The sequence below is a fragment of the Chrysoperla carnea genome, chromosome 3 (genome assembly GCF_905475395.1).
Source record: "Chrysoperla carnea chromosome 3, inChrCarn1.1, whole genome shotgun sequence".
In the NCBI taxonomy this organism is placed as follows: domain Eukaryota; kingdom Metazoa; phylum Arthropoda; class Insecta; order Neuroptera; family Chrysopidae; genus Chrysoperla; species Chrysoperla carnea.
Window position 1 is genome coordinate 33,584,559 of NC_058339.1, and position 535,339 is coordinate 34,119,897.

At 28.3% G+C, this 535,339-nt stretch overlaps 8 protein-coding genes and 1 non-coding gene across 13 annotated transcripts; 5 read left to right on the forward strand and 4 right to left on the reverse strand.

The window, feature by feature from the left end:
• Nucleotides 1-217: 217 nt before the first annotated feature.
• On the forward strand, nt 218-5,301 carry LOC123296894 (gametogenetin-binding protein 2-like). Its single transcript, XM_044878590.1, has 4 exons — nt 218-429; nt 672-862; nt 2,298-2,758; nt 2,976-5,301. The coding sequence occupies exons 1-4, from the start codon at nt 346-348 to the stop codon at nt 4,340-4,342; spliced, it is 2,103 nt and encodes a 700-aa protein (XP_044734525.1). The 5' UTR covers nt 218-345; the 3' UTR covers nt 4,343-5,301.
• Nucleotides 5,302-5,379: 78 nt separating this feature from the next.
• Nucleotides 5,380-8,153, reverse strand: LOC123296895 (3-oxoacyl-[acyl-carrier-protein] synthase, mitochondrial). Of its 2 annotated transcripts, none has more exons than XM_044878591.1 (2): nt 7,910-8,153; nt 5,380-7,409 (listed from the first exon to the last, which is right to left on the reverse strand). In XM_044878591.1, the coding sequence occupies exon 2, from the start codon at nt 7,395-7,397 to the stop codon at nt 6,075-6,077; it is 1,323 nt and encodes a 440-aa protein (XP_044734526.1). In that variant the 5' UTR covers nt 7,398-7,409; nt 7,910-8,153; the 3' UTR covers nt 5,380-6,074. The 2 variants fall into 2 exon arrangements, with proteins under 2 accessions (XP_044734526.1, XP_044734527.1); XM_044878592.1 differs by lacking the exon at nt 7,910-8,153 and adding an exon at nt 7,799-7,841.
• Nucleotides 7,822-10,132, forward strand: LOC123296896 (corrinoid adenosyltransferase-like). The gene is made up of 4 exons (XM_044878594.1): nt 7,822-8,058; nt 8,149-8,328; nt 8,872-9,106; nt 9,673-10,132. The coding sequence occupies exons 1-4, from the start codon at nt 7,985-7,987 to the stop codon at nt 9,958-9,960; spliced, it is 777 nt and encodes a 258-aa protein (XP_044734529.1). The 5' UTR covers nt 7,822-7,984; the 3' UTR covers nt 9,961-10,132.
• A 1,167-nt stretch (nt 10,133-11,299) lies between these two features.
• On the reverse strand, nt 11,300-12,238 carry LOC123295630 (ribosome maturation protein SBDS). Its single transcript, XM_044877046.1, has 2 exons — nt 12,026-12,238; nt 11,300-11,962 (listed from the first exon to the last, which is right to left on the reverse strand). Exons 1-2 carry the CDS (start codon nt 12,154-12,156, stop codon nt 11,335-11,337), a joined length of 759 nt encoding a protein of 252 aa, XP_044732981.1. The 5' UTR covers nt 12,157-12,238; the 3' UTR covers nt 11,300-11,334.
• A 5,142-nt stretch (nt 12,239-17,380) lies between these two features.
• LOC123296918 (protein phosphatase Slingshot) lies at nt 17,381-265,024 on the forward strand. Of its 4 annotated transcripts, none has more exons than XM_044878620.1 (8): nt 17,381-17,551; nt 78,313-78,368; nt 184,087-184,246; nt 220,832-221,010; nt 233,544-233,609; nt 259,351-259,545; nt 259,862-260,131; nt 260,929-265,024. In XM_044878620.1, the coding sequence occupies exons 1-8, from the start codon at nt 17,495-17,497 to the stop codon at nt 263,801-263,803; spliced, it is 3,858 nt and encodes a 1,285-aa protein (XP_044734555.1). In that variant the 5' UTR covers nt 17,381-17,494; the 3' UTR covers nt 263,804-265,024. The 4 variants fall into 4 exon arrangements, with proteins under 4 accessions (XP_044734555.1, XP_044734554.1, XP_044734557.1 ...); XM_044878619.1 differs by lacking the exon at nt 17,381-17,551 and adding an exon at nt 20,170-20,504; XM_044878622.1 differs by lacking the exons at nt 17,381-17,551; nt 78,313-78,368; nt 184,087-184,246; nt 220,832-221,010 and adding an exon at nt 231,991-232,005.
• LOC123297025 lies at nt 124,989-125,182 on the forward strand. Its single transcript, XR_006535213.1, has one exon. It is a non-coding gene; the product is annotated as a U2 spliceosomal RNA (small nuclear RNA).
• A 788-nt stretch (nt 265,025-265,812) lies between the features above and the next one.
• LOC123295991 lies at nt 265,813-269,439 on the reverse strand. Its single transcript, XM_044877452.1, has 5 exons — nt 269,180-269,439; nt 266,680-266,881; nt 266,519-266,620; nt 266,367-266,459; nt 265,813-265,971 (listed from the first exon to the last, which is right to left on the reverse strand). Exons 1-5 carry the CDS (start codon nt 269,437-269,439, stop codon nt 265,813-265,815), a joined length of 816 nt encoding a protein of 271 aa, XP_044733387.1.
• A 578-nt stretch (nt 269,440-270,017) lies between these two features.
• Nucleotides 270,018-378,252, forward strand: LOC123296956. The gene is made up of 17 exons (XM_044878690.1): nt 270,018-271,716; nt 272,680-272,709; nt 273,592-274,169; nt 274,358-274,994; nt 276,205-276,283; nt 276,362-276,472; nt 277,394-277,612; nt 278,495-278,556; nt 278,872-279,017; nt 347,413-347,597; nt 347,663-347,736; nt 348,753-348,850; nt 354,458-354,738; nt 357,755-357,940; nt 374,733-374,895; nt 376,925-377,224; nt 377,312-378,252. Exons 1-17 carry the CDS (start codon nt 270,038-270,040, stop codon nt 377,440-377,442), a joined length of 4,959 nt encoding a protein of 1,652 aa, XP_044734625.1. The 5' UTR covers nt 270,018-270,037; the 3' UTR covers nt 377,443-378,252.
• Nucleotides 378,253-439,054: 60,802 nt separating this feature from the next.
• LOC123295992 lies at nt 439,055-439,991 on the reverse strand. The gene is made up of 3 exons (XM_044877453.1): nt 439,767-439,991; nt 439,510-439,695; nt 439,055-439,221 (listed from the first exon to the last, which is right to left on the reverse strand). Exons 2-3 carry the CDS (start codon nt 439,682-439,684, stop codon nt 439,055-439,057), a joined length of 342 nt encoding a protein of 113 aa, XP_044733388.1. The 5' UTR covers nt 439,685-439,695; nt 439,767-439,991.
• Between the last annotated feature and the right edge of the window lie 95,348 nt (nt 439,992-535,339).

Sequence of the window (535,339 nt, forward strand, 5' to 3'; positions counted from 1 at the left end):
TTATTTTAATAATAAAATAATACGTGATAAGGTTTGAAAACAAGGAATATTATATTTAATAAAATAAATTAATATTAAGAATTTTCACTCAAATATAAGAAAAAATACTTTCCAAAATATGAACACATACTAAAAGACTATAACATATTACCGGATTAATTCATATCGTGACACGGCTACCGTTATGCACGGAAGTCATTTACTTTGCAAATGGCAGTAGAGAACACGTCGAGATAAACTTCAGCTGTTTTAAACGTATTTTGCATAGATAAAAATAGTTAATATTATAATTAAAAGTGGATAAAGTGTTTATATTAATCACCTAAAGTATTTTGGGTGCTAATTATGGCTAAATTAGTGGATGTATACAGAAATGAGACTGTTCTTGGCAGAAGACAACTGCCACTAATCATAGATGAAAATCTAACGGTGGGTCAAAACGTCACTATTTTTAGATATTTTAATATAAAACATGTATAAATTTTTGATAAAAATGCATTTTAATAAGATTCTTGAAGGTTTTAAACCACACCTTGGTCGACGAAAACCTAACCTACACATATCTGACCTCATATTCTAATTACTGACAGCAAGTGACAATGAATCTTTAATGTAATGTTTAGGAAAGCATGTAAAGTTTTATTTATTTATACCGTGTTTTTTATTCGCAGATGGTTATGGATTTGAATTCTATGGGTCTCGTTAATGATAATACAAATATTCGTGGACGAGAATTAGATGATATTGTTGAAAAATTGAAACTGTTGTCACCGTATGAATTAAAAAGTGCTCTCAAAGTTAGCATTCTTGATATTAGAAATGTATTAGATCAAGCTGTACCATGTGTTGGCTGTCGAAGAAGGTGAGTTTTCACTATTTATTTTTTTACTAATATTAAATCTTCATCATAATCACAAATTTTTTTGCAAAATGTAGTTGTAATTTTATTTTAAAAAAATCATTGTTTTTTTAAAATCATTCACAATATTATTTCCAATTAGTAATAGAAATGCTAAAAAAAATTTGATGGCTTAAATTTTTTCGAGCATTTAGTTTTTGTGTAGATTGCGATTTCTTTAAAACCAACGACGACGAATTCCTATAATATTTGTTAAAATAAAACTGAAATAATGAATATAACATTTCTATCTTTCGTTTAGTTATTAATTCACTTATAGTTACGAATTCAAATACTTGTAGTGCTCCATGTATCCAGGGTGATTTTTTGGGTTCAGATAATGTGACTAGAGGTTTATCTCTTTGATGAAATTTGCTTAGTAAAGCTAGTTTTTTTCTCTGGAACGATTTGCGTATAACTGAAAGTAGATTTTATTATTTTTTTAAACTTGATTGGAATTATATTTTTTATAAAAAGAATGTTTTTCTTGCCGTAAAGTATGCGTTTCGCTGAACTGATCGCTCATTATTGCCCGGTTAGCACCTTATTTATTTATCTTAAAAAAAAGATTATGACAGGCTGAGTGCTGGTGTTAAGTGATCGTTCGTGGGTCGCGTGAGGTCAGTTGGAACTCAATTATCAAATATTCATTTTCAAGTTTCGATATATCGAAATTTACTATCTAGGCGAGGTATCGAAAAATTTTAGACATTTTTTTTTATTTTGACGTGTTTTGACGGGATAAAACTCCGTCATCAAATCGTGATAATGTGGAAATTCAAAATTGTTACCTAATTTTTTTAATTCTAAAATTTCGTTTAAAATTTTCATCAACCTAATATTGAATAGTAGTTAACCTTTGATGGGTCGCGAAATGTAAAATACTGTACTACGATTGTACGCTATTTTTTAAACGGGAATTTAGGAAGTTTAACCGATGTTTAAATATTGTTGAATACTATGTTTTAAGTCGTCATTAAAACGCTGTAGTAACAACATGTCCTTTTCTTTAAAATTTATTTAAGAAAAGGAAAAGGCGAAAAATCTTACGCTTAAGAGAAAGTTTTGGAAGTTTACTACCTGCAAATATCTGTCTATATCAATTAGATAAACATGAACGTGTAAACAAAACTCTTTAAGTCGTTCCTGTAACATCGACTAAACGCTAAACGTTGTCACTGAATTTGAAAATAGATTTGTTATTAAATAGACGGGTTCATAAAAAAAAAGTGTTAGGAAATAGAATGACTTAAACTAGTAACACTGCTGTAGCTAGTAATAATATTGGAGCGAAATCAATGACAGGTTTCAAATTTTAAACATAATCGAAAACTAAGGATAAATTTGAACTAAATAATGTATTATTGTATTTTCTTTAACAGTTATTTTTTTATTTTAGTGTTGAACGATTATTCTTTCAAATATTGCGATCTGGCTTTCCAACATTAGATCCAATTATAATAACAAAAGGTGGTATATTGACAATTAGAGAAGATAAGATAAAAAATCCACAAGTCCTATGTAATTTATTTCATGGACATGCAACACGACTGAATAATCTCGTAGATAGTCAACCACGTTCAAAGAAAAGTCGTCGTTGTTTACTACATTCATTGGAGTCGCAGCGACCTAGACCAGTAACACCAGCATGGCGTGATGTATGGGAATGTATGCGTACACAATGTAAAGATGAAGTTGTATTAATTGAGGCATCAAGTCTTCATGCAACACTTGAAAATTATTTACGAAAGCACAGATTTTGTGCTGAATGCAGAACAAAAGTTTTGAAAGCGTATACATTATTAGTAGAAGAACCTGATCCCTGCAAAGAGAAAGGATATGTCGCATCTCTATATTCAGGTATATTAGTTTTTAATTGTTTTCCGTTTATTCATTATAATTAATCTAAAAATATTTTGGTTCAAAAGATCTAATTCAACTATTATCTTGCTTTTTAAACCTTTTTTCTGTTTATTAATTTTCAATCATACATTTACTCAATCTTCTTATTACAATGATTTCTTGTTCAATAAGTTTTTAACGGTTGAATATTAATTTCATATTTTTTACTTTTTAGGAATCAAAAGATGTATACCAGACAAGCATTTACATCTTCAAACAAAGACTGATTACATTGCAAATTTAATAGTGCGTGCCGAACCAGAAATAATGGGCAGCCGCCGGGAACGACACGCTAAAACATTAGAGATTGCTCAGGAAGAAGTATTAACATGCCTTGGAATTTGTATTTATGAACGTTTACATCGTGTTTATATGCGTTTACGCGAAGAAGAATGTACATGTCAAGTGTTAGCTGCCGTTGCTGTTGATTGCTTATGCCGTAGCTTTGAAACCGCTGTTGAAGTAAAACGTGGTGTAACACGCTTAGAACAATTGTATGAAGAACTAACACGCGAAGAACAACTAAAAATTCAACGGAAAGAGAATAAAAAATTAAAACGCAGACGTAAGAAGGAACGTAAAGCTGAGAATGAGGAAAAAGAGAATTGTGAGGATTGTCATGAGGAAATAACTAATTCAAATGAATCACTTGATAATGATTATATTTGTGCACATCTTTCACCAAAGAAAATTGAGCTTAAAGTGAAAGATTGTTTGTGTAATAACTGTGACAAGAAACCAAAAGCGGGGGTGGGCGGTGGTGGCTATAATAAAAATGATCCAACAGTGAAAAATAAAGAGCTATTAAACGGAAATTGTAATAGATCTGATAATAAAAAGAGTGGGAAACTGTGTACATCTCGTGGTGGTGGAATAACTGAAGTGAGGTGTAACAATTCAACCACGATATTGGATGAAAAGTGTAATTTGAAAACAACATCAGCGGATATATCATCGTTATCACCATGCCAATCTTGTCAGTGCGAAAATGAAGTGAGTGACATATGCGAAATAGTCGCTGAGAAAGGGGAACGAACAACATTAGAAGGTTGGTCTTCAAGCGAACATTCACAAGACTGTGGTTACTCTTCAGAGAATAATAACGGATGCTGTGATACTGCCTCAGGCTCAAGTATACCGAGTTCACCAGAAGGTTCAGAAGTGGCGTGCTCAGAAGGCTTTTGTAATCATGAAGGTGGCGAATGTCATAACATAGATCGGCCCCCTTCATCAATGTTAGAATATGATACAGCACCACAATCCACAGTAATTAGCCAAAGTTCATCAGCATCGTCAGGATTAAAATTAACATTACAACAGATGTTAGATTCATGTTCATCAGATGATGAGGAAGGTGAAGAACAAAGTTATATTCCAGCTGAAGAGGTATTAGAGTTTAAATCGAAAGTACGACATCTTACTGAAAAACGACAAGAACTTCGACAAACTCTAAAAACACGATTTGCTCAGTTATGTTTCAATGTCCCAAAGTCTCAGCCGCGAATGCTACCTGTAAGATCAGCTCGAACTGGTTCCGAATAATTATCATTCTCAAAATAATATCATTAGTGATGCTCAATGACCTTTTTATAAACTTAGTTTTCGGTTTTAGTCTTTTTCTTAGTTTCATTTTAAAATCATTAACTTATTCAAATGATATTATAATGAAAAATTCGATTAAAATTATCATTTAGATGCATTTTTAGAGAAACTTTCCAACATGAGGATTTTATATATTGTTCAGCGCATCGAAGAAATCATAGATTTCGGAAGCAACTCTTTTCAAAAGCCGCCGTGTTAATTCTTAATTGAACATCCTTTTAAATTTCTAACAAAAACATCAATTCACTTGGGATGCCATTTTACGAATCAATTGAACGTAAATCGTTGTCACTGCCATAGACTCTTCCCATTTTAACCAAATTCAAAAATATTAAACCTCAAAATTATTTTTCCCAACATATCAAATTTGGTAAATAAATGTGTAGTGTACGAAAGCACTGATTAGAAGGCCTAATAACACCTTCACGCATTCATATTTTGAAAATTCTCAACTTTATTTTCTTCAAATATTTATAAAAAGGTCACGTTCTTTTTTTGTCTGCATCAAAAATAATTATTGGCTGAAAAAAAACATATATAACCATAGTAAGACATAACCAATCAATTACACGTTTCATTTATAAATATGCCCCTTATAAAAACCAAAATTAGAATTTTGAGATATCATTTTTTTTAAATACAGTGTCGTCAAAGAGGAGTTATATCGATTGGGCGCTCGTATGTGTGTGCATATTAAAAATCGGTATATTTTTGACTCTTGTGTAGTTTTTTTCTTCTTTTTATTGAATTTATTGTTGCATTCCATTTGGGGTTTTTATTGTTAATATAATAAAATAGATAATTGTTTTGTATATGAATCACTTTGTTGCAGCGCCAAACTGAATTTTATTATTATTATTCTATTTTGAAAAATGGATAATGAATACAGCAACTTTAAAAGTATTGTTTGTAACAATATTCAAAGCTCTGTATTGTTTTGTCAAATATATGAAAAAATTACTTTCAAAATTATGTTTTTTTATTTATTTACAATAAGTACAATTTTTTTTACAAGTTTGTGTTGGATTATAAGTGTCCATTGAGTGTCTTAGTTTATATTCAAAAATACAACCCTTATTAAAAATACTTCAATATAAAAGCTTCATCTTAAATTGTGCGTATTTTCCATACTAGGTTCGATTCAATCAGTCTGATTTTAGCTATAAATCAATCAGGTAAGTATCAATTACGTCTCAATTTGAAATCATGCAAGGTTAAATTCGAGGATCCCTTTCTTTGGTTTTAAGTTATCGATATTATTGCCTAGGTTAACATAGGCCACATTATCCCTATCCACCTGTAAGATACACGCAAAGTGAAGAGTGACAGGCAAAGCAACGATCGTGCGATCAGTTGATCTTTCTTATGATATTGGCGGCACGGTCGTATTTCTTTCTATTGAGTGGTTATTTCATTGCTTAGTCCATTCTCTATGTCTATGAATACAACCTAATCTATTATGCATGCCTTACGTGATTTTACTCTTAATGACTTTGCGACCAGACTGAAATTATAGATCTAGTCTCAAAGGTTCCACTTTTTTCAATAGGAATGCCTTGTTTTTTAATAATTCCTTTTGTCTAAATTTGAAAGGTGATTCAAATTCTGGATAAAAATATTTATGAAAGACGTACTTGACGAAAAATTCAAGAAGGAGGTAAGTTCAGGATAGTTACTCAAGTGAAGAAAAACATAAAGACGCATTAGTTCCACCAAAACCAAATGAATTTTTTACAGCGATTTTTCTGCTGTTAGTATATTTCGTATTAGTATCTGAGACAATATTCAAATCAAATTCATTATTTTGGCTATTAAAATTTATATTTGGCGGGAGAATGCCTTCTTCGATTGCTTTTATAGTAAATATACTTTCTAAACTACCCGCAGCTCCTAATAAATGCCCATGCGCCCCTTTCGTAGATGATATTAAAATTTTAGAACTATATGATTGAAAAAGAGATTTTATTGCTCGTGCTTCAATAGCATCTCCAAGTGGTGTAGATGTTGCATGGGCGTTAATATAAGTTACATCCTCCAGCGATAATCTTGCTTCATTTAATGCCCTTTTCATCGCCATTATAGCACCGGAAGCATCTTCACGTGGCGCAGTTATATGAGTTCCATCTCCTGACAAACCATATCCTTTAATTTCGGCATAGATTTTTGCGTTTCGTTTCATTGCATGTTCTAAATCCTCTAAAATCAAAATAGCTGCACCTTCTGCCATAACAAATCCATCTCGTTCTTTATCAAACGGTCTTGAACCTTTATCAGGATTATCATTATATTTTGTGGCTAATGCTTTCATTCTACAAAATGCAGCTATGGTAAAAGGAGATATGCATGAATCAGTAGCTCCACAAATCATCGCAGTTGCATTTCCATTTTTAATAAAACGATACCCGTCCCCGATAGCATGTGCTCCAGTTGCACAGGCAGTTGAAACCGTATGATTTGGTCCACGTAGGCCATATTTTATACTTATGTGTCCTGCAGGCATATTAACAAGTATTCGAGGCACGAAAAATGGAGTAACGTATTTATAGCCCTTTTTAAAATCTTCATAAGTTTGAATTATGTCGGTTATGTCCATCATACTAGAACCTATTGAAACGCCTGTGGATTCCTTTATTAAGTCTAAATCGATTTGGGCATCGTAAATAGCTTCAGATGATGCAATCAATGCATATTGACTAGCTACCGACATTGATTTTAGATCTCTTTTACTAATATCATCATATTTTAATGTAGATTTATCTACGATGCCACCAATTTGGCATGGAATTTTGTTATAGTCATCCCCAAGCTTAATAATTCCACAACCACCATTTTTTATTGTATTCCAAGCTGTAGATACATTATTCCCTACAGGTGATACAGCTCCTAATCCTGTTATTACAACTCTGCGATCGTTTTCATGTTTAGTATGGAGTTTTAGACAGTTCTGAATCTTATTCAGGCGATTATTTAACGAAAGAACCTTTCCAATATTCATAATTGCAAAAAACTAAAATCAAATATTCATAAATAAATATTAAAAGTAAAATAAAAGGTTTCTAGGATATTTAAAAATCTTTCTAAAAGGGGTGTTGATTTGGGGAAGTAAATTTTAAAAATATTTTATGTTCGTCAAACATATTAGGAAAATTTAAAAAAAACATGTCATCTCATGGATTTTTTTCGCAATTTCATAACTTTTCTATAAAAAATGTTTAATTTAAATGAAAAAAATCCATCAACGTAGGTACTTTGTTAAAAATCTAAATACGGCATTTGAGAAAGTGGCTTTTAGTGAAAATGATTTGGAATAGATAATTTTTTCTTGATTCATAGTCATCTTTCGATAGAAAATTTACGAAAAAATAAAAACAAAAATGCTATTGAAATAAATTTTACTTTAAATTGTTAAATTATTCTAATCAATCTTCGTTGACATCCTCGTTTGCCACTTTGACAATTTTTATTGAATAATTTCATATCTAAACATTGTAACTGTCAAATACTTACTTGAAGACCTTCTGTCGTATAATTTATTATAAATAGTAATTTTTTATTGCATTTTTTTATATGATTGACTAAAAAATGGTATTTATACGGGCAATCAGTGCACGTGTACCAAATTATGTGTCAACGTTCTTCAAATCTTATAGCACTAGGTAAGTCAGTAAAAGGTTATGATGAGATGATGAAATTCTTTAAATCGTTATCAATTTTGGGTAATTTTTTTTCATAATTTTTTCCTTTAGCGTATCACCTGCACTCACAGTTACTAATGAAAATTCAAAGAAAACAGTATTAAATTCTAAGCCTATTGTACATAATGGAGATGACGGTAAATCCATTACTTTATCAGGAGTAATACAACCAAAAGATCATGATGTATTTCATGCGATTGGAATTACAGAGGAATTGACGTCTACATTAGGGTAAGTTAGTCTGTATGCAATCCATTGAATACCTAGGTTTCCACCTTTTCACTCTAAAAAGCTGCATGGCATTTGATCCGTGGTAAATCACCTGGCTACCAAATAAAATATCTGTAATGGGGTATCTCTGTAATCGTATTTATGAACAGACGACTCTATTTCATGGTAATCATGATAAAATATCCTTAAAAATCAAGCCTTGTAAAAATCATACATGTCTATGCTCAGTTATCAAAAAGTCATCCCAAAAGTAAAATATCTTTTTATATCAATCCATGTACAATTTTAGATATACAATTCGCTGACCATCGGTATTATTATCAGATATTTTGGTTTGCGAGTATTTATTCATATACGTTATTATTCGATCCAATCAGAATATTCGATCCAATCTCTAATACAATTAGACTCTAAATTTGATTTATTAACTACGTTGGTTCAAACCAAATGAGGCAAAACGGTATGGATTCGTATCCAGCGGCCCATACAAACTTCCATAATTGTTTAAGAAAATAAAATTTGTTATTTATTGTTTATATACAGGTTAGCCAAAGAATTCGCTCAAGATTCATCGCACGAGTACGTCGATAAATTAAAACGTATTCAAACTGTTTTAATCGATATGAGTACAAATATATCGAAATGTTTAGTAGATCCAAAATCACCACAGCAAGAGACGACTGCAGTTGCGTTAGGAAATCAATATACGAAAGAATTAGAAGAATGGATTCATGAGTATTCACAACAATTGCCACCCGTGGATCAGTTTATTATACCGGTAATGAATCAAGAATTTGGTTTAGTATTACTTAGTCACATTGGTTAAATTTCACCTCAGCAGTTTTTCAATATAAAATTATCCTGTATATTTAAAAATATAAAATTTTATAGAAAAACATTTTCGATTAATTTGGTTAGTCGAAAGATAATGAAATGGTGATCAAAACTCAACGGTCGAACTCCCGAAACTAGTTCTTCGATCGTTATGTACATTTGCGGTGAATAAAATTGCAAGACTGTGCATAAGATATATTTGGTAGCATTAACACACATTAAACAATGTGTATTTTTCTACGATTAACTATATCTAATATACAGGGTGTTCTGTTATTGATAGCAGAAAATTGTACCACTAAATTAAGCTGGTCAAGACAAATGGAAAAGCTCTATGCCAAATTTCCATTTGAGGCCTGATGCGGAAGATGTGACTATGGGAAAATAGAAAGATTTATGAATTCACATACCAATCAAATTCATTAAATTCAAAGTTATTAGTGTGAATTTATTCAGTGTGAATTAACAGTTATTTTAATGAAATGTAATTAATATTTGTTTCATTTTTAGGGTGGAGGAAAAGCAAGCGCATCATTACACGTATCACGATCGATTTGCCGAAAAGCGGAACGAATAGTAATACCACTTGTACGATCGGGTTGTTTAAATAAGGATTCACAAGTCTATTTGAATAGATTAGGTGATTTTTTATTTACCGTTGCACGTATGGCTGCCAAATATGATAAACGAACTGAGTCAGTGTATGTTCCTAAACCAAATGAGAAACAAACACAACAACCGGCTGCTGGTCAACAACAACCGACACAACCACAACAGCAACAATCCCAAAAGTCATAATTTAAAAAAAATTATTAATATAAAATTTTGTTACAAACCGACGTAATCGAGAATACTAAGTAGGCTTAAATTAGAACAAATTTAGCTGTAAATAATGTGTATATACTTATTTAAAGATGAGAAAGAAACTCCAAAGTCGCTCCTCCTGTTTAAAAAAGTTATATAAAAATGTTAATGATTTAAAATATTCTAAAAATAAACAAAAATTGTAGACACCATTTAAAAATGTCTATTCAATTTTTAACAGTTAAAATACAATTTATTATTAATTAAAATTTGTAAAAAATCAATGGTGATTTACGAAAATTGTCATTGATCTTACGAAATTAAGAAATTTTTATTAATCTTAACGCGGATAAAAAAATGATATAAAAGTAGCTTAAGATTAAAATCGAATTTTTATAAGTTCAATAATCTATCGATTTCTAAATTGTTGACATAATTTTCTATTTAGGTTTGTAATTATTTTGTGATTAGCTATCTTGTCAATAACTTGTTAAATTATACGGATCTGTGCAATTTTGGAACTTGAAAAGAACTTCGAACTCCCCTTCAATTTTAACTGAATTTATTTAGTTCGCCATCTTTTGTTGTTATAAAAAAATGAATAAAATGTTTTTTGACTGAATAAACTTGGCTCTTATTAATTTATTTTCTTTTAATTTTTGGGTTAAAATTTGAAACAGTAATTTGTATGCCTAGAAACTTTTCCGAACCTATTTTTAGTTTTTACGATGCTGCAAACTATTGATAAATTGTAAGTAACCTGATAGTCTAAATTGGAACTGTTGAAAACAGACCCACTTCCTATTTTAATTAGTACGAATTATTATCGTCATTTGGCGGGGTTGAAACTCCCAATTATCAATATGTAAGAAAAAATGAAATAGTAAGTATGATTTTACGGTAATAATTTTTTACATAAAACCAATATTTAGCGAAATAAGACTTCATCCCTGTATTTAACATTGATTATCATCCCTTACGTAATTGTAGAGAAGAAATTTATGGAATTATTCCGTGCCTTCCATAAAAATTTAGCGCAACCTAACTTCTTTGTTCATTACAAAATTACTGTATTATTAGGAAATCAATCAATTTTTATTTACTTAGAGAAATGAAGTAAAAAAATGTAAAATATCTAAAAGTTTAGTGTTTATTAACGTAAATCCCGAAGCTTTTAGATAAACTCTAGTATAACTCCATTCAAGGTGCATGTCGTATCAATAGTTTTTACTCAATTTGTTTTTAAGTTTAAACAAGTACAAAATAGGATAGCCAAGTTATGATAAATTATCAAAACAATAAATATATATTTTCGAAACTTAAAAAGATTCCATAAAATACAAAAATATTCATTAAACTTAAATAAAGCTATTCCAAAACTTCTTCCCCTTCTTTGACTTCCTTTAAATTAATTAATTCAAGTAACCCTTGCCCTTTTGTTTCAGATGTAACAATTTCGCTAGCTTGTCGATAATGCCCCGGATCAATCAAACAAACCATATTTAACACTCCACTATTCCAATCTTCTTCCTCAATTTTACTTGTTAACTTAGATATCTTATCTCGAAGTTTTCGAGCTTCTTTACCTGAAATTGTTACACGTATTCGCATTTGTGCTCGTTCAATATTTAATACTTCTTTTAATTGTGGTATCACGTCTAATGCCTGTTGTTTTGCATTCCTATTAGGTTTTACGGAAAAATGAATTTCTTTCATTGCCTTCTCGATAATGGTCACAGGATATGGACGTTTAATTTCAGGATTTATACATTTTTCTGCAACATTTGTTGCAATATCTTTGAAGGTAGCTTCCAACTGAGACTGTCTTTCTCGATCTGAAACTTGTAATTCACCTTTTGTTAGAATTTCTTTACATATTTCTGTTTGATCGTCTTTTCCAAACGCTTTTAGTAGATCTTCCTTTTTCGCTACTTGACCTTTTGAAACATTTGTGAATACGGTGTGTGTTTGTAAAACTTCATCAATATCTTTTTCACTAAAATCAAATAAATTCAAAAATTACGAAATATTTTGCAATAGCAATTGTAACCTAACTTACACATTATTGCGCCATGATACAACTTTATTTTTATAACAAGCAATTTCAAAACGTTTTCCAGCTTTTTTCATTCGAACCACAGCTACATTTGTCAATCGAATTTGATTTGTCGGAGTAAATATGTGTGACATTTTAATAAAATCTTTTAATTAACTATTTTTGTTCATATGACTTTTCAAACCAACTTCACAATGGAACTTAAAAAGCGCTGAAAACTAGATTGCCATCATCTGCCAAATTATACAGTTGTAGTTTCTATAATATCCAATAGGTGGAACTGAATTGAATCATCATTCTAGAAATACTATTTTGTAAATGAAAATGTAATGTATCTCACTGTCAGAAAAAATGCCCAGTTAAAACATTCTAAGCGTACTCATCATATGTTATGTTATAATAGTAACACTTAGACTGTTTTAAAACGAGCATTTTTTCTGACATTGAGATATATTTGCTATAATTTTTACATTTAACTGAACTCAACTGTTTAATTTAACTGAATTGAACTTTTTTTCTATCTCTAATGGTTTACAAGATGGGTCTTACTCATAGACAACTAATTATAATATAGATAAGAAACTTGAACTGTTTTTACCATGTGAGTTCCAAAAACTTATCACTCTGTTCAAAAGATTTCACTACTGTAGATCAAGTTGTTAATTTATACAGTATAGGCAATGAATATTACAAAAACGTTGTATGTATCACATAAACTTTCTGAATTTCTACAATCATTTTGATCATAGTTGCCTGGTCAAATTTGACAGACTAATACAAAAATTTATCTGAAATAGTGTCAAATAAAATATTAATTAAAAATTTAATAAATATTAAGATGGTTTTTCATAGTTGTGTGAAAGGTTGTGTAAAAACACAGAAGGATATTAGTTTACATGTGATTCCTAAGAATTTTGAGGTAAGTAAAAAAAATTGTTAACTTGGATAGAAATATTCTTGAAAGACTTAATTTTTCAGAAGTTTAAAAATTGGACAATAGCGATTGGTCGAACAGACATCGAATACTCGAAACGTGAAAACTATCGTGTCTGCGATTTACATTTCGCCTAAAGGGATATTAAATATTCATTAATGAATTTTTTAACTTGTTATGTCTATTGAATAAATCGCCATTAAACACAAGTTTATTTCCTTAAACGCTTGGAAAATTTAGCTTTTATTAGCGTCTATTTTAAAGGAGAACTTTTGATAGCGAACCACCATCCAATTCTGTATGATTTTTCATGAGATGGCATATTTTTTGCTCATTTACAATCTGTTTGGATTCAATTATACTTTATTAAATCACAAAAAAATGGAATTGTTATTGAAATTTAGGAGCTTTTGTACTTTTTCACTATTTGACATCTAAAATCATAATATTATGTATATAGAACATGAGTTTTTTAACTGTTGTTCAAAAAATTTTTAATTAATTTTTATCAATAACGGCAAATTTAAATGAAATCAATTTTTAGGATCGCCTATTGCTTCTACGAGTCGAAAGATTATGGTCATAAATATCGAAGAAGAACAAATTCGACCTGCGTTTCAAATAGGTTTGTTGCCAACCTTGTTTCTTTTTTTTCTATTTTATCAAAACTATATATTTTATTTTCATAGATTTGAAGAAAAAAATGTATTTACTAAAAGAAGGAAATGTGAGAAGGGTGAAAGAACTATCGAAAACAGCAAGAAAATATTACCATATTGCGAAAGATATGTTAAAACTTGCTCGAAAGTTGAAAGATAAAAATGAAACATATCTTAAAAGATTGGAAAATGCAAACATTTATTAGTTTTAATTTTAGTTGTAAGAAACACGATTTAAAATTTTTATTTGTAAATAGAATGTTTTTATTTTATACAAGGGTGTGGGTTCGGAATGTAAATAATATTTTGAGGGGAATAGATTTAAGATTTGCTACTGATAGGATTAAAAAATTAGCTTTACGTAAATATAAGAAATATAAAATTAGACATAAAAGTATAAACAAAAATAAAAGATTAGTTGTTTAATAAATTTATTTTATAATTTAAAAGCGTTTTTTTTTTTCTTTAAAATATTTAATTATTTTTTGTTTTACTGTTTTAAGCACATGATTTGGAAAAAAGATATTTGATAGCATTTCAAATAAAAATTTGATACCAAAACATGTTCTAAAACAGTAAAACAAAAAAAGTAAAAATTTAAATTGTATTTAGAATTTGGCATTGAGTATTTTAAAAAAGGCGGTCAATTGATTGAAGCGCTATCTGGTGAACAGAGTGAGAACTAAATCTCAAGTTTCCTTGGTGATGATAGAGATGCCTATCTATAGTATAATATAAATATTTATTATCTATGGTCTTACTGACTCAAGACCCAATTGACCTATGTTGCTCATTTGCGAACTCGACCTCACTTTTCACGTCTTAAGCACACTATAAAAATTTCAGCTTGATAGGATAGCTATTTTCGTTTTTGAGTAATCGTGATGACAGACGCACAGACAGACGACAGACAGGCAACCGGAAATGGACTAATTGAATGATTTTACGAACACCCGTTACCAACTTGGGACTAAACTAAGTATACCTTAGTATATTTCATATACATGGTAACATGGTATAAAAACATTTAACAAAAAAAAAAAAGACTTAAAAAAAAACAATTCAAAAACAAATTAATATGCACTAAAAAGTAAAAAATAACGAAAATATAATGTACTTAGAATAATTAGCCAACTGTTCTGTCACAGTTGTTTCCTTGGCTGACACTTGGATTTTTATGACAAATATAACGATACCGATACATTAAATGTCGCAACCCATCGAGCTATTTGGATGTTACTGGGTAATCAAGAACTTTATACAAACAAATATGCCTACATACATACATCAGGGTTACCAACTTAGGGGTTTTCCCCCCAAATTTAGGGGTTTAAAAAGTCTAATGGGGTTTTTTTAGGGGTGTTATATTTTTAGGGGTATTTTTAGGGATTTTTTTTCAACTTCGAATATTCACTTTTTTAAGGTTTTCAGGTTAAAAAACGAATAATTATATTATTTAAATAATTCAATTTGGTATTTGATTATTGATTAATTATTTATAAACGATTATGTAATTAATGTAATAATACTTAATTGTTTATTTTATTAATAACATTTATTTATATTTTTATAATAATGTTTTTTTTTTTTTTTTTTTTTTAGGGAATCTCGCAGCAATTGTATTTTAGGGGATTTTAGGGGTTTTTGGTTGAAGGTTTAGGGGGAAAAAATTTTGAGAGTTGGCAACACTGACATACATACATACATACAAGATACGCGCGAAAAACATAACCACTCCTTGGCAGTCGGGTAAAAAGTGTTGTATCTTATAAAATTTGCAATAAATCATGCCTTTTATTTAAAATATGACTAACTTTCAATTGTTCACACATGTGAATGGTATAGTAGTACATATCAAATAAAATTATTGAAAAATAACAATTAATGTGAAAATATAAGAGACGAATTTGCCTAAATAATATTTTTTTAAAAATATCATTAAATTTTCGATGTAATCCTTATATACAAACCATAAACTTATATGCCCATCCATATAATTATATTATAATAAAGTAGTTTATGATTATCATGGAAATAGCTTGAAATTAAACTCATGCACGGTGCAAATAAGTGAGTATTTGAGGAAAAAACCCGTCTGTCCCACGAAGGGTTTAATTTAGTGTTTCGGTATTTATTCTTCTCCATGCAAAAATACCTATAAATCGGTACCACACACATCAGTTTTCGCCAACCAAAACATACGCGCATAAAATTCAATATTCGTAAATATTTCGGTAAATGTTTGTTTCACAGAAAAAATGACCAAAATCAATTATTATTATTTATTTATTTATTTTATTTGAGGTTTCTTTTTGAAATCTAGGTTATTAGTAGTGTCCGACCGAAGCTTCGGCTTCGACTACCTTCGGCCAAAAAAACCACCTTCGGTCAAACATTCGGCTTCGGCCTGAATTCAGGCCGGAGTCGAAGCTTTGGCCGAAGGTTCTTAGCAAACGTCGGAATTGAACGAATTGTACTAAATGTTATTATTTTGAAATAAATTTCAAGGTAATTTTTTTAATCATCTTTAGATTGACTTCTAGATCAACTTCTCAAGATCATAACCTCTAAATCAACTTCTAGAGATCAACTTTAATATTAAAGTTTTAAAATCATGTTTTTAAACCTTCGGCTTCGGCCGAAGGTTGTGGCACTAGTTATTAGTGACCGAAAAGATTTATACAGGATCAAATATTGTTTAATTGATTTTCTAGAACTTTAATGGTGATAAATATTTCCAGTTATTTTATATTAAAAGAAAAATTTCAAGTTTTATTTTTCGTTAAAATCATGATCGAAAAATGTCTACAAACGCTCACACATCAATCTAAAAGTGGTGTTAATACATCGTCCTGACTATGAAACGTAAAGATATCTTCAAAATTCTTATTTCAATTTTCGGACATTACAAAAACTTTCAATAGTTAAAAATTGAAAGGCCTTTTCGATCGACACCGAAATCTCGTTGCTAGGTGCCGGTCTATAAATTTCTTTTAAAAATCATTGATTTTTGAGCTAATGTATGCATAATTGCCAATATATTCTATGTTGGAGTCTGAATACAAGCTAAAAACGCTAATCATGCATTTTGATCTTACAGTAAAATATCTCTGATTGTATAATTGAATTCCTTGATTGAATAAAGATTGAATACAGATAATTATCATGAGAATAGATCGGCATAATGATTTTCTAAAGACGCCTCGGTTACTCTAATTAGGCCTTATATAGTCGGCGTTTTTTATCATTCCAGTTCATATTTGCTAGTGTTTAGAGTATAATAATGGAACAGAAAAAAAAAAGTTGAAATTATTATGTATGACACAGTGGAATGTTTAGAATTATAAAAAGTAAACAAGAATATATTTTTCGTTATTCAACCGGTTTTCGTAGTTTTTTCATATTCAATTAAAATTAATCTTTACAAAAAAAGTAAATATAAGAAATTCCACAGTTTGAAAGAAAAAATAAATGAATGCAAACCGTCGACTTCTTGGATTGGAATACCAAATCGTTTTTTTTTTATTGAATAAAATTATTTTGATTGGTAAATGGGGGGTTATTTTAGTTTATTCTTTAAAATTATTAAAATTTAATATAAAAGAATAAATTAATAATTATTAGTGTAGATTCAAACCATAATTATTTTTTACAATAAAAATTAGTTATTCATAAAAGACATCAGATGTCAGTATTTGGGAAAAACGTGAAACAATGATATACTCTTATCACAGAAAAATCTGATTCAACATATTGAAGATGGCTGTCAATGTGTTGTGTGACATATATGTTAATAAATTGTGTTTTTTGTTCTTACATTGATATGCAATTGCAAAATCAATTTTGGGTGAATTTGGTGTTTGTGACTGTTTATTGATAATGGCTTTAGTGACTGTTCAAAGATCTCCAAGTGTTGCCAGTTCGCCCCAGAGTTCGGTATGTAAATTACTAGTTGTTTTTTTTGTTGTTTGTAATAATTTATTGTATTATTGTTTTGCCATATATGGAAGTTGTATACTTTTTAACTTTATAGTAAATATTTTAATATTATTTCAATCAATTTGTATCGTATAATGTATTTCTTTTTTAATTCATCAAAATTATTTAATTATAATTCAACTTAATAAAAAATTCATAACCTAAGAATAATTTTTATAAAATGGACATCTTGTTTTTTAATTAAAACTTAAATATGTTTGGCATTAATTAATGTTTATGGAATTTGGGAATTATTATGTTTTTGTTTACTAGACACACGGCTGAAGGTTGATAGCCTTGTTTTGACCTGTAGTGTCTGTATGAGGTGCATTCATTGGGTTCGTTTATGATGTGTATCGTTACCATCTATAATAACGGTTCAGTTCTATTTTTGTAATACACTTGTAACGTTTTTTTATTTATACACAAAGATATTTTATTTTGTTTCTCGAAAATAGTTTTTCAATGTTTTAATTTCATGTTTTATATGTAAATAAATATAATCATTTTTAAATGTAATTCACATATGCCCATATCTTTCGATTTATCTTTTAAAATAGTCAGTGTTACCTATATATACGTTTAGGATTCAGTACCATAATAGAATATATTTTGTATAATAGAAAACTGTTATTTTTTTTACAAGGACTAGCGATGAAATGTCAAACAAGTCAAATTAAAGGTTTTTGTTTTTTAATACATCGAAGCGCAAGGGTCATATTTTATTCCATCCATTTATTCACTTCTATTCTTGTTTACTACTAGTCAGTCACCATGGAAACCAAACACACCTTAATAATTAGTTATAAAGAAATTTAAAAAAAGAAATTTTCGAGGAAAAATCAATTGAACCCTTATAAAGACCAAAGCCACTTCAACCTGGATTGAAAATAATATTTGGCGCTTAGTTTAATATTTTTTGAATAGGATAATCAAAAATTAAAGACGCCGTATGACGTCCAGGTAAAAACTAAATTAGGATGCAAAATTTGAAATCTCTAGGGCTAAGACTAGACGTATCGAGAATCTGCCGCTTTGTAGACTTTATAAGCGTAGAATTAAAATTACTTTTAAATTAGGAAATGGATAAAAATACAAATAAACCGCCTTTACCAAATTTACCGTTTTCTTTAAATGGCATCTATCGCTTTTTGGATCATTATTATCTTCTATTTTAAAGACACGCTTGTCTGTGGGATTACTTTCAAGGAGGTGTATTTAAGCAGTCAAGGACGTGCATGATGTGAAGCTAAACGGTCATGATCAGTATTTATACGGAAAAAGCAGAGTAGGATACTGAATTCATTGACAAAATATTGAAATAATTTGAACCCAAATGTAGACTCGATTCAAATTATTGTTCATTTCTTTGTATTTTCCTTTCATAGCCGAGGAGCGCAAAAATACCTTTATCACGGCGTCTATGCTTTTTTCTTTTCATAGCAGAGGAGCGCAAAAATACCTCCTTGCACCTTTATCACGGCGTCTATGCTTTTGTTTATATATGTCAACGTAAGATTTAATTTCCGTCAGATTATAAACTAACTAGTAAAATTGTAAGTTTAGCTTCCAAAAAAGAGCTAATTCGACCCAAATCAACTAAACATAATTCTAAAACATGATTTTCGTTAATATCTGTAAGTGCTAGTTGGAGTGGTTTTTGGTAACTCGTTTACAATCTGGCGAAAATTACAATATTACGTCGACATATACAATGAGTCATTTTAATATCTAGGTTTGTTTCCTGACTAAGCACAAAATTTAATAAGTTTCTTTAAAGATTTCATTGTTGTTATTGTGAAAGTTGTTCATTCAGTGTTGTTAAAGTGTCAAATTAAAATACAATTTTCTCAAATTATAAATTTTAATTAATTTTTAAACCATTATGCAATTAATTAAGTTCAATTAAAAATTTCCAAGGATAAATATATTGTCAAAAATCAACACAAACACGTGTACAACGCCAAGCCATACAATAACCAAAACAATAGGCTACGTAACACACATGAATTGACTAACTTCACATGTATGATTTGTTTACTCATTTAAAAGTTGAGTTGAATTAGTTGCATTTGGAGATCAACAACACTCATACGATAAAAATATTATTAAAAATTATAATTTTTAGGCTGAGAGAAGTAGCGTATTCAAGAACGGCGCAAGTGCTAAAGCGTCGTTCTGATCGACGCACAATGTTATTTTATTATAGAGTACATATACTTACACATAGGTGGGGGTGTTGTATATTATTGTGAGGGGTAAGGTAATAGAATTGAAAACACACTCATATTCACAACAGTAGAGTTATAATGTAGTACACTGTACACAATAAGTCCGTACCCAGTACGCAGTCAACACACTAAAAATAATATAATAACACATTGGATGTTTTAAGAGTGTGATTGTGCTGTTATAGTGTGTTATCCGGCCCGTCGACCGCCGTTTTATTCTTCATTCTCCGGTGCAGTGTTGTTCGGTGAATGCTTTAGTGAATACATTAAAATTTAAAAAAAATAATATCTTTATATTTTTATCTCGAAAGTTTACGTTTTTAATCCAAAATTTTTCTTCTGTGCTAGTGAAAATTTTCTCAAAAAATGTGCACTAAATTTTTCCTAGTGTACTTTTTTAACAGTGACCTAGTGTAGTGCTTAATTTTTATTTTTGGTGTTTATTTTGGGGTTTTGACATGCTGTATATTTTACCGCCTCCAAGTGCTCCAAATCCTCCATCACCATGGAACAGTATTTTATGTACAAGCAATTCGTCAAATAATAATACCGGTGGTGCTAATTTTAATAGTGCTAGTGACAACAATGCGGGGGGAACATCTTCATGGATATCTGATAAGAGACCACCGCTACGAGGGAGAACCTCTCATGTTAATAAGCACCGAGGGTGTTTGAATAATGTGAGTAAATTGTGTGCTTATAAAGAACCTTTTTTTCATGGGTATTTAAGTTTTACCCCTAGCACCTGTGAATGTGTGTACAAGATTTAAACCCTTTTTTCATATTGTAGGTACAAACAATAGATCTGTTCGACACTTAATTTACCGTGTTTATGTTCTTTGGGGAGATAAATGATTTTGATTACCTTTGAAAAAAGTACAATACAAAATTTTATTTTTTAGTATTAATTTCCTATTTGTACCTATTTTGAATGTTTATAAAAATTTGATCTATTTTCAAATACTTCACATTTTTTAAGTTTATGTAAAAAGTTGATTTTTTGAACTTAATAATTATCAAGCACCTATTGTTAGGATTTGATATCTCGAAATCAAATCTAAATATCGAAAATTTTACTATTTTTAAAATTCTATTTCGTCATAGTATAATCAAAATTTGTTCCGTAAAAAATTTTAATTGTCAATAACTAGATTAAAATAATTATATTTCAATTAAATTAAAAAGCTTCGAAAATATTTGCATTAATCATCATATTATCTGGTTTTTTATTTATCATTCTAAATTCGAAAATTTTCATAGACTTTCGATGAAAACATTATCAATAAACGAATGAATTAGATGTTAATAGTGCTTGTTCGAATGATCTCAAACGTATGCTTCTGAAAAGGTTATTAGCAAAATTGATTTTAAAATAAAATTAAATCCTTTTTAAAATTCGATGCAAATTTTAAAAACCTGGATAACAAAACGAAAATGATATTTTGCCTTCGATTTAATAGGGGTGGGGGGAACTCTAGGTGAAACAACTAAAGCAGAGCTTTGACTTTGTTAACTGTAAATAAGATTAGAATCGATATTGACCACTGGACTAGAAGAAAAAATCGAGGAGGCATGATTGCGGAGGGTAGAAGAGGTTTAGGTCCTACGGAACCATTAGAAATTGGTGAATTATTTGATCACATACTCTCTTTAAGACTAAACAATGTTTACTCTTTATTTGATTTCTAGTGAATTGTAAACGATTGTCTCAATTACTATTTAACGCCGAACAGTTATTGTTGAATAGTCAGCCCATGGTTTTCGAGATATTTTTAGAAAACCATTTTTGACAAATTTTGATCATTCTTAATTGCTTGACTCATGTCGATTTTGATTATCAAGTTTTTCAACCGGTAAAGGTTTGTGCCATTTCTTTGGATCACTACCTAAGTATACTTTTTTTACCTTTCCTCAGTAAGTCGAAAAAGAGCCATTCTCTTCGGCTGAATTCTTAAGTACGCGGTATCTCTTAATTTAAATTTTATAACTCGAACAAAATGTTAGGTTCCTGATGCGAGATCTGATTGTACATATTTATACTCGGTACTCGCGCCTTTCTAAGTCGAAATTTTAAAAATTAAATCCTCTGTATCTTGAACTACTTGCTAAGTCAAAAGCTCATTTACAAAAATTGAAGAAATGCCGTGTCGTACGTTAAGAGACTGAGGAAAGCTAAACCCACTCGTTTACTTAAAACTCTCAAGTAATTCGGTTTCAGAAACTTTGATCACGAAAATATTTGACTTATAAAATAATAAATTTTACTGAATTAACTAGATTAATTCATTAATTAAAATTGCTGATAATTAAAGGATTATATTTATCGATATCGAATAATTACAATTAGCATAATTTATGATTTTCAAACAAGTGATAAAATTGTTACGAGGTATTGATAGTACTTTCATATTTATACTCTGTAACTCGAATTTCAAAAAGCAGTCTCCGTAAGTCGTAGTTTGTAAAATAGTATCGTACTTTTCTTCTAAGTCGAAATTATAGCAATTAAATCCACTGTATCTCGAACTACTTGCTAAGTCGAAATTTCATTAACTCGAATTGAACAAATGCTATATCGTGCGGTAAGAGAGTGAAGAAAAGCTAAACCCACTCACTTAAAACTTCCAACTAACTCGGTTTCAGAAACTTTGAGCACGCAAATATTTGAGTTATAAAGGAATGAATTTTTCTTTATTCGCACAGTGCGTGAGTTTTATTGGAGGCGTTTCCATGGTAACGATAGACTACTTATAGAATTGTATGGATGCATATATAATTGTATGGATTGCATTTATGACTTACATTGAAAATTTAATATTATTGTCTTACAAATTTAAATAAATAATTATGATAATTTACATTTGAAAAAGTAATATTTGTGTAATTTGATTTTTTATTTTCACAATTTTTAATGCATTAAGTTTAATTAATTAGTATTTTTCAATAATTTTAATTTGAAATTTTCTATAACATTAACATGTAAAGAATTGTAAATTAGTCATAACAGCCTCCTATATCACCAAAATTTTTCACTGAAAGCGTTAGCATCGTTTTTATTATCTCTACCACGATTACGTATACAACGAATCGGTAAAAATATAATCACAAATTGATGTAAATTTTTTACAATATGAGGAAGCATCTCTTATATGACACACAAAAAAAAAAAACAGATCAAACAACAAAGAAATAAAAACAAGGAACATCTATGGCGTGGACGCGCGGACACTCTGAATTCTGTCTAATTGATTGTTGTCTTTGTGTTATTATAGTACACACACATAAAGTCATGTCTGTCTCACAACACAGTTTTAAAACGGAACTTTTACAAACTCACATTTTATTTTAATAATAGACGTTTGACCGGTTCTCTTTCGTAGAAGTTTAGTGTGTAGCTACTCTCGATGGCTATTTCTTTGTTTGTGTGTGTGTTTAGTAGTGACCATTCCAATCCATTGATCCATTTGTTCGTTGTTCGATTGATCGACAATCAATGATCGACTGACTCTAGCTGTATATAAAACAGATCACATACAATCGAAAGAATCTCGCATTTATTTACATGAGAATATATTTTTTGAAATGCCATAATAAATATGTCTTCATTCAAAAAGATTACGGTTCTTTGCCGAAATTTATTCAAAATGAAAAAAAAAGTGAACATCTGGACATTTTGGACCATCTTTTCGACATCTTTTATACAAAAGCGTAATGATAATAATAACCAAAGATTTGAACTAAGATTCATGATATGCTTAATGGGTCTTTAAAGTTTTGTAAGAGTTAGTCAAATTAGGAATATTGATTTTTGGTAAAGCCGAGATCATTCAATATCGAGGTTAGAATTGAACTTGGGATTCATACTTTTAAATAATAATGGAGTTTAACCTCCGTTTCTCTGAAATATACGCCTTATAACAGAGGCCACTCACATCATTGTTTGTTAATCTTTATTTATTTAACTATATACATATTTACAATTACATTTCGATGTGGGTGGACTCGGTTACTTCGTTCTTATCCAAACGACGACAATGTGATCAATTCTGCATCCCCATAATTATAATTGTTCACACTCCCGCTGCCTGGAATAGAACCCGCAACCTGCTAGTCAGTAGCCAAACGGTCAAAGACTAACGCCTTAGGCCGTTCAACCACTGAGTTTGACTTGAACAGAATAATTTTTATTGTATTTCCAAGACATTTTTTAAAAAATTGTCTGCTTTTAAAAAGAACATTCCCAAAATTCAGCAGAAATAAATTTGGGCGGGTAAATTAGGCAAAATTGAATGGGCTTGTATTTTTAAACTATAATTTTAAGGGATAGGCTAGACAAATTTGAATGGGTTAAGTAATTCTTGTCTCAATATTTCTAATCGTTACAAACTTCAGTTTTTAATAACTTATAATATTCGTGCTGAACGGAATTCAGCGCTGTGTGTATATTTTGTAAAAAAAAATTTCGTCTCAAAATAGTATAAAATATCCTATTAATTTGTGAAAATGCAAAAATAGGTGCTTTTGAAAAACTGTGGGCGATCGATAACAAAGCGTCCTACGAAAATTAAAAAAAAAGGCACTTTCTTCGTTGAGAGTTGTCTTACAACCTCTGCATAATTATTAATCTCGTTGATGAAACCGTGAAAATGTAAAAAATATACACCGTTTAAACGTGACCTTTGAATATATACCAACTCACAATTATTTCGCACAAATCCTTCCTCATGAATTAAAAAAAATTGAAATATGTTACTCAAAAATTCAAATTAAAACTCCAATCCTTTTTTTCCAATAACGACTTTTTTTTCAGAGAAATGTTCCTTTTCTCTGGACGTATTAAATGCTTGTTTTTATACAATTTATACAATCAGATGAATTTATTTCAAGAATTTTTTTTTTGTTGTAATTTCAAGAATATAAAATATAATTAATGATAGTTATCACTGTAGAAATTTAAAACTTAACGTTGACCCAAATATTGTTAATGGAATTATAATTCACGTTAATTTACGTTACATAAACATGTAATCTGTTTTATTTTCTTTGTATTTATCGATAATTACAAACAAATGTTATAACATCCAAAAATTGCTTTCACTTCGCATACAAGGAAAGTATTTCACAAAAATAAAATATTTATTTCAATAAATATGATTTATAAATTACAGTTTTTAAAAATATATTTTTCAATTTATTTGTTGGAGTAATCACTGTTATTATTACTCAATATGTGTAACAGATCAAAGATAATATGGTTGGCTTCCTACTACCTACCTAAGTACTCAAAACTATATAATATTTATGTTTATTATTGTACATGCTCATTATTTTAGTGGTCTTATTTTTTTTTTATTTGGTAAATGATATAATTTATCTATGAATAATTACTGTACGGTATGCAGACAGGCTATTGATTCAAATATACCTTCGAATTTCCTTAATGAGATACAATAAAAGCGGTATTCGAACTTTTTGTAACCCTTGCCATTCCTTGAGCTGTTTTGAACAAATAAAACGACCTGAGTCTATCCTGAAAAATCATAGTTTGTTTGTCAGGATGACTAGGTTGGAAATTTCGGGCCAAACATTTCTATACCTGACTTCCGCAGGACTTCTAAAGGTATAATGAGTAATATTTTTAGTGGTCCTCCTTACATGTCCATCTATGTGGAATCGCCTGATTTAGTCAGTCGCATATCCCCCGTGAAATCTCAGTAATCGAGTTAGGTTTGTCGCAGTCTCCTAACTCAATAAATTCTGAAATGTCTTGTTATAGAAATGGCAGATTCAAATGGCTGGCGCTTAATGCGATCCCTTCTCGTACCATAGAGTTTGTTTCTTATGCCGGAATGATCTGGTGCCTAGTTTAGCTGCTTGTGTTAGTGCCAGGTGACATTCAGTTCTTCAAAGCATTCGTAAAGCCTCAGATCTCGTGTGGTCTTACAGTTTAAAAAATGCTGAAAAAATGCTCAAATTTTATATTACTCTAAGAGCTCAGAACATAAGAGTTCTTACATATAGGATATTTTGGACCGCAGAATCGAAGTGTCGAGATCATTTATCATTTTATTTTGTGTAAAGAATAATTTTTCGTAAATTTTCTTTCCATGCCCAACTTTGATAATACTAGATAAGTTAAAGAAAATAATTGGCAGTTTCTTTCAAATCTTTATCCATCTGTTTTCAGATATGAATGCTAGCTCAATTGTTATTTCCTATATAGGAAGCACCCATGTACCACACACGTTAGTTGAATCTTGTGTATTTTTCTAATACAGTGCAAAAATGCTTTTTGTAAAACTAATTTATTATATATTTAGCATATCAAAAATATACAATCTCAAAACATATCTTGATAAAGTATTTTAATTGTAAAATTTTGTGTGACCTTGAATGTACATTAAACAAAACCGTTAGAAACGTTATTTCTTACTAGAGTAATAAGTTTATATCCAAAGTATGTCATAGTTTATTATTTTTTGCCCATTCAACATAATTTGGAGAGGAAAATATTACCTAATAGTTTAAACAGCTATAGGCATGAAAAATCCCTATTTTATTTTAACCTGATACTCCTATATAATACACACAACTGATATTCCCATATAATACATACTATACAATTTGCGCATAATTTGCGCTCTCACGGATAAACAGTGATGTTTACGAAAAAATGTTTCAAACAAAAGTTGTTTATTTTTTTATAAGAAAAATTTTTTACATTTAAACTTTTGTTCTATCTCAAAGAATTTACTAGATGGGTCCTACGGACCCAAGACCCAATTGACCTATGTTGCTCATTTACGAACTCGACTTCACTTTTTACGTCCTAAGCACGCTATAAAAATTGCTTGATATCTCTTTCGTTTTTGAGTAATCGTGATGACAGACGGACAGACAGAGAGACAGACAACCGAAAATGAATAAATTAGATGATTTTATGAGAATACCTATACCAAAATTTTGTTCATAGTATCAATATTTTTAACCGTTACAAACTTGGGACTAAAATTGGTATAATTTGGTATTTGCATATTTCGTATACAAAAAGTGTTGTTAAGTGAAGACGTATTTTTTTATTGCCATGAGAGTTTGTTTTAGAAGAAAAGCATTTAATTCAGTGTTCGATAATTACCGATGAAACTTTCAGTGAGTTTTTAATTTATTTATATTGTTTGATACGAATCAAATTTAAGTAAACTATCAAAGTTAACAATTTATGTTGTAAATGATTTTAAATTGATTAGGTTTTTATTAATAGATTCTTAAGAAGTTGATGACTCATTGTTGAAATATTTTTTTTTATAATTAAACTTTTTTAAATGCATGTGTTTTCAAATTATATTTTTAGTTAGTATTTATAAAAATTTTTGTTTTGATTTCGGACTATTATTAATAAAATTAGTATTAATATGAAAATCGAAATAATTAAAGTGTGCATATACCCCCCCCCCCCTATTAAAAATAATTCTCTAAATGTAATATTTAATTTAACATTTTATGGAAACTAAACGATGAATAATTTTATTTTTAATTTTTATGATTCCAAATATAATATTCTTCCAAATATTAGCTTTTTGTCAAAGCGGTAACTCTCCTTCACTAGAGAAAATTAAAAAGATTGGCATTTTCACACGCTTTTTCTATGCTACATGTGTTAAAAATGTCCCAATTTGACCCAATTTAATTTGACCCAACTATCTTAAAGTGATGAAATGAATGGTATTTGTGTGTTATTTTCTTCTATAAGTGATATACCCTAAATCTTTAAGCATCAATATTCCAAAAACTATGGTAAATATCGAAAAATTATATTTATAATTTTCGTCAGAATACATTCTGAAAATGTAAAACGTAAGTCTCAAATATTTTCGTACACTCATTTTTTTGGGAACGTTCTTAAGAAGCAAAAATCAATTAAATAATAGCTAACTGTAAAAGTATGGTATACATACTTTGATGTCAAAACTAAACCATTAAAGTCTATTCAAAGAAAAAGTGAACAGAAAGCGCCCTTAGTTTTTACTATTAGCAATTAATATAGAGACACTTGCAAGGCACTTGAATGTTGAAGAAATATGTCAAAAGCAATGTCTATATGGATAGGTATACAAACGTATTGAAAAATTACAGTGCAAAAAGGAAAGACAACGGGGCCTTCATTGTCAATTCAAATAAAAAAACATCTAAAGAACACATTATTATTCTAATTGTTAAAAGTTATTGAACACCTGGTATGGTAGGTATGGATGGCATGATGGCACATACCTTCTGCATGTATATATTTTGTGTATATGCTTTTACTGTCTTGTCCTTGGTTGTCATTTCAAAACGATTCAGGTAAACCTGTTTATTGTAAAAAAAAAAAAAAAAAACAAGATAACGAATAAATAAATACTTAACAAAATATAACTACAGATATACAGATCATACCTATATGGTCGGATACACAGACGTATTGATGGACTTGAAAGATATGGGGCCGATACTGTTGATGATGGTTAACATAAAACTGACTGACATTATATTAATAAGTAGTAACATTATGGTTACCATTTATACGATGATGATCACTAACGTAAGTTTTGTGAAGAGGTATCGTAATGTTGGATGACGACTCCCATTATAACTTCCAAAAGGTTTGTTTGATCGTACTTCGCAAGGAAAACAGTTCGAAAGATTGGCGCTATCGACCTTGTACTTAATAATTCCTTGATACGGGATACTGTTTGGTGTTAATGTTCTATGGGCCTACTTTCGTTCTTTGCCGAGGGATTGATTTTCTACCCAAACAAATTTTTTCATAAAAGGCTCGAAAACTATGGATTAACTAAGTTTTGTAAACGAGTTTTTAATTGAAATCAGCCAAGTTATGCTTTTTTTAAGGATAAGTACTTTTTTTTTTGTAACATGAGAAACCGCTGACCTTAATTAGTTTGTCCTAAATAACTCGAAAACTGTATCGAAGAAAATCTGATAAAAAAGTTAGTTAGAGTTATGAAGAAATTTTCCAGAGAATAGATGTTATTAAAGTAGAACTCTCCTCTAGTAGAACACTCGAGGTGTTCGTTTTCAACAATAAGTTTTTAATATTGACACAAGTTGCAAAACCGTTCCTGAACTATCAAATTGTATGAAATTTCTACTACTAGATTAGACGACAAATAGGATATTTTTTAGAAATTTAATACTAATAAAAAGATTAAATTTGTCATCCTAAAATATGTTGACGTAGTCACAAGGTATCGTAGATGAAACATGTATATTCCACGATTTTTCCTCTGTTTATGGAATTTTATTTCCGTAACAGTATCACTTTAATGAAATACGTCAACATACTTGAGAATGTTTTAAAGTGCAGCAAGCAAGTGGGTGTAGTGAGTCATTTCTTTTATTCACAAAATTTGTGTGTATTGTAATAACAGATGGAAGTTCAAATACAATTTTCATTTTTTTGAAGATAAGAGATAACTTGCCTGGACTTCTGCCTGGAGATGATTTCGTTAACGATCCATGGAAGTAAAAAAACTATGTACATCACTATAAATTGTTTACGAGCATACCATTTACCAAGTCAACTAATTTCAAGATAATAATATAATAGGAACGGAATTCATTTCATCGTGTTTTCTAATCTTATTTATTGTTCATCTACCTATAAAATGTAAAAAGATACTTAATTTCTGTAAAATACTTTTGGTTTAATTTTTAATATACAGATACGGAAATGTAATGAACTTCAGACAAGATGGACTCAACTAAAGTCATGTTATTTATAAATTAAGAAGTCCTTAGTTTGTGAGAACGATATAAGGTTGTTAATCACGTTTGAGATGGTGGTGAATGACGGAGCTTCGCCTCGGTGGATATCTACCTCTAGGGTATATACAGTGTGATCATTTCAAAAGTATTCACCCTTAAAACACGTCGATTTAGATATTAAGGAGGAAGTTCAAAAATGGTACCAAGAGAATTTTAAGTTTCAACCCTCCGCCCCTAGCCATTACAACTTTAAAATTTTCAAATGGCACCACCTACCTTATTATACGTCATTTGAAGGTGCATAAAATTTTCTATTCACCACGATAAAAAAAATTAAATCGATCAATTGATTCTCTAGATAGACTGACTACAAAGAATATGGCACATATCCACCCTTAATAACACTCGTCGATTTAGGTATCGGTGGGAAAGTTGAAAAATGGTACTTAGAAAATTTTAGCTTTCATTCCCTCACCCCCGCTCACCCGAACTTTGCAATTTCAAATGACACTTTCTACTTTGCGATACCTCATTTGAGATAGAGTACATAGAAGATGGAGGGTATGAATTCAAGCTTCTGTGTCGTATATTTTAAGAACCAATCGATCGATTTCATTTTTTTTATCGTGGTTAAAGAGAGTTTTATGCCCTTTCAAATGAGGTATCACAAAGTAGTAAATGCCATTTGAAATTGAAATGTTGGGGTAGGTGGAGATGAAGGAATGAAGCCTAAAATTCTTTAAGTACCAGTTTTGAACTTCCCCCTCGATATCTAAATCAACGTGTTTTCACTCAAAACCATTATCATATGAGGTCAAGAGTTATTAAGGGTGGATACTTTTGAAATGATCACACTGTATTGTATTTGTTAACGTTTTCCAGATGATAGCATTAAGACAATCAGTAAAGCAGGCATGGCCGAGTTATTTTAAGTCGAAGTCACCATTGTTATAACTTTATTGGGTGCCATAAACTTTATTGTGTGTCTCTTTATCCAAGTCCACATTGCTCATAGAGGAAGTGAGATGGGTATGCGACACTTCTACCTATCCCAGTTTCTTTTATAGTAATGAGATAGGTAGAAAAAAAATGTTATATCTGTCTTACTCGTATTTTAGATACAAGAGTCTGAGGGACTTCTCTAAGCCATGTTTGCCCATGCCTGCAGTAAAATGAAGGTTACCATCTCGGTATAATAAGTCTACTTGATTGTGGTAATGCCACATAACACAATAAGTGATTTTAATGTTTATTGTGACTACAATTTTATAGACGTACACACATATATCGCTTTATTTATTCCATATAACAAAATGAGACATTTTTCTTGTTTCATTTAATCAGGATATGAGGCGACATATTTTTTTTATTATCCATAAATTATCGTCATAATTTATCCTCTGAATATTTAATAAAAGAAAAAAATCATACAGACCATGGAGAAAATTATACAGGGGGTTGTAAAAGTTTGAATGAATATGTACAAAGAGTTTTATGACTCAATTTAATTTTTTAAATACACTTCGCAAAAAAAAAAAAAAACTTTTTGCTTTGTTAAAAATATCAAATATTTGCAAACATGCAACTTTGTGATCCTTGCTCTTTTCGAACTCTAACAGGTCTCATTTTGAGGGTAAATGAGTGAACTTGAAGATGAGCTAGCCAGTATACTAAAATTGTTGTCATGGCAATCAGAGAGTCAAAACTATGTGTAAAAATTAAAATGGTTCAAAGTTGCTCCAATAGCACCAAGGTGTCACGCCTCTTTAACGAAAACTGTTGTGCTCTTTAAAAGCTCCCTTCAATTTGATGTACGTTTTAAACCCGTATGAAATTTTCGGAAAGATTAGGATATATTTGAATTTTAGGGCTTATTTTATCATCAATCGCATATATCTTGCAATGAAATACATCATTCGTCAACCACAGTTTTCTATTGATATAAATGGCATTGTAAACGCGAATGAAAATTATCGGCCAGAATTGTTGATTTAAGAAGTGGCGGGTAGATTGTAGTGACAATCCCTTTTTTGAACTAAATATCGGCGAATGAGACAGCCCCCTTTGAAGTTTTGAATTTGTTCCATTTCTAGATAATCGGTGGATTATTTAATGATCTCGAATAATCGACTTCTCAACTCAATATAATTTGGATGTTAATTAACAATAATGACACGTTAGTGTTTTTTCCCATCGATTTACGCATTGGTATTTCTATAATAAACTAATGGCTGTGATGTTCGTCCGTTTGAGCACTGGTGATATTGACACGGTATGATTATTGTTAATTATAGCCACTAATGATTAATTGGTTGAATGAAACTGACAGGCAATAATAATAACTCAGATGACCAGTAGAATGCAACACAGAGAAATATGTTAGTGCTGATGAGATAACTAACGATGCCGCAACTAGATAGATCCCTTTTAACTAACAAAGTGTATTAAATCTCTTTGAAAGTAAAATATTATGGGATTAATTTAATAAATTAATTCTTACACTTTATTTTTATGTGTTTTCATATTTCTACGTGTAGAATTTGTTACGTATAAAACGTTTTAGTCAATGATCCCGAGTTGAAACGATTCGATTTCAGATAGAAATTGATAAAAACGTGCTTATGTATACTCTGCGTCACAAAATTTGCACAGAGCAAATATAGAAAAAGTGTCATACTTTTTTCCCTAAAATATAGTTGGTGATATGCATGTGATATATACATGCCATAACTATTTTTAACAAGCCTTAGAAATTCTAAACCTTATAGTTTTTACTGATTTAATAATAGTGCAAATTTTGTGGCGATGAGATACCTAGCGAGCCATCCTCCTCTACCCAGGCAAAAAGTTCAAACTTTTGTTGCGAATATCTTTTTTAATTGACAGGCAAAATATTTTGAAATTAGTAATTCTCAATGGGGCGGTTATTTTTAACATCTACTAATCAATGTGGGATTTATGGATATTAATCTACCTTAATATTATAATCTTTTGAGTATTAACCGATTTGAGTAATATATAATCTTAGTATTCGGTCGCTAAGAAACCTGGATAATTTGCTGTGATTTTGGCATATTTGTTAACATTAGTAAGATTTTATGAAATTGACTCCTTAAAATTTCTTTATTTTTTTCTTTAAGTTCTTATAGCTATCTAGTTCTTAAGCTATATAGTTAGTAAAAAACGCAGAGTTTAAAACCACAAAAAACCATACCGTTCGTTACCATTTTTTTAGGTATATTTGGCAATTTTTCTAAAAAATTTTTAGAATTGTTTTGATTTGAATCCACCCGTAAATTGAGATTTTGTTTGCCATTGAAGAGAAGAGTAGTTAGATACTATTTTTATCAGATTCTTTACTAAAACAAGGAAATAAGCTAACAAAACATTTTTCCGGGAGTTATCGAAGTTGAGCGAAAAATACATCATTCGCAGCAAAAGTAGTAATTTAAACACCCTCTTTAAACAATTCTTTCCGGAACTGTCCCGGTATTTACTTCGTTACATAAAAATTAAACTCTTAGAGCGAATAATAAATCGCCTTATATTTTCGAAATAATACAGCACATGCAATGGTTTTTTGAGTCAAATTTAAGTGAATTCAAAAGTGAACAATACATTTTCTTAGAAAAAATAAAATTTGGAAGCAATCAATTTTTTATGAACTAATTATGAAAATAGCAAAATAAAAGTTCAGGTTAACGTTTTCTCTGAAAAACAAGCACTTAGAAAATAAGAAAAATTTATGAGTGTTATGCTTGTATTTACTTTCTTATGACTTTATTGTTGTCGAAAAATCACAAAAAGCATACAAAACAATTTTTATGACAAAAATAAATGAGAAAATTATTTAAAAGCTCTATCAAAGAGAGAAAGAAAAACATAATGTTTTATATATATATATGTATATGTTGTTTACAGCTTCATCTGATACTGCGTAAAACTGACTGCAGAAATTGTATCTGCCAAGGGTGAAATATGTGTGTTATATTAGGCCATGGTCACGTGTGCCTACATATTTTCAACTCCCTATTTTCATCTCCCGTTTTAAATCGATAATTTCTATCCTTGAAAATTGTTGGATATGAAATTTCAATGTTCCTACACACACACATAACTAATGGATAAGTTTACCCGATATGCCCGCACCTCACCGCCTGTGACAACCCTAATGATAAATATGTAAAATAGATATTTAAATTTTATGTTAAATATAGTGAAAAGTGGTTTTTCAACCATTTTTCATTGTCACAAACAAAGATAGTTCATCATATTTTATATAATTCGTTTGTTTTTATACCATGTATATATGAAATATACATAGTATATTAAGTTTAGTCCCAAGTTTGTAACGCTTAAAAATAATGATGCTAGGAAAAAAATTTTGTCATAGGTGTTCATAAAATCACCTAATTACTCCATTTTCGGTTGTCCGTCCGCCCGTCCGTCTGTGGACACGATAACTCAAAAACGAAAAAAGATATCGAGCTGAATTTGTACAGCGTACTCAGGACGTAAAAAGTGAGTAAATGAACATCATAGGTCAATTGGGTCTTCGGTCCGTAGGACCTATCTTGTAAACCGTTAGAGATAGAAAAAATGTTCCTTATCAAAAATTAAACAACTTTTGTTTGAAACATTTTTTCGTAAACATCACTGTTTACCCGTGAGGGCGCCAATTAGGCGGAAATTTTATAATATGTACTATACTTGATTATCAGTTATATATGTGTCACATGTTTGTATGTGAAATGTGATAAAGAAATCAACACTGACTATGCATGGTATTTCAACAATTAACTCAGTCAATTGTTTGTTTTTACTTGTCTAATTATAGCTTTGGTTTGATAACTGAAAGTGAAAATTGTTTTTTTTAGCTTTTGGTAAATATTTATTTAAAATTTTATTTTACACCCTTCGAAAAGTTAAAATGTTTGTATACCATGTATATGAAATATATCAAGGTATACTTTTCTTAGTAACATTTTGTCAACTTATAAAAAGGATGGGTACTTAAAAAAAGCAAAATTTTTTATAAAGAATTAATTTTTTTCTTTAAATGAAAAGTAAGAATCCGGGGACACACCATATATAAAAATGTTGATTTCAAAACGAAGTGTTTTGTGTTTGAAATTTATTTTGTATAAATTAAATAGATTTTCTACAATTTTAAATAATTATACAGAAATTTGTTTTTCCGTTTTATATGTAAGAATTTGTATGCCAGGAAATTGCCAAATTTGAACATCGTATGACAATATTTTATTCTAACATTGTTTTTAGTAGGTATCTATAAGTATCGTGTAGATAAATCGTTGCAATCTATTTATAAGTGCCAGTGTGACGTAACCACGAATTGAACTCAGTTCGAGGTGACATGTGTATATGTTCGTATGTATGAATGTTTATTTTCAGATAATGATTTCATTATAAGTTTTTCAAATAATTATTATTGCAATAGGCAGGCATTTGTATGGTTTCGTCTCAATACAAAACAATAAAAATTCCATAACATATTACTTGCTTCCAATACAAAGTATCATATGGTTTGGGGACTGGAATTCTTTTAACGAATATATTTTAATCGTTTTTAAACATTACTTGAAAATATTCCTTATTCGTATTTGATTGTAAAATCAATGAATGTATACAGTGAGTTTTGAAAATATTCTAAGTAGATTTCTCTATTTTCTTGCAAATTATTTGAGGGTAAGAAGTCTGGTAATCTGTAAGAACCCTATGGGAAGGTTAATTGTCCTAGTTCTTGCCGTAGAGCCAAGATGATCTTGCGACTTTTTATTCAGGTATAATTTGTTGGGATTTTAAGGACAGGATAATATGTATTGGAATAATTTTCAGGTATATATATTCGATCCTTGATTCGGGAGTTTGCAGTGTCAGGTGTGCGCAAATTTTTTTCATATTTTCTTATCAGATTCTTCACTGATTTTCTCCAGATTTTAGGGCACAGGTAAATCCAATTTTGGAAGAAGCAGATAGATGACTTTGAAAGCAGCTTAGCTCGCCAAGTATCCACAAAACCACCATTTAATGCAAGTTCTTCAAAGTATGCTAAAGTCTTGCAAAAATATTTGTTTGAAATATTTCAATAAAAATCATTTAACAAGAAAACTTGAGACACAATGAACTGTTTCGGACTGCCACAGGGCGTAGATTTATTCTGTAAATCAAATTAGTTCAAAATTTTTAGTCTATTAGCACCGTGTGTGAGTTTTATTGGAGACGTTTTCATGGTAACGATACACTGCTTTAATTATAGAATTGACTTACATTGAAAATTTAATATTATTGTCTCAGAAATTTAAATAAATAATTATGATTATTTACATTTGAAAAATTATAGTTGTGCAATTTGATTTCTAATTTTCACAATTTTTAATGCATTAAGTTTAATTAATTAGTGTTTTTCAATAATTTTAATTTGACATTTCTATACCATTAACATGTAAAGAACTGCAAATTAAACCTAACAGCCTCCTTTATCGCCAAAATTTTCACTGGAAGCGCTGGCATCGATTTTATTGTCCCTACCATGACTACGCACACAACGAATTCCTAAGAACGATTGCGAATTCTGAAACAGAAATCTACACGAAAAATTGAGATAAATGAATATTTTAATATATCAATATCATTCATTAATTAATTCACAACACATAATTAATTCCACCTACAAAATTCAAGGAATTGGCTATGCCTTTTAAATGGTAGTAGTAAATCGATATATGAATATGTAGTATTTGTTAATTGTGTAGGCGAAGCATATTAAACCAATTATTTAGAAAAGCAATTGAAAGAAAACAAGTAAATTATTGTCATTTGATAATAAATTATAATGAATTGTCTAATGTGTTCTATTTATTTATTTATAATTATTGTATTTTATGCACCACAAATCAATAAAATATTACCTACATTTTATATGCTATTACAAAAGCTGCAGTGTTCTATACAGTATACACCACCGTTGTACTACTAAACTTTCTCTGTATGTTTTTGGCGTATATTCAATAAAATGTATTTCACTAAATTTTTAATTTATTTAGATAAAAAATTTACAATTTTTGGTTTATTAACCTATATTTGCTGTATTAATATTGGAATGTTATTTAGAGTGTAAAACTTTTTGAGATACGGACTAAAATCGATTCAAATATTGCAATATCTCAGAAACTCTGCATCCAATCATTAAATTAGCCTGATTTTTATACTTTTTGGATGAAAATTACCTCATCCACCGAATTTCATCAAATTCCAAAACAAAATTTTTTTTTGTTTTTTTCTCGATTTTTTCAGTACCCCTTAAAAAAATTGCAAAAAATTGAAAATATTTTTATATTTCCAATTCCGATAAAACTCAGTATAAAAGGTAATTTTGACCCGAAAAGTACAAAAATCGCGTGCATTTGATGACTGGACGAACAGTTTTTCAGATACGGACTAAAATTGATCCAACTATTGCGATATCTCAGAAACTCTGCATCCAATCGTTAAATTAACCTAATTTTTATACTTTTTAATCAAAAGAACCCCTCCCACCGAGTTTCATCAAATTTCAAAACAATTCCAAAAAAAATTGCAAATAATTGAAAAATTTTTTACATTTCCAATTTCGATAAAACTTAGTATATAAGGTAATTTTGACCCAAAAAGTACAAAAATCGGAAGGTTAAAAATAAAAATCCTTCTCTTTTTTAAATAAAACAAGAAGATAACAAAGCTCTAATATTTTCATTCTCTATCATTCGACTGAAGATATGAGCTTTAAAGGTTTTTATGCACATAAAATTTTTTTATCAATACTGAAGCAAGATTGTGTATGGTGATATCACTACCACAAACACAAGAAAATACAGCACGATGTAGGTTTGACGTAAAGAATACGTTGAAGGTAATATAAAAGAAAATAGCAGAGGGGTAAAGAGATGTTCGGAAACGTGATGTGAACATCGAAATAAACGTCGAGTTTCTTCCTTCCTATTCATATAACAGTGGCTGGATGTATAGTATCGTATGTAAGGTTGGTGGGGGTAGGTTGTATGATGATGACGCTCGTTATACGAACCTTGAACCCACTTTACTTGTCGAATCCCTTTTGAATTTTGAATAGTAGTTTCTCTTCTATTCGATATTCATTGTTTTATTTTTGTATACTTTTAACAAGATATTTTTCCATTATTTTTTTTGGTATTATTTTTTAAATATTTATATTTGTTATTCAATTAGGTTCGTCATCGAGATGTAACTAATCCTCCTAATTTTAATTGAATTTATTGGAAAATATAATATATTTTTCATTCGATTTTGAATGAATTATTTTTTTGTTGTTGGAATTTGGACAAAGCGATAATAATCAAGACATAACTTATTGTTAAATTGACTTCCTCGTTTTAATATCGATAACTCGAACAGCTTAGTCAAAGAAAGTGTTCAACCTCGGAATCTAAAGGATTAAGCTGAATTTTTGTACAAACCATTATGCTATAGTACAAATGTTGTGTCAAAGTCTCATATGGTCACGTGTGCACGTCCTCAGATATTCAAGGTCAAAGATTGTATAAATCAGTTTTTTGAGAATATCTCGTTTCCTTTGCCTTCTATCGTATTTACATTTATTTTAAAAATTGAAGAAGATGGAAGAATTATCTACAAATTTTTCCTAAAACTTTTTGTTGTACGTTGAATTGTTTTTGAAATACAGGAAGCGATAGATGGAGCGCTCAGCTTAAAGTACTTTAGTGCAGGATCAATATTTATAAATATAAGGTATTTAATAGTTCTTCAACTTTTATAATCAATGTAAATAAGATTAAAGGCAAAAGAAACGAAATATTCTCAAACAAACTGATTTGTGCGACCTTTAACCTTGAACAACCAAGGAAGTGCACACGTGACCTTATGTGACTTTCGAGAAAATATTTTACTGTCGCAATAAAGGTTTGTACAAAAATTTAGCTTATTCCGTTAGATTCCGAGATGAAATTCTTAGAAGATTGTAGTACGATTAAAATTTCCAGCTTTTTAATTTAGACAGAAAAATTGTTATTTTTCAAATCTCTCTCAATCAAATGCACCGATTTCTCGAGATCTCTTTATCGCCTGTCATGCACGAAAAATTGTGAACTAAAAACCCTTACATATCAAACTAAAAGTCATGTCTTGACTATGAATTATTTTTATGATTATGAAGTTAAAAATATTTATTAATTTCGTAACAAACAACTTTCGTTTGAAACCTATTCGTAAACTTAGTTGATTTTAGTATATACAGGTATTGAAATAAGTAACAGTTAAAGTCACCATATGGCTTAAGCAGGCATGGGCGAATTATTTTAAGTCGAAGTCACCATTGTGATAACTTGATTGTATGCCATAAACTTTATTGTGTGTCTCTTTATTCAAGTCCGCATTGCTCATAGAGGTGGAAGTGAGACGGGTATACGACTCTTCTACCTATCTCAGTTTCTCTAATAGTAATGAGATAGGTAGAAAAAATATATAGGTGTGTCTCTGTCTTACTCGTATTTTTGGTTGACACTGATTAGGCTGTCTCTGTATTGGAGAAGATATTCTCTAAGCCATGTTTGCCCATGCCTGGTCTTAAGTTAAAAAAGTTATCCATTCTTGAATGAAGAAGTAAAGGCATCCACAAATTGATTACATGATCAAAACCGACCGACAACATTAATTAAAATAATGTTAAGGATTTTAATAATTACTCTTGTATTAATTAATTATGTGTGTTCTGTGTATATCATGAAAATTAATTAACTATTGATCATAAATAAATTTCAGATAACCATCAATGGGATGTATTCTCCTCTTTTTATGTAACGTACATACAATATTATTTTTCCAACTCTTGTACATACATTAAGGTCATCTATGACATAAAAATGTATGTATTTACGTTTGTAAAACAAAAACACATATGGTTGTAATTTTTTTTATTATTGATTATTAAATATTTATTGTGACGTCATAATTTTAACGACATTTTAAATAGATTTTCATGTTTTGAAATATGGTTTATATATATATTTTCAAGAAGCGTGTGCATGGTTTTCTAGAGTTCCGTGTCAGTAAATATACAAATTCCAATAAAAAATAAATATACTGAAAAAAGTTTTTAATTAGTGCAAAAACAAAGTGCAAATAATAGGATTCCGAAGGCATCTTCAAGTTCAACAAATCGATATTTAGACACCTTACAGAAATTGTTTTTAACCCCCGAACTAAAAGTCGACTCAAATATGCCAATTTCAATTAAAATATTTCGCAAAATTTTCCCAAAAAATAATAGCTCTCTAAGTATTTTTTTCATCTCATCTAATGTCCTTGACCATCACTTTGATATTGATTTAAGAAGGAGTGTTATAGTTCTAACGTGTTTATCTATGCGTCTATGCGTATCTCAGTGGCATCGCAGCCCCTAAATGGTCGAACCGACTTGATTGAACATTTTAAAGTAAGCTATGCAAGGAATAAATCGCATTTGTCGAGGTTTTTTAAATTTATAGCCTCAGTTCGTATGAACTGGTTGACTTTACTCTTCCCAAATCTTCAATCATCATCTTTACAACTCGTTTCGATACAACCGAACCTGTTTTATATTATTTTTTCAATCCGCACTTGATAATATTTTATTTTATGTGTTTTTGGCTGCAACAGAATATTTATGTAAGTTTTATGGTTTTATTTAATTTAAAATAATAAACTTATAAACCAGAAAATTAGCCCAATTTTATTTAAATACATAGTTTGAGTGTTTGTTGGAAACAATTTTCATGTTCGATAAATGAATATCATTTTCAAGGATTTTATTATAATTCATTATCAAAATTTTGTGCCTTCTTTGATAAATCGGCCTTAAAATCATTATTTAAAAATTGAAAATATTCATTTATAATAAAAATGAAATTTCGGAATATTTTTAGGATTAGGTATAAATGAAGTTATTTTTTGGTGTTTTCATGAAATTGCAAAAAAAAACCAAATGTCAAAATTTTGGGCTAAGCATTTATTGAGGTAAAACCATCGTTTTATGTTAAAATAACAAAATTTGTAATTCTCTTGTAAACGGCTGTTGTGTTTCGGAAAAGTAAAAAAAAAACATAGTATACATAGTTTTTCTGTAGAATTGACCTTGAAAAACATAATAAAAATAAGTAGCGGGTAAACGAATATCAATCAATTCTCTGTCGCATATCTATATCAGTTTTAATAGACTTCAATTATAGTCAGATATCAAATTTATCTATTTAAACGAAATAATTATCTATTATTGAATAAGATATAAATCATCATATCAGATATATTTATATAATAATTTAAAAGACATGTTGAATAACATTCATCACGTGGTTCTATTATTATTATCAATCTTATCGTTCGTCTCTCTTAAGGATGTTACAGAAAGCAACAGTAGAACGGAAAGTGGAAGTATCTATTCTGTAAATTTCTATATATTTTAATAATTTTGTTATAGAGTCTCGATAATGGAAACATGAAAAAATAAAAGATTTTTCGATTGCTGGGCCGCATTGGAATGTATGTCTTAAAGCATGACTGTACACACAGCATAACGTGCTAAGAATCATAACAATTAATCATATTAGATGTATATTCAAACAAACAATCAATTGTCAGTGAATTTTGAGTAAAGAGCGATGAGAAAAGTGCGAGAGGGCGAAAAATGTTCTTATTACTGGATATTTCCGATTATCGAGTGTTCCGATTATCACATAAAAAGTATGCCTTGGTTTTCGAAATATGGAAAGTTATATGATGAAACAAAATTTTCAATTTTCGATATTTTGAAAATTATTTTAGATATCGAAAAATTGTATTCTTACTTTCCGTCTTATATTGTGAAGTTATAACATAAACCATCATCAAAATTGGAAAAAAATATATTTTTTAATGTGTCTCCACTACTGTGCTCATACGTCCTTAATTAGTTGGGCACAACGGCTTTTTCTGTTTTCAATAATTTATTAAGGTTTTAATTTTAATTTTTTTTAAATTTCCACAGACTAATTTTGGAGAAATCTATGAAAACATATCATCCATCTATCAACATCAAAAATCAAGCCTTTTATCCAAAATTTCCCGAGCGCTAGTACATCCTTAACTGGATAATATAAAAATACTACTTCTTGGTATATAAAGATAAAACAAACTTCTAAAGATTATTTAGTTGTTTAAAAGATGTTCCTCGATCGTATAATAAATAGGACTTTTGTAAAAAGAATTATTGTTGCATTTAATAAGTTTTGCAGATGTGCAACAAAACGAATATCAGGCCACTCGCTATAACAGCAGTTGCAATATATACAAGCAAATAAGAGTCAGTGTGTGTTCGCTGCTGTGTTTCAGGAATCAAACGTAAAAGAGCCAACCTCACAGTCACAGTATACACTATACAGCAGAGTATATACAATGCACAGGAAGCTGTCAAACTCGATGTCTAGTCTGCCGTGACTCGAATGATAAATACATTCATTATAGTTTACAGATATATATTATTCACTTATATTATTGTGGTAATAACAAAGACAACTAAATATGTGTGTATTCATTTTATATGAATGGTAATGGGACACTGATTGTCATCAATATTGTTGGTACCGCTGTAGTTTTGTTGGGTTATATTTTGAAGTTTTTCAATTGTATCGAACTTAAGTTAATATCGATCGGAATAATTTAATCTTTGAGTTAAAGAACACCCAAATTGTATTTTGATTCCAAATCATCTTTAACTAGATAATGTAAATCAGTTTTCCCTGCAAATAGAAAAATATCAAACGTACTTAAATATACAGTAGAATCTAGATAATCCGTGCTCAATAAAAATTAGGGAGTTTCGGATTACTGAGAATGTGTAGAAAAATGCATCAATATACAGGGTAACTCATTCAAGTCGATGAATTCAAATATGTTCTAAAATATTCAACCTACAGAAAATTGTTTCATACAAAAATTATTCAGATTAAAGTGGAACTTCATATTCTAGTATCGGATTTGATCTGGATCTTCTGAGTCCTCTAATAGTAAACTCAGATCTTAAACAGTAAAAAATAGTAGAATAACATTTTAAATTAGAAAGTCATAAAACAACTAACATTTTTTTGTCAAATTTTATGTTTCTAGTAAAATTTTGTTCCAAATCGTTAAAAGTGATAGATCATCCCAGACATTTCACATTCCAAATGATTTTCTGATCTGCTTGTTCTTAAAGACTTTTCTAACTGTCAACACGTATCTTTTAATATGCTTCATCGAATCAATTTTCCGAACCTTAAAATGAATCATAACTGCAACAGTGATACTCATTGTTTTCTCGGTTCATTCTCAACAGACGGTAGTTGAACAGATGATGATGATTCCAGAAAAATAGATGATTTCGATGAAGGGTACGTTTTGATTTCGTCATTGTAATAGCATTTTTGGATTGAGAAACGAGGTTTTTCAAACATTTATGATGCGAAAAAAGTTTCTGAGATGCAGTATTTTTTTAACATTACTTAAATACGGAAATTGCCTAATGTTGAATTTGGTATTTGCCTGATACGAAATAAATTTTGGATGTGTTTCAAAATAATCCATAATGTAAAATTCAAAGTATTTTAAATTATGTTATATATTTCAGAAAAATTCTATAGTAAGAATTTCACAAAAATAAACAATTTTTACTTTAGTGTATTTAAAAATAGATTTAAACATTATTTACCAAAATAATATATTAAAACTTTCAAAATAAATTTCGGCGTGGTTTTTATTTTTTTATTAATAATAATCACACTACATCATGAAATCATGAAATTTCCAACGTCAATAAATTATAAGTATTATTGTGTGAAACAATAAATTATAAATGCGTTAGAAAAAAATTATAACTGTTAAATAAAATTTGTTTGTTTGTCTGTGTACAACAATATTTCACAGAACAATTATATCATTATTGAAGTTGGACGGATAATAATCGTGTTGATTATTGCATTGTATGTTTTGTTGTGGAATCATATTTAATGTCTCCAACTTGTCTGGGTCAATTCTTGACACAGAAATTATTTATTTATGAATTTATATATAAAATTTTTTTACAAATATATAATTCATATAATCGTTGTTTAATCCTGTTAGAATTGATTTTAATTACTTGAATTGGTTTTTATAGGATCCGTGTCATATGAGGGCATTTCGATTTTACCGTTATCGATTTTTATATTGTGAATTGTTCGATCCCACAATGATTACAAATGAATTATTTTTATGTAATAAAGAAAGAAATGATTCGAGAGATAAAATCAGGTAACCATTGTGATGTCTTGATGGGTGATGATTGAACCAATTAAATCAATTTATCTAAATCTCAAATCATATTTTTTTGTATCCTTTATTCAGATGTTCTTTTTTAAATGGGGGGGACTGTTAAATATATTTAAAATTAGTGAAGGACTTTTTTAAGAATTTTAGATTCGACTAGGAAAAAAAATTAATTACATATTACTTTCCTTGTTACCTCACTCAAAATCTTCGGATATGCATATTACTTTGAATATTTTGCTTTCTCATTTTCATTATAGTCCGCAGTGATATTTTGGACGCCGTTTAGGCATTTTAAACATGCAATAACTATCTTAGAGATTTTAGTTTAAACTTTGTAGGCTTCTTATAACCTTGTTAGCGAAATAAGGGATCCTGTCCAGTCAAATAAGGATACCTAGTGGAACATGAAAACTATCAATGTATGGTTATTTTATGATTATGTACGAATTATCTCACAAACAAAATCACGCTTGGGACATAATCCTGAATGTTTTTTCCTAAACATTTGAAAGAAAATATTTAAAATGGTCTTACATTATTTCTAACTTCACTTTCCTCTTTTCTATTTTTACTTGCCTTTTTGCCATGATTTTAATTTGCTTGTAAAAAATGACGAGTTTGAGATAAAAAACCTAAATTCGTAAACAATTAAAATTTAATTACGTTCTAATTTCATTTGAAAATTTGAATGCCATATTGATTGGTAGTTTCAAAATTTCTTTTACCGTAAAAGATAAAAAAAAATCAATATATATCGTTTTTATATAAAGACAGACAAGACAAGACAGAGAATAGTTACTTATTTTATTTTACACTTGACTACCGAATTTGGTAAAATAAGAGTAAGCAATTTTAATTGAAATAGTTACTATATATAAAATATAATTAAGTACATTTATTTGTAAGTACCGAGTGGAGTTCCGAAAACAAGCCGAATTTTATTTCGTCGACAAAAAATTCAATAAGTTTCTGTTAAAAACACTGTTAGTTAAATTTTCTCATCAGGCGTGTTATTGTACTTAATACTTAGACATCGTATGTATACTTATACAAATTATAGTTGCATATTTATAAAATTCTTTGTGTCTATCTTTTAAACAAGATAGGCAAGAGCAGCCTTTTTCACATCTACTCAAAATTCTATTTTATTTTTTAAAAAAGTCGATAAAGTTATTACGGATATTCTAACTTATAAATGAAACAAAATAGTTCTTTTTGGTTTTATTGATTGTTTTTTGGTTTTCTTGGTTTTCTTTATTAGGCACCGAATTAGAAAGAGTGTTTATTTGAATGCACATACGTATACATCTACACTCTTTCTTGTTCGGTGCCAGGTTGGTTTGAACGACCTATACTACCTATTACAAGACATTGGCTGGCAGTCTGGCTTGTTTCACGTTTGGGCTTAGCAATGGATCACAATTACTTCAAGAATTGTCACACTGTGGAGAAGAGAAGAACGAGCATTCACCTTCTCGATCACTGACATCAGTTTTCATCATTAAAATGAAAAAATTTACATATTTAATACGACCATTCTTTACCGTTCTCTCGGAGTTAAAATCGGCGGACATCAAATTTTTTCTGCTGTTCTTGAATAGTTTTGGAAAAACTAAAAAAACAACGTTTTTGTCAACTGAGGAATCAGGTTAAATTAAAATTATTTAGTTCAATCTAGGGCTTTACTGGAAACTGGCACTTCATCAGTCTCGTTGTGTTCAAGGAGATTTTCAATTTTTGACTCGTAGTTTTTTATTTATAACGGGGACATCCTGTACCTGTATGGTACTTGTATATTGGTAGTAAACAGCAGTAAATACTTACTACATATTGTGATTAATACGTGCAATCTAAGTGTGTTCCTAACCATAAAAAGTAATATTGTATGGATAAGACCATGTATGACAATAAATATATAACTTTTTTAACTGTTGTTCAAAGTAGATATACAATTACTGACTGCTGTTGTTTTTTGTTTTTGTTGAAAATATCATCTTTATAAGAACATCATATAATATTAGTTTTATTACTATAAATATCTACAAATTATGACATCTGATTTGATCGGTTGTACAACCAACCAACCCATCTTTGTACCATTATTACCATTATTAGAATCTATTAGGACGAAACTTGCCCATTTCTATTACACTTAAAATATGAACATGGAAAAAATATACACAATATGTAGCTTTTAACAGATCTTCCCATATGCTGGGAAAAATGGTTAAAATAGATAAACTTGTAATGCCTACTTGGTTCTTAATCAATTGTTTAAATAATCAATAAAATGAAAACGATTGATTGGAGGGAGTGACTACACTATTTTTGTGTTTTTGTTAGTTGGTAACTTTTTTTTTCGACAACGAAGTGAGAACCATTTTAAATTAATAAAATGATAAATATTCCCGATTAATCATAATATTTTTGAAATACTTGAGTAGTCTTAGCACTACTAGCACGGCTCGAAGGTAACTTACACTATGTGCAAGATCCTCAGTGCGCGAAAAATGAATTATTGAAATTCATTTATGGTTTCTAAAATGGAAATATTTCTTAAGTATATAGTGAACAAAATTCTATAGTTATTATTTTTTTTTGGGTGGAACTAATTCTTAAGGTAGTACCAGCATGAAATCACTTTTCGACAGATTTGGCCGAATTTTTTTTCTCGGGTTTATAATAGCTTTATTTATGAATTCCTAAAATTTCATAATTTTTGACCGTTTAGATCGCGAGATATTTAAAGACAAATTCGCGATTTTGAGGTTCATGTCCCATTTAAAGCATGTAAAATGTCCGGTCTCTCCAACTATTTTTTATGAAATTATTATATATTGAAGAAAAAGTAGAAAAAAATGTTTATACAATACAATTCTAAAAAAAAAATTTAGAAATTAATTTTCACTTTCGAGATATTAATTTTGACGTAAATTGATCGAAATTGGGACGTTGGCATAATTATTTCCCATTTTAAACGGTCAAAATTTCTGAAACTTTGGGAATTAATAGTAAGCATTATTAAATTCTTAAATTTAATTTTTCGTTAAATTCTGTCGAAAAAAAAATTGTACCATTGCTTTAACATAGAAACTGCAAATACCATGCTGGAACATCGTTAATAAGTTATAGACTGAAGTTTAAGTGAAGTTTTAAGTTATTAATTGACTGAAACTTGTGTTATTTAGTTTGGAAATTAACTTATATATTTTCTTTTTGTTTTAGGTAAGTTTTCATGTTTTCATCAGATCAAATTTATGTTTGGCAAAATCTGAAGCTGTAAGTAAAAAATGTTATCTGTTTAAAATCATCACTTCGGTCTATCTAAAGTTTTACACTTTCAAGTGTTTCATTTATACAAATTTTTCAAATCATAGAAATTCAAACGCTACCATCGAAGATACTGTAGTATCCTTTCTAACCTCGATAAATCTCGGTACATACACATACACAAGGTATATTTTCTTTAGTTTCAAAAATCGGGTTCATTTGATGGCTGGATGCATACTTTCTGAGATATTGCCCGAAATTCCATTTGAAAAAAGATTTCATGTATCTATTTCAGATTTTTTCTTTGAAACTGTTTATCATATTAGTGAAATGAACTTGTATCTTAAATACTCTAAAAACGCAAAAATCGATTGAACACAAACTTATAATTTTCTAAGATATTGTGCTAAGAAATCGTAAAAATCGCAAAATTGGAATAGACAAATTATTGTCTTTGTTCAATAAAAATATACTCGAAAAGTATTAACATAAATTAATATTTCTTGACGTTTTTATTTTTACTTTCAATAAAAAATTTCGGCGTAATAAAATCTATAAAAAATAAAAATTAATATTTTAAAAGCGTGTCGCTTGTGTATACAAACAAAAAAACACCATTAAATATGTAAATTATTTTACCAATTAATCAATATATTTGGTAATGGAAAACAAACAACAGGCCCGACATAAAGAGAGTGAGGAAGACTTAAAGGAACCCTTTTATGAAAAATTAATGATTCATATTTTGTATGTATATATATATCTCGTAATTTAAACAAAGAAAACTATGTATGACCATTATGTTCACAAAAAAATAAACAAAACGATTTGACTATCAAGTTTTCTCCCACGATTTATAGCTTTTCCCCCTAACAAATACTTTCATCATCTACATAAATCCAATTTTGTTTCTACAGAAAACGAAAAAAAAACTAGTTATTTTGTACGTATTAGCTTTTGCTTTATAAAAGTGGTGTTTAGTTTACACGGTCTACTTTTAAAATTGCAATTGAAACACATTTAGTTCAAAACTGTATTGTGAAATCCTTTCCGAAAAATATACTCTTTCGGTATATTAGTGATACATGTCGTAAAATTAGAAGGATAAAATTATAAAATCTTTGTTTTGGGGCAAAAAAAAAAAAAGTCCAATAAATGAATTTATTAGAATTATTTTTTAATCCACTTGCCCCACCTGAACCTAAATCCTAAACACCACCGTGTATTCATGAAAAATTTGTGACATTCTGTAACATTCTGACCAGAAGTCGTTTAATACCTGCTCTACTGATTTTCCAACTTTCTTTTGGAGTTGCATTTTTTAGATATGTTGCATATTATCTTTGAAATCGGTTGGTGTGATATTGAGTTATTCGTCCTCTTGTCGTGCATACTTAATGCAAATTTAAAACTTTTATGATTTTCTCATGGATGCCGTTGTCATAACTGGACCAAAATGGGACCACACGAGAAACACCAGCTTTCAAACAGATAAAGAATCGTCAAAATAGGTTCGACTGTGGTTCTGAGATAACACACATAAAAAAAAACAATCGAATTGATATAATCTACTCCTTTTTGTTTGAAGTCGGTTAAAAAGAGGGCTACCTTTAATATTCTTTTTATAAATTTACATACAAATTTAATTAATTTTAAATACGATACTCAAATAATAATTGTGGATTAAATATGATTAGCATAAATTAAGGAATCCTCATAAAGTTTGATGATATAAATTTGATTTTACAACAAAAATATTTACAATGAATGAGTGTTTACCTCTTTGTCATGTTTACACGTTTTTTCTATTTTCTATTCATCTCATAAATTATACAATAAAGCTTTTTATATGAATAAAATATAATGCATCTACATTTTACAAAAGCCAAGCCACATATACAAGGTTAGAATCCGATGTGTATGTGAACTAAGAGTATGAGAGTTGAATGCACTACAAGGACATTTATTTCACTTTGAATAAAATGTTTTTACACCCACATATATACCCGTCATGTTCTTCTTTCTATATTCGTTCATAGCTCTTTACCATCCTCCAATTCTCAGCCTGTTCTATGTTCTATCTATGGCAAAAGTAATATTTGAAGGAGATGAACGCGTTTATTAAAGATTATGTGTATGGAACACTGGCTAAACCATTGAGAATTCTTAATAGAAGTGTTTATTTTTAACGCGCGATTAAAGTTCAATGTTAATTTTTATTTGACAGCTTGTTAATTCATTAATCGATTCATGATTCTGACCATGGATTGTATACTATTTTTCTTGATTCCTTAGCCACAAATACGGGAAAAGCGACTTTTGAGACTTGCTAAAGTAAAAAAAATAATTGCCGTGCTACTAAACCACCAAAAATGCAAGCTTTAACTCTCGTTCTTTATGGATTTAAATGCGACCGACAAGGACGTAATTTTGGGTGGAGGATCAAAAATATTTACTTCGGAACGGAAATTCACCTCGGAACGAACTCTTATAGTCGATCTTGGGTAGATACTCCTCATAGGAATTGAGACGCGAAGACACAACCATTTATTATTTTCTTGTTGTTATTCACGATGAAAATGTTGAATTTTGAGGTTTAAACGACGTAATTTATTGTTAACATTTTCTCAAGCTTAAAATTAATTCTAATTAAATGAAAAATTCAAAAATAATTTTGTCCGACACTCGAAACAAACGATCTGTGTTGTGGAACATTTTAAAAATTGCAATTGTCAAGGTAGCAGACGACGGATACCCTGAATAAAACCCACCTCGACAACAACCTATTAATTTCTAGTCGTTCTGAAATGATTCCATTTAAGATGTGCCATTGGTTCGTAAATAAGTTGCTAGCCTGTCTATTTAGGTCAGTAAAAGATTATTTGACCCTAAAAATTTCCACAAAATTTAAAGTGGGTGCATATTGGGAGAACGTTTATACAAGTATGATACACAATCTGACAAAATTGCACCTTCGTGATGAAGCCAGCCTATCCATATTTTTTATTGATAATATTGTAGAAGAGGTAATGACAGAAAAGTCTTTAATAATAATTTTCCATCTTTTTTCAAAAATTAAAAGAAAATTATTGTATTATTTTAAGTAGAGAATTATTATTATTTTAAATACAGAAGTTAAAATTTCTCTGGCTAACAAAATGTCTAAAAATACTTCACATTTGAAGAAAAAACTGTCCATTTCTTACCTAACAAACTCTCCAATATTCTTTCTAATTATTGGAGAGTTTGTCATTTTACTGGTCGTGGACACTAAATCTATTTTTTTGCTATTCGCTATGAAGCTCCCATTGTTCATTAATCAGAATGATATTACAGAAAAAAATTGTCATTGATAAATTGTTCTATACGTATGGGTGGAGTTAGTTAGACAGATACAACATCCACGTAAGTTTTAAGGGGGTAAGAAGAAAAGAGCATTGTAAAGATAAGGGGATCATATTTTATAATATCTACCCTTTAAATCATTTTGATATGTTTATATCTATCCTGTTTTCAATATGGGTAATGCCTTTCATATGGGAATTGGTAGGAACATGCTGGAGTACTTTATCAAATTATAATGACGATATTAGTTGTTGCGAAAGTGTCGCTTACAATATATGTATATACGTTTATGATATAATTCGCTGGGGATTTGAAGCAATTTTTATCAATTATGAGTAGTGTACTTATGACGTACAAGTATACTTACGTTCAATAAAAACGCGACACTATTTACATATAAGATATATTTGGTAGTACTACGGTCAAAATCGGTTATAAAAAGATGAAAATGAAAGGTTCCAACCCATATATAAACACATGTATAAATGTATCGACTATAACGACATATATTTACATCGGCTTTAGGGACTTTCATATATTGGAATTAGAAGCCAACATATTGGCTATAACAACCAACTCATGTACACTCACTGTCAGAAAAAGTGCCACAGTTAAAACCATTCTAAGCGTACGCATCATATGTTATGTTATATAATAGTAACACTTAGAATGTTTTAAAACGAGCATTTTTTGTGACATTGAGTATACAAATGATATGATATATAGAAAGTGTCGCGTTTTTATTGAACGCAAGTATACATGAAAATTATTGAGGAAAACATTTTATTTTCCTTGTCATTTTCTCAAGGGTCGTTATACAAATTATTTAGTAAATTAAGGTTATTTGGTCACTTATAGTACATTTGAAATTAGGAACATTTATTTACAGGATGATTTTTTTAAAAGTTTCCTTCCTTATATTTCTTGTAAAAATGGAGTATTTTGTTTTCTTAAACAGGTCGTTTTCATGGTCAAACAGGCGTCGATGTTAAATGGGACTACGTATTTTCTGTAGCAGATTTTGATTCTTCGCCAAAACTCTTGAACTAGATTTTCGGTATTGTTTTTGAGGTAAATTAAATAAATTTTCTACAGTAAATATGTATCATTTACAAAAACAAAATGAGCCCTGTTCGACCATGGAGGAGGTCTCGTTTAAAAAAACCAAATAAAATTTTTTTCATTCCCCTTACAAATGAGGCGATAAGTGTTTTATTTTTTTTTATTTAAGGAAAATAAACTAATCAAAACTAATTAAATATTTATTTTACATAAATCAATGACTGTTCAAAATGTATTGGTAAAAAAAACTTGTATTTTTTTAATGGTTTATCTAAAACACGTCCGCATTACACATCTCGAATTCGAATTAGAAAGGTTTGATTTATATATAAAAAAATGTATGTGGTATTTAATTGAAAGAATCTAGTGAAGCGGAAATTTTCTCATTAGAATTTAATTAAAATGTCTGTTAAAAAAGTATCTGCATTACACTTTCTGTATGGTTGCGACTAGTTCTATTTATGTTATGAAGTTGGTAATTTTTGCTTACGGTTTATTATTAATAATCATCTACATCTTATCTATCTTACAGAGTGAATCAGTATAAATGTCGGAGAAAAAAATTGAACAAAAGTATTTGTTGTATGTTTTAGAAATAGGTTTCGAAAATGCAATGAAGAATAACCAAAACCTTTTTAAAATATTTCTCGCAGTCAATTTAATATGATTAATTTGTTTACACCATTTTCCATTCGTTTGGAATTGCCTTTCTCAAAGGCTAATAATTTAGGGCTACATGCTTCAGTATTATGCTTAAAATAATCCTATTAATAGTAGACCAGATGTAGTATCCCACTAATATCATAAATGTGAAAGTCTGTATGTTTGGATCTTTAGATATATAGATGTTTGTTACACAATCACACAAAAACGGGTGAACGGAATCGGACATTTGGCGCACAGAATCCCGGAAAAATAGTATGTTCGTGTCAGATTATCAAAACACGCACTAAAGGACGTATCCACGTGTTTATTTCAAAAAATTAAAACCCATGAAATTGTGAACAAAAGAGAGAAGATAAATAAGTGAGGCAAGGGAAGTGAAAGCTATAACGCGACAGCTTTTGTTCTTAAAGTTGAAATAGTCCAGCGAAACTCCTAGTTTGATAATAATTTCATAAGGGCTGGAAAATGAGAGCTTTTGTCAATTTTAATGTTATCAAGTGGTCATAATTTCCGTAAATTTCCCTACGACGTTTTTCAGACCGTAATTGTAGAGAGAAAATTTATGGTAGACTCAACAAAGGGAAGCCAGTCGCGAAGTAAGTTTGAAGCTTGTATTAATCATTTAACAAAAAAGATGCTGTCCCGCGGACTTCATAGTTTCAAAGAACAAACAAACAAAAACCGCTAGGCTGGTACTGGCTCCCATTTGAAATAAGAAAGTTATATAATTCCACAATTCGATATTAAATGGTTTTTTTTGAATGCCCAAAACGTATTTTTATTATTGGCTTCAATCCCAAAATAAAATTTCTATTTTTAATAAGATTAAAATTAGCCTATGTAAAATGATCTGATTAACACTCGGTATATTTGTAATAAAAAAGTAATCATATTTCATAATTATTAATAACAATAGAAAATCGGTGAGATTGTGTCGTGTAAATGGTAAGTCAAATAATAATACCTGTAAGTAATTGGTTACACCTTTAGCTCTAATCAAAAATAAACAATTGAATTCTAATGTATAACTTTATTTTTTACTTACATACACACAAAAGTAATGGATGTTAAACAAATTGTATTACTACTGTGACCAATTATTATTTTAAAATCACATTCTCATGATGAAGGAAAGTGATTTGTTTTGATTCTAAATTATATAATCTTAGAATAATTAATATTTGCTCCCGTAAAATTAAATTTCTCTTTTTTATATATGCCTGGATTTCACACGGGACTAGAAATAAGGAAATGTTTTTTTAATCATTGTTTAGACTGTTAAAAGATTTTAACGATAAATAAAAAAGAGAGATCAAAGTTTTCGAAACAATAGTGTTTGGTTTTATGCGACGTTTCCGATATTTCGAAAGCTTACCGTCCAATCGCCAGATGATTCTGAATTTTGCATTTTTTTGGGTTAAAATTACTTAATGTATCATCTTATATTATTTCAAACTTTTTTTAAATCGGAGAATCAAAATTTATTTTTGCGATTTTTGTAACTTTTAAGGGGGTAATAAAAAACTATTTATGTATTAGTATTTGATAAAATTTAAGTAAATCGGATATCCCGGATTTATTTCAAGATATTACATTCGAAACTACACGCCCTATCGGTGAATTACTTCAATTTTTGTATTTTATATCTATCAAAATTTATACCAAGTTTTATCGAAATTACAATTGTTGTTTTTTGAGAGAGTACTCTTTGTAAAAAATTATAAAAATAACTTGAATAATCATGGTTTTTTGACCATTGCGCGATTAGTTTTTGAGATATTGCTTGAAATTCTTCACAAACATTTTGGTTGGGTTTATTGACTTTTTTTTAAGATGTCAAACAAACACGTTAAAATATCAAACAAACCTACATTCTTTTAATTAAGAAATTGAATCTATAGGCATAGTATAAATTATGCCGCTATCCGTTTCTGTCTGACGGAACGGTTTTCACTATCGTGTAGAAAATTTTTCTAGAAAGTTTTTATGTATAGTAGGTAATAAAAAAAATTCACATATTGTGGAAATAATTAAAATTTTGTAAATTATGGAAATAATTAAAATTTTGTAAACCTGTATAAATAATAAATTCTAAAGCTCTAACTTTCCATATTTAGATATGATCCGAGCGAAGCCGAATCTGGTTGCTAGTTTAAAATAATTAAAAAGCAGTGAAATTGAAATCCACATATGGAATCATTTTATGATTAGGTTTCTTTGTAAAAAACAACAAAAGAAAACAAAACAAAAATTTTTTAATCGGCATCTAGTGTTACGTGTGTATTGTATAAATACAAGTAGTTGAGAACTATTATTGATTGATCTTACTTGTTACTTCTGGTGAAAGAAACATGATTTTTAATTCGAAATAAAAGATAATATTATTTCAAGAGCCATACCCACAATATTTTGACTGCGTATTTTAATTCTTGCATTAATTAACTAACTTTTACGATATTACATCGTAAATTTCTGGTTAAAAAATTACACGGTTCTTCCACGGGTGACGGAATTCGAACGTGTGTTGTATGTATAAATAATAGTCAGGTCACAATAATTTGCACAACGATGTATTCCATTGAATTGTTACAGTTTTTTGGGCTTATATTTGGCCTTGGTTTTATAACTTTTAGTCGTAAAACCAAGAATAACATATTTATCAAAAAAATAGATTGCGAAAAAATGTCCTTTGGTCGTTATAACTTTGTTTCAATCATGTTACAAAAGGAATAATTTTCATTCCAAAGGGTTTTATAGCGCTGCGAAACTAACACTGTCTTCTTCAGTACACGAAAGTATACATTAATCAGTTATTATGTCGGTTTTCCACTGTTTGTTTTATAAAACCGGAAAAACAAAAACAAAACTGTACTATTACATTGCCATCCTTCAAAAAGTTTCTAAGAAGTGTTTTGTTTTTGTTTGTTCGTTTAGTGGAAAACCGGCATTAGGCATAGTTCTCTTAAAATTACTATCATTTATATGGTAATTTTAATATGATGTTTTTCGTCTACCTACAAATTTTGTAGGTATTTCTTTAAGTGTCTTGAAGAAAGACAATACCAGAATAATTTTTTTCTAATCTAGATTGTGATCTAATTTTGACCAGATTTGTTCTATAAAAAGTTTAGCTTATACCTTAAACTTCTTGACTAAAACTACTTTAAAGATAAAAGATTTTCTTGGAGCAGCATCACGGCGGTCAAGCTCCTGGTGTATATGATGGATTTATGTATATAAGTATGTGTGTAATCAAATGTTTTATATAAAAAATAGTAGATATTAAATACGATAATAAGTAATTTATTTTGAAGTGAAAGCGTTGAAATATTACACTTTACGTTTAAAAATGCATTAACGTTTTTATTTTTGTTTGTTTGTTGTTCAATTGAAAATGTGTGTACATTTATTAAAATATAGTCGAGTCATTTCTCGCACCGCCCTTTAAATCAGTTTTTTTTTCTTCGATAATAGGTGTGTTTGTGCTTGTAACAATAAATATAGTTTTTTCTGCATTAATTATGGCCTATGTATTCTCATATTGATTATCGAGAAATAATTCGATCTCATTAAAGATCGGTTCCGATAAAAAAAAAACTCCTAAAACATTAATCAAATGTCAAATATTCCTATAAATTGATAAAAGTTATCGAAATCTTTTGAATTTAATTAGTGGTTTTCTATAGTTTTTAAAGCTATCTTCGCAGTTTCTGCTAGGTAACAGTGGTTAAAACAATAGGTGAATAAATCCTAGCTCAGTGAATTTTGTTTAGATTTATTATACCGCCTTTTAAAGTTCGTTTTAACACTTTGGGTGTGTTTTCACATATTTCAAAATATATATTTTATATGTTCGGTTGTTTTTAATTAGGGAATATTGCCTTGATTGATGTATGACTGGTGGAATCTACATGTCTTGCAATAAAGTTATCTAAAAAAATTGTTGATTTTCCTTGTTTTGAACCATTGAATCTTGCTACAAAAATAAATTAAAAAAATCTATAAATCGAGAGGTAAATTTTTTCATTTCATGACCAAATCAAGTCGTTTATTTGCCATTTTCGAAAGTAAGTATGGCAAATATTAAATAACTTGATAATTTTTTATTTTATTGTCTTTTGAAATTTATTGTGGCAATTAATGGGGCCCTTCAATTTTGACGAATTTGATAGCCTAACCGATATTGATGTATGAAAATTATTTTTGCGTTTAAAACAAATTTTTATAGTAAAATTAATTCTCATAACAATATTACGAAAGAAAACTAATGGTTTAAAATAAATGGTATTATATCATCCAAATCGCATGAAAACTTTAAAAATTGTTGTAATATAATTTTTGTCATTGTAAGGTAATAATAAAAGTCATAAACCATTTTATATTTCGGAATATTTATTGAATATCGTAATTTTTCAATTCAAGGACGCACCTTCTGGGTGAATCAAGCAGAGTGAATTTGTTGAACTTCTAATTTTCGTGACTAGTGATTTTCTTCTAATTTGATCAGTTTTTATATGTATCATAACAAATATTATTAACAAGTAAAAACAGAAATAAAATATTTACACTATATACGAACAACTATTTTATCTTTATATTTTATTGTATGTATTACAATAATTGTATCGTTACACAACAACAAATTATTATCCAATCACCAGTGAGAAACTAGGTTGTACGGATATCAACAATACTAATACTAATTTTAAGAGAAATTCTAAAAAAAAAGGTTATAATGTATCTTATTACATGTATACAACATAAGCATTCACATTAATTTTATATGAACATTAACTATACGTATTATATATTATAAATGATTTAGAATCAAATGTACAGGATCATTCAATCAAAGGAAAAAACGACGCTCGCTTCCAAAGTCTCCCATTATTTTCTGCTATGAGCCTTTTTTATTCATTGGCGCCTATATTGCCGCGTCTTAACGCTTCCAGGCATTAATTAAGTCGACTTCATCAATATCGAAAATATTACTATTAAGGTTGGTAGTAAAAAGCGGATTGTTTTGACCAAAGCTTCTGCTGGTGGAATCAATTAATTAGCGTTTTCATCGTACTTATAAAATTATTGATAATTATCCCCATCACTATATATTATAAATATGAAAGTAAGGATTTTTGTTTGTTTGTTTGACTATTTATTACGCTTTCACGCAAAAACTAATGAAAGGATTTGAATGAAACTTAACAATAATATAGCTCGGACACCAAAATAACACATTAGCTATAAATTATAGAGATATATTTAAAGAAAAAAAAAAGAAATTAACTAAATTTAGTCTATGACATTACACCACGCCATCTATGAGCATCATTTTGAACCATAAATTAAATATTTTTCTAACAATATAAAATGAAATACAATTCATGACCACCTGTTCTGATACACTCAATGAATCAAGACTATATATGTAACATTTGAAAATTTAAATTTAAATCTGTACAACAATCTCTACCCCTATTTCGAGTGTTATGTAAGTGAGAGAAAAAAAGATGGAGGCTATAACGCAGTGGTTTTTATTTTTAAGCCCAGTGAAGCCGACTTAAAAATATGCAGGCATCAAATAGCGGACATCAAGCAAGTATTATTATAAACTCGTTATCCATTGGTTTTTACCGATAAAATTTAAAGGCACCAACATTTTTTACCTCGTTATGACACTAGGATTATTATATTTGTGTGCTTTTACTATTTAGAATTTCCAAAAATTTGTTGTTTAATATGTAAAAATTGTACCGCATGAGTAATTTTTATAATTAATCTTTTTCAGTATCCAGCATTCCACTTGCCTGTTACTCAAATTTAAATAACATTCATGGTTAAATAGGCAAATGAAGTGCACATAAGTCACCACTAATGAATTAGCCTGTACTTCTACTAATGGTAATAAGCTATAATAACATTGTAGAGGTAAACATAAAACAATGTATGATAGAAAATACTGGTAATTAAGGTACATATGAATAATATCTTTGTATTAAAATCTAACAACACCTTTATGTGATTAATTATATGCAAGTTTATTAGCTATGTGTTTCCTGATGAAAGAACATATTATTTAATTACTAATGAAAATATAATTGATTTTTAGTTGATGTTTGCATGTTCCGTGTGAAATTCTGTACTATTTATTTTAAAAATTTAATTCAACGTCTTGTGTCCTACGATTTTTTGTGATAGTAAATAGTACACTTTTGTTGAAAAGACAACACACAAAAAAAAAGTGAAAACAAACAATTGAGTTGATTGTTGCAATACCATGTATAGACACTGTTGATTACTCTGTCATATTACACATACATACATGTCACACATATGTAACTGATATTCCCATATAATACATACTATACAATTTGCGCCTAATTTGCACTCTCGAAGGTAAACAGTGATGTTTACGAGAAAATGTTTCAAACAAAAGCTGTTTATTTTTTTATAAAGAACATTTTTTACATTTAAACTTTTGTTCTATCTCTAACGGTTTACAAGATGGGTTCTACGAACCCAAGACCCAATCGACCTATGTTGATCATTTACGAACTCGACCTAACCTTTTACGTCCTGAGTGACAAACGAACGAATGGATGGACGGACGGACAACCGACGGACGGACGAACAACTTACAATTAGTATGCCTTGATATAAAAATAACGACTTATAAATTTGCAGTAATGTGTGTGTGTGTTGAGTATATGTGTATATGCTTAGATACAATGTCTTAGTATTGTACAGTGTTACCATGAACAACACACGAATAATAAGACGTGTTTATGAACTTGACTATATTGACTGAAATACCTTAAAATCACCCGATTCAAAATAATCGCAAGTAATTTCAAGTTCAAAATTGTAAGTCATACTTAATTATCAAGGACAAGAGATTATAAATTATTATTAGGTGTGTTGATTATAACCTAAACTTGGTATAGTTTAGTTATCATAATTGTAACAGTTTTTCATACAAATCAATATATTTATGAAATATGTATGTAAAAAATATTTTATTATCGTTATGTAAATATTGAATTATTAATTGAGTTCAATATCAAGTGATTATAAATATTTAGGTTTTGTGTACTTTAACATAAACTTGTTTTATTATTTAACATTAGACATTGATTCTTATATGTTTTTAATAATTAAATAGAAAATGTGAGAAGTTTAAAAAATTATCCGTCTATTGAAAATTAAACTCGAATTTATTATATTCGTTTTTTAAAATTATGTTCCTTATCGCACGATATTTGTTTGCTCGTTGGTAGGTAAAAGCAAAATAACTGCAACAGACACTAAAAATCGATATCTAGGTTATCTAGGAAACTAAAACTTTTTCAATCGATTCATGTTGTCATGAAAATTGAGAAAATGCAAAAATCTTTTTATAACTGTCAATTTGTATTTTTTGCCAAAATTTTATGTTTTATCATTTAAAAAATTTCAATTATGAAAAAAGTTATCAGAAATTAAAGAGAACAGAGATAATTTTAAATACAATGCAATTTTTATGTAATGCCATAGTAAATATCCTAATCAAACCAAACATAATGTACTCAAATATTGGGTTTTAATAGCCACTTATTGGGTTGACTACTAAATCAGAAGTATGCCTTTTTTAAACTAATACTGCAATTATCTCACACAGTCAAAACTAAAAATACCAAAAAATGTCGACTTTCTTGAAATTTTTTTCCATATATTTTGGAAAATATCAATTCAGTTTCAATTGTAATCAAATTTTCATTGAATCTAACAAACTTGTCAATGACAAAGCAAAATCTTAATTTTATTGTTATTTTATGTATTTGCTTGACAAGGTCAGAAATATTTCTCATATTTCATTTGTTAATATACTTTTTAAGATAATTTTGTTTTTCATTTTGTTATTAAAAATTATTACCTCCTTTTTGTCTGAATCATTTTTGAAAGAAATTTTGAATATTTTTAAAATTACGCCAGATATCGAAATTTTTTTTCTTACTTTTCGCCTTGTATCGTCAAGGTATAATTAAGATAAAATTTTTGATACCCCTTTCAAGATACTGAATTTTAATATAAAAGTTGCAAAGGTTTGCTTTTTTACCCAACAAGCAAGCTCTTTTCAATATTTATTATTCTTACGAAAATAATCGATATGAACGAAATTTTTGAAATTTTCTTTCCTAGATTAAGTTGAACAGATTTATACCATCTAAAACATTTGTTTTTCTTCCAAATGGTGATTTTCTCTAAAACTTGCTCTATCTCAAAAACTAAGGTTGAAATCGAAAATTTGTTTAAACGAAATTCTATATAAAAATTTCCATCTTAATATATTAAAATTTATTTGCTACTAGAGTGATACCCACTCACTTCGCTGGGTTTAAAAGTAAAGATTGATAAAGATTGCTCTCGCTTATCCCCTTTCTATAACACTCGAAATAATGGTAAACATTGTTTAACACAGGTAAAATATATGTATGGTTTTCTATTTTTAAAATGTATAATAGTCGTAATTATTCATTCAGTATATCAGAAAAGAAGGCTGTGAAATATTTTATATTGACTATTTTTCTAGAAATCTGTAATTTATGGTAATGTCAAATTAAATTAATTTTATTTATTTATTAATTTTTTATATATCTTTATAAATTATATCTCATGTGTTATTCTGAAGTATGAGCTATATTGCTGTACAGTTTCATTAAAATCCATTCGCTAGTTTTAGCGTGAAAGCGTAACAAACAAACAAACAAACATGCTTACTTTCGCATTTATATTATAAGAGATTAGTTAAATGTGTCGTGTAAATGGAAAACTTAATTTTCCATTTAATATATCAGCGTGCAACAAAAATCTTTTCATTCTGTATAAAGTGAATAATAATAATATTTAATGGTACACAAAAAAGAAACCTTGTTTGGTATAATAAATATGATTCATATCAACATTTGAAAATAAACATTTTAAAAATTTCATACTTCAGCACTAAATAAATTGAATGCATGAAAACTTGTTTTATCTAAATAATATTATAAAATAATATAAACAATTTTTATTTTAATATTATTTTTAAGCAAACACCTGCATTGCAGGCAGGCACTAAGGTGGCTACGGCTCAGGCATGCTGAGTGGATTTTATTTAAAGCAAGTGAACTTGCTTTTTGCTGTTTGCTTGCTTTGCTACTAAAGAATATTATTATTTTTTATTCATATATTAAATAAATGTAAGTTATAACGTCTCTAATCTAAGTACTTTTATCATAATATTTTATACGTAGGCAGCAGATACGTATAGATCAGTGGCGGATTTAGAGATTTGCCGCCCGTAGGCTATTCAATTTTTGCCGCCTCTAAATTTTGATATCTTAGTTCACAATCATATCAATTATCTATCAATAATATTGCAACTTATTTATGATTTGTGCTCCATTATCCTCATTACATCAACTTTTCCCGTATGGTTAGTATCATCGAGAACTATGATACCGTGTTAGATCCTTGATTATTTTTACAGCAAAGAATTATCAAAAAACAATATTTTATGCAAAAAATATCTCAAACATGTACCAATTTTAAAGTAAGTTAAGGTATGTGTTAAAACTATACAATACTTATGTAATAGGAATAAAGCTTACACAAAAAATCTAGATTTGGCGAACGTTGATAAATATTTATTATTACACTTACAGTTACAAAACAACACAATAAATATATCCTTTCTTAATTATTTGTTAGTATTATAATTCAAGTCAAATTATAAAAGCATTACAATACTATTTTGCGACACTTTGAATTCGCAAAATCATTTATTTTATCGTCGTACGAAATCTTGTTCAAATATCAGTTATTCGATTGATTTAAACAAAAAGACTATACTTATTCTGAATCTCTATAAGATATCGAACTAGTTTTTTATTTAATAAAAATTAGTCAGTATTTTTTACGCATAAAGAAATAACTTTCTGGAATAGAATTTGACAATTTGCAAACTTGCTGCAGCAATCATGATTAGACCATCGATATTGTATCAAGATTGAATTGTGTAAGGAGATCTCATAATTATTAGGTACACGGAGAAAAAATTATAGTAATTATCAGTGAAGAAAATATGTAAAAATAACTAAATTTCGACTATAATATGGAATCGCTATTGCGATATTCTAAAAATTCATGATCATTACATTGTAATCAAAAGCGTTTAGCAATTGTTTATGCAGAGATTTTGAGATATTTATTATTTAGCACTGTATATAGGACTATATTTCGGTTTTTGTTGAATATTTTAATTCCTCTATAATTTTTGAAATTCGTATTTTGTGTGTGTATTATAATTTTTTCTAAATTTTGTCAATCGAAATAAAAAATTTATGAACTAAATTTGCCGCCCCTTAAAATTTGCCGCCCTAGGCTCCAGCCTACTCAGCCTGCTGGTAAATCCGCCACTGGTATAGATACGAATTACAGTAAACTTTGTTTATAATTTTACATTTAAAGTCGCCATTTCAGCCTTTGAGGGATGTAATAAACACAAGAGTGCACTTGTCACTTAATTATAGCTGGAAAGCTGAGTGGCTTTTTTAAGTACATATTTGAGGCACATTGAAAATATTAAAGTTGATGACTTGCGAATGTGTGGATGGTGAAATCGACAACCTGGCTGGGAGGATGGGGACGTTAGTGACCTATGAAATTTTAAATTTGCAATTTTTCCTATACAATGTTCTTGAGGCACTTTGAACCCTACACCATTTTAAAGTCTAATATTCAATCATACGAAATATCATCGCCTAGCATGATTTGGTGGGGGCTAAAATAGCCTGGAAAATGATTTAAATCATCTGCACTATTTAAATCATCTGCACTATTTAAATCATCTGCCAGGCTATTTTAGCCCCTACCAAATCATGCCAGGCGATGATATTTCGTACGATTGAAGAATATCAGACTTTAAAATGGTGTAGGTTTCAAAAAAATATACAAATAAATAGTTTAAAATAGCTTTTACTGCACACTGTGTTTAATATTCATTTCGAATAAGATTTCATCGACTTTGTTCTTGTGGTGTGTGCTTGAAGACGTACTTAGTAACAACACAACCATCATGGTTTTTTGCTGAAAACAATTCCAATTATGTTTCTGCAATTGTATAATAAATATATCTAATATTGTAATTTTGTGTTGTAACAAGTGTTTTATCACAATTATTCTCGAAACCATTTGTGCATAATTAAACATTCTTTACATTCTGCAATTTTTATTGTTCACTTTTAATACAAAGTACAAAACGAGTATTTCATATATAATCTTTTTTTTTTCAAGACTGTCTGAGAGATGTGTTTAAACTTTGTGCCGAACCGAGATTTGATCGAAAATCGAATTAAATTGTTTGATTTAATTCGCTCAAAATTAAATATTGTCCAAATATAATTTTTTCTTTGAAAACACCAATTTTTCACGATTTGAAATTAACGTTTAATTGTAATTACAATAATTATAATACTACAATATAATAAAACATAGGTAAATCACTGAATCGCTGACTAAGCGAAAATAAATGTTTTTAAAAATATTAATATTTATACAAAAAAATTATAAATATTGAAAAAAATTTTTTTGTTGAATTGTTAAAATGTAAAGAATTATAATTATTTCAACACATTTACATATGAAAATTGTGTAAATATAATTTAGCATAAAATATTCTTAGAGAATATTTCAAAAATTGCTTAACTGTATCTTGTGCAATTTGATTTGAAAAGTAAAAAAATATGATAGTCAAATTCAAAGAATGTTTACATGAGAAGAATGCCCTTTCAAAATAAGATAAATAAAAGATGCTAAAAAAATCATTCAAAATGTTTTAATGTTTTCACGAATTTAAAAAATTTGAAATTCGACATCAAGAATTGTTTTCGTATGGGGTATTTTATCATGTAAACGCTGATACCAACCAAATTTTATTTCAATCAATACTTTATTAAAATTCAAATATCATGTATCAATAATTTTTAATAGTTAGTGACAAAAAGTTTATCAGTTCTTCGATATAAAAGAAGTGAACTGACTTTTAGAATTTATATTACACAAATTGTATTTAAAACATTCTTAAAATTTAAAACAAATTTCTTTATTATCAAAAATTGCATTAAAGTCTGATAAAATATAGTTTTTTAATTATTATGATATAGTTTGGAAAATTGTGTAATAAGTACGGTTTTGTAAACCAAAATTTTTAGTTTAAATAAATAACTAAAAATTACACATTTTGAAGGTTAATAATTATTTCCTTTGCAATAAAATTTAATAAAAATAAATAAATAATTTAAATATTTCTTTAAAAAAACAAAAATTAAAATACATTTATATATAAAAGTTTCTTGAACATTCGATGTGCGTTGTTCTGTCATTTGTATAAAATATATGAAATTGAAATTAACTACAACTTATTTCAAATGAGTTAGAGATAATTTTTGATGCAATTAAGTATGTAAAAACACTTCATGGCAAGTTAACGTTTCAACAAAGAAACTTCATCAAAATACGAAAAAACACAAATTATATATAAAATCTGTTGTGAAGGATAATTATTATTAACTAATTTAAATTCTTTTTAAATTTTTTTTGCTCTTTTTTAAATAAATTATAGATTGTTCTACAAAGTAAATATAGCTTTATTGAAGGGTCCAAATTATATTTCAACAGGCTTTCCGTCTTAAATTTATAATGAGAAAATTTAATTTAATAACAAATTGGGTTGAGGTTAATTTGCTCATTTAAAATAATTGAAAAGTAATTTATTATTTACCATAGCTGGGTATAATCATACAATTATCTTCTTTAAATAAATTAAATTTTTTAAGTATTAATTTTTTTGTTTTATACAATTGAATTTTTTTGAATCTTATAATTAGAAATTTGCATGAATTAATTTTTTTGTTTATTTCAGTTACTTAGTTGTTCTATTCAAATCCGTTATTTTCTCAAGAAAATAATTTATAAAAAATAGGCTTTTAAACCAAGAAACGTTGGACAAATGGGTCACAAACTTATAACGTAACATTTTTTCGTTATGGATTCATTTTTTTAAATTTTACTTGAATATTGAATTCTAGTACCTACTGTTAAGCGCAATAATATTTTGGAAGTTTATGAAGAATGGATCTTTAGTTTGAGGTGGTGACTATTAATTAATAAGCAATAAAAACCAATACATATTATCATGATTTATCAATTTGGTTGATTAATCATAAAGTGTATTGGAATAAGAAAATGATTATAAGCAATTCCATTTTGAAATTGTATAATTAAATTTCAAAATTCAAAGTTTAGTCAACATCTAATTTATTTATTTAAATAAATAATACTGTAGTCATTTATAAGCTTAATTAAATATACCATAAAATTTAACTTAATTATTATTAATTAATTAATTAATAATCCTGATTCAATAAAATTATTATTGCATTTATCATTGTTCATTTGAAATTTTTTTCTCTTCAAATTATGCACAGAGTGAAAATAAAATAATATTTTACATATACATAGTGTTCCAAAAATGTTTTTATGCACTTTGAAGTTTTATTATATTTTGACATGTTCTAAACAAATGTATTTGTAATTAAAGAACCAATAAATATATTATTATATTATTATTATTATTATTATTAACTTGATATGTACCAATACAAGTTTGAGAAAGAAGGAACTAATGGGAATATTTTGAAGAAATACTTCACAGTATAATTCAATCATCAAAATATGTATCCAATCTAGTAGAAAATTTGCTCGGCAAGCGATTTTTGTAACTATGTTCCTTATCGCACGATATTTGTTTGCTGGTTGGGAGTTCAAACCAAAAAAACTACAACCAACATCTAGGTTACCTAGGAAACTAAAACTTTTTCAATCGATTCAGTTTGCCATGAATTTTGCAAAAATGCAAAAATCTTTTTATAACTGTTCTTTGTCAAAATTTTATGTTTTATCATTTAAATTAAAGAAAATAAAAATAATTTCAAGTACAATGCTTTTATGATATGTCATGATGAATATCCTCAAACCAAACGTTATATGTTCTCGCATATGGGTTGACTACTAAATCAGAAGTATGTCTTTTTTAAACTTATACTACAATTATTTCAAACAGTAAAAACAACAAGTAGCTATAAAATTAAAAGAAGTTGATTTCTAAAATTAATACCTTAAATGTTCAGAAAAATATTTTGTAAATAAAAGAAGTAAGCGCTATATTTTACTTCTAGATCTTTTTCCTGCGAACTTGCTGTAATAAGATTGCACTAAAGACATAATTTTTCTAAGTTCAACTTATTAAGTATGAAACATAAGTCTTTACTATTTTTTATGGCGCGTGACAATGAATCAAATAAAATTATATTCTTACGTACGTACATTTATTAATCTAGAGAATCTTTGACGTGTGAAATTTTATACTTGACCGACTTTATAGTGTACTTAACAAACATAGGGGTGTATGTACCTTACAATGAGATGTGATATGATTACATGCCTGCTATTATATGAATAAATCTCGGGTGTTTTTTTTTTTTTTTAATATAAAGTTCCCCTCGTATGTAAATGATAATAACACAACAGGAAACCAGAATACCGGAAGGAAGAACTCCTATAAATAATATATACTTTGTATATTATACTATCATTACGTAAGCAGTTTTGTTTTGAATAGATTTTCGAAATGAAAAAAAAATGTTCAAACAAATTACTACATTTACTAGAATATTAAAAAAGTTTTTAATGTTTACAATTTAAGCTTAAAATATATTTTTACACCGAAAAAAAATCAAGATGAACAATGATTTGCTTTCGACTATTAATTGTTACGAAAATTTACAAAAAGTACTTTTCAAAATTTATCGATTTGTATTTAGTTCTTAATTTTTTATTTTAATTTTACTGTACCGAAGGAATTGTACTAATCAAAATTTTGATTGATGAGTCGTTTTCCATCCTCTATAAAGAGATCAGAGCACAAGGGGCGATTTTGGTTCTCATGAAGAATATTGAACTTTACTTCTAATCAAATTAATTCTCTTTAAAATTTAATTCTTGAATGCCGGTTTTCCACTAAACGGACAAACAAAAACAAAACTGAAGCTCAAAAACTTCAAAAAATAACCTCACTTTTCGCAAATTTTTGAAGACTGGCGTGTTTTGCGACATTTGAAAAGCCATATTTGAGTATTATTATTATTATCCAACTGTCATAAATCACGCGAAAACGTTTGCGAAAAGTGAAGTTATTTTTTGAGTTTGAGTTTTGTTTTTGTTGTCCGTTTAATGGAAAAGCGACATAAGACGGCTTGCTAGTCAATTTTTGTATGAGAAAGGTTTTTCTAGGTTATTTGAGTTAACTTTTTTGCTGTTCCTAGAGCCACAGAAGAAAGATAACGAAATTCAATAATCATTATATTACGGCTATACCTCTGCAATCCATAGAATTATATGTGCATTCATAAAATTATATTAATAGAGTAGTGTATCGTTATCATGGAAACGCTTTTAATAAATCTCTGTACACGGTACGAACACTAATTTGTTTCAATCTTGTGCTTCTTATTTCGTTTCAGCTTTCGCCCTCACAAGCTTTTTTTTCATCTTATTTTTCCTTCGTGCTTTTGCAACGAGCAAATAACATGAGTAATACAATTTCTATTGATTCACCTTCGAACAATATAAAAATCAGGGTATTAACGAACCCATTTGACTTTTGGTAATACATATTGGCTCTCGATTTCATGTTTAAAGGATATTTTAGAATTTGTAATTGCTGCCTTTCAAAAAATTCAGTTTTTTATCTTACAAAGCTTTAGAACTTTTACAAATCGAGTCTTCATTTCTCATCATCTAAATCAATGTTGCAATCTGAAAGTGAAAACAGCATGAAAATTTTATACACATTTAAACATATAAATTCCATTGAAATTATGTGCCAACATTAAACACAATTATTCTTATACTTACAATTTATCTGGTTTCAAATTGAGCCAATTATACGCATTATATTACTGCCCTATTATTTCTTAATTCTACGAAACATTTTTAAAACCTACTACTCAAACCACTACAAACAGATTCTAATGACAATTAAATTGATATAATTAACATATTTTAATATCTCTAATAATTATTAAAAAAAACATGATGACACTTTCTCCTTTAAATTTTTTATCAAGAGATATAAATCTTAACAAATAGTGAATTTATATTTAATAAGAGATAATAAATATTACATGAATGTTAGCATGATAGAGAACAATATATATATTTTTATGAATATTATATTTGCTGATAATTGTGGTAATCTGTTGTTGTTTGATGATGGTTAATGTAATGTTATATTCGCGTGCCGTGGAATTGTTTTTATTCTTCATGATATGAACAGATATGTATTATTTGACCATATATGGTAAGGAGAAACAGAGAAGAAAACAAATACAATTGTGAAGAACGAACGGTTGTTGTATAAAATAAAAATGAAATATTTTAATTATTATTTTAAATAAGTTTTTAATATTAATATATATATATTTGTTTATTCTTCTTTTTATACTATGTATATATGAAATATATACATAGTATATTAAGTTTAGTCCCAAGTTAATAACGCTTAAAAATATTGTTGCTACGAAAAAAATTTTGGTATAGGTGTTCATAGAATCACCTAATCTGCCTGTCCGTTTGTCTGTCCGTAAGCACGATAACTCTAAAAAGAAAAGAGATATCAAGCTGAAATTTTTATAGCGTGCTTAGGATGTAAAAGTGAGGTCGAGTTCGTAAATGAGCAACATAGGTCAATTGGGTCTTGGGTCCGTAGGACCCATCTTGTATACCGTTAGAGATAGAACAAAAGTTAAAATGTAGAAAATGTTCCTTATAAAACAAAAAATTTTTGTTTGAAACATTTTCTTGGAAACATCACTGTTTACCCACGAGGGCACACATTAGATGCTAATTTTATAGTATGTATTAAAATGGGAATATTTGTTATGTGTTTGTGTGGCTATTTAAGAGTGGATATCTTTTTTATTTACGTGACGTCATAAAACAAACGATTGCGTCATCAACACTGTCTATATATGGTATTTCAACAAATAACTCAGTCAATTGTTTGTTTTTACTTGGTTTTGTAAATTTTTAGGTTCCGAAAATTTTTTACAGGTGACTCTGAAAGAAAATATGGAAACAAAATGTGTTGACATCAATTAATAGAATTAAAACATTCCAAAAACCAATAATTCTATTAAAACTATTCGAATCTTTGTTGCTAATATCAAAAGTTTGGAATATTTGCCTAAATTGATCCGTTTTAGAGATAATAAACAGCAGCTTAGAAAAACGATTGCTTTTTGATAATTCTTCTAAACTTTAAATAGTACAAACATTTCGAACGAAATAAAATAGTTCAAACATATCGATAACTTTAGAAGTATACCTTTCTTTGGCAATTCCTTCGATTGGAAATTCCTAATTCCTTTTCAAGTTTGAATATGATTTCAGTCAACCGTCTTTGGTTTATTGGCGTTGGCAGGTTTTTTTATTTTTCCAAAATTTTAGGGATAGTTACGAAAACTTTGTAAAGATAGAATGTACTCACTTCTTCAGAATAATTACAAGATCCTTGAAAATGCAAAATTTTGCGACTTATTAAAAAAATTATGAAAGAGTAAAATGGTATATTTTACTAAGTTTTTTTAGTACTTTTTTTCGTTTTTAAAAAATATTATAATGGTTATAAATTTTAATTTATAAAAAGTGGAAGTTAAAATATAATTTTATACTAAGATAGGTAGTTTTGGCATACCGTTATGATTTTAGAAATAATATTATTATTAAGTTACTAGTGATGATGGCTAGAAATGATGATAGAACTAACTGTTTTCAAAATTTAAATGAAATTATAATTGTAAATTGATATAAAATTATTTTAAGATATTTTTTGAAGAGAAAATAAAAATGAAATCTTGTTTATCTTTTAACTTTTGACACGCACAAATAATACTAATAACCTCAGATAGGACGGCTATCGCAAATTGATTCCTAGCACCTAGAACAACAGATCCTCCGTGCCATCTTTGAGAACAACCTTGGGGGTTCTTTGGGTCAGAGTTATCATTTTAAGTAAATGAAGCTGTGTGATTCTAACGTGGCTATTTGCCGTAGAGAAAGGCCATAGCTTTTCCAACTGGATTGCTTTTGAATTGATGAGGCCGAGATTTCGGATCTCAACGACATGATTAAAACATTTGAATCAACTATTTAGTAAAACCACAGTGAGCAGTATTGGACCATCTTTCATTTCATAAATGCTTTCAGATTTAAAAGTCAAACCATAATCTTGATTGTCTTAACTTCTCAGTTATTACCGTCTTAAGGCTTTCACTAAATTGCCTTCAATTATAACTTTCTATTTGGTTTGCCATTCGATGATCGAATTCACCTATCTTTTCGAAATGCCTCATGCACTTTCTCGTTTTAACATCTTCAAATTGTGATTTTATTGATTCTGGATAGAGTGAAAACCCGTAAAATTTATTGTTAAGTAATTTTCGGCTTTATTTTCTCCTTATTCGATGTATTTTTAATTATATTATTAAACAAATTGATATGCCTTTCAACACAATGTATGCGTTAACTTTCTTGGTTAAATATAGACGTGAGTAAAGCAGTTCAACTATTAACATGTACGAACAAGATATAAAAACCGTGTATAAAGTAAATATTTCTAACTGTAAATGTAAAAAAAAAATGTAGTAATTAAGAATCTACTTTATTTATCAGAAACAAACCAAGTTCATTTTAACATAATGTACAGAATGGCTTCTTTCTTATTAATTAATTTATTATTGATAATGTGGCGTGACGAATGATATCGAGGAGTGTGAAGTGTTAAACAAATATTAACAACCACATTCATTTGTTATCTAATGGTACGCTTAATATATGTGTGTGTGTGTGTGATGTTCTTGGTTCGATCCCCTGCGAATGTATACTTTCGCTATTTTGACACTTAGAGAAATTTGTCTGCAATTACCCGAGAGGGTAATTGCTAATTCTTATTGTTTCTTCAAGATTGATGTTTCTAAAAAAGTCGATGTGTTTTTGGAGAGAGGGTAGAGGATTATTTCCAAAAGTCATGTAATGTGGTTGGTGCCGGCGTCATTTGTTTCATTACTGTAAACTCTGTGTCATAACAAACGCACAAATACACATCAATACATGGTATAAAACTAATCCTTATGTTTGCTTAGATCTTTAAAAGTATGCATCGAATTTTGATGCATCTTAAAGGATTGTTTTGTTCTATTTTTAAACTTCAGGGGATGGAAAAAGGTGGGGCGAGAATACCCAAGTGTGATGATGTCAAATAAAAGAGCATGACTTGTACATTACAATACTGCAACCCCTACGCAAGAAGATATGGGGGGAGGGGGTGAAAGTGGAGATGTAGCCCAGCAAAGCGGGTAGTTCACGGCTAGTAGAGTATATTATGTAAATCTATGTGTTTTGTTGTCACAGAGAAAATAGTATTAAATATTCAATGTAAAGCATATATACAATCCATTGACTTATATGTCCATGCATACAATTATTTTAAGAAAGTAGTGTGTCGTTTTTATGGCATCACCTTGAAATAAAACTCATGCACAGAGTGAGTAATAAATATTACTTGTAAAGTAAACTTTGCTTGCTTTGGTTTATATACAACAGTGTAGGTATTTAAAGTAAACTAATATATTATTTAAATTTTAAATAAAGTTTGTATTAAAACTCTCAGAGTTCTGTTATTTTTACCTTGTTTTTATTTAATGTTTTGTTTTTATTTGTAATATGTGATGATGAGACTTTGTTTTGTTGTCTGTGCTCAGCTCAGCACTGTAGTGTAGTCAGTAGTGTAATAATATTTATGATACACATAGCAGGTATAGACAACAACATTGTTTTACGAATTATTTTATTTACGTTATTTACAGGTCAATAGTTTATTAATATTTATATTTTTTTATAAAAAATAAATAAATATAATAACAAAATGAAACTGTAAATGACTACGCAAGGTTGGTTTACTGTACAGAAATTTGTTAACACGTAGAAAATTTAGAAAAAAGTAGTAGAAAAGTATCTGAGTTTTTTAGCATTTTACTTGTGTCCAACTTGGTCTTATTGACGACATATTGACTGCGAATATATTTCACAACTATTGGAAATAATTTGATACTTCTGTATTATTTAATTCCCAAAATTGATAAATATTAACAACCAAATATTTATATATTATTCAATATTAATAGATCGTGGATCCATAATATGAAGCGAAATTTCCATGGTTCTTTTTGTCTGCGTTTTTAAAGATTGGCAATGATAAGTTTTGTAACATAAGAGATGAATAATTTAAACTTATGAATTGAGTCGAAATTACAGAAATCTATTTTCGTGTTTTTCTACGACTTAATGTGTGTCTGGAGTATGAAAACGTTAAATTAGATAATCATTGACAACATAATATGTGAAAAAAATGCCAGACTTTCAAGAGTCTTTAAATATTTGTTTTTACAATTGCTTTTCATTTTCTCTATCCTAGAGTAAACAATTTTCTTGCCATTCTTTCACGTGTTTTGTGCAGGGCAATAACATCTTTCACCATATTGCAGACAGAAAAAATCGTGGTAAAACACGAAAAAAGAAAAAGTATTTTACATCCTAAATTTTCTTTACTGCCAGACTTACTTTTATTTTTATCAATCTTCTAAAAAGCAGGCAAAAAAATCATAGAAATTTTGTTTCATTATGGGCTCACGGTCTGTTAACAAAAGTTTATATAAAATTAAATATTAAACAAAACTAATCAATTCCTCGTATACAATTTTTAGTACTATAAAGTGATTTCTTAGAACACTTCAAAAAAACATAAAATTTCTTTACAAAAAAATCCATTAATCACTTACTCATTGGTATAAAAAAAATTCATAAAAATTCGTAGAATAAATTTTCATTAGTGACACGTGTTAGTATTTCGGTAATGAAAAATACTTTTCATCTATAAATATTAAATCTCTATCTCTATATAAATATTATAAATGCGAAAGTAAGCATATTTGTTTGTTTGTTGTTTTGTTTGTCAGGCTTTCACGCTAAAAATAGCGAATGGTTTTTAATGAAACTGTACAGTAATATAGCTCATACTTCAGAATAACACATGAGATATAATTTATAAAGATATATTAATTAAAAAATAAAAATTAATTTAATTTGACATGACCATAAATTACAGATTTCTGAAAAATATTCAATAGAAAATGTTTCACGGCCATTTTTTTTATATACTCAATGAATTTACTTTACATTTAAAAAAAATAGAAAACTATACATATATTTTCCTGTGTAAAGCAATCCTTACCATTCATTATTTCGAGTGTTATAGAAAGGGGATAAGCGAAAACAATCTTTATCAATCTTTACTTTTAACCCCAGCGAAGCGGGTGAGTATCACTCTAGTATAAAATAAATTAAATAGCATATCTAAATGAATTTATATACGGTTAAAAATCCATTAAGTTCGAATTATTTAATTACCATTTTTTTTATGTGAGATACATATAAACAGTAAATCCGTTATTTTATGTATTTAGAAAAAAATTTGGTTCATTTACCTTATATAAAGCATTGGCCTAACTAACTATTATTATTATAATAAAACACCCGTTTTCTCATTCAAACACAAACATCGATTGTTTCAGTTAAATAAACTTTGTGCAAAAAATATATTTTTATTTACCTTAATTCGTAGAAAAAGATACGATTCACTTTTTTTTTGCTGTCTATATGTATAAATTATTTTTTATATTTAATAGTATTCCAATCTCACTTACACGATTAAATGTTAACGGTGTTTTGAGTAAGAAAGTTTCAATCATCTGTGGCTGTAGGACACAGGCTTGTTTCGTTAAGTATTTTGATGTAGTTATCGAATTCCAATCGATTCCCTAAAAGTATCGCAATAACGACATGGAATTTTGATTTGAATTTTTGTGCGGTAAATTACAATTTTTTGATTTGATGGGGCTATCTTTGAAATAAAACTTATTAAATTGATTTTATGGAAAATAATTGGATATTAAATGTAAAAATTAAAATCCTTAAAATTTAAATTTTCATGGTTTGGGACGAGATACATCCTGCTTGGAAAGTTTCCCTCCTTCTTGAAAAAGAAGTCCTCAGTTGAGATTTTTCGTAGAGGTTTGTTAGGTACAGAAATGAGTCTTTCCAATTTATACCCTTAATGAAATGTGTTACCAAAATGTGCTCTGACCGTTGACCTATAATTTCACAAATTGTTACCAAAAAATTTGTAGGTATTATTTATAGAGAAGCAACGACCACTAGGACCTTCTAATTTTTTTCCTCTATCTATGTTCACAGCTATGAATATGAAACTGAATATGCCCAGGAATCGGGTGTTAAAAATGTCTGCAATCCACCTTGATACCAAAAATTTGACTGTTCTCACTGCAGAACTTACCTTTATTCCACCCCTAAGCTACACGTCGCACTGTCGCTTTTTTATTTTCAGTCTTTGTAAGATCTACCGGGAGATCTTTGTCCCAATATTTGACCGCTTCGTTCTACTTGCCTTGTATTTTTATTTTCCTTGTATTTCCCACACGAAGCCCTTTGACCAAAAACTGTTGGCATATTCCACAATGCACCTCTAATTGTTGACTATGAAAACGAAAAGTTTTGGAATACCATTAATCTTAAAAATAGACTACATTCTATAAAATGTAGTTTGTTTAAATTAAAGTAAATATTTAGCGTAAAATTAAAAAAAAGATATTCGTGAAAATGTTTCATTAAAATCGTCTTTCATGATTTAATATGATTATTATAATTATTTAGACGCAAAAATGTTGATTCACTTCCGAATTTTATTCAGTTCAATCATCTCTTTTGGTTGATTATTCGACATGCGACTGTATATTTGCATGTTGAAGCAATATTAGTTAATTATCTTCAAATAATTTGTATCCAACAAAGGTTTATCAAATTTCAATTAATATTTTTATATGAAAATTTTTTTTAATATCGAAAAAAAAAAGAAAGGTACCGTTCGAAGAAAGTCAGATAGTTTCAAATCGATTAGTCAACTTCAATTTATTTTTTATGTAGAGTTTCAAACAAATCGTTTCCAAAATCATTTTGTGATTTTTATTCACTATGAACAAATCTCAAATGATGTATTTTTTCGAGCGGAATATTATTGTTACCTGATTTCTAGTTTCTAAATTAAGTTTTCATTCATCTAAAGTAAGTTTAATCGGTAAGGATAAAATTGTGAATTATTTGTATGAATCAGTTTGTCTTCGAATATGACACGTGCAAATACGAAACCATTGTTAACAGCTAATGTCTATTTCTAAAATCTTCACGTATAAAAAGATTATAATTAGTTTTATTTTTTGTTTCAATTATAAATTATGAATCACATAATATTTCAAACAAATAATAATGTCGTGATAAAAAATATTAATTATAATTGTTCTATCGATACATGTATTGAAAGTTTCGTTTTCTCTGTAAAAAAAATCCTTTGTTTAAAATATGGATTGAAAATGATGAATAATACACCATAATTTGGCAAGTTGATACAAAGAAACTTTTTGTTAAAAATAATAAAAGTCGAGTTAAAAAAATATTAATTTATTTAGTTTTATTTAAACTTTTTTTTGTTAGGCATCTATTACTCAGTTGCAGTTTAGCACAGAATTTGGTGTTTAATCAAATTTATGGGTTTTAGTTTTGAAAAATTTAAGTAACTACGTTAAAAACATATTTAGGGGGAGTTGAGAGACAATGGAATAACAGTAATACTTGTTCTGAAATTTTCTTGGGGTAAAGTACAAACATTACGATTATTTCTTTGTGTTCCGTGTTTCACTGTGTCCCACCTCCCCATATTTAAAATTCCTAACCCCCTCACTAATTTTCACAACACTTTTTTTCATGATTAGCTGATCTCTAGTAGTTATACTTTTTTTCCGGTTAACTCTGATGATATAAATTTTAGATAGAAGTTACATAACAGCCTGTTGGTTATAATAGCCACTGAAATGCGTAGCGGGGATAGAGTACAAGGGTCTATTTGGCTAAGTGCTCTGAATCATTGCTTCGAGGCCCGATGCTCGAGCATGGCCCGCTAACCTCTATACTCATACTCATACTCATACATAACAGCCTTAATATTTTCCCTGTGCTTCGGACACAATCTATTAAATCCAATTTTTTCATTGTTTCGTTTCAACTGCATCGATTGAATAGCTTCCTCTTTTTTTTCCGTCGGTTAAAAAATTATATTTTAGATGAATCATCAAATTCTTAATACAATGCTAATATTTCTTTTGTACGAACAATTATAAAAAAATTCCATTTATTTGGTAAAGAAAATACTCAATTAGTTGATATTTTAATGTGTTTTTTCTTATCTTGTGATTAAGCTTTTGTTCAGTTTAATGGACATGGGTGAATCCTTTTATATGGAAACATCTGCTCTAATATTTTTTGTACCCCCTGCGGCTTCATGTAGTTTGGATAGGATTATCTACCTTTTTAGAAGTTTAATGTACTTTTAAAAAACCTTCATTAAAATATCATCAAAAGCAAACTTACTTTTAAACTTAAAGTCGTATTGGATATCTGTCGTCATATGCTAAAAAGCCTAATCTTAAAAAAAAAAATAAAATTTTACAGTAAATATGAAAAACAAATCTTTCCATCGGATTTTGAACTTCCAAGTATCATAAAAAGGTTCATTTTTTAGACAAATTTGAAATTGCTAAAAAGTTTATTGGCACTTTTAGAAAAAGTTAGAGTTAAGGCCTTTTAAATTATGACGGAAGGCAGAACAATGCTTGCACTGCGTCAATATGAATTAAATTTATTTGAGTTAATGGAGAGAAAAAAAAAGTTTAATGTTATTAGCAACAATGCGTCTGGTAAAAATGGATCAATGATGATCCTATATGGTGTGATTTGGAACATGCTTAACTAATTTATAAATACATTCGATTTGGATTTTTATTAGCATAAAACGAATATTAAAATATAAATAACAATGGATATGAATGAATACGACAAACGTATATCTATCTCTTTTCAAAAAAACGTTTATAATAGACTGTGGGTCGACAATTTCTTTTGTATTCTTATTAAAGTCATCATCCATTTATGATGTATGCTTGTCAAGGTATTATCATTACAGTGTCGGCTCTTCATGTTTAAGAACGAATTTTGAAGAAGATGCTGAAACCTGTTGAAAAATCATTAGTATCCTTTTCTTCATATAATTTTTTTTGCCTTTCGGTTTGAGGTTTCTCCACGAAGAATTGAAAATTAGTCATAACAGCTTCCTTTATCGCCAAAATTTTTCACTGGAAGCGCTGGCATCGATTTTACTGTCCCTACCATGACTACGCACACAACGAATACCAAAAATTTTTTCGTAGCATATATTTTTAAGCGTTACAAATTTGGAAGTAAACTTAATATACTATGTATATTTCATATATATACGTAAATCGCCACTGAATGCATATATAAATAGTAAACATATAATTTTTTATATCTAAAAATGATAAAATAAATTTATATTTATTTATTTATTAGTAATATGTACTGCAGTTGTGTATGTGTGTACAATAAACTGTCTATCTAATATCAAATAAATCACATGATACACATCTAATTCCGGCTTTAATATAGAGGAGAAATTCTATTTTATTAAACTGGTTTCCCATATATGAACATAGTAACATTCATATTTCATGTACTGAATTTTATAGAAAAATCTTTGTATATATTTACAATGCGATATATATGTCAATCTGTGTTTAATGTCCCTCAATTTCTTATTATTATCTATCACATTCAACATATTTAGTTCATATTGATTTATATTGGAAAGCTTTTTTTAATATACAATTGTTAATTAATTTTTATTTGTTATAGGATTCAGGGACAGGTGTGTCCACTGATGAAGATGATACCACACGAGGAGGAAAAAGGTAAAAACAATAGAATTTTATTGTCAAACTATAAGCTATATTCCTTCAAAATTTTTTTTTAATAACTCTTCGAAATTATGTAAAATTAAACAAAAGAAAATTGATAATCAATCAATTTGTCACTCGAAGACGAGACGACTTCGGTTAAGAGAAGCCTTGAAAATCTGATATCTGGATAATTCCCAGGATTGATGAATCGAAGGTTCTGGACCCGAACAGTCGAAATTTGACGCCCTGAAGATCTCTGCAGGTGCAAATAACATGTATGGAGGTTTCGTCATTCTCCATACAGGCCTACAAGTGGGATCGTCAGAGATCCCCATATTATGAAAGTGATAGTTCAATCGTCAGTGTCCTGCCAAGAGCCTCACCACCCTTATACTTCGCACTCTAGTAAGTTTCAGACGAGCACAGTCGAATGGCCTAGCTGTGGTTATACAAAGTTTGACCTGTCGTATAACCCCCGCAAATCCCAATTATCAAGATAGACTTGTCGTAGTGATTCGGTAAATTACGGAGCATTTTGCTATGGGAATGACAGTTCAGGTGAAAGGTCAAAGAGTTTACTCCTTCATTCCATTTAACGCTAGAGTGTCCTGGTACCCAGATCAGTCTGTTATTCAGTGTCAGGCGATTCAGCTCGTCGAACCATTCATAGAATATATTCGATTGGAATCTTGACGCCCAAAGAGCCCGAAGGATGGCCTGACTTTCTGAGAAGATGCTGAAATGTGCCCTACTCATACCTTTCTAGATACTGATTTGGACACCTCTGAGTATTGGGACACCTCTCGTTCGCTACTTAGAAAATGAAAAGTAAACACGTTTAGATAAATAAATAAATTATGATGTTAAACCTAGTTGCAATTTTGTACTTAATCCAGATATTGTAATCAGTATACCGCCATTATCTTAACGGTAATATAAGAGAACCATCGCACAATCAAAATTTTGCAAGACTACCTCTTGGTGTACAATGGTGCCTACAAGTCTTGTTAAGCAAAGACGGACTATTTCACATTAGCTGTTATGCTAACAAATACTTGAATTGTTAGAATATAGAGGCGAATTTTTTCTTCAGTATCTATTATAATTATTGTAAACAAGTTATCCACATTACGGTACTACTTCGCTTAAAATAGAAACAAACTATAACGTAGGTACAAGTATACTGTTAAAAACGAATGTCGTTAATTGGACACGTGTCCAATTACAGCGATAATACTCTGTACTTACTCAATATATATGGAGGTGATAATTCACTTGGTGTGGCATTTAAAAAAGATGTTTTGCTTTCAAATAAGTCGTAAGCAACAAGAGAACTGTTTCATAAATAAATCAATGACAAACATTTTTAAACAAGTCGCTGTGAATATGGCTCTTAAATGCAAGATCAATAAATTTTAATATTATGCAAACTCTAATACATATTCACTAGCTCGACCCGTGAAGCAATTCCGTAATTCTGTACCCGTGGCTAAAAAAAACTATAGAAGTAAAAAGTAATTTACTGTACTTTTATTTATAGGTAATTTTATTACAGACATGATTTACAAATTACTGAATAAACAAAATTAAAAGTTAATATTATTTCTCTATTCGTTTTTTCTTAAGCGGTACATTTTTAGACCGCGAGTCTATTTTTCGTAAATGGGATTTGATAAAGAAATAAGAAAGATATCGCGTGAACAAAAGGGCTAGAGAAATAATATCTCTATATCTATATATTATAAATGCGAAAGTAAGCATGTTTGTTAGTTTGTTTGTTTGTTACGCTTTCGCGCTAAAACTAGCGAATGGTTTTTAATGAAATTGTACAGCAATATAGCTCATACTTCAGAATAACACATGAGATATAATTTATAAAGATATATTAATAGAAAAATTAAAAATTAATTTAATTTGACATTACCATAAATTACAGATTTCTGTAAAAGTAGTCTATATAAAATACTTCACGGCCATCTTCTCTGATATACTCAATCAATAATTACTATTAAACATTAAAAAAAATAGAAAATCATACATATATTTTATCTGTGTAAAACAATCCTTACCATTATTTCGAGTGTTATAAAAAGGTGGTAAGCGAAAGCAATTTTTATCAATATTTACCTTTAATCCCAGCGAAGCGGGTGGGTATCACTCTAGTATAAGAATAAATATTAAATTATAGATTTTTTTAGGTACGTAAGTATTAGGCATTTCGTTTTAAATCGTTGAAAATATTGAACGAATCGTGTATAATTTACAACTTTGCTACGAGAACTAATGATCGAAACATAAATCAACAAATTTGGAATCATTCTTATCACTATTAACCGAATTGTGAGTTTAGTATATTTACGGTTAATTTAAAATGCATATTATTTACGCAAATTGTATATTTTTAAAATCTTATAAATCATTCAAATCCGACTTACTGTTCAAATTTTTCGAACTTCATTGCTTTGGTTCTTCGACTAATAAGCGTGTTAATATATTTCAATTTTCGAAGCGAATTCAAAAACCTTCTATTAGAAAATTTTAGAAAGAGTGTTTTCGTATTTAAATATTAATTAGTTGTAATGTCACCACACTGTTGTCATTTCAATTGAAAAAAGTAATTTAACTTTGTAATTTGATAACAGAGCCAAGCCATGTTTGAAGTCAAGTTCAAGGTAAGAAATTTCAACAAAAGATTACATTGTTTGAAATTTCTGTGTATGTACAGCTGTGAGTTGATTTTAAAAACAAAATATAATATATGCTAATGAATATTTGAACTTACACAAAGAAGGCAGACAATTAACGCGTAAATACAGTAGACATATAATTATTATAATACGTGAACACGTTCTTTTACACTGCTGAAAAAAATATATGCATTTCTTGATTGACGTATTATTTAAATACATTGTAACAAATATGAGGTATATTATTGAGGGTTTGTAAAAGATCGAAGATGAAATAAATTCTTCACAATTTTAACTTATAACTAAAATTGGAAATGTCATCCTTTAACTTGCCGAGGAGAAGAGATGATGCTCTAAAGTTTTTTCATTGCGTTTGATTTTTGATCCACAAGGCTTTAAGATAAGAAATTTTTTGGTATAGATGTTAAAGCAATACTGTACTAATGTAAGTGCCGCAAAGGTTTTTTACCACACAGTATTGTAAATAAAGCCATATTCATGAATCTTACGGCAATGTTATATATCAGATACTTTTTGAATATCTGTCCCTATATGATATCAACATTGTAATAAGAGCCATGCATTTCAAATCGCAAATGTGCGTTAGGGATTTCAACTTTATGCAAGTTTATATACAACTGCACGCTCTCTATAATAAACATTTCATGTCCATCTTCAATGTTCATATCTAATTTTTTGCCTACCAACTCTTAAAATGAAATGTCGGCAGTTTTGCAATACCCAATACTGAGAAAGTTATGCTTTTGAATCTGGTCGAATAGTTTTTGAGATACAGACTAAAATCGATCCAAATATTGCCATATCTCAGAAACTGTCATCGGTTTGGTTTCCGAAAGAAAATTTGTTTTTGCGTTGTTCTCGATTTTCTCAAAGGGGTACCCCTTAAAAAAAATTGCGAAAAATCGAAAAAATTTTGTAATCTCCAATTTCGTTAAAACTCAGTATATAGGGTAATTTTGACCCAAAAAGTACAAATATCGGGTGCATTTGTTGACTAATCGAATAGTTTTTGAGATACGGACTAAAATCGATCCAAATATTGCGATATCTCAGCAACTCTGCATCCAATCATTAAAATAACCTGATTTTTATACTTTTTGGATCAAAATTACCCCATCCACCAAGTTTTATCAAATTCCGAACAAAATTTTTTTTCCCGTTTTTCTCGATTTTACAAAGGGGTACCCCTTAAAAAAAAGCAAAAAATCGAAAAATATTTTGTATCTCCAATTTCGTTAAAACTCAGTATATAGGGTAATTTTGACCCAAAAATAACAAAAAACTGGTGCATTTTTTGACTGGTCGGATAGTTTTTGAGATACGGACTAAAATCGATCCAAATATTGCTATATGTTAGAAATTCTGCATCCAATCGATAGATTAAAAATACAAGCTTGATCCACATCGAAACTATGTCGAAGTCTTTGTATTTAATAAAATTTAAGTACTTATTGTAGCAGCAGTTAGAAAGAATTTTTATTGACTTAATAATACAATTGAATATTTAATTAGCACTTCATTTATTTGTTCATTTTAAATTTACAATGCCATTTATAGAAATGTTGAATGTTGTTCAACGTGAATTGTTGTTCAACTGCCTTCGTTGAAGAAGATTATTGAATTCTAAAAATGCAAAATTTAATTTTTGGAATTATAATTTTTCTATTAACATATTTTATATTGTCTACCTTGAAGCTTCAATCAAAATTATTCTTCCATTGAAAACAGATCCAATAGCAATAAATATATTAATCGTAACATTAATTATGAAATATGATTCCATATGTTTTGTTTTGTGAGTAAAACTAAAACAAGTGAAATTTACAAAATTTTGAAAACCCCCGACAAATGCGATTTATTCCTTGTAAACCGATTTTTGGAAACTTAGCTATAAAATGTTCTCAATCGAGTCGATTCGACCCTTTAGGTGCTACGATGTTACTGAGAAACACAACGACGCACAGATAAATACTTACTTATAACACTCCTTCTTAAATTAATATCAAAGTGATGGTCAAGGAAATCAGATGAGATGAAAATGATACTTAGAGAGCTATCATTTTTTGGGACAAATTTTTGAAAATATTTTAAATGAAATTGAAATAATTTGTTTTTTTAAATTATTGTTTTGAACTACCTAATTATTTTACCATTTCAGTTTTCGAAATGAATTATGCCATGTTTATTTGACCATTCATTTCCATAGTAATTATTTATATGTCAAAATTATACGTCATGCCTTTTCCAAACTGAATCGATTTTCGAAGATCATCGCCAATTTTATAGTTTTTTCGGGTACAAAACTCTAACCTCGCACTTAAAACATAGCTAAGAACACTCTTCGTTAAATTACTTTTCAAATGAGACCAAAAAAATTAAAATCTGTTCATCCGTTTAGGCGCTACGATGCGACAGACAGACAGACACACACACATAGCGGTAAGGCCTATAACACCTCTTTTTTTAGTTCAAGGGTTAAACAAAAAACTACTATTTGAAAACAAAAAACAATTGTTTTAATGATGATGGTTTTAGCGGCGATATTTATTACGTTATGGCTTGAAATAAAACTATTCTGCGTGACTCCTTGACTATCTTTAATTGATCAATTTATTATATTGTGGCTGAATGAATAGAGACACCACTGAAAGGAAACAAATAAAACACACTAATGAGGTCAAAATATTAATTAAATATAATATAAAAGTCTAAAAATCCTAATTATTGTAGTTCATTTTTCAATATAATAATAATAAATAATAATACAGTACATTTCATAACATTTAAGTATAAATAAAGCCAAGTATAGTTTATATAGTTAATAATCCAACCAACTAATTAATAAAATTTCATGTCTTTATTAATAATAATAAAAATTTATATTATAAATTTCATATATTTTGAAATAGGAAACAATTAATTGGCATTATGTAACTTACTATATTTTAATTAATAACGTCTATACACAACGTTCATAATATTATTATTATTATTATAAGTATAATATATGTATTGTAAATATGAATTAAACTATAAAGTAACTCGTGTGAAATTCTTTATTCATTTATTACTGTATTCAGATTTGTATTAGTCTGTTGGGTTTACAATATGTTCAATGATAACCAAACTTAAAAATTAAAATGTAGAAACATAAGAAAAAAAGCGAAAAGATTAAGCATCTCGTGTTGAATGTAAAATAACTAACAAAAATTAGCGAAGAGAGAAGTATTTATTTAAACTTATTATTTTACAAAAAAAGTTAAGATACAAAAAGTATTGATTAAAAATTTTCAAATTCCAAATTTTACACTTGCTCTAGAACTCTTGTAGGATGAAAGTAGAACTACGTACTATACATGTAAAAAATAATTTTGTAATAGTTGAACATTTCATGGTTTATTTTTAGTTTTGGACACGTTATTAAAAAATAATAATAAGTGATAACAATTTTCTCTAAAATTTTCGTTATATAGATATTTTCACGTGTTATCAACCCGTTCTGGGATCGTGATTAAAAAGACCGAGCTGGATTCTAAAAAAGCCATTAAATTTTATACCTCTAATAAATATCTTACACTTGAAAAATTAAAATTGTCGATGAACCACATTCTACTTAAGTGTCAGATAAAATGATTCTTGTTCTTTTTATTCAAATATCTTATTATTTTAATATCTTCAACAGTAAAATATCTCTCAGTTTCAAGCATGAAAGTAATTCCAACCCCCTCCCCCCTAAAAGAGAAGGCTTTGTATATTAAAATTGTTGTAGAAGAAAAGGTGATAGTAACTGTCCCTAGATCTAGGTGTTCTTGGATATTTCAATTGTTCAAAAAGTGAAAATTCGTCTATAGCGCCTTTGCTAAGTAGAAAAAATTACGTTGTCACAAGTTTTTAGTTATTTGTAAATAATTCAAAAAAATGTTCGCCAATTATTAATAAATAAATGATGCCTATAAGGTTTTAGCTTTACTTATTACTTACCTAGTGTTTATTACTTTAACATAAGTAATATGCTAAACGATTTTAAACATTTTTGTTACAATTATTTGTGATCGAATGAAGAAATATATATATATATATATATATATATATATATATATATATATATATATTATGAATTCGATCCTCGGTCGGGAAGGAATATATATATATATATATATATATATATATATATATATATATATATATATATATATATATATATATATATATATATATATATATATTCCTAACCAACCATCGTAAATCGGTTGATTAGGTCGTAGGTTGTGAATTCGATCCTCGGCCGGGAAGGAATATATATATATATATATATATATATATATATATATATATTCCTTCCCGACCTAGGATCGAATTCACAACCTACGACCTAATCAACCGATTTACGATGGTTGGTCGTAGCAATGATGTCAGAAAACTATACATATCATTTCCCTTACACATTCTGTATTAGTTATTGTTCAACTAAATAAAAATAGTAGAAAATTCATATCAGATAAATCACATGAGTTGGCTCGTTGCATGCGCAGTCAAGATGTCGCTATTATCGTTAAACTTACTTAGGTCGTTGATACAATGTATTTTATACTACAACTTTATCACACATAGTACAAACAATTTACACAGAATTCCGGAAGTATTTCAATATTGTGTGACTGATTAGATAACTTAATAATGGTATTGTAAATTTATTCACGAATGGATTAATACGCATTTTATGATTCTATTTTATACGCACTTTTGAAAGTTTATTAACTTTTGGATTTTTAAATTGTACGGAAATAAATTTAATGTTTTATAAAAAAATTCGGGCATGGAAATAAAAAATTTATTAAGCCTGTAAATACACAGCCAAAAATAAGTCAATATTTATAAATATAACGCATTAAATAATTATTTAATTCAATTAGATTATAAATTTAATTTGTTCAAAAATGAGAATATGCTAATTAAATCGTCTAAAATGCATTTTAGTAAATTTTTGTCCATGTTTGATAATCAGAGCGTAAATACAAAATCATTTGCGCTAAACTTTTTTATAATACCATAGTAGTTACTTCTTTCGAAAACAAGCAAAAATTACAATAAAAATGCTATATTTGTAAAAATATAATTTCATACTCTAACTTTAGGTAACTGCGATTAGCTAATTCATGCTGATGATGACTACTTGGTAGTCGAAATACGTATTTATAAAATACAAAAAAACTGATCTACGAAATTGGGGCAAGTGGTTCTAATTTAGTATCTTTGATAATATTTATATTTTGAATATTACGTATACCAAAAAATGAAATCGCAATCTTTTAAGAAATCGTAGCTTTCATCAAATATTACACTTATTGGGCAAGCTTATTCGAAAGAAATTCGTATTAATATTTTCAATAATTTTGCAAAATAGAACGTTACACGGGCAATAATTTAAGCCAAAATCATTAAAACAGCATCATTTATTTTGAATTCCAGAATCTTTAAATTAACATAATGTGTAGTAACAATAATAAAAATATTCAATAAATTAAATAATAATTGGTGTTTTTTTTTGTTACTTAGTGTGGTATGTTGATGAAATTTTAATAACAGTCCTATCACACTCACACACTTAATGTTTACGAAACCTACGCTTAATAAATATTTAAGTGCTGTCATTATCTTTTTATTAACACAAACCTTTTTATAAAATCTTGCAGACTGTGTGTCTCTGATGTCTGTTGCGTATGTAATGGTGTACAATGTGTACATACCTATCTGTGAAGAGTCGACAACCGGTCTACCAAAAACAATCATTTTCTCATATTCAATATAAAAAAATTACTCAATAAAATTGTGAAATTTATTTAAAAAAAAACTTGTTTGATAGTTTTGTTCATTTTTAAACAGGTGATATGCGTAATAAAAAGTATGTTTGTAAATAAAGTCGATGCATAATAATTTGAATATGTTGGTGAAAAAAAAATTATATAATAATGGGGTTTAACCTCCGTTTCGCTGAATCTTCGCCAATAACAAAGGCCACCCACATTATATATTTATTACAAACATATTTACAATAACATTTTGATGTGGGTGGGGTCGGTTACTTCGTTCTTATTCAAGCGACGAAAATGTCAATTCTACCGCATTATTAATCATAATTGTTCACTTAAAAAAATTATATAAACTAGTAAATCGTGTAAAAATTTTGCACTCGATTTGATAGCTAGGTTGCTTTACCCTCATGATCACTAAGTTGATCTTCGATTTCTGGTCAAGCTCCTATGTGCTACACTGAAAAATAAATTCTTAATACCAACTGATATGAAGTTGTCTCAACCTCATCGCGAGATCATATGGCGAATGGTGCCACGAATGTGTTACAACTACTGTACGGGGTTGAGTGGTGAAGTTGACACAGACGCATGAGTTATTTGTATGAAAGTAATATTACTGTCTAACAAATTTCAAATATTGTTGTTTTGAAATGCAACATGATTTTTAAGCAATCTCTTTTTGATTGGTTATAACGAGCACGTAAAAACTCTCTGTTAACTGATAACAACAATCTTCATGAAGTTGTCTCAATCAGATATGGACTAGGCATGATAGATATGCGATCATAATAACCAAATAATCTATTTAAAGCAAACGCAGAGAAATCTTTTAATTCATCAATTCGCTTTATTTAAACGAATAAAAAGATAAATGAGAACAATTTCATTTTTCTCATTTATCCGCTCGACCAAACAGTCAACAAGGAATATTATTTGAACGTTATGCGTCATTTGCGTAACGCTATCCGCCTAAAAAAGGCCGGAACTGTGGAAAGACAATTCACGGTTTTTACACCACGATAATGCACCATCCCATACTGCACTCATAATTCGTGTTCCTTTCGTCAAAAACTCAACCCATATCGTTCCCCAATCACCGTATTCACCTGATCTGGCGCCGTGCGACTTCTGGCTGTTCAGCAAGCTCAAAAGACCGCTCCGGAGACACCGTTTTGATACGATAGAGGAAATTCAAGCCGCAGCGAAGACGAAACTGAAAGCAATCCCGGAAAGTGACTACAACCAGTGTTCGAAGATTGGAAAATCCGTTGGCATAAGTGTATTGCATCGGGAAGGGATTACTTTGAAGGGGATGGAATTGATTTGGAAGAATAAATAATTTTCAAAATAAATACAATGTCACCTTATTTTTTGGGCACAATATGGGATAAGAATATTTGGGTCACAGGAAATGCAAAACAAATAAGCTCAATAATTTGATATATAAAGAATTTTGGCAAATATTAATGACATCAATTATATTCGTAGTTACATATCTTGTTTTATTGTTTGACAAAAACCAATTAAACGAAGCAAACAATTAATTTTTCATTTCACTTAACATCTGTTTGTTAATAAAATTAATGTGAACTTAATTCGATTAAATAAAAAAAAAATTAATATTATTATTACACAAATTTATATATATATATATATAAAAAAAACATGTATTATGTAAGAGACCCATTCATTCCCTCTGCATGTTTAACACAATTATTTATTGATATACTCACAACATAAAAGAAATTACAAATTATGATGAATCTTACAAATAACATTTTGTAAGCAAATTTTCAAAATAGTAGTCTTATTAATTCATTCAGTTGAACACAGCAAGTGAAAGGTAATTTTTTGACTAATTTTGTTTATTTGATATAAGATTTTTATTATATTCTAAACAATAATATTTTTTTGTTTATTTTTAATATAATTAGATTATCGTATTATTTATTATTAATAATATACTTATGATGTAATAATAATAATTTGTGTATGAAATGTGGTATTTGTTTACCTCTATATACACATTACAGAATAATAATCTATTTTTGTGTTGTATTCGCACCGTGTGTGAGTTTTTTTAGAGGCGTTTCCATGGTAACGATACACTACTTTGATTATAGAATTGTATGGATGCATATATAATTGTATGGATTGCATTTATGACATACATTGAAAATTTAATATTATTGTCTCACAAATTTAAATAAATAGTTATGATAATTTACATTTGAAAAATAATATTTGTGCAATTTGATTTCTTATTTTCACAATTTTTAATTAGTGTTTTTCAATAATTTTAATTTGACATTTCTATAACATTAACATGTAAAGAACTGCAAATTAGTCATAACAGCCTCCATTATCGCCAAAATTTTTCACTGGAAGCGCTGGCATCAATTTTAATGTCCCAGTCATGATTACGCACACAACGAATAGCCGTTATTTCATTCTGGGCTTAAGCTTTAAGTTCAGAAGCACGAGCACTGAAATTGATTATATGTATAAACGGATCAAACAAATTTTACAACGTAAGCTGTAGTTTGAAATCAAATTTAAATAAAAAATCACATTAAATGAAAAAAAAAATTTTTTTTCGTTAAGAAAGTAATATTTTTAAAAAAAATTTTACTTAACAGTTCTTAGATTCTTTTTCATTATTCTTTAGTTTTTCTTTTCGATTAGAAAGAGCTAGGTTAGGAATATAAGATATTGGGTTGAATTTCATCACAAAAAGCAGGTAACAGTGATAAGGCGCAATATGTTCTAGTCTTTGTTTGGAATGGAACTGGAAGGTTGTTCATGCGAATCATAGTAGAATTAGATAAGGTATACTCTTGCGCAGGTAGGAGTAGGATTGGGACATTCTCTTCTCACTCTCGGTAATTGCACTCGCACGGTAACCAGTCACCGCCATATTGATTTTATCGAATTAATTTGATTTAAAATCAAATAGCAGTATTTATATCAAAATATATTTTTAACTCCAGAAACTAAATAACATAAGTTGAAAATCATTTTACAACCGACGCAAAATGTCTGCTATTTTACATCGGATGATTTTTAAGAATTTCCTATATTTTTCTTTTTAAAATTCTATGTATAGAGGTCAATAATAATAATAACCTTTTTGTACTTAATGTACATTAGTTTATTAAAGTACTTGTACATTTTATAATTGTGGGAATAATATGTTAATTCTAATTGAGATTATTAATAGAATAATTACTTGGATGGTTAATTACTTATTATTTTTATTTTTTGTTATTTATTTATTTTTCACATTTATAAATTTTTATGAATTACAATTTAATGAAGATTTGTTGTTAGAAATGTCCGTTACATGTTTTTACGTAACTGATAAAAGAGTGAAAGTTAATCACATGCAACCAAACTGTAATAAATCAAGTATCAATAAAATATCGAAAATATTAATAATTTGGACAGCGATGAATTTTTTGATTTAATTTTTCCCATTTTTCTATGAAACATGAATGTTAAAAATATGGTATTTAAAGGCGTATATCTGATCATATTACACAAATTCTTCAGCTGTTTGTTGTAACAATAAAATATTTGTGATTGAGTAACAAATATATTTAAAGAACCCTAAACTCGTACTTGAAACATATCTAAGAACACTCTTCATTAAATTGCCTTTTCCAATCTGAGCCGATTTTTATGATCATCGCCAATTTTTTGGTTTTTTCGAGTAGGGGACTCTAAAAACGCACATGAAACATAGCTTAGAACACACGCCATTGAATTACCTTTAAAACAAACAAAAACAATCAAAATCGGTTCATCCGTTTAGGCGCTACGATGCCACAGACAGATAGACAGACACAAACGCACACACACACACACATAGCAGTCAAACTTATAATTCCCCCTTTTTTTAGTTCGGGGGTTATAAACTAACCTTTTTCAATTTTTTTATAAAGATACATTTCTTGAGTCAATTGTCAAATTTCGCTTCTTTTGGGGATTTAATGTTTCATTACTGAAATTTTTTCAAAATCCCAAACGAAGAGCAATCTTTCCCGTAGCTTTGAAAATTTCTTAGAAAATATTTGACGAATATTAAAATGTTAACCGCTGAAATCACGAAAAATCGGTTAGTTGAAAAAGTATATTTGCGCGAAGATTTTAGTATTGAAATATATTTATTTGACTTTGAATATTCAATAATTCTATCGATTTTCATAAATTCGTTCATTTCTTGAAGAAGAAAAAGCTGTTCATTTAAATAAAAACCAAATACCGTTAAATTAGAGTTAGATATCCAATTAACTTTATTTTAAATTGTAGACAAACATTTGTGTCTGATGAATTCGCCATGGTCTCTGCTTGGAATCCATAAATAAAACTTCTGAATATATAGGTTAACATGTCAAAAATAATTATTTTGTACAGTTACTAGCCTGAGTTTATAACAATTTTTTGAAAATTATGAATAATCGACTACATTACTAACTAATCAATCCAATTAGATAGAAAAAAAGATTTGTGGAATAAAATAATTTGTGATTGAAGTTCAGTTGAGCTAAGCACGATCATTTAAATTATTGAAAAAAAATTGCGTGTGTAATGCAAATTAGTTAGTATTACAACAAATTTAACTTTGATCATTGCCTAAAGAAAATAAGAGCTAGATTCAAACAATAATTATTGGCTAAAGTAATCCTATTCTGGTTCAAATCAACCCTAATCATGTCTATTGAACAAAAAATCATTTCAACATCATATCTTAAAATCTTGTTTAAATATATTTTTGAAGGTAATCAAATTGTTTGAAATTGTCTTACGATATGGTGTAATAAAAATAAAAAACCTTGCAATTAATTAAACTAAATAATATTTAATTTGTATTACAAAATGTCTAAATCATATCAAATTAAGAAATTAGTAATTGATATATCGTTATGCTTTTTTTTTTTTTAAATATATACCTACAACTTTATTTATTTTGGAGATACTCATATTATATTACAGTGGAGTCTTAATAATCGTATCACTGAAAAATCGCAAACGTCTAGTAATCGAAACACTTTTCGTCTGTCCGCTCTTTACTAATCATTGAAAAAAGATATTGTTTGTTTGTATATACATCTAATATGATTCTAAAAATACAACAGCATCAGAAAAAAATTTCTCCTAATTACATACCGACGTATATGAAAGTCTGGATCAAATAATTGTTTGTGACTTTTTTCAATTTTCCTTAAGAGTCTGTTGAAAAAAAATCGTAAATATTATTCCTTTATTTTAACTACGTAGATTTTGTAGGCCTAAATAAAAAAGACTTAACCTATGTTTGAGAAAATGCAACATTTAATTAATGTTAGGTTAATTATTTCACATATAACTTACTTACTTATTAGTAAATAAATTATTTTTTGTTTTGTTGCAGGTACGTTTTTCAAAAATCATTTCTTTTTGAATCAGAAAGTCGTAAGTTCGAAGAAAAAACATGTTTTAAAAAAAATGAAAGATAAAATACATCAGGGATCAAATTTCTAGGAAACTTATATTTTAACTCGCAGATGAATTATCTAAAAAAGGATTAAATTTAGTCATGGGCGAGTTATTTTGAGTCGAAGTCCCTATTGTTATAACTTTATTGTGGGCCATAAACTTTATTGTGTGTCTCTTTATCCAAGTCCGCATTGCTCATAGGAAGCGAGATGGGTATACGACTCTTCTACCAATCTCAGTTTCTCTTATAGTAATGAGATAGGTAGACAAAAAATGTTGTCTCTCTTTCTTACTCGTATTTTTGGTTGTCACTGGTTAGGTTGTCACTGTCTTCCTCGTAGTTTAATTACATAAATCTGAGGGACTTCTCTGATCCTCATTTGCCCATGCCTGCCTTAAAGACCATGGGATCATACAACATAAGGTTATGAATAACAACTTTGGCGATGAAGTCGTCCGGTTATTCATTATCAATAGAGTTTTCGGATTTGAAGAATCTCGTTTAGAAAATTATACCATTCAAAATAATATTGTGGATAGATCGGATTTTTTCAAACTCTGCTTAATTAAACTTTTATGTTTAAATGGATCACCCAATAGATAAAAAAATATGCTTATTTTAAACATGTTTCGTGATGAAAATGATTAATTTATAAAAATAGATCAAATTTTATATTAATAAGTACTATTAATATCAATTGCAATTAAATAATTTATGCTATCTAGAATTAAAGTATACGCAATATATTTGATACACTTGCTAAATAAATATATGTATTATGGTGTAAGATTTTTTTTAACGCTTATAATTTTGCTATTTTTATTTAAATTAATAAAACAAATTTCATAAAAATTAAATATTTGAAAGTATGTACTTAACATATATATTTTTTTTAAATAAGTAATTATCAGTAAATGTTTTCAAAAAAAAGAACTTCAATGCTAATGTACTTATATTATGTTTCAACACTTATTCTCTATTGTAATAATTGCGTTAGTTTTAATTAGGCTACTCATGCAGCGATGTTCAGCAAGTGGAATTTTCGTGAAATTATTACTGGGTTTGAAGATTTTTTGTAGATATTAGAAGTATAAAAATTTGTAAATTTTTTAATTCATTTGAGACTATATCGTGAAAAAGATATATTATTATTAGAGACAAGTTGAGCTTCAAATTCCGGTGAAATTACTCATGACATTTTCTTTCTTTAACTTTATTGTTCCTCTATAAATTTCGCGAAATGGAAGTTGCTTGCTAGTCTTTCTTCTGTCAATAATTTTCAACAAGCATTATTATCAAATAACAAATAATAATATTTTAACATTAAATATAACGCCATTTTTACCAATGAAAAGCATTCCTATCAAAATACCGAGTATTAATTATGTATGAATCAAACTAAAAATTATTGGGATTATCGTATGCAAGCCGTGTTTTCAATTTAAATTGTAGTTTTCGAGTTCCTCTATGAAAATCAAACCATTAGAATTACTCCTACTCTTGGTGATTGATTTGCTACGCAACCCCTTGGGATTTTAAGTTGTTCCAACCCAAAATCTTCAATGGGTTGGCCTGTAATGGCTTGCAATTGAATTTTTTAAATTTATGATAGTCGATTACGTTAGGGTTATTAGATTTTAAATAAGGATTCTTAGGAGTGGAAAAAGCTACTTTCCTTTTTACGATGACTAATGGGAAAATAATTTTGCAATACGACAACCGGTGCCTTAAATCCGAACTACAATAACAGGCTTAAACTGGGTTTTTGCTGTCGTTGAATACATAGATGAATATTAAGTAACCATAGTCATTTACAACAATACTGTTCAAACGTATGGCTGAACTGTCTAATAAAAAATAGCTCACTCTTAAATGGTCTAGCCATTCCATAGAGCACTGATGTTTTTTTTAAAAGATTTAAACCTGTCTATGACTGACATATATTGACTACTTGACGTCAGATAGTAGCCAGATTTTCCCAATAACACACAATACTTTACAACTGATTTTAAATTAAATAACCAATTTTACGTTTTACGTTCCGCTAATTGAATTTTGTTAATAAATAAAATTAATAATATAAATAATACTTCTTTCTTCTTCTGTACACTGAATAAATAATTGTCGTTGAACATTACTTGTGGTATTAGTCGAGCAGTAAAGCCAAACATTATATGCTCTATTTACTGTTCTTATTTTGAATTGTAACGTTTTTGTTTTAAAATAAATTGCAGTGTGACATTTTCTTCACTGATTACGTTTTTATTCTACTTTTTTTTATGCGTACATACTTTATTTTTAGATTTTTATTATCGGTAAATGTTTTAACCTATTTTTGAATGTCTTAAATTTATAAGTTAAATTATATCAAGTTCAAGCTGTTCTTCATACAGTAAATTCTTGTTTATAGGTATGGGTATGCCCTCGTCCAGTTTCACTCCATTGATTTTATTTTAAAACTAGCACATACCCGCCCGCTTTGCTTGGCAATTTCTCCTTTTTAAAACAAAGACTATCACGTTATAGCCCTCAATTATCCTGCCTTTTGTACTCATTTTTATGGATTTTAATTTTTCGGTGGAAAAATAAGGTTTGTCATGATATTCACTGACATTGTAACTTTCTATTGGTCTAATCATTAAATTAACCTGATTTTTATACTTTTTTAATCAAAATTATTCCATCCACCGAGTTTCAACAAATTCCAAAACAAAAATTTTTCCCGATTTTCTCGATTTTTTCAAAGGGGTACCCCTTAAAAAAATTGCAAAAAATCGAAAAAATTTTATTATCTCCAATTTCGTTAAAACTCAGTACATAAGGTAATTTTGACCCAAAAAGTAAAAAAATCGGGTGCATTTGTTGACTGGTCGAATAGTTTTTAGGATACGGACTAAAATCCATTCGAATATTGCGATATCTCAGAAACTCTGCATTGTAACTTATACGTTAAGTAGTTAATTCAAAAATGACAAATTTTCATACAAACTATCATTCCCTTGATTAATAATTTCTTGATTAATATCAAGTAAAAGGTAATTTTTATGCTGCCCAATTTATAGATATTGGTATTTCAATGATGTTTTAGTCATAATTCTTTATTGGAAAAATTTTACTACGTAGATAAATAGAGCGAAATTTATCTGCAACCAGCAAGAAAATCTGCTTAATTTTTAAGAAAAACCTATTATGCAAATTAATATACGTATATATTTTCTAATTCAATTATAATTTCCAGTTGTGAATGTATAATTTGAAGAAAATTTGAAATTTTTGGTTTACTTGACGTCATAAAACCTACCATTTCTATTATTAAATAATATTAATAAATTATAAATTTGCAGAAAATATTTGATAGAAAGTAAATCTTCTAAATTTAATTTGTGATTTGTTCAAAATTAGAAAAATAAGCAAATTATTTTTGGTGGTTTTTTTGTATAATTTAAAACCAAAAGTGGAATTATAATAACACTTTCGTTAATTTTTTCATAAATTACACAAAAATTGAATTCACTGTGTGGAACCCTAATGCACTTATATAATTCTAAAGTAAAGTATTCAACAATTAATAAGGTTAATGTTAGTTTTCTTAGGATTAATTTGGAAAATATCGCAAAAATTTCATTCTTTTCGTAATTTCTCCGAGTTTTAACATAATTTATCATTTGGAAATTTCATTTGTCAAATTTTCTCATACACATACCTACTTTTGGTGCAACTATCTCAATAATATTTTGGTACTTCTCTCTCAATAAAATAATCTGTATTTATTAAAGTCTAAAACAGGCATGGGCGAGTTATTTTACGTCGAAGTCACCATTGTTATAACTTTATTGTGTGTCTCTTTATCCAAATCCGCATTGTTCATAGAGGTGGAAGCGAGACGGGTAACGACTCTTCTACCTATCTCAGTTTCTAAAAGTAATGAGGTAGGTAGAAAAAAAAATTTTGTTTTTCTGTCTTACTCGTTTTTTTGGATGTCACTGGTTAGGTTATCAATGTCTTACTCATATAGTAGATACAGAAGTATGAGGGACTTCTCTCAGCCATGTTTGCCAATGCCTGGTCTATAATATGGACATAGAATATAATAAAAACTGGTTAATATGTTTCTATAAAATATAAAAACCCCTCTTTTGGTAGTTGATAACCTGGTTTTGTAATACAATAAGAGTTAAAGGTTGGTTGTTTTGATATTTATTTTTTGTACACGAAATATATAACATGTTGGTGTGGTCCAAAAATGAATTATTTATATTTCTACAAATTGAATTTTTATAGGACATTTAAAAAAAGTTTATTAAATAAAGGTAAAATTATAATTTTCTGTAAAAAATTAAATTGCATAAATGGTTGATTCGTTCATTCTGAATTCGTGCGTTGTGAAATGATTAGTCATGAGATGTTAATTATTTACCTTCTTTTTTCTGTAGATTTTTTTAATTGTTTTCAAATTTTTAGTGACTTTTTTAACTCTGCAAATTTAATATTTCAATTTATTTTTTATGTGATTGTTTTAAAAAGTAATGTATTCTAAAGTTATTCGTCCTAGTATGCTTCAAGAAATTTATGTTTGGCTTTGCTATACTCGGCTTAAGAATTTCTTCATCTTCTTAAATTCTATGTAAGTGTTGTTTTCACGCCTAATTTAGTGGAGCGCTAAGTATAAAAGTAAATAAAAAATTTCGTAATAGTTATTTGAATTATAATTTTCCTGTTATTTAGAGTACCGAATCATTTTCTGTTCTATATAAACAAAAACAAAGTTGACTTTTTTTAAAATTCTAAGCGATTGCTGACAAAGCTCAAAGTCGTTTTTAATGATTTTGAGTTTAATCACTTTAATTAAATCCGACTCGTTAGATATACTGCACCTTAAATGTTACCGTAAACTTAAAACCTTATTTTTAGCCTGCTCTTAACCGTTTTCAGAACATGTCCTGATAAATAGTTGTGTAAAAGCAATACATTCCCGGGAACTATGGAATTTGGAACCATAAAAGTCCAGAAGTGTGCTTTTCTTACGAAATGCTATTTTTCCCGAAACTGTTAAAAATAGCAAGTAATGAAACAAATAATAGTACAGGAAATCAAATTTTCTTTTACATTTGCGTACCCACACGATAATAAATTCAAAGCGTTTATTACAATGCTGGTATGGTATATTGTCGTAAAATCCTTAGCTTTTGAGTTATTTACAATGCAGTATAGTAAATGACGCCATAGCCTATGTATCTTAAGGCAATATTATAATATATTAAGTATTATCCGACACTTTTTGAGTATATGTTCCTATACCATACCATCATTGTAATAAACGCCACGTATTCCTAACCGTGTACTGTTATTTGTTTTTTGCCCGATAATCATTTAAATACCAGAAAACGAGAAATACAGAACGTTACCTGAAAGTCGCTATTGTTAAACAATTTCGAAATAAATTAAATAAATCTTGATATTTATATTTACGGCTTTGCCGAAGGTTTACTATTGGTTTTAATTTCTAAACACAATTCTTAATTTTATCATCATCATATCGTCATATTTGTCAATATTCCATTGATATTTTTTCGATATAAAAGACTAATTTCTCAATAAAGCATAATACAAATTGCAACATTATATTTATTACAAAAACACTAAAAAAAAAGTTAATTAAAAATTTTTTTTACAAATATTTTTTGTTCAATGTCATTTAGATTATTAAAATATGTAATTAGATTGAAGTAAAATAATCTACAGCACTCATAATATATACTTTTGACGTTGATTATTGCATCCACATCCGTATTATAAGTATATGAAATATATGTTTTTATGAATCACACAATACACAGTGAAACGTGAAAGTGATAGCCTTATAAAATATTAATTGTAACAGAAAAAAAATTAATGCAATCAAAATGAAAAAAAATTTACTGAAACATGCAATATATATTATTACTTTTGAACCATTAAAAAATAGACATAAAAATACCTTTAATTATGCAATTTAATGGAATTAATAATTTACTGTTTCCAATTTTTATAACCAGTTTGTATGTTGCAATGTACGAACTTAGAAATAATCATTATTTGAAAGCCGTCACCTTTGCCGAAATAATGAATTCTGATAGTTTTAGATGAACACATAAAAATTTAATTTTTGCAGATAAGGGCTTCATATACACGGTATAGAAAGGATTGATTTTCGAATTATTGTTTTTACGAAATCCGCGAATTATTGTGCGTGATATTATTTGACATCCTTATAAATGAAATAAAAGTTCTTAAATTGTTAAGTTACTTTCGTCCCAAGAGATGAAAATTACAAGATTAGTTTCTGTTAATGTTATTTTGCAACAGCCTAAACTAAAAAGTTGATATTTCAGAGGTAACAAGTAACATTTCATAGTACAAGTGACGGTTTAGGGTCGAACTTTACCCATTTGATAACCAGATGAGACATATTTTTTATGAAATGTTACTGACTTATAAACCGGACTATCATAGTTTTTTTATCGAATTTTTTTCCATGAAAAGTGCAGACAAGCCTACTTTAATTCAATGATCTTTTTGCTGATACCAATTTCGATTAGATAACAGATCGGTGTAGATCTGTTCATACCATATAAATAGGTAAGTCAATATAGGTAACTACACCGATCTGCTAACCAATCGAAATTGGTATTAGAAGAAAGATAATTGGAATAATATTGGTAAAGACTTGCCTGAAAAAAATCGTTCATAGAAAAAATTTCATAAAAGTGTCATGATCACTTTCCGATAGAAAAACTATGATAGAAGTGTAAAAAATATGTCTCATCTGGTTATCAGATGGATGCAGACCTTATACCATCTTTTGAACTATCAGAACTTTATGAGAATTATTTTTAGGAACATAGAAGGAAGTTATAAACTTGAGTTCGCTTTAAAATACGAAAAAAAGTTTCCGTTAGGGAGAGGGTTTCCTGATTCGAATAAAATTGGAAACAAATTTCTTTGTTTTTTTTTCAATTTGTATAAACTTGCAAAGAAAAGTAATTTCTTTAATTTTGAATCAGTTATTAATTAACCTAACCACCGCACATGTCAAGGGTATTCAAGCATGGCCTTATAAATTTTCATTTCAATTATTTATTCCAAATTATTTTAAGTATTTCCGATCCCATTCAAGTAGGTATCGGAAATAAATCATACTTGATTAAGAAAAATATTAAAAAATAACTCATAAATAACGCAGCCACATTATAATCATGATTTAATAATATTTATAGCAAAAATACTTTGCCAAATATGTGTGTGCGTGATAACACATGATATTGCGTGATTATTAAAAATTCTATTTAAATATACGTATTTTATTTCATTCAGACGCTAAAGAACATTATTTATATATGGTGTATAGAGAAGGAATAAATTAGACGTTAAGGTTAAAAGGTTATTTACAAAAAAAAAATTTAAGGTATTTCCAGCATGGTATTTGCAGTTTCTATGTTAAAGCAATGGTACAATTTTTTTTTCGACAGAATTTAACGAAAAATTAAATTTAAGAATTTAATAATGCTTACTATTAATTCCCAAAGTTTCAGAAATTTTGACCGTTTAAAATGGGAAATAACTATGCCAACGTCCCAATTTCGATCAATTTACGTCAAAATTAATATCTCGAAAGTGAAAATTAATTTCTAAATTTTTTTTTTAGAATTTTATTGTATAAACATTTGTTTCTACTTTTTCTTCAATATATAATAATATCATAAAAAATAGTTGGAGAGACCGGACATTTTACATGCTTTAAATGGGACATGACATCGCGAACTTTGTCTTTAAATATCTCGCGATCTAAACGGTCAAAAATTATGAAATTTTAGGTATTCATAAATAAAGCTATTATAAACCCGAGAAAAAAAATTCGGCCAAATCTGTCGAAAAGTGATTTCATGCTGGTACTACCTTAAGTAAATAATAAATTTTATTATTTATGAACATATTTAAAGTGAATTTTTACTGCACTATCGTATCTCTAATAATACGGAACGTGTATTCTCCAATGTTAAAAAATTAATAATTAATTTTATTTGAAATTCGTTTTTGTAAAAGTTTTTCTATATGATTTTAAATATTCATAAATAATCATTAAAATGTTCTTAATTTTTATTATTTACAAGTTAAAAAAAATTTCTGTATGCTTATTATTCATTTTATTGGCCTTACTTCTAACTAAATTTTAAATTGTTGAATTCATTACTAAAACTAAAAAACTGCACAGAATTTTTAACTGCTTCTTATAGGGTTTTATTTGCTAAAAGTGGGTAACATTACTAAAATAATTCCTACAATGTTAGAAAACTTATTGGAAAAATCGAAAATTAGAGGAATCGGGGGCATAATAGAGAGGATGTTGGAATTTGGAAGTATAAGGATACCTAATTAGTTTGTGATAACCCATGTGGAAAACAGTAGATGAAAAGCTAAAACATGCCTTTCAAAGATAAAACAAGGAAAAGAGAAGAATATTCAGGCGCTAGTATCATCCAATTCAATTTCAAGGATTGGTATCGTTCGTCCCTTCAAATAAACGAATTTCCGATTTTCTGAATTTTTAAAATGAGTTTTGCAAGAAAATTTGGTTGAGGGTGTACTCGATTAAGTTTTTACATAGGATCATTTTTAATAAGTATATTTTTACAAATGTTTAAATAAAACTATTTTTTTTATCATGGGTTGATAAAAAAAATAATTTTAATAAAACAATATTCAATCAAATTTGAACTTTCCACCCACAATATTTATAGTAATAACATTAGTTTTATGTGCAAGACACGTGATATACGATATTATTATAGCTTACTATACGCCCGTAAATCTGTCAATTTTTTTTATGACTCTTTTTTTTATTCAAATGATTATTGATTTTTTAATTACGAATCACATTTCGTATCAAGCATATCCACGCATATCAATCAACTCCCATTTTTGGTCTACTCCCCTTATTTTTTCGTCTCTTGATTGCACTTAGTGAGTTCCACTTGAGCATATTATAATATAATCGATAAATTAACTCTATTTCTACGATCTGATTTTGATGAAAATCTAAAAAGATTGCATCATTTTTTCGCACCACACTCAAAATTATGTTCCAGACTTTATTTAGTCAGTATTGTAGAAAGAATCCGAAGATAGTTATAGATCAAGGAGCTCAATTTTCTCGCTTGTGCCTCGGCTGAACCAAAGGGAGTAAAAATTTGTGAGAGATCCACAAATATTCGACCATGTTCACTGAATGAATTCTGTTTTAGGGTCCAGTATCGGAAAATGAACGGCGTTAGGGTATGTCTTGTAAAAACTATGATAATTTTTCACGTTTCTTGTTTCTGCAAATGGAATTTACAGAAGTCCCTCGGACTCCTAACTTAAAATACGAGTAAGACAGTTACATCCTAACCATAAAATAAAAATTTAAAGTAATGATATACTCAATGAATTATGACTATTTTACACTTTACAAATTGAAAACTGTGCTTGTATTTTAGTTGTGTAAAACAATCCCTTCGAGTATTATGGAAGGGGGATAATCAAGAGCCCAGTGAAGCCCAGTGTGTAGCGGGCAGGTATCAAAATAGTTTCAAATATATTAATCATATATGTCACACAATTCTCCCGAATATTTTCTCGCACTTTCTATGTCTCCCTTCATCTTCTGCGCTGTTTATCTCAAAAGAAGAAGCAAGAAAGGAGTTTGGTCTGCTACGCCCCTGATATAAATCTGCCGATTTTTTAACGATTTCTTCTTTTTTATGATACTTTGTTTAATTCCAACACACACATTCATTGTATTTGGAATCACATTTCATTATAATAAATAAACTGATTGAATTTCCATAATAATAAAATGATAAAATAGTCAGTCACCCAATCTGTACAATATAATGTTAAAGCACGCAATTGTAATTAATCCACACTTTGACTCCAATGAGTCGCTTGTCGTATTATTATTGTAGCTTATTCTCTCTCTTATATAATAAAAACTTTTTGTTTGTTTGTCATTTAATTCAAGCGATCGATTGATCAACGAAGCACGCACGCAATAGCTAGTTTTATTTGTATGTAATTTTAGAAATGTTTCTTATGGTGGTATATTATATTTCAAGGGATATAAATTTTTTATTTGCATTACTTCTATATTATAAATTATAGTAGTAAATAGTGTAAAGCCCTTTTTAATCAATGATTTCCAACACACTTCGTATTTGAACAAATACAAAACAAACTTAGATGGAAAAATTTGTCTAGTTTGAAAGCTCACCTTATGAAAACACGGTCTGAAGAACAGCATTTCGGGCTAACCTCCTAAATTTAGCTTAGTTATTCATAGTGTAGATATATTACCGCCGTGGCAATCTCACATCTGTACCGCCGTTACATAAGTGTAGCAGAGTAAATTACCTTTTAATAGTGTAAAACAGCTATTAGATTGTTCTATAATTATACTAAGTATATATTATGTGATTTATAATTAATACTTAAGATAAAAACAATAACTTTATATTAAAAGGTATAAATAATTAATTAAAAAGTCTTCCATTTTATTTAATAATTAATTTAAGTGTGTATAAGATTATTTATTAGTCTTTTACGTATATGAAGTTGCTTTTAAGTGATTTTCTACAAAATTCGTCATTATCTCAGAAATTTTCCATTCCAATTGTCCAAATTATCAGATTGTTGAATTTTTTTGGATCAAAATTACTCTAGTTAGGGATTTTTATCCAAATCGGAAACACGAAAATGTTCCCGATTTTTACAATTTTCAAGATTTTTTTTATCGTTTGAAATAAAAAAAGAAATCGCAAGTCTTTACAAAAGAATAATAATACAGTTTGGTATTGAACTCGACATTTTCAAAACATTCTTATCTTGCATGATAAGGGTTATAAAAAAGTTTATTATAACATTGTATCTTCCTACTCGATTCATTACTTTAATTTTATTATGAAAAATATTTTGACATTCTTTTGTTGTATATCTTTATTATTTAGTTGACCTCAAAATGAACCTCTCAACCTATTAACCTTTAAAAATTAGGGTATGTAAGATAGGTGTTTTTCTTATATTTTGTTTAAGATTGAGAGAGTTCATTGACCACATATTATTGACTTTCAGGATGATTCTATATTCAATGAATCATGCATGATCGTCGAATTATTATTGAATAATACTTTGAATTATTTAATATATTTTTATAATGCTGGAATTACTGTGAAGCAAATAAAAAATGTAATGAACAAGGAAAACATTAAAAAATTTTTCCTAAGTTATCATTTAATTAATATTTGAACAAATAAAAATCATCCTCAGGGGAAAAAAACTAATTACTCTTAATTGATTTTATTGAAATTATCGCTTCGAGTGTTGTTTCTATTATCCGGATTAGTACGCTTGTATTGAGCACTAAAAAATATTTTATTGTAGTTTTTTTTTCCAAATAACTAAATGCAAGCTCTAAGCATTCAAGCGCTCGTATACTAATGGAATCAAAAAGCTCTTTCTTGATAATTTTTCGTAAAAGTAGAAGTGTCTGAAATAAATTCGTATATTTAAATATTATAGTTAATCTATATATGTAAGAATTCAAGCTGACTGATCGATCAACGCACAGCTCAAACCGCTGTGTCTAGAAGCCTGCAATTTTGAATACACGTTCCTTGAATGACGTAAGTGGGCACTAACCTTTAGAAAAATTGGGAAAAAAGTTTTGGAATTTGATGAAACTCAGTGGATCGGGTAATTTTGATCCAAAAAGTGTAAAAATCAGGTTAATTTAATGGATTGGACTTATAGAAAGTTACAATGTCAGCGAGTATCATGGACAAAACTTTTAGAGTTTCCCCATCGAAAAATCAAAATCCATAAAAATGTGGACAAAAGGGAGGATAATTGAGGCTATAATGTGATAGTGTGGTTTTTAAAAAATAGAAATTGCCCAGCAAAGCGGGCGGGTATCTGCTAATATGATAATATTTTATTTCAAATGTGTTATTTTATTATTACCTAATATATGCCTGAGAATGTTGGCATAAAATTAAGTATACCAAAATCATCCCAAAACCATTATTTTGAATTGCACACACAGTAGTAGTGCCCCTACTTGTTACACAAGTTCTTTTTTGGATTCGTAAACTAGGTAACGTATTAAATCTTCAAAAAAAAAAAAGAAAAAAAAAACAACCTGAAAACAAAACAAAACTTGAAATAAATATTTTTTTGTATTCAAAAAATAACATCTGCTCGATGGAGGATGTTCTTTTTTAATATATCGTGAGTACGACCCATAATACTTATAATGATAATGGACCACTGGGATGCTGTGAGGTGAGGGGTTATATATACAATTCAAATTCTCTCAGAAGGTAATATTATACTTACTACCAAAATAAGAAGGCACACACATGTTAGACTAGGCTGGTATAGGCGCTACATTTCGAGTTGGATTTTTTTCAGTGTATTTTTCGTAAAATATTTTCATTTTTGATATAATAATTAATATTCCAAGCTTTTTCAAATGGAAATATTACGCACATACAAATAATTGGTCTATTTTTATACCATGTATATGAAATATATACAAGGTATATTAAGTTTAGCCCCAAGTTTGTAACGCTTGAAAATATTGATGCTACCTACAAAATTATGGTACTGGTGTTCATAAAATCATCTAATTAGTCCGTTTTAGTCCGGTCGTCTGTCCGTCTGTCTGTCAACACGATAACTTAAAAACGAAAAGGGATATCAAGTTGAAATTTTTATAGCCTGCTTAGGACGTAAAAGATTGATTTCGGAAATGAGCAACATAAGTTGATTGAGTTTCTAAACCGTTAGCGATAGAACAAAAATTTAAATGCAAAAAATGTTGTTTATAAAAAAAATAAACAACTTTTGTTTAAAATATTTTTTTGTAAACATCACTGTTTACCGCTATGGCGCAAATAATGTGCCACTTTTTTAGAATGTATTACATGTAACACACAGTTACATGTGTGTGGCTATATAAGAGTGGAAATCTTTCTTTATTTACATGACGTAAAAAAAAAAACAAACGATTGGATCATCAACACTATCTATACATGATATTTCAACAATTACCTTAGTCAATTGTTTGTTTTCACTTGTTTAACTTGGTCTTTATTGCTTGTGTCGTTAATTATATACCACTACTCAAACCATGTGGCATACTTCTATATCAATTTTTTATTACAAAAATATAATTCGGATTAACTTCGAAACTTCAGCGCCTATGTCATCTAGTCTAAATTTAAGAAAAAAAACTACCATAAATTTTGTATATTTGTATACAACACGCATTGATTTATACAATAGAAATCAGATATCATATAAGGTCAACTGGCTGGTGACGTAAATTTATTTTCTTGCTTGTGTTCTTTTTAAATTAAAACATAGCACACTATCTAAAGGAGAATTCTATGTATGGTCATAGTTTTACATACGAGACATTTTGGTACCTACATACATATAAATCGAATACAAAATTTTTATGTTATTTTTATGATTCAGAACTTATTATTGATTCAGAAAAAAACAATGATTCTTAACAAATGTAGACATCATACGAATATAAACGGTGCCTTTTAGTCCTCGTTTAAGGTCGTTAATGCATCAACGATATTAGTAAATAAATAAAAAAATGTTGGTAATATAAAAGTCTTAATGATTTAAAAACGAAGAAGTATGCTGTTATCGAATTAAGTTAATTCATTAAGTTTAAAAAGTGGCAAAACGCAAGGTTATACAGGGTCTAAACGGACAATATTAATCGATATTTCTCAAAAGTAATTTCGATAACTTTACTTAAAACTTTTAAAAATTAATAATTATTATCTAAATTTTCAAAATTTCACAAAATTTTTCAATTTACACACCTTTCCTTGCGAACGCTCATAAGAAAACACACCAACGTTCTTAAAGAGTATTTAACAACTCCTCTGTTAACTAATTAAGTAGCATTTGATTTAATACGATTTATTCTTTTAAGTCAAGTTAGCAAATTTTAAAATATCTCAATCGCACATTAAATTGTTCTGCGATACCTAAGTTTTTTTTCTATCTCTAGAAAAATGCCAACCTTGAAAGGGCATTCCTTGCAGTGTCGGATTAAGCTAGCGCAGGGCCTATAGACGCTCGTAATAAAAATCGATCAATAAAATTTTTTGTCATTGCGAATCTTTGTAATAACATCCTTCGATGCTCTCTAGTTAGTTTTGTCGAACACAGTGTTAATAGAAATGATTATTTCTATTAAAATTTGAAAATCAAAATTTTTTTCTATATCGCTGCCTACGTACAAGACAGTACAAAGAAAGATTTTACTTCAAATTTTGAAAATTTAGTTTAAAATGGATTTTTACTTATACGTGATATTCACAATTTTCAATATCATTTCGTTCAAAGAAATATAAATGGTGAAGTTCACAACTTGCTCGATGGTAAAATGATACATCCAAAAATTTTAGTAAAAGTCATTGTACTGGATTCATTACTATAAAATCGTTAAGATCATTTGTTGATCTTTAAAATGGAATAATACTGTCTGACTCACGCCATAGTTCAATTCGGTGTACACTATACTCTAATGATATAAAATCATACGGAGCCAAAGACTGCAACTTTAAAATTTTATTAAATGTAGTAATATTTCTGAAAATTTCATAAATAGGAACCATTTTTTCGAAACGATCGTTCATTCTAATATTAGATACACCTGCTTGAATAAAAGTAAGCTTCAACTTTTAACATAATCAAAAAGATATTAAAATAATCCAACCAGATTCAATTCACAATATTATTTACAATAAAACGGCTTTACCTAAGTACATCATATATTCAAAAAGTTTACTGAGCTGTAAAATTATTTGTTCCGATTTTAAATAGACTCGTAGTTTACACTTTAATAAAAGTAATTCATATGTATTCACTAGATTAATATGATTCCCATAATATGCATATAAGGGTAGTTTATACCCCCTACGGATTAGAAACTATATACAGAAACCCTTTCAAAATGACTATTATTATTTAGTCTAGTAGGTATGTACTTTATTGGATTATTTTAATGGATTGATGTAGTATCAAAAAACATGTCCTACCTCAATCCTTTGAATTAAAAAAATCACTTGTATATCATCGTCCTTAGGGTTTGATTTAATAATGTGCGTATCCCAAAGAATATAGTGGGAACACATGGGAATATTATCGAGATTCAAGTTGAATTATTACTTTTCAAATATATTTTTAATAGGAGATTATCGATAATTTTAAACTTTTGACGTTCGACAGATGTATTTTGTATAAATAATGAAATAATAGATACTTATCAGGAACTGTTTAGGGAATAGAAAGCCATTATTTTGTACTTATTCTGATTTCAATATTAGTAGTCCACAGTACAGCGACCTTTTTCATAAATGATTACTACTAGACTGGAATTTCGTATGTGGGTGGATTAATTGTTTAGGAAAATATGACATTTTCTTTCGTGAGACCTCGATAATTTTTAATTGCTTTACTAACAGTTCTAAAAACTATGATAAGATAATTGATAAACAAAGACAAAAGTGATTTCGTTCGATATTTAAAAAATCAGGGTATCCGTCTCCCAGGTTTTGAACCTAGGGGGAGGAGATAAAACTATTTTCCGGGTAAGTCAGAAAATGTTGGCTAAAATGGCATAAATTCAGTACCTTTGCATATTTACATAATTCTACTTCTTTGTTAAGTCCAGTTCCGAGAAGAGAAAGTTACTATGACTTGCTCCTTTCCGGTACGCTCATAGACGTCCAAGACCCGAAAAATCTCTTTTTTTAATTTGTCAGGCAAAGCACCCTGTGCATCAAATGCCGAACCTTATAAAAAATAATTTATCCTGGCTGTAACAGATTTCTACAATGAAAGAAAGAGCAATGAACATTACAATAAAAAAAGTCGGTGCGAGGGCACATGAGAGCGAATGTAAACCTCCCTTTCACCCGTAATAATCCTCAATTTTATTTTAAAACTGTAATAAATAGTACTAAACTTACTCTTGATGTTTCGTAGCCGGATTTACATTTAATTTTCTTATTTGTTGCTCATTAAGTGCGGTAATGATATGCAACCACTAGCTAGCTGTAATGTCACATGGCAGTTACTAAACTATTGTGTTATTTACTTGTTATTCTTTTAGTGGCCCAAATTCAATAAATTATCGTCGTTCAGTAGAACTTGCATCTAATATAAGGAAAAAATTAGATCTAGTTCTGAATCTAACAAGCAATCAACGCATCGACGCACCTAATAAGATAACAAACGATCTGCCAACATAAGGCCATACTTTGGAACAAACACAATTGTTTTCAATTTGATTAAAAGTTCCATATATGAACACAAGACTTTTTTATAAGAAAAAAATATTACGAAAACCGTACTTAGGATGAGTTAGTGATTATTCCTGGAATGCCATGTTCCCAATATGTGGTTGTTATGTAGTTGCGATGTAAAACATTTATAACCGCCATATTTATTAGAAAAGAGCATTAACAATATATTGTATGTGTGTACTTAAAATGGGTATGTCGACAAGTGTGTGGTGGATTGAATGTCTGTCTCATAAAACGGTACCAAGTAAGGGGATTTCATGTAAACTGTAAACGATATATAAGTAAGGAAAAAGTATTTGTATTGTTGTTTGAATGTTCCTAATCTGGTAAAAGTAATGTACAATTATTGAGAAAGATGTACATTCGATAAAAGGTACGTTGTGTATTTATGGACAATTTCATGATTTTATTTTTGTTTTCTTTCAAAGTCGAAGTAAAAATTATGTTTATTATTAATTTATACGGGTTACATTACTCAAAATTTTTATTTTGAATTTTTATCAATTTTAACATTAAATTTTAGTGGCTCAATTGGTTAAGACGTAACTAGTTCCATACGTGAATATAAAAACTCTTTTTTTCATTCGATTAAACGCAATAGGAGGACTTGAGGCGTTATTTATCTTTACTGGGTAAACGGAAGAGGCTAGCAAATAGGGAATAATCCAGATGTCGATTTGGCCATATTACCCATAAAAATGTAAAACTAGACTTGATACCATGACCAAATTTGAAAGAGAAATTAAAGTTGATTAAAAAACTAAGAAGTTATAAGTAATCAAAGGTTGCCCATCTCCTCTTAGCAAAACAAAAGTTTATATGTAATCTCTATGGCGATACCCAGGTGTGACATCAAGAGTGGGTATCTTCCTCTTTGTTTAATTAGGAATTTTAGACGTTCATATCTTGCATACTAGTAAAGATTTTTAAAAACCATTTTCTGCACGTTCAGTGAGAATTCTTCACTTGATGTAATAAACAAAAGTTTAATCCAACACCCTATTGTTTTTTCTGTTCGAAGGCTATTCCAGGCGAACTTGGTGAAATTTTGTCGTTCTTGGTTTTTGAATGCTCAAATCTCCACTTTGCCTGGTTCCTTATCATATTATTGGGTACAAAATTACTCGGCTTGTAAACAAATTAAAAATATTTTATACCAAAATCATTACACGGGTCATTCACTTAATATTTTTTACTAATTAGTACTAATTATTATTTACTAATATTTCATTTTTACTAATTCTTGTGTGTTTTGTTGCAGGTACGTTTCACCACAAAATTTTACTTTCATATTCACTAAAAAATCGTAAGTATACAAAAAAAATAACAAGCATTTTTTAAATTGCTTTATTAAAAATACAACAAAATTAAGTAAAACAGTTAAGATTAATGATTTTTCAATTACGTTAAGATTTTTAATTTCCGGTGATTTAAGTATCAACAAAAATTAATGATTTTTTTTTAGTTAGGATTGTAAAGAACTTTCACCGTATAATTTTTTATAACGCACACGGAAACTGTAGTACACAGTAGTTGTACTGTGTGTAGTAAATTAGAATATAAAATCAGTTACGTGTAAAAATATCTACTAAATGAGAACAATACATCAATTTTTTTTTATTTCCATTTTGGACAAAGTAACATTATTAAAGTTAATGATTTTAATTGCTATTATATTATTCAATAGACAAACATAAAGTTTATTTAATGTATTTATTTTTACATAACTTTCTTTAATGCGAAAAATTGTTGGTGATTAAAATGTAATCTTTAGGTTACTCAAGTCACAAAATGTTAAGATATATCTATTTAAAGTTCATATTAACATTTTTTCTGTTTTAACTTTTCCTACGAACACTCTTACTATGGAAATTCACATGGAAGTTTATCATTCATATCAGCTTTCGAACTTCCCGAAATATTTATTCTTTTTTTCCAATTTTTCTGATATCAAATAGAATTTGCAAAAGCGTAAGTTTTTCATGGGGTTGTTATTTAAAAACTATCCTTAATCCATTCTTTTAAATTTTAATTTTTGCAATATCGATAAAAAATGTAATAATCTAAAATTTAAATTGGAATGATTTTGTTTATGATTACATCCGATCTTCCAAATGGCAAAAATAGGACAGATATCAAAAAACATTCTGATTAAACCAATTGAAGTTGTGGCGCAAGTCGTACGCGACTGCAGAATCTTACTTAAAAACTGTTGACGCAATGTTTGTAAACTTGAATTATAGGAAAATAAGTAAATGCTGTTTTGTTAGATGACTTGTGAAGTTGAACCGAAGAACCTTAATAATTCATTAATCTTTTAAATGTAATTTTGTAGAACGACAATATTGAATAGTTTTTTTTTTGTCATTGTTAACGCACATTTTCTATGAAATGTTCCTCTATACGCATGGAAGCATTTTATGTTTAATGAAAAACTACACGGAAGTCAACATACCAAAGTGAAATGTGTTTTTAATCGTTTTACGGTATTTAAGAAAAATGTTATCGATTTATATCTATTTGAAATCACTTTATGTAAAATCTTTAAACATCTAATTACTAGAATTTGTCCAGCGGTTATTTTTTCCTCAACTAAATGTTTTTTTGTAGCATTCTATAAGTGAAAGAATTTTTAAAATCGGTTTAGTAGTGAACTAAAAAATGACGGTTTCATTTTTTAATGAATTTTTACTTTGCGGAATCCTAATTTTTTTTGAAAATAAAATACAACACATCATACTTGCTGATAATGTAGCATTCTATAGGAGAAGGAATTTTTAAATCGGTTTAGTAGAGAACTCAAATATGACGGTTTGTATATATATTTTCATACAAGCTTTCATCCCCTATTTCACTCTATTATATCCTCTCGAAATTTCAAACTTCGATCATTAATGATTTAGGTTGGGCGTCGATATATCAGTCGCGACATTGCCTATTCCTTTTCCAGATTATTTCCCCATTCTAAAATGTTTCTGATTTAAAATAATATACAAAAAAAATCTTTTTGCAAAAAAAAATCATCAAATCGGAGCTGTTATTGAGGGCTCACTAAGAATGGCTATTTTATGTATTCCTTTATCCGACTAAAAGTGAATAAATATTTTTATATTATCACATCTCATTATGACTATAAAACAAATAATATTATGGAAAAAAATATACCTACTTTTATTTGCATGTTTTGTGGTTTATTAAAGTTCGCTTTTAAAGATGCGGGTTCAGCCACAATCAACCTGCACTTAAACATATACGTACATAGAAGACAATAAACCTGTCAGTCGCAGGTGTGGAAGATAATATACATGAGTTTGATTAAACATACGCAAATGGATAGTACAGGTGATTTTATTGTAACTTCCCTCAGAGTCATTTTGTAAAAAACTTTCCATAATTTTATTAAAAAACTCATGATCCTAGGGAATTTCATGAATCATTATTGTCTGATTTCAAGGGTGTTTTAGTTTTTATTAATTATATTGTAAGCCATAAACGGGTTTACCAAAAAGGCTCTAAATATAAAAAACGATTGAACACCGTTGAATGTCTGAAGTAATTGAATTAATGATTGTCAACTTGATTGTCAGTGGGTGTTGAAGAATATAAAAGCAGCAGTCCTTTGACTTCAATGTATTATTAATGTCGTCATTATATACACATATTTCAAGTTTGGTTAGTTTTTTGTAACGTTCGTTTCAAGAAAGGCTATGTTTTTTTTCTTTGGATTTAGTCATTATATGGATATTATTAAAAATAAATATATCATTTTTTTGGTTTTAAAGTGTACAGTTCAGTCAATAAAAAAGTTTTACATTTGATTTGTTGAAAGTCAGTAAAACGATATTAAAGATATTTTTCGAATAAAATAAGGGGACATTTTTTGATGTGTGTCCACGAAGGACACACTTAGGCTATAGAGCCCATTGCGATACCATATATGTGTTTTACCACCTTTCCGCTGATAATTTCATTTATCAGCTCCTCAATTTTAGAGACTGAGTGCACCTCCTTCATGCATGTACCATGCACTACACCAGTCCATCTATGTATTAATTAAATTAATTTATTTGCGATGGTGGGAATCAAACCCGCTACCCTATGCATACCGCGAACGGAATTGGTTACGCCTTAACCAACTGAGCTAATATGGCGACCTAATTTGACCTAACCTAATATAGAAACATTATTTTTTGAATATTTCATTTCACCGTAATTTTCTGAAATCGAGGGCTGCAGAAATATACAAGAACAAATTATTAAATCCTGCAAATGAAATAAATATAAGATGGTTGATTATTTTTATTATTAAGTAAAATGCTGCAAAAATGAGATTCTGATGAGAACGATTTAACTTGACTGGAAATGTGTCTAAATTAAACGGTCGGCCTTTCACAGTGTCTTCTTTAAGTAGAAAACAGACATTAAAATGATGTATTTATAAAATTACAGATAATTATGTACATGCAAATATTTATAGACAAAGGACAATTAAAATCCTTTGACCTGATGCTGTTGTATATTTCATCTACACATGAGTCTTTATTTCACAATAATTATATTCATTACTTAAATTACTTGGAGACTGGCTAGCTAGGCATGTCATGTTGTACGGCAATATTTAATAACAAGTTTTGATGGATATTGCCCTTAGAGATGAAATGAATAATTTTCTGATTATATTATTTTCTACATTCTCATTTTACTAATGTTTACGGAAAAATTTTGCCCTATTAAATGTCTTACTAGCCTTAAAACAAAAGAAAAAATTTTATTAAAGTCCATTTTGGCACAATTTTATGATAAATAGTTCAATTTTATTAATATTAGTATAGAAATTTCAAATTTCTTTCATTGTAAATTCCATTTTGACACCAAAATCTATGACGAAATTTGTTAAAATTTCAAATGGATCGCATACACAGTCAAACATATATTTTTTACAGGGAAATATTCATTTTAAATGTTCAAAATTAATAACAGATACAGAAAAGATCTTTCATTTAGAAAGTTTTCTCATATATGAATAAATATTTAACTAAACATTTTTTAATTAAGCGAATCAAGTGTACCTTAAAAAGCCTCCACAATATTTATGTAATTTTTTGCCATAATATTGTATTGTCATCCAAATATATCTGTCTGCGATTTTCAGCTACTTATCTTTTTAAAAGTACTTTAAATTTCAAATAAAAATCTTCAGACCTAACGCAAGCCCAACTTTGAATTATGGATTCAACTTGATACATGTATTCACTAGACATAGTTTCGCGAAGTTTGGAGCGTTTTAACCCTGTCATCTTGAAAACGAGTTCTGAAATCTAGTTTGATGGTCACCTAGTGTCTTCAGATAGTTGCTTTGCATATACTCGCCAATATTGGAGTGCATACAGCACAAGATAGGCGCATGAAACAAATATTATGCCACTGAATACCCGAAAACGAGGGCACTATATTATTCAATGAACATGCATAATTTTTCTTTCGTTTTTCGGGGTAAATACAATAATTTTTCATCATGAAATTAATAATAATGTTAGTACTTCAAGTTGTTGTTGTCAGTAATAATTATCTAAAACATATTTTGCATAAATAATTTGATGAATAGATGAAGTAGAATTGAACCAAGTTACTTGATTATATTATATTCTTGTTTGTTTGTGGTTTTGTGCATAAAACAAATACATTGTTCTTCTATATTCTTGGTCTTGGTATGGATGGATTATATATTTATTAATAATATCCACTAGTCTCAAGGCTATTTTGGTATAATAATTATTAATACTTTTTTTTTTACTTTACTTCAAGAATAAATTCTATCTCTTAAAAGGAGGCGTCAGCCAATCGACAACTTGTCTGTTGTGTTGAATTTGTTTTTTTATTTTACTAAAAGGGAGATATTTTATTCCAGACTAGTTTTTTTTAAACTAATTTCTTAACGTTTTTATAAAAAAAAAGGATCTTTTGTTAAGATCGTAAATATTTCTCAATTTAATTGTAAAGAAAACTTAATCATTCATGGCTATCTACCAAAAAGTAAATTATTTTCAAATTGGTTCATAGTTGAACCGACACTGAAACATGAATTATTCAAATCATGAATTAAATTGTATTTCAATTTTTAAAAATCCTCTTGATTGGAAAAGCTACGATGTCACAACCAGATACAAACAAGTTATTAATGCCGAGAAACAATCTATTGGAATTTTGATAGTGAAGCTGAGTACATTTTTGTTATAACTAAGTTTACTGTTCGAAGACTTCTAAAACAAACAATTATGAAAAATCTAATAATTTTGAAATGGGTGAGCGAGCTAAAAACTGAATTAGTTCAGAAAAAACTAAAAACTGAATCAGTCAATTATCAAAGAAAAATCCATATTTAAATCAGTGAATTAATTTAGAAGCTGCGAAGCGACGAACAAATATTCACGCATATTAAACCAAAGTAATTGCGGAAAAACACACTTATTAATGACACTTTTAGTCTATTTGACCGATGCAGAAAGCCAAAGGCGCACTAAAGTTGGTACGACAATTTTCTGACTTCGTTTAAAAAATTCAAAAGCGATCCAATTCGTGAGATTCAAAACTAGTTGATAAATCTTAAAAGGTTAGTGTGTGAGGTTTATTGTCTTGTTTCTATTATAAAGAATTAAGAAACTTTGGGTTCATAAGAGGTCGGACCCGTAAACTATGAGAAAATGGTCGTATCAGTTTGAAAAACGTAGTTTCGAGAAAAACGCGTTTACAGTTTTTTTTAAAGCGTCGGTTTGTATAGAAACCGGTTCGTTCATGTACATGGCTGTAACTATTTTTCTATGCCGAATTTCTTCATAAAATTTTAGTGGATCATTTTTATGATACTAAGGAACTGTTTTAGTTTTTTTTTTTTTTTTGAATATTTTAAATGAGAAACAGCACGAAATTCTCAGCATGTTTTATCAATAAATTATTACGAATCGAAGAAAATCATTCAAAAGTGTGAACAAAAGCGTTGACAAGGGGAATTTCCTTTATCTAATTTTTTTAAATTTTAACTGCTATGTTTTTCAACTTGAACTTATCTACAAACTATCAACGCTCTTGGGTGTGTATTTTTTGTTTAACTCAATAACTCTCTGCGTTTTCTGAATTAATATATCACGGAAATTTATTGAATTTTGTATCAATTCAAGAAAAAAAAATTTGAATAAGATGAGATTAATTATCTTAATTGGTAGGTACTTCGATACGTATAATAAAATGACATGTACTTTGAACAGTACAGTAGGTAGGTATGTATTATATCTATTTATAAAACGTCGTGTAAACATAATACACATAAACACACGCATATTAATAACCAAACCCAAACAAGTAACTAAGTACTAAATACGTTAGATAATAATTAAACAATATAAATTATTCCATGTATGTGTTCAAAAGTTATTTATGCAGATTAATAATAAAATTCTTAACTGATTATCACATCACAATGTGGTGTAGAACTGTAGAAGTAAGTATATTGTGATTGTTTTATTATTATTTACTATTTACAATGTTTTAAAACTTAACTTCTTTATCTAATGTTTAGATAGGTTTGTTTTAATTGTGCGAGGTCATTTCAAATTCAAGACTTTTGAACTATATGCAAAACCTGTAAAATTTTGCAAAGGAAACCTAGTTTTCACTAGAAGCTGATTATAGGGTGGAATTCAAGTTACCCACATCTCTTCTTATAGAAGTTTTCAAAAGAAGCACATTTCAAAATAAAAAATTTAATTTAAAAATCCGATTGCGTAGAAGTCAAACTGAAAAGACAACTCATTATGGTCGAGGCCGGCTCAAAACTTTTAAATTAATTTTTTTTTAATTTTACACTTTTTAGTTAAAATTTTTAAATACCCATTCAATGATACCCGACTTCGTCATAATTCGTCGACTTTCATTATCAGCTTATGTATGTATGTTTCGTCCTTTGAGGCGCTCTAGAGACCAAACCCGCGAGCCAATTTTAATAATTATTACGTCAATCGATTTGTATGCGCCATATAGGAGCGCACATACATATTTAGACTGATAAAAACATTACTACTCCCTTTTACACCCTGGCCTTGTACACTTAATTTTTTTTCATAAATGCGTAATAAAGGCCGACATATAGAACCACCTCGTTCTTGATAGGTAGGATGAATAATGCTCGTAAAAACCGTTCGTGATCAATTTTGAGGTACTAGAGAATAACACTGGAATTCCGTAAGGCTGTATGAAAAATATTTATCTTGACTTAAAATCGAACTAAACTGTAAACGAATATCGTGAGATTTTCTTAATAATTTTACCAGTTATTCTTTTTATATTTTAAAACTATGCCTAAAATTTTTTTACAATAGTCTGTTTAATGTAGTCACGAAACCAATAAAAGGTGAACCTATTTTGGAAAGGGAAAATATATTCAAGAAAAAATTATTTCAATCTCTTAGTATAGTTTTTTCTCTATTAATTTTTTTAAATATGTAGTATAAAATATATCCGACAGGTGGCGATTAGATATAGTCCCACCTGAAAAACGCAATGATTTTTAGTTGTATAGTTTTTGGATTACAAGATATGACAAAATGATGTCACTTGCGTGCGCGTTACGCTTTTGAGTTATATGTTTTTTGTAATGGTGAAAGTATCACATTAACGAAGCAAAAACAGACTTACTTATTTATATAATAATATTATTGTAATGTCTAACCGAACACATGTATTTTTACATACACACATATAAAATGTATTGCAAAATGTAAATTGTTTTTACGCATAAATAATGAACACACATATATGCATCTTATTATTTTTTAAAACTTCTACACAATACTATAAAATATTTTATAATAGACTGTGTTAGGTTTGTCCCTTAGAGACTAGACCACTAGACCTATGATAGTAAATTGTAAAAATTCAAAAAAGATTACTCACAATAATATAGTTTTCATACTTACCACTCATTCTTACAGTTAAATAACCGAGACTAGACTGAGCCTACATTGTTCGAGGCGAAACTGTGTTTATAACCGAAATTCAACGAGAGTTTTTCTAATACTAAATTTGAATTAAATTTCTCATTTACGTATTAAAGTCTATCAAGTATGATTGAAACTTAAGTTGCAAAATAGTTTTCAACTTGTGGGGCTCCGTGGTTATTTACTTAAAAATCCCAAACGATCAAAAACTAGTTTGCAACATGCTTGCCACCAAAAAGTTTCATTAAAAGGGGGTTAACATCTATCTACCTACCTTAATTGTGCCATAATTTTGACCACAAACACACATTTAAAAACGATGGGGCATAACAAAATTTAAAAACATACAAAAAATTTTGTGCTTTGACTTTCGGGATAAAAATAATTAACTTTCTATCAGAAATATAATAAAAGACAATATTGTAATTAAACTCTTGTACATAACAATAATAATTAAAAAATTTTTTTTATTTATTTTTAAATAGAATTGTTAGTTTTGTCTCTGTACCGCTGCCAGTGTATCTAATGTAATAACAATCATAATACTAAACAATTATTAATGTCAATTTTTTTTGTGATATTAAGTAATTGTAATTAGTTTTAGTTCACACAATTAAAGTGTTTGTTAGTGTTTTTGTGTGTGTGTAATATTTTGCAATGATGATCTTTGTTTTATAAAAGATAAGAACAATTATATGGTTTTCTATTCTTTGATACGTTTTGTTAAAGAATATGAAGAATCCTTGAATGTTACATTTTAGGTAAGTGGTTCATGTCTTTTGTTTGTTATGGTTTCTCTCAACCTTTTGTTTATGATTTTCAAATTTTTTTCTGGTTTCTCTGACTGTGATGATAAGGACTATATTTTTCCCCTGTAAAATTTTGTCAGTGTAAAGGGTTGCTCTCTTTGATTTTTTCTCGTTTCAGAACAAACAAATAGAAGAAGTATTAAAATATTATTTATTTAATTCCTTATAGGATCAGATTTTAAATTCGTAGCCAGTGTTCGATGGAAGATTCTCTAAAAATTTTCGGCTTGCAAATCGTCAAATAGAATCGAAACAGTATGAAATTAGTTATTATAAAACAATAACTCAAAGAAGAAGTTTTGAAACCTTTTTGTACCAGTTTTTAGTCACAAGATTTTCCTGTGAGGGTCATCTTGTTACAATCGTTCTTTGAACAAAATTATCGGGACGAGCTCGTGTGAAATTAAGCAATTCATACTAATATGAAGTTATTTATAAAGTTTCATGTAAATCGGAGCGATAGTCATTGTATGTAGACATTTACGTCTTTTAAAATGCGAAATCGGATGGGAGGCTAAAATTTTTTCTCACTTCTAACAACATTTCATAAAATTTTTCAATTTTTACTGCTTAGGTAAGAAAAAGCTGTTAGTAAGGGGTACGATTTAATCAATGTATATTGCGTTGACATTTTGACAGTATTATTTTGTACTAGTAAATGTCTGACATGCTAATTCAACCATAAAAGAAAGATATTCAATATCGACATTTACTTACGTAAGAATTACAATCAATACGTATTGTAATTAAATACTTTGAATCAAGAAAAAATCCAGAAGTAATATTACATGGATTTATTACACTTACTTTACAAAAACATCAAGGTTACAAGACTTAAACTAAAAGGAAAAAATACATACCAAGTAAAAAACCTTCAAATCAAATAATTTCCTTTCATTAGTCATTTGCGCGCGTATTATAACTATTGAAATAATATTTATAACAGACTGTTTGGCGCGCGATGTGTGATGTATAACAAATTTAAAGTATTCAATCAACTACGTCACAGCAAGTAAGAAAATTTGTTTTTATAATCTGCTTAATTTAAATAATCTTAATTCCTTGAGTACCTACATTTTAATCAGTTGACCTTTTACATATTAAATTAAATTATAATTTTAGTTATTTAAATCACTATTTATATGTGGTCAATATTCAAATTTAAAATTTCCTAAATACTGCATTGATATTTACCACAGGTTTTTGAAGTCAGATTTAATTTATATGTTTCTGAGGTTTCTGAGGTAATTTTTGTCCCTATCTCAAGATACATTCGTTTAATCGTAAAAGGGATCAAAATTTTGTATTTCTGAGGTCAAAATTATCGAGAAAATGAAATTTATCCAAATCGTAGACATAAAAATTGTCCCCATTTTTTAAGACCTAAACCCATTTGTAAAAATCAAGCAAAAATTTGTGTTCCTGAATTTCAAAAACTAAACTATTATAAGAACTTAAAAGAAGAAATAATAAACAGAACATTTTCGTACAAGCATATAGTACTATATTTTCAGACTTGGGTGTCTCAAGCCTGATTTCTGATCTCCGCCCAAGGCCCACGATCCAGTATGTTAATGTCGCGTTTTATATTATTAAATTTTTACGTAGATTAATCCCTTTGATAATCTGATGTTTCCTATGTCTAATGCCGGTTTACCACTATTTTCTATATCTAATGCCGGTTTATCACTTAAACTATAACGACCATTCTCTCTACTACCATACCCGTAAAAACAAATATAAATTTACAAAGCACTCGGTTCACAAGCCTTAGCCATGACTTCGGCAATAGAAGGCAAATATAGACTTTATGTATTAGTCTCCACCCCAATTTTATTGGCTTAATGATTTCATTCTAAAATCGGAAGGACGAACTTATTTCATAATAAATCCACTGAAACAAAAATTCGTATGATAAAATTGGGGGCGGGGGGATTAAAGAACAATAAATATTCCTTAGATAAATAAAAACTGAATCTTTATTTCTATTTATCGTGTTATATTTTATATATCAATTGAGTGAATATTTTTATTGAAGATGAAAGAAGCTTTCAAAATGTATCTCCGCATACAAATGAAATGATAATATCGGAAATTAATTTAATTTTCATAAGCATCGGATATATATTCAAACAGACATGTTTTGTTTTGAAAATCAATATTATTTATACAAATTCGTGTCTTTGTTTTGACTACAGATTGTATTCATGAACATTCTTTGCGATTTATTTGAAGAAGTTTATTGACTTTTCCATTAGCGGTCATAACAATATTAAATAAAGATAGAAAATACAATATTAAATAGAAATTGGAAATATTTCTTTATATCATATTGGAACATTCCAAAATATGTAACATTCTATCGAAATATATCATGAATAATTTAAGTATGATTTTTTCATGAATCTTTTTTGAGTAGTTAATTAATAATGTAAAATTAGGTAATTAATAATGTGAAATTTATAGAGGCCATAAAAAGTGTTGCATAATTTAGGTATAGGTGTTCATAAAATCACCTAATTAGACCATTTCCGGTTGTCTGTCGTCTTTCCGTCTGTCTTCACGATAACTCAAAAACGAAAAGATATATCAAGCTGAAAACGTCCTAAGCACGTTTTAGTAAACCGTTAAGAGATAGAACAAAAGTAAAATGTAAAAAAATGTTCCTTATAAAAAAATAAACAACTTTCGTTTGTAACATTTTTTCGTAAACATCACTGTTTACCCGTTAGAGCGCAAATTGTATAGCATGTATGTATTATATGAGAATATCAGTTATATATGCGTGGCATGTATATATTTGTAATATGACTAGTAATGTATATGTAATATGAATAGAGTAATCAACACTGTCTATAATTGATATTTCAACAATTAACTCAGTCAATTGTTTATTTTCACTTGTTCAAATTAAAGTGAATACCACATTTGGATCTCGAAATACGTTAACAAAAGAAAGCTGAACTATTACAAAATCATCAGCACATACTAAATAAATCTAAATATAATTTATTATAATTAATGTTCCATTACCAATTAACTTTTTGATTACTATTATATATCTAAATGAGTGGGTCGTTTGATTTTTATTGCATTATTGTTATAGTGTGGCATTATTTTACATTATTAGAAGACACAATATTATATTCTAGCCACAAATCAGGCCAGGGTTAACATTTGATTCAAATTGACATCAACTTTTGAATCTATCTCTCTCTTTGGTTCACAAATCTATTCAAACACTTACAAACAACAAAAAACAAGTTGTCACACTTTAGAGATGCTGGCTGCAACATAAACACTGTATAAAACGATGTACTTCCGTTATTCTATTAAAAAAGCGGACTAAACATCGTCACCTCTATAAAATTATGCAAAGTACTTGGTAGTGTGATTAAATGATTTTAATAGTACATAAATATTATCTCTGTAGTTTTATTGAATATTTAAATTAGGAACTTTTTTTGTAATCTCACACTTAATGTGTCAGTTAACATTCCGTAGCAATTTTAGAAAAATTATCGTCTGTGATTTGATGCTTTGAAATTTAGAAAGAAATCCATGAAATTAAATACAGGTTATTGTGTAGACCAATGTTTCTCAAAATATCTCTCAGCGATATCGCCCTTTTGTGAATACTAGAGTCTACAGGGGGGGCGGTAAGACTAATTTGTAATTTAATATTAATAAAAAAAATTTGAAAAATCGGGAAAAAATTTTGTTTTGGAATTTGATAATACTCATTGCAGAGGGTAATTTGGATACAAAAAGTATAAAAATCAGGATCATTTAATGATTGGATGCAGAGTTTCTGAGATATCGCAATATTTGGATCGATTTTAGTCCATATCTCAAAAGCTATTTGACCAGTCAACAAATGCACGCGATTTTTGTACTTTTTGGGTCAAAATTACCTTATAAACTGAGTTTTATCGAAATTGGAGATAAAAAACATTTTTCGATTTTTTGCAATTTTTTTAAGGGGTACCCCTTTGCAAAAATCGAGAAAATCGGAAAAAACATTTTTGTTTTGAAATTTGATGAAACTCAATGGGTGGGGTTATTTTGACCCAAAAAGTATAAAAATCAGGTTTATTTAATGATTGGATGCAGAATTTCTAAGATGTCGCAATATTTGGATCGATTTTAGTCCATATCTCAAAAACTATTCGACCAGTCAACAAATGCACGTGATTTTTGTACTTTTTGGGTCAAAATTATCCTTTTATTGAGTTTTATCGAAATTGGAGGTAAAAAAAATTTTTTACAATTATTTTAAGGGATACCTCTTTGCAAAAATCAAGAAAATCGGGAAAAAATTGCCCATCGAAAAATTAAAATCCATAATAATGTGAACAAAAGGGAGGATAATTGAGAGCTGTAACGTGATAGTATTTGTTTTAAAAAGCAAAAATTGGCCAGCAAAGCGGTCGGATATCTGCTAGTGAAAATATATTGTTTCACTTTACTCACATAACATGTTTCCTTCGTTCATGTTTAATCGAATTTAGTTGTGTTTTATTTACAAAACAAATACTTTTGCAAATATTTTTTATTAATTGAAATAAATTTTCTTTTATGGTAAAAGTGGGTGGATTCTTTTCTGTTCTCTGTATATTTATAGATTTATTAGCAAATGGTATTTGTTTATAATCTAAAAAATAATTGCATGTTTATTTTAAAATTATGACTTCTGATGTTAAGTATAATAAATTTTCAACTCGAATTAAAAAAAACCCATGTAGGAACCGCCATAGTTGAACGACGGGGCCTAGCCTGGTCCAGTACTGGGGATCCCAGCTTTGGCGCCCCGATATTGGCCCATGCTTGAGCCAAGATGAAATAATTAGCCTTGGCCGACCCAACGATTGCCCGAGCCTGGGACAAGGCTGGGTTGCCCAGCCTTGGCCGATCCAATGATTATCCAAGCCTGGGCCAACATTGGTTTGCCATAGAACGGCCAACGCAAGGGAGCCCAGTCTTGGGCCAATACCTGGCATCCTAGCCTTGGCCAATCCAATGATTATCCAAGCCCGGGCCAACATTGGTTTGCCATAGAACGGCCAACGCAAGGGAGCCTAGTCTTGGGCCAAGACTTGGCATCCTAGCCTTGGCCAATCCAATGATTATCCAAGCCTGGGCCAACATTGGTTTGCCATAGAACGGCCAATGCAAGGGAGCCCAGTCTTCGGCCAAGACTAGGCATCCTAGCCTTGGCCAATCCAATGATTATCCAAGCCTGGGCCAACATTGGTTTGCCATAGAACGGCCAACGCAAGGGAGCCCAGTCTTGGGCCAAGACTTGGCATCCTAGCCTTGGCCAATCCAATGATTATCCAAGCCTGGGCCAACATTGGTTTGTCATAGAACGGCCAACGCAAGGGAGCCCAGTCTTCGGCCAAGACTAGGCATCCTAGCCTTGGCCAATCCAATGATTATCCAAGCCTGGGCCAACATTGGTTTGCCATAGAACGGCCAACGCAAGGGAGCCCAGTCTTGGGCCAAGACTTGGCATCCTAGCCTTGGCCAATCCAATGATTATCCAAGCCTGGGCCAACATTGGTTTGCCATAGAACGGCCAACGCAAGGGAGCCCAGTCTTGGGCCAAGACTTGGCATCCTAGCCTTGGCCAATCCAATGATTATCCAAGCCTGGGCCAACATTGGTTTGCCATAGAACGGCCAACGCAAGGGAGCCCAGTCTTCGGCCAAGACTAGGCATCCTAGCCTTGGCCAATCCAATGATTATCCAAACCTGGGCCAACATTGGTTTGCCATAGAACGGCCAACGCAAGGATGCCCAGTCTTGGGCCAAGACTTGGCATCCTAGCCTTGGCCAAGCCAATGATTATCCAAGCCTGGGCCAACATTGGTTTGCCATAGAACGGCCAACGCAAGGGAGCCCAGTCTTCGGCCAAGACTAGGCATCCCAGCCTTGGCCAATCCAATGATTATCCAAGCCTGGGCCAACATTGGTTTGCCATAGAACGGCCAACGCAAGGGAGCCCAGTCTTAGGCCAAGACTAGGCATCCTAGCCTTGGCTGACAATATTCAATTATTGAAGGGAAATCGCAGAATAAATCGTCGTCGTAAATTATTATTATTATTATTATTATTATTATTATTATTATTATTATTATTATTATTATTATTATTAAATTAATTACATTGATGACATAAACTCCTGAAATGGACACCTTTGACATTGTAAAAATTTTAAATACCTAACAAAAAATGGCATATACAACCAAAAGGTATACAATGCGCATGTGTAATACTGTTTATGGAGTAGGTACATGTACTTACAATAACTTCCTCCTTCTCTGTCTTTTAGTCACTATCCTTTTACAATGTAATATTTATTTTTAAAACCTCTCACAAGTAAGATGTTCTAGTAATGTGTATATAAACATACAATGTTATCGCTTCTCGTCTCAATGAGCTAAGCTCAACGTGCAATAAGTGTTCTTATCAACTCAATATCTGGTACGCCTCGCATTGCGAGACCAGTATATTAAACTATTATTTGGAACACGGTAGATTGTTAGGAGCTTGCTCCTCTTCTACCGCGGGTTGACTCAGTGTTGCGGTACAGCTGGGATTGGCCCTGTCAAATAAATCACAAAATAGAATTCTTCATAAAATAATCTTAAAACTCAACTATGGACTAGCCCTGCCAACCAGGCATGGGCCAGACTTAAAACTTAACTATGGCCCAGCCCTGCCAGCCAGGCATGGGCCAGACCTAAAACTTAACTATGGCCCAGCCCTGCCAACCAGGCATGGGCCAAACTTAAAAATTAATTATGGCCCAGCCCTGCCAACCAGGCGTGGGCCAGACCTAAAACTTAACTATGGCCCAGCCCTGCCAACCAGGCATGGGCCAAACTTAAAAATTAACTATGGCCCAGCCCTGCCAACCAGGCGTGGACCAGTCGAGGTAACCAGTCTTGGGCCAGCATTATCATTCCAGGCTTTACCCAAGTCTGGGCCAAGTCTGGCTTACAAGTCTGGCCCAGAGTTCTGCATAGTTGGACCAAGACTGGGCCAAGTCTGGGCCCGCCATACTTTCCTACATGGGAAGACATTTTGTCCTATTTGCATTTTCATTCTATTTGAAGGTAAATGCAATTTTTTATAGGTTTTATTGTAGCGGGGGAGGCAAAACTCTTTGACGCCCGGAAAATATAAATAAATAAAAAAAAGTTTTTATGAGTGGGATTTATAATTTGATTTGACATCTTTACTGATATAGGAAAAAATAGTCCGAAAATTGTACAGACCCGGAGTATTGAATTAGTGTTACCATATTCCAGGCGAAATATTATTCGCGACTTTTTGAAGTTTTAGTCATGATTGATAATCAGAAGAGATCAAGACGATCATTAATTGTGGAAAGTGCAGGGGGTATAATTTTCAGTGTCTTCTTTAAGTATTTAACCGAATTCAAACAAAAAAGGAGGAGGTTATCAATTTTTTTTAATGTGTATTACATCAAAACTTTCGACTGGGTGAACTGATTTTGATGATTCTATATCCATTTGAAAGCTGATGCTTCCCGTGTGGTCCCCTTTCATGTTACTCCATTTCTGACCACAACATCCATGGGAAAACCATAAAAGTCTTAATATCGTCTTATTATATGACAAGAGGACGAATAGAATAACTCTCTAGAATATCACGCTAACCGATTTTGATGATTCTTTTTATATTGACAAATTAGTTAGTGTACTTTTAACAAAAAGAAAACCGACTTCAAAAGAAAAACTTTTCTAAAACAAATTAATATGCACTAAGAAGTGAAAAAATAACGATACTATAATGTAGTTAAAATTACTGTTATTTTTGGAGTCGGTGTCAGCTAAGCTAATGTAGCAAACTGTTCTGTCAGAGTTGTTTCCTTGGCTGACACCGACTCCAAAAATAACAATAATTTTAACTACATTATATTATCGTTATTTTTTTTAATTTTTACTGCATATTAATTTGCTTTGGAAAAGTTTTTCTTTTGAAGTCGGTTTTCTTTTTGTTAAAAGTTTTTTTTTTATTGTTTATGTCTTTCTCGATGGAAGTGAAAAATCCTTTTTTTCTTTGAGTATACGTACCACGGGAATAGCATCACCAAAATCTCATATAATTTTTTTCCACAATGGCTTGATTTGTGTTACTTCCCTTTTGAAATAAATATACTGAAAGAAGTACAATTTATGAATACAAAAGGAAGATTTATATTTTTATATATTATCCAATCCAAATAAAATTCTTAAAGGTAATCAAGATACTATTTAGAGCAATTTCTGTCAACATGTAGTATGTTGTTATTGAGCATGCAAAGTTTTTAATTGATATCACTTAGGTATAAAACATTGATTGTTGATACCCATATAGGGACTTATTGAATATAAAATCAATTTTTTTTCTTCTATACTACCCATATATATATAATTTTGTTGTTTATAAGAGTTCGATGTCTTATCGTATCTCTTCTCGATAAACAGAATAGGCATAGATTATAGATTTTAATCTATAATCTATGCCTATTCCATTTACATCTGCATAAATTATTGATTTTAAAATATATTTGACATGGCAAAAAAAGCGAGAAGTGTCATGGGACACACGATAGGAACTATGTTCCTATCGTATCTTCGTATATTTTAAGTGTAGCGCTTATTTTTTTTACTCAGATTTGCATTGGTTTTTTGCTGATTTAAATGATTGATTATATATTCAATTTTGTAAAATCATTTTGTGTTTTTTTCTTCTGTTTATTTTTGTAAATACTCAGTGTGACTTGTAGTCGATTTGCTATAAAAACAAGTGAAAACAAACAATTGACTGAGTTAATTGTTGAAATACCATACATTGGCAGTGTTGATTATTCTATCACACTACACATACATACATGTCATACATACATAACTGATATTCCACGTAATACATACTATACAATTTTCGCGTAATTTGCGCCCTCACGGGTAAACAGCATAAAGAAGGTTTGTATTGAATAAACTGTATGATGAAATAAAAAATTAGTTGAGCCAATACGATTTAATTTTTGGGATCGACCATATTCAGCCTGATAGTCTTTGGTTATAGCTTGTATTATTATAGGATTCCAAAACTTTTCCATCTTTTCTCTCTCCCTCTTGAACAAATAAATCATTGTATCTAAATTTCCTTTTCTTATCTTTGCATAACTGGAAAAAGTTAAGCTATAATAAGCTATATTATGTAGCCTCTATCTTTAGCGCTTAGCTTGTATACCTGTAAAGGAAATCACAACCAGATAATTATCTTGTTGTTGCTATTTAGAAGCGCATGATTTTTTCAACTGGATTTTTCGTCTCGTTTTTACCAATAACGGTTTCAAAATAAATATGGTAATTATTATTATCGCTGCTAATATCATATGATATGTTATTGATAAAGTGATATATGAGGGGAGGAAGGTGAAGAGAGGTAAAGGGTGATGACATAATGATATCAAACAATAATAATTAACCTTAACTGTTGAATGTTGAACTTGTATAATATTAATATTATTATTATTATTATGATTATTAGTATGACTAGAGACTAAATTCAACCCACATTCAAATGAGTTGAATTTAAATATGTGTGTATACCATATATGGGAGAGATATAATTATTATATTTGCACAAATGTATAATAGGCCCATTATTATTTATTTATACATATTCAGTTAGGAGCTGGGTCTGTTTTCATTTTAGGAAATTGATATTAAAACATAAAACAATAACTTTAGTTGAGAAATAATAGCACTCACTGTATGTGACCCTAAAAATTATCTTCTTTTGTTACATAACTTTTCTGTGACATAACTTTTGATAACATTGTTTGAGTTTAATGTTAAATTGTATCAATTTTCAATAAACATTATTGGTTAACTAATTATTCAATTGTAACAGCATATCTGGAAGAAGTATCAAACTTCCATTCTAATTATTTTATAATTAACGTGGGTCATTAAATATTATTAAAAATTAATAAATGCTTTTTTTAAATTGATATTATTAATTTAGTATTGAAATTTTTGAAAAATTATCATCCTACAAAAATTAATAAGTATTGGGTTATTTAAAATTACTCTGGCAACTTTGTTCATGGGTTCTTTAAATCAGAGGAAGCAGATCGATGGATCAATATCCATAACAAATCAACAAAATATTTTTTTCTGATCATTTACAAATTTTATGATTTTCGATACCTGGTTAGATTTCATTGGGTAGACACTAACTAGCACACCAGTTTTTTTTTTTTTTTTTTTTTAAATATCTTATCTGGTTTAGACAGTTATGTCAAATTATTTACCAGTTTTAGGTTATTTTCGAAAATCATAGACATAGCTGGCTAAAATTGGCAAGCTTGTTAGTCTATATGAATGATCTATCCAAATATCAAAAATTATTAAATTCTGATTAGTCACGAAGAATCTTTTGTTTCTTGACATAGATTTGGCCCCATTATCTTATTTTTGTTTTAAAACATCTCGAAGGTTTTATTCATATGAACTTTTTTGCTTACTTGCATCTATCTTGCATCAAATTTTCATGACCGAATGTTGTCGGAATATTTTTGAATCACTCTGTATATTATCATTATATTGTATTTCTATTTATGCATGCTTAAAGATAATTTAAATTAATCGATAATTACAAATATTCTCGATGGCGATGTGCTTCTTAAAACGTAAAGACTGTTTGTTTTAACTAACATACAGTTTAAAACAGACCTAATTTATTTTAAGTATGAATTGGAATAATTTGTTACACATATTACACGGATTCGTAAGTTTTATATCTACTTTGTTATTATTATTACTTTTTTGTCTAAATTATACTTATTTTGGTGTACCGTTTTTATTAAGTATATGTTATTTGATTACATTTATTTAATCGTACAATTTGAAAATTAATAGAGAATGCCGAAAGGGCTCTTCAATGTCTTTGTTCTTTTGAATTTAAAAAAAAACCTATATAATTATTAATAACACTTTTTTTTTGTCTCCGAGTCAGTAATTTTTTTTTTAAATTTCTTCCTGATTTGATATGTAAAAATTTAAAGATATTTTTAGAATTTAAAATCTAAATGCGATGAATATAACCGCTAAGAATGGAATTTAAATATTAAGTTGAAATAGCGAAACGGAGTAGTTGGCCTTGGTGGAAATTTTTTGCTTCGAAAGTCGAAAACCGTAGGATGGAGGCTGCCAGTTTCATGATAAAATTAGTAAATCATTTCGTGGCCTATTTAAAAGAGAATTCTGAAAGATATCCTACCGTAAGATTCATAATGTGAATATCAAAATGAATTTTTGTGAAATTAAAAACGCTATTCAAATGACCTACACAACAGTTAATTATTACTTAAAAAACAAACAAATAAACTGTTTATGATAAAATAGAAACAATACCGATTTATGTCACATCCATTGAAGCGAAGCTGCAATGCCCACTATACTCAGTATTTACAGCTTTTGAAAATACTGAGTATAGTAAAAAAAAAAGCCGAATAAAAAAACTTCTGATTGAAAAAAAAAAACTAACGAATTTAAATACAATAAAATAGCATAGTAAGTCAATTGGTGTACAATGTATCTGCTATAGAAGAGTCGGTTTAACAGATTTCTCGGAATGAAGTGTCCATACCGTAAGATTTGTTCTTATCTATTCCCTTATTTTAGGGATCTGTCATCCAAGTTATTAATTGCTAATGAATCCTTAAAAACAGTTCCCCTTTCCTTTTCATTTTGAAATTGAAAAAATAATTTAAAGGGCCTACGCACACGGACTCAACTGTTGGTAAAATGGTGATTTTTAATTATTTGCAAACTAGTTTGTAATCTAAAGTTGCATCCTTGTGTGTATTCCCAAATTATAGCAAATTGCAAGTCCTAAAGCTGACAATTGGAAGAGTGAATCAGTTTTAGGGTTCCGTACCCAAAGGTAACCAATAGAACACTGTTACTAAGTAAGACTCATAAAACCGCAATAGTTAGACATCTGAAATTTTGTCAGAGTGTGTATCAGTATTGCTGCTATAACAACAAATAGTAAAAACAAAAATGGCGAGTACTAACATGGCTGCGTTGCTTTAAAAAAAAATTAGACCATGCTGGTATAGTGAGTGCATGGTGCTATATCTTTTAAGATGACACTTCACTCTTCGTGTGTGACTCTTAATCGCGCTTGACCCATTTTTTTAATGTAATAAGAAACTCATTACCTACTTGGAAGAATCGAACTAGGCAGAACGCAGATTAAATTCCCGTATTTTATTTAATGGAACCATTATTGTTAGTTTCATGCTCCTGTTCCTTTTGTCTACTAGAGGCTACCCTTCCATATATGAAACTATTCGACTGTCTACGATACCTTGCTCAGAGCTTAAGACTTTGAATTTGGGTAGGAACCTTCAAATGGTAAACACACTGTATAAAATAACGGTATATAAAACGTTGAATTTTGTTAAAACTTTTTTATATAAATAATAATTGTCTGGGTACTTTGTTTTGCGTTGTATTCCATCTAGTAACGTTTTGTTGTCGATATCCGTTTCGCGGACAATGTGAATATTATATCTACCTATGTTGTACAACAAATACATACTTTATTGTACAATTGTGGACAATGGTGACAAACCTGTCGCTTGATATCAATATATTGGACAGGTATCGGGCCATCATTGATACCACACATTGCCTTAATAAATAAATTCCATTTCAATAATAAATAAAAATGTGTTTGATGCATCACTGTTTTTTTTAGTGTGATTATTATTTTTTTAAAGAAAGAATTGTACACACGGTATTGCTTGCAAAAAATCAATTTGTTGTTTAGAAATAACTTGGATTTGATAGAATGCAGATATTTGAGAAACTGTTTAGTAAATTTTTCCATATTTTTGTAAGAGAATGTATGTTTACTGCTTGACAGGATTTAGAACTTACAATGCACTCTCAATTGTAACATTAACCAAATAAAGTTTATAAGCTACGTAAAAGTGTTATTAAGGGTTCTAATAAATTTAATTATCCGTCTCCTTGCTGTTACGTACGCCTTTAAATGCAAGTTATAATTAAGGATAAAAAATTATTAAGAAGTTTTAAGATTTAAAAAAAAAATGTGGTTCGTAGAAAATTCGTAATCATCACTAATCCAAAAAGTAAGTTATATTTTGCAAATTTTTCAAAATTTCATATATAACATTTTGATAATAATCTTCCCCCAATTTACATTTTGTTCCATTTTCAAAAAGGGTAAAACTAACTAACTACATAAAAACTTGCATAGTTTGTTGTTGAAAGTTGACCAGCTTTAGTATGATCAATTAAGTTCTGTGGAGAATAAAGTTTTTTGCTAGGATTCTCATTGATTTTCTTTGATTATTTTTATATGCTTATGGTATAGGCTCATAAACTTTCCGTTTTGATCAAACTGGCATCGATTCCCAAAAGTATTCCATTATAGGCGATTACAGTTGTCGACTGAAGCTATGCATTTGTTATCAATTTGAAATCTCTTTTGATTTTATTATTTTAATTGTTCTAATTAATTTTTTTTTGTTATAGGTACGTCCAGAAATTTTTTCAACTTATTTATGCTACCAAAGTTTGTAAGTACCGAAATGCAAATCGAATGTTTTTTTTGTAATTTCAAAATTTAATTAGCAATTTAGAATGAGGTTAAGCTGTCAATATGGCAGTCATATGCAGGCTTAACTCTTAAACAATCATTAGTGGTCTATAAAATTATTAGACCAGTAAAGGAGTGGGTTATTTTTTATTAGACAGTTTATCCATACATTGATTCGGTTTCTTTTTATCCATCTATTTAATCAACGCCTGCTGAAAACAATTTTAAGCCGGTTATCGTTGTTCTAATTTAAGGCCAAGGTTGTCATATGGAAAACAGATTTTTTCAATAAGTACAGGCCAAATTATGATAAGAAGATAAAAATCATTTAAAATGATTAATGCACTTATAAATCATGGGTTAAAATCAATCAAGTTTTTTACAATAAATCTCTTGCTATTGTAATTTACGGATTTCTTAATTAAACAGACATATGAACAATTCCAATTCTTATTCATATCAAGCAACAAAAACCAACTAAAATCTTAATTACAATTTTAAATCATAATTAGTCCACCTAAATATAAAATTCTACCCAAACCTACCTTACATACAAAAACACAATGCTGACAATCATTATGCTGAATTAGTATGCTGCAACACAGTTATATAATGTCCCGATTCACATACACATAATGGATTGTGAATCAATCCATTGTTTTATAAAAATTTTGTTTTTTGTGTATGTTTATCCCTCTGTTCACATAACTTTACGTATGTACTGTATGTAATTCATTGGTTTTTTGTGTCAGAAAACGTACAAAATAATGTTATCGCGTAGTAAGTAGCCATATTGAAAGGAATTCTTTGTAAAAACTGATTAGTGGCTAGGGCTGCTAATTTTCAAAAAAATCATTCAAGATATTTTGAAAAATAATCAATAATTATGCGGGAAATATAGTTACTAAGCGGGACAAAAAAAAATCCATAGGCCGTTTTAATGTATCGGTCTGAGATTGTTAGATCGGTTCATACTGACCCATGTAATACATTTTGTAGAACATAACAATCAATTTTGCTGAAAATAATACATTTTTATTCTTAATAAATGAGGGAATAAATCATAATAGTTAAGTTTGTAGGGCAAATGTCGTCCCGCAATACCTTTCTACGGGATGCGATGAAATGATCTGAATTTCAGGACATTCCACAAAATTTGGAACGGTTGGAAATTCTATCAGTCGTGAAGATCAAGTCTCCTTGTCAACAAGGTCCTAAAAACTTGAACTTGAGTGAATGAAAAAAGTTCTATACCCCAGTTCTATTCATTACTGTGCGGTTTTGTGAAATATGTGTCTTTGCAGAATAAGTTTTTCAATCTTCCCAGGAAAATTACGCGAGGTGTAAGTTTTTCAAGACGCGCGTTTTAATTACCTTTGCTTGTGGGGACTTTTATCTACCTATTCGTTCAGGATATACTAGAACCCATAATTTCAGAAAGTTTCACTGAAGGCCATAAGTATTTAATCTCATAAGTAAAATGAAAGTGCTTGTAATATATATTCGTTTAGAGACGGAGAATTTTAAATTGAAATACAACCCAGAAAGATTTATTTGATATTTTATTTGACAGATAATTTTATGGCATTAATATTTGAATAGGATTTTGGGCATGTGAACGAGAAAGAAACATTTGACGAACGATTGATTTTAGGAAATGGATTTGTTCAATGGTTCAGAAACAATTGAGCACTTGAAGCAATAGTTTTAGCCATGTACAGGTCAAAGCCAATTCGATGGATATTAAAAACATGTCTTTTGTTTCAACAAAGAGGAATTGACGGTCTACCGTAGGCTTTATATATAGCAAATCTCAACACTTGTATTCTTGTTTCCTCTCTAAGTGCATACTTATTATGTTGTAATAACACAATGAATGCAATATTTTAATTCGCTTACTGTAGCTATAGCTCTAGGTATTAAAAGCAAAACAACGAAGATGATGTGATTGTTGTCTGTCTGTCTTTTGCTTCATTGCTACTTCTTTCTTGCTTTTGGTGGTATTATTTTAGCCGCCTGCAGCCATGTTGTTGCTGTCAGTATGCGTGTGGTCAAACGCTTAACTACCGTTATATTTGCAAATAATAATACAAGCAAAGAAGTAATACCTATTTACATTATTTAAGAAGACGACACACGCTTTTGTGTATATTTAATACTTTTGTTGTGTACATGGAGGAATTAATTGTGTACATAATTTTAGTTGTTAAGAACTTCACAAAATATTCTGTTTGTTATGTACGTACTTGGAGAATTATTGGTATATGATATTTCTTTAATTTACATTACGGGAAGAGAGACTAAGATGAAAGGTCTTACTTTTTTATTGTAATCATAAAAAATATTATACTATAAATCTTTTGTTTTTATCAATCTTGAAAGTAAACTTAAACATTAACATAATTGGGTCCAAAATCAGTAACAGTCTGTGGAGTAAAACCCTTGTCTATTCCATTTTTTCTTCACTATAAAAAAAGAAAAGCTTTCTAAGATGATACTACGTAAGGGATAACTTGCATATTTAATATGATAACGGCATATTTAAGCTATCGGTCTGAAAAAACGCGGCATGATATTTGTCGGACACTACGATCACTTGATAACATTAATAATTATTAAAAAATAAAATATTTTGCCCGAAAAAATTACTGCATCGAGGAGCTTAGCTACCACCTCGAACATGCCGTACCTAAGTATTTTTGTTTTTGAATACACACATGGTTCACAATTGTTTAATAATTATTAATGTTATCAAGTGATCGTAGTGTCCCACAAATATCATGCCGCATTTTTTCAGACCGATAGCTTAAATATGTCGTTATCATGCCCATTTAAAAATAGAGCACTTTCGAAAAAAGTCGTATAGAGAAGTTTGGTAGATTCGCTAAAAGGAAGCCACTCACGAAGTTTCAAGTATGTATTAATCATTTAACAAAGCACCTTCTCTGTCCCACGGTCTATAATGTCACTAAAAATAAAATAAAACTTAACCACACGATTGTTTATTCAGTAAAATTTAACTACATGTTTATTTACAAAAATTTAACTACTTTATTTTGTAACATTTTGATTTACGACAAAAATATCAAAAATCCTCAGAAACAAGTAACGAACTTCGTTTAATATCTTGATAAATGTGTGAGAATTCAACAATATACATATAAAAAAAAATTCAATATTTCATATTTCTTGAGAATTTATCAAGACACACCAAGTTACGTACTTAAAGTATATACTTAAATATAATAAATAATATTAATATTAAACTTAGAAGGTTCTTTCACCTCCTGGTGTAATAAGTGTACTTAATCGATATTTTAGTGATAATTACATATAATTTCAACATATAAATTCAACATTAATTACTGGTCCCTAAACAAAATTATATTTTAAAAAATACAAGTAAAACTGACATATTTCATTTAGTTTTTGTTAATTTTTAATTATATATTATTTTTATTTTTATTATTTTTTTAAAGTATGTCAAAGATTTATATTAATATTATCGTATTGAATAAGCTCAATAGAACAAAAACACAGTAAGTTTATATATTTTATTAGCCAATAGTTTTTTTTTTGTTGTCTAAAATGTTGCGCCTATAAATTATGTTTTGAATTCAGAGTGTTGAATAATATTTATAATTCATAACAATATTGTGATTTATATTTTTAATACCGGGTGTGTTATTTTTATTATACCATGAATAAGAAATATACCAAGGTATACTAAGTTTAGTCCTAAGTTTGTAACGTTTAAAAATATTGAATATCCATTTCCGGTTGTCCGTCCGTCCGTCTGTGGACAAGATAACGCAAAAACGAAAAAAGATAGCAAGCTGAAATTTTTACAGCGTACTCAGGACGACCCCCAAACGAGTTAACCGACTCTAATATGAATTTTTGTAGATCTTTACTACTTCTCAAAAAAAAAGAATGAGTTTAATCGACATTATTAACAACGTTTTTAGTCATAAACGTAAAAAAATTATGTATTTACGAAAATTTAACTGTATCGAACGATATTTCTGACTTCACTTTGATGATTCTTTTCTGAAAATTATTGAATATTTTTAGAACTATTTCTTCTCGTTATGGAGAAAAATTATTAGACACCCGGTATTAATTTTTAGATTGTGTAGTATTTCAAAATTTTTTTAGGCGTGTAATAAATATACTTACTTTAGTAATAGTATATAATTTTTGAATCTATATTTTTGCTACTTAAAATATACTTTCTAGTATTAATTTTTTTCTCATAATAATTATGTCGATTTTCTACTACTGGAAGAAGATTTTATTTGAAAAAAATATTTTTATCTAACGATAATGTTACATGTGAACGCAGTAGACAATTTTAAACGTCCGTTAATTTTAATAGCAAGCATTTAAAGTAAATGATAATGTATAAAATTTTGTTAAAATGGTTTAATGTTTATCTGGGAATAAATCGAAATCTTACTTTTTTTTCATGCTTGGCTCAAAACTAAATTTTATTTAAAAAAAAATAATATAATAAATTTTTAAAAAATGCATGGGCAATTAAAAAAAAAGGCAAATAAATTTCGAAAAATTCCTTTGGGAATTCGAAAAAAAGTTTAAACTTTTAATTTATAATACTTTTAGTTTTAGTTTTGACTGTTTAGAAACCGACCGATATACCTTAACAAACTATTGGTTGCAGGTTAATGCATTGTAAATAAACTTTATTTCACAATTTTTACCGTGTGTCAATTTGAAAAAAATAAATACTATTGACAGGATTATTATATAAAGAAACATACATGACAGCATAAATATGAAGATTATTAAAATACTTATTTATTTTACCTCGGGTTTTGAAAAAAGAAGACATCTTGACATTTATTATAAATCGATGTCTTCCTCGCTAAATTAATTTTTTCAGTTATTAATAGTTTAAGTATCATATCCGCTATTTATTTTTAGATAAAAAATATAATAAATATCTTCTATACCTTGCGTTATAGTTATAATATTTTCATAAAAGTGAACTTGTTATTTAGAAGAAATAAAATAGATAATGATATAGACTTTTTACTCGTTTACACAGCATTAGTGCTGGAATGAGCAGCATTGACTATGAAAAAAGGCGAATTCTCAATTCGACTGTATTTTTTTTGTTTTTTTGTTACCTCCGAACTTTTGACTGGGTGAATCGATTTTGATGATCCTTTTTTTTTTTTTGAAAGCTAGTGCTTCCCGTGTGGTCTCATTTCAGTTTACTCGAGTTCTGACCAGGGCATCCATGAGAAAACCATATAAGTCTTAAATTAACATTAAGTATGTGCGCGACAAATGGACAAATAACTCAATATCATGCAAACCGATTTCGATGATTCATTTTTAGTGACAAATTAGTAAGTGTACCTCAGATTCACTAAAAGTCACAGAATAAAAAAACTTTTAACAAAAAGAAAACCGACTTCAAAAAGTAAAAAAATATCGGCAATATAATGTAATAATTATTGTTATTTTTGGAGTCGGTGTCAGCAAAGTTTATGAAGCAAACTGTTCTGTCACAGTTGTTTCTTTGGCTGACACCGACTCCAAAAATAACAATAATTATAACTACATTATATTGTCGTTATTTTTTTAGTTTTTAATGCATTTTTATTTTTTGAAGTCGGTTTTCTTTTTGTTAAAAGTTTATGCTGTATGTGTTTCAACCAAGTATGAACATCAAATTTTTGAATTTTACCCTTACCCAAAAAACTTGTAAATCCCTCAAAACAAATAGTTAAATGCGACACTGGTAAGAATACATTCAATACATTTAAAACCAGTTTGTATAAATGGGCGTGATTATTATTTATTTGTAATTGTTTAATTTTTGTATGTAATGTTTAAAATTAAATTAAATAAATTCGAAAAAAAAAACCAAACAGAACTGAAGTTGCAGATAATAATCTTGTAATAATATGGCGTTTTTTTTTACAAATGTTATTTGTATAATAAATACAGAATGATCTAGTACAATTATTGGGATTGGCTTAAGGTTAAATCATGACAAAATTAATTAAAATTGAAATTGTGATCCATGAATTAAATTAAAATTGAAATTGATGATTTGCACGTGCAAGAAAATATAAAATCAAGCCAAACATTTTATTATCAACTTCCAAGATGAGGAAAATAACTTTTCCTAACTGTTTAAAACACTACAATATTGGATCTGAGGTTGAAAGCAAGAAATAGTGAGATGAATATCCGAATTTTTCATAAATTAAATTATAGTCAATTTACCTGTTAATACTAGTTTCACAGAAAAAAATTAGATTTTCTACAACTTTATTAATTATCAAAATTTCCATATTCTTAATCTTAACAGAAAAACTTCAAGTTTAATTTTTCTCCTCCCCAATGCTCCAATTTCTATGCGCCGCTTCTAGCACTATTCACTGCCAATCTCGACATGCAATGATTAGCCCTAGTCCGAGATTGCCATTGAGAAATCATAACAAAAAACTGTCTCTGATCGCACACACACTCACATGTGTACACACAGACATCGAACTGTAGGTGTTTATGTATGGCCTGGCCATGCAACGTAGAGATATGCTGAAAATTTTGATTTTGATTTTGATTTTCGTACTGATTACAAAACTTCTTTCTCTGCTGGGAAGTTAATAATTTGAAATTTTAATTTCAAACCGCCACTAATCTATATTCTTTTGAGACGATTTTTGGAGATAACAGCAATCAAATACGATTCATTGTACTCAATTTTCTAATTTATACTCTTGAACCTTTCATGGGTTAACCTTTGCTTTAGAAAACACTAATCATCTATATCTTTTAGATCATAAATAGCAAAATATTCTGTTTTCGTATCTATAAATGAGAAAATTGTTGTCGAAACTACAGACATGCGTAGAGTTGAAAAGAAATAACTCGCTTAAATCTAGTTGAAATTTTGTGGTTACAAAATTTAAAGTTATATCGATATAACAATTTAAAAATTGAAAGGATATGAAACCGGGCGATAAACTCATGAGGTTAGCCAATTTGTAACACCCTGTCATAAAAGACCATGCGAGGAGCAATAATATCCATACATATATCAAATTTTTAATATCATTAAAACCGGATTACATTATTTTAAAAAATCCACACGCTGTATTCAGTAACAAAATACACCGATCAATTGCGAGTCGGACCTGTGATACATGGCTCCGTAGGAATTCTACATATCCCATTCCCGAAGGAATATAAGAATTGAGATAATTCGTTATGAGTGATTATTTTCCCCATTTTTAAAAAATTAAGGGTTGTGCCAAATTTCCTTTTATGTTGTATTCTTCATATCGAGCCATTTTAGTTTATGGTAGTTCACTCGTGAAATGGCTTTTCTTTGGAATTCACTAAAAAATATAAGATTAATAAAAGTATTATGTATGCAATAAAAAGAAGGAATTTTTGTCACCGTTTGTCGAATGAGATATTAACAATCAAAATATGCATATTTTAGAAATATCTGCAGAAAACGATTCTTACCATTTTTTTTAAATCAACACAAAAAATAACTTATAAATTTGCAGTTGTGTGTGTATATATTGAGTATACCTATATATGTATACAATATCTTAGTATTGTTCACTGTTGTCGTCGATATTGCACGAATATAAGAGCATGCTTTTGTGGATTTGATCAAAAATTATGTGTACGGTACCCTTAAAAGAAACATATCATTTTTTTACATGTATTATATATACAAGATCATTTTCCAATATAAGAAATAAATAATATAAATGAAAAATATTTTTTACAAATAAAAATTCAAGGTTGCATGCAAGTAATAACTTTACTTAGGTGCTGTTGTTGCATGGTATTAATTTCATTTTTTTTTTATTAAAAAGAGACGATTGAAACTGACGACGGACAATGGATCATGTTGTGTTGGGTTGCAGTTACAAACTTTACAAGAGTTGCCGTAGGGGGTTTATACTCAAAGAATATATGCATTGTATGTAATAATATTGTTGATTATTATTATTATAGGTATTTATTTTAATAATACATTTCCCTGATTAGTTTTTCTATCTTAGCTACATCGCGTTTTTAATTTGGTTTCCGATCGACGAGATGAAACATGAAACTCTGATGTTTCTTTTTTTTATTTAATTGTGGTTTTCTGGAATGAAATAATGTATTGAGTTTTTTATATTTTATAATTTAAAAAATATAAAATAAATAGACAAGATTTATAAATGTTGTTTATTATATTTTTTTAAAGTTGTTGAGGCGCTACAGAAAAAAATCATCATGCTTTTTTACATTTAAACTTTTGTTCTCTCTCTAACGGTTTACAAAATGGGTCCTACAGCCTCAAACCCACTTGATCTATGTTGCTCATTTACGAACCTCACTTTTGATGTCCTGAGCATGCTATAAAAATTTCAGCTTGATATCTTTTCTCGTTTTTGAGCTATCGTGTTGACAGACAGATGGATAGACAGCCAAAAATGGACGTATTAGGTGATTTTATGAACACCTATACCAAAATTTTGTTCATAGCATCAATATTCTGAAGTGTTACAAACTTGGGACTAAACTTAGTATACCTTGATATTTCATATACATGGTATAAAGACGGTTTTTTTATGTAACATGCATTTCAAATATCTGATGTCACATTGAAAAATGAAACTTGTAAAATGATTTTTTAATTGATGGCGAAGTGCATCAATACCTTGCGGCTAATTTCAATAAATTTATCATTAAAGTATGTTATTTTTTCAAGTATTTTCAATTATCTTTCAATTACGTTGCATCCAGCCATATATCCTTTAGTTAAATCGAAGGTTAACTCATACATACAATTATTTCATATTTTTACGGTTTGCATAACGTGATTATTGTATATAAATATCATTTACTATAGTTGATATAAGTTAGAAAACCCGTTGATAAATCGACATTACTTACCCTTTCTATATAATCAGTGGCAGGTTTAACTTTTTGGTGCCCTAGGTGTTTAACACGCTTTTATTGGCTTGGTATGTATCTTTGTACCGGAATATTTGAACGTGATTTTCACTTCAAAACGTCGGTTTAAATTGAAACTTCGTACCTGCACTTATCAAGGATACAAAACTTTGAAAATAGAATAATGGTGGAGGTGCAGGTAAGACATTTATTTGGGAAATGTGAATGGTGATTTTCAATCTTAAAAGCACGCTTTTATAACTAGCTGAACTAAAAAGTTGAAAATAATTTCTATGAGTTAAAAAGAAAAAACAAAGTGATTAAGAGAAAAATCATTTTATTGTAAAAAGGATATAAAAATTTTGCAACAAGTTGTTTAAAATTTACTAAAATAAATTGAATTTTAAAAATGGCCCACTAAACCATATTTTATACCTCAATGATTTTTGAGATCTTTCGAAATATCTGGAATCTTCCAAAGACCGTTTTTAATTTTTTTCGTCATGAGATGGCATCGAACAGCGAATAAATTAAAATTATTCATACGATTATCCAATCTTTTATTGAACGTTGAGTAATACTTAATCGCATTTCTTTAATTCAAATTACAATTTCTATTATTATGAATGTAATAAAATGTGCATCTTAGGAGGAGACATTTATCTTGAATGAATAAAATAATACACTTGGCTAAGTTAATTCTATTATAAAGAATTTTATTCACTGCTTGGGGTCTTCTTTTAATATTACTTAGTTTTACTTACATGTGTTCATTTACAATTAGCTGCAATAACATTAGTACTTAATGCATCTATTTTTCTTAGCATTCAGTATTCAAAATCATGTCCAAGACCTAGGAAAATTTCAATATTTCTGTTTTGATTGAAATGTTTGAAATCCGTGTTTCATTTAAATTTTCATTCAAAATTCGTAATAGACCTTTTCATCCATTTGCTTTTGTTTCGAACAGTTGTCAAAAAAGTATTCAAGCTAAGAAAGTTGAATATATTTTATCTTTTTCAAGCAACGCTTTTTGACAAGGATAGAAGATATAAAATATGTCTTTACTTGGTTGAAAACAGTGCGAAACAAAAAAGAATCATTTTGTAAATGAAAAGCCCTATTGCTGGAAGCTGCAAAAATTTAAACTGCTCTTCAAATTTTCAAATTACCGCAACTCTTGTGATTTTTTTGATTCTATTGTATGCTTCCTAATTAATTCGAACAAAAGTTGAAAAGATTTTCTTGTTTTATGAATGCAAGAAAATTGTTCAATGAAATTTTCTTACTCGTAAAAGATTTGATCTGGTCTCCCGAAGTTTTATCCTCTAATGGTCACTGTATATTTTTAAGATATTCGAAATTTAAATTTTATTATTTGAATCTAAAAGGAACAAAAATCGTTAATTTAACGATAGAACGAATAGTTTTCTGAATAATTAAAGTGCTCTCAAAAAATAAGTTTAAAGAATATTTCAGTTTTCGGTTTGTGAGTTAGATGGTATGATGGATTCTGTTAACATTCGATGAGTTTCACCATGCGTCAGAGAAGAATCTGAAAATGAAAGAACTTTTTATAAGCTATACACACCAGGCCAGAGAGTAAAATGTACATTCGTTTCACGTAAATCATTTATTAGGAATCAGTGAATGAAAATTCATTTTTTTTGAAAAGAAAAGTTACCGAAGTATGCTTTATATAAAATTCTTTTGTTAATAACAAAAATTTAAAATGTGAAATCTAGTTTTTGTGTTCAAGCTTCCAAGACGATCGTAAAAAAAGTTTTTTCTCAGAAACTACTACAATTTTTATGCCATTTAAAATTTATTGAACTATCGATTTACGAATCTTAGAATATTTTACTCTTGGTTAATTCGCCCTTCAAAGCTATATTTTATATAAATTTCAATCATATCATTGGTCAACAAAATTTCATTTTTTTTTACCACATTGATGCGATAGACATTTCTTATAGTTCTTGAGGGTGCTGAATTCAAATTCAGAATTTCTCTAATACGTAAGGTTTTCGAAATATTTTTAGATAAAATAGGGGAAAATTCGTTTTTTGGTTATATTCGAAATTCCATAACACCACTGTATAATTCTTTTTTCATATGAAAATTTGAAAGTTTCTTTTCCCTTCCCTCTTCCTTTAAAATACTTTTTGAATCATTCCGATATCGTTTTGCTATTCGAGAAATGATATGACATTTATTATAGTTAAAATACCTCTACACATTGTATTATTACTATATTTTTATATTACCTATTCTATTTCTTGGAAAAAGATTTTGGAAAATTTCAAAAAAGGGGAATTAATGGTATTTTCTGATGGCGTAAATTTTTTCGTGAGAAAAAATTATTCACCGGTGAAATATGATCTCGAATTAAGAAGAAAAACAAGTTTTTTCCATGTCAAGGGACGAATTTCTCGATAAGGTGACGTGATGAAGCAATTTTGCGCTCAGATTCATATTCAGTACGTCAAAAACTTTTCAAAAAGTAAAGTCATACGGCAATAATTATGTTGACCAGTGATTCAACGAAATCTTTGTAGCAATGGCGTTTGTTTCACACTTTAATTAATACGGTTAAGTGAATTAAAAAAACTATGCATGTTATAATCTGACAAATTAATATATTATTTTAATAACAAATAATATTCAAGTTGATTGTATTTAGTGAGTTTTTAGTAAGTGACATCATGCAGCGTTTACAAAAATAGATATAATTTGTTCTTAAATAAAATTAACTCTATATACAACGTATACTCACTGTCAAAAAAAAATGCCACAGCTAAAACATTCTAAGCGTACTCATCATATGTTATGTTATAATAGTAAACCTTAGAATGTTTTAAAACGAGCATTTTTTGTGACATTGAGTGTACATACATAGTTATAGTTGTACATATGATTTGTTTGTTAATGTCGTGTTCGAACAACATGTATGTAAATTTCTTAAGGTTAATAATAAAAATAAAATATACATGTTGCTTTCAATATTATATTATTTTTATATATTTGACTGTGAATTCGAACATGTATATTTACCTCTATGTGTAGATTTTTAGATCAGATTATTGAGTTTTTATCAGACCATTACGGAGTCTTCATGTCTGTAAATGGAATACCTAAAGAATAAAACTATTTTTTGGCGAGATTACCAAACTTCTCCTTAAGACTTTTTTCAAAAGTGCTGCGTTCTCGAATGAGCACGATAACGTCATATTTAACCTAATTTAATAGATACTGTGACTGCTTGATAACATTAATAATTATTAACAGTAAAATATTTGTCCGACAAAAATACTGCAACGGTGAGCTTTTCTACGACCTCGGACATGCTGTACTTAAGTATTTTTGCTTACTATACATACATAGTTCATTCTTGCTTAATTGTTTAATAATTATTTATCAATACATACTTGAAACTTCGAGAGTGGCTTTCTTTTGACGAATCTACCAAACTTTCCTATACGATTTTTTTCAAAAAGGCTGCGTTTTTAAATGAGCATGATGACGTCATATTTGATTTATCGTTCTGAAAAAACGCAGCTGGTAATTTGTCGGACACGATGACCAAGTTTCAAATATGTATTCATTATTTAAAGAAACCGTGGTGTCACACGGTCTATAATATTATCAAGTGGTCATAGTGTCCGACAAAATCTCTGTTGAGTTTTTTCAGACGGATAGCTTAAATATGACGACAATTCGATAAAAGTCGTAGAGAGAAAGTTTGGTAGACTCACCAAAAAGAAGCCACTCACGAAGTTTCAAGTTTATATTAATCATTTAACAAAGCACCCTTTCTGTCCCATGGGCCGTGCTTTAATTATCCGTATAACGGAGGTGTTAAAGGTCGGAGATACACGAATCATTTGTATGACTGCTGGCATATTAAAAATACATGAGTATAGGTTTTGCAGTTAAATTCAATAGCTTTCAGTTAATGATATTCGATTAACGTAAATCTTATTCTTTATTAAACGCACCGTTGAAACATACTCAAAACGCATTTTCCCCAAAATTTAGTTTTCAAAATAATGGAAGCGATAATTCAATTTAAACGTTATTTAACCATCTCCCCTAAATTTGCTTATTTCTTCATAAACTAAAAGCTTTAGTAAGTGCAGTATTTTATAGCCTGCCTAAATTTAAATCACTTTTTACTCCAGTTTCCCTTACATTTTAAAAATTAGAAACATTTTGGTTCTTATATAAGTAAAGATCTAGTATTTCTGTTTGTACATAGAGGTCAACTTGAGGCAGTTTTACGGTAGAGTATGACTGGGAATATGTATAATTTTTACTGTTGTCTATTGGCTATTTTATTTATTTTTCAAATATATTATTTATTAAACGTTATTTATTTAAATTAGTTTTGTGTTTTTGCTTCTTAAAAAATAAAACTTCTAGATACTTACATGTTTATGTTTTTTTAACAATATATTACTAAAGTATAGAATTTCTTCATACATTTTGTACAAGATGTTTCAGTGTAGGTATCAATTAATTTTAATAATTCTTTTGCCGTAAGGCACAATCCACATGAAATTAATATTTTCTATTTTTTGAAATAATTTATGATCGTATAATTTTACATATATATCTTTTTGTAAGATATCAATTTTAAAATATAAATTATATCAACGAGCTACGTGCTACATCGCTTTGGTGCTACTTATTGTTATTTTTGCTTAGCCCATTGGATTAAATTTTGACAAAAATATAACTTTCTTAAGTAAGATTTTATGAGTTGAAATTCAGTATAACAACTGTAATCAAACAATTGTTAATTATTGAAATACCATGTACAGACAGTGTTGAGTACTCTGTCACATTACACATACATACATGTTACACATACATAACTGATATTCCCATATAATACATACTATACAATTTGCGCTCTCACGGGTAAACAGTAATGTTTACGAAAAAATGTTTCAAAGAAAAGTTTTAAGTATAGTTTTTTATAAGGAACATTTTTTACATTTAAACTATTTTTCTATCTCTAACGGTTTGCAAGATGGGTCCTACGGACCCAAGACCAAGTTAACATATGTTGCTCATTTACGAACTCGACCTCACTTTTTATGTCCTCAGCACGCTATAAAAATTTCAGCTTGATATTTCTTTTCGTTTTTGCGTAATTGTGATGACAGGCGGACAGACAGACAACCAGAAATGGACTAATTAGGTGATTTTATGAACACCTATACCAAAATTTTGTTCATAGCATCAATATTTTTAAGCCTTACAAACTTGGGACTAAACTTAGTATACCTTGATATATTTCAAATACATGGTATAGCAACCTAAATTATCTGCTAAATAATAAAAATCTTTTAATTTACTTCAAACTGTGAATGTGTAACTGATCCTTTCTAACAATATTTTATTATTCGGCAAAACGAGATTTAAATCTTAGGTACGTAAGAAGGGAGAGGGGGATTCAAGAAATCTTATGTATGCTTACGTGAGGGGAGGGTAGTCAAAAATCAAAATCATCCTTACGTAATTATTGAATGGTCCCTTAGTGAAAAATAGTTTAGTTTTGTGTATAAAATAATGCTATCAAAAAATTAGTACAATCTCTCTTTATCCAAACTTTAACAAACTGAATACACATTTAATTCACCGTTAATAAATTAAACAATAAAAAAACGCAACGTAACAAATAAATAAATTAAAAACGTTGATTAAAAGTTAAATAAACAATTAAAAAACTTTATTAAAATTGATTATTTGAAAATAAAACAGCAACGACCTTGACTTCCTTCTTAACTATAAAGTAATTTATATGTAAATTAAAGAATACTTGTATATGAATATAGTTGAAACTATTTTCTCAGCCACAAATCAATCCATCAATCTTCGTTTGTTGCCATTTCCTTCAACATCAATAAGTACTGAGTAGTATATTATTAAGTTAACTCTTGGTACATACACACATACATACATATTCCATACTCAATACATCATGATTTAATAATTTTCAAGAATGAATTTTCAAGGTAATTTATATCAATTCCCTTTCGTTATAAATGTATGTATGTTTAATTACCATAATTGCTATTGTTAAAATGTTCGTTGTTACATCATAAATACAAGAAGTGTAATTTATTATTTTTGTATGTTGTGTGATGTTCAATTACAAATTTTGATAATAAATAGTATGTATCTTCAATTATTATAAATATTTATTAGCCTCGACTTTCAATTTTATTTGATTATTATCAATTTGATTTTTACAATATTGAGAGACCTTTATAGCACTTACCAATTATACATTTTCTAAACTGAGCTGCATAAGAAAAACTGGACTACAAAAGTGTGTTATTATCCAGACAGTTGTTTGGCTATCCAGAAATTTTGATTATTTATTTCTTTATATTTTACGTCGAATGCAAAGAACGGCGCACATTGTTTGAATTTTTAAATATGATGCTGAGTTAAACTTAAAAAATTTGAGATATATTGTTCTAGGCATAATTCTAGATAAATGTCTCAATGGGCACAAAAACACAAGGAGTTTGAGCTATTAAGCAATATTTCTCCACTTATAAATTTTATTATCATTTCAATATACATTATCATCGAATATTCATTTCAAACATGGGTTGTTTTTTATGTTCAAAAAATTTGGGATCCGTACCACCCAATTTAAATGGTGAACAAAAGAAAGGATAAGTGAAATCAAGGGAAGTGAAGGCTATAACTCGATAGTCTTTATTTTTATTTTTAAAGTTTAATTTGCCAAGCGAAACGGGCGGGAATGAATACTACTTATCAGAATGTTTAGAGTTTTAATATACCAAAAATTCAGATAATTAAGTTGAAAGCCAATTTCCATAAAGTTTGTGCGAGGTCATGTGACTATTGGCTATTAATGCTCAAATACTCAAACCATTTTAACCATCTTTCAAAATAGAGAATTGAAGAAAATCAATTAATTTTTAAGAAAAATAAATATTAGTCTGCTACAATAAAAATATTGGAAGAGCAAAGTAATTCCGAACGCCTGTTATTTTCATCAAAGTACTTGAAGGTACACGGCAATAATAGCATGGCTGTAAGAAATAGAGATAGAGACAGATACTATAATATCTGTATTAGCATAAGTATTATTACAGTATTGAATAGGGAGAGCTATTCACCAAAAGTATTGTATTGTACTAACGCCCATACTGCATTGACTCGTCCGCCATAAATATTGCTATAATTACTATTCCCTCAATACAGCATACAGCTTATGGCGCTCACATCGATAGTGACATAGTGATATCCACAAAAACTTTCTTACCGTAAACTATGATGATAAATTCATCAATATTTTTAAATTATATACGTTACATTTAAATCTAATAAATTTAATTTTGTTTTCAGGTATGTTTCCAGAAAATCCAATGCAATAATTATTTATTATATCCACTAGTAAGTAAAACAAGTATTTTCTAACGTGTTATTTAAATAGTGCCGTTTAAATGAAAAACATTTTTGAAAGTATAATATTGGTGCAAAAACTACAAAAATTGGAAGAATATCAACGAATGGCTCACGACTTTCAAGGAATGAATTGATAGTTCTTTAGATTCTTATGAATTTGGATTAGCCAATTTCTATGATAAGCGCACACAGACAATCTATTCTCTGGAGGATTAAAACATTTTCTTATGAACTTCAAGTGCAGCTTCAAAGTGAAAATGAAGTTCGATTGGGTATTTATTTCTAGGTATAGCTATAGCATATACTCAAATTTTATTTTGAGGCAAATTCAGACATCTCTTAATAAAAGACTTTCACGGAGATTTAATGTTGTATTCATACTGATTTACCAAATCTGTGCCTCGTATGTGACAATAAATCAAGATACCGCTCGGTATATTTCAAACTTTTTTGAGAAATGGATATTGTGATTTATCATCCAATCACACTCCATCTTTAAGTTTTTTATATCCGTATGTAATGTGTAATTTAATGACCTACATCATCACAAAATTTATTGTGAAAAAAATAAATTTATCATAGCTATTACATGCTAATAAAGCGAACAAATTGTGATTATATAGCACACAAAACAACACCACACAATAAGATGACCTCAGATCAAATACAAATATTGCAAATATTATGCTAATATTTAGTATTATTTATTTGTACGATTTAAAAGATGTGTGTTAATTTAGTCATATTATCATCTAACGGTGTTTACCTACAACGCCTACACATATAAATAATATTTCTCTTAAACTGTTCTAAATAATTTTTAACATAACACTGTTGTAGGTATTGATTATAATATACTAGTATTATACCTACCTATTTAATAAACTAATGTTATTAATTGTAGATAACACCTTAATTTGTGTTAAAGTAGTTTTATAATATGCATAGATTTCACACTTAATTACTAAAATAATAAATTATGTTTTTTTTAAATTTTACTTACCTAAGGTTGATAGGCTGGCAAAACAGAGATAAAAATTTAAATTTTTAATATGATATTAACTCCTAAACTCATACGTCGAAAGATTTCCATCTAAAAGTATATCATAAAAACTGGAATTTTTACATGTTGTGAATAACAAATGTTCAATTAAAGGATAAGTTTACCCTAATGTTTACCCTCGTCTTATTAGATTAAAAAGTAAAAAAACTTCTACTTTTATAAATTAAATCTCGTTCAATACGTTAAAATTGAAAAAAAAAAAAAAATAGTCTGCCGAAAAGTTTTGTAAATATATAAATTATAAGCTTAGAAATTCGCGAAATATTGCACCAGTTAAGATGCAGCAAAATTCAATTATTATTAGTGATGTTATTAGAAATCTTATTACTAGTGATGTTGGATGCTATATAAATTTAAATAATTAATTTACTAATAAGATTTGTAATTTACTAAATTTAGAGTGTACTAACTGATCAACTTTAAAGGAGATTATTTAAATTTTATTATAATACGGTAATACGATAATTAATCAGTGCCAACCAAGCTCAGTAATGAATATTTTTTATAAAGAAATTGATTTTTTTATTTTGAGGACAATTGAGCCTCTTAAACTTGGTAAACTTTGATAAAATAAAAAGTATGGAAAGAACAAATGTCCAAAGTATGATTCGACGATCTTGCTACGGTTTGATGATACAGGAAATATTTGGTAAATTTTCCGTCCAACCTCAAAAAGAAAGCTTATTCTTTTTTATGATAATTTGGCCAAACATAAACTATTTTTAACGTTATAGCAACTACACATTCCTAGATAATTAAAATGTATCTTTCAATTGCCACAAAAATTCCTTTACGAGCATTTAAAATAGACCTTTTAATGAAAATTGATGGAGATAAATTGGTCCAAATTAATATATACGAAAATATCATAAGAAAACAAAATTGTGCTCCATTTCAAAGGTCTTTATCCCTTTCCGTCATCGATTTATTTTAGATAAATTGGAATGGGCCTATTTAAAAAAAATTCCATAGAAATGGAGATGATTAGATTTTACTAAATGATTTCAAAACTACAAGAAAGTTCTCCCGTATTTTGAACATGATTATAATGTAAAGACATCTGGAATTGTAATTTAAAGACAAAATTTACAAATTTTCAAACTTTAATGTATAAATTCGTTTAGAAACTCTTCGAAGTCCTAGCTCGGTGGCACTGTTTTAACTCAGGCTCAAAAGCGATTATTAAGTGTTTTGTGTCTTTGTATTTATCTGTAGTTTCGGGACCAAATGGCTCAAATGTCGAAAATTATATTCGAGTTTACTCGTCGGGAGTTTACTAAATTTTGCCAATTTCACAAAAAAAAAGGTTAATTATTTGTTTTCGCTTATAGCAAATATTATTTTAAACGTGATAATTAGGCACATGACACATTCCATCTATAAGACAATAATTAAAGATGAAATTCGATAAACTTAACCTTTCATGTGCATGAAATGTTTAATTCATACCCGATCACTGATGTTTCATCTTAATGAGTACAAGTTTTTTATTGTGTTTTTTTGGTTTTTATGTTCTTAAATACATTGTCAACTCATTGGGAATTTCATCGTAAATAATTTATGAGTTTTATAAATATGTAAGTTTTTTAATATTTGTTGAATACATATATTATCTAAACAAAACACTTGCTGCTTGGGTTGGGTGGGTGCATTAAACGACTAAATGGCTACCACCAAGACAGAAGTTATTGTATTCAATTTAGTTAATTAACAAAGAAACGAAATCATCAAGGCGTGAATAAACAATATTTTTAACCGGACACACATATGCCACTAAAGTATTATAAAATACTACTGATGGAATGATGCCATTGTCAATATCGTAATTATTATTAAATTTTTTATGAAATTTTAATGCATATTTTATGTACGCATTCAAATATTTATGTAATTCGTGCTCGTGTCAAGGTTAACGGAATCATAATGGGTTTATTTTATTGATTTTAGATTAGTTTTAAATACAGAAAAATTGTTTACTTCTAGCTATCGGTAATTAGGTGGAGCCATATCGAATTATCTCTATTGTATCAAACAGTTAGTTGTGCGTATACTTTAAATATAAAATAAAGCCTTTTCAATTTAAATTAAAATTTTGATAAATGTCGATTCTTATTCGAATTATTTTTCCGAAAGTCTAGTCTAGAAAGTAATTAATTCCATTTTATTTACATAACAAATAATTTTTTAGTGTTCAGTTCACTTAAAATGTTTCGAGCAAAAATTAATCGAATTTTTTTGAGAAATTTAACCTCCCAATAACAGTTGAAGTTTACAAAATTTAAAAACCTCCAATCCCCGAAAGCCATATTTTTCAGGCAGGAGGACACACACTATTTGAATAAAAAAGGAGCGGTGTAATAGTTTAACGATGTTCGACCGCGAACCAAAAAGAGTGGTGTTATAGTTTAACGTGCTTGTGTATCTGTCCTTGCCATCGCATCGTAGCTCTTGAATGGATGAACCGATTTTGATATTTTTTAATAATAATTTTATCGAATTTTTGAACAGCTTTGAAACTTTCGATCGAATGGCCTTTTAAACAAAATCAAAATCGGTCCAGCCGTTTAGCAGCTAGGATGCCCCAAATTTATCGATCAGACTTAAGTTAATATTACTTTCTTTTTTTTTTTCAAGAAAATTTTAAATTTTATTTAAAGACTTTTGCGAAACACAACTAATATTTTGTGAAGAGAGTTATTTTTCTTTATTCTAATGGAAAGTTTTTTAAAATTAAAAAGAAAATCGAGTAACAAACCATTTCTTAAATTAAAATTCAATTTATAAAAATAGATAAAAATCTGATTAACCAACAATTAATATCAATTTTTGATTATATTAATTTGATTTTTTTTTATAGATTCTAATCATAGATTTTTTTCTTTTATATTATTATAGTTTATTATAGGTATTATTGAGATGTTTTCACACTTTCTCCGATATAAAATATTGACATTAGTAATGTATTGATATTTATTAAAAAAAAACTTTCCAATGTTGAAGTTAGTATCCGATAATGGCTGTGGGTAATTAGCGTAGGGCTAGGTTTTTTGTTTTGTTTTTGTTTTGATGAATATGATGATGGATGACTCATTCAATAATACAATGACCCACAAAATACTTGCTTGTATGAACCTGTTTGAGGAACTAATTTGTTGTTTAATTTAAAGTAACATTGCACAACAAATACCGCAATTAAAAAGTTGTCAACACAGGTAACTTTTTAGTATAACAGAAACGTAAAAATTATATTTTTCCTAGAACGATGGACTTTTTGCGTTGTTTGTTCACATTGTTTATAAAATATTAATTTTCTTTGCACAGCATTATAAAAAAAAAAGAAAATAACAAAATTTTTTCTTCAGCTCTTTATATCCTCCGAAGAGTGCCGTTTTCAATTTAACTTCAAATATCCTATAACCAGCGGTAATCAAGACGTTTCCAACGTTATCTCGTTTGTCAAGTTATGAAAAGTAGTTTAAAATTATGAGAGAACAGATACATACGTATATACCCACACACATACATGCAAACCGGTTAAAAGCATAACCCTCGCCGCAGTCGGGTAATAATGATTGTAATTCGTATGGAAGTGCATTGGAAAAAGGTTTTCTTGAGAAGCTTCAATATTCGGACAACAATTTTCAAGTTTACCACACTTTTTATGGGGAAGAAAATCTTTTTATAATTTGATAAGATAATTTTTCTGAACCTGTGCAATACTAAAATTAAAGATCCAATTTGGAACAAGTATCCTTGGTTTTGAAAATTATGAATCAGTATATTTTGAAAAATGTTGGTCCCGAAAATCATGAAAAATTAAGAAATATTAAATATTGAAAAAAGCTTCGGTGTATCAGCATTTAAAAACCATGATTCTTTCCGTCTAATTACGAATTAATATTAAATATTCTTTTGTATCAGACAGTTTTAATTTCATAAACAAAATGAATCATTTAAAAATTTAATAATAATTAATAATAAGCAAACCCACATCGATTTAAATAATTCCTTTCTCCTCATATTTTATACATCATAAATTTCTTCGACAAGATTTTAACAATGCCATTAGTTTTCAAATAAAATGCATTTATAATTTAATTATATTTATTATTAACAAATAAAAGTAAGAGGAAATCAAACCTAAGTTTTTCTATTGTATTTTATTGACCCTTGAATAAAAATAATAGAAATATTATTTAGAAAGAAGAAAAAAAAACAAAAGAAGGAAGATATATAAACATGTATATACGTAAATTCATAGTTTGACCTAAGTCTATTGTAGATAATAAATATTACGATTAGTTGTTTTTATTACACCTACCTAATTTTTTCTTCTTTTGAAAGCCGGGTAAAATTATTTGTGATTCAATTTATAGGAAACTCGGTACACTTTTATATGGACGAATAATCTTTAAATTAGAAACTTCTGCATTTCCAGAGTCAGATAAATCAAACCCTTACAAAATATTTATTTTACAATCGTCTCTGCTTATATCACTACAAAATTCAGCTTTACAGAATACAACTCTTTCGTGACGTTTGATCAAGAGCTCTTATAATAAGCTTAAATTTTAACTAGATTTTTACCTCTTATACCTACGAGACTACAAGTTTAGTAATAAACCAGTAAAATCTTACTAAAAAAAACTTAAAATCACAAAACGTAATGTAGAACTGCTTTTTGTCATGTTACTTGGCCCCTTTAGGGGAGTGTGAAACTACGTTTTGCTATCAAACAATGCCAATAGGTCATAGTTTTTGAATTCAATTTGCAAAAAATGAAAATGTTATAAGGCTCACTGGTTGAAGCTGCTTACAAATTTTCATCTCTATATATTTCATATTTTTGGAGAAAATGTACCTCACACTTTACTCTAATTTGTCCCCTCTCACCGAGAAAACAACGATGTTTACGAAAAATTGTTTCAAACAAAAGTTGTTTATGTTTTTATAAGGAACATTTTTGATATGTAAACTTTTGTTCTATCTCTAACGGTTTAACATAAGCGAAACTAAAATTTTAACATTTCTGAAATCTGTCTAAATTTTTCAAGCATCATATCTCACAACTATGAAAATCTTTTTATAATAATCAACATACAGAGCTGTGTGTTGGCTTGAAATGTTTCAAATTTAATATACCTTTAAAATGATAGTAGCAATTAATATCAAAAGGTCATGGTCTTCGGTCTGAAAAAAGTCCGAAGTTTTTGCATTTTTTCACGGATCACGCAGGTAGCACAACTTTCTTTTGCTTGCGAACATTGTTTCACACGCTCCTAAGGGGTTCAAATAACGTACTAAACGTACTAAAAAAGCAGTTTTACATCGCATTTTACGATTTTAATGTAGAATTTAAAGTTATTTTTTTAGTAAAGCTTAAATGTATTTTTTAACAAACTTAATAACTAATAGAATTTCTTTTTTTTGATGGTGAGACGAATTTCATTTATTTGGATTGTCCTATTCAATCCATTTATTTGAATTGTTTTTCGGTAAGATTGACATGTGATCTACATATTAAATTTTAATGAAATCTCGAATCCTGCCCTTCCCGCATTACTTTGTGCTAAGAAGTATTTCTCATATGCTGTAAAATCATAATGCTCTGTTAATCGTCAGTATATCGAATTCCCTTAACATAAAATAAAGTTTGTATATTCAAAACAAAAGTGATTATTATTACTAAGCTAAAAGCAGTATAATAATAATAAATACATAAAATTATTAACATACGTAAATAATAAATAATAACAACAAAACAGAAAACAAATAAAATTACTCTCTAATTTACAACCAACAATTTTATTTTTGGTATAAAATTTCCAAAAATGAAAAAAATCGAATGTTATTTTAGAAAACAAAATAATATTTTATGTGATTTTTATTATTTGTTGAAAAAGTTGTTTTTCTATTTAATCTTTTACAGGTTGAGCTACACACTGAAAATATATACACACCCACAATTTAAAGAATGGTGTGAAAAAATTGTTTGTGATAATTTATATTCTTGTTCTTTGATGAATGTTTATTCGTTGTAATTAATTTGATAATTATTTATTTATTTTTTAAATAAGCTAAAATAATTTAGCCAATTTAAACATTGAATGCTGCATCAAATAAGATATTTCTGTATTTTTGATATGTTGTTAATGTAAAGGTAATAAAGTAAGTGAAACTAAACTCGTACTTATCTAAGAACATATCTAAGAACTCTTTCTAATAAATTACTTTTTTTCTTAGAGTCTTCTCCAAATTGAACCGATTTTGAGGATCAACGCCTATTTTTTTATAAGTTTTTCCGGGTACGGGATCGTAAACTCGCACTTAAAAGATAGCTAAGAAAATTCTCCATTAAATTACCTTTCTAACAAAAAAAAAAAAAAATCGAAATCGGTTCATCCGTTTAGGCGCTACTATACCACAGACAGACACACAGAAAACAAACACACACTCATTGCAATCAAACTTAATACATCCCTTTTTTGGTTAAGAGGGTGTTTTAACTTTTGTAAATGTCACTGATTCAGAGAAATTCGGTCATTCAGAGAGAGGGTTCAATGGTGCATTTTGATAATACATGGTCTTCTACGTTGGAGACTATGCTGTTAGAATCCAATGATAAAAATTGATAAAAGTGAAATTTAATGGAAAAATATGTCATTGTTGCCTTGTGGTCAATTCACACACAAACCAAAAAATTAATTACTAGTTTTTGTAGTTCAATTTAAAATAATTCGTATCTAGATAGTATCAAAAAGACATTAAAAACTTTAAATATGTAGCATTGTAGCTGTAGGTTGATAATCAATTCAATTCATTAATATTGGTAAATTCATGGATGAATGATATCAGTTATTTTGTAGCTAATCCAATGTGCAAAGTTGCTGTGTATTCTTTTAAGATCTTATCCCAATGATTTCCATATAATAAAAAAAATTGTAACATTTTTTAGTTTACTAAGATTATAAATAACTCTCCTATATCTTGAGAGTTAAATTTTCCACTGGATGAAGAGAACAAGGAGCATCAGGCAGAGCTTGAGCATTTCCATCCTGGCCCATCAAAAATGCGAAAACTTTAAATAGATACTGTTATCGTTATTTGTAACAAATACTTCCAAAGTGTACTGTATTGTTTTAACTAAATGGGACATTCATTGATAAAAAAATGTTAATATATAACTCCTACAAACACACTTTTCATTCTTTCTTTCATAATTTTATTAATACTTTCTTTTATTCTTTTATAGCAAATAAACTAACATACACAATTAATTTATACGGCGTTTGATTTAAACAATTATATTGTGGAAATATTTTTAAAAAATCACGATTTTCACAAATCTTTGAAAAATTGGTTTATTTTGAAGGTTTGTATTTCAGCCATTATTTACGCTACAAACCTGGTGTTGGGCTTAAACTGTCATAAATTTATTACCCTTTAATTTATTAAAATAATATTTTCTGTAAAATAAACCGTTCGCGAGATTTCACTTAGGAATGGTCAAATTTTCGATATTTCATTAAAAAGTGGCGCGCCCCGCGGCGCGCCTTGGCACCCCGAGGTGGAAAACTTGGATTTTAAGTCATGGGCCTAACACTAACAACATAGGAAAAAATCAAAACTACCCGACCTTTTGCATACCACAATGTATTATTTTACTGAACTATTAATTTTGTGAAAAATAAAGAAAATTAAAATAAAAAATTTCAAAAGACTGTTACGAGCATCGTAAAAAACGATAAAAACAGTTTTCCTCAATTTATATGAAAACTTCGTCGTTGGCTAATTATATTCTGGAGAAAACGATGCCATCGGCTTAAATTCATTCTGACTTTTGATTTTAGAAAATCAGCTTTACAACAACAAAATTTTCAAAATTTTTAGACTAAGTATTAGACTAATTTAAATTGGCAAAAGATGTCACTGGCCTAAAATATTTCATCGATCTCGATACAATAATTGTATTAGAAATGTTACACTTATCTACAAAGACAGGAACTTCCTGTAAACAAATTGTCATTAAATATAGCTTAAACAAACTGAATTAATAGATATAAATTTAAGAAATTTCATGGCTTTAAGATCTTTAGGATCTTTTAGAGGCGTGTACTTACATTGCTATTTGTTCTTTTTACAACGAAAATGTAGAAAATTTGAATGAAGGAAAGAATACCGTTGATGTTTCAACGAGTTTTCTGCTTTATTCAAAAAAACAAAATCAGTTATTTGCATATTTATTGAGACTTAAAATCGCTGTAAATCATTTTATTGATGATATTACTTTCTCCATATTATAGTAAAGTATACTACAAAATAATTTTTTTTAAATATATATTTATTAATAATTTACGTCAATTGGCGCCAAAACAATATCAATTCATATTTTAATAAATAATAATAATATATTGATTTATTTTTTATTGTTTAGTCATTAATGTTAATGGAAAGATTTTATATTTGTATATATACATTTTTTTTTAAACTTTAATAGTTTAAATTATTCTTTAATATATCTTTATTATTATTTATTTATGTATTTCTGTGTATGTTTTATTTTGAATTGTAATGTTCTACAACAATCAGTTGGGTGTGTTTATTTTATTCTTGGCTAGTTGTTTATAATAAACTTTACGCGTGCGTTATTTTTAAAATTACTTATTTTGCAGACTTCTCTGAGCTCTCATGCCCAAATTAAATATTAACTTCAATCAAATGTTTTTTTAATTACTTAATAACAATTAATCCGATGAAAAGGGATTCTTTTGGCTACAAGAGCCTTGTTTTTGGATGTTATCATTTAGCAATGCTAGACGGTTTTTCTTCTGAAAAATTATCTGAATGTAAAAGAATTTTGTAGCTTCTTAACTTTGTTAACTATGGAGTGAAAAAATTCGATGTAGAAGCGTTTTTTAAACGTCATTTTCTCATTTTTAGCCACCGAACTAGAAAAAAGGGGTGTTTGACCGCTATGTGTGTCTGTTTGTCTGTCTGTCCGTCTTTCTGTGGCATCGTAGCCTTAATGGTTGTTTTTGTTTTGTTTGAAAGGTAATTAATTGGAAAGTGTTCTAAGCTATGTTTCAAGTTCAGATTTAGGGTTCCGTACCCGAAAAATTTGTCGCGAGTTTCTAAAAATTTCACCTGATATTTTACTTTTTTTTGTAGTTGAAGAGGTTTGAGGTGGGGCTGTTTAAATTATTTACTCGGATCAGTTTACCCATGGATTATTATTTTATTCCCAATTCTTTTCTAGTTATAATATCGAGTAATATTATATGTTCTGATTTTCAGGGGGTATTTGAAACAACGGCTAACATTTTCAAAAAACTACAGCCTTTTCGTTCTTAATTCTAAAATATTCTAATATTGACAGTTTATTCTTAAACTTATAGAAGTGTAGACATGAATAACAATAAACTTGATATGGTTGAATAGAATCTATAAGGAATACAATAAAATAACAACCATAATGTTTAAAATACTTAAAACATGAAATATATAACAAAATTATTGATTATGTAGTGAACTTTCTTGGTATCAAATATTTATTTATACATTTAAAATATTCTATACAATTGTTAGTAAAAACATCCCGCGTGCATTCAAATATATTTGAAACATAAAATAAATAAACTGATAGAAACCAGTTGATAAATCTTTAATGGGATAGAAGTCGGCCATTTGTTATTCGATAATCTTCTGATAGAATAACCAAAAATAACGGTTGACGATTGGTCGAATAGTTTTTGAAATACGAACTAAAATCAATTAAAATATTGCGATATCTCAGAAACTGTGCATTTTTTTATCTTCAATTTCGATAAAACTCTGTATATAAGGTAATTTTGACCCAAAAAATCGGGTGCATTTGGTGATTGGTCGAATATTTTTTGAGATACGAACTAAAATCTATCCCAATTGTTTACCCCATCCACCGAGTTTCATCAAATTTGGCGTTTATTGCGTTTTTCTCAATTTTTTCAAATCCAATTAAATAGTTTTATACTTTTTTTAAAATTCCCTTCATTATTAAGTGAAATTTACTAATATCTACTGATTATTATTGGCTACTGATTATCGAATGATAGTCAGTGAATAAAATTTATTATTTTTGTCATACCCGTATCTCTCAAATTAGTCCTCAGATTCAAATTTTGAAAAGAGTTTTTTTGTTGCTCTTGATGAGCTTATTTTCGGAAACTAGGTTTCTGCAGTCAATGACAGAACACGTTGTATAGAATATATTGGACAGCGTACATTAAACATATAAAAATATAAATATCTTTATTTCTTATCTACATAACAATATTTTTGTAAACACAATAGTTTTCAACAACATGAATGTACCTTTATATAACATATTCTATATTCATGTGTATGACAGGAAATTCCTGTTTTGTTCAAACGTTATTTATTTTAGAATTAAATACTTTTAAATATGATTAAATATTTGTTTATCAATATGTGTATATACAACATGAGTGTTACATCATTATTAAGGCAAGTCATTCTAACAGCAAGTAATCATCAAAGTTATTAGAGATATCTTTATTTTGATTTGATGAGATATTTATTAAAAATTTTAATGTAAAATGAAAGTTTATTATAAGAAAAATTTGATTTTAATTACAATCAGTTGTCGATTTTAATTCAGTTTTCTATTTACATTCGTCTTTAACTTTATAGATTTAAAAGAAAGTGTATATGGTATCAAGTACTTTAAATGATTTGTTTTAAGCGCCGATGCAACTGGTAATTTACATGCAATCGTTTTATTTTAAGTAATTTACACGTTAATAATGTATGTTTTGTTAATGAAAATAAGAGATAAAACAAGTGAAAACAAACAATTGACCGAGTTAATTGTTGAAATACCATATATAGGCAGGGTTGATTACTCTGTCACATTACACAGACATACATGTCGTACATATATAACTGATCTACCCATATAATAAATTCTATACAATTTGCGCATAATTTAAGCTCTCACGGGTAAACAGTGATGTTTACGAAAATTGTTTCAAACAAAAGTGGTTTATTTTTTGATGAGGAACATTTTTTACAATTAAAGTTTTGTTTTGTCTCTAACGGTTTGCAAGACCCAATTGACCTATGCTGCTCATTTACGAACTCGACCTCAATTTTTACGTCCTCAGCACGCTATAAGAATTTCTATTCAGCTTGATATCTCTTTTCTTTTTTGAGTAATCGTGATGAGAGACAACCGGAAATAGACTAATTAGGCGATTTTATGAACACGTATACCAAAATTTTGTTGGTAGCATCAATATTTTTAAGCTTTACAAACTTGGGACTAAACTTAGTATAGCTTGATATATTTCATATACATGGTATAAAAAAGTTTGGTTAATTGTTTGACAAAATGCTAGGACAAATGATCGTTAAAATCTTGACACCCATTATCATACTAAAAATTTTAAACCTTCAGTGTTTCATATAAGGCTGGTAAAAGTTTGGTTCTACTAACCTGTGCACTTTAACCTTTTTACATAAATATAACTCAAATGAAAAATTGTTTTGACTTTTTTGTGCAATAAAAGCCTTTACTGTTGTATTTTTAACCGACTGCGCAACGTAACGAAGTGGTACTACGTTTATCAGTCTATACCTGTATGATGTGTACGTATGTGTGTTCCTATGTGGCACACTAGAGAACAAACGCATGGGCCACTTTTGATCATTGCGAGGTTTACTGAAAGTATGCAGTAATGAAAGTTCAATCTATGTTAAGTGGGGTTTTATTGAATAGCTATTAAATAGACAAATCGATTGAGGTTAGAATGAGGCGCCACAAAAGACCAAACATGCATACATAAATTGAAAATGCAAGTCGACGAATTATATTAAGTTTATACCTATAGCTACTTTAAAAGGCGGCACTCACGTTATTGGGAAGTCTTAAGTCGGTTTAGATTTTAATGGGTGTCGACTGTTATGTACACGACTCGACATGTTTTTTCTTTTCAGTTTGTATTTTACGCAGTCGGTTTTTTTTTAATTTGAAATTTAAAAACATTATGTACTTAATACATCTGCATATGAAGGAGGCAACGGGAAGAAAAAAGCAATTTAGCAACGTTTCCACAATATTGTTATAATGTTTGTCATAATAAAGGTTATAAATAATATAATTTTAACGTGCAAAATATGTAAAATTATATACCCGTTTCATGTAAATAGCAATCAATGCCCCTTTTTAAAACATTTGCTTTTTTGTAATTAAATTAATGATGTTTATGTCACTTCGATCTTTAAATTTATGATGATGGAAAATTTCACTTACGATGATAATGGATTTTTTTATTTTGAACAATTTTTATTAAAAATAATTTTTCCAATGAGCACGCACAGACATATCACTTAGTTAATAAAAAGTGAATAAATCTTTCAAAACTTTTTAATATCGAATGGAAAACTTGAAGTCTTGTTATAAAGTTTTTATTCAAATTCTTTTTTACGAATCGATTGTTTTTCTGAAGTTAGTTATTATTTAATTTGTGCTATTTTTATAAAAAAGAAAGTAAACTTTTGTTATTTTATTTCAAAAATAATCTTTTGTTTAAAATCTGTTTTATGTGTTAAAAAAAAAATATTTTTTATTTTTGTTGTATATTGTTTTTCTTTTATTATTCCATAAAAAATAATTCTCACTTTTTTAGAAAATATCATTTCGGAAAAGTATAATTAATACAAGTATTTAATAGTGAAGTCCCTAACTCTTGTCCACAATGCACTAAATCACAGGAGTTATTTTTTGTTTTAAATAGAATCAGTATCACGTACTTAATATAATACACAAAATTCTTACAAATTTGGAAAGTGGAAGTGCCACCATTTTGCCAAAAACAATGTCTTTTATTGCAGATAATTTTCTATCCGACCTCCAAATTTGTTAGGATTTTGTGTATTTCTATTAAGTACGTGATACTGAACATATTTAAAACAAAAAAATTCCTGTAATTAACTGCAAGAATACGTACCGTACCAATACGAAAAATACGTCCTCCATCACTTCATTAGTATTATTACGTCAGTCGCCATGAAATCAAGAACTACTAGAGAACAACATTAAGCTTCCTCTTATAAGTTTTCTCTCAATCGACGTTGTATTTCAAGGAAACAAATTGATACCATGTCGTTATCATCCATTTTAAAGGATACGGGAACTTTTTTATAAAATACAAGAATAGAACATTTTTTATGGCACATTTTGACACAATTCTTAGACTTTAAATATTTTCCAAATATATTCATTTTAGTGTTTAGCAAAAACTTTCTTTGTTTTTATTTGCTCATAAGTAACGAATTCATAGAAACCATATCCAATGCGAATATAATTTTACTTTCAAAAAAAAAAGTTATTAGATATTTTATGATGATATTAATTGATATTTAATGAGATTTTAATAATAATTGTCTAGGGAGATCTTATAATACATCATAAGGAGAGTTATTACATATTACATGATGCGTATATAATCATAATTACATTACTGTTAATGTTTTTGACCTATTTTTATTGGTAGTACTAACCGATACTCGCCCGCTACTTTGGGCAATTCCAATCTTAGACAATAGAGAAGTTGTATTCATTTATTTTTGCCACAAATTCATATATAAATAAAAGAATATTCTAAAGGATATTTAAGTAATTTTTTTAATTAATAATTTCATGTTTTTAATTAATTATCAATTAAAATTGGTACATTTTTGAATATATAAAACAGTAGTGACGTATTAACCTTCGTTGAGGAGAGAGCCAGCTGAGACACAAACCATTTATCATTATTCAATGTTATTTTATCATTTCTCCGTGCGATGCCGTTACGAAAGCGAAGTGTTGACGTCACTGCCGTTTGAATTTATAGTTTATATAAACCATTTTCAGTTGTAATTTTACATGAAAAAACAGTTAAAAAATTTTAAAAATAAAATAAAATAACAAGATACTTTTCTATTATTCCCACACTATTCCTCGTTATTTCCTACCAGTGCAGACTTTGGACTAACGAATACTAAGCTCGCTTCACTCGCAATATGTTAGTATAATATATTTTGGATTGCATTACTCTTTGCATCACATTTTGCTAAGTTTATAATTTTTACTCCCAAGGAGGCCTTAAATGAATGGTATAGGTAAATACTAAATGGGATAGGCACACACCCTTTACGAAGGTTCAATAATATTGTGAGGAATCAAGAAGGTCTTCGACATCACTGCCCACTATGCTTTCATCTTCGATCTGACTTTGATCTTCAGTTTAAGAGCTCCTATCAAGTTTATACATTACAGGAATCAATAGGGGGTGGGGGTTGACTCTAATATCAAAGAATAATTATCTCGACAAACAAATTACATGCGTGTATTTGACCTCATTCGGTCGACAGGATCACCAACGATTATTTAAAAAAAAAAAGTAATTCACGAAATATATGCAGTTTTAAAATATTATGACATTAAAAATTTATTGTCGTTTAATAAACATTTTCTTTGTAAATAATTTATTCACAAAACAAAAACAAAACAAGTGAAAACAAACAATTGACTGAGTTAATTGTTGAAATACCATGTATAGACAATGTTGATTACGTAATCGTTACTAAAAAAGATAGCCACTCTTAGATAGGCACACATACATAACTGATATTCCCATATAACACGTATAATTTGTGCCTAATTTGCCCCCTCACAGTGATATTTAAGAAAAAAATTTTTCAACAAAAGTTATTAATTTTTGTATATGAAACATTTCTTGCATTTAAACTTTTATTCTATCTCTAAAGATTTACAAGATGGGTCCGCCGGACCCAAGACCCAATTGACCTATGACCTATGTTATTCATTTACTAACCTGACCTCATTTTTTACGTTCTAAGCACGCTATAAAAATTTGAGATTGATATCTCTTTTCGTTTTCGAATTATCGTGTTTACAGACGGACAGATGGACAGTCGGACAACCGAAAATGGATTAATTAAGTGATTTTATGAACACCTATAGCAAAATTTTATTTGTAGGATCAATATTTTAAAAGCCTTACAAAGTTGGTACTAAAATTAGTATATTCTTTCATTTGTGATAAGTACCGGAAAATGCTATTGAATTACAAAAAGGAATTTTTTTTTCTAATTCAAGAAATAATTCTCAAAACAAAATAATAAGAAAAAAATCTTTGATAGATATTTAATTCAAATCTATTTATTTTCTTTTTGTATACTTGTGGACAAAGAAAATGAGACCATTAATCCGTCAAGATGATCAAAGATTTGCTCACGCGTTTTAAAAATGTTTCAAATATTTGTTAACCATAGCCTCTACATATTTTTATATAAAGTTATTTTTTAAAACACTAGCATAAAAATAAAGAAATAAATAAATAATTAAATGCATTTCTTAAAATATTATTTGATATTTATTTTGATAAAAACAAGTGAAAACAAACAATTGACTGAGTTAATTGTTGAAATACCATGCATAGACAGTTGCTAATTGCGTTTACATTTTACCCAGAATTGCTTTAATCTAAGATCCCACTTTCCCAAATGAAAGCTTACCCTGATAAAAAATAGAAAGAGTATTAAGTCTGTTTGAGTCTTGAATCACTTTTGTAAGATACTTGAACTATGTGAGGCGTGCCATTGAATTACACAAGAAAAATTTAATTAAGATAGAAATCAAAGTATCAAAATATTTGGAATAAATAAGAAAGATATCTAGGACATATCGACAAAGAAACTGAATTTGAAAGAAAACAAATAAAAAAAAAAGAGTCTAGTAATCAGATTAAAGTAATTATCTTGTAATAAAATTAAAAAATTGTTTAACTGTTGAAAACAATACGTATTACACCGCCAGTATGCCTCTGCCCCGTAGAACAGTCATGCACAATGCCAACGGTGGTCGATCGACGTGCTATGAGTGAAAGTAAATAATTTTGTTAAGACCTACTGTGTTGATGCTGGCTCAGCTCGACTCGGCTCCTATTTATAAATTCATGATATTCATAATTACATATTTTGTTTCAAGTATTAAATAATGCCCTTAATTTATTACATGTACTGCAACTCTGCAAGTCATTTTATTTAATATCAAGTATTTTATAACGCAATTTTACTGTAATTACCTGTGAATGACATCGGTAAAGATCGATTTAACATGATCTTAAGAATTCAGTGCAAATTTTAAATAAAAAAATAATAAAAAGTTTAAAGCTTGTTTCTTTCTTGACAATCGAAGATACAAATAAGGTTTTTTATTTCGCATTTTATACTATTTTACGCATATAGAGACTGATTAATCTAGTTGGGAAAAATGTTCTGGGAACATGAATTCTGGATATACAGGATAGAACATTTTAATCTATTATGGCTAAAATAGTTCGTTCAGATTGAAGCTAGTTTTTGGGGTTGCTTTATTAATCAATTTTAATCCTAAAATGTAAGAGATAGCATAACACATTAAATTAGGAAATTGGTTGAAAATATTCTTTCGAAAATTGTAAGATTTCGGAGGAAATACGACGAAATACGAAAAATATATCATTGTTGCATTGAATCGAAAGAAAAAAAAACGCAAGATACAGAAAAATGCTTAAGCAAAAGTTGTCCAAATGTTAAAATAATAAAATAATATTTGCAACTAATTTAACAGCACTTAGAATCGATATCCTAAGCCAATATTTATTTTCTAGTGATCAATTAATAAATTATTAATTTATAAAGAAATAAAAAGCACAAATTTTATTACAAATTTTATATTTTCCGGCATTGAAACTTTATGATACCTTCAAATATAATTTATATGAAACAAAATATTGAATCACGAAAACCATTGAATCTTGTTGAGTTGGATAAATGTTGTTTTGGATGACTTATTTACAAGAAACATAAAACAAATACTCACGTGTGCTGTTAAGTTTGTTGTTTGTTTAAATGTTTGTTGATATTATTTATATTCGATGGATATACTTGAAATTTTGGCAGATCGTTGCATTTTTAGCCAAGATTGTCATTTGTAACCCAAAATTCTCACTGTAAAAGAAAATCATTATAAAAGAAATTTGTATCCGTTTCCACACTACCATTGAGGTAGGATACATCAGCGCGTTTTTTTTTACGTGGTATCCCCTATAGGCCTAATCCACGATCTTTTCCTTCTATTTAAGTGCATCCGGTTACATTTAAACAGAAGAAAAAGATAAATAATCATCCAATTTGTCGTGACCGGAACATGACAAATTGGATAACATAAACGCAATTCCTAAAAAAAAAAATTCACAACCCTCAAATACTATCAGCCTAAATTTGACATCACTTAATATAATTACAGGACAGGTATTCCTAAAATATAAGAAAGAGATAAAAAAAAACATAAATATCCCAGGAAAAAAATTCAATTATTTTAAAAAGAAAAGGAATAAATAAAAATTGCTTAATTTACCTTTATGCATAAATATTTCTGAAGGTCCATTTGAATTAACCATATCAACCTAGTTATAAGTAGACTTACCCCAGAATGAAACCAATCCAAAATATCACAGGCTATAACACAGGCGAAAAATCCATGTAATCAAGATCATTTTTTCCGTACATTATCTGTCTAGATATACCTAACTCACTTTAAGTGATGACTGCGCTTTTTTGCATGTCCCGTCTCACCGTCATCATGAGTTGATACAGTCCCCTATCGAGGCGCTTGGCTTTAAGACAGACATAACGAGAAAAAATTGATTTTTGACTACACAATTTGTCATAGTGTTATAACACATGCAACAAATCGAACGAGTTTTTCCTGAGAAACATCATACTAACCTTAGTTAGTCAACGTCGCTTCTCAGGATATAGGGCAGACCGAATTTACAAATTTAAAATAATGAACTGATATTTAGAGTAAAATAAATTGAATAAAACCAAAAATATCTCTGGGCATAAAAGTTAAAAATTGCTTAATTTGCAATAATATTTATGCATAAACAATTAAAGAAAGTTCTAGGATAGGATATGATAAAAAAAAGGTAATTCTAGGATAGGATATGAATTTTACAAGTCACAAACACAGAATTATACAAATGACAATATCGGAGATGACAAAGCATAAATATCTCTGGAAAAAAATTCAATTATTTTAAAAAGAAAAGGAATAAATAAAAATTGCTTAATTTACAATAACCTTTATGCATAAATATTTCTGAAGGTCCATTTGAATTAACCATATCAACCTAGTTATAAGTAGACTTACCCCAGAATGAAACCAATCCAAAATATCACAGGCTATAACACAGGCGAAAAATCCATGTAATCAAGATCATTTTTTCCGTACATTATCTGTCTAGATATACCTAACTCACTTTAAGTGATGACTGCGCTTTTTTGCATGTCCCGTCTCACCGTCATCATGAGTTGATACAGTCCCCTATCGAGGCGCTTGGCTTTAAGACAGACATAACGAGAAAAATTGATTTTTGACTACACAATTTGTCATAGTGTTATAACACATGCAACAAATCGAACGAGTTTTTCCTGAGAAACATCATACTAACCTTAGTTAGTCAACGTCGCTTCTCAGGATATAGGGCAGACCGAATTTACAAATTTAAAATAATATATTTAAAAAAGAAAATAAAAAAAATTTAAAAAGAAAAATTAGGCAATTTTTCAACCCAGTTATAAGTAGACTTACCCCAGAATGAAACCAATCCAAAATATCACAGGCTATAACACAGGCGAAAAATCCATGCAATCAAGATCATTTTTTCCGTACATTATCTGTCTAGATATACCTAACTCACTTTAAGTGATGACTGCGCTTTTTTGCATGTCCCGTCTCACCGTCATCATGAGTTGATACAGTCCCCTATCGAGGCGCTTGGCTTTAAGACAGACATAACGAGAAAAAATTGATTTTTGACTACACGATTTGTCATAGTGTTATAACACATGCAACAAATCGAACGAGTTTTTCCTGAGAAACATCATACTAACCTTAGTTAGTCAACGTCGCTTCTCAGGATATAGGGCAGACCGAATTTACAAATTTAAATTAATGAACTGATATTTAGAGTAAAATAAATTGAAAAAAACCAAAAATATCTCTGGGCATAAAAGTTAAAAATTGCTTAATTTGCAATAATATTTATGCATAAACAATTAAAGAAAGTTCTAGGATAGGATATGATAAAAAAAAAAGGTAATTCTAGGATAGGATATGAATTTTACAAGTCACAAACACAGAATTATACAAATGACAATGTCGGAGATGAAAAAGCATAAATATCTCTGGAAAAAAATTCAATTATTTTAAAAAGAAAAGGAATAAATAAAAATTGCTTAATTTACAATAACCTTTATGCATAAATATTTCTGAAGGTCCATTTGAATTAACCATATCAACCTAGTTATAAGTAGACTTACCCCAGAATGAAACCAATCCAAAATATCACAGGCTATAACACAGGCGAAAAATCCATGTAATCAAGATCATTTTTTCCGTACATTATCTGTCTAGATATACCTAACTCACTTTAAGTGATGACTGCGCTTTTTTGCATGTCCCGTCTCACCGTCATCATGAGTTGATACAGTCCCCTATCGAGGCGCTTGGCTTTAAGACAGACATAACGAGAAAAAATTGATTTTTGACTACACAATTTGTCATAGTGTTATAACACATGCAACAAATCGAACGAGTTTTTCCTGAGAAACATCATACTAACCTTAGTTAGTCAACGTCGCTTCTCAGGATATAGGGCAGACCGAATTTACAAATTTAAAATAATATATTTAAAAAAGAAAATAAAAAAAATTTAAAAAGAAAAATTAGGCAATTTTTCAACCCAGTTATAAGTAGACTTACCCCAGAATGAAACAAATCCAAAATATCACAGGCTATAACACAGGCGAAAAATCCATGTAATCAAGATCATTTTTTCCGTACATTATCTGTCTAGATATACCTAACTCACTTTAAGTGATGACTGCGCTTTTTTGCATTTCCCGTCTCACCGTCATCATGAGTTGATACAGTCCCCTATCGAGGCGCTTGGCTTTAAGACAGACATAACGAGAAAAAATTGATTTTTGACTACACGATTTGTCATAGTGTTATAACACATGCAACAAATCGAACGAGTTTTTCCTGAGAAACATCATACTAACCTTAGTTAGTCAACGTCGCTTCTCAGGATATAGGGCAGACCGAATTTACAAATTTAAATTAATGAACTGATATTTAGAGTAAAATAAATTGAAAAAAACCAAAAATATCTCTGGGTATAAAAGTTAAAAATTGCTTAATTTGCAATAATATTTATGCATAAACAATTAAAGATGGCTCATTTAATCTTAATTTACCTTTATTAACATAAACTTACTTAGAAACAAACCCGAAAATGAAATTTAAGATTTGGAATTCAAATGAAGGGAATAGATAAATGTCAAATAAATAAGCTATTCATAGTGAATAGTAAAACACACACTCAAATTAATTATATTACCAAGAATAAATTATCACATGAGATTTAGAAAATAAAAATTTTACTTACCTGGATTTTGAACTCCATACCTGTGTAAGAGGAGTAGGACTCGCTATACTCTCTGCCACACGACTTGATGCTTGTTACAATTTAAACGGCCATAATCGGTGATAAAACTGGACCAACCTAATGAATAAATATATTTTAGTGATAAATAATTAAAATAATTAAAAATAATTTTATTATTTGTGTATGTACAAATATCAGCCAATTGATTCTCTGTAGGTATATGTTCAATTTTTAAATTATCTTTTTTTAATTCTGATCGAATGAAATGGTATTTAATGCCAATATGTTTACTTCTTTTACTTTCCCAATTCTTAACTTATTGAATACTTGATTGATTATCCTCAAAAATTACTGGTTTAACGATAATATTAAAACATTCATTTTACAAACCGCAGCTAGCTAATGCAACAATATTCTGTTTTTTAGATTTTCAAAATATATTATTTCCAAATAATTGAAGGGCGTACATGCGTCAACGATAATAGTAGAGAAATAAAAAACAATATGGTAATGCGATAGTTTAAATGATTTTCTATGATTTAAGACAAGAAAAATAACCTGTTATCGAATTATTTTCATTGAATTTTAAGTTTAAAAAATTGACTAAAAGTAAGATTTAATATGGGACTAAATGGAAAATATAAATACGATATTTTTCTAAAATTATATCGATACCAATACTTTTTTTTTACAAGCTTTTACCAGGTAATAATTATTTAAACTTTTAATAGAATTTCAAAAAAATTTCTATTAATTTAAAATTCTTTAAAATTTACATACTGTTTCCCTATGAACGCACGTAGCAAAACAGGTTCACGTATGTACGTGAACTTAAATAACATTTCATTCGATCAGAATTTAAAAAAAAAATTGATTATATACCTACAAAAAATGAACTGGCTGATATTTGTACCAAAGGTTTATCAAATCAAAAATTTCACAAATTTGCTAAGTCCATAGGAAATTTTACATGGTTTAAATGGAAAATATAAATCGATATTTCTCAAAAATTATATCGATAACTATACTTGAAACTTTTATCAGTTAGTAATTATTAAAAATTTTAATAAAATTTCAAAAAAAATTTCAAAATTATTTCAAATTTAAATACTGTTTCCATATAAACGCACATAGCAAAACAGGTTGATGAATGAACGTCTTTAAATAAAAATTATAATTATTAATATTAAAACTGTGTGTTTATTAGTAAACTCTACATCTAAAATAACACTAACGTCAAAAAATTTTATCGAACCATAGTACATATTCATTTTGTTATATTTATTATAAATAAATTTTGTATAAATGAGATTGAATCTCTTGGGAATAAACGCAAGCTCGAAAAATTTTGAAATCAAATAAAAATACTTGTAGTCAATCACTAATAATAAAACAACTAATTCTAGAATGTGATTTCAATTAGAAAAAATAAACAAATGATTCAAACATAATTTTTTTAAATTAATATTAAAAGTTTTGTGTAAAAAAGTATTTGGACAAAATGTGAAACAAATTAAATATAATATAGAATTTTACAATGTACAAAAAAAGAATTAGAAAAATGTAAATTAAAACAAAAACTTACTCAGAAACAAATTCGAAAATGAAATTTGACGTTTGGAAGTCAAATGAAGGTGAAACACAAAGCACAAATGTAACCAACTAACCACTATGAACGATGAAACACTACTGACCTAATGAATAATTTTGATTGACCACACCCGAAAAAAGCGCGGAAATTTAACACGCATTTAAATTAATGAAATTAATTTGAATAAATCAGAACATGAAATGTAGAAAAAAAATTTTAAATTTTTATTTGCCCGAGCTTTGAACGATAGACCTTCGATCTACGAGTCGCACCCGCTTAACACCGAGCTGCGACACCTCTTATATGATGAAACAATATCAAGAGACATTATCGGTGATAAAGCTGTAGAAACCTAATGAAAAACTTTGAGTGACTAAAACACCTGTGGGATTGTTACACAAACTTAAATTAATAACGTAGGGAAAAAAAATTTTTTACCGTAGTGGGTTTCGAACCCACGATCTTAGTACTGAGAGTCGGACTCGCTCACCACATCGCCATATGAGCCGACATATATTCATACAATTTAAACAGGCAATATCAGTGAGAAAATTATATTAACCTAATGAATAAATAAATTTAACTTATTCCAAAATAAATGCGTATTCAAATTAATTTAATTGATTTGCAAAAAATCATATTAATAAATTCATTAAAAAAAAAATTAAAGTTTATACTTATCCGAGATTTGAGTGAGAAAACCGAATAAGTATAAACCGAAAACACATGCTTCTAAACCGAAACGCATTAAGTCATTCGGATACAGTGTAGTAATAACTATTCATAGACCCTATTTATTAAGAATTTTTGGCTTCTATTATAAAATGTCCTATTACAAATATCAGGTTTTTCCTCGGTTTTTTTACTACATTTATGTTGTAGTTAATCTCTTATACGAAAAGTTTTTTTTACAGATTTCACATGATTAATGCTTTTTTTTCCACTGTAAATGATTAACATAATGATTATCATTAAAATTTTTCGATATGTGGAGTAATTTTTAAAATATCGAAAATTGAAAATTTTGTTTAATTATTTAGCTTTCGATATTTCGATAACCAAGACAAATAACGAAAAATTTCGTATTTTCATGATCAAAGTTGAAAATAAAGAATAAATAATTTCAACCACGAATCTCAACTTGATATTACTATGGGCCATTTTAGGAACCGGACTCTCTTAGGTCAAGGAAAATCCCAAATCGTTAGAAATATTTTCTAAATCGATATTAATGTATTATTTATGTATTTTTATTTATTCATATTCCAAAGTATTTTTCTTATTTTAAATACACAGTTCGTTAAAAACTTTTCCTTAATTCAATTTTTTTTTCTTGATACAATTAGAAAGAAAACCAATTATTTGTGCACTTCATTAAAAGGGATGACTTTCTCCAGATTACGTACCTACACTAAGATCAAAGTAATCAAAAACAATATAAAAGAAAAAAACTCAATTTTCAATTACTGTTATTAAAATTATTATGATACAAAGAAATATAATCACAGTTTGAATTTGATTTTATAAATTTTATAAATTCTATTTCTAACGGTTTACAAGATGAGTCCTACGGACCTAAGACCCAATTGACCAATGTTAATATTTTTAAGCGTTACAAACTTGGGACTAAACTTGGTATATTTCATATACATGTTATAAAAGGTTTTTTGTTTTTTACTTGCAACCATTTTACTTGATGTTGATGATTTTATAATAAAAAAAAAACAAGTGAAAACAAACACTGAGTTAATTATATTAATACATACTATAAAATGTGCACCTAATTAACGCCCTCGTGGGTAAACAGTGATGTTTACAAAAAAATGTTTCAAACAAAAGTTTTTTATTTTTTTATAAGGAACATTTTTTACATTTAAACTTTTGTTCTATCTCTAACGGTTTACAAGATGGGTTCTACGGACCCAAGACCCAATTGACCCATGATGCTCATTTACGAACTCGACCTCACTTTTTACGTCCTGAGTACGCTGTAAAAATTTCAGCTCGATATTTTTTTCTTTTTTGAGTTATCGTGTCCACAGACGGACGGACGGACGGACGGACGGACGGACAACCGGAAATGGATTAATTAGGTGATTCTATGAACACCTATACCAAAATTTTTTTCCTAGCATCATTATTTTTAAGCGTTACAAACTTGGGACGAAACTTAATATACTATGTATATTTCATATATACATGGTATAAAAAAGAGTAATGCAAATTACTTTCATATGTGAGTCAGGGTTATAGAAATACAATGATCTCGCATCTCACTCCTCTATCTTTGCTGATTATGCTAATAGGAAATTAAATTATTTATAATGCGAATATTTATTTTAAGAATCTTTTAAATTTATGATAATGATATTTTTGTGAAGATAATTATAGTTTTATTTCTATAAATTATTGTGTATACATATAGACAAGGTTTAGACCATGAATGATTTCCGATTTGGATAATATATTTTATTTTTGGCGACTTTCGTAATGTGACTGACTGGCTGTTGTCTAATTGTCTTCTATAAATAATATTTGTTTTTTGGAAATCAAGGGTGTGGCTTGACTTGGCTTATTAATAGCATGCAAACTTTCTTATTGTAGAGAAATAAAATTTATTTATTTGTGTTAAGGTGTTTGACAGCATGATTACTCAAAAACTGTATAAAATATTTGTTGTCTATTCTAGGTTTAAAAATGATTAGTTATTTGCAAAAAATCTTTGTTTTTTATTAACTAGTTTCGAAAGAACAACGTAGGTATCTAATAAGTTTGGTAGAAAACTTTGAGAAATAATCAAACTCTAAAGACATCATAAATCATATGGGGAAAAAAGTTATCTTTGAGCAAAAAAGATTTTTAAGTTACGTAAACTAATCCTAACACAAGACCCAAAGTTGCATCTACTAATGTTTAGTTATTTCTTTTTTTTTTCAAAAGGTGCATACCATTTATTAACACGATTAAATAACTTATCTAATTCCTTAACTATCTATGTAATAAAATTTTAGAAAACGATGTTAACCTATACTTCTAATTGTCTGATTTACTTAAACATTTCCACACGTATCTAGGTGCGGGACAACACAATAATTTAAGAATTTTATCATAGTATCCTGATTAGGATCGACAGAATAAACAATCGATAATCTTATCTTTATTACTTTAATAATATTTGTTTGAAATATTAATTGTAATCTCAACGATTAAGTGGTCTATTGGCTAAGGTGTCCGCTTCTCATGCGGAAGGTCGTCAGGTTGATATCCATCCATTAAATTAGTTTATTCTACTTTGGTACCCAATCTTTAACTCAAAATAAAAAAAATAAGCTTTCTTGCATTACAAAGTGAATAATAAAAGTAATGTAAAATTAAGGTGCAATCCTCTTTTGGTGAAGTTAAGAGCTTTTTTTTAAGTCTTATAAATTATAATTTATATTTTTCCAAATTAAGTTCAAACTAAAGATTTAAGACACCTTAAAAAACATTGAGTTACATAATAAATCCCAAGATCGTGTAGAAGTCAACTCGAGTTCGTAACTGATAATAGATAGATGACCAATTGAAATTATAATGTTGTTTTTTTAAAATAGACCAGTATTTTTGTTTGAAACATTTTTCCATAAATTCAGCATAAATTGGTTATAAATCGAGAATTTTATATCCAAATTTTGCAGAATCTATTGGTATTTGGGAAAAAACTTTGAAACAATTTTATTTTATAAGAAATAACGATTTTTTTTATTTGTAAGAGCATTTTACGAATTTAAAGTACTCTTTTATCCTATATCAGCTACGAATTCGAGTTAATTTGAAGATGATTTTAAAGTTAAAGTTCAATTCAAAGTGGTTTTGTTGATGTCAGCAAGTTTTTTTTCTGTTCAATCCTTATCTTCCTTAATCCTGTAGCAAATTCCATGATGTACCCCTTAATTTTACTCTGATTGTGCTAATGGCGAGAAACAGACTGTCTACATTGTACCGCTTAGGAAAAAACAGGCTAGAGAGTTATTATTAAGAATTAATGTTGTTCACTATGTAATTAGTATATCATATCTGTAATAAAATTGCCTATAAATGAAAAGAAAGTAAATTATCACATATATATTATTTCTCTAGCCTTTTTCCAGCCAAGGGGTACAGGATAGTATATTTTAAGGAGGCTTATTTGTATCAATAATTTTATCAACATTTTTAGATATTTTCTTAAGATATTTTTAATAATTTTCTTAACCCAATTAAACTTTTATTGACCATTAACAATGCAGAATAAATGGGTACTCCAGTACATTAACAAATAAGTTGAGAGTTAAAAATATTCAGAAAATGTCGTGTGACATACTTATTTAGCATACAAATACATAGAAATTTCTATATATTGCAATAGCTAATTATTTCGAGGAAAACATTATAAATTTTGTATATGTAAATGATAGCCTTATTTGTTGTACATAAAATAACATTTTTAAATAATAATCGAATACATTAACAATTTCATAGAATTCCTTATACATGTTATTAGAAATAATCAATGAAAGTCGATCAAATAATCATACAACAAAGGGGGCAATGGCCGGGTTTTTAACCCTCACATAATAATACGTACATTGAATATCGTCGTACATTATCAAATAGAAGGGGTTACTATTTTAACCACCATAAAGTTCAACAATACGTACGTACAACCTACCACTTTGTCTCTGGAGTGTTGTATATTCTACTCAACGTTACATAAGGTTACTTTTAGTTGTAAATATGTTGTCAACCCTAAAACGTGTAATAGAAACATGTTATTTTTATTAAGTTTAATAAAATAATATCAAAGCCATGTTTTTGTGTGTGTTTATTAAAATTATAAAAACCTTTAATTAAGTATTTAAAAATGTTTGTGGCTTAAGGTATAAGTTTTAAAGATTAAAAAGTTGTGTTTTGTTGAAAGAAAGTGGTTAGAAGTTAAGAGTAGAATCGCGAGTGTCAAAATGTGTAGCAATAACATAATACCAACAAAGTAACTGTTTTTGTACTAGAAAATGATTTAGCATCTAGATTTCTACTTGCGTTGCCAAGGGAGAGTAAAAATCAAGTTTTTTTTGTCCAAAACAATAATGTGTTTGTTCACTGATTGTTTTACTGAAAGTTGGGGAAATTTAGATTAAGTGAAAACTAGTTTGAATTTTCGTAAGAGGAAGTTTTGTTCAGGTAAATAACTTCGAATCATTATTAACGAATTTTAAAACTCTCTTGACTGCATAACTATTCATTTTTTAAGTTAAGAAAATCAAGATATATTTGAATGAGATACAAAATTGAAAATCACAAGATAATATCACAAAAAGTAATAGAGAGAGAGTATTATGAAATTAATTTAATTTTTTCTTTGAATCACTTTCCAACTATTTTTCTATCCAAACGTTAAGGATGTATATATAACAACAATGTTTGATTTAAAGGCTCAAAATTTTTTTATTGATAGACTTTTACCCATGGGGCTTAAGTTTCAGGTTAAGTACTCATGCAAATTTTACTCATTCAAAGAAAAAAATACGTCATCAGTTAAAATACATTTACCATTTCCAATAAGTTTTGCCTCGATAAATTCACTTACAAAATGTCTAACCTTTGTCAAAGATACCATTTTTACCCTTTTATCTCAATGTGCAAGATTACAGCCTAATAGATGTAATTCTTAATCGATTTTATTTATAAATATTCTATTATTTGCCGTTGAAACAATTTTCTTTACGTCGTAAGTTTTTAATAGTTTCATTTCAGTCTTAGCTCTTTTTAAATTTACGGGGCCTTACAAATTCTGCAAAATAATATTTTCAACCTCGGAATTGTCACATTGCCATATATTACTTTGAGTTATTTTATGTTAAGAACAAATAATATGCAAACAAATTCCATACACCAAAATTGTTTTAATTGTCGTTTATATTTTGAAAATTGCATGTTCCCCAATAAATTATATAGACAATTACACAAAATATATCTTGTACTTGTGGTATAACGGTTTTATGATATAATATTATTTCTTCCATATAAAAGTGCAGCATGTAATAAAATTTGGCTGGGTCAAAGTGTTCATATTTAGTTATAAATTTACTGTTTTGAAGTTGTTGTTTGACCTACATTAAAATATATTGTTAATTTAAAATCATGCAGTTATTATATTTTGATTGGGTTCATTATTATTAAATTTAACTAACATGCTATTATGTAATTTATAGTTTATATTCAATATTCAATCATTTTTCTAAATTTCAAGTTTGTTGTAAAACTTTTAATCATAAATTACCTAGTAAATTTACATGAATTTTAATATCTACAAAGATTCCTAAAATTTATTACTGGCGGTAAATATTCAATAACAAATACTTTGTCAAATGAAAACGACGCTTTTTAGACTCCTTAATTATATTTTTAGCCTTGCTAAAAATATAATTATAGTCAAAAAGGAAAAAATAATGAAACTTTTAAATTTCTATTATTTGTTTCCTAGAAAAGTAGTTCAGAAAATATCGCATTATAAGACCAGGGTCATGCAAAGGATAAAATTTTCTAGTTCTTTTTCAGTACTTGAATTCGATTTGAAATAAGGCAATATAATTAAGTTCTTGATTACCATTTATAATTTTGAAAATATCTCAATTAGAAAAATTAAAATTTTTATGATAAACTAAGTTAAATTTTTGCATTCGATTTTCGTCGAAATTTTTATTATCAAAAGTAGCTTCTGGAGTTTGTTATTTTATTATAATAGCAATTTAAAGCCCATGTGAACGTTTCCCTTCTGATTAGAGCAATTTTTTTTCTGGGGCATTTTTTCCAAAAGGCTTTTTATCTGAATTGTTTAAAATAGAACGCTCATTAAAAGAAGTTTTTTCATTGATTGCCTACCCTGTATATATTTTAGTGAACATATTAAAAAACACTCTAATGTATTTAAAATAAAACTAAAAATAAAAATACATTCAAATACTTTTTGATGGTTAATAAAAAAAACACAAATCAATTTTACACGTATGATAATTTTTATGAACAGCGCCAACCAACAACAGGTCATTACTCTTTTTCGTTATAAACAACAACAAAAAACAACGTTCAAATTAACAATTTACAGTTGATATATTCTTTTTTTGGTCCAGTGTTTGCCGTAGTATTTGACAGTAATTTCAGAACGGATGAAAATTTGAGTCTGCAATTGAGGAGGTCTCTTTCCAAGGCCATTTTCTTTTTCAATAAAAAAAAATCCATAAAACACGCCTTATTGCACTAAAAATTGAATAATAATTTTAATTTTAATGCAAAATTTAAAGCGGGGGCGAAAATAAGTCTTGGTCTTGCAGAGTTGGATCTTGGTCTTGATCTTAATTCATGTATATAGGATCTTGGTCTTGGTCTAATCGAAGTGGTATTATATTGTCTTAGTCTTGAAGACCAAGACTGCAAAACCGAGAATAATTTTGCTCATCACTATATTGAATCTTGAAACGTGCCAGATAATTTTCACAAGAACATTTCAAATTTGCAGTTGTTCTGGAACGATTGTCAAAAATTACGCCTGGCCCTAAACTTATTTGTTGTATGTGTGTAAATTAATAATAATTTTAATAAATAATCTAAAATATTTTAAATAACTTTAACAATACGATGTTAAATTAACTCAAACCAATCATCATATCAATGCTATTAGAAGAATCCACATGAGAAACGGTTTTAATTAAAGTAGAAGTAGTGCAATTACTTTAAAACTGTAAATGGTATTTATTTTTTAAAAGTAAAACTATAAAATTTGTGAAGATAAAATTAAAAAATTTGGAATTTTAAAATTAAATATTTTATTTGAATTTAATACTTGTAAAAAATAAAGTGTAATAAAATTGACGATACAATTTTTAAGTTTGCTATAAAAAATTTTATTGTGCCATTATAAGAGTACAGGCATAAGTGTGTTTAATTCTACATTTCATGAAGACGTATTTTATGGAATGTTCCCCTCAGAATAAAGCAACTTGAATAACATGGGTAATTTTTTTTCAAAAGGGGCCCTAGTTAAATAATTTTTTTTTTTTTAAATTTTTTAGAATATATGAACTAAAAATGATCTAAAATAAAATAAACACCATCAACTTTTAAAGGAAATATGATGAAACTCTGAAATATATTTGATGACTTTGATCTAAAAAATACAAAAATCGAACTAACTAAACGATTAATCAAGTTTTATGATTGAGTTTTTTATGATTTCGTCCAAAGTCATACTGTATACGATACCACAGAAAATCCTGGATCATTGCACAGACCAAATATTAATTTTGGAACAAGACATAAATAAGAAAAATTTATATACTGAATTTATATAGTGTAAATAAAATAAAACCGTATATACATAATATCTTAAAAAGCTTTAAAAGTATAATTTACCATCGACCATTATGAGTGCTTACTTAATATGATACTTAAATGACTAAAAATTTAAAAACTCTGTATCAAATTTTATTATATTTCTAAAACCTTTTTTACCTATAAAACAAAATACATGAATAACATAAAACTTTAAAAAACTATATTCAGGTGAATGCACGCGATGTGTTTAACTACTGACTGCTTGCTGTAAGGTAAAAAAGCATGCCTTAGTATTCACTATATACAATAATATTACGTATATAAAAGTATAGGTACTGCAGAGCTATAATATTGAGGTCTGTCATCTGAAATCCGCAACCAAGTTTGTTAAATCGGAAATATTTTTGATGACTAGATAAAAAAAAAAACTTTGCAAAAATCAGGTAACATCTAATTAAAATTTCTTTATGTTCTGCTAAAATTGTTGCAATCTAGCAAAAACTAGTGAAAGTAGCTTATAGAAGAACCTTGGAAAAAAATCTATCGGATAGTTTGTGAAGAATGGCTGTAGTAGATGTATATTTCACTGTTTTTTTTTTTGGAAGAACTGTTGGTTTATAATAAATCTATACTTGTTTTATCGAGGCAAACTTTTTTAACTGTTTTGTGTGTTTTCGAGCCTAATATTCCAATTTTAATTGATTCGAATTTATATTTTTGCCAAAAATAAAAGTTATTTTAATCAGAATTAAAAGATCTAACTACTTAAATAATATTGTGTACTTTGTTTTTTGTAATGTTGGCCTCGATAAAACGAATCAAGTATAATCCGATTGTAAACTGTCGATAGATTGAAAACAAACTATAACATTTACAATCTACCGGGTTTATTTTCGTTAGATTATAAACTAACAATTTCAAACTGCAAGTTTATAACATAACGATTTTAAGTCGTCAGTCAAATTGATATAGGCAACACAAATTTGAATTAAAATTGAGTGCTACTAATCGTTATGGCTCATCGGAGAGATCGTTTAGAAAATTTCCTTCAAAACAATATTTATTCTATTGCAGACTGCCGCCAAATAAGTAACTAGTAACATACAATATAGGAGTAATTACGATTAGGTAAATCATACTGATGATGACTAATTGGGACAAAAATTGAAATTTATTAATGAAACATAATATTCTACAAAGTTTTGGCTGACAAGAATGAGAAAAATTGTTTTGAAATGTGAAATATATTTAAAAATCTTCAAAATATTCCAAATAATTGGTTTTTGCTCTAAAAAAGTACTGCATTGTAATGATTAGTCATTACAAAAACTGGCAGATTTTAATTTTCTTGCCAGCATATACTTTTATCAAGAAACCAATATACCAACGTCATGATGATGGCTGAATAGCCTGCCTGCATGGCCTACAGTGTACCATGATGATATGATGATCAGTATTACTTCTCAGCAGCGCCAGCGAATGCACTAGTATAACATATGCTGTGTTACATAGACAAATTGTAATATTTTTTTTACATCACACATAAAATACATTTATTCATGAGAGTGAGTGAATCTAAAATCTATCCGTATTCTTTTAATATAATTGAAAGCATCATCTGTCGTTAATAAAAACACCGTAATAATTGTTATGTAATGTTGATTCGTTTATTTATCACATATTTAATTAATCTTATATGTTCACTGGGTAAACCTCTGCCTCCTACATGTAGCAATTCTTTGCTGATCTGCTCTATGTTGAAATGATGATGTGCATTATTAAATAGTTTGCTCACGAATTTGACATTTTTATCCTAACGTAAGAACTATTTATAGTTTAATCATCTTCAATCTTAAATGTATTTTTCATGAATTATTAAAACAATCCAGCGTTGGTGTAATTAACCCTTGATTACTAAATAAAGTGTTTTAATCACTGTTTAGAAATTTGTTGTAATTTTCCTAACACATTGGCTGCAAAAAATCAGTAGTTCCCGAGATATGGTCAAATATTTCTCCGAAATATAGTACTTCATATAGGATTACGAGCGACTCCATGTACATATTCGACCAATCGTCAAACGGAGTTGATATTTGTATTTTTTTTTAGTTAAAATTAAAAAGATAATGTCGGAAATCAACAAATTTGTATACTACGATTAGAATAAAATATTTCCTTGATATTATTTATTTATAAATTTTTATTTACTTAAAATAATTTGCGGCTTTTAAAAAATTGCGCATAAATGTTTTACAAACAAATAATAATGACCTTTTTCAATAGACATCGATAAATTTCAAAAATGTTATGCTGTTCAATGACCTATCATTTTCCATTCTCAATTATCTATATTTCATTTGTGGTTGTAGTATCTTCAAAGGAAAACAGATGTCATTGTGAAAAATCAATTTAGAATGTGATTTATTGTATGAAAATGTATTGTGAAACATTGAAAAATATTTTTGGCTACACAGTCAAATATAGAAACACTTATGAAAACACACCATATTTTGGTTGTGTGTTTAGTGTGTTGGATTCTATTTTAGTATTTTTGACGTCATATGTGATTATTAAAATATAAAGCTTTATCTACACGACAAATTTTTCGTTTAAAAACCAAACAAATTTTACTTTACTTATCACAGCTTTCAAGAAGCTATATTTGCAATTTTGCAATAAAATATACTTTTTAATGTCTTTTACACAAAACGATAACCAAAAATGCAGAGTTCCATCTTAAAAATCATCTTCCATAACCATTTCAAAGTTACACTAATATATTAGCTTACCAAATATGCTTACCAAACAGATTGTTCCTAAAAACTCTTGGTCGAAACAAAATAATATTTTTCTTGAAAGTTCTTGTATCGTTCCAAGAACGTAAGTTTATATTGTGCGATATATTTTTGAAAAGAAGGTTAAAAATTTTTATTGCGTTTAATAATTAAGGGATATTTATGCAATATAAATTCATCTAGCAGAATTCGCGGTTTTTGTTTGATTAAATATCAATAAAAACACTTGAAAAAATAGCTCTCTTTACTAATTTAATATTTCTTTAACCACTTCTTCCCATGTATTTAAGTCTTAATTGCACATAATTAATTGTAATTAGTGCACTCTACAGAAGTTAAATAAACACTGAACCCATAATTATATCGACTTTTGCAATCTTTTAACCATCATATAAGTGGATTTTTTTTCTTCAAATTAACTAACGAATAATGTAAAGGTTTTTTTTTTGTATTCATGCCTTGTTTCTCGAAGTACTAAGGTTGTGAACTTAATTAATTATCTTGTGAACAGAAATTAATTGGTATAAGCTACATGTTAGTTGGATCTTACAACCCAGAAATGTTTCTTTAAATTCTACATTAAAAAAAATTTATTAACTTAATAAATTTTTGTTTAAAAACAACTTTCTTAACAAAGTTATATTTATTTTAATAACAAAAAAAGAACTTGTTTTTCAGCCTAATTTTTCAAAAGTGTTTTTATTATGCAGTGGAGATAATTTAATATTGAACAAAAAATTTTACGAAAGTTTGAATATTTTTCCATTAATTAATGTCGAAATTTTTATATTAAAAAATTATTTTGAAAATTTATAGTTTCAAGTAAATTTTTTAATAATTTATAGCGGAATCCTTTTTAAAATATTCACCCGACTATGATGAATTTTTAATTGTATGATTAAAAAATTATTTTCTGGTGAAAGTACTTTTTATCTCAAAAAATTATCTGTAATATTTATCATAAAAATTGTTAAAAATTCATAAAAAAAATCAATTACATCGCGAACTTTTGAACTAAAACTTTCATATTTTATTCGCCGCTAAAATTATTATACGTAATAAAATTATTTTAAATATTTTTTTTTGTATTGTTCCAGCCTTAGCGAATGTTACTTCGCTGGTAAAGGGGCCGCGGTAGTTTTGCCTCCACATGAACGATTACGTCCAAGTAGACGTGTAAGTGCATCTGGTTCGGATATTCAGCAGCATCTACAATCTATGTTTTATTTATTGCGGCCAGAAGAAACTTTAAAAATGGTAAGTGTATTTTTTGTATTTATATTTTCTTTTGAATTTAAATTTAAAATCAGGTAGTTGATTGACATCATTCAATTATTATGATTTGTGATCAAAATTGCTCAACGATTTTTCAAACTTTACACACAGTAATTTTTCTTGTTTGATTATTTTTTCACATTTTTTTCTATCTTGGTAAAGTTATTACCGAAAAGACACTTCGGTAATATAATAGTTACAAAATTCGATTCAACCTTTATCCAAGCGCAAACCTAGTAGATTTTTGAGGATGGCATTGCACTTTTTACGAACGTTTTTGACCAGTTAATTATTTTATACATTTCATGATTTTAATTTTTTATTTTGGTTGAAATTTCGAAAGATTGGATTGGATTGACCTTAAATTTCGCAAGCAATCCTTTTGAGAGATTATTATCGGATAGTCGAATAATAAAATATGAAATTTATAATATCATTTAAACAAACGGAAAATATGGCAACTCGCGGTTGCCTGACCCAACTTAATCCAAACAAATTTGAGTATATTCTCTTCTATTAAAATCAATTAGTATTAATAAACCCTGCCCATAGTAATTCGTGGGTGGAAAAACCTTCATTTTAACAAAAAAAAAAAAAAAATTTTTTTTTGATATCTCAAAAAATACCGAACTAAATTAACATTTCTTTGGGGGCCTTGAAAATTTTTATTTTTGTAGTTCCGTTTAATTGGAACTAATACTATACTAATCGAATCTTCAGACCGTTATCGTGGAAATGGATCAGTGTCCCAATTTTACCATCATAACCTCTTTTAGTTGCTGTCTACTGTATTCTGACCCTCTTGCTTTACGAGATTCCAAATTCTATTACAAAATAATCTGCCTGGTAACTATAATATATCTTTAGTCCCACTGGTTTACCCTGATTTTACTTTTTTAACATGAACCATTTTCACGAATATCTCCCTTTTGGATAATAATTTTGAAAATAAAATTGCAGTTACTGTACCCCCGCATTATTTATTCTTTTCCTCCGTTCTGTAACATGAAAAGCACATTCGTTTTACAAAATTGATGACATTAGGTGTTGTGATTATTGCATTCGCGCACAAAGGAGTAAATAAATAAACACAACATCTGTTATCTGTACATAAATAAGCGCTTCTTGCTATTACAATGCAATAAATAAAAAAACCAAACAAATTTTATGAATGAATATTTTTTTCAATACTCCTCCTCCACCTCTTCGCATTCGGTACTCGCTATGTGTGTTTTTTTAACCGACTTCAAACTAAAACGGAGGAGGTTATCAATTCGACTGTATTTTTTTTTTTTATGTGTGTTACCTCAGAACTTTTGACTGGGTGAACCGATTTTGATGATTTTTTATTTGTTTGACAACGTCTTCCATGAGAAAACCATAAGTCTTAAATTTGCAGCAAGTATGCACGACAAGAGGACGAATAACTCAATGTCAAGCTTACCGATTTCGATGATTCTTTTTTTAGTGACAAATTAGTTAGTGTATTTCAGATTCACTGAAAATCACAAAATAAAAAACTTTTAACAAAAAGAAAACCGACTTCAAAATAAAAACTTTTGCAAAATAAATTAATATGCACTAATTAGTAAAAAAATAACGTTAAAATTATTGTTATTTTTGGAGTCGGTGTCAGCCAAGCTAATGTAGCAAACTGGTCTGCCAGAGTTGTTTTCTTGGCTAACACCGACTCCAAAAATAACGATAATTTTAACTACATTATATTATCGTTATTTTTTTTTTACTTTTTAGTGCATATTAATCCATTTTGGAAAAGTTTTTCTTTTGAAGTCGGTTTTCTTTTTGTTAAAAGTTTTTTTTTTTTTTTTTTTTGTTATAATATGATGATGAATGGTAATATTATTGTAAGGTAACCCACTCTTCATATTTATTATCTAACACTTTATTAAAACATACATAAATATATTTTTTTAATTTATTATTATTTATTTAAAAACAATAAGTTAAAGTTAAACCGCTGCATTTAATATATTAAAAACAAACAATATGATGCCGCACTGTGCTCGTTTAGTTTGTGTTTGGTGTTTCTGTGATGTAATAAGATATTTATCAATTTAACAAATAGACTTCACCGACATTATTTAAGGTTATTCAAGTATTAGTACAAATATCAGAGTACTAAGCTTAAAAAAAATCAATCAAGAAGTTATTATTTGCTTTGTAAAGTTTACTCGCCCCGACAGTGGACTAAACACGAACACTGGGTAATCATGAAATACGAATACCATTGTAAATGGTGGTGCTCCTCGTCGACACTTTTTTGCCTCATACTCCAGCAATGGGCAGCCTTCACGGAAATTTTGAGTAAAGAAATAGAAAGTACATAAGGCTGATGTAACAATCAAATGTGAATTTTTTTGAGATATTACCAAATCGCTCCGAAGTAATATGCTTTGCGTAAAATATTTTAGATTATATCTCAAAAACTATTCACGCAATTCTTAAATGACCTCGCTTATTTGGGTCATAATTACCACAAATATCCAGTTTTATCGTATTATTAAACAAAATTTATTACTTTTTATTTGATACGAAATATGATATCACAGAATTTCAGTCGATATCTAAGAAACATTCAAACGTTCAAAATTGCAATAGCAAAATGAACCAAAATTTCGTGTTATTTTCCAAGTTAATAAAAGGTTTCAGTAACAGTGGCAAAGGAACAGTTGCCCACTGGGCCTTCTAAGTAGGACACCAATAACAGTGGCAAAGGAACAGTTGCCCACTGTTCCTTCTGAGTAGGACACCACAAGGGAGCCCGAATTGAGTTTACGAATTCTACAATAAAAGGGGGAAAAGACAAATTTGTAGGAAAAGTTTATCGAAGACTAAAAAAACGGCCCTATTTACAGATTTTGTCCACTGGGCCTTTTTTCTTATCTTCTCCAAATGATGTTATAGATTCACGCTTATCCTCGAGATTAATGCGATGCCGTGTGTGCCAACTGAATAACCTTAAAGTAATATCAGTTATTTAACTGCTGCATATAAGTATGATGCGGGGTTGTGAATTACTTGTATGTAGGCTTTTTTGTAGTCTATTCAATACCTTTTTTGAAACGATATTGTTGTATAGGAGGTAGTATTTATGAATTATATTAATTGTATCTATATTGTGATAAATTTTCGATTTTTATCTGTCTTTATGTCTGAATCTCAAACTAATCATTTGTTTTAATTAATAATTAATTGCAATTCTTGAAGTTCAAAGACCGATCATGTTATATTTCAAAAAAGATAGTTGTAAATAAATCTGTGAAGTCAATTTTCAATAAGAATACATTACAGATTCCAACCAGGGGCAGCCATCTGGAAAATTGTTGTTAAAGTTGCATCTATGAATATGCAACTTATTCAATATCGGCAATACTAATATCTCCTAAATGAAATAAATTAAAAGCTTATTGAGAATTTTATCAGACTTCCGAAAGTTATGAAGTCCACAGCTATGGCAATTTTGTAGAGAAAAAGTTAAAAATTACTGATCTTGATAAAATGAGTTGCCTTAATTTACCCCAGTTGTATCTCTAAATAGGGTAAAGTTTTTTATTTAAATAGCAACCAATTTCGTACAGTTTTTTCGAGGTTTTGGTCAAATATAGTATTTATGTTCTCAAAAAACAGCCAAAAGGGAAAAGAGGCCAAAAAGAGTTAAGTACCATTCAATTTTGGGAAAATATTTTACATTTTATGATTTTTGTCTATATAAGGTCAATTACTTTTATTTTTTATATATTTATTGAAATAGTAAAGAAATCAGAGCATAAACTTATTGTGCGTGCTAATTAATGTAAAATATTATAATAATTATAATTATTGTTAGTATTTGTATACCTGATGGTGTAACAACTGTTTGTTTGCTCGTTGTTCACCTCTATTGATTGAAGTTTTATTACACAAATCAAACACCATCGTTTGTTCGCGTTCTATGTGATTAATTTATTGAGTAAATTATTATTTTACTTTCATTCAATTTTCACAATCGAAACAGAAAACTATTACGTTAATAATATTAATTAAATTCACAAGTTAGAAATATACGTTTGCATTGAGAGTAATTTACGTTCCATAAATACATGAGGCAATTGAAAATTTTATACGCAAGTGATTTTTTATTGCAAAATTATTTTATATAAAATTAATTGATGGTTAGAAATTTTTAACTAAGTTGCAAAACTGATGATTGATTGTTAATGAAGAATCCATTCAACAAAATTGATTTTAATCACGCATGAAAGATTTTCAAACTAATAATATTTCTCGATATTATCGAACGAAGTTAATTATAAAATTCAAGAATTAAATACAATTTTAATGGTAATCTTTATACAGTATGTCCCAGAAGCCTTTAGTTCTTCCATCCTTTAATGCGACCTGTCTTTTTGTGTAAATAACATATAGAAAAAATTTTCGAATAAAAATTATCCGTGTCAAAGCTGGATATCGCATAGATATAGACGTACCTTGGATTGAGTCTTCAAAATTTATTCTTTATAAAAACATAACATTTTTTGATTGAAACATTTGATTTTTTGGTGGAACATTCGGCGTAAATTTTTTGGAAAAAAATATGTTGCTACATTAATAAAACTGGATTATACTCCTTAAGTGTTGTATAGTGTGCTCCGTCAGTTTCAAACAGTAGATGCTTTGTCTGTAATAAGTAGTACTACGTAGTACCATGTTGTATAATTTATCTACGGTAACCCGACAAAACCCGAATACGGACGATTTACGTTGGCTGAGTAGCTATGCAGTCATTCTTTATCGGTGGGAAGCAACTACACGCTGTGCCCGTTAGGATATTGTCAGTTTCGAACAATAGATGCTTTGTATGTTCTACGTATACACACGTGTTACTAAAAAGTGAAAAGTGCGCACCATAGGTAGCGCACAAAAACGTAACGAGGTCATTCACATGTATGAAGTGATTCATATTGCTATGAAGCAATTGAAAACGTTCGGATTCTAGCGCCATCTATGCCAAAGTTATAGTCATACATCAGTGACCCGGTGGGATAAATAATTTAGTACTTTTTAGTGCAATAAAAACTTATAGTTTTAGAAGTAAATTTTACTATTGTTCCGTGGAATTGTAGCTCATAAAGAACTTTGATAATTTAATTATTCAATATTCAATTTTTCTAAATCTAGTTCAATATTTTTTTTAAATTTAATTTTCTCACCACAATTAATGTGTTTATACAAAAGATAATGAGATTAAATCCACTAAATATAAACAACAAGGAAATATTTATTATTATTAATTGCGTAATTAATATTCAAAATAAATTATTAATTTTAATATTAATAATAATTACATATACAAAATATTCTTAACAATATATATCGTTGTTTGGATTTTAAATCATTATGAAATGAACTGATGATGACAAATTAATTAAAAGTTTGAAATTGTTATTCTGGACGTGTATGAAATATGTTGTTCGAATTTTGATATATTTATTGTTGCATTTACTGCATGTATATATTTTTATAAATTTAAAGTTATTTAATTTATGCGCCTATTAAATATAATAAATACTGTGGCAATATTAATATTTATTATAAATATTTATTATACTTCCTATATATATTTAATACAACTTGGTTGGGTAATTACAATTATAACCAACAATCATCACACCATTTATATATTATAACTATTATTTTAACGTTTACTTAATTAATGCTTTGTTGTAAAATAAGTACACAGAAAAAAATTAAAATATTGACAACCTCATCCCGAAGTTGGCCGTTTCATATTGAAATAAAGTAAAACTACTTTCAAACAATTGCATAACGATTGGAGCAAGTACAGCTAAATATTTGTATTTACAATAGAATGGGATTGAATTTAAAATATGAATTCATTGATACAAAATCACGGAAGTTAAGTAAACAAAATCATTACTTCTATGAAATAGATTGATTTTCGTTTAAAGTCATGCATTTTATTGATGGAAAATAAAATTGTATTTAGTTGGAATATATAATCGTGTAAATAAAGCGAATCGATGAATTAAAAAAAAGTTTCTTTGCGTTTGCTTTAAAAAGACTATTGAGTTGTTCGTCTCATATCTGTCATGTCTAGTCCATATGTGATTGAGCCAACTTCATGAAGATTGTTGTTACCGGTTAACAGAGAGTTTGAAATATACATATTGATCATTTTTAGAAGATTTACCATATTTTTTGGTATATATGCAACAAGCATCGATAGCGCAGTTAGTTAAGCTGTAGACACTAAAATCAATAGTAATCAATATGTCGCTGGTATCAGTATTTTATCACACATCGATATCATGTGCCTTGAGGTGCCGATCGAAGCGTATTATCGACAATATGATGCGAAAAGAATTTCATAACATTTTTTTTAAATATATTTATAACTTTTTATTTTGCTGGGAAGTTATTCGTGTGGACCTCAAGGGTCGCATCAAACTCTACCCACGACCAGTTTAAACAATAATTAAAATTTTTCGGATTAACAGGTTTCTCTGTTTACAATATAGTTTTAACAAGTGAAAACAAACAATTGACTGAGTTAATTGTTGAAATACCATGTATAGACGTCAATAACAAAAGATATTCACTTTTAAATATCTTTCACACAACTATACACACACACACACAACTGATATTCCTATTCCTACTGACATACTATAAAATTTGCACCTAATTAACGCCCTCGTGGGTAAACAGTGATGTTTACAAAAAAATGTTTCAAACAAAAGTTTTTTATTTTTTTATAAGGAACATTTTTTACATTTAAACTTTTGTTTTATCTCTAACGGTTTACAAGATGGGTCCTACGGACCCAAGACCCAATTGACCTATGATGCTCATTTACGAACTTGACCTCACTTTTTACGTCCTGAGTACGCTGTAAAAATTTCAGCTCGATATCTTTTTTCGTTTTTGAGTTATCGTGTCCACAGACGGACGGACGGACGGACGGACAACCGGAAATGGATTAATTAGGTGATTCTATGAACACCTATACCAAAATTTTTTTCGTAGCATCAATATTTTTAAGCGTTACAAACTTGGGACGAAACATAATATACTATGTATATTTCATAATATGAAATATACATGGTATACATGGTATACATGGTATACATTATATACATGGTATAACAATATGTATGTTATTGTTGAAATATCCAATTAAAACAGAAAACAATAATTTTAAAGTGTTGTTCGAAATATTTAATAAACAAATGTTACAATCCAATTATACTAAAAGGATTTTTCATTAAACATAATGCATATTTTCTAAACAATAGAAAAACTTATACATACATGAATAGAAGAAAATTGATAATATTCTTGAAGTCTGGTGATAATGCCATTGAACGATGAACAACATGGCTAGACATATTATTAAATTCATACATACATACATCCATCATACATATACATGTACACCTACTATCATTTTAATTCATAAAGCAAGTCATATACATACATTATCTACTATATTTTTTAATTTCATTGACGTTGTTTTCAATTTAATTTTCCACATTTATAGTCAAAGTAAAACTGACTTCTATGAATGATGTATATTTGATTTATTTAATTAAAAATTCTTTGTTAGTTAATTATGTGCTAAGTCGTCACATTTATATAAAGTTAGTTTAGCTAGAGTGACAGGCCATGAATTAAATAATTGTTATTAGGTTTTGTCCAGGCTCTCATAGCCGTTGAAAATACCTATACATAATAACACCAAAAAATGATAAAAGTAAAATTGATAAAAAAGTGATAATTGTTAGGAAATTGCTAAGGCTGAAGGACTAATTAATAAAAAATGCAAATCAATTTTTCTTACATTTCGAAGAACGGAATATCTGTTTCCTCCCATCTTAAAAATTGTCAAGGTGTCGGGCTGGGGACATCCCGTTTGGTTGCGAGTCGGACAAAATGATTTTTTAACCCCCAAACCAAAAAAAGGGGGTTTATAAATTTAACCGTTATGTGTGTGTGTATCTGTCTGTTTGTCTGTCTGTGGCTCCATAGCGCCTAAACGTTTGATTTTTTTGTTTCTTTTGAAAGGAAATTTAATTGAAAGTGTTCTTGGCTATGTTTCAAGTGCGAGCTTAGATTTAAATTTTCTTCTTTAAATTTTTCAAATTTCACTTCACATTTTTTATTCACTTGTCTTCTAATTGGAATATCGTCTCCAATAAATATCCCTCGTGTTTTAAAGCTACGCTTATGAAAGTTTTCTTAGAGAGAAAACATTGTTAGACACAACACTGCCTTGTCTTGAAAAAAAATAGTGATTTTATCCCACTGATTTTCTGTCTATGTTCTACTTTCAAAAATTTCTGGGAAAATTTTTTAGTCCTATTGTCCTAATTATATTTTGAGAATATTTTATTATGATTTTGTGACGTATTGTTAGTTTCTGCCATGGTAGCTTGGACTATTATTAGTTTTACTGATGAAGGACAGTGAATTTCAAAAAATTTGCTTGTACATATTTGTATATCTACAGATAAAAAAAAAATTGTTAGAAAATCATTCATCTTTAACATCAATTACTGACAAAGATGTGCTAAAATGATAAATATTTAATTTTTTTAATCAAATTTTTGCCAAGCCTCTTTAAACAAGTTTTAATAGTATGCATAAATTAATGTTTATGTAAATTTAATTGTTTATTTATGATTTTTTTTTTTTTTTTGATTAAGTGAATACTCGGGTAATTTTTCTTAAATAATGCAAATATTATAAATTATGTATTTAACTCGATATGAAATTCAAAACAAAAATCATTTTAAGGATTTATGAGCATGACCACAGTGTTCGATTTAAAGGCTCAAAATTTTTTTATAGACAGTCTTTTACTCAAAGAATATGTGGTTAAAATTTCAGCATAGGTATCCTTGCAAATTTTTAAGAAAAAAGTCATTGAAAATCGATATAAAATACATTGGCTCTTATGTGGTGGAATCTCAAAAAACGTCATATTTTGATAATTTTCACTTGGAATGAATGTAAACAAATTTTAAAAAAACTTTTTAATTGAAAGTAAACATATAAGCAATGGCATAGAAAAGAAAAAAACAAGGCGTCTCCGTCTATATAAGGGATGTAAGAGCAGGGTAGATTTAGGGTTGAAATTATTTTTATCTTATTTTCAACTTTGATGATGAATTTGGTTATTAATTCATGAATGTAGACGAAAAATAAGAATAAAATTTTTCGGTGTGTGCCTTTGTTTTCGAAATATCGAAAGCTCAATAATTAAACAAAATTTTCAATTTGCGATATTTTGAAAATTTCGCCAGATATAGAAAAACTTTATTCTTACTTTTCGTCTTATATCGTCAAGTTATATTATAATTTCTCATCAAAATTGAAAATATATATTTTTGTAAATTTGTGCCCCCACTACCGTGCTTATACATCCTTAAATCAGTTAAAACATTGTTAGTAATGTTCTAAAAAATATGTGCGTTTCGTAATTTTTTCTCTGTTACAGACACAATATACAATGAACTGAGTAAAAAAAATTACACTAATGCCAAAACTTTTCTATTCAGACCGTGTCAATTAGAGTTTCAAATTTGGCTTCTAGCATTCAAGGGTTAAATATATCAACAATAATAATATTTAACATGAAAATAAAATTTAAAAAATATGACAGGGTAACATAAAATATGACAGTGATTGACATTAATGATATGACACTTTAAATATACCATGAAAGATATTTCAAAGAGTTTCGTATATTTTTAGTTCATTCATATATTCCATATTATTTATTTTAAGGTGAAACACCCGTTGAAAAATCAACAATTGCTTTTCGTTTATAAGAAAGAAATCTTAAATTGTTCATGGAAAACATTTCAGAAATTAACAAAAATTTTACTTTTTAAAAATCAAATTTTTATATTTAATGAATTAAATCACAATTATAAATATGTATAAAAATTGCTGACTGGATAAAATACACAACTAGCCATTTTTTTTGAGTACTATTTTGTAAATTTTATATGCTTGCTGGACATAATAAAATTATAATATATATTCAACGAAATGAACTTACTCTGGATTTCGAATTCCTGTTGCAAACTGAACCCGGATCAATCTCGCGTTATTTATTAGACAGTCTCTGTCTTATGATTCAACCAAATTATACATGAAAAGGGTGTGAACCTTTCATCAAATGCAAGGTATGAAGGTTTTTTTTTTTTTTTATATGTTTGCAATGTAAAGGCAATATTAAGTCCAAGTTTTCAACCTTGAAAAACGACCGGATCATACTGAAAAATAAGAAAAACCTCGAAAATTTTGACCTTATTTCAGTTTTTGCTGATTTTTACCCGGAAGGCTAGTTTTTCCTGAACAATTGTGCATTTATTTTTAAAACAAACAACATATCAAAGCACAAGAAATACATTTTAGTTATTTAGTTTTCCCGCTTTTTCAAAAACTTTTATTAAACCTTTTTTACGAGATATTTTGATTCTCTTTTATTCACAATGTCATACTTTTGAATAATATTCGTTATATGGACTTAAAACACCAAACATCGAAAAATAACAAAATGATTTACCGTATGAATATACAGAAGGTTCGATTTGCATCTAGGCATATATATATCATGAGTTTAACAGAAAACATGCGTTAAGCAATACATCTAAATGAGAGGTATTATATACATGTGTTGAAGCTTCGATATGCGTGGAGATAGTTGTAAGACGCTTGGAGAGTGGGAGTTTTTTAGTTGAATAGATAAACTACAACAGATAAGCCATGGTACAAGTCACTTTTGCAATTTCATAAAACACCTATATTACCTCTTACTTAGATGCATTGCTTAACGCATGTACTCTGTCATACTTGTGATATTTATATGCCTAGATGAAAATCGAACATTCTGTATATGATTACGGTGATGTGTTTGGATATAGTCTTACAAAATGAGGTCATATATTTATGTTAGTATGAAAAAAAAATAATTGCTTTTTATCATAAATGTATGTTATATATTAATGTATGTATGTTCTTGTTGCAAATAATAAAAAAATAATATACATATAGAACTGTCATTTTTGTTTAAAGCACGTTTACTTTGCTTATAGTTTACCACTTGAATTTTATGTGTATTTCCTCATTTTGAATATATTTTGTGCTGTGTTAGTGTAGCATTTATTTATTATTATCATTATTGTACTGTTTAGTCTTTTAAATACTTTGATGGCGTTTAAAAAAAAAATTTGCATTGACGTGAATGCTTTATCATAGTTTTTATTGAACCATCTCTTTGTAACAATTTTCTGTACGTGATGATTATGCACATTAATGTGATGACATGAACTGGTTTTTATTTTACGTTGCTGTAGATTTTTTTTGTTATTATGACATGATCATCACCGAAAGGTGTTTAAAGCAAAACAAGGATTTTAAATTAAGGTTTAATTTTCATCAAAAAATGTATAAAGTAAGTGCATTTGTGCCCTAGTGCGGGAATGGATTCATTATCACACTAGGGCAGCAACTATTTGTCCCACGCATACTGAATGAAAATAGTACTTCTTTCTCACGGGCGTATATAAAACAGTTTTATAGCAAAAACAAACCTTTTGATTGTGATATGTCATTGGGGGGGAGATTGTGATTGTGACAAACATGATGATGCTAATACTACTAACCACATCGAAACAAAATGAATGATTTGAATCACAAACTCATTATTTGTTTAGTTGTAGAGTAGACAGATTTGTTGACCCATATTTTTATTTTATGTACATCCATCCTATAGTCCATTACTATATATAAATAATAGAAACATATTATGCAATGTATTTAAAAAGTTTGCTTACATTTATTTTTATCAACTTATAGGTTAATAAATAGTCCGAAAAATGTGCCCTGATCTGGACTTCATTCATCAGGTGTTGGGATCCCTCCAAACGACATATAACGATTTGAATGTTTTTCTATTTAATCTGCTCGCTATTTATTCCTTAAAATTACTGAAAAATGCAATCCATACAATTATATATGCATCCATACAATTCTAGAGTTAAAGTAGTGTATCGTTACCATGGAAACGCTTCCAATAAAACTCACGCACGTTGCGAATAGTGACTTTCAAGTACACGTAATTTTGTCATTGAATTACAAATTTTGCATCATTTTGCCTGTAAAATACACCTTTAATTTTATCTATGTTTTATTTTAAACAAATAATATGTAAATACAACTAAGTAGTAGTCTGTATTTTATTTATATTATTTACATTATAAAATAATATAAAATACGCGACGATTTTATCATCCCTTTTCATCTGTTATTTTCATTTAATTTAAAATGATTTGTTTGGCTCTGACATTTATTTGAAATAGATAAAATTACAATATACTACATAAGGGAAGGTGTAGAACCTTGACAAAAAATTTACATTTACTTTGTTTTCAAATATCTCAATGAAAATTGCCTGTGTTTATAGAACTTTTATTCCTCCACCTTATGAATTTTTTTGATAATTTATATAATATCTCGATACAATGTTATTATGCCCAGTACAAAGCAATATCTGCCGAGAAACTACAAAATCATTAAAGCTTCATTGGACTTTGGGTACTACATCTTACCATACATATATTTTTGCATATGATTTTTATGACTTCAATTGTCCGATGTTCGATATACAACGTCTTTCCATAATTATTCTCGTCATAAAATCATCATCTGAAATTCGTTGACGAAATATGTAATTTTTAATATGAGTCATCTTAGTGTAAGGATGGAGGCTAGATAACTTTTCTCTGAATAATTGACAAATGAACCACAAACGAACGTTTGAGAAAACGTCACAAAATGAGAAATGTTACAAAATAATTTCTTTACTAGTGTAAAAGTGAGAATTCTTCGGTATTACTCTTACCAAAATAAAGTTATAAAAATAACGTTTAAACAGTAAAAAAAATTTCAGACAATGTTGAAAAAGAAGAAAAACAAGGAGTAACTTCAAACAGAGCAACTAAAATGCGATTAAGTTTAAATTTAAGAAGTTCTAAAGTCACACAAATTTTTCAACAGGTTTTTTATTTATTTATTTCTATATTATGTTATTATTATTCATATTTTTATTATCAAAATATTATATTATTTTATATCATAGTAGAATTAATAGAAAATATTTATCACGATATAATACGTATTTGCCATTTTTATATTAAAATAAAATTTTTATTATTTTTTTCAAACAACTGCAGTCAGTATTATTATATTTAAGGTCGAACTTTCTTAGTAATATGTTTTTACGATCATTAGTACGTCCGTCTGTTAGGCATTTGCGTGATGTTAAGTTTTATAGTTTTTCTTGAAAAAAGCGTTAAATGTATAATAAATTAGTATTCCAACTTGAATTGTTATTGTGTTTATTATTATACAAGCTAAAAGTTTTAGAAAATGTAAGAAATGGATATTGTGAAGTTGACCGTCATAGATTTTTTTTGCCAAACATGAATTTTTCTAATAAAGGTAGTTTTATTCTAGGTTACTTTATTAATCCGGGACCGAAACTGGAAAAGCGGGATTATCTGTTTTTATACGTGTAGGTGCAACTCACTTAAAATAGTGAAAATTTCACTATTTGAGATAGTGACTTCTCAATTCGCTATCAAATTAGTGAATCTTTCTCTACATGGGCTTTTGACTCATGAATTCACTACCGAAATAGTAAAATGATCAGTAAACGTCACTGCTTAGAATAACATAACCTAACATATATACTACCTATTTGACTTGCACACAAATTTTCAAAAATTTCAATTTTGAAAAGAGAAAAATCGAAAGATAGATTTTGATAAAATAAATTTATAAACTGATTTAAAAATATAGTTATATTTCATATTTTCTAAATATATTGATTATATTATATACAAATGTCCCTTTTTGGAAAATTCAATAATAAAATGTTTTCTGTTAATAAAACTTTTTCAAGTAGACTATACGGCGCCCTAAATAACATCAATAGGTAGTAATTTTACTATTCATGTAGTTATTTCGAGAATGATTCTTATCACTAGAATAGTTTATTATGGTGCTAGTTAAATATACAAAATGTTTATAAAAAATATTGCCTTATAAGGAAATTCGTGATTATAAACCTGGACGGAGCTATATACTCATCTTTACCATACATTCACAATAAATAAGATAGAGCATAAACATATTTTTTTTGTCTTTATTGTATGTAAAAGATGAAATATTTAAACATTTTTTACAAAACATTTTTTTGGGGCATTACTTGTTGTACATAAACTAATTTCGAAATTTCAGCTTCGTGTTTGATTATTCTTAAAATCTCTACTGATCATGTGCTCGTTGAAATAATAAATGTTTCAAATTGAAGAATATACATCAAAATTATTATTCCTGAAATATGAACCTAACCTTAAATACAAAACAATTTTTTTATATTAAAATATTTTGTTTTCAATTTCTTTTTTTTTTTAAATCAATACATAATGCGACACTAAATGTCGTAAAAAATACTTATAAAATTTATAAATGTATTGTTAATTTCTTTTTAATATAAAATTTTACATATGCAAAAAATAAATTTTCAAAACGTGACTATTCACGTTTTTTAATTTTTTGAAAACCAAAGAAAAGAAAATTTATATAGTTTATAAATATTATGGAAATATAAGTAATAAATATGACGTTTTTATAAGTTGATTACTTACAAAGCCATTTATTTTTATTTTGATTGATAAATGATATAACATTGAACTTAAATTATTGATATATTTACTTGAGATAATCAATATATCATAAACTATTGATAAAATCAATATCAATTTCATGTACATTAAATACGATTCTTTTTCACCGACTTCAAAAAAAAAAGAATGAGTATTTCATTTTCCACAGTTCTACACAAATGCGATTTATTATTCCTTGTAAATCGATTTTTGGAAACTTAGTTATAAAATTTTCTCAATCAAGGCGGTTCGACCGTTTAGGGGCTACGATGCCCCTGAGAAACATTCAGACGCACAGATAAACACTTTAAACTTATAACACTCATTCTTAAATCATTATCAAAGTGATCAAGGACATCAGATGAGATGGAAAGAATACTTAGAGAGCTGTCTATTTTTTGGGACAAATTTTTGGAAATATTTTAATTGAAATTGAAATATTTGAGTTGACTTTTTTATTTTGAATTATTGTTTTGAATTACCTAATTATTTTACCATTTTACTTTTCAAAATGCATAAAGCTTTTCATTTACAAAATGATTCTTTTTTGTTTTGGATTGTTTTCAGTCAAGTAAAGACATATCTTATATCTTCTATTCTTGTCAAAAAGCGCTGCTTGAAAAAAATATAATATATTTAACTTTCTTAGGTTTAAACAAAAACAAATCGATGAAAAGGTTTATTGAGCCAGGTTTGTTTGAACATTCATTTCCATAGTAATTATTTATCTTAAAATTATACGTCATACCTTTTCCAAACTGAATTGATTTTGAATATCATCGCCAATTTTTTAGTTTTTTCGAGAACGGAACTCTAAGCTCGCACTTAAAACATAGCTAAGAACACTCTCCGTTAAATTAGCTTTCTAAATATTGCTCCGCAAATTCTATGGGTTAAAATTCGTGAAATTTATCCAAAGTGACTAGATTTAACCAACAGAAATATTCACAATATTCACTATAATAAAATAATTTCTTACTTTTTACTCGTGTTTTTTTACGTTGGTTTTTAAATAAAATTTGTTTCTTTTTTAAATGAATCAGTTCGATTTATTAATAGTTTTATTATTATCTTGAATGTACTTAAGTACATTCAATCAATATCATGTTAATTGAAGTCAATTTATGTTGTAGACAGTATTATTTTACAGTCAGTTTTCTCATTCTTTCTCACTCAAAATTAATTTTTACTAAACCTTGAAAGTATTTGAAATCAATTAATTTTAGTAAAATTCATTTTACCGTGAGAGATACTAAACTAAAAATAAATTGATTTTTGGAAACTTTAATTTCCTTCACCTTGGTTTATATAATTTTTATTTTGGGAAAGTTGGAAAAGTCGTACAAATTGTTAAAATAATGTTTGTTCTGAATAGATTATTTTAGTATTATTAATGGGAAATGAAATTGAGAATAGAGATGAGAAAAACAAACAGGCGAGTGATATATGTTTAAATTAATTAATCTAGTATTTTTAAGTTTCCTCTTATTTAAACTTCGCTTGTACCTATGCTTGAAGTACAAGACTAAAGTTAATTAAAAGATTAAGAAGAAGCGACGTATTTAAAACAACGTTTAGATGAAAACAAAATATATTTATATTACCTCCATGCACAAAATTTAACGTTGAATGTCTCCATTATTTGTGGCTATTGGATGTTCAATTAATGATGATTGAAGAGAAATATCTATATTATCAAATTTATAAACAGCACTTGCACACAATATATTATATATTTTTGTAGTTGCATGTTATTGTAAAGCTTAAAATACCACATTATTTGACTACAAACCATGTTTTAATTTGATTTATATGTATGTACCAAGCAATAACCCAAAACTTTTTTACAATACTGTAGGAAAACTTAAGGTTAAACTTAGCCAAAAACGAATATCAGCTTTTGTTTGTGTATATCAGGCATGGACAAACATGGCTTAGAGAGGTCCCTCATACTTCTGTATCTAAAATACAACATAACCATTGACAACCAAAAATACGAGTAAGACAGAGGGATAATATTTTTTTTACCTATCTCATTACTATTAGAGAAACTGAGGTACGTAGAAGAGTCGTATATCAGTCTCGCTTCCTCCTCTATGAGCAATGCTATCTTGGATAAAGAGACACACAATAAAGTTATAACAATGGTGACTTTGAGTTAAAATAACTCCCCCAATGCATGATATAGAGGTTAATGTTACATTTGCACCGGTTTGTCATCCCATGTACAAGACAATGTTTAAATTTGATATAATAAATAATCAAATAAAAAAAAAAAAAATATTTTTTTAGTAAAAAAGAATGTCATAATTAATTACCATATACACAAATGTCTTCTATAATTTGTTATCAGAAGAACGAAAGTATTTAAACATGAAATAATTTAATCTTATAAAAATATAAATACATAAAAAAACTTATTATTATTATTATTTATTGTAATAAATATGTGACCTTTTAATTTATTCCAAACAAAAATAATTGTATTTTGAATAATAAATCAAAGAGGCTATGACGTTTTTCAATGTAATTAATTACAAATATTCATAAATTATTACATTTAGGAAAATATTTTTTATACTTGTTTACATGATTTATAGTAGAAAATGGGTAGGCTTAATGTATATACGGAAGAGCTTGACAAAGAGAATGAATTTTTCTCTATTTTTTCATTATAAAAATCAAAATTTGCCTTAGCCTCTAAGCAATTGTGTTTTTATTATTCATCGTTGTTCGATTGGTGAGAAGTCAAAAGGTTTTTGTTATCGAAAGTTAGAAATATATGATAAATTTGACCAGACTATTCTTTTGAAGTTTTTGAATAATTTTTCTGGATTCCTATCTCTTCTAATCCAATAGTTTGTTGTGAAAAATTTTTTTGAAGACGTATAAAGTTGTTGGTCAAAAAATATTCTAGAAAAATTAAAAAATCAATATTTGGTTTTTAATCTTTCAAGAATTCTCATCTGCCTCTGGCGTCCGAGGTAATTCGCTTAGCTAGCGCATCTCCTGCGCTACGAATTTTTTTAATTTAGCGATGGATCAATTCATATTAAAACTATTCAAATTAACCAAGCGATCTGCAGAACACATATTTTATTCAATTTTATTAAAATTATATTAAAACATACACACATTTAATAGAATCGACGTAGGATTTGACCCACAGACGACACCCTACAATTAGAATAAGATAAGATAAAATTCCGTCATTAAATATAATCTTCTTAGAATTAAATGAATTTTTCACCTAATTTAAAAAAGTACTGATTAAAACTAGCACACGTGTAGGTCTGGTCTATGTTTATTTTTAGTTGTTTATTTTTTTAAATCGTATCCTCCAGTTATTTCAATTATACTTAAAAATTTATGTAAATTGTAACTGACAACAACCGATCACATGAAAAATAGATAATTTTAAGAGACTTGACCGTTATGTAGATTGATTGATTATTGTTAGTATATCTTGTTTACTCAATAAACTTAATTTTTAAGGTTATTCGATTAGTACTAAGCCTTTTTTTTACATTTTTCGACAAGAAATCACTTTAGTACGATGACTAAAAACATATTTTCGGTTTTAGGATTTTCAATTTTGCTGGTGCATTTTATTAAAACCTTGCCGATATTAAATTACATAAAAGAATAAAATTTTTTGTCTAGCTTCTTTTTAGAGTTATCGAAACATTTAAAAAGAAAATGTGAAAATACACTATTAAGAATTTACTCAAAAACTATTTCAAAATTAGAGCATGCTCATCTTAAAAAGAATGTCTCTAGTCAGGATTCCAGAAGCTAAAGCTTCAAAAAAATCCAACTTTCGTAATTATTATTAAAAAGACAAAAAAGCAAAGGTAAAACAGATCATTTTTTATTTATTTTCTAAGTTATATTTTTCTATTTACAAATTTTTTAAAGAAAATGTTCGTATTAGCTTTATCAGTTTTTTAACTTAATTCTAAAAATTTCAAAATACAATTTTTCAATACAAGATAGTTAAAAGAAAAAGTATTTTTTATGTGACGTTTTTAATTAAGATATTATACGTTGTATCTGAAGTCGAATAACCTTAAGGAATATTGGATATATTTTTTCAACCATGCTTTATCACAAACCATAAATTTGAATATTCAATTCATTTCAAGAAAAAGAAACAAAAACGTCGTCTTTTTGACTTTAATTGAACACATATCGTTTGTATAAAATATAAATTTATCGATGTTCGTTTCATTCTCTGGCCAAGATAGAGAAAATGTTATTATTCGCTTTGAATATAATATTTAAATGAATATTGACTTTAACCAAAATTATATGCAAATTATTCTTTTGTTTCCACCAATGTTTATTTCTAACATATTTTTTTTTTACAATATAAATATAACCTTTTGAACTGTTTGACCAATTGACTGTTTAAAATTCAAATGCTATCATTCTTAAAGAATCCATTTTATTGAAATTTATACAGAAACTAGTAAACTTGTCTTTTATATATTGTAATGTGTTTGTAAGGTTTTTAAACAATTTTTCTTTGTTTTTTTTAGAAATAGTTTTTGCTGTTTTTATTTTGTACAAAGAGTTAAAAAAATTAAAAGCTAAGAGAGTATAGTTTTAGCAATAATAATAATAATAGTTTATTAATTTTTTTCCACAAGATTGGATAAAACATATTAAATCTCTGACGTGTCACTTTTAGCCTATTAGCGTCTTTATAGAGGACGATAAAGCATTCATACATGTTATTCCTGCAGAACCCTGAAAGGCGTCAGGTTTAGAATGTTTGGGTCCAAAGCCTTGAATCCATATATCCTGGAGAAATTCGGTGGAGAAACTCTGAGCGTTCTGTGTCTCGCAACTCTTTCAACGCAAATTTGTAATTGGGTGCTGATTTAATCGAGATTATTCTTAGGTATCGAATCATGTTGATGAAAATATGAGTGGCTTTGTAAAGTTCGGTAGATCTTTTCCTAGTTAGTGTAGGGATTGAAGAATAATTAACATTTGTAAGGAAGAGTAAAGGATTTGAATTTTCCACTGCTTCCACACAAAATAAAGATTTTAAACAACGATACAAAAATTTTGCTGTTGAAATTTTTGAAGTTTTAGTTCGTATGTTTTTCATTGCCATACCTTCAACTTGACCTGTTAGAAATTTTACAAGGCATATAACTTTTTAAACGCACTGTTCTAAAAAATGACTGTGAATACCATCTATTGTGTTGGGTCGCGTATTATCCTCTATAACATGCTAGACATTTTTTTAAAGGCTATGTGAGATATTTCTTAGTATTTAGATAAAAAACAAAATAAATAAAAAATTATTTACTAATATGGAATTTTGCGTGGTTAGTAAATTATATACAAAGTTGTTATGATTTTTCAATTTTTTATTTTTTATTTTTTGCAAAAAAGTAAATTATTTTTCTTGGAAGATCTGTTCATATGGATGGAGTCTATAATTTTTGATTGTCATTGAATAAAATAATTCCAAGTAAATTTTAATCACTATCATTCGTCTGGTTTATTTCAGAAATAGATTCGGATCAATAATATTATTTGTTTAAATCACTATCATTGTGCATATCCAGTTTAAAATTTGTATCATGCGATAAAAGCCTATAAAAAGTTTGAAGCGACAGTCTAGCTATTGATTTTTTTAATTAAGATTTCAGAGACATAAACGTTATAAGCTATTACGTTAACATCACAGTCTTTCGATTTACACAAATCATAATTAACTTTCAATACTTTTTTTCGTGAATTTCCGAAGAAAATGGGCAAAGTACAAATTTTTGAATTTTTTCAAAATAAAAAATGTTTTTGTATTTTTTGATAATTTTTAAGCAAAAAAGTACTCATGTAATTTTTTCCCTAGATGCTTAGTTTTCAAAATAATATTAAAAAATGTAAAAGAAAAATGTGTTATTTTTTTATTTTTTGACGGAATTCGCTTGGCTAACGCACCTCCTGCGCTACGAATTTTTATTTGATCAAAGTATACCAACTAAACTTAAACCAGTAACCCGCAAAATAATCAACAAAGAAATCAAATTTTAGTTCAAAACTCTTTCCTTTTGAAATATGCTTTCAAAAATACAATTTCTCGAATGAGAAAACAAGTTCATTCTCCATTGGCTTGATAGTCATTACCGATTTGTACATGTTTCAAGAGTAGGCTTTTGTTGTCTAGTAGACTCAAATAACTGAAATTATTTTTTTATGAAATTTTTAGTTAAAATGAGGTAACTGATTTTGTCTGTAGTTTCAGCTGCGTGAATGGACTTTTTTCGTTGAAATTCCAATAAGTCATTGCCGAGTTTGAGTTTCTCTTCATTATATTGGTTTGCAATTATAGAACCTTCGGTTGAACCGGAATTTGAGTTTGGATTGAATCTATTTTTCAGAATTGATTTGTCGAGTTCTTGACCTTTAATTTTCTTCTCAACTCAAGACAAATATCTCGAAAATTCTTGATCAAAAACCCTATTGCCAGACAAACTTATATTTTGATCGTGCATGCAGGTCTTTAGTTTAATATCTATTATAAAGAAGTTATATTCAAAATAAAGAAGTTTCTTCAAGAAAACAATTTCGTTTTGAAGTTGATCTATAAAATTCATATAAAAAGTTGTTTGTATAATTTGATTATTTACATCAAATACGCTGGGAAAGTAAAAAATAATTCCATTCTACAAAATAATATGAATATAGAATAAACCAGATATTATAGTTTAATATGTTAAATAGTTTGAGCGTGATTGAGCAATAAACGTTGAACAATCAGATCAGTTTGTGTAAAGCAGAGCGCACATATGAAGCAACAGCAGCACCACTATGAAATGCAATTCATATAAAAATATTTGTCATTGTAGGATTTTCCATCGTGGTTTCTGTTATAAATGATTGAGATAACAACATCGACTACTTTACTATTTTATAATACCTATTCTTTGAATTTGTTGTCAAACATTATCTTCATTCCAACCAAACCAATGCATCGTCGCGTCGTATCTGCTCGTATTTGTGGTGTATTCATCGTTTCAATGTGATTTATAAACATTCAAAAGACATTACACACTCAATAAAAATGTCTTCGTTTGAAATCTAATTTCCATACAATGTATTAAATACACATATACAGACACACACACACCACCGTTTTTTTAAAGATTGTTCAATGTTGCTTTTCGTTTTATATTGTTTGAATAATTTTAAATTGGCGCTTTTATTTCAATATGCACGTATATAGGTGTCAGTTTTGAAAATTATGTAGCCAATAAAACAAAATTTTAAAGCGCCTCATGGTTAGGTTAGGTTAGAGTGGCTGTCCTGGGGTGGGACACACTAAGACCATAGGGTCTGTTTTGATACCGAAAAAGGGTTGGCCCATCCCCGGCCACTACTCCATTAACAATTTGGAGCTGCTTAAGAACAGTTGGAGAGCTTTGACGTCGATAGACTCCAGGTCGGAGAGGTCGTCAAAGAGAGGCTGGCTCAAGTAAGTCCATCTCCTCATGACAAGAGCTGGGCAGTGACAGAGAAGATGAGACATTGTCTCCTCCTTCTCACCACTGTGACAGCTCCTACAGTAGTCGTGATACACTGCCATGCCCAGGCGTTCAGCATGCCTGCCGCCCAACCAGTGTCCTGTAATAGGCACAACAACTTCGTGAACAGAGGTCCTTGGAAGTGATATAAGATCTTCGGAACCGAACGCCTGTGATTGTTGCCTGTACTCAGACCATAGCTGTCTTGTAGTACCACAAGTACGTTCTTCCCTCCATCTAAGATTGGCCTTTTTTAAGATATCCTCTTTGAGGAGCAACTTGCAAGCGCCTCATGGAAGGGGCTGAAATTTATATTAAGCAAATTATTCTTTCTTTTTCTAATTTAATATACTAATAATTATTTTCTTCCTTGTTTCAGGTAAGCAACCTTTAATTGTGATGTCTTTTCTGGTTCTGGTAAGTTATAATGAGAAACTGCAAAAAACGAAATAAGTATGCAGCTTCTCTTACTCCAAATATTTTTTTTCGAAAACTGATTACATTCGGCAGCAACAACGCAAGCTCTTTGTCTCTCTCGGTCATCTAGATATGTAATGTTAAAGAATAAAAAAATGAAATTAATTTGATAACAGCTTATTTTTTCTTTCTTAAGTCATTCAAAATCATTTCAACTTTTGTATTATAATAATTTTTTTTTAATTTCTCTTTATTGTTGATGTATGAACACGTTTAATTTCCACAAATACTTTTCGTTTGGCAATTCTTTTTGAACCCTCAGAAGATTTCACATTACATGGTGTATTATTAGTGCATCAGTTCTATTAGAATTAATTAAGTATGCCGCCAGGCTGAATATTGAACAATCAGTAAAAAAAATTATTATTAAATTTTTGAAAAAAGATCAGTATTAACTTATTATTGTATCAAAAAAGTTTGTATAATTTATTAAGAGCTGAGGAAGAAAAAATAAAATTTTCGAAATGTCCTTTATAATAATAATTAATTATAACGATAAGCTATTCGAAAATACAATGTTAACCTTGTTAGTTCGTATAAAAAGTAGAAAGTATAAGTTAATTGTCTTCGTGAACTGAAAACAATATTTTGATACGCATAAACAAAAAATAAGAAAAAAAAACACATTTCGAACTGATGTGTGCAAACCATGTGATTTTTTTGGAATCGATCCAATTTACATTAAAACGTTTCGTATACTATATATGAACCTTACGTCTTGTACGTATGCATGCCCTTGTATGTTTAATACATAAACACAGTTTTTTGATAAATACTATTTATATAAAAAAAAAAAAGATATGTTACTGGAAATTTTCATTTATTTGTGTTAGTAAGTGCCAAATTTTCTTGCGAATATCATATTTTCATAAAAATATTATTCAAGGTCAATTTATTTTATTATATAGACGCCACCACGTTTTTAACAGTTTTCTAAATACAAATAGTAAAACTTGTTGTATTTTTTCAGTAATTTAATATAAAATTACAAGGTTGTGATTAGGTTATTCTTATTTCCGTTTTGATAAACTAACCAACAATTTCAAGAACATCTTAAATCTAATTTTATCATATTTTATTAAATTTTATAACTATTAAATTATTGAGATAACTTGAGATTCAACAATCTATTTGTTACCTACTAGGAATAATTCTTGTTTCGAGATTATGATTTAAGTTTTTTATCTGTAATCATCCGCTTGAGGAAAAAACATTGAAACACTTGGGTATTTTCATGATTTTGCAATCCATTGAATAGTTATTTATATTTTATTATTTTTAAAAATTTTCTTTGTTTTATTTAAATTTAAATAGTTATATTATATTATTTAAAAAAAAAATCTTTTTTTCTGAAAAATTTTTTCTTGTTTATTCATAAATATTTAAACTATTTTATAATGAAAAAATTGCTAAAATTTCTAACGAATAGGTAGCTTCATCTTGCGTATGTGCCGTCATTACCAATAATAACCATGGTTATATATAATGTATAAGTAATAATAATATGCACAATGGCGGCAGACCATTTTTTATTTATTAATTTCTCTTTATTGTTGATGTATGAACACGTTTAATTACCACAAATACTTTTCGTTTGGCAATTCTTTTTGAACCCTCAGAAGATTTCACATTACATGGTGTATTATTAGTGCATCAGTTCTATTAGAATTAATTAAGTATGCCGCCAGGCTGAATATTGAACAATCAGTAAAAAAAATTATTATTAAATTTTTGAAAAAAGATCAGTATTAACTTATTATTGTATCAAAAAAGTTTAGTCAGAGGATATCATTTGTTAAAATTAAATTTTAATTTAAGAATTTTTTTTATTGATTTTTTGTGTAAAATAATTTTCAAAAAAAATATCCTCTGTGCCGTCTAGTGATGCTACTCACGAGTTTAAAAAAATTATAATCAGATGTAATCTATACTACTTTAAAAAAGTAATAAAATTAATATTGAGTATAAATAAATCCATTGGTTTCTCAATTTTATTTGCTCGACATTGATATAATAATTATTTTTAGAATATTTATAGTCTTTAACAAAAATTAAAAAGTATGATAGTAAAAAAAAATTACATACATAAAAATATTATAACAGATCCATAATAAAAACCGCAGTCATGGTTTCATTAAAAACAGCAAATCAATAAAAGTAATATATTTCGATAAACAGAGCGAATAATTAATAACGGTTGGTGGTAAAAATGTCTTTGCGTATGCCATTAAATCACTAAAAAAAAGTAAAATATGAAGTACCAATAAAACAAAAGAAAGGAAAAAACAAGAGCGAAATAAATGGAAACTGTTTTTTTAAATAAATACATAAATTTATAATTTATTATATTCTGGCTGAACATGAAGCCTCCAAATATTTAAAATCGAATTATTTGAATTTTTCAAATAAAATTTAGACATTAATTTAGAATATGATATAAATTTAAAACTATACGATTCTTTCTAAAAATACAAGCTGGCATGACTTTTAATCATAGCATATAGTTTAAGCGTTTTTAATACCAATTATATTAACATTTTTGTTTGTAAATGTTGTTACAAAATTTAGACTAATTACCTTCTAGAATTCAAAATCTTTCCATATAAGATGCATTACAAAAGTGGAAATAATTACACAATTTGTTTTTAGAATTTATTGAAAATATTTTTATTAAAAACATAATATTAAGTTATATACAATAAATTAAATGATGAATCATACTAAAAACAATTTTTCAATAAAGCTACATCTGCAAATGTAACCAAGAGCCTGACGGGCCAAAAATTGATTGTGAAGACTTTTTGTATAATTATATATTTTAAGTTTAAAATTAGTTTATTTAATCGTCATATGTATATTACAAAAACATCTTAAATTTATGGTCCCTAGCCTAAACGTTACCTATAATACAGCATTTTTAAAAATATATTGAGACATGTAAACATTTGTACATCGTTCTTCAAGGGAAAAGTTAATAAATACCATTGAAATCATATTATACAGGGTGGCCTTATTAGAGTTGACTTATGACTTACGCATACTTTAAACTTGGCATATAGGTTTACAAGCTCAATGTAAAGCTCGGTCTACCCTATAACTGGTAATTGATAGATGAACACTTTAAATTAGAAAGTTGGTATTGATTAAAAAAAGTAACATTTTTCCGAAAACCATACAGTTTAGGCAAAAAACGGACTGAAAAGTTTTATCTAAAATTGTATTTTCGTGTCAAAATTATTATTTCGTATAATTGTTTCTGCAAAATCTGAGCACTCTTTGAAAAAAATTTTCCAATACATCCAATAAAAGTTGTTTGTTTTTCTATAAAGGCCATTAGACTGGCTCTTGGTTTAAAAATAATCTATGATCTGTAATGACATCGAATGTTATTAATAATTTGTTTCACATATTTATTTGATATTGTATGCAGCATATATATTGTCCAGAACATAACAAAACAATACTTAACAATCAATTTGCTAAATATATAAATAATATACCGTTAAATTTGAAGAAATGATTATATTATTAATTTCAACCGTATCATATTTATTATTATTAAATAGAAAAACTTTCACTTTAAAAAATGAACCATATTGTATTGGTATATTATTTATAGAAAACGATATGTGTATTAGTTGATTTTCTATTGATTTTGTTGTTGTATTCACATAGTAATCGATGGGAAAATATTTTTTTGATAATACTGTGATTGTTCGATAATGGTCTTTTAAGTACAATATCGGTGTAAAAAGTAGTTTGAGATATTTAGGGCAAATAAAAAATTAACTAATTTACGTTAATTTTAAGATAATCCCTTTCTTCCTTCGAGTTGCTTTTTAAAGATCCAAAGCCCTTTTCGGGTTTACTAAACACTTAGTAACAGTAGTATTACGAAACAAAGCAAAATCAAAATCGGTCCAAGCGTTTAGGTTCTACGATGGCATAGACAGGCAGACACATGCATATAGCGGTAAATCTTATGACACCTCTTTTTTTGGTTCGGGGGCTAAAAATTGATTCGTAAATATATCCCATCTTATAACATCTGCAGCAATATAAGCCCCATAATTCGATTTCATAATTTGAATTAAAACCGCAATAACAGAAGAGGCTTTAAATTTGAGGAAAAAACATTCAGGAACTCCTTGTAAATTTTTATGTGTAGGTATTGTATTAATCAATACAACCAGAATAGAACAAACAATATGAAACTTGTTTAAAGGTCAAAATGTCATAGAAAAATTCACACCTTTTGATCAGTTACCTGTAAAATAATATATATTTATATTTAGAAATCTATTTATCTCAAAGACATTAAATTTGTCCTAGAATTTCAATCAACTATTAAAATTTTAATGATTTACTTTTATAAAAACAAACCCACAACTAACTAAGAATAAGAATATATTTTTAATATAAAACAAGTGAAAAGAAACAATTGACTGAGTTAATTGTTGAAATACCATGCATAGTCAGTGTTGATTTCTTTATCACATAACACATACAAAAATGTATAGACAGTGTTGATGCGCATTCGTTTGTTTTTTGACGTCACGTAAATAACAAAAGATATTCACTTTTAAATAGACACGCCCACAACTGATATTCCTATATTAATACAATACTATAAAATTTGCACCTAATTAACGCTCTCGTGGGTAAACAGTGATGTTTACAAAAAAAAGTTTCAAACAAAAGTTTTTTATTTTTTTATAAGGAACATTTTTTACATTTAAACTTTTGTTCTATCTCTAACGGTTTACAAAATGGGCCCTACGGACCCAAGACCCAATTGACCTATGATGCTCATTTACGAACTTGACCTCACTTTTTACGTCCTGAGTACGCTGTAAAAATTTCAGTTCGATATCTTTTTTCGTTTTTGAGTTATCGTGTCCACAGACGGACGGACGGACGGACGGACGGACGGACGGACGGACGGACGGACAACCGGAAATGGACTAATTAGGTGATTCTATGAACACCTATGACAAAATTTTTTTCCTAGCATCATTATTTTTAAGCGTTACAAACTTGGGACTAAACTTAATATACTATGTATATTTCATATAGCATGGTATAAAAAGCTGCAATAACTAAGCAGGCAATAACTAATAATAAGTCATTGTATATATTTTATATTTATGTCCTATGATCCCGAGGGGGACGTAGGGCCTCAGGTGATTGTAACGAAACTTCATCATTCATGTTATTTCCTGCCGCTGAATTATTATATGCAACCTTAATAATAATATTTCGAATAAGTTTTTGGTGCAGTATTTTCGAAATCTAACGAGTTTATTTTGAGATGGCTGAACTTTTCTTGTCATTTTCACTTCTTCGTTGTCATTTTCACTCTAACTTTTTCCACCCTCCATACGGGAAGGCTACCACCCTCTGGGAAAAATTACCACTCGACACAATATAAATTTTGTTTCTTGGAGTTTCGAGTTCTTTTTTAAATCAATCGGACCTATAGGAAAGAATTTGGAGGTTAAATCCTCGTCTACTGGAGTAAAATTCGATTTCTGTAACTCTCACACTCACTTACGCATTAATCCTGAATTATCCAGTTTATTGAATTCACCACTCCTCCAAAAGGTAAAAAAGAAGTATTATAAAATTTTTTTTCTATTTGGGCCTCCAAATATTACTATTTATAAATATTATTGTGCTACATAAATTTGAACAATGATCTCCTGATCTCTTATAATACACCTGTAAAAAAAATGACTGATTGAATTTCGTTGTAGATGTCATGTTTTTTCCGATGTAGTAACAATAATAATTAAGGTGTGAATGGAATTTAAAAGGGATCGACCTGATCGATTCAAATAATACGAATGGTATTCAAAAAAAAAAAAACATAATCACTTGTTTCATATTTCATCTTCACCACAAAGTTCAATTGTTTCACCTACTTGAATAATAAAATTGTGTAATAATCGATTTAATTTGATCAATTTTTTGCATTGTTATTTTATAAAAATTCATTCTATTGATCAACGATTGAAGATGATGTTCATTTTAACGAACAAAGCAAAGATCATGATTGCATGAAAATCGTGATCTGGTATTTTGTGCAAAGAAGAGAATATTTAAAAAACTGGTATAAACACCACACAACCTCCATGTTGTGTTAAAAGAATAAAAGTCATTAGAAATTTAAATGGTTAGACAATGGTGTTATGCACTTGTAACAAGCAAAAGCGAGCTTTTTCTCTCTTTCTTTATATTTAAAATTGCAATTGATCAGCGAAACGGGTGGTTAGATTTGCTGAGATATCACAATAGTTGGATCGATTTTAGTCCGTATCTCAAAGACTATTCAACCAGTCAGCAAATGCACTCGATTTTTGTACTTTTTTGGTCAAATTTACCTTATATAATGAGTTTTATCGAAATTGGAGATTAAAAAATATTCTCGATATTTTGAAATTTTTTTAAGGGGTATCCCTTTGAAAAAATTGAGAAAAACGCAAAAAAAAATTTTTGTTTTGGAATTTGATGAAACTCGATAGATGGGGTAATTTTGATCCAAAAAGTATAAAAATCAGGTTAATTTAATGATGGGATGCAGAGTTTCTAAGATATCGTTATATTTGGATCGATTTTAGTCCGTATCTCAAAAACTATTCGACCAGTCAATAAATACATCCGATTTTTATTTTTTTTGGGTCAAAATTACCTTATATACTGGGTTTTATCGAAATGGTGATAACAAAAATTTCTCGATTTTTTGCAATTTTTTTTTAATGAACTATTTTAATCAAGGGAACTTGAAAACTTAGATATTCTTTGAAAGTACCATCAATTTTACCGGTGGAAAACCTTATATACTACATACATAGAGGTAAAAATCCTATAAATAATTTTAACTAGTTCACACATTATCACACAACACAGTCAACAACTGACTGTCTTGTTCTTCACTTTGAAAGTGAAACTAGTTATTTTATATGGGACAAATATCACAAATAATGTTCTTGTTATAATTTTTTTTATTATTTAAGTATTAAAAAAATCTATATTGAGTGATTTTATTAATTATAACAAGTATCAAGTCTGTTTTATTTCATCTAAGCAATTATTAAACAGATTTTTATTTAAAAGAAAATTTTTTTAATTTATTAAACTAGAATCGAAGAAAAAGTAATGTTGTGAAATTATTAATTAGGCCGTATTTTTAGTCATGTGTTGTTTATTCAGTTTCATGTTTATTAATGTTACAATTCTCAAAAGCATCACACATGTTTGTTCAACTTTCATTTTCCTAGCTATCGATTTTTTGGAAATGAACTATTCTATCATTGACAATTAATGTATTTTAGTTTAAATATTGTTAAGTAGGGTTTATTTTAGCATTTTAGATTTCAGCATTTTCTTTAAGATGGAATAGAAATTCTTAGGGAATAGAAATTTTTAGAATGGCACTAATGGCAGATATATAAACACAATCTGACTATAGTCTACGCAGCATGTCTAGGTGATTTCTAAAATAATTTACTTGTTAATGACAAACATTAACTTTCATCTTAAATTTCCACAAATAAATATTCCCAGATTCAAAGGAAACCCCTATTCGTCCAACTAAAACATAAGCTAATAAGGCAATATCAAAAACACGAACCCTTACTAATTTGGGACCAAATTTATAATCCCAATAGCTGCTGTGTTTTAGTAGGTATTATCAAGCCTAGATTCAGAAAATTTTATGGAAAGAGAATTATATATGAATTTTTCTAAATTTTTAGTTTATTCCATTCTCCATTGACACTTGACCTTTAAAAAAACCCAAAATGTGGTTAAAAACAAGTAAAAGATAAGCTTCAATTGAAGAAATGGTTTCAAAATACTCTCGTGCGTGATTTTTAACAATATTTCAGAAACTACCTATCAAAATTATTTCGATTTTTTCAAATTTTCATAAGGATCTCTTCATACATAATTCATTTCATTCATTTACCGCAGAGGTCAATAAGTGTGTTGAGATATCGCCTTCAATATTGTACGAAAAGCTTTAATTTCTGACATTTTAAATAATACTCGTCTAACCGCCACTTGTTTAACAATTTTTATGTTTTTTGGTCCTAATTATTAGAAATAATCCAGACATGAAAATCTGGTTGAAAAAATGACATAAAAATTGAGGTCTATTGTTATCAGAGACGAGGGTTATCTATGGTATTCACTTATATTGCATCAAAAAGTAACGTTTGTATATTGCATATACAGGATATTAAATCGCTTAAGTTGACTTAAAACTAGAGGTATTTCTCTTTCAATATTTTTCCAACTGTTCTTATTATACCGGTAAAGATCAACTTAAACATTTGAGAATTAATGACAAACTTAAAGTAGAAAAATGAAGACTTATAAGGAACATAAAATTAATTAATCAATGTTTTATATACGTTTGTGACATAAAATGATGCTTATACATGATAAAAATACGGATTGATTTTTTACTTTTTTCAACTAACGATTATTATGTGTTTGTTTCTATTTGAGGAAATAATATTCAAAACATGATAGGTTGATTAAAATAATAAATTTTATTAATAGACAAGATGTTATGGGCTCTGTAATTTCGAAGTGAATTCGGATAAAATTTTTTTAAACTCAAATTACTAGGTGATTATGATAATCCATGTTACCAAGAAGAGTAACTGAGCAAAAATTATAAATCATCTATTAGTAGTATTCGTACTAATGTAAAGGTAATGTTTCCACCCATGAGTTAACCCTGGTTTTAGTTCACGCAGTGGCAAAACAGGAATCGTTTTCCATAAAGTGCCAATCATAAACTTCTAATTGGAAAATTTGTTTTACACATTTTTGTAAGATTTACATATGATGAAGATCTCAAGAACAGTTTCAACAGTAAAAATTTCGCAAGTGGTTTCATCTTTTATGCGGTAAATTAAGAGAGATAAAAATTATTCAAGAGATTATATATCCAAGAATTCTATATTTGAAGTCAATACATGCCTGTTTTCACAACTTTTCATAATCAGATCTATGTTTAATTTCCAATTCGAATTCATCTCTAAACGACAGTACCCATAACACCTAGTATAATTATTCATTTGTATTATAATGTTTAAACTAATAAAAACAATTGCTTGTGCAATAAAAATAATATTAGAAAGTCACGCTATTATGTCTGACCGAGCAGAGCAACTGACTGACTATGCTGTGTTACATTGTTATGTTAGTTCATCATATCAGCATTATTATTATCATCAGCTTTTAAAACTATTTTATACTAAAAATAGCATGCATGAACTTTACCTGCATTACGGTTGGTAAATTTCTTTCTATAAATATAATATGAATTAATTGGTTTTTTTAATTTATTTAAATTATTACATAAACTAATTGTAATTAATAATATAATTTATTAACATGTTATGCAATTTAACAATTAACTCATCATTAAGTTAAATTCATTTTAGTTTATAGCAATTAATTCTTGTTAACCCTTAATGTGGGGAAAAACCATTTAACCATTAGTCAAATTCTTAGGGCATAATCAAAAGATGTCCAGGATTTTGTATCTTTTATTATGCAACAGCCCGCTCTCAAGTCACAATTTTATCATTAAAAAAGACCCAACTGACCTATGTTGCTCATTTACGAACTCGACCTCACTTTTTACGTCCTTAGCACATTATAAAAATTTCAGCTTGATATCTCTTTTCGTTTTTGAGTTACCATGCTCACGGACAGACAGACGGACAAACAACCAGAAATGGTCTAATTAGGTGATTCTATGAACAATTATACCAAAAGTTTTTTCGTGGCATCAATATTTCAAGCGTTTCAAACTTGAGACTAAACTATATATACTATGTATATAATATCATATATACATGGTATAATAATTCAGCCAAAAATTTTGTGATACTTTGTAACAAATACTTTTGAAATACATTGTTTATCAATCACATCTTTCATAAATAATAATTTAAACATGTACAATATTTATCATGTTAAATATGTTGTATTTGATAATGATTTAAAACAACAAAATATACACAATAACTAAATATGATAGCAATGGTACATACTGATGTAGGCACACATATTTAAATGCTTACATTACATGTGCCATTCATCTACAATGTACATGGGACAGATCACAGACAGGACAGGACATAAAATTCATATAAATAATTCATTTTATTCATCCAAAAAAATTACAATATAAATGGGTGAAAGTTTTTAACTCTTCTTATTCTCTAAAGTCTAGTTGGTGTTTTCTTCAGCACTTATCTTAATAATTGTGTTTTGTTTATTCAATTATTATATTGTTATTGACGATGAGGGCGAAACCTACACACATACTAATTTTAATGTCAATTTATCACACTTTTAATTTTATTACTAACATTAAATTTTTAATATTTGTTTATTATATTTATTGTTATGATCCGCTCAAAATAATGTTTTTACGTGAATTTATTCAAAGGAAAAAAAAACTAAAAAAAAAAGGAAGGTTTCGGCATCTAGTTTAAAACCCTACTAACGCGCAGTCTCAAAAGTGCTAGGTTTGCACTAATAAACGCTATGTATACATAAAAAAACGATTTTTGGCCAATATCTTGGAGACCATCAACTTTATGAAAAATAATTTCAAACAAAAAATATCGAAAATTTTTTTTCCCATAAAAATGTAAAATCAAAAATTTTAATATCTTCAGCCATTTTCCCAAAAATCGGGAAAAACGGCCAAATATATATTTATATGCTAATTAACAATATCTTAAAACTAATTGATTTTATAAAAAAAATGTAGAGTGAACAATTTTGATATATTAGCCGTTTTCAAAACGATCTTGAGATGTTCTTAGCTATATTTCAAGTGCGAGATAATGTTACGTACCCAAAAAAACAAAAAAAAAGGCGATGATCTTCAAAATCGATTCAGTTTGAAAAAGTCATGTCATATATTTGAACATATAAATAATTACTATGGAAATGAATGATCAAATAAACCTGGCTACATTCATTTCGAAAAGTGAAATGGTAAAATAAAAAAGTAATTCAAAACAATTATTCAAAAGAACAAACTCAGCTCAAATATTTACATTTCAATTAAAATATTTCCAAAAATTTGTCCCAAAAAATGATAGCTCTCTAAGTATCATTTTCATCTCATCTGATGTCCTTGACCATCACTTAAGAAGGAATATTATAAGTTTAAAGTGTTTATCCGCGCGTCTGTGTGTTTCTCAGTGGTCTCGTTTCCTAAACGGTCGAACAGACTCGATTGAGAACATTTTATAGCTAAGCTTCCAAAAATTGGTTTACAAGGAATAAATCGCATTTGTTGGGAGTTTTTTAAATTTTGTAAATTCCACTTGTTTTATTATTTTAGATTTATAACAATTTTTTGAAATGAATCAACCACTAGAAAGTATATCGCTAGAAAGTATATCTATCTCGTTTTATTAATTTTGTTACAATATTCTCCGATTTGGTGGATATAAGTATAAAAGTGGATTTTCCTACGTAATATAATTTTACTTGATACCCCAAGAGTATTCAATTTATGTTAGATTGAAAATTAATTTATAAATTAAGCTTCTTTCTCTTGAGAGACGGTAACGAGACACTAATACTTAACCTATATTTTCGTAATATATTATGTTTTCTTTATTGCACACTTTTACGAACGAAAGGTTATAAAGTTTCTTGTTGTTGTATGCATATAATTATAATTTTAATTTAAAGTTAAGGTAGTACTATCGGTAATAGACTTTGCATTCAGAATTTAATGAAACTTGACATAGTTGTCCATTATTATGTCATAATTAACCAGTTAAATTTTTAGAAGCCTTCAGAGAACTGAAAAAAAAAAGATATTTTAAAAATATTTTAACATTGATTCTTATGGGAAATGACAGATTTTATTTCATTTCACAAAACGGGACGTTCAGATTTTCAGTTCTCTGAAGGACCCTAAAAATTTAACTAGTTAATTATGATAGAATAATGGACAACTATACAAGTTTCATTAAATTCTTGATGCAAAGTCTATTACCGATAGTACTACCTTAAGTTAGAAAATATGTATTGGTGAAAATAAAACAAAAAAACTAAATCAAAAATTGAAAAAACAAATTGAAAAGATTGGAAACGTTCATAAAATATAAATGAAAATCAAATTCCAATAGGTAAAAATTTGGTAATATTTTAATTTCAAATTAATTTTCGTTGATTATTTTATTAATTTTAATGACAATAGATAACAAATTCCTTTACAACAAAAATTAAATTTTTAGAATATTAATTAATTGTTTCCAATTATTCTCATTAAAATTTTGATAATTCAAAATAGTCATTTTTTCCATGAAATGATTTGGCTTTCTTCAAATTTTAATAAGTTATTTTTTTCACATATTTAATAATAAAAAAAAACGTCATGAATTTTCTTTGAAATGATAATTATTTAAGAAAATAAAAACCATTTATAAAAGTAATAACCTTGAATATTGATTATATTTTTCCGTATTGTTAATTTAATTTATAAAATCATAGAATTTATAAGAAATATATAGATTGCAGTAAATCAATCACAACGTGTCTGAGGAAAATCGTTATAAAAACTTTATGGATGAAAATTGCTCACTGAAGAGAAAAAATTGCATACCAATTACGACAAGAAATTAGTTATACTCGACTATCTGTGTCCTTTTTTTTATTCCATAACTCTCAAATACGTAAACGTATTTTTCATGCAATTTGTACGTTATTTTACTTTTACGCAGTGTCGGAAGTATATTGTGTCGCAGAGTCGATTATCTTCCTATTTAAACGAGAAAAAATTAAGTAAAACAGGTGAAAACAAACAATTGACTTAAGTTAATTGTTGAAATACCATGTATAGACAATGTTGATTACTCTATAGTCTATCCTATTACACATACATACATGTCACACATGTCGCACATACATAACTAATATTCCCATATAATACATACTATACAATTTACGCCTAATTTGCGCCCTCACGGGTCAACAGTGATGCTTACGACAAAATGCATCAAACAAAAGTTTATTGTTTTTTATAAGGAACATTTTTTATATTTAAACTTTTTTTCTATCTCTAACAGCTACAAGATGGGTCCTACGGAGCCCAACACCCAATTGACTTATGTTGCTCATTTACGAACTCGACCTCACTTTTTACGACTTAAGCACGCTATAAATATTTCAGTTTGATATCTCTTCGTTTTTGAGTTATCCTGCTTACGGACAGATAGACGGGCAGACAACCGTAAATAGACTAAATAGATGATTCTATGAACACCTATACCAAATCTTTTTTCGTAGCATCAATATTTTTAAGCGTTACAAACTTGGGACTAAACTTAACATGGTATAAAATGAAGTAAACAAATTTGCCCGGCCCGTTACTTATAGTTGTCTATGATAAAACTACATAATCTATGATCAAAGTGTAAAAAATGAATTTTATTATAGGCCAATCCCTTAAAAAAGGTATATATTTATACGTTATTAAAAAACTACACAAAACTATTTATTTTATTTTTATATGAAAAAATGTTGTAATTATTATAGTAATTTTTACTAACCATAAAAAAAAAACATAAACAAAGTAAAGGTTGTAAAAAGAGGTACACGTGTTAATTAATTTTGTAAACACTTCAACTCAATCTGAACATTAGTTAATTAATTCATTAGAGTGAAATGTCGTTGTTTTTATTATTATTATATTATGTATTAATTGATTGTTTTTTTATTATTTACAGGCTGTAAAATTAGAGAGTGCACACGCAGGGCGTACGAGATATTTAGTTGTTGTATCCTGTTCGGGTCGACAGGATGCTGAAGAAAGTTGTTTATTGGGTATTGATTGTAATGAACGTACTACAGTTGGTCTTGTATTACGAGTATTAGCAGATACTGCCATTACATTAGATGGAGATGGGTAAGTAATTGTTTATTCATTTCTATGAAGTGTGTCCCACGGATTAATACGAATTTTTAAGAGTAAATCGAAAAAGCTTCTTCATAATAGGCACGTGATTACAGGCGCGATCTTACACAGGGGTGCCCGCTTGGAAGTTTTGAAACAAACATAAAGTAATTGTGTAAGAAAGGAAAAATTTTAATAAAAATGAACAGTCTTGGAACTTTCAAGAGGATACGGAAGAGAAAGCTTACAGTAGATAAATCATCCGAAGACATTACTTCTTCATTATCTGATCGGAAAACACTTATTGTTACGTTATATCTAGTAATTATTTTAAAACTTCTTAACGGCGCAAAATTTTTTATTCCGCCTCTGCGTTTGTCCAAAGCTCAAGAAACGAAAGAAAAAAGAGTCATATTAAATTTTTACTAATTTTCGGTAGCCGTGACAGTTACATAAATACAAGACAGATACTTCGCTTACAATAACTTGGGCTAGTAATTAATTAAACAGCAATTAAATTTATGTTAAACTAGAATTATAGAATTTTTTCGACTTGCTTTGAGAATACGTTCTTAAATTTTCCGTATTTAGTCGTGGGACATCCTTTATTTTCTTATATTTCCGTGTTTGGTATATTTTCTTGTTCCTGGAGGAATTATAGAGATTATTGAATTTAAATTTAATTTAAGGGGGAAAGAAGTTGTATAATTTGATTACTCCTTGTATACCGTAAATCCTTCTGAAATCGTGAATTACGTTTTTTTTTTAATAAGGTATGCAAACCAGCGTTTCTTGATAGCTTACCAACTTTCCAATTTCGAAACTTAATAAATTGTTTCATGTTGTGAATTGTTTCATGTTGACACCTCTATAAATAATTTAGGCAATATATGGAAAACATTCTTTCGAAGCATAAAATTGACCCAATTTTTTTATATTTTGGATTAAAATTACCTTATTTTTATCCTGTTTAGTTTATTTCTGTAACTAAAATTATTAGTCGAAGCAACAAAAATTTCAATAGTCAAATTAACCATTTTTGAATGTTAACAAATTATTTGGGGTAATTAAGATCCGTGAAAAATAATAATCCACATTATTTAGGGATACGATGAGTTTTTTTCGAGATATATTCAGAATCGCTCCGAAGTGAAAGATTTTCGAAAATAATTCTAGGTGATATGTGAAAATATAGTCAAAAAAAAAGTTTAATTAAACGCGATTTTCATTATATAATACCCACCCAAACATTTTCGAAATTTACGCTTGAATAAGCAAAACTCTAAATTGGTTGAACTGTTTTAACAAATGCATTATATTTTTTTCGAAATAATTAAAAAAAAGGTTTTTTTCTAATGTCCAATTAAAAATCTTTTTCAATTATAAAACTCTTCTCTTCCAGTAAAACCACGTATAATTTGATTATAATATCTTTTATTATTTACGTTTTTTATTACGACAACTTATGTCTACAAAAATGTCTTTAATATTATATTTTCTTAGAAAAGAACATATATTATTTATTTCACTTGTAATTTCATTATAAAATTTTAATTGGTATTATAAAAAAAGTAAACATAATTTTAAAAAAATATTAAATTATTAAACTTTCACATAAATATTTGAACGTACAAAACAAAATATAATTTTTATTTGTATGTGAATACAATAATTGAATGAGTGACTGACTGATGTCAACAATATAACAGCCATGAATGTTTCATATTTATCATATAAAATATCACTTTTCAATAGTCACTTTTTTTTTCGTAGTTAATATGTTTTATGGATAATAAATAAAGTTATGCATATCAACATTAAATAGATATACAAATGTATTATTTAATACTAATATGTATAAACAGATGTGTATGTTTGTTAGTTGAACTGTATATCATATTTTAAATACAATTTATAATACTGCACTGTCCATAATGCACTATTACAGGAGTTATTTTTTTATTTAAATAAGTTCAGTATCACGTACTGAATGTAAATTCACAAAATCCATACAAAAATAGGCGGGGGAAGTGCCTCCATTTTAAGGAAAACCATTTTAGACTATATTTCCATAAATGTGCACTTTAGACCAAAAATGGAAATAACCTTTATTGTAGATAATTAAATTACTTACCTTTTTTGTCAAACAATTTTTTTGTATCTTTAACCGTTTATGACTTACACGACGACTATGACGATTTACTTATTGACTATTTGACCAATACCAACAAAAAAATTAATGTAGAAACAAATTCTCTGTAGTCTGAAGTATGTACAGGTAAATTATAAATTAGTAGTCACCGGATCTTAAATATTTCAGTAATGCCGGTTTTCCACTAAACAGGTATAAAAAACAAAACTCAAACTGCAACAAACGCAAAAACAGAACTGAAACTGTAATAGCCATTACATTGCCCATCTCCAAAAAGTTTGTAAGAAGTTTTGTTTTTTTCGACTCAAGTTTCAGTTTTGTTAAACAGTAGTGCTCTGCGTCTTGTGAGTGCTCCAAAAGTTTCAAAAGAAGCAATCACATAAAATTCCGTTACAGGAGAATTATTTTTAAATTTAATCTATATCAAACTTTCTACTAAAATTGAAAATCATCAGTAAATTTGTCTCTATGTCAAACAACTACACCCATTTTATTTCACTGCAGGAAATCTAATTTAAAAGGTAGCCTGCAGCTGTATTTTATTTCGACTCTTGAGTTCCCACGGGTATTACATAAAATCATAATATTATTCTTTAAATTATTGAAAAATATTTTTTATACTTCAATTTTTTCTTATTTTCCTTTGTTCTCAAGAAAATCGCACTAATTTGTTTTTGTGAGAAAATAACTAAATTTTAGCATAGTAAATTTTGTAAGATAAAGTAAATTAAAAAAAAAGTATTCTCAGAAAAAACATTTATAGGCAAGTTAGGGTATCGCAATTATGTCAATTCGTTTTTTAATCGTTAATATTTAATAATCACACAAGAACAGATGAATGTATTATTTTATTTCTTTCCGCATAGAACACTTTGTTTTATATGAAAAGTATAGTTTTGGAACCCTAATTAGTGATAACTTTATTATTGTTTCCAAAATAGATTGTTTTTATAAATATTAAATATTAGGGCGTACAAAATTTTACGATGTTATCATCATATCTTTTTTTATGCACGAGGGCAAAATAGTCAAATTTAATTGTAATGTCTTTAAATTTTCCAATAATCTCTAATTACAATTGTACCTTTTAATTAATAAAAAACAATAATAAAACATGCTATCAGCTCAAACCGTGCGTACTTTTTAACTGACGCAAGAATTATAATTGATTAAAAAATTGTATATTCATTTCGATTTTTGTATGGCATTTAAACTACACTTATTTTGATAAAAAAACATTAAAATTTATTTTTTAGAAATATTTGATAGAACAATAAAACTGAAGAAAGAATTTAATTTCTTTCAAAATAAAACAATTTAATGATTTTTAAAAAGCAAGACAATAGAAAATTCAATGAGATTGTGTTTTAAATCAAATTATTGATTTTTTTATAAACAATTTTTTATGATCGTTTTCAACGCTATCCAACCTTTGTATCAAGGTTCATAAATTTCTGAAGCCTATGTTACTCATATAAATAATGTAATTGATCTTTTAAGAGAGATGTTAGTAAGAGTTTATTATGCTGTTTTTCACATGTTTTACTTGTGATGAATACAGCGGAGAAAATAATAAAAAGTATAATATCCTGGAATTCGAGCCTGGGACTGAGACTTATCCTTTTAAAGAAAACATCCAACTCGTTTGATGATTAAATAATTTTTCTTTGAAATATATCCAGAGTGTTTAGGAATAAAATTCCATACAGAAATTTTGGCTTAATCATACCGAATTACTCAAAAAAATGGTCATGACAAGTTCAAAGTATCTCCTCCCAAAAAATTTTTAGTACCGTCGTATTTTTGTCAATACCGTTTGTTTTTTCTTTACATTTACTATGAAGTCAACACGATATTCAACTTAAAGCCTTAAAAAACCAGATTTGATTTGAAACCCGATCACTAGGCAGTTTAATATTATCATTTATTTAATATTTTTGTCACATATAAAAACAACAGAGACGCAATCGTCATAACATTTAAATAGAAAGTCTATGAATTGTGGCTCTACAATTTATGATGATGCATTTTGATTTGCTTTAAAATCATGTCTCATTCTCAACACACAATATATTTTAAAACAATGTAATATGTAAACATGTAATATGTAAAAATGTCATTCACAATACATATCTTCGTCAGACTATTTTTTATGTACGTTATTTAAATTATAAAAGTAAAGTTTTTTACTTTTGAATTTATAGTAGGTGGAGGGGGCAACATTACCGAAAATATGTACGTTCATTCAACATTTGCTATTCACAATGTTAAAATTAATTACATGAAAACCTTACGTCAAAATATCATTAACCGACTTCAGAAAAGGAGGATGGTTCTCAATTCGACTGTATTTTTTTATATTTGTTACGTCATTTTATTGCCAGCTAATCACTTATGTGCTTAATTAGGGGACCAAGACTCCAAATTCTTGAAACCTATTGGAGCTAGGTTAATTTTGATCACAAATTTGAAAAGAATGGCCTAAATTTAGTAGGATTACATACTTGGTTTGTCAAAATTAGATAAAATTTGGATGTGATAGAGGAAAATTAAATTTTTTGGATTCTAATGACGTCATAAAGTAAAAAAATTCGATTTTTTTGATATCACAGGTAAATTTTATCCTATCTTATTAGAATTTTTTTTGAAACCCACTAATTTTGGGTCATTCTTTTCAGCTGTGATGTCAATTTTTCGCTAGCCATCACTTTTGTGCTTAATTCCGGGATCAATACTTCAAATGATTGAAACCTATTGGAGCTAGGTAAATTTTGATCACAAATTTGAAAATTATGACCCAAATTTAGTAGGATTACATACTTGGTTTATCAAAATTGGATAAAATTTGGATGTGATAGAGCAAAATTAAATTTTTTGGATTCTGATGACGTCATAGAGTTAAAAAATTCAATTTTTTTTTGATAACACAAGCAAATTTGATCCGATTATATAGGAAATATCTATAAATAATTTAAAGCATATAATTAAAATTCTGGTCATAAGTAATAATGAAACATTAAAATTTATGACTTTCTGAGTACCCAAGTACATTTTCACAGAACGAATTGTTTTTAATAACTTTAATAGCAATATCTTAGTTATAATATCATTGCACTTTCATATTTTGTAATTTAATAATTATATTTATTTTAAATAATGTGTTCTACTCTGTAATTAAGATATATAAGCCGCTATTACTTATCAATTTATATATTGCATTACTTTTAACTTAAGGATGTTTGTTATATTAATAATGTAAAGCAATGGACTTATATTGCATCGACTCAGTAGTTAGTACATTGCTTAGACTTGAGGGTTGGTTTGTTTTTCATATAAACTCAAATATATTTCGAAATCAAGACTTAGAGATAAGTACTTTTAAAGCCTTTTGAAATACCAAAGAGGTTGGAAATAATAATGGGAAGTGATTTTTTTAAGATTGGGAAATACGAAGATAATTACTATCGGATTTTATTTTGAACTTAGAAATTACAACACATTAAGATTTAATTATGAGTACACGAAATATCTAGCCAAATTTTATTCTAAGCATTGATGTTAATTTTTCGCTACCATTCTCCGTTGTGCTATAGGTCGGAACCAGTACCCCACATTCTTGAAATCTTTTAAAGGTAGAATAAATTTGACCTCAAATTTGAAAAGTGTGACCCATATTTTGTGGGGCGACACTACTTTTGGGGTTTATATACTTGTTTTATCAAAATTGAATATAATTTAGATGTCATAGAGCAAAAATCTATTTTTTATTTATTTTGATGGCGACATTAAGTTATTCTTACGTTACAAAATTTGGTTAATACTTCAGAATTTTTGTCTTACTGTACCCTAAACATAGTATCCTTCAGGGAAAACTCTCTTCAAAAGGTGAATGCAATGGCTTAAAAAGCAAAAGGTGGTTGATCTATAGACACAAATTCGTGTGAATATGTTCTTCGACCTATCATTAATCTAAACGTTGATTACTCGACAGGTTTCATCTAATTTAGCTGGTAAAAGCTAATGCAAATAAATTTTGTTTTCATTTGAAGTTATTTTTCTATAAACGCATATACAATTGAAATAACAAAGTGTATTAGCCACGTGTCTAAGTGGGTAAATTATATTAAGTACACAAAAGTAAAATCATAATTCATGACACAGGCTATTAGTTAAATAATGAAAGTGTACTTATTGACTGCCATGACTGACTGACATACGTCCTTAAACAAAATCTCTTATTAAACAAATTTACAGACAGTAGTTTAATAATAGTGTATGAAGAACTATTTATTAATAATGTTTTTAAAGTACTTTTAAAATCTATATTGGCAAAGATTTCTTTACAATAATAAATTTTATTTATTTATTAAAGGAGGAAGTCACGCTGTTCTTTTATTTATTAATAATACTAAAAAGAAGTTAACTAACTTAAGTAAATATAAAAATTACTTACTGCAAATAACAAACATGGTGGACACAACCTTTAGAAACAAAAAAACTTATTTTAAGAGAATGATATTTGAAAGAAGCATTCTGAACTACCCGAAAATTCTACATATTATACTATACAACATGGTTTTTGATAGATATTTCCATTTTACTTATGAATCAGTATCTAGTTGAACAAATCGTTAAAAACGTCGAAAGTAAACGTCGCGTCAATGAAAATTATCGAACTAGGCATGGAATAGGTACGGCCAACTATTCTTGAGAGAGGTACGACCAACTATTATCGGCCGACCCTGATTAGAGAATCTCAACAATTGATGTACCGCTCAGTTTCAGCGCCAGATTAAACTTTTTGCACCCTTAGGCTTTTAAGGTAAAATACAATTTTAAAAATATCCTATAAGGACTTTTTAATAGCGAAATCCCTGATAATATCGTCAAAATTGACGGTGGACTAGTAGCTATTTTTTTTAATATAAAACATAAAATTTTTTCTTTCTGCGTTGAAGCCCTAGGATAGTGCTTAGTGTGCCTTACTACAAATCCATTATCCAGATAAGAATCACAATCTATTTTTCGGACTGTCTAAAAGTGCATTCAATAAAAGACTTTGTATCTTTGAAGCCTTATTCCTTCTTTCATCACATTATGTTTCATTTTCTTCGGCTCTTATAAAAATTATACTTTTGAAATTAATCGCATCCTTTTTTAGACAGGCTTAAGATTAAACAAAGTAGATTGAATCTAGTGTTTAAGCCAGATACAAGTTCGAAGCACGAAAAATTTATTTTATGTATGACATTTTCTTTCCTCAATCACGCATTCACCCAAACACTTCGAAACAAAATGAGTAATATAAATTTATTTTCGATTTACGAGGTGAATACAATAATTGTCTATCAGTAAGTGAATAATGATTCTTATACGAGTAAATTATTGCGTTATAATTAATGATTTTCATTTATTTTTTTTTTAAATCATTGACAATTGAATTAATGTATTTCTGTTAAGAAAGAAATATCATCTCCGGTGGGTTGTTACATAAGGTTATAATTGTACGAGCAAGTGAAATTGACATATATCTTGGGGCATTTAATTTCATATTTCTTTTATGAAATACGATCATTGCACCAGTAGGTACATACGGAGGTGTAGTCATGAACTAATGAATTTTTTTTTTTTTTTGAAGTTAAATCATTCATATAATATATTCGCCTTCGCAAATTTTTGTTCAATAAACAAGTTCAGATGAATAATTACTTTATCATTTGTGAATTTTAGAAATTTTCATAAAATTTCAATAATGGGAAATCATATTTAAGATTAATTCTAACAATCATATTTTCAAATAAAAGCAAGATTGTTGTAAAATATAACATAAAAAATATTATCCGGCGATATAAAAACACCACTTTCAAATTTATACTATTAATATTAAAAAACTCGTGGTGCAGGAGCTGCTTCAGCTAAGCCAATTCCGTTAAGAATCGAATATTGCTATTTTAATTTTTCAATTATTTTTATTTCGAAAACTAAGCGTCTCGAGAAAATATTACTAGAGTTTTTTTGCTTAAAACTGATAAAAAATATATAATATTTTTATTTTGAAAAAATTCAACATTTTGTAATTTGCACCTGGTAAAGGAGAACGATGAGAAAGTGCGCAAGCTTTCCTGCAGAAATGAACGATGGCGCTGGTTACTTATATACTATTTTTCTATAACAAAACGTGGCGCTTGCGAAGTATGCCTTCTTTTACTTTAAAAAAAGTTCGTTTGTTAAAAAAAGCTTTTTACGTTTTCAAAATATCATTTTGTCAAATTAAGTAGCAGTTATTTTATGTTTTAGCTAGAATTGTGTATGAAACAAAAATATTGCCAAAAATTCAGTCAAAATCTTACCTTAAAATATCGTTGATCTAATCTAACTCAACGCACGCAAAAATTGATTAAGTCTAACTTTGGAAGTTTCAGGGTTGTTGTACTGTTTCTTTCATTAAGGGAAGGATATAGGTATATATGAATGATTAATGACTTAATTTTTTAAAACATGTTTTTATATGTAATAACGAGGATTACGTTAAAAGCCTTTAACACTTCATCTATCTGAGCACTACACCTTGTTAGAAATAAATCTTCAAAGAGCATATCTAGTTGACCAAACTAACATTTTATTTTCTAGTCAGACAAAACCTAATCCATTACAATTTGTCATTCTTTGTTCTCAATTCTTTTTGCAAAAACCGTTTTATATAGACTGTAATAAAAACACAAAGAAACAGAAAAATAAACAAAAATTATATTTCACGTTGTTGAAAAGGTGTAAAAGACTCAGACGTTAAAAAAATATTGAATCTGTGGACAAAGAAATAAAATGTGAACAGATGCAATGAAACACACTCACACTCATGTGTAATCAATAAATAGCACCTTTTAAAGTAATAGTTAAACGAACGGCGGACTGCTACGAAATAAATTACTATACGATGAAAATCAGTTATGTGAAAAACTATTTTTAATACAACAAGTTGATGAAAGAGATGAGTTGAGGTGTTTGGGATACGTAAAAAGTTTATAGAGTAAGGTCACTACTCAAATCATTTATTTTAAAATATATGTAATATCTCATACAATTGGTCTGAAGGATTATAAAACGGAATATTATTCATAGCATACCGTATCAATAGTTTGCCGTCTAAGTACATCGCGTAATTGGTTCACTTGTAACTACACTTCGTGAGTGACTTCATTTTGACGAGTCTACCATACTTTACCAAAGTGGCGATTCTCAAAATTGACTTGTGAGTTTGACGCCTCTAAACATGTTAATTTAATTCTGTTAATTTTAATTTTTGTCAAAGACATGTTAATTTTTATAAAAGACGATTTTATTCAAATATTCAGTGTTGGTTGAACCCGCCGCTTGTAACAAGTCAATTTAACAGCCTGAACAGCCTCCTTAACAGGAGGTATTGATTATAGATGACCACATGACTGAGTTTTCCAGAAAAGTTTACAAAAATTATTGTCGGTGGTGTTGTTCGACAAATTTTTTGCGTCGTTTATCCGACGTTTAGAACATGTCGGCTTTAACGGGGTTATGTTTATTACCCACGTCCCTCTTAAAACAACATGGTTCGAATGTCGAGCTGGATAAACGGAGCAACAACATTTGTCGATCAGCACGTTCGACAGATTATGCATATATACGTTTAAAAAAAGAATGTAACGAAAGAAATTGTATAATACGTTGCAACTAATAATTTACTAGTGCGAATAATCTTAATGGTTACGTTCCTTGGAAAAAATCGAACTATACGCTTGACTTGTTGTCGATAGACTCATCTGTAGTTAAAAAGAGCACATCCAATGAAATCTGCGTGACCTTGACTGAGTTTGTATCAAAATAATTTCAATCCAGTATGCCTAATAGAAGTCTTGCGAAATTGTAGAGTACGTTCAAACTCATAATTTACTATTTCGAATAATTTCAATAGCTACATTCCTTGGTAGAAATTGAACTATGCTTGACCTGTTGTCGATAGACCCACCTGGAGTTAATAAGGGCGTATTCAATGAAATATGCGCGGCCTTGATGGGGTTGTGTCAAAATAATTTCAATCCAGTAAGCGTAATCAGAGCTTGGGTTTAAACTACATTTTTCTTCAGGCTAACCGAATGAATTTTTTATCTTAATCAAGAACAGTCAGGGTCCAGGCGAACCAAACCTAACCAGATCCTAACCGATGCATAGTTAATTAGCCAGCTATATCTAGCGGTATCGTTTATAGCTATTTTTTATTATTTGAAATTATTAAAAAATTCCAGGGGCCTATAGTCTAAGGTAAAGCATTGTAAATAAAAAAAATTTCTCACGTTCCTTTTGCCCCACCTTTTAGAGTAATGGTTCGAAAAAATATATTTCTCAAAGTAGATACTCATTTTGTTTCATACTTGATAACCCTTTTTATATATGATTAGAGACGATTTACTATTATTATTATGAATCTTGTATCTAAAACATCGACGCGATCAGCCAACGTGTGATATATTATGTACTCGTAGATATGTGTGCATCTGTATGTGTGTACGAACATATTAAATTATAACACCACGTTTTATAACTTAATAATAAACGGTTGAAATCACATATTTATCTCATGTCAACCAAAATTAAATATTATCTATATTATCATCAATAGATTTAGGTATTTATCAGTGACCAAACATAAAAATATTGTGATTTGTTGATTTTTGTAATTAATTGCTAATTAGTTTATACTTTGATGTTAATGAGTTTAATACTTCAGTCTAGTCTGTAAAATTAAAAGTGAACATGAACCGGCTTTTTGTGTGTGATTGTGGTAGGGTCTAATGAATGGAAAATCCGTAATTTTATAGAAAGGGGTAAGCACAGATTTTATCTCGTAGTGATTTTGATAGGGTCCAAAGAATGGAAAATTCGTAATTTTGGAGAAAGAGGTGAGCGTATATTTTGTATCCTCATTATAATGGAATTAAATACTGTTATCATGTCATTTACTAATCTAAATAATTTAATATTTAGATTATGTGTATTTTTTTGGAACCATTCCAAATATTTGCCAAGTAAAAATTTTGATAAGTTACATAAAGTGATTTTATTAATCCATGTCTGTCTATTTGTTTAAGACTTAAATCCATCCATAAAGACCAATAAAAAACCTTTGGTAATAATTTAAACTTCAATTATTTAGCTTGTAACTTCTTTCGAACGTAGAGTTGAGTTCGATGGAAAATTTCATCGACAGAAACCCATTTTCATTGCAGAGAAAAATATTTTTTACCCCAGCGCAAAAAAAGTTGTGTTATAAATTTGACCGCTTTGTTTGTGTGTCTACCTGTCTGTGGCATTGTATCGCCTAAACGAATGAACCGATTTTGATTTTTTTTTGTTTCGATGAAAGATAATTTAATGAAGAGTGTTTTTAGCTATGTTTCACTTATGAGTTGGATTAAGTTGATTTGGGCTGGATTGAAACCCTTCTTATCGCCTCAGAATTTACCGCTAAAATTTATTTTCAAATAAAAAAGTTCAACAGTCTTGATTGCTGATTTTTTACTTTTCATATAAAATATACCTACCTAAAGATATGTAAGCGATAAGCTATATTAAAAGTTGTGGGGGCCAATCTACTAAAAAAAGTTGGATATTTGAAAAATATTGACATAGATGATTGGTTTTCTAAAAATAAATAAATTTTTGTTTTTAAATATTAATAAAATAATTTTATCGTAATTTGATAAATTAAGATGTATCGATAACTAAAAACGTGAAATTATAATATTTAATAAATAAATAATTGAACACGTGAAGTTTTGTTTAATTAAAATTCCCGTTTAATTTACAGTTCATTGTTATTTAAATTTTAAATAAAGTGAGATTAATGTCATATCGAATACGGAAATCGTGTGAAAATCTATCATAGGCGTGTTTGTCAATCAAGAAAATTTCATAAAAATCTCATCTTATTATCGGATGACTGAAGTTAGGTCTTATGCCGTCTCTTAGACTATATTTTTATATCTTAATTTCATTTTAGTGCATAAGTATTTGAAAATTAAATTTTTAATATTTGATGTGAGTTATGAAAAATAACTAAACGCCCTAGAATATTATTGAAACTATTTTAAATAAATATTTACAGTTGAAAATAAAAATTATAAAATTTATTTAAGGTCATTTCTAAAATCTTTAGATTAATAAATTTTACCATGAAATATGATTTAATTTTTTTTAAATAATAATTAATGCAATTAAGTTTAAAAGTCTTAAAAATTTACACTTAATTCCCATTTGGCCTTAATATCTATGCCAATTTATTAAAGCCAGTGTCTTATAATAAAAACATATGGCTTATTAAAGATGAGAAAAAGATTTCTAATTATATTTTTATTTTTTTCAGGGGGTTCAGTGTTAGTGTTTGTGGAAGTCAGCATATATTTAAACCTGTTTCAGTACAAGCGATGTGGTAAGTTAACAATTTTATATAATTTTTAGTTTTAACGAACGCAAATTTCGTGAGAAAATAATAGTTTCGGAAATATTGTGTCTCAAATGAAATTTTTTATTAAAATACACAAAAAATTCAAATGACTTTTCTCTAATAAATATTCCTCAAATTGGGAAAATTTGAGGAGTTGAATTGTTTGTTTCATAGTGAGTTCAAAAAAGTTTTATATTTTAAATTTAAGGTAATTATATCGGTAATAGACTTTGCATTCAGAATTTAATAAAACTTGGCATAGTTGTCCATTATTATATCATAATTAACCAGTTAAATTTTTAGGGGCCTTCAGAGAACTGAAAAAAATATTTTAAAAATATTTTAACATTGATTCTTATGGAAAATCACAGATTTTATTTTATTTCACAAAACTGGACGTTCAGATTTTCAGTTCTCTGAAGGCCCCTAAAAATTTAACTGGTTAATTATGATATCATAATGGACAACTATGCCAAGTTTCATTAAATTCTGAATGCAAAGTCTATTACCGATGTACTACCTTAAGTCAATGCGAATATTTGGCATTTAACGTAATTATATTAATATAAATATAACTTTGACTTATGTTTTTTTTTTTTTGTAGTAATCAATGATTTAATCAAATCAAATATCGCGAAGAGCAAATTTTATAATTGAATTAATTAGGTCACTCAAACAAACAATTTACCATTGAAATAATAACTCACTTTATCGTATAATTATTTAAGAAAATTTGGCAAACGTATTAAATATTTATTGACTTTTTTAATTGCTGCAATGTGTTTGTTCTTAAAAATTTTACGATTCTATATAACTGCTTACATTAAATACTTATTAATAACTATTAGTCTTGACTTATTGACATCATTTATTTTAAAAATATTGATTTGAACATGAATTTTAGTTTTTAGCAAAAATTGTAAATTTGCATTTTATGATGATTCCTTATATGTCAATGCAATCAACTTTTTTTTCTGTTAATTTTAATTTATAATAGTAATCAATTTTAAATTTGAAAGATATGGGTTTGAAGGCTAAAATAATTTGTATGTATTTATTTTTCATAAATTTTTTTTTATTATTTCTTCGCTTTTATCAAAATTTTATCTAAATTAATTATGTAAATTTTATCTTAATTTTTAGTTAAATTATTATTATTTTATTTGTAAGTACATTTTATTCTTGGATATAATCACTTACCTAAAGCTGGAATTTACTTAATTTTATTTTTATAGGCGCCAGAATAGGAAGATTTTCCATTTTCTAAAATAGACCATTTGTCATGAATTCAAATAGTCACCAAAATGTTGGGAAATCTAATTAGATCTAGAACTTTGATGAGAAAAAGTCGAATAAAACGAATTTCGCATTTATTCAATATATATTTTTATTAAAGCAAACCTATTTTGCTTTTAAATTATGATTATTAATCTTGACCCACGTGCTCCCAGTGATATTAAATTGCGCGTGTGTATAGTATTTCATTTTTAAAATTAGTAAAAATAAAACAAAAAGTTTTATTTTTAAAACATAAATAAATTATGACATATATGTTAAATGTTATTAGTTATTAAAAATACAATGACTAGTATTTATTAAAAATATGTAAATAAAAATCATAATTTTCATAAGTGGGGTAAATGGACATATCAATCATCTGACATATTACTTACACACACATTGCATAGAGTACTTTTTTTTGTTCAAGTTCTAAATAACAAATATTACATGTTCTAAACATTTTAAGTACTAAGTAATGAGTGAATAAGATTTTAGACCTTCAAAAAATTTTATACAAAACATAACATAATAACACTTATTGTATTAAAACAAAATTGATGTGTTTTTAAAAGCACTTTATAAATGTTTTGTATTGTGTCGTTTGAAAAAAAATTTACGTTGCAAAATGTTTCTAGGATTCCGTTTACAATTTTAATGAAAACATAAGAAATCAGTTTTTGTTAAAGCAATTATAATGTTAATGCCATTATCACAGATGGCATATTCTTTTAAAAATTCCAAAAATTTATTAGAAATTTTAAGAAAATGCACAACATCAACACCGTTCAAAATCTAGTCCATCGATAAAAATAAGTGCATATGAAATTGTCCCCCGGTAAAATTTGGAGCGACTCACTTCAAATCAAACGACAATAATTTCGATAACTGGAGTTTCTAGGCAGAACAATCCCATAAAATTAGTTAATTTGAGTTCTTTTGTAGGTGTTGGTGTTAGAAAAATGCTTTTTAATGGTCTAAACTTTTTCTCACAGCCTCACAATACCTTATGAAAAGATATCCAGTTTTTGTCCAATGGATTTTAAAATTTCTTTCTAAGGATTTGCGTTAAATTCGCTTATCAAACGCTTTCCAAACATAAGTGGGGAAAAATACGTACCTTTTTAGTGTAAGCCGTTAACTACTTTCATGGTTGTTTTAATGATTTTTTAACAAAAAGTTAAAAATAAATTTATTTTCGGCGATTTTAAAGAAACACTTCTTTTAACCCCCCGAATCAAAAAAAAGGTGTTATAAGTTTGACCGCTATGTGTGTCGACCTATCTGGCTGTCTGTGGTAGCGCCCAAACGAATGAACCGATTTAGATTTTTTTGTTATGGTTGAGAGGTGATTTAATGGGGTGTGTTCTTAGCTATGTTTTAAGTGCAAGTTGTGGGTTCCGTACCTGGAAAAACGATAAAATAGTCGATGATCCTCAAAATCGGTTCAGTTTGGAGAAGTCTCAAAGGAAATATGTAATTTAACCGAGAGTGTTCTTAGGTACGTTTCAAGTTCGAATTTAGGGTTCCATTTTTTAAATTTTGTAGATTTCACTTGTATTAAAAAAGTATCAACTGTTTGGAAAAGCTGAGAATTGTTCGAGACAAATTGATTGCTTAGGGCAACCTGGATTAGAAACTCAACTTAATTTTAGTTTTTATACCTTCAAAAGACAAATTTAAACTGTGATAATTCATTTTAGGCTAGGTTTTAGACTATTTTTCAATATTATTTTAAATTATTCAGAATTTTGTCTTAGTACTTTCAACTGTCTGTACGTAACCTTTTGATGTCAAAAGAACCCATTCTTATTCGATTTTTTTAGCGTGTATAAAAAAATACATAAATGTATACAAAAACATAGAGGAATTATTATTTCCAATAGAGACGTTTTGTGAAATGTGTGATGTTATGTGTTCAAATGAATGGATGGTGATGTTCAATCACGCGATTTATAATGTCAGAAACGAAACGAGACATTTAAATAATTACCCATTATTACATTTTTGTACCAATACCATATACATAGGTTATCGATCGTAACATTTTAAGGTCAAATTTAATAAAAGGTGTTATTTCAGTTTTATAATTAGGTTAAAATATCATCACATGTATTGAAAACTGTTTAATAAAAACATGAAGCAATTAGTTGATTTATGAAATTGAACAGTCATTAGACAATTTGCATATGGCACAATCCAATTTTATTCTTTTAGTTTATTTCATGAACTATTTTCATTTAAAAGACATCATTTATTTTTACACACCGATCTGATACTTGTTTTTTAACTGGATCTATAGGGTTGAATCAGATATAAACAACTCCAAAATAACAAAAAAAAATTACCAAAATTCCTACAATTTCCTTCACGCTTTTAGGTAGCCATTATAGATTAATCATCGACATGAAAGTTATAGCAAGCATGAAAGAATTTAGTATTTTGAATGCATTCGTCGTTTGTTAGACATTTGTCGTCTATTAATTGGTTTTTGAAGCCATAAAGAAAGTCAGGATTCGAGTCCTAGTCCGAGTGTATTTTTTTCAATTCTTTTTAATTAAGATTACTAGACAAGATATTTGTCAATATTTAGTTTACGGTGTATGTATAATATTAAAAATCATCAATTATAATCGAGAGACCATGATGAAAATAAATATCGTATACATGATTAAAAGTAAACAAAAACAAAAAGTAATAAAAGAACGACAACTGCTCTTTACGAAAGTTTGGCATAAAAAGTTTCCGAGCTTATAAATAATGAATTCAGAGCTTTATTTGTATGTTGGTTTGGTTTTTAGGTTCAATGATTTGAATTTTTTTCTTGATTTCATTCAAAAATAATGTATTTAAAAGTTAGAAAATTCAGATTATTTAAAAACTAACTGACCACAAATTTAAAAAAAAAATCGATCTATTTATTTACTTTTTCTAAAATGTACGTTGAACTTTTCTATACTATTGGCATATTATAAAAAGAAATAGTTTAATGATAATTACTATCATTATCTTTGTTTAATGTACTATGAAATTAAGTATTTCATTTATGTATAATATCCATTCAGTATATTGAACATAGAGTTATAGAAAATCTAATTTTAAACTATTTGATGACCTTTCTCTGTTTAATTCATAAATTTATATTGAAATAAACGATAATAGAGCTGATTCCCGTTCCGTCTCCTTGTATGGTAGAGAGAACTTTTAATGAATACAAATTTTTCAATCGGCAATCATTTCGCTATGATTAAATAAACTATAATTATATTTAAAATCATATATAGATATGTTTTAATTAATAGTTTTCATTTAAAATTTTTAAAGCAAATACATTTTTCACAAGCGTAGGATATTCTTGGAAAAATATATGTACACTAGGATGCTGAATCCAAAAATGATCCATTTCCTTAAGTATCAGCTTCTCTTATAAAACTCATTTAAATCAGAAATTCACATAATTTAAGGAGTGATAGTAGGGATACATAATGAGATGATAGTAGGGATGATACACGATTAGAAACACGATTCCCTCTATAGTCAGCATCCTTTTTATTAACCTCCTGAATTCCTCAAATATTCGATTCTACAAATAAGTTTTGCAAGAAAGCCTGACCTGTGTATTGCCTACTCCGTTTGGAAGTATTTCTAAAAACCTTTTTAGAAAAACTATTGCCTGATTTTGAATAAAATTTTGGAGATAATCTTAGAAATAATCTTAAAGAAGATAAAAAAGGTTGGGGTATATTTTGGTAACTTTTTCCTCTATAAACACTTTTGGCCGAATCCTTATATAACAGGGATCTGAAAAATTTCGCTTTTTGCTGAAAACAAATATTCGTTAGCTATTCCAATGTCAATAAAATTAAAATATTAAAGTTATCTAGAAAATTCTCAAGGGAATTTTTCAATCCTGCCAACAATTCAGATTTGAATAAAATCTTGTATATGATATTAAATCAGAAGAATGGAGATGCAATGCAAGTTATGGATTCCATGTAAACAGAAAATATTCAACTGAATAAAATTATTCAAATTGAAATCACAACATAAATAAAGAATATGTATATAATTTAAACCTTGGGCGAAGAAGCAAAAGAAGAAGGATCTTAAATATATATAATTTTCTTCAACAGAATACAAATAAGGTTAGCGGTATCGAATCCCAAATATGGATGTTTCTTCCAAATGTGGTAACTGTATATAGTAGCCTTGTTTAACTGAAGAATATTGTTACATTAAAAACCACAATAACAATATAACCTATTGGTCCAAAATCTGACCATAGTAAATTCTCCCTGACAATGCTAAAGAAAATTATATTAAGAAAATCGTAAATATACGGTTCTCCTTTTTTTTTCGTAATTTTTGAATAATAATTACCTTTTTGAGGTATAAATTTTCCAGTAGGTATTCAATAGAATTTTAATTCTTATATATTTGTATGACAACTTAGTTTAAGCCCATTTTAACATGACCGAAAACATGATTTTGCTCAAAATTCATTCTAAGATCCAAGTGGGGATCCAAGACCCAATTGCTCATTTACAAACTCAACTTCACTTTTTTCGTCCTGAGCACGCTATAAAAATTTCGGTTAATATATTTTTTCGTTTTGGAGTTATCATGTCGTCAAAGAGACAATCGGACATACGGGCGGAGAACCGGAACGGGACTAATCAGGTGATTTTATGAACACCTATACCAAAATTTTGTTCGTAGCATCAATATTTTTAAGCGTTACAAACTAGGGACTATACTTTCAAACGAAACGAAAGAAATCCAAATTGGTTCATCCGTTTAGGCGATACGACCCCACAGACCAGTCAGGCAGACAGACAGATACATATAAAAATACTTTTTTATATACAATATTCCCAGGTGACTTCCCATGTGAAAATAGGACAAATACAATGAAAATTTGGTTTCCATTTTTCATAAGAATGCAATTCCAAGCTAATTTTACCGACTAAAACAACGGTATCACAATATCAACTTTAAAATTTAGACTAATCCTAAATTTCTCAAAATAGTGCATTAAAAAACTATCGCCTTAACTGGCCCTTTTTAAAATTTTTTGTATATTACTAGGGAGGACCTACTATAATCAATTCTCCTACTATATGGATTAGGATAAAACAAGAATAATCCCAAGCTAAAATTTACAAAAAAACAAAAAGCCTCGTCTTCTTTTGCAAAACATTTTTAAATAAAGATACGTTTATTATGTTGACTGTATGTTAAATAAAAATAGATAGTTTGTTAATGGTTTGTAGTTAATGTCACCCTTATGTTTGACAACAAACCAGACGGACCATATTGGGCTAGGACAACTTGTGTGTATTATATGTTGTATGTGTTCTGTTGCAGTGGATTTTATATTGAGATTAACAGGTTAACCAGGTTAACAAGATTACACTTTATTATAAAGCATACCTATGCAGTAATGCTGTAAACGATGTATATCTTCAGGGAATTGTTTTCGAATAATAATATTTTAAGCCTTATTATAATTGAAAAACTATGTAGGTGTTTTTTGCTTTAATACGGCTTAAATGCAGATTATATAAATTTTATATTGGACAATTACGAATTATATAATTTAAATGTGGCTCCAGGCGAACAACACACTTTATTATAAATAATTTTAGTTTTTCGAGAGTAAACTTTTTATCGAGACGTTTGCCATGTTTACTTTCGTCGTACAAGTTCCAAGATATAGCTCAGAATAAAATCCTGAAATAATGGCCCTTTGTCCTAAAATTTTTGTATTGCTTCAAAGGACGTTCGTTATCGTTGGATAAGATGCATAAATGATAATAATATATATAACACTTGGTGACGTCATAACCTGCAATTTCCATGAAAATTACATATCCTGAAATTTCCATGGAAATTACATAATAAAAGTTGTTTTGCAAGAATAAGTAGAAAAAATTAATTAGTTGCTTATATCTTTTATGTTTATCAACCGATTTTAATTTTGATTTCGGATATTGCCATCTGTTCTGGCACATTTTCAAATTTTATCGAAAGAATCAACATCCGGATAATGGCCTTAAACCGGACTCTGTAAAGTGTCCAATATTATAGAAATTTGGGCAGTATAGAGACTAATGTTTAAGCTAACATTTTTTGGAAATATTTATTCTACTTAGATATGCAATTTTTATTAGATAGCTTATTATATTCAAATAAAGTTTTTTCAATTCTCTTTAATTAAAATTACTAGACAAAATATTTGTCAATATTTAGTTTATGCTGTGTGTATCATATTAAAACTCATCAATTATAATCGAGAGACCATCATGTAAATAAATATCGTATACATGATTAAAAGTAAACAAAACAAAAAGTAAACATGAATCCAAGTAGTCTGGGTTCGAGTCCTGGTTCGAGTGTATTTTCTTCAATTATCTTTAATTAAGATTACTAGATAAGAAATTTGTCAATATTTAGTTTACGCTGTACGTATCATATTAAAAATCAATTATAATCCAGAGACCTTGATGTAAATAAATATCGTATACATGATTAAAAGTAAACAAAAACAAAAAGTAATAAAAGAAAGTCAGAATATTGTTCACTTTTTACTAGAAATTTTTACATATTTATGGAGATTGTTCTTTGTGGTTGTAAAATATTCTAGTTTCTGTTACTAGAGAACATAAAAACAAAACAATTTGACATTTCTCTAGCTTTAAATTATATTTCTTAGTGTAAATAAAATATTGAACAAAAATGACCTGTCAGTCCTAGTAAATACGTTGTATAGGTTGTATAATACTTACTCTATATAACAGTTGTGACACTACGTAATATATAAAATCTAAAGGAGATAAACTCCTGAGAGCTGGCTTGGCTCGTTCTCTAGGTATAGGTATAAGGTATTTATATTATGATGAATTGTAATAAAGTTTGCAATCCTGAAAAGTTTCCCACGGCATATTACACTTCTTTCGTCTTATAAAGATATATTTTATTCTCACTAGGGTGGTTTTACTAAATATGGTTACCAAACGCAGTCGTTACTCGATTGTTTATTTATTTTTATTTGTGTTATGTCTGTTTTGAAAAATTATTTAGTCTCGTTTGTAAATATATCTCCATATAGAATTTTTTGTGTATGTTTTTTTGTTTTTTTGTTATGCACGATTATATTTTGGTTAGAGTTGTTGTTAATATTTACCGTTGGGAACTTTTTTTAAATGCGTTTGTTATTTATTATGTAGCAATGTAACATAGAATGATTAAGGAATATCTCTGCATCAATATCTTAATATCTGTTTAAAATTTAAGCAATTTAATTTAAATTAAATTGTTTTCAATAAAATAAGTAACCAATAACATTTTTGACTAGCGGATATATTTAATTTTCAATGATCGAGTTTCATGCATTTTTTTTTTTTTACTTTGTTAATTAATCAGTTCAATCTTTAGTTTAAAACTTGCGAAAATTAACTCATCAAGAACTAAAATAAAATGTTCAAGTAAGGTCTAGGAAAACGTAAGAAATAGAAGAAACATTCAAAAAAGGCAAAAAATGTTTTTTTAACGTGTTTTCCAAAAATGGCGCTTTAGAAGATAAAAATAAATAAATAGAGTGATATAAAGCATAAAATTTTAAGGATAATGTTTCCTCATAGCTTTTAAATCTAATGTACCTAACCTGAAGGAGAAAGATAGAGAACAGAGTATCTCGATTAATATTAGCCATAATGAAATTTTAATTTTTACTTAGGATAGTTGTGTAGAAAATAAAATAAAATTTACACTATGCGATTTCTTTAAATTGAAAGCTGGTTTAATCGGAATAATCCTAAGTATTCCTAATATTAGCTATGTTTGATGACTCTTATTTTCAAAATGGGAGCGTCTGAAATATTATGATATCTATTTCTGTTTCACTTCGCTTCTAAACTGCTAATACTATTTCACTGCGCTTATACAAAAAAGGTAATAATTTACCGTACAAATTATTTTCACCCACCTCTTAATATTGTTTCGATTTGAAACTTTGAACTATTCTTTATGATACTTTAAAATATAATTTGAAATTACGCTATATACAAAATACAGTTTTGATTCAAGCTTCGGGAAAAGTTTGTTAAAATGAATAGATCATTATATTAATATACTAATTTTGTCTTAGTTTTTAAAATTTTTTTATTGTTTTAAGAAAAAGTAAAGAAAGTAATTGTAAAATAAAACGGAGGTTGCTTCTCTCTAATTTGACTATCTTAATTACTTTAAATTATTCGATTATTTTTTACTTTTTGATTTATACTAAAAAAAAGCAAGCTATTTCCAAAACAGCCTTCCTTTCTGAATTTTTTATATATTGAAAAGTGACTTAATTGAGAGTTTTTTAGCCATAATTCAAGAAAATCTAGACAGTTATGAAAATTATTAGGGAAATTTTTTTTTCGATATATTACAAGGTTTGCTCCTCTACAATGCCTCAAAATTAGGATAGAGCCTTGAACATTGATATTTCAGTTCAAATAGTATCTATGAAGTGTTGTTAATTACCCAATCATTCCACTTACTTTTTATGCCGAAAAGTGATTTTGTATCGGTGGTTTTCTTAAATTATGATTTTAATATTATTTAAAAAACAAAAAGCCTTTACTTTCAAAACTTGTTGACTTTTCTTTAACGACTCATTAATTGTACAATTTTACGAATTATTTAATCTTGGTATAATACGATTACGATAACTATTCACTTCGAAAAGATATTTCTTCAATGAACATTTATAATAAAGCTTCTTCGATTCAACCCATTTTACTTCGTTCGATCCAATCATTGAGTCATAAATAAACAAATTATATTGATTACATTCGATTAAACACAAATCAACAAACAATAATCAATAACTTTCCAACAATTCCGTTTTACAATATAAACATTTAAATTTAAATTTGAATGCACTATTGAAAATGAATGACACATTAATGGGACTCTGACTCTTGTTGCGCTGTGCTGCGCTGCTTTACACACAAACAATTCACAGACCAGCCACAGTCACATTAAAAATAAAGCGAATGAATTTAATTTGTACATGATATCAATTTGTTCAATAAAATAATATTATTTATTATGCATTTATTCAATATACTCTCAATGGTGGTTTTAAGTGTGTGTGTATATTTATTATGTTGGTATTATTGTGAATTAACTTTATATACCTTTAACTTAGGCTTAAAGATATAGGCTAAAAGGTTGGCTATTTGTTTGCAAATGTATGTTTGTAAAATATGTATATTATTGTATTATTATACATACCACTTTCATTGTGAATTGAACAAAATTTTCTAAGTGCGTGTAGAAAGTTGCACAATGTGTAAGGTTTCGTAGTTAATTTATAATTTCTAAGTTCTATAACAAATTCGATAGTAAATATATTTTTAGAAATATATGCAATTTTGCGAAATTACAGAAGAAAATTCAATATAAAAACATTGCTTTAACAAAAACTTGAAATTTAATTTTCCATATTGTCGCGTTTCAAAACTACATTTCATAATCTTTTAGTAGAGGACTCGGTAACTAGATGTGACATATTTTTTATGAAATGTAATTGATTGATTGATTTTTTATTAAATAAATTTTAATCAATTTTCTTTTCATAGCGAAAATTTCAACGGCAAGCAAGCCTATACCATTATTTTCGTGATTAAATTACCTTTTTTAGCCAATCGGAATTGGTGTATCAGAAGAGAGATAATTGAATTACGAAAATGATGGTATAACATTGCTTTCAAAAACCGTTATAAAAAAAATAATTAAAATTAATTTAATTTAAAATAGTCATGAACACTTTTCGATAGACAAGAAATAAAATTTCATAAAAATATATCTTATCTAGTTATCGAAAATCGACCTTATACCGTCTCTTTAACTATTTGAAACATAATTTAAATCAGAAATTGAAGGTATTTAGAACATTTCTATTTTAGTGATTTCTAAATACACGAAAAATTACATATAGACAGTAACGTGAAATCCCTTGCAAAAGTACGAAAATTTTCACAAGTTTTTATTTAATTTATATTCTCTGATTAACGGCTTAGCGAAAATGTGGTATAAAGGATGTTGGTCTTTCAATTACAAATTTTTCTTTTCCGAAATATCTTTTCTCAGTAATTTTTTCTCTTTTTAGACTTTCTTATCAAACCATCCTTTGTTATTTAATTAATTATGTTATTCCTATAATAAAAATACAAACGAATTGACCATCAGATCCTAGTCTGAAATTCTTCTAGTTCTTGAGATTATTTACTCCGAACCATTCTTATAAAAGAAAGTGAATTGTTCTTCTGCGAATTTGAATTTTACCAATGAGTTTTGTGCTACGTCCTCGATTTTTTTTAACATCTTACACATCTTACTGATGCATTTGTCGTGGCTCAGAGCAACATGGTTTTGGAATCCTGGGTAACAACCGCAAAATAAAAGGATACCTTGCTATTGTTGATGGCGTTCGTTGAGGGAAGTTTCAATTGCATAGCTAAGATACCAGTCGGTGGACAAGGAGGGGATTGCATCATGGCTAGATTCATATCATGAGACTTCATTGATATTGTCTAACGACAACATTGTATATAGTTTTTTTCAAATGAGCACTGAATCCTAAAACCGTTTAAAACCAAGATAAAATATAAATGAAAAACTTACATACAAGAAGTATATAATTTTAACAAAACACAACGATCATTGTCTGTTAACTTCATTGCTTTGCTGGTGGCTACATTAGGAGATAAAAGTACTACCTACCTACTACATATATAGGTATAGGTGCACTCTTCCTTCTTGGTTGAATGGAACAAAATAATCGCGATTCTGCCGACAGCTTTTTTTTTTAAATACACTAAAGTTTATCTAATACTTACTATTCGTATGGTAGTCTTTATATTCTGATGAATAAATAATGGGTGACCATTTGAAAATAGTCAATGTAAATGAATAAAATAATAAAATAAAAGAACGCATGCGTTCTCGTTGTGTGTGGTATTATTGTACTTAGTGGATGTTTAAGACTAAATAATGTAGTTTATAATGTTGGTCTCATTTTATAATAAATATTATTCTTATTCTCTTCTGTATATTTATATATATTCTGTGTTTAGCCTTAATAGATAGCCATGTTTATAATAGCAAAGTTTAAATATTAGTTTAAACGATTTACTTAATTTGAATTTATCTGTAATCAGTATAATCTACGTCACAATCAAGGACGCACTCTTTCGAGGTTCATTTAGTTCAACAGAAAGAAATATTGATGTTTCCAACTAAGGTTCTTTAAAGGCCAAAGACAATAGAATTACAGTTTGCCAGTGCATAAGATCCCAAATTCACTAGATTTTCAACTAAATCGTACGTGAAAAAGGAAATTTATCAATGAATAGATATAATATCATAAAGGGGACTTTTAAAGGGGCCATGGACATCGGGAACAATTTTTAACCTTCGACCCAAAAAAAGGGGTGTTATAAGTTTGACCGCAATATGTGTGTGTCTGTCTCTCTGCCTGTGGCATCGAAGCGCCTCAACGGATGAACGGATTTTGTTTTTTTTGTTTCGTTTAAAAAATAATTTAATGGAGAGTGTTCTTAGATATGTTAAAATTGCAAGTTTAGGATTCCGTAGTCGAAAAATTTGTCGGGGGTGTTTTAAATTTTGTCACTTGTTGATTAAGTTTGTCAGATTATTATTGTTCCTTCAAAAATCGAGAATTATTTACGGCAGATGTCTTGTCGTAGAAACGACTATGAATATCACTCAAGCACAAATCAATCCTTTTCATTAACTAATTATAAATAAACTTAGAAATTTTTATTCTGAAACTGACCCATATAGAAGAAAATCATATACTCAAATACAGTTTATGATTTCCTTATCTTTATATTGAATATCAAGAAAACTATTTACTCGTATAAAACTGCAAATGGAGATTTTCATTCTTATCTCTGTATACCAGACGAAACCTCTGTATATCGTAATTACTGATAGGTTGTATATTGTATCTAAAAGTGTTGCGTTAAGCTTTCAACTGAGCTGAATGTTTTAAATTAGTTTTATAATTTTCGGTTACTGAAAGAAAACACTTAAAATTTAAATCAAATTTTCATGCATCACATGAAATTATGCGTAACTATAGAATTAAATAACTTAAATTAAATTCTAGATAACCAGAAGTGGAACTTAATTTCTCAAAACAACCCCTCGTACATAATCTTTTATAGGCCTGAAGATATTTTAATATTTTTTACTCCAATTTTTATTTTCTTAAATGGAGTAAAAATTCAATGTTTATCATTTTAAGGCAAAAGGTTGTTTTGGCCGATCTTTTAATAGAAGAATGGAAAAGTAATGGATTAATTGCACCTTCTTCTGATTTGATGATACAGCCAAAATTGAGTTCTCAATGATGTAAATAATAAATAATTCTCTTATAGATTTAAGTTTGTGTATGGAGGTTACATGGCACTCATAGAATAATTGCTATTAAAGTTATTAAATGCACATACAAAGTTGCAGTTGTTATTTTCAACTTTAAGGAAATTTAAAAGTCTTTTCATATGAATATTTACTTCCACCATAGAGCATAGTTATAAAATGTATGTAGTGAAATGTTGACTTTAAATTTACATAAATTATTTTGTAGGATGACTCTTTAGTTGTCACTTATCTCTAAATATGGTTAACAAGAAAAAAAACTGAACATCACATCAATTCCATAAATATAAGATGTATAAATGTATATACTTTTATATTATTTCCTTATTATATTTTGTTGTTAATTAATTTTAACATTATGTTCATAAATTTTTAATAACTGGTGATAACAAGATGTATTATAATAAAATTATATTATTTCTAAGTTTTTATGAACCAGGAGGTTAACATATTAAGTTATTTTTTATAAGGTATTTTTAACCCCCGAACTAAAAAAATGGGTGTTCTAAGTTTGACTGGTATGTGTGTGTGTCTCTGTGTGTTTGTCTGTCTGTGGCGGATTTTAATTTTTTTGGTTTCATTTGAAAGGTAATTTAACGAAGAGTGTTAGCTATGTTGCAAGCGCGAGCTTAGGTTTCCGTATCCGAAAAAACTAAAAAATTGGCGATGATCTTCAAAATCGATTCAGTTCGGAAAGACATGACATAAATAATTACTATGGAAATGAATGGTCAAATAAACCTGGTTCAATTCATTTCGAAAAGTGAAATGGTAAAATAATTAGGTAATTTAAAACAATAATTCAAAAGAACAAATTCAATTGAAATTTTTATTTCAATTAAAATTTTTCCCAAAAAATGATAGCTCTCTAAGTATCATTTTCATCTAATCTGATGTTCTTGACCATCTCTTTGATATTGATTTAAGAAGGAGTGTTCTAAGTTTAAAGTGTTTATCTGTGCGTCTGTGTGTTTCTCAGTGGCATCTTAACTCCTAAACGATCGAACCGACTAGATTGGAAAATACAAAAAACGATTTCAAAATTTCAACATTAGGATAAATTAGGATAGTAAATCGACTTATTTTATTTTATTTAGCTATATCTCGTGGTGAGCTGTACAGATCTTTTAGAGACACCCAGTATAAATATGATAACAGTAACAATTTTCACACATTTCCTACATTACCTTTAAAGTGGAAAGAAAATAAATGACGGTGGCATCCTGAACTCCAGTTATGTTATTAAATATATTTAATTGCTTGCTTAAAGTTTGCTATGAAAATTAACTACCAATTTAAACTTTGGAATGTTCTATGTTTATGATAGGAAATCATTAAAGCTTTCTGTATATTTTGACATTTTAATAAAAGGATTAAAAGTTTCATTTTATTTGCATATTTAAGGAAAAAATAATAAGTCGCTATGTTATCTTGCAGTTCGAATGCTTCTAATTGAATATTCTTTCAAAATTAAAAAAACTATGAGCTTTCGACATTAGTTGTACCTATAACTAATGTCGAAAGCTCATAATTTTTTAAATGAACTGCAAAAACTGAAAAAAAATAAAAAAATTTAGTAGTTTTTCACAGATATCGTAGGTAGCACACCTTTTTTTGTTTTCAAAACGTTCACACTCTCCTAAGAGGCCCAAATAACATACCAAAAGAGCAGCTTTACATCGCGTTTTGCGATTTGAATGTAGAGTTTGACTAGCTTAACAGGGAAATTACATAACAAATTTTGTAGAAGTTTTTAAGAATTTTCATTACCAAGGAGTATCAAAACAAAACAAAACAAAAACAGCATTTATACCAAAACAAACGGACACTACATTCCTATATAATGTTGATAAGGCTTTGTATGGACTTGGGACATAGCAAGACGAAATGATGAGTATAAACTCATAAAGTATGCTCTTCTTTGTACACTAGTATATACACTATGAGCCTTGAGTGTAAGTTGGAAAAGATAGTTTTATGAAACCCTAACAGCACTTTCCTTTACTATCGACACTCATAGTACTACACCAAGATAAAAAGAACAATATCACCATATACTCTTAATATAAAGTCTCCATCCATAAAATAAATAAAATAACAATACTAAACATGGTAAAGTTTTCACATAAAATGTTGAATTAGTGGTATAAACAATTGAACAGCAAAGCTAAAGAAGTAAGTTAGCAAATACACAACAAACACCACCTTACCAGAGAATAATGAAAACTTGTTTCTTCTAAAAACAGTTGGCAATATTGTTGGATGTTAAATAATACATATACAAACACAAGCTAATACCACCATCACAGTTTTATGGACATATAAGCGAAGACATGAATGGAAAGAAACAAAACGTTGTTTTTTTTTCAACAAATATTATTCCAAAACATTAGTAAAACAGTCACATGTGGAATATATAGCTTGAATCGGCGCTGTTGTGTATCGATACCGTTAACAATTATTATTGTTTTCGATTCAACAACGAATGAGCAAAACCTTATATGGATCAGCAATGCGTTTGCTAAAGATATACGGTTTTATATTATGTATACAATGTGTCCATTATATAGATAATAAAGCGGGGGGGGGGGGGGAGAGATGTAGTGTGTATGTAGTAGAATGATCAGCTTCATTCATTATTAGAAACGACATCGATCTGTGCCTGGTTTGGTTTCTTGATGTTGTTTTGAAAGGAAATTCAACAACTTTTTTATGTCAACTTTATAAAATATCAAGATAAATATATCAAGTTTTAATAATGGATTGAGGATATTATACTTTAATTGTATCATAAAAACAAACCAAATCATTGTGTTTTTGGTTTGGCCATGATAAAAAAACTTGTATGGATTTGGTTATTGGGACACTATTTTGTTTGAAAACTGCTTTATTTAATCGCGATTGAAGTTGATTTCTTTTATAAAGATTGATTTTGATATGGACGATTGAGCATTTATAAACCATCTGCTTCAAGTTTGAAAATTAATTTGAACGATGAAAATCACCTGTAAATTTTTCTAGAAACTACAATCATTTTCTTAGTTGCTCATTTGGTTAAAGCGTAACCATTACTGTTCGCGTTATGCCTAGGGTAGGGGGTTCGATTCCCGCCGTCACAACAACAAAAAATTAATAGTTGTGATGGGCTGGAGTAGTGCATAGTTTATGCACGAAGGAGGTGCAATTAGTCTCTCAAAATAATTGAGGAGCTAATAAATTAAATTATCATCGGAAAGGTGGTAAAATATATGGCATCACAATGGGCTCTATTGCCTAAGTGTGTCCTTCGTGGACAGCCAATATAATCTTAACCTAGGCAAATACATTTAAGCTTCATACGAACTAGTCTCAAGAAATGAAAATTGCAAAATTTGTTAACAGCCTCGACAAACATCTTTTTTGTTTCACTTTCAATTCTTGTTTTTTATGGTGGAAGCGCAAGGAAATAATATATTGTTAAATAAGAAACACAAAAAATAAGGCTTTTTCTCTTCCTAATTCTTTCAAATGATCATCCGAGCTTTACACATGTAGACCAAATAAATGGGCTGATCGAATATTCATTAATTACAGTTAAACAACTGAGATTACCAGCCTTCGAAAGCCGTATTAAAATCGATTCATCTATTGTAGATATCGTTAATAAATGCAAAGAGAGGTTCTTCAAACTGGTACTTTATTAGATCTTTTTCATCACATTTCTACCATGTTTAGAACATTCTTGCATTTAGTACTTTTTTACAGTGTAGTTTAAGGCATACTGCTTTTTGTCCACAGCTTCCTGAATTAGTTGTTCTTATAATTTTAAATATTTTCATGTTTGAGTAGCTAATATTAAATAAGAACACACACGGATCTTTTAAATTAATAAAATAAAAAGACACATGTCAGGAAGTGACTAGCTAATCAAAATTTACAAACTTAATTTACCATACATCCATGCATATAATAATTCATAATATTAACAATAAACAATATTTTGAGACTGGTTTATTTTTAATAACATATAAAAAATAAAGTTACATAAATTCCAAATAATTAATGAATTATTCTACTTAATTAAGTAAATATGGTCGGTAATGTTATTAAGAACACTGCCCACTACTTGTTTACATGTATATTGTGAGTATGTCCGGATATGTAAAATTAATTTTTAGGAATCCTTACCAAAATTATATACTGCTTTTTGTTATATACTTTTTATAAGGCTATCAAAAAAAGAAATATGAAATTTAAAGCCGTTAAGGTAGTACCAGCATGAAATCACTTTTCGACAGATTTGGCCGAATTTTTTTTCTCGGGTTTATAATAGCTTTATTTATGAATTCCTAAAATTTCATAATTTTTTACCGTTTAGATCGCGAGATATTTAAAGACAAAGTTCGCGATTTTGAGGTTCATGTCCCATTTAAAGCATGTAAAATGTCCGGTCTCTCCAACTATTTTTTATGATATTATTATATATTGAAGAAAAAGTAGAAAAAAATGGTTATACAATACAATTCTTAAAAAAAAATTTAGAAATTAATTTTCACTTTCGAGATATTAATTTTGACGTAAATTGATCGAAATTGGGACGTTGGCATAATTATTTCCCATTTTAAACGGTCAAAATTTCTGAAACTTTGGGAATTAATAGTAAGCATTATTAAATTCTTAAATTTAATTTTTCGTTAAATTCTGTCGAAAAAAAAATTGTACCATTGCTTTAACATAGAAACTGCAAATACCATGCTGGTAATACCTTAAGTATTTTTCAATTTACTTTATTTTACTTTACTGCAACTAGACGTAACCATATTTTAAATAAGATAAAACTAGAATGATTATAAAATTATAAATTCATTTTAGTCTGGAGGAGTCGGTTACTTCGTTCTTACCGCCCCATTAATTATAATTAATAAGACTACCGCTGCCTGGATTCAAATCCGCAACCTGCAAGTCTAAGTAGTCAAACGATTCAACGTTATTGCTTTTAATCGCTCGGCCGGTTTACAATTACAACTATAAATTTTATCTGCTCGCAGCCTAGATGGTCCTGGAAACGCCCTTGGTAAAATATAATACCATTTATTCGCTAAGTAAGTCATTTAATATCATAATTTAAACAATCCTGGTCGTTTGAAATGTCTTCATACTTGAACAATTTATTATAATTATGACAAAGAAAAAAATTAAAACCTTTTTCCATATTCCATATAAAATGTTTATACGCTGTTCACTACATAAGGATATTGAAATCGTCAACTGTATGTGAACAAACTATAATTATTTATATGAATATAATTTTAATAATAAAATATGATTCAACCAAACACACCACTCAGTCCGTGGTTGGTCTGTTTTTCTATTACTTAATAATAAAAAAAAATAAATGCACTCCAGTTTAAAAAATACATCTCTCAGTTCAGTCCAAGTTTAGATCTCAGTCAGGGAAAAACTAATTACGAGTATTTTTTATTTACCACTCTTATTTTGTTTATTTGGTGATAAGTGTTATCAAAATAAGTATTTCCGTGCTAATAAACAATTTTGATAGTGATGCTAATTAACCACAAACCACATATAACTGGAATCGGTTAAAAATTGAAAAATTGTAATAACATATTGTTATTTCCATATATTATTAAAGAGAGGCGTATTTTGTGTTTTAAAGTCAATTTTACCGGTTTTGGACCTTTGGACAAGCATTAAAAATACTTTTCTGATTTTTTAAATCAATTAAAATTATTTTAACTTAAAGTGTTATCAATTTATTAATAACAAACCATAAAACTTTATGAGCATTTCTTGCATAAAAGTTATTGTAGTGTGATTGTAAAAAACTATTTTAATTTAATAGTGTTACTAATTAATCACAATCCAATACGTATATTTTTGAAGTCGGTTAAAAATAAAGACAAATTGTTAAGACGATTGCATTGAAGTTGTTCTTTCGCATTGAGAAGAAAAGAGACGGGATAAACAAACATATAAAAAAGACAATTTTGTTTTTTTAGTGTCAATTAAAATTGAATATATCTGGAAGTGATTTTTTTCGTAGAATTTTTTTACTTACATATATGGTATTCGGAAAATCATTTTCTAAGGATTTTCCGTGGAGAATTTTAAAGTGCGTCATGAAAATCATAAAAATTCCAAAGATTATTGATAGGCATCTTTATCGTGAATATACGTAATACATCTAACTGTCCTTCATTATTGACAACAAATCAAATTATCTCATTCTTATATGAATAAAACAGTATTTATTTATTCTTTTTCTATTATAAAATACTGTGTTTAATATGTAGATAATCTGTGTACATAAAAAGTTTTTAATATAAAACACACTACACAGTATCTCATGTATGTGTACATATAAGACCATTGAGAAGCGAATATCTTGTAGTGTTACCTTGTTTGGAAACCTCAATGTCGAACAGGTTTTTTTTTTCAGCATCCTATGTTTGGTTATTTGATCATCCAACAAACAGTAGATTGTTTCAATTTAGTATCGACCACCGACCGATGTAAACGAAGGAGAGTGATTGGGGATTGTTTGTTGCCCCAGTGGTTTGTTGCGTGCCCCAACAAAATAGTGTTTTTTGTGCGTTAATAAGTGTTTTTGTTTCTTGGTTCCCAGCTTTCAGAGTGTTTTATTTATTTATTTATTGTTTTTTTATTGATAAATCTGAAAGTATAACTGTTGTAACCAAAGTAATTAGTGCCTTGTGATTTATTGTATCCTTGAATGATACCCGCTCCATAATGGTTGTGAATCGATTTATGAAATTTAGTGCGAAAAAGTATAACAATTGTGGACGAGGTGTATCATCAATATGGCCAATATGGGTTCCTTTTGAGAGGTGAGCTTTAAAACAAATTCAAGATTACATTAATGCAGTGGGAAAGCCATATATTATTCAATTTTTCCCTGGAATCAAATGTGTTAAATAAAAGTTGTAGGGTTTATAACAATGGATCCTTTTCCGTATATATACTTAGTATTTGATGCTAGAAAGGGGAAAGAGGGAAGTATTGCGCATTATTGAATTGAAAAATTATTTTTCCATGATTTATAAGTTATGCATATTTCGAGTTTATAAAGCATTTGTTTATAAGATATTTTATAAAAAATTTTATAAGAAAATCAATTCAAGGAAACTTTTTGATGGTAGTTCCCTCTTTACTACAAGCTTTAATATGGTAAAGATTCGCATTAACATTTTTCTCCTGTTCCAAAATAATTTATACAGAATTTTCATTTTGTTGTATGATTATTATTTCTCTGTCGATCAAGTTAACTGTCCTAGTTAAGAAGGTTTGAGTGCCTTTTCATTTATTTGCTGGTCCTATTGTAGCTCCCAAACACAGACTGATTTTATTGCGTTTTTTCATTTCAAAAACAGCCTAATATTGACTATGCTTGATGAAAATCTGTTTAACAGCTTAAAGATGATCAGTCTTTTCCCAGTTCCCAACTCTTCATTTTGGCGGGAGCGCAGGTCAAAACATTTAAAGAACTGTAAGAATCACAATAATTTAATTGAAATGGATCGGATTTAATTAGAAAAAATTTCCAATTAATTCCGATTGAATTCCGATTCAATTAAATAAAATTAAGCACCCTGTATTATGCAGGATATGCATCTATTTTTTTTACATTCCATATTCTTAGAATGTAAAAATGGGTTTGGAACATACCAAACATAGGAACAACGCTGTACAAATATAGATCTAGAAAAAAATATTGACAAATATTCCCCTGTAGGCTTTTTGGTAGTAGTATGTACATTTATGTGCTATGCTATTACGTAAATGGAATGATTTGCAAATTAATAAACATAATATTATTCACATTGTATTAAAAGTGTGGGTTGTTTAATCATTTTGAAAAAAATTTCTTTTGCGTGGTAAGTTTATATGTATTTCTCTTTATTACGTCTATGTACAAAATTTTATTGGAATTTTAATGATACAGAAAAAAGGTTTTTTTAACCCCCGAACTAAAAAAGGGGTGTTATAAGTTTGACCGCTATGTGTGTGTATATCTGTGTGTTTGTCGGCCTGTGGCATCGTAGCGCCTAGACGGATGAACCGATTTTAATTTTTAAAATCGAAAAAAATATAAAATTGGCGATGATCTTCAAAATCGATTCAGTTTAAAAAAGGCATGACATATAATTTTAACACATAAATAATTACTATGGAAATGAATAGCCAAATAAACATGGCTCAATTCATTTCGAAAAGTGAACTGAAAAAATAATTAGGTAATTCAAAATAATTCAAAAAAACAATAATTCAAAAATTCTAACTTTTTAATGGGTATGCACCACCCTACTCCAATTTTTCATTGAAATATACATTCTAAAATTAATCTGTATATAGACGTCATGTGGCGGTTCACAGGAGTTTTTTTTTCATTAAATACTAGTTTAAACTAAACATACAGGTATAGGGACGGATGTCGCTACGTGTCTTAGAATTTTCAATAATTAAAGAAAAATTTTCTTCTATAATTTGGTGTATTTCTACAACCGATAAAAGTGAAAAAGTGAATGTATATTTATGAACAAAATATACCAAATATATTTTCATAGTTTAACAATATTTTGTTTAGCTTTTCACAAAAACTATATTCTGAAAAGTAAAAAATAATTTTTGACAATACCTTTTATTCAACCGGATCTAAGAATTATAATAAATTTTTACATTGAATTGATTCGTATTATAGACATTACATATATTTGTTATATTAAGTACCATATCCATTGTTTTTATAATAATACAAATTCAAATATGAATCATTTTTCTTTTTAATAAATATTTACAGTCCAAGCTTTCATAGCTGTAACAAACACATCCTAAGTGGTATTTAATATATTTTATTAATATTTTCAGCATTCTATTTTCAGACGAATGACGTTTTTGTTACTGGCACAGGAGCTTGGACTATAAAATTATATTTAATAATAATATTGTTGAATGATTTAACAATTACAATGACATCATAAATTTTATTATTATTTCTAATTAATTAATTACTTACCATAACAGTTCCTTTAAGTTTTATGAGATAATAATATTACTATTTTAAATATTCAACTTTCAATATTATCAACTTATAAACTACTAGCTGATACCCGCTCGTTTCACTGGGCTTAAAAGTAATAAACTCCGCTTTGTAGCCTCCACCTCCTTGATGTGCACAGTTTTCAATATTGTGAAATATATAAAATAGTCATAATTCATTGAGTATATCAGAAATGTTGGCCATGAATCGTTTGACATTTACTATTCTAAATTTTTACAGAATACTTTAATTTATAGTTCGAAATGATGATTATAGATCTGCTCCATCTATAATCATCATTTTAAACCATAAATTACAGATTTCTGTAAAAATTTAAAATAGTAAATGTCAGATTAAATTTTATTTTTTTTAAATATATCTTTATAAATTATATCTCATGTGTTATTCTGAAGTATGGGCTATATTGCTGTACAGTTTCATTAAAAACCAATCGCTAGTTTTAGCGTGAAAGCGTAACAAACAAACAAACATGCTTACTTTCGCATTTATAATATATAGAGATTAAAAATGTTAAAATATTAATCGGAATGTTTCTTTCACATGTACTTAATTAATTTCAAGTTCGTAAAAATCGAAATTATAAAGCATATAATAATGTTAGTGATATTAAAAATTATTATAGCATAACATAACTGAAATATTGATCGAATTGTAACAAATTCTCCCTTTTCTATTAACTTAAGTTAACGAGGAAGAAGCGAGTGGAAGCCATTTATCAACAATTAAATTATCAAAATTTTTACAAGTCTTTACTTAGTATTCATTATTCACACCTTCAGGTTCAACAGATGGATCTATTTATTATCTATTGCTTACACCATGACACAATTTAATTAATATTTTAAAGATTTACCGTTAATTAATAAAATAATTATTAATTAATAATATAAAGACCATAAAAATAATACCTACTTTAAAAGATAGCTTCATATAATCGTAGAGTAGAAATATTATTAATATGCTAACTGTATAAACTATTTATAGATATATAATCATTTCATTATTTTTTAATTTTGAAAATAATTAAACATAGTAGTTTTCAAATGTAAAATCCGGTTTGTTAAAAATTAATCAATGCAACATATATTAAAATCGTATATATAGTCCAATTATTTCAGGTTTTGAAACCGAAACTCTTATCTTAAATATTATTTTTATCTGTTTTTAGTTTACGCAATATTAATTGCCGAAGGTAATTAATTTATTTAATATATGATTAATAGAATTATGATAAGAATGCATCGAAATCTCTTACTTAATCGACAAATATAATTACCCCAAATGAGTAATGAGTTTCATCAAATTCCAAAACAAAAACTTCCTTTGCGATTCCCTCGATTTTTTCAAAGGGACCCTTAAAAAAATTTCAAAAAATCGAAAATTTTTTTTATCTACAATTTCGTTAAAACTCAGTATATAGGGTAATTTTGACCCAAAAAGTACAAAAATCGGGTGCACTTGTTGACTGGTCGAATAGTTTTTAAGATACGAACTAAAATCGATCCAAATATTTCGATATCTCAGAAACTCTGCATCCAATCATTAAATTAACCTGAATTGTATACTTTTTGGATCAAAATTACCCCATCCACTGAGCTTCATCAAATTCCAAAACAATAATTTTTTCCCGATTTTCTCGATTTTTTCAAAGGGGTACGTACCCCTTAAAAAATTTGTACGCTGATTTGTCAGATCAAACCAAAGGGTGTACGCCTTATACCGTAATATACGCTGTATACCGCCGCATATTTTCCATTACAGCACTGCATTCGATATGTTTTCGAATTCTATCCTTAATTTTGACCTAAAATAACCGTACTAATATACTAAAAACATATTAATTAATGAGTATCTTATTTACATTGTATGATTAATATAATAACAATAAAAGTATAATAAAAATGCAGTAATCATTTCGTGTCGTACAAAACCTGTTATATCTCTCAATGTTGATTTTATTTATTTTTTGAAGTTGCGCATAGATATTAATTACTTACTAGCATGCTGCTCTAAAATTAATTAATTTAGAATGAATTAAATGTATTTATTCATCTTAATTTAAAAAATGTTGAGGTTGATTTATGTTATCATTTATCAATCAAGGTGATTTGTTATGTAAACCAAAATTTATCTGATAATGCGGTCCTTTAAAAACATAATGTTATGTAAAAATAATTATAGTAAAAAAGGGCCAAGTTCATACTCAATCATGAGTATAAACAATGAAAGTACCCCGATCAATTTTTAAACAAGATCTTTTAGCGGATTCACGATTTTGTTTTTTCTACATATTATTTTATGCTTTTTCGCTTTTGATAGCTTTTGTGTTGCCAAGTCAGCCCTCAAACACCCACAATTGGATAATAAAAAGAATACACTTAGGTTGAATCTTTTAACCTCTAAAATTTTTGTGGCATTGGTATTGTAAGTGTAATTTGGTACATGTTATTCTAAAGTATTCTTTAAGGCGTTTCATTTGATACCAAACATGTTACATTTAAGCCATAACTTTATAACGTATAACGAAAGCGATTATTAAATAGTATTCATGGTTTTGTAATACTGGGTATTGGTTATATAACGAATTATTTTCTATATTATGTCCATATATACCTAAACTATCATAATAATATATGTTCAATCTCCAGGATGTTAAATTAATAATCATATGGATTCTCAAAGTTATTTACACTTACTTATTATGTAACGGAAGTATATTTACTTACTTGCACATACAAAATATTACAATAAAACATGAATTGAATTGGAAATCCTTTTCATGATTTTTACATGAAATGTTGAAGTGAGACTAGAGATTCTACATACTTGAACTTTTTTTAAAATTTTTAGTAATTATTAAAAAATTTATTTTGGATTTTAAATTCTAATTTTTGCTTTTTTTTGTTTCAGGTCCGCTTTACAGACCCTTCATAAAGTGAGTTCAAAAGCGCGTGAACAGAATTATTTCTTAGGTGGTTTAACTCATGATTGGGTTAGTTATTATGAACAAAAAATTGAATCTGATCGATCTTGTCTCAATGAGTGGCATGCAATGGATAATTTGGAATCACGTCGACCACCATCTCCAGATTCGTTACGTACAAAGTAAGTATGCAAATAATTATGGTTAAAACAGTAAATCTTAATTAAACATGATAGAAACCAAATTACAATTCATTAAACTAGTAGTATGTGAGATATTGATTAAATTCGTATACGGAGATGGTATAATCCAGAACTGAAGTGATACGACAGAAAAGAATATTGCCTCCCCGAATAATGACTAATATGAATCCTATTAATAAGAATATCTAAAATTTTTCCTCTACCATACAATAATTAAAATCACTGTTTATAAATTTCCTAATAATTTTCTTATATAATAGAATTTATTTATATTAATAAATTTAAAAATTTTCAGACCACGTGAAAGAGATGAAACCGAACGAGTAATTAGAGCAACATTAAAAGAAATTATGATGTCTGTTGATTTAGACGAAGTTACAAGTAAATATATTCGTAGTCGTTTAGAAGAGGAATTAGATATGGATCTCGATGAATTTAAATCGTTCATAGATCAAGAAATGCTTGTTATATTAGGACAAATGGACGCACCTACAGAAATATTTGAACATGTATATTTAGGTTCTGAATGGAACGCATCAAATTTAGAAGAACTTCAAAAGAATGGGTAAGTATCTATTGTAGTTTAGAGTAATAAAACCAACGTACATTTTTATAAGTCACATGTGCAACAAACAGATAAATTGTTTAAAAACCCGAAAATAAGTGAAATTTTTAATTGTTCTCTAAGCATTAACAATAAGACAACATTAAAACATCTCAATAATTTGCAACGGCAAACTTATGAAATTTTTTTTCGATTATCCTGCTTTTAACGATTTTTTTATCTTTTGTATATGTTAAAAAGCCATGATAACACAATACGTAAAAATTGGCAGGTTTGTAACGGTCAAAAGGATTGAAAAATAGTTTTTTTTTACAATTGCATTCTATTTTTCAATTGTTTTATAAACTTCCTGTCGTTTTTCCTGTGGCAGATAAGAAAAAAATCGTCGTTAAATTCCGAAAATTTACTCGACATACAATTCTTTATTAACAAACTTACCAAATCTGCAATCCTACCAAAAGATGGGTAAAACGAATCATAGAAATTTCGTTTCATTATGGATTCACGGTTTGTTATGTATTTTTCCCTACTCAATGAAAAAATAATTACGTGCTTTATTTTAACTAACTGGCTCCAAAAAAAGAAGAAAAGAGAATTGACTGTATGTTTTTGTATGTTAGTTATAAACTTTTGATATTAAGTTTAAAGAGCCCATTACATTAAAAGCACGTGTCTTAATATCACCCTTGCTTAGATACCTATGGAGTACAACCACTCAAATATTTAAAAAAAATGCACGCTGGGTTTAGAGCTTTCACGAAGTAAAGATCTAACTAATTTTTGTTTTCTTTTTACAGAGTTGGGCACATATTAAACGTCACAAGAGAAATAGACAATTTTTTCCCAGGAATGTTCGATTATCTAAATATTCGTGTATATGATGACGAAAAGACTGATTTATTAAAACACTGGGATAATACATTTAAATATATAACTCGCGCAAAAAAGGAAGGTTCAAAAGTATTAGTACACTGTAAGATGGGAGTAAGTCGATCTGCCTCAGTTGTTATTGCATACGCAATGAAAGCATACAATTGGGATTTCGATAAAGCAATAAAACATGTAAAAGAGAAACGAAATTGTATAAAACCAAACAGTAGTTTTCTTGCACAATTAGAAACATATCAAGGCATTCTAGATGCAATGAAAAATAAAGAAAAACTTCAACGTTCAAAATCAGAAACAAATTTAAAATCACCAGATAATACAAACAAAACAGAACGTATTATACCAGGTAGTGAGCCAACTCCAATGATACAAGCGTTGCATAAAACCAGTGCGTTACAATCTACACTATCTGGACAAGATTTACGCCAAATTGGTGATCGTCCAAAATCATGGTCACCAGATAACATACTAGCATCGAATCTCTTACCATTACCACAAGCACCTACATCTGTATCATTAGAACAGTTAAATAACAAAGGAACGTCATCACCACCATCTTCAAAGGTCACATTTACCACATCGTCGAATAAATCTACATCACAATCACATAATCATCAAACACCGCCATCACCGCCAGCCACCGAAGTGGAAAATCGAAACGTCTTAATGCCTTGCGAAAATGGCCAAGTGTATAGTGTCTCACCAAACCATATATTTCATTTACCGTGTCGAAAATCTAGTGACGCCACTATACCATCCGTGAAACATTACGTGAATGAACTTGAATCGCAGACAAAAAACGGGGCACGGTTACAACCAGACAAAAAAGGTTTGGTTTTAAATCTAACATCTCAGTTCAAAAATTCTGAATCAAAGCCATCAAGTCCAGAATGTGATGGAGAGCTACAATCCACCGATGAAAAAACACTTGATGTTAACCAGCAGCACACACCACAAATGTTGACAGCCGTTTTAGTTAAAAAAGAAATATGGGATCCAGGAGAAAAGGAAGTAACAACTGTTTCATATAATAGTGATGGTGTAAATAATGTTGTATCCTATAAAACCTGTGATGTACCTTCCTCTCCTGCACCACCTTTATCCTCGCAAATAAATGGCGATAACAACCTAGTCTGGACATCATCCACACGCCTTATTGAAAAAACAAAAGACAATAGTGTTATAGATAATAATAGAGTCATCACCACAACGTCTGAAATTGATGTAAATAGTAAACGACCAACTTCAATACCCCCACCAATATTACGACGTGATGGTGATCCATTCTCAAATAAATTAGATAAGGTATTCGATCGTGAAGAACGCAAACAACAACGTCAATCCACAATTGGACCAACGCCATTATTACCACAATGTGTTACAGACCCATCAAGTGATAGTAATTTAGTGCGCGAATGTCCTTCACGACAAAGTTCATGGAGTTCGTATGATAGTGCAGTTGTACTTGGTTATCCAGGTGATGTACGTGATATACCATCACGACATAGTTCATGGGGATCGGGGGATGCCCGTACATTACCTTCTAGAAATAGTTCTTGGGGTTCATACGATATGAAGCCAAATAATGTATCGCAATCTGAATTAATTGACAAAAAAACAATTGAAGATATATTTTGTAATAGTTCGTGTGGTATGTTTGCATATGATAAGGATGATATACCTGGATATCCTGGAACTGTAAAACGTACTAAACAGAAATTAGAAGAAAATGGTGGTGATCCAAACAAAAAAATTTGTATTACCACTGATTTTAATTCTGATATGACTCCCTCAACACAACCAGAGGATAACATTCAAATATATAACACAATTCCTCCGTATACAAGGAAAATTGACATTCAACCAAAAACACTTTCATCTTCGTCATCTGCTCCGCTAATTGGTGGTACACGTTTATCAGTAAGTGCACCAGAACGATCCATAACATTGTTACCAAAAGCAAAATCATTACCTACATCAAATTCAACATCAAATATTATGAAATTATGTTGTGGTGATGTCAATTTTACAAAATCATCGGTCAAAAAACACAAATTATTTTTAGAAAGTTTAAATAGTAATAATAAAAGTAGTTGTAATTTAAATAAAGGACGTTTGTTACATCCAAAACGATGTTTCAGCGTTGATTCATCCACACCGGAATCAACAGTTGATCAAACATCGTTAGCATCAGGTATTGTAAAAAGTTTAAAACGTGAATTTGAAGCAAAAGTAATACCAAGCACAAATCATGACAACAATAAAATTAGTGATAGTGTAGATAAGCCCGTAAAAAGTTTACCTGCGTCGCCAGTTAGCACACATATTGATATTAAAGAACGGCATACACCTGAAGATTTATCTGTGAAAAAGTTAGTTGGAAAATATGAGGAACGTAAAGAGGATGACATTGAAGCGGCACCGATACCAACAACGCACATACCAACAACACGACCAAAAGAAATATTTGAAAAACGTTTATTAAATTCGTTAAAAACACCGTCTTCCAACATTACAACAAGTGATGTGAAAAAATATCCTCCACCAATCACGAAAACATCGTTGTTAGTACGTAATTTAAAAAACGGCTGTGATGCAGAATTTAAGCGGCCACCAGTGCCACCTACAGTAGTTAAAAGTAGTGTAGTACCAAACATGGTATTAGCAAGTGTCGTTACCACGGCGGCTAGCAAAAAACAACAGCAACATGGTAAAACGCATCCGTTAACACGACTCACAATTAATAAACAACGCCACAATAATCCAGTATATAATACAATGTAAAAGAAAAACTATGGAAAGGTGTGAAGAGGAAAATTATATTTGTTGTTTACTTATATAATATATATTTTTTTCTTCAAATTTGTGTTGTGTTTGTAGTGTTTAAATCAAACAAATAGAGCGAGTTTAATAAATACAAAAAAATGACCTTTATTATATAAAGAACTTACAAATATTTCTTTTTAATTATAAAAAAATTTAATAAATAATTAATAATAATATGGCTGTCAAGGAATCTAGTCGAGTGTGAGAGTCTAGTGTGTTCTAATCACTTGCAGCCTGAGGATACACACATTCCCTTTTTTGTCTGTTTTTTCGTTTTTTTAAGTTTCCGTCAAGCTGCTTTCTCATTCTTCATTATTTAGTGCGATGTTTTTAAATACGGATTTTAAAAACAATATAAACTTTCAGAATTTTCATCTAATTTACGTGTTTTAGTGTGTAATTTAGAATGGCTTTAATTATTACATAATCTTTAAAAAAAAATGAAACGTTCGAATAAAGATTATGTAATCTTAGTTAATAATGGATTAAAATATTAAAACTAAAGGATCGGACACTTGCTAAAAAATTAGTAAGTTTTTTTTAAATTTCAACAATATTTCATTGTTATGTAATTTGTACATATAGAGATAACTTCGTTTATTTAAATATTTCATACACTAAAACATGTAAAAAATACAAGTTTAATCCTTATATTGAAGGATAGTCTGGAAAAATAATCGCTAGCTATCTATATCTAGCAAATATGATCAATCAATTCAAGTTCCCTTTCATAAATGTTTGTAAAGGTGGTAACTGAATTTGTAGATTTGTTTCAATATTTTTCTTCAAATCCGACCGTTTTATCGCAATCTCTTTTCTTCATTCGGCTAATATTAGTTGGACTTTATAGTTGTTGATTGTTTTAACAAATCAAATACTTTTTGGGACATTAAGAATAGATCAAAATTTATTAACATAATTTGGTGAGTTTTGTCCAGAATATTGGTAGTGGGCGCAATTTTTACGCTCACGTTTAAACAAAACTGTCAAAAGTTTCATTGTACTTCAATTGATGAAGTATTGTTGTCTTTCACATGCAACAATTTAGTGAGAGTGACTTACAATCGAATATCGAGATTTTTTTCCAATTTTACCACATTTTTTACTAACTTACGCTTTTGTATATGTCCGTTTAGGTAAAATTTTGTGTTCAATTTTCAATGTAATTTAATGTTAAACAATAACAATTCTTTCAATATGGCTAACTTTTAAGAGTATTTTTTTGAACAACGCGCAATTTTGTTATAAAATATTTTTGATGATTGATTCCATTTTTACATCGAGGGTAGAAACTTTCCAGACTATCTTCGTATTTCTATTACATTTTCAAATGCGAACTAAAATTTTTCTCTTTACAGTTCGATATTAATAAAAATTGTGTAAATTTTTTAAGAGCAACAAACTAAATAGTTCAAAGTCAAAGAGATGTTAATAAAACTCTTATGATGTATCATGGGTAATTTAATTTTGTTTCATTAAAATTCTAAAAATAATTTAGAAACACTCACTAAATTATTGTTTTTATAATTTCAACATTGACATATTATTTAATTTAATGTAATTTGGATCTCATGTCAGTAAATATTTTTAAAAATAATTGGATTTGATCTGTTTAAGAATAAACAGAAAATTTCTAAGACTTATTATAAATAATGAAGGTGTTAAAATGAACAAAATTGTTAAACCAATATTATTTTTATTAGAAAATTTGAAAATTTATGTAATCTGAAAGTTTATGATTGTTGACAAATATGAAAAGAAAAATCCGTTAGAAAAAAAATAATTTAGCTTTATATAAAATATAATTAATTCTTTGTATGCGTGTGAAAAAATGCTATAAATGTCAAATTTTGTAAAAATAGAGATTGTATGATGAATATATCAAAAAACAAAAACTATGTTTGTTCAATATTGCTTATAATATAAAAAAATAATAGTTTTACGATATAAGAACAATATTAGTGAAATTAAAAAGATAATTCATAATCCAGTAAATCGGCTTCATATAATTTTTTACCACAACAAAACAATATCCTTGGCCCCGTTCTTTTTTCTAGATTTTCCTTTGACCATCCTATGTCTAAACTATAAACTCCTCCGGGTAAATTTCTGATTTTCGCCATATTCTATGGGATTTAATAAATACAATTGGACTTATTCCAACACACATACACATACAATTAGACAATGATTCATTTGGATGACATTTGGAGCTTACATAATGTTATTGAATAAAGGGTACTTTTTATCCTGGGAAATAGCATGACTACGGGAATCTAAACGAGTATACAAAAAAGAAAGTTTTCACATCTGTTTTTTAAATGTGCAACAGTACACATTTTCACAGAAGCTATGTTAATATGAGTTCCCATAGACATGCCAGCTTAGCAATATTTTTAGACCTATACTTTTTCGGGAAGAAAGCATTACCTAGCGCCGAAAATGACTATTGAGATTGATTCCATAAAACTAAAGTTATAAAAACAATAAAATTTGTATGCCAAGAAAGATAAATTTCTACCTTACTAGTTCGCATATTAATTACTCGAAGTAAATTTGGATCTATGCCACCAGTTGCTAATAGATTGTGTGCAAAATACTTTCCACAGTACAACTGTAAATAAAAATAAAAGCATTTATTTCACCTAAGTCTGTAGTTAATTTGATACATACACTGCTTTGGTAGCCATCAGGTTCCAGGACACTTATCAATTTTCCAGAATCAAAATCCCATAATTGTATTTGATCTTCTCGTCTCCAAGAACACGTTAAAATCTATGAAAATAAATGTTCATTAATATTTGAATCATAATAGTCGGCCTTATTTTTCTAACCTCGTTCCTTATAGGATGTATTTCTAAACCTTTTCTAACAATATGTGGTCCAATGATTTTGCGAAACGATGATGGCACACGGGCATCCCAAAATGTTATTATATCACTTCCCGAAGCTGCCAGAACTATATGATTTGATCTAGGGTGAAAACAACCTGCCAATATCCGAGTATCTTTTGAATCATAATCTGAGTAATGTTGCCTTTGAATAGTAAACGAAATTGTAACAGAGGAAGAAAAAATCAATACAAATATATTTTTCTATTACCTAGAAATTTTATCATAAAATACTCGTTCTAACACTCTGGTCTCTTCGTCATATAGTAAAAGTTTATTTTCATTACCAAAAGTAATGAACTTTGGTTCACGTATGTGGTAAGTAAGACCGTAAGTATGTCCTTTTTCAGTTATCGAATAAAGACATTGCTCGTACATATAATTCCAACATTTAATATGCCCATCAATATCTGAAAAAATTATATTAAAATAATCTGCAGTCAATAGGGTAACTGAAATACAGGGAAATTTTTCAAACAAATATTGTTGTGCTCAAAAGTAGAAATCTTTTAGGTAACTTATATCTTAATCTAATTAGGTGATTTTATGAACACCTATACCAAAATTTTGTTGGTAGCATCAACATTTTTAAGCGTTACAAACTTGGGACTAAACTTAATATACCTTGATATATTTCATATATACATGGTATAAAAGTAAAATATTTTTCCATTAATAATTTCAGGGGCGTAAGCTATATTGCCTATAACATTTTAAAATGCAAAGTTTAATAGTTGTTTTAGTGGTAGATTGTAGAATTTCAATGATACATATCAGAATTAGTATAAAAATAAATTATTCGTACAAGTGCAAAGAATGGAGTTGGTTTGCGGATGTCCGTTATTAACAGGTCTGTAATTAATTGATGTTACTGAAGCTTTAGTTTTTAAAATTTCTTCATCCGCAAATGTAAATAATTGTTCTTTTAAATTTCCACTCCTATAAATTCTTACAATTCCATCAATAGATCCTATTGCAACATACTTATTACATTCCGTATAATTGCAGCATAATATTTCTCTTTTCATGGACCTATAAAAATTATTTTTCTTTATAAGTGAGAGATAAATACTATTTCAGTACACGATATTCCATTCGATTAGCTGATTTGACTATTAACACGCAAATATAGACTTTTTAATTTCAATCAAGAGTCTTAGTTTTTTTTACTGATAGTAATATGTTTGTATGGGGTTGGTGATGCGACTCGAGTTATGTTTTTATTTGATTGAATTTGTCAAACTCGTACTCGAATGAAAACTAATTTTACAAGTGTAAAACCAAGTAATACCAAGGTAAAACCAAGTTTATTGAAAAATATTTTTACACGTTTACGAGTTCGTTTACACTCGAGTTACCGAGCCACCTCGGTTCAACCGAGCAGATTCGGTGACACAAATAAATAATATTCAACTAATTTTTTGTTTTTGATTTCATATGAATCAATAATTAATAATGCTAATTGAATGAAGGAAGTTCTTTAAAAATATCCACAAATTTTTCTATAAATATCTATCAGTAGGTAAATGTTGAAGTTTTTTCTCATTATTTCCGCTATTATACCGGTTTTCTACTAAACGTACAGTTGACTTTTTGTTGAAAAACAAAAACAAAACTGAAACTGTAATGGCCAGTACATAAAAAAAGTAAAAAGCTGAAATTGTTGTTTGCCCGTTTAGTGAAAAAGCGGCTTTAGATACTGAATTGGTAGCAATTTACTTCTAATTTCCTTCCCACTATTAATTTCGTTTTACTATTCCGGTAAATTTGAATACACAAATTATTTGAACATTTAAAACGAATGAAAAAAATTTTGATATTCAAAATGTGGGATTAAATTCGTCGTGATTACTGGATTCCAAAATTTAGTTTTCCGATCGACTTCTAAATTTAAGTAATACTTATTGTCAGGTTATTTTTTTGCGTTTTTATTTGCAAGTTACGTCTACACAACGATTGTACAGGTTGTACAATTGTACTAGTGAGTGAAGGCTTTTTAAATCCAAATCAAAATCGCACCCAAAGTTTATCTATGGTATTTATCTCAAAGCTTCCTCTTATATAGTAGAACTTAAATGTGAGAATTTTAGATTTTAAAGATAGGTTCTGGAAAGGTACATACATTAAAGCAACCGGCTAGATAGGCCTTTTTTAAATATCGAAATGTAACTTTGAATAGCTGTAATAATGAGATTACGACATTATATTTCTATGTTATCCAAGGTAGTTTTTGTCCTTTACAAATGCGAAACATCAAATCGAATCCGTCCGAAAATAGCATTTATATGTGTATTAGATACACCAGATATTTGGAATTCTCACGTAACCTGACCCCGACATGTCACGTCGTACTCAGAATAAGTTTCTTTGCATGCATTCAGTTTAATTTTGTTGGGTTAATCTTTGTGGCAAGTCTTTGTTAAGTCCTGTATATAAAACTAACAATGTATTAATAATATTTAGATTTTCATCAACATCGACGACAACATTTTCCATATAACTAGGTGTAGCAACAAGAGAGAAAGGCAACAATCGACTAGAAACATGTAATTTAACTGAAGGTTGTTGTTGTGTAGAACTTCTAACGGTTTCTTCACTATCCATAGTTTTACGTTCCATCAATTGTATAGCTCCAAAATTGGGTCCAACAGGGCTGGTTCTACGAATCCTTATCTCTTTTGGGTCATCTTCAAACGGTTCCATTGTGTTTCACAAGGTTTCACAATATGTTGCAAAAATTTAGCAAAGTGACATTTCATTTACAAGAAGGAGTTAGTGTTTTTTTTATATAAATTTACAAAAAATAAATATGTCAAGAATTCTATATTTTGTTTGATATAAAAAAATAATGAAAATTTGCTTTTGATTTATTATTTGATTGTATACCCCACATAACTGAATTCAATGTTTCATCTTGGTACATCTTGTACAACATACATGTATCAAACTTCATACCATCAGAATAAGATTATTTACAATTGCTGATAAAAGATTTTTACGATTTAAAAACACAAAGTAAGTAAATATATTTTTTATAATTCAACTTATTTTGACCAACATAATCAATAACAAAGTAGGGGGAATCACATTAGCGATAAATTATCAATTTTTTATATAATTTCAATCGTAATAACCTTCAACATTTAAAGCAAATCTAACCTTAAAAAATTAATCTGTTGCTTATTTCACAATCAAAACATTCATTGAAAAAAGTTTTTATATACATTTTTGTCAAAAAAATTACTTTGTCGCAGGTAAAAAAAAATAAAGCTGTAGTTTTAACATATTTAAAAAAAATATTATGTCACGGTCGAAACCCGAACTACAATTATATCGTCCTGGTAGTGGTCGACTTCGAAAATCTGTTCAGGAATCGGAATGTGAAAATAAACTTGATTCGGGTAGCAATTTAAATCTTAATGTGTACAATAGACAATATGATAATACTAACAAATTTGATTTAATAAGCAGTAATATTAATGAACTCAGTTTGTCACAGTCTTATCGAGAAGAGTTGGGATCTACGTGTAGTTTGACGAGTGATTATAAACGTAGCAACAGGCATAAGAAGTTTGACCGAGTGTTGTATGATCCAAAGCGGGTTATTGATAAAGAAAAATCATCAGGTGTTTTAAATCATCATCATCAAAGTAACAATATGCAACTGGGAGGCGGTCATCGTTCAGACTCTGGTAGAAATCAATATGATCAATCACGAAATCGCGGGCGGGATAATAAAAATAGTGGGGGTAGGAGTAATAATGATGGATATAATGATAATAGTAACACATCGAATAAACATTCACATAGGAGAGGTCACGGTAATCGAAATCGCTATGATCATGATGGTAATGATAGACGAGGGAATAATGAAGAAAGTTGGAGATCATATTCACCACATCGACGGGATTATCGACAGGCATCTGAACCAAGAATAATGGGTGTACCATCGGATGTCAATCGTGTACGAGATACTCGTAGCGTCGAACCAATGGGTCCACCACGTTGGAATCAAGATAAAATGCATTCAAAACCGCCATCTGGTCGAAGAAATAGTACAATATCAATGGGATCAGATGGTATGATTCAACAGAAACCATCAAAACCTCCACCAAATTTCGATTCATTACCACCACGATTTAAAAATAAATTTTTAAAAAATAATGGATTTCACAATGTTAATAAAAGTTCTGAAGAACCATGGGATGGATCTAGCGTGACTTTTCAAGGTTCGGGAAATGGGAATTATCAACAATCAAATTCGCGTGTTGGGAGTCCACATCAAAAACCACAAATAGTACAGCAACCTATGCTTGGAGGTGGTGGCAATCAAATGCGTGGTGGTTATATACCACCTCAATCTTGGTCACAAACTTTACCAAACATGCGTGGTAGAGGACGCGGACGACTTAGACAAGATGATTTAGACATGGATCGATTATGTCAACAACTCAGCCGAACAGGTACGGAAAAAATTAATATGATGAACCATCAAGTTCAGCCTCGGCCTATGACACCCCCACAATACTCAAATGTAATACGCACACCGAGTAATGAAAGTTTAACACGTTGCCAACAAAGCCCAAGTAAAGATTATTCCTTAAAAGTGGATCGTATGTATCGAGGATTACATACACCGCCACCTCATGTTACTACACCACCTGGTCAATTTCGACGAAATAGTATACCAGTGGAATCACAACAAGTTCATACACCTAGAGCACCATCACCAAATGTTTCACAACAACAACAACAACCACAACAACAACAACAGCAACAACAACCACAACAACAACAGCCATCACCGTCATCGAAAACACCACCGGAAATTCTTGATTGGAGCGAAGAAGTTGAAATGTATGCTGAAATTGAGGAAGGTTTAAGCGATGCTGCGATTACGAGAAGTTCATCGATGAATAGTTTAGTGGATCATTCATGTAATACACATCCGCCACGGGATAAGAAGAATCGCAGGAGAAGGTATTTATATTAATTTATTAATTATTATCTTAACTAACGCAATCTTTGACCTTGATGGTTTCACTTCCTTTATAATTATTTATATGAGATATCTATGAATATTTATTAAAACATTGTTTTATTAAAAAATTAAAGTGTGGTGGGTCCTCATTTTGGCGAATCGAATTTAGATTTTTTAGATCTAAATTGCTTTATTGAAAATTCAGACCAATTGAAAATTTGGAAAAAAAACCTTTAAAACATTCAAGACACAGTATGTCCACCGAACGAGTTGCCAAAAAAAAAAAAATAATTCTTCGCCAGAATCCCTGCTTGCCGAAAAAGAAAGGTTGCCATATACAAAACTTTGATCAAGCTATTAGTCGTGTCATTTAGCATTTCATAGAGAATTTCGGAATAGTGATCAGAAACCCCGAAAGCCCCCGAGTATACGTTTCTGGCCCATATTTTCAAGGTTCAAAAATCATCTCATAAATGGATTCTAATGATTAGCCTATTGAGCCCCCATAGCAAAAACCAAAACTTTCTAGGAGCAAGAAGTTAGATGTAGATTTTGATATATCGACCTTCCTGAACATTTAAAAAAAAAACTGGCCCGATAGGTTGAGGTACATAAAAATTCTTTATTTTAGCCTTTTTTGATCTTAAATGATTCGTCTATATATAGCGTCCGAAATTTTGCGATTATAATTAAAATCCTTTTCATCTTTTGTGGTTCTTCTAAATTCATTTTGTGTTTGTCCTTTCTCTAATAATCAAATTTTGGATTCTAAAAATGGAAAATTTTTCTTTTTTTCGGGAATAAAAATTTTTTATTTTAATATATGATAAATAACAAAAATGTATCTTTCATTCTATTGTTGGTGTTATAAACGAAGTAAGACGATACCTTTTTGTAAATTTATTTTATTCCAAAAATGCTTTTAATTGAATGTGTTTAAAGCATGATTTTTGTCTATATAGAAATCGTAGGAAAGGGGATGGACGAAATCGGTAAGCAATATGATTGTCTGTGTTGCTTTTAGCTTTTCCCCATCACGATGTAGCTTACTATTTTATGCTTATTTTATTTCATGCTTACTTTTTTACTATTTTTTTAATCATTGCTTTTTAGAGACTACATATTTATTGTTGCAATTTCAGTATATAAATCATATAATCATTAATATTGATAATATAATAATTGATAGTAAATAATTCTTAGAACTCTTCATGATAAAAAATAATAATTATATTTTTTCTTGCCTTTATGTTTGTTTTATTTTTAAACCGGATGTACCGGATGCTTCATTGGTTAACATTTATCACAACCATAATTTTGCATTTTAAAAGATCACCAGTATAGTTAGTTTAAAAAATAATATTTTGTTTACAAAAAAAAATGTAAACTTTTATTTTTCCAAGACCTACATTAAGCCAAAAATTATTCAATTTATATTGTACGAATAGTTGCTTCGAAATTATATTGTGATAAAAATAATACAGATTGGGCACAAATTGGAAAATCGAAAATTATCGAGAAATAAGAAAAATCCCATATAGAAAGCGATTTCTCTTATTGATTTCATAGAAAGGCAATTACTTAGAAACTACTTGTCCAATAGAAAATTAAATTGGTGTATTTGGATTCTTGGCCCTTATTAATCTAAAAAATTCGAAGATCGAAACAAAATTTATAAATCAACCGATAAAATACTATCATTTCATCAATTACGCGTACCATCAAAACAAAACTTTCGTAATTTCGTTTGCTTTATCACCTTAGATCTAAAATCACATATTTATTATAAGACACACTTTATTTGATATCTTAAATGTATTATGTGGTAGATTCATAACACTATCAAAATCTAATTAGATTTCTGTTTTATATAGTCCGAATAGAGACAACCGTGATCGAAGTATTGATAATGGAACGCGAAATCAATCACAGAATTCCAATAGAAGCAACTACTCACATAATCGATCTGGATATCGTTCGCGGGATAATAGCGCATCTCGTGAAACTTTTAAAGTGCCAGAATTTCGTGGTGATTCACAATCAAGAGGGGGTAATCAAAATAGAAACAATAATGAAGGACATAGACATCGACGACGACGCGATAGTCGTGATTCAAGTGGTGAACGAAGCCGACGCAATTCATTTAAAGAATCAGACAATAGAAATTGGCGTGATGAAATTCGTGATCGACGGCCGCAAGAAAAAGAAACTGCTGAACCAATAAAAACTTCATCATGTCAAGCGCCAGGTATTTTGGTATTACCTAGAGGAGACACTACTGCTACAGATAGCCCACGGCCGCAAAATCTTCCCATTTCTAATCGGCATTCATCTCATAATGTACAACAAGCGAATCCAGTTGTATCGTCACAACAGAAACAACTTTTCGACCATCATAATCCCGATAAGCCAATTGTGGTTCAAGCAACGAGTAGTCGAATATCAATTCCAGGTATTTAAAATTATTTGATTATTCCAGAAGTTTATTATTTTCATTTACGATTTTCCTACCATGGAGAAATTCAATTTGCGCTCAATATTTAATTCATTCAACTTCAAGTGCCGGGATGCATTCACCTTGATACTAGAGTATAGGTCGCTTTATATTTATTAAATCTAATAAAAATTTATTTTTTCTAGACCCAACACGCTTATCCGCAAGTGATTCGTCATCTTCGATAAACATAAACAATCAGGGGCCAAACTGTGTAACGGATCAGTTTGGTAATATTCGACCACCATGGTATGATCCAGAACGATCACGTACAACAACGTCGAAAATACACGTAGATACAGAAATTGCTGATCTGCAGTTACAATGGCTACTAAATTCTGGTGATATTTGTCGTGATTGGGATCGAGCAATGGCAATTCGACAATTTTTACAAGAAAGTTTAGTCACATGGCTACGTACCGAGATTAAATTTTGTCAAACAGAGAACGTTGAGAACTATTTTTGGCGTATTTTATATTATAACATTATTGAAGTATTACGAAAAGAAGATAGACCAGATCATAAAGAACAAAGTCGACAATATCTAAAACAAATCATTGATGAAGGTACAAAATATTTTGAAAATGTACTCAGAGAATTAGAAAAGAGTTATTCATTTAAAGTTGAAGATTTTTTGGGTAGTAAGAGTTATCCACAACCGAAAGGTTTAGGATATGTGGGATTGGCTTTGGTGTCTGCACAAAAGGTTTATATTTGTCTTGGTGATTTAGCTCGATATAAAGAACAAATGAATGATCAACCTAGTTATGGAATATCTAGGCAGTAAGTGATTTTGAAATTTTTCTATTGTTTCATATCCAAATTCTTATTTCTAAAATTAATCATCAATTCCGATTTCAATGAAAAAATAATTATGCAAATCGTATTTGGCTTAATAGGGTATTCCACTATTTTTGAAAAAGTACTTCAAAATGTTGATTTTGCTAATGAAAAGCTACCAAAAATTTATTTCGGAAAAATACACATGCTTTCTAGCCAAAAACTTAAGGACGTTCATGCGTCAAGGATATTAGTAGAGAAATTAAAAACAATATGATAAAGCGATAGTTTAAATGATTTTCTATGATTTTAAACAGGAGAAATATCCTGTTATCGAATTAATTTCATTAAATTTTAAGTTTAAAAAGTGACTAAAAGTAAGGTTTAACATGAGACTAAATGGAAAATATAAATCGATATTTTTCAAAAATTATATCGATAACCATACTTGAAACTTTTACCAGTTTACCAACTATTTTTTAAACTTTTAATAGAACTTTAAAAAAAATTTCTATTTTCTACTAATTTAAAATTCTTTAAAATTTACATACTGTTTCCCTATGAACGCACATAGCAAAACAGGTACACGCATGAACGTCCTTAAATTAAATTTTAAACCTTTTTTAAACTGTCAAAAACGCGGGCATCCAATTTGATGACGTAATATGGGTACCACTATACGAAATAACACAAATAAGTTTGACAGATATATTCATAGACATCTGATTATAATAAATATAAATACTTATTATCTATGTATATATTATACCCAGCTGTCTACACTGAACTAACTGATGGTCTATGATTCATACCGCTATGACATCACAGCAGGGCTTACCCGCGTTTTAGGTCACGTGATATACAGTTTAAAAATTACGATTTTTAATTTTAATAAAAATCCGGTAAAAGTAAAAAGTGCTTTTATGACTCGAAATCAGAATATTTAAGTATATTTTTACATAAATTTTAACTTTTTTCAAATTGCATGATTTATTTTTGACTAACGATAATACCCTATTCAGCTTTCACGCTCGTTTTTTAAATTTTAAAGAATCTACCCTTGAAATAGAAAAGTTTGAGGAAAAACCTCAAATAGTTTAGTTAGTAAATTAAAAAACCAAAATTAAATATTGTCGCATATCATATCTTTAAAACTATACAACCCCAACCTCTCTATTTCATTTGAATAATAATTATACATTTAATATTTTAGGTATTATTTACATGCTCAACAGCTAAATCCTAAAAATGGTCGTCCATATTACTTATTAGCTGTTTTAGCTAATAATGCTGTAAGTTATATTTTTATAATTAATTCATAATACATAAATTTTGGGATTTTTATTTAAGAATTTCAATTAATTTTTCAGCGGAGAAAATTAGACGCTGTCTATTACTACATGAGAAGCTTAATGACATCAAATCCTTTCCAGTCAGCTAAAGAAAGTTTAACTAGTTTATTTGATGACATTCGGAAAAAGGTATGTTTCTGTTAAATGATTGACGAATCGTTTCAGTCTTCAATGTTTTCCAAACTCGATAGAGGTATTGAATCTTAACGTTTTAAGAATATATTGTTTAAAATCAAAATACTAAAATAAATTTAGCCAAAATCGTTAAATTTAAATTATTACATAATTTTTGTGTTTCTTTTATCCGTATTGCAGTTTTTGTGACAGTAGTTTAATTCTAAAGGATAAAAAGACACATTTTTAGACTTAATATGGATTTTAATTTTAAAATTTGTGATAATTATTATACAAATATTTGTATATAGAAGGGAAGTACGTCCCGGAATCTTATCTTGACCCACGGGTCGTCTAGATTGTTATCGAGTGCTTGGAAAACATTGAATCAATTTACTCTTGATTAATGTACAATAAAATATGTGTTATTTTTATTAATGCGACCAGTATATACATCAGACGACCGTATGTACTTATTTTAACATTCAAAATAGTCTTATAAATCGAATTCTATTTTTTAGTAGAAAATATCAATATTAAGATTGTTCAGAAGAAATTTTCAAAAGCACTAATGAAGACATTACACAGTTTATTCTTTTAGTTCTAAATAACATCATCATAAAATTAAAATACGCTTTTCATTTTTGTTTTCGGGAACAAAAAATGGTTGTTTTAATTATTTTTAATAGACATGTATTCGTTTACTTCCAAACGAAATAAAAATCGTCGAAATCGACCAGGATCATTTGATTTTTTATCCACCATTTTGATTACCCAACCAAATCTTTCTTCTGTTCTTCTTAACAGTCTTTTTATAATTGTCTTGATCTTAAATGTAATAAAATTACATTTATTAACGAGAAACTTAGTTTTTACTCAATGATGTAAACTTCCACTTATTTTTGTAATTTCCTAATAAATGTTTTTTTTTCATAGTACGAACAAACAGAACGTAAAAGACGTGAAGAAAAAGCCGAACGTGCTAAATTGCACATGAAAGAAAGAGAGAGAAATGTACCAGGTGGTAATTCATTACGTCGCGAAATTTGGATTCATCCCGAGGGTGGTAGACGTGTTCATAGAACAACATCTGCTCAAGCTGGTGTTTTGTTAGATTCGGATGAAGAAGATATTTCAAAACTTACCAGTAGTGAAGTAAGTACTCAAATTTATGACTTAAAATCTTGTATTGTAATTGCGTTGAATATTTGTAACAGCATGTCTGCATACGGCTGAGGAAAATCGTTTAAGTACTAAAAAATCTTGGAAACTATCCGACGATACTGGATTTTTATAGTTAATTTTTTGGTTTTACTTATCGTTATTTTGTTTAATAAATATAATATGCAGATAGATAATAATAGAATCAAGTCTTCAAAATCAAGTTTTTTTGACGATTAGATAAGAAGTTTCCAAGATACAGCCGAAAATTTCTCCAAACTATAATCCTACATATAGCATTACGGGCGATGCCGCAGAAAATATTCGACTTATCACATTGTGTCTCTGATTTCGATAAAACTCAGTACTTAAGGTAATTTTGACCTAAAAAATAAAAAAAAAAGGGAGCATTTGATGATTGAATGCTTAGTTTCTGAGATATAATTCAAAATTTCATACGAAGAATAATTTCTCGAATCGATTTCCGGCAATTTTTTGGAAAATATTTATCTGATAGTTAACCTTCGAACTAAATTTTTGTGACTTTTATGTTGTAACTACTCTAAAAATCAAATCCGAGACATACTTGTTATTTTTATTTTTTGCTTTTGAGGAAAACCATAAAAATTATTTGAGCATTATGTACGAAGAAAAATATAGTAATCAAGTTTGACTTTAATCTGTATAATCAGAAAATTTTGAAAAATTATTTTTGTGGCCTTAGCCCTACCGATGATAATTCCATTAGGATATTGATAGGTGAAAAAGATTGACGCCTAAGTTACAGAATTTTTGAAATCGTACTCTTATACAAAGATATTCCTTTCATTTATGTAATGTTCTTTATCAATAATTTTGGTTATTATTTTGTTACAGATTAATAAACGTTTTAACATCAGTTATTTACACGTACTTGGCAAATTAATAACAAAAATTGGGTAAGTCTTTAAATAATTAAAAATATTTATATTTTTAATATCAAAATTAGTCTTTTAGAGTTCTCAGGATGCCAATCATACTTGTCAGCTTTTTGTGACGTATCAAATTTTAAAAGAGATCCAAATTTGTTTCTTTGTTATTTTCGAATTAAGATGTTGTCAAAGTCGTACCTAACAAATTTTTCCTCAACGAAAATAAGAAATAAAAAGTGTTATCCAAGGGTCGGACAATTTTTAACATGGCATAATACTGACAACAAATTCACTATGTTCTGCAGCTAATCTCATGTGAATGTTTTTGCTTCTTTGTTACAGAATGGAAACATTTCAAGATGCTGCCCTTCAAATGTTAAAAGAATTTAGAGCATTATTACAACACTCACCATTTCCATTAATATCGACGCGTCTACTTCAACTTCTCGCATTGAACATGTATGCAATTGAAAGTTCCAAATTGAAAGGTAAGTCAATTTTGATTTCTGTCAATTTAATATTTAAGGTAAACCACTTAAACTTGAACCCACATTTTTTTATATTTATTCGAAAGATTATACTTAAATAATGGATCCATAGAAAAAAATTTGATTATTTCACCGCATGATTCACGAGATATCATTAATTAAAGTTATGCAAAAAAATATGCTGGGTCCTATGAGTGTCCGCAATATTTGTATCGATTTTGCAATTTTTTTAAGGGGTACCCCTTTGAAAAAATCGAGAAAAACGCAAAAAAAAAATTTGTTTTGGAATTTGATCAAACTTGGTGGGTGGGGTAATTTTGATCCAAAAAGTATAAAAATCAGGTTAATTTAATGATTGGATGCAGAATATCTGAGATATCGCAATATTTGTATCGATTTTAGTCCGTATCTCAAAAACTATTCCACCAGTCAACAAATGCACGCGATTTTTGTACTTTTTGGGTCAAAATTACCTTATAAACTGAGTTTTATCGAAATTGGACATAAAAAAAATTTTTCGATTTTTTGCAATTTTTTTAAGGGGTACCCCTTTGAAAAAATCGAGAAAAATGCAAAAAAAATTTGTTTTGGAATTTGATGAAACTCGGTGGGTGGTGTAATTTTGATCCAAAAAGTATAAAAATTAGGATAATTTAATGTATGGACCTAAGTTACAATGTCAGCGAGTATCATGGGAGTTCCCCGCCGAAAAATTAAAATCCATAAAATTGTGAACTAAAGGGAGGATAATTGACGGCTATAACATGATAGTCTTTGTTTTAAAATGGAGAAATTGCCCAGCAAAGCGGGCTTGTATCTTCTAGTAATATATAAATTAAAATTACGTTGTCTTTTTTACCTAAACGCCCAGTCCAGAAATGGGCCATGAAAAACTAAATAAAGTAGCAGTCACATAATTTATCGCAGTTTTATTATCCTTTAAAATAAAATTATTAAATATAGGATTGTTAATAACTAAAAAATATTAAACAAAATTCTTAAAACTATAAAAATAAAAACATTTGGTATATTAAGTGGTTAATTAATTATTAATTTGTACATCTAATTAATTTATGAATGTTTAAAAAGATTAATATTGTTTACTTCTTACAAAACATATGCATTCAACAAGGAGGATTAACATATTAGTCCACAGTAAATTGTCCATTTTCATTAAATTGTTTATTCAGAGAGGTAAAAATGATTTGGTCCGATATTCTACAATCAAGTTGTCCGCCACCCGACACCCGGAAAATTGTTATTTTTTGTTTTTTAATTATGTTCTTATATAAAAAAAGTTATTTATCAGTTTTTGATTATGACGTAATTAAAAGTTTTTCGTAATCTGCGAAAAAAACTTCCATTTTCCTGAATTTTCCCAAATAAAAATTTTTTTTCCATAACGAAGCCAGGCACAATCGTTTATGTTGAATTCACATCATATGAACGCCAAGTGAAATGTGAGAAATTTTAATTAATGATTGAAAAATCTGTCTTAATGGTATAGAGTTTAGTGGGGAATCTGTCAATATTTTAGAGACTTGTCGCTCATTGCCATTTGCATACTATGGGCGTGTTCCATAATATTTACCAACATACTGGCCAGTGCTGATGACGTCATAAACCGACGCCATACTGGTGAATCGTTCCGAAATATACTGGACAGTCAGTGCATGTATATAATAATAGGTTAAGGTGACCATGTAATAATTGTTAAATTATTATATTTGAAATAATAACGCAATATGATTATTGAGTATTATGAACGTTTATTGATCTTTACTATTCAACGGTTGATGCTCAACTTGGGGTTAAGAATATATATTCTTATTGTATTCGTTAATTACGAGTAAGTCTTTTTCAGACGCCATTATTCCTTCTTAATGAACAATAAATAAATAAATATCTTGCACCAACACTCGATGAACACATGTACAATGTCATGCCCGTTTTATCAGTACAATATGGTCGATTTCTGACGTCATGAGCACTGGCCAGTATACTGGTAAATATTAAGGAACACAGTCTATGTAAATTCATCATTAGTAATCATTTACGAAAATGGATGCTGTACTGTGAACTATCATTTCAATTAACAACTTGTAAAAATAAAAACAGACAATAAATTCATTATTAAACACAAAATATAAGAATGTTTTGCAAATTAATAATGAATTACTATACAACAACGAATTATATATGATACAAAAAAGTACATCATTATCTGATAAATTATCAACGAGTCACGTTCTCACAAAATATCTTTTTGGTGGTATCCTTTTTTTTTTTTATTTTAGGTTAGGTTTTTTTTTTGGTACATTGTTGATGTGTGCGTTCGTCCGTTTTCTTGTTCATTCTATCTCCACATGTTCTTAAGTTGTTTGTTTGTTGTTGTTTATTTGAGAAGGAACTTTATTATACTGGATGTTCCATTTTTATGGAAAGTAGATATTCTAAAAAGCTAGAAGGTTTGATGAAAGTACAAGGTACTTCTAAATCTAAAAGACATATGGATGACTCTAAACAGTTTTCTCTCCTTGAAAATCTTATTAAATAATTTCTAGATTGTGACACAAAAATTCAACTTTAAAAATTTACCTACCCAAAAGCTCAAATAGTACGACCACTAAGCCGGGATGCATAGGAAAAGTGGAGAAACAGCACCGATTTTAATCAAATTTTTTTGACGTGTTAGGACCCCAAAGAATATTAAGCCAATTTGACCTAGTCAGAACGGGGTATAAGGCCTCAGCGAGGATATGTATCCCAAATTTTTTTGAAATACTTATTTTGGCTTATAATTGTCATCTAGTAGGTCTTTTTGGTCGCTGCATACGAATGTGATGTCAGATTACACGAATTCCAAAAATCGTGCCATTATTCATACTTACTTTTCCGTTTTTGTGCCAACAAGTCGAATTTTGGATCAATAATGGCACTATTTTTGGAATACGTGAGAGGATTAGTGTAATCTAACATCGGATTCGTATTCAGCGTATTGGGTCATGCGTCCGTAGCTTCCATCTTGTAAACCGTTAGAGATAGAACAAAGTTTTAAATGTAAAAAATGTTCCTTATAAAAAAATAAACAACTTTTGTTTGAAATATTTTTTCGTAAACATCACTGTTTACCCGTGAAAGCGCAAATTGTATAGCATGTATTATATGGGAATATCATTTATATATGTGTGACATGTATGTATGTGTAATGTGACAGAGTAATCAACACTGCCTATACATGGTATTTCAACAATTAAATTCAAAATTTTGGTTTTCACTTGTTTTATTCATCTGTTGTGAGAGGGTATAGTTTGATATGTAAATTAGAAAAGGAATAAAATTTAAAATGATTTATTTTATGATTTATCACCTTATGTTATCATTTCGCTAATTATAATTTCCTTTTTGATTTCGCGGGAAAAAAAGTAATATACAAAATCCCTTGTAAGACACAAAATTGTTATATTGTCAGTAACTCCCTGTAGATATTTTTAATACCAACCCTCTTGATATAACTAAACACAACACATATACACATCCACAAATTGCATTTTTAAAGATGAACAGTGCATTTCATTGTTTTCTTCGTGTTGTAGTTTTTTTATTTTTATTTTTGGTATACTTTTATTCCAAATGACTGCTTCCAATTAGTTTATGTGTATCATTTAGTTGTTGTACCCACCAAATAATACAACAAACATTCCTTGTTTATTCTTTTTTACTTTACAAGACAAAAAACCCATGTTATTAGCAGTTACTAAAGTAATAGGGTTATTTTATCTTTAATAGGTTAGAAATGTTGTATGTAGATAAAGAGTTATTTTATTTTATGAACCAATGAACTTTTAAGTTGATTAAAAAAAAAAAAAAAAAAATTCAAATTATTTTTTGCAAAACTTATTGTTTTATTCATTATATAGAAGCTTTGTTTGGAAGAATGGTCATTCATGTATCTCTTCTGACTTTAGATATTCACTCAAGTAAGCGCTGTTTAAAACACATTCTACAAACTTTAGATCGAAACGCGCTAAAACATTCTATGAAAGATAAAACTTAGGTAAAAACAAGTGAAAACAAACAATTGACTGAGTTAATTTGCAATAACTTTCATCTTATTAATTTTTTATTATATTAAACTATCTTCCAGATTTAATTTTTTTTATTATCACTTATAAAGAAATAATAATTTGACTGGACTAGAGGGAATTAGCTTAGTTGACAAAGCACCTGCGTTACCGGAATTTTTTTAATAAAATGTAATATTGATTAATTAAAAAAATTTATTTTGTACTTATTTTTTACACATAATAAATATTGTTTTTTGATTTTTGTATTTAAAAAATTGAGAGAGAACACACAATGTTTGATTCAGTATTTAAAATACATAATAAAACTAGATAATAAAATTGAAAACATAAATTGATTTGAACCAATCATTTGATACGAAATTCCAAAATTTGCTCTATTTTTTTCAATCCAGTTTCTGTACTGATAGACATCTGTATAAATGCTTGCTCTATTGGAAGCACAGTATAAAACTTCTAATGATACCATACCAATTAGTTTATTATTTGCTGTCAATGGTGCACCATAATCACCCTAAAAAAATTAGATAAGTCGATTTAGTTAAATTTGCCTCTGTATCAAGTTACTTCGTTTGGGAGGTAGGAGGGAAAAAACTTTTTTTTTTTCAAATTAATTTTAAGCGCAAAATGCTAGCAAAAAATGAGTATGTTGAAATTGTTTTGTGGGACAAAAAGATTAACTTTATCATTGTTCCATTGGCGTAGAATGTATCGTTTTATATTTTAAATCTCCCATATTTTACGCTCATTGAGGCAAGGTATTGAAAGTGTTGAATTTAGATTCAGCAAATTGTATGATACGAATACGATACTTTTGGTAAGGATCGTTTATCCTTATTGGAAGCAGTTTCAACAAAACGATAAACTACGAAAAGTTTCGTTTAATTGTGCCCGATGTTTATTTCATCTAAAAATATCATTCAAGAGTTCTTGGTATCATTAAATGAAATTTTCTAGTTTTCTAAATAACTTAGGGCAAATTTTAAATTATTTTATTTTCACATTCTAGACCGTAGAAAAAATTTTGTACGATGTACGTGTGAAAACGCGTCATTAATGCACACTTGCGGTTTTAAAACGGATATTTAACACACCTCGTCCCTTTTCATTAACATTTGTTAGAGTGTATAAATCTATATTTTCGGGGATAATATGAATTTAAAAAAATGGACTCACCAAACAAGTATTACTAGTCTTACTCAAAGCACAAATCGTTGAATCAGGAACATTTTTATAATTCTGCTTACATGATTCATGATTTAAAATGTTTAATTTCGTATACATTAATTTATCTGAGAGTTTTCCACTGAAGGATGTTAGACCCCAACCAGAAACAATACATTCAGTATTATCTGCGATTTTTGACGATGTGACTGCAATTGGTGCAATTGTATTTGTAGGCCCCCCAAATGAATTCTCAGTCTAAAAATAAAAATTTAGTTCATTATCGTAATCGTAAACGTTTCGATACACAAATCGGTAGCTAATTTAGTGCTTGCATGTCAAGTAAATTTTCCAACAGTGTTTGATGTGCTAATTTCAATTTTTATCTCAGAATATTGTCTTATCAATTCTCGTGAAATTTTATCGTTAAAGTACAAGAAGTCCGGTTTTTTATATATTCGAATTTCTGTAAAAAAGCCAGACAATTTGTTTCACAAAATGTTTAACGGCATCTGAAAGAAATATTATTCTTCAAAATCCATATTATTAAATTTTCGATTTCGAAATTTTGAATCTTAAAAATTTTTATTACGTAAAAATGTTATTTCATGAATGTATTCATTTTTAGGCCAAACAAAGCAATTCTAAGGTCGTATTCGAAATCAGCGCATCATATTCTATGGTATAATTTATTTAACTTGCAGACTAGAAGTGAAAATTTCTTGTTCAGTGTTCTTGGTCACTATTTCTCAAGATATTGGACGTCACACAAGATATGGAAAAAATATGAACTTACTATAAGTAAAGCAATATCATTTTCAAAAGTTTTTGGATCGTACTTTTCATGTGGGATTACTTTTGCCACTTTAAATTTTTTTAAATAGTTTCTATTCAATCCATCCGCAAATATTGTAATTTTATCTGCTGGAATTAAATTTTGTTTTAAATTATAAACACATTGCGCAGATGTTACCACAGTGTTATTATCGATAATTGCACCACCACAATTTAAAGTACCTATTGTGTTAACAGCAGATACGAATGCCTAAAATAGGTTTATTTTAAAATTTTATGAAAGTTATTGTGTATTATTCTATGAAATGAATCACAAGTACCTGATAGGGAAATTGTCCTACTTTGGCTTCTATTCCGTTAACAATGCGACCTTCCAATGGTTGTAATGCTTCTAATATTTTACTATTTTCCGTTGAATTGTTAGAATCAATATTAGCTAAACATTGTTGTCCTAATATTGAAATACCTTTAAAAAAAGAAATTTATTTAGGAGCAATCAAATGAAAGCAATGAAAAAATGAACCATATAATATTGAATCATCTATAACTTATCCTTATCAATAGGTCAAGTAAAGAAGCTTTTTAAGCTGGTTTATACAGTATTAAAATCTTTTCAATTATAAATAAAAAAGTAAATTTACTTACAAACAATGATTAAATAATTTTTAATAATATTAAAATTAGTAACAATCGCCATTATTTGAGTGTAAAATTTAGATTTGTATTCGACGACCTTAACAGTTTGTTTATGTTCTAAAGGTGGGCGAAACGTTTTTTTATATATTAACAGTTGTAATTTTTATCAATTATTTATTTTAAATTATTGATAATTTTTCAAATTTTGTGTCTAAAAAACTCATTGTGTCTCCTATCTTTAAATTTTAATCTGAAATTAAGTAATCAATTCCTAAAACTAGGTAAAGTAAAGTGGTGAATATTCAATGTGCGTAGAATTATTGATATTTAGGACGAAATTTTTTTTATCTAGCCACGTCAAATTCATTGGAAAATTTTTCAAAATTTCACTGTATCGATTCGTAATAAACGTTCTTAAAATGATTAAAATTTTTATAGCCAAATATGGTTTTTATTTAAAAGAATAATTTTTTTTAGCACAAATGGGATCGATGAGGACATTTCTAATGGTGTATCTAAGGTCTCCACCAATATTTGGCTTTGTGTGAATTTTTGTTATTTGAAATGTTCATTTTGATCGGATTATTAGGTACATGGGGAAAAATGAATAAAGCATCTCTGCCTGTGTCTGTACCTGTAAATATTTTGACATAATTGTGTATTATTATTTAGATGTTGCTATCACATCTGGCAATTATTCTCGTTTTTATGGTGCTAGCGCTGTATATCCCAGCCCAAAATATTTCCTCATAATAATAAACATTGTTCATAACTTTGAAATGAATTTAATCAGATATTTCTTATCATTTTTTGAATGTGTACTTATTAATATTTTATTTTCTCAATTTTCTTATTTATGAGATTGCACAATATTTTTTCCAAATTAAAACTTCAAAGAAATGAGATAAATCAATCAATCTTAAAAAAATGACGTTTTTGCGATTAGCGTGTTTTTCTATTAATAGGTGTAAAATTTGCAATTGTTATTAAATATTAATAGTTGAGCTATCAATTTATCACGTCTAAGCTACAATTTTTTTATTAAATTTCCGACCGTAAAGCATAATACAAAAATATACTATAGTTCTCATTTATTATCTTTCATAAAATTTATAATAGATATTGTTTTAACATTTGTTAGATCAACACGGGAGAAGTACGGGACGGCTGCGTTGAGATTACAATACCAGTCACAGATACCATCCTATCTTTTTTCCAAGTTTTTCTCCAAGGCTGCTTCACTTAAACCCCGCTTCTCATTTTGGGGAATATATAGGTCTCTAAATTAAATTTAATATTGAGAGGCTTTTTCGATTAGGCTGCATAAGGAAACACGACCAACTAAATATAAGTTGGTAATACGACAAATCAGTCACTGGTTTCTTTAATAGCCAACTTAGATCCTAAACGGTAGAAGATAAAATAACACTTTAAATTAGAAAGTTGATCCTCGTAAAAAAGTAATATTTTTCCTCCGAAAGCTAACGTTTTTCGAAACAATTTTTTAAACAAAAATTATTAATTTTTTTTTTAAATGAGGATTAAATTTCTAATTTGATAGGTTATTCTATGGCTTACCATTTAGAATCTAAATTGGCTATTAAAGCAACCCGAAGAACTAGATCCAATCTGATACCAGAACATGAGGATGATCCCTCATCAAACTCTACAATTATTGTTATTTTTTGATTACTTAACTACAAAACTATTAACCATTATAGATTAAATTGGTCCACTCTGTATATATATAAACCAAAAAATTAAAATGAAATTATATATAATTACCGGATTTATGTCCTACTGATTAGGTTTACGTAATCGAAATTTGGTACAAAATTGCAGTTTAGATGTATTTATAGGTGATATGTATTCTAATATCGAATATTTTTTGAAATTGAACGGCTTTTAAAATAATGATTTTTTGAAAATTGACTGACAACTTCTTCTTTTTTTGAAGCTCGAATAATTTTTATAAGAGCTTTTTTTTTGTATAAATAAAAAAAAAAAATATTAAAAACATTTTTTTTAGTAATTTAAGTTCAGTGACTAAGCAAATTATATTTACTAAAATACAAAAAGACATATTTTATTTTCTAAGAATATAAAATGGTTTTTTGGGCATCTGATAGATTGGCGACTGACTAAATAACACAAAACAAAAACAGACGAACTAAAATAATGTGTACTCCATACAATATAATAATATAATAATGACGATCAAAAAGAGTTTTTGGTTTTTTTTTTGGATAGCTATTTTGTGTGTGCTGCAATTTTTGTAATAAGCTAAAATGCATCGTTCTTAGAATTATATGTTGTTGTCCGCTCACAATGATTGACTTTAAATGACGACACAGATTTATATGCAATTTCATTTGTTATTTTTTTGTTCCATTCCACTAGAGAGATTTATTTTATTTTTTTTAAAAAGACGTTTCTACTTTTTGAATTTTCAATCAGTATACTATTTATTACCCTGCATCACTTTGCAGGTTGATGCAGGAAACATTTTTTTATCTTTCACGTGAACTTTGCTTTTTTGTATTTTAAAAATAATGCTATTAGTCGCATAAATGAAGTCCGCAATAGCAGCTCCGGTTTTGATAACTTTTTTTTACAAATTTGTTTTTTTATATTATTTAAGATCAAAAACGTTTTAAAGGGGGGAAAAGGCAACCTCGCGAACGACATATCAATGATAGAAATTTAAAATTTCGAGATGATATTGATTTCGTACTGTACAATTGAGCCTAAGTGGCCGAGCGGTCTAAGGCATTAGTTATAGACCGTTAGTTTACTTAGACTTAGGTTGCGGGTTCGAATCCAGGCAGCGGCAGTGTGAACAATTATAATTAATGGGAGTGCAGAATTGATCACATTGTCGTCGCTTGGATAAGAACGTAGTAACCGACTCCACCCACATCAAAAATGTAATTGTAAATATAATTTGTAATTAAATAAATAAAGATTCAAAAATAATGATGTGGGTGGCCTCTGTTATAGGCGTATATGTCAGAGAAACGGAGGTAAAACCCCATTATTTATTTATTTTATTTTATTTTACTGTACAATTCAGGAAAATATTTTTTGTGAAATAGGTAATGCAAGTAAGAAAATATATACAAAACAAACCATTCAATGCTATCCATTACACGTTATCAGCAAGTAACATTTGCTGTAATTTATTTTCAAAAAATTAGGGCTCCGCACCAAAAGTTAAAATCACTAAGTAAAGATGAATGATTTTTGTTCTTTGATTTCATTAAAAAGAGAAGCAGATATTATTTTAAGCTAAGCGGTTTAATGGATTTCGATATACCATTTGAAATCATATACGAATAGGAGAACACAAAGATACACTGAAACTAATAATTTTTCTGGAAAATTATTAAAAAATTTTCAATCGATTCGTTATACACGTATTTTTCAGAAAGTTTTTGACAAACATAATTTATTTATTTGTATTTTGGATCAGTTTGTCAGTTCATCTTATTCTACACAGATTGGTAATTTTTTCGATTTTAATGGAAACTTGAAGAAATTGCAATTACTTGCATGTTAATATTGTTGTATCAACCTACAAGATGCGCTTACTTCTGATATCACGTGTCTGAAATAATGCACTTAGTCCGACAAAAATAACTGTAATCGTTGGAAATTTCATCTGAAAAACTTCTAGAATATCATAAAGGGTGAATTCTGCATAACAATAATTGAAGAGCTATATTTTCTTCAGAAATAATTTAAGCTTTCTATATGCTTTGTAATTAACTTTACAATTTTATATCAAAGTTTCGATCATTGTTTCATTATAAAAATGTTTACGTGAAATAATTTATGATAATTAGTATCCGGCTAACATGTGAATGTACAAACGTACTATTTATTATTGTGTATATAAAAAACTTTTTGAATTAAATTCAGTTGTATTGAAATGTAGCAAAGATTTAAAACAAACGAACATTTGGCTGGTATGCCTTAAAAGATAAATTATTATTTTTAGTTTTGACATGTGCAATGTATTTCATATTTTTGTTTTTGAAATTGTTCGAAACGAGATTTTTAATGATAAGGACTCTATATCAATGATTAATTGAATTCACGTGTAAACAAATCAAGTAGCTTAAAATTTAAGCGAAATTATAATCATTTTAAAATGTAAATTTGGCTTTTATCCATTTGCAAATATGAATTAAATACTTTGTTTATTTTGGAGATCAATGCACTTTCCTTTTGGGAAGTAGATTTTCTTGAAAGTTTCTGAAACTATGAATTTTGGTAGTTCTTGATGAGAAGGTCAAAATTTTCCAAATACAAGGTCTTCAATTAAAGAGAATTGAAAAAGGTCTTCAAATTTCTTGTTTTGGAAATCTCGGGATCAAAAAAGGCCATAATATCTTTTTTTTGTTTCCAGCATCTTTTTTCCTCAGGCGGATAATATGGAGAAACTTTTAATTAAATTAAATTTCGATTTGCTCCAATTTCCTTAATCATTTTTTGTAATATATTAAACCGTATATACACTACCAAGTAGTCATCATCAGTATGAATTAACTAGGTAATCGAAGTACTCTTATTGTGTTACTCGTATTTGGTGATGGTCTGCCAAGTTTTTAGTAACTTTGACTTCCTCTTCATAACTAAAAAATCAAAATCATCAAACATTACATTTAAAAAGAAACCTGAAAAAAAAAAATGAAATACATTTTTTTACTTGCATCTTTCGTGTAAGTGCAGAAAAAATGATGAATGGCACTCTACATTCCAGATCAAATAACTAAATATATTTTCAAGATGGCATTAAAACGCACGCATCAATAATTAAATAGTGTTTGTTATAATGATAAAAGATTATATAAAAATATTATTAAATTCACATAATGAAAAACTCTTTAATAATATAAACAATTAAGCGTTCATTACACCTCGAATGTAATGTTTATATAGTCAATTCTAAGGTTCTTTCGTATATTTGATGGATGAATGCAGTACCCTAAAGGCTAATATAGGTTATGTGTATATTAATAAACAGGGCGTCCCCCCTTAAACCAGATACGCATACTTTTAGAGTATGATTTTGGCCTATAGGTAGGCCTTAGGTCAAAAATGCAATAATTAATGTCTTAAACTAAATACGTCAGGAGTTGTAAACAGTACAGTAGAGTCTGAATACTCGAAAACTTTTCAGACAGCTCTCTATCTATTACTCATAAATGATATTGTTTGTTTGTATATACATCTAATCGATTTGACATATGAAAATGAACTTTTCATGTTAGCAAAAAAATGTGGCACCTTAATTGATCTATACCAGACATGCGCGAGTTATTTTAAGTCGAAATCACCATTGTTATAACTTTATTGTGTGCCATAAACTTTATTGTGTGTCTCTTTATTAAAGTACGCATTGCTCATAGAGGAGAAACTCAGTGGATGGGGTAATTTTGATCCAAAAAATATAAAAATCAGGTTAATTTAAGGATTGGACCTATAGAAAATTAAAATGTCAACGAGTATCATGGGCAAAACTTAATTTTCAAAAAAGTTAGATTTCCCCATCGAAAAATTAAAATCCATAAAATTTTGAACAAAAGGGTGGATAAGTGAGAGCTATAACGTGATAGTCTTTGTTTTAAAAAGGAGAAATTGCCCAGCAAAGCGGGCGGGTCTAGTGATATATATTTTAGAATGAATAATCTAACACATTTTTTATAGTTATTGAATTAATAATATTGCTTTTTTGGTTGAAAATGTAAAATTCATGTTCGACTTAAACTTATTCAGGGTCTTTAAATTAAATGGCCCCGTGGGACATCCTACATAACATTAAACGTACCTTCAGTACCTATGTGCATAAAAGTAATAATAATAGTAATTTGTTTATGTATATAAAGCATTTAAGATATAATTTACATGATGTAATTTGTCAGATATTTCAAATTAGAAAATAAACTGTTAGTTTCATTATATTTAATAATATTAATGATTTTAAATGATTTTTTTATTTGATTTTTAATTGACCACAACAAACGCAATGCGTTTGCTTTACTTAAACCATTTTAATAAAGGGTACAACAGCATGATCGACTTTCTTCAAGTTAAATAATTTAAATTTTCGAACCTTGAAACAATAAGAAATGTGTGGTGTTTAGAGTTGGTTTATTTTATGTTGGACCTTACAGACAAAGTAAATAATAATACATATTAATAATAATAAATATATATAATAATACATACACACATATGCAATGTTATTTTTTCTCTTTGTACGGTCCAACATAAAATAAACCAACTCTATTACAATGCTGGTATTTTATCGAGACAGATACAATAGTATCTGCATAAGTAATAGTACCTGAATGATCGAGATTTACTCGGTACTTTTTGAGTTAAAAAGGCACAAATTATATCACTAATATAAGAACCATTTAGAACGTCTCCACACAAGTGCCAATTTGAATGTCCCGGTAATGTACTTCATTTCGTCGCCAATAGATGTCAGGAAGAGTCACATTTTGCCTTTTGACCTTAACACCTAAAACCTTTTTAATACCTAAGCTAAATCTCAAATCAACGGTGATAAATTTAGTCCATCTAATTAATTAAAGTTTTTAAATTAGTTTTTAGCGATTGTTTTGTCCGTGAGAATAAAGCAATTTTAACCAATATTATGTAATCAAACACTTCACGCATTAAAGATATTGTCTTTTGTGTAAATACTAATTAAAAAAAAACAATCTGTCAACAAACTCATACGACATCGAGAATGCACGACGACCTTGCCAAAAAAACACCATAAAAAATAAATTATAATTCGTGCGGAGTCACGCAACATCATCAATTATTTTGTTAATTACTTCCACATCGCGTACATAACAAAAGCAAGCGAGCCTATCTTATGTATTTAATAATTTATTATACAATTATAGACAGTTTTTCTATGTGCGCATATCACAGGAAAACGACTAAGCCCATCAAGATTGACAGAGTTTTTTCCTTGTAATTATTTACTATTTAATATCTTCAAGGAAATAATTACTACCATAATTTTTTTTATCTATTAACAAGTCCTTAAAATGAAAACTGTCTACATTCACTGCTACTTCTACTTAGCCATTTTCGCCAATACTAAAGTTCAGTTTAGTCCTTTTCAAGACGGAGATAGAAATTTACCACTTAGACTTTATGCTTCTGCGTTAGACAGAATTGAAAAGCATTCCAATTAGGTTTAATTAATTAGGTTTTTTTAAAATTTTTCTTGATTCACTGATTTAGACTTCTTAAATTTGGACATCGGAAAAAAAGTAAAATTTAAATTTAAAAAATTTATCTGACAAAGGTAAAACATCTAGACACTTACGAAGGACACTGATGTAGAGCGCAGAAGGCAGGGGACATGCAGAAAATACTTTATGTGTATTTTTCTGGAATCTTCGTGCAACATCGCGGGCTTCGGCTAGTATAATATATAATCAATGAATCAAATTAGTTATATTATTGCTAATAGTTATTATTTTGTATATCTAATTGTAACTATTAGGAAAGTACGTAAATTATTTTAGATAAATACCTTTTAAAACTGCTTATTACAAAATCACTATTTTTTGTGTAAGTTTTTTTTTTTAAATCTAAAAAAGCGTGTGAATCAAATTCTGAGTATTTTAAATTTCTTCATAATTCTCTTCTGTATTATATCGTACATAGATATGTCTATGAATTAGCACCTTCCATGTTGATTAAAGCTTTTGAGAACGAAGATCATAATATCTCTATTATACTTAATTTTTATCGATAGAAAGGAAAAGAGACAATAATACCTATCCAAAAAACTTTCACACTAAAATTCACAAAAATGAAACTATTAATTTGCTAATTTTTAGATTATAATCTGGTCTTGTGAATAAAACGATGAAATACAACTTTGACTGTATTTTTTCTTTGAGGAAATATTACGACAGATATAGGCTTCTGAAAGCGTATATTATTTCCAACTAATGTATCCCAGAGAAGTCATTTTCTATAAAGATTGTGCATGATCCTTTACTTCAACATTGTGCAGAATCACAAAAATTGAAGTTGAGGGATCATGACACGTGGAAATTATATCTAGTTGCATGGATTCAAAATTTTCTTCACCAAAATCTAACTTTTTATCGAATATAATATTTTTTTTAGAGAAGGAAGTTTAAAAAGTTCACAGATTGCAATTATAGTACATACGTAGATAGAATATTTGTGTTATAATGGAAACTTTTTTCATTTTTATTAAAAACTACGTATTATTGGAATTTCAAGGTATTTAGTAGAGTTCCTCTTTTATTTAATACTCAAAAATTAGATATTCCGTTAATCTTGAAAAACATTTCATCAAACTTGTTAAATAAGTTCAAAAAATATTTCTAATTTACTACTAAATCTCTCAATTGCTCTTTAGGGAAATGTTATTCATAACCTTAATTGTTTTAGCTTCTTTTGTTACTGAATTGTTGCTGTATATTATACTCAAATTTCGAACATAAAAGCTTAAAATTCGAATAGTCATAAACGAAGAGATCATTTTTTTTTCGATTATGTTCAGCAAACTATTATGTATTTGGAGATTTAAAACTTGACCTTTCAAACGGAAAAATTTTCTATTTTACTCCAAATATATTTTATTTTCCTTTTTCGAAAAAATTATTACATCGGTGTATGTTCAAAGCACGTTTAGTTCATTTCAACACAAGTCTATGATTAGATTAGTTCTTTAACACTTTTCAATAGATTTGAAATTTATAAAAATTATAAACTCAGAAAACCTAAAAGTAATTATTTTTAACAAAACATATCATTTTACACAAACACATTTCTTCCTCGCCTACATTCAAAAAATACAACAAAAATTAAATTGTCAGTTGCCCATAGGAGTAAAAAAGTCGTGATCGGCAGACTTCCATCATTAAGGTCATATTTCCTTCTCAGTAGACGCTTTTTATTATTAAATGTTCTTTATTGAAATGGGATTTTTGTGTTTTACAGACATCTCCCACTCGAAATTCAGATACAAATGTTCAACCCTTCCACTCCACACGTCTATAGCCACAATTGTAGGGATGCATAAAGCTTAAAAATAGTGAAAAGTGATCTTTCGATATAAACAAGTGAAAATAAACTATTGGCTGAGTGAATTGTTAAAACACGAACAAAGTTTAATATCAGTGCTTGGGCTAAAAGAACAAAAAAAATTCATGTACGCTACATTGGCGGTCATTATTTGAAATCTGCTTACATGCTTTGAAGTGAAACTGTAAACAAAAAAAAGTTTCCCCCGAAAATTGACCTCTATGACACCCTTAATATTGTCGGATAGGTTTAGTATGGAATTATAATCAATGGACTTACTATTTGATGACACTTGCAAATTTTCGCATACTCTCCATCTTTTGTTTTTCCCACGAAAAAACCAAAATATTTACGAAAAAATGTGTCAGAGTTGTTTCAATTTCAAAGTTATTTAAGTTTACAAGATGGATCGAACACCCTTGCATCAATATACAAATTTTTAACTCTCTTTTCCCCTTTTAGCACTTTTCCTCTGAAATATTATCCAAATGATGCTTTCATAATATTGTTAGTAAGCATAACAAATTTCAGATTTTGTTGAAGGAGACCGCAGGAGATACCCAAATATGTATATTAGACATCTACAAAACTCGAAAAGTTGTTTTCTAAGGATCAGAAAATCGATTTATAACACACCCCCACTTATTCCCGTTGATTTTCGATACGGTCTATAAGTCTGTATTTTTGAGGGAAATATGACTAAAAATTGATGTACATAATAATAATAACTATATAATGTGTAAACCAATTAAAATTACGTGTTTTCTGGCTTTTTTTCTGTTCAGCGACAGCAAAATAGTTATTGCTTATGTATTATTATATTAGGTACCGTTTCGCCCACGATTTTTAAATTGATGTTTTAATTTTTAGTTGTGGCTTGTTTTATGTATTCATACTTTTTTTTTTGAAAACAATTTATTGGAAGATGATATATAGATCTTTATCACGCGAAATTCTTTTGTCAAAAAATATTTCTTCATGCGATTTTTATTTTTTGAGTACCAAAGGCAATATGGGGTTTGGTTTGTACGTCAAATATTTTTACTGTATATATCTAAAGTTCAAAATATTATCTAGAAAATTATAAGCTATAATCATGTTTTATGTTGAAGTGATCAATCACACATCACATATGAATTCGCCGTGGACTTGGATATAATCGTGTAGGTATTTCTTTTAAACGAATAACGTCCACCTTTTGACTGTTGAATTTTGGATGTGGTGTCCCTCTATACAGAGATTACAACGTTGAAAATGTTGTTTTCGATGTCGAAAAGCTATTATGTATACATGAAATATATCAAGGTATACTAAGTTTAGTTCCAAGTTTGTAACGCTAAAAAATATTGATGTTATGAACAATGTTATGATGTTTGTCCTACCGTCTGCCCGTCTGTTTATGAACAGGATAACTTAAAAACGAAGAGAGATATTAAGCTGAAATTTTTATTGAATGCTCAGGACGTAAAAATTGAGAGTAAGTGAGCTTCTGACATAATTAGCTGCAGGGTTATGTTTAAAAGTTCTTCGAATTCGCAGGAAGTGATTACATTTTTTTTTAATTTTACGAATGGATCAGTGTTATACTGGAATAAAATAAATAATATTGGAGGGGGGGGGGAGGAATATGTTTTTTAATGAACCACGTTGTGAGAAACCGCGATCATCAGTTAGTTATGACATAAAAATATTTAAAACATACCTTGAAATAACGGCTTTTAAGTGAGAAAGTGTTAAAAAGTATAATCAAAGCAATTCTTTCCTAGTCAAGTGTAGGTAATATTGAAGTTTGAAGATGATCTATGATATGATGATTACTCTTTTCTTGTTAATGTGACATAATATCAGGTTACATATCATAGAAAATGATATTTTAATTGAGATAAATATGAATTGTTATTTATTTATTTATTTATGATTTAGTTTTTTAAATTAACCATAAACAAATATAACGGTCAACCATTAGAAAGTGGTCAGTTGAGTACCTTATAATTAATTATACAATATATGATATATTTGAACAAATGGTCAATAAGCAAGGAGATGATATGGTATTAGAGATGGCAACGTTTTCAGGAGATTTTAAGACGGTCGAATTTCGAATATTTCTTCATTGGATTTAGATAGAGATGAAGTACCTGACTCTGGTACCTGAGAGCAACCGAATATTTGTCTGGCAAATAAAAATTACATTTTTATTATAAAACTAAACTAAAACTAAATTCAAACACCAGTGACGTCAACACATCGTTTTTAACAACGTTACCGCACGGAGAAATGATAAAATAACATGCAGAATGATAAATGGTTTGTTTCTAAACTTGTTTTCAATATATTATCGTAATTTTTCATAGAAACAAGCTGAAAAATGTGAATTTAGCGTTATTCCGATTGCCTTACTTCCTCAATGGGTGTCAATACGTCCCTAATATAACTATTTTTTTTTATTAATTTTGAAATACTTTATTAATAAAAAAATGGAATTATTAATTAAAAAAAAAAAAGTTACTTTAAATGTACTTTAGATGAATTGGTCTTTCATTGATATATAAATATATGTGAGTTTGTAATGTAAGCAAGCTTTTCTTTCAAATTTACATGTTTTACTGGACGTTTTTGAAAATTTGTAATTTATTGTATTCAAATTGAATAACTTCGAAACAAATCAATTGAAATTTTGAATACTTTTGATTATATTTGTTTTAAATTTCTTTGTAAAACAATCATCAATTTAAATTGCAAATGATTGGTTACTTAAACGGATAATCGCAAACAATGATATGGAATGCGTATTTCATGTATCGAGAGATGATATTATTGCTATCTATGAGAGTATGTATGTATGTACGATGTATATATGTGTGTAGACAGTGAAATTTTTACCTTGTTGCAATAATCAATGATGATGGGTTTTGTTGTTTAACTATAGAGCAAAGACTAGTTTGTCAAAACAACTTTTTACTAAATAGCAAGAGCAGTTTTGTTTCTCATTGTCTGAGTCTGTATCCATAAAAATGTGTACTCTTTTGTAGATCTGGTCTATTATAAATCTCCGATATCATCATTAAATTCTTTCTTATGTATTTATTTGTATTCAATCATTTAATTTAATTTAATTTTATTGATATTACAGTAAAACTATCCTAAACGCTTTTTGTAAAAAGAGGCTGGGTGTAGTGAATGAAATGAGACGCTTGGATATAACCGCCCTTCGTCATCTAGACGCCCTGGACGAGCCATGCATTTGGCGCCCTTTTAGTTGTACTTATTTGATTATATTCAAATTTGTACCAAATTTTTATTAATCTAATAGAAAATTACAAACATGTATTTATTATCATTAATAATAACACATTTTACTTTATCGCGCAACAAAACTCCATCAATATCAGATTTAAAATTAACCGTTAACTTTTCTTGCAGTTTAGAACAATGTCGTATTATTTCTTCTTTATTTTGATTATTTTGTTAACCCAGAAATTCCACATGGAAAGTCTTGCATCTGTTGAAATGTTGAAATGTGTCCAAAATAGTATTAAAAAACTCGAATTAAAAATTTTTTTTTGGAGTTGTTTTATCGGTATTTTCTTCGCCTGGTGTACGTTTAATGCTACTTAAGCGAGTTTAAGGTGAAAAAATGGCTGAGTATCAAGTTCAGATGGTAATTCAGTTGCTGGTACAATACCTTGGTCGAAACATGTTTTCTAATATGCGAATAAATACACTGAATTTAGTTTTCCTTTACATCGATAGGTATTCAAACTAAGTGGAAAAACGTGGCATCTTTGGTGGTCGCCCCGGTTGCCCAACCTCAGATTTGAGGTTAGTTTGCTATAATTGTATTTAACTTACAGTCAAATTTAACAACGATTAAAAAGTGTATAAAAACACCACCAGTTATGAGCTAACCGCCCCGTTTAATTTGAGTAATGGTACGCAATAGGCTACTATATCCTACTTTTTTGTGGAAGTTAAGTTTTTAATGTCCATCGTGTTATTAAAGAAACATATAACCATTAAAATTATTTCATATTAGATAGGTACACACTTTGAATAAGACCTGTATCTACAATTCATGGGAACTCTTCTTGTATACATGTTCTAATTTGAATTGGATGTTGGTATTTATCATAATAGACATCTTTTTGAGATCAAATAGATCTAAAGTTCACTCCTATTCATTATTATTATAAAATATAATTCACAATTCAATATAAGTAACAAATCCCATAACAAATTTGAGTCATTAATTTAAAATGATTGAAATAAACTATAAACTATACAGTAATTAGTTTAGGAAGAAGAATTTGTATTTATAAAAAAGTTGTCAAAAGAACATTAATAATAAAATAGTACAGTTATTGGGATATCATGACTGACTAGTGCGCTTACGGTGTCATTATTTATGTGTAACTAAGAATTTTTGTTCTATTTTTTAAATAAATGAATTTTCTTAGGGTTCAGTAATAGACCGTGGGACACCACGGTTATTCTTAAATAACAAATACATACTTCAAACTTCGCGAGTGGCTTCCTTTTGACGAGTCTATCAAACTTTACGATTTTTTTTCGAAAGTGCTGCGTATTTTAACTGAGCATGATGACGTCACATTTGAGTTAACGGTCTGAAAAAGCGCAGGGAATTTTTCGGATACTATGGCCACTTGATAACATTAATAATAATTAATTACCTTTTTTAAATTAATTTTTTTTGCTCTGGCTCGCTTTTTTGTACGGTTTTAGTTGAAGATCACTCGTTCGTAAGTTCACTCGTTCGTTCGTAAGGCGGCGTGTCCAAACTATTGTGTCACGTGTGTTCGGTTCGCCAATCCTGCCATAAACAGTAGTGTTGTAAGTATGATGTTGTTAGTTATCTTCTGGTGGCAATATACTTAGAACCATTTGTGGTAATGATATAAATTTATTACAGTCTTTTTCGATTTTTTATATTAATTTGAAAATAGACAGGTGCCGTAATTAAAAAACTACAAAATTACCAAAAATTAAATAAAAACTATAGTTTTCCAGTTTATAATGATATAATAATGGTACCAAGTTATTTTTATTAATGCTCAAATTAATTTTTGATGATACATTTTTCAATATTAACAATTTTTATGAGATAAATTCTTATAAAAAATATATCCCACTTCCATTTTTATAAAATTTTTATATTTCTTATTTTTAAATGGTGCTTTAAACTGCTAAAAATCAGGAAAGTACAAAAATAATTGCACTTTCATGATTTGTTACAATCCCTCTGATTAAACTTTTTGTCTTTATACACGACAATTTGTTTAATCGATCAATACTTTAAGTGAAAATATTTTTATCTAAAACATTAAGCAAAGCGTAAATTGATTAAAAGTCACCAAGCCCGGTGTCCAAATAAAAACATAATTGAAAAAAAAATGCAAAAATCCATTTTTCTAACACTTGAGAAAATGAGATGCTCGTGGCCCGTTAAAAAATTGCAATTTTCAAGGTTACACACCCTGCTTTGAGATTGTCCTACAAAATCATTAATGAAGAAAAAAAGAAATAATACTCTTCTTGAAAAATAAACTTATTTATATTGTGCATTTAAATTCTGTCTCTAGATATAAATATAAATTATTGCGCAAAAAGACGTTATTATTCGGATCTTTGCAAATTAATTTACATTAAAGCAATAAAGTTTGATATATGTGACAAAATAATTAAATATATCAGATTATTATTCAAATTTGTGTGATTTTATTTTTAATTAAAATATTCTTTGATCTTTACTTATTTAACCGAAGTCGTGTGATGTATTGCGATATGGTTAATTTTTTTAAATTTTACATACAAAAAACAATTTATATAATTATAGGTTTTCAAATTATATTATGAATTTAATAATTGATATTTAAACATAAGAATGTTCACGGTATTTTATTATAATTTTTTTTAGGATTCAGTACCAGTGCATTGAATTTTGTATAGCTTAGTATTTTGACTTATTTCGCTTTGTTACAGGGACTGCAATAACTTTCAAAATATTCAAAAGGCTTTCAACAAAGACAAAAATTAAAGAAAGTATGAATTCGCATATCTCGAATCGATTTCACGAAATTTCTTATAAAATATTAATTTTATAGTCAAATGCACTTGATTTTCTTCAAAAACGGAGACATAAATTGTTTTTAGACTCGTTGAGTCTTCCGATTAAAGTCGAATTAGAAAGAAAGTGAATTCACATAAATCACAAAAACATTTTTTATTAACGTTAAATCAATATTGTGGGTAATAAAAAAAATCATTTGACCATTTAATAGTTTTTTTGACTGTATAGTTTTGATTGTTTCGAGGTATTGGCTGAAATTTGATGAGAGAAAGAAAAAAGAAGACTCGTAATTTCTATGGACGTTAAACTTCAGTGTGGCTTAAATCTGTACACATTTCCAAATAATTGATAAATTTTACTAGAAAATGTAGAAATAATATATCTGTTAGGGATTTTTAAATCATTCTATTATTTAAAATAACATATTCACAAAAACTTAAAATTATAAATGACAATATAATAAATAGCTTAAAATATTTTTAATTTAAGATCAATCAAGTGAATTTTATTTGCATTGCAGATACTAATAAATTTCTAGGCAGGTTTGTTAACCCCTCTGTGCCAAATAAGAAATAAATTCCTTTTCGATTAACAAAATTAATTTACGATTGTTAAACCAGTATTTATGTTAGATATTTTAACAGAACAGTTAATTAGTATTAATATATTTCCACAAAAATTTTTGTTTTAAGCTTTTCAATTTTTTTTAATTAATAAGAAGAATATTAATTACATTATTAACACTTTGCATATTTAATTAATTTCATAACTTAAATACTTTTTTTTTAATAACGGAATACGAACTAATTTATTTTTTGTTACTATGTTTCGTATCATTTGTTACTTTTTATTTGAAACTAGTTTTTGTGATGAATTAAACACAAAAAATGGTTATTCTACCAATTTATGCAAGGTTTGTGAAGATGGCACCCCCATGACCGAATTTTACGTTCTTTGTGAGCTTAATCGTTTGACCATCGTAGGACCACTTTTGACCACCCTCAATTTTCGTTTGACCACCCTCCGTTCGGAAAATATTCACGATTCAAAATTTTATTTCTCGTAGCCTCCACCATAACCAGCATAGGGAAAATAACATGGTAGCACCCCCATGAACGAAATTTAATTTAATTGTGAGCTCAATCGATTCTAAATCGTAGGACCACTTTTGACCACTCACAATTTTCGTTTGACCACCCTTCGTTCGAAAAATATTTAGAAAAAACAATTTTTTTTTTAACGAAAAACAAAAAAGGCTGGATTCTAATGAATTACTACAAATTCTGGGGTGTTTTTGTGCTCAATCGTTGGAGAATCGTAGGACCACCTGGGAATATTAACAAAAAACGTTAGACCACCCTCCGTTCGAAAAATATTTAGAAAAAACAAATTTTTTTTTAACGAAAAAACGTTCCCTCCACCATCCAAAGATTGTAATAACGACAAAAACAAAAAAATCGATTTTCTACTAAAGGAGTGAAAAATTTAAAGATTTTTTCATCCAAATCCATTCAAAATCGTAGGACCACTTTTGACCACCCACAATTTTCGTTTGACCACCCTCAGTTCGAAAAATATTTACAAAAAACGAATTTTTTTTTAACGAAAAAAAATGAAAAATGAATTTTTATATAAGCAGCAGGAATTCTGGGGTGTTTTTGATGTCAATTGTTAGCGAATCGTAGGACCACCCCAAAATATTCACAATTTTCGTTTGACCACCCTTCGTTCGAAAAATATTTAGAAAAAACAATTTTTTTTTTAACGAAAAACAAAAAAGGCTGGATTCTAATGAATTACTACAAATTCTGGGGTGTTTTTGTGCTCAATCGTTGGAGAATCGTAGGACCACCTGGGAATATTAACAAAAAACGTTAGACCACCCTCCGTTCGAAAAATATTTAGAAAAAACAAATTTTTTTTTAACGAAAAAACGTTCCCTCCACCATCCAAAGATTGTAATAACGACAAAAACAAAAAAATCGATTTTCTACTAAAGGAGTGAAAAATTTAAAGATTTTTTCATCCAAATCCATTCAAAATCGTAGGACCACTTTTGACCACCCACAATTTTCGTTTGACCACCCTCAGTTCGAAAAATATTTACAAAAAACGAATTTTTTTTTAACGAAAAAAAATGAAAAATGAATTTTTATATAAGCAGCAGGAATTCTGGGGTGTTTTTGATGTCAATTGTTAGCGAATCGCAGGACCACCCCAAAATATTCACAAAAATCGTTTGACCACCTTTTGTTCGAAAAATATTAAGAAAAAACAATTTTTTTTTAACGAAAAACGAATATCAGTGTTGCACTATTTCTAATAAATTAGAGAAGTTTAAAAAATGGAACACATTTATCAAGTTCCAGTATTAAAAAATTTAAAAACTTTTAAAGTATTTGCTAGAAAACCGTACACCACTATGTTAAGTGTACGCACAATAAATTAAAATTTTATTAAGTTTTTTAACATGTGTGCAATAATAGGCCAAAAAATGAAAATTTGTTCAACAAAGAAATTTTTATTTATACATTGACATCAAAACAAAATTTGAAATCAGAAAATGACAAATCTAAAACACATTCTCAAAATCCGCTTTTAAAATTAGATTTAGACATTTATTTAAAATTTTAAATAAGAACGCTAACTAACAGAATAACATTTCAGAAAAAAAAAAACGTTGTTATGGCAACAAAGGATCTAATTTGATGCTATTAGTCTTAAAAACTCATAATCTTAGATTCATTTGGAATAGGCCTATAGAGGATACCACATTAAAAAAAGTCTACCTCGAAGGTGGTGTGGAAATGACTAACAAACTGGAACCTTCTTTTTAAAATTTTTTTAAAGAAAACATTCATAAATTCTTGCGTTTATAAAGCATTTTTGATAATTTAATTGCAAAAGCTTATCTTTTTCCTGTTAATTTAATGGATTTTATAAAAAGTAACTTATAGTCTTTCGTTTATGAAATACATTGGTTGATTTAATTGTAAAAAGTAATAAAAAAAACCACCATAAAACCAAATTTTTAATACTAATTATCGCTGTTGCTTAACTTTTATCGTAATATAGATAATAAGTGTAAAATAGTATAACTAGCTTTTCCGAACATTATTTTTTCACTAATTAATGAATCTAAACTGTATTCATTAACATCCTTGCGTATGATATAAATAAAATATAAGAATATAAAGTATCAATTTTCACCACCAGAATTTTTCAAACTAAGAGTGGTCCAATAAAGTTTGTGGTTTGTGGTAACGAATTTTCAGGTTTTTCAACACTGGTCCAACGATGGTCAAACGATTAGACGATTATGAATTTAATATTTATATATCTTTCGAACTGAGTGGTCAAAAGTGGTCCTACGATTTTGAATGGATTTAGATGAAAAAAACTATAAATTTTTCACTCCTTTAGTAGAAAATCGATTTTTTTGTTTTTGTCGTTATTACAATCTTTGGATGGTGGAGGGAACGTTTTTTCGTTAAAAAAAAATTTGTTTTTTCAAAATAGTTTTCGAACGGATGGTGGTCTAACGTTTTTTGTTAATATTTCCAGGTGGTCCTACGATTCTCCAACGATTGAGCACAAAAACACCCCAGAATTTGTAGTAATTCATTAGAATCCAGCCTTTTTTGTTTTTCGTTAAAAAAAAAATTGTTTTTTCTTAATATTTTTCGAACAAAAGGTGGTCAAACGATTTTTGTGAATATTTTGGGGTGGTCCTGCGATTCGCTAACAATTGACATCAAAAACACCCCAGAATTCCTGCTGCTTATATAAAAATTCATTTTTCATTTTTTTTCGTTAAAAAAAAATTCGTTTTTTGTAAATATTTTTCGAACTGAGGGTGGTCAAACGAAAATTGTGGGTGGTCAAAAGTGGTCCTACGATTTTGAATGGATTTGGATGAAAAAATCTATAAATTTTTCACTCCTTTAGTAGAAAATCGATTTTTTTGTTTTTGTCGTTATTACAATCTTTGGATGGTGGAGGGAACGTTTTTTCGTTAAAAAAAAATTTGTTTTTTCTAAATATTTTTCGAACGGAGGGTGGTCTAACGTTTTTTGTTAATATTCCCAGGTGGTCCTACGATTCTCCAACGATTGAGCACAAAAACACCCCAGAATTTGTAGTAATTCATTAGAATCGAGCCTTTTTTGTTTTTCGTTAAAAAAAAAATTGTTTTTTCTAAATATTTTTCGAACGAAGGGTGGTCAAACGAAAATTGTGAATATTTTGGGGTGATCCTACGATTCGCTAACAATTGACATCAAAAACACCCCAGAATTCCTGCTGCTTATATAAAAATTCATTTTTCATTTTTTTTCGTTAAAAAAAAATTCGTTTTTTGTAAATATTTTTCGAACTGAGGGTGGTCAAACGAAAATTGTGGGTGGTCAAAAGTGGTCCTACGATTTTGAATGGATTTGGATGGAAAAATCTATAAATTTTTCACTCCTTTAGTAGAAAATCGATTTTTTTGTTTTTGTCGTTATTACAATCTTTGGATGGTGGAGGGAACGTTTTTTCGTTAAAAAAAAATTTGTTTTTTCTAAATATTTTTCGAACGGAGGGTGGTCTAACGTTTTTTGTTAATATTCCCAGGTGGTCCTACGATTCTCCAACGATTGAGCACAAAAACACCCCAGAATTTGTAGTAATTCATTAGAATCGAGCCTTTTTTGTTTTTCGTTAAAAAAAAAATTGTTTTTTCTAAATATTTTTCGAACGAAGGGTGGTCAAACGAAAATTGTGAATATTTTGGGGTGGTCCTACGATTCGCTAACAATTGACATCAAAAACACCCCAGAATTCCTGCTGCTTATATAAAAATTCATTTTTCATTTTTTTTCGTTAAAAAAAATTCGTTTTTTGTAAATATTTTTCGAACTGAGGGTGGTCAAACGAAAATTGTGGGTGGTCAAAAGTGGTCCTACGATTTTGAATGGATTTGGATGAAAAAATCTATAAATTTTTCACTCCTTTAGTAGAAAATCGATTTTTTTGTTTTTGTCGTTATTACAATCTTTGGATGGTGGAGGGAACGTTTTTTCGTTAAAAAAAAATTTGTTTTTTCTAAATATTTTTCGAACGGAGGGTGGTCTAACGTTTTTTGTTAATATTCCCAGGTGGTCCTACGATTCTCCAACGATTGAGCACAAAAACACCCCAGAATTTGTAGTAATTCATTAGAATCGAGCCTTTTTTGTTTTTCGTTAAAAAAAAAATTGTTTTTTCTAAATATTTTTCGAACGAAGGGTGGTCAAACGAAAATTGTGAATATTTTGGGGTGGTCCTACGATTCGCTAACAATTGACATCAAAAACACCCCAGAATTCCTGCTGCTTATATAAAAATTCATTTTTCATTTTTTTTCGTTAAAAAAAAATTCGTTTTTTGTAAATATTTTTCGAACTGAGGGTGGTCAAACGAAAATTGTGGGTGGTCAAAAGTGGTCCTACGATTTTGAATGGATTTGGATGAAAAAATCTATAAATTTTTCACTCCTTTAGTAGAAAATCGATTTTTTTGTTTTTGTCGTTATTACAATCTTTGGATGGTGGAGGGAACGTTTTTTCGTTAAAAAAAAATTTGTTTTTTCTAAATATTTTTCGAACGGAGGGTGGTCTAACGTTTTTTGTTAATATTCCCAGGTGGTCCTACGATTCTCCAACGATTGAGCACAAAAACACCCCAGAATTTGTAGTAATTCATTAGAATCGAGCCTTTTTTGTTTTTCGTTAAAAAAAAAATTGTTTTTTCTAAATATTTTTCGAACGAAGGGTGGTCAAACGAAAATTGTGAATATTTTGGGGTGATCCTACGATTCGCTAACAATTGACATCAAAAACACCCCAGAATTCCTGCTGCTTATATAAAAATTCATTTTTCATTTTTTTTCGTTAAAAAAAAATTCGTTTTTTGTAAATATTTTTCGAACTGAGGGTGGTCAAACGAAAATTGTGGGTGGTCAAAAGTGGTCCTACGATTTTGAATGGATTTGGATGGAAAAATCTATAAATTTTTCACTCCTTTAGTAGAAAATCGATTTTTTTGTTTTTGTCGTTATTACAATCTTTGGATGGTGGAGGGAACGTTTTTTCGTTAAAAAAAAATTTGTTTTTTCTAAATATTTTTCGAACGGAGGGTGGTCTAACGTTTTTTGTTAATATTCCCAGGTGGTCCTACGATTCTCCAACGATTGAGCACAAAAACACCCCAGAATTTGTAGTAATTCATTAGAATCCAGCCTTTTTTGTTTTTCGTTAAAAAAAAAATTGTTTTTTCTAAATATTTTTCGAACGAAGGGTGGTCAAACGAAAATTGTGAGTGGTCAAAAGTGGTCCTACGATTTAGAATCGATTGAGCTCACAATTAAATTAAATTTCGTTCATGGGGGTGCTAACATGTTATTTTCCCTATGCTGGTTATGGTGGAGGCTACGAGAAATAAAATTTTGAATCGTGAATATTTTCCGAACGGAGGGTGGTCAAACGAAAATTGAAGGTGGTCAAAAGTGGTCCTACGATGGTCAAACGATTAAGCTCACAAAGAACGTAAAATTCGGTCATGGGGGTGCCATCTTCACAAACCTATTTATGCAGGATATCATTTATTTTGTTGCAACTGTCTTTAATTTGATTTACTCATATTTGATAAAATCTCGATGATCCGCAGAACTCCATCTCTAAGATCACGTTATTAAATGCTTTTTTTTATTGAAATGTAATTTTCTTTTCATGTTTTAGAAAGCATGTAATATTTATCCTGAGCGAGAATAAGGCATAAGTTTATCTGCATTTTTCCACAAAAAGTGTTTTGATTTCAGGAATCCGATTTGTATGGAATTTAACCTAAACAAATTTGCTAATAATTTTTGTGATCAATGTTTTTAACTCCCGGCATACAAAGAGGGGTGTTATATATTTAACGCGCCTCTGTATCTGTGTGTCGGCCTGTGGCATCGTAGATTCTAAACGGATAAACCGATTACTTATTTTGTTTGATTGAAAGGCAAAAAGATCGAGTGTTCTTAGGTATGTTTCAAGTGCAAGTTTAGGGTTCCGTATCCGATAAAAACTAGAAAAGAAATGCTGATCTTCAAAACAGCTGAGCAAATTTTTATGAATTGTAGCTAAGAACACTCTCGCTTAAATTACCTTTTAAAAATAAAATCTAAATCGAATCGATTATAACTGAATTAAACGCATCGATTATGCCTGATTCTGTTTCTTTATATATTAAATTTATGTGTTATTACTTTATAAATGCACAATTTACTTCCAGCCAGTGCACAATTCACTTCCCCCAAGCGAAAGTACCTCCTTAATGCACATTATGCAGTAAATTTTATATGAAAAAAATTTTTCCTTTAGGTCATTTTAGTCAAACTTCGACGTTTTTAAATCAAAATATAATAAAAAATTTATGAATGAAAAAAAAAAAATTTCTAATAAAAAAAAGGTTTTTAATTTCAATGGTACAACAACGATTATTCTTGTACTGAATGCTCTAACTGTATCAATATTATTACTTATTTATTACACCTCATCATTCTCACCAAGTTGGAACGGTTGATTTCAATTTCTTACTGTTTGTACTTGTGAAGAAGTAGTCAACCACCAGCAGCAGTAATCAGAAGCATTGGAGTATAGAGTAACTTCATCGTCATTTTACTTATCATCATCATCAGCATCTTCTGCAAGTGTATGATGATGTGATGTCTTCCTTCCTCTAACCCTTCTCTACACCAAACCAAATGAATCGACCTTGTGAAGGTCGTTTACGTGGTGGCTGCTGTTATTGCTGTTGCTGGTACATTGATGTGTTGTATGTATTAAGTAATGGTACTGGCTTATTTCTTTGGCTGATTCTTCTCTTCTGTTGATGATTTTGCTATATATTGTCCATCCATCCATTCCTTCCATAGAGAGAGGTGAATGGACAATGCTGTTGTATGAAGACAGTAAGCAAGATGATGTGGTGTCTTGTATTGTAAGATAGATGGATGTACTTTGTATTTGTTATGGTTACTGGTTTGTTTTAGATAAGTCTTGTAACGTTTTGTCGCTAAACGTCATATTTTAACTTAGCAAAATAACAGCATTTATAGCATTTTTTTTCGTTGCTTTAAAGGGCAAAATATCTCAGAAATAATAAATATTAGTTTTCCAAATATATTTTAAGAAAAGTAGCCTTGTTACATGATAAAACATTTCTATATAGGATTTGCATGTTCTATATAGGATTTCCCTAAGAAAATGTGATTTTTTTATTCTTCCCGAGGAACTTCCTTAAATAAATTTTAAAAAATCTGAAATTTCACAACATTGATTACTTTCACAACTTTACAGGGTACTATGAGTGGAGAAAATTGATCAAAACCTTAAACGCATGCTTGATTTTTGCACTGTAATTGCGGTTATCTTTTCCGTAAAAAAACATTAATTTCTGAATACATTGAAGTTTAACTAGTCTATGACACTGCGTTTTGAAGTATTTTAATTTGCTTACTACGTTCTCAGAACTCGCCTCGAGACCATTTTCTTTCATTTGATACAAATAATCGATGCATTTAGAGTTTTAATTTGAAAATGTGGATTTAAAGGAATTTTTTACTTTTCTCCTTATCTTATTTTAATTTCTTTGCTCTTCTCAATGAACAATAATCAATCACAGAAGAAGACCGAATTTCCGCAGAATGGAAAACTAGTGAATATCATTACCGTTTCCTTACAATTTTTCAGTTTATTTCCGTTTCATTATCTTCTATAATTAATGATTTTTTTAAATCAAAATTTTGTTGTTGAGACTAGATAATATATATTTAACCCAGACATTATAATTTTCCTCTTATCTTCGATCACAAAGTATAGGATATTTAAAGCTATGATTAAATAAATATCGAAAAATTTATTTTGATAAGCGTCGTGTGTGGTATCAGAGAGTGTTCCTTAGAACTGTTTTTATGATTTTGAATGTTATGATAACTAATAATAAATTCCATAATTATTCTCTTTTTGGTTTTAAATAAGAAAGAATTTGTGAATTTATTTTATGACCCAACAAGTTTCGTGTTCTTAATAAATACAATAATGATCAATAATTTGTCTTTTTATTAAAATCTTCATATAAAAGTCTACATTTAATGGAAACACGCGAATAAAATTTTTATTATTTGCCAAAAATATCATAAAAAAAGTATTTTTGAAAATGTTAGAGAGTGTAGAACCCGTACCTACATTTTCAGTATGCGTCACGGTGGGAATTTTTAAGCTATCGATAATGTTTAGTAAGTTGTTTTTTCAAAATTTATGTTTATTATTTGCCAAAAATATCGTAAAAGAAGTATTTTTGTAATTATTAGAGGTTGCAGAACCATCACATCTAGAGTAAACGTCTCGTCGGGAATTTTAAGCTATCAATAATGCTAAGTAGTTGTTTTTTTTAAAATTTTATGTCCGTTCGTTATTAACCGGGTTATAAACCTTATACAGTGCAATCTTAATATAACGAACCTCAATATAACGAATTCCTCGATTTAACAAATTTTTCGCAATCCCCTTGAATTGTCCATAAGAGTCAATATAAAATATACCTCTACATTACGAATATTTTTTGCGAACAGCCTCTTTATAACGAATTTTCAACTACATAAAAAATTTAAATACCTCTAAATAACGAAATTCGTCAATTCAAAACCTTTATATAACGTATAAAGTCCCACCAATATATGACAGTTAGTATACTCCATAGTATGTAATTCATGTCGCGAGAGGTTCCGACACTTTTTTCCTCTTTATAACGAATTTTAGACCAACTTAACCTCAATATAACAAACCTCAGTTTAACGAATTACTTGATATAACGAATATTTACTGGTTCCCTTCAGATTCGTTATATCGAGGTTGCACTGTATCTACAAATCTCTAATGTGCAGTCGTTAACGCTAAAAAGAATTGAAAGAGTATATTGTACACACTACAGACAGACAACCATTTCCCGTTTTCCTTCTGTTATCACGATTACTCAAAAACGAGAAGACATGTTAAACTGAAATTTTTATAGCGTGCTTAGGACGTAAAAAGTGAGGTCGAGTTCGTAAATGAGCAACATAAGTCAATTGGGTCTTGCGTCCGTAGGACCCATCTTGTAAACCGTTAGAGATAGAACAAAAATTTAAATGTAAAAATGTTCCTTATAAAAAAATAAACAACTTTTGTTGGAAACATTTTTTCGTAACCATCAATGTTTACCCGTGAGAGCGCAAATTCTGCGCAAATTTTATATGGGAATATCAGTTATATATTTGTGATAGGTATATGTGTAATGTGACAGTGTAATCAACACTGTCTATACATGGTATTTCAACAATTAACTCAGTCAATTGTTTGTCTTCTCTTGTTTATAATTGCAAATTCGTAATTAGAGTTTATTTTGAGTTTTATACAGATTTTTTCTTAACATTTTTTAGTAAAATAAAAATTGATATCATTTCTCTTCGAAAATTATTTTACATTTGATACTTTAACTTCAAAACTTTTATAAGTTATAAGTAAATTATACTGTATTTTAATTTTAATTTTTTAACAGTATTTAAAATGTAATTTCACTAAGTTCATACTTAAAACAGATTTACACTTTAAATCCATTAAACATGTATAATTCGTAGAATTGTATATTAGATACATTAAGGTCTTATTGGTAAACTAACGTCGTCCGTAGTCTGATCATTATTACTACTCATTACACCATGTTCATAAGGATTATCTATTTTCTCTTCTACAATTGTATCGTCTCTATTACTGTGATTATCGGATTTCATCCACTCAAAGATATTATTCAATTCGATTCAATGTACTATAAATTTTTTAATAATCTTAGAATTAATTTTTAAGAGATTTTTTATCGTAGATTAAACTAAAATAAATTTGCAAGTAAACATACTTAAAAAAATTTTTATTTTTCAAATTTGAAACTCCAGAATCCAAAAAAGTCGATAAAAAACATTTCGACTCAATTAAAAAATTCGTCATATATAATTTTCTCCAAATAAAGCCAGAACGATCAGGAAGTATATTTAAAAATTTTCAAATTTTACATTATATTAGTTAGTATTCATTCTAAATGAAAAAACTTCAAAAAAGCTAATTTTTGTCGAAGCATGCTCTGAAATTGTTTTTGCTCGGGGCAATAAAATTTGGGCTTCTTTATTCGCTTGATATCGTTTGATAAACACATATGAGGAGGTGATAAAGATAATTACCTTATCCAAAAGATGAGTTGCCTAGAAACATTACATTATCTGTCAGGAAAAAACAAGAAAAAAAATCTTTACAAAAACTATTTTCAACTAAAAAATGAGATTTAGTCTCATAGAAGTTCAAAGAATGTTAATCTAATTAAAATATGGGAAAAATTATTCATTATATTTTTTCAAATGACCTCCAACTACACATCTTATTTTTGAAGAAAATTTTGAAATAATAGCAAAACATCTTGTGAGAAAAAAATGAATCGTTATGCCGATTTTCTGCTAAACGGACAGTTGAATTTTTGTTGTGTTTATATTTTTTGAAAATCTAAAAAACAAAACTGGAACTCTAATGGCCATTACATTGCCAGTCTTCAAAAGTTTGTAAAAAGTTGCAGTTTTGTTTTATTCGGCACGAGGTTTGTTTGTCCGTTGAGCGAAAAACCAGCATTAGTCTCAAATTTTTTCATACACTCATTTTTTTGAGAACGTACTCAAATATTACATAATTTAGTCTCATTCACATTCTAACTCGTTCACATTAGAGATGCGTTTTTGTTGCTTTATGGATTGCAATTTTATACAAGTGTAAGTGTTTAGTGCCTCCGATTGACACCCTTTTTGCAGAGCCCGAACTCTCGATGGTTTCCCCCTCTCTCGTCGAGGTTGATATTAAATTAATTATAAAAAAAACCTGCAATCCAGCAAATATATTTTTCTACTCAGCAAATATATTTCCCAGTTTTGATTTTGATATTGCAAATTAAATTCAATAATAAAATGAGATTGATTTAAAGTAGTACTATAAGCTAGATTTTAAAATATATTATTTATTAGATGCAACTTACAAGTAAGGTTCAATGTTCTTTAAGTATTTTGAATAAATCGATAAAATTAATTGATTACGCGGTCTAGTGGTCGCAATGGATATTTATTTTATGTCCAGAGAGAGATCTTTTCTATATTGTATGGTAGTTACCTCTATTTCTATTATATTATGTATGTACAATAAAAAACATTGAGTCAGCAAAGTAACTAACACATACACAAATCTCCTGACTCCTCCTAGCCTAGCTGTGAGCACTCTAGCTCCTTACAAACCAAGCACCTTTTGTGTTGTTATTTAACACCTTTTTTAAACCAACACAATACACTCATACTTTACTTCAGCATTATTTCATTACTTCTTACTCACAAAGTGAATTTTACCTCTATATACTTAATAATATATGGAGTGTCCCAGAACTACATGGAGGACTAAGTTCTAAAAAAAAGTTTCGTTGCGGCTTGCAGCTAATGGATCCGGTGTACCATTAACGAAATAAATCCTCGTTGTTAATTTTGAAAATATCTCGATTAATTTTAATAATGAAAATTTTGATTATAAGCGAATTATTAGAAAATAAAATTTACTACATTTCTTATGATTCGATGGCTTACTTCCCGGTTTTCGATTGAGCTTAAATTTTGCATATGTAAGTTGAATCAATGCATATTTATGTTAAGCATGCCCTTTGCAAAATGAACGTTTTGCACTAGATGTAAACTTTGGAACACGAAAGTAGCAGTGTTTTGCATTGTGTTTACTGACAAGATTGTAATTCAGTTACGAAATGTCATAATTTTGACACTTATTTTAGATACAAAATGTTGTCCATTTTGTCACAACACATGGGAATGGGAACTTTCTATTAAATTCTTTATATTTAAAAAATAATCGTTTTGACACATAAAAAATCAATTTTCATGATAGAAGAGGTTTTTAATTCCTCGGGAAAAATGATGATAGATGCCAGATTCTTTATTCTAAGAAAATAATTCTTGGATCACTATGGCTCTACCATCGTCATATATCTTCATTCAGTTTAGGACCAGGTGTATTTAACCGTTATTTTACAATGACAGGTTGTTATGATCATGATTAAAAACTGTCTACGAAAATTTTCATCATCGGGTTTCTTTCGGAGGGGCTGAAAAAATTTTAATAGAGAATAGAGATTTTTTTTAATAAAAGCTCATTTATGTAACAAATAAAAAACAACCAACAAAAAATAAAATCTATCAAAGATTTTCTTGTCTCTTTTTCTAGTAAAACAAGATTTAGTATGGAGTTGTTATGGCAAATATAGTATATGACGTCAAGTACTATGTCCGATTTCTCTGTCTAATGTCTGCCTAATTAGTAATTTAAAATGCCTATATCATCCATATTTTTTGGCCGATTTTATTATTAATTTCGCATTTTGATAATCGATTTTACGGTATTTTCATTATTTTGTTTAGAAATGCGGAAAAAAATTATCGATATTCATTAAGAAAATTATTGTAAACAAGATGCAAAAATCATTTTGTCCGACACTTGCCAAGAGTTCCGAATTTGAATCCCGTCACTATTCAAATATAAATCTTTATATAGAAGTTATGTGGCTTTACAGAAACATTATTGCATACTCATTTCTTACTCACAAAGTGCATTTTTGTACTTACATACAATATAAGTAAGGATTATTGGAATTCTATAATTATATCAAATTAACAGTATCCGGTTAAGGATAAAAAGTATACATTTTATTGGTTATAATCATTTTTGCAAATATCTTGTTATTAACACAACAACAAATGTCCAGCATCTCTCCTATTGCTGTGATATGTGCTGTGCGTTGTTCAAAGATTTTTTAATTTTATCTAACGTATGATGTCACCGATAAATTTTGCTTATTGTTTACTAAGTTGTGGAACTTTGAAAATGTGTATTTATTGTAGTATGTTTCCTGAAAACTTAGATTTGTTGTAAATTTTAGTTAATGACATTTCAATGAAAGAAAGTCAACAAGTAAAATTTACAAAATTTAAAAAACCCTCGACAAATGCGATTTATTCTTTGAAAACCTTCTCAATCGAGTCGGTTCGACCGTTTAAGGGCTACGATGCCACTGAGAAACACACAGACGCACAGATAAACACTTTAAATTTATAAAACTCTTTCTTAAATCAATATCAAAGTCATGGTCAAGGACATCAGATGAGATGAAAAGGATACTTAGAGAGCTATCATTTTTTGGTACAAGTTTTTGGAAATATTTTAATTGAAATTGAAATATTTGAATTGACTGTGTTCTTTTGAATTATTGTTTTAAATAACCTTATTATTTTATTACTTTTTTTTATTTTTTTTTTTCGAAATGAATTGAACCTGGTTTATTTGACCATTCATTTTCATAGTATTTATTTATGTCATGCCTTTTCCAAACTGAATTGATTTTGAAGATCATCGCCAATTTTTTAGTTTTTTCGAGTACGGAAACCTAAGCTCGCACTTGAAACATAGCTAAGAACACTCTCCGTTAAATTACCTTTCAAATGAAACCAAAAAAACTTGTTTAACTCGCAGATGGCGAGACTATAGTTCTCAATATACCTTAATTTAATTTTTAATATTTTTGTTTCAGGTAAGACATCCTTAATTAAAAATTACTTAAATTCGTAAGTACAATCAATATTAATAATATTTTTCTCAAAAATTAAATAATAATTTTCTCGTTATTTAAATATAAATAATAAACTGTCAAAATTTTGAAACATTTGTGATTTAATCTGATTGTTCCATCTTTACAACATTCAAGAAATTAATATGTTTGGTAGTAGTATATCCAATTTTGTAAAATATATTACTATGTAAATTCATGGTAGAAAGATACATTGGCGTAGCAAATGGGGGGAAATAGGGGAGGGGTGTAGGATGTTATAAAACTTAAATAGACAAACTTTAGCAGCAAATACCTTTTCTGCTTACTGTCAACCGTTGTTATCCACATCAGACTAAACATTACGCAGGTGATGCATTTTAATCAAAACATGTGAAAGTAAACAATTGACTGAATTATTGAAATACCATGTATAGACAGTGTTGATGACGCAATCGTTTGTTTTTTGACGACACGTTAGTAAAGAAAGATATACTCTTTTAGATAGCCACATATTCATAACTGATATTCCCATATAATACATACTATAAAATTTACATCTAATTTCCGTCCTTGTGGGTAAACAATAATGTTAAAACAAAATGTTTCAAACAAAAGTTGTTTATCTTTTTATATGGAACATTTTTTACATTTAAACTTTTGTTCTATCTCTAATGGTTTACAAGACCCAATTGACCTATGTTGCTCATTTACGACTTTTCGTCCTGAGCACGCTGTAAAAATTTCAACTTGATATGTATTTTCGTTTTTGAGTTATCGTGATGACAGACGGACAAGCGACAGACGACAGACAGACAACGGGAAATGGGCAGAAGCGTTGCAAATTTGGGACTAAACTTAGTATACCTTGATATACTTCATATACATGGTATAATAATTAAGCGTTAACTATTGAAATATAATTTATATTTCACCTGCATTTTATAATTTTGACAGCATTACCCTCCCCCTAAAAAGTTTTCAGCTACGCAACTTCAAAAATAAAGAACAGTAAGGAAGTAAATTATGTAAAGTAGCTAATTTGTATGATATGTATGTTACTTTTAAAGAAGATTTATCTTTGGCACAGATGCAAAAAATGAACTTGATTTGCTTTTTAAAGTGAAATTTTAAAATTACATAACATTAAAAAAACAAACTTTCTGTAGATAGAATATAAACAATTTTATACATTAAAAAAAGTGAATTTATAATGTATTAATACTTTTAAAATTTAAAAACAATAATTTATTTAAAAAAATAAAACATATCTGCAGTTATCATCATCATATCGAACGGTATTTATCAATAAACATCACTACTGTGGTCAAGATTATACAAAAAAAGACGACATTAACTCTAATAACATATAAAGTTTATATGTATGTACAGTCAGTCTATAAGATTTTTTACCGCTGTTCTTTTATAAATATGTGTGGTCATTTTACCAAAAATCAATTTAAAATTACGGAAACGATCAACAAAAACCAGTAGCAATAAACAAACATTACATTAAAATAGGGTGACTGATCGAATGATTTATTCGACAAACAAACCACAATTTTACAGTTACCCATTACCCAAAAAAGTATTAAAAAAATGTTATTTTTAATTACAAAATTAATGTCTTGTGTTTGATGAAAATTTTTATATAAAAAATTACTAAATTCTTTTAAAAATTTTATAATTTATTAAATCAGTGTTGAAAATTTATTGTCCATTAACACTTAAGGTTATTCGGTTACATTACTCATGTAATGTTTTAACTTCTGCAATTTTTAACTCCCGAACCTAAAAAGGGGTGTTATAAGTTTGACCGCTATGTCTGTCTGTCTGTGGCATCGTACCGCCTAAACCAGGGCTTCTTAAACTATGGGTCGCGACCCCATTTGGGGTCGTGTAGCAAAATTCTGGGGTCGCGAGAGGTAAAAATACAATTTAACAGCAAATGTTTTTTAACTTGTAAAATTATTGTTATAAAGATAAAATAACAATTATCGTAGATAAATATATCATATAATCTTCTAGTTCGGAGAGATTGTTTGTACCTGCATTTCTATTAAGAGTATTATAATAACTTGAATAACATTTACTATGAATTATGAAATGTTATTGGAATTAATAAAAAATATAAATTTATTTTTGTCCATCTCTAAAAGTCGAAATAATCCCGAGAAATAATTATCAACAAAATTTTTAGATATTAATGCTGAAGAAACAGCTTTAACACATATTATATCCCAATATCGTTCAGCGATAAAAAATGTTGAAGAGGTCTTACATTCAGCAGTTTCAAACATTCGACCAAGATTTGATTTGTTATGCAATAAAAAACAGACACATCCATCTCATTAAATTTTTAACTTATACTTTAATTTAATACTTACCACGCAACTACTTGAATATATTCGAGAGAATTAAGACGGCCAGAATCCACTTTTATTTTTGAAACTATAATTATAAATACAATTTTATAATTTTTTGTGCAATTTTTAATTTTAGATTTTTGTATGTTTCTAAACGAATTCTAAACTTATATATTTTCATATGTATATGTATATTGTTACCTAATAAATAAATCATCAAAAAATATTAATTTATTTTTCTTTTATATTTGTATGGGGTCGTCAAGAAACTTGCAATCATAAATGGGGTCGTGAACTACAAAAGTTTAAGAAGCCCTGGGCCCTAAACGGATGATCCAATTTGATTTTTTTAATTTAGTTTGAAATGGAATTTAATGGGAAGTGTTCTTAGCTATGTTTCAAATGCGAGCTACTGTTCCGTACCCGGAACAAGTAAAAATAAGCGATGTACCTCAAAATTGGTTCAGTTTGGAGAAAGCTCTAAGGCAAAAGGTATTTTAATGAAGAGTGTTCTTAGATACGTTTCAATTGTGAGTTTAGGGTTACGTACCCGAAAAAAGTTATCTTTTAACGTAGAATGAGATACATAAGAATCTTAGAAAATCTAACCTTTTATCTATACAATCTTTTGGAATTCAAAATAAATATTTTCAAAAATAAAATTTTAAATTTGCTCCACTGAGTAGAAAACACTTTTAATACGTTAATTTTATTTGAAGCCTGATTTTATCTGAGAGTAAATGTCCATGTCATTCGAAGTCACTAGTTATGAGGGTGAAAATATCGAAAAGTACCAGAATAAAAAATAATTTTTTTTACATTTTGCAAAGTTCTGTTATTACACAAAATTGATTTTTCCCTCTATGTTAAGAATTCCGATAGAAGTGCTTATTGTTGATACATGAGTCAGTCGGTAAATTTAAGATGACTTACGATCTAATATACAGATTTATAATCTAAAAAAATTGCCGAATATTACAATATGTGGTTCATTGTATCAATCATCTTACCTTTGCTCTAAATAAAAATCAATCTCAGTGACATTTATATTTCTCGTTAAATATCGAATAACCTTAAATAAGTGTCACACAGAGTTTAATAGGGAATTTTTAATAGATTCTCCAAATATTTCTAGTCGTGTTGATTTGTTGTTGTTGTTTTATAATTTGTTGATGTTTGATGTTTAGGTTCGTCAACCTAACAATAAAATATACACTTTTTTCTACTTAAATAATAAGACGAAACATTATGTTTCCTGTAAATTATTTTCAATTGTGTAGTTTTAAAAAGTAATTATTTAAGTGTAACTTGGAACAAATTAAAAATAATATTCTAGTTTTAGAGTTATTTCAAATATTCTTTATTTTTTTTCTTCGGAATTTTTGTTGATGATTTATTTTTATATAATACAATTTAAAAGGGAAAATTAATTATAAAATAATTTTAAACTGAATTTTAAAATTAGAATTGTAACAGAAAATTTCTTCGTGTAAAATGAAAACGAAATTATGGTAAAATGTTATAAGAAAATAATTTAAAAATTATTTTTTTTCAATCTGCTTGTCAAAAAATTAAACACTTTATGCTTCAAATTAATTTCAACTATGTGCTGCTAATTCCGAACAAGGAAATATTTACAGATAATTTTTTATCCCTGTTACTTTTCATCCGCTGTATCTAAAAGTTATATTATTTTATAACGCTGTTATTTCTCTGGTAGATAGAACTGACTGTTCCTTTTTGAAGTTTTAAGAAAAAAAAATTCGTTTTAATTTATTTTTGTTCCGAAGTGATAAAGTGAAGTACTTAACGAACGGCCGAGTCTTTTTAAACAGCGTCCATTCTGGCTTCAATAACCTTATTGCCTTTCAAATTTATGAATAACTTTTTCTTCTGTGAAAATTCTGATAATCAAAGACTCATCTTTGAGAGATCTTGGAGGTTTTTTTAGCTGTGCACCAATTTTTAAAGTGATGGATGGGCGACCCATGAAGGTCGATATTTAAATAAGAAGATAATAGTTAAATATCGACCTATATAGATATTCACAAAATTTAATTTGTGATAATATTAAAAATTGCTGAGTCCACCTGTTAAATGTTTCTAAATGTCTAAATCTAATAAAGCTCATTCTCCTTATTTTATGATATGTAAGGTTTTTGCTATTTTTCCCGAAATGTTGATTAAATTTTAGATATAATTTAACATTGCCGAAATTTCTACAAAAAAATTATTTTCGGATTGATTACCAAATCAACCAACAATATAAGCGACTTCAAATACCTAGACATATAAATATTCTGTCATCACCAAAAAATATTGAAGCACTTATTCAATTTATAGTTACATTCTCGAAGACTTTTCTACTAAATAGAATTTTTATAAATTATAGTACGTAAAGCCTTAGTGTGTTACAATTTTCGATTTTGTGAATATATTTTACATACATTGTATGTAGTTACATTTTTAATAAAAGAAGCACCAATAAATTCATATCTCTTGTTGGTTGCTTGACTGCGCCTTTCTGCTTTATAAAATAATATATACAGTAGTTGACTTAAAAAAAAAAGTATTCTAAAAACAGTAGCAAAGAAGTTTTTAGATGAAAACACTTTATCGTCACACAGAGATGAATAAAATTAGCATAAACCGGTCCTGTCTGCTGAGACTATATCTCTCACAATCATATACCATTGTCGTATAGTTCTAAAATTAAATCTCTGAAAGCAAAAAAAGTTGACTACCTATAACCAACATAGATGAACAACAAACCCATTTTATTATAATACAACCTGGCAATTTTACGATGACAACGGTTATCTTCGAGTATGCGTTTTTATATTAGTTTATCTCGTTTATTATGAAATAAAAGAGATTATGAGATCTACTAAAAGTGATTCAAACGAGGGTTTTACTTTTTTAATTTAGAAAAGTTATTGTTTAGAAGGTATGTTTCAAATATATCAACAGTTAGATTTGCCAAATTTTTGTTGTGTGTCCCATTCGCAAAGAATGACATTGTAAATTATAACAGACAGCAAAGCATGTCTTTGCAAACTGTGTTTTTTTTCGTTTTTAAAAATTCGATTGTTTCGAGAATTAAAAATACCCTTGATCACATTAGACTAAAACAGCGATCAGGGAACGTTAGATTCACTTAAGATTCACTAAAGACTTCGAAATTTTTTTGGTTAAAATTTCGATCAATTCTTTGGTAAACGATTTTTGTTCCATAAAACGTCAACCGTTGAAACATTTTGAGTATCATGATCATGGATTTGGAAATTTTGTTTTGAAACACAAGAAGTTTTGAAACAATCTGATTCCTTAATAGATATTTCTGAAATAAGAATACAACAAATTTTCCTAATAGATAGTAATACAAGCAGTTCAGCATATGATAAAAATTTGATACGCCGCAGCTCATTTTTGTGCAGTAGACAGGCAAATTTGTTGGGAATGATTACAGACAGACTTGATGTTTTTAAGTTGAATGAAAATTATTTTTCATATGATTTTAATTGTTGAGTTGAAATATTTGACCTTAAAAATAGAGGCGCTACAGACAGGATTGAAATTAAGTTAGAAATCAGTTTACTATCAGAAAACTTCCGCGGCGCCGATATTTGTTTCTATAATTTATTTTCGAAGGGTGTTATTTGTATGGATTAATATTCCCAACTTAATATTGTATCAATATAAGTTTTAAAAAATTGGCAAAAAGAATTATTTAGGGTAATTATGATTGTGGATGAGTTAGAACGGAGCGTTGAATTTAATTAGTAGAGTGAGAATAAGTGAAATTTATGTTTCGATTCTTTTAAGGTTGATCGAACAGAACATTGCAATTTTACTGTACACTCGAAATTTGTTTTAAACAAAAATTAATAATTTGAATCTGTAAATTAATTATTTAAATTTATATAGCATCTAACACTACTATTAATCGGATTTATTTAATTACTAAATATAATAAATAATCGCCTTTTAACTCTACCCATCTTGCAAAATTTTCGTGAATATATCTTTTTAATTAAGATATTTACATAACTCTTCGCTAGACTATTTTTTAAAATTTTATCGTAATTTATAGTAGACGAATCACCTAGCGGTTTTTTAATCCCAAAACGGTAATGTGTCTGTAGAGACTGTGGCAAAATAGACTAAGTAAATGATATTTTTGAAGGTTTGCTTATTCAGGATGTATGATAAATCGCTCCTCAGTCTTTTTTTTTGTTTAGGTAGGAGTTATCCAAAGAGTCATATGAATGATAAATTATTAGGAGGGCTTGGGAAAAGTAACATTGTGTTATTTTTCTTGATAGTAATTATAAAATGTATTATGAACTGTAATTAAAGAATTGGATTTTTTTTGTATTGTTGTTTACATAGAAAAAACACTTCTATGTATCTCTGTGGCAGTTTTTTGTATGCACTGATATATCAAGTAGCTCTTACAAAACTATTCTATCCAATTATTTAATGTCTATCGACCTGCGACCATCGTAGGATGCCAAAGATATTACATAATCTTTTTATACCCAGAGAGTTTTCTTTATAATGTGATAAAACAGTTCCTTTAATAAAATATTTTGTATATATTATTTATAAAGTCTATTTTTAGAATTTAATTTAAATATACATAAGCATCTATCGTGTCTATGAGTGTATACTGTATATAGTGTTATTATTCACACAGTAGTATGTTGTCAGTCGCGTCTACTAACACTTAAAATTTTATTTTTTTATTTTTGATTTATTATTTTCTTTTTCAATTTAATTTAAGAAATGCAAATATTTTTATTAATATACAAAATGATAAACTCGTTGAAAACTAATAAACTAATAAATAAAATAAACTAAAAACAATCTTTTTTACCCAAATTGTTTACACTTCAAAAATTGCAATTTTCGGAGGTCGTATAACGGACGTCTGTTTTGAAGAATTTAGCACAATATGATTTTTTATTTGTTTTGATTTGTCTTATTGGAATAACAAAAAATAAATGATATCATGATTATTTTTAAACTGACGATGAAATTTCCCGTTCTCAAAAGCGACTCTTTGACTAAAACCTTCGTTTAGTGTTGTCAGATACAATAAAATACATGCTTCTTAGGGCCTATAGTTTTCGATAAATTAGTGGATATCGGACAGAGAACATTGAAGTGAAAAAATCAAGACAATTATGTACGTGATCCTTTATATTAATAAAATTATCATAAAATTAACATTAATTATTTTCTATCACAAATTCGTGTTTTAAATAAAAAAGAAAGTACTTTGATCGAGATGAAAATTAATAGTCAATTTGGATTTAGTGATGCAATGGATTTTATTTGATTCTAAGCATGTGTGATTTATGTTAATGAATATTTATTTCAAGATTAAAATGAATAACAAATTATTTTATTCGTATCTTAAGTGTTAAAAACATTCCTGCAACATTTCAATGTTAATTAAGGCCACCAATATGTTTTTAGTCTTATTTTCTCTAAAAATATAAACTTACTAGAGTGATACCCACCCGCTTCGCTGGGTTTAAAAGTTAAGATTGATAAAGATTGCTCTCGTTTATCCCCATTCTATAACACTCGAAATGATGGTAAGGATTGTTTTACACAGGTGAAATATATGTATGGTTTTCTATTTTTTTTAAATGTATAATAGTCGTAATTATTCATTGAGAATATCAGATAAGATGGCCGTGAAATATTTTATATTGATTATTTTTAAAGAAATCTGTAATTTATGGTAATGTCAAATGACTACTTTTGCAGAAATCTGTAATTTATGGTAATGTAAAATTAAATTAATTTTTATTTTTTTTATTAATATATTTTTATAAATTATATCTCATGTGTTATTCTGAAGTATGAGCTATATTGTTGTACAGTTTCATTAAAAAGCATTCGTTAGTTTTAGAGTGAAAGCGTAACAAACAAACATTCTTACTTTCGCATTTATAATATATAGATATTACGTCGACTATATCGAGAGTCAACGTGGATTCATTTTACTACCCCTAGATCATAATTTATGGAGGTATATGGATGTTATTTATTTTCCGCTACATTTGAGCATCACCAGCAACATCATTTGTTGGTAATTCAGTTAAAATTCGATGTACAATTTGAAAGGGATTCTCAGAGGAAAACCGCTGTACCGCTCTACAAATTGATCTAATGGATTGAAAATTTGTATGTTAGTTAAGCCAAGAAATTTTTTTGGAAATTTTAAATTTTTTTTTGTAGTACAAACAAATATGCCGTTAGGGATTTTTGTAGGCCATTTTAATAAATTTAATCGATTTTGTTTACCATTTTATTATTTTGGATTAAGAAATAAATCGTTCATTGGCGCCTCACCCATCTGCGTGATTGTGTATATGACTTTGCAGAACCTCTTTTATTATAGTTAATAAATAAAAGCAAAATAAATAAATAAATATAGTCATTAATAAAATGATCATTCAAAATTTTTTAGTACGAACTTTGAAATCATTGTTTGTTTGTAAAATCTATCTGGCATTGTAGATTCCAAAAAGAGTCTGGAAATCTGCTCAGCCATTTGAAGAATCATTTCAGTTGTGAAATCTGGTACTTATAATGTGAGATATATATTTCTAAATTATCCAAATGTTTTTCTTTCCTTAGATTTTAAACTGGCAAATTTCAACAAAAAATTTTCCAGAACGTTAAACAATGGCGTAAAAACGCAATTATGTTTATTTTCAGAAACAAACATGCAGAAAATAAATTAAAAATTTTTGTTTTTGTTTTTGTGAGTCAATCACCTTTTTGTTTACATTATTGAATTTGAGTTATAGATCGTATTATGGTGGCAGATTAGAGATCCTCTTTTCCTTGATTCTGCGTCGGAGGGGGTCAAAGTTATTTCAATGTATGCTAAAATGAGAGTTTTACGAGTAATTCGCAGAGATGACAAATCGAAAGATTCGTTTCCCATTTTTCGGGCACTTAATTCTTGAGCGTTCGTAGACCTAATGCCAACATGTTGGCATCTCGATATGCACTCGAATACTTGCGATATTTTCATGGGAAATAATCTGTTTAAAGAATTTTTTTTCCGCTTTGAAACCTTTAGGACTATCATTTTTCAATAGTGGATCATGAAATTCATTCAGTAGACATGGCAAATCCGAAAAATTGATTTTGGATATGTTATTCACTTGGTTAAATCGCAATATTTAACAGCCTCCTCCAATACAGATCCGAGAAATGAGACACTTTGCAAGGCAATATTTTTCTTTCAATTCTCTGGCGCTCTTGGCTATCCTTCCCAAGAATTGCTCAGTATAAAATGGCTTCCAATTACCACCGTTGATTCAGAACTGTATTAAAAATAGACATACATTTAAGTACAACAGAGACACAGCTCAGGAGGGAAGAGAGGAATATTACTTACTTACTCTTGATTAGTTGAAATGATTATAATAATTGTAATTGTAATTCAAAGTAGTGATTTGCTCTCGTCTACTGGTAGTTCAATTTATACATTTTTTTCTTCTTCAAATAAATAAATTTCCGTATGCGTGAGTCGGTTTTATTTAACATCGTTAATAACATAAAATTCACAAAGTTCAACCTTTATACAAGGTGAGGCATAAAAGTGTGCGATTTTGAAACCGCTTAAGAAAGAAATTGCACCATTTTCTCCAATTAGTCTTCTATATATAGTTTTATAGGAAGACGCCCTCCGCGCAACAATATTGAAATATTGAAAAGGCGGATTCGGCAAAAATTGATTCAAATTCGGCATGGATGACTAACTTCAAGACTCGTCTGCAAAAATGTCTACTCCTAGACGAACATCATCTTATTGCAGTTAAAATTTATAAAACTAAACTAAAATTGCATTTACTAAATTAAGTGAAAACAATACAATTTGCTTAAAAACACAATTTTCTACATAATTTAAATTTCTTAAATGCTATTTATGTAGTTATTTTTAAGATCGTAAGAAGATAATTTGGAAAAATTGATGGAATTTCTCTAACAGAGCTTTCAAAATCGCATAGTTCTCTGCCCCACTATATATTTAGCATTTATATCCGTACGTACATCGTTTTGTTGCTTGCTGTAAATAAAATGTCAAGAAACTCATTGTAACCAAAACATTACATATTGAATATTAAGTACAATTTAAATAATATCACCGTTTGTCTACCTAAACCAAATAAATCTTCAATGTCTTCTTTATAGACCGAACGGTGATGACAAGTTACGGTGCCCCATTTTTTCGCTTCTCCATCGAAATGGGCTGAAAAAAGTAGAATTGAAATACCAGTACATAATAAGTAAGAATTTACTAATAGGGGCTAGCCATAATATATAATGTTGTCGAATAGCTTATAGAATGGAATATCTCAAAAATTGTTTCCGAAGATTTTCTAAAATTTTTCATAAGGTCATTAGGTGCACACTTCTCCAAATTGTAATATATCGATATGTAAAAATTAGGTCTTTTTTTGATAACCTAGGACTTAAAAATATAAAAATAGAGTTTGTTTGGGAATTAGATAAGTATTTTTCGAGATATCTTCAGGATCACACCGAATTACAAGCTTTTAATACAGAATTTCGGCAAAATCTTAAAAACTATTCATTCAATCGTTAAGTTATGCTATGGGCATAGTATCAGTCATTTATAAATTTTTTTATATTTATTAAAGTTATTATAATATTATTACCATCAAAATAAACGTAATAAGAGCTCGGATAAGCTCAATTAAAGCTCGGATCATTAACATGGAGAGCATTGGACAGGCTATGTTTTTAACAATTTTTAGCAAGGTGGAATTCTTCAAACGTAAAATAAATGATTTTTTCTTAAATTTAAAAAAATGTTCACGAAAAGTTTATAATAGTTTTATTTAGCATGAAGGAATGCGAAGTTTTCCTCATTTTAGTCAAGGCTAAAATACTTTCGAGTCCCCTTTAAGGCAACAATGAGAAAATAAGTTATCCAAATGTGTCACTATTTTACAGTCTATTACTAATAAATATTTTCAAAGTGTTCAAATGTATTTTATTTTTATTATGTGATAAGATGAATTGTTTAAGATGAAAGATGGTGCTGTCCCGCTTTTAAATGATTTAATATTATGTATTAAAAAGTTCTAATTCTTATAAAATAAAAATGTATTTCATGATGCATTTTGTAAAAATATACCTTGCGTTTTTTGAAAGTTTCATCTTTTATGGATAGAGTCTATAGAGGAGTGTCCTGGAACTATACAAGTTAAAACTAACCTACTTCCCGGTTTCCGATTCAGCTGAAATTTTGCATGCATATGTAAATCGGATGGCAATGCATCTTTATGATAAGTATGACTGAAGATAACGTTAATGTTACCCTGACCCTTGAAGAAATCTATTGAGGTGGATGTATTTGTTTCCTATCTACCCATTATAGATTTAATAAGCAAGCAATCAATCAATCAATCTTGCAGGTAATTGCAGATTTTATCAAGTTGAGATTTACTTAGTTAGTGTCATATGTGGTAGATGAATTTACTAACTAGATTATAAATGGCAGTGCCAACTGAAAACATTACTACGTTTGTTAAAACTCCTGTATTCCAGCGTTCTAATTGCAGAAACTGATTCCTTTAAACATACTGTACTTTGCAAAGTAAAGAAATAAAAATAATAAAAATTTTTTAATTTATTATCTCATTTTTGTGTAAAAATATTTCTATATATTTATCTTTATTATTATTTGAATGACAGTAGTATGTACATAGTGGCGGGTATCACGCGAACAACCATCCAACAATGTCCGTTCTACACCATCGCGTTCCAGGGTCAATGCCGTCCTAACCACTTCTTTTATATCAACAATAAATAAATGCATTTTAGTAAAATTATTTATTAAGGCAGTGAATAAAATGAATATTCTTCTTCTAAGATAAAGTTTATGTCTATTCAACTATTCGTGTTTTCTATTTACTATTTTCTATTATTTTCTCTTAAAAAAGTTTGTTGTTTTTCATCCAGATGTACCAATAATTCTTTATATCGTGCATAGTGTTTCTATTTTCGTTTAATGTAGAACTAAAAATTATTTAAAATTTATTATTTTTAAGAACTTCTAGGTAGTTTCTAGGAAATATGTCCTTAACACGACTTAAAGCAGTCAATTTTCTTTTTGAATTAAGTTTTGGGATCGTTGATTCCATAAACTTTTACTTGTTATGAGAACATCTACAGCCAAGAAAACGCTTATACTTGAATTCAGTAACTTTTTTGTTAAAGAGACTCTGTAGAGACTCCTAGACTCTTTAAGTGCCAATCGCAGCCTATGCAAGCCGACTTTTCGCAGCCTATACAAGCCGATGTCCAATAGTAACCGATACATTATAAGTTTTTTTTCGAGGTCGTTTGATTCTTGTAGCCCCCAAAAACGTTTTAAACCATATTTAATGACTTAATACATTTTTAGATAGCTACTAGCTTCAACTGAAAACTTCTTACATAAATTAATTGAGAAGCCACCATCTGGTTCTTCGTTCTCTAATCAATTTATGCAAATGACGTAAACTTTTTGTATTGAAAACTTCACTAATATAAAAGTAGCACAAAAAATTCTGGTTATTGAGATTTTTTCAAATGGAAATACTTTGTCTCGACGCCAGTGCTAATGGAGGCTACACGGCGATATACGGCAAATATCCCGTGGTATGATGTGACAAATTAACGTTTATCTTATGCTTGTTGAAAATTGAAAAAATATGCTTAAGATTACTTACATATACTCTTTGTTTTTTACGGTCTATGTACCTTAATATGAGCACTGCTGATGCCAAATGTGGAAATACATTTTGATAAATATGGCGTTTAATTTGAGCAAACCAATGGAAAAAAAGCATCATAACTCATAACTGTCTGTTGTGAGTGTTGAAATTAAAATTGTGAATGTATAAATGTTAAGACGGTAAAAACTTCCTTCTTAAAGGAAGTCTTATGAAATTATTAATTATAAACCAATAAAAGTAAATAATTAAATTAATGATAAAATCAATATCTTAATAAAATTTAAATAAAATTTATGTTTTCCTGAAGACAAACGACAAGTGATTTTTAATGAATTGTAAAAATAACTGTAACAAACATAAAATCGTATTTTTATCTATTTATTTTATTATGGTATTTATAGATACGTACATACGTAAGTATATAGAGGCAAGTTGTGTACCTTTGGCGATTTAGCAAAAATTTAATGTTGACTCATTTTTCTAAACTAAAAGCACTGAAGGTTTTATGTTTAGCTTACAGGGAAATTTTATTTCTGTATATTTCGTGATGTACTTTTGATCTCAATTGTACCATTGGATAAGTAAGTAGTGTTAAGAGCTTTTTTTAGAGATAAAAGCAAAACTATTCATTTCTATATCTATAATACAATATTTCTATATCTATATTACCAATTTTAAATTCTTAAAACCGTAAACACACTATTATTCTTAATAGTCGATTAGTCGTTTATATCTTTCGATTATGTTACAATAAATTAGTACCACAGACAGATTCAGCGGGAAAATACTCTCAAATTAATATAATTAACCTTTCGATGTTTAAAATGACGATTTAAATATACCATTTCTATTTTTCTCAAACCGTCGGATCATTACCAATATTTAGAAATTCGGTGCTCGTAGATAGTTTTAAAATTTTTTTGCCCCTGCCTGGATTTAAGTCGAACCCCGCGAGGACCCTCCATTTACGAGCAGCATTCTCCCACTGTATCTCATGTATATATTCATGATACATTTTCCCATGTATCTGTCATTTTTGAAAAAATGACCTCCTCCACCAAAAAATACATTTAATTCAATAAAAAATCGTGTACTGTTTACTTTTATCTGAAAACGTGTCTGCGTTCGATAATTTTCTCGATGACACCGTGATGGAGTTACGAAATAAAGGACAGTTCTATTCAAAATGAGACGTGTGGTTACGTTAGCTATGTAGCACTGAATACAATTATTTGTGGATCAGGTTATGATTATTGTTCAAAGGTACATGACTTGCCCCTGATTACTTACGTACATAAGTAAGTGTATGTACTTGATATTAAGAAAAAAAATACTCTAACGCATTTAATAAAATGTTATAATAATACCAGCGAATCTAAAGCAACGGCCAATGTACGGCCTTGAAACAGCCTTGCACAGGTCATACTATTTGTTGCTCTGTTCATATTCTCTTATTGCTGTTGATGTTGTAGTAACTGCTGCAGAAGACGCCGTTCGTTTTGTTGTCGCCATCTCATAATCATAATCATTTATTTGCTTCTTAAATAACTTTCATTATACTAATTTAAAGTGTAGTACATGCAACAAAGCGCGGATTTAAATTTAAAATCATCAAAATCAATTATGTAACTCTGCGTGTCTTCTATTCTCTAAATGTTTAGTACTCGAGACAAATTTTTCGTTTAATTCTATCTTACCAGCATCGTAAATCACAAGCATAACTGTTTGAGTATTTCAGTTCAGAATCTATAAATGTTAAGACGGTAAAGAAAACATTTCCGACTTAACAATACCTTCTTGAAAGAGGTATTATGAAATTATTAATTATAAAATAATAAAATGAATAATTAAATAAGTGATAAAATCAATATCTTAATAAAATCTAAATATAATTTATGTTTTCCTGAAGACAGTATCTTAGTATTAAAGAGCTGAATATCTATAGATTGCTAGACAATTGACTCATTCCATTGCTGCCAAATTTTCGCCATGTTGAATTTCTTGCATTAGTATATTTTGATAAATTACGCTATTTTTATTATTGATTTCATTGAAAACTTATTTCTTAAAAAAAAAGTTTCTTTAAAAATATGTTTATATTATTAATATCTTACGTAATCAGTCATAATGCTAAAGAAGTTCGCGGGGATGAGTGAAATTTTATTGAACAAAATCCATTCAAGCCATTTTATATTTTCAAAAATTCAAAATTGTTACCATCCAACTGTCTCTGGAATACTAACATAATAATAATAATGGGACTTAACCTCAGTGCCTCAGGCGTATATAACAAAGGCCACCCACATCATTATTTTTAATCTTTATTTATTTAAACCACATTCGCTTAGATACAATTAAATTTATGATGTGGCTTGAGTCGACGAAAGTGTCATCAATTTCCCACCCCATTAATTATAATTGATCCGACTGCCGTTGCCTGAATTCGAACCTGCTACCTAAGTCTAAATACTCAAACGGTTCTAGTCCACGAAATACAAAAATCCACGGTTCATATTCATTTATTGGTCTAATGAGCCGATTTTAGGGACAAAATCAATTTCCCAAGTTTTATCAACTTCCGGCAAAGGTCTTTTCGATTTTATAAAAGTAGTGTTTTGAACTAGAAAATCGTATTCATTTGGTGATTGGAAGCTTTTTTGGGATATCGTCCTAAATAAGCAATTTCTCGAGTCGATTTTTAGTAATTTCTTAGAAATTATTTTACTAATATTCAAATGACCTGGATTTCCACCACTTTTCATAATTATTTTAAAAAATCCAAAAACCTAGACATTTTTTATTTTTTGAAATTTTTAAGTTATTTACAATGAAATCACAAAAAACTTGCAGCATTTTAAACCATGAAGAAAAATACTAAAATCAGAATAAAAAGTTAAAAAAACCAGAAAACCAGTAGCAAATTGAAAAAAAAATTAACGAGTGCGAATGTTTCCGAATAATTGAACTGTTAATGCAAATGTTTATAATATTTTTCAATAATATTTGCCACAAATTGATAAGTTGAAATTGAATTTTTCAACAACATAACATTCATGATATAATAAATATTTCTTTATTATTGTAATAATGATACGTCATTGAACTTGACCGGCCTTTAGAAAGTATTTCAGTGTTTTGTTGAACGTGCAAAATCAAATACACACAACTGAGGAGATTCAATTGATACATATCTCTCTTGCATCTTTCATTTATTTATACCATTTTTATTACACTTTATTACGTTAACATTGATCTTATTTTAAATTTAATTTTTAACTTGCGTTTTGTATACTTTAACCTTGTGTGTAATTCATGGTGAATTTATCCACCATCTGTGTTTTCAAGAATCTGTGTCTTGAAGAATTTCTGTTTTGGGATACTACAGAAAAATTTATCATGGCGATTCTGGAGAAGATGCAACGCAAACAGTTGCACTAGCTATATTTTTTATCCTCTGTTTTCTGTAGAGTGTTTCTGGAAATTGAAATGATTGTAAAAGAACATAGTTATTGTAACCTATTTTTCAGTAATGTTATCACTCGAAGACTAAGTGAAATTAATTGTGGGAATAAAGTTAATAATTAAAGAAATAAAAACACGACTGCGTTAAATAAAATCTGAAAAGAAAGAAACAAGAACTTGTAGTACCCATCAATATCTAGACTCACTCAAATCTTCCCAATAATGGACCCCGAACTGTTAAAGTCGTTATGTATACTACTGGACTTGTTTCTTTTCAGATTTTATTTAACGAGAGGTAATTTACAAACGCGCGAAAAACATAAGCACTCCTTGACAGTCGAGTAAAAAGGTGGTTTTCAGTGGTTGAAATTTTTGAGCTGGCAACACTCTTTTGTTTCATAACCGATTTGACAGCAGACAGTTGTTTTATGTTCAGTTAGGCTTGTCATTTTATAATGACTCACGCCAAGGCAACGCTTGAATGAAAATTTCGAAATTGAATTGAATTTTTAATTGTTAAAATTTCACCTACTAGACCTGTTAAATGGCCTCCAAGATGCGTTCTAACACCCTTAGAGTATTTTCTTTGGGGATATGTAAAGTCACTTGTTAACGCCGATAAACCAGAGACGATTGAACAATTGGCATACGACATCCGGCGAACTATTGCAGAAAATCGAACGCAATTGCTGCCAAAATGAAAATTGGATATCCAGATTGTGCCATCTACGCGCCAGCGCCGATGCCTTCGAAAACATATTCAAACATTAATGGCACGAAATTATCTTATTTCCTTAGTTTAAAGTTGTGAACTTCTAAAAAAACACCTTTGTATTATAAATTGTTGAAGAACTTAAACTATTAAATTCCGGATTAAATAGAAACAGATAATGCTTATAAAATAAACTGGTGGAATATTCCAATAGTTTTTAGTCATTCTTTTTTATCAGTAAAATTTTCCATTTTCTTGGAATATGAATTACAATTAAACAAAGAAATAAACCCAATAAAATATTGCGTGTTAGTATGTTTATAATTTTATAAAATATTCGATGTCTGAAATATTTTGAAAATTACATAGAAGCAGCTGTTTCTACATGCAAGGATTACAAATGAACAGCTGGTATTATCTCTCAAGAAAAATTAAGCAAAAGTTGCCTACAATTTTTCATCATATTTCAAATGTATAATTTGTAACAAAAAGTTTAATTAATTTTACGTAAAACATTTATAAATACTTCTTTGTATTTGTACGCATGAAATAATATGAACTATTCCAATGCGCACTAACATTCATGTACATAACACATATGTACCTAATTTTTACTACACTTCCTCAATATGTTTACACGAGCGACATTCGTCACATTGCATAACAGCGATTTTCAACATATATTAATTTAACTAAGTCATAATTAGGATACTTTTTCTTGGAAATTCTCTTAACGTTAATATTACAAGAGAAAGGGTAATGTACTTTATACGGATCTATTCGTGTAAGAGTACATTTCCATCTGTGACGTTATTTCTCAGATGACGTTAAATTAACATCTAATGATGTTAAACATAGCATAATCAATCCTATTTTTCTTGGAAATTTTCTATACATTAGTACTTGAAGAGGAAGGGTAATGTACTTTTCACGGATGTGTAGGGTCAAGTGTTACACGTTTTCAATGACAAAAACAGGCGCTCAGTGATGAAATGAGCAATTTTTTTAAATTAAAATTGAAAACAGTTTCAAGGTATGAATACTTTGTTCCATTAAAGGTTTTTGCTGTGTTTCGTTTTTTCTTCAAAATAGCCATGCTGTCCACAGTAGGTGGCTCATATTAAGATTTTACACAGTGGCTCCGAACCTACCTAATACTAGTAAAATAAAGGCGAGAAAGCTCAATGGTTGAGTTGTTGGAAGCGACACGATATTAGTTACACTATCTGTATTCTCAATCATAACACTGTAACTTTAGAGTTGAGAAATAGACCTCGGAAAAAAGTGGGTGGGCTACTGTTGAGACCACTAAACCATACAATCGGATATTTCCATCTACAAGCTATTTAAAATTGCTGTGAGCTAAAATACTTTTAACTTAGATACTTTTCTGAATCTGTAAAATACATATGTTTTTGATTTCTCACCTAAATAAAAATATAAATTAATTAGTAATCATAATTTACTAAATATTTGACGTTTTTAAATTGTTGCTCGTTTGACAGCTAACAAGTTTGGCAGAATAGTAATGAATTTGGTTAGTATCAAGTAGGTGAACATATAGTGGATAGATATATGGCACACACGCACAGCATATCTCACATGCTTACTTGACGATTTCTACCAATTTGCTCACCATGAAAAACCGAGTTATGGAACTTCGTACCAAAAATCAAAGATTTTAGTCTACGTGTTAAGATTTTGTGCGTTTATAATATATTTTTTTCTGCTTTGACTCAAATTTTACCGTAGTCATCAAGTGTTTTAATTAACTTTTTAACCTGTGTTTGGATATTAAAAAACCATTAACCTTGAAATTCGTTGAGTGATTTTTTAAAATCAATAAATATTTGTACTGATTTTTTTTTTATTTGTTTAAAAAAAATTCTTATTGCTCTTATTACCCAATAAAACAATTTTTATTCAATGTTAATGATTGCCCAAGGGCTGGTGGGCTATCTCTATAATACTCAAAACTAACACAAACATATAATACCTATGTATATGGTGAATGACCTGAAATAATAATTCAAAACATTGTAATATGTTTTTGTTGTGTTCATAAATTCTGAAATACAATAAATATTAGTATTACATACAATATTTTTAAAGAAAATATGTAGGAAAGATGTAATTTGAGAAGTGCGCCAATATTATGCAAATCATATAAATTATTTATTAACAAGTGTGGCCAATATGTTGTGATTACATCAACACAACTTCCATGGTATTATATTTTATGGGGAAACAGTAATACTAATTAATTAATGATATGATACCCGTACGCCAGATAAACTATCGACTTCACCTATAAATTCGACACACCATGATTAGAAAGTCAATCAAATATTTATCCCAAAGTTAAGTTTTAGTTAGTTAGCAGATCAAAAGTTAAGTTATTTAAAACCCAAAAGTTAAGAATTAGCAGATCGAATTATATAATTTTTGCTCCGTTCTAACACTGTAAAAAAAATATAATTCTCATCATATTAAAAAGAGATTTCAATGCTCGGTGTTATCTTTTTTTTAGTTTTATTTTTTTCAGCTAAAATGGCATCACGATTTATTTGGCAGCGTGTCAGGTATCAGCTGAACTAAGAAGTGTAAATGAATAGTTTTCGAACTCATCGATTCATTTTAATGTTGGCTGTATTATGAACAAAAAATTCTTAATATCAACCGATATGAAGTTGTGTCAAACTCATCGCGAGAACAAAAATGGCGAATGGGACCACGAATGTGATACAACTACCGTACGGGGTTGAGTGGTGAAGTTGACACAAGCGCATGAGTTGTTTGTCTGAAAGTGAAATACTGTCTAACAAATTTCAAATATTGTTGTTTTGAAAAGCAACACAGTTTTAACAATCTTTTTTTGATTGGTTCTACCAGTTATAAAAATTATAACAAAATACGGATGTGATTGACACAACCACATAAGCAGGTTTATTAGGTTTATTTTAAAAAAAATTAGATTTCTTCGAGTCGGATTTGAACCAGCGACCTATGTATTACTATTGATTTTAGTGTCATAAGTCTACCGCAGTACCAATCATAGATGGTTGCTATATATGTATAAAAATATATTATATATTATTAAAATGATCAATTAGTTTATTTCAAACTCTCTGTAAATTAGGCACAACAATCTTCATGTAGTTGAGACAACCACATACAGACTAGACATGACAGTTATATGCTCGTAGTAACCAAATCCTCTATTTAAAACAAACTACAAATATGTAGCTGTACTTGTTCCAATCATTAGAAAATTGTTTGAAAGTATTTTTACCTTATTTCAATATGAAACGGCTAACTTCGGGATGAGGTTGTCATAATTTTAATTTTTTTTTCAGTGTACCAATGCATATTATGATTGTCAAGTGCACAACTATCCTTTTTGGTACGCGTAGCATCAAACATTTCCGATTTGCCCTCTTTGGATTTGCCAATGGATACAATGGTGTAAAAAAAAACTGGCCCGGCCATTGCAGTAACTTTTCTATAAATTTTATTAAAAATAAATTTGAAACGATTGGTTAATTTTTAAAGTAACTGAGTACAGAAGTTACCTCAACAATGATTTAGTATTAGATCCAAGAAAGATATATTACGAGGATTCCACTGACCAACTCCCAATATATAATATATATTTCTTTAAATTGAAAATTAACAGTAATTTTTTTTTTGTTCCAAGTAATAAAACATTCTTCCATTTTAATTAAAGTTTTTTTTTCTCGGTTTAAAAAAAAATTTTTCTACACATTAATAAATAAGTTTTATTATTATGTAAATAAATTTTTTTTTTGATAATTTTTACGTATTAAATATTTATTTATTTTTATAAACTATTTATAGTTTGGTTGGCGCCAATTTAGTATTTACTATTACATAGATATACTTGTACATGTATACTAAATCTGGAAAATAAAAGTAAAGAAATCATATTATAGTCCAGTAGATTAAACTGTGAAATGAAAAGTACCTTGTACAAACTCTGTGTTGGTTTAGCCTAGTCCAGTTTCGTTCATACTTCGAAATTTTAATATCCACGTCATTTGGAATTAAAGAGGTCACGAGCGCAACTAGACCCTAGGAGCCATTTTTGAGTTGAAATACAAATATTTTAACTTGTAAGATATATATCGTCAGTTAAGCAAGAGGCAAATAATATCCAGATTTGTATCATTACAATAATCATTCCATAATCAGTTTTTGAAGAAAAAAAAACCATTAGCACTATCCGAAAACATGCAATTTAAAAAAAATAAAATAAAATCCGATAATTTGCCTAAACTGTACGAGGTGTTGAAATATTTCAGAAAAATTCGTTTTTCTCAAAAGTAACAAATTTCTGTAAAAGTAGTCATTTGACATTACCATAAATTTCAGATTTCTGTAAAAGTAGTCATTTGGCATTACCATAAATTACAGATTTCTGTAAAAATAGGCAATATAAAATATTTCACGACCATCTTTTCTGATATACTCAATGAATAATTACGACTATTATACATTTAAAAAAATAGAAAACCATACATATACTTTACCTGTGTAAAACAATCCTTACCATTATTTCGAGTGTTATAGAAAGGGGATAAGCGAGAGCAATCTTTATTAATCTTTACTTTTAAACCTAGCGAAGCTGGTGGGTATCACTCTAGTTGCAAATAAAAATTAAAATTCTTTTTATGCCGTTGAAGACACTGGACTAAATATTATGCTAACCATAGTCAGTAAGCAAGTACACACATATACATATACTAACCGACCAAGTTAATCAAACTAACGGCGTTTTGGTTATGAATATAAACAACATATCAGCAAAGGTATTTTAATATTATCTATCTATCCATTGCTGGCTTAGGCTAGTTCGATGGTTTTACATATTGAGCATTATGTAAAAAAAAAAATTGTTTTTGTGTGTATTAAGGATGTACGAGCGCCAGGGTAATTTTGGATAAAAGGCTTGATTTTTTTTATATGAAGTTAGACTAAGTTTAAATAAATTCTGAAAATTTTAAGGGATTTGCCCGATTATTTAAATAAATAAATGACTTCAAAAGTAGGCAAATGTAACATTGGTCTTATGGGAAATGGATGATATGTTTTCATAAATTTCTCCAAAACTAGTCGCCCGTTGTATCCCGACTAATTAAGCATGTATCAGCACGGTAGCGGGGACACAAAAAAATATAAATTTTCAATTTTGATGGTGAACTATTTTATAACTTGACAATATAATACGAAAAGTAAGAATCAAATTTATCGATATCTGAAATCATTTTCGATATATCGAAAATTGAAAATTTAGTTTAATTATTTAGCTTTCGATATTTCGAAAACCAAGACAGATATCGAAAAATTTTGTTTTTATTTTTCGTCTACATTCATGAAGTTATAACAGAATTCATCATCATAGTTGAAATTAAGGTACAAATAATTTCCACCCTACTATGAAATACCCTAATTTACTATGAAATTATATTATTTCCAAGCGCTTCCACCATTGTATTAAAGAAAAAATTTCACCTACAATTATAAACTTGCCTTGGCGCTCGTACTACCTTAAGTGTTTGGATGATTTGGAATTTTACTCTACAATTGAACATGAGGCATACTTTTGGCTGACTTAATTATGCTCCATGTGTGTATGTGTGAATTATTAATGTCCGAAAATTTGAATTCAATTAAATAACAAACATATTTTGTACAAAAATAAACTTTAAAACTAGAAATATTTGACTCAAAATAAATTTTTATACATTGCTTCCAAACTTTTTTACCTTTGATATTTAAAATTTTCATTTTTGATCAGGTTTCGTGTTATTTTTTTACACATGCTTGGTGTTATTTTCCATGAAGCCAAATTTTAATTTGCCTACTATAAGACCAAAATGGCTCAGTGCTTAGGAATATCTTTTTATGAATTAAAAAAAAATCCAACTCACAATAATCATAAAGACTATTTTTTATAAACAACGTAAAAAATGAATTCAAAAATATGATGATAATGTAATTAGATTTACGGAAAAGGTAAATGAACTATTTATGGAATGGTTTTATACCTACAAAAATGTTAACGAATATTTTTCAATTGAAGTATATTTCAGCTGTTTTACCTTACTAATCTTTTATTCCGTCTATATTTTTTCGTGCTCGTTCTTTATTCTGCTTTAATTTTTATGTAATGACGTAACTTTCAAAATAATTACACATCTATATAATATGTTGGTTTACACCAATATTAGCGAAATTTGAATAAAATTGATTTTATGTAATAAAAAAAACTTTTAACAAAAGGAAAACCGACTTCAAAAGAAAAACTTATCCAAAATAAATTAATATGCACTAAAAAGTAAAAAACAACGATAATATAATGTTGTTAAAATTATTGTTATTTTTGTAGTCGGTGTCAGCCAAGGAAACAACTTTAACAGAACAGTTTGCTAACACCAACTCAAAAAATAACAATAATTTTAACTACATTATATTATCGTTATTTTTTTACTTTTTAGTGCATATTAATTTGTTTTGAATAAGTTTTTCTTTTGAAGTCGGTTTTCTTTTTGTTAAATTTTTTTTATTTTGTGATTTTTAGTGAATCTGAAGTATACTAACTAATTTGTTACTAAAAAAAGAATCATCGAAATTGGTTGGCGTGATATTGAGTTATTCTTCTTGTCGTACATACTTAATGCAAATTTAAAACTTTTATGGTTTTTTAATGGATGCCGTTGTCAGAACTGGACCAAAATGAAACGGGACCACACGGGAAGCACCAGCTTTCAAATAGATAAAGAATCATCAAAATCGATTCACCAAAAAATAATACATTTGAATTGATAACCTCCTCTTTTTTGTTTGAAGTCGGTTAAAAAGACACTTGAGATGATGATATTTACAATCTCTAATTTTTAATTTTTTTATTTGGAGGTTTCATTAGGACGCCATTATTGCTGGAATAAATGTTTCCAGTCATTAATGAAGTAGATATCAAAAAATTTTTAATCTTTCTATTTAAGTGCGTCTTTTGTCGAGTTAATAAAATTCATCATAAAAATTTGGAGTCCGTACTTAATTATTCTCATACATTTATTTTTGAGAACAACTTCAATTAAATCCATCTCTCAGTTAAAAGATTATAATGAGAAAAAGTTCGTTGCAAACCATTTAATTGATTAATATTTTTTAAGCGAAAATTTTATAAAACCACGAAAGCAATCAACAGAGGTTACGTTTTTTCAGACATGATTAATTCTTTTTTAATGATGCTTTAAATCATTTGTTTACCAAATGAGCTTGGTCTTCTCATATTTATAACAAAAAATATTTATTGTTTTTAAAAAAGTAAATAATGGTTACACGCAAACAACGCAATCAACTCCAGTAAATTATGTAAGAAAATAAATCTTTCATAATCAATTTGATTTTTTGATAACATTTTGAGAATCATTTTTGAATCATTGAAATTGAAGTTTTGTAGAATCTCGGAAATGGCCACAACGATTTTCATGAAAATGAGTATGAAGGGGTTTTTTGGGGCGAAAAGTCGCTTTAGCTTTCATTTTTAAAAAACGTCGTTTTATCCGTGTTTTCAAGAAAAGCATACACTTCAAAATATGACTGTTCCTGACATCTATTGGCGTATACCGTAGTTAACGAAATAAAGCGGGACATTCAAATTGGTATTTGTGTGGAGACATTTTAAAAAGTTCTTATATTTTTGATAAAATTTGTGTCTTTTTAACCCAAAAAATACCGCGCAGAGCTCGGTAATCCAGGTACTATTAATTTAAATGACAATAATATAATGTTGAAATTAATAATCGACTTTTTTATTAAAGAGACTCGCTTTTGACAAATGTGTAGAAATTACATGTCATGCATAAATTCTGTATACCTCTATATTTAAAAATAATTGAAAATTTTTCTGTATTTAGTGGAGGCGTAAAATTTTTAAGCATATAATGTAGAATTATGTACAAATAAAAACTAACCTGTTATTATTATGAACCAACCAATTTTTGTGGTTAACCCAAGTAAATCGCAATAATGATATATCTTTTAGCAAATAAAATTATTGATTATAATCAAAAATTAACAACATTAAAAGAATATTTGATTGTTAAAAAATTTTTTTTGATATTGTCTATATTTTTAAACCACAAATTACAGAAGCAAATCAAAATTTCAAATGCATAAATAATAAGCTCTGCATGAGGATTATGGTATTTAATATTGATTATTTACTCAACTAACGCTGGTTGGAGTGAGCTCTAAGCATCAAAAAATAATAAGTCAACCAAAAAAGAAACAAATTTTTTTAGGATAGAGCATTTATCGAAATAAACACAAATATAAAGTACTGAATGTTACATTGGTCTGGCCTTTAGAAAAGGAGACTATCTGTAATTTGAAGTCCATTTGATCCAAGGATTTTGCCAAAAATGGGCAAATGGGCCAAGAAAAAATTAGAACCTTTATGTTTGCGTATACAGCGGTATAATAGTGACTTCTTTTTGCATGATTTATTCAATCCAAGTAGCTGCATCTAAACATTTTTTATTTCTCTCTGAATTTCTAAGTTTCTTCCACTGTAGGTTTAAAAAGGGAAGAAAAACCGCCTTTAATAGAATTGAGAAAACCCTATCCGAATTATAAGGCAAGGCAGCAGGTCTAAAAAAGAAGCGTTGCAGGGAATTCTCAACGGTCCAATCAACGGACTATTAAATGCTAAAGTTGCAGCTTTTAGGCAATTTACTTTCTTTGTGCTCAATATTTTAACTTGAAAAATTATTTTGATTAATTTAAATGAAAGTGTTTGAGGAAATAAATTATAGCAACAAAACTCTATTTATATAGTTACAAACGATTTAAGGTAGTGTTGTTATTGCTAGAGGCAAAATTTATTAAACTGAAATCTTTAAAGTATACAAAAAAATTCATTTATAAGAAAACAAATGCTTTTTTTATTCATAAAAAATGATTTTGTAAAAATAATAAACAATGAGTTTTACTCGATTATGATATATTTTTAAAAGACAGTAAAAATCGCATATAGAGACATTCAAGGCACCGTTATATTTGAAAACGCCCTATCTTATCTCGAATGCTTTTGATCGTCAGTTTTCTCAAACTTATACAATGCATAATCTTCTCGTAAAAGTATATACACAGTTTTTACATAATTGATTTTTCTGTAGAACAAGTGAACAATTAGAGCGTTGAGCGTTCTTAAACGTTAGCTTATCGATACGATACGGAATGTTTAAAACTATTATTCGATCTTTGCAACAAGCGAAAGTATTCACAGCATTCTAATTAACAGAGTTTCAAACATAGGAACTGAAATCAAATCACTCTTTACTAGGTCAAACTGAATATTTTTTATAATAATCAAAAACTATTTGTAGAAAATAAATTTTTAACTTCTGAAAATTCGTCCTTCAACCTCTGTATGTATTAAGGCTGGAGAAAACATGCTAAAAATTGTGCTAGATTTTATTTCGTACTACTTTGCTTATTACAAAAGTTTGACCAATACTAAACGTTTATAATTCTCAAAATTATATTAATGCTTCACCAGAATTTGGATTCAAAAACTACAAAGGACATTTTTCGAAGGAAAAATGAAACTGCAATTGAATGTCACTAAAAAGCATTTTCACTGCATATTTACTGCATGACTGGTAAACATACTCGCAAGCTATAGCAGCTATCATTAGAGTATGTGTATTGTAATAATAATATAATAGCTCGTGTTTTTTTCTCTTACTATTAAAAAAAAATGTTGAAACGTAATTTGCCGTGAAATATTTTGAACTTGTGATCGTTGGTCAACAAATGTTGGAACAAGAGTTGTCTATCGATTACCTATTACTCTAAACAAAATTTACTAAGGTTGACAGTGATTATTTTCATTCATTCTCGGATTTTTTCCTTTACTCAGAGTTAAGCTTTTGATACGTTAATATATCTTAACAAAAGTGTTCACAGTTACTACATCATCCCGCTATATGTGGCTCCGAAAGGGGCCGTTTTGGTGCGCATGTTTTCTTCCTGATTTTTAATTTTTGATTCCCCATCTCCCTGTGCATAATTAACTATTTCGATAGTACGAGCGCCAAGGCAAATAGAGACTTGTGGTTGGTTGAAAGTATTCGTACCTTATTTTCAACTTTGATGATGAATTTTGTTATAACTTCATGAATATCTGCCGTGGTTTTCGAAATATCTAAAGCTAAATAATTAAACAAAATTTCAATTTTCAATATTTTGAAATTTATTCCAGAACTTTTCGTCTTATATTGTCAAGTTATAACATAATTCACCATCAAAATTGGAAATACATATTTTTTTAAATTTGTGTCCCCACTACCGTTAACGACACAGAGATGCATAATTCAAAGTTAATGAAATCGTTTAAGCTAAAATACACCCGAAAAAGAATACCCTTCTGTACAGTCGAGTAAACTAATTTTCTCTTCATTTCTTCGAAATTTATTTACCAGGGCATCCCTAGTAAGCAAATTAAGATTACAAAATATATATAATTGATGATGACCAAAGAAATATATTGAAGAAATTGGTAAATAGTTTATACAATAATGGTACATAGAATATAACCTATAAGTGCCTTAGATGAACTGCTTCTCCTGACTCTCCATATCTAGCTTTAATAAAAATTTTAGAATTGAAACTTTTCTCTTGCTTTTAAAGAGAAGAGAAGAAGAGTTATTTATACGGATGGTTTGTTGTTTGTGTGATGGATGTTGAAGGTGTTGACGACCTGTGTCTACACAATCGTAAAATTATTACAATGTCTGACAAAAGTTTGTGTCTTATGCAATTTTGTTTTTTGTCCTTGATTTCCATTGTAGACAAGTTAAGAGGTGGGAAAAACATTAACAAAAAGGTCTTGTTAGCCGTCATAGATTATTTTTCGAACATGTACTGCAGCTTGTGCTGGAACGATCATTATCTCCATAGATAAATGATGTGTTTTATCCACTTTTCCGATTCTGTTTATTCAGTTTTTTCCAGTTTTTTTATTTCCATTAAAAAACGGCTCAACTAATTCTGCTGAAAACTCTTTCAGTTTTTAAATACGCGATTACGCGTCGAATAAGCCCAGTGTTAATGTCATAACTGGTTCGCGAGATAATCGAGGCGAAAGAATCCGAACGAACATACGAACATACGCAGAAATATAACACTGGAGATTTCCAAAATCGTCCCCATTACATTATCTTCCTCCGGGGAGTTAAAAATCGACCCTATTACATTAACTTCCTCTGGAAAGTTAAAAATTATTAAAAATAGTTAATTAGAATAAATAATGAATTTGAAACGTGATGCTTTTTCGCTACTGACATCAGTATTACTCATGATTATTATTATTTCCTTCTGCTATTGGGATTTCAAAGTTTTATTTTACACTTTGTGTACAAAAAACTACGTATATACAAACGTTCGACTATAGCTGATATGAATAAGATGTGCAAGCAACACGCACGTTTTAATTTTTTTTTTCCCATTTCTTACCTACACTCTTTTTTAATAGCATCTCCTCGCATCACTCTTCTATCTCGCGCGTATACGAATAATATAATAATCTTAAAAATATTTATTATTATTATTTTTACATAATTCCACGAAACATTTTACAATAGCTGCTGTTTTTTTCTCTCATTTTTTTAAAGTAATTATTATTGTTGTTACTTTTTTTTGTGTGTATTTAATAACGCGCATTTATATGAAAATGATTATGATGGTGCATTTTGAAAAATGCTTATATTTATGTACGATTAACGAAGGTGAAATAATATGAGAGCCATTCATAATGAGTTTATTTTGTGTGTTTAAACTTTTTTTTTTTAGTATTATTTACCAAAAAAATATGTTTTACAATAAATTAAGTGTTTTTGTTCATTTAGGAATTTGTACCGGCAAGTGAAATTTACGAAATTAAAAAACAAAATACTCCCATATAAAATAGCTAAACATATTTTTGCGGTTCGAAAACCTCAGGATTTCAAAATTTTGACCATTTTCAAAAAGCTCAAAGTAAAAGATATAAATTTCTCTAAGACTCGACACTGCTGATGCATAACGTCTCTAGTTTCCCTATGCCCTAAAACTCAACTAAAATTCATTACTTTAAAATATGATAACTAACGAAAATTGTGGAAAACGGCATTCATTTGATATCCAATGTTCAAAGTTATCGTTTTTATCTTTATTATTGATCATTTTTATCAAAATTATTATCAAAGTATGTTTGGGGGAGGGGCTTTCGTTCTTAGTTTATTGATTATGATATCAATATCTGGATGACCGATCTTTGCTCGCTATTTTTTTTAGTTAAAAAGGCACAAATTTTATCACTAATATAAAAACCTTTTAAAATTCCACATAAATACCAATTTGAATGTCCCGGTAATGTACTTTATTTCGTTAACTTCGATATACACCAATAGATGTCAGTAAGAGTCATATTTTGCAGTGTATGTTTCTGTTTTTCATGAAAACACGGATTTTCAATGAAATAAATTGATTTGTAGCATTTACTTAATGTACACTCACTGTCAGAAAAAGTGCCACAGTTAAAACCATTCTAAGCGTACGCATCATATGTTATGTTATAATAGTAACACTTAGAATGTTTTAAAACGAGCATTTTTTGTGACATTGAGTATAGTTTTTGTGATAATTTCTATATCTCCACGTTTCATGATGATTGTTATACCTCCAGGCTTCGATATCTTGTAAACTAAGATGCATATTGAAAAAATTATTATTTTGTCTAATTACATCATAGAACAATCTTAACCCCAAATATTCTCATTCTTACTTTGTGGGAACTACTTTAGGATGTTCCCAAAAAATATCGTTTTCTTAGGATCATCTTTAAATCGTGTATTTTTTTGGGTACGTCCTTAATGAATTATGCCATAACCCTGTTAGAAAAAGACTGTTTCACTATTGACCGATCATTTGGTTTATAAACAAAACAATTTTTTTTCGAAACATATAATTTTTGTTTTTCTAAAAAAATTAAGTTTTTAAAATAAATTATTATTCATTAAACTACCCATTTTAGTATTTATCCTAATTACAGTTCCGTGTACCTAATATAGTTAATTTTGACGTTCTGTAACGCATAATATTTTTTTAAACTGACATTAATTGCAAACATTTTGAATAATTACTATTGGCACATTATATTAAATTAAAAAATTTATGCCTTTAAATACGTCTTTTAATTCATACTTCAATAAATGGTAGCTATAAATCAATTGTCATTATTTATTTTTAATTGGCCATTTTTGATCAATGGTGTTCAAACTAAGTGTTAATAGATTCTAGATATAGTTTGTATTTCTTGAAATCAATCAAGTAAATTTTTTTTTCTTATATAGTAATTTTCATGCAGTAAAATTAGTAGCTATTATTGACTACTGGATTTTATAAATGTTCTTGTCTATTGATAGAATAAAATGAAGTATTATTTGTCGAGTATTATTTACTTGTGAATCAGGAATTTCTTCTCATAAATATAGTTCAAGTTCAAAATAAAATACATGCAATGGTAATATTATAACGCATTTAAAAATATAACTACAAAATTCCTCCTAAAAATTATCACGTAACAAGTGAAAACAAATAATTGACTGAGTTAATTGTTACTCTATCACATTACACCTACATACATGTCACACATACATAACTGATATTCCTATATAATGAATATTATAAAATTTACGCCTAATTTGCGCCCTGGCGGGTAAACAGTGATGTTAACGAAAAAATGATTCAAACAAAAGTTGTTTATTTTTTGATAAGGAACATTTTTTATATTTAAACTTTTGTTCTATATCTAACGGTTTACAAGATGAGCGTACTCAGGACACTTTTTATGTCCTGAGTACGCTGTAAAAATTTCAGCTTGATATTTTTTTTCGTTTTTGAGTTATCGTGTCCACAGACAGACGGACAACCGGAAATGGACTAATTAGGTGATTTTATGATATTATAACACCTATACCAAAATTTTTTTCGTAGCATCAATATTTTTAAGCGTTACAAACTTGGAACTAAACTTAGTATACCTTGCATATTACATATATATATGGTATAATAAGACGCCACTATATTCATCATGGGTCAATTTACTGGACGGAAGGTCGGACGGACGGACGGGCAACCGGAAATGGACTAATTAGGTGATTTTATGAACACCTATACCAAAATTTTTTTCGTAGCATCAATATTTTTAAGCGTTACAAACTTGGAACTAAACTTAATATACCTTGCATATTACATATATACATGGTATAATAAGACGCCACTATATTCATCATAGGTCAATTTACTGACATATTGAGAAATTTGTCAACCCCTTGACCCCCTTATAACCACAAGAAAGGATCCTATATTTATAATATAATAAAATTGGGTATTTTTTATTTTTACAGAGCCACAAATTGAGCCACGGTGCCGATCTGAAGTTCAAGAATGTGCGTTAGTTGTCTCATTGCAAATGTTTAACATAATTGTTGAACGCTGTGTATCACTTTTAAGAGAACAACTTGATAACACAGATCACCCGTTGCCACGAATTGTTGGCGATGATTTACAAGTCATTTTACCAGCAATAAAGGTAATTTAAAAATAAAAATAGCACTTAGTAAATGTTTTTATTTCATATATTTCCATTTTATATAGGTTTGGTGTGATTGGATGTTATGTAATATGTCAATATGGAATCCTCCACCTTCATGTTCTGATTATAAAATTGGGTAAGTATAAAACTTTCGAAAGATTAACATTTCTCATACGGCAAAATTGTAGGCGTTTTACTCTAAAATCATTAACAATATTTAACCAATTTATGCTTTTTTCAAAGAACCGGGAATTTTTTATGTAACTCAAAAAACTGATTTTTCAATTCTAATGAAAATTCGATTCTTTTTTATTTCTTCATAATCAAACCCATGAAAATTTTCGCACTTTGATCATACAGTGTGAACCATTTTAATATAATATGACTATAAATAGCTGGTTTTGTAGTTGTAACCAATCAAAAAATAACTAAAGCTGCAGAGTTTGATATGAAGGCCATCATCCTCTGACATCAGTTTGGGATCATCTTTTACCTTTCCATGTTTGAAATAGTAAGAGATAGAATACTTGAAATTAGAAAGTGGATTCTCATAAAAAAACTATAATATTTTATATAAAAATTTTTTCGAAAGTCGTTAGCTTTGTAAATATATCGTTACTGCATTTAACCGAAAGAAATCACGCTAGCTACCGAAAAATGCTTTATCCAAAAGTTGTCAAGGGCAGTAGAGGACATATGGCACGACTTTGATTTGAAATTCTAGTTTCAAGGTCATTTGACCTTGATCTTCAAATGATCTTGAAAATTAATCTGGGCTTAAAAGGTTTTTACTCAGACGAATAACATTTATAACCCTTGCTAATTTTAAGTCCCATTTCCTCCAAAAGTTAACGTTTTTGCGAAAAAAATTTTTTCAATAAAAAATGGTAGTTTTTTATGAAGATCAACTTTCTAATTTAAAATAGTATTCTATCTTTTACCTTTTAGGATCTAAATTGACTATTTAAGCAACCCGGAGAACTAGGTTCAATCTAATGTCAGAACATGATGTCCCCCATCAAACTCTGCATCTCTTGTTCAGGTTATTTTTTAGAATTTATGATTTAATGTTATTCCAATTTATTGTGCCGAAAATTGCAATAATTCCTAATTTTTCTTTTGAACAATATTTTAAATTTGACTTTTTTTTAGTTCGCAGGGTGATACATGGAGTCGTTTAGCTGTATTAATGAATCTCCTAGAGAAACTAGATTATGAACAGTTGGAGTTGGTCAGTGCGCCCGAGGACGGTAAGTGAATAGTCAGTTTCTTTATAATATTTATAATCCGTGGTATTCGCACGTACACAGACTTATAAGCCATAGGTAGAACAGAGTATTCTTACCACGGTCATTTATTGCATGAATTGGTTGATGAATAAAACTCATGTAATATCAAATAATTGAAGAACACAAGCAGACCCCGTTATAAAGTTCTTTTCAATTTTTTAATAATCTGTTGCTCTTTTTTTTAATTACAATTATTTTGTATGAATTAGTTTAATTTTTTCTTATTTTTTACTTATTAAAATTTTTGTTTGTTCATGAATTAGTTTTTTTTTTTTATTTATTGCTAGAAAATAATTAGTTCAATGCCGTTTTTTAAACTACTAACCTACAACTTGAAAATAATGTTATTTTTTTCGCTAGAAGTGTGTGTTTATATTTCAAAAATTCTTTTTTATTAATTTTTTGATGAATACCAAATATGTTTTTCATCAATACTGAGAAAAATGACTGTCAATTTTTGCAAATATTTGTTTTTGGAAGATTAAACAATTTTGAAACGTGATGTCAGTACACAAAACTAGTCGCGCATTTTTGGCCAGGTTATAGCCTCCGGGACTCCAGCCTAATTCACAAAATGGCTTCTTTTGGGCGCGAGACGAAATTATCAGAAAATATGCGTGATCGGAAATTATTATAAAAATCTAAAATCTGCGAAATTATGCAAATGATAAAATTGATTGTTTTTACTTATGTTTTAATTAATTTAGACAATCATTTTATGTAAATCACAGACACAGTTTATCATTTTTTTAAATTTTACTGATATTTGATTTTTGTGAATTCGTTTCTTGTTTTGGAGTATATAGAATAATGGGGGTCCAAAAAACGTTCATTTCCCATTCATTTAACGATTAGATTAATAGTTCTCGAGCTACCACTGAAAATCGCTTGAAAATATACAGCTTCGCGTAGGATTTCGAGCGATACCATAGAAATACTTAGTCATCCAGGAAAACTTGATTTTTATATTTTTTGGTTCAAATTTACTCCATTTACTGAGTTTTATCAAATCCGGAAACAAAAAGTTGTCATTTTGAAAAGATGATATCTCAGAGCATTTTCTTCATTCGATGAATAAATAGTCTTCGGTTAATATCTCACATAAGTTTAATATCTTTCTACTAAGGTAGTGCTCATACAACCTTAATAGTTGGGCACAACGGGTTTCTGATTAGATATATCTGCCGCTGATACTGCGTTAAAATAGTACGAGTTAAATAATCTATACGCATCCAAAATATGCTTTAGAATTATCGAAAAGGGCGATTTCACATATTTCTTATTTAGTTTTTGTGGGAAAATCAATACGTCTTTGTAAATATAGATACATTGAATGAAGCCGACTAAGCATGTTCTGCTAATATATAAAACTATATTTGTTAAGATAATAGCAAGATTTAATAATTTCTAACACAAGATTGTGTTATTTCATTTGCATAGAAACAGTAAAAGCACTTAATAATAATGATAACTGTATTGTACACTTATAAAAGCTATATAAAGTTGCATATTCTGCCTACTTAATGCAGGCAGTGTCTTTATAGAGCAAAAGAAATGAAGTTTATTAGCATTTCACACAATTCTATATTATATATAAACTATTTTCTTGGTGAACAGTTGACACCCGACAACTGCAACGGTTGAATACTACATGACTTTACATAGAACACATAATAAATTTTAATATTATCAGTTGAAATTGTATGATGGTGATGGTCTCACTCACTAGTGTAAGTTATACTTATTATTACTGGACAAAACTGTTATTTATATGTTATATGAAATTAGATCTGTTTTTTCTTCAAACAATGATTATATTTTCGACAAGTGAAATTTAAAAATTTTATTTCTTGTAAACCAATTTTTGGAAACTTTGCAATAGAATGATCTCAATCAAATCACGCACAGATAAACACTTTAAACTTATAACACTCCTTCTTAAATCAATATCAAAGTGATGGTCAAGGACTCAGATGAGATGAAAAGAATACTTAGAGAGCTATCATTTTTTGGGACCAATTTTTGGAAATATTTTAATTAAAATTGAAATATTTGAGTTGACTTTGTTCTTTTGAATTATTGTTTTGAATTACCTAATTATTTTACCATTTCACTTTTCAAAATGAATTGAGCCAGGTTTATTTGACCATTCATTTCCATAATAATTATTTATATGTTAAAACTATGTCATGCCTTTTCCAAACTGAATTGATTTTGAAGATCATCGCTAATTTTTTAGTTTTTTCAGGTATGTAACCCTAAGCTCACATTTGAAGAACACTCTCAGTGAAATTACCTTCAAAAATAAAACCGTTCAAAACCGTTAAGGACTCGTCGTATTCTTAATTAATTATACATAGAAGCTGTAACAATATTTTTATGAACGTATTCCAATTTTAAATGGTAAATCTTATGTTTCTTTATAAGTGATTTTACATTTTCGAGGTAGAAACCCGTTTATATCACAGAGGTTGATTTTAGCGTTTCGGTATTTTCGGTTTTATTCTACTTAATATGCAAAATAACATATGAATCGATATCATACATTTCAGGTTTCGCAATGGCTAAATTTTCGCCATCTTTTTGATTTTTGCACCCCCCCCCCCAAGTTAATAGAATTTCGTTTTATGTTTTCAAATCAAATTTCTAAAACTTTACTGCGATATATGTAAATTCAATTCTCTCTGATTGCTCTGCGGCTGAATTTACTAATTTTTTTGAATGTATGAAAACTGCAGAAGTGTAAACTATAAACAGAAAATGTTAAAACAAATCTAATCCGACAAAAGTGTTTGGTTAGTACGTTTTATCTATTTGTATATGTTATATGGTTTCAGAGAGCAATGGTAGGATTTGAAAAACCATAATGTACCTACCAATACCATACATACACAAATTGTAGTATCATATAAATAATCTTAGAATACCAAATTTGGAATAGTTAATGCGATGAGTATGTAAACATGTTAGTTTTATTTTACTTGTTGCTAATACTAAAAACCAAAAGCTTTTTTTATTAAAATAATTGTACGTACAAAAAACATTTTAAATATAAATTATAATTATTCTATTGTTTAATGATTAATCATTAAAACAGTATTTCAATAAAACATTCATCTCGTTACATAATACGGAAACAAGGTTCGTGTTAGAAGGTCGAAAATTTGTTTCCAAATTGTTTATGTTCAAAATTTTTTTGTTAAAATGTTGCTGCAAATATTATCTTCCTGTTTGCCTGAAGTTTTGATTTGTGTAGGAATCCAATTCATTCTGTTTTAAATATTTTAAAATTGATAATATAGTAAGCCTTAAAAGATTCAACCTGATGAAACCTGATAAAGACTAAATTGATAAAACCTGATAACCTGATAAAAACTAAATTGATTGATTTTAAACCAAAATTTGAAAATCTATTTGATTTTATCGATACTGGCGTGTATATTAATCGACTTCTAGTATACATAAAAAAAGCGGAAACTTGAATAGAGGTCCTGCAAGGGATCAAAGATTTGAAGCAATGTAAGACTTTTATTTTTTTTATTACTTATTAAAAAGAGAAAAATATTATTTACTAATAATTGTTTTTGCGGAATTTAGACACTCTTTGAATAAATGTTTCCAATAAATCCCATAAAAGTAGTATGTTTTTCTATAAGAACCATTTTTGTTTAAATCGAATGAAGAAACAAGCAAAAAACTCTCATTGTTTTCTCTCAATTTCTGTCTAAGCTATTTGATTTATATCGAAAAATTTTCGTGGTACTAAAATGAATTTACTAAAGCTGAAAATTGTTATATAGATTGTATATTGCATATAAATAACAGTTTTGATTGTCAGTCAGTTAGGTGCTTGAACAGGGCTGGTCAGTCAGCCTTTATTTATGAACAATAAATACATCAGATTCATGTAAATACCACAGAAATCATAAATGAATCTATCTATTTACTGTTCATAAATAAGGGATGACTGACAAGCAGTTTTCTAACATTTAAGTGGCTGACTGTCATATTTGTTATCTATATGCAATATATAATCTGTATAACAATTTCAGCTTTAGTAAATTCATTTTAGTTAAACGTAAAACATAACCTTTTCGATAGCATATATCTGACCCCTGTTCTATCGTTCGCTTGACTGACCACAGTATGTGTGTGTATACAACTACTATAATCAATTCTCCAATTGTCAGCTTTAGTAAATTCAACGAATTTTTTTTGCCTGGCTCTTAATCCACTAGATTATCAATAAAATAAAATAATCGACAATCAATACCAAATGTTTAAAACACAGAAATTAAGGGGTGAACAATTTTGTGATAACTAACTGGATCATGGATGAATCTATTACTATAAAATCGTCATATGTATTGTACGCTTCACGATGATAACACATTCTTTAGACAAGACAGAGTGTACCTATGCCTAAAGAAGAGCCATATTTTAAAAAAAGTTTATTCCTTCTTGAAAACACAATATGTAGATATATGTTACATACACAATTAAAAATATATTATAAAATGTTTACATAAAGAAGAAGGTATCTTTTTATATGCAAACGATAATTCCATGAGAATACACGATTCTAAAGAAAACAATGCGGTCATTGGAATGAATCCCGTTATCATGTGTCATATTAACTCTGGCTAAAGGTGGCTTTATGTTTACAATATAACAAACCAATCCAGAATTAGTCGTGCGGCAACAACCGATATAACGTGCTATATAGGCGGAGATGGTCATACTCTCGCCACTAAGTCTCCGTAATATATATATATATTTTTATTATTATTTTATATTTATTTATTTGACTTAAGGTTTTTAATTAAGAGATTAATCATATCAAAAATATGTAAATTTATCATCTTAACTTATTTTTATAATCGTATTTCATGGCGCCAAACATGTTATAAATGTGTTGTATGTGTAAATTATCTTACTATTTTTTTAAAAAACATTAATTTATATTGCATTTAAAAACATCTTTTGATTGTAATTTTTCAAAAGAAATTAAATTTGCCGAATAGACATTTAAGCCGTAAGACAGTGATAGATTTATGGGAACTTAAAATGAGGGGAAATTTGCTTGGATAACATATCGAAAAATTTGTTTGAAGAATGGCTTCTTCAAGCTTTTAATCTTACTTGACAATTCGTTGACCTCATCTATATTTTTTGGTAAGCCGGGCATATTTCCTTAGAAAATCAAGCACTTAAATCAACCTTTTACGCCCAATTCACAATTGGAAAAATGTAATACGAATTTTTCGATATATTAGCCACACGAAAACCTCAGTTTATTTTCCCCATTCTATTCAAGATTGACATTCTAAGTAAAAGTCTTATAACAAATATTTCTCCTGATTTTATCGAATGTTTCTACATACAAAAAATCAGATGTATGTCGAATTTCGAAAAATCTTTGTTCAGCCTTCAAATGAATTGAAATTTCATGAGCTGAAATATCTATTACTAAAAAACGCAATTTTTTCTTCTGATTTTTGGAAATTTACCCCCAAAATTTTTTGTGAATATTTACATCAACAATTAATACAAGTTTTTTAATTGTAGGTAATGAAATGATTCGCTTACCAGAAGATGCAATGTTAAGTGGATTTACACCATTAATGTGGAATCCATTAGAAATACGTTATGTCAACAAAGATGCTGACATGGAAGTGGCGCAAATATGTTGGCGAATAAATCGTATATACTTCTTTGGATCAGAAATATTATGTGGTATAACGCCACCTGTGTTGAAATTGCATAAATTCGACACTGGGCGTAGTGAATATATTTCTGTTGTACGAGCATCACAAAAAGGCGAAGAAAATTCGTATGCACAAGATTTGGTAAGTAAATCAATTCATTGAGCCCAATAAAATCTTGCAAATTTTTAAAAGCTGCTGCGGCACCCTAATATGTAATTATCTTACGGTCTCTTATTACTCTCGTCAATTAAACGTGTTATTTTTCTTTCAAGTACTTGCTAACGTTTTTATCTGCTAAGCGCAACCAATCATTTGATTATAAATTATTCTAACACGGAAGAAGAAGTCATATATTATTTTACGACTCTATGAATTACCTAACGAATTTTACGATTAATAAATGTTTTAATTATCTCTTAATAGAAAAAAACGTGCGATTCAAGTATCTCATACAGAGACAGACGTAATTCTATTTAAATTAATGTAGCAGTTGTAGTTAAAACCAATTATAACATTGCAACAACAAAAATGTAATAACCTAACCAAAGACCAGTTTTTTTTCAATTTAAAATAAGTAATCGACTAAAAAAAAAATAATTACGCGTAAATATTTTGACCTTATGTATGTATGTGTGTATGTATGTAAGTGCGATGATGATCAGTATATGTTTTTTTTAACTGTTTATATTTGTGTCAAAATTCTTATCAAAATTAGACAGAGTGTAACAGAATATCGTTTTCGAGTGAATTCAACATAAAAATTGCATTTAATCATGGTTTTTTAATCGAATTTTTCATTACGATGATTAATTAGTTCACTTCTTTGATGTCCGAAGCATGAAAAGTCATTTGTATCGTCGTGTTCGGTCGTCAGTATGTTTTTTAAACTTACTATGCTCACCCTAATTTACACAAAAAATAAAATCCGGTTAGCATTAATTTGAACTGTACTTTTAAATTTCTACCATTTTCAGTGATTTATCTTAAAAAAATCTTCTGGTTTGCGACATGACAGATAGGTTCTCTGCTTGGCGTGCATCCAGAAGCTCATTTGCATTTGCAGTGAGGCCAATTGTTTGACAATACTTGTCAACTCGATATGCTAGACTCTGAATTCCAAGTTGCAGTATTTGAAACTCAGTGTCGCAGAAAAAAATGGCTCCTGAACCTTCAACTCTCTGGTCTTATTGTCTTTGAATTTTCAATTGTCTTAAGAGGTTTACTGAACTATAGAGACTATTTGGGCTACTGGGCATCGTGCTATATCACAATGCATATGCCGTTTTATATGTGTAATGTTTTATCTCATTGGAAGTACTTTTAGATTAATGTATTTATTAGTTAATCTGATACACTCCGTATGCTCATTAAAATTCTAAAATTCTTAACATTAATCAGGAAAAAAGTTAATTATTAAAATTGCGTTTATTTTACCGTTTATTTAGGAAATAATAATTATCTTCGAAAAAGTGTAAAATAATGAAATTTTGAACACTATGACTTCAAAATTCTTATATAAATATATGTATATCGATTACAATTACAGTCATATTCAGTATGAATTAGCTGACCGGAATACGGTATTTTACTCTATATGAGAGAACACTAAAGATATATCCTTGAAATAGCTTATTCAAAAATCAGTCGGAAAATGTTAGTTTTAGTTCATAAATTAAAAAAATAAATTTTTTAATATAATTCAAAGTTTTTAGTTTTTTAATTCGGTTTTTTAACACCATGAAATAGTAGCCTCCATGTTATTACGTCATACGGCTGTGTTAACTGAAAAGTTCAAATTATAAACCATTATCATCAAAATATCAGGGCATTTGTTTACACAGCCAACTGACGTCATGACCATAGACCAATATGGCATCCAAAGTTTTTGTCAAATTTCGCGCGAAATTTGAAAATAAAAATGTGTTTGTTTTTAGTAGTTTATTAGCATTATAGAATCAAATTGAGACACTTTTAAGAAATGGGTGTTATATCCTATTATTCTCCGATAAAATATAGTACTGCCCGCTAACTTGGTGACTATTTAATTTCATTATATGTTAGTGGGTGGCCTGTTTGCCCAGTTTATAATTAACTAATTGTAAGTTCCACCTTCAAAATAGATCGCAGTCATATGAAGACACAAATTGGCATCCCTTAGAGGAATTTTCAAACAAAAAAAACTACAGTTAAAATAATGTTATGTAGAATCGTTTATCCAAATTATTTAAAACACTTCTTTCACATAATTACCAGTTTTTAATGGCTAAATTTGAAGATAATATCAAAAATCATACGTGTTGGTTATAATAATGAAAGGGGCCCGATGGGCAACAATGGTTTTTTATTTTATAATTAACCTGTGTTTGCATATAAAAAAAAATGCTTTGAAAAAATACCGGAAATTCTTTTTATTGCATTTTTGTACTTTTTGTGTAGTATCACCTATAAACCAAGTCATTTAATAATAATAAATTATTTAAAAAAAACTGTATTTAACAAAGGCGAGCACTGCTACTATGTTTCAGTTTTAATATAATGCAAATTTATCTTTATTTTTAACTATAAAATATGTTTTTTAAGTACATCATAAAAATATTTATGGCCATAATCTTTATATAGATTTATATATTTTTTGGGTATATTTATCTTCACTTATCACACGGATAAAATATAACTGTTAAGATTGTGTAATTTTGTGTTAAATATCTTTTAAATATAGTCGATAATTCAATTAAGTGATAATCAAAGAATTTGAATTGTTGTTTTTTGTTTTGAAAAATTTATTCTAATAGCTTTTACAAAATGTTATTTTTAGATAAAAGAAATAAAAATTTTTATTATGCATTGACAACTTGACATTGGCGTTCATTAAATATTTTTCTAGATATATTACTTCACTGCTACTTTACTGCGATTTAAATTTTTTAATTTACATTTTTCGACCACCCATTGTGAATTTTTTTTAATTTTCGTAAATCTAGTTTAATTCAGATAAATAGGCGAGAAAATAAATTTTTTCATTTTGATTAATTAAAAAAATTATTTGAATATAACTAATTCAAATTACTTATATTCAACATTTAACTTTTCTTTTATAGAAATATGAAGTTCTGATTTCGTTTTCTTTAAATTTTAAATAATTTGTTTTCTATTTCAGTCCAGTGATTCGGATATTCTTGTGGAAAGCTTTAGTGAAGATGAAGATTCAGATGAACCAAAAATAGATGTCATTTCAGCTGGTATTACAGACGCAACCGATGATGAAATTCGTGGACTTTTACAACGGAAAGAAGAACTAAAAAAACGTCAATTAACACAGGAACGACATCGTGCACGAGTACAAGTAAGTAAATTTTTTTCCTTTATTTGAATTTTTCTTCATTATTATTTAATTTTATCCGATATTTCATAGAACTCACATTACCCTGTGTTCCAGTTTTTTTTAGGAAAATTCATATTCTCCCCAATACGTATTTATGCTCGTTTTTTAGTTAGGGTTCGGTGCTTAACGCAAAAATATTACGACATCATTACTTTAGGGGAAGGGGTATCAAATTTGAAAACAAAAGATACGATCTTGTCTCATTTTAGGCTTCCAAGTTTATTAAATGTTTTTTGAATAATATTTAACATTTTGTGAGGACATAACTTCTGGTTTTTCGGGCTAGCGCTTTACAAACTGAGCTAGCGAGTTGTTCCGTAGCAGTGTACAATCCGTCTGTGTGTGCATGAATATTTCTATTCAGTTTTACATTTATGAATTTAAAACGTTAGTTCGCCATCCTGCATCAATAAAAATCAACAACCATATATTTTATCATCATCATAATCAAAATAAAAGCAACAGAATGCCATCATATAGACACAAAATTATTGGCTGGCTAAGACTAACATCCACATTTAACGTACACAAATACAAAAAAAAAATTCATTATGACTTCTTAACATGCCTATTTGAACAAAAAAAGGAATATCAAAAAAAATCACTTGCTGTTGGTTGATATTGTGGTAGGCTTTACGAATAATATATAAAATTTATGAGTATATTTATTATTTGTTAAACTGTTTTGTTGCTTATTAACCATCATAAATATTGATTTAATGTTGTCTTTTTAAGAGATGAGTATAAATAACTTGTTTGCAAAGTATAATATATAATATCAAGTTTATTATTTTAACGTGTATAAATAGATTGAGAGCCGATCGTAAATTTAGGGGAGTATATGCGAACCGCTTGTAAATATATCTAAACGATAGACGAAAAATCAAAGAAATAATTGATGTTAACTTGCCTTGCGAAAACTCGCTTGTTAATACGGGAAAAATCGTTGGAGTGTGGTTAAAGACACTTCCCGACTTGCCTATGTGCATTGGATAGAATTTCAAAATCAGGCCAAACAGGGCACAGGCCTTTTAAACCTGAGATAATTATTGTTGGCAGTAAGGCGACCATGCTCTACGATGCAGCAGTCGGCAATTGGTAATAGGGCTCACGTATAGTAGTCGATAATATCCCTCACGTATAACTGCTTCAAACTTAAATTACAATGGCGAAACACTTAAATATTTACTTCAAAAGCGAAATACGCTGCCATGGTTATTCGTTTTGTATTCCGTAAGAAATGAAAATATTCAAATATAACATTTAACGTACCGTCGCATCGCAATTACCGTCTGCTGCATCGTAGAGCATGCGTGATCCAAAATGGCCGCCTTACTGTCAAAAACAATAACTTTTCGGTCTGATTTCGACTAGACAGACAAGTTTCTAAACCCTTGAAGTGCAATAAAAACACTATCCAACGCACATAGGCAAATCCTTCACGCTTCAACGATTTATCCCTTATTTATGGGCAGGTTTTACGCAGGGCAAGTTAAAATCAATTGATTGTTTGGTTTTTCGTCTATCGTTTACATATATTTGCAAGCGGGTCGGTTATAATCACCTAAATTTACGACCGGCTCTTGGACTATAATATTATATACGAGAAGACGAAGGTAGTCATTGGTTTTGAGGGAGATACACCAAGTTCTTTTTACGTTTACTTTTGCTATCTTTAAGTACCATCTCTACTAGTGATGTTATGTCTACGTTTTAATTTAATTAGCTCTATCACAACTCAACATCATTTTTTCTACCATTTCTATAAATAATTTTCTTCATGGATATAATTGAAAAAGCTACTGAATTATTCTTGAGAAATAGAGGTGCAGGTACACAGAACGCTAATTTTTGATGCTACAGCATACAATTTTTCAGCAGAAAACTTTATAACCTATAAACTATTACCTCGAAGAATAATTTCAGAATGAATTTTCTATGATTGAACTTTTTTTTTTTTTTTATTAATGACTCTGAATTTCCGATTGCCATAACAACAATTTGAGTTTAAGAGTATATTGGAGTATTTAAGAGCACATTTTCAAGCTCACTTCTTTATCTTCAAAATGAGTCTAGTAAAGCCCTAATGGACCAAGGAGAAGAAAGATACATGTCTGCAAATATTGTGCATAATGAAATAAAATGTGTCGTGTTTTTATTTTTATGCTTCGTGTATAAAAATATCGATTTTTAATCGCGTAATTTAATATGCATTAAAAATAATTTATCGTATGCTCAAATGTTAATTGTTCCCTTGTGAATCGCAATTCTATTTTGGCAATATGCCACAGTTTATTTAAAATTTATCAAAGCCATAATAACAATTTACATATAAAAAGTTTAAAATAAAACAACTGAATGAAATTCAATTATATCAAAAACTAATTTATTTCTTTGAATAAAAAATTTCATTAATAATATTAGATTAACTTTTATTGAATTAGAAACATTATGCACTCATATTGAATATTAATAATTTGACTGTGATATATTTAAAACGGAAATAACATATTTTATTTTCAATATACACGTGACTCCTCTGATAACGTTTCATATAATGTCTTGTCAAACACAATATATAAGTGTTATTATGTATGTTATCATATTATATTACATATTTTACTAGGATTGACCATTCTTTATTAATTTATTCAATTTTTTACTTAGGTATGAAATTCGATGTTACCACATTGTTACTGACATTTAATTTTAAGGTTTTTAAAATTAATAATCACAATTATTTTTAAGAATTAGTACATGGTAAATTAAGCCAAAGTACTAGCCTATGACACTCGTCCAGCAAAAGTTTGAAAATTAATTTGTTATTAAAATTTGTTAATGAAATAGATTTTCGACCCCAAAAATTTAAATATAAAAAATCTCTTTCTTTGTCCTAAATCCCTTAAAATCTTAAAAATCTTCGAACGCACCAACCTTCTTTAGGAGCAATAAAGTATCTAATTATCATTGCTAAGACAAAACGTTATATCTCATTGTATTTATTGGTGATTAAATAAAAATTTTTGATGTATTTTTCATAATTTTTCTCTCGCAAACGAAATTTTTAAAATTAATCTTTTTAAACCAAAGCATCATATTATATCTAAAAATCATTCTAGGCTTTTAAATGACACGGTGAAATTCAAGAAGTTGCGTTGATGAGTCAGTGCATTAAAGAAATCAGTATTTACGTACGAGCATGGCATCAAAAGGGCTTTTCATTTACAAAATGATTCTTTTTTGTTTCGGACATCTTTCAATCAAGTAAAGACATATCTTATATCTTCTATCCTTGTCAAAAAGCGCTGCTTGAAAAAGATAAAATAATTTGACTTTCTTAGATTGAATATTTTTTTGACAACTGTCCGAAACAAGAGCAAATCGATGAAAAGGTCTATATATTTGTGTATATCAGTATTTTCTCACGGTTGTCATGCTACATAGTATGATACACGGTTGTCATAGTAACATAGTGTCTGTGTTAGACTGAGAATGAAAGATAAAAATCTCTAATACAATGGTGGGAGCGCTTGGAAATAATATAATTTTAAAAGAAATTGTAGGGTGGAAATTATTTGTACCTTATTTTCAACTTTGATGATGAATTTTTAACTTCATGAATGTAGACGAAAGCAGAGTAAGGGAAATGAGAAAACAAATTTCATATGAAAAGTCCCGTGAAAAATATGATTATATTTTGTACTATATTGATTTATTGAGAAGTGAGATGTGTCGGTGGGTGTCAAAAGTGTACGAATATGACTGAATAATCTAGAAACTTCTTTTCTTATATGACAAAACCAGGCATCGAAACTAATTAGAAATAATAATGAATTGACAATCCTAGTAAAAGAGTCAACATCAGACACAAAACATATTGTATGATACTTAATAAAAATGATATTTATATAGGTCAGTAGTATTACATTATTACAAATGATAATTTGTATATTTAGAGGACAAGGTTTTTGTCATTTACACACATACATGCATACATGCATGCATACATACAATAAAATAAATATTGTTTAATAAATAATAAATGATTCGTTTAAGTACAAATAGAATATTAGTTAGGTTCATTGATATGTGATATGTATTTATAAATAGACATTCAAATAGTTTTACGAATTTAATATTTATATTATTAACATAATCAACTATTTTGTTCTCACACTCAATATGAATTGTAAATTTTGATATTCATTGTGTGCGTGTAATCGTAATGTGTATGTGTGTGTATTTAAAAATAATATTGTTAATATGTGTCGTTGTCTCTTGCCCGTCTATGTTTGTTCAGATCGGCCGTTAACAATCAATTATTTATTAATGACAATACAATTGTCTATAGATATAAATCTATAAAAATATTTATATTTTAATTTAAATATATTATTTTTTTATTAAGGCATTTTTATTATTGTTGTTGGATGTTTTTTATAATGAAAGTTATTAACCATTTTAGAGTATTTATAATTTATTGCTTTTCAAATAGCCTTGAAATATTAATGATGAATTCTTACTCGTTATTTATTAAATTAATTGCAATATCTCCTTCTAACAAAAAAAGATCCATTTTTAATACACTTGTATTATTTAAGCCAACTCGGAAAATTTTAAGCTTTTAATCCCTCGTTGCCTATGGGACCTTTGGACCATTTTACGACAAGTTCCTGATATATCGACTTAAATTTCGAATTCACTGATTATATACGATTGTGTACCGCATCTCATAAACAACACATTTTTACTCTAGAAATTGAATTGTATCCAAATCGGAGGCAAAAATTTTTTTCCGCTTTCTTGCGATTTTCTTAAACGGTAGGTAATTTGAAATTATGGAGAAAATCACAATATTGTTTCTCAAGTTGATGAAACGTCCTTTATTGAGTAATTTTTTTAGGATTGTTTCAAGCGTTTGAACCGACTGAATTTTTTTATCCAATTGTCAAATTTATATTTTTTTCGGTTATAATTAATCTTGAAAATCTTTCTTTATACTCTGTTTCACTCATTTTAATGATGGAAAAATATTTCGGATAATGAAAATTGCCTAATTTGTCTAATTTAAGATGTGATAATAAGTAATTAACAAAGCTCCACCTGGATTTTTATTGGCATTAAATCCCGGACTTAGGTCTTTTGTGACTTTAGACACATCCAAATAGGATTCTCTATTAATGTAAATTTGTATGTGATGCCATTTTTGAAATTTAATTTAGGCTCCCCTAATAATTTTTTTTAATTAAATTTTTTCATATACAGTACAACATCCTTGAATTTGATGAAATGTCATCGACATTAATATAAATCGAAATATACTATGTTTAGCAGTTTCTATTATATAAAAAAAAATTATGCCACAATCATGATTTGAGAACATCTCTTTTCAACCATGCATGATGCAAATATCTTACAATTCATCCAACATAACATATGCATACAAACCATACAACAATACATTCATGTGATGGATGTATTGCTTGGCCCTTCTCTCCACCATTTCTCTATCACTTGGTTGCTGGTGACTGACTCTGTTGATGATGACAACTTTGACAATATTATATTGAAGTGCACTTGTCATTCAAGTCTGGCAGTATGTACGTGTCTTATGTAACCGAAATACTAAATCAAGTGTTTTACCTAGTGAACCAAACCGTTCTTAACTACATGCTTACATATACATATATGCACACATACATACATGCATGTATGCTAAAATGTATATATTTTTTTTAAAGCAGTTTAAGATAGAGGTACTTAACTTAAGCCACGTAATATCTGTAATATAAATCTTATTCAAATTGCCACCTATAGTGAATAATTTACTTTATCATTTTATGCTGTGATTATTTTATATTTGATTGAATATCTAAGTGATCGATATATATATATTTATACCATGTATATGAAATATATCAAGGTATACTAAGTTTAGTCCCAAGTTTGTAACGCTTAAAAATATTGATGCTATGAACAAAATTTTGGTATAGGTGTTCATAAAATCACCTAATTAGTCCATTTCCGGTTGTCTGCCTGTCTGTCTGTCATCTGTCTGTCCGTCTGTTCGTCACGATAACTCAAAAACGAAAAAAGATATCAAGTTGAAATTTTTTGTAAACCGTTAGAGACAGAACAAAAATTTAAATGTAAAAAATGTTCCTTATAAAAAAATAAGGAACAAATGTTTCAAACTTTTGTTTGAAGCTTTTTTTTTTTTTGTAAACATCACTGGTTACCTACGAGCGCGAGGGTGCAAATTAGATGCAAATTTTATAGTATGTATCATATGGGAATATCAGTTATGAATGTGTGACTATCTAAAAATGGATATCTTTCTTTCACTGTCTATACATGGTATTTCAATAACTAACTGAGTCAATTGTTTGTTTTCACTTTTTTTTTGTTACAACTATGGAGCAAGATTATGGCATAGTATGCATATCGAAAGCCTATTTTATATGAACAGTCCAATGAAGTACGCGTTTTAATCCAAATATTTTTGACTAGCAGATACCCGTTCGCTTAGCTGAAAAATTTCAACTTTAAAAACAAAGACTGTCGCGTTATGACCCTCACTTATTCTCTCTTTTGTTTAAAATTTTATGAATTTAATTTTTTGGTGTGGAATTTTTTTGAAAATAAAATTTGCTACTTGCTGATAATGTAATTTTCTATAGGTGAAATAATTTTTAAAATCGGTTAAGTATTTAATTCAAAAATGACGAATTATCATGAAAATCTCCAACTACCCTTTTATTATCATGATATTTTATTTAATTTGGTTGTGCTATAAGAGCTCTCATTGGTCAAATTTATACGCTATCTCTTAAGCGGAAGTTATTGAACTGATTTAAAAGCTTCTTAAATGTAGCGTGTAAACGTAGCTTTTGAATATAAATAAATGTCTAGTTACAATGTACTTAATATGTAGTTACAATAACTATTACGTGTCTTCCAATCAATGAAGTTATCATCGGGATTTTCGTAACTCTATAATTTTTTCTTCAATTGCATTCATGATTTTTAATTTTGCTCAATCGTTTATGACTTCTCAATCGCTTATGAATCCTAATTTCTTTGATTTTTCAATTCTTATAAAGACTAAAAAAGAGATCTTTAATATCTATTTTCAACTGTAATGATTACGAATGTGCAGCCATGGTTATAAAACTATTTTATCTTTCTGCTTTCTTTGCACAGAATTTCTCCTTGTTTTTATTCCTAAATCGCCGCATTTTTCCTTGAAGATCTCGTTTGCACCAAGCAATCTCTCAGCCAAGGCAACTTAATCAAACACTCGCTTGCATATTGCATATTTAGCAGAGTATTAAGTTAAGTTGTCTAATTGTGATTAAGTCAATTAAAAAACGATGTATATTATAATTTTAATATTCTGTTATTATTACAAAATACTTGTGAAATTATTTTTTATAAATGGTGGAATTTCATTTGAATTAATAATTTATGATGAGACACGTATTATAAACATCACATGACACAATTGATTGACAAGTGGCGCCTATTAATATATATTGGTATTATGTATAAATTACTGTTGTCTATTAATTTTTTATTTTAAATTTAACTAAGTACTTATTTTAATAAAGTATTTAATTTGTTGTAAATTTATGCTCTAATTTTTTATAACATTAGACTAGCAATATATCTGATACTAAATAAAAGTTGTTGGAAAAGTAACGGTACAACAGTAGCTTTTTGATAAAATTTTAATTATCAACTTCTAAGATTGTTGCCCATCTCCTTTTAACAAAACAAAGTTTTATATGTATTTTATATGTATCTCTATGTTGATATCATTCAATGACGACACTAACCTATATCATTCTCTGTGCTTAATTAGGTAGTGATGAAAAAACTTTATATTAAAATGAGAATGAAATATTGCTTTATCAGTGAGTAAGAAGTGTAGTAACTCCTAATAATAACTTATAAAAAGGAAAGCTTATAATAAAAACATATCGAAAATTCAGACACATTAGCGGGGAGCCATTTCTCATAAGCTTTGTGCGTCATTATAGTACCAGAAATAATTCCGTTTAACAATTAAAAAAAAAAGAAAATAATTCAACTTCTAGGTCACTAAATTCGAATCTCCAATAAAAAATTACAAAATTCCATCTATCAAAAATGGTTTTCGACAACCACATTGAATCATAGTCCGTTTATAAATTTAGATTCCGTATCATCACAAACTCCGTGCTAAGCATTATTTTTCATTTTTAAGTTAATTTGGTAAATATATTTGGAAAAATGACCTGCATCTTTCAGCAATTATTTAAATTTTTTACATTGTCTGACTGTTTCAACTTCTGAAGAAAAAGTTTCAATAAGCTCTGTTGTGTAAAATAGAGTTACTAAATAAAATTAGATAAACTTTTATTTTTATCTATACTTTCTATGCGAGCAAATTGCTTAATCTTGATATGATCTACAGCTGAGATGCAGCTTCAATTCATAAATATTCATTTATGAATAAAATATTATAGTCTAAAAGGATATAACCATATGAGACATATTATTTGTAAAATTTAATCGATTGATAAACCCGCCTATGAAAGGCTATCTGACTATCAGAGACGTTATCTGATTATCAGATGGGTGAAGGTCGACCTTATACCGTCTCTTGTATTATAATATGTTGGGAATATTTATTAAATTCTTATTTCCCACCTCTTCCACCATAATAGTAAACTCACAATATACTATTTTATTTGTCAATCATAATATTACAATATTATTAATTGGAAATGTTCGAGGTATTATTTTATTGATTAAGATCGAATATAAGAAAACGATTTCACAAAATTTTGAAAGACTCGTATATTTAACGGCTAAAATTTAGGACTTGCTTTAAAACTTTAGATTTAGAAGTGGTGAGAATATTGGATAACTAACCACATTGTGAACACTTACATGCTACAATGTGAGTTTTACAGTGCAGTACCATAATCCATCTTCCCCACCCAATCGAGGAGGAAAGGATTTTTTAAATAGAAATATACTTTTTTTAAGATGGAGACTCCTTCAGCAACGAATAAATTTTTATTCATAAAAGCATCTAACCTTCAGCAAAAGACGACCTATGTACAGGAATCCTGATCCGAATAATTTGCGTTTCTTTATTATGTACAGTTCTTTATATTTATTAATTCCGTGTTCACTAAAAACATTTTTATATATCCAAAATTTATTCAAAAATGAAATTGGTGTCAAAACAATAAAACAGATTGATGAGACAAACCTACATTTTTTATAATGTCACATTAAAAGTAATGATTGAAATTCAAAAACTAGTCTTTGTAAAAATAGGTAAAAACCATATTATAAATAGTAAAACTAAAGACATTGTTTTATAAATAGATGCAAACTATACACAAATAATTTGATATGTTTGTAATTTACCGTAACGTGTGTTATATGTAGAGTCTTTATCCATACAATCCACTATCCAGTCCTATGTAACATATTATGTTATAGTCAGTCGCAGGTCAGTAGTGGTCAGTCAATTGCATATATATTATATATAAATATATACTTTACTTAACTGTATAAAAAGAAGACTTAAGTAAATGTTACTTATAGCTTTAGTTCTAGTTGCATATGATGATTGTTGTGAGAAACATTACCTGTGTTTCTATAGGGTGTTCCATGCCTTGTAAAATGGCTAATAACCTTTGTGAAGAAAGTGGCTCAGATGGTTAAAGCGTATCGATTTCCATATGTGGTTTAAATTTATGTAAGATAAAATTAATTATAATGATTCATTATAATGATTCATTATAATGATGTGCAATATACAAAAGGAAAAAATAAACCGTAACAAATAGCCCTAAAAAATTTCTGGAATAAGGTACCATTTTAGTACGGAAGGGCAAAAAAACTTCAGAACCCAACCAACTCCTCTATAGTCGAGAAACTATACCCAACCAACTCGTAACTACAACAATATCCCGGGTCTATAAAACTTCAGTCTATTTTTCCGATTACCATACAAATGTGGGCATGAGTTTAAAATTGTTAGTAAAAAAGGTATCACATTAGTTTTCCTATCTCACACTCTGGAAATCACTATTATATTTCGAGTATGTAATTAACGTTGTTATGTGGTTAGACAAAGAAAACCGAAATTTAGAAAAATATAAGTATATTTTTCAATATAGTTAGTTGCTTTTTAGCTCATTTTAGCTCAAATGTTTTTCCAACGAGCTAGTTTTTTGGCATTATTTTGATGAAATAACGCTTGATTACTTGATTTTTCTCCAAAAGTTACCTTTAATTTTATCTTCTCTAAATACTTGACTTTGATTTTATCCTTTTCAATACGATTAATGAAAATTATCCCACGCCTTTCCTAAAATATAAGAAAAAGATAAAATTGTCTTCTGTGTCGACGAAGCTGAAACAAATTGCGTTTGATTTGACTGTTTATTTTGCTCCGATGTTAAGTGAACTCCTTTTTTATCCATTGGGGCAAAATCGACTGTAAAATACAAAACATTTCCCAAATTTAAATCAAAGCTCGCCACGCACGTCTTGAAACTTTCTTCACCATTTTTGGCGTGATAACCTCCTTTCCGTATGTTATTATCCTTTGCATATGAAACTCCGTCCATGCAGTTTCATACGCACTCATTTAAACTCTTCCATATATTATTTTATTTTTGTAAAAAACAAAAAACAATGGATCAGACTCTTTAGTTTCTAGATCAATTTCAATCAATTTCAAGCTATCTAAATTTTATCAATCCTAGAAAAAGTTATGAATAGTATTATTTTATATTGCCTTTTTTATGATTAATTTTCTGTAATTGGTGCTAGCTCTGTTTTGCACTTAAGGTAGTACCTACACGAAAGTGATATTCCAAGAATTTCTCAAAACTCAGAATATAAAATATTTAATTCATAATACACTTGCTGTTAAAATTAGAAGATGATTTACCATGCCATACATGAGATATTAGCAATTAAAAGTGACGCAATTTGTACGTGTACATGGGAGAAGTGTATAAAAATACACAAATTTACAAATATTATATTTATTTACCAATGAATGACGTCCACCATCTCTATGAAAAACTAATATAATGTAGAATACTATATTTAGAAAATATATAAATAAAAATAAAAATTATTTACCATATAGTTTCGATAAAAAACTTAAATAAATAACTCGTTTTAGCGATGATTTTTGTGGAAAAGATATGAAGACTAATGTTAAAGGCATATGTCATAGTGTGTGTGTTTATATGTATACTAGAATCAGTAGTGAGGAACTACAGTCTTTTGAAAATAATATATGGTATATGTATAATAGTCATAGCACAATTAATGCACTGAATGATAGTATTAGTCCAAAACTTTTTGACTGGACGGTCGCGGAGGAACTACCTTAAGGAATTCAGTTGGATTATTGCTACACTTTCCTGCAAAGTAATTTTTTTCACTAAACAGCCGTTAGGTCTAAAAAAAACCTGTCCAATTAAAACCATTTAAATTCAAACAAACTTAAATTTTGTTGCGAATTATTAAGACACACTGTATATAAAAGTATAATAATATTCATGTATAAACATTAATACTATAAACTGAATATGGCTGGTTATATACCATTGATGTTAATATTATTATATACTTTGCTTACTTGCTTGGTTGATGCTATGCTAACTTTGGATGATGACGACCGTGAGAACTGTGCGTGGGTGTGTACACTATACCACAATATGTGGTCACTGGTAATGGTATAGTAGTATATTGTATTGAAATATCCAATATAGTTCGTACTCATTGTTCTTGATGCTGTATTAAATCTTTTAACTTAAATTTGTTAGACACAAGGAAAATTCACCGAACTTACCAATACATTCCAAAAATTGATGTTAGTGAGGTATGTTATTCGGGGTGCTCGGGACTCAAGGATATGATTGGGACATACATACTTGCATTTTTGAAAATAGGGCGGCGCTGCGTCCTTTACCATATTTGCTTTTGCTATTCCAAGAAAGAAAAATAAACAGTTAGTTTATTGGAAAAAAAATGGTATACCAGGTCAAAGGTTACAGTATTCCGCACAGTATTTCAATGGAAACTATGCCGATATTTGACTTTTATTTGCAGAAAATCTTCATACAACGACGGTTTAATCAATCAACTGCCTCTTAGTAATTAGAGAGAAAGTGCCGTCCAGTATTAGCTACGAGCAGAAAATGTTAAGTCCTCGTCTGCTCGTATTATTTTTTATGATAATTTTATCAAATTGCATATAAACGCAAGACACAAGTTTTGCAAAATGAAGGTCTTAACATAGACAAAAGCGAAAAACGTTTAACGTTCGTTGTTCTAATGTCAATTGTTTATTTAAAATGTATTATGTAACGATAAATAATAATAATAATGTGGTTTAACCTCCGTTTCTGTGACATATGCGCCTATACCAGAGGCCACCCACATCATTATTTGTTAATCTTTATTTATTAAACTACATCCATTATATACAATTACATTTATAATGTGGGTGGAGTCGGTTACTTCATTCTTATTCAAGCGACGGCATTGTGATCAATTCTACCGCACCATTAATTATAATTGCTTACACTGCCTTTGCTTGTATTCGAATCCGCAATCTAAGTCTTAGTAGACAAACGGTTAGAGTCTATCGCCTTAGATGATAATATGGTAAGCAGTTCAAATTGAACATTCATTTTGGTAAAAATATTAACATAATTTGAATGCGTTGTACAACTTTGCATGTAATGATGGTTATTTTCCCAAAATTAGTTATATCGCTCTTCCCAGCAAAACTTGGAATGGCATTTGGCTAATATGATATATTATCATACAAATTGTTATAAATACTCTTTCTAACAAAATATTTTTCTTGATATATCATACAAAAGTGATCGAGCTTTCAACGAAAACATTTTTATATCCCGGATAAAAATAAAAGTGTTATAGTGTATCTGTGTGTCTGTCTGTAGCATCGTAGCTGGTAAACGTATAAAAAAATTTGGTTTTTTTAAATTTTGTTTGAGCGGTAATTTTTAATTTTCCGTACGCAATAACGACTAGAAAAGAGGTGATGATATGACCTTTCAAACAAACAAATAAATCAACATCGATTCACTCGTTTCGGAGCTGCTATACCACAAACAAATCGATCCGATCTAATTTTATGTCTTTCATTTAAATTTTTCGTTTAATATTTAATTTTAAAGTTATATCATTTTATATGAAGAACATGCGGAATATGTTATTAGTCTTTAATTCTGTAGATTACTGACACCTTTAAGCATGTGAATTTTGTACATGATTTGTTTGATAAGATAATTTGCATAGTGTGATGATTATTTGGGGGTGTGGTTAGCTTAGTCATTGTAAAAATATTATAATCGTTTTGAAGAATTAGAAACACAACTAAATTGAAATAAATTTAATTGTTTTTAAATAAATTACAAATTAATTTATTCTATTCAACACATAAAACACAATTTGTGTGTTGTCTGGTAGATATTTTTAATGAAAGATTTATTATTATTAAATAACTGCTCGCATTCCTTACATTGCTTATAATGGATGTTCGTTTTATACATATTGGATAAAGTATAGTTTATATTAGGAAGTTTGAATTTCTGTTTTATATGCAGTTTGATAAAATTCCCATATACTCCATAACTATCCTAGGAGACGACAAGTCTTATACGTAAAATTTTCTGTTCGTAATTAGTAGAATTTAGAGGTAACCTTGTCTGAAGATTTTCTGCAGTTTTCTCTCTCAAACTAACGACTCAATATCGTAGAATGCTGTAACCTTTGACCTGGTATGCCATTTCTTTTCCACTAAACTGACTGTGACAACTTTTTCTTTTTTTTGGTATATATCATTAATGCAAAAAAGCTTATAAGCGTATTTATATTTGAAAAGTAGCATGAATGTTCACGTACGAAAATAAGCGTCAATAAAATTACTAAAAAATGGACCTGTTTTTAATAATCCAAGTATGTTCGTCACAATTCTGTGTTTCCATCAGCATATCGGTTGTGAAACCATAATTATTATATGTTTCCAAAAAGATATATATATATATATATATTTTCAGTTTCGTTATAACTGACTTTTGTTATAACTTGACAATATAAGACGAAAAGTAAGGATGAAAGTTTTGGATATCTGGAGTAATTTTCAAAATATCGTAAATTGAAAATTTTGTTTAATTATTAAGCTTTCGATATTTCGAAAGCCAAGGCAAATATTGAAAAATTTCTCTCTTATTTTTCGTCTTAAATTTTTTTTACTATGGCTTTATCCACTTATAAATAGATTATTTGGCATCATTTTTCGCAAAAAATTTCTAATTACTTTGAAATGAACGAACGAATCTAAAAAATAAACATTAATAAATTTATTTTATGAATTTACGATCCCGTCAATGTATAGCTAGTTTACCCACATCCACAAGAAAGACCCCATCATACACGTACGTACGTACATACCAAACCAGCAGAACACCAGAGCCATGTGCTTGCTGCAAAATGATTATGATGATGATAGTCGTGAAATGTATATTCTAATTTTGGACAGTATTAAATTACTTTAAAATTTATTATGCATAATATTTTATTACAGTCATTATTTTATCCACATACCACCAACCTAACAAACTATATGAGAGGGCTGCCAAGGTCGCTACTTTTAGTTTTTACCATATGTAATAATTGTAGTATTAGTTTAAACAAACCCATACTTCTGTTTTAGTAGTCAACTCAATATTTGCGAACATCACGTTTGGTTTGATCAGGATAATTGTTTTGAAATAACATAAAAATTTCATTGTACTTACTTTAAATTATCTCTGTTAGCTTTAATTTCTAATAACTTTCACAACTCAATTTTTTTAAATGATAAAACATAAAATTTTGGCAAAAAATTGAAATTGACAGTTAAGATTCCAATTTCTCCAAAATCATGGCATCTTGAATCGATTGAAAAAGTTTTAGTTTCCTAGGTAATCTGGATGCCGGTTTCTGGTGTCTATTGAATATTTTTTTTGTTTTAACTCCCAACCAGCAAATAATTATCGTGCGGTAAGAACACAGTTCCAATAAGATAATGCATTACTTTTCCAATTTTGTTTCTCCTATTTGAATCAAATTTCACATGCATTTCGTTTTGTAGTATCGAAAACAGATGGGACTTCGTTTATAAAAATACTCCAACCATCGACGACGATAATGGTTCTTATCTCTTTACTCCTCTACAATAACTTAACTCACTACAATCAAACACGTAATGGAATTGTACAATCCCGCTTGGCATATTTTGAAATATGAACCCCACTATACGTTCTCAGCAAATACTATGATGGTTCCATGTTTCTCTTTCACTTACAAATTCAGTGAAAATGGTAATGGGTCTACCTAGATAACTGTCTCCTACATCAACTACAATGTACTGTATACATACGTACAAGAGTAACAACTAACCACCTAAAGCAAGTTTCATTTTTCATAAATGTGTGTTTCTTCTTCATCATTTTTAATATCACATTATCCGTTCGCCGTTCTTGTTGTCTCCTGATGAGAACGATGGATGAGCGCCATGTTTTACAATGACGTGCTAATTTATTTTCTTAATATACATTTTTTCGAGTAATTGTCTAATTTTGTTTGAAATTAACTTAGTTTTTCTACAGACGTAAGAAATAATAGGATGAAGCACTCGTCAAGCAGGGCCGACAATTATTTAGATGTTCATTGCGATACTCTATATTAAAAGCCTATTCAACTCTCTTAAGCCTTTACTCTGATACATATCCAATTCTTAGCATACATCCGTATTTTCTCGATATTTATTTTCCAACGCTAGAGCGGATGAATTGTCCTATTGAGCTTTTTTCCTCATAAAATTTCTTACAGTAATTCAAGTTTTGGCGGTATCTTGAAAATTGCTTGCCGATTTTTGGATAGAAGATCTTAAAGATATCGTATGTATCTTCTCCGATTAAAATTGTCACAGGATGCCATATTCCTAGTTGATAAGGTTCTATGTTACCTATAGATTTCAGAAGATAAAAATATACAAACACTGGAATATATCATGTTCCTGCAAATAGAGCATATTAAAATTTGCACCCAGAACTGTTAGGAAACCTAATCATTTTCAGGGACAGAGCAGATGACTTATCCTATCGAGCTTTCTTCTTATTGATTAAATTTCTTATAGTAATTTAAGTTTTAAGTGATTTTAAATGATTTTTGAGGGTTTAAAACCTCACAGAAATCGCAAATATCATATCCGATTAAAATGGCTGCCAGATCTGTTATTCTTATAAATCAATATAAAGCCATTACATTATTCTTATAAATCAATATAAAGCCGGAAATTTCAGAGTGTATAAATGTACAAACACCAAAATATATTATTGCAAATAGAGAATAGATTATCCCAAAATTTTCTATTTCTAACGCCAGTTTTCCACTAAACGGACAAACAAAAACAATACTGAAACTGTAATAGCTATAATACATTGCCAGTTTCCAAAAAGTTTGTAAAAAGTTGCAATTTTGTTTTTTCTTGAGACTTGAGTTTCATTTTTGTTTTTGTTTGTCCGTTTAGTGTAAAACCGGAATAACACCATGCTTATCGATTTGTTTATCATTCTAAAAATGTTTAGATTCTTTGTCACTCCAAAAATATCATCAATTTTCATTTGTTTATTTTTTAAATTCTTTTCAGGCCATTTTACAACAATCTGTGGTGAGTGTTGAAATCGAAGTGAAACCTCGATTACTGGTACCAGACACAAATTGCTTCATCGACTATTTAACATCATTGAAAACAATTACAGAAGCTCAAATTAGTGCTCAACCAGTATACATTTTAAGCGTTCCACTAGTTGGTAAGTTTTTTTTTTTTATAGATAATGTCACTTATTTCTGTTTTTGTATTTATAAAAAACAAAATCAAATTATATAATTATTTTTATTACAATTATACGGAAGAATCTCACGCATATAATAAATAACTACATTAAAATAAAAATAATTACGCACGGTAGTAAGTACTTGTATCTGTATTAAGTAGAAGGTATAACTAGTAAGTGAATTGAATGTAAGTATTAAAATAAATGTCCACACAATAACGGGGATTTTTTGAATGTCATTGTCAAGATTATACTTATTATCTAATTGTTTCTAATCACATATCACGTATTTTAATTTTATTTGTGTAATGTAATACATGCAATTATTGTATTTTATAGACTATGCAATCAGTTATTTAAGTTTCTAAATATTATTATTAGTCCAAAGTAATTTTGACCCAAAAGTACAAAAAATCGGGTGCATTTGTTGACTGGTCGAATAGTTTTTGAGGTACGGACTAAAATCGATCCAAATATTGCGATATCTCAGAAACTCTGTATCTAATCATTACATTAACCTGATTTTTATACTTTTTGGATCAAAATTACCCCATCCACCAAGTTTCATCAAATTGCGAAAAAAAAAAAATTTTTTGCGTTTTTCTCGATTTTTGCAAAGGGGTACCCCTTAAAAAAATTCCAAAAAATCGAAAATTTTTTTTTATTTCCAATTTCGATAAAACTCAATCAAAAAGGTAATTTTGATCCAAAAAGTAAAAAAATCGGGTGCATTTGTTGACTGATCAAGAATTCGGGAATTTCGTCTGCATGAAAATTTCTTGGAAAGCTGACCTGGCATAGCAATTTTAGAGTGAGATTCGAATAAAGCGCTTCAAAATTTATTAAAAAAATTACTTCGTTTGAAGGAATAAATTTATTGCGTAATCTGATACATTTATTTTATAGATGCTTTAGTTTGTGGGTGGGAAATGTATAATTCTTTTTTTCTTTCTTTCTTATTTGTATGTGATTGATTAAACAAATAACATTAATTAAATACATGCAACAATTAATTGTGAGAGTTAACTGACTGCTGTTTGCCTCTACCTTGCCATTCTTTTATTTAAAAAGATTTACGTTTTCACATAATTTTTACAATTTTACTAAAAAAAAAAATAAAATAAATGAAATAAAAAGATAAAAACAACAGTAATATAACACATAAGCAATTATTTTACTAATTTTATTATTATTCACATGTAAAAATTATTTTATTTTCATATTGCAATTAGTTATTATTTTATAACGGTTATGTTGTGTATAAATTAATACTTTTCTTAGAATCCGAAGGGCTTACATTCCTGTAAGGGCCATTTCACATTTTATTTATCAGTTGTTATAGCCTTAGCAAACAATTGTATGCAAAAGCAAATATTTATTTTCAATAAATAATTGCTTAGCGCTAATGATGAGATTCACTTTGATTGACTCTTGCTTCAAGCAATTTTTAATTTATATTATATAAAATTTTACTGTTTTTAATTTTGGACTACCTTAGAAAAAAGATTCCGTCTTTCAGTGGCTACTGAATGAGGAGTGTAACCCAACTTAAATTTTCTTCAAATGTAGTCGGTTTGCTACAATAGGGTATTTTAGTGATTTCTGTTTAGTTCAACATAAAAATATTAATTTTATTATGAGCCCGGATTAAGCACAGGTGGTTGACATTTTTCATTTATTCAATATACAAAAAATATGCTCTCTCGAGGCCTAATTGTCTAAGCTTAATTAAACGGTCTTTTAATAATACTTGGTTGTAGTTATTTACCGTCCTAAGGTCAATCATGTTTAGTCCAATAAAATGAACTTTTAAACTACCATTCAAACTGGAAGCCTATCGCCTATTATAAGCACAAAAAGTCTATTAGCTTTCAGGTATAAAGATTGAATCAAGGCATTCTATTTTCTACATGTATACAAAAATATTAATATTATTGAAACAACTTTTCAATTATATCGTTATGTTGATGCTTTTTATTAATAATATATTTCTCTTTTTTTCCAGTTTTTAATGAATTGGAAGGCCTAGCACGTGGTGGTAAGACTCCAACACCATCAACACGAACATCCATCGATCCAGCACATATTGCAAAAGTAGCAGAAGCTGCAAAATATGCTCTCGAATTTCTGCGTTCACGGAATGCAGCGGTACGTTGCTACACATCCAAAGGCGCTGTCGTACCATTATATACCCATACACTGGAGGAAGATTTCGACCAAGACGTTGGTGTACGAAATGATGATCGAATATTGGCGACATCATTAAGTTTATGCCGCGGCTCAAACAAAGATCAACATAACGAAGGTATTTATAAAAAGATTTTTCTTAACGATATTCTTAATTGTTATAATTATTTATTTATTGTTTTATTAATTGCATCTTCTGTTACAGGGGAACCACGTCGGTTATATCGTGAAGTTGTTCTGCTCACAGACGATCGTAATCTCCGTGTAAAAGCATTAGCTCGTGATGTACCAGTCAGAGAATTACCAGATTTCATGAAATGGGCGGGATTGGGATGAACCACCCGACCCCTCCTAGTGTCCACTTTCTTCTTGTTTTATTAAAATAACAGCAACAAAAACTAAAACAACAGAACAACATGCTCATCTCTTTTGCTAAAGCAAAAACATAGTTTTTAATCTTGTGGGTGAGTATGTTTCAAATTTAATGTATGTATAAAAAAAAACAAATTTGGGTAAAAATTTAATGTTTAAAAAAAAGGTACGATGATGATGCACATGCATGAATCGGCCAGAAATTGGCCTAATATGAACGTAATGTTCTGAGACACAAAGTAAAGTTTAAAAGCTGCGTACACATGGTACGTTGAATGATTTGGAATCAATATCTCTAGCAGTTGAAATGGCTCTCTAGACCATCAAATCATGAACAAGTCAGTGATAGGAAAACGTCTCATGTGTACCTCCAAAAATTATCAAAAAACAACTTATATCCAAGTTGTGTTTTCAATCATAATAAACCCACCCGAGCAAGTCCTTAATAAACATTGAAACCAAACTCTTTCGCACAAAGCTGCTCAAGTTTCCGATGCTCTCTTCCATTTATTATCTTAGTGAATTCTGAGCTTTATTCGCGTTTGAATGTGGGTAGCATTAGTTGCAAGCGTGTCCGCAACATCAATGACAATTAAAAAAAATTTTTTAATAGAAAAACATTTCCGCATAATTTTTTGTGACTTTTATAATTCAAAAAAGGTAGTCAAGATATGAATTGACGAATGTTGGATATTTAAATAGTTTTGTGTATAAATGGGCTATGTTTTCAATGAGAACACTTTTTTATGAACTACTACAAAAAAATGTTTTGTATTGTTTAGGATGTGCTTTGAATACGATGGTGGGATTAAATAATCTTGTGACGTTTCTCCAAGTTTAAAATAATTACAAAAATAATCACAGAATCACACACAAACCAATTAATTAGAAAAACTGAAAAAAGAGAGAATTGACAAATTTTTTTTGTTTTTATTAATTTTTTATATGAAGAATTAACAATTATTATATTAATTATTTTTTATTATTAAAACAAACCAAATACAAATCAAATTGATATTTTTATGATAAATATCAAATCATTATCGATCGATTAAGATTATTATTTTTGTATATTTTTATATAATAATATTATTTTTGCATTATATTTTTAATTATTTTTGTTTTATTTTTATCCATGTAATTGTGTATTCATCTTTATTTAATAAGTCATCTTCTATAATCATATAAACACAAACAATTATGGAAGCTATAGAAATTAAATTTTTTTTTCAATTTATATTTTCGATTTATTAAAATTATTTCTTTTCTGCCTTTTCTCAAAATCTCAGTCAGGTGTAAAATACATAGTGAGCAACACTAATTGTAGGAAGATATTCAAAAAGGGTCCTAATTCCCAAGATTAGTTCTATTAAAAAGATTTTTTTCAATTTGATGTGCATATTACCTGAGTCCATAACCTGTATTTTTTAAAATAAAACAAAAAATATCTTTATATGTATATATGTTTGTCTAACTGAGATTACTTTTTCCTAAAAATAACCCACCTGAAATGTGAGAGCGTTGAAGTTAGGGTGAATTATGAGATATTGTATTTTTTTAAATTATGAGACCATGGCTGAAATAATTTTGAAGAAATTAAAAAAAAAAATGTTGTTTGATGATAGTGACATTTAAAAATTATTTCTTATATTATCGGCTTAATTATAGTTTGAATATTGTGCGTGTTTATATAATTTAAATATTATATATTTAAGATTTTTCATTTTTCGTATCTTCTCATTTTATTTAGTTTACATAAATAGAGAGAATCAGTCTCTTTTGATTTTCATCTTTTTTTTTACACACATTACCGGAATAATCACTCTCACGTGGTTACTCTATGTAACATGGTGGTTGATTGGAAATAACCACACTGTTTTTTTAATTATACGATGGTTCCTACTTGATCTGGTGCGTTATAATTTTGTTTTAAGTGCTAAACCTCAATAAGCAAAATTTTTAGCTTGTTTATGCTTTCAATAATTCTTGGGTCTGTCTTAACACAATAAATAGGTGCGAAAATTTTATTTAACACATTCCTTTAATTAAAAAAGTTTGTTTTTTTAATCGTGCCATATTTAATAATGGTTTGATTTTAATTTAAAATTTTAAATGCAAAATAATAAATGGGATTATAATGTTACTTTTTTTTTAAATTGGGTTTTTGAACCAAATTTTTTTGTTGTTGACAAAAATAGAAAGGTAATATATGTATTTGATAGCAAAACTGTTTTTTTATTATTTCATGATAATTTTAAAGTTTCTGGCAGTTTTAAAAGAACTTTTAAAAAGAGAAACGAAAACGCCCGACAAAAAAAAATGTTCGTAAAACATCGTTGTGACGTAATAATGTTAATTGAATAGTGTACACTGTGTACAATTGTTAACCATTATGACGTTACACGATATTTTACGAACTTTTTTTACCGGGCGTTTTCGCTTCTCTTTTGAAAACTTCTTTTAAAACTACCTGTAACTTTAAAATTATCATGAAAAAACAAAAACAGTTTTGTTTATAAAACTTATTTATAATCTTTCCATTTTTGTCAAAAATAAAGAACAAGTTTTTTTTTTCTTCAAAATCCTTATTTTATGATGTTGTTAAATATAATTAAATATTAATTTTCTATAATATATATAAATATATTTTTCTATCATAAATAAAAATAATTAATAACAAAAACATATTTTTAATAATAATAAATCTAAAATATTTGTTTTTAGTTTAAAATAGATAAAATTGTGTCTCATCGTCCATAAGATTACTAATGATAAAATTATTTTTCTTTGAAAATTTGAACGATAACATAATGTCGTAAGATTTTCAAATGAAAATTATGGAAAACATTTGTTTTTATTTAAATTTTATTTGTATAGTACTTAGGTATATTTGTAAATTGTTTGTTTTGGCCATAATTCAATTTTTAAGCTTTAATTTGCATTAGATTATTTTAATTAAAAATTAATTATCGTTCGCGGCCATTCTAATATAAGTATTAATTTAGTTATAAAAAGGTTTTTAATTGAGAATTCATTCTCCCTAAATATTTTTGGATTTTAAAGACAAGTGTATTTATAATTATTTTGCTGTTTTTAAGTAATATGACTACCAGTCGTAATTTAGTGGCATAAATTTGCTACTCTTTAATGACGCTTTCAAGAATTATAACGTTATTATTAATTAAAGTACGTACAAAAACGTTGATTAATAAATAATTTGCATCTATAAAATCCAAATAAGTATAGATTTTGAAACTGAAAATTTTAATTTTTTTTTTTTTGATCTCAGTATATCATGAATTTTCATTATTTTACTAAACATATTTTTATAGCCCAATCATTTGACGCTTCACGAGAGGAAAATGGACTCGAATAGTTTGAGAGTAATTTTAAAAACGAATACTCTTAAAAGGTACTCTTTTAGAATTTTCTAAAAATAATTTTTAAACTTTCAAATTAGCTAGTTTGTAATAAATTTTAAATTCAATCAAGGTTTCTGATATTTTCTATTTAACTGTAAAAAAGAATTTTACGAATCCTAACACTCGCAATAGTGAAAAACAAATTGTATTTTACATCTGCCAAAACAATTGCTCTTAATAATGTATATCCAAGCAGTATATTTTCACAATTTTCAAATCAGTATACAACATGTTTTGGGGGCAACTTACTATTTAATCAGCTCTTGCATCCCTCACCCTTATCGACTCCATTGGCATCTTCTACAAAAATTTAACTGGAAAAAATGTAATTCCGATGCATGTTTAAGTTCTTTTATACCACCATATTTCCAAAACTATAAAAAAGTTAAAAATTGATAATCTCGGTTTAATGATTACTCAGTTTTGATTTTATAGAAAAAATCAATAGGAAATCAAGTAAGGAAATGTGTAGAATGATCAATTTTTGGTACCAAAACTACAAATTTTCATAAGTTTTCAGAGAAAACTACCAAATGATTGAGCTATTAATTAGTACTTACATCTTTGTACTTATATGTATTTTTTTTTTATTTGAAATAATTATGTGTTCAAAATTTCCATAACCAAAATATTATTTTGTAAGTGAATCATGTTTTTTAAAATTATCGATTGATAAGTTTTTAATTGTACATTAACTATTTCACATTTTTTAAATATTAATTAAAATTTTATTTGCTATTAATTATTATTTGATTTGAATTGATGATAATAAAAAAAGAGAACTGATTACAGTTTAAGTAAATAGTAGATTTAAATTTTTTATTAGATAATATAAATATTTTAAAATAATAGTTTAAAAAAATTATTCTCTGACACATATGATGTTTGACGTCCTTATAATTTGATAGAAATAAATAAAAAAAATTATGTGAATGTTAAATGTTACCTCAGGAATAAAAATGTTTAGATTGAAATTATTAAATAAATATACTTTTTGAATAATTTTTGCGATTTTTATTTTGCGAAATTACCTGCTTAAGATTTTGAATTGACGACCGATTTTGGATCCCAACATTGATTTTGCAAATATAAACTTTTATTTCTAGGAGTTGAATAGAAGAATCAATAATTGGTTAATAATCCGACTAAAAAACCCTACTGCAGTACTCTCTTTACAATAACTGAAATCCATTCCATCGTGATGACCCTTCTATCCATAAAACAAAGGCATTATAACTGGTATAAATACCAAACAACAAAACTTTGAAGGTCAAGTTTGTTTTTAAAATATTAAATTATTTGCAGCATATTTATTCAAATTTATTTTTGATGTGTAAAACCAAAATTTGCATGAATTATTAAATTACACCAAAAATACCAAACAACACACAAATAAACCAAAGAAATTGGATATTATTTATTATAACTTAATATAAAATTCATGTAGTACAAGATTCGTAGAGGTACATCATATTTATTATTTATAAAGATCCACTCTGAACGCTAAGTACCAGCAGACCCAGACCCATGTGATTGTGGTTGACTTTTTGACCGCTCAAGTGACTAGCCCACACATATATTGCGTGCGGTAGTAAGTTGTGTGTGTATATTATCTCTTGGTGTCTATTTTAAACATGAAAATATTAAGAGATAGAGGAAATACTTTGACAAATATACATATGGATATGAATTATAATAATAAAAATGAGACAAGATAGCTTTACTAGCTAGTTAGGTTTAGTCTTTTTTTGAACAAAATACAAATGAAATTTTTATAATTAGCATAATGTGTGTATTATTAAACAGATGAGAATAATCGTCATTGTATAACGGATTCATTTGTCTTTCTTAAGTGCGACACCAGTACGATATATTGTAGCTATTGCCATATCAGTTTTATTATTAAATTTTTAATCTCAAACCATTTCCAATAATTGTATGCTCTTTACAACCATTTCGTCCTTAAATTAGCTAGCGGAACAAATGAATGTAAATCTGGTATGGGTACCGGGACACAGAGACATTCCCGGAAATTGTGAAGCTGATAAGCTTGCTAGAAATGGCACAATGCTGCCGGACACAAGCATCAATAAATATCCGGGAGTTCCATTTGCGAACTGCTGCAAGTTGCTCTTAAAAGAGGATATCTTAAAAAAGTCCAATCTTAGATGGAGGGAAGAACATACTTGTGGTACTACAAGACAGATATGGCCTGAGTACAATCGTAGGCGTCCCGAAGATCTTATATCACTTCCAAGGACCTCTATTAGCAAACTTGTTGCGGCTATTACAGGACACTGGTTTGGCGGCAGGCATGCTGAACGCCTGGGCCAGGCAGTGTATCACGACTACTGCAGGAACTGCCACAGTAGTGAGGAGGAGGGGACAATGTCTCATCTTATCTGTCATTACCCAACTCTTACCATGAGATGGACTTACTTCAACTTGCCTCTCTTTGACGACCTCTCCAACCCAAAGTCCGTCGACATCAAAGCACTCTTGCTGTTCTTAAACAGATCCAAATGGTTCATGGAGTAGTGGCCGGGGATGGGCCAACCCTTTTTCGGTATCACAACGGATCCTATGGTCTAAGTGTGTCCCACCCCAGGACAGCCACCTTAACCTAACCTAACCTATGAATTTGGCCCACAATTATCAATAAACTTAAAGCGTATTTTGTTTCAATTAAATGCAATAACGGCATATTTTTAAGTCGCATTTGCTCCGAAAACTTAGCTCGTTCTATTAAATACAGGCAGAAGCTTTCATTTAAAATTAAATGAATGAAGTTTTATTTTCGTTGCCTATACGTTTTTATACGTGCTACTTAAAACATGCAGATTTAAAGCCAGGAAACAAGTTTTTAAAATTTGATTCATCATTTTCTCCTAATAGTCCTACACACATTTTTTTTGTTGCTATTATAAGTAAAAAGTCGACTTAATTACTTTCAATTTTTATCATGTTCTAAAAAAAAAGATTTACAAAATTTTATTTTCTACTTGAGAAAAAAAGTCGATGGTCGACTTGAAGAATAGTTAAAATAGTCCATATTAGATTTTATCTATTTGAAGATACACAGGTGATTTATAAAGAATATAAAAAAGTATGACAGTTTATTTTATAAAGATTATTTAGAGTAAAAAATAAAAAAAATATTATGAGTCATATTACAAGCACGAATCCAATTTATTTTAGTTACGAAAGAACCCAATGAAATTACTAAAATTATTTAATAATGTCTTCATTACCATTAAGACGGAAATTTGTTAACCCATTATGCAAGATTTTTGTTAATTAACTACGTTGGTAATTCGATAACATTAATTTGAGAGTCCATAAGTTATATAGAGGCCACCTTAGTTGCATGCTTACAGACATTATATTTTATACGTAATACATAATACGTCGATCGACATTCAACTTGTGAACTTTACAATTTTGTTTAACCATGAACTATAACTGTTGTGGAATAATTAATAACTTTACATAACTGAAAATCTTCGAAAAGGTTTCATTTAATTTATAAACTTTGCTTCTATTGCGATGATTTGCGTCATAATCAAAATAAACATATGTTAATTATTTTTATACAGGTAATTAGTCTCTGAGCCCATAATGAAGCGAAATTTGTATAATTGGTTTTGTCTGCCATTATGAGGATTGTTAAAGGTAAGTAAGGTTTTCGACAGTTGTTCTTGTCTACCGCATACATTAAAAAAAGTTATGTTCAAATAAGAAACATAAGGGAAAGTGATTTATAATGATCCCTCAGAGTTAAATGATCCCTCGTTGTTTAAAGTGAACCATTAATTCCATCTAGTATATTTATCGATAGATAGTTTTCGTGCGATCAAATTAATCGTTCAACAAAGACTTATGGCGATGTAGAAGCTAATTTGTGTTAAGTAGCAAAAATATTAATTGTACTGCTTATAATTTATGGTAAGACAAATTTCAAAGTAAAATTTATCAATTTATCTTTTGTTGACTTTTAATAATATTATAATGCATTTTGATAGACTTATAATAAATTTTAACCAACTTTTATGACGATATTCATTTATGTTCTTACTGGTAAAATGATCCTTATTTTGTGTGTAAAATAATAATAGGTAAATTATAATAAATAGGTGATCCCCCATCATAAACGGATCTTGAATGTGTTGATTTATATGATTTTACCAGTGATGGCAAAATCACAGAAAACAATTTTTAATTAATATAATTGATTTATTTATTAGGCCCCTCCAAATTTTTGGCCTCAGATATTTGTTTTTGTTTTATCATAAACATGGCTTTTTAAAAATTTAAAATCGACAAAAGTTTGAACATTCGCTCAGTATAAAAAAAGATGAATTTTCACCTTCTGAATGTAAATATAATTTAAAATCATAACGTATATAAAAGATTTTAAATTATAAAGTTAAGAGTTGTCTAACATTATATGTTTTTTTATAATGCATAACTCATCGCCCACATGTTTTGTTACATTAGCAGAGGTGGAGGCAATTTTATCTCACATATATTAATTCAGGTTATAATACCTATCTGTAACTCGGACATAGAATGTTATCTTTTTCATATCTAGGTAATAAATATTTATTATTATTTATTATTTATTTTGTTAATTTTTTTAATAATTTCTTTTCACCAGGAAATGTTTAAGTTTTATCGTGAAAATTCCATTGATAATTATAAAAAAATTGATTGTGATTTTTCGTAAAGATTCCGTAGCAAATCGAAATTTTCTTACGACTAAAAACAAATATTTTAAATTCGAGTAGCCAATTTGAATGTGGTAAGCGGTAATAACAACACATAGCATATTTGGCTCATTTATATGGTTTTATGAGGTACTACCGCTACCCTAAAATCCTATGTTTGCCCCAAATATTTGAGAGATCCGGATCGTTATTTCTTAAATGCCTGATCTAAATGATTTACAATGTTGTTTTCTATTCTGTATTGTAGAAATTTTTTTTTTGAAAGTTTGATGAAAAGCAACAAATTTGCATCCATTTTCATAAGAACGATGTGAACAGGACACATTAGCGCGTATTTCGACGATTTTTCGACGTTTTCATTCTTACCGATACGATATCCGTAAAGATGCCAATAAAAACTTTATTTTATGTAATTTCATACAGATAAATAACAGTGTCCAATGTAGTCAAAAACGTCGACAATTTTTTATTTTCGAATATTTAAAAAAAAAAAATCGTCGTTTGGAAGCATAAGGTAGCCAATTTTCAGCCTTGTTGTTGTTTGGTGTTTCCAAAAATAGAATATCTTAATTCCAATTTTGACAAAAAATGATTCTAACTGAATAGTAATCGATATGATAGCAACATTAACTCGCACATTGATGGATTATAGAATTGTGTATAATGTATATACATATAACTAGAATATTTATTTTATTTAAAAAGAGGTAATTTATAGAAAATTGTCATGATGACAATAGAATAATAAAATACAACAAATTGCGAAATCTAATTAATCTATTAATACGTGAACTGTGGTTGTAATGACTGATTCCTAGTAGGAGGTGATTGATTATTTGTGATTAGTAACAAACAATTATTATTATTATTACTATTATTGTAGGTAAGTACATCATAACGTAATATATTATTCTATAAACATTCTAATGTTTCATAGATAACAGACAACTAACTCAACCATACGCAATTGATTGGTATTCATTTACAAATCATTACTGTTTATACAATTTACGTACTTAATTGTAATTAAAATCTGCATATTGGATAATTTTATACATACTGATTGAAGTTATTTGTTGTAGGTACACCTGGATTCAATTTGTGAACATGCGTGATATTTTTTTTATACACATTGCACAGTATATAAGAATGCAAATTTTCATACAATTGAAAGCAATTGATTTATCCAAAGAAGGAACGATTGCTTTTATCCGTCTCCGACACAGCTAACGTAATTTGACCCCCCACAAAAATTTTTTTCGAATTAATTAATTATCTATATTTTTTAATTCATTGTTCGTCGTTTGTTCTTCATTGTTTGATCAATAAAATTATTTGTTCGATCGTTGTTTATTTATTATTTATTAAACAATTATTTGTTATTAAGTTAGCCCCCCATACTATTGGTTTCCTCTTTTTACTTCATGAAAATTTACAACATTTTTGTTTGTATGTTATAAATAAATAAAAATCGTTATATATTTTAAATTTTGTTATATTTTTAAAATTTTCTATCCTATTTTTTCTTTCAGAACAAAATTATCAATTAATTAATCATTTAGTAAAGGTAAGTATTAAGTTAATTATATTGTTACAAATAAGCCGGGTGGCAGGGTGGATATAGTACTTGCCTATGAAACCAAAGTACGATGGTTCGTATACTACTGTGGATAATATTTTTACTTTTAAAATAAATGAATTTTTCCTTTTGTTTAGATTTTCCACTCTTTTTATAGTTAAAATTATCTATATAACCCGCCCTCTTGCCATAAATAATGTCAATTATACATAGGTCATATATCACTATTCTGTCAGGGGGTGGGAATTTAAATAATCATAAATATTTCACTCACTCTTTAAAATCATGTTCTCCTGTTACGAAATATTAAAAATATGTACAAAAATGACTTGTTATGCTAATATAAGGAACTTTTTAATAGGAGAACATGTCATATAGTTTATCTCACTCATATTCTCCTATTACAAATTATTAAAATTTGTATTTATAAAATTAAAAAATCTCTCGTTAATCTTAAAATTTGAAATTTTGTAACAGAAGAACATGTTATAACTTTATCCCACTTTTTTATAACATATTCGCCTATTACAAAATATTAAAAAAATACTTATTTTGCTTGCTTTTTTTGTACATGCTAAAATTTATTCTTGTTAAATGAAATTTTATAAGATTTTGTAATAGGAGAACATGTTATTTCACAAACAAACAAAAATTAATTGTTAGTCCCACTTTCCTACTTATGTCATAAATCACTCTTCTGCCAGGGGGTGGGAATTAAAATAACATAAAATATACCTCGCCCTCTTAGTTATGTGAAGCTTTTGGTTCTCATAACAATTTTCTAAAAAAAATTGACCTCCGGTATAATTACTTATTTAATTAAAAATTAATGGGACATTGCTAGGATACGAACCAAGGTACTCTGTAGCCAAAGGCGACTGAGCTTACCGCTAATCTACCTTTGACATATTATACTTATCAATAATGTAATATGTACATACATACATACCTGATGAACTGATTCTGATTTTTTTTTTCAAGTAACTTGATAGAAAGTGTTTTTAGCTATGTTTTAAGAAAATCTGTTCAGTTAAGAGAGATTTCCATGAAATACACTTAAGAATCCTACGATCGCATGTTTCGACGTTTTACGCACTTTACTCATTTGTACACTAATTTGGTACCGAGCGTTAAAATTTTGATGGAAATTCAGATAGTACCTAAGAAGTGTTTATTGGAACTGTCAATTACCTCACATCTCAATCTTCTTTTTATATTGAAGTATTCAATTTTTAAGGATTTTATCGGGGGAATTTTGAGTTTTGCAAAAATTATTTGTTGGTAAATTTAAAAAGTAATAAAAGATCTATCTCTAGTTTAAGGAATGATAAAACAAATTAAAGGAAAATCTTTTAATATTAATTATTTTAAAATCATAATATTAATATTGTATAATATTTACTATAACATATTTAACAGATGATATCTACAACAATTATTCATCTTGTTTTAAAATCATTTGTCTCCATATAATAATAATAATAATACTAATACTAATACTACCTAATACTAATACCAATACTAATAATAATAATATTAATAATAAATAATCATAAAATATCTATTATTACAATTTAAAATATGTGAATTAAATAATAGGTATAAGAAATAAAATATTCATCATAATATAGCAATAATACAATTCAATTCTAACAGTACTTAGCTATACTTGTATCTATGATGGTACTCTATTTTATTAAATTGAAAAATAATTAAGTTATTGCTACCATTACTACTATTCTATGCTTTAAAATATGTAATTAAATCATGTTTATAATTCACTTGTTCATCATTTGTGAAACATATCTGTTCTACACTTGTACAATGTAGTCCAAGATCCAGTGGTCACATATGCTATATTATCTAGCTTACTGTAATTTTCTTGAAGAGAAAACTTCTTTTGCATCTTCGCATGTTTGTAGTTGAATTCCTCCTAAATGGATGAACCGGCTTTGATGAAATTTTGTGTGTGTGTTCAAGTGGATACGAGGATTGTTCAGATTTACAATTTGGTTCACTACAAAATGTTTTTAACGGTTCCGCACCAATAAATTCAAACCCATGAAATAAATGGTAGAAACTCTTATAAATAATATACATTACATCTTACTATACAAAAGTTACATTACATCTTACTATTCAAATTTATTTATTTGCGCTCCCACCATTTTTATATAGAATACTAGCTGTTACCCGCCCGCTTTGCTGGGCAACATCCCCACTTGCACCCCTCCCTCCACATTTCCTTGCGTTGGATAACAGTTTTGTAATGTACACGTCATGCTCTTTTATTTGATACCCCACTTAGGTATATTTGTAAATATTCGATATTTCCTTTCCACTTTCTCGCTACACCTTTCTACCCTCCGAAGGTTAAAAAAATTTCTAAATGTAATTTAAAACATTCTGACCAAGTTTTGAACTATTAAAAGCCATAATTGAAAAATATGAATTTTTTATTCATGAACACCCCCGCAACCCCCCTTGTGGGTGAAATTTCGTAAAATCCGTTCTTAGCTGACCTCTACTTGGCAAAAGGAATATTCCTCCCAAATTTCAAGTCTCTAGGTCTTATAGTTCCAGAGATATCGTGATGAGTGACTATCTATCTATCTATCTATCTATCTATATCTATAGAAAGTCTCCTATATATTTATAGATTGTGAACAGCTATTTGAATAGTATTGAGGTATTATTTCTTATTATTCTGGTATTGTGAATAGATACTTACTAGAGCTATATACGAGCGCAGCGAGCTCCACTTTCGAAGACTCCAGCCAGCCCAAAAGCCCGTTATTTCAAAGTTTTAAGTTTTCTCTTCCGTCGATAGACCCCATGACTGACTATCATTTTTTTAAATAACAGTACTTTTTAGAGAGATCCAGTTACCTCGTTAATGATTGTAGTCTCGGATAGAAAGATATACTAGGGTCTCTCGGTGAACTTACATTGATAATCTGATAGTTGTAACACGATTGATAAAATTCACACTCTGTTCGGGTTGTCGCCCTGAAATCGCGTCTTCAAGGAATTAATGAAGACATTTAAATTATGTCTACTAAACTTGACAATACCTTCATACGGGTAGAGAAATGTTTCTTAAAATGAAATATTGGCGAAGCTTGACTAGGCCTGGTCACGAAAAATTTTGAATCGATTAGTCTAGCCGTTATTTCTTTTTAAACTAACTTAGTTTTCGTCCATTAATTTACTCTCCAAGTGTTAATCGAATCAGGATAGTCTGGTTAGTACGTAACCAGACGTGTATAACCTAATCGGAACAAAACTCTCTTTCACCAACAAGGCTAAAGTAAATAATAGCAAACCAAGATGCTCCTTTGATAGCCCCAGGCTGCAGTGCTTGTGTAGATACTAATAATGAAGCATTCTTTTAGAAAACTTATATATAGAAACTTTCTGTTTCGTATTTTTGTTTTTCGAATAATATATTAAGTCTCGTCTGGTAGATTAAATTCAAAAAGCTGAAACGTTTTTTAGGTATTGCCAAAAAATAGTGTATATAGTCGCTTTTACCAAATAAATCTTAGACTATATACCTAATATCAAAGAGTATAAAATAATTTATTAAAGATGAAGAAGTAGAGGTCATACACCTTCTTTATATCAACATTGATACATCAAATGTACCTATCATCATTGTATTCAGCAAGCACCAAGGAGCATTCAAGATATGATTTAATAAATAATATCATTCAGTCACTTTAGTTCACTACACATCGTGATAAATATTTTATGTTACAGATAGATCTTTTATTATTCAATTAATTCATAAATTTTAACAAAGCAAAAAAATAATAATTTGAGTGGTTCTTTGTGGAAGAGTTTTAACAGGTGTGCGCTTAGTCGTCCTTACAATATTTTAATATATTATTGGAAAGTTATTGTTAGTAGATTATTTGGAAAGTCGTTTATTTTTGTATGTATACTCTTCGAATAAGGCTGCACAAATCTATGAAAATTTGTTAGATATTATTTTACTACTTGGCAAAACTAGTTGAAAATAAACAAGACAATCTATTAGCTATTACAAAATATTTATGTTTAAGATATGGAGAGGTGTTTGTTCACATCATCTTTGAGTACCAACCGTCTAAAAACAACCATGTTTCTCATTTTTTGATAGACCGCCTATTTTTCCACCTATTCCTTCTTTAATAGGTAAGTATTACATGAAATGTGATCGAAATAGTTACTTTTGATTATTTAACTGTGAAACCGAGATAATTATTTTTGAAAGGTATATTTTGACTCATGGAAAAACTTGTGGAAAAACAAGATTTATAGAAACTTCGAACGTTAATAATAATAATAATAACAGATCAGATCGCAAATGGATCCTTAGCACCTTGACTAGGTCCTCTACACGAAGTCTCCCTGTAAAAGGTTCTATTTTAGGCAGACGAAGTTACCGCAAATGGAATTCTAGCACCTCTACGGCCTTTTTGAGTTTCTCTGCCGAGATTGCTCCTATGATTGATTTTCCTAAGATTTCGGACTCGAATAATCTACACCTGTCTATGTGTATTTTTTCTAGCTAGTGTGTAAGGTATAGATTCCTTCCATTTTGTATCGGCGTAAGTCGCAATTTTTTCATATCCAACTCTTAACATGACGTAGAATGTCGTTAGTTTTGGATTAATTTGTTTATCCAAAGTTATTTACGAAATAATTTGTGCTAAGTTTTTATTTTTCTGTGCATATTTATACTTTACTGACAGAAAATATTTTGCATAATAATATCCATTTAAGGATTGTAATACATCAAAAGACATTTATTTTTAACCAATCCCTATGAATAATGAATGTACGATTAAAGTGATTGATAATAAACATAGATTTTATATAATCTTAATAAATTAAACATTGAAGGTAATCATACAGGATTACCTTTATCTAGGACAATAGTCTTCTTTTAATTTTTTTATTTTTCCTTTTTTATTAATTTTTATTAAATTTTTTTTATTCAATGGGTATCGTTTCAATTATTTAATTTTTAATTTTTTTAAATTGTTAAATTAAGAGATGAAAGAAACACCAATTAAAACTAAACAAATTGGAATTAATTACTTAATTAAAAATTATTAACTAGTTATAAATTTAAATTTTTTATTGCTTTTTTTAAACTATTTGCATGGGGCACGAATAAAACTATAAAAATTTATGATGATATAAAGGAAAGAAAAACATATAGAATAAAATTATTGAGACATTTTTACAAACTTTATTCGAATCTCGAGATATAGATTCAAAAAAATTCATTTTCATCCAAAAAATACATCATTTATCCCTAGTATTCTGGTTTAGCTGGTTTAACAAAAATATTAACTACTTTTAGAATCATATAACTTAGAATTATTACAAACTTGTCCATTTCATTCACAGGATTAACAATACCTTCAAGGAGTTTCTAGAGAGCTAATAGCGTTTTAGGTTTAGTCTAATAGTATCTTGCTGTTTTGTGGCCACTTTTTGATTCAGACAGCCATAAGAGAGAATATTAGTGTCATCGAATCATACAAGTTTCCTAACTGATTCAGTTATTTTCCTTACATTCTGTACATATTCATTATAATTTTATTTCTATGATGCAACTAAGAATTATAATAATCTAATTGTTTGCAAATTATGTAGTAGATTTTAATTAATCAATTAAAAATAAAGATGATCCATTTACAAATAATTCTCATTTATATAAAATGGCATTTATCACATTTCTAAGTCATTAATCAATCGTTAGATTTGAATCATTAGACTGAAGTTTGTGCCATTTGTTTGATAATACGACGCAATAATGAAAGGTATGTTGGAATTTTCTTATTTTGAATCATCAAATTAATACTTTTGGAATTTGCCATAATGATTTTCATCATGTATAAATTTAAAAATTTAAATAATAGAGTGATGAATAACGAGGAATAATTCATAGTTGAAATTTGTAAAGTCGCAAAATTTATTTGCAAACTTATAACACCCCTTTTTTATTTGGGGTGCTAAAAACTATTAGACAGACGGAGCTCTGGGTTGGCTTTGATTGTTCAAATTTAATATACTTTCAAAATGCAACTAATATTAAAGCTCATAGTTTTTTATTTGAACTGCAAAAATTGAAAAAATTCCATAATTTTTGAATTTTTTCACGAATTTTGCAGGTAGCGTTACTATTTTTTGCTTCAAAACGTAGTTTAACACTCCCTTAAGGATTATGATTAGACTAGCGTAAAAATAACTGAAAGTAAACTCGTTGATAAAAAGTAAAATGTTCAAATTTTTATTTATTTATTTAAAAATGTTGCTAATAATTTAAAGTTTGTAATTTATTTTCCAGTGTTACTAATAAGTGGTATAATATTTTTATTTGGCTTGGAATTAATTAACAGTATATGCTTAGAACGATCTGCACGTCATCATGAGACTGACTGTACAAAGTTTTATTATTGTCAAGATGGTGAATTCAATGAATTAACGTGTAATGAAGGATTAGAATTTAATGCACAAATCAAAGTTTGCGACATTCCAGAAAGAGCACAATGTACAGTTGATATGGCGTCACGACGCTCTGTCCTATGTGCACGAGGCGCTTATGATTGTTCCACTACAACCACTACATCATGTTCGTGTCAAACTTGTAATCCTCCACCCACTCCATCACCTCCACCCACTTGTGCTCCACCCCCATCTACATGTACGCCACCCACAACATCAAGCCCACCATGTCCTTCAGATCCAACAGGTCCGCCCCCAACTGTTTACCCAGACTGCCCTACAGGACCAATAAATCCATGTGATCCTCCAGTTTTGCTACCAGTACAAAATTGTAGTCAATTTATTATATGTGATAATTTTGGTATTGGACATTTAATGGATTGTGCGCCAGCTTCGCCACGATTAATATTTGATCCAAAAACGCAACGCTGTGAATGGCCGTATGATACAGACCGTAGTAATTGTACAGTGTATTCATTTTAGATTTTATTTTAATTTAATTTAAATAAATAAGTTGATAATACAATGAAATTTTCGTTTTGTTATAAGTATTCCCTTTTGCAATTCCAAACAAAGCTTATTTCCTAAAAAGATGTATTTTAGCACCTTTGTAAATTTAATAAGAATCTGCCCAATTTCCTTTGTACGCTACATTTCTTGCACTTGTATTGGGGATTAAAATCTTAGCATTAACAAGTCAAACTGATATAAATATTAAAAATGGAATTTATAAAAGTAAACAGAAATTTAGGTTTGTAAGTGCCTTAAAATTTAATTTCAACCGTTAAACGAGGAATACGGACGAACTACAAATATAAACCAATTATTTTCCTGTTGTTTATAGTTTATGATTTATTTTAGTGTCGTATATCATTAAAATTCTGAAAAACAATTGTACACCATGATTTGAATAAATTTTGCAGTATGTAGTTCTTGATATTATATCGAAATATTTATTGTAATGGCCAACTAATTTATATAATTTTTTTTATTTGGTATATATCATATCAGTTATATATGTTGTTATGTCAGACAATTAAAATAAATAATAATGAAATAAGACACTATGCCTTAAGCAAATTAAGGCAAAACATTTAAAACGGTATTTGTTTTTTGAGATGCATGTAAAAGAGTTAAGCTATTAACAATCAACTGTCAAAAGTAAAAACATTTTTTTTCATTTTGTAAAACAATTTTTGATTTTAAGCAGTTCATCCCATAACATCCGTATATATATCCGAATAGTATTCATAAGAAATGGCTTCTTTCACGGAGACATTAATCCTTGATTGGAATCTTCTAAAAAACTTATGAACTTATATAAAACTTGACTGATAAATAAACTATTTTAAACTTTCATAATTTGACAAAACAAACTTTTTACTGAACGATTATTGAATTGCTAAAAAATCTATCTCAATTAAAACTAATTTTAAAACGTATTGAAATCCAACATTCTGACTGGGAGATCGTTACATTGATATGTCTAGGTTTCAAACTACAGACACAAACTAACCATAACACTCATTTTATTTGCTCAGGGACTTCACTCTGGTATCCATGCAAAGTTCTCAATTATGTTACTCGTTTATCGATTCATATTTCAAATTACATATTCTGAAAGTATATCTTAACTTGACCTATCACATTGTGGAAGATTTCTTGGACGAAAAAGTCAAATTTCTGCTTTTTTGTTTGCTATTTGACAAACAGCGACATTCATGACCTTCCACTTCAAAAATTCATGTTCAGGAAACTAACTACCTGCAATGACAAAAAATTTGAATATGTTCCTTTGAATATTGTGATGACCATTGGGGTCTACTATTTTTTTCTGGAAATATGTATTATAACATAATAAAGCATCAAATAAACGATTAATACATGCAGTTAATAAAAGTTTTTCTTTTAAAGTCGGAGTCAAGTTTCTTTTCGTTAAAAGTTTTTTTTTATTTTGTGATTTTTAGTGAATCTGAAGTACACTAACTACTTTTTCACTAAAAAAGAATAATCGAAATCGGTTGGCGTGATATTGAGTTATTCGTCCTCTTGTCGTACAAACTTAAAGCAAATTTAAGGCTTTTATGGTTTTCTCATGGATGCCGTTGTCAGAACTAGACCAAAATGAAATTGGAGCAAACGGGAAGCACCAGCTTTCAAATAAATAAAGAATTATCAAAATCGGTTCACCCAGTCAAACGATAACCTCCTCCTTTTTTGTTTGAAGTTTGTTAAAAACCCAGCCGTCTTACATGAAAAAATATCATTTTATGAATACAATTAAAATAAAATCGAAAACAACATTTTCTTTCAGCACAAGAATTCAACTTTTCATTTCAAAATCAACTTCTATTATTCGACGTATAACAACGATTCACTTCATGAATCATGGAAGTGAATTAATAAATATTACATGCGATATGTTTTGATATCACAGTGTTGAATATAATAACTACACCTTCATAAATTCTTCTTTTTTTCCGTTTCTATACTAATTATTTTCATAATAAAGTTCACTAGATACTAAATCTTGTTTTGGTGTTATTTTTTTTAACATATGTATAAACAAACTATTTTACTTATCGTTTGCAAAAAAATATTCAAAGGTTCCGTTATAATTTTAATTTGTCATATATACTCAACATTTGTTTATATATAAAAATGATAATCATCAAAAATTACCGATCCCATAGGACAGATCCGTTAGTTTTTGCGAATGGCGATATCAGTGGAAAAAAATCCAATTTATTTTGATAAGTAAATAAATTATATAACTAGAAAAATCCATTAAATATGTTACTTGAAATTTCAAGATTAATTATCTCTAATTGGACCCCGCAAAATCATTGAACCATTGAGCATGAATAATTTCCTTAGAAAATCTTCCTGAACGTCATAGTATAGGCCAAATAAATAATATTGACCGAATCGCTTTGGAATTCTTATCATATAACTGAGGTCATAATTAACAAAACATATTCTTAGATATTTTTCTCTAAATCCTTCAATTTTCGAATAAAAAGTCGCAAGATTTGAAAAAAACGATTTTACGATTTTCAGATTTTCCGTGGGATTGCGTTGTGGAAAATGAAATTCTTCGAACTTTTCTCTTAATTTGACTATATTTCGAGTCGATTGTTTAATAAACCCATCTTTCTAACATGTATAGAACAGAAAATCGTTATTTTTGGGTGTTATTTTATTGTTGAGGCAGCTTTGCACAATAAAAAAAAATTTTTTATAAATACCGGGAAAGAATGGAAAGCGAGCACTGGGAATTGGAAACGAGTAGCCGAGAACAGAAGCAGATGGAGACATGTCTGCTCGAAAGACAAGTGGTATACATTTTTTCTTTTGTTTTTACAATTAACTCTGCTGTACGACAACGTGGATCTGTGTACTGGATGTGATTTATAACCCAAGAGGAAAATTCTACACACTTACGTGTGTACGAGAACTACACACTTAAGTGCTAATTGATTTCTTCCCGATTGTATTGCTCAAACTGTCTAAGGAGAAAGGACAACTGAAAATGAGGGATTTGGGTTTACTTTTATTCTCTAAAATTTCTAATCGGTACACGGTCATTGCTGGTCCATCGATTCACAGGTTACAAAAGTTATTTACTATCGAATATCAAATTATAAATTTATAGATATCACCATTAGTGTTAAAAGACAATATATTTGGCGCCATTGGTGTGTGTGGTGTAACTAGGTATATTTAAATAAAAACAGTTTCCGCATTCATTGTATTATTACAAATGTGTTAAAATCAATATGTGAGATAAAATCTACAAACTTGAAGTTAATTGTAGATACTACATGCTTGTAGTTTTATTGAACTAAAGTGGTTGAGACTATAATTAATATTATTGATTATAAAAATATCTAAGTGCTGATTATAATAATGCTTTACATTGCTTAGTATTCCGTATCAAAAAAATATCGAAATAAGCCACAATCTCTTTCTTCATAGCGTTCAGCTATCTAGATACCGCTAAATTTGTTACACACGATAACTTCTGCAAAAAATAATGTTGTAAATTTTTAATTTTAGTGAATGGTGGAGTTTGATTCTATTAGATATATGTAGTCGAGTTGGAACGTAGCAAAAAGCGATTATTCGGGTTAACGCAAAGTTAAGAATTTATCGATTTATATAAGAAAAATGATAAGGTATGTTAAGTTGAATTGCTTGATTGACAATGCCCCTCAAAAACTCTCACTCGGGGGTCTGGGGCTCATTATGTTACCTTATATTTAACAGACATAGCCTCTCTCAAATGTTCGTCTTTTCTAGGAGTACATCTTCTCTGCTTCTTCTAGATCAACTGGTAGACCCTCCAAGATTCTATGACCTCGGTTCTTACAGCACCAACCCAGCAGATTCTTAACATTAAATACAGAAGTTGCCATTTTAGAAATTACATTTATTAAAGTTCTTCCTATGAGTCAGTATTCTCTTTGTCATGCTACTTTCAATCTTAAAAAACCAGGAACATATTTTCCGAGCAATAACACAATAATTTTAATCTTTCCAAATCTCTTTTTACTTTTTCTTTGTAATTTTACCGATATAATTCTTAGCGATTTTATTGAGGATAACGATGAACCCCAAATTTCCACGTGCATCCTTCCATACTTCCTGTTGCAAGCTTTCTACTTGAAAAATTAGAAGAATTGAAACAATTACATAAAAAATTGTTAATATTTAAAAACAAGAGGTGTTAATTTAAATTCTGATATCATGATAATTGTTTACGTTTATCCATATTATTAATCATTTATTGTCTATGGCAATTAATCATCAGTTGTTTATTATTAATTAATTAATTGATGATTATTGACTATTTAATACTTTGGAAAGGTCGAATAAAAATAAAAATTAATGCAACACTTTTTAATTTAAATGCTTTTAATTCACTAAATTAATGGTAGATTCTACTCAATTAAGTAAGTATTCAAACATATCAAATAAAGGATGCCAAAGCTAATTTCTATTCATAGCTGCCCAGTAATCCCTTTTGCGTCGGAAAAAAACAACTTTTATTTGAAATATTTGTTTAGAAACATCACTGTTTACCCATGAGGGCGCAAGTTAATTTAGAAACATTTGGGAGTATATACAGGTACCTATGTTTATATTTTATATTTATACGTTGCATAAATTATGTATTTGTTTGTTTGTTTATCTTTATTTACTTATATAGCGTATAAAACAAGCTGTCTATACATGGTATTTGAACAATTAACTCAGTTTGTTTTCACTTGTTTTTAAATTGATTTATTTATATATAAGTTGTGGGTATCTTACTTTAGGCATATGAAATAAAATTTGGAGTAGGAGAAAGCAGTAATTAGACTAATGATAAGAAAAGAATGAAAAATTGTGTCAAAGAAGAGCTGATAAATAAATAATACAATACAATACATATATTCATACGTAATTAGAGATAATATTCGACTCAATAATTTAAAATACATTTAATTTCTGTCCACTTAAATTAAGAAAAGTGAACCTGATTCTGCGCAATGTGCATTGAAGTTTTATTAATTATACTACCTAAATTATTCTTTAAAAATTATTAATTAAATAAACGAAAAATGAAGAAAAGTACAGCGTAATCAAACAACAGCGGAACCCAATTTGATTTGATATTTTATATATCTGACAACATCCTTACCTAACGCATTATTACTTTAATGATATAGTTTTGTACATTTTCTTTGGCACTTACTTTATTTGATACGGAATTACTTAAATACTACTTGAATTATTTATTAAACAGTTAATACACCTGTTAATTAAAACAATAAGTAAAAAAAAACTAACTACCTCATGGTTACTTATCTTATTTATAAATCTCGAATCATAATTATATATAAAATGCATTGACAGCTTCCTATAAATTTCAATTTCGAAGAATAAATTCGATGATACTATTATATTATACACGTAGTTCCGCTATGTAAGATTATTTATTTATTTATTATTTGGTCAAGGTAGGCAACTTTAACAAATTAGTCACGAGAAGATGATTCTAAATGTAAAAGTTAATCAACAGATCAGATATTAATTATGTCATAAACTTTATTTAATAATTATATTATTTTATCGATTAAAAGAAAGTGTTCAATTAACTTGTTTTAACGTTTAAGATATTTTTACTTTTAAAGGTCAATCGATATTTGACTTTCCATTTCTTTTATTTTGGTATTTATTGGATTAATATTCAAGAGTAATAAATATAAACATTGGATTTTAAGTATAGAGTAATAAATATTTTGGAAAAATTGCATTACAAAAAATATAGACGCATTTTTTGGGCTTCGATTTGGCAAAAAACTTTGAAAGCTCACTCATAGAAATTATAAATCAATCCAAGTGCGCTAAAGCTAGAAAGTTAACAAACACGCTTTTAGTTAGATGCTAGCTGAAAAAAAAATAGAGTGATTTAGAAAAATCATTTTATCCTAAACAACCTTGGGGTGCTTTTTAAGATATTTTATGACTTTAATTCTACCAATATCTGTAAATAAAGTATATTTGATTGTATTTAAGGGCAGTCACCAAGGACCTGGGTTGTCAGAGCAACTTTAAATAAACACAATAAAATAAAATAAATATTTGAAATCTAGCACCCCAAGATGAATTTTTTTTTTATGAAATTAGAAATTATTTACTACATTAAAGTTCAGCTAGTTATAAAAGCGTGTTTTAAAATTTTTTTAAACTATTAGTTATTTTTATGAGGTAGATCCTAGCAGACCTGGTCTTAAACTATCATCACGTTTACCATTGACAATAGTCATTGTGTTAAATATAAATTCACAATATAGTTTTACATATCTAATTTAAAGCTACGTACACGTGTTATCATATTCTTAAAATTTATAGCTAAAAGTTTACAATTTAAATTAGAATAAATTTGACTTAACGGTGTAATAATGGGACTATTAACTTTTTCGAGTTAGACGACATTTCATATATTTATGATACATTATGTGCTTAAAAGTACAATGTTAGATAATACACTAAATGGTAATTATGAGCATATAAGGTACCTGCGTCATTTAATTCCCATCTAAATTAACAATGCTATAAAAAGCATATAATAATTGTAGAATTAGGGAAACAAAATATACTTTTCTGCATAGTTTGTACATTTTGTTGTCTTGTAAAGAAAATAAAAGGCCACAAAAGGTACAATTTGTAGAAATATTTGACTTTATAAAAAGCCTTTCCTTGGGCCTATATATTATAAGAAAACAAAACGGGACACACGGGACACAAGTTGATATAAGTTGATTATTTTTATGCTATGTTGCGTTGCGTGAAACGGGAATGGACATGGCTCGAAATTTTTTCACTATTTAAATCCTTGTATATAAGTTTTGCATTTGTTAATCAATGACTTATATTAATAATGTTGGTATCTATTTTTAACACACTTTGTATCGCTGTTACTTTTTTATGAAAATTAATTATAAAATAAATCGTGTTAATACAAGAAATATTTGATTAAAATGATTATTATACAAGTTCTAGACATAATATAAGCAATACCTGCGCTTATACACACATAATTACAAAAACCTAAATTATGATATGCATTAGATTCAGGATATTGATATTGAGACATGACTCATATTCTTAAGATGAGTTTAAACATTTTTTTTGCAACCTTTTTTTTTTTGTAAATATTACTAATATGTTTATTTTTTTCTTACTTCATTAGATTTAAAAGTGAAGTTTGTTTTGATTACTTTTAAAAATTCTTTATTATCAAGCAGTCAGTCGTGCTTAGTTCTAGTATTATCTGTCGATGACGTTTTCTTTAATACCTGACATCATTTCTTCTTCAATGTGTATTGTAACTTTGAAATGACCTTGTATATTCCGGGATCCCATCTTCTTCAATTAGAGTCAGGTGTTGTACCTTGATGATATTGTACCTTGGATCCCCCTTCAATTTTTTGAAAGATTTTGTTATTTATCGTTCGGAAATTCTAAAACTATCCAATAAAAAATTCAATTTTATTGTGCCAAGAGAAGACTAGATTCTCTTTTTATTCGGAGATCTGATCGAATTACAATCAGGAGATAGAGATTAATGTCAATTATTCATATTTAACCTACTCAACACTATCGAATTTCCAGTAACAAATAAACAAATCATTAGGGCGAATACCTTACTAATAGAAATAAAATCCCTATATTCGAGTTTCAGGTTCTAAAATTTAAAAATATTGACGAGGCGGCTAAAATGTTTATTCTTTTTGAGATAAAACGTTTAGGGATAAAACTTTTATTCTTTCCGGCATACTGATTTTTGATTTTTTTCAAAGTTTTTGAAAAGATTGCAAGAAATATACTGATAAAGTAATAATTAAGAATCTTGCAAAAGTCTTTCTCTAGACCAACACTAAATACGAATATGGTGTTGATCTTACCCATCACTAGTTATCTATAAGACAGCAAGCAGTCGAGAAAAATACTAAAGTTTTGTTACTTTTTATGTACCAGTTAACAATGGTTGTACATTAAAGTACAAGGTATATTAGAGTACGATCCATGGTAAATTATAAATTACCACGAATGACAAATTTTACTTTAAGTATATTTTTTATCAATAGCTGTTTAATATTTATATTTTCAAAAAAAAAGTATGTAAAAATAATGGCTCTCAAGAAGAGACTATTCCCATTTCCATATTAAAAATAAGGCTCAAAATAAAAATAAAGAAAATTTTGATCTAAGGCTCAACACTCTTCCCTACTTGTATATATGTGTATTAATAAAGATTAAAATTGTTTGTAGAAAATTGAAAATAATTTTATTGATGATGTAATATTCTTTATTGATTCATTATTAAATTAAAACAAAGGGCATTCATTGAAAATTAATTAAATTTGCTGTTTTTAGAGAATCTTTTTTTTTTTTATGGTATATATCAATTTCAATTTAAAAAATATGTCGGATAGTAATCACGTAATTGTTTGATTTTTATCCACATAGTTATGTTATTTTTCTTAGGATAAATTTTTTGATCATGATTCATTTTGGATTACAAAAAATTTGAATGTTTGAAATAGGTAAAAAATTTGAAATGTTTAAGGGAAACCCGTACAAAACCATAAATCAAATAAAAAAGTTAAGGATCTTCTAAAATTATGTGGATTTTCCATTTTTGTCAAACTTTTTTTAAATTTAAAGGTATTATGACCACTATCGATCTATTTGAACGAATTTTCGTCTATTTCAAGACATGATGTTTCATAATTAATACATCATTTCAGTCATAGGCTGGAAAATAAAATTTTTTTCGATCTTCTTCAGGAAATTTTAAAACGTTTTCAATTTTTCAATTTCAAAGAAAATATATCTAATTTGTTTTTGCTTTCGAATTTAGTTGAGCGTATTGTCTGTCTATTTCAAGATAGGAAGTTATCAGTTCATTAATCTTTAAATTTTCCCAAATATAAATCAAAAAAGCCCAATAATATAAAAGGTAGGATATTATTGGCCCTACAACAATTAAATGAATTCAAATATAAATTTATTCGTGTGAGCGTGAAATTGTCAACAATATCCATAAAAATAAATAATACACCATTTATAAAAATATGATTTATAATAAATTATTTATTCATTCCAAAACAAAAACTTGATGGACATTCAATTATACAATTTCTCTCATGTATGAAAAAACTATTTTTGAAAAAATTAGAACAACAATATATTTATAGGTTTCTTTCATAAAAATCTATGTTTACAAACGTAAATAATCATTAATTTATAACAAGATTAACACGTGTTTTCTCACCCAATTATAAAGGGAGTTTTTTTAAACAATTTAATTTATAGTGCTAATACAATCCTAATAAATATTTAAACAAAAATTAATTTACTTTAATACAAATAAAAATGTATTAGCAAAATATACCAGTTTTTTAGTTTCATGTAGAGTTTACAAAAATATGTAAATTTAAAATTGATCTAAAGCTTAAGTAACTTAATCGTAAAAAATAATTTTTTGAAACAAATCCGACTAAACGATTTTGTGTAATTAATTATCAATAAGAAAACTTTTAACATGTAATGTAAGTAAATTTTTGATGAAAATAATAAAAACAATAATAATAATAATATATTATTATTATTATCATATATTTTTTGCTTTTTGCCGCATACATCAACTTTTCTCTGAAAATTGTTGTCCCTTGACCTGAATTGATTTCTGATTTCAGGCATTTACAGGCTAAAAAGGATTCCACCAAGAATTTTTAATTTTTTTTACATGTTCTTAAAATTGTTAAATTTTTTTACAGGTTCTTAAAATCACCTTGCAGATAGCATTACAAGATTTAAAAAAATCACTGTACAAGATCATTAACTTTCAATTTAATTCATTTTTAGATTTCGATAATGAAATTTTTTAATATTAAAAATATTAATAGTAATTTATGTCACATTAATATCGTATTGGTAATAAATCTTAAATTATTTATTAACTCGTGTGTATCATTAACGGTTATATTGATAATTGATTATTATCAACTTTTTTCATAAATTTGAGATTTATTAACAATTTTCAGCCATTAAACACATTAATAGTGAGCACACATGTCGTTTTTACGTAATTTAATGTAATTTTTTTTCTGTTAATTAAAGATAAAAAAGCATATGTGTTTGATTATGCTATCGGGGAGTGTAATAGCACTGTAAAGTACACAAGAATTGTTCAGACAAGTATGTGATTTTGAAAGCGGTGTAAAAAGAAATCTTCTAGTTTTTTCAAAATTATTTCTTTTTTACCATAAACTACATAAAAAAGAATTTAATAAAACAAAGTACTGAAGAAAATTAATTATGCATTTAAGCAAATTGAGCAAGTTAAGACTTTTGTCAAATTCTTATCAGCTTCGCTCTTTCAAAGCTTCAACATTGTTTTGATAAATCGCCTAATTTGTTGTATTTATTCTAATTGATTAATATTTTAAATTTTTTTTAAATCAGAAAAAATTAATTTTGCCACCCTTGGTCATTTAGTCACTCTGGACAATAGCTCCTAGTTCCTCTAGTGTCTTTAATCCAACACTGCTTTGAGCACTAAGTGTTGATTATATCGGCACCCGCATTGCGTTTACATTTAGTGATGATAAAAGTATTGTTAGTCTAAATGCAAACTACTAATAAAATGTATAGATAGAAGTAATACTCTACAAAATGGTCTTAAAAGTTTACTTAGCCATAGTCGATAGCCATCTTAGTAGTAACTAGATAGAAGTAATACTCTACAAAATGGTCTTAAAAGTTTACTAATAATAATTTAACCATAAGCCTGATGCTCAAGGAGTGAAGTCAGTCAGACTTTTAAATGTTGTTGAAATTCGTTCTGGGATTACTGCTTCTAAATTTTAAATCTTAAGATTCATTTACATTTGTCATTTGTCTTCTGTGCAAGTTAGGTATAATTAATTGTAAGAAGTATACAAAATTATAAAATAAATAATACCAATGTCAAAGAGTTATGTAAATTTTTATTCAAATACTTTAAAATTTATATTTATAATAGCAGTAGAATTAATGTCGTGTTCGACCACACATTTGTACTTTTCGTCATAAAATGTCATCGTAAATTACTTATTAATTTGTGAATTTTTTGTGTTAAAAACAAGATTTTCACATGTGTAGCAAATAGCCATATGTTAATTTCAAAACCATTAAAAACTGTGTAATTTTGATTTTTATTTTAGGTAATTTTTCAACATTTTTAATTTAATATGCACGAATTTTGATATTTTTAGTAATTTTATCTCGCTGCCTGCCTGCTTGCTTGGCTTTCAGAGCCACAGGCCGAACTGATTTTGATGAAATTTGGAATGAAAATACCTTGAACCTTCTATGAATGAACATCGGGTTCTGAACTTCGAGTGTAAACGCAAAAGTCTAGTTCATTTGATGATTGGGCGAGAAGTTTCTGTATTTATCTTTCAATCGGAGAATTAACCAAATTTTGGCATTATTAAACTATTAAAGGTAATTAGAACGCAAAAAACATCCATCTTATTTGTTGACAAAGTGAGTATTGCTCGAAATATCTTCAGAATTTCTTCAAAATAAAATCTTTTGTACAGAATTGTAATCGACCGGCATATTATAAACTAATAATCGGGTCGTGAATCAGACTTTTCTATTTTTTGGGTTATAATTGCCCCATATCACAGTTTCATCAAATTATTACATTATCTTTATCTTTATCATTATACATCTTTTTTGAAATACAGTAGTTAATATTGAAGGGTTTTAGGCAGTTAGAGAAATTAATTTTCATTATTTAGTAAGTCGATGGTGAGAACCATAAGGGTTACACTCACATGAATATTTGTTACTTATTTATATGCTCAAAGTCTATAAAGTGATGATGTATTTTGTATTCAAAATGATAACAGGTCCAATAATAAATACTCTTTATTCTTATCGTCATCAAATGTTGGCTGATGATATCTCTTAATTTATACATTATATAAATGTTAAATATACAAGGTGTATGAAATACACTAGCTATAAAATCCTGATTGAGTCAAAAATAGCGAGTTTAAAGAAGAACAGCCTTCCTTCTGGCATCAAATTTGACTTAGGTCTTCAAGGTCCTTTAATGGTCAACTCAAAGCCCTAAGCAATAACTTTGGTGAAACGTGTTATAACGAAAAACTTCTTGCTCAAGGTGTAGTTCTATCTCAGGAACTTGAATTTTCTATTCAATAATTCCGTTGACCTGGGTCAAATTGGAATTTGGTCAAAATACAATTACCTATTCTCTATGTAATTTAATCCATTGAAAATTGCAATAATTTTAGATTTTATGAGGAACAATTTGAAAATTTAATGTATTCTCGCATTTCTTATCTCTTAGGACTTTTTCGTTGAATATAGTTTTGGCTTAATTCTATAAAAACGTGGCGTGTTAGAAAAATATTGATGATATTTTCGATATTTTCATGATCAGTGAATTCAATTTGTCGTACAGTGATAATTTTTGTCTAAACCAGATTTTTAGATATTTTTGGATAGTTATATTTTTTAATGTATCGATTTAAATGATGCATCTTGTATACTTAAGTATTCAAATGATACTTAAGTAATAGATGAACACCTGTGCTTTGTGCTGTGAATTAAATCTATATATTACTATTCTTGTATTCTTATCTATTGTCACTTTATTAAATAAATTGTCAATTGAATTAGTAATACAAATTACTTTACTGATCATCTCAGTCATTGCATTTGATGTACTCACCTCTCTAATCTTTTGCTACATACCTTCATATGTAATTCATAGAATTAATAATGATACATACAATAATAGGTCTTATAATATTATTATAAACTTGTTATGTCCAAATGAAATCAAAATTTTATAACTCAATTATTTATTGAATTGAAACATTTTGAACTCCTTGAAACATTTCAATAAAAATATATATACATAAAATATTATCTATTTTATGTTTATTTTATGCATAACTCAATTATTATTCCAAAATATTTCCAGTAATTTCAAATTTGAAATTTTTTGTATAATTACTGACCTAAGCCATACATAAGATACACATAAAAAACTGGTTTCATTATTTTTTGCATTTTGATTACCAAATAATTAGTTAAATTTTAAAAGCTCACGTATATAACAAAAAAAAAAAAAAGAAGAAAAGAAGGTTTTTCATTAAAATAGATTCTATCTATTTTTTTTATTTAAAAGAAAAAAATGTGGACTATCGTAGAAAAATGTTGAAGTTGTATCGTTAAGAGCAACAACGTTGATAATATAATTATTTCAATTTAGAGTATCAATTGATGATTTCCTTAATTTATTTTCTTCCAGACTTCGTAGATGCACTAATCTGCGATGCGCTTCCACCAGAATGTCCCTGGTAATAATTAAAAATATGGAAAAAGCAATCTTATAACATATTTTAATAATTGCATTACTTGTGCCTTCATACAATGAGAGTAATAAAAATAATTAGCTTTCTTTTTGCCAATGATTAGATTAATACTTAAATTTTTAAGTGAGAGTGATTGATTGAATGTATGGTAAGATTGTGTTGTAAATTGGGACGTTTAAAAATTCTAACACTGTGAGTAAAAAGTTAAAATGGGATTTTATCTTAATGATTTATATATTTTTTTCGCCCTTCTTGCTATCGTTAAAGGATTAATGGATTAATTTTAAAATAAGGATTTCTATATATTAAATAATTTAATAAAAAACGAATCAGACAAAACGCATAAAAAATAAAATCTTCAATATTGTGTGATTTGTGTGAATTGATATTAAAAAAAAAAACAGATTTAACGTATTTAATTTTTATTTTAACATTTCATCACGTATTTTATGTCAATTATTATAAAATGTTTTGTGCGTGTAAATAGTCGTCATATAATTAGCTTTAATAAGTATTATTTATAAATTATATTGTTTTTATGAATTTATTTTTGTAGTCAAACAATTCAGTTTATTCCTTTAAAATTTTATTATGATTAAAAATGATTCCAAAAATGTTTTCAGATTGGACTAAAACTGAATCCATCCAACAGTTAAACTTCTTTTCTCAAAACTTCTCTCAAAACCGTCTTTTTCCACAGTAAATTTGTTATCAAAATCCCTTAGAAAAACAATTCAGTTAAAAGTTTGAAGTGAAAGTTTCTTTTGAAGCTGTACACTTAATTAACATATCACAAAGTAGCTTAGAGACAAAGAAGAACTAAATCGGAAATAGCAGAGGTTGTTCGATTCTCGTTCAGGTGTAGGTATTTTTTTTAATGTGATATTTAGTACAGGAAAAGTAAGAGATGCGAGTTTTTTGAATTGTTTGATAAATTTTACCAAATCATACTTACAATTAAACATAATTAAATTATAAATTTATTGAATAAACACACTCAGTGTTGATGATCTAAACAAAAGTAAAAATGGTAACGAATAACCTTGACAAGGAGGTTGTGATTTCTTCTTTTATAAATAAATAAAAATATTTTATATAATTTTTTGTTGTTTACACAAGAATAAGTAAAGTATTAAAGCATCTCTTTCAATTGCATCAATTAAATATAAGAATGTTTTTATAATTATATTTAATTTCTTATAACTCTTTGAGCAACAATAACAACAAACATAGTACAACTAGCGAACAAATTGTGGTGGATATGACTCTTAAAAGTTAAATCTATATTATTTATTGATAGATCGGGTTTTAAAAGGAGTCGGTTGAAAATATGATGAAAAAATTTTGACTCAATTATAGTACTGAAAATGCCGCGTTTATCGCGACTGCTTTTTAAAATGAAATTAAATTCTCATAAAGATTCACCAACTGTTGAAATATCATATCGATCTTATTTTTCTTCGGTTCTCGTTATCCAATGTAGAACGTGAGCTCAAAATGAAGCTAAATTTTTATGATTCTTTTTTGTCTACCATTTTGAGGATTAATAAAGATACGTTTTTTAATTGTGGCTTGATTAAAACTTTTTAACAGATTTTGTCTGCCGTATACGTCAACAGAAAACTATTTAACTAAAAAAAAGATTCAATTCTGCATAAGATTGGAAAATAGTTTTGTTTTTTACAATCCAGTTCGATTTTCCAAAACTCAAACAATCGCAAACTCAAACAGCTCGATTTGTATAAATACGATGCTCGAACACAGTTTATATATCCAAAATCTTTTTTGACAAATTTAACTCCACAAATTCTCATAATCTGAAGTGAATCATGCAATTTTCGTTTCATTATGGGCTCACTGTCTAATGGTTAAAGAATATATTTTCAGTAGGAAAATAATAGCTTTCTATCCGAAAGTTTTAAAAGTGAACAAAAAGAACTGCAGCAGAGATAACATTGCAAAGGAAGATGGCGCCTGTCAAACCACTTTATTTTTATTTATTTATTATAAAAAACAATAGTTTAACATCAATTTATGTGACAGCTCATAAATAAAAATAATAATAATGTTTAACTGTTTTATTTAACAATATCTACTTTTAATATAATTTGTTTATTGTTCGAGAAAAGAAGAAGGTATTGATTATTGAATAAAAAAAATTTCTGAATAATATTAAGACGTTATTCGAAATGTGTACAGTATCTATGGTCTGTATTTTCTTCGCATTTGCTATTAACTGCTACTTGAGCATTTAAATATTATCAGAGTGTATTAACTAAAAATATTGTGAAAGCAAACTCTAAAGGTTGAGATTAATATTCATATTTTATTAGCAAAATTTGAGAAAACAATTGATAAACAATTTCAGACCCATTTTTACAAGTGAATACTAACTGGGACTTCGCAATGATAAACATTATATATATTTTTTTATCTACATTTTTAAACGTAAAAGATTTTCTTCCGGAGAATTTGCAATTTGAGAATTTTTGCTATTCTAACATAGAATAGTGAAGAGGTTTGGTATTTTGCAAAATAGGTTGTCTATCTAATGACACTCGAAAAATTGCAACTTTTATGTAGTCGATTGAGGGACACCATGTAAAATGACAAAGCTCCACACATTTCATTTGTGTGAAGAACTTTGTGCTGAGCATTCGGTAAATCTGAAAAGCCTTTTTCGAATTAATTTCGAATGAAAGCAAAATGGTTGAACATATTCCTGAAAATACTTGGATATGGACTCCAGTCGTGGATTGAGAAGGTGAACCAGGAAACTAACCAGTTTTCACAAATAATATTCGATTTGGTCTCGATGAAAGCGGCCGTACGTCGTACGTTTTCCCCAATGGAAAATAATATATTGATACGTATCATTATCACTAGTCTTGAGAATCCATTCGAATAATAAAGAAAAATTCAGTTCATTACAAATATGTTAGTACAATTAGAATAAAAGCTAAAAAAAATTTCAAAAACCTCCGACAAATGCGATTTATTCCTTGTAACCCGAATTTTGGAAACTTAGCTATAAGATATTCTCAATCAAGACGGTTCGATCGTTTAGGGGCTACGATGCCATTGAGAAACACACAGACGCACAGATAAACACTTTAAACTTATAATACTCCTTCTGAAATCATTATCAAAGTGATGGTCAAGGACATCAGATGAGGTGAAAAGGATACTTAGAGAGCTATCATTTTTTGGGACAAATTTTTGAGTTAACTTTGTTATTTTGAATTATTATTTTGAATAACGTAATTATTTTACCATGTTACTTTTCGAAATGAAATGACCCAGGTTTATTTGACCATTTATTTCCATAGTAATTATTTATTTGTTAAAATAATACGTCATGCCTTTTCGAAACTGAATCGATTTTGAAGATAATCACCAATTTCTTAGTTTTTTTTGAGAGCGGAACTCTAAGCTCGCTTTTGAACCATAGCTAAGGACACTATCCGTTAAATTACCTTTCAAATGAAAACAAAAAAATTAAAAGCGGCTCACCCGTTTAGGCGCTACGATGCCACAGACAGACAAACACACACACACACACACACAGCGGTTAAACTGATAACACCCCTTCTTTTAATTCGGAGGTTAAAAATAATCTATAGAAACAAAACCGAAACGAAACCATTATCTTTCTTTGAGTTAAAACTGAAGCTGAGTAAATTGGTAATTCATTTAAGTTCGAAACCCTGGTCAGTGGTTTTGCTTTTCATTTGGCTTAAAACCCCATATACAAATTTCTTCGTTACATGTACAAACTATAACTCTTTTTTGCATATAGCCATAACATGTAAATCTTTCTGTATTCTGCATATATAGGTAATCATACCGTAACTTAATAATAATATGATAATGCCCGAGGTAAAATTGATTTACGTGTAAACAGGATAAAAGACTTGTGTAAATATATTTTATACGTTGACGTATGTGAGAGATAGATGATACATATTATTATTATTATTTGAATTTATCAGATTGAAAAATCTGCTGTGAAAGCAAATCAACTTCTATATATTGATAAAAAATCATAATCTAAAATAATATAATATGGTACAATTCAAAGCGTGGGGTGAATGAATGGAATATAAAGAGCACCCCACGCTTGGAATTTTACATTAAAATTAAAAATACACCAGGGAACAGGGGTATTATTTAATGTTTCATAATTTCGCTAGAATTGGCCAACTGAACACATATCCTCAAAATAGGTTATTCAAAATATTACGAATGAAGTTATTTTGTGTTATATCAAGTTAAATTGTACAGATGTTTGGGACTTTCGATAGTCTCGAAGTGAATGAAAAGTATACAAAAGAAAATGCCTTTTGCAGTTCCTATGTTGTGGTTTGAATGATAAGTGTCTCCATATACTCGAGAAGAATAAGACTAAAATAAAATATCCAAATTTGCCATCAGCATCGCAACCCATAAGGAGAGTGGTTCCATCCAGATGTGCGAACAATAGAAATAAGATACCAAGGACGGTGGGATCTTGCTATGATGGCAGATTTTTCTGGGTCTCTCAAAAACGAAGATTCAACGTCACATCAAAGTTTGAGTAGATCATGCATATCAAAAATAACGGTTGTAGACAATAACACACTACGTCGTAGCTTGTATATGGAGGTAAGTTACATCGTATTTACGATCATCATTTCTTTCTGACAATCTGACATTTACGACAAGAAGACATAATTTTCATATCATAATTTGATATATTTATGTAAAATTGATTTTTTAATTTAAAAGTCGATTTATAATAAAATGAAAATGAAATTATCTCATCAAATCTTAAGTCTTTGTTTAACAATTTAATTCACTTAATGATTGTTAGACACAATATTTGCGTGCGTAGATTTCATTATTGTTTCTGTTAATTCGCAAGAAAATTAAATAAAAGTTTCATATTGTATCAATAGAAGTGACTCAGACACGTATTAATTAAAAGCTAGTTCAAGGTTAGATTCTTTTTTTACCGAAATACAATACTCAAGAAATTTTGATATAAAAAATCCAAAAAGTATAGAAAAACTTCAATGAGTCACGGAAAATTTTGATAAGCTAAAACGATGTGTTGACGTCACTGGCGTTTGAATTAAAAGTTTAGAAAAACCATTTTAAATTGTAAAATTACATGAAAAATCAAATTTAAAAAAATATTTATCTAGTATGTTTTCGAAAAAACATAAAAGTAAAAATCATGCAACTTCTTTATTAACTTCACACTGTTAACCAAATATATTTTAAAATTAAACTAAGAATTTTTTCTGAGAAAGTCACTGATGACAATATAAACAATCAATATAGCAATATCATAAGCAGGCTTTTTAAAAAAATAAACGGTTTACTAAAGAATAATTAGAACATAAAAAAGTCAGCTAGGAATGACAACTAAATTCATTTATACATTAATACAGTATTATTTTAAATTACTATAGTTTCTGAATATCTATCTACTTATTCAACGCCTCATGAAACCCAGATTAAGTGTGTAATCGTACTTACACACTTAACCTGGATGTGTAATCCTGTAATAGAGCACTAAGAAGGGATTTTAGGAAATTTAATTCCTAACATGATTAAAAAGGGATGAATTTTTGTATGAAATACGTCATTTTTAAAGTTGAAATTTTTTAGCAAAGCCGACGAGTAAATACTAGTATATTTATAAATGTGCACAGTATTACAATGTACAACTGATGAGAATATTATGTAGAATGAATTGTTTGTATATTATTATAGACATAAGACACCTTAACTTAAACAAATAAACCCGAGGATAAGTTTACACGTTAGACAATAGGTTTAATTCTGGATTACTTATAGGAATTTCAATTCTAAGCATATAGAGTTGCAGAGATTATTTGCTCAATTAAGTAGAGCTCCTTTTCTTCCTTATAAAAACTTTTGAATAACAGTGTTGTATACAAGCCATACTAGCTACTGAACTACACAAATAAACATGAGAATGTGCAAATGATAGTCGCCTGTACTCGTGTTGCCTTTGACTCGGTTACAAAAAACACTTTTTTAGCGAGGCCAGGAAGGCGAGACGAGGACATTCAAGACATCACAAGTATCACCACTACATTTTTGTTCCTTACCCAACTGCGTGCTCCTTCGGGAGAGGGTAGTCGAGACAAGATCATTTCATTATCATAAACTGTCGGAAATAATTAACTTAATTAACCAAATGCTAGTTATTTATTGTCCGATTTATAATTTCCGTCCAATAGATCTAATTTTTACAACTATAACTATTTATCTGTCTACGATCCTGCCCCCCTAGCCAAATAGTTGGCAACACCTATTGTACTACAGCTTCCCCTTAAGTTAATGAAATTAGAAAGCATTGAATTAAATCCTTATAATCTAGAAATAAACGTACTGTATACATCAGTCTATAAATGTCAATGGCTTTACCTTGCATTTAAATATTAATACTTCGTGTGAACATTATGTTAAATTATACATTTTATTCTATTTAAAAAAATTATTTATAAGTATTCAGACTTAAGATTTTAAAAACTATAAGAAATATCCCAAAAATATTAAAAAAGTACGCTATAAAAGCAAAACAGTTTTTGAATCAATTGAAATGTTTAAAAGTCTGTCGTACAATTGAAGGTAGCCCAACAGCAAAAAAAAAAAAGATAAAATTGAAAGAGTTTTTTATGTCATGGACTCAGAAAGTTTTTAATTGACTCTCCAGGTTAAAATAGATGAAGGGAAGTACCATTTTGGATCAGGACCATTTGGATATCCTTATTTTTGTGTTTCCCTTTCCTATTTACATACACTATTGGAAACTTCATGTATAATATAGTAAGCACTGATAATTTTAGAGGTTAATCGAAATTGTGAACAAAAGGAGGGTAAGTGACGGCATATGAAGTGAAGATTACACACAATAATCTTTGTATTTAAAATTGTAGTTGCCCAGCGAAGCCAGTAATTCACAGCTAGTATATTCGTAAACCATTTGTACAGAATCTATTAGCGTTTTTCATAACAGTTTACAAACAAAGTAATAATGTATTTACCACTTAAATGTCCTTAAAATGATGCATTAACATTTGTAATTACATAAAAGTAATCATCAGCATAAATAGGTTTTGTTGAATATCGTTCGTGGGTGGTAAACATTTCATGAAGTATCACTTAAATACAATTACTTAAGTAATTTCGATATAGTAAACAATGAGATTAAATACTTAAAACGAAAGAAAAAACAATAAAGGAACTTTCTCCTTTGAAAGAAAGAAATTCGAAATAGGACAAAATTTATAGCTATACATAAACGAATCGGTTTCTATTCGCACCGTGAATGAGTTTTATTTCAGGTAATGACTTAATACTGTTTTCTAACATATTTGGACAACTTATATTAGGTTAGTTTACATTTAAAAAATATTCTTTATTCAAATTCAACTTTTACTTTTACAATTTCTTATGCGACAAGTTTAATTAATTGTTATTATTCAATAATTCTTATTTAACATTTTCTATACCAATTACATATAAACAATTGAACGATAGTCATATTTTAAATAAAGCTCTATTGTAAATTTAATAAAAGAGCTGCATTTCGATCAAATATGTTTTTCCTTTCACCTACTTTAGACACAACGAATATAATAGCAGCGCTTTGTAAAAAACCTTTAGACATGTTTTTCTCGAAATAACATTTTTCCAACACGTCGAAAATTGTCATGGAGTGTCGAACAACAGACAACGGACATCCCGTCACATAAACTTCGTCTGGCGAATTCATAACAATGTTTTACAGTGTGTAATGAATTAACAAAATTGAGCTGTGTGTCAGTATTTCAATTACCATAATAGGTAGCTGTGTTTTATGCGAGTTCTCACATATAACTGACGATTTAAATATATAAAAATTCACCTAGTTTTTATTTTACGACTCATAAATCACACACAAATTGTGTTACTTAAAAGGTAAAATAATTGATAACATTCGACCATGAAAAAAACCGACATCAATTAGCAATGTAATAAACTTTTTAGTGTTTGTACATACAGTGAAAAATTATGACGTAGTCTGTAGACGTAGAGTGTAGAAGTAAAAAATTTGTAATTTTTACACCCAAAAATGAAAGATATAGACATAGATGATATTCAAGTCGTAATATTTTTCAGTTTTGTATAACTGTGAATTAAGGTAGTACTATCGGTAATAGACTTTGCATTCAGAATTTAATGAAACTTGGCATAGTTGTCCATTATTATATCATAATTAACCAGTTTTTTTTAGAGGCCTTCAGAGAGCTGAAAAAAAGATATTTTAACATTGATCCTTATGGGAAATCACAGATTTTAATTTATTTAAAAAAAATGGACGTTTCAGTTTAAAAATTTAACTGGTTAATTATGATATAATAATGGACAACTATGCCAAGTTTCATTAGATTCTGAATGCAAATTCTATTACCGATAGTACTACTTTAACTGTGAATCATTCAGTAGATAAATAAAATTGGCCAATCATTCTGGGTGTTACGGTGCCACATGCAAATAAAAAGAAAATTGCTATAAAACAACTTTTATTAAACAGTTAATTCGGTGGAATTGCATCACGGCTGGTTCAAATGAATGGAAATAAGATATGGCATAAATTTCAATATAATTGATAAAATTGCGTATAAAACTGCTTATAAAATAGCTTACTTAATTTTTTATAAATAGCTTATGACTGACTTGATTTTAAAAACAAAATAAAAATTTTTTTTATTCAATTGTGTTTGTAAATAAATTTGATAAAAATTAAAACGTGAAATGCAATTACAAATTAAAAAATTATTATAAACAATTTATACGATATGAGTAATAATTTTTTTTTTATCATAAACATTTTATTTTTTGTATTTTTGTCAGTGAACTCAGAGGAAGATGTACTAGGTAGTTAGAAGAATGGTGTATATATGGTTACTTGTTATAAGTATCGTGCAGGTTATGATCTTGACTGGTGTATGTACTTAGAAGATACGTTTTGTTTTATCATCATTTTCATAGGCATTATTTTCAACGTATAAAAAGATTCACCTCCACAAACACCAAAAGGTTTTTGTAAATAAATAAACATCAAACTTATGGTTACATACGCATCGTACATTATATCCAATTGACTACCATTATACACAAATCTGGAGAAAATGTCTTGCAATGGAAGAGGAAACAGTGTATATGCGACGATATCCAAGTGGTAAACCTATCCGCACTCGCGTCTAACATTCGGTAATCTTCAGTCGCTTGATGAGAGGTTTGCTCACGTGTATTGCACATGCGTCAATTATTTTGAGCGTAAATGTAAAAATATTTTTAAATAAACTAGCAATAGTTTGATTATTGAATGATGTTTCATACTGAAAATATTAGAATAGAGAAATAATCTAATTAATTCAATTTTAATAATTTTACCATATTTCTATCACGTTTTATTATCATGGTTTTTACTTTACTGAGTACTACTTATATTACTACTTAACTAACGAATGTACACGAACAGTCCCGAAAATTTCCGAAGTTTATATTTTTTTTCTTACATCTTACTCTCGTGATGAGAGAAATTCTCACAATTTCTGAAGGACTTAAAAAAATATTTTTTTAAATACTGTAGATAATTTGAAAAAATCTCAAAGATTCATAATTCGAAAATAGATAATAATAATAATAATAACAAAAATAATATCTATTTCCAAATAAAAACTATACGTACATAGCTGTGGAAAAGCTTATTATGAAATTAATTATTGTTAATAAAATTTTCCAGCCAATATATTGTTTCAAGTCGATTTCGAAATAACCCGATAAAATTATATGAAGAGTTTCAATCACATATACGATTTAAAAAATAAAGACTATTTATGTTTTAAATCTAGCGTAAGCAAAACTATAGACTGGTCTTGAGTGCACTAGTGTATATTGGATGAATAAAAAAGAATGATTACATGAATAAAGGGATGCACTCTCTCAAGTCTCTCAAAATAAACGAGACGATGAAATAATTAGCGAAGTAGACATTACAATGGGTCTAGTGATGTAAATGTGTTCAGTTACCCTTTTGTTGCGATATGATCAACCGACAATATTTAAGACTGCGAGGTTCCTACTTGAGTCAATACCATCTTAAATTTTCGATGTATTAAATTATCTTTGCAAGAAAACCCGACGCGATAAATTTTGTAATATGCTATGAATGAGAATCTTTAAGATGTAGTTCAAAAATCCTGCACAGTTTTCTATTTGCAAACCTGTGTTTAAAATATCGGATTATTAAAAACTTTCATGTAATAACTGATTTAAAATAGTTTCTGATGTATTACACATCGATTTCTATACTAAAATTATGGAAGTTTAAAAAAAGTATAAATAATAACATATATAGAAGAAGTATGTACATATTGTATGGTACGTACTCTTAATATGTACGTACTTGATTGTACTAAGCTAAATTTATTTAAAAAGAATTTCTTATAAATATGTGTATACGACCTTGAAGGTCGTACACGATGTGGCTTTGTTTTGTTTTTGTTTTTGTTTAATATAAATGACTCTATGACAAAATAATAACGCAATAAATATATTGGAAGATATATACAATAATAGAGTATGTTTAAACATAGACAGGAAACGAATTTAAAGAAACCTCGATATTTTATAATTAAATGATTATTACTCTGCACATCAAAAGTTAATATAATAAATGCTGGAGCAAAGCAAAGCTATCATCAATCTTAAACCCAGAGCCACTGTGGCGACCAATGAATGGTGAAACTCCACCGTAGCCGTTAAATAGTGACCATAAATAGAACAACTAATACGCACAAAGAGATCAACAACCACAGCTCCTATGAGCGGGAAATAGCGTGGGCTTTTTGTTTTTAAGTTAATAAGAATTTATAAACCATCAGGTATTAGATGACTTCGGAAAGATAGAGAGTTTCTGGAAACCATATCTGATTATTAGATAGTATTTATAGAGCACATAAAAAGTGTTTATGTGCTCTATAATTTATCTGTTCATTAATTTTTGCTTTTCTTTAAAAATTAACAAATGAAAATACTCGATTAAATAGCCTACCAAAATATATGTTTATATAATACATTCAAAGCCGGACTTACTAAGTGACCAGAGATTATTGTTTATTAGACTGATGGATAGTATCAGATTTATATGCCTCATTTTTATGCATCGTTTCGGAGGGGCAGGAAAATTTTTAAATTTTCACTAAAATGAGTGAGTAAGTTTGCGAGTGAACTTTGTGGATGACATATCGAAAAATCCATATCGTGTCCCATTTCCAAGCCTTTAATCTTACGTGGTTACTTACTCACAGGCTTTATGTCTAATGTTTTTTATCAGCTTCAGGGCATGTACCTACTTCCATTTTTGTCAGAAAACATCTAGGATACTTCAAAATATAGACGATTGTCATTTTTTCATCCCATTTGCTGCTTGCAGCCCATTTGCTTCTTGCAACCTTTTTGTTTTGCTAGATTTTTTGATGCTAGATTCTACGGTAGAATTAATTCAGTATACACGACAGTTAACAGAATAATCTTTTATATCATTTGATTTAAATGTCACTGTACAATTTAAAATACACAATACTACGTTTCTATGTGGTTACTTTTCTTGTGATAAAATACGATTGTTTTACTTGTTTTAATAATAATCCAATAATGATTCAGCCTCAAACTATCCACATAAATGGTCAGTCAATATATATATTTTTCTTATTGAAATAAAAAAAAAAAAAACTTACCCTTTGTAATTTAATTAATCAATTTGTGGTTTGATATCTTGTGGTAATTATGGGATTTTCCACGGAAATCCATCCGTTCCGTTTGTCTGTAAAATTTAATTAAAACGGAGACACTATAAACTAATGAACGTAACATTTCTTCTTATACAGTATATCGTAAATATTATTTTGGTATCATGGGTATCAAGAGATTCTTGGAAATGAATTTGTGGAAAAAAAGAATTAAATAATTTACAATTTCTTGAAAAAAATTCTTATGTATTATATTGCGGTCAAGTTTTGTATGGCAAATTTTTTAAATGATTCATTTGAATGTTAAAATTGCAACATAATTTCTTTTTTTAAATTTCTTGATAATAAGTTATTGGGTTTCCATCGAAAAGTAACATTTTTAATTGCCTACAAAACTTTAAACGCCCCATTTGTGTAGCAGTGTATGCCATAATTTTAGGAAAGTGATGAATTTGATTTTCTTGGATAATGGCGCACTATGATGCCTCTTATGACAATTAACTTTCGGTAAAAGAGATTTTATACAGAAGGGAAAAACAAATTTGAAATAACTCGATTATTAAATTAGTTAAATGGAAATACTGAAAACAAACTTGTAGAAAATAAATTATTAATTGCTACAAGTTTGTTTTTAATAAGTCACGAAGATTTTTTACAATTTAAATAATCTATAACATACAATTGGAAAAATCTCGACTAATAAGGGTTACAAAAGTAGTATCATTGTAGAAACTAAAGTTAAACTTGTCATTGAAAACAATATTTTACTTAACCAGGATATTAATTATTGATCTGGCTCCCTAAGGCCATACCCAACACCGTTCATTAAAATTAACGCTTTTTGATAAGAATATAAATATAAAATACAAAGAATAAGAGAATTGTCTGTGCTCCGTCCCAGCGGGTTCTGATATGAATTATTGACAATTTTTCGATGTATATAAGAATCTACATGACTATACGTTATTAATACCTTTGAACAATGTTTTGGGTAAATTTCATAGAAATACACTATTTAGCACCCGCTACAAAACCGTGACAAAAAAGATTATAGAATTCGCTAGAAATTTGTTTAAATTCCATATGTAATAGTAAAACACAAAAACTTGATGACAGGTTATACTAAAAACGCAAAGGTAAATTTGAAAGGCTGTGACCTTTTTTTCAACTTTACTAAATTATTGTTCAGTTATAAATAAATTTTTTTTTCTTATGCTATTAATACCTTCTTTGGGAATTGGGTATCAGTCGGTTAAGGTCATATAAACTTCCATAGTGTATGAATAAAAGCTGTCGTGAAGCACCCTGGAATGATAACATTAGCGGGCACCACTGTGGTAGATGCTCGCTTTTTTTTAATCCACTGATTAAAAAAAATTAATTTAATTTTTTACAGATTATAATCAATTTTGAATAATAATTACCAACTTTTATTCGCCAAGAATAACTAAACAAAAAACAGAAACAAACCATATTATTCATACCAAAAATTACGTAATAAATAGAAATAATTAAATAAAAATAAATACATAGAAAATAATTAAATAAATACAATGTTTGATTTTAATACCATAGGTAATCAATAAATAATAATAAATTCATAACAAATATCTATTAAATAATATTATTAAATATATTTTATGTTAATTTTCTATTTATTTATACAATTTTAAAATATAATTATAACTATTTAGCATATAATCATTGCTCCGTGAAAATAGCACCGCCAAATGCGAATTTTCATAATATGATGGTTGAATTAGTTAATCCCTCATTTTTCTATATTTTTCACCCTCTAATTGCATGTTATGGCACAATTAAAAATTTTACATCAGCACCCTCAAATGCAAATTTAATAAAATGCATGAAATAACATTTGTTTGTCCACGTTTTTCCACCCAAAGGTGACTTTTCACAAAGTGCAAATACCATTCGTTAAGCAACGGTTAATCCACATTTATCCTCCCCAAATTTTTGTTTGTTTAAAATTAATTTTAAAATTTTGAGGAAATTCATATTTGATATCTGCACCCCAAAATGTGAATTGTATTTTATCAAAATTCGCAATTTAAGGCGCTGAAGATAATTATAATTTCCTCATAATGGCATAAATTTCAATTAGGGGGGTAGGCAATTGGAAATTTTTTGAAAAAATGTAGACAAATGATATACTAACGAGTCCAATCAGTTTTTTTTATGAAAATTATGCATTTGGGGGTGCTATTTTCACAGGGCTTTATCATTGTACACAATGAAATATTAAATATATTTTTTATTTATTTATTTAAATTTTTTTTTCCATTTCGATTTTTTATTTATACGCATATTTTTTTATTTTAATCTTACAATTAATAAATTATAATGATTGAAGATTATTAATTGAATTAGAATTTTGAATGTATTACACGATGTATTTGCAAATAGATGTATGATCTCATATTTTATTATAATCTTGTTGTAATCAGATTGGAATATAATAATTAAGAAGTACTTGCTTTTTAAACACTACAAAAAAAATTAGGAATTAGTATATTATTACTTTATGAGGATGAATAATCTATCTATAAGTAATTAAATTATTAACAAGATTCTAATAAAAAATTTGTGCAAACTTTTTATTAGTCAAGTTAATAAATGATTAAAAAATGATCTATCGACAAGTTTCTAGTCGAAAAAATGGGTTAGTTTTGTTTTATTTCCAGTTTGAAAGTACTCTTAATGGAAAATGCCATATTTATTAAAGATAGAGTACATGAAGAAAAAAAAAGGACGTTTATTGTTCGGTTTAAGTATCAATCAATCTTTTTAATAAGTAATCAAACGTACAACGCTCATTGATAGAATCTATTAAAAACCAGGTATATATTAGATAACTTAAATTTTAAACTTTATAATAAACATTTTAGAATTAACTTTTGCGTATTTAAAACAAAATAAATAAATCATAATAAGTACAATAAAATTAATTTATACCATTCGTGATTTTTTAAGGAAATAACTCAGGTCTTTGTCTTCATATGTCCTTTATTTAATTAGATTCTCACATAATACAATAATAAAAATGTTTTGTATATTTTTTTTTATAATTTAGTGGTTGTTGATTTTTATAAATTGTTGATTTTTATGAATCATTTCTTTATTACACATGTTAAAGGTGGTGCCTCTGTTATCGCTTCAACAATTTTTGTATAATTATATATTTACATGTATTTAATAATAGCATGTATGGTGATTTATAAGATTTTTAATTAATATGTATCTACTTGAGAAAATTTTAACACATTCTTTGAATAGGTATTTATGAAACAATAAAGATTTTACGTGAACTTTAGAAAAATACGAAAATTCGGAAGAGTTAAAAGGGTAATTTCGTCGGATCAAATTCTTTCTAATAATGGTAACTACTATTATTAAAAAAAACTGTATAAAAGTGATACAAAGTCCCTGTATAACATTAGAAACATATTTTTTTTGTATAAATTCATAAATATCATTTGACTTTTAGATTAAAATTTTTGATTGGATGAATAATCTATGGTTCAATAATTTTGACTAAACGCTTCTATCTTGTCAAAATAAATCATTTAACCACATCATTAAATTTGATGGTTCCAAACATTGATTATTTGAAATCTAATACAAAAAAAAAATTAAATCCAATCTAAAAATGCTTGTCTGTTTGTACATTAAGTGTCGGTTTTATCAATTTTTAATATGTTCAGATTTGTATCTTTATAAAGTTTTTATAAAAAAGTTGATTTTATAATTTTCTAGTTTCAAAATTAATAAACATTTTATTATCTCAACATCCTATTTAGAAATTGAGGAATGTTCAGATATATTATTTCCTTTTTCAAGAAATTTGTTATGAGTTGGAAATTGAGATATAGGTAGGAATTTGAGATACATCCTTTTAGAAAATTATTATGACTCAAACTATTAGTGAATCCGTCATTATGTCTTCAGCCATATAGTCTTGAAACAAATCCGCCAACGAAAAAATTTAGAATTTTACGTTAGTCATATAGTCTTTCTTAATAATAATAATAATTTAAAACAAATTTTAATTGATGAATTTATGCGTGTAAATAATTCTTAGTTTAAGTTTGTGGACACAAAAAATACCACAGCAGAATAAAGCTGCTAAAATTTGAAATACAGTGAAAATATGTTCAATGTCATAAAAGTCATTGCTTATTCATTTGATTACCTTCAGCTAAAATTTTTTTTGTAAATATTTGTATATTTTTTAATGAAATTAATTAAGTAAAATTATGTGGAACGACGTTTGCTGCTATGCCGTCTCATGGTCAAGTTAAGTCAAAGTCAAAGTAGCCATTAGTTCAAGATTAGAAAAGAAAATATTTCTCGCCAGTTGCATCAATCACAAAGTAAAATAAATGAAATGATTAATCTTATTAATTATAGAAGATCATTAATCTTATATATTTTTCTCATAGAGTGAAATTATTTTCTTCGTAAAAAGTTTTGCAGCGCCGCGCTGTAAGGAAGTATCATTCGCATGGGCAGTATTTTTATAGCTAAGGTACCGCACTAGTAGCTTAATTTATTTTGTCATATATTTTTCACACGTGCAAATTCTTCATAGACATTTATTATTATTATTATTATTGTTATTATTATAAGCAAATATATGCGTTGTAAATGCAATTCAAGTGTCCATGGGCATGGTTGTTAGTATGTAAACGTATGTAGCATTATGTTGTTAGTAGTAGGATCTTGAATGGGGAGTTTTTAGTTGCTAAGTGTTCACAATTTATATATACAAAATGTTTCAAAAGTAATTCATTATTATTTTTTCCTGTAACTACGTCAAAGTTTCGATTAGGTTTAACCATTATTTTAAATCTTGGGAGTTTCATTTGCAATCTGAATTAGAGACATTACTGAGCTGAAGTGCCACAGGCGTCCACTGTTTGGACCCAATACGGGAAGATAGAAGAAAAAGACGTCAGATTATCAAATGAGGATATTTAGTTGTGCAAACAGACTGGATACGAATAATACAAAATGTTAGTTTTAATAGTCAATTGGTGGAAATCTTTGCCCCTCAAGTTGCCTATCATGGCTTTTAATATAAATAATAATTTTTTCCCGACGTTGTTCTTTCTTATGGTCTATCCCTGAATTAGCAACTGCTGTATTTTTACAGTGCGATCTCTTAATGCTCTTTTTAACAAAAGCGTATTAACGGAAAGGGAAAAAGAAGAATGTATTTGCTCAAGTTGGTATACATTTTTAGGCAGATATTGACAGTAAACTGGCGCTAACCAAATGTCTTTACAAAACGAGAGGAGATGCAGAATTTACTTTCTAAGAAAGTCATAACAAATACTTTTTTATAAGAAAGAAGACTGATAGACCAGCCTGTGGAACGTAGACATCATGGAAATGTGTAAAATGTAAGCTTAATAAATAAAACTGTCAAAATGGCGGGAAGAGTAAAAGTTTTGAATTGTCACATGGTTTTAATAAATAAAGTAAGAGAATTTCCAATCATTTACTTCGATTTCATCGAATATTTCATCTCTGTTCATCATTTGATGAACAGAGACGACTACAGTTCGAGCATTGATGATTGAAGAGGGTATGTACAGTATCAAATTTATAAGCAGCACTTGCACACAATATATTATATATTTTTGTAGTTGTGTGGTTATAAAACTAAAAATAATACATTATTGGACTACAAAGCATGTATTAGATTTATATGTATGTACCGTGCAATAAATCAAAACTTTTTATAATACTGTAGGGAAACAAACACCTTAAATCAATTCATGTATACTTTTCGATGCCTCGGTATTAACCTTTTTTTCGTTTTAGGTAAATCACACACATTATGTAAACTTTAACAACTATTAAGAGGTTAGTATATTTCTTGAGTGCTGTTGTTACATACTTTGCCTGGCTTGCTATTGCTGTGACTTTTTGCTGCTTATTATTGCTACTTGTGATTTTTTTTCCCGTGTAGTAGTAGTTTTTTGTTGAATAAGTTAATTTTATAAATAAATGTATGTGTTATTTTAAATGTCATCATTATATTGTTGCTGCCGTAGCACATTATTTTTCACCATTTTTGAAATATTTCCCACACTTTTTTGTGCTAATATATTATTATTTGTATTACTTTATTTATATATATTTGCATTTTGAGTTCTATTTAAAAGTATAGTAGTACTGGTAGTTAGTATTATGCATATTTATTGTTTAATTTAACAAAGTAATAATACTCTATGAATTTATAATCATTTTGAATGAAATAATTAATAGTGTTTGACATATTTGCAAGAATTTTAGAATTTAAAATCTAAAGTGGCGTCATTGGTCATTTTCTTTCACTATCTTTTGGCATTCTTCCGAAATATACTATAGAATCTAATTCTTAAAGATTTAATTCAATTAAATCTTTATTCATTCTTTTATTTAACAGTAAGTACGCTGTACAGAACATATAACAGGATAGGCAGGGAGCAGAGTATGTAGCTGGGACAACTGAATCGATCGCAGCAATGAGGTGATTTCGGTAAGTCTTTCTCTCGTTGAAAATAAACACTAATTAATTGCTTTTATTATACCATGCATATATCTAATATATATCAAGGTAAACTAAGTTTAGTCCCAAGTTTGTAACACTTAAAAATATTGATGCTACGAAAAAAAAAAGATGAGGTAGCAATAAACTCATTTGCTATTTTTGACCAACTTTGGTCCACCGGTCTTCTTGAAATCCATAATTGGTTACATTAACAAAAATGAACTAGGTAATCAAACTTTAAAAAGATCCAAAAGAAGTTGAGATTTTTTCTGAGTAAAAACAGGACAATTAACTGCTCTTGACCTTGGTCATTCTAAATTCGTTATATTTACAGTTGAAGTTTTATATTTATGGAATTTATAAAACACATACCCTATAATATTTAATATTTACATAATATAAGTATTGGGTATGTGTTATTATCGGCTATTGAAGTCTCCAATTAAACATATGTAATATAACATTACATTTATCGAAACTATAAGCAGTAAATGTAACAGATAAATTAACTTATACATGTTATTTTTTTCTTTAAGGCAAGCAACAGAAATGAACTCAAGTGGAGGGAAGTTTTGGTATTTGGCCTATTTTGTCCGTTTGTTTATGATTTGATTCCACCTTTTACTAACTATTGAAATATCAATACCTTCAGTTAGGAGAGTCAATTTTTTAGAAATAGATAGTTTCTTTAAAAAAACCGACTTGGTTTTAGACTTGATTGAGTCGAGATTTTTACGTTAGTCAAAGACATCATTCTATCTGTGGTGTTGCACCAAAACTTGATTTCGTAATCCTATTCCGGGGGAGGATATAAATCCCGAAAATTAACAGACAGGTAGTACACCTGTCTTTTATATGTCGTCTATGTATTTTTAATAGAATGAGAGATATAGGTCTCAAATTTTTCCAAAAATATTGAATTTCAAGAACGTGGGTAGTGGAAATTTGATTACGATAATGCTTATTACTCACTCCTCGATTAGACTTACGCGATCGATTTCTTTAGCTGGTGTTTGAATATCAACGCAACTATCTTGAATCAAATTTCTGTATACATCTATCGCATCAAAATTCCTTAGCACATCAAAATTTTATTGCGTGGCCACGTGATCGTTTTTTATAATTACACGAATCAATTATTAATTTGATGATTAATTTATATTTAATAATAAAAAAAAATATCTATTATTGTATCATTAATTAAATAACATTAAATCTATCTAATAATTACCAGTTAACCAATTAATTTGTATGTTGTAAATAACTAAACATATACAAACAAAAATAAATAATAAATACAGTAAAAATTAAAATATTAAATATAATAAATTTGCCTTGAATTGTTATGTTATTTAAAAATATTATTATTATGATTAAAAAAACATTACACCTCGTTTTCAAATCATAATCATAATTCTAAAGCGGTCCATAGATATTCAGTATTTAGCTATTCAGTATTTTATTTTGATTTACCAATTTTTTTTTCTCTTCTTTAAAATTTTTCCATCCATCTTAACAAAAAGTAGTAAGTTTCTTCGGCTATCCTATAGTGGTACATTACCATCAAATAGTGAGGACTGATTATGCTTTATGCGCTGTTTGACGCTGTTCACCGGAAGTAGTCTTAATTATGGGTGGACAAATTTTAGTTGTAACATAATGATAACTGTGCTAACACTTACACTGCTTCCTAATAACTAGTCTAAAAAACAATAATTGTCTACTAATGTAATCTATTATGTATTCATTATTATGAATTTCAACATTATCATGAAATCCGGTTCGTGAGACTAATAATATTATTTGCCACCGTTATTAAGTATACTTAAGGAATTACCTATTTACTACAGGAAACAATGTTGTAGGCGAGCTTTTCTGCTGATTTGAAGAATTTGGCCACTATCGTACACTTAATCAAATTTGGTCTGGAATTTGAGAGTGTGTGTTTTTTAGCGTGTGGTTGACGTCCTTTTTTGTTTATCGTTGTAGCCTATACTTCAACTTGTGAAAAAACGTAGCATGAACTGATAACCATAAACACACATGCTTTCCTTCAGTCCTACGCATTGCAGAAAAGAGTGTTCATCAATAATCGGTAAATGTCATTAAAGCAATCATATTTTATACGCATTCAATAAAGTTTTATCCATTATTTGTCAGAGGACATGACTCTGATTTTAACCATCAATTTACTTTTTTAGCAAGTTAAAATATCACGTTATTTCAAATAATTCCGAAAAAAGAATGCAAAATCGGATTCATGAGAAATCAGATTTTTCCTGGATATGCTCAAATTAGTTTTGTAGAATGTCTATGGTCCACTTTACACTTTGTTTTAAGACACAAATCACGACTCATCTTAAGAACGTTTGTAACATCATCACTATAAATTTTAAACAAACCAAGTGCCTTCTAAATATAAATTTTATCGCTCTTATCTGAAGATTTCATCTCATAACTATTTATTATTTTTATGTTTAAACAATTAATAAAATTAAAAAATAATAAAACATGTAATCATTAAAAAAATTCAATGTGCATTTCCGTAATAATATTTAATCGCAACGAAAATGTATTTTTGTTTGTTTAAAATTTAATTTATTGTCTAATTAATTGATTATTGAAAATAAAAATCAATTTATACAATTTTAAGCACGATTTTGTCTCTATGTAAAGCCCCATATGGATTAAAACATAATGGATGTATTATAGCAGAAAATAGTAATTTCCTATGTCTTTTTTTTATTTTCAGGTTCATTTAAAAGTTGGGTTCGTAATTGAAAAGATAGAAAAATTTTAAACTAGAAAGCTTTTGTCATTAAAAACCAATGCTTTTTTTGGAATCATTTTTTCATAAATCAATATATGAATTTTTTCGATAGAAATTGAATGTAAGTAATTTCTTTATATGTTGACATTCAGCCGTTTCAATTAAAACAGCCTTCATGTATGGAAAGCATTAGAAAACTCTGCATAGAATTCGGAAGAAATATTAGAAGATTCAAAGATATTTAATCGCAAATTGCATCGCTCACCTATAGGATAAGAGACATGTATACGAAATTTTATTTTCATCAGAAGTTTCAATGGAAAATTTTTTTGGTTATTACGTTATTATTAACTACCAATTTCTGCTATATTTTACGCAAACCGGTATTTTTTAACAAGAAAGGAACAAGGCGTGCAAGTATATGCAACCCCTATTTTTCACAATATTATGCTATTTTTCACATTACAGCAGAATTGATACCAACTCTACTATGAAATTAAAAGTAAAAATGATTCAAATAAAAACTAAATTGTTATAGAATTCTACTTTAAACTTGTTCACAACGACAAGTTTATAAGAAATGCTTATTTTTAGCTTTTTATTTCTGTAAAACAAAATAATTATAAATTAAATATAAAAATAATATGTAATTTTAATTATAGAAAATTATTTATCGCATAGAAATAATTTGATTACATTATACACATACCATGTATCTACTACACTACTATCATTATGGTTACTTGGCTTTGCTTTTAGATCGGGTGATATTTACAGAAGAAATGATATGGCAGAAAATAGCCTTCAATTTTGAATACTCAAAATAAAAATGGTTGTTAATGGGGTCTACGCGTTACATAGCGTAATGGACTTAAAAAAAAATCTGAATAATAATGTCTGTAAAATAAATAATAAATTGCCCTTCTTTCTAAAGTAACAAACAACATTTGCTCGATACAGTTTTTGGTAAACTTATTAATTTCAGGAATTAAGTTTACGGAAATATGCTTTCAACAAAAGTTTATTGCTTTTACATAATAAATAATAGCTCTATTTCTTGCCAGAAAAAATGATATGAGTGTGAGCTTTTGAGTCCCTTGCGTTATGTAACACTTCCGATCGAATAACATTTTACATTCCACCATTTGGAGTTATCAAAAGGCCCGACTAAATGCTGCAATTCCATTTTTTCTGTTAAAATCTCCCGAACTATTAACTATGGTTAATTTAACGATGAAGAAGTATTTTTTTAACGCAAACAGTATTATGAGGAATTTCCTTCGTTATTAAGTTTAAAAAAATAATTACGATTTGTGTTGTTTTTTATAATTTAATTACATAAACACTTTATAATAATCGTATGTAATTGTATAATTACTCGACAATTACTGTCAATTTCAGTAAAGCTTAAAGTCATTATATGCATTTGAAATAATTATTTTACAATAATTGCACGTTTTTTTTATTTCTATCATATGTTTTTTTCTGAGTATTGGAAAATATTTTAACAATATTGATCAACTTTTATAATTCTAAAGAATTTTGATAATGGTACTCTAGAGGGATTACACAAGATGTTTCATTTTAGAAGAATTCAAGAAAATCAAAATTAAGAAATTGCAAATTTGAAGAGTAGAAATTTTGTAAATGGGTTGGGAAATACAGGTATGATTGGTCAAATTGAGACACTTATTATACAATTTGTAACTATTGAAAAAGGAGGAGTGTTGTTATTATGTTTAGAAGTGTTTGTCTAAACAATCTAGGACGAGTAGCTTCTATCTAGGTAATAATTGGTTTGAATATCTTTTTTATACCTTATCTAGATATCTAGAAATCGTAATGAACATTTTACGTATATATGCAATAATAATAACCACAAAAAGTCAGGAAAAATTATTGCTATCTTATACTGAGAATCATTAACACTTATAAACGTTTTGTGAAATATTTTATTGAAATAAATATAATTTTTTTAAGGTATCTGCGCTTCTACAATATTTATAATCAGTTTTGGATTATATTCATGGTAGGACTATATGAGGTTGGAGTAAAATGACGTGTTATAAAAAAATTTTGTTCCACAACTCAATTATTGTTTCCACAGATGATTTTTAGTATTCATATTCAAGTCTATAAATAGGGCTGTTTTCTTGGGATTTGAGATAATATCAATAATAATTATTACATAAAATTTTAAATAATGGTTAAGTAGAGTCTAAAGGGTGTTAAACCAGTTTTGGTATAATTTTTATTTTCAAGTGCGTCAATAATTTAGAAGGAAGCTACCGTGTAACTAAGCACAAAGCTCAATACTAAAATTAATACTTAATTCAATACTAAATCTATTATACAGAGTGACTTTTGAAAAAAGTTTCAAGCTGATTTTTTAAAAAACAGATTGGAATATCAAAATATGGTAAAATATTGGTTTTCTTAATTTTTGGAAGGAATTAAAAAATGATTCTAGTTTTATTCTTCGTTTGCACCTTCCAAATCAAACAATTGATAATTTTTTTTTTTTTAAATAGAATAACCTATTTTTTGTAGCAGATTTTGATTTCTCATCTCAAAAAAATCTACTCTTGTTTGAAAAATTTGTCATTCTAGACCTCAATTTTCGTACCTGATTTTACGATTTTAACGTTTAAAACTGATGGAAAAGAATAATAAAATAATTTTTTAAACAAAAGCTACTTGTTTTTCGATAAAAACAAGAACTGGTGCAAAAAAATTATTTGTTAGAGAGTATGTAGGTGAGGAGGAAACTCAAATCAGGTGCAATAAATTGAGGTCCTAAAAATATTGCAAAACTGCTGCAAAACGTATATAGTTTTAGTTTTAAAAACCAAGTTAATTCTTATTTAATCCAGAGAGCGTCCTCGGAAAATAAAATTATCCCGGTATTTCACGACTATTTTATTTTCATTCCGTTTTCAAGATATGAAGAGTGACAACTTTTTGTAAAATCACCTGTATATCCATAAAGATAGTTAAAACATATACAGTATTACATATGACGTGTTTAAAGATTGCCTTAATATAATATTCATAATCATAATATTATTAGATACAAGTTAGTTATATTCAATTATTACTAGGAAATATTATGTGCATCCTTAATACTACACTACGCTACGTACATCAGCACAGAACGAACACATTACTATTTACTACATTAAAACCATAGCAATATTTTAATAATTACTTACTATAAAAGTTCTTGACTTTATCATTTATATCAAATATGACTTACTACAGGATGATTTCAATCAATAAAATATAAAAATCTCCGACATAAAACCTTCAAAATTTAGAGAAAAAAATTAGGAAAAATTTGAAGTATTCTTAATCGTAACACTTCTAAATTTCCGATAGAATATTCAACATTTTTGAAATGGCTATTTTTAAAATTATTGACCTTTTTATTGTTGAGATATAATCACGCAAAGTAAAACAATTTACATACAAGTCGCCAAATTTAGCAGAAGTCAAGTATAAGTATATCTGAGAATTGTGCGTGTGAAACCTCCGCTGGTACAATATTATATAAAAATTGAGCCAGGTTTATTTGACCATTCATTTCTATAGCAATTATTTATTTGTTAAAATTATACGTCATGCCTTTTTCAAGCTGAATCGATTTTGAAGATCATCGCCAATTTTTAGTTTTTTCGAAAACGGAATTTTAAGCTCGCATTTGAAACATAGCTAAGAACACTCTCCGTTAAAATACTTTTCAAATGAAACCAAAAAATTAAAATCGGTTCATCCGTTTAGGCGTTAAGATGCCACAGGCAGTCAAACTTATAACACTCTTTTTTTTAATTCGGAGGCTAAAAATCAAACGCCCTTGACCAACAACAAAACATAGTAATGCAGATAATAAGGACAACTTTAATAATATTTTTTCCAGTTGCATTCGTGGCTACTATACCTAATAATGTTTATATTCATATGCTATCGAGTCAAAAATATATATTTTAATTAAAACTTTAAATTAGTGATACGATATAAGCAGCCCGGTGGTTAGATCGCTCCGGTAGCAGACTATTTTTTGGCTTTTGTTAATTGAAAACTCCAGAAAACTATTTTTTTTTTGCATCTATTTATTGAATTAAAAATTGATTTCAAGAGATACTTAAGGTACTACATGGGTGCTTTGGTAGGCATATTAACTGATACCTATTAGTCGTGCAGCAGGCCTATATGTATGCTGGAAGGCATTATTTAAGTGTATTTTTCGAATTTCATTTTTTATTAGGGTATCAGATACAGTATGGGATATTTTCAAATATAATCCTTGAATCTGTATACGGTACTTCAAAATTGAAAATTCATGTTAACATATATCCGAAAATTATTTTTTACTCAGATACAGAAGGTTAAAGAAAGTTAACTTTCTAAAGTCATATGTTATTATAATTACAATATCCAGTAGCTGTGGATTAAAAAGCTTTGAAATATTAAGTGAATTTTGATTCTTTGATAAAAAAATTGGATAGTTAGTTTTATCAGTTTTACTAATACCTTCTTTGGGTTCACAAACACTATAAGTTTGCAATATTTTATAATAATGGGAAATACCACATCACTCCGGGATGTAAACAATAAAAATTCAATTAAAACATATAAAAAAAAAGAATAAATTTTAATCGCAAAAGTGGTGTTAAGGCATTGTCGCTAATTTTAAAATCATACTGTCTATAATAGTAAAAGATATTATATGAAGATACTAACTCTCGTGTATTTAAAATACTTACTATGGACAATATATAATACACGGTATGTATGCTAAAAATAACTTGTATGTAATTATTACATTATTATTTAATATATAATCTAAAAATAGTACGGAATTCAAGATAATATTCAAGTAATAGTGTTTTTTTTAATATAACTTTTATGGGTAATTATAGTCACTTTTTTACAGTGATTACAGCAAGTTTATGTCCCCATATTTATAGTGTCATATTTGCTACTATGTACCTATTAAACAAAATGTTTTATATATACTCGAAGCCAAAATTAATGCATCAATTTCTGGAATTGTGAACCGCTCGATGGGGGCTAAAAAAAACCGCCTGCAATTTTTTTTAATAGTATATTATCTTGAAACATTATTAGTATTCTCATCAAGGGCATAGTTTTGTGTGTATGTTGCCCTTCAGTATGTGGAAGGTCGCCAGGATAAAACCCAACCACGTCAAGAGATTTTTTCAATAAATTACATTTTTTATAGTATATTTTCATGAAATATTAATAGTAATCTCAAGGACAACATGGTCTTGTAATATAGTGCCCGCTCTCAATGTGGAAATTCGCCAGGTGAAAGCCCACGTTTATTTATTTTTGAGTTTTATATACATAATTTATAATGAAAGGAACATAGTTCCTACCGGGCGGATATCAACCTAGTTTTAAAATAAACTATTCAGTATTGTAACATACACTATTGATATCACTTAGTGAAATCTTCAGAAAGCCTCAACACAAAAATATAATAATCACAAAATACCTATTTGGCACCAGTTTTTTATTTGGGCATTAACTTATACTTTCCATAAAATCAAATTTAATTATAACTAAGTAGTTTGTTTAATGTTTCCTGCAATAAAATCACTTATATTTTTGATACTAATTAATAAGGCGGATATTTTTTAAGAGTATTAAAAAAAATTAAAATCAATATTAAAAACAAATGATTCACTCAACTTATTTATTTTCATCAGATATCGTCGTTTTTTTTTTTAAAACAAAAATTCATAAAAAATTCAAAAATAATCGTTAAAAAATTGATATTCATAAAATCAATCGTATAATACCTACAATTATCATAAACAAAAGCATTATTCTTATGACTAATGCGATTAATATTTTAGGATAATGCGTATTTTTTTTTTTCTATTAAAAATAGTTTAATATTCTTCTATTGTTGCATCTTATAATTTGCTTCGTCATCCCTTGAAATATGCGAAATAGCCTGACTGTTTTATAAGTGTCTATAACCTGTCTTTGTAGACAACTAAAATGTTATTTGCGCTATTTAAATCGATGAATAAATTTTTGAATCATGTATTCTATATTAACATTCTATCATAGTTTTTACAACTTGGTATCTACATTTATTATTGTACAAAACAACATTCAAGACCAAAAACTATTTAGGTTAGGTTAGGTTAGGTATTTATTGAATATTATTATTGTTATTAATAATTCTGTATTCAAAGCCTAACGGCTTATTAATGGAGTTGAGTATAAAACAAAAAAAATCGAACTTATCTCAGGACAATGGTCAAAGCTTAAACTGTTTTTGCTATACAAAAAGTGGGATATTCAATTACTTGCAAATTACCGAGGTATTTATTGAATATTTGAGATTATCTGAAATCAACAAAATATATACATAGGTTTAATTTGACCGTTCGCAGAAATACTTACATAATCATTTTTTGCTGGTTACGCATATTTAATTTTCCAGATATGAAAATTTATTTATTTATTTTAAACCTAAAGCTCTTAAAATATTATTGATGCAGAAAATTTATTAAGTTTTTTTTTTTGTTTTTTTTTTTTTTTTTTTTTATAGTTTTATTTTAATAAATCTTTCTGAATGAATTCATTCGTGTAAAATTGACTCACTTTTATTTTATTACACTCTGAAGAAAAAAAATTATTCTCAATCATTTTTTTCCAATGTGATTTGTATAATATAGAACTTTACTAATTTGCAAACGATCAACAGACATCATCGCCAGCCGACTTAGACCTATGGTGAAGTAATATTTTTTTCTTGTTAATTAGACGGAACTAAATATTTTTTTATTTATGAATTAGATTTATAAAAATGATTCTTCGCATGAAGTAACACAGCTATAAATTCTGTGTAGGTATAATAGTATAAAACATAAAATTACACAGTAAGGATACCAAATTGTTTATTAGCTGATGTTTACTGGTTTATTTCGAATACAAAAATGTACGCGAAATATACCAAATTGCTTACTGACTGGTGTTTTATTGGTTTATGGTTCGAGTGCAAAAATGTAAGCTAAATAGAAGATACCTTCGAAATTCTTTTAACAGTTCAGATATCAGCACTGTTTATAATGTGGGTAGCAAATAATTTCAGATTTTTTGACTTCACTTATAGAATAAATATCTCACAAACTATAAGTTTGACGACCCGACTGGAAATAGTTCCTGTATATTATCCTTAATAAACGATTAAAATATAGAAAACCTGAAAAATTTAACTATCCATGATATGACTTATTCTTTTTTCATGATATGATTAGGTTAAATCGGTGAGATATATAGAATCATTTACGTGGACCAGAGCAGGTGAAGCCGGGCTATTTTGGGCTCCCAAATGTGGTGATTTGAAGTTTAAGGTAAATAAATTAACTAAAAAAGTACAGAATTTATTGATCCAGTAACCTATCAACTCATCAAAAGAATTAACTCGAAAAAATACAATTAAGATAAAAAAGGCATTTTAGAATCAAGTAAATTGCCCACCAGAAAAAACTATGCAAATATCTAAGAACTGAGTTATCATAGAAAACTGTCCAGGTGAGATGAGTGTCTACAAGTAACAAATAGAATACAACGATTATCGAGTGCACAGAGTGCAACAAAAATACGGAGACAGTAGGAAAAGTGCAGATAGTACAACGAACCGTAGATCTTCAAGAAATAATTTAACGCTTTGAACGACTAATTTTTTAAATTCAGCTTAACTAGGGCTGGATTAAACATTTGAGGGGCCCTAGACCGAAAATCATAAGTGGCTATAAATTTAAGGAATTATAAGCACTTTTATTTCATTTTATGTGAAGTATTTTGCTTTCCATACAAAGTATGTTGAGAAAATGAGCTTAAAAAAGTAATAGAAATAAAAAGTTAATTACTAAATAGTCATAATTTATTTAGCAAAATTTTATATATATATTTTCAGTAAATTTTACTTTGTATTTATTATAAGCACCCTCAGTTATGTAGCTTTGGAGATCTACGTTTAAAGATCCCATGCTCACTTATTTCATCAGCCATTTGCTGATTGATTTTGTTTACATTTTCTTTCAAATTTTTTTCATTTGATTGTTGGAGACCCCAGATCAATAGAGGATCCTAGGCCTGTGCCTTGTCGAGCTCATGCAGTCAGAGATTGGTAGCTTATAGTTTTGATTTCAAAGTGTAGGTATATATTCTTTGAGGGATTGATTGAAGTAAAATATACATTACAGTAAACGTATGGTTATTGTATGTATCATCGTTGTTGTTTCAACGTGTATTCCGTCTCGTTACTATACATACAAATCAATATAATTAATATAATCATAATACTATGATCATTAAACAAAATCAAATACCAATGAATTTATTGTTTTTATGTATAAATGTTTGATTATTATAAAAAAAACAAAAGAAGACTGAGTAAGAAGTGAGTTGAGTGGTGGTAAGTATTAAGTAAATGTAATAAAAATAAGAAGGGTACTACGTGAGATCAACGACAGTCCTTCCACGACCTTGGCAATCTTTGTTTATATCATCAGCACATCATTTACTGATTTTTTTTTCTAGTACATCTGTCTTCTTTTATTAACCATTTTGTCATTGTTTGATTTTCTTGTTATTGTTGTTGTTGTTGCTCTATCAAGATAGTTTTGGATGATTCATATGATACTTCTTTTGCTGTATACGCTATAAATATTACAAGTGCTGGTCGGGATTAAATTTGCAAAACCCATTGAGTTCTTAAAGAGGAACATGCAAAACTTGATATGGGTTAATTTACTTCCCACTTACAAGGCTGGAAAATCTTAATTCCATCAATTGGCGAATTTATTTTCTTTGCTAATTTTATATATTTATGTTCTTTATTTATTGAATTGAATATGTAGTACCTTTGTGAGTCGACCTTTCCTAAAAATAAGAATCCTAAATCCTTTTGAGTAAAAATCCTAACCGCGGATGATAGTTGTGACCCGAAATAATTTAAATTTTTTCAGCAGCTTTTTGTTTTAGTAATGATTTTAGATATACAAATCTTAAAAATTGGCCGCGGGATTATAAGATCGTTATGTTAGAGTAGTAATCGTAGGATCCACTAAGTTGTTCAGACAAAAACTTGTTTACCCCTTCCTTCCAAAATCTCGAAAATGCGGGATTTGCCAGTCAAGTTTACAGGAGACACAATTCTTGCCTTCACAAACGATCAAGGATATATAGATATATGTCTACCCCTAAAATTCATTGAATGGGACAAAAATAATTGAAGTTGGATCACGTAAAATAAATGAGAGCCAAACTTACGCACACGACGCTTACGTTGAGTGTTACGTAGGGTAGAAAGGAGAGAAAAGGAGGTACCCTATTAAGTAATGCCAGTATCCATAGGTATGATCCAAAGTAATATTTTCGTTGGATACTAGAAAGTGTTGGTTAGTTAACTAAATTTAGACTTACTGACTGATGATACATTGCTACTTATTTGGGTGTTTTATTTACAACACTTCAAAAACTAATAAAAAAAAAGTAAAAAATGAAGAAAAACAAATTCAGATTCAAACAAGGCAAACCCAATGCCGTGATTTTGGTTGTGCACTTCAAACCTTATATATCACAGAATAAATTCTGTGAAGTTATAGATTACATCGAAATTTTTGAATAATAAATAACTTCTAAAGAGTAGTTGTTTCATATAATTCAATCTGCATGAACAAATTAAAATTATCACGATAAATTTTCATTCCTTTCTATTTTTTTGATCGTCGCATTGCAAACAATATGAAATTTTACAATCTCAGTCTCAGTCAGCGTCTGCTCTATACAAGTATACGTTGCAAAAAATAAGATAACACAACAAAACCACATGAAACTTAGAACAGCGTCATGTTTTTTCCAAGAACATACCAAACTTTTAGTCATGCATAATACAGATGAAATAACGAATAATAATTTTTATTTATATGATGATTGGTTAAGATAATTAAAACAGCACCTGTTTAGAGATTTGAATGTAAATTTTTATAAGAGAATCATTTTATCATCACCAAAAAGAATATTTTTTGGTAATTTTAAAATTAATAGTTAAAAGTTCCATCGATTATTAACGACTCAAATCAATGGTTGATGGTAAGTAGTTAGAATCAGATGAGTTTAAAAAAATGTATTTTTCTAAAAATTTAACTCAAGTTCTAAATTACAAAATATTACTAAAAATATAGGCAGTAAAAAGATTATTTTTTAACAAAATCGGGATAAAATTCACTAAATTTAACTCGCTCAACGAATGGCGAAACAGTTTTTAAGGCGATGTCTTCAGTAATATTTTCTAATTGTTGTGTGAAATTCTGCTTAAAAATTGTCTTTTGATCCTCACGATTAAATAAACGATTTATTTGATCTGTAACAAAGAGAAAAACAAAATTAATTCACTGAAAAAATGTTTACCACTTTGATGGCATATTTCGAAGTTGCAGTTTTTTTAATTAATTTTCTTCTTCTCGTCCAAGAGTTTGAAAACTTATAAATGTTATTCTAACTGTCTAGTATAGGTTATTTTTAAAAAAACAATATCAATATTTTGTCAAAAATTTGGATTTAAAAATATTCTATCGCAGACTTTTGTACCCTAATGAAACCATACTTCTTCCAAATCTACCTATTAGGTAAAACGTGTTTTCATTCTTACGTATAATAATATTTTTGGTTCCTGGGTCAAATTCTCCAAAATAATCGAAAGACTTAATTTCTATTTTAAATTTATCCAGCCTCAAATATTGTTCATTTGATTCTTGAATTAATTTTCCACCAAATTTTACAAAACTTTTCACTTCAACCATAGTACATTCAAATTTCCCACGCATTATTAATGGTACTACAAGTACAGTTGTTGTAAAAAGATAATTGGAGTAAAATTTGATATTTGGAAAATATATAGTACTATACCATGTTAAATTTTGTAAATCACTTCTGAGATTTAATAATTGTAAATTGGTTAATCCATAAACTCGAGTATCATATAATGTTCCTTTCACATTATGTTCAACAAAATTGGATTCTTTGACAAAATACGGTTCACATTGCGGTATCCCCATATCAGGGATTCCATTTTTTGCATATCGTAAGACATGTTTTATTCCAGTTATTAAACATTCGTCACGATTTGTTAATGTGCTTACGCATTCTGGGAATTTATTTTTATCTGAAAACCATAATATTTCGTTTAAACAGCAAATAAAGTTTTTTTGATTCGTAACTTACGTAAAAGATTGCGTAGGGAGGGAATTTTTGACATTTTATATTTGAAATTTTTTCATCGCCAACTAATATTATTAACTATTTGCTTTAATTTTATTTTGATTGACATAAACCGATGAAAAAAATCTGGTTTGCAACTAGTTGCAAACTCTACCGTGTTTTTAACTGGTAACAGAGATTAATTAAGTATGGTTAGTCATACAATGAAGGGAGAATTTTTTGTTTTAGTGAATAAATTACTTTAAAAAATCCACTTATAATTAGTTCTTTCCTTCGAATAATGATTATATTAACCCACATGATTGTTACGTACTAAGGCTGTATGAAGGACGTTTGTTCACCTTTTGTCAATAACCCACCTAAAATAAAATGTTAAGAGTGTCTATAAAAATTGCTGATTTTTATTATGTAATAATTAGATTATTAATAGTTAATTAGTTGCTTATTCTCATTTGTCATCTTAAAAACAAATAAAAATGTATAATTAATGAAGGTAAATATCCCGTAACATAAAAAGTATACCTTCCTGTGACTATAAAAAATTGGAAAATTTCAGCAATTAAAATATTTGAAGTTTTATACAGATATTCTCAAGATTAAAATCACGCGTTGAATGGAATTTCATGAACTCATAAAAATACAATGGAATGTACGGCGGCATTTATTCCTAATAATATTCAATGTTTATACTAACGATTTACCATCAAATAAAATTCGAAAAATGGGTACTCACTCCGACATAAGCGCTAATTTTATCAATTGTTGGAATCCTTCATACGAAACAACTATAGCATTGCCTAAAAAAACTTTGTATTTAAGTTTTCTTATTTTTTCCAATTAAATTACTATCAATACACATCTGAAAGTGTTTGATAAACAGCTTATGAAGTAGAGCTTTGCCTTGAATCTGTTTACGAATTTTCAGAAAGTTTCGATTTGTTGTAAAAATTGGGGAAGAGTAGAGAGCGATTTTGTTGTACAGTGAGAATAAAACACCTTACACATGAAATATATCAGAGTATATTAAGTTTTGTCCCTAGTTTGTAACGCTTAGAAATGTTGATAATACTAACAAGTTTTGGTATAGGTGTTCATAAAATCACCTAGCTACTTCATTCTCGCTTGTCCATCCGTCTGCCCGTCCGTACATCAGGTATCATCATAACTCAAAAACGAAAAAAGACATGGAGAAAAAACTTGTATAGCGTGTTCCTTAAGATGTGAGTTTCTATTAGTAAATGTGCAACAAGATCAAATGGGTTTTGTTTCCGTAGAACCCATCTTGTAAACTGTAAGGAATACAACAAAATTTTAAATGTAAAAGCTGTATCTAATGAGAAAGTTGACAACTTTCTATTTTTTCGTGAGGGTTCAAATTTGGGCAAATTTATAGTTTTCATTTTCTCGAAAACTATAAAAGATTGAGAGTTTGTAGACACAGCTTCAAAGAATGAGTCAATTGATTTTAATATTATATTAAATTCGTCCGATAATATGAAAATGAAGTATCTGTATCTATATCTAGATACATTTTAAAAGTATCTTTTACATCACTGTTGACAATTGGCTATTGCAACTTCAAATCAGATTGAGTTTCCAAATAAAAAGAAAACTTAATCATTATTTCTTGAATAAGCATGAAAATTACACCAATTAATACGTACAATGGAATAATTTTATAAGTTGTCGGGGTTAAACACTCGCAAGGCTAATTACAAAGCAATGACACCAAACTTATTGCAAAATTGAAACGGTATTTATTTCTTTCAAATTCCCATTTTAGTGAGAATTTTTTTGCAACACATAACTTAAATGTCACTGTCCGACCGAATAGATGGATATTTGTCTCTTTTTTTTTACACAAAATACTTGAAATATTCTTTGTAAAATAATGAAGTAAATCTCTCTTAAAACTCTTTGTGTAATGATATTATTCAAAGAATTCAACCATTTCAATGACATTTTAATTGTTTTATCAACCACTTCTAATGACAATCATTTACGACACAAAACAAGCTACAGAAGATGACGATAGGGTCAATAACCCAATCTCTGTGTAGAAATAACTATTAATGGTGTTTAGTGCAAAGATATTTTTTTTGCGGATGTTCATTTCGCTTAAAATTATATTTTATTGAAAGGAAATGTAATTAATTTAAAATCTGTCAAAATTTTCTTTAATCATTCTTTTAATTTTTTTTTTTCTAAAACCATTAAGAATTTTATTCGTCTCAAAAATGATATATTAAAAAACTATTTAAAATTAAATTCTAATTATATTCAAATTCCACGTCCAGTTGTATGCTGGGGTAAATCAGCATTAGCTTAATATATTTATTTCCCTGCGTAAAACTTTTCTGAACTATGGAATAGGCAACAAATCTTTATAGCGAATACAATTGTAGAATTCTCTTTATGAATCATGCTTAAAAGTCTGCGCAAATCTGCTGCCATATAATGTTATTTTGCAAGTAGACTCTATGGAATTCACACCATATTTTTGAACGAGATGAAGATGAACTTCAAGCCGTAAGCCATTTTTAATAGATTAGATCATATAAAATTTGTGACTACCATAGATACTAATCTCTATCCGTTTCAAATAAATTTATTTTAACAATTAATTTAAAAAAGACATATTCGAATAAAACAAAAAAAAAATTCACTTCTTCCTTTATTGGCAAATTATTTATCTATCAACGAAAATTAATAACATTTTTTTGTTTTTATTAACTGTTTTGATTATGTTATGAGATGTGTTTTGTGTAAAACGGAAATTGTAAATAATGACATTAGTGAAAATATATGAACGTATAAGATAACGGTTGTTCAAATTTATAAATACATAATTTATAATATTGCGTTATACCTATCTTAAATTGGAAGTGAATACAAAGATTTTACTTTCATATGTTAACTATTATCTTACATGATGATCTTCATTTGTAATCAACACCAATTTTATAAACGAATTGCTGAAGATCGAGAACAAGTACATTCATCTTGGGTTTTCAGTCAATCACTTTTTGCGTAGAATCCAGTAAAAAAGTCTCTATCTTGAATACTACCTACAAATTTTAGACCTTTTTTTGCGCAGCCAAAATTTATTCGCAAGTATTTTCAAATTTATTTGAAATAAAAATTCGTCCTGCAAGAGCTGCGTTAGCTAAACGAATTCCCTCAAAGATTGAAAAAATAACACATTTTTCTAAAAATCGTATATTGTATTTTTAATTTTCAATAATTTTTATTTCGAAAACTAAGCGTCTAGATAACAAATCACAAAAGCAAATCTTTTTTTGCCTAAAACTGGTAAAAAAATTCAAAAATATTTTGTATTTTGGAAAAATTTGTTTTATTGGATTTTGCACCCAATACACCCCACCCCTTGCTTATCTGTCCATTTCTCTCATTAACGAACATGACCTTTCAAATGAAGCCATTCTAACGTAATATTTTACGAGTTGAATTTTAATATTAGAAATATTGTAAACATAAATTTTCTGTTAAAGAATAAAAATCATTTACATCATTTTCGGGCTTCTTTCTAACTTAAAAGGGGGAAGAGGGGGATTAGAGAAATTTTAAGTATGCTTATGTGGGGGGGATGGGCAGTCAGAAATCGTCAAAATCATGTTTATATAAGTAATGAATGCCGCTTTACGATTTAACAAAAAATAGTACTTTAACCAAATATAGTGTAAACTTTTACGTCACAAAGAATATTTCATTTCTAAAGTTATAAGTTTATAATATATAAGTATCTTCTAGTGTGCCCTAATGTGTACGCTATTTACGTAAGTAGCAAATGATAGTCTGATAGCACTGAAATAGCTTGTTGAGGAAAAAAAAATCATATATATATGTTTACATATTTATTTTTTGTCTTTGAATAGTTATAAAAATTTTACAATACTGTGTAATGATTTCCTGTTTATTTCATTTTAATTTAGAAGTTATTTTCTACAACTTCTTTTAAACATCGCATCAATCTAAGCATATTAGTGCTGTGTTTTTGTCTGTCTTGTCATGTCTTGCCAATTAAGATGCAATTATTACATAGATATAGCTAATAATAAGCTTTGGCTATGATACTGTAGATGACCTTCAAGAAACCGCCTAATAACTTTCTCATTACTGAATACAATAATAGTTTTCTAATTCTTAACGAGAAATATCAAAGGACTCCGCACCATACTTACAGGCAATAGGCTTTCAATCAATTTTCTGGAAATTTGATAAATATTAGCTGATGAAGAGCAAGTTAAAGGTTTCAGCGTCTACATAACTCAAAAATTCTTAATTCTCTTGATATTTTACCTTTTTCGAATATGAGAACGAAAAACTGTTGAGCTTTCATTATTTTAAGTCAAAGTACTCTTTTTCTGGAAGAATTCAAATGTCATATAATCTGTTACTGTAAAATATGCTACATAATTTCTAAAGAAGTTAATAAACAACAACTTTGAAATAATAACCAAGAGTTAATATACATCATTCAAAGTTAATATACAAAAATATGGGGCGGTATCGATGATCTTCAAAATCGGTTCAGTTTGAAGAGAAGGCTTTAAGAAAAGTAATTTAAAAGATAGGGTTCTTAGATTTATTGCAAGTGCGAGCTTAGGGTTCCGTACCCGAAACATTTGTTGAGGATTTTTTAATTTAGCAAATTTCACTAGTTTTTTTTCGAGGAATTTTTCAAGGATATTAAGGTTACTGTGTAATTTTCAGGTTTCATCTATAAACAAAATAAAAAAATTATCGGGTACATGTATATACTAGGCAGTGCACCCGGCACGTTGCTGTCGCAGAAGAAATTTATTTTTAGCAGTTCCATGCCCGCTTTGTTGGCCAAATTCAAATTTAAAAATATAGACAACCATCTTATAGTCTACACCTTTCTTGCCTTCACTTATTCTTTCTCCATAGCACTTGTAATGCAGGCCATACCAAATTTAAAGATAATTCCACCATATACTATCCTTCAACCAGACCATTTACCAGACTCTCGGAATCCTACTTGGACGGACAGTGTTGAGACGTACTGTATTCCTACCGAAGCTCAATAAATTTAAATTATTTTTTGCCAATGTTTAATTTGTAACATCCTGTAAAATAATGTCAGTCATTAGCGTATTAAAATTGTATAAATTAACAGTTAAAATTTATTTCAAATTAAATATTGATATTATTGTAAATATTCGCAATAATATTATATGAATATTATATATGTAAAAATTACAAATTTAATATTTGATTAGACATAAATAAATTTTATGCATGTCAAAACCTCTGTGAATGAAAATATTTGATAATAATTTATTATGAATTTTGTTATTTTATACAAGGTGTATCGTGAACATTCCATAATGTACCTTTGCACTAAAAAATCAAATTATCAAAATATTCAAAGAATACTAAATTACTAAAAAAGTTGAAAAGTATGAAAAAATTTAACACGTGACGATAGAAGCATGATAGCTTAAAAAGTTTTACACAACGAAGTTTTATACAATCATGCTTCATTTCACAAACAAATTTGTGCCATCATGGGTCTTGGGTTAAACAAAAGATTAAATGTAAAAAATCTTTCTTGCTGAAAAATAAACAACTTCTGTCCGAACCATTTATTTTGTCAACCATCACAGTTTACCTGTGAGGACACAAATTAATTTCAATGCTCAAGCAAAAAGGATAGTAATTATATTTATATTTATTTGAATATATTAAAATATATTACAATCATAATATTCATTAAATATTCATTCAAAAAAATCATCATAAGGTTAACTAAGCTTATATAGCTAATTAAAATTCTTAATTAAACAAAAATAGGTAATTTAAATTAAAGCAAAATATTGTACTGCATCCAAATTTACTGGAAAGTACAAACGGGTAAACTATGATGTTGACAAAAAAATGTTTCACACAAGAGTAGTTTATTTTTTACAAGGAACATTTTTTACGTTTCAACTTTTGCTGTATCTCTTACGGATTATAACAACCTGCGCACCCAAGACCTAAGATGGCACAAATTTTGGTTTTAACTTCTTTAAGTGAGCTTTAAACAATGCAGTCGAACAGTTTTTCTAAAGATTCATTGACTGGCCCTGAATTCTGAGGTATAAATCTCCACTTTATTACAATTTATTCTTGAACATTCTGTATATATATAATGCATTTATTTTAATGAATATTTATTTATTTAAAATTATATTGATTTTACTGACTGTATTTAATACTTTTTCTGTTGGTTAAAATATATAACCCAATTTTTTACTCTAGTAGTGAAAAACATATTAAATTTTGCTATTAGTCTGATGTTCAACAGCATTCTTTGCCCACCGATACTCCTTTTTTGTATACGTTTTCACGCATCTCTGAATTTTGAAATATTTGCCTGAAAATATAATTTTAAAAGGATATGGTATGCAATTGTAGCATCTGCATAATTAATGGTCATGATTTGAACAGCAGAAAATTTGGTACTTGTTTTTTAAACGGTCCTTGTAGTAACTGTCGATTAATCTCGGTAATTTTTAGTCTATGTAAGATAATAAAAAAAGCGTTACCACATCTTTTCCTTCCTGAACGTAAAATTATTTTTTGTACCTTTTATCTCACTGGTAAGTGTTAAATTATTTATTTGGAAATATGTGGGTATGTCAGACGAAATGTCAATATCTGCGTTACAAATAGTCGAAATTTAATTAAATTTTGGTATCTTTTTTGGGAAAGTATCTTAGGCGGTTGCAGTGGTAACTTTTGGATTATCATGCTGCTTTTTTACGATCCATATAAAATGATGAAAAACATACCATTGATCTTTCAACGGGCCTCTCTATATGAAAATTTTTGAGGTAGAAACTGTTAAATTATAGTCTTTTTTTTCATTATGAATAAAATCATTAAATTCAATTACTATATTTATATTTATTTTTGTAAAATTAGTTTATTCTGGTTATAATATATTTTATTATATTCAAATAAATATAAATATAATTATTATCTTTTTTTGCTTGAGCGTTAAAATTCATGTTTTAAAACCTAAAATAAGTACTTATTACTCATTCAATCTATATGGGTAGGTAATGCACATTTTTTTAATTGTAACACGTATATGAAATTATATTTCATTTAATTAAACATGCTTACATAAAATGTATGCCTTATATTTGCCATTAAATAACCAGTGTATTGTATTTAAAGGTATATATTAACTTACGGACAGTGCAATATATATATAAATAATGGTGAAGGGTTACACAAAACCTTTTGCACCACATTTCAAGTTTTCTTCATTTATAGCTCTAGAAAAACTGTTCGACTGCATTGTTTCCAGCTCACTTAAAGAAGTTAAAAACATAAATTTGTGCGATCTTGGGTCTTACGTCCTCAGGTTGTTATAATCCGTAAGAGATACAGCAAAAGTTTAAACGTAAAAAATAAACAACTTTTGTGTGAAGCATTTTTTTTGTCAACATCATAGTTTACCCATTTGTACTTTCCAGTTATTTTTCCAATAAAGATGGTGGTATAATTTAGTCATCTCGATATTACAGACTTCAAAAGATAACTTTGTCAAATGCACTATATTTTAGAAAATTCAATTCATCTAAGGAATTTTGTTGTGGTCAAAATATCATTGATCATTTTATATTTAATTATATCATTATATAACAGCTAAAGATATACCTAGATATAGAAATTAAGTTACAAAATATTTAGGTAGTTTATCGAAGTAGTTCGGATTTAGACCGAAGTTTTTAGAGAATCGTTTGTGTCCCATAAATTTTAGCTTAATCATGAAAAATGCACATGACAACTTAGATATCAGAACGATTACAACATAGATATGATATGATATGGTATTTAGTAGAAACAAGTCCTTAACACGGTGGGATTTTGTAAAACAAAAATGCGTAATAATGCAAAATACAATCGTCATTCCTCGTGCTAAAATAATCGTTCTAGGTATTAGATGCTTCAAATATTGGCAAGCCTAAACATTTTCGTTATTTCTTTGCACTTCCAACATTTGTTATCGTGAAACATATTATACTGAAACCAATTTGTCTTTTCATCTCTAAAAAAAATTCAGTCATAAGTTGTGAAGACATGTTTGATGATTTCAAAACAAAAATTCAATGGAATCTACAATAATTACCGGTAAAATAAAATTTTGGCCCATTTCGGGCCAATTTGTATTGTATGGAAGATTAGGTCTTAAACTTCGTATTGAAATTGATACTTATTTTCAAAAACGCTTGTCTTATCTCAAAAAACGACAGCTTGTGATGATAATTACTTATAAAGTTAAAAAAAAAGATAACCTTAACTTTAAAATTATCGTTATCTATAAATATATAGGAGACTTTCTATAGATATAGATAGATAGATAGATAGATAGTGACTCATCACGATATCTCTGGAACTATAAGACCTAGAGACTTAAAATTTAGGAGGAATATTCCTTTTGCCAAGTAGAGGTCAGCTAAGAACGGATTTTACGAAATTCCACCCACAAGGGGGGTTGCGGGGGTGTTCATGAATAAAAAATCATATTTTTCAATTATGGCTTTTAATAGTTCAAAACTTGGTCAGAATGTTTTAAATTACATTTAGAAATTTTTTTAACCTTCGGAGGGTAGAAAGGTGTAGCGAGAAAGTGGGAAGGAAATATCGAATATTTACAAATATACCTAAGTGGGGTATCAAATAAAAGAGCATGACGTGTACATTACAAAACTGTTATCCAACGCAAGGAAATGTGGAGGGAGGGGTGCAAGTGGGGATGTTGCCCAGCAAAGCGGGTATATTTTACGCCACGCAAAGCGGGCGGGTAACAGCTAGTATTATATATATCAGACTTCAAATTTATTTCCCTTAGTTTCTGTATCTAAGTTTCAAGGTATCTGCAAGTGGTAAATGTGTAGTCTAAAGTTAGGTTAGGTGGTTTTTGTAAAATTGTTGCAAATAAACTTTGCCAATTTTGGATATCCCTTGCAAAAATATATGTTAGTTGCATCTGGATTGTAGTAACAGCAAGTGACTATGGCGCCACTAGGGTGTAGTAGTGAAGTATATAGTGTTTATATATACCTATACATATCTACATAAATATATAACTATAAGATGTAGATGTATATATATATATGCAATACGCTTGTTGCACTAGTGACTAGAAGAGCGTCTGCCCCTGACCTCCACCAGCAGGTCGCCGAAGAGCTAATGACCCCATCTTCACGCAGTATAGGTACACTAGGCCCTCACTTATATTTATATTATACTTCTCCTTCTTGTGTATGTCTTTTTTTCTGTGTCCATATTGCAAAACTGTATATATGCACACAGATATGGATACCAATACGTGTAACATTGTTAAACAAATACATATACATACATATAGGTATATTAAACAAGTAAGCACCCATAAGACCAGCAAGATTGTCAGATTTAACCTTTGCGTTATGTTCTTAAAAAAATAAACAACAACAACAAATCTCATCTCTCTTTCTCTCTATTTGATTAATAATTTTTTTGCTAACCGAAAAATAATAATAGTTGATACTTATCTTGCTTACTACGCTTAATATAATGTTTTATCATTTTTATGACGTTTGATTAATTATGATTTTTTGTTTTTAAATAGCAAATTGTTTGAGTGATTAAATAACGATTCGCGATTCTGCTATGGATATGTAACAGTGAATTTTCAAAAAGTACAATCGCAAGCTATAATAATCATATTTTCTCTATTTTATTGTTCTTCTATTATGTAATATGATGAATGATGGGAATGTGGAAGCGCTGAGAAAAAAAAAGTTTTAAATTTTTCATTTAAAATTTTGAAATATCTTTAGAATAAATGAAATATTTCAAATTTGGTTGTTTTCTAGCACTTTATAACAAGCTTTACAACTCGATGACTTTTAATAAAAGTTTAAAAAATCAAATTTTTTTAGTAAGAAGCTCTAAACTCACACTTGAAACTTAGCTAAGAAAACTCTCCATTAAATTACCTCTTACCTTATATCCTTCTCCAAACTGAACCGAATTTGAAGATTATCGCATTATTTTTTGTTATTTCGGGTACAGAATCCTAAACTCGCACTTGAATCATAGCTAAGAACACTTTTCATTTAATTATCTTACAAAAAAATTAAAATCTCATTAGTTCAGTTACGATACCACAGACAAAGAGACGGCCAAATATAGCTGGCAAAATTATAACACCCTTCTCCTTGGTTTCGTGGTTTAAAGAAATTGACTTGGATCCGTCATTGTCATATGGAATAATCAATATGACTGGCTTATCATGGTTTTGAGAGAATATTGTTACCTTTCCCTTACCCGAATGTTGCTCTCAGCCCCCCGAATAATGCATTTTCTCACAAGTTTCACCATTAAATAGGTCGTATTAGTTTTATTTTTCAATTAAACTTATTTCAATAATGTTTGCTTAAAATATACGCCTACTAAATAGAAAATTACATAAACGTAATATAAACATTTTTGCTATGGTTTTAGGGTGTTTCTCTGTTATAAATTATTATAATAATAAGTTTAGTTACCTGATTAATATAAGTAAAGTACACTTATATCTGCTTCTGGTGTCAGAGGTAAAAAATTAACTTGTCCTTAAAGCCTAACTAATAGATTTGAAACTGAGATACGTTTTCTGCCAGTATTCCAAATAATATTCACGCTTTAGTTTAGTATTGATATAAGACGATCAAATTTGAAAAAAATGTTCAATCGTTATATTTTGTAGTTAACATGATTTGTTTCAAAAAAATTAATATGCTTTCTTTATATTACCTAATGTGTAGTAAAAAAAGCCTAATCAGCAATGATTGTGATAAATTTTTGAAACAAATAGCACATTTTTTTAATGACATAAATGTTAGAAGCGCAGAAAAAAGAGACCAAGAATTAACATAGAAGTAGATTATGGTGCGAGTTCTGCTATGGGGAGACTGAATTACTGCTTCGAAATGTTTTGAAGTAATGACTGTTGATAATACCGATATTACGTCACCAAAATCGATGACAGCGTTTTTGACAGAATGAAAAAAAAGGTTTAAAATTTAATTTAATTGTATGGCAAAGAAAGCGTGTTAATTTTGCCAGAATATAATTTAATGTGGCTTTTTATTAGGTAAATCAACATTTTGAAGCACTTTTTCAAACATAGTAGAATACAATATTGGACCAGAGACTTCTCTATATATTTTGTATTCAGACAGTCAAAATTACATTCTTCAACAAGAAATATTAAAATTTTTTGTTACAGATAATATTTGAAATGCATCATGAGTTGTATAATATCATTTGTTAGGTAATTATAAAATATAAATTGATTAAAATGTATACTATACATATGTGTATATGTGTACATGTATGTAAGTAATGTTTTTGATCTGATAATATGTTATTCAATACATGTCGTGATCTCGTAATATGATAAAATATTCGTTTTAAACTACTTTTATTAACAATTATTATTATGTGTAAGTACAATTTGTTTCATATTATAATATACATATTATATACCAAGCTACTACACCAGTGACAAATACGTCATATACTTAAACAGAAGATTAACTGAGTTAATTGTTGAAATATCATGTATAGACAGTGTTGATTACTCTATCACATTATACACACATGTATCACACATACATTACCCACATAAAACATATTATACAATTTGCGAATAATTTGAGCGCTCACGGGTAAACAGTGATGTTTACGAAAAAATATTTTAAACAAAAGTTGTTTATTTTTATATAAAAACATTTTTTTACATTTAAACTTTTGTTCTATCTCTAACGATTTACAAGATGGGTCCTACGGACCGAAGACTCAATTGATCTATGTTGCTCATTTACAAACTCGACATCATTTTTTACGTCCTCGGCATGCTATAAAAATTTCAGCTTGAGATGTCTTTTCGTTTTTGACTTATTGTGATGACAGACGGACAGAGAGAATGACAGACAACCGAAAATGGACTAATTTGGTTATTTTATGAACACATATACCAAAATTTTGTTCATAGCATCAATATTTTTAAGCGTTGCAAACTTGAGACTAAACTAAGTATACCTTGGTATTTTTTCATATACATGGAATAATCAGCAACAAGTTAATATTTCCGTATTCGCTGTTCCACTGTACCTTAACGTATATCAACAAATATGATATTGTAAGAAACATGTTTTAGCCATACCTTGTGTCAAGTGTACCTGTCCACTGAACGACAATTTTAACGCTCTAATAATACCATAGATTTAATTATTTTTTGTTTATAGATTTAATTATTATCAAAAATAAAAAAGCATTTAACAAAAATTGTTTTATCGATCGAACAATTCCTAGAATGAGTTACAAACGATTTTCACTTTTTTTTGCAAATAATTTGGGACGTATTTGTAGCTGCTGTGGGAGACTGGAATTTTATAAAATTGTATATATTGAAGTATTTTAATATTCAATACATAATACGGTTTTTTTTTTTTGTTAAAATCATTCTTTTTTTAGATCATACAAAAATTCCGCACCCAACTTGATTTAAATTTTAATTTTTTGGATATTCAAATTTCTCCATACTTAAGAAAAAATGGTCAATTATGGTCATTTGAGTTTAATTTTTTGTATTTTAACATTTACCTGGCTTGGATATTATCCATTATCCACTCAGTGTCTAATTATTAAAATTTTTTCAAATCTTATCCAAAATGTTTCAAATTCAAAAAATTTAAATAAAATGAATTACTATAATCTTTGGTTCTTAAATTTTATGAAATATTTTGCAACTTACGGTAGGGCATAACCAAAACAACTAAACAATCGTAAATTTTGTATTTTATTGTTCTCAGGTCAACAGGTTTTTAACTTTGTAAGATTGTTATTTGCGGCTCAATCAATTAGATGTAACAGTATTTAAATTATTTCAGTAATCATAAAATTTTATTCTCTCCATTAAAATAAGTTGATCTGATAATAATAATTTTGTCTCCTGAACTTTTAACTATTCATTTAATTTATAGGTTGACGTAGTGCATTATATAAGCATGAAGTAGAGGTCTCAATTTTTACTGTCGAATTTTTACTTACCAACTAAACTTTTCAGCAATATTTTTTCAGATCTGATATGTCAAAGATAATGAATCAAATTTGTTATTAATTCATATTTATGTTTTTGCTGCAATGGTTGAAGAGAGAGTATTAATTATCATAAAAACTCTTGAAATTAAATTTTTTTCTGTAACCTGCATCGAGGCAAAGGCCGAATACCCAGGCAAAAATTATGAATTGATAAGAACCAGCTTTAGTTTTCCAAGTTTGACCCAATACACATCAATTTTCTCGTAAGCTTGAACCAATATTTACCACGATAATTTTGCCTTGTTTCACCAGATGTCATGCACACGTTTGTCATTGTTAGTAGAAGTAAAAAAAAGTTACATAAATTTGCAAGTAATTATTAAATTATTATTTATGAAATCCAGACATTTTAATCGAATTTAATTGCAAAACAATGTTAATATCATTTGTACAGATTGGTAATAATTAAACAACAATTATTATAGTTAAAGAAATAGATTGTATACTAATTAATTTATTATTATAGGAACATCTATCTATTTATACATAAATAACACTTGTATTTAGAATGTAAATCCTATTTAAATGTTGTATAGTACAACTATTACTAATAGCATTTAGGAGACTTTAACATACTGAGAAGTAATGAATAATATACAAAGTGTTTTAAGTGTAGCGATTTCGAAAAGAATATAAACTATTTTATAACGTTTCATTAATTAATATCATTTTACTAAGGTTTATTAACTCCGGGGCTTGTACACAAGACTTTCCGGGAATTTTTGTTAATTTTGCTCTCACAGATACCAAGACTTTTAGATCAGAGTTCGAGATTTTGGGTGAAGGGGCGGTTTTAAGACAATAAGTATAGCAAAAATCGGAAATTTTTAAATTTTGATTTAACCAAGTACTACTCTCATAATTAAGACAAATTTATTAACACCTATCTCATCAAAACCTAGCCCATCGTCTAGTGCACTCAGTCAAAAATTCAATAAGGCTCTGAAAAAACTAGCCCTCCTTGTAGATTCTAGAATTGTTTTTCAGAAAACGGAGTGGAATATAAAAAAAAGATAAAATAGGAATTTTATTTACGGGAAGTAAAAAGAATATGTCTGGTGGTCTGGTGTGGTCAGAACCTTCCTACCTATTTTTGTAGCAGATTCTGATTCTTTGCCTAAAAAATATCAACTTTTTTTCTAGGTCATCAGGTGCTAAATTTACGTCTAGGAACTAAATTTTCTTATCAAAAGTTGGCATTACTAAAGGTATGTAATTTAACAAAATGAATTTGACTCCTGTTTGATCTAAAAGACTATCCCCGGAAAATAAAGCTTCTCACAATTTTTTCATTCCACCCCAAAACGGAAGACTTGTTTTGTATCGTTTTTTTTTAAATATATTTTTGCTCGTTTTTAAAACAATTTGCAAGAAATTATTTAAAAATCATCCTATATTAAACATGTTACCTATACCAGTATTCTATACATAACTCATTATTAATGTATTTTGCGATTATATTGACAGTGGCTGAACATTAATAACAAGATTATTTGACATTAAATATTTACATTAATATTATGTATAAATTATATATTTATTTAAAATAAAATAAAAATATATTAAATATCAATAAAATAGTTCTGTTAACTGAATGTAACATATCATCGCGTAAACTTAATTTTATTTAAAAAACTAATCTTCCAAACAAAAATTAAAAATAATTAAAAATAATAATCGCCAAATCAATTATTTTTTACTCGCATTAATAACTAGGCTAGTAGATAAAATTAATTATTATTGAATAATATTATAAAGGATCTAGGAAAAGTTCATTCTAAGACGTCTGAATTTTGAATATGATCTACTGTTTCTCGGTAATAAATTATTTGGAGCAAGAGTAAGCGCGTCTCAAATAGTGCCGTGCAATTTCGAAACATATATATATATATATATATATATATATATATATTTAATGATAATAAGTGTCACGGTCAAATAAAAATAATAAAAATAAAAGATGGTGAATTAAATACAAATGAAAAAAAAATAATAATATAGTTGTAAGAATTTAATATGCTGAATTCTTTTTTGATTTATTTTAAATCTATAGAGAATATCATTTTTATATTTTGACTTATGTAGGCATGTATAAAAAAAAAAGATATCAATGCCAGGATGTTATACAAACCCACATATGTTATACAGAAAACTAAAAAGATTATAAACAAACTCTTGCATGATAGATTTTCTCAATGAAATTGAATAAAACTTGATATTAATCACAATAATTTAATATAGTTTTCAGCAAACTTTTTAGTTGAAAAGTTTGTTTTTTTAATGGTGGAAAACTTATAGGTGTTGGTAAATAAGCAAGGTGAAATCACATAAAAAAATTTCCCAAATCCAAAAGTATCTTACTTTACTTTAAAAACTTCCAATTTTATTGTTTATTATGGAAGTCAAAAATCGAGTTAAAAAATAATTAGACTAATAAAACTACTTTTTAATAAAGATAAAATAATATTAAAAATTTATCACTTTATTGTGGTATTTCGATAGCTATTTAAATCTTTAGGTCAGTAAAATTAACAAGTCTGGAATAAAATGTTTTAACGGTAATTTATTTTAAACAAATTATTTATAATTTTAGATACTGTCAAATTTTATCTCGTTTTTATAGACAATGAATTTTGATTCATATGAATTATATCCAATAAAGGTCTCTCTCGCTTTACAAAGTTCTTTCTACTTATGTGCCTCATATGAAAACAAGATATATTATTAACTTCTCTGTATGGTAATGAGCTTCAAAAATCATTAGGTTGAATTTAAGGAATGTCTCTGAAAATTGAAATAAAAAATATAAAATAGTTTACAGAAATTAATTCTTTGCCTATGGGAGAAATACATAAACAGTTTTCCCATAAGCAAAAAACTAAAAAGTGAGCAGGGCTTACTTAAGCAGCGAGCCTAGACCTAGGCAAGTTTCTCCTATATTAACACGTATCATTTTGATATACTATACAAAGCTTTAAACAATGATAAATTTATCATAATTATCGATTGTCAACGGTACGTTAATTCCTTAGGCTATATAATAATGTAGATTCTGTTAATAATAAAAAGAATTTATCATCATTTAACCTTAATTGCTTATTGTTTATTTGTCATACCCAATAAACAACCGCCTTACAATTTTTTTTGTATGACCTAAATGATATCACCAAAGTTCAAAAAAGTTCAATTATTTTATAAAAATTATTTTAAAACATTCATTTTTATTTCTAATATTTTTTATCTTTCTGATAGAAATATGTTGTTTCACGCTGCGAATATGTCTTACGATTTCAAATGGGTGTTTTAAATCCTTAAATTTGAGGTGGATGTAATTAAACTTTTTGTAATGCAGAAACTTGCGATGAAGTTGATATGTGACCAGCAGGTGGAGTTTATGAAGAATCAATCCTCTTAGAAATGTGTAGAAATATAAAAATGGAATTTTCGAATTTTAATTTGAAATATTTATCGAAAACAAAGTTGTTGAAAATTAATTTTTCTTCTCAATTGTTTTTTCGATATTTAAATTTGATAGTAAGTAAGTTAGGCAATACGAACTCACTTTGGTTCACATTTAGAAGGTGGCTTTGGAGAAAAGCGTTTCTAACTGGGTAAAGAATGGGTCATTTTGGCATAAAATGCTCGAGGGTTTCGTTTTTTCCCATTATGCATATAGAAGGTCATTAACATACAATCTTACTTCTTGCGCCCCCATTAATCTCAGTTGTGCTATGGTCCTAATAAACTTTATTTTGACAGGAAAATATAGATAATTGTGATCATTTTGAGAGAAATATTTATATTTCGGGTTGAATGTTGTTGTTAATATCCTGGATTGATCTTGTCTAGAAAATTCATCGTTGTATTTTTAATGAGAATAGCGTCCTAGCTAAATTTGTTGGCCCCATGTGTATCGGAATCCTAGTGCTATAAAAATTTCTCTTACTTGTGATACCCAATTAAATTTACACAGGTTTTCAGATTCTAAGGTTTTTAGATAGCTTTTCTTTAGAAGTCTATCGTTTGGTAATACTAGTAATTTAACCACAAATTGTATGCCACCTTGAATGCCCGCGTTTCTAAATGCTGTCTTCCGGTTTCCGTACTAATTTGGGGGCTGTGCATCAAGGTAAGCACATATTCTTAAAATAGTTGCTCTGGACCTTGCCTACAATATACAGGTTTCCAGACACCAAGTTTCTGCGCCGCATACCATTGTCCATTGATAAAATTTACATATAATTAGAGAGATATTGGACTGGTTTATACAAATCATACTCATCATCGTGGCTTGTTATTTTGATTGATTCATAATATGTAAATACAAATTCAAAATTATGAAGGTTTCTTATCAATCAAAGAAAAAATTTATTTAAAAAAAACAAAATTCTCTCAATAAATTGATTTATTCCTTTATTCATATTTCATCACTAATAAATAACACAAATGAATGATATCAGTCGACCTTGTCCAAGGTCGTATTTTCATCATTTATATCTTTTTGATGTATGTAATCATAATATTTCTGTATTAATAAGAAGATCTTTTATTTAGAGGTGGTATATAATACATAAATAGATTGTACTTACATTGTTTGATGTACTTAGTTTAAGTACGTTTACAAAGCAGTCAGGCATTACATCATCCTATTAAAAGCAGTAAATAGATTGTAGGTACTATTAATCTTAATTCAATCAGCTTAACTACTTAATTCTGCAATGTTTAATATTTGAACGTTTATGTAACTAATTGTAATACATTTATGGGATAAAATATTATGTTTGCGTTAATCTAATCAAATGTATTCTCACTGAGAACATTTTAGTGTAATTAATTCATTCTGTGTGGGGTATCATTTTCAAAACATGTAAAATTTTTGAATTTTTACTTACTTTAAGATAAAGAATTGAGTCTAGAATTACACAGTAATCTATTACAAGATTCTGCTATTTGTAAGTTTAAATAGTCTCTTTCGTGAGCCCACAGTGTAATATTTGCCAACAGAAAAAGTCGCTGAAGATTTAAATTTTATTTTCCAAGTTTAATATAACAAGTTTTCATACAATGGCGTATACGAATCATCTTAATGTAATAACAAACTAAAAGAATAAAAGTTTTTTTTAACCAAACTAGCCCCTTCGTCGTTGATATTTTTCGATTGGTCATAGAGTAGATTAAAACCCTTTCAGTGAATTATAACATACTCGTCTAGAATTAATTATTCGTTGGATAAGTTGCTCCATAGGTAAGTTAAAAAATGGCTTACGAGGCGAATAAATTTGAGAACTTCATACAGTTTCTTTTTTCAGGGTTATTTTTGTTAATTTTATTAATTTCACTTAAAATATTGGACTAGCATGTCTCGAAATATTTTAATTGAAGTGGAAAAACGCTTGCCAAAATTGAAATATAGGATTCTGTCATTTCAAGTGGTTACATATTCTATCATAAACTGTTTTGGCTCTGCGTTGATTGTCTGCGATGTTTCGATAATAGTTCAATTAAAGAGAGAAAATAGGTTTGTCGGCAGTAAAAAAATTGCTTTTAAACAAATCCTTATCTTCCAAAATTGACCGTGCCGGAAAAGTATTTGATTAAGCACTTTGAAAAAATTCTCATACACTAAATTTAAAAATTTTATATTTCTGTTTCAAATTTTCTTGAAAATATATTTTAGTTGAACATTAACACTTCTTAAAAATGCCTTACTCAACTAATAGGGTAGTTTAAGGAAGAAATTGGGTACTTATAGATATATGTATATAAAATTAATATGATTAGTCGTTAAGAAGCTATAGCTGTAAAAGCCTAAATCTGCTCAATTTAATCCGGTCTACCCTACTATTTAAAATATACATGATTTACAAACTACCACAAGCTTTTTTATCCACTACCAAAGCAAATATTGAAGATAAAGAAAAAAATACTTCTATATATATATATATATATATATATATATATATATATATATATATATATATATATATATATATATCTGTCTGCAAGGTAGATTTTATTTTTATTTCACTGCTTAGATACGCAAAAATAAGAATAAGAACTTAACACGTAACCATTGCTCTGGAACATAACATTCACGGTTGAATACGTTTTTAGAAGTCTGTACATATATAAACCGAATGTAATTAGATTACAGAAGTAATCAATTAAAAAAATAAGTAATATTTCATCTTTTGTAAATATTATTATTATCGGGTATTTTTGTATGATAAGTGAATCACTTATAGGGGAATATGTTATATTTTGTAACATTACTGCAATCACGTGATTGAAAACGGTTATGAAATATTAAGTTAAGCCAATATAATTAAACTTTGCAGGGTAGTGAATAAGTATAAAACATTATATTTCTGACTAGAAATAATTTGCCTGCTTCGCTGGACGATATCACTCCCCCCATTTCATCCCCCATACATAACACGCGAAATATTTTTTATGGAACCAAATTATTTTGCTTTTTAAAAATTGTAGTCTATGTGTTATTCTGATTTAAGATTATTATATTATTAAAAAGTTTTATTAAAATCCATTCAGTAGTTTTCGAAACCGTCCAGCAAAGCCAGCAGGTAACTGAAAGATCTTAGAAATTTAGATCTTCCTTAAATGTAATTTAAATTAAAAGCACTAAGAAGTGTTGATTCAACTTCGATGTAAATAACCCACAAAATAACTTTCTACACCTTTTTGGAAACATGCCTTCCATCAATTTTGTTAAAGAATGTTTATGCAAATTTGAAGTACATTGGACCAAGGAATCACATTGTCCGATACAAACTTTGTCCCCGTTTTTCACCCTCTGAGGATAAAGAATATACGTTGGTCCGTAAGTCAGTTAGTCATTGTGGACTAAGCATTTTACATGTATAGATACCTCAAATTTTAGTGCATTATTATTTGTAATACCTGTATTTTACATACTATTTAGGAGAGTTTTATAAAGCAAGTGCAATTTTTTTCTGGACTCTATAAGTATAATATTCTAGTAGCTTTCTAGAATATAGTCAAATAAGCTTTTTGATTATATATAAATGTTTCCCCTACATTTAATATTGCAATTTAAAGTCATAATATTATATATTATTTGTGTGATATGATTCAGAAAAGGCTAGAAGAAGTATTTATAAATAGTTTATCTATAAATAGCGCATGGAACTTGTTTTATTTTATAAGAAATTACATTATTATTTTATATCATCAATTTATTCAATATTTTATGAATTTAATGCAATTTAATAATTCAATAACTAATGCCTACTGATTCATCCCTATAGTAGATTTATTACTATCACTAGAATCGTCAAGAAACGAAGAAAATCAAAATTATCTATTTGTCGCAAAATTGGAGATGATATCTATTTGTCACAAAATTTAAGATGCGTCTCCTCCACTATCCTACTTTATTCATTGATTTTTTAGTATGTGAAGCCTAATCGAGAGCTTAGACTGCGAAGCTAGCCTCCTTGCACTCTAAGAGGCAAGAAATCTCCAAATACTACAATATTACTTCAATACACTACAGAAACCTAATAACGAACTACAAAATATCCTTAAATCCAAAATGTTTTCTCACATAAACAATAAAAAAATCGCATTCCTCTCCGTTTTCTATACAATCAAAAGAGGCGCCATACAAATCCATAACACAGAACCATTGAAGCTTCGAACAATCCAGATTTAAAAGACACACACATTCATTTAAAAAAATTTGACTTTCAAGAATCAAAATTTTGGGTGCCATTAAATAATTTACTTATCAAACACGGTGCTAAGTTCAATCTAAATTAATTAAGTAATTAAACACCATTTTAGTCGAAACAATTCAGTTTTAATTCACATATTTAAAGTTATGTTTCAAAGAAAATTATATGTGTTTTTTTTATTTATACATACGATGTTTTGTGTGAATAAAGAACTCATTAACCTTCATTGATGTAAAAATTTTACCTGATTTGAGTGAAAGATAGTGTGGTTGGAGACTATTAGATAGTAATTATTAATGATCGTCACCTTAATTATCGTGAATCTTCTACTCTTTATGCACAATCAAAAAATACATTGATTAAGTCTGAGTCAGGATCGTGCAATCGAGTGACCTTAAGATGCTGAAGATAATATTGATCCTTTATTATTAAAAGAAATAATTATGCTACTTGAGATTCAAACATTCGAGAATGTCTATTACTCCCTGAAGTACCTGTGAATCGAGAATCGAGAATCGAACTTGTATAACTTGTCTGATTGTTAGTACGCTGTATAATCTTCCAGATAGTGGGAGAATATTCAAGGATATTTTAAAAAAAATTTTAGTTAAAACAAAAGCCGCACAAAATTCATAAAAAATAATAGTTGTTTTTTAATTGTCTGTGAGTAATATGTATTATATACATTCTTTAGGTGATTCAAAAAAATATAAAATTCGTTATATAAGTTTTTTGATTCGATATACAAATACTATAAATTTTCTTTCACCTATCTTTACGGTACGGAACACTAAATTATTACTCTAAAGCTTTGAATTCCACTATGATTATACCTGTGGCTTTATCAACCAATTGTATTTTTGAAACCTAAATATATATATTTACATTTAAAAAAAAGATTCAAATATGTTTTTATGTTTAAATTAGAGACCTAAGTAACATTCAATGTATGGGTTCCAACGTAAAAACATACACCCTACCATTGAAACTGTATAGGTTCTTTTATGGGTCTAAAAGATATCGACTTTTTAGGAAAATTTTCATAATTTTAAAGATCAAATTGGACGAACTGTACAGCTTATTGAAAACATTTTAACTTAAATCAATACTTTTAGCGAAGTTGCGAATATAGTTGAATTGAAGAAAAGTACCTGAAATACCGAACTGATTATGCATAGATACAAATCCTTAACTAATTTTTTCTAGTTATGGCCCATTCAACAGCCCCCTTCATCACTTTAAACAATTTTTGATGATATCCAAAAGAAACCGGTTTGGTGTTTTTACGCATTAAAGCTGCATGAGCAACCATTGCACGGTTCCATAATTTGAGAAATAAAGGTCTATAAAAATTGCCGGCAAAAATCAAAATATGATAATGAAGAGGGCTTATCGTTAATAAGTCGAAAGATAACACCTTAGAAAGCTCCAGAATTAGATCCGATTGTAAAAAGAATTGATAGAAGCCCGCATTGAATGGCAAGCTTCAAGTAAATTTGAGGATACAGTTAAATTATTCGAAAATTAATCGAACTCACTTTCAAGCTTTTTTCTGTCGCTTTTTGAAAAAAATAAATTCGATTTTAATGGCATACCATTCATTTCTTGATGTGTATAAATTAAAAAAACATCGGAAGATAAAAAAGAATTACCAATTTTTTTTGCCAAGACTTCATGCGTAACATTTTTGATGTAGACCCTGTATAATTTATAAAAACAAAAAAGGAAAAAATCCTAAGTATCCATAAATAACCCTTTCTAAATAAAATAACAAAACAATATTGAATCGACTTTCAATCAAAAAAACAACACAAGCATCACGTCTGATGAATTTATATCTAATGATAATCTCGTATATCATCTACCTGTTTTTAAGGGCCGATGACCGTAGCGAAAATATATCGAAGGTCATTTTAAAGATTTGTTTACAACATTTTTGGCATCAAAACATTATGACTATGCATTTTTTCTAAATCTTCTAAATTACATGAATAAGAACATTTTTGATTCTGTCTGTATTTTAAAAGTTTTTGATTCAATTTTCTGTCTATCAACTTCGGTAATTATTGAATAGACCTGTCAGGACTTGTAATGGGTACACAAGTAAATTCAGATAACTTTTGGACAAAATTGTTACCATGAATTAAGCGTTTTTAAAGATAATTTGCATAAAACCAAAGAAAAAGTTTGTAAAAATTAAATCCTTTTATCGATTTTCCCACGATCATGACTTGAAGAAATTAATCACATGTAAAATTAGTAAAAATTGGATTGTTAAAAAAAAATTGCCTAAGAAAAGTAATACAGATATCACTTGTAAAAGTCCGATAAATCATACTTAACAAATTTATAAAACCTAAAAAAAATATATAAATTTTGTTATACATCTTACTATAAGATAATTTTGACCTAAATAAATGGGAAAGTATTGGGTACGATTTAAGGACCTCGCAATATTAGACAATAAAATGGTTCTCTGTGAAATTTTTTCTAAACCACCCTAAAATGTTGTTTTTTGGTCCATTCTGATCAAAAGCTCTCACAGGCACAAAAATTTATAACGAGTTATTTTTCTATCTATATGACTAGGCTTTCTGGGAAAAATTTTCAAATCAACAAACCCAACCTCCCCCCAAATGTTCTTCGGATCGTCCTGATCAAAAACTCTCCAGACCACAAAAGTTTTTAACGGTCAGATTTCGAGTTACGGGTGATCAAAGCTACACATACATTATAGTTATATAGCCCGTAGCTCGAAAATAACTGATGAAAAAATTTTATGGCCGTAATAGCTTTTGATCAGAACGATCCAAAGAATATTTTGGGGACGGTTAGAAAAAGTTTCACAGAAACCCATTTTCCAAGTCATATAAGTACTAAACCTAAATATAATATATGTGTAACTTGGATTGGCCGTAGCTCGAAAACTATCTGTTGAAAACTACTAGTTAAAAATGTTTGTTCCTGAGAGAGCTCTTGATCAGAATGAAAATTTTAGCGTGGGTTAGAAACAGTTTCAAGGGAAATTATTTTCTTATCTAATATTGCGAGGTTCTTATATTTAAAATTAACATATAAAGTGATTATAGACAATCAAGTAACTATTTTTAAGTTCTTGATTTTTTTACAACATTTGGAAAATACCATTGAATTAAATAAAATTGGTTATATTTTTTTTTACAAAGAAATCAAAGAACAAACATTTAAAAGCGGTATGATAAATTTTCTCGTTTTTTAAAATTCAGTAAAAAATCTACATTTTTCCACCAATAATTTGATTTAGTTACGATAGACTTGATATTGTATTGTTTTAAAATGATTTGTTTCTCGTGTTTAAAAAATATTTCCAAAAAACTGGAAAAAACGTATTATGAAAACTGTGTACGAGAGTCACAACCCATATAATTAAATTTGACTATTGATATATTGTGATGACCCCAACTAATATTCACGTGATACAGATCACGTATGCGTTTATTGCTGCTTGATCACATACACAGTACAGGCAATGCACATTAACTAACTACATTAAAGCAGTAGGCTCGCTCTGCTTATTATATTGATAATAATTGGTAATGTATGATGTAGCAGTCAAAAGTTAAACACCGTGTGATACAGAAATTTTGGTGAGTATAATAAAATTGATGGCTCATATATCCATTACGACTTCCAGTTCCGTCGATGCACCAAAGGATCTAGAATTTTTTTCTTTCCAAATCTCATTTTAGGTAAAAGAAACAGTCGTTTTTGATACCCAACGTGATTTATTTGGGTCCACTCCAACCGTTTTACTTTCTTTGCATGAGTTTTCTTGGTGGGGTTTTCCATGGTAACGATACCCTACTTTATTAACAATTGTATGGATTGATATATAACTTATTGGATTCTATATATGAATTACATTGAAAATTTAATATTATTTTATAACAAATTTAAATGAGTAATTATGTTAATTAACATCTAAAAAATATTTTTTATGCAATTTCATCTCTGTTTTTCACAATTTCTAATGCAACAAGTTTAATTAATTGTTATTTTTCAATAATTTTAATTTGAAATTACTATACCAAATTAAAAATTAGTCATAACAACCTCCTTTTACGCCAAAATTAACCATTGGAAGAGCTAGTGTCGATTTTATTGTCCCTAGCATGACTTCTCAACCCAATTTATAGAGAAGATTATTTTTCAATTATCCTATTTACATGATTTAAATGCTAGGGTAATATTATATCGATTTCATCACACTTTACTTTGTTTATTGAAACAAGCCCTGAGTAACTATATTTAGTACTATACTATATTTAATACTACTTTATTTAGTAATACTATATTTAGTACTACTATGTTTAGGACAACTATATTTATTACTACTAGTCTGAGAATTGACGAGGAGCTATAATCCATTGAATTATAAAATTACCAAGATTGTACAATGACTAACAGATTGCTTGATTTTTTATTTAAATGTATAATTATTGATTTTGATTTCAATTGACTTCTAAAAAACAAAGCACTTTACTCTTAGATATAAGCGTTTCTGCTTTTGATAACCATGTGAAGCAAAGTTTAAGACTAACAGAATTGTATTGTTTTCACAAAGATTTCAATTTTGAAACTAGGTACATTAACATTTCCAAAAACGACTAACATATCCATACAAAGATTTTCGATATGTGTTTATTATAACTTGCCAACACGATTGATTTGTTCTTGACAAAACTAACACCAATGACTTTGACATTACATGACAATCCTGAAAAGAGTCTTTGAACCAAGTTTTAAAAAAAAAACGAGTTGTCTAATGCCCATTTACGAATATTATATTATTTCTCTTAATGAACTGAATAAAATATTGGATTGTCCTTACTGACTGCCATGGAACATGCTGTAATAATAATTTGATCCTGTTAAAATTATTGCATAAAATATATAAAATAGGATGATGACTGTGTCTGTTCGGCATGAGTGTTCACACATCACATGACGATGCAATGTAATGCAATGCGACGACGACGGTTCCATCAAATGAGAATAATTTTTGTCGACAATTATATTACTATATTATATTCTTCGGTTATTATTCATTCATTGACATTTGCTACATTAAATGTGTACTAAAGAGATGCTTCATACAAAAGCATTATTATAAACATCATAGTCAGTCAACCTATAGTCCCACAGCCTCCACCTCCCTCACATTCGCATCCCTAACATACAGCCAGCCATCTGGTCACATATTAAACGCATATGGCTATGGCATGGGGTTTATTTATATTATATTGTGAACATTTTATTTAATATATATTTTGTTAATTTCAATGTATCATTATTATTGTATGTGTTCATTCCATTTGTAGACAAATTGATCGTAAATATTCTGCATTTAAGTCAAGAAAAAAAAATAGACCAAACATTATTAGTATTTTGTTCTCCTCCTCTCTTTAATCCAGTAACTCTCTTTAAAATAACAAACCTCAAGAACGCTGAACCGTAAATTGATTTTTAAGAAAAGCATAGCAAAGTAGTGGTCAAACTTCATAATACCTGTGTGACGTATTCGTAAAAATTTGAGATATAATTATAGATACTACACTGATGAAGTTACGTGAACGTTATTTGCAAATTGTATGAAGAACAAGTTTCTTGGTTTAGGAGCTTTATTTAACGAAAATACTGAAAAGTAAATTTCAACTCCCTTATTGAACCTATCGAGCGTGTAATATTCAATTATGAATGGCTGCATTTATGAAATATTGAAAATGTATTTGACGAAGCATCACTGATGATTCAATTTCATCTACTTTGGACATTGGTTATCACTCAAGTGTTGAAAAATAGTTTCGCATATCCTGTTACCAATAATCATGCAGAAAAATAAAAGTAGAAAAATACGAAAATCTTTAATCTCGAAGTCTTTACGATATACGAGCTATGGTTAAACCCCAAATTTTCTTTAGTACAAAAGAACCTTAATCATGAAAATTGTGAATAAAAGTATGCTAAAAATTTAAATAAAACGAACGATAACTCTGTAAATGGAATAACTTTGAACTTATTAAATAAAATGATATTGTGATATATTATTTCAATTATGATTTTTATTATTTTTCCAAAATATTTTTTTGGGCCATAATTACTATATTGTTACCAAAAAATTTATTTGATATAATAAAAATTAATTATGATTAATTATTATGTATCAAACAATAACTATAACTGTCTACAGCACTAAAAATTGCAATGGCATGAATGGCATTGTACTTACTCTCTTTATAATTTCGAGTAATAATTTATTTAATAATTTATAACAATATTTAATAATTTATAACAATAATATTTCAATTAAAATCGATTTGATAATACATTTTTGTACTGTATAAATGATTATTAAAAAATTAAAATAATTATAAATGCATTTTTATGAATTATACATTATCAAACATATCATAATTTTCATGAACATGCTATGTTCAAGGTTTGGCTAGAACTATAACACACTAGACCAGAAAGACACTTGTAAAAAATTTCAAGCTATTTGTTACAAGTATGGTAACCCTTACTAGGTCGAACAACTTTCTACATAAATAAAGGAAATAATAAAATGATTACGGTCTTGGTCGGGAGTTAATTTTATTTTTTATCGAAAAATTTGGTAAATTTTGCTTTTAACCTAATTTGTCATAATTCACGAGAAATATCATATCATACTGTTCGAACGTCTCCAAATAGGCGTCTTCCCACCGCGAATTTTTGTATAGGTATGGTGGCTATTTGGAACTGTTGAAGAAGTATGATATTATGATTTTCAAATTGATTAATTAGAAATTAATTAGTACCTTACAAATGAAATAAAACCTGTAAACTTTCATCGCCCAAATAATATGTCCCGACGACTGGCGAAGTGTCAATCATTAGTTTCAATCTCTCGCAGTATACACGATATTATATAAAAAGTTAGAATCAGAACTAGTCCATATTAAGGACAGAATTTGTGTGGTATATCAGACATCTCCAAAATTGATCGATTGATTTAAATGGGGTCTGAGTCACCAATTTGAAAATTCCAGCTTTTTCTACCTGTTTTGTTTTCACTGGATAGTTCCATGAATCTATTAAAAAATATCAGCTTTTTCAACCAGTTTCTTTTCCACTCTAGAGTTTCATTAAGGCTTTACGTTTTATGTTGCGAGATTTCGAAAATGCCATTTTAATCCAGGTCTGTGTGTTTGGGCCGATAGATGTTTCTCTTTAAATAACGCACAGACAGCACAATCATGGTTCTTTAAATGTCACTCTTAATCTACAGCATAATAAAACTATAAAAGCTGTAGATTAAGAATTACTTTCCTTTACTTTGTTATTCGAATTTTTGCTAGCTTTTATATTCAATCTCGCCACGTTCTTTCTTTAACAGGTTTCGTTGATTCAAAAATGTTTAATGCTCTGTGCGTTTACTCATATAATTTTGTATTTAAGGTTCCTTTAAAATATTAATTTGATTTATGCGAAGATATTAAATATGATTAAACACATTATTATAAATTGCAGTTTATTCTTTACAGATTAAATCTGTTGTAATAAAAAGCCTTTCATCGATAGTGTGTGCGTCGAACTGTACCAATCAGAGTGAGTAGGCCTTAAACTGTCGTTCAAATAATCACTTGAAAATATTGTAATATATACCAAGAGCCTTACTAGGCAATTTTTCATCATGCACTCGATTTCCTATTGGTAGGCATTGATTGGTATAGATCATGCCGGTAGATCTTAGTAGGAGATTCCAGCCGGTAGATCTTAGAAGGAAATTTTTAGCATATCCTTATGTTTCATGGCCAAGACGATGAGTATACTGTACGCATATTTATGAGTATATTCAGAGACATTTTTATTTCACGATTTCTCGAAAGTAAAAGGTAATAGCGATCTCTGCTTTGTTGCAATCGCTGCGTAAGCTTATCAAGATGTAGGTACAGAAAAAACACTTTGATATATAGTATAAAAATCAGTTAATCTTTTTTGCCATTAATATTTATAAAATATTTACGATAATAGATTTTTTTTACTTGTATAAGAATAAAAAATATTTTGCCAGTGCCAGGTATCGATCTCAGTTCGCCTTGCTTGCTGTTAAAAAAAGGGTGGAATTCACATAAAGAGCTTTTTTGAAGAGAGATTATGATATCCAAAAAGTTTTCAAGTTGTAAAACGTTCTACCGATATTAGGGCCAAAGAAAATTATTTTGTGAAAACAAGCATACTTCTTAAAATGAAAAACGAAAAGTCACTTTATCGGTTCGTCATGTCGTATGTGGTAGTATGTAATCACTCTCTAAGCGAATGGTGATACATTTTCGTTATAGCAATGTAAAAGATCTTATTCTTGTTTTTTGGTTACTGCATTATTATCAATAAAAATAAGTTTAAAAATAAGGAACTACAAAAGATAATTTATATGAAGCAAAATTATTATTCACGACATCAAATTTAAAAGAATAATATTGAATAATTAATAACCATCAAAAAAATTGTGCAGATAATGGATTATTACATTAATTAAAATAAATGTACCTCCCTTATATAACAACAGTATTATTATAGGGGAATATAGAATAACATCAATTTGGATAAAATTTACATTATTTGTTTTTCACATTTTCCTCTAAAAATTCGTTGATAAATTACATTTTAAGAATTAGTCCACGCTTCCATAGCAGTAACAAATATAACATAAAACATTTAAAAACACAAAAGTAGAAACATTTCCAAAACATGGTGAGTTAAATGAATATTGCCGGAGAGCTGATGCTGCAAGTTCATGAAGTGTTTGATGCATCATTAAATTTTTCGATTTAGTATCTAATTAATACTTGAGCATTGATGCATGTGTTTGCTTGACCCACCGGGTGGCACCAAGTGTCTGCGCATGATAGAAAGGTGAAAAAATTTTTTTAAAACTAAATATAAATACGGCAGACACGTTTGAGGGGGTTAAATGTTATGAAAACCACTCCAAAAGTGGCTTGTTTGTAAGTACAATATGAAGTGCTTGATTATTGACAAAAACAAAGAAAATAAATTTAAAAAAATGCCCTTTTAGGATGAAACTTGAAAGGAGGTCACATACAGCTCTATGTATACGGATCCCAAAGAATGTCTTAAAAGATCCCTAACTTGTATGTTAGAAGGTATTTCTAACGCGATATTTTTCGTGTTTTATATTGAAAAAAATCTTGATTTTGTCTATTGACCAGTAATATGCAAAAATAAGTTTCATATAATTCTGTAGAAGAAAGATGTATACTTCGTTTTAGGATTCTGTCTGCAACCGCCAATGGGTTGCGTGAAAATTTTATGGTCATTAGAAATGAGTCTTGCTTCAAAAATCATTGCAGATTATTTATTCAGTTCATTTAAAGAGATGACCGGTAAGAATGCATCAAATGATATCAATTTTATCAGCATAAAAACATGGTCAGACGAATATCACAAAACAACTTTGAATTATTTTTTGCCATTGGTAAACGAAACTCCAAAAAGGATAATTTTTGTTTACATATTTTATGAGTTAATCTCATAAAATTATTTATCGGATAAAATTGTAAAATCTTGACCATTTTCCGGGTGAAATGTAAAAAACCTTGTGCTTTACATTCTCTATCGGCTAAAAAAATCTTTGTATTTCGAAGTGTTTTGTGATGTAGGTATTTGCCACTGTTATGAGAGCTTGGATTATATGCAATCCAACAAAACAAAAATATGCATACCAATATCGTATTGTTTCTTGTGAGGGTTGTATGGTATGGACATCATCGTATCACATCAATAATGATTCAGACCATAACAGTCCGCCATGGTTTTGGAATGTTGTTGTCTGGTCGTGGGCCGGAATAGCCCCTAGGGATACCACATATAATAATATAATAAGATTGTTGCATAAATGTGAAATAATATATTATTTCATGTTGCAAATGGAATTCTTGAATTAAATCGTGCATATATTTTGAGAATTTGTTTTGCAAGTTCTTTTTTCGCATACAAGTTTTATTTTTGGCAAAATCTTTAAATATTTATTATAATTCAATATATATATTGAAGTTTTTTGTTTGGAATAAAAATAAAACTCTTTTAATATTTTTGAAAGATAAAAATCAAGTGTATGTCAATTACACATACGAAAAGGTTCTGTATGAATTTTATATTCTTTAAAATCGAGCATATTTAATTGTTCAAAAATTTTTATTTCCAAAATGCAGCGCCTAGAGAAAAAAATCACAATAGACCTCTTTTACTTAAAACTGATCAAAGAATAAAAAAAAAAATTTTCTTTTAAACAAATTCAAAATTTTGTACTTTGCGCACCCACTCTTTGTTTATCTGTCGATTTTTCTCATTAACGAAGTTGACCTTTAAATTCCCAAAACTCTTCTTGATACCAAATTTTATTCAAATCGGACTTAAATTACGACCGCTGGAGAGTTTACAGAAACATAAACATATAGATACAAACATATATATGTTTAATTTTAACGATGGTCATTTTTGACATCTTTTTGGTAGGATCGATTAAAATTCGAAGAAATATGCTCAAAATTTCATCATCAGTACAAAAGCTTCATTTTTTCAAGAATTCGCAAGTATAACCTTTTTTCTATTGCACACTCAAAATTTTGGTTTTGTATACGGATCCTTTAAAAAATGTTTTGCCAATAAACACCTACAAAATTGTTTTCTAAAAATAAAATTCATTTTAATGACCATGTAAATGACTGCTAAAGTCTAAATTATGCAACTATTATTGAGATTATTTTTGGATTATTTTTGTTAATAACTTTTTTGGCTTATATTATTAAATAACTGCCCTCACCGGTTTATTTTTAAAAACTACTCAATAGAAAGTTTTAAGGTTTTACGCGTAGAGATCTAAAAGTTCATTATTCACTGTCAGGTTTTTTTGATTAAGATACTGACTTGTTGCTTTAATGGCAAAATAACGATCTTAAAAATTAATTTTAGATCTCTTTTCGTTTTTTAAGAAATTTGGGAAAAAATGCTTTGAAACAGGTAGATAATGAGTTAGTCAGATCAAAAATTAGGAAAGAGGAGCTTTTAAAATATTTCAAGAGGTTAACATCTACATAGATACAAAGGAAGAAAGTAAGAGGTCTGCCTATAAGAGACAACACATAGAAATGGAAATAATCTATTTAAAATAAAATTAAACGAATAGTCGAATCCTTTAACCAGGAACGTTTTAAAAAATTAGATGAATTTTATTAAATGTTAATTCAAGTTTGATTTTTTAAGTCAGAATATTTTGATTTTTTTAAAGCATACCTACTTATGAGTTCAAGGGCCAAGGTAAATCTATGATAATTTTTCGAAAAAATTTGACAATCTTAAGGCAGCTCTGATGGAGGTTTAAGCGATATTTTTATACAAGCATATACTGGACAGCTTAAAATCTTCTTTATTCGAAAAACGACACTTTAATATTTATCAATTTTTCTTCTTAAAGTCTTCTTAAAAATAAAAAGTTATTAGTAACTCATTCTTGCGTATTGAAGCAGCATATAAAACCTATCTGCGACATGCCTGGCTTTTCATCCATGTGGTCGCAGCTTCGCTGTGGGTTTGCATAAATAATTTCCTAACGATTTATAAAAAAACTTGTTCGCCATAAAAAATAAACATTACAAAGTTTTGGCTTCCGAAAATATGAATTTAAATTCAAGTTTATAATTTGTAATACCTTCATCCATTATACTTGTTATAGTAAAATATTCAAATATAAAATGCAATCTAAATTTAAATCTTTGACAATAAATAATACAAATATTACAAATTGAACATATTTATATTTAACACTTGCTTTTCATACATGGATTAAAAATGATTAACAATCAAAAAAATCATTTTTTAAATAGTCGTTACAAGCTTTTTATTGATCAATAAATTTGGCAATAAATTGACAAATTTTTAATTAAAAATCTTTTTATTCATTTTTCAATTTGTATATATAAATATTGTTGAAGTGTTTATTTTATAATTTATTACTTATTACTTGTACATATACTTATGATAACGATCATTTACTTAAGTTAAATAATATTACAGTTGGTATATTTATATTGAGCGACTCATATCAATTGAAGGTTTCATAGCGAAACAATAATTTGTTAGTATTAAACTATTACGGTAACTGAAAAAATTTTTCGCACTCGTTCGAGACGAATTAATTTTTTTTCCTTTTAGATAGATGAATAGAGTCATTTTTGTTCATGTTTGCATTGGTATGGTGTTAGATTCATTAAAACCAATAAAAGTTTTTGCATTTATCAGAAAAAATGTTTTATAAGCCATATAAGCCATTTTACTAAAGAATTCTTCAATTTACAAACTTTGTAAACAGTATACCTAAAGACAGTGTAAAAAGCTAGTCATCCCCGTTAGTAAAACCTTCTACTTTGTAGGAAACACTTACAAATGATGGATGAGTGGATGTAGAAGTTTAAAAAATTGAAATTTTTATCAAAAAATGAACATGACGATTTATTACTTATCTATAAAATTCTTTTTATCTCTTACTCTAAAATTGTTCTCTGCAGAACAAGAAACAAAACAGCATTTGTAGTAGCAATTGTTTTTGTTTTCGAAGTTATTTATAATAAAATTTGTGTAAAATTTCTCTAAAAGCCTACAACACTGAGAAAGTATTCTATAAGGGGAAATTGTACCCATAAGTAACCAATCACCTTCAAACTGGAATAACTTTTAGTTACGCCCGCGCCACGAGTATATACGTTTTTGTGTTGAACTAACAACATCATCATGATTTACGATGTGTCAAACAATTTATTTTTGCATTTGCTAAGCAATTATTGTTATTATTATTATTTTTTTTTCTGGATTATCAAAACAAAAATAGAACGGATTATGGTTTGCCAAATCATTCAGTAGTGAATCCATTACCTTATTTATTATACTTTAATATGTTTTAAAACTTTCAATTCAGATTAATTAATTGTATCTAATTTTTTTTTTTAAATTTATGTAAGAATAAGATAAAGTTATTTGGCTTTTAAGTGATCCCAAAATTTTATTCTCTTATAATTTTTGAGGTATGCTATGTAAATAAATCTTAGCTAAAAGGTCTGTATATGATTTTCTATTTCTAATTTGAGTTTAAGATAGGTATATATATTCAATCGCCAATTTATATTAATAATATATTTTGAAGGGATTTAGGAAAAATTGACCGGGAAAATAGACTCAGAAACTAATCTATAATCAACAAACTCAACCCAACCAATCGCAATTACAACAATACTCCGGGTCTATAAAATTGTCGGTCTATTTTTGCCGATTACCATTTGGTGACGAATAATCAGTGACAGTAATGGTGAATAGACTGTTTATCTTCGACTAGTTATTCACGAAAATTATCATGCCATACTCTTTCGGTGGTTTCAAATAGCTGCTCGGCATTTTTTCTCCAATATTCTTCATCTACTTTTTTATATTCCTGTTATATTTAGAAAATTAGAAAGACAAAATCAAATTTTTATAACACAAATTAATTTTAAAGTTTATTGCTATTATAAATTCAAATTTATCTTTAAGTGAACATTAATTATTTCTTGATTTTATCATTAACGTTTTATTTATAATAATTAATCATAATTCTTTATGAGGTAGCTATATAATATTTTTGCTAAAAAGGTCATTTTTCATATTTATAAAAAATACACAAACAAATTTACCAAGATTTATTTGATGCAGAACAAAACATGGATGACAAATTCACTATATATGATTTTAAAAATCCAAGTAGGTGGTTTTTGAAATGATTTTTGTCCTTGAAAATGTGACAATTTGTGCTCTAATAGTATAAGCGTTAGGCCACATGCTGTTGTCTCAAAAAATATGATTTTGACCTATTATTATTTATTTTATATTCTAGGATTATAAAAAAAAATCATAAGTTCAAATGACACGATTTTCTATTAACCTTTAAATATTTTTTTTTATTTTTAAATTTATATTACTCAATTTTTTTTATTAATTTCAACAGGGAACCGCATTTAAAACACGTGTGACCATTGTGTTTTATCGTTATAAAAAAATTGTTTATTGTTATTTTTAATATTTATTGCTTATAAGATTTTAGATTTTTAAAATTTATTTTATAATCAAAATCAATAATATTGTATTTTGACATAAATATCAAATTTCCCGTTATTTTCGATATGAAATTATAGTAAATATATAACAGTATTCATAGTTTAGAATGTCATGAAATTTATTTTGACTTCGTTGGAAAATCGTAGATTAGTAATAATGCTGATGTTTTCAGACCAAGATTCGATCATAATAAATTATCGCTGATAGGTAACACATTTTTTTTTATATTATATATTTTTGTTTTCTAACAAATTTTTTACGAAAATCCGAAAAAATTTGCTTTGGGTAAAAAATATATTAAAACAGCGCATAAAATTTATGATTTACCTAAAAAGATTAGTTATACTTGCATGAGCTCTTGAACTACATCGAAACTAATAAATCATCTCACTAAAATATGTCTAATCATATTAATAAAGTCTACTCAATGAATAAGGAGTAAAATAGCGTAAAATATATATTTAAATATCATGATAGAATATTAAGGAAGTTGTGCATTTTGTATACGCCACTTTTTCGATCATTTCCTTATTTATTTTTTCCGTTATTTTCGTAAGCTTCTTATTTTCATCCTTTCTAATTTTTGCACTGTAATCTTTTTCTATTTTTCATATTTACGCAAGAAAATATCAACTCATTAGGACTCGGTAAGATGACGTAGTTTCAGCTTACCTAATTATAGTGGCATTAAAGGCCAAAACAATAAAAGTTTCGCCGATAGAACGAGCAAATTGCATTAATAAAACAATATGTTTAGTAAAATTATTCTGCGCCTTTAAAATCGCAAACAATTTCTATAGAGAAAAAATTGAGACTTTTCTGGTTGTGAAACCTAAGCAGAAAGTAAGAAACGAGGCTTAATAAATTACTTCTTATTCGGTCTAATAAAATTATACATTGTTTACTAATACAGGATAATTACTTCTTTCTGAATTGTTTTCCGAGGAAAAAGCATAGTTTGAGCCACTCGTGGGGATTGTTATGTGAAGACGAGAAGCTGATGTTGTTTCTTATCCCACACGAATATGTGGTAAAAGGAAAACTTGATACAGTGATGTCTGAGGTGTTCGATAAAAATTAACAAAAAAAAAAGAAAAATGCAAATTCAGATTTTACAATTATACATATATTGCTCTAACGATCATTAACAACCTTAGTATTACTATCTTAAAATTATAATTTTTGTACAGTTTTATAAAAAATTTTAATTTATTAACATATAAATTAAAATCATATATTTTTAATAAAATTATTATACAATATGATTAATAAAATCAAATATTATTATTATATACATATTATATTATAATATATCTTTTTATTTTATTATTTATGTGATATTTTATCAAACATAGTACGTTATAGCTATTTCCTATATTCTAAAATATATATACAGTCCACCAACGCATTATTCATACACATATTATATGCATTTATACCGAGATGTTAATTTCTTAATTGTATATTTCAGGCCTTCTTTCCGACTTATAATCACAAAATAAGTGCTCCAAAATAATTCAAATAATTCGCTTTAATAATTTTCTAATTAAAAATCATTAATCATAAAAATATTTTAAATATTTATGCTTTGAAAGATTTTTACTTTTCAATAATCTGTTTTAACCGACTTCAAAAAAGGAGGTGGTTCTCAATTCGACTGTATTTTTTTATGTTTGTTACCTCAGAACTTTTGACTGGGTTCCTTGTTTTTGACGATTCTTGTTTTATTTGAAAGCTGGAGCTTGCCTCGTTTCCACACATTGTAAAATTGACTTACAGAAATTAGTTAATTTTCTTAATGAACAAAATTAATATCTTTATCAACTTTTATTCCAGACAGTCTTTAAATTTTCACATGATTATAGATTCATGATCTATATATATGCATTCTTTGCACTAAGTACTCGATAGACCTCCGTACATTGACACACGATACATTTATTTACTCATACGTGCAAAAATTAAAAAAAAAATATACTACAAAACTTTAAACATTACGGTCAATCACAGACTCTAATAGAAACACAAACTTCTTGACTTTGTCTAAGAAGTTTTTGTATACATAAATAGACCGATCGCTCATAATGAAGTAAAATTGCTATGATTCTTTTTGCCTGCCATTTAGAGAATGATAAACTTAAGTTTGTTGTTAAAAGATATACAAATTTTTAAACGTTCCTTGTTTCTGTCGTATATGTTAAAAGAAAATCAATCATATTCACATCACAATACGTGTTACTTGCACAAAAATGATAAGAAATTTGCAACTGTCGAAAGATTAGAAAAAAAAAGGTTTTGTCCGGCATTTGCAAACTTCTATTCATTTGTTTAAAAAACTTACAAGAATCACATGAAATACCTTGTTTCTTTATTGCCGAACTTACCATTATCAAAAAAAGTAGACAAAAATAATCAAGGAATTTTGCTTTATTTTGGGCTAACGGTCTAATAGGTAAGGTAATGCTTATTATAATTTTTGTAAGTGTTAAGTACAAACAAGTATATTACATTTTACACAAATAATATTCTCTTATTGCTTTTAGAAATAATAATAATATTATTAACGCACCCAAAGAAATATGTTTAATACTTCTTACAACGAGGATAAGGTCAAAGTTCAAATAACCATTGACATCTGGTTATGTCAATAAACTAAATGATAAAAAACGTATTTAAAAAAATTAACTGTAATTATTATTATTTATTTATATTTTTGCAATATTTACCTAGTATTCCTCTCTTAAGCCAACCACATCATCGCGTCTTCAACAACGATGAGTCAATATTTTTATTTGACACCTGATTGTCATTTTTATTGCTTCTAAATTTTTTATTTGTACAATTTGTTAATTTGTTTGCTTTAAAATTGCGAATAGGTCATTTTATGTGAATTTTTTTATTTCGTAGAATTTTCGATTTTAATATCTTATAGACTAATCTTCCCATGACATAAATCTTTTAAGCGTTATATGATGAAAATAATTTGTTCAGAAAAATTCCACACCTTTACCACTTGTTGTTGTTAATAACGTTTCTTATTTTTAATTTCCTGAAAAAACATTAAAAATAAATTGGTGATCGACTTCTTAAATATCTGAAAAGCATCTTAAATACTTTCTTAATTTTCAAGAGTGTTTCAAGAATGAAAAGAATTTCAAAACCGATCTGGAGATTTAAAAAAGGTGACACAAGCCGGTTAGTTTAAATACAAGCGTTTAAAACTGTTACTCAGCAAAACTGTGAAAACTATTTGGCTTGTTCAAGGATGCATTTTTGTTGAATTTGAGTCGAGAAATTCGATAAAAAAAACGATAAGAATGTTGTACTGTTATATGAATAAATTTATCTAGTGGCGATGGTTGCGTTGCAATTGAAATATCGATATTTAGCAAAATGCTGTATATTCTTTGATTAAATTTTTAATATAGAATTTCTTAATATACAATTTTATTTCGATTTTCATTCTATAATAACTAAATTTAGCTCGTAACATCATCAAATTGTCTTGTTTTTAAATGAAATAAATTTTTGATATATCGGCTTAAAGTTCAATCATTTTAAATGGGAAACCCTTTATAAAAGTAAACCAAGTTAAATTGTTGATGAATGGTAATTTATTTTTAGACAGTATGATGTAATATAAATATAAAAAATTCAGTACAAATATAAATTTATTAAAAAAAAAAAACACACTGAACTTCTGAAATATTGAACGGATTTTCTTAAAAATGTCAATTTTAACGTGAGAATGAATGTATTGCAATTTATCAATAAAATTTATATTGATTGAAAATGCACTACTACATTATTGATTATATTTTAGTATTTGTTATCAATTTTAAAAATCTACCGTAAACTATACGTGATTAATATTTGATGAAAGATGTGCATACAATATTTATTAGTATATAAATACTGATATGTAGGTACACTGTGTCTTAAAATTTTGGTCAAACAAAGTGTAGCAACAAAGACGTTGCTAAACAAAACATTTAGCCTGAATACTCTCCATTAAACTATTTTTCAAACAAAATAAAAAATAAAAATCTTTTCATCCATTTAGCAGTTACGATGGCACACACAGGCGCACAATCAGACAGACAGACAGACAAACACACACACGCCCACAAATACACACATAGCACTCCTCGTCTAGTTCTGGAGTTAGAAGTACATTTTCAATGGGCATTAATCCAGCAACACGTTTGATTGTAATGCAAAGAAAGTTTGGAATGAGAGCTTACAAGTCCAATCACAGGTACGCGTTTTTGATACATTCAGTATATTCATTCTTATACATAATCAAGTTTCTATTTTTAAAACTGAAATATTTAAAATGTTTGATTATGTGCTTTCACAGGCGTTAAAATACTGGGTAACTGTTACATTTTTCAATTATTATGAATAACTTATAATTTTATAAATGTACTATTTATTATTTTAAGAACTCTAGCATTGAGTCAAATCCAAAAAAATCAGAATGGACTATATCTACTGTGATTTGTACGTATCTATAGATTTGACCACTAAAAAGTCAAGTATATCTAATGTCTCTTCGTATCCGAAAAACTTTGGTGCATCATTCACTATAAAAAGTATATGGACAAATTTGGATGATGAAAAAATCAGTATATTGTATTCTGTAACTGGATCTTTGAACGTGATTACAACAAACTTCAATTTCATAAGTTTGTCCCATTACCCTGATCAGGAGGTTTTTTTAATTTAGTAAATAGAAAAATGGTGGAAGTGCAGGTAAGACATTTATATGGTATATGGTATAACTCTATTTTACCAATATCTTCCACTCCATTGTTTTCTTGAAGTTATAGAACTTATTTTATTCTTTTTAATTCAGCTAATTACAAAAGGGTGTTTTTTTTATTTTTTTTAATACGCGCTCAAGTTTTATTCCTTCTCCAGAGTTTATGCAATGATATATGATAAATGTTGTAACTCAATCAAACAAAATTTGCTAAACCTGTGGAGCACCTGCGTAATAAGCGGTTTTAATCTGTCGTTTATGACTCTTTCAAGAAATCTTCTCTATTTAAATTGATACAGTTAAGTATCAAAAAGTACAACTTATTGCATATAAAAACTGTTTGTCGTAAAAAACATCACAAAAGCGGTTATTCAACGTATATTTTAGCAGATCGAAACTTGCTGCTTCTTTGTAGCGAACAAAGCAGTCAGCCGCAAAGAGGGTCGTTGTTTTGAAGTGCAAATTGCCCTCTTTCGATTGAGTAAAATTATTTAAAATAATCCTTAAATCATAATAAATTGAAATACCCATTAATTTCAACTAAATTTAATATCAGTAAGTTTTTCCTACAAAAATTCTAAAAATATTGTTTATATACATACTTTAGAGATTATAATATAATTCAAAATTAGTTTAAAATAAGATTAAAATATTTCAAATATTTTATTTAAATCTATATGCTTTATATATAATTGTACTACGAATATTTTCTAACGGTATTTCTAAGTCTTCTATATCAAAGTGCATTTATATTACTCTCTAGAATCACAAATAAATAAAATATTTTTTTAATAAATAAATAAAATATAAGTTTATTGTTATTAATAAATTATAAATATAATAAATTTTATTAAATATAATAATATTTATGAATAATAATATGTCTCTTGTAACAGTAATTCATTTACATAATTTTAAATCTGTACTTAAAAATATTTATGATTTAATAGTATTTATATCTCTTTGAAAAAGGAATTCATTCAATTTTTTTTTAAATCAAATTTTTTAGTTTGTTGTTTTTAATGAGGACAATCAAGGTTAGGTTAGGTTATAGTGATTGTTTCAGAGTGAAGCTACCTTAGATCATACGGTCCGATGTTTTACCTAAGAAAGGGGCTTAGGTCATCCCCTGCCACTATTTGAGAACATAAGGGATTTGGCGTGATGGTCTTCAAATTGGAGAGTTTGTCAAAGAGTGGCAGGTGTAAGTTGGTCAATCTTCTTATAATCTGAGCTTGCAAGTGCCGCAAACGAAGAAGAATTGTTGTCAATTCTCCCTTATCTTAACAGCTCTTACAAAAGTCTCACTGCACTAAGATGGCCGTCTCCCTCCGTTTGTAGGTACTCCAAACATATTTCTCTCTCGGGCGGAAATAGATGGATAAACGGAAGTGTATTAGTTCAATCATTTTATGAACACATGCATCAAATTTTTGTTTGAGACATCAATATTTCTAAGCGTAAGAAACTATGGACTAAACTTAATCCACATACTCTGATATACTTCATAAACCTACAAGATATAAAAAAACAATATCGCCCCGTTACCGAATATTTTCTTATATAATAAGTCTCAAGGATGGTATGTTTTTTAAGCGTGAGCTTGCAGTCTTTCAGTGACATATTTTGGAAAAATTTAACATGATTTCAAATTTATGGGTGCCTTGAATTGAACTCGTCTAGGTTAACCATAAAACTTCTTATACGATAAAACCTTAACTGTAAATAGGACGTAAATATTATTCTAACGACATTTTCTATGTATTTTTAATTAAAGCCATTTAAAAAAACGATAAATGAGGATCATAAAATTTGTATTGATTTTGGTCTATGATATATTTAAAGAAAGTTACTTTTAAGGAAGTACAATCACTATACCTATGAATAGATGTGGTATTGAAACCATGTTCCTTATTGCACGTTATCCGTCTAATTTGTTTGCGGATCGGGAGGTAAATCCAAAAAATAGTTAACAATAAAAACGACACCGAAAACAGACCATTTTTGACTTAGGTCACCTAGGAAACTAAAAATTTTTCAATCCATTCAGCTTGTTATGAATTTTGAGATTATGAAAAGTAGAATTAGAATATAATTTTATATTATGTCACAATAAATATTCTGGTCAAATCAAATGTAATCTGCGCACATATTGGGTTGACTACTAAATCAAAACTATGTCTTTTTTAAACTAATATTACAATTATTATTCATACAGAAAAGTTGTATATCATTTTTACATATTTCTATTATTTTTATATCAATCACTATCAATTTTCATGTATACAAGATTTATATCCAACAGGCAGGAAAATGAATTGAATAAAAATTATGTCGTAATCAATTATTTTTTCTAAGCACAGAGGCTCGTCAACTCTCTCTACCAGTAACCGTTATCAGAAGACCTTAACAATAAATTAATTTTTATATCTTGTTTTACCAAACAAACAAATATGTCTGTTATTCATCGGTTGTTTTTTTCTCCAGAAAAACACCATTCGATAATTAAAATCAGATTTTATTAACCATAAATGAAGAAGTCAAGTGTAAAAAATATGTATGCATTCATACAAAATAAAGTAATTCTTTGGGTGGTCATTGTATGCAGTGCAGTGCAGTGCAGTCAATGCAACAGGGTAAATTATACGTGCGTTAATAAAACATCCTTTTAATTATATTATTTAACGTTTATGACTACTATTTTTTAAATCATTTTCAAGGATATTGATTATGATATGTGTGAGAAAACGATTCATAGATTAACAATATTATGCTATATCTAATTGATGTTAGATATATAAATCATATACGCTATTTAGTAAATCATAATACGTTAATACTATACTTTATGAATTATTTCTTATATTAGTTTAAAAAAGGCATACTTCTGATTTATTAGTCAACCAAATATGTGCATACATTACCTTTATTTGACTTGATCAAGATATTTATTATGGCATAACATGAAATTTTCTTGTACTCAGTTTAAATTATCTCCAATATCTTTAACTTCTGATAACTCACAAGGTCGGTTTTAGATCGGTTTTTGGGGTCGATTTTATTTGTTGCACTTTCATTGGTTTTACATCCCAACCAGCAAACAAATTAGAACATGCGATAAGTAATATAGTTCCAAAATCTGTTTAAACTACAATGAAGGGTCAAGGTATAAAGCAGGAGCAATCTATATATTTAGTAAGTACACATTTATTACAGAAGGTCCGTTTATATTTTGTTGAACCGTCTCCACATTATAGAAATTAAGAGTATTTTAAAAACTTAAAAAAAAGAAAGAATGGGTGGGCTACATCCCTTTTAAGTTAATTGTCTTATCAGATATTCAGGAAGTGCTCAAATTTATACTTTTAGGAACATATTGACTCTACATCGCTGAAAGAGTCCATATAAACGCCGTTATACGAAAGCATATTAAACTTCTTCGGTAATTTGATTTTGGATTTGTTGAAAATAACATGACATCAATACTTAACGATCTCACAAAGGCCATTTGGCATACCATGCATTACTTCTCAGCAAAAAAGGCTTATGGTATGTGCTTAACTTTACAGTATTTAAAGAAACGTCAAATTGTCCATGATATTTATGTTCTAAAAAATGAAAGCCAAATGTTTACCGTTACTAGGTTTGCAGACATCATTGACCCAATTAAATAATTGACTTAATTATTCCATAGGAAAAGCTCAATTTTATTGATCAACGAGTTACTTGGACTTTAGATACAATAATTTGGCGGAAAGTTTTTAGCTAGCCTTTTTCTAGCATATCATTAATTGATTTACTCAAATTTTCATAGCAGATCAGGTGTATGGCACATTGGAGACAGATAATGAAAATGACGTTGCGGCTAAACTGATGTTTACTTTCATGTAAGTTTCAATGCCGAGCTCTGTGATATGTGATTAAGTAATATTCAATCATACTATCACTCATACTATCCAAGACAATTTACATACATATTATACATTTAGTATTCAAATTTATATGAGGGTATATTATGAATGTAAGATAAGAAATAGATCATTTGTAAAACCATATGTGGTAATAATTTATTTCCATATACAACACATTGACTTTACAACCCTTAATGAATGATTATCGTCCTATGTGAGAGTATACGTCACACTCTCACTCAGTCACACCCCCCTAAACTTTTTTTCTAATGTTTATTTAGAAATTTTGTTGTTTAAAAAAGCTACGTATTACGGAGGTGGTATTCTTTATAAATAATTTTTACTTTCTACAGCTTGGCATTCAAATATCGTGATTAGTGATTCTGAATATTAAGAATTCAACGATTCCAATGGCTAAATTTAATAGAATATCGTTTCTTACCATGAAGACCTGAAGTTCATTCAGGATTGCTAATCAACTAATTCATTAAAGCTATTAATCATAAAAAATTATTATATCTATAATTATTATATTATTATATGGTTGAAACAAATTATTTCATTATTTTTCGTCGATTTTGATTCATTCATAAAAATATTTTCCTTCGATTAAATGCAATTATGGCATATTTTTAAGTTGAATTTCCTCCGAAAAAATATTTTAAACAAAAATTTTTCGGTAATTAATTAAAATTATAACATAAGAAGTGAGTTCCGCGAATTGATACCTTAATTTCGTACATTGAAACTTTCCGTTAGGTCGTAAAATCAAACTTTCATGTCTATGAATTATTTAGAAAGTATATTTGTCGATTAGAAATCGAAAACGATGGGGCACCACATATATAATTGGCGTAATTATATAAAAAGATATCCTTTAGTGGTTCTTTCCGTTTTGCTAAAATGTGAACAGCTTGGAAGTTTAATTAATTACAAATTGCCATTTTTAATAGAAAACAAAGTAAACGCAACGGAAAAAAAAATATTTACAGTAGTTTTCTTGGAAGATAAAAAATAAAATACTTTCATTTGTGTACGTACTTACATTGATTATTTAGAATCCAACCACATATATAAATATATAAATTTGTTCCTCTCTTGATAATTTAAACAGATACAACTAAATATTTTAAAAATAAATGAGTTATGGGAATATATTTTGAAATATTTTAGCATTTCTTTGAATCACATATGTCTTTCTGACTTACACTCACTGCACTGCACAAGCATTTAGGTATAAGGTCAGCGTTCATTTTTCGAAGTTATTTGCAGCAAGTGAAAACTATACGTGTAGGCGTTTTAAAGTAACAGGCTTAAATATGAAGCCCAGCAAATTTTGAAATGCGGAACCGTTATGACTAATGAATTTCTTAATTTTCTTAACATCTAAAATTCAAGCTTTACGTTTATTCTAAAAGTCTGTAGAAATTATAAGCAGAAAATAATTTAAGTTTGAGCAGATTTGTTCCTTAAAAATTCTGCTAAATAATAAATGATACTACTTTTCTTCGATAATTTTCGTTATATAGGCATTGAGGGGCTTAATTTTTGACTTTCTTCTTTTTTCGACAAAAACAAATTTTAAGAGAAAAATTGTACAGATGTAATTTTATGTTTTTGCAATTTTCTATTGATCTATACTTTTTAGTTTAACTACTATTCAAATTTTTCTGTTTTAGAGGTAGGATCTGTTGTCTTCCGGAAAACGTTATATATGGAGTTTACGAAGTTTTGTTTTGGGATATTTGGATCGATTTTTTGCAATCACTAATTCTATAGAAATATTCGACTGGAAATTACTTTTCTCTTTCGCGTGTAACATGTTGAAACTCATGTAATATAACTAAGGCGAAGATAATTTGCAATATGTGATACGAATTACCATATTGGATATGTACGACATCTTTCATGTCTCATGTTGATGAAAAAGATCACGGGATGGATTTTTTTCCGAGTATTAGACTAGCTAAGAACTGGGTATTGTACTGGGTAAATTTCTTACTTGTTTTAGCAAATCATTCTCAAAAATATTCCCTGGCTTTTGGCCTAAAATCTACATAATAAAGCCAAGCAAAACCAATTTATTTATTTGTCTACAATATTATCTTTGTTGTGTGTTGTTGGTTGGGTACAAATATATGCTATTTGAGTGTGGATTACACTGATGACAGCCTAAAATGATTGACGTTTAAATATTTAATTTTTTAAATTCACAGGACTGAAAATAAATATTTTATTTTCATTCATAAATTAGAAAGATTCATTCTTCATTCACAAAAAAATATAAAAAAAAATTATGTAAATTTACATTCATAAATATTATATTTTGGGTGGTAAATAATTTGTTTTTTTCTTTTTTTTGCATTACGAATTTAGGTCAGTTTTGATTTCTTACTTTATAAGAGCCTTTGGACATTATAAAAAGTAAAAATTTATAATTAAAACATCCACCAAGTTTCATCAAATTCCAAAACAAATTTTTTTTTCTGATCTTCTCGATTTTTTCAAAGGGCTACTTACTCCTTAAAAAAGCAAAAATGGGAAAAAAAATTTTCAAACTCCAAAAAATCTCCAATTTCAACAAAACTCAGTATATGTGGTAATTTTGGTTAAAAAAGTACAAAAATCGGGTGCATTTGTTGGCTGGTTGAATAGTTTTTGAGATACGGACTAAAATCGATCCAAATATTGCGATATCTCAGAAATTCTGCGTCCAATCATTAGATTAACCTGATTATTATACTTTTTGGATCAAAATTACCCCATCCATCGAGTTTCATCAAATTCCAAAACAAAAATTTTCAGTCTTTGTATGTTTGGTTCTTTGAGGCGTTCTAGAGACAAAAGTGTAAAACGATTTTAATGATTATAACGTTAATCGATTTGTCTATTTAATAGCTAATTCAATGATACCCTGCTTGACATAGTTCGTCGACTTTCATTTTTTTCTTTTTCACAATATGGCGTCTGGTGTTCGCCATATGTAATTTTCATTATTCTCGCATATCTTTAATAGCACTCGAATGGTAAAGACAAATTGATTAACCTAAGAATCACTGCTTTGCCTTACTCAGTTGGGTAAAAAGATAGAATACCTATCTTGATAGAAGATATAATTATAATACGTTTTTCGAAAACTAACGAGACTTTAGAAAAATCATTTTTCTGTTCCGGTACGTTTTTAACACGCCGTATATATTAGTTTGCATAGTAAATTATATGTTCGATAATAAAGCCAGTAAGTTAATCAATTATTGACTATAGTCACTCAAAATGCATAACACACGTAGACCATTAGTGCTACAATGTGAACAATTGAAATACCTACATAATATTTTATTAAATAATAACTATAAGTGACTGAAAATTTTACTAAAATTATCAATTTACATAATTAATTATTAAATATTTTGAATAATTTTTTATGACCTGATGATACAATTGCAATTTAGTGATGACATTACATAAAAATAAAATTAAATGATTAATATTGCAAATATGAGAAGTAAATAACTTTTTCTTCTTTATTTTTTGTCTCCATTATTGGAAATTTGTTGTAATAGTTCCAAAAATCCTAACAGAAATTTTCAACATATCTTTATATTTTCTGGTCAGGGCAATATCTATGTTCAAACCTAAAAAGCGTACGCGACAGGACAGACACAAAACTTCCAATTTTGTGAATAATCTTTTACAATAGGGAATTTTAATCATTAATCAATACCCAAGCTACGTAAAATCAATTTCACTACAGTTTGTCTTTGAATATCTGTCTAATATTTTTAATATTTGGAGTCATATTTATGATTGTGATGACTTACTGGGCTCGGCTAAGAATTTATAATATTTTAGGGATAGGGAAGAGAAAAGATATCGAGTAAAAATTAACGATATACTGTTCCTGAAATTTTTATTGTTTCTTCTTCTCTTTGGTATGTTACTTTAGACTTTTCGCTGTAGGACTAATTTTCTGAACAATCCCTCATATACAAAGATACTAAGAGTAAATCAATGGAAATTTTGGATACATCTGATTCTCAAGGTTTAGTCTAGTCTAGGTAAGTTATATATTATGACATATTTATTATTTTGGTAAGGAAGCCTTGAGTTAAAAACTGCTATGGCCTCATGCTTGAATACTGCGGAAGACATGGTAATGATAAAAACAACCCAATTTTAGGACACCCGGTAATATAATATGCATTAATTGTATGTTTCTCATATACACGACTGACTGACGATGCACGCTGTACACCTATTCTAACAAATATACATATAACATACCTTTATACGATTGCGAGTATACCTCCACAATTTAGTTTAGAATATAATTGATATTGTAACATTTTGAATAATTAACGGCATTATCAATTCATACTAATGGATTTGCCATTAGGAATGTCTTTCAACTAACAACTTGTATAAGCGATATGATCTGATTTTATTTTATATGAAAGGGTATTTCATGTCTTTTTGCCCGATATGTAATTTTAAACAAATGGCAACCGTAATTTCGCTAAACAGCGCCATAGAATTAATATTGGAAAAGATCATGTAATATTACATGCGGTGCCGACTAACGTTTGTAGGTATATTACTTTCTTATTTAAATGAGTGATCAGTTCGATCTAACAAGTCGTCCCATCTTTTATACGACTACTCGCAGTTGGATAAACAATGGAAAGCATTCTGTTCAGACGAGGCCGATCTATGTGGTCGAGTCATTCTGTTACGTTTTGGTTATATTTCACACAATGAGACATTAAATACTCTTTCAATAACCAAAAACTAATTATTTAAGATACAATTTTCTGAAGTTTTAAGCTCGGATACTCTCAATGGAAAACTCTTTATATGTTGTTTTAGGTGTGGCAACTATACATAACATTGAACAAGCAATCTGATACTGTACAAATTAGTGGCGTTACCATTATTATAATAAGTTCACAGACGTGTGACAAAGTAGAATAAAGATTATATATATTTCTTAAGTGATCTTTTAATATGTCTTGAACTTGCAAAGTTGAACGATAAAAAATTAATTTGCATTAACAAATTTCATTGTTTTTCTATTTCAAAAGTTATACCAGTCGGTAAATTATTGTTATATAGCTTGGTTCTTCCTAACACCCGGAATGCAATTTATTGGCATCAATGTAGGCTGGTACGTCTTTAGTTATCTGCTTTTAAATATGCATCATTTAAAAACGGGATTCCTTTTGCAAACAACTACGGGAGCATTCCAGAATGAAACCACAGTATATGTTTTTGGAAGGTGCTATCGAAAAATGCATGCTTCTTAAGTTCCGGGTTCGCTAAATTTTCGAATATTAGCTGAATATTGATGAATTCTGTAATATTGTTATTAATTGAAAAAATTATTTTCTACAACACTAAACAAAACGAATGTCTCTTTTTCGATTCATCCCTAAAAATTGCATTTATTGTTGTACCCAATGACGGAAATTGGCTGTCTACGAGGGACACCCTTAGTTCATAGGGCCTATTTGGATACCATTATGTGTTTTACGACCATTCCGGTGATAATTTCCTTTACCAACTCCTCAATTATTTTCGGAGGCTGAGTACACCTCCTTCATGCATATACATACCATGCACTACACCAATCCTACAGAACTAATATTTAGTCCATCACAACCAAGCTTACCGCGAACGGAGTTGCCTACGCTGTAACCAACCTGGCCTCTAGAGCCAATGATTATTATAACATTTCTGGGACCCGTACTTCAAAAGTCTTGGTTTTTCAACAGCAATCTACCTAATGTTTGCCTGGACACTTAAGCACTACTTACGCATACACAATTGTTTTTCATACTATAAATAATTGCAAGTGGAATTGAAGTAGTGAAAAATTCAGAACATATTCGTTTTCCGACTCTACTACGATAATCAATGTAAAATGCATTTTCACTGAAAGCCGACCGTTCTTTAAAAATCATCCACTTATTCATTTAGAGTTCTATTTAAATGAACGCATTTGGTAGGAACACCTATAAACTGAAATTGGACACCTTCTGTATTTTAAAGCGCCTTCCACTTACAACAAACACACACGCTTTTTATAAATTTTAATATAGATGTTTTTATAAATTTTAATATAGATGAAATTTAATTCCAGGAATTATTACTAATTGAAATAAATAATAAAAGAACTGATAAGTTGGGATGATGAATAATTATTATGGTTTTATTTCTACTATACAAGAAATAAAATTTTATTTTGGCGGTAGTGATAAAAATATTATTTTTCTAAACAAATTATTTATTTAATTTTTTGTTTAATATTTTGTAACACGGTGTTTTAAATAATGATAATTTGTTAGTCAGACTTATACAATTATTATTTAATTATTTTAATTTTGTGCGATAACAATTTGTATGAATGATTCATTTGAATTGTGTTTTTTAATTAATTATTATATGTATATATGTGATTTTCTTACACGAGTTTAATTTGGGAAAATTTAAAATATAATTAAATTATACTTTTTTACCGAATCTAACCAACTGAATAGGTCATAAAAGTGTTCAATTAAGGCATTAAACTGAACAGCATAAACATAAAACCGTGGCGTTCTAAAATAATATTATTTTCTAATTTTATACTTGCTATTAAATCACCGTACAATTTTTGTAATTAATTAATGTCAAAAATGTATGTACAGGGTGGGACATAAAAACTGAGTGTTTTTTTTCGGAAAATACTCGGCTATTAAAAAACGGAGGTATGTACAGTTTGATGAAATGTATCTCTTAACTCAAAACATACCTTTCATCATGATGAATACTAGAGATTAATTGTTTTATTTCGAATTACTTCCAGTCAATTACTTCGATAAGGCAAATCGACTATGCCTGTTTTACGACGTTTTTATCAACTCCTGTATGCCTGTGCATTTTAAACCTTTCCTATGCGTTTTAAACCAACTTCTTGATGTGCTAGCGGCTTGAAATATTGAACATAGTTAAGAACTAGATGATAATTTCCGAAAATAAAAAAAGTTTTTGACTTAATTAACTTCCCGATAATCAAAAGAATTTTCAACCGATTCCAGAATTTCTCCTCACGATTTATTTTAAGATTAAAGCTGAATCAAAATTTTAATTAGTGACAATCATGTTATTTTTGTTATCCAAAGCTTAAATGTTGTCTATTACTAAATGTTTACAAAATTTATTACCTATTTACTAATGTAATTAAAAAAATTTTAAAATAGATTTCCAAAGAGCCTATAAACGTACACATTTCAAAACATTTTTTTAATGACAAAAATATTTAATATTTCATTTAATTTTATTGTATATTTAAGGTTGTTGCCTTCTTACAATATTGTAAAAACGATTTGGATTATATCTATGGTAACAGTATATAAGCTTATAGTGAAATAATGTAGAATTTTTTTATCTATTTAACTGTTTTACCTCTCAACTGTTTATTAACCCCCGAACTAAAATAAAAGGGGTGTTATAAGTTTGACCGCTATATGTGTGTGTGTGTTTGTTTGTCTGTCTGTAGCTTCGTAGCGTCTAAACGGATGAACCGATTTTGATTATTTTTTTCGTTTAGAAGATATTCAATGGAGAGTGTTTCAAGTGCAAGTTTAGTTTTTTATATTTAAAATTTTGTGAATATAATCCTCTTTAATTATAATGTTCTTGTCGTTTCGTTTCTGTATAACTCTCTCCTATGCTGTCCGTGTTAATGATCCGAACTTTAATTCAATTTATCGCGAGTAGAGACGATCAATCAACTTTTAAATTAATTATATTATAATATCAAAAATGAGTATACAAAATTTAGAAATTTCCGACACTATGCTCATAGCGAGATAACAACCTTAAGAACATTTAAAAAAATGACTTGACAAATCAATAAAACTACCATATATTTTTAAAACTTTTTGGGAAATAGTTACATTAGAATACACTTTACAAGCGAAATTTATTACTCTATTTTACTTTTTAAACAAACAATAAAATTTTTATAGCATATATCACACCACAAATGTATAGTTTTTCAAGTGCATTTCAACATACTCTATAATTCACAGACTTAAAATAGTTTTAAAAGGAATAACAATATAATTGGTATTCGAAATTAATAGCATTCGAAGCAATAAATGATCTATGAAATCAGTAGCTTTTAGTCTAAACAATAATTCTATGAAAATAAACACCGATAAATTATTATATATATAAATTATACACGATTGGGTAGAGAAATGTGCGATTTTGAAAACACTAATTGTGTTTTAAGTTAATTCAATTTATTTAGTGGAAACAGTTCAAATCCTTATACATTTTCCAGTAAGATAACATTCGCCTAGGTGTTTCTATTTGTACAGGTGTTTTTTAAGTTATTAGCCAAATTCACATGCTATGATTCCAGGATAAAACACCCTTCCAGGATATCAAATAATCCATAATTATCGAAATACATTTTCATTAAAAAAATTTACGTAAAAACACAATTAATTATTCAGTACTATTCTTAAATGATTTTTTTGTAGCTTAAGGTGAAAAATGAAAATTTGAAAAAATTGATGAGATTCCATTTTATAACATTAGTCTTGCTCATAAAATTAAATGCGCATTTTTGTACTCTTAATTTGACACTTTCAGGCGTTCTAGAACAGATGATCTGACATTAAAGGTTTTAGTCTCGTAGACGTTGATTGGAGTACTCTTTTTCTCTCTGATAGACACCATTAGAAGAAAAAAAACACTCCACTTTGTTCTAGAACATAAAGTAGGCAAGATCCGATGATCCGTATTTCTTTTTGCAAAGTAATGTTGAGTAGTTGAGAGATGAGAGAAGAGCAAAATTCTCGATTCACATATACTTTCTACGATACGTTTTATATTATGATTAAAATTGTAAAGGATATCTTATATATAAATACATTCGTATTCATCAAAATGTGTCACTTGTGAATTGTTTTTTTGATAGCAAATTGACTACAAAGCGCGCTCAGTATTTTTTTAAAAATATAGAGAGAAGAAAAAAGCACACAATAAATGATTCAAACCAGCAAAAAAATCAAGGCAAATCTGAGTAAAAAAGTAAATACTACGTTTATAATGTACGAAGATACGATAAGAACATAGTTCATACCGGGTGCAACACGACACTCGTATTTTTTTTATATATCTTTTGATATTGAAATAAGGTCGGGGTGGATTAGGTGTGGAAGCTGAGAGTGGTTGCGTTTACTAAGTTTACTTATTCGCATTCCCAAAGAAGACTGCTAATTTAAAATAATTTTTGGACAATTAAAAAAATTTTGCCATTGCAAACACCACGCCAGATATTATGCTATTAATTCAAAAAAAGCAATAAATCATTTTAGAGTGGCTGTAATTTTGATTTGAAAACAAAAAAAAAGAATGTAATTTTAATTTTCCAGGCAGCAAACCCATTGTTTTATTAGTGTACGTCTTTAGTAAACGCAGCTTGTCTCAGATACAAGGCGTTCTTCACCTCTACCTAAAAATGGAAAGAAATATTCAAAATTCAATCATCTCTCCCGACTCTCTAAAACTTTTCAAAAACCTGACATACCATTTGTGGTTTGTTTGAAACTAGCTGTGAACTACCCGCTTTGCTGGGCAACATCCCCACTTGCACCCCTCCCTCCACATTTCCTTGCGTGGAATAACATTTTTGTAATGTACAGTGTACACGCCATGCTCTTTTATTTGATACCCCACTTAGGTATATTTGTTAATATTCGATAATTCCTTCCCACTTTCTCGCTACACCTTTCTACCCTCCGAAAGTTAAAATTAGATAAAAACAATAGATCTTTGAAGCTGGTTGTATATCGTGTCAATATTTGAGCTTAATTGATGCACAACTTTTTTATTTTTTGAAGCATATCCCTTTCAACCCCTTACTCTACTATAATATGGATGTATTATACATAAAAACCTTCCTCTTGAATCACTCTATCTATTAAAAAAAACCGCATCAAAATCTGTTGCGTAGTTTCAAAGATTTAAGCGTACATAGGGACATACGGACAGAAAAAGCGACTTTGTTTTATACTATGTAGTGATAATACACAATTTTATCCTTAGCGAATGTAAATTATTTTGTCAAAAGTGTACGGAAAAGATAAATAATATAAATGAAATATATACAACAGGTACCAATGTATTGCAACATTATCCCTTGGGAAAATAATATGTATGCACTTGTTAAAAAATGACTGTAATTACATCACTATGCAAATAAATTTTATGTAACGTAACAGAAAGAAAGAAATGTCATATCAAAATTAAATAATGCTTAGAATATAAAATAGGTTAGAATATTATATTTATGTTGTAATAGTTGCCGCCGCCGCCTCTTTTGTATTAAGGTATATAAACAAATGTTGTGAGTCCTGTAAGTGTCTTTTCAAAGGCGCCAGTGTCGTGTTACTTGTTGGTGTCACATAAATACGAACTAATTTTAATCCTCTTTTGAAATTATACCGATAATTATTTATTAAAAACGTTATGTTACGACCGACTTAGTAACTGTTCTTTTTTCAAAACATTTATACTATTAAAATAATCTTTCAAAATACAGTGCCTTCAATTATGTAAAATAATTTACTTGAAATATATATGTATCGTTTAAAAGTCAGACTGGATATATTAATTTATATTCGTTTAGTTTAATATCATTTTTCAAACATTTCTGGGTTGAACTGAATAGTGCTTGAAGATTTCTCCGTTTGTAAGTCATTGTTTAAGGAAATTCGGTAATATTCTTTGAATAAAAACTAACACACAGATATCATTCTGAACGTGGGTGTCTTGAATATTTTTTATTTTCCTTAAATATATCTTATTAAAGTATTCAGTAAGTATGAAATACGAAGTTGTTTTTTGAGTTCATAGACAAAATTTTACGAATTGTAATATCTGTCTAATATTTTGTCTATAAAAAAAGAGTTAATACATATAATTAATGTAGTACGTTTTATGAATGCGTTTGCCTTTTAATCGCAAAAAGTATAAATTTGATTTAATAATATAAAAACAATTTATGAATATCATTAATGTTTGTAATAAAATAATTAGTAAATAATAAAATTTATTATGGCGATAGATAGAAATCGTTTTAATAAAACATGAACCATAAATATATACAGGATTGTTCAATAAGATGTTACCATGTTAATGGGAGATAGTTTGTCCACAAAAATGTTACCACTTTAATGGATAGACACATTTTCCACCAATTTTAGTTTCTATGTTTCATTTTCCAGTATTATGTTTGAAACTCCGTAAATTAAAAAGTTGAATACTTCCTTTTTATACCATGCATATATGAAATATACATAGTATATTAAGTTTAGTCCCAAGTTTGTAACGCTTAAAAATAATGATGCTAGGAAAAAAATTTTGTCATAGCTGTTCATAAAATCACCTAATTAGTCCATTTCCGGTTGTCCGTCCGTCCGTCCGTCTGTGGACACGATAACTCAAAAACGAAAAAAGATATCGAGCTGAAATTTTTACAGCGTACTCAGGACGTAAAAAGTGAGGTCAAGTTTGTAAATGAGCATCATAGGTCAACTGGGTCTGGGGTCCGTAAGACCCATCTTGTAAACCGTTAGAGATAGAAAAAAAGTTTAAATGTTCCTTATCAAAAAATAAAAAACTTTTGTTTGAAACATTTTTTTGTAAACATCACTGTTTACCCACGAGGGCGTTAATTAGGTGCAAATTTTATAATATGTATTAATATAGGAATATCAGTTGTGTGTGTCTATTTAAAAGTGAATATCTTTTGTTATTTACGTGACGTCAAAAAAACAAACGATTGCGCATCAACACTGTCTATACATTTTTGTATGTGTTATGTGATAAAGAAATCAACACTGACTATGCATGGTATTTCAACAATTAACTCAGTCAATTGTTTCTTTTCACTTGTTTTAAATCCTCAAATCTTAGTTTGAAGCATTCCATTTACGATATGAATCGTTTAACTAACGCTCAAGAACGCTAAAATTGATTACTTTTAAGGGAATATTTTGGCCAATATAATAGCCCGATTGAGCGGACAATTTCCGTCATTGTGCAAAACGGTAGTCATTGGAGATAGGGAAAGAATTACTCCGTAAATTGAATGTTTTGAATACTTCCTTTTTTTCAATCGGCAAATGTTAGTTTGAAGCATTTTCTACTGATGAGAGAATTTTGAAAAAGTTTCTTCAATTGTTCATCGATCCTACCAAATAGATGTTATAAAGTTCGCTAGAATTCACTATGTGCTATGTGGTGTGTTTCTTATTTTCATTGAATCGCCAATTGTTTAATATTAAGTTTAATAGTTGGATTTTTATAGACCACTTTGTAAAATGTAAGTCTACATACAGTTATATATTTTATTTATACATTGATTAAATAATATTGATGATAAATAATCAAAAGAATAAAAAAAATTAATACAACATTTTATTTTTATTTTATTTAGTTCAATCACATCTAACAGTTTTGCAATTTTATTTTAAATATCTTGGTTTATCATATTGATATAAAAAGATCCAATCAATCTTTTAATAATACTTGCGTTTTATTTAAGATCATTTTTAAAGATTTATATCTGAACATGATTAACTTTCAGTAAATAAGTAATAATGAATAATGAACTACTAATTTCCACGCAAAGTTTTTAGAAATTTACACGCGATACATTTAATTATTGCGGCAGCTATGATAAATGTATGGGTAAAATTATTCTCATTTGGCAAACAAATATAAGATAGAATTAAAAATTCAAAATCGTATCAAAAATTCAAAAATAATTCTTATTTAAATCAATACCTGGGATACAAGTGGACAGTTTAAAGCTGAGATAATAAGCTATAACATATATCTTGTCTTCTATTCTGGTTTGGACATCAACTTGTGGTTAGATTTACTTTATTATTGTTAGCTGTAGTCCAAGCATATCAACCTGGCCAAAGTAAGTGATCCATTGTATTTGTAAAGAAATACAACTCGTTTAAAGTAAATTATTCTCTTCTTTCTATTCTTGTTCTTCACTCTAAGCTCTAATCACTAATCCTCAAGTAGAAATTCCAAAATATATTAACTGTTATCGAATTGATATGATTTGATGCGCAACTAGTAAACAACATTCTACCCAAAAAAGTCTCTCTTTAGGGTAAGTTTCCTAATCATCATTAACTTGTGCGTTGATAGAGTAGCCTGGGTAATATTAGTCTATAATCTAGAACCATAAGAAATTTTCTAGCTTCATTTGATAAATTATAGCATGTAAAAAAATTGACACTAAGAGTGATATTGATGAAGCATACCAAAAGCAAGCAAAGAAATGATATTGAAATTCACTTTCAATGTTTTCTATACAAGCTTATACGATTATTCAATCAAAAAAAAAAATAATAAAACTTAATCAAAAATGTGTGCATGCTAAAAACAATAATAATAGTTGTATTACTAATTACTCAAAAAATTTTGATTAGTAGGTACCTTTTAGTAATTTCGGTGAAAATCTGATGAATAAACAGAAAACTTTTGAGAAACAGAGATCTATCACTAAAGTTATATTTTCCCCTCATTATATTCTTCTTACTAAAACATGCCTTCTTATTCAATTGTCATTTCCCTTTTCCTTTTCTAACTTTGGAAAATGGGTAATATCATCAAAAAAGAGCAGCACGAGAGGCTGGAAAAAAGCCATCTTTAACATTAAGCTAGCCTATTAATAACGATTTGCAACCCTCAAGGCGGTACAGATGTTCAACGACATAAAAAAGTGGTAAGAGGGTCTGGAACGTTGGGTGTGGAAATGTAATTTCACAGTCTATCTCAAGTTGGGGGGGGGCTATGTATTAAAAGGCATAAAAACTTCGAAAAAAGAACCCAATTGATGAAATCAGTTCTTCTCTTCGTTTTTTTACATCGCTTTGATGTAGCAATACTAAACAAATCTACTGAGAATGTCTACATTTTCGGGGGAAATATGACTAATAAAAAGCATTTTTTTGGAATCGAGTAATTGTAAAAGTATTTTTTAAATGCATATATTAATTTAAATTTCCTAATCTACAGAAGTACGTTTGTTGTAAAATAATTTCAGGGCTGTTTTTAATTATGTTTGCATGTATTAAATTAATGCGCCATAGTAATATTATTCGGAGAAATTTGTCTCAATTCTTTAATTATATAATTAGAATTTGGATTTTTTTTTTCAATTAATATTTATATGAAAGATATGTTTTTATGAAGAGTTCGAGATTCTTCACAGTAAGCTAAGGTTCAATAATTTATTATTTTTATTTCCGAAAAATGAACATACTATCTCCGACATTGTGGTTTTTATATTGATTGAAGAATTTTAAGGCGCCTTTTTTAACGATGTCTTAGCGGTTGTTAATTAGTATGTTAAAAAAGAAAAGCAAAAAAACTTGTCGTATGTATAGGTGTATACACGTGTATATATCTGTCACACGTGACTTTTACATCATATTTTTGTAAACTTATTCATGAAAATAATTTGACGCTTATTTAATTTCCATATTACCAACTCGAATTCAAATGTTCGAAATTCTCTTATGTAATTATGCATAATAAATGCACACAAAAACAATGTATTTATTAAGTTTTTAGGCGGGTAATTTTACTATAGCTAATTAATTTGCAAAATGCTTACAACGGTTTTGAAGAAAATGTTAAAAAAAAAAATTTATTACTTATTGTTAAAAAACAAAAATTAAAATAAATATTTCTATAACTTAATTAATAGGACTTGAAACATTAATTTTGAATGAAAATGCTCATTGTACTTTTTGGCGCTATAATCTGACTGATAAAGGTGCAATGTTTTCCATCAGAAAATTAGATGAATACCTTTCAACGGATGTTTACATTTGAAGGTCCCCTGATTCTAATTTAGTAATTGTTTAGTCATTGATTTCGCTATATCAATACAAGTGTTGTGAATTTGCTCTTATAGACAAGAAGTCTAGGAGCAAATTCACAACACGAACTGTAGAACCACTGTAGCAACTTATTTTTGGGGAAAAAAATAATCAAATTTACAATATTATCATTTCCTGTAATTTTAACTTCTGTTTACACCAAAGTTTATGTTAAGTTTTTTTTCAAGAAATATTTTTAACAGCATTTCGAGTAATTGATTTTAATGACGTCAAACATATGAGTGTAAATTCTTTTTAAATCTTATTATTTTTTTATTACATTATTATATTTAAGGTAGTACCAGCATGAAATCACTTTTCGACAGATTTGGCCGAATTTTTTTTCTCGAGTTTATAATAGCTTTATTTATGAATTCCTAAAATTTCATAATTTTTGACCGTTTAGATCGCGAGATATTTAAAGACAAAGTTCGCGATTTTGAGGGTCATGTCCCATTTAAAGCATGTAAAATGTCCGGTCTCTCCAACTATTTTTTATGATATTATTATATATTGAAGAAAAAGTAGAAAAAAATGTTTATACAATACAATTCTAAAAAAAAAATTTAGAAATTAATTTTCACTTTCGAGATATTAATTTTGACGTAAATTGATCGAAATTGGGACGTTGGCATAATTATTTCCCATTTTAAACGGTCAAAATTTCTGAAACTTTGGGAATTAATAGTAAGCATTATTAAATTCTTAAATTTAATTTTTCGTTAAATTCTGTCGAAAAAAAAATTGTACCATTGCTTTAACATAGAAACTGCAAATACCATGCTGGAACATCGTTAATGTAAATAAATTCAGAAGTTTTGTATGTGATTACGGCATGAAAAGTAATATTTATAAAAATTGCAAATGAGTCATAAATATAATTTATTGTTTAATTTTTATAAGTAAGTGAAACTGCTGCATTTTAAATTATATTTTTTCTAAATTAGGAACTTAACATTACATTTATTCTTAAAATGATCTGATTTGTTTGATATCGATTAACCCCACGCTTTAAATTTTACATTACAATTAAAATTGATATCCATCCCCCTTTTACAGCAATATGTTAGAAATTGTTTACTATTGAGGTAACAAAATAGAATCATCATTGAATGCAAAGTTTCTGAGATATCGCAATATTTGGATGGATTTTAGCCCGTATCTCAAAAAATATCCGACCAGTCAACAAATGCACCCGATTTTTGCACTTTTTGGGTCAAAATTACCTTATATACTGAGTTTTATCGAAATTGGAAATAAAAAAAATTTTTCGATTTTTTGCAATTTTTTAAAGGGGTACCCTTTTGAAAAAATCGAGAAAATCGGAAAACATTTTTGTTTCGGAATTTGATGACATTCAGTGGTTGGGGTAATTTTGATCCAAAAAGTATAAAAATCGGGTAAATTTAATGATTGGATGCAGAGTTTCTGAAATATCGCAATATTTGGATCGATTTTAGTCCGTATCTCAAAATCTATTCGACCAGTCAACAAATACACCCATTTTTTGTACTTTTTGGGTCAAAATTACATTATTTAAGGGGTACCCCTTTTAAACTTCTAATATTTTATTACACTGTTTGTTAGCTACAAGTGAAGTTAATGTAAAAAAATTCTGTCTAAAATATATATCTGGAAGAAAATTTCGTTTTCAAATTGATTTGATAGGATTAGTCCTCTTTCTGCAGCCCCTTTACTAAAAATTTCCTAACATGGACAATTAAAAATATTTAAACATACTTAGGAATTGGAAATGATTGATCTATAGCTCATGCTTTCTTGTAATTTTTGTGTTTTTGTGTGTTCATTAATACCGTTACATTTTATCATTTACACTGAATACAATATTGCTACAAAAAAAATATTATACATTTTAGTTTATAATATTAAGGCACGCTATAAACATAACACAAAACTTCTCTCTTAATGCCTGCGGTTGATTCTATTGACCATTGTCCACCAAACAAACCAACAAGAACCAACAACCAATATGAGGGAGACCTGATGCTAACATATAAATTTATACATGGGCGCATTTTACCAAATTTCTGATTTAAAAAAAAATTTGTAGCTGATGAAATTTTTTTTGTAAACTTTATAGTTTACTGCGTCATAAAATTCGCACACTACAAATACAGTTAAAATATTTGTCAAATCATTAACTATTTTTGGAATACAAAACTTAATTAAAATTATAAAATATAATAATAATGCATTATTATTAAAACTGTATTCTTATAAAATAAACAAATAAATTCGACCTTGAAATCGTCTATACACTCCAAATAAAATAAAAATTTTATAATAATTATTATATTAAGTGACCTAAAGATATGATTTAGTTTATTAAAGACTTCATAATATAATTGATCATCATTATTTAATTTTCAAACATATAGAAACAACCCAATTTTCTATAATAATTCACACAACGAAATCTGATAGGAACGTCCAGTGACCTCTATGTATAGGTTTTTAATATTTTTATAATTGGGCCCGTCATGCCCAATTTGTAAACCACAATCGACTTTTTCGAGTTTCAAATGAGGTGTTCTAGTAAAAATTTTTAAATCCTCTCAACAGTTACAATCTGGGACTTTCAGAACTTGTTAATTTTCTTACAAAAAAAGGTACAAATTAAAAAAACTGAATACTTAAAGTTATCGAGGAAGTGTCTTATTGTGGTACGAGAGCTGGCGTTTTCAAGAGTCTACTTTTAGTCAGCTGAATTTCGGATATTTATTATCTTTTTGAAATTAAATAGGGGCGAAGTATCCCTGAATTCCTGTGGGACAAAAAGTTAATTCCACTCTAAAATGATTTGAAAACTTGTTTTTTTACCTAAAGAATATCATCAAGTGCTGTAAGTTTTTTATCATAAAAATATTAACAATGTTTCGATCGGTTTTAGCCCGTATCTCAAAAACTATACGACCAGTCATCAAATGCAACCAATTTTTGTACTTTTTGGGTCAAAATTACCTTATATACTGAGTTTTATCGAAATTCGGGATAAAAAATTTTTTGATTTTGCAATTTTTTTAAGGGGTACATTGAAAAAATCGAAAAAAACGCAAAAAAAATTTTGTTTTGGAATTTTGATGAAACTCGGTGGATGGAGTAATTTTGATCCAAAAATTATAAAAATCATGTTTATTTATTTAATGATTGGACATATAGAAAATTAAAATGTCAGCAAGTATCATGGGCGTTTTCAAAAAAGTTCCCCGCCGAAAAATTAAGATCCATAAAATTGTGAACAAAAGGGATGACAAGTGAGGGCTATGACGTGATTGTCTTTGTATAAAAAAAGAGAAATTTCCCAGCAAAGCGGGCAGGTATCTGCTAGTTATCTATACAACATAAAGATCTAAATATTGAGCAACAATTTTGAATGATTGCCTCTCCCCGATACGTTTTGCATGAGGTCTGTGTATAGACGTAAAATTATTTTGTTGATAAGAAACCTACTTTACTTTATATTTTAACAATAATTACCTTTGTGTAATTAATCAGAGTAATAATTTTTAAATCTTTGTGTAGGTATTAAATAAACTAGTATGATTTTTCAATGGAATATTTTTGTTTAACAAAATTATATGATATATAAAAAAAGCAAAATCAGCATTTTTACTAAAATAATGCACGCGATCTTAAATTTTATATAATATTTTTTTGTTTAATCGTGTGAACGCTTGTTTATTTTGACAAATAATCAGCACAAACATTTTATTAATGTTTTATTAAATTTCAAGATAAAATATTTGAAAATTATTTTCTACAACTTTATTTGCTACATATTTTGCAAATATAAATCGAGAATTTATATTTGCAAAAGTTTGGTGTTTGTCTCTGCGCTCTTCTTATGTTTCAAAACTCTACTTTGCTGTCAGTGCAGTTTATTAAAAAAAAAGAGCGTTTTTTTAAGAGTTCGCATTTTAAGATCAAAGGCTCCTAAAAACTAATTATGAAAATGAAATTAATTAACTATAAATTTATAAGCAGGGACTCTAATGAATAAATAATAGTTTTAAAAAAAAACTAATAAAACACGATTTTGCAACCAGCTGAATTAAAAAGTAGAAAATAATTTCTTTAATCACTCTATTTTTTCAAAAAAAAAAAAATAGAATTTTTTCAAAAAAAATTGAGTGATTAAGAAAAAATCTGCTAGATTTCAATTATTATAAAGCTTTTAAAAAAAATTTGAAATTGCATGATCCGTCAAACTTAAAACTTACAAATTATAACTGTAAAGACAGCAACATGAGTCTAACGGCAGCTAAAAAATTAGGTATAATAGTTGTCTTTGCCAAGTTTTTAAAAAGTAAATATTTTTCTGGTACGACGTTTTAGACTTTAAATATAAAAAGGCACTTAGAGATTAAATTATTTCTATAGCATCCAACAACAATTTAAAATAATTAATTTTAATTTTTTTTCCAAATATTTATCTACATAAAACGTGGCAGGGAGCTTCCGGCTAGGACCACACTTAACTTGTTGTTGTTGCATGATATTAAATCAATGATAATGCCCTTAAGATGTAAATTAAACTTAAAAACTTGACAGGTATTGTTATAAATTTAAATAAAAATTACAGTGTGTCCAGAAACTTGACATATAAAACAAATTACGTTCATCTCTGAACAAATCATTTATTGACACATGGTACACATAATGTTTGTTTACAGTTTAAATAAGTTTTTATTGTATTTTCATAATGTCTAAGTAACATGATTCTAATCTAGGGAATAATAGTCTAGTCAGGCGATTTCATTTCTGGGTAGGATTGCAGTTAATTTTAAGCTTTGATACATTGAGTTGCAAATGACGTTTGGCGTTTAATTGAATACAAGTTATTGACCCTTAAAATTATGTGGCAGAATCTTCATTCAACGCAGAGGCTGGCTTTCTACCCTAAAATAATATACATAAATTTGCTTGGATTTTTGGGATAACAGTAAAATAAATTCAGGATAAATCACAACAAATTATTAGACAGCATACTTCGGAAATTGGAAAATAAGGAAAACGTATAATTAATGCGATTCATACTATCGAATGTGATCCAAAATTGACTGAGCTATACCAGGCAGAGCAATTGGACGGAAAGCAAGATTAGTACGAAAGTATACTCTTTGGGAGATTTTGGAATTACCATAATAATCGATGAAATTGTAAAATGACTATAAAGTGAAATGACAAGATCAATATGATTGTGTTGCACTTCAAAACTTGTGGCTGAAGGTTAATAGCAGTGAAGTGAAGTGACTAATTACTAAATCATAGGACAAATCTGAACTGCTGAGTCATAGGACTGATAAAAGGAAAATTATACATAATTGACTACTATTGCACAAACGTGACAATAGAAAATCTGCTACGTCGATGTTCGGCAATATAAACATCGTGTTCTTGAATTTGGGAATCTCGCAAATGGTCTGGAAAAAACAACGAAAATGAACAGTACTGAGCTTTTCTTAAAAGGTGGAAATTCATCTATACAAAGTTTAAGAGTGTTTTATCCACGTGAGATTTTAAAGCATGAAAAATTGTCATCCCGCTGGCGTGTAACTACCTGGAGCAAGCTGTTAAAAATATAAATACAATTTTTAACTCATATAAGATAACAGAATCTTGATTTAAGTATATTAATCACAATATTTTGTTATTTTTTATAACCAATTTCAAATGGCCCTTAATTATTGCCCGTATAATATAAAAGTGTTTTTTTTTCATTTTGTTTAATTTTTAATAATTTAATGTCTTCATTAAATTTTAAAAATTGTAAGTATATATCCTAACACAATTACTCAATTATGTAAGCCTAAAATATGTATCGTATATATTACGTTACACTCTATTCAACCGAAACATAAATTATCTTAAAAACTAGTTTTTTTTTTATATATATATATATATTTGAGGTGTATTAAGAACCACCTTTGGGACTAGAAGTGTACATAAGAACACCCTGAAATAATTATCAGTTTAATAAAACGAAGTCGATAGTTTTTTTGAAGTCCTGTATGTTTTATAAACATTTCTACATTTAAACTAATAGACCAATTTGTATTCATGTAAGTATCCTAATTTATTAAAAATTTCCAATACTTTGGTCCTTATTGTCTCTCATTTTTAACCTCATATAAATTAGCCTTATTTTTATATCGTTTAGCCTAGCTTATTTAAAAACTCTCAGCTTAAAATATCAATCCTGTAAATATATTCTATATTTTAACAAATAGAGAATTGAAAGAATACATAAAGTCCAGTATCTCAAACCTATTTGCATTTTGCATTTTGAATGTTCTAAGATCCATGAATCGTTGAATATACCCTTTTTATAGCGAATAGCACGTCACTGTTTGAAATAAAGACAAGTTGATAATTGAAAACAACTGGGATTTTCATCAAATACAACTAAGTTCCGTTTAGTAGCTTGTTTTTTTATAGCTTGGTTTGAAAGAAGAAAATATTCACAGGCAAACAATTTGCGGTTCAATCTTTTTTTTCCCAAATTCTTACTAGGGGGGGGGGGGTGAGACGTAAATAGGTATTTTTATCAATAGTTGGTGAGTTACTGTTCGGAAAAGCTGTAATTACTTGTTTACCTTGAAAAAGTTTTGCGTTTAAAATAAAACAGGCTATCCTACTCGGAAGTTTTAGATCTTGTGACGTAAAAAACATACAACTTCATACATTTATTGAGTTTTAACTTGAGAAAACAAAAACAATTTTGTCTTCACGGACAAAACTATTAAATTTGGAAAACCATAAAGAAAACAATTAAAACTGTTTTTCAATAAACAGTTACAAGTGATTTAATTATTTCCGTAAAGCAATCGAACTACCTTATCATTGATAAGAAATGCAAAATGTTTATCTGAGCCATCTGTGTTATTGCATATAACTATGAGACCCTGTCTTTGTTTTAATAATGCTTAAAACATCCCGACACTAATTTCAACTGACTTGCAGCATAGTTGCTGTATATATTTAGATGAGACGACGTGTAGATGAATTTTAAAGAATTTGCATTACTAATTTGAAATCTAAAGTAAATTTTTACCTACCTCTAAATGATTGACATATTCACTAAAGTGCATATCATTATACATACATTTAAAAAGATAAAATTCTAAGAAACCAAAATTAAAAATAGCAACAAAATCACTTTAGGAAAAAAAATGAAGAAATGAGAAAAAAAATGAAGTTTTAAATCGCGATTTAAACTTTATCCAATGCAATGATGTATATAAGAATTATTCTGCAAAAAATAATCCGAGATAGGACACATTCTTATTATTCATAAACACTATTTACTAACGGAATTTCTATTGGCGTGAGAGAGAACGCGCTATCTCATAAAGAGAAAAAATATAGTTCTTTGAATAGTAGTTGTATCCTAGTAAATCTGTCGACGCTACAACGAATACAGTCGTACCTTGCTTATCTATGTACATAGCAGAGCAAGCATCACAATAGTCACAGCACAGAAATCCTCGTCAAAAGTAATGTTTGTTTATTGTTTTTTTCAGAAACTAAACGGCCAAGTATATTCTATTTAGGCTCAAAGCATTTCTAATTTGTTTATTTACATATATCTAGTTTTGTTGGCAAAGATACTTTCTATAGCAAAAACCCCGAACTAAAAATGTTCAAACATGGCATTTAAATATTATGGATTCCAAGCATTTACATGTTTAATATCGACAACAAGTATCGAAAATTTATTAGAGCTAATCGAGTTGGTCAATGCTGCTTTTTTTTAATGCTTTATACCGCTCTTTGGAAATTTTCGTGAAAATCTACCTTTAGTTGCATTAAATTCATCCAAAATTTTAAGCATATTATTTACTCCAGAATATTATAAAAATGTTGTGCAATTTTACTATTGCTTCTAATAATAAGCCACTTCTACAGTACAACTTAAAAAAATTAGAGAATAAGCGAAATTTGTACCCTATGTTGAAAACACATTAAAAATTAAAGTTAGTTATGAGCTAGTCAGCCCTCTGCTCAAAGATTTCGGCGGAATTCATCTAATTTTTTTTTCAAGACATTTTTCCTAGCACTGATCATAGGCTATGTAGTTTTATAGTATAGCTTACACTAAATTTTTAATAAAATAAATAATAAGACAAGAAATAATACAAGAAACCTACACCTCCGGATTTAAGTCAAAAGCTAGTCCAATACTAACGATTCAATATCTTGTTCATAGGCATGACCACTTTATAGCTGAAATACGTATGATACGTCGTAGATTTCTATTTTTTATTTTAAATACAGCTCTTACTAATAATTTTTGATAATTTAGTAATAATAAAAATGTGATAAAGTAAAAAGCAATACTGTTTTATTCTATATCTATAAAGGTCATAAAAATTAAAGTTACTAATTAAAATTTTTCTTTCATAAAACTAAAAAAATATAATGTTCCCTTTGTTTAAATGCTTGAGAAGACATCATAACACAAATACTTTCACTTTTCACATTTTTTTTCAAAGATTTTTTTTTAAATACACAATAATAATTTATTTACATACTACTTTTAAACACAGGTAACTATTATGTACAACGGTGAAATTGTTATGTAATAGAAAGTAGAATGTTATTTTTTTTATTCAAAGATGAAAGAAATATTATTATATTATGTATCTTGACATTGGTAATGAAAAGAAGTCAATTAAACTTCACCTATTAAATTCTCTAAATGGTTTTTTGTTTTTACGATTCATATAATTAGCTTGGTTAGGTATTTGTTTTTATAATGTTCTTGAAATACTTTTAATTTTTTGAATTCTTTATTATGTTTTTAGTTCAAACGAAAAGATTCAAAAATATAACTGTTAAATTAACATTACTTCCTATCAGAATTACGTATTTTATGTTCTTTTACTAATGTAGACCTCTTTCATCTTTTCAGAATTCTTTTCGTACACTTTGAATCAAAGTTCCGATAAGTACATTTAAATTATCGTCCCTCACTCAAATTTAATGCTCATTTTCGATAGCTTGGATTAAGAAAACTTTATCTTACTATTCCAAAACTTCCCTCCACGCTTTAGTATTGATCTTGACTATGATTGGTCACACTGCCGCTGCCTGGATTGGAACCCGCAACCTCCCAGTCTTAATTGGTTATAGGCAATTGCGCGTTTACTTGTTCGCCTACTGAGACTGTTTAAAGGTGTTAGTATTGAAACTATATGGATACGTAGATATAAAAATTGTCAATTCTGTAAATTTTATGGAGAAAAAGTGGTGTTAAGGCTTGACGAACAGTATATTCAATGGTTGATAAGATTTTGAACCGTTTGCATTGAATGTGATATGACAAAGATATTCAATTAAATAATTTGTATCATTATTTTTGCAGACAAAAACAACAAAATTTAGTTTTTGAAACATGTCAATGTGTCAAGTTCTATTTTTTTTTTTCAATTGAAAACAAAGAGTATTTCTGCATCTTTTCAATAAAATTAAAACGGGGTATATATCCGTTTTTTATACTAAATGTATTCCATCACTAGTGTTAATTATTTCAAGACAATTTTTAAGAAGCAAATATCACATTTAGAAATGTTTCATCAATCAAAATTATAACTAAAATATAAATATTTGAAAGAAATTTACTTGAGGTACTTCGAATGATGGAACGTTCCGGGTATCGTAACCAAGGCATAAGGCGAGGCGACCCCCTCCCCCTAACACGGCCGAGGTCGAGGTCGAAGTGACGTGAGGTTAGTGAACATTCTACCTCGGCCGAGAACAAGGCACGGTGAGAGTCATTCTAAAAAAAGCGAGGCAAGGCTAGGTGATACCAAAACCTCGCCTCGATATCTCTAGAGGAATCATACTGTCGGCCATAAAAGTGCACTGGCTGAAAATTTCTAGGCAGATTTCATGGATCTTTGAATTTTTGTATGTCCAATCCGAATTCTTTAATATTAACTTTCCTTTTTTAGAGCTTTAATCCAGACCGTAAAATGATGGGTTTAATATTGATATAAAAAATAAACTATACTTAGCCATAGTATGTCAATTAAAGATTGGAATTTCATTTTATCCTTTGTCATCTTTTATATTGCTAAATTTTAAACGTTCTATAAATAACATTTTATAGAACGTTTGCTTTGAACGTTTAGATCGCTTTTAGATAAAGATATTCAAAAAGGTTAATAAAAAAAATATTAATAAAAAAAATTCAGAAGCTGGCAGATACATTTACCATGATAAAAGTGGCTATATTTTATAATGTTTTTACTTCTATATAGTAAAAAATGATATTAAATACTAAAATTTACTAAAAATATTATGACATTAATTATTGTAACATAATATGAATATAATTTACATAAATTGTTTATAAAATTTTGTTTATAATTTGTTTGGTGGGAATATTTTGATTGCTAAAAGTGAATTAATTATGCTTCCGTTTAATATTGGCTAAAAATATGAGGAAGCTAGTTTATTCACCATAAAAAATATATAATAAATTACCAGAAAAAAATGTGTGCGAACATAATGATTTATAACACCCAACTAAAAAAATGTAAAATTGGAGATGATACTGGTATCTTATACTGGTATCAATATTATAGACTGAAAAAATGTGTTTAAAAAATAGACTTTTTCAGCATTCTATTGAAAAAATTTTATGCCTGAAGTGCTTGTTATAGGTTTTATTAAAATATTAACCAAATTCAATAAAATTTTCGATAAAACTCGGTCTATAAGGTAATTTTGATCCAAAAAATACAAAAATCGTTTATGTATCGATTGGATGCATAGTTTCTGATAAAATCACTTTGTGTCCAATTTAGGATTATATCTCAAAAGCCACGCATCCAATCATTAAATCAACCTTATTTCTGGTTTTTTGGATCAAAATTAAGTTATATAATGAATTTTATCGATATCGAAGGCAAAAATTTTTTCGATTTTTTGCAATTTTCTTAAGGGGTACCTCTAAGAAAAAATCGCAAAAATCGGGAAAAAGTTTTTGTTTCCGATTTCGATAAAACTCAGTATACAAGGTAAATTTGACCCAAAAATACAAAAATCGGGTTTATGTATCGATTGGATGCATAGCTCATGAGAAAATCGCTCTTTGTGTCGAATTTTGGATTATATCTCAAAAGCTACGCATCCAATCATGAAATAAACTTTATTTTTGGATTTTTTGGGTCATAATTATCTTATATTCTGTAGGACCCATCTTGTCAACCGTTGGAGATGATGATGACAAAATGTAAAATAATGTTCCATATAAAAAAATAAACAACTTTTGCTTGAAACATTTTTTCGTAAACATTACATTCAAATTATATAGTATGTATTTTATGGGAATATCAGTTCTGTGTGGCTATCTACTTACATGATAGAAATGTGAAAAAACCAACGATTACTTATTCAATACTATCTTTACATGGTATTTCAACAATTAACTCAGTCAATCGTTTGTTTTCACCTGTTTATGTGTAGCTCAAAGAAGAAGAATAGCTCAAAAAATGATTTTCATTGAAATTGCAAAAGCATTTACATTTTATAAAGGTTACGGAAAACAATCAACAAACTTAAATAAAAAATCAATATATACAATCTATATTTCGTCTTCGTCTTCTTCACGAAAACGCTCATTTTCACTAATTATAACTTAGCGAAAAAGATGTCTCTGGGTAAACAGCTCATTTTTAATTTTAAATTCCATTGATATTTTAAGACTATTAACAGTCAACTCTCGAGAATTTGCGTAGAAAAATAAAAATAAAAATAAAGCATTTAACTGTAAATTTCTGCCAAAAAACAAAAGACGATGATTACATTATTACAAAAGTAAATGGTAAATAATCAATACTCAATAAGTCTTAATATTAGTGGTCAAATAATCAATAACACCCGCTGATTTCTGCAATTAAACATGATGACGATACTCATGTGATGCGAACATAAAGAAAACAATATTATCGATAGTGAATCGGAGCATGAACACTCCAGGATACAAGACATTGAACTTCCCAATCAGTTTTACAACCACATTGTGATATGTGGTTTACTTGACGTTTAATGTAAATATATTCTATATCAAATAATATACATAGTAGACAGGGAGCCTGCAACATCAAAGGTTCCGTTATGTAACAGAGGAACACTTTTTTTATAGTAAATATTAACACTAGTCTCATCGAAGAAATTGTCTTGTAGTAACGGTCCTATGTGGAATGGCTCAGATCGAAACTCATTCATGTCAATACATTTAAAAAAATATTCACACGTTTTTTAGTCTTCAATTAAAAATTTTAATAAAAAATAGTTTTTAAGGTCCATGCTCATTTTGTACTAAAAATTAGAAAATCATTTTTTTTACTCATACATGACTATATGTAAAATGCTCAAGACCCTCCAAATCATCCTTGATATTTAAAATTGATTGATTTTATATTGATATCAAGGAGATATACAAAACAAAATAATGATAAAATTTTGCTTTATTTAAAATTGAAGTCATGGTCAAAATTGATGCTATTTTCATCATAAATACATCAAGTATTATTAATTTTAGCTGGAGCACAAAATTCATAAAATTTATGCTTAAACTCGCAAACATAGCTAAGAACATTCCCCAATAATTTCCTTTCAAAAAAAAAAACCGGTTCATCCGTTTAGGCGCTACGATTCCACAGACAGACATATAGACAGACCGACATTCAAAGCGGACAAACTTAACCATTCTTTCTGAAATAAGACTTTATAATTTTTAAAATAGAATATTCTACAAATATTTTTTTAATTTAAGCCACTGATTCGATTAAAATGATATTTTTTGGCACCAAGAAAATCGTCTACCATTATATATTTGTAAGTTTACTTCGTGATCAGACTGGTCAGATTTATAAATAAATACAAGACCGTAATCAATATTTTTATCAAAGATATAGCATTTTAAAATATTATTGTAGGGAAAATGATCCTGGAAGGTTGATTTCTTGTTCCTGTTTGATAATGCACATTGCTTTTTTCTTCTTTCCTACTCTCTTCTTTAGTATCCATAAAACTTTCTTTCATTAAAAATTAATTATAGGAATACATTTGAAAAATAATAGACACATTAAATAAAATACACCGTCAATAACATACCTATATATTTCGCTTATGTTTAATAAAAATGGTCGAGAACTAATCAAACAAATTAATTTATGTGTTTAAGGTTTTAAATTTTCAAACAAAAATGAATCTTTGGGGAATATGTTGTTTAAAATCTCTTAAAAACCAAGAAGTTTCGTATCGGCATTTATATTGAAACAACTTTGTCGATAAATTATATGTTTTTACGAACAGTGACGGTATTTAGGAAAGAAAGTTTTTAATAAGAAAGTTTTTAATAAATATTATAAAGTTAATAAATGGAAACGAACTAAAGTTGCAAAAATTTGTTCTAAGTTAACAAGAAAATGTTGGATGATGAGGGGGTGATTAATACATGTTGCATATTATAAAAATAATACTTATGATAAAAGTTTTATCAAAATTTCAAATAAAATATGTAAAATTGTACATCAAATTTTACTCTAACGTTTTGGTTTTATGAAATAGCTAGCTTAATTTTTTAATTATAATGTCTAATTATAAATTTTATTTTAAACCAAAATGAAAAGTTCATATGTTGTCGATTTTTCACGTAAATGGCAAATTTCGTTGGCAATTTTCGCAAAGTGGGAAGAGGAGACCAACCACATGTAGAAAAAATTTGTATAAAATGGACTTATTATTGCAAAACAATCAAAATATATTTCAATTTGATATTTACCACATTTGCTAATTGATAAATAATGTATATCATTCAAAATGTATTTTACAAATTGAAAATGTGTTAGAAAATATTTCAATAATGTTAATGACCTGTTCAATAAATAAAATAAAATATTTTGCCGAAAGTTGATTCACTATTACACATCTTTTAAAGTAAATACCATATCAACAAAACGAATAGCCAATTGAAAATTTTATTGATCATAGCTTAATACAATAATTCTATTTTGTAGAATTTATCTTAAGGTTTGCACAAAAAAAGGTCTGAGTTAATTCATTTGTGCCTAAAAGAGCTAGTCATAACTGCATATATCCTTTTTCTCTTAATTTTCCCAATATTGTTGCTTAAAAAAGAATAAACTGGATTAAATTGTATACGTAAAATATTTTGTATAAGGAAACTGATGAAATTATATATTATTATTATTAACTTCCCAGAGGAAGTTAATGTAATGGGGTCGATTTTGAAAATCTCAAGTTTTTTATTTTTCACACTTTCAAGGCCACAATATCCGAGTCAAACCTGTTCAATGTGATGTCTGTGTGTGTGTGGGTACGTATTTGCGTAAGTTAGTTCGGATTCTTTCGCCTCGATTATCTCGCGAACCAGTTATGACATTAACACTTGACTGGGCTTATTCGACGCATACTTGCGTATTTAAGAGCTGAAAGAGTTTCAGCAGAATTAATTGAGACGTTTTTTAATGGTAATAAAAAAACTGGAAAAAACTGAATAAACAAAATCTGAAAAGTGGATAAAGCACGTCATTTATCTATGGAGATAATAATTGTTCCAGCATAAGCTGCAGTACATGTTCGAAGAACTATGTAATGCCAATTTATTTATGTCAGTTTTTTTAATTTTAGTAAAACTATACTCCAAATAAAGGTATCAGAAGCTTTAACTTCTGTTTGTTTATTTTCATTTTACATGAAATTCAAACAAAAAATTCAGGTTTATAAATAATAATTCGCTATAATATTTGCCTTTTATAACATACATTTCTTACAAAATTTCCTGAGACTCGTTCTTAAAAATAGAGTAATTTTTTTTAATTGCTGCAAATAATTTGAAAGTTGTAATATTAGGATATATCTGTTATAAAACAAAAATGCCTTATAGATACAATTAGACGCGTTCTGATTTCATTTGTTATAGCTCTATACTTTTCGAGACATGATTAGACAGACATTAGACATCGAACAGAGAATATTTGAGATAGTTATACAAACAATGAAATCAATCGATCGAACAATATTAAATATTACATGCAAAAAAAAATACAGCTATTAACAATAAAACATTAATTGTTATATTAAATAAATATTTATTATCGATTTAAAATATCTGACTTATCATATTCAAATTCCACTTGTTTTTTTTTTATTTATTTCTGATACCTTTAAAACTTTGTTGTTATTTGTTTTCTGACTCGTAGGTATAGAACAAAGAAGATATCCCTCTATGTTGTAGAAGAGATGTTGATTAACGGTAATAGTTTTATATTTCATTTGCAAAAAAAAAAAATTATTTTTATCTGATTAGAATCCAAGTTTAAATTGAATTTGCAAATATAACAATACCGTAAAAAATCAAATCTAATTAATAAAACAAATATTACATATAATATTATTGAGTATTAATAAAAATTATTCAGCAAATCATATCAAACGGTTTATTTTTTTCTGTATCATTTAGATAATAGCCAATTCTGCGTGTGAATTAAATCTCAAAACGGAAAATTATTAATACACAATTTAAAACAAACAATTGACCGAGTTAATTGTTTAAATACCATGTATAGGCAGTGTTGATTATTCTGTCACTTATTATGTGGAAATAAAGATAGTAGAAGAAAAGGAAGGTTGCATTAAAAGTTGGAATTTGCTATTTTACAATTCCAAGCGCATAAAAGACTGGTATTATAGAGGGTAATGAACTGAATAGGACAAAGGGATGAGAGATATTGCAAGGTGGTTGTGCAAGCTGGCAAGGGAGCTGTTAGTAGTTAGTATATTTTATTCTCCATCAAATCTATCAATTTCTATGCCCTAATTTAACTAAAAATGTATCTTTCTCAGAAGATCGAAATCTCATACGACTCAAGGTATTAAAATTCCTATACAATAATAAATAGTCATACACGTAAACTAAGATTACTTACCCAAAGTTTCTTAATACAAAGGATAAATTTGAAGATTAAGTAATAATTTTATAGATCAAACTATTTATTTCCACAGGTGTTTAGACTTGTGTTTAAAAAAAACAGTATTTTTTGGTGGCTTGAACTCTATAAAAAAAATTGTTTATGTGACCACATATTAAAATATATTGTTCCCGAATATGTATAACTATTTATATAGGTATATTAAATTTATGTAATAAATATTAACACATTTGATAGAGAATTAGTTATACAATACAAACATATTATATATCATATACAAGATGTTTCAGTTTAAATTTTTGATGTGAAAACTTCTTTAGCGGCGTTATACACTTCTTTTTTGTAATGGGTAAAAAATGTTAAACTCGCGACAGGACACGTGTCCTGATCGAAAATTCGTAAGATCTTGTCACAGTGAGTACACAGGTTCGCATCCGATCACCGAAGTTAAGCAACATTGAGCACAGTCAGTACTTGAATGGGTGACCGCTTGGGAACACTGTGTGCGGTTGCCTTTTTATTAAAAATAAATTTTTTTATTCATTTATTCTCATGACGCATCTGCATTGCTTCAAAGAAATTGAAAAAAGTTTTTATGAGTTGCCAATGATTTTGAGTGGAGATTTCAACATAAACAAACTTTGCAGACGATAAAAATCAACTATTAATTGAATTTTTAAATAATGAATTTGGTTTAACTATGTCAAATGATCGCAATGTTAGCACAACGAAATACAAAACTGCTAGTGATGCGGTCTTTATTAGACATTTCAATAGGTTCGAATCAAAACTGTTCGTTTCTTACTTCAGCTATCATAAACCGATCGTATCAGTTTTAGAGATTGGCGATGATGGTTCTGGTAGTAATGATGGGGAAAAATTCGTCGAAATTATGGATGTAAGTTGATTTTTCTAAGAGATAAACTTTTTAATGTAATATAAAATGTCATGTTTGTGTACCATAGCCCAATAAATAAATATTGTATTCTACCACATAAATGAGAGTACTTTTATGTTATACTGATAATTAAAGCAATTCGTGCAAAATTATTCCCTAACCATTCCAAAATATCAAAAATGCACAACGTTAATATTCAAGTTTTCACTTCTGCCGATACTCCCAGAGTGCAACCCGTCGTTTTTTTTATTGGAACTATGTTTCTTGTCGCTCATTGAGTGGTTGCGGGTAGATCAAAGAAAGAAGAACGAAACTTTTTCGTATTACAAAATTTTGTATTGAAATGTTATTAGTATTTTCATCGAGGACATGGTCAAAAATTTATTGACGTTGATGTCAATAGATTGTCGTTATCTATTAACATCAACGTCAATAAATTTTTTTATACCATGCATATGAAATATACCAAGGTATACTAAGTTTAGTCCCAAGTTTGTAACGCTTTAAACTATTGATACTATGAACAAAGTTATGGTATAGGTGTTCATAGAATCACCTAATTAGTCAAATTCCAGTTGTCTGTCTGTCTGTCTGTCTGTCCGTCTGTCATCACGATTACTCAATGAAAAAGATAGAACGAAAATAGATATTAAGCTGAAATTGAAATTGAAAGTGAGGTCGTGTTCGTAAATGAGCAACTTAGGTCAATTGGTTCATGTAAACCGTTAGAGGTTGAACGAAAGTTTAAATGTAAAAAATGTCCCTTATAAAAAAAACAAAATTTTCAGAATTGGTTTAGACTGAAGATCAACTTCACTTTAAAAAAACTCAAGCTCTTTTTTTAAAATTGCCTTGGTGCTTGTACATCCTTAAGACACTGTATTTTATCTGAATAATATATTACAAATATATTTTTTTTTTGTATTCATTTTGTAGGGCGGTAGTAAACTATTATAATAGTTCTCACCTAAAAGATAGCATGGTGTGCGTTTAGAGCTATAAATTATAGTGACCTGGAACAAAACCCTTTTTTGCTGCGTTGCGTACACCCGTGTAGTCTATATGACATTACAACAATATATTTATAAATGCGTTATTATGTCTGGGTGTACAATATTCATGTATCTATCTATGTATGTATATGTGATAATCATTTATATTAAATATTTTACATGCATTTAAGGATTGAACGTCTCCAAAACTTAAAGTACCATGCAACTGAAATAAAATGAATCTAATAAATTTAGAGTTGTAATCATAAACTTTTAATACTTGTTCAAAAATAACAAAACTTGTACCAGTTCTACTTACCACTGTACCACTTGTACCAGAAAAACCTAATAAGCTCCATCTCAAAACCAGATTCCAACACTTACTTGTCGTGTTTCAGCTGTAGCAGATACTTGTCGTCTTTCGACTGTCTTTGTCGGGTCTTGTCTAACTTCGCTAAAAATGGGGTTTTTTTCCCGAGTCAAAGGCAACACGAGATACACTACCACTTCGATATTAGCATAGTAATGAGATAATTGCGTAAGTCAGACCGTAGTAATTTACATCGGCTAACTTTGGCGGGTATACTCGGCGAGAGTGTAGATTCAAAGTATGATAATTCTCCTGCGATCTCAAAAACATAAAGTTCTATAGTTTTTTTGCTAATTAAAAATATATTTTGGGTCCCTACAAGCGCCCGAAAAGGAGTAGTACGATTTGATTGAAAGTAGTCGGAAAAAGAAGGGGGGATAAATATTTCGCGAACTCCTAATATTTCTTGAAATTTGTGCTATTAATTAGGAAATTTATTTTTCAAGGAGCAGAAACTTCCCACATCGACTCAGGAGTTTATTCATTATGAAGCGGAAAATTCGGACAATTTTGATCATCATTAATGTACCTTTTTAAATTTTACTCATAGCTTTTATGGACATTCTTAATAAAAATTGCATGTTCTACTCACAATTTATTATATATTTGAATCATACTAAAATGATTCTCGAAAACTAGATTGTTGAAAATAGACTATAGATTGCTCTTAAAAGATTTTGTTTCTTTATTCAGTAACAAAATATGAAGCAAAAATTAAATTTTTTAAATTAATTTTAGTAAGACATTGATAGTTCTAAAAGAAGCTCCATTTTTTTTGATCGAATGTGTATATTTTAGTGTCCATACACAGTCCATACATCGAGTCCAACCCATAAAGGCGTTGTAATAAACGTTAAAGAAATATTGTACACAAAAACTTCATTTAAAAAAATTAATGAACTCATTCATAACTTTGTTGATAATTCTTTTTCGGTGTACTTTCTCACGACCCCAAAATTGAAAGTGATTCATAACTAACCAAAATTATCATATATTGCGAAAATCTTATATTCGAATCACATTGTATGTATATGCTCTTAAGTTTTCATCTCCATATAATGTTATATTCGATTTCGAAGTTAGCTCAATAATATACAAAAGGGAGGGGAAAGAACTAATAGACAGACATTTATAATTTACGTTTAGAGAGGTGTAGTTGTTGGTATATACCTTTAACGTCTATAAATTATGAGATCAAAGACTAATTTATTCCTATAAATGTCTGGTCAGATATATTTCACATAAATTTACAGAGTGTGATAAGTATGAAACAAATTATGATTCATGTACAGGATGTATAAACATGAAACAGCAAATGAGTTCTTACATCATCGTCATCATGGCCGGCTCAGTGGCCGAGCGATTGCAGGCACAATCACCTTAAACCGTTTGACTACTGAGACTGGAAGGTTGCGAGTTCAGACAGTGCCAGTGTGATAAATTATAATTAATGGGGCGGTAAATTGATCGCACTGTCGTCGCTTCGATAAGAATGAAATAACCGAGTCCACCTATAGCATAAATTAAATTATATTTGCATGTAGAATAAAATAAATAAAGATTAAAAATAATGATAAGGATGACCTCTGACCTCTGTTATACATATATTTCTGAAAAACGGAGGTTAAACCCCACTATTATAATTATTATTAGTTCACATCATAGAAAAATTTAATTTCTACAAAAATCATCAAAAATATTTCTATTTACTAAAAATTTTTTTTTATTGGTAAATCGCAATTATATTAAAACTTAATGGAAGTTCATTGTTTCGTAACTGGGGATATACCAAAATAGACGAGATGTAATGCCAGCCAATAATATAACCTCAGTAGAAACTGTAATATACTGAAGACGACATTTCAGCCTCTTTACAAAATCAACTCATAACTCAAATCCTCATTCCTTTTTATAACAAGAAATAATATCGCGTAAACCGATTTAAAAAACATACTCGGGTCCTCGGCAAAACAACCTCATGATTAAATGTTAGCTTAAAAAAACATGTACAAGAAAATTCATGATAGCGAGGCATTCTTCTTCACGCATCCTGAAAATTAATCAGTCGCCAAAACCTTACAGCCGAAAATCAAAAAAATTAAATTTTTAAGGTGTTGGCGAATGGACACGGAGTTCCATTAAGTGTCTTGTGAAAGAAGTTGTCCTACAGGACAAACAGATTACTTACACAAATTCAAGGTAATCAAAAAGTGTTTCAGACGGGAGCCTGTGGCCTATAAGGAAATAATCAGTATTTAATTAACAGTATAAACGATACTTATTTGGCTCTTTGTAGTCAGAAACATGTTTGTCTACGTGCATGAATATAATTATATTAACTATTTTAATTGAAAACTATTTGTTTTAACCTGTAAAATAATTAACATTTAATTTATAAAATATAATACGACTCGATATACGTTCACATAAATACCTATGCGTTTATATTGGGTTATAAGAAACCCTCCATATTCTTATCTGCTACCACCATAAGTAGTACGGAAAATACCAGACCATAGGAATAATAAATACTATAGAAAGTGAAAATAACATTCATGTAACTTTAACCTCATGTACAGAGTGATCTTATTTTAAACGGCAGCAAACAAAGTGTTTTTTTCCGCATGCTTAGTATAATATCAACAAATTATTTATAAAACCATGAAAAATTCAAGCAGTATATCGTATTTTAATAATTAACACCCGCTCCTAGGATATTTAGTGTATAAATAACGGATCTTTGAGATATTTTTAAACAAAATTTTCATCAGTATAGGTATGAATTGATCGAATTTTCCATGGATTCTATTATCATTTTGGAAATAGCATTATGCCAAAAGTCTTTTTTTCTAATTGTTTTTTAAAATTTATCAAAAAGTTTGATAGCCATACTGATTTTCATCTTTTAATAGTCGCTATTTTCTTAAACTTATATAAAGGGCAATTATTTTGATTAAATAGCTGTCTTATAGTATACTTGGTCTATATTATAAACTTACCAAATTTCCGATTTAACAAATTTTACAAAAAAAAAAAAAAAAAAAAACATTCATGTAAGATAAAATAATAAAATTTTTACCGCACATAAAAGTAAAACTTTAGTTATTAAGATTGGCTGGCCCTAAATTGACTCTCGTGTTTTCAGGGCCAATGCTTATTATGAGATTTCACTTTGCAATTTACTAAATATATATTAACTGAAGTAAATATTTTTACATTTAATTTGCTACATCAGGCAGGCCGACCTAAAAGGCCGTCCATACGTCATTATTTTGTACATAAAATCAAATTAGGATTTATTTAAGCTAGGTAATAAAAGTCCTTGAAATTTTTAAACCATAATCGAGATTACTCATTTCCAAGCCAAGTTGGTCTACTCAATAATTCTCACTCTATAGAAAAGAAACCAAATAATATATTTGAGAGTTAAAATAGAAATTGCTAAATGGAATGAATCCCCTTTCTAATTTTTTATTTAATATAATTTTCCTTGCATAGGTATACTTTATCTATGCAAAATGAAAATTCAAAACGGGTATATTTGTTGCCAATCTAAACTGGTCAATAGATTTGCAGACAGAATACCTTTATGTTTTAAAAAGGGCTGGTATTCTTTATACGATGCTTATGATTCAAATAAGATCGTTAAGTGTTTTTCGAATGTATATGTGTTTAACAACGATTTGTAAAATTTCGGTGTTCGTTGTAAAAAATTGAGGTAAATGTTAAAATTTAATAATTTCACGTGATTCGAGCTATAATAATGAAGTCATGTGTCATATAGAAGCATTTTCATACTTGACAATTTTTTGTGGGTGTCTCACACTTCGATATTGACACCCACGTAATACCGGATTTCAAGTCAATGCTTCACTTCCCTTGATCCCCAAGGAGGATTTTTTGATTGTAGCCTTTAAGTTCAGGAACTGTTATGCAAGTATTCAGCTTTATTAAACGGCAGAAAGAAAGTTTAAAAATGAAATTTTGGTTTGGAATATTCCTCAGGAAATATATTATACTTACTTAACACACCGAATCGTTTAGTAATATTTATCATCGCTTCGAGCTACGGAAAATATTTCTAATTAAAAATTAAACAAATTTATAATTTGTCTACTAGAATTGCCTGAAACCTTTTTGTCGTCGTTGTTTCCTTCTATATCCGCACATCAGCATTTCCTTACATACTAAATCAATAAACTAATTGAAAACAAATGTTTAGAATCCGGCACATTATTGTGGTAGTCTTCCAATAAAAGTAGCATAGCTGATAATATTATGTTATGTCTATGCTGGGAAACTGCAACAACGTCGCGACGCTGCTCATACATATAGCGTCCCCTCTTACATACATCTATTATAGTTCTTACCGCGGTATCAAAAATCTGCCGACTTTCTATAAGCATTCACACTAAAACGTTTCAAGATAATATAATAGTTTTTATAGAAATACAAAAATAGTTTTTATAGCATGTATATAACTATGCAGTGATTTTTGTTAGAAAGTTACAGAATATCTTATTTCATAAGCCAAATATTGTAAAAGTATTTAAGACACGTTTCTGCATCCGGTTAGCATAAATAATGCTTTATAATTAAAAGCACTTCCCTTAAGACCCATATTAAAGTCATTCTTGTCTTATAGCCTTTGATCTTATTTTTTTTTGGATGTAGATTCCGAATTTTTATGCTGCCCGGCAGATTTTCCAGTGATTCAAATAAACATAATAACATTAAAATCAATGGTCTCTTCGAATCAAGTATGACTTCCTTACTGGTTTTATGGACAGCGTTTGTAATATTCGATACTTTATAGATGAAAGTTATGTCTTTTCAGAGCTTTTGCTTATAATAAATAATATATAAAATAAAAAAAATATTGTTTATATAACAAATTTTCTGTTTGGTCACTTCCCGACAAACAAAGTAAGATCATTTCCTCTATATACGGAAAAATGACACCGACACTAAAATTACTATAAAATTTTACCTTACCTTGATTATTGAAATCAAGTCGATACATTTTTTGATGCCACGGCAATGACTGTTATATTTTTAACTATACTATCTTTTTCCTTCATCCAATAAAATATAATCTATCAAACCGACGTTATGACGACGCGCATTGGTACGCTTCATCATGTCGGGTAGAAGATACGGAATAGAAGAAGAGCAACCTTCAAATACATCATATAAAATGCTTTAGCCTGTTCGTTCGTTACTTACTGACGTTCAATTCTTCACTTGGTTACTTACTTATTCGCTCTTACTTACTTTTTGTAACTCGACGTATATATTATATGAAAGCTATTATATTTTTCAAGAAGGGTGATTTCTAATATAGATTATATGTCAAAGAAATTATATTGTAATATTGTCACTAGGAAAAAAAACATACAAGAAAAAGAAAGCATCCCACTCTATTAAAAATACATGTTGTTGTACATATATAGAACCGCTCCTAAAAGATTTGTAAGGGTAATAACCATCAAAAGTACTAAGCATTAAAAATAAAAAATATGAATTTCTCATATCACTTCCGTATTGCAAAGTTTAAATGTTTCTATTGGTTGTGTGCATAGTCGTGGTAGGGACAATAAAATTGATACCAGCATGCAGCGCTTCCAGTGAAAAATTTTGGAGATAAAAGACGCTGTTATTACTTATGCACAAATATTATTTTTCAAATATAAATTATCATAATTATTTATTTAAATTTGTGAGAAAATAATATTAAATTTTCAATGTTAGTCATAACTGCAATCCATACAATTTTATATTCATCCATACAATTCTATAATTAAAGTAGTGTATCGTTGTCATGGAAACGAAACTCGTGCACGGTGCGAATATTCAGCTTATATCAAAATTTTTACTTCAATTTTTTATTGACACTAAAAGAAGCTTGTGGAATCAATTTTCCTAAAATTTCACGATATTTATTTCTCGTAATAATTTCAGTTTTAATTTCGATATCACATTATGAATTGTAAAGCGCGAAACAATCAAAGAAGGTTTTGAAAGAAACTGAAACTAATTTAGGTTAGATTACAGTGACTCCCCACCTGAGCCTACCTAGGCCATGGATTAGAAGTTACAGCACCAAAAACAAACATCTATTCTTTCTGATTACAAGAACAGTTTTTCTGATTTCAAGAAGAGCGACGAGGTGGCATTCGTCTCTCCTTTATACTCATTTCGACATCTCCTAGACAGTTATCTCAATTCAAGAAATGTGAGGGTGTCGATTGCCTTGTAATTTGAGCTACAGTAGGAATGAATTGCCGTTTTAACTTTAAACAGTTACATATGCACTTCCGGTAAATAACTATGATTAAATAATTGAAACTTTAAAAACTTCATACACGAAAGTCATAAGGAATAATCATGATAACAACTTCAAAACAGTATAACTTTCTACCAAAATGGTTTATTTTTGTTGCACTTATGTCAAAATAAAAATTATGATACATTTTTTGTAAACAAAAAATATATTTTTTTTATATGTTGTTTTTAGACAATATTAAGTTTATAAAACATGAATAAGGAAAACATTTTGATAAAAGCTTTTTATATGGTACAACAGGGGCAAATACAGTTGCTTGTTTTATGATGAAAGTAAGATTTTTATATCAACAAAAATAAAAAATTTGATGTGGATAGCACTCAACTTCCTTGTACGGTTATAAACTAATAAATAAGAATTCAAAAATAGTCAAAATGGGCATTCCTTATAAACTGAAAACCAAAATCGTCACGTATGAAGTTGTACATGCACAAGGAAAAGTACACAGCTGAAAAATTACTTAAGACTGTGTCTAATGATTTCTGAGCTAAACGAAGTATACAAAGCTCAATGCTATTAATAAATACATCCGGAAATCGATATGTACCCCAAAAATGCATATTTAGCTCAATTAAACTTATTAATTTAATTTAATTTTAATGAGGCGTTCTATTTTACATTTCAATTTATCGGATATTCGTTTTTTTTTTAAATTTCAAATCGATCTAAGGAAGACAATTGAATCAAAATACAAAAATTGTTTTACCAGACATTAAATTAAACGGCATTTCTGTTGTCCCGCATACTAAATACAGATGCCAAACCAAAACTAACCAAAATCGGTTTTGAGTATACTCAAAATATATCATCTTTTAAATCCCTCGAATTCTTTTTAAGACTACAATTCTTCCTTTACTTTGTACAAGCAAGTAAAAAACAAAGTTAAGGTTAGGGGTGGGTTTAGTCTAGTGTTGATAATGGTTCAGTATATTAATTTTATTTAATTTCGGATGGGACAAAATTGCCGTAGGGTTTAAGAATTATCAATATTTCTGTTCCAATAAATTCCCAAGTCACCTAAAGGGCAGATATTATCTTACATAACACACTTTAAACATAACAGAAATACTTTTGACCTTTAAAAATAATGTTTTGATCGAAATTCGAATTGATAGTTTGACTAAAACAATGAATATCACATGAATATCACTAACATTGTTTTATTTTAATCAAATTTTGAGTTAAGAAGTAAGTATTTTGTCTGCTTTCCATAACCACTGTTAGTTGTAATGGACTCAAACAACGTCTCTGTATATACTGTAATACACTGAGTTTGTGCATGTGAGTTTAAAAAAAAAAAAAAACAACCAAAAATATTGACAGTTTCATTCTAGAGATATAATTACTCAAAGTTATTTTAAAGTTTTGTTGACAGAAACAATTACATTTAGAGTAGAAGTAGTAAGAGAGATGTCTATTATAGTGTAAGAGAGAAGTCTATTATATACAGAATTACAGATGTTTGTTATCATTAATACTTATTTGAATGTGCTAAGCGTATATATACGTACATTTCACTGCTGTATGATTTAGTACACTATTTTTACAATATTGTACAAATACAACCACCTTAAAATGAATTTTAGGCTAAAAGATGTTGGTACATTATCCTAACATTAAATTTCTTTATTGACGGTTTTTATACATAAAGTTTTCTTTAAATAATACAGATCAAACCATCTATATAATACTACGATATAAATTATGCAATATTATCTTTTTTTTGTAAAATTTTTTTACATCTTCTCTTTCAATAAAAGTTTAATACTCGTTTAAACCATTGGATAATATTGAAGGGTGAATATTTATTTATCATCGCCATAGCAAATCCATTTAAAAACAATTTAAAGATAAATTAATTACAGTAAAAAGTTATAACTCTTGAACTTTTTTTAATATAAAAAAATTTAATTATTATTTGTTAAGTGGTGAAAACTTTTTTTCATAGAAGTTTAATGTAATTCGTTTCCTTTAGAATCAATCAAATACAGCTTTTATTCTCTGTATTGGAAGACGTAAAATGTTTAAGAATGAAAATTGTCTACTGTTTCCAGTTGAATGTACGCGTAACATTATTTATCCATATTCTTCTTCCGTAGTTTTTAGTATTTAAGTTTCTGAATAATAATTCTATTTGCCAAGTTCTTCATAAATGTTTAGAGATTTAATAAGCATGTTTATTTCTTTAAAAAAGGTAAAGTACGATATTTTTTCTAAAAAATATATCGTTTTGATCCTTACTACTTTGTAAATTGAATAACTTCTTTTTTTGTAACATCTACTTATTACCCTGACCTTTAACAATTTGTTTAATAGTTTAAAATTTACCCACCTGAAATGATGTGATTATAATTAGGTAATAGCAAAAGGGTATTGAAAAGTTTGATTCACAATTACTTTTGCAGTAATTCCGTAATTTACAAAAAAGTATACCAACCACCCTCTTGTGGTTTATCTTCCTCCTCCTGCTTGTAAACAGAAAATTAACAAAAGTGTTTCTAAAACTTGAACATAGTATTTATTCGAAATTGAGTAAATTTTATTGGAAACACGCCCCATAAAATTTTATTTCACCATTCCAAATACTGTGATTAAAATGTAGTTTACGGACATATTAAACTTTATTAGCAATTTCAAACATTAAATTTTAATAGACAATACATATGGATTCAATAGAGCTGTATCATTATAAAGCAGCAATTTACGTGTAAACGTTTATAGTAGACCTTTTATTATGCAACCGACAAACAGGAGTATGTGGTAGCACTTAATTAATTACTAACTATAACCAAGGGTGAATATATAAATCATAAAAAATTTGAATAAATACATCAAAAGAAACAGAATATTTTACATAATTAATCATAATTACAGATAAAATTTTAATAAAAATAACGCAGTTTATTTAAATAAACATTAACGGATAAGAGCCTCATATTATTCAACCGAACCATGGAAACGATGTTTAGCAGCCAGACCTTTTACTTTATGATTGAGTAAATTCATGTAAAAAGTTTCGTTTTGCAGACGTAGATCAAAGCTCATAAATCGTGAAGCCATTTTTTTGGATCTCTTACTTGCTTGATATTATGAATTTTTTTTTTTTTGGGTTAAAAACAATAAAGGAAAACTTCCCCTAAATTTTTTAATAAATTGTTCTTACAATTTTTGTCGATCATTAATTGTTTAATATTTCAATACAAGGTGTAGGAATAATTGTTCTGTATAAATTTTGATATCAGTACGGATCCTACATTGTTATACCATCAAGTAGGTACACAGTCATTGATCACATTTTATGCCTAATTTCGGGCTAAATATTAGACTTTTCTATTTAAAGTTAATAATTTAATAAGTTTTATCATTGAAAATAAGACACGGTCCAATGTGAGAAATATAATCTTCTAATAGGTTAGTCATTAATTAACTTTAAAAGAAACTGTACATGTATATCGTATTGGTCCTTAGCTAAGACATAATATCTTATGTGTGTGCATTTAAATAAATCAAATTGACATTGAGTTAATTTAACCAAAAACCATAAATAATAAATTTTTTTTAATAAATTACTATATCATTGACCGATAGACGGACATACAGATAAACTGAACCGACAAAACTTCATGATCATTATTCAGCGGTACTTGAATTTAATACAAAAAGAATTAAAGTTTTTTATCTTCCTCTTTCTATAGAAAAAAATATATTAATGTTTTTTTAGGATTCCGTAAACATCCAAAAACAGTTCAGTGTGAGTTAAGTATGTACAACAATGGTTACGTGTGACATTGAAGTTCAAAACAAATTATCTTATTTGTATGTATTATATGAAGAATTGCAAGTAATGACCTTAGAGATTCCGTTAAGCCGGAATAAATATGGAGAAACAATTATTTGCCTACTTTAGCGATTTGGACTTCAATACACGAGATCATTTGAATGAATATAAATTGAAACAAATTTCAGCCACTGGTTTCTTTTTCGACAGTTCGTAAAATTCTTAAATCGGGTAAGGAGCTTTTTATCATATTTTTACGATTTTCTTAAAAGGACCACCCGGAATAAGTGTGAACAATAATTGTGTTTTCAATTCTAATGAAAATTGCTTCAATCTAAAAATTGCGAACATTTATTTGATGGAATTGTCTTTTAATTTTTAGTATGTACCTTGTCAGTTGGTTGAATATACCGCATTAGCTATTTCTTCTCCTGAACAGCTTTAAGACAGTTAAGATGTTTCTTTCTTAGCATTGCAGTCAAAAATATTAGCTTATTATCCATGCTATACGTAAATCCACATCTATAAGTTACAACAAAGTTTGTTTACTGCTTACTGTAGTGTGACTACTACTTTCAAACACAATGCTAGGAAGGAACGTACATATATACTAGGATGAATGTACACATACACCACTCCATTAAAAATAATACTCTAAATGAAATATTTTATTTAATATTTTATGGTAAGTAAATGGTGAATAATTTTCTTTCTTTTTTTAATGATTCGAAATATAAAATTCTTCCAAATATAGGATTTTGTCAAGACGGGAATTCTCCTTCACTGGAAACAAATTAAGAAGATTGCCATTTTCACACGCTTTTTCTAAGCTACGTGTGTTAGAAATATCATTTTTAATTGCAAGTATCTCATGTTAGGCGTGGTAATTGTCTTCATATTTTAACAGCGTATCCATGAAGCTTTTAATTTGCTTTGTAAAACTCAATGTATCCATTAAATTTTGAATATTTCTTAATACTTGCGTGCCCCGACTACCTTAAGCATGTTCATATATTTGTTTGTATTAATTATAATGACTTGCTTAAAAATCGTGGACCTTTCAATAGCAAGGATTACTATATGATTTTTAATTCCTGTTTTCAAGTAAATATTTCGATATTTCTGCACTTCGTATAAAAACACTGACGAAAATCAATATTTGTTTTTGTATATAGAACCATTTTTTCACACATGAAAAATGTATCATGCATGATCGATTTTTTTCTCCAAGTAAAATAAAAAGTGATTCTTTTTTTCTATTTCGTGTAGCATATTCTTCAATTCTAAACTGTTTTTTAATTATGTTTAAGAATTCATAATATAGAATTTAAAATTCTCAATGATATTAAATATAAAAAAAATGTACTACCTTATACTACATTCATTCTTCAGTATTTTGATGACTGACTGACACCTTCTTCGCTTCGGTTTTATATAAATTTAATAATAATATTGAAATTTTAAGAGTACACACACAATTTTGTGTATGATAATTATTGAATTAAAATTGTTTGGAAGTTTTAAGAAAAAAAATTTTTTTTTTTGGTATAATATGTAAGATATTTTAATCTCTATAACGGGATTTTATTTTAATTTCATTTATAGATAATATAATATAATACTTATATTATTGAATTATGTATATTTAAATAATATTATTGTATGTATATGGTTTTTATAAATATGTAATTTTTATACCATGTATATATGAAATATACATAGTATTATAAGTTTAGTCCCAAGTTTGTAACGCCTAAAAATATTGATGCTACAAAAAAAAAATTGGTATAGGTGTTCATAAAATCACCTAATTAATCCATTTACGGTTGTCCGTCCGTCCGTCCGTCTGTGGTCACGATTACTCAAAAACGAAAAGAGATATCAAGCTGAAATTTTTACAGCGTGCTTAGGACGTAAAAAGTGAGGTCAAGTTCGTAATTGAGCAACATGGGTCAATTGGGTCATGGGTCCGTAGTACCCATCTTGTAAACCGTTAGAGATAGAATAAAAGTTTAAATGTAAAAAATGTTTCTTATCAAAAATTAAACAACTTTAGTTTGAAACATTTTTTCGTAAACATCACTGTTTTCCCGTGAGGGCGACAATTAGGGCGGAAATTTTATAATATGTACTATACTTGATTATCAGTTATGTATGTGTCACATGTTGGTATATGTAATGTGATAAAGAAATCAACACTGACTATACATGGTATTTCAACAATTAACTCAGTCAATTGCTTGTTTTCACTTGTTTTTAAACTAAAAATAATTCACATTATATGAAAAATGCCTGTTGAATATTGTACGTTCTATTAGAAAACATGGAACACTGCTTGGTTTTGGCGAAAGAACTGAGACGAAAATTAGTATCCTGAGGGTATTTAAATAAGCATTTTCATGGTATTTTGTGTGATTTAAAATATCAGCCAAATGACAACCGAACTTTCGAAGGATGTAATAGTTTTGGGGAAATCATTCAACATCGCATACATAGTTGAACAGTGCTTGCAAATTATTAAACTTATAATTTTGTTAAAAAGTTTTCTAGAGATTATTTTTTGCGATATTTTTAAACATCGAACATCAGATATTTAACAAAATTCTATGTTTAGTATTTTAAATAATTATTTATTGTTAAAAGAAAATATTTAGTAAATATCTATTTCAAACTAAAATCAATATTCCATAATTTTAGCAGATAATTTCAATTAATTACTAATTAAAATTCAATATAAATTAGTAACGGAGATTTGATTATCAAGTTTTTACAATTCAATATTAATGACCTTTTGTTGGAAATAATAATCCATGTTGACCTGTTTATATTTTTAAAAGAAGAGCTTATCGCCGATAAGCTGTCTGGGAAACGGTGAAAGAAACCAGAGACTAAAAATATCAATGAAATTCACCATAGTTGTTGAAATCTTATTTTCATGATTGAAGAATTTCATGAAGAATTCGATTGTAAAAGGTCTTGTATTAGTTCAATAAAACTTAGCAGCAACGACTATAGACAAGTACGTATCAAATGGATTTATAGCATCGCAAAATGAACTGATTGTATTCACTTTAAAATATTATATTAGCAGGTTATTCGACAATCGAAAAGCAGGTTCATGAGTTTCAGGGTTTTATAAATGTTTGTTGAAGGCATTTTTTAAGGCTTTTAGATTTAAAGAATGTTTATGTTATATTCCTTAAAATTTTTTGATGATATATATAAATTGTAATATCGTAGACATTTCTATACAATTCTAAATTATCTAAGCATGTTATTAGTAGTCATAAAAATAACAAAAACTACTATATATATATTCAATATCTTATAGTAGTGGTTTTTATTTAAATCACCGCCATAGTATTGTTACAGGTGGTTTCAAAACTAACAATACATAAAATTGATGAAACTAACAACTTTTGATAAATTTTATATGTATACTACATATTCCTATCAAATATTATTTATATAATTATATAAAATAATGCGCAGTGATGAGGACTTTACACTTTGGAATAACTGTGTTTTTTTGAATTTTTAAACAAATTATGTATGATTAAAATTTCATAATTTAAAAATATTAATATACTAGCTAAGTTCAGCTTCATAAGCCCAGGCCGCTTAGTATAAAAGTGTTTCAACATGGTATACATTTTAGTTCCGAGTTTGTGATGATGTCGCTTAAACTAGAATTATTACTCCCTGACAAAAATCTATTATAATAAAATCGCTCAACGTGTTTAAGAAAGTTTTTCTTTAAATAACGAAAATTAAGGTAGAACTGAATCATTATAACATATGAAAGTTGAAACAGTCTTTTCACGACGATTTTAGAGGTTATTCGAATTATAACATGTTTCCATTGAACCAGAAGTCAGATTTATAAGATTATCATATTTTGCATTTTATATTTTTATAGAAAGATATTTAAACAAAAAAAAAAGGATTAGAATTTCGATATAACTAAATAAATGTGTAACGAATTGTCTTATATTTTCGAGTGGGACAGACTTTTTAAACAAAGTTTTCGGTAAGATTGATTGATTTACCGATCATTTTTTAGTTTAAAAATATCTAAAAAATGAGGAGAGATATAAGAATGGTAGTTTTAAGATTCTGACGCTTAAAAGTATTGATTATAGAAAGAAAAATGTTTATAGGAGTTCTTAAAATCATATAAATAATCATTTTCCACCTGCCTGTCTGCCTGTACGTCAAACAGGGTAACACAAAAGCTAAGATTAGCTTTAAGTTTGTGAAAGACCAAAATCAATAAAATTTCTCCATAAATTTTTACGAAATACTTTTAACGAAATATTTTAATTAGTTCTTTTTGAAGTACTAAGGTCTGTTAGGTTTGAGGTACTAAGGTAGGTAAGTCCATTCGTGGGTATATCATTCTGTATATATTTATGCCAAAATAATGTTGAATTTATGCAATTTTCATGCAAAATATAAATTTCTGATTTCCCCTCTTTATATTTTGATACACCCGTTAAGTCTTCTTACGGCAAGTATTATAGATATGATAATAATACTACTATTTATACGTATATTATTTTTTTTATATATAGAAATTAACACTTCGGTATGTAAGCTCTAAAAGCCTATAATGCTTATTTTACAGATCCTGTAAGACGTCTTCGACAACATTATTAATATATTTATGATAGATTTTTATATTCGTCATTAAAAATAATTATATTATCATCAACACATAATTTTCTATGATGATAAATTAACATTTTGTATAGAAAATAAAAATGTATTTTTATATGTGATAATTATGTATCGTTAACGTGATAGTCATAGTATGTGTAAGTATGTTTAAGGGTGAGATTAATAAACATAATAATATGTATATACTAGAGTGATACCCACCCGCTTCGCTGGTTTTAAAAGTAAAGATTGCTCTTTCTATAACACTTAAAATAATGGTAAGGATTGTTTTACATAGGGAAAATATATGTATGGTTTTCTATTTTTTTAAATGTATAATAGTCGTAATTATTCGTTGAGTATATCAGAAACGATGGTCGTGAAATATTTATATTGACTATTTTTGCAGATTTCTGTAATTTATGGTAATGTCAAATGACAACTTTTACAGAAATCTGTAATTTATGGTAATGTCAAATTAAATTACTTTGTTTTTTTAAATTAATATATCTTTATAAATTATATCTCATGTGTTATTCTGAAGTATGAGCTATATTGTTATACAGTTTTATTAAAAACCATTCGCTAGGCTTGGCGTGAAAGCATAACAAACAAACAAACAAACAAACATGCTTACTTTCGCATTTATAATATATAGAGATGTAATCAAAAACTAATACCAGTGATTTTATTTGGTTAATTATTAATTAATCAATACTTGCAGGGAGTAAAATAATAATAATTTCAAATTTTACTAAATTATTAAAGCCAAAATTTTCACAAAACAAGTTCTACCCTCCCCCTACATAGAATGGATACAATAAAACACCACTAAGTGAATTCTTTGAAAACTTTACTATATATCAATTTACTATATATCAATTTACATATTGATAATTAGCAACAATTATTCAACTACTGTTTACAATGCACTGTCATTTCAATTGTACATAATGACTGTCCCTAGAGAACTGATTTATTATTTTTACAGCACCCATAACTACGAATTTGCAAATATGCCGTTTCCACGGAAACCATGATCAATTTTTGTTATTCGTACAGCTGATTTAGATGTCAGACTTAATCATAGTCTTCTAAAAATGACCTTCACGGGCGCCCACGATACCAGACTCGTTACAATATAATTTAAGATGGCTGTTGATTATATAGTGTAAATGATATTCATAGGGCTATGATCAAAGTATGATTGAAACGTTTGAAAGGAAATAAATAATAAAATCAATTATAATTATCTGATCGAACCCTATCAAAAATTCAAATGTATTAAATTTTATTTTTATTTTTATTATTGCAACTATATAGAAAACAGTATTTTTTTTTTTAAAATGAAGAATCTCAAAATCTCTCTCGTTTGAAAAAAAATTTAGTCACAATTTCAACTTAAAACCGTGGGCATTCTTTTTGTATATAAGCGTTATGTAATGGTTAATCACCAGATTCCCTAAAGAAATACCGTCAGTTTTATTTAAATAAGCTTTTTTTCTTTAATAAATTTATTATTTCTTAATAATTTTAAAACTGATCGATAGTGGTTATTTTAAAAGTAATTTAAATATTATATAATATATCAAATACATTTCTTACATATCATAACTACTATAAAAACTAAAAAAAAATTTTCAAAAAAGTTATTTTAAAAAAAAATTTATAATCAAATTGTATTATCTATAGTTATGTACACACACATACACTACTAATTTGATTTGATTATAGTTATTTAAACCGTGTTTCTCACTTTTTTATATGATCGTTCACACACTGGTAAGTTGTTCTTTAGTTGTGTTTGCCCCGAAAATTTAGACTTATGTTTTGTATTAAAGGACAACGTTAACGGGTAAGCTGTATAATAATTCCGTTTCAAGACCCCCTAAACGTAATTTACAGAATTGTGGTCATGTCAAATTTGGTATATAATGTTGTTTACTAGGCGGACCCCTATGTATGAATTTTTAAGGCATTAAACTTCCTAACTGTCTCCCTGAATTGAAAATGGATATGTAGATTAGGTTAATTTGAAGGAGGTGCTTTTTGGGGTTCTCAACATCCCATCACTTCCTCCTTTTTTATGTTGCAATACTATGTTTTTAGCGTTTGGTTATGGAATCTCCGTTAAGCTAGTAAAGCTAATGAAAGAGGGCGGCTCTTGGAGGGTGTCAATTTTTCATACCCAGCCCTCTTACCGATTTGCATGTAGATATTGCTCGTTTTCTCAAACTGGAAAAGAAATAGAAAATCCCAATTCAAGAAATATAATATTTTAATATAAAATTAATAATGAGGGGGAAATATGACTTTATTGATGGAGTTTTTATTTATGAGGAGTCAATGTAAGTATTTACTCTTAAATAACTTACTTCAATATATGAGCTTAACTTTTTTATATATTAATAAAATAATTTTAATATTAAAAAAATGTTTCTAGTATTTGTCATATAAAATTCATAAGCGTATAGAGCAGTCGCTAGCCCGAAAACTAGGTGGGAACTTCTGCTCCAAGCACTACTCACATCAATTGTTGGTATTCATTTGAAAAACATATTATGCATACTCTGATAAATTTCATAAACGATTATTTAAAAATATAAAACTGAAACTAGCTGATAAATAGCACACACTGGGCAAGTCACTTTATCTGTAATTTGAAACGAATTAAAATAAATAATAGTTAAAAAAAACTAAAAAAACATGCCTTTGTAACTGGCTGAACTAAAAAGTAGAAAATAATTTTCTAAACTATACATTAAATACGAGCACACCGAAATTTCTATGCCAACTTCTTTTAAAAAGATTTGGATTATTAAAATAATACCGGAGTATTATTTCAAACTTGTTAACTGAATCATTTTATTTGAAAAAGACTACATTTTGTTGATTGAACTAAAAAATATAGGCTATTAAATAGAACTCCAACAAAATAAGACATTATATTACCACATCTATAGGGCTCCCCGAATTTAAATATAGATTCGAATGAAATTATTTTTTTTTTATATTTAGAAAAGTAGCTGGATTTTAAAAGCGAAACAAAAACCTGTAATTTTAAAACAAAAGAAGAACTTCCCTACACCCCAAACCTAAGAAGAAATAGTCCCGCTACAACCCATTTAACTTCGGTCAAGTTTGATAGGTATTTTTTTAGGCCCCCGATTTTGTTTGGTTACATTGTGTTCAGAAAATTCCGCTGATTATTTTGATACTCTTTCTTCGACCAAGCGATATAAGAAAATGTTTTTAATTTTCATAAACGGTTTGTTTATTTTACGCATAACTTTACGTATGTTTTTGAAAAGCCTCCCAGCGCTTTGTCTGCGCATGGCATGCAATCATACCCAGAGTGGAGGGATGATTTAAAACTTGAGAACATTAAAGAGTATTCTGTAAAAATTTAACCACATTAAAACTGATAAAATCGGTAGTCTTTTTATGAACCACATTCGTATTGAAGCTTCTAAATCAAGGTGCTTTTGGATGCATTTTCATGTGTT

What these genes read in the sequence shown, in the direction of transcription:
- LOC123295630 (XM_044877046.1), bottom strand. Translation starts at nt 12,156, where the DNA reads ATGTCACACATATTTACTCCGACAAATCAAATTCGATTGACAAATGTA. An exon ending in GTATCATGGCGCAATAATGT is followed by an intron (nt 11,963 to 12,025) that starts GTAAGTTAGGTT and finishes ATTTGATTTTAG; the next exon opens with TGAAAAAGATATTGATGAAG.
- LOC123296896 (XM_044878594.1), top strand. Translation starts at nt 7,985, where the DNA reads ATGGTATTTATACGGGCAATCAGTGCACGTGTACCAAATTATGTGTCA. An exon ending in TTCAAATCTTATAGCACTAG is followed by an intron (nt 8,059 to 8,148) that starts GTAAGTCAGTAA and finishes TTTTTCCTTTAG; the next exon opens with CGTATCACCTGCACTCACAG. An exon ending in GAATTGACGTCTACATTAGG is followed by an intron (nt 8,329 to 8,871) that starts GTAAGTTAGTCT and finishes GTTTATATACAG; the next exon opens with GTTAGCCAAAGAATTCGCTC.
- LOC123295991 (XM_044877452.1), bottom strand. Translation starts at nt 269,439, where the DNA reads ATGGAACCGTTTGAAGATGACCCAAAAGAGATAAGGATTCGTAGAACC. An exon ending in TACATCCTATAAGGAACGAG is followed by an intron (nt 266,621 to 266,679) that starts GTTAGAAAAATA and finishes TTATTTTCATAG; the next exon opens with ATTTTAACGTGTTCTTGGAG. An exon ending in CTGATGGCTACCAAAGCAGT is followed by an intron (nt 266,460 to 266,518) that starts GTATGTATCAAA and finishes TTTTATTTACAG; the next exon opens with TTGTACTGTGGAAAGTATTT.
- LOC123295992 (XM_044877453.1), bottom strand. Translation starts at nt 439,684, where the DNA reads ATGCGTGGGAAATTTGAATGTACTATGGTTGAAGTGAAAAGTTTTGTA. An exon ending in AACCAAAAATATTATTATAC is followed by an intron (nt 439,222 to 439,509) that starts GTAAGAATGAAA and finishes TCTTTGTTACAG; the next exon opens with ATCAAATAAATCGTTTATTT.
- LOC123296894 (XM_044878590.1), top strand. Translation starts at nt 346, where the DNA reads ATGGCTAAATTAGTGGATGTATACAGAAATGAGACTGTTCTTGGCAGA. An exon ending in TCATAGATGAAAATCTAACG is followed by an intron (nt 430 to 671) that starts GTGGGTCAAAAC and finishes TTTTATTCGCAG; the next exon opens with ATGGTTATGGATTTGAATTC. An exon ending in TGTGTTGGCTGTCGAAGAAG is followed by an intron (nt 863 to 2,297) that starts GTGAGTTTTCAC and finishes TTTTTATTTTAG; the next exon opens with TGTTGAACGATTATTCTTTC.
- LOC123296918 (XM_044878619.1), top strand. Translation starts at nt 20,283, where the DNA reads ATGCTGTATATTTTACCGCCTCCAAGTGCTCCAAATCCTCCATCACCA. An exon ending in ATTACATTAGATGGAGATGG is followed by an intron (nt 221,011 to 233,543) that starts GTAAGTAATTGT and finishes TATTTTTTTCAG; the next exon opens with GGGGTTCAGTGTTAGTGTTT. An exon ending in CCAGATTCGTTACGTACAAA is followed by an intron (nt 259,546 to 259,861) that starts GTAAGTATGCAA and finishes AAAAATTTTCAG; the next exon opens with ACCACGTGAAAGAGATGAAA.
- LOC123296956 (XM_044878690.1), top strand. Translation starts at nt 270,038, where the DNA reads ATGTCACGGTCGAAACCCGAACTACAATTATATCGTCCTGGTAGTGGT. An exon ending in GGTCAGTGCGCCCGAGGACG is followed by an intron (nt 348,851 to 354,457) that starts GTAAGTGAATAG and finishes TTTTAATTGTAG; the next exon opens with GTAATGAAATGATTCGCTTA. An exon ending in ATTCGTATGCACAAGATTTG is followed by an intron (nt 354,739 to 357,754) that starts GTAAGTAAATCA and finishes TTTCTATTTCAG; the next exon opens with TCCAGTGATTCGGATATTCT.
- LOC123296895 (XM_044878591.1), bottom strand. Translation starts at nt 7,397, where the DNA reads ATGAATATTGGAAAGGTTCTTTCGTTAAATAATCGCCTGAATAAGATT.